The sequence below is a fragment of the Triturus cristatus genome, chromosome 3_2 (assembly GCF_964204655.1).
Source record: "Triturus cristatus chromosome 3_2, aTriCri1.1, whole genome shotgun sequence".
Taxonomy (NCBI): Eukaryota; Metazoa; Chordata; class Amphibia; order Caudata; family Salamandridae; genus Triturus; species Triturus cristatus.
Genome location: NC_140584.1, coordinates 906,878,859 through 907,379,205, shown reverse-complemented (window position 1 = coordinate 907,379,205; position 500,347 = coordinate 906,878,859). Strand labels below are relative to the sequence as shown.

At 44.8% G+C, this 500,347-nt stretch overlaps 1 protein-coding gene across 1 annotated transcript; it reads right to left on the bottom strand.

Moving 5' to 3' along the window:
• Nucleotides 1-71,756: 71,756 nt before the first annotated feature.
• NXN (nucleoredoxin) lies at nt 71,757-491,155 on the bottom strand. Its single transcript, XM_085649351.1, has 8 exons — nt 490,470-491,155; nt 274,851-274,968; nt 224,727-224,860; nt 209,326-209,426; nt 159,847-159,953; nt 150,039-150,218; nt 132,415-132,539; nt 71,757-72,725 (listed from the first exon to the last, which is right to left on the bottom strand). The coding sequence occupies exons 1-8, from the start codon at nt 490,788-490,790 to the stop codon at nt 72,543-72,545; spliced, it is 1,269 nt and encodes a 422-aa protein (XP_085505477.1). The 5' UTR covers nt 490,791-491,155; the 3' UTR covers nt 71,757-72,542.
• Between the last annotated feature and the right edge of the window lie 9,192 nt (nt 491,156-500,347).

Here is a 500,347-nt window from a genome sequence, read left to right as displayed (position 1 = left end):
GGGTGGTACGTCCAAACTGCACTCATGTGCAAACTTTAGTTCGTTGCGTGGAGGAAGTGGTCGTCCGCCTCCTTGCGGCGCTGTCGCTGCAGCTACCCGCTCGTCGACTGTCTTGGTAGTGCCCAACCGAGGCTATGCCAGCCATTGCCGTCCGGTGCAGTGTTCTACTGTGTAGGGGAGACCACTATTTTTATCTTAATTTGTTTGCTGCAGATTCTCTGTGAATTTGCAGCACCATTCAAAAAAATGTTTTTGACCTCGGCGGTCCCTCTGGTACCCCCCTAACAATTCTAAGGGGAAGGCAATCCCTACCCTTCCCTCCTCATATGTTTTTTTTCCTTTTTATCACAGGAAGTGACGAATTGGGAAAGGGTGTTGCTTGCAGCCTGTGAAAGTGATTGACATGCAGTTCTGGGATTACATGGCTTATGCCCTAGATGCCCGGGACTTTTTGTAAATATGACGCTACTGGTGTCATGAATGGGAGGTCTCTTCAGACCCCCGAACATTGCCGGCCAGGCCTGGTGCTAGGTCAGCCATTACCCTGCCTAGGGATCTTTTTTTAAAATGGAAATACTGAGGGACACATGCTCATGTGTCCCACTTGAAAGTGTCTGACTGCCTGATTCATCACATCAAGTGCGAGAGGCAGCCAGGCACTTAAGAAGCACCCCGAACAGGCTTAAAGCCCTTATTTAATTACAACAAACAAAAACGTAAATGGATGGCAATTGCTGTTTGCAATTACAATCCACATAACTTCAGAACGATGTGGGCGTTATATGTTGCTAATATTTTTTTCTCAAATAGAAAGCATGCTGCTCACATGCAGGTAAGTTAAGTTTAAAAATATTATATTATGTGATCGTTATTCTAGACAGGTGCTCGGCGCTACGTAATCGTACTTGTTTGCGTTCTCTTAGACTGATTATGTAAGAACTTGAGTAATGCAGACTATAGACTTCTTTGTCCTGTCACTAAGATAGTTTATTAGTAATTTAGCGGCGCGTGTCCTCTCACTTCAGTTTTTAGTACCTTTTTTGAAGCTCTTACAGTGACAAGCTACCAACCAATTTGGGAGCAGATTTACAAGAAACTGACGCATCTGTAGAGATGCGTCAGTTTCCCTGCACCAGCCTGCGATACCCTTGCGCCACCATGGATGCGCCGTATTTACAATACGGCGCACCATGGCACAAGGATTAACAGATGCATCAGAAATTCTGGCGCATCTGTTGGCCCAAGGGTCACACATTGCTGGAGTTGTGTCGCAAGCACGACGCAACTCAGGCAATGCATGGGGAGACTTATACTCATTGTACTGCATCACTCCTTATGTCTGCTTCAAGCAGGCGTAAGGTTTTAATGTAGTGTTTCAAAATAGGGGAGTGATTCTGTTATGGACCAGAGGGGCTGGAATCGGTTATGCGGTACAGTATATGGGTGCCTCTCGGACCATTGATTTCTCAAATCTTTTTACTACGCAGGTCTCTTATTAGTACCACCGAGGGTGTTCCCATAATGAACTTTGATTTCTTCAATTCTTTTTAAACAGTGAGCCATCATACAGTCGTTTTCCCAAAAAATCAACACAATTTATACAAATTACTTGTCATTTCAACAATGCATATTTACTTCATTCTTTTTTTGTTTTGTTTTCTCCTTTGAATCAAACAATCATTCTAGCACGGTGATAATTTTTTTCAAATTAATACATTATTCAACAAATGCTACACATATAAACTCTATATACAGTGCATACAAAAAACTATGAGAAATCTGAAAATTTACAAACAATGCATAAACATCTCGGTGTGAATTTAGGCAGTCCTACTGTGTTAGTGTGTATAGGGACCAGTTTACCTATTACTCCTCGATACTTATTTAATATAGGGTCCAATAAATAGAGGTCAGAGAACACCTGAAATAGTCCATGTCTAAGCCGCCTAGGTCCAGCTTAGACTGTGTGTCCTTGAGCACTTAGTTGTTCTTAGTTTTTATGTGTAGCATTTGCTGAATAAGGTATTAATTTGAAAAGAATTATCAATGTGCTAGAATGATTGTTTGATTCAAAGGAGAAAACAAAACAAAAAAAGAATGAAGTAAATATACATTGTTGAAATGACAAGTAATATGTCTAAATTGTGTTGATTTTTGGGGAAAACGACTGTATGATGGCTCACTGTTAAAAAAGAATTGAAGAAATCAAAGTTTATTATGTGAACACACTCGGAGGTACTAATAAGACACCTGCGTAGTAAAGAGATTTGAGAATCAATGGTCCGAGAGGCACCCATTTACTGTACCGAAGGTTTTATTGTAGTGGCATCCTAGAAGTGACCCAGTGAAATCTTGTAGATTTCAGTGCATCACTTCTACGAGGCTCTCCTGCGTGGGAACGCCCACCTGGTATACATTATACCTGACATAGGTATAATGTGACACAGAGCTTTACAACATGATGCATCTTCCTAGATGCGTCTTGTTGTAAATTGGCCACATTTTTTAAGCTGCATCTCAAAAGTGATGCAACGTCGGTGCAAAGGTGTTGCAAGGGGCTTATAAATCAGCCCCTTAGTGTATGCATGCGTCCATCTATGCATTTAAAGACAAAATGCAGACCTAGTGAATTTGCCCGTCAAAGGGGGTTGAGAATGATTGCGAATGAGATTAGAATTTAGAAGCAAATAATTTGTTGCAATTTATTAGTAATTCCAACGTCTTTGGAATAATCGGGCTAGCTAGGTTTAGGAAATGTGGACTAAATAGATAGGACGGTCCACAATACTAGTCTACTTCTAGTCGATCAAATTTAGGAAAGTTAAATGTTATTGCAATTGCCTTTTCCTGTCAAAAAACCTTTTTGTAGAGATTATTTATTTACCACCAATCATTTTTTGTCTCTTTATGTCTTACATCAGCATCCAGGGGCAAGAGGTTGTCCAAAGGCGGATGAGGGAGCTAGAGGTGCTTCCCAGTCCGAAGAACTTTCCTTGGCCAATGACTTTGCTGACCCCAGTAAGTCTTCCTGTTAATATTAATATATATTTCCTTATTTTAAATTATTTATTTCTACCTGTTTCCTAATTTTATTTTTTTCCAAATCCTCTTTAATCTATCCGTTTCAAAATTCTTGTTATCCTTGCATTATCCTATTTACTTAGTTTTTATATTCCTTGTGTCTGTATTTTACCTTAAACTGACTCTGTACTAGCCTATCTGTAGCTTCCTTTCTTCTGCTTTGTCAGTCAACTTTCCCTCTCCCATTATATATTTTGTGGACTGCCTAGTGGTGGAACTGTAAGACCCAGAGAACCCATTGGTCATGGTCAGGTATTACTACTAGTAAAACTATTCTGCTGTGCAGACTGCATGCCCAAGTAAGATATTCTATGCATGTATGTTGAGATGAGGCGGCTTTCTTTAACTTTCTCATGCTCAATCAGTAAAACAAGAGAGTGACCATGGTCACATTGGACACTCCAAAGTTGTGTCTTCTTCTTACCTAGGACTAGTATTATTAGCAGCAGTTGGTGGCAAACTGATTACAGTGCACCATTGCTGGAAGGAAGTATGAGGAGGGTGTCCCCAAGACCAACCAAGACGTCCAGTTATCCACTCTTGCTTCTTTTCAAAAACTCAGATTCATTAATAGCTCTAGCCACTACAGTCCTTTACAGGTTGTTTTCTTGAGACGCTTTTAAAAAATTGCCACCAACAAAATGCCACACCTGATATTTTTGCTAGAAGATACTGTCTGATAATACACCACACACATCACAATAATTCGGATACAAATTCAATAGGGGAAGGTGTATTTGCATCTATAAAATTTGTCATGTTTTTTCTAGCAGCACCAACCACCAGTGCCGGGGTCAGCGGTGACTGCGGCTCCGCCAGCTGGGTAGCAGGTGCAGCAACGGTAGGGGATGAGCCAGCGATAGTGGCGGGCGGTGGTAAGTCATATTCCTTGCTTATTGACAATTAATTATATACTCACTGCAAGGGTGTACTGTTGAGACTTGTGAACAGTGGAACACACCCCTTTTTACTTAGCATATACAGTGGGAGTTGAGTAACTAATGGCCTCTTCTATCTTCAATTCAGCAGAGAAAATTTCATGAAGACTCAGACCTTGATGGGTTGATGGAAAAGGGAAAGGATGGAAGGAGGAAGAACGGGTGAAATGTAATATGATTCAGAGAGAAGGATGCATGAGTGAAAGAATGCATATACTATAGGTGGCTGATAGGATCCATGGGTGGGTGAAGGATGGATGAAAGGTGAAAGGATGCATGTCTGGGTGGGTGAAAGTGTATTTGTGAAAGGAATCCTACGGAGGGTTTGATGGGTCAAAGGACGCATGATAGTTAAATTACAAATGTATGTTGGTGAAAGGTTAAGGTTCATTGAGAATGAGAGCCATGTTTGGATAGATGGATATATGGATGGACGGTATTCATAGGTGAAGACTGGATAGAGAGAATATACAACTTAAATGGTGACTGAGTAACAAAGCCAAGAGTGAAGAATAAAAATACTAGAAGAACAATGCAATGATAAATGGAAAGATCCCTGGGAAGAAGAGTAAACAAGGGACTAGGGTGGTCTTCTGTAGTGGCGTTCTTCCCACCATCTTTACTTGCTTGGAATGTGTTTTTAATCAGGGTTTTTGATTTAAAGGGTTGAGGTGGTATTTCAGACTACTCCCTTGACTCACAGTAGTTTTCGAGCACAACTTATATTATGTATCCTTCCTAGTACCCACTCATCATCATAAATCACTTCCCTCCAACTCCCTACCCATGGGATTTCACCAGTGACAGCCATGGGTGACCTATCGGCTGCATGGTTAAATCGGCGGCACTGCATTGCTGGCTGTGCAATGTGAGTCTGCCTCAGTTAATGTGTAGACCCCTTTACAAATGTCATGGCAATGCGAAAAATAAATAGTTGTGTGTTCCCCTCACTCCCAGTGCCCACTCACTCACTTCCTAGTACATAAGTAACTCCTATCCTAACTTCCTTTTCTGTCCCAGCATTCCATAAAATTTGAAAAAAAACGTTCTTTGCATGCGCCACTTTCCTCTGGCCAATTGATATATTTTAATATTGCTTCCATAACGGATTACGCCAGTTCAAATTTTTTCCCTTTCAACAATTGCCGAACAAAGTGACTCACTATTAGCAAAAGCTTAGGTCCCGGATGATGATGATCAGTGAAAATGTCTACCTATCAGGCTTAATCCCTCTAATTTACCTGCAGTAAATGAAGTTAATAAATATTTTCCTTACTGCCAAGCAAATCTATTTTGGTGACTTTGCATTTTGTGGATGGAATAGTCTGTGATGAAAGTGCCAAATACAATATCATGTTCCTTAATCCTTTCCCTGTACTGTAGTGCATTGCTTTTCCCATGGACAGACACGAGGATGCCTGTCTGCATAATTGTCTTCTTTATAATTAGTTAGTAGTAGGGTCTTCAAGAAGTAACCGTCAGCAGACAACAACTGTATGTATTAGAATAGCCAACAGAGTGGCCAGCAAAGGCTCAAGGGAAAACTCTGAAGAATCATTTAAAACAAAGGTAAATCCACTGCATTTACAAAGACTTAACACAGCAGGAACACATTCAGTAATTTTGAAACCAAAGAATCCAACGCTTTCATATCCCCTCTAGAGCTGCAGGGAAGCACAGATAGCTTCCCACTGAAGCTTCAGAGTAGCCACAGCCAACAAAATATGGGCTCACAATTTAAAATACATGTAGCAGCAGTAATAAATCACTGTAAAGACAAATTCTCACTTTTATGAAAAAAGAGAAGTATTTTACTTTACCGCTAACAACACAAAGCGAAATATAAGATTCACAGATATCTAGACAGTCTCTGTGAATTCGGGACTCTATTGTTTTGTAGGCTGATCCCTTTGTCCCACTCCCTCCTTGTTCTAGCGATAGTAAGTTATTCCCCATTTATTTATAAGCAGCATCCAGAGTAGGCCCCACAAGTAGTCAGAGTCTCAACTCCACTCCAGCTCTGTATTGAAGTCTAAAGTGTTCCAGCTTTTAGGCACTATCTATCAAGCATGTTCCCCCAGGGCCGACTGGCCCAACTCAGTCTTACACACAACTGCAGGACCAGAGCGACTAGAGTGTTCTTCACACATGGTTGTGCACCTGCAGTGACATTGGATGTTCCTCTTGGCTCCACCTGGCAGAGTAAGCCTTTGGTCTGCCCGACAGTGGGGGAAAGGTAGTACAAAGCTCCTGATGTTGATCCCTCATCCCGGTAAAAGTGTGTTGGGGTTCCCAAGGCATCCTCACTCCTCAGGCAATGAATTAGTCATGTCACACTTCTTGCTAGCCCCAGTGACACCCTCTGGTGTACAAGGTCATGGTATCTCTGTGGTACATGGACTCCGACTTCATCAACACAGCAGATGCCTGCACCAGAGCCTCTCCTGGCATACAGGGCCACCGATCCTTCACTGCACACTGATTGCGGCTTGATCAGCACAGTGGAGATTACAACTAACTTTGCGGGGGCCTATCCCGGCACCCGAGCTCCGACCCGATCGGCACAGTGATATCCACAGCTCACTTCATGGCAGCCCTCCTCTGGCATACAGAAATCACCCTCTTTGTCTTGCACACGGGCAACTACATGATTGGGGCAGCAGCTGTCTCCTCACATCTCGCTCAGGGAATCTACTTGACGGGACTCCCTACTGGACCTCGCTCTCTCCAACGCTTTCCTCTTCCTCACTCGGCACACTGGTCTTGGCAAGCAAGCAGGCACTGGTGCTATAGGGCAGGTGGTCTTGGATTCCCTGGGTGATATCCCCGCACCAGCAGGAAGACTAGCAGAACTTGTCCCCCAGTCCTGGTCACAGGCAGAAGCCTTAAAGAGCTTTTCTTCCTCGCACAGCCCGACTGGCTGCTTGACAGTTGCCAAATTTTGTCATTTCAAGCTGCCCTTCTTTTTAGTCCATTTCCAGACACCAAATTTGATTTAGAGTCTGAGTCTTTGAGGTGTATGTTGGGGGGGTCTGCTTACTTTTGAAGTGCCCACTCCTCTGCCCTCTCTTCCTCTTGGAAGCAGTCTGTCACAGCTGTAGCAACTTCAAAGCTGATTACCTCACAACACAGGCCATGGGAGTGACTGAAGTTTAGACCTTGATGTCAGTTATAGTGATATATGTCTTAAAAGGTTAGCCCAGTGCCCCAGCCCTACTCTTTATTATGCTCTTATCAGCCCAATCTCCTTCCTGAGGTGTGCCTAGGACCCTTCCTCGTAACCTCTCTCTGAATGAAAGAGCACTCTTTCACAATGTACGGGGGAAGCCTGGATCTCCCTTCTCCAGAGTGTCTCACCTAGCTTACAGGTATGCAACAATACACAAATCTTTCTGTATGGCTTTCTCTACCTCCTCTTCTCATGCTTCACCGTGCAGCCCTGGGTCTCCCAAGATGAAACCCAAAGTCTGTCATGTATTATACCATTCGAAGGTATACGTACATACACCCAGCAAATGCACTGCACTGCACTGTATCCTTCAGGTACTGTACCACTCACAGGCACACATACACTCTGCACTTGCATTTACCATGCACATACTACACAGCACTATATACTTAATGTATTGTACAACTCACAGGCACACATACACCTAGCACATATGCCTTCAACATGCACGGCCTGCACAGTACTGCATTATCCCTGTATTGTACTCTTCCCAGGCACACATACACCCAGTACAGATACACCACTCATGCACTGCACAGCACTCCGCACCAAACCAATGTAAGCCAAGGGGTCAGTTAAGCACACAACAGCGGAGCTTTGAATGACTGGACCTGTAGACCTAACACCAGTGACACAGGTTATAGCAAACCTGTTCAATCCTACTGATATGGTGTGCTGCCACCCGTGCGCTCAAGCTTTTAGATTAAGTACTAGTCAGGGGTGCTGTGGGCATCCTGTTGACACCACACTGTCAAATTCTGCTTGGAAAGTCTGAGCTACATATAACCTTTGGGGCACACTTGAAAGGGATAGAACATTCACACCCTGGAGTCTCGAATGGGACTCACCAACAATGTCCTTCACTGGTTCTCCTCCTACCTTTCCATCGAAAAGCAGTTTGTTCACATGAGCACGTCCAGGCCACAAAAAAGATCCCAATCATCTTTGGAGTCTCCAGAACTCTATGCTGCCTCCTCTCATCTATAATCTATACTTGGAGACGCTTGGTGCTCTACTCGCAAACAAAAACATCAAAATTCACCAATTGGCAAATGATACACAACTCTTCTTAAACGTCTTCACTACTTACGACATCCAATGCCTCAAAAACACTGCTTTCATATCATCCAGATCTGGATGTCTAGCGCCTTTCCTAAATGTCAACACAATCAAGACAGAATTCCTGTTATTTGCCAAAAACAAGCAACTAGATACAGTACAAACCTGGCTCAATGACATGCACCTTGATGGCCTAGAACCCCAACTTCCACTGAATGCCACCAAATGCCAAGTCATGGGATTCACCTTGGACAACAACCTCACGGTCAAGGTGTAAACTGCCAAAAAAACAAAGGTAGTATGGTACCAGCTCCTTCTTCAAAAGAAGTTCCATCTATTTCTTCTAAAAAACTACTTCAGAAGTGCTGTTCAAGCCCTCCTGCTCTCCCATCTGGATGGTAGTAATGCACTACTCCATGGATTTCCAGACCACACACAGCACCCCTTAGGGGTATCCTACAAACTGCAGCACTTCTCTTCCAGGGCCTGAAAGAATACGACCACGCCCCCCCCCCCTTCAGCAAAAAATCTATTAGCTACCCTTGCTGACCTTCACCATCTTAAACCAGCTACATCATCATTTACAAAGCTATCATGACCAGCCCCCTTGCTTATCTTGCAGACAAGCTCACCATCTCTGGTGGATTTCAGCACACTTGATGCTAAGACACCATCAAAATCCAGTCTAAGAAGTATTAAAAAGAAAAAAGAACAAGGCTGGCATGCCTTTTCCATCTGTGCACTAAGGATCTGGAACAACATCCTTGTACCCAAAAGGGCCATCTCAACACTGAAAACTCAACTTAACCACCCTCAACCCAGCTCCATCTCCTTTATGCTTGTCTTTGCCATGTGCAGCTCTCCATCGCTTCTGGGTAGGGTCCCACTATAGAAATACCATAGAGATGCATGTCTGGTGGCAAAAGAGCCTTGCTTTTGTCCTACCAGACTTATTTCTCTGGGTTTGTTGTGGGTACAGCGCCTTCTTACAATTAGATTTTACTATTAGACTTAATGTGCACCCCCCCCACCCACACACAGAGTCCAAGTTTAGCGTGGCTGAATATTTTCACCATCTTTAAAATATCCTGGCACATAGCATTCCAGGCTGGTTTGCAGTAGTGCAAACAGGAACTACTGAAAAAGTTGGTATGGTTGCCCTCGGGTCTTTTACCCCTTTGGTAGGGAGTGCTCAGGAGCCCACTATCTGGTGCAGGCATAAATGTGGCCCTTCAAGGCAATTTATCAGACACTGCTGGACATGCGAAAGGATACCAGGCCTATTGAACCTGCTGCACTTGGCATCTGTGACCTGCGAAAAGGCCATGAAGATGTTGGACCCCATTCCACTTGAAATGCAAGGATGGAAAGATCTTGAGGGATTATAAGGCTAAACCCTTGGCTGGCTCCCGGAACATAAAAAAGCTAAAAAGGACATTTCTCTGTAGAATCCAGCGGACTAGTGGCAACTGGATCTGGACTGGACGTTGCTGATACCCTGAGAGTCTCTAGGTTTTCCCCATAGGTCCTGGGTGTCTTAAAAGTGTACTACTATGGCTATTTGGACACCAATCGAAGTTTGGAAACTTTTTCAAAACGTTTGCTCCTAAGCTTCAAGGGAAGTGACCTCATAAAGTATACGATCTGCAATTCCACGGTGTCTAACTGCATTTCAACATTGTCTCATGTGCAGAAGGGTTCTTCTGAAGATTTGGACTTTAAAACTTTATTGAACTTCCCTACATCCAGCTTCTAGCATGGCCAATCTACTTGGTGTATCCGACCCATGCTCCATCGTGGTCAGACTCAAATTGTCCCTCGGTCCCAGACTACTATTGGCGCTTTGCCAGTTTCCCCACTTAGATCTTTAAAACAAATGGAAATCTCTGGTTCTCCTTATTTCATTTTGTCGTTTTGGTGTTATTTAGCTTATTACAATTTATTCCCTTTTTATATACTGGAGAAGGAATTTTTATTGTGTTGTGTTTTTGACTTTTTAACTGTTTTGGTACTTCTAAATGCTCTACACAGTTTAAGTTAAGTGTGTCTGTGCCATAGCTACCAAAGGTTCAGGTTTAGGTTGCTAAAACCTTTGACTAGACCTAACAAGTTAGTGACTTTATTACTTGTGGTGGACTACTAACCACCCCAACTAATAATTACATTTCTCCCATTGGTGTCCAGTGGTGGGAAACAGAACTTGTGTTTTTCAGCACCACTTAGTTTTAAAACTTGAAGTTAGACATCCCAAAATGTTATTGACCCAAAAAAATATTTGTGTATTTTTAATTGACAAAGGGTCTTTAACAGGGCCACTTTTGATTTTTCTAAAATATTTTTTATTCCAATGTATGCACCTTACGTCTAAGGGAAAATAGAGGTGGATCTGGATACCCTTGCTAATCTTCCTGTTGTGGAGATTGAGGCCATGGTCAAAGCAAGGAAGCTGAAGATGGGCCGAGATGCAGGGGAGGCGAACTACGACATTCTTCCAAAGAACAGAGTCACCTGTGTTGTACGGGACTGGAAGCAGGGTCACGGAAAATGAGGCCCATATCATTGCCCTGTGGGATATCTGTGCCATAAATCCCTTGGTGTTGGGGGCGTGGCTAGCCAGCCATCATGGTGGACACAAACTGCTAGTGCTCCGTCCCATAATCCCCCATTATCCGCTAAGTTTCTCCTATAAGCGCCGTCTGGGTCCCTAGAGGCCAAATCTGGGCACCGGACGGCGCGCTGCATCCCTTGCAACCGGTGTTGTGCCAACTAACCCAGCGGGAGACCGAAGACACAGGAGCGGAGTGTGAGGCCTGGCTGATGGGGACGCTGAGCGTGAACATTTTGCGGAAGAAGATGGCCGCCCGCGCCGCCGCCCAGTGAAGAAACAAACGGCGCGATCGCACCCGGGAGACGGCCTTTCATCCCTGGTGGACCGGAGCTATGTGGTGAGCCCTGGCGTAGCCGAGCGAGACGAGATAAGGAAGAGGCAGGGGACAGAGACGGCCGACCAGACGCGGTGAGCAAAAAAAAAAAACCCGCGCGGGAGCAGGAAGCACCTCGGCGTTGATCTGCAGCAGGGACTCCCGCACGATCCTATCGGCGGCCCCCTGATGCCTGGAATGCAGAGCACTGCCGGCATCTGCCGCAGCGCCCCGTGAGTGGAGAACTGTGGGGTGCTGGCAGCCTCTGAGCGACTAAATAGTGCGGTGAGACCCGCAAGACCCCCACGAGGCGCAGGAGTGAGAAGCGGTGACAACCAGCACCCAGCACCCACAGTGCTGAGCAGCCTCACGGTGAGGCACTGGGGCCGGGACTTGCATGAGACACCGGCTGTTGTGAAGACCAATTGTAGGTGGGGGCTGCGTGAGAGAAACTAGCTGGGGCCCCTGAGACGTGGGGGGGCACAGAGAAGTGTGTTTGACATCGCCGCTGAGCCCGGAGAGAGTTTAACTCCACCACTGGGATTGGGGATACGGGACCTGAAGCGGGCGAGGGACCTGGGGAGCCTGGGTCTAGCGAACCAGTGGGTACCTGGAGAGGCCATGTGTTGAATGGGCAACCGGCCCTGTAAGTGTGGGGAGCAGAGGCCCTGGTCACACCGAAGAAGTCCGCTGATGCGTGGCACTCACGAAAGAGGTTCCGAGGGGCCCTGAATAGCAGCTGGCGTTCTGAAGAGGTACAGTCAGGATTCCTATCGATAGCCCCTGCAGACTCAGCAGCGCCTTCTTTAATCACCTGGCCACAATCTCCTGCCCCCAGGAACACCACTTGTGATGGGGGTGATGGCTGAGGACCTGCGGGTTGAAATTACAAGGAGCGCATAGCCTGTGCAGTGGAGCCGCCTGCGCTGCGGGTGGAGAAGGTGCGAGATAGGTGCACCCGTGGGCGGCACGACCTCGGAGGCATCAACGGCACAGGTTGAGCTTGGGGCCCAGTACACTACGACCCCTGAAGAGAATTGGCTGCGGTGAAGAGTGTACGGCTGCAGAACGACAGAACTGTGTAGGCTCCTGCAAAGTGAAGTTGGGCCTGGGCGGTGGAGAGAGGCAGTGGACGAAAGGTGGTGGTGACGGCTGCGGCGGGCCCCGGCTGGGGCGTCCATATGTGCCTTGTCGCTGGGCTCCGGCGGCACTGGGGGTGACAGCGCGAGGTGCACCGACCGAGGCCATTGCAGCAGCAGTGGCCAACGAAGACATAGAATACAGACAGCCGCCATCGGAAGATAGAATCCGGACTCCACCGCTGAGTGACTGTGTCGCTCGCCCACACGCTGATACATCTGACACTTGCCCCCAATGCCCACGGCGCAACAACTGGTGATGGGCCGGATGAGAGCCAACCTTCAGAGGGGGACCCAGAGCACGTCTTGCACGGACCCCGCCAACATTCCTGCGGGAGGAGGGGCGGCGACGGCAACCGCGACACTAGAGGCCAAAATGAACTCGGTACTGGCAGCGGTGGAAAAGCTCGGGACCGCGCTGGACCACACAAGGACATCCCTAGAAACCAGGATAGACAAGGTCACCTCGGACTTCACCCTACTCCATGCAGATCACCGCAAGCTGACGGACAAAGTTGCCACACAAGACCAGGCACTGACAGAACTTCAGCCCATAACGCGGAACCACGCAGCTGGACTACAAGACCTGATAGACCGCGTGAATGAACTCGAGGACCAGGCAGAGGATGCGGTGGGACGCTCCCGATGCAACAACGTTCGTGTGGTGGGTCTGCCAGAGGGCGAGGAAGGGAGACACCCGGAGGCATTCACGGAAAAATGGCTACGTGAGCTACTACCCCAGGGATCTCTATTAGCGCAATTCGCGGTCGAGAGAGCCCACCGCATGCCTGCGCAGAGGCCTAAACCAAGAGCTAGACCACGTCCATTCATCTTCAAATTGCTCAATTACAGGGATAGAGACGCAGTCCTCCGTGAAACGCGTAAGTTGAATGGCATCCAAATGAGCGGCAACCAGGTCATGCTTTTTCCAGGCTACACAGCTGCAGTACAGAAACGCAGGAGCAACTACACAGCGGTGAAGCGCCAACTTAGATCTCTGGAGCTTCCATATTCACTACTATTCCCGGCCCGCCTGCGAGTGGTCACGAAAGAAGGGAGTCGCTTCTTTGACACCCTGGCAGATGCATGGGACGGCTGGAGGAATCAGGATTGTGGACAGGACCGAGACTCCCGGATCCGGACGGGGGTGACTCCGTGAGTAACAGGCCCCGGAGACGGCGAAAACGCGGACCCCCAAGAAGCACGAAATTGTCGGCTGTGGCGCCTAGCCCAGAGAAGATGAGGAAGGAATGGCAAGATGTGTTGACGGCTGTCACGACTCTGGGGTCTCCACCGTCCATGGACAAACCAGGCATCTCCACTCGGGAGATACTGGTGGCCAGCAGCTCCTCATCCCCATCCACGGAGATCTCTGAAGAATTCAACCTGCCAGTGATCACTCCACAAATTGCTGACAGTATCATATGAAGCATGACAGATTTGGACACCGGCGGCATGAGAAACTCACGCAAGTAGAACTATGTCTGTTGCTGTCTAGGACATCATTAGTCAGTCTGGGAACAATAGACCAGCTAAGTCACGTATCGTGCAATGCGCAGGGACAGTAACAGGGCTCCTGCTATAGTTTGTGGCACACAGACTGTGGGTCAACATGCTCCCGCCCGGTCCCGGTGGTCAAGCCTGTAACATACGGGACCCATGCAACAACATCCCAGGCTAAGTAGCTGGCGCAACAGACACACTGGAACTGAGGGGGTGGACATTTTACAACAACACTAGTACACGCACCCCATAGGCAACACGTTGGCCTAGTTTATATCGCTCATTTGTTGTATGAGGTTTGGACAGGCATCTCGCAATGCCTGCCCCAGATGTTATGATGTTGTTGTTTGCAGTATTCTTATTGGTGTTGATTTTATTGCAGCACATCGGCACGTTCACATATACCCCTGGCTTCCACACCCTGTGGGCCCCCGACCCCTAGCGCTCTCGTCACCTAAATTCCAACACCAATGACACGTGCGGCCATAGTCACATGGAACATACGGGGTATGTACACACCTACTCGACGCTACTCCATTTTTGCGTACCTTCAGAGACATTCTGCCGCAATAGCCCTCCTGCAGGAAACACACATGACCAGAGAGGAGCTAGACAGACTGCGTAAACGCTGGAGGGGACAAATATACGGCACAACATACTCGACACATGCGAGGGGTACACTGATCTGGGTGAGAGCGGGTACTCCATTTCTTTGCACAGAATCGGTGGTAGACCCAGAAGGCCGATTTACTTTCGTGCAGGGAGCACTCAATGGCCAACAGATACTGCTTGGTTCCGTGTATGCCCCAAATACGGACCAACCCACGTTCCTGGCACAACTATCTGCTGCCCTGACCCCCTATGTTGGACTCCCCTGGCTGTTGGGTGGGGACTATAACTCGGTACTCGATGTACAGATCATTCCCACCCCTCCGAGCGCCGACGGTTGGTTCAAATGCGCGAGTGCTTTCTGACTGGCTAACGCAGTGGGCGTTACTGGACTTGTGGCGAGTCCTTCACCCTACAGACCGTATATACTCATATTACTCGGTGGTACACGACTTACATGTGCGTCTTGACCGGATAGTGGGGTCCCAATCATTGCTTCCGCTCGTTGAGGAGGCGGAATACCTAGGACGGACACACCCCGAACACAATCCCATGACACTTCGGTTGAATTGGGAGCCCGGCCGGCCCCCTGTACCCACTTGGCGTCTCCAAACAACTGTGCTGGAAGACCCAGAGTTCCGCACTTCCCTTGAAAGAATGGTTCTAGAATACTTTGAACTCAACGAGGAGTCGGCGTGCTCTAGACTAGTGGAATGGGATGCTCACAAAGTAGCTGTTAGGGGACATTGCCTGGGCGCCACATGGAACATCCGCAGGCAGCTGTCGCTATCGCTCCTCCAGATTGAAACACGGCTTTTACAATATGAGCAGGAGGGAGAGGGTGGGGGCGAACAATCTGCCCAGCTAGGAAACCTTAGGGCGCAACACGCAGAACTCATAGAAAAACTACGGTGCCACAACTACACCACTCATACAGCCCATACCCACGCCACAGGGGACAGAGCAGGGCGTCTGTTGGCCTGGCTGTTGAAACAAGAAGATAGGCACACTCCTATAGGAGCAATACGCACAATGGAGGGGAACCTTGTGTTTACGCAGAGGGAAATACACAAAGTAATGTTGGATCACTATTCCCAGCTCTATCAATCCAAAGTACAATGCTCCAGCTCTGACCTAGAGTGGTTCCTTGAACTGCTCCAATTGCCCACAACTAGGGGGGAGCACCAGGAGGCACTTAACGGCCCCCTCACCCTAGAGGAAATAAACGATGCCATAAGGTCGATGGCCTCTGGAAGGGCACCAGGCCCGGATGGCCTGCCGGCGGAATACTACAAGGCCTACCGGGAGCCTCTGACGCGGCACTCACATTCCCTGTACTCCACGGCTCTGGAGGAGCGCACACTCCCCCCATCAATGCGGGAGGCCTATCTGGTGTCGCTGTTGAAACCAGGCAGAGATCCGGAAAGTTTAGGGTCATACAGACCATTGGCGCTCTTAAACGTGGACTATAAAATACTCGCTAAAGTGCTGGCAGAGCGGTTGGCGCCAGTGGTCCCCGGGCTGGTTCATGCGGACCAGTACAGATTTGTGCCCAAGCGTAGCACTTCGCTGAATCTGAGGAGATTCTTTCGAGTGGACACGGACGGGGTGAGGGACTGGCCTAGGGTGGGATGCCTGGTGCTCGACCTTGAGAAGGCCTTCGACTGCCTAGAGTGGAGTTACCAGGCAGCGGTGCTCTTAACGGTACGATCTGGGCTTGGGGTTCCTCCAGATGGTCAGCTTACTGTACAAAAACCCCACGGTCAGAGTGCGGTTGGGACCATATATATCCAACGCCGTCCCTATCCGTAGGGGCACAAGACAAGGGTGCCCGCTGTCACCTCTCCTCTTCGCCCTCGCCATCGAACCCCTGGCAGCGGCTATACGTGTGACGCTAGGGGACGGCATACCGCTGGGATACGTGATCCACCAGGTGTCATTATACGCGGATGATCTCCTTGTCTTTGTAAGAGACGTGGGCGATATACCGATCCAGTTGGAGCACACGCTGCGTAATTTTGCCACTCTCTTGGGCCTCCGAGTGAACGTCCACAAATCCTGCCTCTACCCTTTTGGAGGAGAGACGCGTGATCCGGGCTATGTTTTAGAGGGCAAGAGGGTGCGGTGGAGTGCGGACACCTTCCGCTACCTCGGTATCCAGATCTACCTTCAACCGGCGGATCTCTTCGATGGTAACCTGGGACGGGCAGTGACAGCAATTAAGTCACAAATGAATTTTTGGAGCACACTACCCCTGACAGTCACAGGCAGGGTGGCGCTATCTAAGATGGTGATCTTACCCCGACTACTGTACTACTTTGCTAACCTGCCCCTATATATTCCAGCGTCCTTCTTCGCCACACTCACTAAGTTGCTTCGGGACTTCCTATGGGGCAATATGCGTCACGGGCTAGCACTGGTGAAGCTATACTTGCCCACTGATCAGGGAGGACTAGCTGCGCCCTGTTTTGAACACTACTACTTGGCTGCACAATTGCAGTGGATAGCCCGTTGGCTCGCTGATAGAGGATGTGAAGACACTGCAACTAGAAGCCCCCCCCCCACTCCCTTGCGTCCATCACCAGACTTTTCCACCCGGCCTCCAAGGCCCCGGTGCCTACCCCTCTCCTCCTAGCGGTGGCTTATAGATGCTATCGTCGCTGCCTGTATCTTACTAAGTCGGTGATCCCTTATGCTCCGGGCATACCACTAGCGGGCTCCCCCAGTGGGCCCGCGATGCTAACAACACTAGAGCTCGGTGACTGGCATGAAGCTGAAGTACACACACAGAGATCTGTATCGTGACGGCAGGCTTATACCCTACGATGGCGGATGAATTGGGGCTCCCACCGGGACAATTTCTCCAACACCGCACATTCATCGCAACACTGTTCTCTAAATGGGGGGAACTGCAAGAAGAACCAACGCAACACCTCACCATTCAATACCTTCATGTTATGAGACGTGGTAGGCACCTGATCTGCTGGTTTGCAGCGTCTTTCCGTGTGCACGCGGCGGTGGCTCTAGACCCGCTGCGCCGCAAGTGGGAGGCAGATGGAGGACAAGGAATGGGAAAAGATGTTAAAAAGACCAACACACATTCCTAGGAACATGCGCTTCAGACAAATACAACTATTTATTGTCCACAGGGCATACCTCACCCCTGAAAAGATAAACAGGTACTTTCACCGCACAGATGCGCTGTGCCCCCGATGCACGGAGGCGGGGGCGGGTATGATACACATGTTTTGGGGTTGTCCCAGGCTGAGCGATTATTGGCAAGCTGTAGGCGCTGCGCTGCACACCTGTACAAGCCGAGTCATACCTTTTGAAGGCCAGTTTATTTATTGCATAATTTCCGTAGATCCAAGACCATGACGGCATCCTCTCGCTTCCTAGACCTCGGGCTGGTGGTGGCCAAGAGGCTTCTCACCAGGAAATGGAAGGACCCACCACACACATGGGCATGGAGACATTCACTCATAGCATGGATTACGGCAGAGGGAATCGCCATTAGGCGGGAGGAGACACTGGGGTTAAGAAAGACGCCCATTGCTGGGCGCTGGGAGGAAATGCTCCAGGCCCTGATGCGTATTGGGGGGGGGAGGACCTGGGGGGACAACCGAGGAGTGGAGTAGACACCCTGACAGGGGGGAGAGGGGCCCTGACGGCAAGTGCCCGTGGTGATGAGTAGCAGTGTGCAGACCACCTGACAGCAAAGATATGCTATAGCACGGAGAATTGATGCAAGAGTAGACCCTGAGGGGGTGAGTCTGGGGGGAGGGGGGAATGCGGGGTGGAAAGAGACAGGGTACAACACACACACCTGAGAGCCGATGTACGCTGCTGCTGTTTGTTTTGCTTTTTGATAGTTGAGTTTTTCTGTTCATAATATCTGCACACTTGCCCGAACTGTTTGATCCGTCAAGACTCTACACAAAGGGAACAAGGGAACCAAGCCAAATACACGCAAGCTGTTATCCCTACGGAACTTGTACAATCTGCCAAGACCCAGTTTACAGCTGCGCCCACGGCGCCCACAAACGAACGCCTGATATAGGCTACCCAGTCGCTACACAGATTGTCTTATGTAGAATGATGGTTCATTGCAGGGTCAACTGTTTGTGATGTATGTTATTTTTCATGATGCTGTATTCTTGTGGAACACAACAGGAAAATTAAAAAATAAAACAGATTCAAATAAAAAAATTAATCCCTTGGTGTTGGAAAGGCTGTTTTCTCCAGAACAGTATCTGTCACAACAGGACAAGGAATGTCACCAAGTGGGAATCTGGCTGCCCCTGGCCTTAGAATCCCTAGCATTAGTTGGGACACTTGCTCTGCTCAGAGAAGGGTAACTGTTAGTCCTGACATGACCTCTAGACTTCATCCTTGCAGTGAGCTCCAACAAGCAAAAAAAGGTTGGCTGGGGTGGCCATCATGCGTCCCCCCAAAACACAGTTCGTTGGATGTACTGTCCCTATGTGATGGGTAGAGACCATGGAAAAGAACAAGGGGTAGGAGGAGTATGCCTCCCATAGCGGGAAAACAAGAATGCCTGGGGTACCTGCCCTGATAGAAGAAACCAATACAGGCACTGATAAGGCCTGGAGGGCCTACCTACACTGTCACAGCGATAGGAGGCAGGAGACCTGGGCCAGGCAGACTCCTACAGGACACAGTGTCACCCTTAAGGGGTACTCAATGTCCATCCTAGAAGTCCTGAACTGCCAGGCACATGTCCAATCTAAAGGTCCAGACCCTGGGATGACAGATGAGAGAGTGGAAGGAGGGTGTTTGCAACCTGAGGTTATAGTCCCTAATCTGTAACACCTAGAGGCCAAAGGAACAAGTGGGCAGCTCACTGCCAGGCCAATGGCTGCACTAAAGGCCTACTCCAGTTACCAGATGGAAACATCTGCCTGTCATTGGATGGCTAGCGACCTGCTTCCTGACACAGACAGCTACCATTGATCTTCTTTTGGTTGCTTGTCATTTGGACAGAGCTGGTCATCAGTTGGGGCAGAACCCTGACCTAGGAGGGAGGATGAACCACACCTTGTTGGTCATAATGGTACTATTCACTTGCTGGGAGACAAATGACAGTCTAGTAAATTGAACTGTCCCCTCTAAAGTGACAAAGGCAGTCAAGAGTTTCAAATCTTCATGAAGGCAAATCGGACGATTGGCGTTTTTGACATCAAACTTTGAAAAATACCTCCCAACGTTTACCAACAGGATGAGTAAATTAATGTTAGATAATGGGAAGTTATCTATAACAAAGTTTTGGTTGAAGCTCCTCAAGTCCACACAAAATCTCAAAGGGTCATCAGCGTTTTCTGTTATAACTACAGGCAGATGCAACTACAGGACTCACTGGATTTGATTATTCATCCTTAACCATATCCTTATGCATTTTTTTTGTTTACCTCATCACTCACTATCACTTTTCCAGAACAGGTATAACTCCAGGTTGGGCAACAGTTCTATCAACATAGCTGTTGAGTTGACCAAGTTGGTCTCTAAATCTTCCTTAGTGCCTGTGACTGTATCTTCTACATTCACCTTTTCAACCACCATGATCTGGTTGGGTGCATGAGGATTAATTACCACATGTAAATTATACTGATGCACCCAACCATGAATCAAGGGCCCATTTTCCGCTACATAGACGTTTGCCCTCAACTTCCCAGTCTTTAAAATTTAATTTGGTGGTCATGCATCCCAATAAGTCAATTTCTTCACCCTGGTACTCTCCCGGAAAAACATATTTTAGCAAATGTTTTGTACTAGGGCACTCTACCTGAAACATTTTTTGGGAACAATTGTATATAGTGAACCTGAATCCACCATAAGTTCAAACACCTTTCCACCCACAATGAACTCTAAGCTTTTGGTCTATACTTATTTCCTTTATGTCCTTGATCCCGCCCGAACTCAAAATCGGACCCATCATTCATTGAGTCTTCTGCTACTGCAATTCTACTCCTTCTACGTTTCTTGGACAGTTGGGCAAAATGCCTTTTACTTTCATAAAACTTTCACTCCCTGCTGATGGCAATTTCGAATCAGGGTCGTGATAATTACCACACTTATGACAAAACTTGCTAAATTGCTTTGTTGTCCCATTGTTTTTCTGTGCTGTCGACCATGTGTTAAATGGTTTGGATACTGCTCCTACTTCTACTTCACACTTAACTCCCAATGGCTGAAACATCATCCTGTGTTAGCTTCCCTTCTCTCTGTTAACACCATGTAGTATTCGGACTCCTGCACCACATTTGTAATGTCAATGGTGACTTTGAGAGATGAGTTCCTTGTTGCCATAACCTCTGTTGCATCTTTTTGCTCCTACATTGTACTATGAGTTGATCTCACTCATCAGTTAAAACACCAAATTGACCTTTGACAAAACTTCTCCCAAGCGTGCAGCAGATATGTCAATTGATTCTCCAGTTCTTTGAGACTGCATGAAAGATTTATACCCATCATGGCCAAATTCAAATAATTCACAAATCTGGGGTCAAGTCTGATTTCTATCCTCATTCTCTACTGGTTGACCACTGAATCCATAAGCTTCTGGTAGAAATTTGAAAACGCATTGACCCTCTTTACCGAATACATCAACTAATAATAATGCTCTTTTTCTAGAAGGTCTAACATCTTATCCATCTGGTGCTATAAGATAGTTTGCAAAACTATCTACCCATCCTCCCGCTCAATCGGTGGCAGGCCTGCTTGGGCTAAGAATAATAATATACAGCTCCATTTTGAGAAACGGCACCAAAATGAGTTGGTTTCCAGAAAAATAAAATAAATGATAAGGTTTCCCCAAACTTCAGAATTAAAGTATGTCAAAACACCGCTAGATAGTCATTGATATTACTAGGAGGGTGAATAGTGCAAAGATGGAACTGCTGCTAGCAAGCTACATGAATGGATTATAAACAGTGCTTGCCAAGGTTCTTTCCTTCAGTGTACTTGCTCATCACCACTGTAAATGCTGTGATTCGCTAAGATTACAGACAGGAAGTAAATCATATTCAAAGGGGTGTTGTGTTAGACATCTGACAAACTTGACTCCTGTCGAATTCACCCCAGAATGGAAAAATACTGCTCTGGTATCCTCCAGTGAATGGGAAATGACATGTGCTAGTCCTTGCCTGGGATCAGCTAGGGTGTCTCTGACATGGTGGGATTTGCTTGCGCAGTGAAGTTTCCTATGCAGTAGGTCGTGTGTTGCTTGTGCACTGCCAGCAGGCATTCACGGCTATGAATTTCTCCTCCACAGGATGGTCGCATGCGGTCTTCGGCACAGGCACTTAAGATAGAGACAGTACTTGGCCAGCACCACTAATAAACAGCTACAGTTCAAAGTTAAAAGCAGTTATTCGGTAAGCAGAGCATACTAATTTGTTAGCAGACTGCTTGTTCATCTTGAAGTAGATCTCACCCAAGTGCCATGGAGTGTCGGACATTAATTCCACTCTCAATAATCCACAAGAACACACAGATCACACAACATTCCAACTTGTTTTAAATGAAAAACAATACTCTAACTGCAGATTCCTCACCTTTGAATACCCTCCAGGTGCTACTGCATGCCAGTATGTGGGTCTGTGCAGCTCTGTGCCACCCTGGAAGTGATGGAATAGAGTCACATAAAAGAACCACCACTGTGCTTGATGCCGGTTTCTTGCTTGTCTCGTTCCGCACACTTGGTCAAGGAGCATGAACAATTGTGCAGATTCCTAACTTATAACCTTTTTAGAACTTAGAAAAAGGCCACTCCACAGAACGGGGAGGAGGGAGGGTAGTGAGGAATATGCGATTAGCTAGAGCATCCACCATAAAGAGTGCTATCAAAAGTAAGTAGCTTGACTCCGAAACTTAGGATACCAAAGCACTACTTCCCTGAGTGGAGGATCTGTAAGAACAAAGGCCTTGCAGGACTGAGTATCTAAAATGTCCTTTGCACCAGACCTCGCTATCAAGTCAGTAGTGTTTCGTGAACGTATACAATGATGTCTGTGTCACAGCATGGCAGATGTCAAGGACAGGCACTGTGTGCAACTGCAATGGTACCAGCATTAGCACTAAGGGAACGGGCTCTCAGACTTTTTGGTGGCATCTTCTTGACCAGTGCCTAGCAGATCTTAAAGCAGAGGACTATCCACCTTGAGATGGTCCTCTTCGGCGCAGCCTTCCTTTTCTTTGGCCTGGAGAACGACACAAAAAGGTGAATGTCCACATGATGGTTCTCGGTACAATCAATATAAAAGTTTAAAGCCCCTTTGGCATCCAGTTGATGATGCCTCTCCTCCTGTTTCAAGGAGTGAGAAGGACAAAGACTGCACTGCTCAATGTGGAAAGGAGCCACAACTCTAGGCAAGAAGGCCACCCGTGTTGTCAACACCAAATTTGTCTGGGGAAAAAGGTGGTGTAGGGTGGTTGCTCTGAAAGTACTTAAAGCTCACTTATGTGATGAGCTGAAGTAATCGCAAAGAGGGAGATAGCCTTCAAAGTCAAGAGTTGCAGCTAGCAACTGGCATTGAAGGGTGTGCACGTGAAAAACTTTAAGACAAAACTGAGGCCCCACTGTGGTATCACAAATGGTTTGGGAGGGAACGTGTGTAAAATCTTTTATAAACCCCATAATGGGATTAAAATAAGGATGGTGCGTTTGTGTAACAAACTAAATTATTATTTGGGGTGGGTGACTACGCACCTCAAGGAATAATCACAACTCAAGGAATAATCACAACTCTTGCCGTACCCTCAAAGTCACTAACTTAATCTGAGCTCAACCCCTGGTAGTTATGGCACAGAGCAGACAGGCTTAATGCAGGACATTGTGTAAAGTATTTATGCAGTAGAAAAACAGTAAACTTTAATAAACAAAATAACAAAAAAACAATATTGGGAACCATAGGTATGAATATTTAAAGTTTCATGAAAAAATAGCGCCAAAAATCACAAAGCACCAATCACATTCATTGGCCTCAGTAAATCAATACCTAGGCATATTTTCAAAATGAGTGTGATGGAGCGTGGGACGGATACACCAACAAGGTTCACCCTAACTAAATATTTTACCTTCTGACTTAGGGGCTGATATAATTATTTTTGGACAGATTAATTACTCTCACCATGGCAGAGAACTTCACTCCTGCCATGGCAAGGGTACTGCACCCACCGTATTTAGAGATTTCCACTGCACCAGCAGACATCTGTAGCATTTCCAAGAACAGCTGTCACCTTGGCTCCTGGAAATTCATTGTAAGTTTGACAGATGGCTCCATCAACATGATGGAGCTGTACATCAAGCTTACAATGTTTTTTTTTAAATTTTCAAAGTCCCAAAGCTGGATTTTCTTTCTAAATAATAAAAGAACAATGACCTTCTCATCATGCGAGTATTCTCCTATGGCGTGGGGGTCATTTAAAGGTTTCACTGCCCCAAACCGCCACATTTTTCATGGTGGTAAAGGCCAGTGAAAACTGGCCATGTGTCCGCCCAAACTAAATAGAGCAGGTGAACATATGGCCAAACCTCCGATGGCTCTTACTTTGTCAGCCCGTCGGAGGTGTGTGTAGGTGGTGGAAACTGAGTAGTCTCCACTATCTATACACCTAAAGGTCTGCCTGACTCTAAATTAGGCAGGCAGATCTTCAGGTTGGCAGAATGGGTACTCCATGCTGGTGAGATCGAGTACCCTTTGCAAAACGTATAAATCAGGACCTCTTAGACTTGGCATCTTTGGCGTGGTTTCCCCTGACTTTTTGCCTCTACCTCCTGTATTTCGTTTTTGCTGGCTTAGATGCTTTGGGCACTTTGCAACTGCTGATCAGTGTCAAAGTGCAAGTGCTCCTTTGGTAAATTGTTGTTACAATTGGTTATCCCTGATTGGCATATTTGATTTAGTAGTAAGTTCCTAGTATAGTGCACTGAAGTGTGCCAGGGCCTGTAAATCAAATGCTACTAGTGGGCCTGCAGCACCGATTGTGCCACCCACATGAGTAGCTCTGAAAAGGAAACTCGGGCCTGCTACTGCAGTGCCTGTGCGCAGTTGTTAACTGCCATGTCTACTTGGCAAGTGCACCCACTTGCCAAGCCCTAACCTTCCCTTTTCTTACATGTAAGGCACCCCTATGGTAGGCCCAAGGTACTTCACTGGGCACGGTGCAGAGTATGTGAAAGGTAGGACATGTAATGGTGTGTGTGACCTGACCTGATCGTGAAATACTGCCAATTTCGTTTTTCACTATTGAAAGGCTATCTTGCCTCATAGGATAGAATAGGGGGTATTTATAACATCTTATAAATATAACTTCCCATTGGAACAAGATAGAGAAATAAAGTTTAGACTCTCTGAACTCAGAATTTAGTAACACATCTTTTAGTAAAGACGGTTTTTAAATTGTGTTTTTGAAAATGTCACTTTTAGAAAGTACTACGCAAACAAATGATGGACGGAATGCTGAATAAATCATACATTCACCCGCCAGTCAAGAGATCTGGGTTAAATCCATCATTCTTTTGCTCACCATGCCAACCCAGTTTAGGCCCAGCCATATGCAAATCAATCTTGACCCTGTGCCTCATGGGAACAGTACAGACTGAACTGCCAAGCCAGGTCCTCCCTGGACCAGAAACAAGCTTCCTGGGACCGGTTTCTGGCTATTACCCTTCGTCAGCCAGGCTAGCTTGAATCCAGTGGCACAGTGAGCAAGGGACCCTCGTCTGTGCATACCCATCCCATTTAGGGTGAAAAGTGCTACGCAAACAAATGATGGACGGAATGCTGAATAAATTATACAGTCACCCCCAGTCACGAGTTCTTTTGCTCACCATGCCACCCCTGTTTAGATCCAGCCATATGCAAATCAGTCTTGACCCTGTGCCTCATGGGAAGGGTCAAGACTGATTTGCATATGGCTGGGTCCAAACTGGATTGGCATGGTGAGCAAACAAACAATGGATTTAGGCCCAGATCTCTGTACTGGGATGAATGCATGACATTGTTCTGCATTCTGTCCATCAATTGTTCTTTTTGGATTTGGCACACCTAGTGGGATGGGTATTCCTAGACGTGGGTCCCGTGCTCTTCATGCCACTGGAGTCAAGCTATCCTGGCTGATGAGGGATGAAACCCCAAAACTGGTTCTAGGATGCTTGTTTTCAGCCCAGGGAGGACCTGGCCTGGCAGTTCGGGCTGGACTGTTCCCATTGGGCACAGGGTCAAGACTGATTTGCACATGGCCTGGTCCAAACTGGAATGGCATGGTGAGCAAAAAAACGATGGATTTAGGCCCAGATCTCTGTACTGTGGTGAATGTATGACATTGTTCTGCATTCTGTCCATCAATTGTTCTTTTTACTTTTAGAAAGTAGGCATTTTCTTGTGTAACCATTCTGTGTGCCTCTGACTGTTTGTGTATTGACCGTCTGGTTTTGGAGTGACAGGGGCTGGGGATGTGCATTCACTGTTGACAGCCAGTGGGGGGGGTTGAGGTGTGCCTGGCCCTTCCTGGATGACTCAGAGCTGGGCTGAACAGAACCTGGCTGAATTTAGAGTAGTGGGAGATTTCCTTGCACCTGAATAGGGCCTGTCTCCCTTGCACAATGCTGTCTCCACCCCCTGTGGTCAAACCGCATCAGTGAAGACAGAACTGGTTTGGACTGGGCTCAGAGACCCTTGCCCAGATAACAAAGACATTTTGGGGTATAAGTATTATACCTAAAACCCCAGAACTTTAAACTACTTCTGGAATCAAGAGGAACCTTTGCCAAGGAGAAGAGCTGGAGAAACTGAGGAGAAGTACTGCCCCTTTGCTGTGTGCCTGGGGTTGGCCTGCACTAGCTGTTTCTACCAAGGAAAGGAGAAGGATTTTGCTGTGTGCTGTGTCCCCTGCTTGGAGAAGATCTCCAAAGGCCTGAGTAGAGCTTGCCTCCTGTTTTGAAGTCTCAGGGACACAAAGACTTCACCCACAGCTCCCCTGAATTTCCGTGCTGGGAGTTCTGACCTGCCATGAGGTGCCTATGACTGTCTTGGGCCTCTGGAGGTTGTTTCTGCTGTTGGGAGCTGGAAAAGCAACTCAGCTACAAGAAAATCGATGCATCGCTCTTCTTGCAGCAGTTTTCCCAACGCAGCACCGCATCGATCACCGATGCATCCTGAATTTCCACGCATTGTGTGGCAAGTTTTCCCAACTCATCACCTGTGGATCCGAGTAGCCTCGGAATCGACGCATCCCTTTCCCCCTACAGACCGGACCGACGCACCGCTCTAATACGTGCAGCAGTAGTCGAATCACATCCTCAAGGTCTCAGGAAACAACGCATCTCTTTGTTTTTCGACGCCTCCCATCGCTGCGGCTGTTTGGCCTTGTGAATTTTGTCGCAACAACAGGTACTTTGAGAGAAATGACAAATCCATAGTTTTCTATGGACCCAGTTGCTTAAAACCTTTTTAAAGTCATTTTAGTAATACTTGTATGTTGGATTTTTGTTGTTTTGGTCTTGTTGAGTTTAAATAAAGATACTTTCTTTTTCTAAACTGGTGTGGTGTCCATTTGTGGTATTATCACTGCATTACTGTGTGTTTTGAGTACAAATACTTTACACATTGCCTTAGGGATAAGTGTCTGCTCGTGCCAAGCTATCCAGGGGGTGAGCAGGGGTTAGTTAAAGTGTGTATCCCCCTTACACTGACTAGAAGCAAGGGTCCCTATTTGGACAAAGTTACGTACCTCTGCCAACTAGAGACCCCGATTTCTAACAGAACCTTACACTTATAAGTCCCAATCCACCACAAGAGTACACTTCTAAAGCCCCTCGACCTCAGGGGAGGCACCGAGAGACTGACAGGGTGTCAGGCAGAGGCCTACAGCAGGGTCCGCTGAGCGCTTGCAGGAAACAGCTGCTTGAAGCTTGTTGTATCCCTGTAGCTTGAACAGCAGGTGAGACAAGTGGCCCTTGAAGTCTACTTCCTTGTCCGGTGTACAAGAGGGAGCAGGTACAGTCCTTCAGGACTCCTCCCAGGTCACAGACAGCAGGTCCAGTCCTCTTCTGATCTGCCATAGGTCCAGAAAGTGTTGTGAAGTGAGTGACTGGAGGTGCCATATTTCTGCCTGGCACTAGCTAGTGGGTGAGAATGAATCTTGGGTACACCCTAACCAATGGGGTAAAAGTTCCCGGGCCAACCCTACCCACTTTGGACATTTTCAAGATGGCAAAAGTATTTGGCTACAAGCGCTCTTACTCCGGCTGCAAGAGTTGTGATTCTGCAATTGAGGCAGTCCCTTCGCAGGACGGGGTGGTGGGGTCGCCTCATGCGAAAGACTCAGTTGTGGCAGAACAGACTTATTCCCCTAGTGGCGGGCCTGCGGGGCTTTCGGGGACAGGATCATATTGGCATTTCCTCTTTAGGCAACGTTATGCGCGGCCTTATCCTTAAATCATTCCAGGAACTACAATCCAAATTCTCCATGTCCTGCAGCCAATTTTAAGTACCTACAACTCCACCATTCTTTAACCCCATATATCAGTGGTTTCACGGCCCTTCCAGAGTGTAACCTGTTAGAGGGTAAACTCCTAATGTGAGACCTTAGTGAACATAAAATAACAAAGATCTACCAATCTTTCATTGCAAATAGCACTACCACCTTAGATGCCCTCAGGGTAACGTGGCAGAGTGATTTAGGACATATTGATGCCGATGACTGGACGGAGGCAATGGAGTCCCTGTGAGGGGCTGTGATATCCTCTCGCCTGCGACTGATCCAATTTAAATATCTACTTTGCACCTACTATATCCAAAGAAGAAAAAAAAGGAAGGCTATGAGACAATCGCTCCAGTATTTATCTATTTCATCAGTAACACAATCACAAAGCTCAACTGTTGTAAATCACCACATTGAAAGACTTTTTTAAAACAAAAATAAAGCAAGAGCATTTATTATCTGGACATATATTGTTCTTAATAGTTAATAGTTAAGAAAATTGCTATACCATGATCATCCAATCAACGATTAGGGACAGTGGGCTTTTGGAAAGGTCCAACGTACGTGCCCTGATATACTACAAGAAAGGAGTACGAAGTTCCTCAATGGGTCACAGACCACAGTATGAGAGCTTGTGTGATGTCACAATGGTAGGTTGTCCTCCCAGGAGGAGGAAAATTCCTCCTTTTGGAACTAGGGCCCTCACACACCCAGCAAGCTAGGTGTTATGCTTCATCATATGGCCTGCTCCTCATTGGGTCGGCGCTGCAATACCCGACGGGCACCCATAAAGGGGCTCTTTACCGGAGATCTTTTGTTCCTTACCGTTTAGGTGCCATGGGTGAGAGGGGCCTAGTACATGTAGATGTAATGGTGGATGTGTAAGTTAAAACAGGGGTGGGAATCCTCTAAATGAACTTTATTCTGGAAGGATCCCAGCCTGGTTAAAATAAGGATTAGGAGAGGCGACTATCTGGCTGTAATGTGTCAAAAAAGCGCTCTACTCCTAGATGGTCGACATGTTTCTAGCCTAGTAGTCAAGAATGATCTGTGGCGATTCCTTAGGACCAAATGGAAAGAAAACTATCTACACCCAATGGTGAGGTGAAAAAATACCTACCACTCAGTGGTCCTACGGGAACTGTACCCGCAGGTGCAGAGGCCAACCCAATGCCTGTAAGATCGCGCCTCATCAGTTTCAGCGGGATACTAGACACACGTAGTATTGTGTCTGCTCCAAATAGGGGCCCAGTGGTAGAACTGCCTGCACCGCTGCAACCGGGGTGGTCTACGAATGGGATTTGTTGCCTCCCTGCAGTGTGGCAACGGAGATGGTACCTTTTTGCATATAGTGTGGGCCTGTGGAGCTCGAGCTTAGTTCTGGATGGGGATTGTGGCATGCCTGACTGAGGTTTTGGCCTGGGACCTTCCCATGTCCACAAAATTACTTCTATTACATAGCACTGATGGAATTGGGGGTAATAGATTCAAATGCCACATGCTATTTCTTGGTCTTACCCTCACTAAGCAGGACGTTGTCAGACTTTGGAAGGCAGAGACTCCACCCTTGCTGGGCCTCTGGAAGAAGGGCATGGACTTCTGTATGGGCCTAGAGATACCTGAATTCAGGCAATGAGATGCCCACATAAGCATTCCAAACTTGGGCAGCGGTTGGCAGACTACTGAAGCTTGATTCTTGAACCCATCACCTCGGTGGACAGGCATTTAGACACTGAAATCCCACAATATGGTCTGGACACATGTAATACTTAATAAGTCAAGAATATGGTGGACTGCGGGCTGGGCAGGTATGGGGAGCATTCCATTATGTTGTTGTCTTGTATTTTTCTTTCTTTTATTAGCAGGCATGCTTGGTTTAAGCACAGGAAATAATGCCATGTCAATGACTGAGAGCTTAATTGTATCTGTATTTCGGGCCATATTGTGGCATGAAATCTAATACAATGTGTTGGGGGAAAAAGTCTTTGGCTACACTAAATGTGGGTTCAAAGGTCTGTGTGCATATATGGGGAGTGTACTACTATGGTCATCCTGGTGTCCTCCCCCAACTAACACTAAAATCCACAATAATCCCAGAGACAGAAATCTGTTAGGACAAACGCAGAGTCCTTCATCAAGCAGACAGTAGATCCAAAAGAATTGTCTTGGCATCCTGTTCTCTCCCCTTTCAAGTGTGCCCCAAGGGTTATATTTAAACTCAGAGACAGAAGCCTGGTAGGATAAAAGCAGAGTCCTACCGCAAACAGCCATTGGAGTAACAAGAATTGTCCTGGCATCCTATTATCTATCCTTTTAAGTGTGTCCCAAGTGTTATGTGAACCCAGCAGATCTGTCAGGTAGGATTTGACACTATAGCATCAAAACAATGCCCAAGGCCCCACCCTGCATATTCTTTGGAGTTCAGATCAGTCATCTCTGCTCATTCGGTCAGCCCACTGTTTGCTCCTAAGAAGCATTTCATACCTATTTAAGGATAATTACTGAATGGGAGAAGCAGGAGCACATGCGACAGTGTAGAAAGGACTGTAAACGTCAGAAAAGAGTATGGAGGAAAGATTTTAGCGTGGAAAATAAAAGGAATTATAAAGAGGCCTTAAGAGACTACCACAAAAAGATACAGGAAGCTAAGAAGAGCTTCTTTGCATCCAAAATTGAGTCCGCAGGAAATAAAGGCAGAGAAACTTTTAGTATTGTCAAAAGCTTCTCTTCACCTAGGGCTGCGACAAGGCTCTCCCCTCCCTCAGATGACTGGATCGGAAAGTTAGCTAATTTCTTCTATACGAAGATTATAACAAGATTATAACAATTCAATCCTCTTTTGATGGTTTGGGTGGGAAAGATGTGATGTCCTCCTTACTAACTGCCCCCCAGAATCAGGAAGATAGGGCCTCCCTCTCCCTCTTTCCTCCCTTGTCCCCAGAAACGTCTTTGTCAACAATGAAGGGCCTCAAGTCTGGCTCTCCTGTCGACCCGTGCCCAGCCAAATTCCTGGCTTCAATGGCGGAGATTCTGAATCCCACAGTAAATAGCGTCTTGAACGTGTCTCTTCTCAGAGGTCAGGTCCCGGCAAGCTGGGAGAGCGCGAAAATAATCCCCTTATTGAAAACACCTACGGCTGATCCCATGGTCTTGGCTAATTATAGACCCATCTCTCTGTTGTCTTTCTTTGCAAAGACAATAGAGATATATGTTCACTCGGTGATCAGCGATTTTGCTGAAGCCAATAATCTTCTTCACCCGAGTCAGTCCGGTTTCAGGCAGAACCTTGGCACAGAGACTGCATTGCTGGAGGTCTCCGATTCCATCAAAGAGACCCTGGATAAAGGTGGCAAAGCTGTTCTGGTCCTTCTGGATCTCTCTGCGGCCTTCGACACCGTGCCCCACGATCACCTCCTGCAGAGGTTGCGGGAGTGTGGACTTGGTGGCACGGTGTTGAAGTGGTTCTCCTCCTTTCTGGAGGACAGAAATCAAGAGGTCTGGTCACCCACGTTTTCAGCCAGTATGCCGCCCTTGAATGTTGGCGTGTCACAGGGATCTATCTTGAGCCCTGTACTTTTTAATCTGTACATGGCTCCCCTGGCTACTCTGGCAGAAGCAGGTGAGGCTATGATTATATCCTAAGCCGACGACACTCAACATAACATAACATAACACGTGTATTTGTAAAGCGCACGTTCACCACTACGGGTATCTTGGCGCTGAATAACAGATGTTTATTGTTACCCAACTCAATGGTATTCATTTTATCGACCTCAGATGGATGAAAGGCTGAGTGGACCCGCCGGGATTTGAACCTGTGACCATGAGGTCGAACACAGGCCCCTGCAGCAGACGCATTAGTCCACTGAGCCACCAGACCCGACAACTGCTGTTCACTTGTAAGAAGGGGGAGGAGTTTAACGGGGAGAAGATTAATCAATGTGTGAGAGAAACTTTTGCCTGGTTCAGACACAACCATCTTAAATGTAACCCGGAAAAGTCTGAAATTATCTTTTTTGGTACCCCCCCTCTGGACGCCTGGAAACAATGGTGGCCTGCGGATATGTCCCCCCCCCCCCCCCCCCCCCCAGTCAGCAGCTAAGATTGTAAAAAACCTGGGAGTGGAAATGGACGATGCCTTATCTATGACACCACAAGTACAGTCGGTAGCGGGTACGTGTTTTGGTCTGATAAAAATGCTCCGTAGGTTTCTCTTTCTATTACCGACCTCACACAGAAAGACGGTCATTTAGGCCCTTATTACCTCCAGACTGGATTACGCCAATATCCTCTATCTGGGCCTTCCGGAGTTTTTACTCAATAGACTGCAAGTCATGCAGAACGCGGCAGCCAGGGTTGTTTTTAGACTCGGACCTAGAGACCGCATCCCCCCCCCCCCACCTGAAGAATCTGCATTGGCTGGCTGTTCGTTGCAGAAAACTCTTCAAAGCACTGGTCCTGGCTTTCAAAGCTCTATATGGCACAGGGCGCATTACATTCGTAGAAGAGTTTCATATTACGTACCTGGGAGCTCCCTAAGGTCAGCACACCAACACCTAATGACCATTCCAAAGTGTCTCAGAGCTCGCCATGGCGGCCGCTTGTTCCAAGTGCAAGTGGCTAGATTTTGGAACAAGCTACCTCTTTCGCTTAGGCAGGCCACAAATATACTGGCTTTCAGGAAACAATTGAAAACCTGGCTGTTCCAACAAGCAGGATAATGGCTGCCCATCCTGGGACCGCTGTTCCCCCATGGCCTCTGTATCAGCGCCGGGATACTCTGCTGAGTAGCTGTGCGCTCTACAAGTCAATTTTTAACATAACATAACACATGCAAATTAGTCTCCACGAACTCCAGGCAGGGAAAAGGTAACTCTCAAAGTTTCTTCCTTAATATTTATTAAAAATCTAACTTCACCATTGAATAGCTATTACAAATAATTGTTTAATTATTTTTCCAACTGCTACCATTCCCAAGATACAGTATTAGTATTTAACCTGTATTTTCTATATAAGGCAGCTAGGTCTGCCACTGTGAAAATAGCTTTTGGGTACTAGTCACTGTAAAGACATATTAACATTGAAGACCACATTTCGTAAAAATCTGCATTGGGGTTGTGCTTCTTTTTTGGCGCAGCCAGGACGCAAAATCCTATTGGCGATGAACAAAGCCACAGGCAGGCTGATTTGCATTGCCTTGTGTTGCATTGCACTGCATTGGGTAGACATTACATGGATGGAGAATGGGTGTGCCATGCATACACCCAAGTATTTTGATACAAACCCAGATTTACTAACTGTAGTAAATATGGGATTGCACCACAATGGTGCACGTAACAGAGAGTCATAACAAGTTTTCATGAATTCTGAATATGCCTCAAGATCGTTGCAGTGCACAAAGCTATCCTTTCCTGCACGAAATCAATTCTGACCACAATGCAGGCACCTTTGCGATATGACACAAAAGTGCCTGTGTTGGTGCTAGGAAGCCAGAAGTAAGCCACTGCAAGAAGAGAGCTAAACAGTGCCATATCTTTGTAAATATGGTGCTGTTCAACTGTCTCCCACTCATGCAACTCAGCAACTTGCTTTGCTACTTTGCACTGTGTGAACTTTTAGTAAATCTGACCCTAGATTTCTACATGTTCTGCTTTTTAATGCCATACACCCTGCTTTCTGAATGACAAGGCCTACATAGGGGCGACTTATTATTATTTAAACGGGAAGTTTTTACCTGTCAAAAGGGCTTATTTTGACAGGTCAAATTGGAGTCTTTACACTGCTACAGCCAGACTATAATGGTATGCCTGAAGCCATATTTGAACTGCCACTGTAGTAGATGGCAGAATAGGTGTTGCAGTTCACTAGTCACATTCAATTACCAGGCCCTGGGCACACTTGGTATTGTATACTAGGGACATATAGACCAGTTCACTATACCAGTTAGGAGTATGCCAATTCAACCATGTTAAAAGGGGGAGCACAGGCACTTTACTATTGGTTAGCAGGTGTAAAGCGTACCAAGTTCTAAAGACATCAAAAAATATAGGGTCCAGCAGAAAAGGCAGATTTCTTACAGTTTCCTACATAAAATTATTAATAGGGCTGACAAATAATCATTAATAGTGCCAACTGCAAGGCCTTGGAGGGTCAAAGACAAAATGAACAATAGAACATCATACACCTTAGCTTGTAAAGGGTCCTTACAAGGATTATCTTTCAAATCTGTTGCTGACACATAATTCCTTATTTGGAAACGGTCCCAGCTATCTATCATCCAGACTCGCTAATTACTGCCCTTCTAGACAGCTGAGATCTAGCGACAAGGCACTATTGACTGTCCCACGTCTCATTAGGACCCATACCGGAGGCAGATCCTTTTGGTATCTTGCCCCTCTGTATTGGAATAGGTTTCCTTCACACATATGTATGTGCACAGATAATCTCCAATTTAAAAACTATTGAAGACAGTGCTCTATTAGAACAGTAATTCCTTGCCTGGTATGTGCTTCTGGCCATGCACCGAGATACCACTTTCGGGGTGATTTGTGCACTGTAAGGGTCAAGCACAGAAAGGGTCAAGCTTGCGGCTATCACACCACAGGCAACAAATCTTTCCCAGTGCCCAGTATAAATGGACTTCTTGGAAGGTTATCTTGCAGATAAGGTGATATCCACCATTTAAGGCAGAAGATCAAATATAGTCAACTGATGCTGCTCAGTCTTCATGCATGAAGGTGTAAATTGCATAGATTCGGGAGGAGGACCCTGCCCTGTTGCAAGACAGTATGTCCTCGCAAAGTGGCTGCCTGATGCCCAGAAGTTATGGGTACCACACTCTCCTGGCCCAATACGGAGCCACCAGGATAACTTGGGCCCAGTCGCTCTTGATCTTTTTCAAAGCTCAGGGAAGGAAAGGCAGGGGTGGGAAAGCATACATGAGTCCCATGTGCCATTCCCGCTGGAATGCATCTCCTATTGAGTGTTCTAGTTAGGGGTGGGTAAAATCTTTCATTCAGCTGGAGAAATTTATTAATTCTGCGTTACTCTTGTAACGTGGAATTAATAAATTCCGCTGCTCTGCTCCACCAACGGAATAATAATAATTAATCACCAGCACCAGTTTTATATTAGAAAGCAAAGAGAAAGCGTTGAGTAAATGTGTGTGATTATACTTTTAGAATTGAGTAGCCCATCAAAATATATTGGATCCTCTGTTTAAGATACACATGTATCACACGTTGCTGATTCACCAAGATAGCTGGCGCAACCTCTAGATCACACTTTCATTGGACTGGAAAAGATATCTGCATGATTTATAGCTCTCATTGTCTTTGTCGCCACTGTAAGCAGGGGTTGAAGAATTCCAGACATGTCGTCTGCCCAAGTGCTCGAAACCCATCACCTGGAGACAATGCCGGATCCACCAACTACCCAACGAGTCCTGCACAGGAGGGCCCCAGCAGAACATCTCTCTTCCCCTTTGCTCGTGCACCCCAGATCATCCCTAGGAGCAGCAGATGTATGGGCTAAGAGGCTGCCACACTTTGTGAAATAAGACCAAAGTTACGAAATAAAAAAAAAATAATTCTGCAGATGTTTGCATGACACAGCACTCAACACTCAATTACTTTATGATGTTCACATGGATGGCAAATGTCCCTCCTATATTGTTAACAACACAAACAAGGCAACAGATTCCAAATGCTAATCTTGTAGTAGCTAATCTTACTCGACCTTTACCTCCTCACTAACAGGGCACAAGTCCTAAACAAGCATTGGCATAGCCAATAGGTCTCGCCTTTGGGACCTTATAAGTGTTTAGCCATGCAACACTTGATGTTGTTGCACCAAGGATATTGTGCTGGATAACTAAACACTTATAAGGTCCCAAAGGTGAGACCTACTGGCCATGCCAATGCTTGTTTAAAAGAGGCCTCGAACGGGTCTCTAGCAGGCTCTGTTTTGTACCCTAGCACAGGCGGTCCGTTTTTTTCCGGACTGCCGTGACAGCAGGCACATGGATGTGCTCACTTCTCTCTAGTGGAGAAGTTACGGCATGACGTCATGCCAGGTGGGTGTTGTAGGGGAAGGGAAATCCTTTAAAGAGTCATTTTCTATCTGGATTTCCCTTCTCTTTTTGAAACTCAGGAGTAGTGACATTGTCGTGGTGTTACCAGGGCTTTAAGTGGAAGCTTTTTCAATATTATATACAAGCCATAGTTGCTGCTTATTTATCTTATGCAACTAACAACCATTGACAAAGCCAATAGTCCTGACTTGCTGTAGGTATAATGTTACTTGTTGTATCATATATCTGGATGCAATGACAGAAGCAGCAATACAAGTCGAGCAGCACATATTTTTAGCTTACGTGTTTTTAAGCCACGTCCTTAATTACATTGGCCACGCCCCTTTGAGAGACCCCCCAGTTTTTTCATCCCACTTAAAGCCCTGGTCCTTCCTTTTCTTCTTCTGGGAGTTGCTCCGAAATGCAGCAAGCCTTGAGATGTTATTCTTCGGTCTGGCTACAGAGAGTTGAGAACAACAACTAAACATACACATGTTAAAGAAATATGAGAGGCAACACAAAAGAAAGGTGTATGGAAGTAGTACAGTTCAAGCACAAATGTTCGATCCACACGAAGAATTCGCAGTATTCAGATGTTCTTTATTCCAAGACGTAGTGCAACAATATTCACAGCCAACGCGTTTCGCCCAAACATTTCTTTTGTGTTGCCTCTCATATTTCTTTAACATATGTTGCATTTGTGGTCTTTTAAGCAGCAGGCCATTTGAGGTGGGCAATACTAGCACTACTGCATGGTGACAGGTCTTGGCTGTGCACTCACATATAACCTAGCTGCTTTCTTCTCTAAACTATAAACTAAACATACACAGTGAGCAGCTTTTGCTCACCCTTTTCAGACATGGATTGCCTTGGATCATCCCCCAGCCCCCTTTTGGAGGCAGCTTGGTTTAGGTTTGTGTGTTTTTTGCACAACTAAGCTGCTTTATTTTTGCATGACTGTCATGGAAGGCATTTAGCTACAAAACAAATTTCGTCTCATAAACCCAACATAGAGCGCCGAAAGCACCTGCCTTTTCTGTTAATTACAAGCCACTTTTAGTCCAACTTTTAAACGTCAGAAGGACGCCAGCTAGGTAAACTTCAATTTCTAAGAGCTCTCCATTCCTGTGTAGTAGTGGAGAACTCTTAGAAACTGACGTTTACCTAGCTGTGTAGTGATGGAGAGCTCATAGAAACTGAAGTGTACCTAACTGAGCTTCCTAAAAACAATTGCGTTAATTTACTGAGCAATTTTAACGCTCGATTATTTTATTTGCTCACACACGCTTTAGGGCACTGTGGATTAATTATTAACAACTCAATTGATTAATCACAAGACGCTCGGGTAATCTGATGACAGCGGGTGGGATGTTTGTGTTACACAGCAGTGACAGGCGAGGGTGGGAGAGTTAAGGTCTGTTTTACAGGCTGAGCGACTATTTCAGACAGTTTCACCAGACACCAACAACAGGCGCGTTAACCAGCAGAACTGTTTTAACGCTGGATTGGTTTATTCTGCTGACTCATGGTTGCTTCACCCACTCTTGGGTTTATTATTAGGAACTCATTGGATTAATTATTAATTACAGTTCTGTCAGGTAATCTGAGGACATCCGCACGGGATGTCTGCGCTAAAACAGAAGTGATAGGCGAGGGAGGTTAACGTCTAGTTTACGGACTGAGGGTCTATTTCAGACAGTTTAACTAGCACAGCGGTTATGTTTATAAAGAGCAGAAACAGGTCGCGACCCTAAAACAAAACCAAGCATAATAGACACAAGAACGTCACTGAAGGAGAGGCATAGTGAGCATTGGAGAGGCGGAGCGAGGCGCGCGTGCTGAAGGAGAGGCATAGCGAGCATTGGAGAGGCGGAGCGAGGCGCGCGCTGAAGGAGAGGAATAGCGAGCATTGGAGAGGCAGAGCGAGGCGCGCGTGCTTGTGCGCGTAACCGCAAGCTCTAGGCCGCCACAAGCAAAAGCGTGTGGTAGCATTTTCTGGAGCCACACACTAAATGTCTCGCAGAGCAGCGCATGCGCTGGCTCAGCGAGACATAAAAAAGAAGTGGGGGGACGCTGACGTCACGACAGGAAGTGAGGTCACGAAAGGTGGTTTGCACCATCAGACTCATTGCCTTCCCTCGCTCACCCCTTAGTTGGGATTGCATCAGAGAAGCCAGCGCGTGAGCAGCGTTCTGAATGAGCTCCGATCTCACTCCAGAGAGGCCAAAGAGTGAATGTGTGGCTCCATTTGCTCCAGTTATCGAGCTCCCGATAAAATAAGTGGGGGGGACGCCGTCCACCCCGTGGTACTCCGACTCGAGCCTTGCTCACTAACCATCATTCGCAAAGCCTCCATAACCTGTTACAGCCCTGGAGCCATGCCGCCTGAAGCCTTGATATCATGGAGACAGTAAAGTGTATTTAAGATTAAAACAGCCTTAAGTTTATTTGATGGAAGAAAAAACATGAGTCTTTCCGCCCATTTATTAGTACCGCAGCAAAACGCTGCACCCCACCTCACCATAGGACTGCATACTTCTGATTGGAGAATACTATGAGTGGAGTGACGTCGTATACAGCGGCAGCCAATCAATGGCAACAGTGCCGGGGATTGTGATGGTTTGGAACCTCCCGTTCCGGACAGGGAATGAGTTGAGTTAGTTGCTGCTTAAGCCAGCCTCAACTGCAGCGAACGGTAAGGCGAGGAGAAGGTCATTCTAACTCCGGTTTGTTGTTACTGCAGGTAGCCTTGCTGCATCTGACACCCCGCCTCTAGAGAAGTAGCGTACACAGTGCTTTCTGTGAGGGTACTCCAAACAAAATCTGAGTTAAGAAGGGAAGGCATTAAGGGATGCTGTTTGTGTTGCGGCGACATGGAGGTACTGTAGAGGTTTGGACCAGAGGCAGTGGAAGAGAGGATTTAAAAGTCAAAGGACTTCTTCCCGCCCTCAATAATGCAGGAAGTTTCTGCTCTAACAAGCCTTCCCCTCCTCTTCTCTACCCTTTGCTGACTCCCGCCATAAGAGCTATGTTGCATACGCCTGTTTCTGCTGCCACAAGCATGTATTATTTGACGCACGTGTGTGAGGCTTGTCAGTGCTCTTACCACATGCTCATATCCAGGAGAGAGTGACCGGGCAACTGCCCTACTAATCAGAAAGTTGGCCAGAACTCTGCAGAATCTCACAGAGTTTTCAATTAACTCAGCTGAATTCCACAATGTAGAACTCTGCGAGTTCTATCCTCCCTAGTTCTGATGGAAACTTCAGTGGTCAAAATCTTTGACACTGTATCCTTGACTGTGGCTAAAAGATTTATCCAGGGTTCCCCCCACGGTCAGAAGGTGCCCTGTCCTCAGGATGTGGATGCCATTCGTGATCTGCCAGACACGGCTTGCTTAGCTCGTTATTCAAGGATGGTTCATTATCACAGAAATTGCCAGACACTCCAACCAACTCTAGATGAGCAGAGCCTGCTGGCATAGAACCAAGTATTCCACTCAGCCCTGCTGTTGTAATACAAGGTGGTGTTTTCTATGAGAACCTACAGCAGCTTCCCCTTGATGGATGGCAGTAAGGCCTTCAGAGCCAGGTGAACGGCCAGCAATTTCGACTGCTTTAGAGACAGGCTTACATCAGAGACCAGAGTTCTCTGTTCACCACCTCCACAGATGGCCTCTTCAACGCACTGGTGATGCATCCGTCACCACGGTCAGCTCTGGGTGGGGAAGAGAGAGCGGCCGGCCACTGGACAAATTGCATTTGAGTAGCCGCCAAGACAAATTATAAGGTGTCTTTTCAGTAAATTGGATGGCATCTAATAGAATTCTATTCTGGCTAAGCCCACTGGGATTTCAGATTCCATTTCATGTGTCGTGTGGCATAGTCGACCAGGAAGATGCAGGGTACTAGGAGGCCGAGAAGCCTCAAAACTGTTCTTACCAAGATCCAAGGCTGAAACATCGGGTTCACAGTCTTAATGTCTGGGACTCGTGGTAGAGGGAAGGCCTTGCACTGCACTCTATGCAGCATGGCTTCAATGAATGGTAGCCTCTACGAAGGAGTCAGGTGCGACTGTGGCTCATCGACCTGGATATGGTCTACAACGGACTGTGTCAAATCTACCTTCAGCAGCCAGGCATTGAGGTAGGGGAATCTGGTATCCACAACCTTCAACGGTGTGCTGCGACCACACAATCACCTTTGCGAGCACCCGAGATGCAATGATGTGGCAGAAGGGAATCACTGAAAATTAAAAGTTCTCCTGGATGGCCTTGAACCGCAGGTAATGGCTGTGGGGCTGCAGAACTGGTATATCAAGGCGTAGCGAGTCGGAGGCAAGATGGCGACTGACTGACATCGTCACGAAATCGCATATGATGATTCTGGACACCTCCGATCGCTTCTGGTAGCGGATTCATGAGGATTCACTAAAACCCAATGCTAACCCCCGTCGCAGTGTTTAAAAAATATCAAAAGGCATGGGACAGATTAATATCATTAAGAGCCGGCGGGATTCACCTTTACAACTCGTACTCAAACTCAGCTTCAGCCGCGAGGACGTCAGGACAGCTCTGATTTCGCTGATGCAACCTGGCCTGCATGAATTTCCCCCGACTCGACAGGACAGCAGGAGAACAATCAGAAGCCAGCACCAGAGCGTCTGCCACTCCGACCGGAAAAGCTTCTCATTTAGGCAGCGCTGTGATCTTTTCGGTGAAGGAGCGTGGAGCAGGATTACCGTTGGGATACAGTGTATCAGCAAGTGTATCAGCAAGCGCTACAGCAGTCATTACACACAAGTAAGGATGACCGGCAAGTGAGCGAGGGCTGGCAAGGGAAAGTCAGCGCTGATAGCGTTTCAGCCAAGTGTAGCGCTAGCTGCCACCCGCCAAAAAAGAATGGATTCTAAGGGCAGAGGTGGGGGAGAGAAAGCGGATTGCCTGAATAAAAGCGTACAGGGAAAAGACACTGTAAATTCGGCCACTGTAAAAAAAAGCACTACTCGAGGACTGAAAGAAACCGATGTCTTGCAGCCTTTAGTCACCAATAGCTTCACTACAACAAAAGGGGCTGAAGATATTGGGCCTACCTCCGGATCTGATAGCCAGAGTATAGCAAGCTTGACAGGGCAAATGCTATATACTCTCCCCCCGCTGTTATAGACAATGACCTCGCCCTCGCACCTGTAGCTTTGGCTGTGGAAGGCAGCCCTGTGGACAATTTGATCGGTATTCAGAGCAACACCAGCACTGCGGGTAATAACATTGATCATGCAGCCACTGTGGTCACTGCTAGCCCTTTATTACCATCCCAATCAGATAACAGCGAGCCACACGACTGTATGCCAAGAACGCCTGACAACCAAGACAAGTTCTTCTCTCTGACAGAAGAGTCAGACATGTCAGATATTAGCATCTCGCTGTCGAGCGGGGAGGAAGGTCAACAGTGGTATAGCAGTCCCAACACTGATACGCAGAGAAGTAAACCGTGCACCAAAAAACTTCTCAAGAAAAAGAGTAGAGATCGACTGCAAAAGAATAGCGACATGTCCGATAAAGATGGTGCGAGAGAACTGAAATGAGACTATAATGACACCCCTCTCACGCTATTTTCAAGCGCCACCTCAACGTCCGGGCGTAATCAAACAAACCCTGGCAGCGGTAATGGGGGAGCTCAGTTGAGAGTTGAACCGGCCTTGACTGATATTTTACAATCTATCAAAAGTTTTCAAGAGGAAGTTAAGGCGGACAGCTGTAGATCCCGGCTGACCGCCAAAAAACTGCAAGGGGCAGTTGGAGAGGTCGGCAAAACTTGTTCCGATATTGCAGATCGAATGGCCATGGTGGAGGAAAGGACGGAACAGCTAGAAAAAGATGTTGTCACCTGCAGACACAACATGATGAGCATGAGGGGGTGGTAAAGGACTTGATGTGGAAGATGGAGGAGCAGGAAAACCGACAGACGCAATAACCTTCGCTTTCTAGGAATTCCGGAAGGGGCAGAGAAAGAAAACCCCAGGATATTTATGATTACCTTGCTCAGTGGGGCTTTTCCAGAACTGCAATCATGGGACTTGGACAGGGAAATCCAACAAGCCCACAGACTTCCTTTATTTCCTGGGAAACGCGCCTCGGCATCACAACACCCCCGTGCCATGCTGTTATTTTTTGGTAACTTTCTACTCCGCCAAACTCTATTCGACCTGGCGAGACCTACAAACAAGCGAACCTCTGATGGGATAACCTTTTTTACCAGACCCAATTTTGCACACGCCACTGTTGAGCGCAGGTGGAGGCTTCGGCAACTTTTTGAACCATTTCAGAAACAAGGAGCCAAGATTTACCTACAAAATCCAGCCAGGCTGAAAGTAGTATACAAAGGTGCCATACGCAGCTTTATCTCAGAAATTCAAGCGCAAGAGTACCTAGAGGAACTGGCCGGTCATAAATAAGGTTGACAATATGCTCAAAAATGAAGGGGGGGGGGGGGGGGAAGGGGTTGCTTTATTGAGCGTATCGCTGGGAGTAATTTGATAATTTTTGCTCAGATATGGATTAAGGAATTTGTGGAGAATGTAGGGCTGTAACAAGGCTCAGACACTCACTTTAGTTGCGGGGATTGGTCTTCTTGGTTTTTTGGTATTGTATTTTATTTTAACTCATTTTTTTCTTTTTTGTATTCTCTCTGGACAGGAACTCTATGCCTGGGGAATTAATGGCTACCAGAGGCTTTTTCACGTTATCTTTTTTGCCTTCTGAGGGGGGAGCGAGGCTCAGCGGGCTCGCGGGTCTCTGCGCGTCGGATGTCAAATCCCTGGCTCTGCCAGGTAACCTCCAAGGGTGGTGGAGGGAGGGGGGATGGGTGGGGGGGATGGGAGAAGGGGGTGTGTGGTTACGGGTCAGACAGGGTGGTTCAAATTCTAAACAGCGGTGTAAACAAGCTAAGTATGATAATACCTGGCTTGGATATGCATTAGGCTCTGGTTATGTGTATGGTCTAACTAAGGGAAAGAAATGGGGCTGCTAAGAGTATTGTCAATGAATATTTGTGGCTTAAATGACATCAAAAAAAGACAAACGGTTACAGCAGGACTACAGGCTTGGGGCACAAATATTGTTTGTTTACAGGAAACGCATATTGAGGGTTCACAAACACACATTTTAAAAACACTAGGGTATAGGTTGATCTGTGCAACAACACAAGGTGCTAAGGTGCGGGGGGTTGCCATTCTTGCTAGAGGAAGCGGGTTTGTCTTTAGTCACTCCAAGGTAGACAAATTTGGTTGTTGGGCAATTACAGAATGCCAGTATGGGAAAGGGCAAAAATGTACTTTGTGTGCCATCTATGGTAGCAACAGCGATGATCCGTCAGTTTTGGATGAGATCTCAAACGAATTTATGCATTGGCCATTACCCTTAATGATCTGTGGGGATCTCAATATCAATCTTCCCATTGATTGGTCTTTAAAAGATAGTTGGCATTATGCTGGCCGTAAACCCAAAGTATTTAAAGCACTGAAACAAATGTGCAGCATACACGACCTAGTAGATGGCTGGCAGACCCTAAAACCTGACGATTCTGGTTTTACATTCTTTTCTAGCCCACATTTTACTCACGTAAGATTGGATTATATATTGATGTCTAACTCAATTAAAACACAATGCGAAATGAAGAAACTCCGGTGAATCCTATCAGACCATAATCCACTGATCTGCTCCGTAGAAATAGATAATGGCAAAGGCACACCCAATTCATGGACTTTTGAGAAAACCCTGCTCCTAGATGACAATTATTGCAGTCACATGAGAGAGTGGATTCCCAATTTTTTAACAGTTAATGAGGGGAGCACTTCAATTGAAACAGTGTGGGACGCTCTAAAAGCTGGGATCCGTGGGGAGACCCTGCAATACTCCTTAAATGCTAATAAACGAGCTAAGGAAGTGATGCAGGAAAACTTAACGTTGGCAGAGGAAGGGCTAATAAGAGTGACAACAGGAACTATGCTGGGCGGGAAGGAAAAGATAGATAAAATACAGAACCAAGTGGCAATTGCTCTAATTATGAATATCTTTACTGATAAAGCGGTTAAGAAAGCACTCACAAAAGGAAATACTGTATGAAGTGAACGAGTAAATCGGACACCAATTGGCAGAAAGTATGAGACAACAGGCCTCCTCAAATCTGATTCGGGAAATCCATGATTCTCAGGGAAACCGTGTATCCAACCCAGAACTAGTAAGACTCCGGGGGAGGTGAACAGGCAAGCATTGAGGAATATATAGAGAATGCTAGCAATGAGAAGTTCGGGAACGAGGATGCAAATTTCTTAGAAGAAACCCCCACAGTAGACAAACTCATAAACACGATCAAAGAGCTGCCAAAGGGGAAAGCAACAGGTTTGAATTGCATCCCGTCGGAGTTCTATGTTTCCTTTCTAGACCAGATTAAAAGCATTTTGTTAAATCTGATCATTCACATCTTTAAAGGGGGCTAGGCACCTGAATCATGGTCCCGGGCCAAAACAGTAATTTTCCCTAAAAAAGGCAAACCCCCGGAGCAGCTAGGCTCATATCGCCCCATTACTCTTAATAATTAGGATCCAAAATATATTCGAAAGTCCTTGGAAAACAGAATGGCGCCCATTATCCACAAGGTGATTGCTCAAAGTCAACATGGCTTCATTCCAGGCAGATCTACTATTAATCACATCCAGCGTGTGATCACCTTGTTTGATGACATGGATGTTACAGGAGACCCTATGGTGCTGGTTCTGCTCGATGCAGAGAAAGCTTTCGATAGGGTCTCCTGGCACTTTCTATGGGCTGCAATGGCCAAAATGGGCATAAAGGAAGGGTATATACAACCAATCCAAAAACTGTATGTGAATCCCAGGGCTGTAGTCATGGTAAACGGCAGCCTAACTGAAGAACTGATGATATCACGGGGAACACGGTAGGGCTGCCCTTGCTCACCGTTGCTCTTCGCACTCTATAGAGACCCTTTTATCCGCAGGCTAGAAGAGAACGGTGCAATCAAACCCATAATGTCACAGGACTACGCCACTAAATCGCTGGCGTATGCGGATGACATCGCAATTGTGACATCCGAACCTAATACGGCCATGATTGCTATTGAAAGAGAGGCAAGCCAATTTGGTATAGTGTCCGGTTATGCAATTAATAAAGGCAAAACACAGATTGTGTTAAATAGGAAAAGCGAAATGAGGGATGCACGCGTGGTGGAACAAGCTACTTACCTGGGAGTCTGCATAACATCTGATCTGAATAATCTGGTTAATCTAAATCTGAAACCTATGACAGCTGCAATGCAGAAAGACCTCCAACGCCTAGACAAATTACATCTTTCTATTATTGGAAGAGTGAATGCAATTAAAATGGTCTTCTTTCCCAAAATTCTATATCTATTCAGGGCAATTTGCCTAGAATTCTCATCTTCCTGGTTTAAATCAATAGAACGGATGTTCTCAAATTTTATCTGGGCATATTCACAACCTCGGCGGGCATTTAAGCTCCTTACTTTACATAAGGATAGAGGAGGATTAGCTCTCCCAAATCTAAAAGCATATTATTGGGCAACAGTGATATTATATAGCAATGAGCTATTACAGAACACTAGGGGAGTGGAAGAGAGAGAGGACCATACGCCTTCTATATTTCAATTACTTTTAGGCCGTGAGAGCAGTGGGTATCTTTGGCGACATCTACACGATAGCTACCACAAAAAAGTTAAATTTAAAACATTATTTAGCGGATTCAAGGTATGGAAGGCAGTTAGAAAAATGCTTGGTATAGGGAGACTGTCCTTCTACACCCCCCTAAAAAATAATCCACTTCTTCCAGAAATGTGTAATGATAGCTATATGCACAAATGGCTGGACGTGGGAATTGTTCAAATAGGCTATCTCCTCTCCTCGGGCGGGATTCAGTCTTTTGAAGAACTGAGAAATAATTTCGGTCTGGCTTGGCGGGACTTTAAGTATCTTCAAATTAGGGACTTCTTGTCACGTAAGGTGGGAGGAGGGGGTTGAAAAAGACAATTTAGTTGAAACCCTAACGCATTGCAAAAAAATACTATTGGGGGATTTATTCTCTTATCAATGCACTGTTTCCGGATGATATGGTAAAAACCTCGCGGAAGTGGCAAGAGAAAGTTGGATTGTCAAATGCCGAGTTTAATTACTCTTTTCTAATGTCACAAACAATACTCCTGTCAACCAAATTGCAAGCACAATTTTTTTAAAACCAGTTTTTTTTTATACTATACACCGGAAAAAATAGCCAAATGAGGAAGTGGCAAGAATACGTGTTGTCCTGGATGCAGCCTCTACAGTGCTGACTCTGTGCATATCTTCTCTACTTGTGATGGATTAATATCTATGAAACAAGAGATTGGGAGAATTCTATCCACAGTTTTGTAAAGCCCGATAGTTTTATCTAGCGATGTTATCCTACTCGGAGCTGCAGATCCTAGCAATACCAGAGTAGGGCATGAACTCACCTTTATAGCTATGGCTGTCTTTAGGCTATGCATCGCCTCTGGTTAGCCAGATGTCTTGCCATTTCAAATATTGAAATCGCCATTTATAAACGGAAGGGCAGGAAGCGACGTAAAAGAGGGTTAAAAATTTGGACTCCCCTATTAGAATGGTGCCAGACTCAATGCAGTAATTATATGTATTCTTAGTTTAAGCTGGAGCTAGGAATAACAAGGCTTCGAATGTTGCGAGTTAATAAATGTAAATGTATGCATACTTGTCTGACCGGCAGGGGGTGGTGGGGGGTCAGAAGTGTGAAAATTGCTGTTAAAAAAACTGAATAAAGATATTTAAAAAAAAAAAGAACCGGTATATCAAACTATGCATCCTGCAGATCAAGGACACCATCCAGTCCCCCAAGTCCAAAGCAGCCAAGTTCTAGGATAGGGTGACATTTTAAATGTGTCCATTCACAGGAAGGCATTCAGAGGTTGAAGGTCTAAGATAGGTTGGAGGCCTCCATCCTTTTTTCTGAATCTGGGACCCTTTCAATAGCAACTTTTACGATCAACACTAGCACCTCCTGTTAACAGAATGTAGAGGTGCTCCTCTGAAAGTCGGTCAGATGTGAGGGAAAATTTGGCGGAACAAAAATAAAAAGGTACAGCATAGCCATTATGAAAAATATGTATGTCCCATCCATCAGAGGAAGGGAGGAAATATTGAATCCGGCACTCCCCTCCCCAGGATGGGTATGCGCTGCTGAGGGTAGACTGTAGATGTTTAGTGCCTGTTGACATAGGGGAATAGGCTGACTGGAGCCCTTGCTGGCCTGGGGTTGGAGGGGGGTTGTTGGAGCAACTATTCCTGTCTATAGGCCAGCCCCGTGGAGTATGCTCTGAATTTTCGGAACTGATGTGGGAACTGCTTGGCTGGGGCCAAGAGGTCCAGGGAACGCACTGTAGCTCTACTGTCCTTAAAGTGCTCCAAGGCAAAAACAGCTTTTTCACCGAAAAGGTGTGACCCATCAAAGGGTATATCTATGAGAGAGGCATTTACATCTCCAGAAAATCCTGTGAAATGTATCCTCACATGATGGCGGACTATGACACCGATGCTAACCAGCTATCCCAGGCTGCAAGTAGTATGAAGGCCAGCACAAATTAATTATTTGTCCGTTTCTTGATTATCATGAATCGTTTGAGCCAGAGGCTCTACAGCACCGGTACTCATAGTACGGCCCGGCAAGCCTTCCTTGGCGGCCCGCAGACCTTGCAGACATAGTTTTACACCGATGCCCCGTTTACATCCGTATGTTCTGGGGTCCCTCCAGAGTCCTGCCTCAATCTCCACAGCTGTCTGTCACAGGGAGCCGGGTGAGCATGTGCTGCAGCTCAGCCAGCTTCAGAGGACAAGGCTGCATTTTCACAGAGAGAGGACAGCATTCACGGTGCCAGGCGGCCTGCACAGCAGGGGCGATGATGCACATCACTGTGATTCTGCACTGCTGGAGGGAGGGAGCTGGCTCGAGGAAGAAGTACACCCAAGGCACGTGGGCAGCCGCCAGCAGCGGCGTGTGCTCTGAGGGACAACAGGACACAAAACACGAGGACTACGTACATTAGGTTTCTTTACTAATACAGTGGCAAATGTCTACATGTGTGCGTGTTGTATCTGTACATTGAAAACCTAGCTGAAAAGCCCCGAAACATTATTTACATAATTTCAGAGGCACAACTAGAGGCAAATTTCGGGACAGGCTACTGAAAATTTTAGGGGGGGAGGGGGGGTCTGACTCTTCCAGCAATATGGAGAGTGGAGATGCAGGGGCTCTAAGAAGGGGTGAAAAACAACAAAGCCTCGTTAACAACTAAATGGTCTTTTAAAGACCTGTGAAGTACTCCGGTGCGGCTGTGTGCGCCCAGGAAGCTGTCTCAGCCCCGGCAGACACACGAGGGGGCTGAAGCTCTTTGAGCTCAATGGGCGTTGTGCGCCTGAGTCTGGGCTGGCGTGAGTGCACACTTACAAGTGCGGGACTACGCACATCTGCCAGTAGGGCTGTCACCTTTCCACAAGAAAAAACGCTATTTGGTGCTGTTTTAATAGTCTGCAAAGGCCCATTTGTGATGCTAAACAGGACTGTAAACAAAATCGTATGTATTCGTCTGATATTTATAGGTTTCATTTTGCTTCATTTTGCTAGCGAGAAAGTGTCACTCATAGTCGTTACAAGGTTACAGTACCACTTTGATTTGTTTGGGAAAGATTTCGATTTTTTTCTCTAGCCCCGCCCCCAACTAACCCCACCCCCACTGGTGCGGCCCTCAGCCACAAACCACACCATCATTTTGGCCCTCGAGCAAACGTTTGTGAGTACCCATGCTCTACAGTCTTCTGGACCGCTGGCAAGATCTCTTTGGCCATGTCCCAGAGGGTATGCATATAAAGACCCAAAAACCAGTCTGCGTTGACCAATCTCAATGACAGGCTAGCTGAGGTAATCATTTGTTTTCCAAACGCTTCAATAATGTTGGACTCCCGGAGAAGTCATGGGAAACAAATTGGGGTTCAACTTGGAGGTTGAAGTCTGAACCACCAGGCCCTCTGAGGTAGGGTGTTTAGAGTGAAAATCAGGGTTGCGAGGCGTGGGTCTGTTATGCCTGGTCACTTACCTATTCACTGGTGGACAAGAACAGAACTTTGACCAAGTGACCGTCAAGGTATCAATGTCGGCCTCGGCACAGGCTGCAGAATTTCCATAAGAATGTTGCTTATGGTTACGACGGAAGTCAGCTGCAAATTTCAGTTGCCCGTCAGACCACTACTACAAATGATGCAGTCTTCTCAAGTGGTGGTTCAAGTGGCTAGTCCAACCCAGCATTAATGGCGGTATCAAGCCAACTAGTCTCTTTTAAGTCCATTAAAAAATGGTCATCCTCCTAATGGGGGGGGGGGGGGGGGGGGGGAGGGGTAGTTCACCTTCCACCTCCACATCATCAGCACACTCTGCTGGTGAAACTTGTTCAGAGTTAGAGGCAATAGTTGAGGCACTGATTACAGAGACAGACTGTATGACGACTGGTTGAGCGTTGGTACTTTTGTAGCTCAACATCAGTTGAGATCAGGATGAAGCTACTTTGGAGTAAGACTTCAGAATCAGCACTTGATCCTCTTCGGGCATGGCGTGGGTTCCAGCATTGATGAGGAATAGCCCAGAGCAGGTCTTGGTATTGGAATAGATGTATGTAGCACAGTCAGCAAAGGCCCCGGAGCCAGTCCTGAGGGGTCAACCAGCACTGAAGGAAGACATGCAAGCAGGAACCCTACTGGAGGCCTATGGTTCTTTGAGATGAGCGTGTGCCAGAGGGAGCCGGAAGTGCACCAAAAATCAGCAGTATGGCCTCTTTGAAGGCCTCGATCTGCTGCAGCATTGCCAATGGCCCAGGAAACTCATGGCACACTGGGATAAGTTGTGGAATTAGCTCTGCAGCGGGGAATCCGAGAAAGACCGACTGCCACTGTGATGCCCTCATCTTGGATACGGATTGGCGAGATGGGGTTGAGCCCTACTTTGCTATTTTATGTTTTTGTTTGAACTTCGATTTAGAGTTACTGGAGGTCTTCGAAAACGATAGCTGCAATGGCCCTGGCAGCGAGAACGAGTGTATGTGGGGCTAACTTCTTAATTTATGGATCAGTTCTGTTTATTGAATGGAACACAAGCAAATCAGTCGAAATACACAGCTGTCCACATGCAACTCTGGGACCGGCATTGCCGTCAATGCAAAATCAAAATGATAACTTATAAAACCCTCAAGGTAACTTCCCCACCTATCCCTCCTCCTTCCAATAATATAGCTTTGGTGATCCACATCTGCTGTATGGTAGTTCGAGTTGTGGACCTGTGTGAGAGAGGGCAAGCACTCCGCTTTCAGGTCACAACTGGTTCAGTGGGAGTCTGCACCGCAGGGAGTAGGCGTAGTAGTTCAAAGTAATTCAGGCAAGTAAGTTCCTTAAATTCGGTGGACAGGATAGTGATAAACAGAGCCCACAGTTCAGGGTGAGAGTTGCACCTGGGGTCTATAGCTAGGGATAACTTTTCCAACCCGAGGACATACCACAATTTATGTAGCCACACTATGTAGTTGAGTATTCTGTCAGTACCCCAGGAGAAGAGTATGACCTGATGGGTACCCCCAAAAGCCAGGTCCATTTGTCTTCCCCTCATGGAGTGCTGTGGGTATGTCAGAGGGTTAAGGAAGGGTAGTGTAAGCTAGGAACCTTGGGATAGTAATAGTGAAGCCCCATCTACATCATCTAGGATTAGTTCCCAATAACTAACCTGTTTCAGACAGTACCAAAGTGGGCGTACTAAGGTGCCTGGGCTACTGCAACCCCTCCAGGATTCCTTCAGACGCCCGTTTGACCACGTGTGAAGAAGTGCAAGAGTCTGGTGCCAGTAGGAAACTATTTTGTATGCCGCATCTGTACTTGCCATGTTATGTGCAGTGCGTCAGACTTGATAGGAAATGTCCTCCCAGTTTTTGGAGGCAAGTGCCCTGCCAAATTCTGTCTTCCATCGTCTTTTACCTGGCATATTTACTGGTGTCGTTGCCCTCCCCTCCTACCCCTCCCCCCCCCAAAAGACTGCATAGAGCTCAGTGATATGTCATATGAGGAAACCCATTTTTCAAAGAGCTTTAGGGGGTGCTCATGTACCGGATGACAGCCGGCTGAATCACCCAATGTCAGATTTGTAAGTATTGGATGAGGTCGGCCTCCTCTAGGCCATAGTACGTTTTCAGGTAGTCAAATGGGATAATCCCCTGGGTGTCAAACATGCAACCTCTGCGCTTCCAACCTCCCTCCCGCCAACGTCTAAACCTCTCCTGCTGCATGCCTGGTGGGAAGTCAGTTAGCTAGTATTGGAGTCATGGGGGAGGGGATAGAGGTCAATCCAGCCCGCGACGCCACACGTCCCAAACCGTGAAGGTGCTGCTGGTCACAGGGGATGAGTAGAGATCCCTTGCTCTATGTCTGCAGGGCAGCCACTGTTCCTTCCAGATATGGGATCCCGCCACCGCCTGGTCCATAAAACACCAGTGTTTCTCAGAGGCAGAGCGACTCCACTCCACCAAGCAGCGTTGTGGGGCTTGGAAATATCTGGCTACCAAGGGGATGGCTAATCCTCCTTCCAAGGTTCAGCGGGAAAGTAGGTGCCTGTGAAGCCGGCACTTCTTCCTATTCCAAATAAATGTATTGATCCCCAGCTGTAAGATCTTTACAATGAGTTTTGGTGGCATGAGTGACAGGGCTTTGGAAGACAAAGAATCCGCAGGAGTACTGTCGTTTTGACGGCCACAATCTGTCCTCGCAAGGACAGCTGCAACCAGTGCTAGTTCACTGGGTCGAAAAAGACCTGTGAGGTATGTGCAGTGTAAAGAAAGTGTTACTGTCTGCGACCGATCAGGCCAGTTTAATGCCGAGGTAGGGTATATACTCTCCCGCCCATTCAAACCGAAAACAGGAGTGGAGATCTGCTTCATGCTGTGGTGAAAGACAGGCTTCGTATTTGGGACTTTTGTATGTTATCCTTAAACCCGGAGGCTTCTCCGAATAAGGAAAGTTCCATCACTTGGGCAGGAAAAGATGACATCGGGTTAGTGAGAGCAATAATAACTTAATCAACAGAGGATAATAATGTGTTGATCGCCTCCAAAGGGTATCCCCATGATTCCGCTCTCATCCGTTGGGCTAGGGGTTCCTTGTATAAAGCAAAAAGCAGAGGGGAGAGCGGACGCCAGTGCCGAGTGCCCCTTTGCATTGTGAAGGGTTGAGATGCAACTTCATTGACTCTTACTGATGCCCATGGCGAGCTAGACACTCTGAATCCAGCTTAGGAATCTTCCTCTAAAACCAAACTGTTGCAAGATCGCAAAGAGATAGGGCCAATGTACCCTATCAAACGCCTTTTCGGCGTTGACTGAAAGAATGAGAGCCTTGGGACCGGTGGATCTTGTCCATAAGGCGGAGGATACGCTTGGTGTTGTCCCTGCATTGGTGGTTGGGAATGAAACCAGTAGGGCATGAGAGGGTTAAGGTGGTGGGCGAGGATGCTGGTAGCAGCTTGGCATCGACATTAAGAAGGGATAGGTTGATAGGATCCCTGTACTCACTGTGCACATTGCGCTGTCTTTCCCAGGTTTAAGGATGACTGAGATTGATGCCTTAATCATGGTGTCTGTCATGGTCCCCATGTTGACAAAGAGGTTAAAAAGTCGGGTAAGCAAGAGGGCCAGAGCATGACAAAACATTTTATAACACGGAGGTAAGTAGCTGTCGGGTCCAGCAGCTTTCAGCGGTTTCAAGCGGGCAATAGCCAAAATCACTTCCTCAACCCAGATAGGCTTCCCAAGTCATCGGCAGTGTATAGTGTTCTGTAGAAGTCTCGAAAGACTTCTACGATTTCCGTGTCTTCTCGAATCTCAGATCCCTGATTTTTATGGATCATTTTAACAGTATCTCTGTGCGTTTTAGACCAAAGCCGGTGGGCCAGCATCTGGCTGCACTGGTTACTCCAGACGTAAACTTTATGCCTTAAACGGGACAGATCGCATTCCACCTTGTTGAGGTCCAGGTGTTCAAGCTGTAGGTATGCTTTTTTCAACTACGCTTATCCTTAGGGATAAGGTGGGTCTCCTGAAGGAGGCAGATGTCGCTTCCAGGCTGTTGTAGGAGTGATAGAATAGCGGTCTGCTAAATCGGGTTATTAAGGCCTCGAACGTTGACGCTTGTAAATTTTATCTCGATAGGCAGGAGAGGACAGACGCCAAGTACCCACCCTCTAGGGAGGCATCCACAATGCTGGGGAGGCATCTGAGGCCTGGAGCAGGTGTGAAGATGTGGTCAGGCTTTGATAAGTGAAGGATTAAGGAAAAAAAAAACCCTCAACATTAACAACATAACCATAAAATTAGCAAGTCCATTAGAAATGGATAACTGGAAGCCGGGAATGGTTCAGCCGAGGAAATAGTGCATAGTCTCCACTTAGTGCAGGTGTATAGCCAGCCCTCCGTCACCTTAGACCAGGCAGGAAGGTGTAGTGCCAGGGACAAAGCACATTCCAAAGTCCCCAGAAACAAGAGATATTGATGGTCATGCGGGCATCCAGTTCCAGATGCCAGACTGTCCAGCACCACTTGACATTCCTGAGCCTGTTCTTTCAGACTTGCTTCTTTTGTTTGCAAGTTTTCTGCCACAGCGGTACACATGGGGTGGGGGGAGTACCTGGGGGATCCGGACATAGAGCAGGTAAGCGAGGCCCCAGGTAAATCCAGAATGTGACAAGCCTCCCTCAACAGTTGGCTGTTCCAGCAAAATAAAGTCTGAAAGGGTCGCCCCAACCGTAGGACACTTCTTTGGAGCGTAGGAACTCTGTGATCGGCTTGAAGTCTCTCTGACGCTGAAGGTTGATCACAGAGAAATCCTGGAAGATCCCTATTTGGTGCCCACAGAAATGGATAGGTTGTGAGGCTCTTGCTTTTTTCATGACATCTTCTTTGGTATGGAAGTCATGTACAGAAGCCAGGACGTCCAGTGGCTTGGTGTTAGTGCCCTGAGAGCGACCAACCCGGTGCACCCTGCCAAGCCACAATGGGGAGTCATCGTCCCAACCCAGGACAAAGCAGAACAGTGCTTGGACATAGCCCTGTATGGTATATTACGGAGGCGGACGCAGCTGTGGCGGGATCAATTCTCAAAATCCTCTGCCTGGGCCCAGAGCTCGTCATGTTGTTCATGCAGGCGGATAACCTCTTGCCGCAGCATCTCAACCGACTCGCCGTTGCCAGTTCGTTGTCTTCCAGGGATGAAATCCACTTTCCCATGGAGATCAGGTCCTGCTTCACGCCACGCAGCTCTTAAGAAAGGTTCCGCTTGAGATCCGGAATATCTGCCTTGAGGGAGTCGAGCAAGGACGCCAGAAAGGTCTAGGTCACTGGTGCCTAATCCTGGTCGAGATCTCCCTCAGGGTCCGCATGAGGAGGTCTTTGCGAGCCCGGTATAGGATCCTTGGAGGCAGCTGGGGTAGAGCAGGTGAGCATGTCGCGCACTGAGTGTTCGCGTTTGCCTTTTGCTGCTGCCATGTCATATTTGAGGTGTGTGTAAGCTGTAGATTTCTGGCCTTACTACTTCAGAGCCACGCTCAGATCACTCCTCAGCAGATCACCTCAATTCCCGGGCGCTCCCTCAGGCGGACAATGCAAGGACTCGGGGTGCCGGCTGTGGTGAATCTTGGGCACAGATAGGCAGACCAGCATGTGGGTGCGCAACTGGTGGTGGACTCGGGGTGACCGGGCCATGGAACACAATCTGGGCCTCGCTGGGTCGCGTCAGATGTTTGCAGCCCAAAGCACACTGTACTGCCCTCCCGATCCCAGTACTCACTGTGTTCTGAGCATCAAGCTAGAGTGCAACAAGGAGGAATGGAGTGGAACCACTTGTCAGTTCCAGTGGGCACTAGCTATATTTATTTATTTATTTATTTTTGCGATTTTTACAGCGCGCAAATACCCAAAGGGTGTCTCGGCGCTTTAATGATCGAACTGAACAAGTAGGGCAGCAATTATGCGAACATCCACGTTTTGAGCTGTTTCCTAAAGCTGAGCAGTGTAGGGCATATCTTGATTCTGAGTGGAAGTGAATTCCACAGTTTGGCAGTAGCAACTGTGAAGCTTCTGTCGCCCCAAGTGACCTTTTTAGTGCGTGGAACATTGAGGAGGTGGGCTGATGCAGAACGAAGTGTTCTGGATGTTTCTAAAGGTCTAAAAGCGTGTTTTAGGAACAGAGGGCCAGAGTTGTTAATGGCCTTGTAAGCTATGCAGAGGGCCTTGAACTTAATACGGCACCTCACAGGGAGCCAGTGAAGTTTGCGGATGGAGTGGGAGATGGAATTATGTTTGGGGATGTTAAGCAGAAGCCTGGCTGCGGCGTTCTGTACCAACTGAAGTTTTTTGAGCACCTTTTCTTGGACGTTGAGAAGTAAGGAGTTGCAATAATCGGTTTTTGAAAATACCAGGGAAGTGATTAGGGTCTTTGCAGCCGAGATTGGGATGTAGGGTAGAAGCTTTTTAATTTTCCTGAGGGTGAAGAAAGAGGCTGAGACAACATTATTAACATGATGATTAAAAAGAAGCCGATCATCAAAGATGACTCCAAGATTTCTCACTTTAGTGACAGGTGTAGGAAGAGGGCCCAGATCATTAGGCCACCACTGAGGGGACCAACAGGGCTCTAGTTTACCGAAGGTCATGATCTCGGTCTTGTTGGAATTCAGTTTGAGACAGTTGGCTGCCATCCAGGAACTGATGGCCAACATTCCCTGTTGGAAGTTGGCAGCCACCCTGTCTCCGTCCTGGTGTATTGAAAGGACTAACTGAGTATCATCAGCGTAGGTAGTAAGGCTGATGCCATGTTCCTTAATCACCCTCGCTAGGTCCGACACATAGATGTTAAAAAGGGTCGGACTTAGCGAGGAGCCCTGTGGGACACCACAGGGAAGGGAAAGGGGAGATGATAGAAAGGAACCTAGTTTAACATTGTGAGAACGGTTGTGTAGGAAAGAAGCGATGAGATCCCTAGCTTTATGTACAACGCCCATGGCAGCGACACGGTCGATAAGGATGTTGTGGTCGACCGTGTCGAAGGCCGCGGATAAGTCCAGCAACACCAGGACTGCCGCTCCTCCGGTCTGTAGCTAGCCGGATCGGTGGGATCAAGGGAAGGTTTTTTTAACAAAGGTCTAATAATTGCTTTTTTCCACACTGTTGGGTAGATACCGGTTTGGAACATGTTATTGCATATGTTGGCTAAGGCTGGTGAAATTGCCCCCGGAATAAGGTTAAGGATAGAGGGAGGGCATGGGTCTAATGGTGAGCCTGATTTGGTGGTTGTAATGAGGTGTGAGATTTGTTCAAGTGTGACAGACTGAAAATGTGGAAAAGATCGGGTGATGGGGGATGCAGTAGAGACAGAAATCTTTGCCTTGGGTATGGATTGGGGTGTGAATGCAGAAAATATGGAGGTAACTTTAGCAGTAAAAAAGTCTGCCAATGAGTTGCAAAATTCTTGTGAAGTGTTTTCAGGTGGAGCGGGAGGGTTGGCCAAATGGTTGACCACCTGAAAGAGCTTTCTGGTGGAATTTTCTGCTGAAGTGATCTGGGTGACATAATAACTGCTTTTCTCGGTAGCTAGCTGCTGTTTGTATTTAGTAAGCGCGTTTTTATATGTGATTTGATCAGTAAGGTTATAATGTTTGCGCCAATTTCTCTCTAAATTCCTGCAGAATTGTATCTGCAGGCGCAGGTTTTCAGAGAACCAAGGTGCTGATGGGGAAGTACGATTTGGATAAGTTGTTTTCAGAGGTGCCTGATGATTTATTGCGTTATTAAGGTGAGTAATATAGTTAGTGGAAGCTGTGACTGGATCGATGTTAGAAGAGTCTAGTGTGGTTGCCAGGGTAGCCTCTAGTTCGGGAATATTGATGTTTCTCCAGTTCCTGGACTTGACTGGTGCCCCGGGTTTCGATGGAGGAACCGTGGGTGGTTTAAATTTAATATAGAACAGTACCGCTGAGTGGTCAGTCCAGGTGAGAGGTAATTGTAAAGAGTAGGTAATGTTTGTATTGTTACTGAATATCCCGTCAAGGGTGTGCCCTGCCGTATGGGTGGGTGCAGTGACTAGTTGGATGAGTCCTGTGGCTGTCATGTCTTCCAGGAGCGAGGTCGTGTCGGTGTCAGTTTTGGCCTCTAGGTGGAAATTAAAATCGCCTAGAATGGTAAAGTTAGATTTCCCTGCAGCATTTTCTAAGAGGCTGTTAACATTGGCTAGGAATTTGGAGCGTAAACCTGGAGGGCGGTAGACTAAAGTCCCTGTAAATGACTATACTATACTCTTCTGGCAGAGGTCATGCCCCAATTGTAGAGCGGTAGGCCAGCTGGGCAGAGCAGGGGGTCTGCGGTGCAGAGGCCTCTTCAGACATTGACCCTCGCTTGAGCACTCCGCCTAAGCTCACAACTCGTGTAATCCTAGGGGCACACCATAGCCCCCCAGACCTTGGTGTGGTTGAAAGGATTTCTCTGAGGTTCTGGTCGTGCTGTAGTCATAGGGGCCATTGCATGTGTTAGACTGCGTGGAGCCCCCCAGCTCCTCTGTGTTGCTCCGTCTCTACGCTGACCTCTGTTGCTACTGGGATCTCAGTCATCAGGGCAGCTGGCCTTATGTGCGGGAGGCTGCCATTTTGTCCCCCTCTGGCCGCACCAGCAAAACCCAGTAAGCCAAGGTGGGAAACCTCCAGCAGCGATGCAGGCCCTCGGCAGGATCTAGGGGACTCAGTCGAGCCCATATGTCAGCAGGCACCCGTTGAAGCAGGAGGTAGTGGGCAGTGGCACTCGGGTAGCTGTCATCTTGCCACCAAGGCCATCACTCTGCAATTGAAGCTCCACCAGGTCAGAGATAAGCCCCCCACCGGCAGCCCAGCTATTACCGCACCGTCTGGGGTAAGTGGAGATGCAGTAGCATTCCCCAGGACCGCATTTTCATTCGCGAATGGTGGTCTGGACAGTGAAGGTGCGATCCTCACGTCTCACTCCGCCGCAATCTTTTTAAAAACAAATCTTTTTATTGCAAACTTGCTCATCACAGAAGGACTAACGTCATGGCATATTGAATCATATCGCACATACATGACTTTTGAATGACAGAAAGCTGAACGACAAGCAGTACACCATTGGATCCGTGAAGGTGCTTTTACGGCCCATCTGTAATATTGAACTTCTCCGCCTGCCCCCATCTTGCCTCTAAGCAGGTCTGACCCGCACCAAATGTGTCTCCAGAACCCCCTGTATGTCTGCCATGGTCCCCAAATCTTCCTCCACTTCTTTGGACAGCCCCTGCTCTGGTAGACTTTTTTTTCAGCTGTCATTCATCAGTCTAGGTCTATTTCCCAGTCCTGTAATCTAGGGTGATTAATTGGCCACCAGGCCTGTGCTGTTTTCCTTTTTGCCACCCTAACCGCCAGTGCCAGCCACATTTTTCGATATTTAGGGTACTCCTCCTCCCCAGAGAACAATAAAAGCCACTTTTCATCCATGGGGATCTCTAGATCCAGTGCCTTAGCTCCCGTGACCTTATTCCAATATGTTTGTATCTCAGGGCACTCCCAGAGAATATGAAAAAAGGTTCCCTCTCCTCCACAACCCTGCTAACAAAGACGTGGATTGACCACCCGATTTTAGCTGTCCTGGAATAATAGGAGTGATGGAGGACCATGAGGTGAACCAGGCGGAACCTAGCCCAGATTGCCACTTGCCGAGGGTTCTAAATAGCCTCCTGCCCGTCTTCATCCTCCAGACCCCCCGAGGTCCCATGCCCCCCGCAATGCCACCAACGGGTCTGGCGAGTTATTGACCAGTTTGCGATAAATCATGGTGATTGCTTTGTATGTGATGTGCTCAGTAAGTAGACTATCCTCTATATGAGAAGCCTTACTCGGCCACAATCTTGGCCACCCTTCTTCCTATTTACACATAGCTTCACTTCTTGGTCCAAGATCGCCTTTAAGTGCCGGAGGGCACACTTATCACATGACTGCAAGTCGTATCCCGAGCTAAACCCCAGAGAAACACCTTGTGCGTGTCCGTAACATGCATCTGTTTTCTACAGTAACAGCATGGTTTGAAACCTGTAGCTTTAGGAGGGGGACAGTGTTCCCGGGCACACTGGATTTAATTTTTAGGAGTCCTCATTAGGCTGAGGAATTTCGGAGCAGAGCACCAGACCTGGGTCGGAAGGTGTGGTAAGAGAGGAGTTTACATTAGTGTAGCGGGATGGTGCTTATATGTGGCTTCACTGCGCCACTTGCGAGGCAGCACAGAGCCCCACTGTGCCACCTAGCTGCATGCAGGAGCATTGCTGGAAACATTTTCCAGGTACCGTCTGGCGCCTGGATAATATTCCAAGGTGAGGAATCTATGGTTCGAAATCGCCATCAAAAACATCTTTCGAGCCCCTGGACTGTTCTCTTCTAGTTCCCAAAATCTGCCTCAACACTACCATCTCCACTGAATTCCTATGAAAATCCAAACGTTCTCTCATCCAATCAAGAATCCTCAAAACTTTATGCTTGTTGAGCCTCTTCAAGACAGCGGATTCCTTCTTCCACACCATCCAGTAGAAACTAGCACTGGAATGGAACAGGTCACTTTTTCTTGCATCGGACCAGTATTACCAAAACAAGTTTCTGATATCTCCTTTAGTAACGTTCCTTACGGTCCAGTGCCATTCATTACGTTCACTTGTGTATTCTCTAGCAGAGACGCATCTCTAGATTTTGCATTAATTTCAGTTTTCTCTAAATCTCAACAAAAATAATAGCTTCTTCTTCCTTTTCATGTACAGCCTCAGAATCACACCTAAACCTCTCTTCGCAAATAATGAGATACTTCAGGCAATTTCAGCTTTTGCACATAACCTTACTCAATTCCCATCAGGGTGTCAAGCTATCAGAATCACTAGACCTTTCCCCCAGCTTAATTTGCTGCTATTTTTCCAGAATGGGGAGCACCCCAGACCAGTTATTTTCATAGGAAGCTCCCCTTTTAAATAAGCACTTAGATCGTTTTAGTCTTAATGGGAGTACAGGCTTCAAAAGGCTCTAAAATTAGATGCACTTTCCCGTACACCTTATTCCCCATATTAAAGTAATATCCCTATTAAGGCCCCAGCGTTACATCCCAAACCCGTGCACTGACACTACACTGGTGCAGGCTTCCAACACACAGCTCCCACTTACATTTCTGGTCTATCCGTCTCTGCTCCCCAAAGGCTGGTTCTCAGGGGGACATTGCCATGAGACAAGAGAATGCCAATTTGTGCCTTCACTGGCCCCGAAGTCAGGTCAGTATGATCTGGGCTGGACTTTTGTACCAAGATACTTCAGTGACACAACAAGATCTGCCACACCGCTCTGCCACAGTACCAGAGGCCATCACAGACAAGGCGCCCTTGTTTTCTTTCTTCTGCCTGCTGGGAATAGCCACACAGGCCACAAGGTAGGAAATCTTGGCACAGTCCCTTACTGTTCTCTCGCCGCCGGGCTAAAGACAAGGGAGGTTGGAGCTTCCATGAGTTTGGTGGTTGCTGTAGGTTCTGCCATAAGCTCTTTCAACATGTTTAGACCAGCGTGCAATTTTTGCGTTTTTTTTTAATTAATTTTTTTTATATAATTACTGTAGGATGGAGAAGCATAGAGCTGTATCACAGCAAATCCAACATGCACATCCAACATGCCCACCCCTCGCCACCGCCGGCTGAATTTTGGCATCACCCTTGGGAGAAAATGAATCAAAGGAAAGGCACACAAAAAAAGCAGGCTACAGAACAAGCAATGCATCCATCCCCATGATAGGATTCAGGAATCTGTGGCGAAACAGAGGAACCACCCAGTTCTTTCTGGTGGCAAAGACGCCCAAGATGGGGTGACCAAAGCTCTTGCACAGCGCATAGAACACAGTCTCAGAAATGCAAAAGTCCTGTGAAGACGGGAAAATAGGACTGGGGTGATACACTATCTGAATCTGTACTAACTAATATGGACAGCAGACAAGCAAGTCAAACAGCTTTCTGCTCACATTAAGATTCTGGAAGTTAGAAACTTCACAGCCAGTGATTTCATGCTCCCAACCTGAGGTCGAACATATGTCTTGACTATTTTTGTGAAAACCTACCTCCTGGTCACTCAGAAGCACATAGAAGACCGAATTGTGACAATGTCTCTAGCACTCTAAGCTTTTATTTGAATAGAGGAAGCACATATAGGGTGCACTGGCATTAGTGGTCCGCCTCAACAGAGACTTAAGGACCAACAAGACGCCTTCCTCAGATTTAAGAACTGAGCATGGTGACAGATGCCCAGGCACCAGAAGACCGCATTTGTACATACCTCAATCGGAGGTAAATTAAGCCAAGACCCAAGACGCAAGTTTCAGGGGTGCTAGATTCTTTTTTTTTTTTTTTAAACATTGTAGATGGTGTAGGGCAGGCTATTCAGAGACTAGATGCAATGCTGAAATTACTAGAAGAGGAAGCCAACGTGACCCCCATTTCTATAGGGTAGATTACAGGAGAGTTAGAATTCATGAAAACCATGCTTTCACACAACAGAACGGCTTTAGAGGAGTAGGGGGGTATTTCTGCAGGATAGTATGTTCAGAGTGTTGTACATAGCTCCTCCCCCCCCCCCCCCCCCAAACAACTCACTTTGCATATTTGACAAGATAGGCCATATTTTGGATAGTGTTCCTGAGAAAATGGATTTACCTAGATCTGTGCCTTAAGACATATATGTGTACTACGAAAACGCCAATACTTGTGTGTGCCTTAACAAGTGATATTACATTTTACTCTTGTTTTACCACGTGGTTTCATTCCTGCTCACTCGCACTGAGAGACAGGTGTATAACAATGTACAAAAACAGTGTAAATGTTAGCACTACTGGTTCCAAATGATTAAGGAAGGACAAAGCTCCACACTGATAAAATGGCAATTACCTTGTAGTATTTGCGCTTGCTTTTTGGTTATTTTGCATTAACCTCTTCAGTGCCCCGCCCTTTCCACGCCCTGTGCCGGGCGTTTCATTAGCAGGCGGGGTTCATGACGAGGTGGTCTCGTCATGGGCACAGCGCAACCGCGGCCCATGACGAGACCATCTCGTCATGGGCACTGAAGGGGTTAAATTCAAGTTAGACTTTATAGGATATCCTGAATGTTGTTTTCTTTTGAAGTGCATATAGGGAGCCAGAAAAGTGACTTTGGCACTGAACCATGAAGATGTGCAGACTGCAAGTTCCATCGACATTAGGAAGGCCAGAGGCTTGATCAGCAGGAAGACTAGAAGTAAAGTTTCAATTTTGAAAGAAATCTATTTAAATTCCTTGGGTGATGTTGAACAATCCTTTGGAACTACCACGAATATGAAGTAGAACCTACACTAGATCTTTGATCTGAAACCTGCTCAAAAAGGAGATGCTCTACCCAAGCAGCCAGAGCTCCACGATTAACTTGATTTCTAGTCAAAACTGTTTATTTGGTAATCCACACGAATGCAGTGCCCTTGAATCAGACAAGTAGAGCGGAGTAACAATGTGTCAGACTCACAAATCCAAGTTTGAAGTATACTATGCATTTTAGAAGAGAGAAAGATTCCCAACTACTGGAGCCTTCAAGAGTGGACTTCACTGCCAAGTCAAGCTTGCTCAGGCCTCTTTTGCCTTCCTGCTGCAGCAGTTTAACCCATACTGTGTCTGGAAGAAGCAGCTCTGGAAAACAAATGTCAGGATTTAAAGCACTGAGCTTTGGACCTGGTGAAATAGATAGGTGTACTAACGAATATAAAAATACCTTACCTTAACATTCTGATCTGTGCAAGAGTTTTTAACCCCAAAAAAAGGGCGTATGCAGAAACAAATTCTTCTGGGTTATATCTGTCATCCAGTATGGCAGTTTTACGGGTGCCACCAAGGTCACTTGTCGCCTCAATCATACAAAAGCAGACCTATGTATACAGTAATAAGCAACATCCAGAAGTATCATAATTTCCTCCTCCTTAATGGACACCACCCAGGAACAAACCCCCTCATTCTGCATAATTTAATATAGGATTAGGAAGTCCTTGTTGATAAGTTTGGCCATAAAGATTGCAAAGATGCCTGTCCTACTGTACAGGTGTGGTCCAGTAGAAGTCTTTTTAAAACTGATACCTTCCTCAAATCGTCCAGACCTACGGGATTTAGATCATCAGCGGACACAGAAACCTTCCATGCCCAGTTAAGCAAAGTCCACAGGAACAGAATCAGTCAACACTATTTCCTCAACAGGAGTGGGGTAAATTACCATAAACCCAAGAAGCAACAGCTTCTTAGGGTATTTCCACTCCATCTGAATGACTAACTTATCAAGTGATGCACAATCCACTGAGCATCTTATACTTTACTAACATGTTCTCAAGCTCCAAGTGTGGCTCTTGCATAGATGAAGATCTACACTCAGACAAAAGAGGTTGTCAAACTTTTGACATACACCTCAACTATGCTGCCACCACTTTTCTATTGGCACAAAACATGGAAATATAAAAACTGTTCCCTGATGTCAGCAGTGGAAGGATACAATCAAAATGCATTGTGAAACCTAAAAGCTGCAGGGGACGAGTTAACACAAAATAGGGAGGAAAATCATCAACTTAGGAACAGGGAATTGTAACAGAATAGAAAGCCATCCACTCAAAGCCCACTCTAGGTGTATGTTAAAGTAGTGCTTACAATGCTGTCTGTGACAGACAGCTAAAGTGGGTGGGAGTGAAAACGCAAAAACAGGATATACTCTGAGGCCGTGCTTAATTTGTGCCGGTGCTTTCTGGTGCTTAGCACCAGCACTTATTTCTCAGGGCCGGGTATACAGCTAGTTGAGTCCACATGCATTATGAATCATACTTTTATTGGCGGCGCGCTGCTCAGAGTAGCTGCCATTGTTCCAGTCCCCCACCCCATCCCCATAAAGAGCGGATATCGCACATGAATGCGTGCGCAGAAAAAACATTTCAAATTGGATACAGCTGCTCGGCCGCACACCTAAATAGGAGCCACACAGAGATCATTACGACCAGAAACTGAAGCTGGTGGGTCCCTGCCTCGGCGTAGGTCACCAACACCGTCACACCCCATTTAAATTTTGCAGTCATTCATTGGTAGCTCGCTACCATAGTGCATTACCAATAAACGATTGCAAAATATATTAGTAGCCTGGCCCCGTCCCTCCTTGTCGAATCATCAAGTGTGTAGCCCAAATCGGACCAATGAGAAGTGTTTTCACCCTCGGCCCGCCCAGTATACTGCGCAGCTACCGCCCTAATTATTATCTGACGACAGAGGCAATCAGCGTGTCGTGCCGCAGGCCTCATACCTCGCACGTTAAGTGCCAGTATGTAAGCCCTTTCACCAGTGTTATATTTGTCTGCAATGTAAGCTTTTAAATGTATTTTTATGCTAAATAACGTTTATAGAGTGGGGCCCGTGGTTGCAGCTCTTCCTCCACTGCTGCTGGCTTTTATCTTTTGCAGCAAAATCTTTTTTTAAAGTTAAAAGCCAGCAGCAGTGACGGAAGAACAGCAGCTGTGGGCCCCACAGGATAGAACGTTATTTAGCAAAATAAGCAATTTTAATGCTTTGTAGACACATATAACACTGAACACTAATACACAGCTGATGGCAGGAATACAAGACTATCTGAACCATGCCACTCGACAAACAATTGTCTGGAGTGGCACGATCAGGTAATTTTGTTTTTCTCTATCAGCTGTGTGCCAGTGTTCAGTGGTATATTTGTCTACAAAGCATTCAAGTGGCTGATTATGATAAATAACATTTTATAGTATGTGGGGCTCAGGGCTGCAGCTCTTCCTCCACCGCTTCAGGCTTTTAACTTTTGCGGCGAAATAAATCTTTTTTTTAAAGTTAAAAGCCGGTAGCAGTGGCGGAAGAACCGCAGCTGTGAGCCCCACACACTATAAAACGTTATTTAGCATACCAAGACATTTGAATGCTTTGTAGACAGATATAACCCTGAACACTGGCACACAGCTGATGGGAAAAAGCAATATTACCTGAACGTGCCACTCGAGGCAATTTTGCGTCAAGTGGCACATTCAAGTAGACTTGGTTTTATTGTTTTTCTGTCATCAGCTGTGTACTAGTGTTCAGTGTTGTATTTGTCTGCAAAGCATAGAAATGGCTCATTATGTTAATAACGATTTATAGAGTGGACCCACGGACGCAGTTATTCCTCAACTGCTGCTGGCTTTTAAGTTAAAAAAAATATTTATTTTGCCTTGAGTGGCACATTCAAATAGAATAGAAGGGATTTTTATATAGCGCATGGCTATCCGGAAGCATCCCAGCGCTGTATGTTCACTAGGGTCGGAACTGCCTTTTAAAGAAAGAGACAGGTTTTGAGTTGTTTACGAAAAACGAGACGATTGGATTGTTTCCGCAGCTGCAACGGAAGGCTGTTCCACAGCTTGGAGGCATTATAGGCGAAGCGACGGCCTCCACTTCTGGTCTTCCTTATCCTTGGTACCACTGCGAGGTGCATCTCATCCGAGCGGAGGCTTCTAGGGGCCTTGTAAGGGTGGATCAAAGATTCGATAATAGGAGGCCCATAATCCCCTAGGGACTTATGGACGATGCACAAGGCCTTGAAGTGGATTCTTTTTTGTACTGGAAACCAATGGAGCGTGTGAAGTGCCGGTTTTGCGGAGCTTCGTTTCTGGGTTCCCGTACGCAGCCTTGCAGCAGAATTCTGCACGGTCTGTAGTTTTGAAATTACATAGAGTGGGGTGCCCAGGTAAAGAGCATTGCTATAATCTATCCTTGACAGGATAAGTGCTTGGACCAGTCTTTTGTTTAGCTTGCTCTGGTAGCAGAACTTTGCGAATCATTCTTAGTAGGCCGAAGCAGAATGCAGTAGTTTTTCTGGCTTGGACTTTGAAAGAAAGATCTTGGTCCAGCCAAACACCCAGACTTTTTATTTTTGTTTTGGGTGTGGGTGCAGGGCCCATGCAGGCTGGCCACATGGTGTTGTCTTCAAGAGTAAGCTGGCTACCAAGTAGCATAAGTTTGGTCTTATCGCTGTTAAGTTTTAGTTGGGAAAGACTCATCCAATTAGAGACTTCCTCCAGGCAGTGGTGGAGATTCAGGGATGTATGGTTGGTCTGAGTCAGAGCTACCACCAACTGGGTGTCGTCGGCGTATGTAACTACATGGATCCCAAAAGGGGCAACCGTCTCCGCCAGTGGGTGCATATAAACATTAATAAAAAGGGTAGGGCTCAAAGAAGAGCCCTGTGGGACTCCACATTTGAGGGGGACTGATTTAGACAGAGCGTCACCTGAGAATACATAAAAACACCTATCCTCCAAAAAGGATTTGAGCCAAGATAGCACCTTGCCGGACACGCCTAGTTTCATTAGACGGTGAGTCAGGATCTAGTGGTTCACCGTGTCGAAGGCCGCACGTAGGTCGAGGAGTATGATGGTGACTGTGCCTCCTGAATCAACAATCTTCCTAGCTTCCTCCACCACCGCCAGTAAGGCAGTCTCGGTGCCCTGGCGTGGGCGAAAGCCCGTTTGTGAGGGGGTGGAGCAGGTGATTGGATTCCAGGAATGTGGATAGGGTGCGGTTGACTATTTTCTCTGCAATTTTGCCAATTGCCGGGAGCAACGAGATGGGGCGATAGTTGCCTAAGTCTGCCTGGTCTAGGTGTGGCTTTTTGAGCAAAGCTTTTACCATAGCTTTCTTCCAGTCAAGGGGAACAACCCCTAGTGAAAGGGACGAGTTGATCAGACAAGTCATACTGGGAGCCACCGTAGATGCTGCCAACTTTAAAACATTGAAAGGGGCAGGGTCCAGTGGTGATCCTGACTTAACCTTCGTTAAAGTGGCTAAAAATTACTCCTGAGTCAGCGGTGTGAAGGTCTCCAAATAGTTTTTATCTCCAGGCTGGCCTATGGCAGTCGACTCGGGTGTGTCAGTATTTTGTTGGGGGAGATGTTTAAGAATATTGAGCACCTTAGTGGCAAAAAATTCTTCCAGTTTATTGCAGTGGTCACCTGATGGGTCAGGGGCTGCCAGGGGGTCTGTGCATTTGAGAAATATTTTTGCAATCAGGAAAGTCTCTCTGGAGGAATTGGCTGTCCCTAAGATCTTTTCCGCAAAGTAGGAGGCTTGAGCTCGTTTTATTTCAGCCTTATAGTTGCCAATGGCAATCCTATATTCCTGTTTCTTTGCAGCCGAGAAATCCTTCCTCCAGATCCTCTCCAGGCGTTTACATTTTTGTTTTAGCATCCGCAATTCAGGGGAGAACCACGCAGTCTTGTTGCAACCTAATTTCTTCAGCATTAGTTTCTTAGGGAGCACGGAGTTCAGTGAATCCTCGATCCAGTGGGTGAACTTCAGGTAATCCGTGCTAGGATTAAGATCCAGACTTGGTACAGTATTTTCCATTACCTGAACCCACTCTTCCAATGGAAGTTTGGCCCAAGGTCGTGCCAGAATTCGCGTAGGGTGTGAATGCGGTGCTTGAGTAGAAGGGGTCCATATTATGGAAATGAGAAAATGATCGGACCATGGTATGGGTGTGGGTGCTTTGGCACGGAGGTCTGACAGGTTAGAGAAGATAGGGTCTAGGAGGTGACCTTTGATATGAGTCGCTTGGGAGACTTTCTGGTGAAGTTGACAAGCCGCAAGGTCTTGCATTAATTCTCTTGCTGATGAAGCTAAAGGATCATCAAAATGCAAATTGAAGTCTCCCAGCAGTGCAAAATTAGCCGAGGAACTGGCCAGGGTTATAACAGTTTCCATCAGGGATTTGTCAAATTGGCCCAGTGGCCCAGGAGGGCGGTAAATAAGGATACCCGAAAGGGATAGTGAGGGGGTAAATTCGATTGCAAAATGCACATTCTCACAGTCTGAGAGGGGGCTATCAAGTAGTCTAGAGACCAGATGATCTTTGTATATTATAGCAATTCCGCCGCCCATCCCCAGCATTCTGTCTTTCCTCTGGATTAAGTAACCCGGGGGAAGTGCTTGGACCGTGTCAGGTTCTGAGCTGGAGTTTAACCACGTCTCCGTAAGGAACAGAACTTCCGGCCCCTGATCCATTAGGAGCGTGTAGATCTCAGCTGTGTGTTTGGGCAAGGATCTGCAATTAAGCTGAAGAAGCTGAGAGGTAGGGCCACTTGGAGCCACGTGGGAGAGCCGTGGGGTGAATCTGAAACCACAGAAACTGCACTCATTCTGATGCTCGTTCAGAGACAAAGTATGCATACAGCCGGGACCCGGGAATTTGTTCAACTGTTTGAGACCAGAGCTAGAGTAGCGTAAAGTTTCTGGGGGCTGAGATGTAGGGGTACTGGCCCCTGGTCCCGGTCGGGCGCAGACGGGCTTCCCTTAGGCGCGACTTTGGCGCGCGTCCGCTGCGCGGTCACGCCATCTGGCGTATTTGTGCTGTCAACTGGGCGTCGGGTTCAGCACCTAGAACGCTGACCCTGCGCCAATTCGGCATGCTTCCCAACCCTAGAGTTCCCTCACTTCCCCTGGAGCATTGAACACAGCTCCACGCTACCAATGTCAGACTACAACAATCAACATGAGTAGCAGCAATTTCAATTTAAAAACGAAGTGACAGGTAAAACAAGTAAACGCGAAATAGCAGCAATACAATATTAAAATGTTTTATAACCGAATGAGGGAGGCGGCAGGCCTCTTGGCGTGAGTGTACAGGTTGTACCTCTTCTAGTGAGCGTCCGGTTATTTGTTATCAGCACACATGCTTCCAATTGTATAAAGTAAAACTAGAAGTCCTACAACGCATTGTGTTATGCTAGTTCTTCAAAGCCTTGTACTGGCTAAAGGTACCACACGTTATGGGTCCAATTGGCCGCTATTCAGCACAGCTCACCAACGGTGCTGTACCATAATGCTGCTACATAGACTACACAGGCAGTCGTCACTGGAGTTTCACCTTCCTGCCGAGCAGGCTCAAATCCATTGGTGTGCTTAACTGAGTGTGGGGGAGTGGTTTTGGAAGTGGTGAGCTGCCAACTAGTAGTATCTTGTGCAACTGCTTTCTCTGCCAGTCTTTAATTGTTAGCCAAGACCACTTTGAAATCAGGGAAATAGACGGGTGGAGCCAGTGGAGGAAGTGGATGGAGCCAGGAGAGGAAGTGGGTGGATCCGGGGACGTGGGTGAGGCCTCCTACAAAAATTTGAGCACCTGCACTTAATATTTTACAAATTAAGCACTGCTCTGAGGGAAACTACCCTATTAAAAGCATCTGGAAGGGCAGGTGGCTGGGATGGTGAGACAATTAAGCCAAAAGAAAGGCTTCAAGAAATCTGAAACCAGGCTGCATCATAAGACTGTCGGGAGACTCCTTTAATCAATGTATGGAACAAGAAAAGAGGTGAGAGAAGGGTACTGTGATTAACTCTACTGGACCCACTACCTAGGATATTAACAGTCTCAGAATTCTAGTGCATGCTCTATTTTTGATCTCATCAGATCTGCTCACTCTACACTTAGCTAACGTCGCTTGCTTTTTATCTCTCAACGGATCTATTATTAATTACTCATTATTATATTATAATATATCCACAGACTATCCCTCTTCATTACTTTTCTCTATACTTTTTCTCTACTTCACCTAGCGAAATCTCTCTGACCATGTTCTGCTTCTCTTTTCCAATGATTTTTTTCAAGCTATTTATTCTTTTTGGAACTTGCTTCCTCTAACTCTGACTTGCATTCTCAGTTCATAGTCCACAAAACGCTGAAAATTCATCGTTTACTTCGTACTTTAACTTTACTGCTAAGATGCAGTATTTGGTGGATTTGACAAGTCCTTGTCTTTTCTCCTTTGTTTACTTACCTTCGTGGTATTTGTCTCGGTATTATTCATTGTGATTTGGGTGTAGGCAATACAAAAATAGAACATAAAGTAGACCAGCCCAGCAAGATTTCCAAATGCATTTTGTCTTTGAAGGTCACAATTTTCAGATACGCATTTCATCTGACTGACACAATAAGGCCAGAGGACCTCAGGTGCCTGAAACAACCCCTACAAGTATAGCCTTTCAAGCAGGATACACACACAATAGACTCGGACTTCAGCTGTCATTCAGTGTCAACAACTGGGGATGGGAATGCTTTGGGAGCTATGAACATCCTATGCACCTCTTGCTGCTCTTGGCGAATGTGGGCATGCTCAGTACGTTCTTCTGCTGGGGGGCTGAATGACAGCTGCAGGCCGAGCCTTGCACGCCAGCCTGCACACTTCCCGCTGCAGCGGTCATCGCAATACTGCCACCATAGGTGGCAATTAAGTGCTTTACATCATTCCGCCTTTGGCTTCCATTGCCACAGTAGGTACATGAATTACAGACTCCATGGCTCTTGCGTAAATTGTAATACGATGAAAAAGCTGCCGGGAAAAGGGTGTAAACAGAATATATATATATGGGGATGCAGCCACAGGGTCTAACATGAGTATGTTCTATTAGTAGTAGATAGATTGGGTATTACCATGCAGATAACTGCTTTAAATCACAATAAAGCGCCAACGCCTTCAAGTTAGGAGCTTTAATTTGAGTGGAGGACAATTACTTTATGGCCACGTCAAATCTACTACGTTAGATATGCTATAGTGAAAATATCTCTTTGAATGTATGGTAAAGAGTTGTCATGGACAGGAGGCAGTAGCTGACAGACTAAAATGAGATGAGCTATAAATGTGAGATACAAAAAAAAACATGGAGCTCATGGTAAGTGAAAGAAAAAGAGGTTGAACAAAATGTCAAGTTGAACCCACTGAAAAATGAAAAAAATCAGACCATGTAACCAGGAACCTATACCTAAAGAACTCGCAAATGTCACTTAGAATAACAAAAGTCAGTGGGATGTTGGAAGCTATCCAACTGTAATGATTTAATGTATATCAGGATGTTAATATATAGCAGCTTCAGGCAATACGGCTCAATGCCAAGATGCTTGTATGGCAATTTCAGTGAACTTATAGCCGACCTAGTGCAGTTTCTTCAAAAGGAGTATATCCTGTGTATTCTTCTTCGGATTCTGACCACCGATTCACCACTGTATTACAAGTCCATGGCTGACGCCTACATTGCTAGAATGAGCAATATTCAGTGTGGTACTTCTACAATGTGTGCTTCACCCCACCATTCTGAGGATCTTTGAACATGTAACCGCAGAACCATCACAGTAGGTTTCAGGTACCTAGCAACAGTTAAACTCTGGTACACATTACACTTGGCTCCTCCTCAATCTGCATTGTAAGGGCCTCTGTCACGATGAATAAAATAAAGGAAACCTACTGACTACAAATGCTGATCTATTCCTGCATTTTAAGAGTTGCACCTTATGACGGAAAAAATTCATAAGCAGAAAAGCCTGCAATTGGGTTACATTTTTGGATTGCTTCTGCTGTTTACAAGTGTCTATTTTGTATTATAATGCTGCGCTCAGATTGACTAGTCACACGTTTAGCAATTGATCAGTTAAAGAAATAAACGCAAGCATTAAGGTTGAAATAGTGCTTTTGTGCGCTTTATTTTAGAATTCATTAACTGAGCATATATGCCTAAATGTCAGACTGTAGGCACATACAGAGAATCTGGTGGTCTTGTGCTTTGCCAAGCGAATGCTCTCTTAGGGAAGCAATTTAAAAGAAAAAACATTTCAAATGGAGACGAGAGGTTAGTGTGAAAAAACAGACCGCGCCCCCATTTAGATCCTCCATTGAGCACGAGTCCTTGCATCTGAGAATTTGCATTGTTTACAAAGAGGATCTAAAAAGACACTAGTGAATCTGAGTTTTTCTATAATAAAATAATCTGAACACGAATCTCGAAGTATGTGCACTGAGACTGTTTCATCTTTAAGTCACTTGGCTTTTAAGGTTTGGCACGTCGTTAAGAGATGGTCAACTTAATTTGGCACAGTCGCATCCATTTATGGACCAATATCACTGCATCTTCAAGCAAAAGCACGTAGGTACAAAGCAGTCTGTGCAAGCTCTTTCCCATGGAGCCAATGTACTCGGAACAATCTTTGTAGGTAACACCTTTAGAGTTTGATATTGTAATAGTCCCAGCCGGAATGTGCGCAAGCGATTCCTTTCAATGGTTTGCTAAAATCAATTGTAGTCCAGAACAGGATTTGACAGGCTTATAAAAAGGCACCACAACAGGCTTGATATTAGAACGTGAAAAACATATCGAAATCCATTGTTTGATAAAAAAATGATCATGTTATAAATAATGTCTTTTATGCAGAATATAAAAAAAAAATCAATCCTTATTTCTTTAAATGGGCTCCGGCTTTAACTTGTCTGCTAGGAAGTCGTTCACAAAGCCCTCCACAATCTCGGGTGTAATTTCTTCCACATCCATCACATACTTGGCTCTGGCAGACATGTCCAGGATGGTGAGCAATGGGGCAGCCTCTGGAAGATTGGTGTAGTCTCGCAACGAGTCAGTCATGTCGTCCTGCAAGAATCCAAAGAAACATTTTTTAGTGAATTCCAGCAGAACCAAAGCGCTACAAACCGCAGAGACGCCAGAAATGTCTGGCGGTTTCTAATGGCAGGCGTGGCGAGCAGCGGTAGAGACATTGTGCATCTCTCGAATGGAGCACAACTTGTTCAAACACTATTGATAAACTGCAGCTATAGTTTAACACGACGAACACGTGTTTAAAGGAGCCCAGGTCTCCCCCTCATTTGTACTTGGACTCTGGGGTATTGTCAAAGAGCTACCATGTAATCGAAGTCTCAATAAATGTTATAAAAAATATGCTGTCATTAAAAACAAACCCTATGGACCCGACTCACAGCTACTAACCATGCCTTCTTACTACTCGTAGCTTCTCCTAAACACGCATCTTTAGGCTGCTGCTTGGAACTTTGATCTAAAGAAATTTCACCTGCAACCACTATATTGTCCTTCACCCTCCACCATGAACTGCTTGTACGATATCAGCGTAATATACATTTCCACTGTCCTCCCTCAAGACAACTGTTAAACTCTACTTCTGCTATTTAACATCCACTTTTCACAGTCACGAGCCACTTTACAGTGTAAATTATTACTGTGCCTCGTGCAAGTAGTATAGGTACAGGGCTGTGACATCCACAACAATAGCAATAAATACGGCAATAAAATAAGGAAGATTTGAAATATTAATCACTTTCTGAAATCATTGTTTGGAGCCGAAGATGGCACAGAAGACATACCACAGTTCTAAAGATACGCATGCAGGCAAATATCCAATCACAGACTACATGCGTGCAAGACACACAAGCAGGTGGTAATGCATGGCTGCGTGAGTGAGTCTGGAGTGAGATACTCGGAAGTCTCAGCTTTCCAGCTAAAGCCAGGGAGAGCTGAAACCTCCAAAAGGGGTCGTTCGCGTATACACAGGGCTCGCTGGACTAGTTCCACAGTCAGTGTGACAGCAGGGAGTCTAATGGCGACCAGCATGATGTGTTGCCTGCGATAGTTAGTGTTATGGAGGCAGAATCATGGTAATCCGTGTTATGTTTTGCTGTGTCCTGTATATCGGAGGAGCACGGAATTCGTTGGAAGGAACCCGGAGTGTGTGTTATGTAGCCCCATTTAGTGCTATGCTCTGGGATAGAATATGTAGACAGAAGTGTTGTGTAATCTGTACTAAAATGCAAATAAAAAAGTATTTAAAAATGATTATGATGTTTTACATGCGAACGCTTTTCTGGGAGTTTAATGGCACTTCCGTGGGATGGAGCGAGTTCAACAAAGTGATGCTTTGAGTTTAATGGGGGTGAGTTTAAAGCGGTGAACGATGCAGGGAGTGCAAAAGGTTCGCTCGCTTTAGGTCGCACTGTGTAAACTGTCTAATGATGCTCTTTGTTTTAGCAATTGCCCTCATTAACACCTTCAAATATTATTTATGTTCACCTTAGTGGTTTAGGTTATTGCAAACTATAAACTAAGCTACAACATACGTTTTGGCGTCAAAGTGAATTTATAGAGGACATGCCCAGAGAAGCGTAATGTTTGATCACGTTATTTTTGTCAATGTTAATGTCACCTCTGCAAGACTACTTTGGTATTAAAACCTGTAGCATTATTTATTGTTTTGTAGCATTTGTATAGGACTCATTTGCCCTATGTGAGGTGCTAAAGCGCTTATCCACAGGGATCATGGTGCACCGCATGGGTGTGGCTGGAAGAGCCGCTTGGCGCTTATGTGGGGTGTTTCCATGCAGTGCACCATGAGCATGGAGGTGGCTCTCATGTATGGGATGCAGCACTTGGTGCTGTGATGGACGAGGAAATGTAGAGACGGATGGCTGTGGCATAGGTAAAAGGTGTAAAGAACCAGTGAGGGCAAGTCCGATATCTGTTCAGATAGACTCCATGGCCGCCATCCTTTGTAGGATCAGATGTTACAGCAAGACTTACACGCGCTTCAACACAACGATGTGTGCCGTCAGTAGGGGGGAGGTGGGCGGGTATTCGAAGTTCACCAAGCTGATATAACACAGATAACATTGTACACTGCAAAGCACAAAATACCACACTCTACCGCTAATATGCAGATCGCTGACCTGGACATTGTTTATGATATATGAAAACGATAAAATAATGTATGGTCATATACGATGTGCTTTAAAGTATTGAACTCGCATACTGTATTAAATGCAAAATCCCAATAAAGTTTGTGTTTAACAAAAAATGACAGTCCTTTGCTATCATGAGACGTCAAGTAAAAAGATTGGCCAAGAAACACCCTATTTCCCCCATCTACATTATAGGATGTCAGTGGACATCAGGCAGTGTAGTTGTATATATCCTATTATCTGGTGACTGATTGTATCAGATGGGAGCAGGACGACTGTCAGGAAGTTGAGTTGCTGTCTTCCATCTTGCGGTTAGTTCGCTATGTCTGTGAGGTGTGTGGGGATGGTAGCACTACAATTAGAGTCCTCAATCGCATCAGTCAAAAAGCAGGTGTTCAGGTGAAAAGTGGCAGTAGGTACTTCCAAAATTGAGCGGAGAGGCACATTTCATTGTTTGGATTGCATAGTTACAAACTTCCATCCTTATGCGGAGGTCATTGCCAGGGTATGTTGGCCGGAGGTCCCTAGTTTAGGAGGGGTGCCCTGTGTCTATCCTCGTGCAGTGGTGGTTATATAGATCCTGAGGTTTGACAGTTCCCCTTTTCCTATACAATGGCACCGTTGTGGTAGCCATTAAATCAAGCCTCACTGCTGAGAGACGCCAGTAAAATAGGTCTGTAACGTGCTGTGGCAACATAACGCTGCATCATATAAAACAATCGTACCTCCATCCTAGTTTCAGGAAACCATCTGTTGCGCATTTTACCCAAAAAGATTCGCAGGTACTACACTACCATAGTGTCATACTCAGTAACATTTATTTACAAGCTTCTGTCGAATCAGAGCAAATGAAAGCATGAAGAATGGCTCTCAGTCTCTGGAAAGCTCAGTACAACCACTCATATAGGAATCCGACATCCATATTGTAGCTCTCTCATGGGTTACAGAAGCACTCGCACATACTGATGAAGTAGCAATGTTTCTTTACTTCCGTCAGTGGCAGGGCGCCTCCTCCCTCCCTGGTCGTGCAAGCCCATATTTGTCCCACAGCTACTTGCGGGAGGTAAGCTCAACAAATAAAACCTAGCAATTACAGCGTGCAAGCGTGTGGGTCTTTCCTTCCATGTCCCCTCCAGGTTCAATACTGGCTTCTGTAAGAGGACAGCATTCGTTCGGGACAAAAGAAATTGAGAAATAAATAAGCAAATTGGAGTTCGACATTTATAGGTTCAACTATTTTTTACCGAGTTTAAAAACAAAACATAAAATACAGCAACAGTGGTATTTATCCCAAGTCTCCAGCGCCCCCAAATTCGTCTAATAACCATCTTCAATAGAAAACGTCTGCTCTGTTCGCACCCCCATGCCCTATGGCCTGGTCACAGGCAAGCAGCACCTAAGAAATTGGGACACTCCAGGCCGGCTACACTTTTGAATCCACGACCAAGGCTCTCCACCGATTCCATCACTTTCTAGAGCTGTCCACTCGTCTAGCTTGTACCAACAACTGACTTCGTTCAAGAGAAATGATGCCGCCACCATGAGGTACTTGCGGGACACAAGTTCATGGAATTCTGTTAATATACCACTTAGCAATTACAAACTATTTTGGGTTGAATCAATATCTCAATAAATATCTTTTCCATGGAAAGAAGTTACTACAGTTTGTGCGGTAAGTCTAGCTAGTCAGTACTTCTCCACGTAGTCATTTGGCTGCAACAGCTTGTCTGGTGCTCAGCAGTGTCTGGAGGATCTCCTGCTCCAACAAAAAGAACCAATGGGTGCCCAGGTAAGGCAGTGTCGCATAGCCTATCAGTAATGTTAAATACATCCTCTCGCTAGCTGGCCAAATTGGGGCAGTTCAAAAATACGTTTGAGAGCATACCTCCTCTAACACATCCTCTCCAACAACAGTCTAATGTACCTGCTCTCCATTTCTGGAATCTGGCCGGAATATAGTACCAGAGGAAAATAAGTTTGGTAGGACTTCCTACCGTTGAAATCCTGGCTGTCTTTGTGACTATATTAAGCACGTCCCTAATGGCTGTCTGACGAATGGAATCAAAGCTTTTTCTGCATCATTCTTGAAAGTAGAACTTTTGAGTCACACTGACATCCAGTAGGCGTTATAGACCAGCTATTAGTCACTTATCACCCACCTTCAATGTTGACCATTTTACAAAGTTAACGAGTGACCCAAACGGCAGACATATGAATGTAATATCCAATGAGGTAGCTGGTTATAAAGCAACTTTTCAGAATGACAGGCTAAAATAATGTTGAATCCCTTGGAAAGACCAAATAAATCCCTTTCCTAACCCTTAAAGAGGTCTCACATTTTCGTGTAGTTTTTTTCTACATTTGTCAAATCACTTAAGCAGGGGCTGAGGTAAAGTCTGTGTTGTTCCCTAGAGGCGGGAAAGCAACTCTCCTTTTCCTGGGTCAATATTAGGATTCTCTTGAGTGAAGAGCTATAGAACCCCAGAGGTGGCCCTTTCTGCTTTTGGCAGCCATGACATCCATTACAGTACACCGCCTGATAACAGTGAGAAACAACCTCAAGGTCATCTGCCTCAACCTCAGGGTCATCCAGAAGAACAAGTTACTAACCTACGGTGACACCTGTTCTGGTAGAGACTATCAAACCGCAGATTCCTCACCTTAGTATGTTCCCCAGACATCAGACTTGCTACAGAAAATCTTGAGCAGTACCAATGTATGCCGGTACATTGCGGCCATTGGCTCTGCACCATCCACGCTGCAAGAGACATTGCTGTGTCAATATATGCGCAACCAGTTTGTGTTGACATGAGTTTCTTCTGTGACTATTTCCGTGTACAAAATACAAAGCCATGTAAAAAACAATGTTTTGACCAGTGTCTAATGGGATCTTTAGGATGAAGAGCCCAGGTCAGAGAATGGGGAGGATGGGCAGGCCATTGAGGAATCTGCGGCTAGACAGAGTCTCTACCAGAAAAAGCATTACCGAAGGTAAGTAACTTGTTCTCTTGATAGAGACTTCAAAACTCAGAATCCTCACCTTGGAAAAGATACCCAATCAATACCTCCCAGGAGGTGGGTCTGCGAACTAGCTCAAACCAGAAAGTCCTGGAGCACCTAGCTGATGACATTTTGCGTCTCAATGGACCCGATTGTCCAAGCAGTAGTGCTTTGTAAACATGTGGCATGATGCCCACATGGCAGCATGACAGATGTCCAGGACAGGTACCCGGTATGCTAATGCTGTAGTAGCGGTCTTGGCCTGGTGAAACAGGCTAACAAGCCCTCAGAAGGTTGCTTCTTTGCCAACACGTATCAGATCTTAATGTAGATTACAATCCATTGAGAGATGCCACTGTTTCTGCACAGGCTTGCCCTTCTTTGCACCTGCAAACCCGATGATGAGCTAATCGTCCATCCCGTTGTTATAAGTGCGATCAAAGTAGAAAGAGGGAGCTCTATTTGGGTCCAGATGATGAAGTCTCTTCTCCTCCTTAGAAGGATGAGATGGGGTGAAAAAAGGCAAGCAGCGTGATGTTCTGGTCAACATGGAAGAGTGTGACCACCTCCCGAAGGAAAGAGGCACAAGTTTGAAGGACCAGCTAGTCCAGGAAAAATGTGGTGTACACAGGGTGGACTGACAGAGTTTAAAGCTATCTGACTCTTCTGGCTAATGTAACCGGATTACTAGTCAAGGGCTCGAAAGGGGAACACCAGATATGTGAGGACCAGACTGAGGTCCCATTTGGGTATCACAAAAGAGGTAGGAGGGAACAAATGCTGAAATAGCCAACAAGTAACTCTTAACAGTGCCCAGGGCAAAGCCTTACCAGGCTAGAGATAAAACAAACAGCAAAACCTCTAACAGATGTGCAGAAAGAGGGTCCACATGGTGTGAAGAGCACCAAGTCACAAAGTTTTCCAATTGGCAGGCGTATACAGTTTCAGTGGAGGGATGCTTGACTGCCACAATGACATCACAGACCTCGGAAGGGAGATCGAAAACTTTCATCTGTCGCTGCTCAATCTCCATGCATGAAGGTGGAGAGTGCGCAGGTTCGGTAGCAGGACTCTGCCCTGCTGCTGCAATAGAAGATCCTCCCGAAGACGCAGCCTGATCGGAGGACATATGCTGATGAGTTTGGGATACCACACTCTCAACGCCCAGTTAGGGGCCATTAAGAGGACTTGGGCCCGGTTGGTTCTGATCTTCTTGAGAACCTGAGGTTAGAGTGGTATCAGTGGAAGGTGTACAGGAGTCCCAGGTTCCAGGCTATAGGTTTCTCCGAGCGAGAGCTGCTTTGGAAACTCCAACACGCTGAAGTACTGACATTGTGCTTTCTCGGCAGTGGCGAGCAGGTACAGCCAAGCCTCTCCGCATTCTGAAGAGACTTAACGCCATCTTTGGGTGTAACCTCCATTCATGATCCAAAAGGAATCGATAGCTGAGTTAGTATGCCCTGGCGTTCAGAGACTTTTATCAAAAAAGATTCCTTTCTGTGTATTACTCTTTTAGTTGGTGACCATGAGGCCTACACATTTAGATCAATAACCTGATTTTTGACTGTGACACTGGACAAATATTATTACTCCAGACTAGAATATACTTTTTGTTACTCTCAAAATTTATTTTTCATAGGAAAACACTTATGTTCAATAAAATCATATTTTAAAATTGCATTCAATATATACTCTGATTGGGTGCTCTGGTACAGTCTTATATATGCTATCTAACAATTCCGTATTACGGTATCTATCTCAGAGTCACACACAGTTCAAATCATGTACTTTCAAAATTGCAAATTAAATACTACACAAATACATTTCATATGCTTTAAAAAGTCCCACTGTCGACGCGTTTCGGTGCATAGGTTACAATAGTAGCACCTTCCTCAGGACGGACGATAATTTAAAACCAAGTTTTGTTCTTCTTTCTAAAAAAGAGAATGCATATAATTAATACCATTTCCCTATGGAGAGTTGATTCTAGTTCTGGGCTATGCTGTTAGTGTCACTTATACATATTGTCTGCCCTTACTTTAAGTGTAGGGGTTGAAGTCCTTCTGTGGGTGTTCAGGACGACTTTATCACCTCTCAACTTATGTGATTTTAGACCACTTGCATCATAGTGAGTGGAGTCATAGAATTCTACAAAAAGAGCATGGAGTTATTTCACCATACTTTTTGAGCCTATTAGCCTATTTTCATGCTGTTAAGCAAAGCACTTACTTTTAAAAAGTCACGTTGACACATGTTCAATGGTGTCTTAAAGCAGGTACGTCTTTCGATATGCACCGCCTGTATTCAATTGTTTAGCTGTGCCTGTAAGGTACATAGATAATGCTATATACTTCAAATAATGATGTCATGGCACTGGTGTTTATTCTCAACAAATACATCCATATACCTACCAATAGGTTTTTCGCCTAATGTTTAAGTTCAGGCTGTCCTTCCCTGCACCTTTTCAAGTGGTGTCCTGATACCTGTACCGGAATAACATGACGTTCAATTTAAGTGTACAGTTATCCATAGATCATGGCTTTAGACATCTACCTATCTCCTACTCCTTCTAAATTAGAAAGGGGTTCAGTACATACCAGTTAGAGCCTGCAATATCTTGTGGCAGCCTGAATCTTGACAACGCTGTCTTCTTTTCTTTAAGCGTTGTCAGCCACACTGTAGGTTTTCTTGGGGGTGTTTTTACTTTTACTCCCAACCTGTGTATTAAAAGTCATATTGGAGGAGGTTTTATTTAGATCCTCGCATAGAAGAATCTTCTTATCGCATTCCCCAGATTTTGCCAAATTTGCTAATTACAAGTATGTCCTCTACTCTCATTATCACTTATGCTGTTTTAAAGCAGTGCTGAGGTGTACTTTAATATTTCTTTATCAGAGGTAACTAACAGAAACCGTGCCCTGTTCGCTTTGCAGTGCTACAGCGTAAAAGCGATTGTCACAAGCAGCCCCTCCCTAGAGCACTTGCTTAATGACCCTCCCTAGAGCACTTGCTTAATGCAAGCTGATAGACTATGGTCTTCAGAAAAGGAGTACCACAACTTTCCCCCTTTCCTAGGATTTCATTCTTGGAATCCTGCATAGGAGAAAAGATTCTCTCCCTCACTCTACATACATTCGAGTGCCCAATGCTTACTCAAGTCTTCTATCCATCTAGTTTGCACCAAAGCGGTCCTTACCTTTATTGATGCAAAAAACTACTAAAATGGCGCCGATAGACGGCTACCTTAATTGAATGTTAAATACCAATTTGGCAGGTAATAGGCATCCAATTAAGTATGCCTAGGGGTATTTAAAGCCTGCACAAACGACTGCATTCACCAGTTGCGGTGGAAGCAGGACGTTGTGACTAGCAGGCTCGCCGATATTTAAAGGTAAGGACCGCTTTGGTGCAAACTAGATGGATAGAAGACTTGAGTAAGCATTGGGCACTCGAATGTATGTAGAGTGAGGGAGAGAATCTTTTCTCCTATGCAGGATTCCAAGAATGAAATCCTAGGAAAGGGGGAAAGTTGTGGTACTCCTTTTCTGAAGACCATAGTCTATCAGCTTGCATTAAGCAAGTGCTCTAGGGAGGGTCATTAAGCAAGTGCTCTAGGGAGGGGCTGCTTGTGACAATCGCTTTTAACGCTGTAGCACTGCAAAGCGAACAGGGCACGGTTTCTGTTAGTTACCTCTGATAAAGAAATATTAAAGTACACCTCAGCACTGCTTTAAAACAGCATAAGTGACAATGAGAGTAGAGGACATACTTGTAATTAGCAAATTTGGCAAAATCTGGGGAATGCGATAAGAAGATTCTTCTATGCGATGATCTAAATAAAACCTCCTCCAATATGACTTTTAATACACAGGTTGGGAGTAAAAGTAAAAACACCCCCAAGAAAACCTACAGTGTGGCTGACAACGCTTAAAGAAAAGAAGACAGCGTTGTCAAGATTCAGGCTGCCACAAGATATTGCAGGCTCTAACTGGTATGTACTGAACCCCTTTCTAATTTAGAAGGAGTAGGAGATAGGTAGATGTCTAAAGCCATGATCTATGGATAACTGTACACTTAAATTGAACGTCATGTTATTCCGGTACAGGTATCAGGACACCACTTGAAAAGGTGCAGGGAAGGACAGCCTGAACTTAAACATTAGGCGAAAAACCTATTGGTAGGTATATGGATGTATTTGTTGAGAATAAACACCAGTGCCATGACATCATTATTTGAAGTATATAGCATTATCTATGTACCTTACAGGCACAGCTAAACAATTGAATACAGGCGGTGCATATCGAAAGACGTACCTGCTTTAAGACACCATTGAACATGTGTCAACGTGACTTTTTAAAAGTAAGTGCTTTGCTTAACAGCATGAAAATAGGCTAATAGGCTCAAAAAGTATGGTGAAATAACTCCATGCTCTTTTTGTAGAATTCTATGACTCCACTCACTATGATGCAAGTGGTCTAAAATCACATAAGTTGAGAGGTGATAAAGTCGTCCTGAACACCCACAGAAGGACTTCAACCCCTACACTTAAAGTAAGGGCAGACAATATGTATAAGTGACACTAACAGCATAGCCCAGAACTAGAATCAACTCTCCATAGGGAAATGGTATTAATTATATGCATTCTCTTTTTTAGAAAGAAGAACAAAACTTTGGTTTTAAATTCTCGTCCGTCCTGAGGAAGGTGCTACTATTGTAACCTATGCACCGAAACGCGTCGACAGTGGGACTTTTTAAAGCATATGAAATGTATTTGTGTAGTATTTAATTTGCAATTTTGAAAGTACATGATTTGAACTGTGTGTGACTCTGAGATAGATAACGTAATACGGAATTGTTAGATAGCATATATAAGACTGTACCAGAGCACCCAATCAGAGTATATATTGAATGCAATTTTAAAATATGATTTTATTGAACATAAGTGTTTTCCTATGAAAAATAAATTTTGAGAGTAACAAAAAGTATATTCTAGTCTGGAGTAATAATATTTGTCCAGTGTCACAGTCAAAAATCAAAGGTTATTGATCTAAATGTGTAGGCCTCATGGTCACCAACTAAAAGAGTAATACACAGAAAGGAATCTTTTTTGATAAATATCTGACACCCAGTCCTTTCTGGTCCCTGGGAAACTCTCTTTTTTGAGACTGGCGTTCAGAGACCCCACCAGGTGTTGTACAACCAGGAAGATGTCCTGGCACTTCAGCCAAGTGCAGAGGCACAGAGCCTCCTGGCACAAAAGCCCACGACCGCACTCTCCCGATTGCTGCAGTACCACATGGCACTAGAGTTGGACAAACATCTGGACCAGCCTTCCCTTGATGGATGGGAGGACGGCTTTCAATGGCAAGTGAATAGCCCTTAGCTCCAGAAGATTGATGTAACTGTAACTGATCTTGCACCAGAGACCAGAAGCCTCTGATTGCCACATCTCCCAGGTGGTTACCCCAACCTTGAAGCAATGCATTGGTCACCACTTTCAGCCCTGGGTGGGGAAGCATGGGAAGCACCTGTGTCCCACAACACATAGGAATATCAGCCCAAGTGGTGTAAACCAACTGCAGGGCTAGGCTGGTGGAAGAGAAAATTGGCTTTCTAAAGGGTCCAGCCTCTTGGATTCCCTGTCCAGTGGGGCGGAAGGGAACGCATTTGGGTGATCTTGGAAGTTGAGACCTGTACAATATCGGACTCAAGGGGTGGGAAGCTGGTTAAGAGGAAAGCTAGGTCTCCTGGGGCGAATCGGTGACGTCAACAAACCCTGGGAAGGGGGAGTCTTGGGATTAATTAAACAATGAGAAGGGGGGGACAACACTTTAAAAAGCAGCTAAGGATAGTTATTTGCAGCCCTATTTTCTTCTGTGAAGAAAGCAGTCTTGGTCTGTTTTATGGCGTGTTTATAATGCAGCAGGAGGGTATTATGCTTCTTTTTATCCCTCAGGGCCTAAAGTAGACTTTCATTTCCGCTCTTGTCTGCGGCATTCCTGTCTAAAGGCCATCAGTTATACAGAGAAACAGGACGCAGATGGTTTACTTATGTTAACCATTTTAACCTTAAAAGTTGCTATGCTATCCAGGACAGAGGTAATCCAGGTTTGGAAACCTTCTTCGAAGCAGTGGCGGGAGGTATTAAGGAGTGGAGGGGGCGTTGCCCTACCAGCATCAGGGAAAAGGGAGAGAATGACGAACACCATTGAGCAGCTTTGAAAGAAGTGCTCACTGCTTGGTGCTCCTCCGTGAAATGATTTAAAACAAAAAATGTGTGTGCAAAGTCTTCCTGTGCATGTGCCAGCTGGGCGAGGACTATTCCTCGCCCTCGAGGCATAAGCGAGGAGGCGGGAACATCAGCCTTGTGGGAGTGTCTGCATAAAGCTGCAGTGCATGGATTTAAAATGGGGCGCTTAGGAAATGGCCCAGGGCGCGGTCAGTAAATCTTCACTCACAATAATGGGAATGGGCAGGGTTGGAGTACAGTGCAGGGGATGGTAACAATTGCAGCACTCCTTCCGAAGTTTCGCCTCCGTAAATTAAGCTTCCTAATTGGGTAAGGCAAGGTTGGGGGCGTGGCCTATGCATGAGCTTGGCAGCTCCTATTTCGGGGACACTACACGTATCAGTTGTTGGAAAAAGAAAGGCACCTGCAGCCGGGATATCAAACGAGCGCACACCAGGTTTGTTTTTCCAGTTACCGAGACCTGAATTGGAGCTCGGGGCTGCCATTAATTATGACAAATGTGCTGGGTCTTTCCTGCTTGTCATATTCTATGTGTACTTATAAAGCTCAGCCGCGCCCGCATTGCGCAGTGACACACACCACTGTCCCGGCCTCAGAACGTCACCTCGCTACCAGAGACTTGCAGCGGCAAGTTGCCCATGCTTCTCTTCAAATCTACACAATAAATCTCACTTTTACATCGGCTTTCAGTACCTGATCCTAAAGCCGATGTAAAAGCGAGATTTACTGTGTAAATTTGAAGAGAAGGTAGTACCTAGACGATTACTGGGGTCGCAACAGTGGTGTGTGTCACTGCGCAACTGAAACCTGTACAGGGCAAGGCGTGGGCAAAAATCACGCAAGGAAACCTCCCCTCCCCCAATACAAGTGGCAGTGAAGAGGGCTCACGTTCCTCTCACCACCTCCTTAATCCAGCGCCTTCCACTCACCGTCTCCTCCGGAGGGCATGTTCAGAGATTGAAGTAAATCCATAGAAAAAACTTTTATTATTTTAGACACTCGCTACTTGTTTTATGTGCAGCCAATGTAGCATTAACTTCCTTTAAAAATGTTTTCTTCACGTACAGCATTTCTATTTCATTCAAACAGTACTAAATGTGAATGACCGTGACTAAGTAAGATTAGGTTGCTCACACCACAGAGTTATCCACTTTGACAATATAATATTTACGCAACTGTGTTTGGCTGGCCATATGTATATTATCGTTAACAAATGTGCTTTGTTAGAAGTGTACGTTTGTTTGAATGCAAATTGATTGGAGCTAATGTACATTAGTTTATATTGCACTTCACGGGTCTTGGCATGGTAATGAAGTGTGCTTCTCGTCAGCTTCTTTGACTATTGAATAGTATCTGAACATGCGGTTGTGAGGGTTTCATGATTTAGTTAGTATTAATTTTTTTCAATACGTTAGGACTGTTTGTTCTGCCATACCTGAACTATTCACAAAGCAGGGCCTCTTTTAAACTTCGCAAGCAGATGCATAATTTTCCCCACTTGCAAATCCTACGAGGTACACCTAACATTCTTTGGGTAAACTAAGATAACATCTGACTTGAGTTCTTCCTCAAAGTGCAGATGCTCGGAACTCTTTCCATACTGTAAACAAAAGATACTGTCAATAGTAAGGTGCACTTATTCACTGAGATATCTAACTAACCGATATTATAAAAATAAATACATAATTTTATAAATACTAATTTGAATAGCCGTTGATATGCTGTTTGCCAGCTTTGGTTAGCTGCACAGCCACCAGTCACACCCCATGCTCTGTTCATGGCCACAAAACATCTGGAATAATCTATGATAACAGTGGATAGATTGCACATCACATCAACACTGACATCAAAGATGTCATTACTGCTTTAATTTCCAATGTATGGATTGAGTGCTACCTTCACCAACCAGAAGCCCTTGCGAAAACTAAATAGAGAGCAAGTGTTGTTGCAGCTGCACTCACTAGTAATATATATCATAAGACATATATTATTGGTTAGACTGCCTGCAATACACTTAACATACAAATGCTATCATGGAGGAAACATATAGAAACAATGTAATATTTTCACTGTAAGAAAAAACATTTATAAATAGGCAGCCGTTTGCTGTTCCATGAATGATTTTGATGTGGTATATGATATCAGTGGGGTCATGTCTGAAGTACATGTGGGGTTGGTGTGTGGTATAGGATATTATCAGTGAGGTCATGTCTGATGTCACATGTGGGATTGGTAGGTGGTATATGTATGATATTATCAGTGAGGTCATGTCTGATGTCATCTGCATTATCTCAAACTCTGTTATGAAGTTCTATGGTTATACTAAATAAGCAGCTACCTACGTCATTATCATATGAAATCTCTTTATTGATGTCATAACTACACTTTCATAATTGCTTTATCAACCTTGTTGCTTTCTCAAATTTGCTTGAAAATGCACTGTTTGTGCACTATTTTTTCAAAACGTTGTCGGGGAGAACCCCCTGGCCCTCCTTATCATGGTCAGGCTCGCTTACTACGCTTGCTCGCCACATGACTGTCATCCCGAACATTTACGCCTCACCACTTTCAAATATCACCAGTCACCACTGCTGCGAAGTAACCATAGGAGTCAACATGTCTAGCTCTGGAGAGTTTTAATGCCTGTTCCAGGCTATCAGATGTAATCTTACTCAAAGTTCTGCAGCTAGAAAGCTTTGGTGGAGCCAGGCTCTCCCTAGACAGAGCGCAGGGAAAAAGACAGTGAATGAGATAACCTGATGGTCTGCCCAGCTACGAGGGTGAACACAGTCGACAGTCAGATCCTCAGAGAAGTTAAAGATACCATTGAGTGTGTGACCTGCAGTACGAGTAGGCAAGCAAACCCGCAAGGAGAACCCCAGGTTAGATATGAATTCAAGGAGGGAGGTTGTGTCTTTACATGATGGATCATTCAGAAAATAATTAAAATACCCCAGGATGGTAATGGGATTGTGTACGAAGCCTTCAAAAATTCCACTGTGTACATTTGTTTGCCCAGTTCCAAATTCGATAAAATATAACAGCCCATAGGGTCAGCTTTACCATCCATTATTTTACTCCTAAAACCACTCTTGCAAAGAATAGATTTTCGACCTCTCTTAGCTACTCCTGAAGACAAACTGCTGAGGGATCATCTTGATCAAATGTATTACTTGCTGCAAACAAGATGTTATGACTACGCTCTCATCATTGTCAAAATGCCCTTCTCCTTTGCTGGCGACTTATGCCCCCTTAGTTTGAGGCGAACAATGTGCGTGGCTTGGTTCATGGCCAGTGTTCTGGATCAGAACTGTAAGCCCTGCACCACGTTTTCCAATACAAATCTCCACAATGTGACCAGAACCCCAGCTAGCTGCTTCTTATGAAGAAATGCAAATCACTCCAACTTCCCTCATAACAAAACTACTATTCCATTAACAATGTATTCATGTATTTCTTTGACATTATCGCCAGAGGTCTGCCCTCAATACCTGCCAGGTTACCCCTCCCTAGCCCTTTCAGTCAATGATCACTAAGCTTGTTAATGACATATCCACCAAACCAATACGCTTTGTCCTAGTCAGAAGTTGAAGCCTCTGGTCACAAAAACGGATCCCCTTCCCCTTAATCTCTAAATTCTCCTTTTCCTCCCATAAAAGTGTGTTGATGCCACAATGAATTACCCTCTCACCAAGACCCATTCAGTATGACCACAAGATGCCCACCTCTGACTGGCACCACATACAAATGCCTTGATGTTACCATCTAGTGCAGGAGACTACCACAGGTCAGACTTCTGCTCAGACCCTGGTCCTTCCTCTACCCTACTGTATTTCCCATTTGGTAGCTTCCAAATTCTTCACGGCGTACAATAATAGATTTTTTGTTTAAGCAATTGCTTCATTGGAATGACTACTTTATCTTCCTTAGTTTACACTCTGCGAGACGGAGTGTATTTCTGTAGATTTGGGCAGCAAGTTAATGTTTAGACGTTCCTCTGGTTCGTCCTTGAACCCTAGAATCTCAATTGCTTCCTTCGAGGATCTCACTGCCACCTGTCTCTACTTTAACAGGAAAAGAAGTCAAACGGTATACTTCAACTGATATTGTATCTACTAATCTCAGACTATGTAAGTGGGGAAGAAATCTGAATTTTCTCAAGGTAATTACTGACAGGCCCTGGTAGATATGCATCCTATGCCTCTCGAAAATGAATGCATCTTTCAAAGAAGTGGACTCTTGCTAAAATATTGGCCAGGCCTGCTATAGGTTTACCTTGTGCTTTCTTTCCAATATATCTAGGGGTGTCACATCCCTAATATATTACTCTTATCACCATCTGTAGGTTTCAGGACCCATTTGATCCTTACGTTGCTGTACTGCAAACCATTGTCAAGGTCTAAATATTTGGTTCCTCCAGGACCTCTACTCTTGCACAGACTGCGCATCCCTTTTTGATCTTTTCTATGCGCTTAAGGTAGTTCGCTCTCTGTCCTCCCACTTCTGCAAAGAGCTCATGCGACCAGGGTTTTAGGTCTCAGTTAAATGAATATGCCTGTCTTTATTTCTTCCAAGTTGTTAGCTAAGCATTCTTGTTTGATCTTTGGTCTTGCATGTTTTTAGAGGCCCTTTCAGATGAGTCATGTGGGTTGCAGCCTATCCATCTCGGTTCTTTTTTCATACAGGTTGGGCCCACAGAACCTTAATCAAAGGGGTTCCTTCTCTCTTTGTCACCCAACACTTCAGATGTCTCAACACTCTGCTATTTAGTTCAGGGAGCGTTGTGCATCAAGTTTAGTTCTCCGGACTTTCCCTTCCTATTCGTAGTTCAATTATGCCTACGTGAGAGAGGGGTTCAAGAACATAGGGAAAATGACCTGCCAAGACTATTTCTCAGTTGATCCACGGAATTTCTTTGCTGTCCTCTCTCAGCCCCATCACTGTCTTGATGGTTTGCATTATCAATGACAATTCCCTCATGCCTCGCCTGAGCAGAACAGAGCCGTGGGCCCCCATCCATCAGCACCTCCAAACTTCCAGGTGTGGAGTAGGTCACATTTTATCTGGATGTTACAAAAAGCATAGAGTGTAGGAGTCTCTGCTCACGTGTCCCTTCCTCCTATATACTTCCATCGCAGGTGCAAATGCTGCTATATTTTCCCCTAACCCCTTTGGGCTTTACACAGTGCCAGCTGTGTGGAATAGGCCACTGTCTACTCACCCACCCTCCAACCTTTTTAAAATGGTGGCGACCTCCAAATGAAACATCTAGGTCTCACTGTTGAGTCACGCAAAAACAACAATTGATGGACAGAATGCAGAACAATGTCATACATTCACCCCAGTACAGAGATCTGGGCCTAAATCCATCGTTTTTTTGCTCACCATGCCATTCCAGTTTGAACCCAGCCATATGCAAATCAGTCTTGACCCTGTGCCCCATGGGAACAGTCCAGCCCGAACTGCCAAGCCAGGTCCTCCCTGGACTGGAAACAAGCATCCTAGGACCGGTTTCGGGCTTTCAGCCCTCGTCAGCCAGGATAGCTTGATTCCAGTGGCATGGAGAGCAAGGGACTCACGTCTGAGCATACCCTTCCCACTCGGGATGACAAATGCAAAAACAACAATTGATGGACAGAATGCAGAACAATGTCATACATTCACCCCAGGCACAGGGTCAAGACTGATTTGCATATGGCCATGTCTGAACTGGGGTGGCGTAGTGGGCAAAAGAACGATGGATTTAACCCAGATCTCTTGACTGGGGGAGAATGTCTGCATTGTCAGCATTCCGTCCATCATTTGTTTGTTGTAACGCTTTTCGCCCTAAGTGGGATGGGTATGCCCAGACGTGGGTCCCGTGCTCACTACGCCACTGGAGTCAAGCTATCCTGGCTGATGACGGCTGATAGCCAGAAACCGGTCCTAGGATGCTTGATTCCGGTCCAGGGAAGACATGGCTTGGCAGTTCGGGCTGGACTGTTCCCATGAGGCACAGGGTCAAGACTGATTTGCATATGGCCATGTCTGAACTGGGGTGGCGTAGTGGGCAAAAGAACGATGGATTTAACCCAGATCTCTTGACTGGGGGAGAATGCCTGCATTGTCAGCATTCCGTACATCATTTGTTTGTTGTAACGCTTTTCGCCCTAAGTGAGATGGGTATGCCCAGACGTGGGTCCCGTGCTCACTACGCCACTGGAGTCAAGCTATCCTGGCTGATGACGGCTGATAGCCAGAAACCGGTCCTAGGATGCTTGATTCCGGTCCAGGGAAGACATGGCTTGGCAGTTCGGGCTGGACTGTTCCCATGAGGCACAGGGTCAAGACTGATTTGCATATGGCCATGTCTGAACTGGGGTGGCGTAGTGGGCAAAAGAACGATGGATTTAACCCAGATCTCTTGACTGGGGGAGAATGCCTGCATTGTCAGCATTCCGTACATCATTTGTTTGTTGTAACGCTTTTCGCCCTAAGTGAGATGGGTATGCCCAGACGTGGGTCCCGTGCTCACTACGCCACTGGAGTCAAGCTATCCTGGCTGATGACGGCTGATAGCCAGAAACCGGTCCTAGGATGCTTGATTCCGGTCCAGGGAAGACATGGCTTGGCAGTTCGGGCTGGACTGTTCCCATGAGGCACAGGGTCAAGACTGATTTGCATAGGGCCATGTCTAAACTGGGGTGGTGTAGTGGGCAAAAGAACGATGGATTTAACCCAGATCTCTTGACTGGGGGAGAATGTCTGCATTGTCAGCATTCCGTCCATCATTTGTTTGTTGTAACGCTCACTGTTGAGTCACTCCTCAGGTCAAAGAGCACCTGTCAGTCTTATGCTAACTCCTGGTGCTCCAGTACGCCCACTTTTGTCTTGCCACCAGTCTGGAATTGTGTAAGAAACTGGTTCTATATATACTGCACCAAAGTGAGGTACAGTGTGTATAGAGTCCAAGGGTCTCCAAAGGTTTGGCAGAGGTTAAAGTTAGATAGAACCTTACTCTCTAAAGTGGTAGTTTGGTCGAGCAGTAAGGCAGTATCAGAGGACAGTGTAAAGCATGTGATGTACACACTCAGTCAGCAAATGGTCTCACACACTCAAGAACTGAACTCTAGGCCAATTGTTTTGTATAAAAAAATATACTGTTTTATTTCTAGAACCAAGCAAGCCTGGTACAGGTAAGCATATAAATATTTTGCAGTAGTAATTGACTTGTTCGAACACAGTTCAGAATTGCAGTATAACTGGTACTGGTTTTGAGTACAGGTTTAAGAAAGCAGTTTGCAACACATTGCAGGTATAGTACATTCAGTTGAATGGGCTTTTTAAGTAAAATGCAGTTAATTACTTTTCAGATTACTTTTCTAACCACAGGACTGGATCCTAGATTCAACACTGGAACATTTCCTGAAAACAGGTGAGTAAATGCGTTTTGGTTAAAGGTATGATTTTTAAGGAATATTATTCTATTTCAAAAGTTGACACTTAAAAACTTTTTCACAAAGAATCACCAATATTATCCTATGGGAGGAAATTCACTTAGCAGGTAAGTTAGGTTATCGTTACTTTTTCATACTCAGTGCTTGGGGACATTTCCTGAAAACAGTTGAAAAAATGCGTTTTGGTTAATTGGCTGATTTTTAAGGAATATTTGCAGTTTTCAAAAGTTGACACTTAGAAACTTTTTGAGAGAAAAAGTGTCAATGTTATCCTATGAGGAAAAATGAGTTAGGGTTCTGGGGTTAGACTCAGGGGTCTCCCAGGGTCAGTGATGCACTGTTGTTGCATCCCCAGTGGCACTAGGGCGGCTGGGTGCAGAGTGTTGATGCCCAATGTTATCCTATGGACGATAGGGGGGCTCCGGTTGGTGGCTGCTGGCAAGCAGGCCACAGGGTTGTGGGAGCAAAGCTCCTAGAGTTAAGCTCAGGGCACGTTGGGGACCAAGTTAGCACCAAAGGGGCACCCTCAGCGGCGCTAGGGCAGCCGGGTGCAGGATTCAGTTTTGAGGTCGGGTGCCCTGTTGAATTCAATGGAGATTCTCCAGGACAAAGAAACACTGCAGGCTTGGGGACGAAGATCTTCCAGGAGTGACCACCACATCGAGGGGTAAGTTGGGATTTAGAGGAATGGTTAGGCACACAAGGCCTTGGGGCGACGGGTGCAGGGGTGCCTTTGGACGTCGGATTTTCTTACCCGCTCTGGTCGCGGTGGAGGGCATGGGGGGGTCTCCTGGATTGAGGCTGCAGGCGTCGTCTGGAGGCTTGAGGCAGGTCAGGGGTCGCCGGATCTCGGGTCAGGATCGCCGGGGGGGGGGACCTCCTCGTGGTGTTTGTTCACTCAAACACAGGCCGGGCTCGGCGGGTGCAGAGTGTGCTGGACTCGCGGTTCCTGGCTGGCACTAGAAGCTGCAGTTCAAACACATCCGGTGTTCACGGGAGAAGCAGCTTGGAAAGTGAATACAGGCAGGTCCTCCGGGGTTTTAGAGGTTGCTGGCCGCTGGACACCACTTGGTTTTGCAGGAGCAGGTTCGAGGGGAGACAGGCCTGTAGGGCTGGGGCCAAGTCAGTGGGTGTCGTCCTCTTGTTAGCTCTGCACGGCTTCTCGTCCTTTTCTTGTGGTTGATGGATTTGAGGAAGGAAGGTTCAGTGTGCCCCTAAATACTAAATTTAGGGGCGTTACAGGTAGGTAAAGGGCAGGGACCAATGGGTCCCTTCCCTGGGGTAGGTACACCCCCTATTCTGCCACTCTCCAGTGGGAGGGGCGCAGGAGCCTGTCCCTGGTTGGCTGGGTCCCCCCATCTCCTAGATGGCGGGGTCTCGAGGTTATGCTTCACCTCGCCTTCCCCACCTTAGGGGTGGAGTTGGCAGAGGTGGGCACATCTCTCTTCCTCACTTGTTTTTCCCGCCAGTTCTCCCGCCCAAAGTGGAGAGTAGAACCAGTGGGGACCAGTTGCTGAGTACAGCAAGTGGTCTGGAGAAGCTCACAAAGGCAGCATGCCATTGAAGCTTCTCCTTCGTGAACCCTGCCCATCCTGGGGTAGGAGGCTTGGCACCTCGTCCTAGGATGTGTATGGTTTCAGGCCCCCGAGAGCAGCAAGCTCTCGACCCAGGGGTCCAGAAACATGTCTGGTGGGGGCAGCCTGCGCAGCCGCTCAGTCAGGTTACTGGGAGTAGGTCGTTTTTCAGGGGGCATCTCTAAGATGCCCTCTGTGGTGCATTTTACATTAAATCCCACATCAGTGTGGGTTTAATGTGCTGAGAAGTTTGATACCAAACTTCCCAGTCTTCAGTGTAGCCATTATGGTGCGGTGGAGTTCGTAATGACAACCTCCCAGCACCATATGCTCTTAATGGCAGCACTGCACTTACAGGGCTCAGGAATGGACATGGGCACTGTAGGGGTACAGGGCTCATGCACCTGTACCCTCACCACTGGCATAGGGCACTCAGCTAGATTGGTGACTGATGTATGCCAGGGGAGTGATTTGTGGGCATGGCGCACAGGGATGTTTTGTTCCTGCAAAGGCAGTGTGTGTGTGTCAAAGTACAGGGCCTCTAAGGGTGGCACAAAAAGTGCTGCAGCCCTAAGGGACCTTCTCTGGTCACAGTGCCCTGGGTACCTATGGTACCATTTATCAGGGGCTGACATGTGGGCAGAAATGCCAATTGGGTTTAGGCTTCAATGCAGTTTTAGGGAAGGAGCCCAGGGCACACTCAGTCAAAGTACATCAGCTATTCAGCAAAAAGTGGGGGCATACCATGCAAGAAACGGGGCACTTTCTCACAAAGTGTCCTGGAAAGTTATTGGTCTTTTGCTCCAGCAGGCGTACAGCACACAAAATGGAAGAGGACAGCAGCTGCAAAAGCCTGGAAAGTCTCAGCTACTTCTGAAGTGCAGGGGCCTCAGCTTCTGCAGGAGCAAACCATTGATCAATGCACAACCTCAAACTAATTCCTTGCTCCTGGGAGGCCTCTGCACCTGTCAAGTTCAACCCAAGCACCAGCCAAAGATCACCAGTATGGCATCCTTCTCAGTCTGCGTTTGTGGTGTCTTCTGATCGAGGGCTGCTCTCTGTTCACCGTGATGATCAGGGTCTCATCTTAGGACTATGACATTGTAAATTTGTCCTGCTGTTTACCTTTAGCCAGTGAGTGGATCGGCACATTGGATTGCTTAATTTTATCTGCTGCAAGTCTAGGCAGGGAGAAGCACAGGGAAACATGTTTTAATCCATGCCCGACTGGATATACCCACATTTACATGTTTATGGTTTATTTAAAGGTATCTGAATGGTAGAAACTTTAATAAAATGAATTGTTGGTCAAAACCTTCATCTATCTATATAGCTATATACACATTTAAGAACCACTGGGCTGATAGGAATATTAGTCGTAGTTGGAATCCTGCTGCAAAGGTGACAATCTTTGCACTTTCTGCTTATGCACCCCCCACTGCATTTCATTATTCCATATAGTTATTTGAGTTCACATCTCATTTATAAATGCATATTGCTTTTAGTATTGATTGCACATGTATACAATATATATTTGATATTGCATTCATCATTCATATATATTCACATGATTGATATTGTATTATGAAATTAAGTAAAGGTGCAACAAGATTAGTATGCCATTTCTTGTGTTTTACAGCTTTCATTGTGAAGCTTGACCTTTTCAAAATAATCAGAAAAGTGTATTCAAGCTGGGAAGAGACAAGTATTAGGCAGAGAGAAACATTTTCAACTTCCTTGGAGACTTAGCTTTAGCAAGTATAGCAGTAAACATCCTCAAAGCAAGGTTGGCGTTATTGACTTGCTGGGAACACCATAACTTAATGAGCGCAGTGACCGAGAACAAACTTCACAATACAGAACAACGCAACTGTCCAGTTAAGTTATGTGGGTGAGACGCCCCTTTAGAAGATCAGTTCAGTTCAGTTCATAAGGATTTATTCGGAGCTTAAAAACAAAGTCCATAAAAGCACGTACATACATAAAAACAGCTTCATCATTTTAACAATCAAACATATAAAAGTACTTTAAAACAGTTTTAAAATGACAGATTTGGCCTTGCTTTAATAGCCCGTAGAAGAAAGGTGGCAGTGAAAAAACAGACATCAGGTGACGGGTTAAATAACAGTTTCATAGTGTCTTTTACAGTCCTAACTCCATATTTCCTAAAAACGGGTTTTAAAAAAGCTGATCGGATATTCCCGTAAAATGAACAAAACAGTAAAAAGTGCATAGTACTTTGTACGGTAATATTGTCACATGGGCAAGGACCAATTGGATGTTTCCTAGTGCTTGGAAATGCGACCAGATGATGAACAATGCCAAAACGGAGTCTTGTCAGAACAAATCGATGGGAGGGTCTAGAAACTAAACTCCAGTACGGTTGAAACCCTGTCGTTTCACTAAAACTTCCATAAAAACGACAGGTTGTTAAGTTACCACTGGTCCTCCCTCGCTTCTCATTCCTGTGGTCCATAAAAGTAGATTTCAACTCATTTTTGGTCAAACTAGAGGCGGCATAATGATCCTCTAATACATTAAGATCATAAATTTCAGAAAAACTATCAGAAACAAATTTTACCCATGGAATCATTAAATGCTTATCGGTGGAGAGACAATCTTCAATAATGGCTCTATTTAAAGAGGTCTCTTCCTTTATCCATATTGCACGCCAAAGCATAAGCGGTCTAAGGGCTACATGGTCTAAGAGATGTTGGATTCCAAACTCCCTATGCACCAGGTCGGTAGAAGCCGAAGTGGGTAGACTTAAAAGTCTTTTAAGAAAGATATTTTCCTCCACTTGAAGACTACTACTCGGTGCGTGCCCCCATATACCGGCACCATAGAGAGTAATAGAAAGGCACCTCATTTGGTAAATTTTCAGCATATCCATGAGCCGTTTATCCCCTAATTTAGAAGCAAACTGAAACACCCCATGGGCACTTTTCGCCATTCTACCCCTTACATAATTGATCTCATTGGACCAACTACCTAATTTAGAAAAGGTGATACCTAGGTAGTTGAAAGTGTCCACTGTTAAGACCTTTTGTCCTTCAATGAAAAAAGAATGTGGTTTCTTACAACTATTGCCACACTCCATGACAAAGGTTTTTGATTTATTGATCTTCAACTTCCAGTCCTTAATGAACAGAGAGAATCTGTCCATTAGACGTTGCAGACCGATGGGAGTCCTAGATAAAATAACGGCATCGTCTGCATAAAGTAAAACAGGAATATGGAAGTCAGGGGTTTTAGGGGTATCAGCCGCTACAGTCTTTAAGACCGAATCAACCTCGTTAATAAAAAGTGTAAAAAGCAGGGGGGCGAGTACACATCCCTGCCTGATACCACGTCTAATAGGGAACTTAGGAGTACTTAGGGGTACACTCCCCAGCCGAGCCATAACGTACGCTCGATCTAAGATTTGCATAGAGCCGGGCCAAGAAATGAACAATGCCCTCTGGTGCTCCCATTTCCAGGAGTTTCTCCCATAAAATCTTATGATTCACCATATCGAAGGCACTGCTCAAATCTGCAAAGCAGAGAAAAAGAGATCCTTTCTTGGCCTTCGTATATTTCCCTATTAGGAGTTCAAGGTTGAGGCACTGTTCTACTGTTCCCCGTCCCTTCCTAAAACCATATTGAGAGTTGGCCAGGATATTATTAGAATCAGCCCATTCTTCGAGTCTAACCAAGAGCACCCTACTCATGATTTTCACGGAGGAATCGAGAAGGGAGATTGGACGATAGTTCTTGGCATCACTTCTCTCCCCCTTCTTGTATATTGGTACTATAATAGATTCCTCCCATGAGGGTGGGACACCGAGGCAGACTGCTGCATTAAAAACGATTGTTAATAACGGGCCCCAGATCTCAGGTTCTTTTTTATAGACATCAATGGGCACCCCGTCCGGCCCCTGGGCCTTACCTCCCTTGCTGGCAGAGATACTATCCTGAACCTCAGTAATGGATATATCTAAGGGAATGGCAGACCAGTCCTCTCGATCTACATCCAGGGTTTTATTCGACTCGAAAATCATGGAAAAATGGGAGACCCAGCTTTCTATGCTAACGTTAGCAGTCAACTCAGGCATCTCCTCGTTTTTAAGAAATGGACGATTAACAGTAGCCCAGAAAAGGGAGGAATCTGAGGTTTCAGCCGCTTGATCTAACTTGTCCCAGGCGTCTTGCCTTAATTCGGCCTTCCTGTTATTAATTGCAGACCGATAGGTGGCTCTAAATTCCCTTACCAAATTTATGTCTCTGGGTTTAGCAGCAAGTGCCTCCTTGAGACCCTTAAGTGCATTAGTACTAGCATGGTCGAACCATCCCCTTAGCCTGCATGATTTGCCTTTTAAGAACACTGTAAATTTAGCATCAATAATAGTGTTAATATTGATAAACTTAGGGATAGTTACATCCATCGATTCATTACTCTCTAAAATAACGGAAATATCATTTAAACAACTATTAATAATGGAGTTGGACAAGATATCTGCTTTGTCCCCTTTCCACCTAATTCTAGTGCCATTGGAACGATGGGGTTCAATATTAGCAATTATGTTAGGTTTAGGGCCCCTTTTCGCCTTCCATAGTACGGCCTCCATAGTTAGACAATTGTGATCGCTAATAAGGTTATCCACTATCAGAGGGGCTGTACACCACTGGTTAAGGCTGGATGAAATGCAAATGAAATCAATCACAGTATTTGCATTCCGGCCCGTAAATGTGGGGATGATTTCACCAGAGTCACCCGTCAGGTTCTCCAACAGTTCCATATCATAAGTCACCAGGATTTTGTTTAATGATTCTCCATAGGTATTGTGGGGAAAGTGGCAGACACCTTCCCCCCAACAATTAACAAAACCACAGGCCCTATGAACAGGAGATGGACAAACAACGGTGTTAAAATCCCCTAACCAAATAAAATCAAACATAACATTGTTACCCATTACTATATCGGCCAAAGCGGACTCTAAAGCAAAAACTACCTCATGTCTGGTGTTGTCAAATACATTATTGTAAAAGTTAATTAAAAGGATATTTCTACCCAGCTCCTGAGAAAGCCATAAAATCTGAGAGTGGGCCCCAATGGTTACATGTTTCTTTACGATAAATGGCACCTCTACAGAGATCAGAGTCAAAAGCCCACCCTTTGCTCTGCCCGAAGTGGAAGCCACAGCCGGCAAATGGTAAGAAACAAAACCTGAATAGTTGATGGGTACCAGACTCCAGGTTTCCTGAAAACAAATAATACTAAAATTATTGATAAAATCAAACCATCCTAGACAAGTATCCTTTTGTGAAAGGCCAGCAACATTCCAACATACAATAGAGCACCGGCCTCTGTTGTGTAATATGGTAGGTGTAATTTGGTCAATCCTTTAGAAGATCATATAGTCCCTTATTTGCTAAAACAATTAGCTAGGTGCAAAAAGGTAGGTTGGAGAACAGAGGCTGGTTCCATCTTTTCATGCACAGAAATTCAGATACACCGTCACAATATCACAATTCTTTTTAATATTTACTTTATTAATTGCTTTCATTGCCACAATTTAGTTTAGTGTATAATTACATTACCTGCAATAGAAGAGGATGCGGACTTTATTAAAATCATAAAATAGATTAATTGTGTGCATTCTTGAATATGCCCATATATGGTGAAAAGAGATTTGGAATCCACTAATAAAACATTCCTTTGAGTCTCACAGAACTGGTCGCTGCCCAGAATGCACCATCTTCATGTAAAGTGCAAGAGGTTTATGGGGTACAGTCCACCAGGTTTCCTGTCTCAAATTAATAAATTGGTATATAACCTGCACTTTGCCAGAATGTCTAGAAAACCTAATTCTGGACCACATTTTGCTTAAAATTGCAGAATATATCGTTTAGTTCCCAATGTGAGACCGACATTTAGTAACTGCAGAGATGCTCGTTATTTTAGTTTCCTCTCTCAATTCAGACAATAACTCACATCTGCTCTGGGTTTCTCAGATGTTGTTGGAGTCTAATTTTGAATCTCATTGTGAATCTGTTTTGCAATGGAGCAACGTGTTGCGATATATACCTCATGGGAAGGGGTTTCCCTGAGGCAGGTTGTGAAGTAATGTTTGTTGTAAATGCACATGCTACATATTCACTTGAAATATTTTACTTATTGGTGGAGTTTGAACCACTTGGCACTTTTATACATATAAAGCCACCCCCACATCTGCAGAATATGAACCATATCATATAGAACGTTTGAAAGCAAGCAGCATTTCACTGGCATTTGGCTTCTGTTCCTGTGCAACATTATGAATGGGAGCTTCCTAAAATGAGTTCAGAAGTGTTCAGCTCCGTAGGCTGGGATACTTTAGGTTCTAGAGCGCAAAACCACAATTCAAAGCAAAAACAAAACAGGCTGTGGCTAGTTCTGTGACAGATACATCTACCCAACATTTAGATCTCTCTTGCAATAGAAATCCTCCTTTTGTCCATTATAATGTTGGGTATAGTTTTGTTGTACTGATTGGGTACTACCTTCCTGAATATTTGACAGTCTCCCTGTGGTCCAGGAACTGCAGCCACATTCTAGTCACTGATCTAAAAGAGATTACCATGTTGTTAACATAACAGTGTACTCTCTGCTTGATAGATTTATTTGGAAAAATGATCTTTCTCACATTTTCGGGCCTACAGATCCAATTCTATAGGTTTTGAGAAATGTATTGGATGACCTCGTCACTCAAGATGCCCTTTCCAAGTTCAAGGGTATTAATGCTATTTAACAACTGATGTTTTACTTCAGCTCATATGCTTCACTGGACAATAAAGATCCGTATCTCAATGCAGAAAATCATCAGGAGCGGTTATGTTTTCATCATTATGCGCTTCACTTCATTTATTGATCTAGCACTCCAAGGGAAGTATATAACTTTACACAGTGGGGATGTTTAAGAAATATATCAATTGTGAATATTAATTTGACCCACTTTACAGATTGGAAATAAAGCAAACATCACTAATAATTTGAATGGAATGGAGCAGAAGGTAACCTACAATTTAACATGGTTTGGTTCAGATGGTATGGCTTTATGACCAACAAATACCGATACATGAATGTACAGGTTTCTGTCTAAAGCTACAGGTCCATTAGCAAATAGACCAGACCATAGGTATCTAGCATTTTCCTTATGGCTATAACTGCTTACAGTGTAGGGATGCCAACGGTGCTTGTCTCAATCTAGATTGAGTTCTCTAAAAACACATGTCAAAGATAAGATATGTATTTAGGTGATTTTCCTTCAGGACCACATCAAGTGAAAAATATAAGGTTTGCAGCTACTACTATATATGGTGTTATAAAAGAATAACAGACATGGCTTGAGAGAAAAGCTGCGGAAATAACGAGGGATGGTGATAGACAAATAATGCAAACCACTTTCAATGTTTTTGACAATAGCGTTTAGACTCTTTCTAAATGCAACTGCATAATCTCCACTATCACCTCCTGTACTTTAATTCTTTGCAGGAAAATGTAAATTCTTTGTGACATGGGCAAGCCTACATGTGTACACTAACCCAGTTGAGCTGGGCACTACAAACACAACACACCAAAGGTGCCATGGTCACTCAAATTATTACATCATGTTTCTTCCTTACAATCTTACCACCAGGCAGATAACTATCTCGCAATATTTGTTTTAAAGTATCATACAATCGGACTCTCCATCGGACTGATAGAGAGTACAGTTTTCTGCCCCGGAAGATCCACATACTATGTAGCTCCTAATTGAACTAATATAGTGACCTGTCATTGAACTTCATTACAATAACTGCCAGAAGTATTTATCTCTTGGATGGTTAGAGGACGGCTGTTGCTGCTCTTGATGGCCTTGGGAACCATAATGGCCTTTGTAGATTTGAAAGAACTCCCTTTGCAGCAACACTGCTGGCCCAAGGTTATATCCTGGATTTTCTGCAATGATAATGAAACTGGTGAGCAGGGGAAGGCAGCTCCTAAGACAGAGCCAAGCCTGATCTTGCTTGAAGTGCTCCAGCTCCGAATATGCATTTCTCCTAAGAGAAGCGCTCTATTGAAAGGCATGACCATAAGATTTGCTTGGACATCCCCTCAAAAAACAGTAGGACACATTCAAGCATGTGGCAGATGCTGCAGGAAGAATCAATGGATGGACCACACCACTGAATTAACTGTATACAGGACAGAGTTAAGGATCTGCATGGTTGGATCTTGCCCACTGTCCACAACTTCCAAGAAGTAGTTGCGAAGACGGTCTGGAAGGTTTGATGGGATAACCATCTGTGCAATCTGTAAGAGCATGGAGTAATGGGACAGAGACCAGCTATGTTTGTGGAAGGAGGGGCGAGGCTCCCGAAAGAGAAGACGTCTTCATCGTTGCCTTTATTCTCTTTGACTCCCTAGCCGTAGGAGCAAAGTCATGGTTTTGTTTGGACACCACCTGAACCACAAAACTCTCTAGAGAGAGTTGAGCACTTAAGAGCTGTTCACGTATGATAGGCGACTTGGGGATTCACTTAAGAGCAGACCCTGGTTTGTTCAACGCAGACAAAATGGGGTCTCCTAACACCATGTCAAAGGGAAGCAAAAGTTCAATGGAGGCATATGCCACTCATACAATTTCTGGAAGGAGGTTAGCCTTGTTCTCCTCTACAGGCAAAGGCAACACAAGAACCTCCATAGCCTCGTGAAGCCTAACTTCGAATGAGGCAATTTCCTCCATGGAAGGTCCTGATGGATACTCCAGGTCCATGTGAGGGGTGGAGTCCAGGCCAATGGTGCTCTGCAGAGCTAGAATGTCGCAAGCATCGGTCCAGGGGGATGGGGGCAGAAAGGTTACCAGCCTCACGGTTATTAGCATCATGGTATACAATATATGCCATCTGAACTGGGTCAGACTCAGAGCCACTCTAGCCGGCGTAAGTATAAAGAGGCATAGGCCCGTATGGGAACTCCTCCTTTATCTGTTGTGCTTTGCATAGGGATCTAATCAAAATGGCCTTTGTCTTCAGAAAACTGACAAAGTTTTGCAGTGGATCAGATGTCGGCCCTGGTGCTGTCGGGGCTGACACCAGCACAAATGGCAAGACTTGTGGCAGAAGTAGAGGGCCAGCCGTCATCAGAATGGTTTCTAGAAACACGTAAACAGGGGTACACTGGCATGGGAAAGGAAACACCAGCAGTAGTCAGGCTGGGGCTCGGACGGCTTCTGGTGTTCTATAGGTGCACCAGTGGGAGCTGGTATGGAGTTCAAGTATGCCAGCATCACCTGTGTAAAAGCCGCAAATTGTGTGTGGTCAGCTCCAGGGGCTGGGAATGTAGCATGATGCTCCCTTTCCATAGCTGGGAGTTGGGCCGAATCCAGCACTGGGTTAATCTCCAGCAAAATGGGTTTAGAAGACTATGCCAATACAGGGTCAAGACAGAGAGGGAGCGCAGTCCCAGACTGTAAAACCAACCCCTTGAACCTAATTGACGTCTACACATCTACACAACTCAGAATCTGAACTGCTGGTCTGCAAAGCACTTTCAGATCTCAACAACAAGGAAAGTGCTTTAGAAATGCTGCAAAACAATTTAATAAGCTACATCTGCATCAAATGTCCTTACATTGGTGTCCACCACCCATCTCCATTGTTTGTTCCCATGTAGCTCCTCACAAACAATTTCTCTGCGTTTGAAATGAAAAATATAGTAGCCAGGAAGGAGTTAGAGGGTGGACTGTAGAATGACTAAAGTAGGCCAGACAACTAAGTGTACACGCGTTACTATGTTCCACCTTGCTGTTTTTATCCCAAGAAGAACATGGGTAATTAGTGAATTTTGAAAACAATAGTTTGCATAGAGATCATTTAGCACAAACTTTTTTTTTATACATACTAGATGCAACACAAAGCCAACATCATTTGATTTTCTAAGAAAATATATTGAAACTTTAGATTTAGAACATACAAATAATAGTTTCTCAGATTTATGCTGATGTGAAGTGAAAAGCGCAAAAAAAAAACGCAACCTGAATGTATGCAAATGATGGGAGAGTAAAAATATACTTTTCTGTGTGTGTTTTTATCAACAGTCTTTTTCAATGAATGTTTGTCTGCTGTATTGCTGTATTGTTGTCGACCTTTCGACCCAGGTATGGATGTGTGGGTCTCATCAGGACAGAAGAATTAACGGGTTATCTAAAATACTATATTAAGTACATCATCAGAGAAACTGTCATAAAGTGATTCACTACCGATAAGAGGTGCAACTACCTGTCTTGACCTCAAGACAGCAATATCGAGGACACATTGGCTCCACAATTTTAAGTACCCACCAGTGCAAGAAATAGATCAATACTCACACATGAGTATCCATGAACCTAAAATATTAGATGAATCAAAGTCACCCGTTAGTTCGTAACCATTATGAAGTGGGGCAGGGTAGCAATTGAAAGAGTAAATCAACTTACTTTTGGTGAAGCGCAGTAGGGTTAACAACCCCTGGGGAAATGCCCATAGGATCTCAATTTATATACTGTCAATGCCTACTGAAGTATGTCCCGGGTTCAAAGAAAGCCCTGATTGGCTAGAAATCACTATACATACGCTGCAGCGCAGCAATATGACCAGATTGGTTCGTGTTCCACAGCTGCCTTTTTGCGTTCTTTGCATGGCGCCTATTGAGGAGCCTCGTGTAAAAAGCTAGGCCTGAAAGCGGCGTGCGTTCCAGGAGTCAGTATCAAGGATAAGTGACATGTGCGCCTGTCCAAGCCGAGGAGCCGGGTATGGTGATAAATGTGGAGTGTAGAGATGAAGTAGAATTGCAAAACCAAAAAAAAACCAAAAGAGTTATACATTGTTTTTGGATGTAACTAACGCACAGCATCAGATGGTTCAATTGCATACCCAATGAAAATTATTACACAATAAAAAGCTATACAATTATTCTTGCCTATAAAATATTGCATTGTATTAGATGCTTCGATCACATCATGCAATCCAAAACTCAAATCAGATTCAAAGAATGCATTTTACTTGAATAATCAGCAACATAATATAATACACTACGCACTCGCCATAAATAATAGTGATTTGTCTAGTCCATAAATTCCTCATAGGTCATTGTATGTTCTCCATAATGTCCACAGAACTCGAAGGAGTTACAGTACACATTTATACAATAGTGCTATACCCAGTATTTACAGCTTGGTTCAGAATAAGTATCAGTTTTTACATGGTGTTCCATGTTATCTGCAGGCTCCTCAGACATTTAGAAGTACCACAAAGCTATTCCATTCCTCTGCTGTATTCAGGCCATCCTCACAGCATTGCATCTGGTAATTAATTTACACTCCAGATGTTGTACAATATGAGAGCTTCCCTCTTCTTTCTGGCAGATGGGCAACCTCGATAACCTGCCACTAAGTGTCTTCAGCAGTATGTCCTTTCTTTTGATAATGTGGTATCAGGGGAGCAATCTCTGTTCAAAACCTTATTCTGCTGCGATGCTGGCTGATTCTTATTTTCACTGATTGTGTTGTCTGACCAATGCAGATGTGCGTGCACGGGTACCAGATGTTGTAAACTTTGTTACAAGTCAATATCTTGGTCTTCAAAGCATTTTGTGTTAGTGGTGTATTTGCAATTTATACAATCCAAGAGGATTAGAACATATGATACAGTTCTAAGTATTTGAGTTATACTATCATTTGGTAGACTATCAATTCACTACCCTGGTACAGCTTGCTTGTATGCTGACAGTTATGTGAACATGAAGGAGCTTAGAGCTTAAAAGGGGTTTTGGAGCAATATGCTTCACAGAAAAGACAAAGGGCCATCAACAGCGGGGACAGAGGGTATAAAAAAGAAACTTTCTTAAAGATATTCGACTAATGTTAGAGACAGCAGAAATGATTGGCATTCAATTGACTGCACTCCGCAATACTGTGGCTTGTCTTATAAACTTTTACAAAGCTTGAGCATTATTTTTTAGGTGCTCTAATAACAATACCAACCAACTGGTATTCCTTGGATCTAAGAAAGAAGAAATGATAAATAGTAAGCAAAACCAAAAAATGAAATCTCAGGAAAAAAAATACCCGTGAAGCCGACACCAATTAAAAGCCCTGACACACCCAAATATTGAAAACATTTGGGAGACTAAAAGATCCTACAAAGATCAACAATAGATTGAATTACATTAGGCCTGTATTATAGTATTATGGAATACCCGAAATGTTTGATAGCAGACAAAGTGTTAGCAAGAAATCCATCAGTAACTGACAATAGTGTCTTCGCAGAGAAAGGGATAACATTTATTACCACTTTACATACACAAGGGGAATTGGAAACCGATTTAGTCAAATATTTCAAATGGATTAAAAAGAAATATCAATTCAACCCACGAGGACCTAGGAACCCGTTAAACAGTATTGGTTACTTGTGATCAGATTAGTCAAATACAACTAAGCAAGAAATGTACATCTGCTCACATATTAAAAATGATAAAAGAAAGTAAAAAAAAAAAAAAAGAATCTGCACCTGGACCAAACTGGTTCCCCTCCTGCAATTTTTAAACTGAATCCCGGATACTGTGCTAAAGAAATGAAATGGTTATTCAATGCCTGCTATGCTAGCGCCTTCATTACATACTTTTGGCAGAGTGCACGCCTATATCCACTTGTGCAAAAAGGCGTGCCATCAGAATCCATACATTTTAGAGTTAGACTGAGGGCACTCCTGGACACTGGCTCAAAGTATTACACTAGTTTAATCCTTTAGGATCTTAACAAATGGGATGACAAACCCTAAGCGTGCTAATACACAATGCAAGCTTGAAAAAAACCCCCCAAAAAACAATAACACACTTTTGCTTTATACATTTAAAAAAAGCAATCAATACAGATTTATTGTGGACAAAGTTATCAAAATGGAGAATTCCAAGAAAATACTAAATGTGATTTCAAGTCTGTAGTCCTCAAACTAGGTTCAAGCTAATCTGCGGAAGGACAGAAATATCACCACATTTGTTTCCTGTTTACACAGGATTAAAACAAGGGTACTTGCTCCACTGCTTTTTAATTGATATGCATATGATATAGAGGAAACCCTATTAAATCCAAGGGCCCGCCCACCTAAACTAAATGGCCATTGTGCATTTACTTTTAAGTTTGATGATGACAAGTTTCTTTTCTTTTTTTTACTAGGATTGGTCTTCAGCATAGTTTGAAGAAGCTACGTATGGGAATTATTTTGTTCGGCCCTGTAAAAAGTAAAGACACCCTGGAGTGTGGATGGGCAATCATTGGAACAGGTGTCTTTTTATACTTACCGGAGTCTTACTTTGCATACAAAAGGTGATCATAGAGCACAATTGGCATGGCTAAAAAGAAAGGCCATTGCATCAAGATGTGCTCTGTTAAAACTATCCAAGAACTCAGATGGCCTATTCATCATGCCTCTCTTAAATGTTATTAAAGGCAAATACGCACCAGCACTTGGAAAAACACATGATGATTGGTTAAATGCAGAGCAAACGTTTTAGAACATTTAACCTACCACAATCAGCAAGCCCCGTGCTTATTCCTTTAGAATTTGGATTGGTTGATTAACAACTAGGAGGAAACAGTGCTCGGGTCTGATATTGGAATGACATGAAAAAGGCCAAACCAAAAACAAAAATATTTTATGCGAAGAGTTTGATAGCCTAACAATAAAAGATAAACACACAATGGCATGGCACAATGGACAAATTCTTAAACAAATTGAAAATAGAACGCTGATGGGACCAGACTATTTCCAAATTAATTTTTAAAAGCCTCTTAAAGAAAAACATGTTTGCTCTTTCCTGTGCACGGCATCTTGAGAAAGTTTGTGTTCATTATAATGCCTTTTTGCTTGAAGACAATTATACTAAAAATCATTTTGCCTCTTATGCTCCATTTTCCATTCCCTAAGTTTTAAGAATCATACTTTTATGACTATGCTTTGGTCTATTTGATACAGGGGAAATTAAATGAAAATGGAAATACAAACTACTCCATTCTGCCTGCAGATTTTTCAGCTATCAGAGAGAAAAGATAGGGCATTTGGTTTGCTGTTGCCCCAAATCTGTTTGGCATAGGAGAACATTTTTGGGACTGCGATCATGCAACAAGGTTTTTAATAATGTTTTAATATCAATGAAGGCTTTTTTCATCAGTAAATATATTAACTTCACGAATTCAATTAAATTTGAATTAGAGAGCTTGTAGTATGTTGGTATTGCACATATAGGACACTAACAGCATTCCGTATTTTAAAACTGCATATTTAAACTGATTTTATTCCTTTGCTATTCTGACATTTGCTACTTTTATTTTAATGGTTTTTATCAATCACACAATGAAGATCACTCAACTATTAATGACAATAGCTACCTGCATGGTATCAACTATAATGTTACAGCAAGGGTGGTTTGGAAGCTGGTTGAGGTAGCTGCTTTTCTCCAGAAACGGTGGACCTCAAACAAATTCCTACCTCAGGAAAAAAAATGTGTCCAACTCACCAAAAGAAGAACATCAAACCTTGTTGTAACTGAAATAGCCAATAGGAGTTACTCATCTGAGGTAATAAGGTGTATGTATTTCTATACGGGCTGATAATGAGGTCCATCAGTGTAGCTAATGTTTCATTCAACACCCAAACACCAGTGAACCCGCAAACATTACAAATAAATCACATGATACCTTCTACACTTAAGGATGACTTACAAGTTCTTAATTTGACAGCAGATATGTCTATCAAACTTGGACCTGAATCACAGACCACAACCAAGACTACCATGTTGGATGTACTGGACCCACGAACTGCAGCAAGGCCAAATTATTAACAACACATTTGAAGGCTTGCAATCCATTATACTGAGCTCAACATAGAATGAGTAAAGTCAGCCTTGAGAAAACTCAAGGTAAGGTGTGCCAAACCTCTGTTCTCAAATATTGGACTTGCCTAATTTTGTAAAATACCGACGAAAACTATGAAACTAGTTTGTTTCACCTCTAAAGAATCACAACGCCAAACCAACCATGAGTGATCCTTAAAGAAATTATACAAAATATAAGGCGTCTTCTGCTTTACCTGCAATTAGTATGGTGAAATGGCATTGTGAGAATGGGTATTTCCCAAGATGGTGCCTCACAGCTAGTTACGGGCAGACTCTAGTCTTCCTGAGTCGTACCAGATGCAATTGCGGATGTAATTTCTGATGTGATGGACTCCGGGACTCAATTCTTGTGTGACTTTGCCCCCCGGATGAGGTATTGGGTCGTCAAAGTGCTGTTGCACCCTTGGACGGCCTTAGCGAATTTGGAAGTCGGACCTGCCCACTCAGGCGGCAGCCCGCAGCAGAGAGCATAAAGCCTTCCATGATTCTCTTCGCCGTGGTGCGGTGGATGTCACGGTCTCTCAGCCAGAAAGGTATCATCAGCTTCGCTCAGAGGTGTGCTAACAGCATGGGGCCACTTCGGAACAGTGGTAGGGTTATCCCTGCGCTAGTGTGAAGCAAGGATTAATTACTTACCTGTAATCCTAGTTCTCTTCCAGGGGTATACTCATCAAAGTCATAAGCACTGAATAATCTCCGCCCACGTGCGGGATCCTGGAGCATATAAAAATATACATATATATGTGTATGTTGGGGGCACAAGTGTCTAGCACTTCCGCGACATACATATATACATGTATATAAATACATAAATATGCAGCCTAACATAGTTCCAATGGGGCAAAATGCCAAAACTACATAGGTTTTTCTTGTACAAAAATAATCTCCAACATACACCTTGTAATAGAGAACATACACTGTAATAGTGTCACACAAGAAACCTTTATTTTCAACACAGAAAAACAGGTAGCAGGCAGTTGGCCCATAGGCTGCATAGATGAATAAACATCACAGTACAGTAAAAAACTGGCATCTTGCCTTTAAGGCTTCCAAGACCCTGGACACCGTGCCTTTAAGACCTCCAGGAGCCACTCTGCCCCATCCCATCCCATGCACCACAGGTGACAGTTAGGTCAGTTCTTTTTTATGGTGTACTAACTTGAAGCAACCTGAGTATAAGATGCAAACACCACATTAACGTACTGCAACTGCTCGTCCGAGGAGGCTGGAGGGTTGGTGATGACTTTGATGAGTATACCCCTGGAAGAGAACTAGGATTACAGTTTTGTAACTAATCCTTCTCTTCCAGGGGATACTCATCAATAGTCATAAGCACTGAATAGAGTAGCAAGCCCATACCCACTACTTCGCGGACGAGCAAGCAGTATTTAAAAACAGGTAACAGCGCATCTTAACATGACATCAAGCAAATACATTTCTCAGTGAGGCTTGCCCAACTTGGGCATCCGCCTGTGTATCAGAGTCTAAGCAGTAATGACGAGTGAAAGTATGAACAGAGCGCCAAGTCGCTGCTTTACAAAGTTCTGTCATAGGAACATTTCTAAGGAGGGCCGTGGTAGAGGCTTTCCCCCTGGTAGAATGTGCTTTGGGTTTGCCCTGAAGAACCTTGTTAGCTAGTTGGTAGAACAAAGATATGCTAGAAACTATCCATCTAGACATGGATCTTTTAGAAGCTGCCAAACCAGTATTTATGGCACCATAATTGACAAACAACCGGTCCGTCTTTCTCAAGGACTTGGTTTTATCTAGATAAAATTTCAGTACCCTCTTGAGTTCTAAAGAATGGAGGGACCTCTCTGGAGGAGTCCTGGGATTGGGAAAAAAAGTGGGAAGAGTGATAGTCCGATTGATGTAGAAATCCGAGACCACCTTAGGTAGAAAGCTCGGATGGGTTCTCAAAACCACCCTGTTTGCATGAAAAACAGTATAAGATTCTCTACAACACAACGCCTGGATTTCACTAACCCTGCGGGCAGAAGTGATGGCGACTAAAAAGGCAGTTTTCCATGATAAGTGCTACAGAGAAGCCTTGTGAATCGGCTCAAAAGGAGCACCCATAAGTTTTGTAAGGACTATGTTGAGCTCCCAAGGAGGAGATGGAGATATCACTGGGGGGTAAACCTTTTTTATCCCTTCAAGGAAATCTTTTACCACTGGCATTTGGAAAAAAGAGACTTGTGTAGGTGACTTTCTGTATGCAGTGATGGCTGCTAGATGCACTTTAATTGAAGAGAACTGCAGACCAGACTTGGCCAAATGTAATAGGTATGGCAACAGTATCTGCTCTTGACCCTGCACCGGATAATGAGCATTGTCCCCGCACCACAAATAAAACCGCTTCCATTTGAAAGCATAGGATTTTCTGGTGTAAGGTCTATTGGCTTCCTTCAGGATAGTAATACAATCCACTGGTAAGTCTAAGTGTCCGTATTGAAGGACCTCAGGAGCCATGCTGTCAATCTGAGGGATTAGAGATTGGGATGAAACACTCTCCCCTCGTTCTTGGACAACAGGTCTGGACGGCAAGGCAACCTCCGGTGTGGCACCTCAGATAATTGTAGAAGGTCCGGGTACCACCACTGACGCAGCCACTCCGGAGCTATCCGGATCATTCTGGTCTTGGTCCTGTAAAATTTGTTGATCACTGCAGGGATCAACGGAAGCGGAGAAAAGGCATACAGTAATGTCTGAGACCAGCCTATCAAAAGGGCATTCCCCTCGTGATCCTGGTTGGGGAAACCAGGACGCGAAGACGGGCCATTTGGTGTTGGCCGCGCCAGCGAAGAGGTCCATGTCTGGCACTCCCCATTGTTGAAAGATGTCTTGCGTGACTTCGCTGGTTAGCACCCATTCATACGCTTCTACGAAGTCTCTGCTTAGTGAGTTTGCTTGAACGTTCATCGACCCCGGAAGGTGAATGGCCACAATGCTGAGTTTCCTTGTGAGAAGCCACTTCCAGATGGTCTGTGACTCGAGAGAGAGTTCTCGACCTGGTGCCACCCTGCTTGTTCAGATAATACATCGCTGTGGTGTTGTCTGTCTGAACCAAGAGGGAGCTGGACTGGAGAGAAGGGTACAGCAACTTGAGAGCCAGGTGAACGGCTCTTAACTCCAGGAAGTTGATGGGATACCCTCATTCTGCCTCTGACCAGAGACCTTGTACTTGAAGAGGCCCCATGTGCGCTCCCCAACCCTGCAGGGAAGCATCCGTGACTATAGTCTAAGTGGGAATGTCTTGGTGGAATGGGACTCCCTTTAGTAGGTGTAACCGCTTCACCCACCATCTGATGAAGTCTTTGGCCGATTGAGGTGTCACACGGTCTTCCCAGCGACCTGAGACTTGCATCCACTGGTCCTCCAGAGACTGTTGCAGAGGACGCATGTTCAGTCTGGCATTGGGGACGATGAATACGCAAGAGGCCATGGAGCCCAACAGTGACGAAAGCTGTCTGACTGTAGGATGACGGGCGCTAAGGCGATCGCGACATTGGTCTCCGATTGATGATAACCTCTCTTCCGAAGGACACACGCTTGCCTTTGCGGTATCCAGTGAAGAGCCCAGGTAATGGATTCTCTGTGTCGGATTGAAGACCGACTTCTTGAAGGTGACTTGAAGACCCAGCGTGTTCAACAGCTGGAGACAGTAGTTGAGATGATTCTGAAGCAGAGAAGGTGTGAATCGTCCAGCTAGGGGTAATTGAAGATTTTGCGTTTGCGTAGAAATGCTGGCACCACGGCCATGCACTTGGAGAATGTTTGGGGGGCTGATTAGAGCCCGAATGGTAGAACTCGAAATTGAAAATGTTGATGGGTCACCTGAAAACAGAGGAATTTTCCATGTCTTTTTGACACCGGGATATGGAAGTAGGTGTCCTGCAAGTCTATAGCACACATCCAGTCTCCCTGATGTAGATGAGGGAAGATCTAGTGCAGAGTCAACATCCAAAATTTTTCCTTGCGGATGAATTTGTTCAGGAACCGCAGATCGAGAATTGGTCTGTATTCGCTGGTCGGCCCTCTTTTTTCGATCAGGAAGTAACAAGAGTAAATGCCTTGTCCTTGCTGTTGCTTTGGAACATACTCTACGGGGCTTTTTTTTTTTTGGAGAAGACTGTCCCACCTCTTTTTGCAACAGTAGGTGATGTTGGTTGGATCTTCTTTGAGGAGGAACTGAAGGAGGTGGAGCCTTGAACCTCAGCAAGTATCCATTTTGCACAATATTCAGCACCCATTTGTCATTTGTTGTTGATCTCCACTCTTCCAGATGAAAAGTGATACTCCCTCCTACCGGAGTGGCTAACTGGCAAGGAGGAAGCCTCTGCTCATTGCTTGGCTGGTTGCTTGGCAGAAGCCTGCTGCCTGTTTCCTCTACCTCTACCAGGTTGTCTTTGATTGAACTGCGAACTCTGCTGCTGATGATTTTGGGATGACCACTGAGGGGGTTGAACCCTCTGTTGAAAGGAGCACCTGTCGTAGTGGCGGAACAGTTTGCGGAATTCTTTCCGCTTCTCTAGGCCAACAGCCTTCATAGTGTCCAATTCAATTTTCATTTTGGCAATCTAATCATCTGCGTGAGACCCAAACAGCGAAGACCCATTGAACGGAAGGTTGACAATCCTCCGCTGGGCATCTGGTTTCAGACCTGTGAGACACAGCCAGACCGAGCGTCTGGAACAGATGCTGCGTGAATAGCCGTGTGCAGCCAGAGCCGATGAGTCTGCAGCTGCACTTATTACCTGGTTCGCTACCAAGCCGCCTTCTTGCAGTACCTCCTGAAAGTCCTGCTGGTCTTCTTTCGGGAGTTTGTCCGTGAATCTGGCAAGGGAATCCCAGAGAGACCTATCGTACCTCCCTAGGTAAACTGAGGCGCTGGCCACCTTCACCCTGTGAGGCAGAGATATTACACATACTCTTACCCAGTAAGTCCATATTTTTGCCATCTTTCTCAGGAGGGACTGACGAGGAAGTAGCAGCAGAATGTGCCTTCATGGCCGCCGCCACAATGACCGAGTCTGGTGGGGGATCAGAGCGTAGAAAAAGTGGGTCCTGATCTGGGGCTTTATATTTCTTGGCAATATGAGATGGTACTACGCCCACTGTGGAAGGAGTTAAGAAAGTCTGCATAGCAGGCTCTAGGAAGCCTGGGGCTAGAGGCAGTAGAGACCTGGTTGACGAACGATGGTGTAAAGTCTCAAAGATAACGGATGTGTAGACCGTTGGGACTGACATACTGATGTTGAGCTTTTGGCCCCTCTGCAGAGAACGTCAATGAAGGTTCCGATGTCGTCAATCGGGGGCACTCTGGATGGTGGTGTTGCAGACAGAGTTGGCGAAAAGTCCTTGATCGAAGATCTGGTGGATATGGACCACGTTGGTGATAGTCTCCTCCTCTTGGGAGAGGAAACATAATGCGAGCGAGACCGCTTCCATGACCTCGTGTGGCGGGTGATGGAGACCTTTTCGGAGAGACCCTCGATGATGCTGTTGGAGGAGGACCCCTGGAAACTCTCGACGGAGAGTAGGTGCGAGAATAATCAGAATCCGGACTTCCCTGATCAGCATCGGTGCCTTCCAGCCATCTTGGCGAAAGATGGAAAGGATGAGACTTCTTCGCCGCAACCAGAGAGCCCTCCGGTGAAATCTTGACAATGTTAATGCCCGGGGGTGATAAAGGTCTTCTCGACGTCTAACGTCTTGACCTCGAGGTCGTCCTTGCCCTCTCTGTCACCTCCTCCGATACGACTACAGGGTTTCTGTCTTTCAACGTCGACCGATGTCTCGACGACTACACCGACTGTGCCATCTTCGACGTCGATTTCCTTGGCGGCGAGATACTGGCAGATCCTCATCCCAGCGAACATCTCAACGTTGTTCTCGACGTCGAACGCCCACGTGGGCGGGTAGGAGATTTCGACGTCTACTTTTTCGACGGGGGGCGCCTCGACTGCGACAGTGATCTCGACGTCATTAGTCGGTAGGCTCTTGGCAGAGTCTTCGCCTGCGAACCCCTTGACGCCAACCTTCGAGAAGGCGGCAGAGTGTTTCTCGCCGTCGACTGATGTTTCGACGTCGACGGGAGCTTTTCAGGTTTCTCGGGACCAGCATACCTCGAGCCCGAAGTATGTCTTGACGTCGACTTACTTTTGTGAGACGGGGAGTGTCATCGTCTCGACCGCGATCTGTCCCTCTACGCTGAAGATTGTCTTGCCTGCTTCTTCGACAGCGATCTCAACGGCGAACAGTCAGGAATCGGTTTCTTTCTGGACTCTGGAGCGGTAGATCTTCGCCTTTTTAGATTTTCATGATGACAGTAGAGCTCTTGGGACCTCCCAAGGCCACTTTTGTGATGGCTTTTCCCTCTCTCCAGCAAGGCATGGAGCCTAATCTTCTCCCTGTCCCGAAGAGTCGTTTTAGAAAATCGCTGATGATAATTACAAGTAGCAGGTTTGTGTGAAGATGACAAACACACGATGCACACAGAGTGCGGGTCCAATTTTGCCATCTTTGTACGACATGAAGGAGATTTGTTGAATAATGCTGGCATTCTGACAGAAAAAATTATGGTAAATTGTCAGAAAGGTTTAAGAAAAGACACAGACGTCAAAAATGTCCAAAAGCAAGAGAAAAAACCAATTTCTGACTAAAGATAATGAAAAACTGTTGAGCTCAAGCTCCAGGATCCTCACAGAAGGGGCCGGAAAAAAGAACTGACCTAACTGTGGTGCATGATGGGAGCAGAGGGGCTCCTGGAGGTCTTAAAGGCACGGTGTCCCGGGTCTTGGAAGCCTTAAAGGCAAGGTGCCAGTTTTTTACTGTACTGTGATTAATATTCATCTATGCAGCCTATGTGTTACCCGTCCTGCTTTCCGTCCCCTGACTCTTTCCCCGATCACTACACTACATTTCCCATAGAGCCCTGTTTCTGGGGGAGGGGTTGTGTGCCTTCCCATGCTCCCTTGCGACGAAGGTTTAAACTAGGCGCTCTTCCCTATGGCCGGCGCTTGGCTTACTGAGCTGCGGTGGACCACGCCGTGTATTGAAGTCCCTGAAGAACGTGACGCTCTCTGATCCTGTGAGAGAGATGTTGTTTCTGTCGTTGTGCCCCTTACGCGCCGCTCCTGTGAAGGACGCCTTCAAGAGCTCCGCGTCTTCGCGACTCCCTGGCTCCTGTCTTCTCCGATTCCATTGGAAGGACGGATCGCCCTCTCTCCTCGTCCCCGACTTTCCCCGAACTGGTCTGCTTTGGTGACTCGCTGTGCGCATTCTGTGGAGTCTGAGCAACCCTCCGTGACTCCACGGCTTTGGATTCTTCTTGCTATCCCAACAACGCGAGTCGCGCCAGAGAGTGGAAATAGAGTCTGCCCCTATTATTGGCGCAGGACCAACAGCACCTAAACTGTAAGAAGAAATAATTTCCTTTTATTTTTTGTTGTTACATTTCACTTCCACGCTCTCAATCACTTGAACTTTAGCCTCAGTCTAAGAATCGGACTGGTGATCCTTCAACCTCTAGGGGGACTGTGGTTAACGATCTGCACCTGAAAGCAGTTGGCTCTTCCGCTTACGAGAGCGGCGTATGTGCTCGTGAGTGAACTAACTCCCGATCTTCTGATTAGTGTTTGCTTGACGCCCTTTGAACAAAAAACTTTATTTTGGAAAGAAGTACGACAACAATAGTCCTACAAACAGTGGATTCTATTTTGAGACTGTATTTTTGTGGTGACGCATACAAACCTGTCTTCCGCATTTCTCTTCTCGCTGGAAACTACAGGAGCCTTTTTCTCCCTTTTGAGGCGAAGTTGCCTTCTAAGGAGACCTTGCTTTTCGCTAGACCGGTTGTCACACTCTTCCTGACAAGGCGAGCCTTCTGCTACTTCATTCTTATGAATCACCACCCTCCTGCTGTCGCCAAGAACTCGTGGTCCTGTTGTAGTCTCCTCTCTCCTTAGAGGTATCCATCTCTGGTCTGGGACTTGGATAGTACAGACCGTCGGGTGTACCTTGTGGGAGAGTGGGGACACTGTCCTCGCTCCTGAGGATACTGGTTTTTCTACGGCTCTGAGATCAAGACCCGACAGAAAGCCAAGCCCACGTTTATCTATATCCCCCGAGCGAGGATGGATAAGGCAGCCACGTATGACGCGCTCATGGATGGGTCTCTATCTATCGAGCCGCCCGATACAACTATGAACGAACTAGCGTCCGCAGTTGTAACCTTACAGTCAGAGCTTAGATTACTCAGAACCGAAAACCAACGGTTAGTAGCTAAACTAGACGTCCTGAAAACTCAAAAACAGGTAGAGGCTACCCCTAGATACAAAGTTATATACAACCTGCACACTTCCAGGTCCCACCACCATCTTCTTCTGTTCCTTCTGTTGTGAGGGGTGGGACTCCCCCTGTTAATGTGACCGTAGTATCTCCGACCCCCACCCCTTTAGCTATGCCAGAAAGGTTTAGCGGGGATAGCAGTAAATTCGGGATTTTCATGAATCAATGTCATTTGCAATTCCTGTGCCGAGCTGCATCCTTTCCCGACGACGCAGCCAAGGTGGCTTTTATTATTTCGTACCTGACTGGCAATGCCGCTCTATGGGCGGTGCCTTTTGTGGAAAATGATGATCCTATCTTATATGACCTATCGCACTTCAAAGAAAGAATGAAAAGTCTCTTTGCCCGGCATTTGTACATGCAGGCCAGCGACAACGAGATACTGGGACTCAAACAAGGTTCCAAAGAACTTTTGACATACATCACTACGTTTAATAGACTTATCGCGGAGACACAGTGGCCCGAAGACAAGAGAACTTCTCTTCTATAGAGGCCTCAAGGACGAACTAAAGGATATTTTGTCTCAAATCGTTAACCCCCGTGAAGACTGCGCCTCTCTTATAGACTTGGTGGTGAAACTAGATCACCGTCTCAATGAAAGAAGAGGTGAACGGACGAAGGGAGATTACCCTTTATTTCTGTTGCCTAAGGTAGAGAAGAAAGAAGTGAAGGACGTTAGCGAACCCATGCAAATAGGGGGAGTTAGAGGTCCTTTAACGAATGAGGAACGCGAAAGAAGACGGAAACTGAATCTGTTTGTATTGCGGAAAAGGGGGTCACTTTGCCAGAGAGTGTTCTGTTAAACCTAAAGCACTTTTGAAGGCTCCTACGGTAAAGACTGCATATGCTACACACACGAAAAACTAACAGACTTGGACGAAAAAGAGATCGTTCCTCCAAGTCCCCTTTCAGTACAGATCTCACCACTTGTCACCCATACAGTGGGTCTGGTGCCTAAACACTTCACCTTGAATGTGGTATTGATAATGCCCTCTCAAACACAGAAAGGCTCTGCCCATACTCTTGGACTCTGGTGCAACGGGTAACTTTTTGGATATCTCTTTGGCCAGAGCTATGGGAATAGCCTTTTTACCAAAGCCTCAACCCGAAAAGATAAGGGCCGTTGATGGTACCGAACTATCTTCAGGATTACTTGCATATCAAACACCGGCTCTCACGATGGTATGTGACAATGGACACTCAGAAGCCATTGCGTTTGATCTAATTGACACCCCCAATTTCGGTGCCATCCTAGGAGTGCCCTGGTTACAGGTCCATAACCCCCACATTGATTGGGTCTCTCGTAGAGTGACCTTGCGTTCGCATTTCTGTGTATTACATTGTTACCAGGACAATTCTACAGGGCTATCTCCGCTTTGTTGTGCGACAGACTCATATTGCCACTGAGCTACCTCAATTATACAGCAAGTACAGAGACGTATTTGATGAAGCCAAGGCGGTGGCGTTACCACCGCATCGAACATATGATTGTAGGATTGATCTGGTTCCGGGGGCTGCTCTTCCCATTAGTAGAATACACGCTCTCACCGAGCCAGAAACCAAGTACCTGTACGAGTACCTACAAGACATGCTCAAGAAAGGGTTCATACGTCACTCCACTTCCCCGGTCTCATCTCCTATTTTTTTTATACCAAAACGTGGAGGTTTGCGTGCCTGTCTGGATTACCGAGCCCTTAATAAGGTTACTGTCAAAAACCAATACCCTCTTCCACTCATCTCCAAACTTCTGGATCAGGTGCGTAAGGCTATCATATTCACTAAATTAGATCTTCGGGGAGCTTACCACCTGATTCGCGTTAGAGAAGGAGATGAGTGGAAGACGGCCTTTCGTACAAAATATGGGCTATATGAATACTGCGTAATGCCATTTGGGTTATGCAATGGCCCTGCTGCTTTTCAGTTTTTTGTTAATGATATTTTGCGAGACTACCTTGACCTTTTTGTTATCGTCTATATCGACGATATTTTGATATATTCCCAATCCGAAGAAGAACATGAGCTACATGTTAAAAAGATTCTTCAACGTCTTCAAGACAACCATCTCTTCGCTAAATTAGACAAGTGTCTTTTTCATGTCAACAAGGTGGATTTTCTAGGGTTCGTAATTTCCCCTGAGGGGATTCATATAGACCCGGCAAAGGTATCTGCAATAACTTCTTGGCCTAGACCCACTACGGTGCGTGAAGTACAATCCTTCCTGGGGTTCTCCAACTTTCATAGAAGGTTTATAGACCACTTCTCTGACCTCATCACACCCATCACCAGGTGGTTAAAGAAAGGAGTGGCATTCGAGTGGGCCGCCGCCACAGAACATGCCTTTCTAGCTCTAAAAAAACAGGGTTGTTTCTGTCCCCATCGTACGGCACGCAGACAGCACTCAACCTTTCTATGTGGAAGCAGACGCATCACAGTACGCGGTAGGTGGGGTTTTGTCCCAAAGAGACCCTACAACAGGTACTTTACACCCAGTGGCGTATTTTTCAAAAACTCTCTTCTGCCGACGAAAACTACACCATAGGCGAAAGAGAGCTGCTTGCCATAAAAAGGGCCTTTCAGGACTGGCGCCATTATCTGTTGGGTTCACCACGTCATAACAATCTTCTCTGATCATCGAAATCTCCAGTTTTTTAAATCCGCAAAGGCCCTTACCCCAAGACAGATGAGATGGGTATCCTTTTTTAGCGAATACAACTTCGTTATTACATTTAGCCCAGGAGTGAAACAAGGTAAGGCTGATGCGTTATCTCGTCTAGGGAAAGAAGAAAGGCGCATGATGGAAAACCCCCCTCTCATCATCCCTCAGCATAAAATAGCAACAGTCGGAGAGGGTTGTACAACGGGCACGTTTTTAGATAACCTACTCTCTGCATACGCCTTGCTCAGCCCAGAGGAATGGGTAGCAAACCCTCAGAACAAGATAGTAGACCACCTTTACTATCATGATAGCAGATTGTATCTCCCCTCCACGGAACTACGCTCTGATTGTTAACTGGTGTCATGCTCTACCTATGGCCGCTCATCCCGGGGGCGAAAAGACGATACAACTCTGTCAACGGTGGTTTTGGTGGAAGGGAATGAACCAAGACATCAATGACTACGTTAAGTCCTGTCCCACCTGTGCCAGACAGAAAGCCCAGCATTGTGCTCCTGCGGGTCTGTTGCACCCCTTGCCCATTCCCCCATCACCATGGTACTCCATTAGCATGGATTTCATAACTGACTTACCAGCCACACGGGGGTTCAACACCATACTAGTTGTAGTGGACATGTTGTCCAAAATGGCTCATTTTGTCCTATTGAAAAAACTGCAGACCGCAAAGGAGATCATAGACGTTTTTCTAGCACACATAGTCCGACTGCATGGATTACCCTCTATTATTGTGTCAGAGAGAGGCCCTCAATTTATATCCAGGTTTTGGCAGGGAATGTGTCAAGTCTTAAAGATAGACCACCGTCTCTCTTCCTCTTATCACCCCCAAACAGATGGGCAAACCGAAAGAACAAACCAGTCATAGAAAAGTTTTTACGTTGTTTGTTATCTACGGTTACCAGTGATTGGGTACAGGCCCTTACCCTAGCCGAGTTTGCGTATAATAACTCACAGCACTCATCCACCCAGGTTTCTCCCTTTTTTTTTTCCTATGGTTATCATCCTCACTGGTTGCCGTTGCCCCTACCCCTCTCTTTTACTCAAATCCCAGCAGTGTCAGAGCATCATGCAACTCTCCATGCTATATGGGATACAGCTAAATTAAAATTACGAGAGGCAAAGGAACACATGAAAGAACAAGCGGACAAACAGACGTCCAGCACCTGGGTACGCTGAGGGGGACATGGTATGGCTAGCCACTAAGAATCTCCGATTAGAAGGACCGAGAAAACTGCAACCACGTTATATAGGACCCTTCCCGGTTAAAAGTCTCATAAATCCTTTAGCCATCAAATTGGACCTACCCCCTGAATATCAGATACATCCTGTTTTCCACGGTTCCTTACTCAAACGATATGGACCCCCATCTTGTCCCGAACCTCCTCCTCCCCCTCTCACTATAGATGGAGAACAGGAATTTGAGGTTAAAAGAATAATGGATTCCCGCAGACACAGGGGAAAATTGCAGTATCTGGTAGACTGGGTAGGTTACGCTCCAGAGGATAGATCATGGGAACCCGCCGAAAACATACATGCCCCTTTATTGGTAAGGAGATTTCATGCTATTGGTTTAATGATGCTAACGCTGGGCCACACGCTATTGCACTTTTTGATGCCCTCTGCAGCCTTAACTTGACCCAACAAATTTCTTCGCCTACCCATTCCAAGGGCCACATTTTGGATCAAATTTGGACCCATAACATAGGGCTGTCCAAGCCACTTGTGTCTGGTCAGACCACTTTCTAATTGATTCCACCTTTATGGTCACTGGCTGGACCCCTGCCCCTTTGCTGGCTGGTGGCCTCTCTCGCAAATGGAACTCTTACGATTCCCAAAGTTTCTTTATGACCTTAGCCGACACCCATCCTGTCATCGACACCTCCACTAAGATCGATCTGTTGGACAGTGATATTGGCACCTGGTTAAGGGTGGCCAGCGATCAATTTGCTCCTCTCACTAAATTCCCTAGCACTAGGCATCCCAACTCTCATAGATGGTTCTCAGACGATCTCAAGAAGCACAAACTGAGGGTGCGCCAGTTGGAACGGACTTGGAGACGTGACTACTCAGAGTCAGATAGATTACTCTACATTACAGCCCGCAGGGAATACAAACATGCAATTCTCCTAGCTAAGTCGGAACATTTTGCTACCAGAATCCTCTCCGCGGATAACAAATCGAAGGAGGTTTTTAAAATCTTGAATGAACTGACTTCGGATGACAGAACCCTTCCAGGACAGATCCCTACTCAGGTGACCTGCGATGCCCTCAACCTCTTCTTCATTGAGAAAATTAATAAAATTAAGGCCTCCATTCCTCCCCTCTCTGTGATACCCCCCCCCCCAGTTCTTTCCGCAAACAACTCTTTTACATTCACCCACTTTCCTCTCCTCGATTCCACCTCACTAGCTGATCTGGCTATCCGGGTTAAATCAGGTTCCCCTAACGACTGCTGCCCCCCTTCGATACTGCGGGAAGTCTGCTTTAAATTCCCCGACTGTATCCTACCCCTATTGAATGGCTCTCTCAGCACCGGCTACGTTCCTAACTCTTTCAAAGAGGCCATTTTGGTGCCGCTTTTGAAGAAACCTGGTTTGGACCCTGCGGAACTCTCCAACTACCGCCCTATTTCACTCTTGCCCTACTTCTCCAAACTCATTGAGGCTCACGTTACCCGGTGTCTCTCCAGCTTCATCGAGACCTCCGGTTATCTTGAGCCCAACCAAGCCGGTTTTCGGCCAGCCCATTCCACTGAGGCTGTTATCCTGGCAGTTCTGGACACTCTGAGGCGGAATGCTGATTCAGGGATCCCTCAGGCCCTGGTACTCCTGGATTTGTCCGCCGCGTTCGACACGATTGATCATAACATCCTTCTCCAACGTGTTGAGCAGGCGGGCATCCAGGGCCTGGCACTCCAGTGGACCCAGTCCTTTCTGAAGGACAGAACACAATCTGTCCGCCAGGGTCCCTACACTGCGCCCAAAACCTTCACCACTTGTGGGGTGCCCCAGGGCTCTGCCCTGTCACCTCTACTGTTTAATCGATATCTCCGCCCCCTAATCCACTCGCTTCACAGCTGGGATGTCACAGTGTTTAATTATGCTGACGACTTACAGATCATCTTCCCACTTGATTCGCCGGATGCTGCGCAGAATTTTCGTTCCACCATGATACACATCCAGGAGTGGATGGACGGCAATCAGTTAAAATTAAACCCCGGCAAAACGGAGCTTCTCCTCCCTGGCTCTAACCCCTCTTATTGGGGCCCACAGTTTTGGCCTAGCAGCTTCGGCCCTCCCTCGGTCCCACTGAAATCTGTAAAAAGCCTAGGCGTGACCATCGACGCTGAACTGTCTCTCAGACCTCATGTGGGTACTGTGATCTCCTCTTGTATGTTCCAGCTCCGTAAAATTCGCAAAGTGAGTCATCTTCTATCATCTGCTGCTCTTATCCAGGTAGTCATCTCCCTGGTACTCTCTCGTTTGGATTTCTCTAACTCCTTGTACTACGGCCTTCCAAAATCCCTGCTGCACCGCCTCCAGGTTGTACAGAATCAAGCAGCCCGTCTCATTTTCAACTTTCCCAGACGTCAGTCGGCCAAACCCCTGCTACATAAATTGCACTGGCTGCACATAGAACAAAGGGCGGCTTTCAAGCTGGGCTGCCTCACGTTCAAATCCCTTCACTGCCCCAGTCCTGCCTCCTTGGCGATCCTCATCAATCCTTACCGCCCTACACGTAATCTTCGCTCAGCCCTCCTTAATCTGCTTGTCGCCCTTAAATTCAAAACTAATAAATTTGGCGGACGCCGTTTCTCCAACCTCGCACCTCAGTTCTGGAACCCTCTTCCCCTACCCATCAAATCCAGCTGCTCTCTTCTCCACTTCAGGAAATTGCTTAAAACCTTCCTTTTCTCCCTACCTGGCTAACCCCGCCCTCTACTGGTCCCCCTGACTCCCCTCGGTCTTTCTCCTAGCGCCAGGAAACCCATGGTGTCAGTGCGCTTTACAAATATCACTTAACATAACATAACGTACCCCTCCAAACCCCGACCAGTGAGTAGGCCCTTAGGGGGGGAGAACTGTTACCCGTCCTGCTTCCCGTCCCCTGACTCTTTCCCCTATCGCTACACTACATTTCCCATAGAGCCCAGTTTCTGGGGGAGGGGTTGTGTGCCTTCTCATGCTGCCTTGCGACAAAGGTTTAAACTGGGCACTCTTCCCTATGGCCGGCGCTTGGCTTACTGAGCTGCGGTGGACCATGCCATGTATTGAAGTCCCTGAAGAACGTGACGCTCTGTGATCCTGTGAGAGAGAGCTTGTTTCTATCGTTGTGCCCCTTACGCGCTGCTCCTGTGAAGGATGCCTTCAAGAGCTCCGCGTCTTCCCCTGGAAACCCCGGACTCCCTGGCTTCTGTCTTTTCTGATTCCATTGGAAGGACGGATCGCCCTCTCTCCTCGTCCCCGACTTTCCCCGGACTTGTCTGCTTTGGTGACTCGCTGTGCGCATTCTGTGGAGACTGAGCAACCCTCGGTGACTCCGCGGCTTTGGAATCTGCTCGCTATCCCAACAATGCGAGTCGCGCCAGAGAGTGGAAATCGAGTCTGCCCCTATTATTGGCGCAGGACCAACAGCACCTAAACTGTAAGAAGAAATATTTTCCTTTTATTTTTTGTTGTTACATTTCACTTCCACGCTCTCAATCACTTGAACTTTAGCCTCAGTCTAAGAATCGGACCGGTGATCCTTCAACCTCTAGGGGGACTGTGGTTAACGATCTGCACCTGAAAGCAGTTGGCTCTTCCGCTTACGAGAGCGGCGTATGTGCTCGTGAGTGAACTAACTCCCGATCTTCTGATTAGTGTTTGCTTGACGCCCTTTGAACAAAAAACTTTATTTTGGAAAGAAGTACGACAACAATAGTCCTACAAACAGTGGATTCTATTTTGAGACTGTATTTTTGTGGTGACGCATACAAACCGGTCTTCCGCATTTCTCTTCTCGCTGGAAACTACAGGAGCCTTTTTCTCCCTTTTGAGGCGAAGTTGCCTTCTAAGGAGACCTTGCTTTTCGCTAGACCGGTTGTCACACTCTTCCTGACAAGGCGAGCCTTCTTCTACTTCATTCTTATGAATCACCACCCTCCTGCTGTCGCCAAGAACTCGTGGTCCTGTTGTCGTCTCCTCTCTCCTTAGAGGTATCCATCTCTGGTCTCGGACTTGGATAGTACAGACCAGCGGGCGTACCTTGTGGGAGAGTGGGAACACTGTCCTCGCTCCGGAGGATACTGGTTTTTCTACGGCTCTGAGATCAAGACCCGACACTATGGGCCAAGTGCCTGCTATTACCTGTTTTTCTGTGCTGAAAATAAAGGTTTCTTGTATGACACTATTACGGTGTATGTTCTCTATTACAAGGTATGTAGGAGATTGTTTTTGTACAAGAAAATCCTTTGTAGTTTTGGCATTTTGCCCCATTGGAACTATGTTAGACTGCATATTTATGTATTTATATACATCTATATATGTATGTCGCGGAAGTGCTAGACACTTGTGCCCCCAACATACACATATATATGTATATTTTTATATGCTACGGGATCCCGCAGGTGGGCGGGGATTATTCAGTGATTATGACTATTGAAGAGTATCCCCTGGAAGAGAAGTATGCTTACTGTTTAATGGTTGAGATTTGTCACATGCCTGAAAAGTGCAACCTCAAAAGTAGTGCATTATAGTTCCCAAAGAAGTGGTTTACCCAGCACTGGTAACCACGTTAAAATGTTCCCCCATCTATTCTGGCTCATTCACCATTTCTGACTTTTGGAAAGGTGGGCAGCTGGATTGATTACAAACATCTGAATGAATGAACCTTCATTCTCGTCTCCTGCTGGTTGGTGCATATTCCATGCTCAGACGCAGAGAGCTTCAAGAAATTGCACTGCGAGGAGTTCATTCAGCCCGCCTCGAGCCACAGCACTCACCACCGTCAACTCTCCCCAGACTAGAGGAGCTCGGAGACGCTGAGAATATGCAGGCCAACTCAACTCCATGGCGCTGCACCCCGACTACTGCTACGGGAACTTTCAGTTCACCTTCTGCCTCAAGGAGCTGGTGAGGACCTACAAGGAGCGGTACTGGGGGTATTTGGCAATGAGGCCTACACACTGGAGACGGGCCACCTGAGTAAGTATCCACCAAAATCTGAGTCACTGCAGATGTACAACCCCTCCAGGTGGAACATCGTGGTCTTCGCCTCCGATCTGCCTGGATGGGGGTTGCACCCTGAACCTGGGAAGGAGCACTCTCATGGGAAACGTGGACGCTGTGAGACGGCAAAGGGTCTGTGGGGTGACAGCAGCCAAATCCTGAGGCACCGTAGAAACAAAAATATCATCAAAGAGCAGGCAAAATTCATCCACGAAGAAAGAGGAAAAGCCTAAATTTTATAGCCAGGATCCCTGTTTATATTGACTTTTGCATCAGCCAATAATCAGACACAGTGTCCCTTCACAGCCGCTTTCTCTCTCTCCTTTTCACGCCGTGTGCTGCCACTGAAGGTAGCACTCTCTCCAATAAACTTACAATAACCGACAGCAAACTTCTCATTTGTGGCAGGTGTGAAGTTCACCCTGACCCCGAGGACGGGTGACTTCTTATAAGATGCCCACCACCCACGGTGCTCAGAGTGCTGAGGCATTAACACAGTTCAATACGTGGTCCATGTTTAGGGGAGTTGTATGACTTCTTGCAACTTGAGACAGGACTCTCGCCTTGAATTTTCATTAACATCCCAGAGCATTCTGGAGTATGTAGTCTTGGTTGACTTTAATTATACCCATTGCAGTAAACCGGGATTACACAGTTTACCAAAACGAAAGCACATGACTGGATTTGACTTTCCCTACTAATATAGAGCCATCAAGTAAATACACAACTGCATCCCTTTAGATGGATGTTTAGCTACACCAGTAAAGTACCTTGGTTACTGCTTGGTTTCCATGGGCAACGTGGGGGGTGACTTATTTTCCGTGTGATTAAGGAAAACCATCAATTGATTAAGCTATCAACTTTTGCGCCATACAAAACCAGAGCACACCACATCATGAGCATCATTGTTTACTTCTAACCAGCATTCCACCGGAGCAAAGAGGGCATCAACATTCTTTACAAAAATGTTATTGGCAAAACAATACATATTTTTCTACTTCCATTACTGTGTATCTGCATCTTCTTCACTTTGCCTGTCCATCCACTCTTGTCTAATGTCTTTCTTTGCCTGCTCAACTTTCCCCAACTTACATTTTGTTTTTCAACAGATGTACTCCATTTTCCCTTTTTAAATCATCTTCCTCTTTCTTCCATATGTCTCTATCCCGCTCTTTAGCTTGCACCCTTCATAGGACTCGCTTTCTCTTCATCCATCTCATTACCTCGATTTCTTTCAGGCTCTATCTTCTCTCTTGTTCTCCATCTCTATTAGCATTCTATGCTTCCACCTCATTCGCCTCCACTCATTCTGTATCCTTTTTTCATTCCATCCTTTTCTGACTCCCTTTAATTCAGTTTACTTCCCTCCATTTGGCTTCATGTTTTGCTTTTTGTTTGCAGCACATATCCGTGTAACCTCTTACAATAGTTGTACTTTGAGGTACCATTTCTGGTACACATTCTGTTGAAGATCTTTTAGCAGCAATGCACGTATAGAAACCCTTGACCTAACTAGCAGCACAGACCTTTTAAGGCATGGGCAAAGTGGGCTCTGGCCCTCGGCCCCAGCCTTTCCGGGGGGCCCCCTGATAAAGGCAGCAATGTTCTGCAGAAAGCCTTGCCCTGATTACCTTGACTAATTCTTTTAAAAAAATTAAGTAAAGTTTTCCTCTTTAATGTGGGTGATTTCTGAGAGTCTATTATGGACATTTGGCAGAGACATGTTGCACATATATGTTTTATGTAACATTGATAACGGTTCTTTTAGATCAAAACAGCACCTCTCAAATGAGAAATGGGAGGGTGTCACAAAGACTATTTGCAGCACTATAAGTGCACTGCTGCTGTGTTACAGTATTGAAAAGGCAGGTCACTATTTCTGAATATTAGATGTAAACACATTTAGAATTTGGATAAGTGTGCCTTGGTCACATGATATGCATTTGCCGGAAGCCTGCACTGCTTTGCACTCATTGTCCACAAAATATGCATTTGCCAAATGTTTGAAACACTGGGCAAATAGCAGCTGCCCATATGATGTGCATATGCCAGAGGCTTTCACAGCATGACATATATAATAAGCTAACCAAACAGAAGCCTGCACAGGTGGACATTTCTGACTTGGATATGTGAAGTTTGCAGACCTCCATTATATGCACTGTTATTCCAAAATTGCGCTTTAAATGCACTTTTGATTTCATCTCTTTCAAAATGCTCATGGGGTGGGGGAACCTTCTATCAAAACCTTACTTGAGGAAGGCTCCCTTGCTAAAATTCAGATCGGCTATTACATCTGGCTTTAAGCAATGCCAATTGAGGATGTGGGTGAAGCCAATGGAGGAAGTGGGTGGAGGAAGTGGGTGTGGCCTCCTACAAAAATGTGAGCACCTGGACTTTATATTTTACAAATCAAGCACTGTGTATATAGTATCTTTATAGCACAAACCTAGCCAGAAGGCAGCAGAACACTGTACACGGTCAACAGCAGGCTTAAATGCTGTGAGTAGTAGGAGAGGAACCTAAATTGAGGATGGTTATGGTAGTGATGAAGTATTCTTTAAAGAGTTGAGGCTTCAACTCTTGCCTAAATTGGAGCAGAATTGGGGAGGTTGGATGGATATGGAGATGTTGTTCCAGACCTTGGGTACAAAGATGGAAAAGGCCTGTTGACTTGCTCTTCTTTCTTACACCACTTAGTCTGCAGTCTTATGGTATCCTGGCTGCAGGTGTGCCAAGAGCCACCAGAGATAGTGAGCTTGTCTACAACATAAGTGGGGGGCTGATTGTGATGGCTTTGTAAATGATGGAGCGGTCTTTAAAAATGGCGCGAGCTGACAAGGGGAGCCAATGGAGTTCCATCAGGGTAGATGTAATGTGATCATATTTCTTAAGGCCTGAGTGAGACATGCTGCGGCATGAAGGATTCCCCTAAAAGCTGCCAGTGTAGAGTCTGGGAGGCAATGGAGTAGGGCATTACCACCATCCAGATGTGCAGGTACAACAGCTTCAACAGCAGTTCTGAAGTTGCTTTCTGAAAGAAATGGTTTGACTTACTTTAGAATAGAGCTTGTATTAGGCTGTCTGTTTCTTTTTGGCAATTTGGTTCTTGAGGGAGAGATTGGTGTCCAGGGTAAATTTGACGTGACGCATTTGGTAGGAGTTGGGATTCAAAGCAGTCTTGGTTCGTGTCATTGAGCCAGGTTAGTAATTTATCTTGTTTGTTGTTCTTGGCAAATAATAGTAATTCTGTCTTGGGTGTATTGAGCTCCAGGCAATAGACATCCAGCTCTGAATGATGAACGTACAGCGTTTGAAGTGCTGCATCTCTGAAGCAGAAAGGCTTTGAAGTAGTTGTGTGCATCATCGGCATATTAGTGAATCTGGATGCTGTTATCTGTGAGTGCAGCAACAAGCAGCTCCATGTAAAGTGTCGAGATAAGATACAGTATGGAGCCCTGTGGGACTTACATGTCAAAGGGATATTTTGTGGCCAGGAGATGACCATGTGGACACACTGGCGTCAACTGGAAAGATAGGAGACGCAGTAAAGGACACTGTTGTTGAATCCCATTCCCTTACTGAAGTAAGAAAGGACTTGTGACTATGTAGACTGCTGGAATCTGTTTAGCATGTCCCATCCCAACCCGTCTCTTATTCTAAGCAGACAACTTAAACTGTCAGACTGTCAACGTGAGCCACCCACCCTGTAACTGAAGCACATTTCATAATTGTCGAAATCAGTGAATATTAATGTGTTCCTTGGACCCTAGGGGTCTGACAAGCCAACTCAGGTCATCGAAAATTAACTAACATAATGATTAACAAAGTATATTTAAATAAAGAAACAAAACTGACATTTTTCAATTTATAAACGTTATGTAAATGTGAAGGAATTTGAAAATGGAGGCTACAAATTAAGTGGTCTCCTTAACTGGCGTCGTTGGATCAGCACAAGTAAGTCACACAGAATATATTATAGATGATGGGAGGCCTATATTGAAGCGCAGACTTAAAAAAGAAAGCATGCATTAGGAACACCAAATATACAATAATTTATTACATCTTTGTCTTTAAAATTCAAAAATCGAATTCAGAAAAACTCCAAACGTCCCATTCAAATTAAAATTGGATTTTTCCGTTTGTGAATTAAATGAAATATTTTGATATTTGTGTATATGTTTGATGGAAACTCGTTTCTGTATTTTTGTGTATTGTTCTGAGGTTCAAATCGTAGAAATTGCTTAAGGGGGGGGTCCCAGGTTTCCAATAGTGACTCAGTTGGGACCCCTGGAATGCAGTAATGATTTAGCGGAGGCCCACAGAAGTCAAAAGGTTAAAACTACTTTTTCTCTGTGAAATGTATCCCTTAGTTCTGTTTTTCCAGATCAGCAGTCCCAAACCACTCTGCCCTACCATTGGCCATAATTTAATCAACATTATATTATATTGTTGAAAGGTTAAGCAAAAAAAACCTGAACATTCTACTACTAATTAGTGCACCTTACAGAGAACAGCTTCAAACATCTCTACATTCAAACATCTCTACAAAACAGTGTTTGTTTTCTTTAACAAAGAATTGGATGTTTGTTTCTGAAATTCTACATCCTTCCATTAAGCACGTTTTCCTCTTTTATAGTTTTGTTTTTCAGTTACGTTTAGTCCAGTACTTCACTTTTTGTTTTCAATAAACATTTCTCTGTCTGAAAAGAACTATCCTTTTCAAGCTAAATGACACAAAATAAATATGTAATATAAAATATTCATATCAGGTAAGATCTGTGATATGATGGTCTTATGTTGGCATCGCAAGGTTTTCAGAGCCTTTCTAGAAGCAGGAAGTAAGCATATGAAAAGTGCTGAAAACTCTAATCAGAGTGCAAAGGAACCGCATAAAAATACTCAAAAGTATGGTGGTAGATGGAAGAAGTCTGTGGAACGAACAAAAAGAGGAAAACACCTGGAGGAAAAACAGAGGAAGAAAGATTTTCAAATCTGTCCTAAAACTGCTAAGACAGTTGATTAGCTACCTAGTGACCAGAGAACAGACTGCTATTGAAGAAAAACAAAGCTAAAATGTTCATGTGTGATGGATACTTTATTGTAATGGGAGATTAAGTTCTAGTTTCCAATAGATATAAAAAAAGATTATTATATTTCCTGAACTATATAGGGGAGTTTTCCCTTTGCGCCTACCCTAGTCTTGTACCTGGCTATCTGAGGTCCTGTCTACTGGCCTGAAGGGGTGCACCAAACATGTACTCACTGAGGGCAGAGGACTACTGTCCCTAGCCTAGGAGCGGTGGTGGCAGCATAACATGTTTTGGAAGATTCATAGGATGAATAGACCCTATTATATGAGTCATTATGAGTGAGGCTTAATGGCCCCTCTTGAACATGTATATTAGTAGGGCTACATGGGAGTGAGCAGGAGTTATGAAGCCTGTGGGATCCATTTTGAATACCCAGGGCCTAACATGGCAAAATATGGACGTGTTTTACCTGCATTGCTGTGGTGGAGGGTGGAGATCCAGACACTTAATTGAGCAAGATGTAGGTTAACTTTAGAAATTTCTTGAAGACTTTTGTTAACAAGGGTCTGCCGATTAGTTCTTACTGAACACTACCATTTGGTTGATGCTAGGGGTGAGTGGAGTGACTACACTTACTGTTGCATTAGGTGAGGAAGTTTCTAGGCCCAGCCTGCCTGGTTTGTCTATCCCTGATTACCGATTCAGTGAAGCGGGTGCAGTTAGGTGAAGAAACCTCACACTTCATTATGCCTGAATTACGGGTACTCCAATTTGGACACAGCCCCAAAGCTACCTGCTGTGAGAAGCATCTCTCGCCACTAAGGTTGTGTCTGGAGCATAGCCTGAGAAGCACACCCCAAACCGGTTGTTTGGAGGAGACTGTAAAGGTTGAGAAGCACAGAATGACACCAGGGTGTGAAAGGTCCCCCAGGTCTCACATACCTGGTTCCAGACAGCAGCCACTCTGCGTTATCACTTGTTCGGTTTAGTCAAGGCTGCAACTGCCGTACAACTACATGATCCTGGTCTGGGCTGCATCTGACTAACTGGCCCAGTCAGGGCAGTCACCGCTGTGCTACAACATGAGCCCAACTATAGCTACAACTACAACTAGATTCTTATCATGGGCAAAGCTGAAACTACTACATCATCAGCCAATTTGTGGCAGCACCAGCCGTGAGACAAAATATGCCCACCCACGGATTCCTGTGCACTCAATGAGCTTGGGCCACTGCACTGCAAATACTGACCTTTTACCAGCTGTAACTGGCTCACGTGGCAGACTCCAAGGATGCTCTCACTCACTGAAGTTCGCCACGAGAAGGACTTCTAAATGCCACTACACTTCTGCTGTATTTTCACAGAAACACACAAGGTGAGAAGCTTGGAAAATAAGGGGACTGAGGGCGCATATGACCTGTGGCCAAACAAGAGATCACACATGTGCCTGTTTCATAACTTTAACATCACTACAGGCAGGTGTAGTGACCCAAATGGAATCGGTCACAAGAGTCACAGATTTGTACCTTAAATTGAACTGAGTAGTATTCACTGTGCGATTAAAGGGACTTTATTTTTCCTAAAAGATAAGCCCATGGCTGGAAATTGAAGTTATTGTGCCTGCTGGCTTATTACTGAGTTCTGAGCATGTGCACTTTCACACTACCTCCCCGAGAAGCCTGTCACTGCTTGCTACCCTGATTGCATAGGAGTGATACTTGAGCCGGTTTGCAGAGCCATAGTAGGACCGACCACAAGACACCAGTGGCAAATGGCCTAAACTACCATGGTTGGGGATCACTAGTCTGGCTTGTGGCTCACGAACAGGGTCTGACCAATATAGTGGTGAAAGTATTCTTGGGCTCTGTACCAACAACTGGTTACAATTGTAGGAAGCAGATTACGTTAAAAAAAATATTATGCAAAGATATCAGACTGCCTATAGCATGCTGAAATAAGTCTCGGCGATAGGTGGACTCCTCAAACTAAAACTTGCACACATTGAAAACTTGAAGAAACCAAAACATATGGGACAGAAACAGGTTATTAGATGCAACTATAGTCTTGCTTTCATTACTAGAGCAACAGAATTAAAACGAATCTAAAATGATTTTGACTCACCTCGCCTGCAATAAAAAACAGTAGTGGTGCCTCCTCCTCTTTGGCTTTGTATTTTGCAATGATTTTTTCGGCTATTGGTCGGATTAGCTCCTTCGCAGCCTCCGATTCTCCATCATCTTCAGAATCTTAAACAAAGTGCAATGCAGAAAACATATTGAGCTGATGACGACAATGCATCTGGTTAAAAGTACCACTGGAATCCTACGGGTGATGCACACAATATTTCGGAATTGAACTTCCTCGAGCTGGTTACACCCCGCCAGTAGCCTAACCACATTCTGCTGTCAGTCACTGTATCTAAACACACTTTGCTTAACAACAACGTACTCACTGCAAAATATCACATTCCAACTACAGCCAGATTCCCAAACTTTTCCACAAAAGAGAGGCGTCATCAAATGGAAAAGAAGCATTAGAAGATTAAGTCTAGGTAGCTGCTTTAGAAAAGCAAAATGTAAAATGAACATTTTTAAACCGGCTCTGTAAATGTGAAGAAATTTGAAATTGGAGACTAAAAATTAAGTCGGTATCCTTAGCTCAATTGATGGGAGCAGAATCTAGAATGGACAATTTGGTGGCTTCATTTGAAGCACTGGTATGGGTGTAAAAAAAAAATAAGAGCATGCTTTGGGAGAAATAAAGGCCAAGTAATATCCTAGAATCTAGCATGCTGCTTCATCTTTCAGAAATAAAACCACATCTTGAAACGCTTCAACCGTCCCTTTAAAATTCAAATGTTTGTTTATTTTGTGTTTGTGAATTAAATATAATTTCAGAATTTGGGCATTAGTTCAGTCTATACTTGTTTCAGTATGTTTTTGAACTTCAAATAGTAGAAATTGCTTCGACTGGGGTCACCTGCTTCCAATAGTGATTCAGTGGGGTCAAAAGGTGAAGCATCGCTGGTGTGCAGGGTTCTTGATTCTGTGCATTGTGACACTAAAACCCACACTTTCTACATGGTCAACGTATGCCTTATTTTAGAACCAAAGAAGGAGTTCAAAGCAATCATCAGTTTTATTTGTTTCTGCTTTTTTACGTTTTGTAATATTGAAGCTTGTCACTACGATCGCTGAATAAAGAATTGCAACACTTTATTTGTAACAATAAAAACAGTCTTTAACTATAATTTTGAAAATATGTAACAGGATTGTTAATCAGGGGGTATAGCTTGAGGATTTGGAAAGCACACATACATCCTGAAGTTCCACCTCATGTTCTGCAGATCAAATTTACACTACGTATGTAATGTTTCATCACCACTTATTAATCTTTCTATTTGGTCAATTAGTTGGGGTGAAAAAAACCTCAATTAGATGCATCTATCATGTGTTCCTTTAAATTAATTCATGCTGGGGTATATACCTGTAAATGACCCTGCAGCTCAACAACCTTTCCCATTTCAACTGATCCCATTAACTTCCCTACTACTGAAAAAGGCTAACTGGTAGTCACAGTTATGCCTCTTCATGGCTCCCCACTTTCGTGACAGTGGACTAGCTTTGCCTTTCAATAGTCCTATGAACGTCACGATTTAGGTAGTCAAATAAAGAGGCGCTATTCAAGGTGTGCTGCCAACACCTCTCAGAGGCTATCCTATTCATTAAATAACCGACCTTGAATCCGGGGCTCACGGTCATTATTTTACATTGTAAATGACGTAACACAGTGGTTCTTATCCTGTGGTCCGCAGACACCTTTGGGTCTGAGACACCTACTCAAGAGATCCAGGACTCTATAGAAAATTGAATAATATTAATAAAGTATATATAAATAAAGAAGGAAATCTAAAAATTTTAAATTTTAGAACGTAAATCTAAAGGGATTTTTAACTGGAGGATACAAATTAAGTTGGTATCCTTAGCTTGTTTCGTTGGAGAAGCGCAAGTAAAGCAAACAGAATATAGTTTAGACCATGGCTTGCCTCAATTGAAGGGATGACAAAAAGAGAGCATGCACTAGGAGAAAAAAAAAAAGGCCCGCAATACGCTAGTGTTTAGCACATATGTTTTTACAAATTAAAAACCAAATTTAGGAAAGCTCCTACCTTCGCATTAAAATGTTGATTTTTCTATATTTGATACTGAGTTAAATAAAATATTTCAACATTAGTGTATTTGTTCCATATTTACTTGTTTCTGATTTTTTTTGCGTTCTTTTGCAGTTCAAATTGCAGAAAGTGTATTCCAACTGTTGGCGCGATGTCTAGTTCGGGTGGGAACTGACCCATGTCCAGGACTTCTTGGCATTGGATGAGGAGATTGGAGTGATCTGAACATCGTATATTATTAGACTGAGAATCCATCTGGTCCAGGAGTTTTGCCCGATCGCCATAGGCCTTATATCAAGCTCTTCCACTGTGATATCTTGCTGAGGATCCTCTCTGTCTAGGGCAGATAGAGATGCTAGGGGAATGTCTTACCACAAGGGGGGTGTCTTTTTTCTGACTGGAACGTTCCTGTCATGCGTAGAGTGTATAATAACAGGAGGCAAAGGCAGAAACAATCTCCTCCGCAGTGATCACCCCCGTCTGTTACACCAGGGATTACCCTGCATGCAATGTCTGGGATTGCCAGCAAGTGAAAAAGTTTTCCAGATTTTCCCCCAACGCAGTTATCCTAAGTTTGAGCTCTGCCTTTCGTGGATATAGAGGGATAAAAAAGCTACACTAGAAACTAATCTATGGTGGTGCCAATGGCTTCTACATAGTACCCTGTTGTAAGGGTTTGCTTGATGGAACTTCATCGGCATATCTAGACTGGGGGGCATTTGGCAAGGCACACAGATGAAAGCTTTTCAGACCGTTCAAACTGAATACGATCTTCATAAAACACAGTTCTATAAATACCTGCTACTTCGGCATGTGTATGACCACAATTCCTTAGCGAATCCTCCGGAACACAGCTCTTTAGAAGTTAAAATCACCCAAGATCCACTAAGCTCTGGTGGCATCTCATGCATATATAAATCCTTAATCCTAAATGCCCGATTTGTTCCAGGTACTTAAAGAGAGATAGGTGCCCTCTGGATGAGAGTGACTGGAGGGACTGGCTATTCCCTCGCAGCTGGGACTCATACAGCTAAAATATTTACACACCAGTTACTTGGCTCCCAGAAACCTATGGAAAGCTGGTAGGCTTCCCTCGCCCAAATGTTTTGGATGTGATGAAATAGATGGAGACTTCCTTGATATGGTCGGAAAAAGGCCAGTGACCGTGCAATCCTAGTCAAAGATATTTTAACTTTGTCTGATTATAGAGAAATCACATAGAATTGAGAGATTAGTTTTTTTTTTTTTTAGAAAACTTGGGAAGTTGTAAAGGAGATAGCAAACTAGCAGATATGTGGACTTTGATATCCAAAAGCGATATTGCCCAGCTCTGGAAATCTCACTGTCCCCACCTCTCGCTGTCTGGAGGAAAGCCATTTACAGCTAAGCTAAAATGGTAGAACCCATCTAAAAGCTAGAGTCTGCGCTCATAAATATCATAAGATGAGGGGGAAATGATGGGACTACTTTGCCTAAGTGGACAATTGCTGTGATTTAATGATTTCTCCATTGATTGAGCAGGTGAACTTAGCAGCGTGATTGCAATGTGCATTATATGGGTTTCATGCCGTGTTTTGTTTTGTCTTCACAAAACAAAGCCTGGTTTATAAAAAAGTATGCAAAATTAATGAGGCAGAGTTGGAAGGTAGACTTTGATGTCAAAGATTCTCTCAACATAAAATATTTACATTTTCAATCAATCAATCACTTTACATTTTACGGGTAAAATGTCCAAGACCTACATGGTCCGTTTTGTTGCTAGGAGTTTAGTTCTGATTGTCCACATCCATCCTAAAAACTATGCCGTTGGAATCGCATACAATGCGGAAGAGTCTGAGCACAGTATACGCATTGCTACACTCGACTGGTATGTTCCCATGTTCCTACAAAATCGTTGCCAGCCAGGCTTTGCGTGGGGCAGCATATGCAGGGCAAACAAATAACACATGTGCATATGTCTCTTACTCATTAGTACAAGTTGGACACTTATCGTTGTGTGTAGTAGACCATGAAACAGTAAAGGTCTTCACGGGTAAACAACCTACTCTAAGCTGGAAATAAAATTTACGGTCCAGTGTTTTAGTGATTATGTCCCAATAGTCCTCAACGTGCGGCCTTGGTTTTATTAGCAAGAATCTTCGTGATAATGAGGTGGCGTCACCTACTCTATTCGCCTCCAGCGTGATCAGGTCCCAATATCTTTGCCTGATCACATTTTTAGATGGAAACTCTGTACTGCTTGGGTTGGTCCACAGTGATAACATGCCCATACCAGTTAAGGTGATTCTAATATCGCGCAGCCAGCTGATGTTATGGAAGCGATCAGCCTCCATTATGTCTTTGAGACCTTCCACAAAAATGGCCACTTGTGGTGTGGACCAGATCCTGCACCAGTAGAGGATGGGACGCAATCTTGCTAAGTCAGCAATGGCCTTTCTACCCAAGTTGTAGCGCAGGGGGAGCATGGGGGTGCTTTGGGGCAAGCCTGTGACCCCTCGTAGGAACTTATTCTTAGAAACAACTAGAGGATACAGATTTTCAAAGCCCCATATCTAGGCGCCATTCAGAGCTGAGCTCAGTATTTTGGAACTATAAATTTGCAGCACCGGAGTTAGAGGCTTGGTCAGTGATGTTTTAAGCTCCTTAATCATTACACCCGCCAGTTATCTATGTTTGAGGGCCATTGTATCAATATGTAGCCATTGTATCAATATGTGGCCACAGGCTGAGCCCTTTGTGCATGGTAATACCTAAATAGGTGAATGCGTCAACCTGCTCGAATAGTTGCCCCTCCATTACCATGCCCCTCTTAAATGACTTGTGTTCATTGAAAGTCATAAATGTAGTTTTTTCTCTGTTAACTTTTAAGCCACGCAGTGTACAGAATTCCTCAAAGTGCTGCAGCGCGCGTTTTAGCCCACTTGGTGTTTTGGACAGTATTAGCGTATCGCCTGCAAACATTAATATAGGAATTGTTTTTTCCACCAAGGACTGGGGCGTCTGTGGGAAAGACAGCTAGAAACTGACAATGCCATTGATAAAAAGTGAGAACAATGTGGGCGCCAGGACACAGCCCGGGCGTACTCCCTTCTCAACAGGAAAGCGATCAGTCTTACTACCATTAACCCCCCCAGCGAATTTGGGCAAAGTTTTTCGTGAAGGCGAACTATTAAAAAGAGTGAATCGGGGGGTAGTCCAAGCTCCTGCAATACCCTCCATAATTTGGGCTGTGATACTGGGTCAAAGGCAGATTTAAGATCAACAAAAGCTGCATAATTACTGCCTTTTCCGAGAATCACCGTCCGCCAGTAGATTAAAATAAAACGAAAAACTTGGTCAATGGTGCTCAAATGTGACCAAAAGCCTGCCTGGAGGGGGCTCAAGATATCATTATCATCAATCCATGTTTGATCTCTTGCTAAAACAAGTCGAGCTATAACTTTCTGGATTCAGTCTATAAGGCTAATCGGCCTGTAATTCCAGAGTAATGATTTATCTCCTTTTTTGTAAATAGGGATGATCTCCAACCCTTGCCAGATATCCGGGATCTGGGCTCCATGAGCAATAGCATTTGCTAAAAACGATGTACTGGCTCCAATTGGCCTGGTTCTGGAGAAAGATCAGCGGGCACTTTGTCAATGCCCGGGGCTCTCCCGCTGGGGATAGTGCTCAATGCCGCAGTTACGTCGGCTAAATTTTAAAACAATGTCAGTCTGATTAAAATGAACCTGAATAGGAACATAGACTGTGCTATCTTTATCTGCGTATTGGCCTGAGAAAAACACTACCCACGTTAGTGAGTCCACATGATTTTGGAGAGACTGCCCGGGGCCGCCTGCCCCCCATTTTACCAGGCTCCAGAAGCGTTGCATGTTCCTCTCCTTACATGCTTCTTTTAAATTCTTCCATCTTTTCTCATCCCAGGTCTTTTTTGCTGAGAGAATCGCCTTTTTATAAAGCTCCCTTGTGTGTTGGACTCTAGGCTGATCTTCTACTCTTATTGCCCCCCCCCCCCCTCCCCAAAGCTTTACACATTTTTTTTACACGTGTTATTGTACCAATGTGGATGTGCTTGTGATCCCTTTGTCTTTGGTCTATTAGGAATTTGAAAATGTGAACACATTCTATCAAAGAAAGTATTGTGTATTGTTATTTCTTTCAATGTACTATGATCATAGTGAGAGGACAACATCTGTATTAAGATGTGTTCTAGATCAGAGTTAATTGATGTTAATATGTCAGATCCTTCAGTTACCATTGGCCATTTAAAGTGTTGCATATCATTTGTCACTTCTAACTCACCAGTCGAGGGTAGAATTGGGGCTTGTGGTTGCTCCTGTAGAGACTTAAATGAGAATGAGGTACAGAGTGAATTATGGTCACTCTCGGTTCTATCCGACACATCCATGTCTTGTACTGTGTGCCATATTTTTAGGCTGATTAACATATAGTCAATCCGACTAGTGCGGCGACCATTTCTAAACCTATGGGTCCCTTGCTTGTGCAGATGTAGTTCTCCCATTAACTGCCCTTACACCATGTTCAAGGGTTAGGGTCTTCAGCTGTATTGCTGCCTCTGTCCATTTACTGATCAGGGGTATTTCTAGACTGGGGATGCCCCACTGTTCGCCTTCGTCCCTCACTAGGTCTAATTCCCCATTGTCCAGGGGCTCAAAGGTGGTATTGAAATCGCCCCCAATTATTACCGATGAGGACCAGGATATATTATGTAAAAGGTCATCCAAATCGGAAATAGTTTCTGACCTTCGTCCCCCACTACGCGCTCTAGAGTAAATATTATAAATATCAATATTGACACATGACTCACACCCCAGCCGAATCGCGAGAATATCATTACTTCCCGTCTCAAGCACTTGTATGGGTAGGCCGATGTCCTGCCGGACCCAGATTGTAAGCCCTCCCGATGGGCGACCCTTGCTGCCCTTTGTAGCTAGTTTGTAATAATTTAGGTAACCCAGATGATAGGATGGTTCGGTTGCCCATGTCTCTTGGAAGATGCATATATCGTATTCCTCAACAAAGGAATTCCAGTCAGGGGACTCTTCATTGGACTGCAATCCTGCAATATTCCATGAGACTACCTGCAGACTATATGATAGACTATCGGGAGAAGGTGAGGACCCAGCCATAACGATTGCTGCCTCTGTGGTGCAATTTGGCTTATTCGTCAAGTCAGTCACCCTAAGTAGTTCTACGGCGGTGTCCTCAATATGGAGCAGCTGAGGATGTGTTGTGGCGTATGCTTGGATGCCGGTCTGGGACCTGTGTACTGCAGGGGGCGGGGGGGGGGGGGGGGGGGGGGGAGATGAACCTTCTTCGATCTCGTTCAGTGGGACACATTGTTAAGGGAAGCTGTGCATGATGGCTGAGTTACAACTAGGGGTGTTTCTGGGCGGTTATACTTAAAACGTATATTAGTGTTAAACAAGTGTTGGGTGTGTAAGTCGAAGGCGACCAGGTTTTCCACCAGATCGGTCCGGCAGCAGGTGATGAGGCAGCAGGAAGGAAGCGGGTTCCCATTTTTTTCTTCATTGTTGAATGGGGTTTCAACATCAATTTCATTCTTGACGGCAAAGCAGATTGGAGAAGTACTGATCTAGTCACTGGAGTCCTTGGTGTTACCCAAAAATGACGAGACTGTGCTTTTAGTTCCCTCCTTTTTGGATCAGACTGTGAGGGAGCTCAGATTCTCAGGAGTTAGAGATTCTTGATTGAAGGAACCTCTTCCCTCGTGTCCTCTGGACATTTTAGTCTGGCAAAGGCAATTTGTCAGGCTCTTTATACGTGAAAGTGATTCTTCACTGACTGTGAAGTTTGTGCACGTCAGTGTGAATTGGTGACTGAGTGAAAATAAGTCAATAGTTGGATGATTGAGTGACTGCAAAGATGAATGAATGAGCACGTGCATGAAAAATGTGTGCGTGAATGGATAAATAAAAGAAAAAGTACATGGACAGATATTCGGCTGGATGAATGGGTGCCTTTGTAATGCGGGGTATAATGTGAAGTTTGGATTACAAGAGTGCCCTATTAAAGTGAGATGTTTATACAATGTTAAAAACCTGATAGCAAAGAGCCTTATCAAAAACAAAAAACAGGCATGCACAATGTTAAACTGAGAATACGCCGAGATGTAATTAAGTGGGTCATACAGAATATAATGTTATGAAATGGCGTTCTTTAACATTATAGTTATGTCTATACTTTGCAGTGAATAAAGGACCTTGAGGCAATAGCAATCTCCATAACCCTAAACACTCAAAAGTAAATGTCAGGTGCATGAGAGAGAACATAGGATTTCTAAAGGTTCATTCCTCAGGTTTAACATGAGGGCACAAGGACCCAGGATGCCCATGTATCAGGGAGGACAGCACCAAGAAGCTTAACTGTGAGAATATGTGTGAAAACATCCCCCCTTTGTGCATGAAACTATTTGTTTTGGGACTACTGATACTTTTGTGGGTATCCTCAAGGCCCCTTATACAACCCTCAGTGAAATGTGCCGAGTTTGATACAGGTTCGTCCGCAGGGAAACCAATGGGTGCCCACAGAGTGTAAGCAGCAGGGAGTTTTTTTAAGCGTCATAATGCAGTGAAATATAGGCCTTCTGAGTGAAGGCCTGACTCTGAGACAAAGGAAGTCTGGGCGGAGCAAGAAGGACAGCGTAGGACCTCTCACCTGGCTGCGCCCATGAAAGCAGCAGGCAGGCCAAGGTCCTGCAAGTTATGTGACCTGAGATGTACAGTATGCATGCAGAATAGCGCAGCTGCATACCATGTTTGTCGTAAAATCGCAAGCATGGTTGTGTGAGGATTTACAGTTACACTGCCTTTCGGTACCCGGATATCTGGATAATGTGCGGTGCCTCGCCGCCAGTACGCTGTTAGCTGATGCTTGAGAGGCACTCTCTGCTCAAGGAGATCAGTGCAAAATGTGTATCTGTCAGACAAGCCAAAAGGCAAGAGGTTGCCCGTGAGCAAACTGACTTATCTTAAAAGGCCAGATTCATGGCACCTGCCAACCCCCTTTCTTTTCCTTGAAGCTCAGTGCATATGCACAGGATCATTGTGGCAGTCAGGTTTCGTAGAGGCTGGGCAGAGTCACAAGTGGTGCGATGAAGATAGGCATGCCCGTTGCAGCCTTGCAGGATGAATAGGTACTGACAAGTAGTCAATTACTGAGGTATCAGCAACTGAGATATATCGTGGGGAACAGCGAGGACCTCAAAGAGGGGGTGGAAGAGGCATCCCTGCTAGAATACAAGGTGCTGGGCGCTTTCCTGACAAGCCATGCGATATCCCACATTTTTCTATGCTGCTTCACAATAGCCTCCCACCACTTGACACTATAGGAATGGGAGGGGGAGCCAAGTAGGCTGGAGAATGATGACTGGGGGTTGGCGTGCAGATACCCAGAGGAAGTGGCAATCAGGAGAGGATTTCGGATAATCCACCTGAAATTTTACCATAGGGCATTTTATACGAGTGCCCGACTATTCCAGGTGGGGAGGACAGCCGATGACCACTGCCTGCGGGCTGCCGGATGAGGGTCACCCAGCTTCACATGATTTGGGAGTGCACAGAGGGAGGTCAGAGTGTACTGGGCAAAGATAGAAAATAGACTATCGGATGTGTTGGCTTGCAAAGTGCAGCTCACCCCTCAACTGGCCTCCCTAGGTATAGGGGGGGGGGGGCGAGGACAATCCCTAGATCACAAGGCCTTGCTTTTCAGTAATGTGGGCCTGATAGTGGTGCAGAGGGATATCATTAAATGCTGGAGGGGGTGGGGGGGGAAGCCAGGGTTACTGTAGAACCTGCGGGAGTGCGAAGAAGGCATGGATTGGCGTATGGGGAAGAAAAGGTTGGTGAATCGAGTAAGGAGTTGCCCACGTAAGTTTGATAAAATACGTGGTGCTGTAGATGGAAGCATGAGAATTCTCAGGATGAAGAATCAGGATATTGCAACAGAGGACAATAGGAGACCCTGATTGAGGTGGGAGGATTTGACAGATGAGGAAACATTCTGTACTAGCTCACCACAGATAGCGGCCTGACCATGGATTACTGTGGGGAACATGAATGTTTGTTAATGTATGCTTGACCATATGCCTATTATGTTTGTTGCGGAGGGGGTTTATTGTGTTCTTTCGTTGTAAGAAATACAAATAATTTCCATAGAGTTATAAAAAAAAAAAAAGGCTTGCCAGTAGGGTTGGTTGCAGTTCCGGCCCTTCGTGAGGTGACAAGGCCTTCAGTAGAAACGGCTGGTCGACTTCTGGCACCAGCCTCCAAACACCGTGTGTACAGAGTACTTTGTGTGCAGGACTTGATGAGAGGTTCTGTTGCTGTAGCAAGACAGACAGCTGATCCAGGAAAGACTGGACTCTATATCATTCTCATTAAGCACAGGGCTGTGTTGTGCAGGCTAGACGCTGCAGCAACAAACAGGTGATCTAGGAAAGAAGTCAGGGTCTGCCCTACCTGGTGAGAGCTTTGTATCTAACTCTGACATCCGTCTTGAATCATACCCATTGCTGTATCAAGATAAACTCGCCCAGCGGCACAAGGACACATTAGGCCTACGTAAGGTACCTCTAGCCACACACAGACGCCATATTGGCAGCCCTACCCCCTCCACAAGAAGCTGAAGCCTTACCTCACGACACGTTAGTACTCACCATTAGAGCAGAAATATGCCCAGCGACAAGGGGCTGTATGGAATTGGGAAACACTAGTGCCGGTCCCCAGTGTCAAACCCTGTACGTATTAATTTGCCCCGGTTCAGTTACAACCCGCCTCCACAATTCTTGAAACATGCAGCAACAGACCGTATGTGCATAAATGTAGAACATGCGAACGTTACTGAGTAAAATCTGTTAATCTCAATGCAACAGCATGGAACTGAATATGCAATCAAAAAAAATGTAACAGAATGATTAATTTGGCTGTATGTGTTGGAAAAGTATGTTACTGAATATAAAAATCAATAAAAAAATCAAGATAAACTCGCCATCAAGTAGATTACGTCCCAATAACCCCTCTTTGGCCAATAGTACTGCTCATTCTACTGCGTCTTCTTGTCTTCACTCATCTCCAATGGCTTTAGACAGGGCTCTAGTGGGTGTGGGCAGATGGCATTGCAAGAGGTAGAACAGGGGTGTAGAATGCCTATAGACCAACCCCCTGCAGCAAACTATTCGGTTGCCAGAGTACAGTACCGCATTATGGATCAGAGAAGGGAATTGTCTGCAATTACGGTAATTTGATCAGGAGCAAATATTTGCAAAAGCTTGAAAGCACAATTGAGGAATCTTTGCTTTCAAAATACAATATTCACAAAACAATACGAGGAAAAAAAAAGTTTTGCTAAACTACTGGGAAATCATATGTACCATTTCCTGAAGCATCATTTATTAAAACTTGTTGATGCATGCTAGTATTTCCAAAAAATATTCATAATGGAAAATCAGTGAACCAGTTTCAACAAGATTATGGAACATATGAAAATAAACAGGCATTGGAAGAACCAACAGGTCAGACATTGGTGGTCAGTCTTATGGTTTCGTCAATGCGTGTCTTGTTTTGAGATGGTTTTCGTACACATTTATTGTTGAGGGAGCTGCCGGGCCCTCACCATTATAACAAACATTGGAAAAAAGAAAAATACTTTTGGTCTCAAAAGCACACACTGTCACAGTATTCCTTAGCACTGAACAAAACTAATTTATCTGCTGATAAGCTCCTTGTCAAAGAGCAGAATGTTGTCACTCACAGTGAGGACAGCCGATAGATAGACAGAAAGAATTTTAAGAAAAGCAATAGGTCTTGGTTGATGCCAGACCTAATTAGGAGCCCAATTCTTACCGAAAATCCCCCCCAAAAAAATCAGAAAGTCAAAAAAGTCTACCCATGATATATGTCCTTCCATCAGTGCAGATTTACCGCTTTCATGAATTCGCAGAAGGGGGCCAGGAAGTCGTATCCCTGAAAATATTTGTGAACTGCATTTTAGCATGACCAAATAAGCATTTGTAGATTTGCTCATGTGAAAATCTGATGATCATTTACAAGTTCACTTTCACTTCAACCACTTTTTTCCTTAACCCTGGAAGAAGTTTTACTTCTACCCTTGTCAGGAGTACATTTCAAACCGCTCTCAGTAGGGGGAAAGATTACAGAAGAGCTGGAGAAAAAACCCTAAGACATGCAAATTAGTAGTTTTGCACAGACTCAAAAGGGCACTCCAACCCTGGAGCTAATGCTTACCACTACCTCTAGCCCCAGTATGTAGACCTGCAGACAGCTGGCAAACTAAGGGAATTGCTAGTATTCTACTAAAGTATGATCCCCTGGCATAATCAGAGAGGCTGTTATCATTGCTACCATAATTTGTCACTGCCCTACATGGCAGCAAAGGGACAAGTGGATTTCTTTTACAGGACAAGTATATTTATGAAGCAATGTGTCCCACAGACAAGTATATATTTTATTAAATTCCACACCCCTGGGTAGAGGCTGGCAGGACTGAATAAAAAGGGGAACAACCTGGCCATGCTCCTCCTGTTGTCACATACAGTGGGAGGGGTGGTTTCAGACACTGCATGTACCCTTCACATCAATTTATTGAGGTTTTAAAACTTTTCAAATAGCTCTCTTCCCACCAGATTGGCATTAAGGCACTTTACAAAGATCTAGGAGAGATACATATACAAGTATAATAGTGCCACAAGTCTTATGTTGCTTACCATGCACTATGAAGAAAAACACACATAACAGCACAATGCTGTAACTTGGGGTGCGTGGAGGAAAGAGGAGAAAATGGGGGGGGGGGCAGGAGGAAGAGGTAACAAGAATAATGTGGAGCATACTGCTAGATAACATAACATAAGAGGATCCTATAGACCAAGGTCTGCGAATTAATCACCTTTCAAACATTTCCTGGGTCACAGTAGGGATTACGAACAGTTCCTATATTGAAGGTGTAGGGGGAGAATGTAAGTACTCTTGGGGGACTAATTAAACTGCTGGTGAATCGTTTGAGGTTGGTCAACGGTGAAAACCCCCTCTCTGTATTCATTTCAATTTGACACCAGCTGTGCTCTAGCAGACAGCCAAAACGGTCTACAGACAGACTAACGTATACTTTTGAAAATCTTTTTGTTGCAACATCTCTGACTTGCAGGTTCCCATTCTTGGGTCCTCAGTGGTGTATGCCAAATTAAAATAATTATTACCTAGGCTCTTTCACCAATAGGCAATTATAGTTAGGCCGGCTGTTCCACAGGAAAAGCGGTTTTTGTGTTGCTCATAACTTTGGCAACGTCTTACGAATCTCCAAGAAACTTTCCAAAAAAGTGCTACTTTTTGATTAGTTTGTGCATGGAAAGTATCGGGGTGATCCATCAAGCGGGGCGAGGACAAAAATGGGGGGTGAGTGGGGCGGGGGTACCAAAATGCAAAATACCCATGCTTTTCCATAGACTTCTTTCAGAAGGGCTCCAGCAAAAACTGCTAAACTGAACTAGACCAAATTTGTCAGGAAGCTCGATCTTGGGTCGGAGATTGCACTTTTTGTGATTTGGTGTAAATTCGTTCAGCAGTTTTTAAGAAATTAACGTTAAAAAATAATTGTATATCTGGGCGGTTGGGTCCGCGAGAGACTCATGGGAGCACCAATTTCAAAATAGAGCACTCTGATTGGCCCAGGGAGCTTTGTTTCCCTTGGGCCATCTTGCTCCAGCGGTAGTCAGACTCCTGCAGGAGCAAGCACTCTGATAGGCTGCCAGCAAAAAGTTTTGCTGGCAGCTTTTACAGGGCTCGGGGACTTAGTTCCCTGTCCTGAACATCTTTTAAAAATAATATGCAAGAGTGTAGGGATGCCCTCATTCCATAGGCCCCATGGGGTGGACCCAGAGGTCCAATTATGACCAAAATTGATGCAATCCCGCAGGGCTCCCGTAGGATTGTTATAAAAAAATAAAATTAAAGTAAAATGGCGACGGGCCACTTTGGTTTAATAATGGGAGAGGGCATGTGGGCCTGTCTCCTAGCCTTTAGAGGGCCCCGGGGAGCGTTGGTGCTGGACAACGCTCTCTTGAGTGCCCCAGAGGATGCTCCCAGCCAATCTAGTGATTACCCAAGTGCCGTATTGGTTAATACCCTTAACCAAGTCCTGAAGAGGCCTAAAATTACACGGCTGAAACTGGTCAACCACCAACACCAGAGGCTCGCCTCACAAGATGTACAAAACAAACCAACAAAAAAACTTTCTACAGACAATTGATTGATTACTCTATGAGCTGGTCCTTCTGGTTTTCTTTCACTCTAAGCGACCTACCTTAACTTGGTACTTATATTTTTTTACTATATTCCAAATAACGGATTCAACCATCTTTTCTTACTGTAGATCTAGCAAGGATTGCGCTTTTGTAAAAAAGAAAAGACATTATATACATATTTAAATATATATATATATATATATATATATACATACACACACACATATATACATACACATATATGTGATTGTATAAAACTAGGTCACAATAAAGTTGTTCTTAATTGCACTTTATTTCTGTACCTATTCGAATAAAGTCAACAGCACAAGATCTTTGTGTGCATCTATGATACTTGCTTCATCTACGTAGCAATGATGCCTTGGTCAATACATAAAAAAAAATTTAAATTTTTTTTTAAAAAAAACGACATGCAAAAATGTTCAGATAACTATTGATTTTTTTATTATTTTTCCATCGGTAACAATCAATAAGTTATTGTGTTACACCATTGCTTGATTTATCCTGCTAGAGGTCACTTTTAAAAAGTTCGCATTTTCTTGTCCTAACCATTTGCTACCTGTTGCCAAGTGTCCTGGGTCATATGACTGAATAGCTTGGCAGTTGGCCTTTGTGTATTCCTCCCAGACAGTGAAACTAAAGGGGACTAGATGCTGGCAGGATGAGCAGGGCGGAGCTGTTTCTTACCCACTTACATGTCAAAGGGCTGCCTCCAGCATACTCACAAATGGACCTTACACTAGTGTCTTGTCACCTCAGACTTCTTGTGGCTTAGGTAGAGGAAGGGCAGTATTTTCCAGAAATAGATGTGGGGATAGCCAGGATGGCACCACCACTTCAAAGGCTGGCACCAGGCATAAATATTAGAACTCCCGAACTCTTCAGTACACTACTGGACCTGCAGAGGACATCTGAAGGACTGCCTTCGACCCACAGAGAACTAAGTAGTATGTAGATTTAAATAGCGCGGCTGATCACCCGTGCGGGTATTCAGGCACTGTCCATGGGCACGGGAAGAGTAAGTGATTTGCTAAGAATCATAGGATGTTGCGCTGAGGTTCGAACCGGATCCCCAGAGTCGGCAGCTATGGCTGCTGCGCCACATTCTCTGATGCTTGAGGCCTGCCTTGTACCTCAGAGTAATGGCCTGCTGCTTGAGGCCTACCCTGCTGCCTGAACCCAGGACTACCAGAGTGACTCAAAGGAATAGTTGGCTGGCCTACTGTGTAAGCTACAATGACATAACAAGCTTAAAAGACTTTGAAACTGGTATGAGCCTTTGATGGCATGAGGTGAGGGTTAGCCACAGGGCCAACCACCCGTACACTACCAACCCATTACAAACACTCACGCCCCCTGTTATTTTAATGGTTTTCTGATCCCAGCAGGACTCGATTGACAGATCACCCAAAAACCTTTCAGGAAGGAGCTGAGGTATATGAACTTTGTTTTGGAAAGTTTTGTGAAGATTCGTCAAACTTCACCAAAGTAGTAAGGCAGCAAATCGCGTGACTTTGTCAAATCACAGCTGGTGCACGATGTCACTTGCTTTGCCTGCAATCACATTTTAACAGCATTATGTGCTTGGGGTGCCGCAAATAAATCACAGCACTCCATGAGATTAAATGCTCAAACAATCAGTTAATTTTTGGGCTAACCTAACACAGAAGACAATACATTACGGCTGGGAAGCCAGCCTTCTTCTTGTATATAGTCACCATTTTCTGCTTTATGCTCTCCTTTAGACAAATACTTTTATATGCAGGTCTCCACATATGGTTTAGAAGTGGGAGTATAGTACTTTTATTTCTGTAAGTTGCAAGATGATTTCTACTTTTAAGTTGGCAAACAAAAACAAAGGTTAACTTTAAACAGGCATACTTTTTGCTTCAATCCATGAGTTTCCGTAGCAGAAACATCACAAAATTTGAACATTTATTTTACACTTTAAAAGTGACTCTTTGTCAAGGTCGCATCACAATAATATACATAAAGATAGATTCGGAGTTGGTCATTAACCTTTCTATTAATATTTTTCTGTTCAGGCTCGCTTTACTGTGGGTGTATAGCAAACTTTAAAATACTCCAACTGCACCCTTTTTGGTATTGTAGGCATACGCTAATATAGGTTTAGAATTTGTCTGGCTGTGGCATTCTGTATTGGTTTAGTTTTCGAAGAAGATGTCTAACTAGTCTAATGGAGAGGCATTTACATCATCAATCAGTGAGAAAGACCAAGCTAAAAGAACGTCTTTAGTATTCTCATTCAGGAGAAGTCAACCTTGGTTAACCTGAGTCCGGAGTAAGAAGTTAAGTCCATGATCACACCAAAGTTCTTCACTTTCATCTAAGTGGTTAGGTGTAGTTCAGATTTCAGTTTTAGATGGCTCTGTCACATCTCCACATACACTGCTATGAGAAATTCACTGAGTCCATTGGCTTGAAGGGTTCTGCAGCTTTAAGATGATCCGAATATCATTGGTCTAGATGTAGCAGGTACGCCAGAAGTAAGCAAAGGCAAAACCTAAAAAGAGTGACTGGGATGGACAGTGTACACGGTACGGTTGCAGAGAAACCTCTTAATTAAATGCTCCGCTAAGAAGTTGAAGAAGTCCCAAGTGTGGCTGATCCAGAGTGAGGTGCATTCTGGGCTTTGGAATTCGCAGATTTGGTAGTAAATTGTGATGTGTTAGTTAGAGTATAGGAAAGTTGGACTGTTAGTGGTTGTCGATAATTAAGAAAGCTGAGAAAATCAAAGAGGCAAAGCAAATAACAAGTAAGGAATAACAAACACAAACTGAGCATTCTTTAATCCTAGAGTTGTGTTATGTGTTTTTTAATCCACCACAAATCCTCCTCCATCATTCTTACTCAGGAGTTTTTGATAAGGGTGAGATGCCTCTGGGGGACTGCCTGCTGCGTATTATCCTACGCAGTTTAATTTATGAAAAGGATACTTTGCACTCCGTGTGGAACGGGTAGTGGGAGAAACTCTGCAAACTCCGCCAGCTGAGCGGAATTCTTCGCCCAACCCTAGAGACTTCATATGTTTTCCTCTCTGTCTGCGGAACTCAGAATGGGGAGTTCCATTTCCTGTACAAGTTCTTCCAGGTAAAACCTGGGGTACTTTGAGCAGGGAAAGCAGAAGTCATTACTGTTACCAGCAGCATATTACAAACCTCACAATATAGTGAATATTTGGATTTTGCAACATTACATAATACAAATTAGCAGTAAATTAAAACACTTATATCTTACCCACAAAAAGAACCAGACAAGGTCCTTCATTCAGCTGCACAGCATTGGAGTCTGTTAGTTCCAGGATAGGCTTTGGATGCCATGGAAACTCTTTGCAGTCAACATCATTTAAAACTTCAACTCGTCCCTGTCGTGTGACAATATCTCCCTTAGGGTCAAGTACTATGAGCGTTGGTATGCCTGTATCAAAGAGAGACCCAATACAAGGACAGGTGATTTTCTATGCTCTTGTTCTTCCATCCATACAGTTGTGCTCTTCATCTGAAGGTGGAACCCAAAATAATTTAGACATACAATTCACTGTTAATATACGCCCTAGGTTTGCATACTTTTCACGTCTATTCGGTCCATCGTGCACTTCTTAAATAGTATACAACGGAAATTCGATCCCTTTTAGTGACCACTTGAAATTTGTGTGTGTCACTAACTCTTGTGAAAGTTGAGTGAGGTTTCACTGCAACAGCCTCTAAAAGCAGTGTGTCTGGGTAGGTCCACTGACAAAATAGCAGCCTAAGGGAGCGTCCATCCAGAGACTACACATAAATATTACATTTCTGCTCACCTTCCCCAGATCCGATAAACACCATCAATTCTAGAATAAGTAACAAAATAACACCAACAGCAGAAAATGTCCACTGGCAATAAGGAAATACTAACAGTTCTAAAGCTCCTCTATTCGACTTGAGCTTAAATATTTTTTGGATTTTTTTTATCTTTTTGATTTCAAACAACTACATACGAGTTTCCCAAAATGTTTTTTTCAATCAAATATGCATGCTCCATATTGGGTTAACACGCTTGCCATTTTCACCCCCCCACCCAAAAAAAAGCTCAGAGAATACGGACATGTGTAGCACTGCCATCTTTAAAACAGCCAGACCCTCTGAATTACATACAGAGCTGAAACTGCTGTAAAGTCAGCAACTTCCAGGGTACTGGTGAGGAGCCAGTAGCTCCTGAGCTACCCGTTCCAGACCCCGTGAACTGGAATCTCTCAATTTCCTTACGCAGGGTCAATTCTTCAATGATTATTGCGTTTTAACAACTGCAGAACTGGGATAATTAAAACAAGCGTGCAGAAATTCTGCCTCTGGATGCAGAAGACCTATTTCTAGTTTAAACATTGTAGATAAATAATGTGGCTTTTAAAGCCACATTTAAAGACACAGAGGACGCTACAACTCACGTCTTGAACACCTCTGCATGAATGGGATGTCATGCTTTGATTTGTACTTTTTCACTGTAGAGCGACATTTAAAACAGTAAAAAGCTTACAACCTGATGGTAAAATGCTGTTCCTATCTCTGGACGAGATGCTTCAAAAGTTCAAGACTAGACTGCAGAATGTTCGAGTGTGAATATTACTGCGCTCACAAAACAGGGTTTCTAGAGTCTTCTTAGGTCTTGCAAAATGTAAATTTCATTCTGAACCCTTTTATTTAATGCAACTGAAACTAACGTTTTTAAAATAAGACCGACATCCATAAGTGCGTTTCTCCAGCATTGTGTAAGCGTCCTTTTATAACCATCATCAGAAAATCATTAACTAAGACTGAACACCGTGCTGAATATTAAGCCTGGGCAGAGTTTGTGGAGTTCTGCTACGCGTAACTCCGCGAAGAGCAAAAAAACCTCCGCCGTGCTACGAGGAGCTCCACAAGCGGCAGAGTGCGTTGGATAAATGCTGTTCACGATTATTTTCAGTGCCAGGTGCTTGTCTGCACTGTGCAATCATCCCAAACGGCACCATGCACAGCGCAAGCGGGCGCTGCTTCCTTTCTGCTGCTCCAGTAGATTTTCACTCGAGCTGCAGCTTTCTCAACGCGAACGGACAGTTTCTCAACACCATCGGTCGCGAGCATATACAACCACTCACAATGGGAAATCTGACCGCCTGCGTTGAGAAATCTCGGCGGGAGGTTGATTTTCCACGCTCGCCAACTTGATGTTGACGATCGCGAACGAGGGAAAATCTCGCCGTTGGTGAATTATCCTCGCTTGCCAACTTGATGTTGACGAACGCGAGCGAGGGGAATAACCTCTGCTGAGTTTTTCAGAACTTCAAAACTTCGCGAGCGGAGTTCACCGCCCAGACTTACTGAACATAGTCATGAAGGTCCAGACATGCAATGCTCATTAAGCTAAGATGGCTTCATGCACCCTTCCAAACGTTTCCTGCCCTGCCACTTGTTGTAGGCTTGACTAGCAAGGTTCGGACTGCCAACCTGAACACTGGCTGTATCTAAACAATTCCTTTCACCCTCCCAATGTAATTTACAGCTGGTCAAGCCTCTTTTTTTAGGTCTTGAATACAGACAGCATTTACCTGCCAGTTGTCAATATGTATATTGTCTACAATATCAATACTTAGAGTGGGCTATGGGTCAGACCAATGCTTATAATTTGTTAGCTTTCTTGTCATTCACATCCGCTTGCCACTTATTCAATGGCTATCATTCCTCTTCTACGGTAGGCCCCACCCATGGAGCATAGATTCTTTAGCATCCTTTTGTTGGAATGGCTTTTAGCCTCGAATGGCTGATATCGGGGTACAATTTATTTCTTTGAGCCGTCAATCGTATTCTTCGTCTCGTCCCAAAGTGCGGCTTCTCCTAATTTCACTGCAGCCCCTCCCACCATTTAATCTGTAAAAACACTTTCAAGATAGCGCATAATGTTTTTACTTATCCTGCAGTATTTCTTAAATATATTTTTATTGGTTTTGTCTAATGCAACAGAAACATTCATATGTAGCCACTAGCAGCGAAATGTTTACAGAAGGTGAGTGAGAGAGGAGTGAGAGTGTAGGGTGAGTATAGTTAGTGAGAGTGTAGTGAGAGTGTAGTTAGTGAGAGTGTAGTTAGTGAGAGTGTAGTTAGTGAGAGTGTAGTGAGAGTGTAGTTAGTGAGAGTGTAGCGAGAGTGTAGTTAGTGAGAGTGTAGCGAGAGTGTAGTTAGTGAGAGTGTAGTGAGAGAGAAGTGAGAGAGAGTGTAGCGAGAGAGAGTGTAGCGAGAGAGAGTGTAGCGAGAGAGAGAGTGTAGCGAGAGAGAGAGTGTAGTGAGAGTGTTGTGAGAGAGAGAGTGTAGCGAGAGAGAGAGAGTGTAGCGAGAGAGAGAGAGTGTAGCGAGAGAGAGAGAGTGTAGCGAGAGAGAGAGTGTAGCGAGAGAGAGAGTGTAGCGAGAGAGAGAGTGTAGCGAGAGAGAGAGTGTAGTGAGAGTGAGAGAGAGTGAGAGGAGTGAGAGAGGAGAGAGGAGTGAGAGGAGAAAGGAGTGCGAGAGAGAGAGAGTGAGTGTGATAGAGAGTGTGAGTGTGCGTGCGCGTGTTTCAGCTTTACTCTAAACCACAGAAGATTGTGTAGTTGTAATGAAATTATTTTATTGATAATTAGGACAATGTGTTTCGGCTACCTCCGTAGCCTTTTTCGAGTTCAAAATGACCCGCCCCACAACGGCAACATAAGTGAAGCATTAACAGACATGAAAGAAGCACTTCAAACACAGAGTGGGCTGCGTGCATGAAATGAATAAACAATAGCACGAATATACCATTGTTACGGCAAACAATTTCCAATGTAAATTCGTCCCATTTCAGTTCACAATTAATTGCAGCTAATTTCAAGTCATTCATGGCATGGGAACGGAGTGTAGACATTAATGACGAACTTGTCAAATGGCCAAAATCATAAAAACTGATAGCAGGCTACACATTTCCCATATCTTCCTAACATGATGATATTCCAATGAAATAGTAATTCTGTAATGAATTAATAATATTCACTGCCATTTATATATGTCACATATCTTGTAAATATAACGTCACATCAGCCTATAATTGTATACTTCAACGTGTTACAAAAGCTTCAAGAGCTTATACACATAGGGCAGTAAAAAGTGCTGTGAATGCAATGATGTGATAATTAAAAACAAACGACCAACCAGTAATGTCCATTTTACCGTACACAATTATGCCACATAAGACAGTAATGTACTCAGGTCAATTCACCCAGGTATAAGGGACATTATACTATCTGCGCTAGGTTGTCAGAATTAACTAATGGACCATACTAAAAAAGCGAAGCATGCTCCAAGTGACTGAGAATGTGAGGTTCAGTCCATTTAATAACGATAGTCTTAAAGAATACAGGGAGAAGATAATGAATATCATGCCAAGTGCCTCATGATAGCATGCTCACTACGTCACTACTGATACACTTTGGCCTGTGTAGTAAGAATGTGAATCTACACCAGTACCCGTAAAGAGCGTTAATACAAATAATAGTGTGCAAGTGATATGTGTATTAAAATATTACATTTAGAAGCCGGACGTTAAAGAACGGAATGAATAGCAGGTCAGTTGGTCTTTCAAGGTCTCATATCACAGACACTAGTGAAACCCATATGATAAAGCCAGGCTATTTCTCGCTCAGTTTATGTACCTATGTGTACTGCTAATTCTTCGCCCCTATTCAATCCATAGGGATGTTTACTATTCAACTGTATAATGTATCTGGACTCTTAAAATCCCAAGTTTTTTCCCCAGTCCCCTCCTCTGACGTTTTTTCCAATCTATTCCATAGTACATTAGCATCTTGGAATTAATTTCATGCTTAACAAAAAAGTGACGGGCCACTGGGTAAGTCTGATCATTATGTTCGGGGACTCTTTTTTACGGGCAAATTGGTACTGCCGATGCACTTAAGGCCACAAAGTCACTCAAGCACACATACCACATAATACGTGTTGCATGTAATGAACTTTTTTTATTTTGTTTCTTCTTCCTCCCGGAGTTTCATACTCATCCTTGTTTTTACTTGTTTTACAAGCCTAGCTTTCTTGTGCTAAAGTCTCCATAATGACTAAAATGATCACAACATGAAGGGTAACGTAATCTTCACAATGCCGGCCTAAACTGCAACATGTATTATTGAAAACTCGAACTCCATCACTTTCTTATTCAACACACTTAACCTTCTCAGTTTTGTACTCCTCCGTTTTCCAAACTTGTCTCTTGTTTCTCTCTCTCTACAACCCCCTTCTCCTTCTATCATAACACCTTCAAATTAATGCTACTGCCCCACACTAGAGCCCATCTTCGTTGTAAGCTTCTCACTGCACTCCTAATTAATTCTTTCAAGTTTCTCTTCCACGTTTATTTTTAAGAGTTCTCCTCCTCACTGGTTTACCTCTTATTTAATCTCCTTCTCCTCTATTTCGTTTCTAATCACTCCTTCCTTTTTTTCGTCTTTTTGCATACCTTAAAAGAATATGAATGGACCAAGAAAATAATTTATCTTCATTCTTGCACCTTTTCTACTATCTTACCCTTATTTGTGCTTACCTTCGGTTTCTCCCATTTGTTCAGTGTATAGCATCTTTCTTATCTACTCATTTTCTTTCTCCCTTTTTCTAACATAACATCTCTTTCTTCTCATTTTTTTTTTTATTTTGACTTCTTTATTTTGGTTTTACTTCTATCCACTTCAACCCCATTTTCCATCTTATTTTATTCTTCCTCTTTTTCCTCATACTTCTGGTTTCCTCGATTTTCCTTTTTTTCTCTTTCCTTTTATGTGAATTCAAGTCTTTCTTTGCTTCTTTAATCTTTTCTCTTGTTACTTCTTTCTGTTATAATCACTGCTCCTTTGATCCTTTCTTTCATTCCCAATTCACTTTTCTACCCTTGTTTCAGGCATTTTTCCAGCCCATCATCCTTTCATGTATCCTTTTTTGCTTCGTCCTTTTCCCTTTGCTCCATTCATCCATTGTTACTTTCTATTCATCATTCACTTCAATCGTTCACATTTACTCTTTTTATCCTTTTTCATCTATAATACTGTCATGTTTTATTTCACATATTTCTTTCATCCTTCCATCATTTCTTTCTTTTTATCCTATGCTTTCATCATTTGTTTCACATTAGCTCATTTCATTTGTCACTCACTCTTTGTTTTCATTTTCTGACTTAATCACATTTATTTCTATCGCTACGTTTAGGCTCCGTCGATAACATGTTCCTTTCCCCAACCATTCACTTACTCTTGCAGTGCTATTTATGATATTCTACTTGGAGATTAGTGTCAACAAACAAGTTTGTGTGTCACAGAACTGCAACATCTGGTCCTGTGAGCTTATGTTTTAAGCTGTGCTGCAGCAGCTGGGGTGGGCCTTCATGACAAATTTGGTCCTGTGCTTTGCCTGCTCTGTGTGTCTGAAGGAAAAATGCACTGATGCTGCCTTATTTGTGCCTCTCTTTAATGAAGCAAGCACTGCTATCACTGTTTGGGCTAATCCGGAAATTAAGAGACCGTAAGACCTGAAAGTGCCTACATGGATGAGTTGAGGTTGGCTGTAAAGCTAAAAGTAGTGACCTGAAATTCAATTTATGATAAGAGGATTTAGGATTGACAGCCAATCGTATAAAAAGTGGCTCAAATATCATGTAGGGTCAACAGGTAGGCATCCTATTATAAGGTGACAAAGATGCCATCCATGACTTGCTGTTTCACTTCTGTAGTGTGGTCTAAAACCAGATTAGTAGTGCTTTAGTATGAAATTCATGTACACCTGGTCTTTTGGTGGATAATGACTGCTTAGTTACGATTTTGAGGAATGGTAGGTCTGGTATAGTTGGCAGTTGACAGGGTCCTATGTTGAGATGTGTGAGTGCTAGAGCAGGGTTTAATGTTTGCGGATGGTTGTTCCATATGTGGTAACTGAGGGTTGTAAGGTTGTTAGCAATGTTCAAATGAGGTGGCAAATTTAAGAAGGCACATTTTAGTCAAATTCAATTCTTTTATTTACTGTTTTTATATAGCACTCGATCAACTCAAATAGGTGCATCAGCGCATTTTTCATAAAGAGACAGGTAAACATTGATATAAACATATCAGAGAAACTGACATCCATGCTGGTATGGAGGAAAGCATTACAAGTCTTACAGCACAAGAAGCAAACAGAACATAGGAGCCTGGGATGGGCAGGGGAGGGGGTTCGGGATGGGAAAGCATGGTTTAGGAACAATAGAAATAAGTGTACAGCAAGAAGCTAAGATAGTCATTGCAGGTAATCAGGCAAAGGAAAAACACTGAGTGTGTGCACAAGGTGCGGATGATTCTGGTCATTCAGCATGCCCCCAGGAGGTATTTCCTTATGCTAGACTCACACAAGATAAAGGGTAGAACGGAAAGTAACCTGGCGGGAAGGGATTTCCGTACTGTACGTGCATTGCTTAGAAACACTTACATTGTAGTAGAAATCTTCTTGCATCTGTGGGTCTTTAGGCATAATGTGGTTTTCTTCTTCGATTTCGTGACCCTCCAACAAAGGAAAAGTGAGCAGGTGTGGCCAATGTAAGTATTTCTAGGTAATGAAGATAGCTTTGAAGATAGCCACTTATGTTTGAAAGAATTGTTTCATATGGTCATGTTTTCCTTTCTTGGCAATGAAAGGCGCAGCAGAGAGAAAATGCAATAGGTCTCGCCTTTGATTAAGTTAAAGCCACTTGCTTTGCTAATGGTATTGTATAGCAAAGCAAATGGCTTTCACTTAATGAAAGGCGAGACCTATTGCATTTTTAATGCTTGTTCTCTAAGCACTCCAGGAGAGTGCTTGTTTCTGCCAGCTCTCTCCTAGGTGTGCTTTTCCCCCTCTTGCTGCAAACGTTCTCTTGTCTGCTTATTCCCTTCCAAACTCCTTTCCTCCTGGTGCAAAACGCTGCCTTCTCATTCATGTGCTTCTTCCTCCAACTATCATGTTGCTCCTTCTTGTATGCTGCTTTTAACCTTTCCTTGCCCAATTTCTGTTGCCTCCTCTCCTGCCCCCCAATGCCCAGGGGCTTATTTGAAAGATTTTATTTATTTATTTTTGTGGAGGGTGATGGGGAAGTAAAGGCAGCAAATTACATGCCAGCCCTTCCTACTTTTTTCATTTTTTTGTTTTTAATCCGTCCATTTTGGATCAGTGAATAAAAAAAATATGGTGTCTGCCTCATTTTGTAATTGCGCATCCTTAATGATACACGCGCGCGCGCCTACAAAAAGCCCACATCATCGCTGCTTTTATTGTGTTGTTTTCTTTTGGCCACGTTGCACAGCATCTTCCCGATGCTATACAACTTTGCCGAAAAGCACTGGCAAAGCCGATAGTCAGCATTTTGCCTCTCTGCCAATGCTTGTTTTCTTACAGCAGCTGATGCAGTCTTATAGGCTGCAAGTAGAAAACACACTGGCTCGTTCATTGTCTCAGAAAGAAGATCAATGAGTCAGCCAGCATGCCTTGATAGTGGCATGTAAAAGTCCTCCTCTTGGGAGCCACCGAGCCTCACAAAATCCTGCGCGAGGCTCCGAACGCTGCACCATTCAGACTGTTAAGAGTAAAAGAAGCCGACATTAGGACTTGAGCTGGGAGACTCAAGTGTTACAGCCTTTCCTGTCACGTGACCCAAGACGAAATTTGCATACCTATAAATCCGTGTCACTAGTGCGCCCCGCTTTTCTTTCGATTGTCTCAACAAGTGTTTTGTCAATGTAACGGATTACAAGGCATTTTACGAGTTGGTTATATTTTGAAGGGGTATCAACGATGGACTTAGCAGAGTAAATCGCCCTGACATTCTCTGGAAAGCAGTTTCCTGGGGCCACAATTCCGATTGTGATTTACTCATACGCTGGTTTCTCTTCCGAGCCCCACCGCACGCACAACGTATCTGCGTCCCTCAAATCTCAGAGAGGCATAAATGTATTCAAATATTTATCTAATCGAACTCGTCCTCGAATATTTGAGAAAAATGTAATGCGCATTCGCGAAAATCTTGCGCACCAAAGACTCGGAAGTTTCACAATTTGGAGCAACGGCAGACCATCCCACGGCAGTGCGACCTCAGCCCAGTAACATACTGAGACTGTAAATGGCTTAATTAACCAGGCGAAACCAACTTTCCATCTGTCCGCGAGATAGGAGGTGGCAACCCCCCCCAACCCCGACTGGCGCTTACATTTCTTGGCAGGGTCTGCCGCATGTCCGGCAGGGAGGGCGCCCAATGAGAGAGCTGGACTGGCGAGTGCAAGGCAGCGTGACAAAGCTTCTGATAAGAAACTTCGTCACGACAGCCGTAATGCAGGCGACAGAGTTCTTGGGGGCCGTCCAAAAAGGCGAAAGGGCGGCAACTGAAAACCCTCCTTTTCAATGGGAAGCCAGCGTTTAACAAACGCTGACGCTACACAATGAAAATGAGGGGCGGGGCTTCGAGTCCCTTTCTTGAAACTGCCTTGATGACTATAGGTCTCGCAGGCGAGGAGCGCATGCACCCTCCAACGCCAGGCGACACCTAAAAATGTTACTTGCCTGTAACTGTAGTTCTCCAGTCGTGGAATCTTTCATAGATTTGTATTCTTGAACCATCCCTGTGGTTGTAGTGGGAGTCACACAGTAGATATAGTGAGCAGTGCAATGTTAAGCATAGACAGGAAATCTTTAACATGATCACATTATTAGCCTATTCACATCATTTCAAAAGAACAAACGGAAATCAATCAGAAGCAATTAGAAGATCACTCCCCCAAAAGGCCATCATACCTCAGATTTTGTTGCACAAGTCTGAGAGGTCCATCAGGACTGCTCCAATTGGAAAGAGTTGAAGACGCAGCTATTTAAAGAACCCTACATTACAATATGCTAACAGTCCACAGAACAGCTACTGCTCCTATCACTTGTTAACTTTTATTGTCTTTGACCCTCTACAGCGGCCGGCTTAAATAGGTTTGAATTATAGAAATACCACATACATAAACATTAATTCCTTATTTTCCTACCTTGTATTCCATAAAGACGGTTCAAGCGTGATCTTCTAGTTTCATCACTGTATGGAACAGCTAACCAGGGCATTTCATTGAAGTATTGCTTAAATGAGTCTTCAGATCTGTGAAATGCCAAAAGAAGCATAGAAAAACATTTAGAATCTTCACTTACTGCTTAAGAATGACCTTATCCACTAAACCCTTTTTTCATGTTAGTCACTTTTCTCATATTCTATAGGTGCTTACTGAGCTTGCCTACTAACCAGCTTACAATTTACAGTGAGCTTAGCACCAGTCCATTGATTATCATTGGTTGGCTTTATTGTTACTCTCCTTTGCTTGGTGCTTATTTGATGGATTGCCTTCCTCTTGTGCTTGTCCCTCCATGGAGCATAGCCTCTTTACAATTCTTTTATTTTGCACACTTGTATCGTTTCATAGTTCACATTTAGGAAACTACTTTTTTCTTTTTCATTCAGCCTTCCATGAAAGTGCATGTGTTTTCTAGTTATTTCCCTCTAGCGCTGCTTAACCCCCCCCCCACTGTGTTGCTTCCCATCACTACCAGCTTGTCTTTAAAAGTACAGTAAGAGGGATATTTTGCTGGTGTATGGGGTGAATAGCAAAATTAAAAGCTTGTTTTGCTTTAACTCATGTATTCCACCTACATCCTGCATGAAAGCCCAAGCTTTGTCACATCAAGACACTGCCACATCTCCCAGCACCTGCGCACAGTCCACTGGCTCCCCATCGAAGCTTGAGTCACCTTCAAGATGCTCACCCACGCTCACAAGGCCCTCCATGACACAAGACCAGCATACCTGAACAGCCGACTCAAATTCCACGCACCCCAAAGGACCCTACAATCATCAGCCCAGCTCTCCTACGCTGCAGTCCCCAGCACCAGAAAGACCAGATCGGAAGGCCGCTTCTTCTCCTTCCTCGCAGCCAGAGCCTGGAACGACCTTTCGCTCCACCTCAGACAGACAACCCCGCTCCCCATCTTCTCAAGAAACCTCAAAACCTGGCTCTTCGACAGACCCCCTCCTTGATGGACTGGAACCTGCGAACCCTCCCACCCCCAGCGCCTTGAGACCCTCACGGGTGAGTAGTCGCGCTTAACACCTTGATTGATTGAAAGGCTTATATGTCACGGGGGAAGGGCCATCTGCTGCACTCACTCAACTGGCTTCTTAGGCAGATTGTGTACTTCGCATGACACTATGTCCGGAGGCTACTGCAGAAAACCAAATGGCTGAATCCTGAGGGGGAAGGAAATTAGGCCTTGACAAGCATTTCCCTTTACATACGACACTACCTTAATCTTTTTTTAATTCTGTTCAGAGTTAAAAATATCTGAAAAATAATTTCATCTTATTCCAATAATTAGATTTTTTTCTTTTACTTTTTTTTAAACAATGCTTTACAGCAAACTTTGGCAAAACAACTGCTCAGCACTTGCATTAGATAGGTGAGACCTATAGGCTTTGGCAATGTGAGTTACATACAACCCCTTACACAATCACTAAGAAGTTCTGAAGCAGAAAACAGATGACTGGAAGAAATAGAGTGCTACAAGGGAACATAGTAATGTACTTTGTTATGCATATTGCTGACATGGTATTCTGGAATAGGTTCCATTATGGACGACAAGAAGTCTATTCTAAGAGCAAATTAATTGGGGTTTCTCTGAAGCTGCAGGGGTCACCTCAGCAGCAGGCTTCAGCACAGCTAATCACGGTTCCCAACCCGGGGCAGTTGTACCACTTGACAAACATTCTCTTAAAAAAAAAAATACTATGGATTAGACTTCCCTTTCTGTCCTTTTTTCTTCCCAGAAACCTTATCTCTCACCTTTCTGTTTCTAATCTTGATAAAGAAATAACTTTCTAAATGTGGAGCACAACTACATTGCAATGGTCAGAAAACGTTTTCGGTTTGTTCATATTTTTTATTGAACGTTTAAACCAAATTAATATTATGCTTTGATGCATTGCAAAACCTTCACATTACTTACTAGTAACAATAGTTTTGTTGTAGTAAAATGACTGCATTATTGTTAAAAATCTCATATAATTACAAACTTTAGTGATTAATGCACCATACACTTTACTACAAACTTACTCCATAGTATAGGTGAATGTGATTTAAAGGATAACATAAATGCCTTCACACGTTTTAACATTATGTCCAAGAAATACACATGCCATATGGATTACTGGGCTTAATCGGAGTATTCTCCCCTTTTTAGTATATGGGCATACAACATCCCTTTGACTGGTTAGCCCTCATCATTATAATTGTAACTTGCATGTTTCTCTCTCACCCATCACACCACCAGACACTGCTTCCCGTAACATAACCACGCTATGGTAGCCATCACACACACCAAACCCTACATGGTGTAGATTGGTATCCGTGTAGGCAAATGCTTCCGCTGCAAATGTAGGGGTGGCAAGTACTATACAAATGCGACAATATAATTTTGTGAAGCACATACAGAAAAAAAGCATAGGCAACATCAACTGTCTAGCTGTCCAAGGAAGGCAAGAGTAGATTTCCACCTTCACGTTGGGTGTATTAGTGGTCTAGACTACCTGTTTAAATGTTCAAAAAAATAAATGAAAAAATAGAGACCTTCCTAACTACAGATCCATTTTAAACTTACCTTTGTTAGCAAATTATTGAGAGAGTGGTAACACGTCAGCAACAGGATTTTGCAAGAACAACTGTCTTCATGGATCAAAATCAGATGCCAGACCAGGGAGAGGAGCTAAAACGATACCAGAAAAGTGCTACTAACCCATTTGATTTACTGGCGGCCTCTCATAGGTAGGATTAAAAACAAATCTTCTGGATATCCTAGTGAATTGGGGCGAGTGTCACTGGAATAACTCAGCCATGGTGTTGCTTTCTAACCGAATTCAGCAAATTAATATGGGTTAATGTACAACATCAACCAAAACTACAGGGCTCATCTTTTGCCCTTTAACAGCTGGATGAAGGGACAAGGAGAAGACAAGAGGGGAAGGTGAGCATGTGGCAACTGACAAAGAGCAGAAAATAGTGCTAGAGCCCACAAGCACTGGAATTGCCACTGGGGTGCATGAGAATGGAGAGGAGGAGAAACTATCAAAGTGAAATGACCTGTGATGCCCGTCTGTCTGGTGTTACCAGCTTGATGGAGCTGTTGAGTAAGGTATGGTTGTAAATAACGTGGGAGGCAACAGTCCTGCGGAGCTGGAGAGTTGAACCTGAGAACTGTAGAGCTTCATGGCCTGTCTAGTATTGCAGGGCTTGCAGTGCTTGGCTATGGTATTTCACCACTTACCCCTCTTACTTTCTTTCTCCAAGGATAAACTCTTACCCAATTGTAGTAGACAAGACCAAGAGGACCGGAGGCATTTTCAGAGGTTCCATTCTGATGGTGCCGAGGGTCCTCAACGCTAACAAAGCCCTACACAATCAAGTACCGGCCTACATCAGCCACCGACTAGGCTTCCATCTACCCTCAAGGCACCTAACACTCCTTCTCACTAGCCCTTGTGCACACCCCCAGCATCAGCCGCAGTAGTGGGCGGTGCTTCTCCCACAGGGGTGTGGAATTTAATGAACTATCTACTTGTCCATGGGGCAGGTTGCTTCATAAATCTACTTGTCCAGTAATAAATTCCACTGTTCCCTTTTGTGCCATGTAATGCGGCAACAAATTATGGCAGCAATCTTATATAAGAGCTCTGATATAGCCTCTTTGATTAGGCTAGGGCTCATGCCATAGTTGTGTTTAAATACTAGCAATTCCCTTAAGTTGCCAAAGATCTACATACTCGGGTTGAAGGTAGTGGTAAGATATAGTCCAGGATTGGACTGCCCTTTTGTGTCTGTGCAACCCAACTAACTTGCATGTTTTAAGGGTTTTCACCAACACTTCTCTAATCTTTACCCATACTGAGAAACGTTGGAAATTACTACTAACATTGACAGACATAAAACTTCTTCTAGAGTTGGGATAATAGTGGTTGGAGGGAAAGAACTTGCAAACATTCAGATTTTCGCATGAGCAACTCTACACATGCATATTTTCTCATGGTAAAATGCAGTTCACAAATATTTTCTAGGAGTACTATTTCTTGCCCTACTTCTGTAAATTCCTCTGATTTCACAAAAGCTGTATATCTGTACTTAATGCAAAGACATATACCGAGGGTGCACTTTTGAGACTATCTTTAAAAATTGGGCCCCTAATTAGGTCTGGCGTTAACCAGGACCTTTTGTGTTTATTAAAATTCGGTCACTCTCTCTGTATCGGCTGGTATCACTGCGAGAGACAGCATTCTGCTCTTTTACAAGGAGCATATCGGCACACCAAGTTGTTTTGTTTAGTGCCAGGAACTACTGTGTTAATATGTGCTTTTTGAGATCAAAAAACAACTTTTGCTTTTGCCAATGTTTGTTATAACGGTGAGGGCCTAGTGGCTCCCACACCAATAAGGTTTCACAAAAACCATCCCAAATCAAGACACGCATTGACAAAACTAAAAAGATGACCACCAATTTCAGACCTACTGGCTTTGCCAATGCTCATTTACTTTTATGTTTCCCATAATCTTATTGAAATTGGTTACACTGATTTTCCATTATGTATATTTTTAGGAAACACTAGCATACATCAACACATTTTACTAAATGATGCTGCAAATAAATGGCACCCAAACTTTCACAGCAGTTTAGCGAAATGCTTTTTTTTCCTACTTTCATTTTTTGTGAACATTTTTTTTTTTTAGAGCAAAGAATCATCTATCTTACAATTTGCATCTGAGCAGAGAGCATTCTGGGAACATTATACATAGCCACATATTGCCAAGCTTTGAAAACGTGTGTACATATCTTCATACTGGAGCCACTGTCCGTAGTGCAGTCTGTGCTTACAACATTTACTTAGAGCGCTCACCCTAATAATAAAGGCTTTCAATGAATGAACCATAAATACAAGTTTGAACAGCATTAACACATGGACAGAAATATTACCTTAACTGCAGATAATGCACTTCCCTGATCCATATTGCAATATCCCCAAACAATACGTCATGGGTGTTGGCCTATACGAATTCCACATCCCTGTCCCACATCGCCGCCAAGACCTGCCCCTCCACCTTCGAACAGCACCCTCCCTGGCAGACTTCAGAAAGAAACCTGGATTTTCGACAGAGACCTCGTGCCCAGATACCCCTCGGGTGACAGTGCTGTGCTCTACAAATTCTGATTGATTCGTTTATTGATTGCAACCATCTGATAGGAACTTCAAGGAAGCCCAAGAGAGAAAGCATTAGGGTGATCAACACTAGTGGTTATCAAAGCTTGAACGACGATGGTATAGTTGCTGGCCAACCAGACTCCCACCAATTAACACAGTGGGTTCCAAACAAAAGAATTTCAGTTTTATCTCCATTGCACTTATCGACTCTCAAAAGAGAGAAGTAATTGGGTATCATTGGCATAGGAGCTAATTTTAAATCAAAATGACGTAATGGCAGGGGAGCAGGGAGACAGCAGAGCCTTGTATGTATTATCGTAGGGCTCAAGGAAGAGCCAGGTGGCACCCCTGGGCTAAGAAGATTAATAACCAATAAAAATGGAGCCAACCAGACCACCTGCCCCTAGAGTTCAAAAAGAACTCAATACAGCCCAATTCCTGGCAATCTACTACTAGGTTGGCATGACATTGAATGGGAGACTACAGCTGAAAGATCAAATGAGATCAAAGTGGCATTCTTCCATTGATCTAGTGTCACTTGTAACAGGGTTGTCTCTGTACTATGTTGGCGGCTGAACCCAGATTGGCTGGGATGCAACAGCTTGTGTTGCTACAATCAAATCTGAGGGCTAAGTATTAACAGCTTTTCAGCATTTTGTATAACACAGGGAAGAGGGAGATGGGTCAGAAGTTGGACAGCAGGTTGGACCCAACAAAGGTTTTTTTAATAATGGCACAATTTTAGCCCGTTTCCAAGATAATGCCATTGTTCCCATTGATAATGAGGCACTGAAAACTTTATTTATGTGGGTTGCCCAAGCGCAAAGACAGAAGGTGGGCAACGGCCAGTCAGTGATCTGGATTTACAGTTCAGTATTGCCATTTGAGACTCCTCTACCGAAACACATCTGAACTGAAAGCCATCACAATGTTCATAAGTAAGCGCCCCGCGTTGCAAATTTTCTCTGGGCAGTCGATGGGGTTGTGCATAATTATCTGCATTTTAATGATCTTATCCTCGAAGAAATCTACAAGCCAGTCGCGAGGTTCCTGGGAAGGTGTGATACACCGGTTACAGGCCTTGGGTGCAGAAATGTTTTAGTGTTCTGAAAAATCTCTCCAGGGCCATTTGTAGCCAAATTGATTTTAAATTCAAAGCTGTTTTGACAGCGGCATAATAAGTCATCAGGGCTGATTTATAGATGGCCTTGCTCACAGGAGAGTGGTTTTTACGCCACTCTCTCCCCAGTTGTGTTTTTTTGCTTTTTCTTTTTTACAGGCCCTTCATTCCAAGGCTGGAGAAGGTGAACACTAAGGGCTAGAAAGACCGCTCCTCTCTAGGCTGGAGAGGGCTAAGAGCAGTAGAGGCTGCCTGAAGCTAAATGTTGACTGCATCATGATCAACTGCACCTGAAAGAGAAGGAACCTAATTTTATTCCATCCCCAAAATGTCGGTCTACCAGGGTCCCTGTATACGTACAACAGAGGAAGGAAGGATATTAGACCGGCATCCCATCTTCCCCCCTAAGGGTGGCTATTTATATAGAGAGAATGCCACCCATCAATTTTAAACAGAGACCCTGTCTCATTTTGAACCAAAAATCATGCATCAACCTTGATTTTATTAAAAGGGCCCTCACCCACACAAGTGTGTCCAATGCTTCACCATAGAGCCCTCGGCTGGCTAGTTAGTCATAGCCAGACGTGCCCTATGCCACTTAAGAAGAGAGTATTTGTTGGTGATAAATATTATAATTGGGAACATGAATAAAATAAAATCACATAAGTAAACCTCCAAAGTCTTTAATAGTGAGGATACGTTTAGAGAGATTTAAAAAAATTGATGTCTCAGGAGTAGTTAGTAATCCCTCTGTCCAAAGGTCAACGGGTTTCAGCAGGTCATGTTCAGTCACATAGGACTTCCGGCTTTTGACAGGACCAATCTGACCCCAACTATCTTATTTCCAGAAATGTTTCTTCACTGAGGGAATAGGTTCACATTTCTCACACATACACATGCCATCCATTCAAGTGTGGATAGTATCATCACTGTTTACTCCTGAGCCTTATGATTGGTTGATAGTCTTGGTTTTTTAGCAAGTTTTTGTTGTCTTTGGAAATAGAACAACATTGTTTTAGGAGGAGAAAAACAGAGGTACTATTCTTACTACTTAATACAACCATGCTCATGTTGCACTGCATTCTCTTTTTAGAATAGCAATGTGAACCTAAATTCTGCACCATTATGAAGTGAGGTTTTTGCTTGTGCTCCTTTTATCCTTAAACTTTACCAGGTGTGTACCGAGGACATGCTCATACACACACTCATACCACATGTTGGTGTGTCAATCCATTCTCATAGTATGTGTTTAGAGTTGAGTGGACCCATATGCCGTTACGGTACCTACTTGAATCAAGGGTAGTACTCTCCCTATAGGACGTTACAAGCGGGATCGACCCTTGAGTCATGCACTGTAGGAAGTCACAAGAAATAATGTTTGCCTATGGAGGCTTCAAATTCAATATCACCGGTGCTCCTAACACAAAAGTCTGATGGGCATTTAAGATTTTGTGTGAACCTTCGCAGTGTCAATCAAAATATAATTACAGACAATTCCCCTTTACCAAACATTAATGAATTACTGCTTTTGCTCAATGGTGTAAGTACGTTTCAAAGCCAGATTTGAAGAGTGCTTACCATCAGATTCGGTTGCATGAGAGTTCCAGGGACCTAACAGCTTTTATCATGATAGAAAAGGCTTTCAGCTTCCCAAGAAAGCCATTTGGATTGTCTTCAGCAGCCAGCGTATTTCAACGGATGATGTCACAAATATTTAAGGGTATCACATATGTGACCTTCTTCCAAGATGACATTTTAGAATGCGGAGCTACTGCAACAAGTCAACCAAGTCTTGAGGAAAGTGCTTTTAAAAAAGTGTTAAATGTGGGCCTTACTCTACGCAAGGTAAAGTGTGTCTTTCCATGCAAACAGATTGAGTACTTGGGCCATACAATGTCTCGAGGAGGAGTAAAACCAAAAGGGGACTTATTGGAAGCTATAAAGTCGGCTCCTCAACCCAAAGAGAAAGACCAGTTACGGTCGTTTAGGGGGTTCATAGAATATTATGCCAATTTTGTTGAAAACTTTGCAACCAAGACTGTATGCTTAAATTTGATGTTAATAAAAGGATGTACATTCAGGTAGGATGTAGAACAAAAAAGATGTTTTGATAATATCAAGCAAGAGGTGCGTGCTGCAGGAATTTTGGTTCCTTTTGATACCAAATTGAATACCATTCTTACTGTGCATGCCAGTGCATCGGGAATGGGTGCTGTCTTATCTCAACTTCATAAGAGGGTGGAAAATGCTGTAGCTTTTGTGTCACGCTCATTGACGGAGACTGAGAAGAACTACTCTGTCATTGAGGCAAGACAATGGCAGTGACCTAGTCTGCGGATTATTTCAGGACATACTTCTGGGAAGTGAGTTTCAAATTGAGAACAGATCACACACCTTTGATAAAGGTTCTGACTCATGGGGGTGCTGGCAAGGGATCAGCAAGAATTGCAGTGCATCACTGAGCTCATTCCTGGTTGACGCAATGCTCAGGCCAATGCTCTTTCTCATTTATCGGTGGACTGGAAGGTTGTGGATAAAGAAGAAGCCAGTGATAAGGAGAATGAGGGTGCTGTGGCATGGTTAGAAGACGTGGTGCAGAGTGGAGTAGGTGTTTTTACAAAAGAAGAATGATTGCAGGAAATGGCAAAGGATAATGCTTTGAGAGAAGTGTGTAAAATGGTTTTCAGTGGCAGAAGGAGAGAGAACACAGTTGCTCCTTCCGTGAGACCGTTTATCAAAATTTTTGATGAATTATCAATTAGTGAAAAGGGTGTTTTAATGAGGGGGGGCAGGTTTGTACCACTGGAAAATCAGCGTAAAAAAATCATTCAGTTAGCGTATGAAGGTCATTTGGGGCAGACCATGACACAAAGGAAAGTGAAAAAAAACTTTTGGTGGCTGAGGATAGATTGTCAAACCACCCAATGGGTAGAACGGTGTGTGGATTGCAAGGAAAGTGAGAAAAGACTTAAGGTTGGTGAGCAGTCTGAATCGAGTCACATTCACGATCCCAAAGAAACATGGCACAGTGTGTGTATGGATTTTATAGGTTCATTAGCAGGAGTTAAACAAGAATTGAGGTTTTTCATGGTTTTGGTTGATGTATGGAGGTCAAAATCATGAAGGAAGCGTATATGCGGAGTAGCATTAGTAACTTTGAGAAGCTTTTTGGAGGGAAGGTTTTCCTCACACCCAGATAACGGATAATGGTACTCGGCTCACGTCGAGTGAAATGAAGACATTTTGATGGATCATGGCATCAAACATCACACAGCTCTTTATAATCCTCGGGCCAATGGCATTACATAACGTATCAATGGCATAGTGAAGGGTACCATCTAGTAAGCTGTACGAAATTGGTCTGATATGGGTAAGGCAGTTCAAGAATTAGTGTGGGAACATCACACCACTGAAAATACGGTGCTTTACAAATCACCTGCTGAGTTGATGAGGTTGCAAACCCAGGACCAAACTGCTTCCAAGTTGGTTGAAGGACGGTGATAATCCCCGTTGTGCTCTTCAGGAGCATAAAGTGTCAAATATTCAAGTTGATGACTGGGTAAAAGTAAAAGATGGACGCTTAGGAAGGGGACTGTAAATTTAGAAGTCAGCTCAGAGTCGAGCAGGTCTATGATTAGTATGTGATTCTGGAGAATGGGAATAAGTGGAACAAACGGAAAGTAGCCTTGTATCAGAAAGGAGGAAAGTGTGAAAGATCGGACTGGATAATAGTGAGGGATGTAATGGATTTATGCTAATGGGAGATGATGTGTTTAATTCAAATTGCAGGTGAGGTTAGGGAGGCAGCGGTTCTGAAGATGGTGTAAAAGCGAAGTTGGTGATGGGAGTATAATGGAAATTAAGAGAAGAGAAGGTTGCATACAAACAGGAAGAAAATCTCCCACTTATTTGCAGGATTGTGTGCGGTGGGACATAAAAGGAAATGATTATGTTCTTTTTGTATTTTATTATTAGATTATTGGTGTATGAAAGGTTTTCCTATATGTAAGAAGTGTTAGGGTATTTTATTCTGCTATTCTATTTTTTATTCTCCTATTCATGCTTATGGTGCAATATTTATTTTATAATTTATTTTTATCTTCTTGGTTATTATAGCTACTTAATTATTGTATAGTATTCTATTTCAGTGTGAAAAGAGAAGGCTGTGTCATATTTATGATGTAAGAGGAACCTATTTTCTAAGATTCTTTTAGAATGCTGTGCTGTGTTGCGCTTTGAATTCCTGTGGTCAGTTGTGGTGAAGGCTGGTAGGATAAGTTCATGCCGTGGCAGGCTGATTAAAGCTTGAGTTCAGATCTACTCTTACACGACTGGCGCTTCATTTACAACAATAACCTAGTGACTAGAAAATTCTTTCACAAGAGGATGAGAGAAAACAGGGACAATATAGCCTAATAGGCTGAAGCCCAACAGGCTCAGAAAACAGGGCTGCTCTATCAAGTATTAGCATCCCACAAGTACCTCATCATGCTCTGTATCTGACAGTTGAGCCAGTTTATATATATATACACATATATATATATATATATATACACATATATATATATATATATATACACATATATATATACATATATATATACAAGTACCAGGTGCATTCATCCACTTCCCAACAGGCGAGGAGAAAGCATACGGACACCGGATCGTGCTTCAGTGAGGTTTATTCAGAGTCAGCATCGGCGTGACATGCCATTACGCGTTTCGGCCAGCAGGTGGCCTTGATCTCTGAAGTGAGGCAGCAGCCGAGGGATCAATGGACACCTGCATCCCGGGGCCCATCCAGGGCTGTGAAATGGCAGAGACGCACCCATACAGGGAGATGACACGGACTATTAGTCCCACAATGCAGTGCGTTCAAACTCATTGGAGTTTGCCCAATCCTGGGCGTTTATGGTTTAAATAGTGGGAGTGTCAAAGCGCCATACTCAAGTCGAGCCTCTGAAGACGAGCGAAGGCTCAGAAACGCGTCAGGCTTTAAATCGAGACATGAGAGCTGCAGACCGGCATGCGGTGATGTCCTTTACCCGCTTGTAAGTGAAGTGCTGCTGGATGAGTGCAACCTTGCCTGTGGGCACCTTGGAGCTTTAATTGACACGCGGCAGCCCAGCCGCGAAGGTTTGCACCCCCCCGAGAAAAATGGGGGTCACGGGGGCCGGAATTCGCCGAGCCTCTGAAGTGAGGCAGCAGCCGAGGGATCAATGGACACCTGCATCCCGGGGCCCATCCAGGGCTGTGAAATGGCAGAGACGCACCCATACAGGGAGATGACACGGACTATTAGTCCCACAATGCAGTGCGTTCAAACTCATTGGAGTTTGCCCAATCCTGGGCGTTTATGGTTTAAATAGTGGGAGTGTCAAAGCGCCATACTCAAGTCGAGCCTCTGAAGACGAGCGAAGGCTCAGAAACGAGTCAGGCTTTAAATCGAGACATGAGAGCTGCAGACCGGCATGCGGTGATGTCCTTTACCCGCTTGTAAGTGAAGTGCTGCTGGATGAGTGCAACCTTGCCTGTGGGCACCTTGGAGCTTTAATATATATATATATATATATATATATATATATATATATATATATATATATATATATATATTCATTCACTGAAAAAACCATAGGTTTCACACAGGTTATAGTTAGCTGGGCATTTCCCTCGTAAAAAAACAATGAAATTCCCCCGTTATAGTTAGTGCAGGCAACTATAACTCACGCGACCGCAATCCTCTGCTGATGACGTCAGATATTACATCACTGTATTTAGAAACTTATTTACCCATGTCTTCTTCCATTCATCTTTAGCTATACATATATTACATATTTTTTTTTTTTCAGAAAGACACATGTCATCATTGATGTAATATCTGACGTCATCAGCAGAGGATTGCGGTCGCTTGAGTTATAGTTGCCTGCACTAACTATAACGGGGGAATTTCATTGTTTTTTTACGAGGGAAATGCCCAGCTAACTATAACATGTGTGAAACCTATGGTTTTTTCAGTGAATTTGCAAGGTTTTTTAAATGCTAATTCCTAACTATAACGTGTGTGAAACCTATGGTTTTTTCAGTGAATTTGTACGGTTTTTTAAATGCTTAGTTATGTATTTATTAATATATTTTTTTAAACAAAATTTTTTCACGGCGCGCGCACGGTGCGTGAGCAATTCGCGCCCACTATACGCAGTTCGTGCCATGCGCGCTCGGAGCGCTTCGCGCCCAAGGGCCAAATACATTTTTTTTTCTATAAATCGCGGAGTGCGCGCACGCTGTGCAAACTTCGCAGAATTTTTTCCGTTTGGCTGGTGCGCGCAGGGTGCGCGCACTCGGCGATTTTTCGAAAAATATTGATTTAAATGCTATTTTCTCTGGAAATACTGAACAGATTTACACCAAACCTGCAAAAGGCACTTCATGGACCTTATGGCTACCTCTCTGCCAAATTTCACGTAATTCTGTTCAGCCGTTCGGGCTGTAGCTGCGACTAAAGTCCCTATGGAAAAATCCATGGGGAAAACACGTTTTGGGACCCCCCTCTTTTTCTCGGCCCCCGCTTGACGAATCACCCCGAGACTTTCAGGGTAGGAGCGGAGCGGAGCGCCCCATTAGTTTTGAAAATTTCGCGAGGATTCGTCAATCGGCGCCAAAGTTATTCAAAATAGAATTTTGAGATTTCCTATGGAAACTCGGTCCTAACTATAACTATCTACTGGCGACCACCAGTAGATAATATATATATATATACATACATATACATATACATACATATACATATACATATATATATACATATACATACATATACATACATATACATATACATACATTACCTACTGGCGGTCGCCAGTAGGTAGTTATAGTTAGGACCACGTTTCCATAGGAAATCCGCAACATTCTATTTTGAATAACTTTTGCGCCGGTCGACGAATCCTCGCGAATTTTTCAAAATAGGTGGGGCGCTCCGCTCCGCTCCTACCCTGAAAGCCTCAGGGGGATTCGTCAAGCGGGGGCTGAGATAAAAGGGGGGTCCCAAAACGCGTTTTTCCCATGCATTTTTCCATAGGACCTTTAGACACAGCTACAGCCCGAACGGCTGAACAGAATTACTTGAAATTTGGCAGAGAGGTAGTCCTCAGGTCAAGGAAGTGCCTTTTGTAGGTTTGGTGTAAATCTGTTCAGTAGATTCTGAGAAAATAGCCTTTAAATCAATATATATATCTGAGCCAGCTTACGGTGCGCTTACGGTGCGCTTACCGTACGCGTACGGTGGCGTGCGCGAGCGCGATTCTGATTGGCCCTTAGATCTTAGTAAACATTCGAATCGGTCGAAACCAGGAAGCGGCGGCCGCCATTTTCTCTCTCGCACTCTGAGGGGGGAGCTGATAAACAAATGCCAAAAACATATAAAGGGGCTGTTTAGACAGCGCCCATGCACATAACCATGTTAGTTGAGTCTTCAAAGATCCCCCAAGGCAAAAAACGGTAATTGTTTATTTTTCGAAAATTTTGCCGATTACGCTTACCGTACGCTTACCGTACGCGTACGGTAAAAAATAAAAAAATAAAAAAATCCACACTCTCTCCAACCCATGTGCAAATGGTGGCCGATGGCCACCATTTGTACATGGCATATAAGCACACAGCATTTCCCCAAAAAATTTCAACAGATTACCTATCACAAGGAAGCGCATAATATGTCCTCCATGTGCGCACGGTGCGCGAAGCGCATCGTGCGTACATGGCCCATCTAGCGTAACGTGGGCACGCGGTGCGCGTAGCGCACCGCGTGCCCACCGTGCGTGCACGGCACTAACTGCGTAAAGTGGGCGCGCGGTGCGCGAAGCGCACCGTGTGCGTACGGAACGAACTGCGTTAAGTGGGCGCGCACGCCACGAATGGCGCAAAGTAACTTAGCATTTAAAAAACCGTACAAATTCACTGAAAAAACCATAGGTTTCACACACGTTATAGTTAGGAATTAGCATTTAAAAAACCTTGCAAATTCACTGAAAAAACCATAGGTTTCACACATGTTATATTTAGCTGTACATTTTACTGATAAAAAAACCAATGAAATTCCCCCGTTATAGTTACTGTAGGCAACTATAACTCACGCGACCGTAATCCTCTGCTGATGACATATGTGTCTTTATGAAAAAAAAATATTTGTAATATATGTATAGCTAAAATTTAATGGAAGAAGACATGGGCAAATAAGTGTCTAAATACAGTATTAGCATCAGCAGAGGATTGCGGTCGCGTGAGTTATAGTTGCCTACAGTAACTATAACGGGGGAATTTCATTGGTTTTTTATCAGTAAAATGTACAGCTAACTATAACATGTGTGAAACCTATGGTTTTTTCAGTGAATATACATATACATACATATATATATACATATATATATATATATATATATTAAATATCAGATTATTTCTCTCCAGAAAAATCACGCAGCACACCAAAGGATTCTTTTCAAACGGGTCTCCTTTATTCGAACGAGACGCTTTGTCAACGCGTTTCGATAGCTTCACGCTACCTTGCTCATATATATATATATATATATATATATATACACACACATATACATATATATACATATACATATATACATACACATATACATACATATACATACATATACATACATATACATATATATATATATATATATATATATATATATATATATATATATATATATATTAATTTTTTTTTTTTTTCAGAGAGGAAGGACCAAGGTAGAACAGAGAGCTTTAACCAAAAAGATTTTGCAGAAAGGTTTGACTCACTTGGGCATCAGCTCTGCAACCTGTGTCAATATAATAATGTCTTGTAAAAGTTTGTAGTAACTCCCAGGCAAGGGAGTAGCCAGAAAATTAAAATACCCTCCACTTCGAACCAAAGCTCTTATGGCACCAAGCAAATGAAGCAAGTCATTACGACCCGCCCCAGAAGAGCCACATGCTGATATCTACCATCTCACCTTTACATTCTCTCATCCATTCATACTTAAAACCATCATTCAGTCTTTCACCAGTCCATCCGTCTGTTTGCTCATCCATATCCAAACCTATCCATCCATCTCCAAACCAATCCATTTAACCTATCCTCCTATCCCTCCACCCTTTCACCTATCCATCTCTTAATCCACCCTTTCACTCATCCATCCGTTCAATAATGTATTCATCCACCCTTTCCCTCATCCACCCATCAATCCACCCATCCACTCTTTCACTTCGGCCATCTATCCTCCCTCTCACTCATCCGTACATGCTTTCACTCAATTATACATCCATTGTTTCAATCATCTGTCCATCCATTTACCCTCCTTTCACTCATCCTTCCATCCACCCTTCCATTCACCCATCCATCCACCCTTCCATTCACCCACCCATCTATCCTTTCTCTCATCCATCCACCCTTTCACTCATCCCATCCATCCTTCCACTTACTCATTCATCCTTTTATCGTCACCCTCCCTTTTCTCATCCATTTATCCATTCTTTTACACATTCATCCTTTCATTCATTCACCCATCTACCCATTCATCCTTTCACTTACCCATCCATCCACCTTTTCAATCATATCCATCCATCCATCCATCCATCCATACACTCACTCACACAACCACCCACCCTTTCATGTTATTTATGAGCCTTTGTCTGCCCAGTTTCAACTAAAATATGCCCATCAAGAACTCTACCCCCACTGTAGCTGCTAAAGTAGTGGGAGGAGATGGGGGTAACCTTCTTACATTTGTAAGAAGGTGACCTTATTACAAATAGTGGCAGCAGAAATGTTTCTCACCAATGCAGCAGTAGGCGGTCTACCTGCTCTGGGCTTATCAAAGAAACATTTGTTGGCAATCATTACTGTAACATAGCAAGATATAGAAAACAATCCATAGAGAAATAAACTGTTTCGAAGTGGCTAACCCTGTTCATATTGGACCATTGTTAAAGAGATGATCAGTCTACTGTCTTTGGTCTTATGTAAATAGAATTTCAAAGCTCCTTTAATGCCCAGCGAATGTAAAGACCTTTCCGCTGGAGAGGAGGGATTCTCGAAGAATGTCAGTAGAGTAGAGATATTCTCTGATTAGTACGGAAATATATCCCACTTTAGGAAGGGAAATTGGAGGAGTCACAGTCAGGACTTTGACCTTATGTAGCACAGTATTATGATTTCTTCTAATAGAGGGCCTGTATCTCACTAATCTTACTGGCAGAAGTTATGGCTACTAGAAAGGCTGCCTTCCTGGAAATATGTTGCAAACAGGGTCAACTCAGGTCACATTGATTACAGACAAACCCAGATTTCGTTTCCAGGGGTTGATCGTCTCCTTAAGGAATTGTCACTTTTTAGACACCTTCCAGAAATTGCTTCACAACAGGGATTTAAACAAGCATTTGCAATGCAATAGGTCTCGCATTAGTGAAAGTTTAAGCTATTGGCATTGCAAATGACTGTTTCTTATATATTTTTTTTGTAAAAAATATCCCAGCAGTAGCATAAGTAATAAAAGAAAATCCACAAAGCAAAGAAAGGGTGCAGTATCACACTTGGTGTCTTTGTGAAGTTGTAACAGGGTCTCTATTAGCCACATAAGGTACTGCACCCTTAATGCAACTATAAAGAGAAAACTTGCAACTGAGCATACGTTTCCATTTGTTTTAATTGGAAGTGAGATTTTTGTTAGCTTGCGTTTTCAAAATAAACCATTGTTTATTTAGTATCTCACTTCCAATTTAAAAAAAATTGAAACGTATGCTCAGCTGCAATCTTTTTTTATTTTTTATAATTGCATTTAGGGTGCTGTACCTTATGTGGCTATTAGAGGTCCCTTTTCAACTGCACAGGGACACCTGTTAACAGTCTGTGGCACTGCACCCTTTCCTTGCTTTGTGGATTTTCTTTTATTACTCAAGCTAATGCTGGGATACTTATTGATAAAAAACAATCTAACAAACATTAGCATTTGCAACTCTTATAGCTCAAACTTTCGCTAATGCGAGACCTATTGCATTGCAAATGCTTATTTTATTTTTGATGTTTTTCTGCTTAATAATCTTTGTTTCATTTATTGATCTAGGTGGAGCCTGCCATCCTAAATCCATAAATAAATAAAAAATCACGGACTAGGTGCTTGAGGCATTCTGTATGTGCGCGCATGTCTTCTAGCGCATATCAGTGGAATGACTTGACTCAGGGTCCAAGTCGGGGGTACACGTGGGTAGACAGCCTCCACCCACTATTTTCAAAAGGTGGCTGTCGTCTACCTTGCCAAGAGGTTGGGCCCCACTGAAATGAACTCGCCCCAGTGTAATTTCCGGGTACCGTGACACATTCAGCAGCACCTGCACGTTGTCTGCTTTTGTTCTAAGTTCTTGGCAGGGTATGCTCAGACGTGAGTCCCTTGCTCACTTTGCCACTGGATTCAAGCAAGCCTGGCTGAAGACAGCTGAAATGCCAGAAACCGGTCCTAGGAAGCTTGTTTCCGGTCCAGGGAAGGCATGGCTTGGCAGTTCGGGCTGGACTGTTCCCATGAGGCACAGGGTCAGACTGATTTGCATATGGCCATGTCTGAACTGGGGTGGCAGAGTGGGCTAAAGAACGGTGATGGATCAAACCCAGATCTGTTGACTGGGTGTGAGTGTTTGATTGGTTCTGATGCTCCGTCCATCACCAACCCCTTTTGTACCGCTTTGTTCGCCACAAGTTGGCAGGGTATGCTCAGACGTGAGTCCCTTGCTCACTTTGCCACTGGATTCAAGCAAGCCTGGCTGAAGACAGCTGAAATGCCAGAAACCGGTCCTAGGAAGCTTGTTTCCGGTCCAGGGAAGGCATGGCTTGGCAGTTCGGGCTGGACTGTTCCCATGAGGCACAGGGTCAGACTGATTTGCATATGGCCATGTCTGAACTGGGGTGGCATAGTGGGCTAAAGAACGGTGATGGATCAAACCCAGATCTGTTGACTGGGTGTGAGTGTTTGATTGGTTCTGATGCTCCGTCCATCACCACCCCCTTTTGTACCGCTTTGTTCTAAGCAGCAACATGCAGACTGGGAAGGTGTCTTTGTTATTTAAAATTCCAGCTGGGCCCAAAACAAAGTCCGAATTTAAGGGTCCATCAGGTTTCCTTTCGTTCAGGTATGCTTGGCTGCGAGCCTCACACCTAGATGCAAATACAATGGTGGAGAAACAAACCCACACCGCTTGTTTTTACTTCACAGGTACTTAAGAGAAGCGTGGTTTTGACTTTGTTCAGTCTCTGTATACAAGATATGCATTCAGTGTGAGAATGTAAGATGTATTGGTCTGTCACAGTATTTACACAAATAATAGTTTAAATACCTCTATTTTGTTTTATTTCTTTGATAGCGCTACTTAGCCCAATGAAGGGTAGGTTAACTCTTTTCATCACACGTATACATTATACATGGACAAGAAGTCATAAGTGTGTACAGCAATGTACAGAATGAGGTTTTATATAAGGCAGAGTAACAAGCTGTGCAGGAGTCACAGGACCTTCGTTGTTACCTCTGCTATATTAGAAGGATTACAATTTATGGACGGCAAGTAACAAAATTATCTCTGCGTTAAAAGCAGTAACCTACTTACATATCTACATAAAATAAACATCTGCTGTCTGCATGTTACAAGATGTTATTTGCGGGAGACACTAACCATCTATGCTACTTTTATTCAAAACTGGGTCTAGAAAAAATTCAGATTTTTCCAGCAAATGTGTTAACCTCGAGTGTTCTCTCAATTATTATTATTCCGTGAGAGTTAGCTGGCACACACAGATCTCTGCAGGAGGTGCCTCAACCCCATAAGATATTTTAAATGTAGACGTTGCAAACATTTAATTATAACAGATTTACTGCCAAGATTCTCCACGCTGCCAGTTTCATAGTGGCAAAGTTTAAAAAAAAAAATATGTATAAGTTGAGGCCCTGATTTTGCGTTGGGGGGATTGCGTCACTTTTTGGCAAAAAACAGATGCAAAATCTCATTTGGTAAATCTTGCAGTGCGCTCAAATGTACTCGACAAACCTGCTAAACGTGTGAGAGGTCTTAAGATCCGATGTCCCTTCCTGTGATATTACATTCTGTGATGCCATGTGCCGTTACATCACGTGCCATGATGTCACTCGGATACTGGCTAACTTGGTTAGTCCTGCCCCCTCAATCCCTCTTCTGTTTTTTTAAGACTTGTGCCCATATGCGACCACCACTGCACCTTTTTAATTTTTTATTTAAAGATGCTGCAGAGTGTGTCCTGACATTGGACTGTACCGCTAAAAGTATGTGTTAAAGCAAATGTCTCGCAAGGTGAATCGTCTTGGCTTTGCCAATGCATGTTCATTAAAGCAGTTTTGCATTTTATGACATAAGTGATAAAGAGCAATGTAACCCCATCCGCTGTCCTCAGAACTCCTGAAAAGAAACTGAAAAATGCAGTGAATATGCGTTTATCGCGTTCGCTTACTTTATATGTATCATGTTCTGCTGACTTAGAATTAGGTGGTGTTGTATTATTATAAAAAATGTGGTAAATGTCCTAGAGGTTTAAAATTTGCTGCCAGTGACCCGTGTAAACCCTCCGTATTACCACACGTGTGGAAATGCTGCTGATCCTGAAGGCAGTCAGGTAATTACCGCATTGTGGTATTGCCCTCGTTGAGTTAGCCTGGTGCTCGAACAGGGGTCGGTCAACGGCCTGCCTTGCTTTTGCCCTAGAACCCCCCCTCCTGCCTTTGGAATACGCGTGTGGTGTGTTGCGTTTGGCACAGCTGTGAACAGGACACTTCCCTCCTTGCACACAGCCTGGCTCTGAGGGTTAATAACTTTCTCCATTCTGCTCTTCACGAGTGATGCGATCTTGGCTCTGAGGACATTGCGTAGTGTCGGTGTGCACTGTGTGCTACGTTGTAGGTGTTCTACGGGGGAGGTGGCAGTGCAGGTAGGAGGGTCATGGCCCTCATCGAGGTCCTGGCAGGCCGAACTCCCCCGGGGGCACCGTTGTCGCTATTTATGACTAGTGGAGCCTCCTGTGTCGGCTCAGATTACCCTGACAGAAGGTGGCCTGCCCCCGGGCACCCAGGCACAACCCCTCGCTGCTCTTTGGGCAGCATGCACACAGCGTGCAGAGAGCAGGGGGGCTAGAGGCATGTGTCCGGTGGGAACGGAGTAGATGCCGTTCAGGGAACCAGCTAGTTAAAGCTTGCACATGAGGCCACCCTGGTGCAGAACAGGAGTCGGCACTGATGCTGCGGGGGCGTGTGCATGTTTGTGTTCGTGAATGCATCCGTCTGGCTTGGAGGGGGAGAGAGGCGATAGACAAAGGACCAGGCCGCCTTAAAGATGTGTGCAGTGATCGGTGCCACCTGTGAGGTGGTGGCTGTGTGCGGCACACAACAGAGGTTACGGGCTCGAGTTACAGGTGGTGGCGGGAGCATCCGTTTAGGGGTGGTGTTTGTACTCCGCAGACATGCGGTAAAGTGCCTTCCAAGGCGCACAAGTGTGCATCCAAGATACGATCACGTCGTGTGCAGCATGTGGAGGGGAGGCGGGCACTAATGGAGTCGGTAGAGATGCATGAAGATGCTCACGCATGTGGGGTGCGGCGAAAGAGCCCTGTGCAAATAGTGGGTGAGGAGCAGGGTTGGACTGGGATCAAAGATCGTCCCAGGTGCACCAAAATCAAGCGCGGCCGCAAAAGTGAAAGCGGCCCGCGCAGCAAATCATGGGGCAAACTAATTAAATAAACAAGCACTGTCCCTAAAGTGAAAGAGGACCGCGCTGCAAATAAACTAAAAGAGTGCTTACCGACTTGAGGAGACAGTGTAAGGCCACAAGTAAAAGATCCAGTCCTGATGGGCGGTCCCAAAAGGAGGCAGGGCGGTAACTAGAAGGGACTCAGAAGCCTCCTTATCAATTGGAAGCAAGCATTTACCATGGATGATGACGCCAGCCAATGAAAAAGATGGGCGGGGTTCCACCCCACTTCTAAATCATACCCTACTACAATATGCCTTGCAGAGAGCAGCGCATGCGAGCTGCAACGCTAGGCGAGACCTAAAAAGGTTTGTGTATGTTTTTTCCTATAAGCTGTATTGACTGCTAAGTACACATTGATCGAAAAATCTTCAACCCAGACATTGCCAAATTAAAGTACTTCTTGACATCTTATCTGATCTACGTTCCTTAGGAGGCACCAGATGCAAAACTTTACATTTAAAGGAGTAAGACATTTTTGTGGAAGGATGTCTGTGTTCTTTAGAAATGGCTTGTGTAATCTGACCGAAGATCTAAATGACCGTATTGTGAGTTCAGGAGCTGAGCTACCAGGTTTAACAGTGGAAGGTTGTGGTGCATGTTCTGGCCCTCAACTTGTCTAAGATATTTAGTCTGCATGGTAGTCTCTTGTGCGGCCGTTCTGATAAGTGGACCACCACCGACTTAACCACTCTAGAGCAATGAGGATCAGCCTTGCTTGTTCTCTCAGCAACTTAGTCAGTGCCATTGGCATTAGTGGACTGAAGGAAACAGATGAAAAGAGCATAGAACCGAGATGTACAATTTTGGAATTTCATCTTCATTGCGAATAACCCGATGTCTTGGGTGAAAACAATCTTGTATTCCTATTTCTTCAACATCAAAGTCCCTATGCACCTTTATATCATCGGATGCACTGATACACCTTATAATCAAATATGAATGTTGGTTTCTTATTAATGTGAAGTTCCTTTAGCTTCAACAGACCTGCTAAGCTTCGTGGCTTCGGTAGACCTAGAAACCATTTTATTCAAGTCAGCACATTTACTATATCTCAAAATAAAGCGTAGCCGCGCTTTCGATATTGGCAACCAGAATCGTGATTTTAACTAATAAATGAAGTCAGCAGTATATTGATGTGTTGTATATCTGCTTCAAGGACGTGTTGCATTTGTCTTTGAAGATCCTGCCACCTGCTCATTAGCTAAGTTTCACTGAAAGTAATAAGGTTCTGAAACATGTTTGCGCTCTATAGACTTGTGCAGAGGTAAAAATGCAAATAAACCAAGTTAGCATGCTGCAATGCTGCCCACTTTTTTTTAGCTCTCGATTAAAGGCATTGTAGACTTTTGGTTTCCAGACGTTTGGTGTTTTAACAGATGTCGGCGGCAGGAAATCAACTCTGCAAGCAGTACGTAGGAGTGTAGTGGATAGAACTTCACACAATTACCCCAGGTACCAGAGGTAAGGGGTAAGGTTTCTCTAGGAAGATTGGGGTGGCCGCAAGGCCCAACGCTGGACCTGAAGAATATGTTAAAAGATTGGGCACAACTGAACTAAAATTTAGGTAAAGTCTAACTGTGCGTACCATATTTTTGTTCATTAATTTGAATTGATTGGCCTGTAATGTTTTATGGTTGTGTAAGTGTATTGTTAAAAAAATGGATGCGCCCAATTGTTGTCTGGGTTGGAGACGACAGATCAAACAAGCAAGTTGGGCAGATACGATTGATAGGAGTTCAGTGAACAGGGAATGCATTTGAGTGGGAATCCTTGGTTTGGAGCGAGAGGGCACTAGAACAACAAGTTACTGTCGGTTACGCCTCATCTGGTAGAGACTATATCTGGTAGAGACTATATCTAGCCGCAGAATCCTTACCGTTTGAATTTCCCCAGGTGTCAGACTGAATCAGACTGGATCAGGAAGATTTTTCGTGAGCCGTACCTCTGCGCGCCGATAGTTGGTGTCGATCGGCTCCGCGTCAGTCATCAGCGGTGGCAGCAGTGACATTACAATACCTACATAGTCTCCACCCAGGCACGCTCATGTCAGTTACTTTTCACGACTTTCCATGCCAGAAGCGCGGAGCCATGAAGAAATCTGACCACTGGTGTGTTAAAACTAGGGCCTTGAAAGGAGTCATCCCTGTCCCTAGTAATCGGTTCGTAAAGCGCCCATCCCTGCGGACCAGACTGTCTAGGCAGTAGTGCTTGGCAAACATGCGTAGGGAAGCCCATGTTACTACGTGACAGATGTCAAGGACCGGAACTCTGTGAACTAACACAGTGGTGACAACTTTAGCTCAGGTGGAACGAACTTGTAAGCCTTCAGGAGGTTGCTTCTGGCCCAGTGCGCAGCAGATTTTGATGCAGAGTTCAAACAATCTGGAAATGGTCCGCTTTTGCACCGCCTGACCTTTCTTTGCACCAACATACTCCACAAAGAGTTGGTTATCCACCTGGAAATCTCGTGTGTGCTCTTTTTGGGAGCCAGACAGTAGAGACGCTCCTCTTCTCTAGAGAGATGTGGAAGAGCATAAAAGGTAGGCAAGGTGATAGATTGGCCTACATGAAAAGAGGAGACCACTTTTGGTGGAAAGGAGGCCCTTGTACGAAGCATCACTTTATCAGGGGAGACTGAGAGGTAAGGCGGCTTAGATGAGAAGGCCTGCAGCTCCCTCACTCTATTGGCAGATGTAAATGCCTTCAGTGTGAGAAGCCCGAGGGGACAGTTGTATAGAGGCTCGAAAGGAGCACACATCAAAAATTCAAAAAAAAATTAATTTCCCACTGAGGCATAATAAATGGTGAAGGAGAGAAGAGATGAGTGAGACCTTGAGGAACCTATGTACAATAGAGGACTTGAACAAAGAGGATTGATCAGGCAACCACAAGAAGGCAAAAATGGCAGATAGACCGCCCTGAAGAGCACCCAGAGCAGAGTCCTTCTGGACAAGAGAAAGAGTAAAAAGCAGAACTTCAGAAAGAGTGGCAGAAAGGGGATCAACTGATTGTTATACTCACCATGCCACAAATTCTTACCAATGGCAGGCGTATACCATTTTGGTGGAGGGACAGCTGGTTGGCAAGAGGACATTACAGACTTCAGGAGGGTGGTCAAAAGTGGTCAATTGTTGCAGCGTAATCTCCATGCAAGGAGGCGGAGTGTGGACAGGTTAGGATGGAGAACCCTTTTCTGCTGCTGTGACAGAAGATCTTCCCTAAGGGGCAACCTGATTTGAGGATCGATGGACATGCTCAGTAGCTCGGGATACCAGACTTTCCAAACTGCTGCGTTGCGCACTCTCGGCAGAACCACTAGGGATATGCCCTGCTGTTCCAGCTTTGTCTAGAGGTGCAGGGCCTCTTGACAAAGGGGTCACAACCCCACACTGCCCTGTTTGTCGCTTTACTGCATGGCAGTGATGTGGTCTGTAAACAACTGATGTGGATTCCCGATTCTACTGAAGACCAGAGTCCTCTGAGCTCCACTTCTCCCAGATTGCTGCACCATCCCAGGAGCGACACACCTGTCACTACTGTGAGCTCTGGTTGGGGAATGGCGAGGGGAATGCCTCTGACCCAATTGTGGTTCTTTAGCCACCACTGCAGATCATTTGCAGTTCGCTCAGAGATCTGTACCAGGTCAGAGAGATTCTCCTGATGATGCGCCCACTGGTGCTTCAGGTCCCACTGGAGAGCCCGCTTATGCCATCTGACGTGTCACCAGCAAGATGCAGGCGGCCAGGAGGCCCAGAAGCCTCAGAGTCAGTCTCACTGAAACCCTGAATAGAGGCTGAAATATCTGCATCGTACCCGAATATCCTGGACTCACCACTTGGGAGGATAAGCCTGAAAATGCACTGTGTTAGAACAGCTCAGATGAAAGGAAGCATCAGAGGTAGTCTGGTGTGATTTCGGCATGTTGATAATAAACCCCAGCGAATGTAGAAGGTTCGCCGTAGTCTATAGGTGGGAGACGAAAGCCTAGGACGAACCGCCTTCAGCAGCCAGACGTCGATGTAAGGGAAGACTGGCACCCCTAAACTCTGCAGATGAGCTACAACCACGGCCATCACCTTGGTAAAAAACTGAGGGCACTGGTAAGGCCAAAGGAAGCACACTGAACTGAAAGTGCTCATGGCCAACCATATACCTCAGATAGTGCCGGTGGGCAAGGAGCGAATAGGAAAATGAGCATAGTGCAATTCCAACGCTACCATCCAGTCTCCTGGGTCCAGGGCAGGCAAAACCTGAGCCAACGTGAGCATTTTGAATTTCTCCTATTTGAGGAAGAGACAGAGTTCGAGATCGAGGATAGGACTAAGGTTCTCGTCCTTTTTGGGAACCAGAAAGTAGCGGGAATAACAACCACAACCTACTTCTGTCACCAGAACCCTCTCTATGGCATTCCTTGCCAAGAGAGCCATGGCCTCCTCGGGGAGAACAGACAGATCAACTGCTGATTGGGAGATGGCAGCATGGAAGTAGGGGTAGTCTTGAAGGGGAGGGAATCAGCCATTCAGATAAACTTCAAAACCCACCTGTCCAATGTTATGGCCTGCCAGTGGGGTGCCCATGGTGTTAAAGTGGCAGACTAGGAGGGTTAAGAGATGGTTGCAGTAAGGTGGGGGGCAGACTTTTCAGACCACGGGCCACCTGACCCACGAGGTCTGTGGGTACCACGCAGAGGCTGGGGGGTGTGTGCTGCTCGGTTGCTGGGCGGGACTTTTCGCAGCTCTAAGCTGCGAAAGGCATATTAAGGTGGAATAGAGCAGCAGAGAGGGCCAAGGACCTGGCTGTAGCACTAGAATCCTTAAAGTGCTTGAGTGTCTAATCTGTTTGGTCTCCGAAGAGACAGGTGCCATTGAAGGACATTTCCATAAGAGAAGCTTAGACATCCCCTGAAAAGCCAATCATCCTCAGCCAGCCGTGGCGTCTAAGAGCCAAGTGTCGAGGACACTGCTCTGCCAAGCGAGTCCGGTGTGTCCAGTCTGCATCGAATAGTGAACTTAACCGCATCTCAGTGACAGCTTGGGAGAGTACAGCCCTGGCCTCCTCCAGGACCTGTGGCAGCACTTGCACAACCGTATCCCACAAAGTGTGGGAATAACAGTCCAAAAGGCATGCAGTGTCCACAGACCGCAATCCCAGGTTGGTGGAAGAAAACCTCTTCTCAAATGAGTCCAGCCTCTTGGATTCCCAAACCAGGGAAGTGGTAGGGAAAGTGCCTTGGCAGGTGGAGGCTAGGAACATCGAGCTCTCCGGGGTAGGGTGTTGCGTGAGGAAGTTTGGGCCCCCAGGTGCGAGGTGATGGCAGTGGGCAATTGTCCTATTCACAGAAGCCCCTGTGTTGGATTTGCGCCAGGTACCCAACAGGACGTGAGTGAGGGAGTCATTGAATGGGAGTAAGGGTTCCAACACGGAGTCTCCTGATTGCAGCACCTCTGTCAAGAGATTAGCCTTGACTGCCAACGTGTGGAGCTGAAGGTCAAAGAAGTCAGCCGCCTTCCGCAACACCATGGCTTAAGAAGCTCCCTCCTCCATAGCCACAGTAGGAGGTGAAAGCAGACCAGTATCTGGAGATGTATCCAGGCTGCTGGCCTCACCTAGGTCCTCACACCAGAACACACTCTGCTCTTCCTCATAGGGACGAGGGTGACTTTGGGCTCAGCAAATGATCCTGGGACCTTCCCCTCGAACGGGCTCTGGACTTCTGCAGAGTCGCATGCCAGGCCTCTCACAGTTTGTTTCCTCAAAGCCTTCGTGGCCATGGCCCGGCAATCGGAGCACGACTTTGTGCAGTGGTCGTGCTTCAGACACCCAAGACACACTAGGTGCGGGTCGGTGACAGTCACCACAGAGCTTAAGACCTAGCTTACGCAAAGACATCCTTGGAAGTTACCAGGACAAAATGTCAAGAAAAGCCTATCAAAAAAAGGGGCAGCTCTTCTACGCATCAGCACTGGCTGGAGGGAAAGAAAAGAACTCATATCAGCGCGCCTGGTGGTGCCTATATAGGTACTGCAACGTCACTTCTGGCACAGATAAAGCCGGCGACAGACGCGGAGCCGATTGATGCCACCTACCGGCACGCAGTGGTACTTCTCATGAAAAGTCTTCCAGTTCCAGTCTGAAGCCTGGGGAAATTCAAAAGGTAAGGTATCTGCGGCTAGAAGTCGAACAGATATATTGCAGTCATAGGGACGATAAACAGGAACAGCAGGACCCAAAGCACAGACCTTTGAAACATGATCTAGAACCACCACAACCCCTTCACAAGCTATCTGGCTGTTAAGTGAAGGGACGTCAAAAACAAGGGGATCTTTGGGTGCAAGTGCAAGATACAACCCCCTCCCACCTCTCCAAAAGATCAGTTAGAAGAAAAGTAACTTAAGGACCCCGGTCTTGCTTACCAGTCTTCATTCCTACCTCCCTTCGAAAAATGTGAACATAGGGAACGCTCACCGAAAGGGTCTCCGGTCAGTTCTATGTACCAACACTACAGTAAAGGCACATGCAAGAAATTACAAGAGTGGGTGGACCTCAATAAAGGAGAAGAAGAAGAACTTTCCTGTGCACAGTACCTTTAATATAGAAAGATCAGTAAACTTATAGAAGAAACAGAAAAAATAAACTAGTTGGCAAGCAATGGCCCTTTTCCTACATTGGTCTGAGGAGGAACCCAAGCTTAAGCATGAATCCAAAGTCCGATGTATGAAAAATACCCGGAAGAAACTAGAGTACTATATCAGTCACCTCAAGGACATAGTTAGGGCTTTCTGATCCAACTGCTCGACCTCCTTCTCCACATCTATTACCCCAGATCATTGAACCACAGGAAAAAAGAGGAAGAGAGTGAGAACTCGAGGGAGGAAGATATGCTGCCAGTCAAAGGGGCAGAGGATGCAACCACTGCTGCACCCCAAAATGAGAAGCAGCTGCAGTATAGCTGGTGACAAGAGCACACAGAAGTAATATGCAAGTGAGACCCCCCCCCCCCCCCATTACGACTGACTGACAGTAAAATGCCTGATAAAGAAGTGCCAGCAAGCAGACAAGAAGCGGATTCTCTTATCCTGGATCAGTACAGTCTGTCCCTGGGAGTAGAGACAGCAAAGAATGAAGCCTCGAACGTTTGAGACAGACCGCAGAGAGACTGTCTAGGAAGAGTTTCCCTTCTCCACACGCAAGGCATGCAGATGAGGACCCTTCCTCCTCTAACCTTCTTCCTTTGAGGTACCACCCTGTGGCCAAGGGTAGAATTATAATTCATGTCCTTTGGACCTCCTCTGGTTTGAATTGTGAGAAGAACTGCAGAGCGTGCTTGAAGTATACCTTAGTAACTGGGTGGATGTGAATCAATTAGTGCGATCAGTGCTGCTGAGTGAAGTGCGAGAAAGACGAGTGAAGTGAGAGAAAGACTAGTGGACTAATCGGCATGGCCAAGAACTGACCTGGTAATGAAAGAGCGAAGGGAACCATAGGATGCGTTGTTGAATCCGACTGGGGATACATGCTCGGCGAAAAGAGTGCAAAACAATAAAAAACTTAAAATAATACTAAGATGATTAGGACTTCCCCCAAGGCAATCTACAACAGCACAATCTAGGACTATACACAATGGCAATTAGGATTCCGGCATTATTACTGTGTCTTCATTTCACATTTCTATAATTATGCAGTTTATCATCTTTCCTCCAGAGTCTGTATTCTCATGGGGACAAAGTAATTCCCCTGCATTAATTCAAAGTCATCCATATTTTAATAATATTTCTGAGGTCACCCAACAGCTGGATAGATCGGTTTCTCCAGATTCATACATTGGTCTAATCCTTTTTTCCATCTTCCTAGTAAAGGAGCACATATCCCTTTCTAAAAGTGGGCTAGGTCCCTTTTGGCAATAAGACGACCCAGCCACAAGAAGCCCATTTTATTTCTGTTAGAGTACAGAGCTATATTTAAATGCAGAATAATCATCTTTGAATTGGCAGATAGTGTCCAACTCAGTACAGTGCATACTGTAGAGAGAATGCCTTCCTAAAGTGGAACAATATTTGTTCTCTCATATTGTGGGCATGCGATTTCTGACCTGTGCGATACATCTCAAATATAACTGTGTGGTTACCATCCCATACTTCCACCGCCTTATTCGTGTAATGTGCACTCTAGGTAAATACTTGAATTGAAAAAGTCTGTATTGAGAGGCAGCAATGGCAGATTCACTAGAGGACACAAGCGCCTTGGCTCTACCCTTCTTGAGTGGGCAGTCCTAAATCCTGTTCACATGCCTGGTGGAGTATCCTGCAGATGTCTGGAGTATTAATCACCAGGGAAGAGAAAATCTGTATTTTCTCATCCTTTAAGTTGCCTGTTAACTATTATGTGTCCAAGAAGCCAAAGTCAGAAATTGTACCAGATCAGATACCTAGGTGATTACATGGGTAAGCTGGAGGAAATGGATAAAGTGGAGATCATATTCCCCCCGTAAGCTGGCAAATGGTTTAAAGTACTACTACCAACATCACATCTCCAAGATGGGATATGCCGATGATGTCCCACTGTCTAAATCGCGCTAGCGCCACAACATGGCTCAGTCTCTTCTCCACCCACAAGAGTGTTTCTGTAGCGAGTTTCTGCCCACCCCAAATTCCTAGATGCATCCCTCCAGATTTTCAATTTAGTTTGGTAATAATAATAATAATAATAATACAGAAATTTATTGAGCGCGAACAGCTACCTCTGGGGAGGTGTCCCGGCGCTAGCGAGTCCCACAACAAGAGTAAGTAGTCAGGAAGGGGGGCAGGATTATTGCGTAAAAAGCCAGGTTTTTAGGAGTTTCCTAAAACTTGCTTCTGACGTAGCGGATTGGATGGCAGGAGGCAGGGTATTCCAAAGTTTCGCCGTGCCGGCCGAGAAGGATCTGCCTCCAAGTCTCGCTTTCCTTATGTGCGGTACAGTTAGCTTGAGTAGGGAGTTTGAGCGTAGCTCACGTTTTTGGTGGTAGCGAGGAAGTCGGAGTTTCAGATAATTTGGACATGTGCCTTTTAGCGCTCTGAAAGCCAGGGTTAGCACTTTGAACTTAATTCTGCTTGCCACTGGTAGCCAGTGCAGCTCGTGCAGATGCGGAGAGATATGCTGCCTAAAAGGGACCCGTTTTATTAATCTCGCAGCCGCATTCTGCACGATTTGTAAGCGTTGCACCGCATATTTAGGTAGACCAAGATAGAGGCCATTAGAGTAATCGAGTCGAGAGGTGATTGTTGCGTGAACAACCGTTTTCCGGCACTCGAGTGGTAGCAAAGGCAGAAATTTCCGCAAATTTTTGAGTTTATGCAGGCAGCCCGTGGTGAGCTGTTGTATATGCGGCAAGAAAGACAACTTCTCATCCCATTTTACTCCTAGATTTTTTGCATGGGGGCTGGGAGATGGGGCAGGGCCCATTTCCGTTGGCCACCACAGATCCGGAGGGGGATGTTTGGAGTTACCAAAGAATAGCACCTCCGTTTTGCTCGCGTTCATTTTAAGTTTGTTTGTGTTCATCCACTTGGCCACGTCTTGCAGACAGCCCCTGATTTTGCTAAATGCTGCCTCGGACGTGTCTGTGTATGGGAAGACTAATTGCGTGTCGTCCGCGTAGGATATTGCCTTGACCCCCCATTTGGCAATCAAGGTGAAGAGTGGGGCCAAGTATACATTAAACAGCAGGGGGCTGAGTGCCGACCCTTGTGGGACGCCACACCAGAGATTTTTTGGTCCAGAAGAGAAGGGGCCCAAGGCCACTTTCTGGGAGCGATTAGTGAGGTAGGAGAGTAGCCAATTGAGAGCTTTGTCTCCAATACCTATGTCCTTAAGTCGGGTCAGCAATCTGCTGTGATCTACAGTATCAAAAGCAGCTGATAGATCCAGGAGCACCAGCATAGCTGATGCCCCTGAATCTAAGGACCACCTGATAGACTCGGCAACCTCAATGAGGGCCGTCTCGGTGCTGAAGCCGGCCCTAAAGCCCGACTGAGTTTCATGTAGGGCGCCGCTGTCTTCAATAAATTTGTTAAGCTGCCGCTGGATTATTTTTTCAAGCATTTTGCCGGGGGCTGCAAGGAGAGAGATGGGTCGGAGATTGTTCAGATCATCCGGTGCGCCTTGGGGTTTTTTTTTCAGCGGGAGAAGTGTGGCCTGTTTCCAACAGTCCGGAAACGTGCCCGTAGCCATGGACGTGTTCCATATGTGTAGGAGGGGAACTGCAATTGCTTCCGACATTAGTTTCCACAGTTTAGGTGGGCAGGGATCGTCCGGGCCTCCCGATTTACATTTTTGTAATTCTTTTACTGCTTCAGAGAGGGTAATAGGCTGAAATTGATTTAAAGGGGTAATAAGGCACTCAGAGACTCTTAGCTCATCCATTAATGTCGGCTCAGGGTCCGTAAAAGTGTCATAGACTTTTAAAATTTTGGTATCAAAGAAGTCTGAAATGGATTCGCAGAGATTTACTGAAGGGATGATATCCGTCTCGATAGCTCTGGGCTTGAAAAAGGATTGAACAATCTTGAATACTTCTTTGCTTGATTGTTCCGCCTGTAGGATGGAGGCCTCAAAGAAGTTTTTCTTGGCTTTTTTAATAGATAAATGTAGAGCATGAAGGGCTTTTTTATAGCTAGATTTGGCAGCGTCGCAGTAGTTATCTCGCCAAAGGCGTTCCAGTCTTTTACATTTACTTTTTTCGGCCTTGAGTTCAGGGGTGAACCACGGTGCAGAGGGAGATTCTCTTCGTGATGTGGCAATACTGGCCGGCGCTATAGAATCCACTGTTTTGCTTATCCACAAGTTCAGAGAAGCCGCATCAGAATTAGCATCTGAGGTAAGGGGTATGGGGGTCGCGCGAAGTGCTGGGCATAATTTGTCCGCTGTTAGATTGTCCCATTTTCTCCGCACATAGGATCGCTTTCCAGTGCTCTGAGATTGGGTGGGGATTGAGATGGTCATGGTAGTTAGGTAGTGGTCCGTCCAGAGCAGCGGTAGCGGAGAGGAGGCTGTTGTGTTTGGTATGTTGGAAAAGAAAAGATCGAGCATATGCCCTGCCCGATGCGTGGTGCCTGTAATAGCTTGAGTCAGATTGGCCGATTGCAGGGTAGAGATAAGATGGGAAGACTGTGGACAGTCAGGAATGTCGGTGTGGAGATTGAAATCGCCGGCTATGAAAAAGTAAGAGTGGTCTAGAGAGTTTAGGATTATAAAGTCCGTAAGCTCACACAGGGCTGATGTCGGACAGTCAGGGGGTCTATAAATAACTAGGCCTGTAAGAGATAGTTGGGGGGTAATTTGGAGGCAAAAGCGTAGCCCCTCAATGCTTGGGAGTGTGGTAGGAGTGGAGGACAACAGAGTGTAATTCTCGTTGTAAATGAAAGCCACTCCACCTCCTCTTCGGCCCTCCTTTCTATTGGAGAAGCTCATTTTAAAGCCTGGCGGGATTGCTAACGAAATGGATGCCATGTTGTCTTCATTGAGCCATGTCTCTGTGAGGCATAGAGCGTCCCAATGTGAGTCCGTTATGAGCAAGCATAGGTCATTAGCATGCTTGGGAAGAGATCTGCAGTTAAGTAATCCGATTCTAAGTTGGATGGAAGGGGTGTTACGAGAAGGTTTGCAAGCTTTTTTGGGAAGTGAGGTTGTTAGAGAGGAGACTGTGCCTAAAGACATATGGCAGCGTGGGCAATGGGGAGGGAGAGCCTGAGTCGCCAGATTAAGTTCAGGCGTCTGACAGATAGTAGCAGCATTCAGAGCCCGGAGCTCCTCACTGGACCAGACTATCCTTTGTTTGTGGGCGCGGGCAGCATGGCTGGCGCTGGTCGCAGGCCTGTCGCGGACGGGCGCAGACGGGCTTGCCTTAGGCGCGCCTTCGGCGCGCAAACGGCGCTCCCGCTGCGCTCGTCCGCTGCGCTTCCGTCCAAGGCACATTATGTAGGTAATTGCCAAGGGGGAGGTCTGGGGGCGTGTCCTAAAAGGGGCGTGGCCTAAGTCCTCGCGCTGGGAGCGTCCGAGGAAATGTTTCAATGCTCGACCAGCCAGCAGCGTTAGGATCTGCTGCTAGTGCTGGTGAGTGGCAGAGAAGTCAACAAGGTGCTTTTAAAAGCTAGCACACATAAACAAAGTGATAATTTTCAGTTTTTAAAAACGAGCAAATTCGAACCTCTCCCGGCTTCCGCCTCAGGAGTGTGGACTGCTGGCCTGTCAGGCGCTTGTTTTCAGCGCTTTGTAGTTGATGCGGGGGGCGTGTCCTAAAAGGGGCGTGGCCTAAGTCCTCGCGCTGGGAGCGTCCGAGGAAATGTTTCAATGCTCGACCAGCCGGCAGCGTTAGGATCTGCTGCTAGTGCTGGTGAGTGGCAGAGAAGTCAACAAGGTGCTTTTAAAAGCTAGCACACATAAACAAAGTGATAATTTTCAGTTTTTAAAACGAGCAAATTCGAACCTCTCCCGGCTTCCGCCTCAGGAGTGTGGACTGCTGGCCTGTCAGGCGCTTGTTTTCAGCGCTTTGTAGTTGACGCGGGGGCGTGTCCTAAAAGGGGCGTGGCCTAAGTCCTCGCGCTGGGAGCGTCCGAGGAAATGTTTCAATGCTCGACCAGCCGGCAGCGTTAGGATCTGCTGCTAGTGCTGGTGAGTGGCAGAGAAGTCAACAAGGTGCTTTTAAAAGCTAGCACACATAAACAAAGTGATAATTTTCAGTTTTTAAAAACGAGCAAATTCGAACCTCTCCCGGCTTCCGCCTCAGGAGTGTGGACTGCTGGCCTGTCAGGCGCTTGTTTTCAGCGCTTTGTAGTTGACGCGGGGGGCGTGTCCTAAAAGGGGCGTGGCCTAAGTCCTCGCGCTGGGAGCGTCCGAGGAAATGTTTCAATGCTCGACCAGCCGGCAGCGTTAGGATCTGCTGCTAGTGCTGGTGAGTGGCAGAGAAGTCAACAAGGTGCTTTTAAAAGCTAGCACACAAACAAAGTGATAGCTGGTATAATATCTGTACACCCTGCAAAGTCCACTTTTCGGATGCAAAGGCGGGGACTCCATTTGTGTTATCCCGCCACTTATTCAAGATCACCAAGTGGGAGGTTCTAGCACAACAGGATAGGATATCCCCGGTCATAGGTGGATTTGAAACCTTTCACAAGAACTATTCAAGGTGAACCCTGGTGGCACAGGAAGCACCACAGATTGTGCAGGAAGAAAGTACAAGATATCTCAAAGGGATAATTTTGCAACTGATACAAAAGCCGCTGTAATACCACCATATAAAAAACTGCAGCTCAACCTTATTAGCGAAAACTGCTGTTTTGACCAAAATTTCATATCACCAATACATTTGAGAATAAGTTGAATGCTGCAATCCCATCCCAAATGGGCATCCAGTGTGATATAGATCCCAAATATTTAACACCCCCTCCCCCAATACAGATATCCAGATATCAGTAAGTTGCCAGCTGATCCATGCTGCTAGTGGTTTGATTGGAAGTGCGAAACTCAATGGGGATAACAGGCACCCCTGCTTTGTACCTCTATGTACTGAAAATGGTTCTGATGTCTCCTGCCCTAGTCTAACCCTCGCCAACAGGTCTGTATAAAGAAAATGTATATATTTTATAAAGTTAGGCCCAAAATAAATGTGGTTTAATAAACAAACAGGTATTTCAAGCATACTGAATCACAGACTTTTTCAAAGTCAGCCAAAAGAACCACAGCGGGTTCCTCTAATTTGTTTGTGGTTTTCTTTAATCTGTTACTCAGAACATTGTGAAGACACCTAATATGTATGGTGGCACACCTTTGGCATAAAACTTGACCTGTCTGGTCGAATCAAAGAAGTGATCACCATCAACAGGCGCTTAGCCAGGGTTTTTTGCTAAAATTATAATCTCTACAGTAAAAATCGGTCAATAAGAGGAGCACCGATCGGGGGGGTTGTCCCGGTTTGTGCATACCTACTATGTCCGCTGAGTGCAGGTCTGCTGATAACCTTCCGCTCTCAAGGAACTCTGAATTACTGCTAGGAAAAAATCCAGTTCTAACACAAAGTTTAAACAAGCATTTGCAATGCAATAGGTCTCGCATTTGTCTGAGTTTAAGGTATTGGCATTGTAAATAATGCGTTTTATTTATGTTACAAAAACCAAAAGATAAATGAAAGGCATTGTCATTTACAGTGCCAATAGCTGAAACTCGCGTAAATGCGAGACCTGTTGCACAGCAAATGCCTGTCGGTGCTACACTGAACTGATGCGGACAGCGCTGCAAATTAATTAAATAAAGTAGTGCGGGCGCTAAAGTGAAAGCGGACCACGCTGGAATAAGGAAAGACCATTACACTAAATAACGAGACCTAGTAACGAACCAAGTAAAAGGTCCAGTTGTTATGGGCGGTAACAAATGCAGACAAGGTGGTACCAAGGCTGGACTAACAAGCATATGTACGAATCAGAAGCCAGCATTTTCGAAGGACAATGACACAAGCCAATGACAAATATGGGCGGAGAATGGGCGGGGCTTCCAGTGAATACTCAAATACAGCATGCCTCGCAGAGAGATCAGCACATGTGTGCTGCTGCTAGGCTCGTCCTAAAAATGGCATGTAAACTTGCAGTTGGCTGATCGAGGGCAAGGGTTCACGCTTGCAATCCATTTGGTGGCCATTCACAACAGTATAACAGTAAAAAATGGTTGCATTTTTCAGTAGAAAGTATTTATTATACTTCAGAGCCATAAAACACAAAGGAAATAGGGAGCAGAAGATAGTGTTAAGTTAATCCCTGAACCATAAGCCTTTACACTCAGGACTGACACGAATAGCCACTCCTCGGCTACAACTGTCCTGAGCGAGTAAACCCTGTAGCAGATTAGCAATAGAATGAGGCTACACAGCAAGCTTAAACGCGAGAACGAGCCTGCACTGCAGCCTCCACTGCCGCGCTGAGACGAGGCTGCACCTGAATAAGGGGCAAGGCTACAACAGAATGTGGGGGTCCCAGATCAAGAGTAAAATAAGAATGAAACGCGCGGATCGAGGTAACAATAGAATCAGATCGCCCTGGGGTAAACCTGTATTAGAACAAGATAGCCCTAAACCTGGTGTACAACTGCTTGACGGTAAGACTGCACTGGATTGAAGCAGCACAGACAGGAAAAAAACTAAATGAGACAGCACTGGAATGAGGCATGATTGGTATGAGGTTCGACTGGCATAAAACTGCACTGATCGAGGCTACGAAAGGATTAGGTTTGGCTGGAATAAGGATACACGGAACTGAACTTAACTGAGCTAAAAGCAGTGCAAATGTTGCACTGGAAGGGGATAGTAGTAGAATGAGTCAGCACTGTAATGAGGAGACAGAAGGGTTGGAAAGGAAGCACAGGAATGCACAGAGTGAGGGCCCATAATGAGGTATTAATATAACCAGGTAGCAGTGAAGTGAGGCAGCACAGGAGAGGCAGACCTGAGCGAGGATGCACTGTAATGAGGCCACCTTGCAGTAAGTGTCCCTCGGGACGAGGCTGCACTGAAACGAGGGTGCATTGAGACTACCTAGATGAAGCAGCTTTAATTAAGAATGAATTAGAATGAGCCGGCGCTAGAAGACTATAGCGCTGACTGTAGAAAGACACAACTGTTGTAATGCACAGCTGCACTGAGCAAGGCAGGCTGCACCGAACTGAGGCCACACTGGATAATGACTGAAAGGGAAGCGCACCGACGACGAGGCAGCGCTGGGGAGAGTCAGCTCATATCAAAGCTGCACTAGAATAAGGCATCATTGGATGCCGCTGCACGCCAATGACGCTTCCCTGGAACAGGGTCTGCATGGCTAAAGGATTGCACTGGAAGGCGCCGCCTAAAGCAGTCACAGGCTGAAACAGCAGTGACAGACAGCACTGGAATGCCACTGTACTCAGGGCTTTAAGTGGAATAAAAGAAACTAGGGGGTCTCTCAGAGGGGCCTGGCCAATGTAATTAAGGGCTTGGCTGAAAAATACACAAGCCAAAAATCTGTGCTCAGCATAGTGCACCGTCAGTCTGGTATTTTGCTACTTCTGTCATTGCATACAAATATATAACACAACAAGTAACATTACACCTACAGCAAGACAGGGCTATTGGCTTTGCCAGTGGCTGTAAGTTGCATAAGATAAATAAGCAACAACTATGGCGTTGCTGCATATAATATTGAAAATGCTTCAGTGCTGAAATGATGAGACTGAACGAACTATAAGGAGTCTCTTTGAAATTACCACAAAGGCAGTGAAGGGTGGCACTGCTGCAGAGTTAAGATTTTTTTTTCACCCTGAGGGTGAGGGTAAAATGGAGAGCCTGATAGAGACCCGTCAGGGCCTGCTTTTTAGAACTGTCAGTGCTAAACACCAGCAGGACCCGGCCCACTTAAAGCCCTGACTGTACTGAAATGTAACTATGTTAAGTGAGGCAGCACTAGAGCAAGACAGTACTAGAATGAGGCAGCACAGGAACGAGGCAACACTGAGTGAATGGCACTTGTATAAGGCTGACCTGTAAGAAGGCTGCACCAAAATAAGGCTGATGTGGATAATTCTGCATTAGAGTAAATGTGCCTCGAATACAGCAGCACAAGAGTGAGGCCCAGAGGACTAAGAAGCTTCAGCTAGTGAGGCTGCTCTGGAATGAGGCTGCAGCCCGGATATGAGGGTTCACGGAGTGACTATCTTCCAAAACAGCGCTGAATGAGGGCTGCCAAGGAATGAACCCTAATTGAAATGACACTGAATATAAAATAAGAAGGTAGCAACTGAATGAAGCAGCAGTGTGTGAGAATTACTTGGAACGAGGTATGACTAAAATAAGGACAAACTGCATGCAGCTACATATGGATTTCCCTGAAAAAACAAAGGCTGCACTAGAATAAAATTTCATTGAGTAAGGTTGCACTGGTAGGAGGTAGCGGGGAACTAAGCTGTCCAGAAGGAGGCAGCCCTGAAATACTGGTGCACTAACAAAAAACATTCGTAAGCGAGACAGCAGCACCATAACGAAACCGTACTATATAACGTGTCAGCTCTGGAATGAGGCTGAATGACATATTTCTGTACTAGAATGGGCATGCCCTCCGCACACCTGCACGAGAATGAGGCAGCGTGGACTGAGACTTATCATTGACACTGCTACACAGTAAAGACGCTGCAACAAGTGACACTGTACTGAAAGGAGGCACCACTGCAATTAGCGCGGACACAAGGTGGCCCAAAACAAATCAGCGCTTCAGTGAGTCAGCCAATGGAAGCAACAGTGCTGGGAGAGATTAATCATAAAGGAGGCTGCACTAGCACGAGAAAGCGTTGAGGGAGGCTGCATCAAAATGCTCAAACAATCTGAAATGTTTCACCAGTTTACAAGAAAGTTTTGTCAGATTTTTAGGTCGAGCCTAGCCCATGGAAAGTTGTTTCAGCCTTACATTAACTTAACAAATGGTGCATTTGATTCCATTCCAAAAAGGGATTAAAAGTAGAAGAAAAATAATTGCATGCATGTTATTTGCGGGGGTGAGGTGAGATCCACATTGACAAAGGTCAATAGAAGTGATGCAATAAAACAGCTGAAATGAAAAGCAAACATGATTTCATTTGCGCTAAAAAGAGATATTAAGAAGCACACGTACTGGAACTCAAATCCCACAGAAAGTTAAAACAAGTGGTCGCCATTGCGCAAAGGCAGCCTCTTGTTAATATTTGCATCGCGCTTTTATTTTAAGTGAAAACTGTATTTTGCTTGACTGTAGCTCACCCGGGGCCTCTGTTAGCTCCTCACAAGTAATTTCTCCTTCAAGGAGATCTCGCTCCGTTCCCAATTACCGCCTCCTGGGCAGATTGACAACAGAACTGGTCAGACCTTCAGTGTCCAGTTTCTTCACCGGAGAATATAGGTGTGCATTTTAAGTTGCAAATGTTTGAGCTATGGCCCAATCACCCTTACAAATTGCCTATTATCACTGGAAATGTATGAAACTGAATCATGTTTAGACATGTTATGACACAGGCAACATATGGTCTTGCTGGCTTTGTCCCCCACTGACAGACAGGGCTTTTGTCACAAGCCTAGCCAACTACGCCTCATCTAATAATATTTAGTGAAGTAATGTTTTAGTAAGCAATTATGGCGGGTGGAGAGGCAGAGTGTGTGAGTGAGTGAGTGAGTGAGTATGAGTGAGTGAGTGTGTGTTAGAGCCAGAGTGCAAAGAGATGGATATCTATGTCCACCACCTCCTGCTGCTACCAACATTTTTTTCCTCAACTTTAAAGCTGATGGGGTGTCCTTGCAAAATGGCTTTAAAAGCTTCCCAAAGTACCTCAGGGAAAGTCATCGATCTTTGGTTATCTGTGTAGCATGTGTCAACTGCCTCTCCAATATATTTTCTACAGTGTTAGTCTTGTAGCCATGATGCACTTAGGCGCCACCCTAGTGTGGGCCTTCTCGAGCCCATCAATAGGGCAAGCGCCGCAGATGAGTGATCTGAGAGACCACCAGCTAAGATGTGAACCCGTCACCCTGGGTAACTTAGCGTTTTTTTAACACAAACTGTATCGCATTTTCTTGTGCAGACATATGCCACCGTGTGGCTAGCAAATGTACATTGTATACATCGAGCACCAAAATGAAATTAAAAGTATAAACAATTAACTCCCACCCTCCCACCCTCCCTGCACCCAAACCTGTCACAGTCTCATTTGCAAATGTGTACCCATATGTGCTGCTGGGTGAATTTATCTATGTGTAGATAGGAGCAGTTTTACTGAAAGTAACAAGATTCCATTACGTGTCTGTGCTCTATAGAATTGTGTAGAGGGAACAATTTATATGAACCCTTCAATTTTGCATACATTTTAGAATCACATGCTGAAACTGGCTGTTTTGGGACAAAACTCAGGTCGGTTGCCATATCAATCATCTCTTAATTTGCTGTACTGCTGGCTACTTTTGCATTAAACGCACATTTGACGTTTGGCTTTCCAATGTGTATTATTTTAATACTGGAAAGCCATATTCGTAAAAAACGTGTGCACTACTTTGTTGTTTAGCAATTATGATTCTCTAGTACTGTTCTACTGAAAGAATACACTTCAGTGTGCTAGATGCCAGGCAGGAGAACTGATGCAGAGGTTCTTCACAACCAGCCACTTCCACATTGCTTAAGCTTCTAGAGCGAGCGCTCTTGCTCTCATACCTTCCAATGCGGTTTGCGGATATGTCTTCCTACTGAAGTAGTGAATGGAAGAGAGGGAACAAGAGCTTCACCATTTCCCCAGCAACTGGTGCTTTCTGTTCACCTTTTCCTTTTGTTGTTTTCCGAGGTTGGACATTTTGGTGGTGTTGAGATTGATGGTGGTACTGCTGTGGATACTCAGGGGTTTGAACCAGCGATAACGTTAATCGTAAAGTCTGTACTGGTGTTTCTTGTACCCCTTACACTTTTCAAGGGCTATAGTTTTCTGTGTTCCCAAATCAGACTTCATACGCTGCCTCTTGGCATCTGTAAGGGCTCCAAACATAGTAGTTCTAACAAATGTAAGATTTAGGATTCTCTGCTGCTGGACCTCAGGTTTTTAGATCAGTACCACACAGCCATGAAGAACATCATATCTTTCTCCCAGGACCTGCCAAGCCATTTCAGAGAAGAATGAAAATGTTCCCAGCTACCGTAACGGAAAGTTTCAATTCTATTAGCAACTCTGAGGCGAGGATTATGCTATCACTTTCTTAGTTTTATTCACAGCAGTCAAGTCAAGATTATTGCAATATTTCCGACTGCGAATGAGAATGGAATTGAATGATGCTATACATATATGCACATTAATCGACAGAATTAACATTTAGTTAAAAAGAATATTTTGAAATAAACATGAGAAAAGTATCTTTTGTAAGAAAAGGGTGATGAAATTATGGAAGAGTGATTAAGCCTACATGCAAATGGTAATTTTAGTGGGCCTTGGGACTGATATGTAGGTTGGTGCTATCAGCAAGCTGAAGTGATTGTTAGTGTGTTCAAGGAACAGAGGACACATTAAGACAGCACACCTTGGCTTCCAGTTGGATTTTAAGAAATGCGTAACCACATACTGTACTCGCAGTTAACGACATCAAGAAGATTACTGATGGACATTGGAAACTAATTTCAGACAACCTAGAGATCCCTGATCCACCCATGCATTCCTTCAAAAAGACGAGAAACATCAGACCATGGGGTTCGATCCCTATTGGACACACCACCCCCAACCTACTATTAAGACAACGTGGAAACTTCCAGAGATTTTGGGCCATTTTAAATGTTCACATTGTAAAGCGTTCAAACTGACTATCGATACCAAGCAGTTCTGCTATAAGCAACACATCATAGACCTTAAGGTACATACAAATTGCAACATAACAGATGTTATTTATGCCATCTTATGTCCCTGTAACAAGATGTATATAGGTCAAACCAAGCAGAAAGTTAAGACTAGGATCCTGCAACACTGTAGCAAGATACAATGTGGCACAGTGGGAGCACCACTGGTTGAACACTTCCAAGCCAAATCACACTAAGCAGAGTCAATCAGGTGGTTGGTTCTGGCAAAGGTGTCTCTTGGAGTAAGGGGTGGTGACATCAACTCCATTCTGAATATACGAGAATGTAAGTGGATGTACACCATGGACACAGTGAATAATGGCTTGAACGAACTTGATGCCCCGAATGCCCAACTCTCTATTTTGAATACAGAAAAAGTGCTCTTTTTCCTCTGTACCCACAGTGCAATTGTCTGTCTCTATGATCCATGAACACCAGAATGTGTTGCGTTATTATGTACATACCATATATACCACGATACGCTGTGTGTTACTACGTACATAACATGTTTTCCATAAATGATCATTTATGTTCACCATATAATTCCCGTTTGACAGTCGGGGCTAACATACCATACTGCAATCATAAATGCCTTTATGATACCGCCTTTGTGCTAATTAATCTTGTAAGGCTCCCTGGACGTATTCTGTGTTTTACCTTCTGAATTTCACCTCTGGGAATTACCAATGTGCCCCTTTAGAAAGCTGGGTTTTTGGCATTCAGTAATATGGCCGACTAGCATCAAGGTCCTTGAGCATTGTGTGGCGTATCTCGCCACTTTCGATGATAGGGCGTACATCTCGCCCCGCCCAATCGCACAGCTAAAATGCGCCATCTTGGCGATAATAATCCTCCACAGTAATCCATGTAATCCTTATGTTTAAACTTCTTTGCTCATAACGTTTTAAAAATGTTCATGCGGGCGTGTATATCTACTGATACGGCCTGTGCCGAACGGTATCTAAGTGATTTCTCTGCTGTAGAAAGATAGTTGACGGCACCTGCACGACTTGGAGACCACTGATACTTCTCTGCTGTAGAATGGGTTATTACGCCCATGACATCTGCACGGCTTTCAGATCGTTCGTACTGGCACACACGTCAGGCTGTGTTTTATATATTTTGGGGCTCTAAATGATCGTATAGGGCATTTGTACAGTTTTCCTGCCAACGCGCAAGTTCGGGCTATCTGTTCACGTTCTATTGATTAGTGGATCAAGTCATCAAGAATGTTTTTGGGAGTTACCCTGTTGTCACATATTGTGGGGGTACATTTACGGGCGCACAGCACTGCAACATGCTATTAGTTATCGGTTGAATACATAATCCTTAGATTTTTTTTATGAAGTGGTCTGCTAACTCATTGGGTGGGACTAAATTTACGAGTGCATAGAGACAATGCTTCATCTTCCTGTTACTGCGCTGCATTATGGCTATTGATTGTGTGGTTGCATTACCTGTTAGATCAATTTGTGTTGCTGGTTTGCCTATACCATAGCACGGGTCTCTTTTTTGTGTATTAGGTTTGCCATTCGACTGCCAGGGATCTGCTGACCCACAGTGTTACCACAGATGTCTGTACATGTACTCTTGACCGTACTTTTCCCGTTAAATAGTAAGTGAAGGTTTCTCTCAAAGATAGGCATTTGGTGTCTCATTATTAGTAATAGGTTTGCAACCTAATTTTCATACTCTCCGACACAGGAGCTTTTTGGCGCCCACTCACCTTTGACTTCACAGTCTGATTCTTCGTGCTGTCTGTTAGATTGGGCAATTCACATCATATTTCTTATACATCCTGTCAAGATGACACTTTAATACGGAATATCCAATTGTTTTCAGGTGCTCTTTCGCACTGTCCTGAAGAAGACCCCACACTAAAGACTGAATCACCTTGACCTTTTAAGGGGTCGAAACGCTGACTACATATCATTATACAAGCTCTGACGACTGAAATTAATCATCAGTGTCTCTGTAGAGCAATGAGTACCTGCTGACATTTATGGCCGGTGATAGGCCGGACAGGTTTCATTATGTAAATTTAATGTATATATGTCACATTACCTCTCCCTCTTCAACTACCCTCATTCACTCACTTTGATCCATTACACCCCCACCCTTGCCCCAAACCTGAGCACCTTTGTTGCATACACAATCATGTACCACATGTTGGAACAACTGCGTTGTCTATAAGAAGTGATTTATCTCTCGAAAATAAATCACATCCACTGCAAATGTTGCAAATTTGGTGTTGTGAATGCCATTATATATTATTTCTTTCGTATTGTTAAATTGTTGCTACCATGACTGTTAGAACCGGCGGTCTCTAGTTGGCAGAGGTATACACTTCTGACAAATAGGGACCAACCAACTCTAGTCAGGGCAAGGGGATTACACACTCAGATAACCCCTGCTACCCCCTTGGTAGCTTGGCAGAGCAGACAGGCTTATCTCAGAGGCAGTGTGTTAAGCATTTATGACCACATACAGTAATAAAGTGAATACACTACAGATGGACACGACACAGAAGTTATTATAAAAATAGTATTTTTATATAAGGCTTAGCACAAGACTAGATAACGACAAAAATATACCACAGTCTTAATAAATACTCTTTGGAAGGAAAAATAATAGTTCAAGTAAGGTTTCTTCTTGGCAAACAGTTCTTTAGCAAAGTATTCTTCTGAGCACAGTTCTTTGGCAACAATGTAACCCCCACAGGAGTCACACGACGTCGAGTCTACAAGATTCCCAAGGTTCGGCGTCGACCGCGAGGAGCGCTACGTCGAGCCTGGAGTTGCAACAGACCCCACAAGTACAGTACCTTGAGAAACGAAGAAAACGATGATCCACGGCGTCGAGATGTCGGCGTCTAGGTCGGCGGCGATCGTGCCTCGGAGTCGGGTCAATCCGCAGCGGCGTCGAGGGATGTCGGGCCGGAGCAGCGCTCACGGCGTCGAGAAGGGCGTCGAGTCGATGCGATCAGCAGCGGCGTCGGGACGGGGTCGCTTGGAGGTGGAGCCGATACTCACTCCTCACTGGCGTCGATACCGGCGTCGAGACGGGGTCACTTGGAGCCGGGGCCGATACCCACTGCTCACTGGCGTTGCTGCTGGCGTCGATCGGGCCCGGCGGCCGGCGTCGAAGGCTCGGGACACTGGAGCCGTTACTCACGATGTCGAGCTGGATTCGGCGGCGTCGGCGGCGTCGAGACTGCAGATTTTCCCTTGTGTACTGGAAACAACACTTTCCAGCAATTCAGCAAATGGTGAAGTCCTTTGGCCCTGTGACTTCAGCAGGAGACTGGCACTCTTCCAGCCCTTGGAGATTTCCTAGCAAGTGTTCAGAGAGTACACACCAAGTTCCTCTCTCCTTGTTCCTTGGCAAAAATAAAGAAGCAGCTTTCAGGTTCCTCCACAGCAAAACAGCACTCTGGCAGAAAGGGGAGGCAAGTCCTTAGATCAGCAGGCTTCTTGTCCTTGGTACAGGTTTCCTTGTCAGAAGTGATCTGAGTTCTTGGTTCAGGGGTCCTTCTCTTATACCCCTTTTTCCCTTTGTTCCCTTTGTCCAAGCAGGGAGATTCCCACCATCTCAGGTTTGTTGTGGGTGTTGCCAGGCAGAGGCACCTGGCCTATTCACTGAGTAGGGCAGAGTCCTCAGCCGCCCAGCAGGAGGCGGAGCCAGTATTGTCACTGGCAGGAGCAGGGCTATCAGTCGCCCAGCAGGAGGCGGAGCCAGTATTGTGTCAGGCAGGGCAGGCTACTCTTCCCTCACTCTACGTGTAAACGCCCCATTCACCCCACACTGACTCACTCAGACCTCTGGAGCCACCCAGCCCCTGACACACACACCAAACCAGCAGAGACCGGTAGATAGTTGGACAAGAAAATAGCCACTTTCTAAAAGTGCTATTTTCAAACATAGAATTTAAAAACCATCCATCCTAAAGGGTGTGTTATTAAATTCTGAGTTCAGGGATACTAAACTTGACTTGCTACCATGCTCCCTGAGTCAGATAGATTATAATGGAGTTAATAATCAGTCTGCCCAGTCTGGCCTATTGGAGGCAGGTAGCCCTTCAATAGTGAAAAACGAAATGGCTGTAATTCACTATTAGGTCATGCCACACACATCAGGGCATGACCTACCTTTTACCAACAATGCACCCGGCCCTAGGGCCTACCATAGAGGTGTCTGAAATGTGGCAAAGGGAAGGTTTAGAGACTGGTAAGTAGGTTTCCTTACCAAGTCGACATGGCAGTCAGGGACTGCACGCAGGCGCTGCGGTGGCAGGCCTGAGACACATTTTACACGCTGCTTCTGTGGGTGGCACAACCAGTGCTGCAAGCCCACCAGCAGCAGTTAACTTGGCACACGCAGTGCACTAGACTAGGGACTGAACAGTAAGTCAACCAAGCCAATCATGGTAACACCAATCAATAACAATTTAACATAGGGAGCACTTGCACTGTGGCACTGATCAGCAGTGGCACAGTGCCCAAAGCAATAAATCAGCAAAAACATCGTAAACAGAGGAGGCAAACAGAAAAAAATGGAGGAGAGACTCATGCCAATGATGCCAGGTCTAACAATGACCAACTGTTTATTGCACTGGATTTAAAGCTTAGGCATAAAGTGTATGTATTCCAGAAAATAAATCTGTAGGACAGATGATTTATAGCATCTAAAGTTTAACTCAATTTAAAGATTTGAAGGATGTAGCAGTTACACAAAGCTCCCCATTCAACTTGGAGGTCAGTATTGCCACTCAGCAACAGATTTGTTCAGGGTCATACTGGTTGGCAATTTGTATGCTCGACTAAATGTCCCACACTCTTATAACATCAATAAAGAGTCTGATTATGCAATGAGATAACTGGATAAAAGATTCATGAATAAAATTGAATATTCCCCACTTGGTTCTCTTCTGAACACCCATCACATCAGAATAGACGGGACATTTTATTTTAAGAAGAATGGACCAGAAATGGTATGCTACAAATAAAAGACCTTTGCTTCCCACAGATCCAGTAACATTTGCTAGACTAAAAGAGAAACAAGGTCTTCCCAGTAATTATTTTTACAGCATTCTCAAGCTCAAAATGGCATTCAAAAATCAAATAAAGCACACAGCAAAGATCTAAATAACTTCCTGTGTAAACTGGCAAAGCAGGACATATAGTTGCAATAATTTACAAATTCCCCAATAACAAAGGCTTAAACGTAACATACATATCCAAAAGAAATGGGGTGATATATGCTCCAAATTGCATATTGAACCTCTTTCAGGACAAATATGGTCGTACATCTGGATTCTCGATCTAAGCAGACGTATCTCCTTAACTATTGCAGTGTAATATCTCAAGTAAATACAGATTTTTCTGGAACCCCCAAAAAACTTCATAAACTAGACCTAATTACCTCAGATCTATTTTATAATACCTTTGAAACAAAGCAGAGACTTGGAACACGTGCAAGTTGGTTCAAAACAATAAGAACCTCTCAGAAAGAAATACAGCAAACGTAAATAAGATATTCAAAACAAACATCACCCTAAACTTTAGCAACACAACCCTGATGTCGGGGGCGGAGGACGCGTAGGTGCAGGTCTCTGTGAAGAAGGCGATGTCGGGCGAGAAAGAGTCGAGTAGGTTTCAGATTTCCATGGCATGTTTGTGTATGGAGCGTACATTGAGGATGCGTTTTAGGGTGTCGCCGGTGCTGGCGTCGACAGTGTTGGAGGCCGGGGTGGCGGTGAGGGTCTGGTGGCAGTGGAGGCAGGAGAACTGGCCGTGGGTCGTGTTCGGCGAGGCCTGCTGGCATTCGCTAAGTCTTCCAGGGTTGAGGGCGAGGAGGGTGGTGGTGTCATAGTGGGAGGTCCAGGGTTCCTGGCACTGGTTGAAGGACTGGGCAATTTCTAAGACACAGCGGTGCCAGGGGACAACACCCAAAACCTTCGGGGTTCACCTGTTTTGGCGTACTTAACAGAGACACGGGACTCTTCCTCTGGCGTCAAAAGATAGTCTTTAATGACTGCAGTCAGGAACAGAAGTCACAGAAGTATCATACGAGTATGATTCTAAGGAGACTGCTCGATTTGTACAAAGCAGGTCGCTCCTTAAATACTGAATATTCTGCTTCGGGCAAACATTCCTGCAGACTTACAATAATTCCCGTTTCTGTATTCCAGACAATAAGATCTCACAATATCACATTCCCATCTCCAGGTGTCCGGCCTTCAATCACATGTTTCTGACATCCCTCTATTGAAAGGCCGGACCGCCCCATAATAAAATTGGTCACCTCCTCATCATAAAAGGCTAAAGGGAAATGCAGGAACAGATGCAGAAAATAGAAGAGTCAGATAAGACATATTCGTAGGCTAATAAAAGAAGCGTGGTCTAGGGTCAGGGTCAGTAATCCTGCTCAGGCAGGACAGGACAGAAAACCAGTACGGCAGGGTCCGCCTCAGGCAACAGGGTCAGCTTTCGCCAAGTAATGCAGAATTTGGCAGAACGCGCACTAGGGACTACGTGCCCTCGAGGTTACCTAATCAGGGTCATTGTTCGGACATCGCCCATTCACTGACTATGTGAGGGCAATGATACAAAATGGACGTTGTGCACGAAATGGAACCCATAGGTTCGAACACAAGAATCAGCAATACATGACGAATCCTTCAGTGCAGCGTTGCGAAAACGCTCGCTTTATATTAGACTCATTATTTGCGATTCGCTAATACCAGAATCGTCACGGTACCATTAGTTCAGAAACATGGGTTCAGTTTTCACGGAACCTCAGGGTCACAGACGGGCTTGCCTTTCGTGAGCCTTCGGCGCGCAAGCAGTGCGCCCGCTGCGCTCGTCTGCTGCACGACCGCACAGCGGCCGCCATTAAGTAGGGGTGGTGGGAGGGAGGAGAGGCTGGGAGGCAGAAGCAAGGGAATGCAGCGTTGCGATTGGTCGGTGCACAGTGACATGGTGCTCAGCCAGGGTCTGGAGGGTTGAGCATGTTCTCCAGCATGGAGAACAGGGAAGTGCGCATGACTGTTTTGGCGGCCCGAGAGGCGACGAAACAGTCATTGCACACATGGGAGTGGGCGAACCACTCCTCCTCTGCTCCCAGAGCTGAGCAGCACCGCCCAACCGACCTCCCGCAACTAGGTTATTATCATTTTATGTTTCTAAAGTTGGCACTGCTGTGAAGCAATAGGGCGACGCCACTGTGCACTTTACCTTTTATGGCTATCTAAAGAACAGGTTGGTCATTGCTCCCATGCCAAACTGAAAAATACTACACCAATTTGGACTGAGCCCTTAACTCCATACTGTTTAGCAAGGTCCTTAAACCAAAAATATAAATAATTAAATATTCACAGACTGAAACTAATGCAACAGACCACCTTCAAATTGGTTGGCAGGATGAATTAATATGTGATCATCTAAGAAAAAGCTGTGCAAGCAGGCTTCACAAATACCTTATCCTTACCCAATTTATGTAATCCAACATCCACCAGTGCAGGAATATTGTAGAGCCAGTGCAATGGTCACAAATCTGCGTTTTCTTGCCCAGTAAGTGCACAGATCTTTGGTTTGCTTAGCATGCTCTATAAATAACTTTTACATTGCAAAACAACTAGGAGACAGCGTAATACGTGCAGAGAGCTGAAACTAGACACTAAAATCTTTCACATGGCCAGAAAAAGGAGAAATGTGTACGGAACATATGTATGGTAAAGGAATAATGCCGTGCTTTAGGGCTGCACAAGCACCATTTCTTACAATTTGTTAAACTAGTTGTAGTGTAATTTTCAGTCATCCATTTTGGTGGAGGACGGGAACGTGATACATAGTGTGCACTAGTACATTCTCTCACCCCCCAAGTTGTCTTGTAAAACGTTTATAATAACAAGGCCTTTTGTTTTCCAAGATGTTTACCTGTCTGCACTGATGAAGACAATTTCAAACTTCTGACCCGATTCTTTTATTTTTCTATATGATTCCACCAAGACCCGTGTTAGACTTCGGCAAGGTGGACACTGAAAAGGAAAAGCATTCAATAATAACGAAGGTCGTTTATGTAAAACAAAATCACAAAGCTTACCATGTTTACTATACTAATTACAAGTTCTACAGTACAAAGGCGATTTTATCACTTGGTAAAATCACATGCGTTTATAGTTTCCGCGCAGTTACATTGGTCTAGTGCAATTACAAGTAAAACCCACCGTTTTCTAAGGTATTGTTGAACTATCCTGCTTTCCGGTGATGAAATCGACAGTGTGCTGTTTTAGTGGGAAGAACTGCATCTACCGCTTTTATAAGCCATAGGTGGAATTGATTAATGAGCAGTTTCGTTTCAGAGGGTGGCAATGAGTTCTGATTGGAGGGTGTTTAGGACAAGTTTCTTGGATGGTATTTAGGTCACGTTTCCTCCAAGGTGTGGCGAAAGTGGATATAGTAGGATCGGTTTGAGGGAGTGTTTTCTCCGGAAGGTAGATTGAGGGTAAAACCAGCGCTTAATCTGTGCTGGTAGATGCACCAGCATTCGTTTTTGAGGACCGGACCGGATTGTTCCACATCAGATTTTGACTTTGAGCAGGGCTACTCATTGTACGGCCTGGGGTCTGCTTGTGGCCAGCCTGACTTTACACATGGTGACCTGGTGAACAGAATTACTGGACTGCTGTTTACCTGGCTCAACACTAACTTTCAGAAAGATGTACATCGGCAACGGACATGTAAAAATAAGATAAAGACTTCAATATTCAAAAAGTGTACTTCTCCAACATGTGGAATTGTTTAACCTCAGTGCATCAGATTATATTACTGCTTTCCAGTGGCATGAACTAGATGTACGTCCTCATACATGAACTTGAAAACAATCATGCCCTTCCCATCTCTGACAATGATTCCATTAGTGAACCAAGAGGCAAGTCAGTTGTCATGAACACCCACCATGTGGTCTAGGTTGTCTATATTGGAACAACATTATTGTCTATGAAATCAAACACAAGAGATGATTTTGTATGGCGCACATCCAGAACTCCTGTATTTCAAGGTGCTCTAACGTGATAATGAAGAAAAAGGAGACAAGATAAAACAATTGCCTAGATTCACACAATTTGATCAAGAGGTGAACCCGGGATTGATCAGAGGTTTTCTAGATTAACATTTTAGAAAATGCAAGCACCAGAAGGGTATCTCCTTCTCGCTTTCATTTTACATTAAAAGTTAATGCTTGGCATTTAAATCTTGGAGCATAAGATTAAAAAGAGGGGGTCGGACAGAAGTCACGTGAAAGTTCATATCATTTTGAGCCCAAGATCCAGGAGAACTTCGAGCCAAGGTAGGAATTTGGCTCAAGCTTTCAAGTGGCTTGCTGACTTAGATCACATTGTGGCAATTAGGGGACAATTCCTAGTAAGGACATTGACAATCATCAAATAATTTAGTGAAGCAGAAGTACCAATAACACTGTGTTGAGCTCTAGTTTCAAGGTCCATAACTTTCTAACTGGGTTGGGTTGCAGTCCTATTTTCTTATCACATACTTAGTGCCAATGTTCAGTTAGATTTAGGTTCTTCTTACGCCGTTAAAAAAATAAAAAAGAGAAGGAGCAGCAAGATATGTTCAAAAATTTACTGCGCGCAATTTGTCACAAAGGGAGGTGGGATTAATAAAAATCATGTTTTATGGTTTCACAGCTTCCATCTTGATCATTACACAACTGGGGTTTGTGTGAGTGGTTCAGATGGTGAGACCCGGGGACTACTCAAACCAAAGAAATGGAACCAGCTCAGGCTTTTAATACAGAACTCACAGACAACATATTTCGATAAAGTGGTAAAGTCAGGATTAAAATGTCAAGTCTCCTAGTGCCATGGCTAAAACTTTACCACTGTACCATGACTAGCAGTGGAGGTTGGGTATTTGTGTCTGCCCTCCACAGTGAAATGCATGTCTTGTGATTAAAAAAAATGCAGTTTGGCAGAAAATACCTGCCATACTTGCACTTAGTCCTCCGGATGCCAGGCACCCCCCTGTGGTGGCAGTCCATGGGAGTATTGCACAAATATTGGACTGGCCGCTGACCCGGATGGGCCTGGGCTCATACTGCGCAAATGCGCCTTGGAGTCCCAGCCATGTAATGACAGGGCCAGCTAACGAGTCTGAGGTGGCTAGCTCTGTCAACTTGCTGTGCTGAGTGGACCAGAGGAACAGCAGAGACTGTCCCCAGGACCAAACTACTGGAAGCCTGGTGCCTACTTGCGGCCAACCTGACCTTTGCATATGGCGACCTGGTGAACAGAATTACTGGGCGCGGTTTACCTGGCTGAGCACTAACTTTCAGAGAGATGTAAATCGAGAAACGAACATGTAAAAAATAAGATAGAGACTTCAATATTCAAAAAGTGTACTTCTCCAACATGTAGAACCCTTTCACCTTTGTGCATCAGATTATAACACTGCTTTCGGTTACATGAATTAGAAGTACATTTTCATAGATGAACCTAAAAACATTCACGTCCTACCCATCTCCGACAAAGACGCCATTAGTTAACTAAGAGGCAAGTCAGTTGTCATGAACATACCCCCCATGTGGTCTAGGTTGTTGTTATACATGGTACAAAAATATAGACTATGGAATCAAACGCAAGAGAAGTTTTTACCTGTGCAGATATCTTTCAAGGTGCTCTAACGTGATAATGAAGAACAAGCATTGGCACAGCTAATAGGTCTCGCCTGAGGAACCTTGTATGTGTTTAGCCATGCAGCACTTTATCCTTTATATTACATTAGCTCCTCGCTTAAGTGTAGATATACTGTTGTTCAAAGATGGACGGCTTTACCATACACACCACGGGATGTGCAAACCAACATCACTGTTTCATGAGGCTGTGCTCCAGGCTCAGTGAAGTACCGACCTTAGGTACGCAAGATCCTAGAGCACTGAAGGGGTGTGCCAGACCCCATCATGGAAACTTAGGGTTGAATGTGGTACTGGCGGTACCAGGTTGGCCTGCCAGGTGTAGACACCATGCTTACTGCGGGCAGGGGCTAGCGGCCTGTGATACAGTGCATGAAAAGAGCAGCGAGTGGGGCCTGCGGTGAGGCCGCGGGTGTGGTGTGTGAGAGCTCAGTACCAAGTATATTTGGAACTTCACTTAAGCAGCATTACACCCTGCTGGCAAATGAATGATTTTTATGCCTCGCTCCAGGGCTAGGCACACTTACTTTGCAGCGAGGGCTGGTGGCCAGCAAGAGCAGCTGCAATTAACAAAGCCTGGCTCCTCTCTCTCGGTTTCTTGCGGCTGACTGCCGGGCATGATGAGGGCATGAGGCTCTACTCACTCGGATCAGCACAGTCAGGGTTTACCGGTGCTCTGGGCAGGCAGCAGAGCTGTGAACAAACCACCACGCCTACTCTCAGCATTTCCAGCGCAACCCCATAAAAAGCATTCATAAAAAAACACAAATGCTGACTTTCTGTAAACAAGCTCGGTGGGGGCTCGGCAAATAAAGCAGCAATTCGCCTTTCTTTTCTGAACATGGCGCTTCAAAGTAAACAAAACACAAACACTGCTCCTAAAGCAAATAAAAAAAAGAATCATTTCAGAAACACACAGGTTACTAAATATGCAAGGCAAGCCAGACAGCCATCCTTTACAGGAATGACTGGATGTTGAGATCATGTACACCAGTTTGTACATATCTTGTCCATGCTCTTTTGAGAGTAAATTGCTACCATAAAGAAGAGAGCCCGGTAACTATTGGAACTTTACTTAAGCAGCATTATACCCCGCCGGCAATCGAATGATTTTTATGCCTCACTCCATGGCTAGGAACACTTACTTTTGAAGCAAGGGTTGGCGGCTGGCAAGAGCAGCTGCAATTAAAACAGACTGGCTCTCCTCTCTGTGCCTTGTGGCCTGCTGCCAGGCATTATGAGGGCATGAGGCTCCACTCGCTTGGCTCAGCACAGTCAGGGGTCCCGGTGCTATGGGCTGGCAGCTGAGCTGCGAATGAACCACCACGCCTACTCTCAGCATTTCTAGCACAACACCTAAACAAGAGAGCATGGCGGCCATTGGAACTTTACTGTCGCAGCATTATACCCTGCCGGCAACTAATTAATTTTAATTCCCCTCCCTCCCCCTCAGGGCTCGGCACACTAATTTTTGAAGTGAGGGCTGGCGGCCGCCAATGGCAGCAGTAATTAACACAGCCTGGCCCGCCTCTGTGCCTGGTGGCTGGCCTCTGGCCATGATGAGACTCCGCTTGCTCTGCACAGTCAGGGGTCCCGGTGCTCTGGGCAGGCAGCTGGGGTGCGAACGAAAGACTACGCCTACTCTCAACATTTCCAGCGCAGCCCCATTGAAAGCATACAGTATACAAGTCCTAAACAAGCTTGGTGAGGGCACAGCAAATAAAGCAGCCGTGCACCTTTCTTTTCTGAACACAATGCCGAAAGTAAAAAAAAAAAACAACAACAAAAAAACCACAAACACAGTTCCTAAAGTAAATAAAAAACAAGAGATCGTGGCAGCAGTGAACCTTTCATCAAGCCGGCACACAAAGTAAACAAAACACAATACTTAACACAAGCAGAAGCAGGCTAACAAAAAAAAGAATACTCTCAAAGCATCCGAAATAACAAGAAGAGTAAGAGCATATTCAGGGGAAGTCTTCAAGGGAGGATACAAAAGGTCAAAAGTAGGGACTACAAAGCATATTCACCAAACAAAAGCCAACCTTAACAAAGGACAGCAAGAGGAACCTATGAAAAATATGAATGTGCTTGAAGGTCATGCTGAAGATACAGCATGTTTTAAAGAGACCGCGCACATGCGCTGCCTAGGCGAGTCCCAAAAAGGAAACCAGATAAAATAAACAATTGCCTTGAATGACATAATTTCATCAAGTGGTAAACCCTGAATTGATCCAAGGTTTTCTAGATTAACATTGTGCAATTCAGCCACTAGATGGGTATCTATTTCTCTCTTTCATTTTATATTAAAGTTAATAATTGGTCTTTAAATCTTGGAGCTTGAGATTCATCAGCGGGGCCTGCGGTGAGGGGGCCAAGACTGTTGGATGAGGGCACAATCGCTAGCAAGTTGGCAACCGGCTGAGGGGATGAGTGGGCTGGGCGATACAGCCAAAGTAGAGTGGTCACCTCTGATTGTACCTACCACCCTCTACACCCCAGGGCCTTGTAAGGGACACCTTCACTCTATGGGATGCTGCAGGACTTCTTGGCAGTTGAGGAGATAGAGGCCTCCCATGTGCATAGCAGCAGTTTGTCCTGTCCTTTAGAGCACATCACTATGGAGTGTCCACAACTGGATGAGCACTGTACCCAACACGCCTATTGTGGACCCTTCAGCACAGTCCCAAAATGTATTTACTTATGCTTGCCACACCTCCTGGGCTATAGGCCATCAACCAGGACTCTCTAGGCATCTTTGTCCTGGGCTTTTCTTTCAAACTGACTCCAGATGTAACTCATCTCCCTGCAGTCAGCCTCAAGACCTTGGCGCCAGGCGTTTCTTGGTCGCCTTCTTTTCCTTTTCCCTTGAGGGTTCCAAGTCGGGACTTGCCTGGTGGTGTCTAATGCGGGCTTGCGGAGGGCGTGACTTATCCAGCCCCATGATTTCTTCATGAGCAGGGATTTTCAAAGGCTGTTGCAATAGGTCATTGTTTCTGATAGTGTTTGGCCAGTGGATTAAGAGGATTTTCCTCAGACAGGTGTTGATGAAGGTCTGGACTTTGTTTGTGGTGGTCATCATTGTCCTCCAAATTTCTGCGCCATACATTTTTAGTTGGTGTTAAAAAGCCTGATCTTGGTTTGCAGCGTTGGGTCCTTGGAGCTCTAAATCTCCTTTATCTGATTCAAGGCAGCCCTTGCTTTCCGCCTGTGCTGTCCAGCTTGCCTATGACACTGCCCAGGTAGGAGAAGGCTTCCATCTCTTCCAGTTCATCACCTGCAAGAGTGACTGCAGTCGTGCTGGCCGTGTTAGCCTTCAGGATCTTAGTTTCTCCCCTGTGGATGTCGAGGCCAAATTGTGCTGATGTGGCTGCCACCTTGTCAGTCTTCTCTTGCATCTGCAGATTGGTATGGGAGAGTAGGGCCAGGTCATCTGCAAAGTTCAAGTCATCGAGCTGGATTCAAGGTGTCCAGTAGATCCAGTTTCTTCTCCTTGCTGTGGATGTCTTCATGATCCAGTCTATGGCCAACAGGTAGAGAAAAAAGGCGAGAGCAAACAACCCTGGCGGACTCCGGTCCTCACTTGGAAGGCTTCCGTAAATTGTCCTCCATGGACTATCTTGCTGGTCACTCCCTCCTTGGAGTTCCTGATGATTCTTGTGCGTTTATCTGGCACATTGTAGCAGCAGAGGAGTTTCCAAAGGGTCTCTCTGTCTGAACTGTTGAATGCCTTCTCATTGTTGATGAAGGTGACAGAGAGGGGGAGTTCCATTTTATCAACTGCTCAATGATGATGCACAGTGTTGCAATCTAGTCTGTGCAGGATCTATCTTTGCAGAAGCCAGCTTGCTGGTTTTGCAACAGAGCATCAACTTGTTCCTTTATTCAGTTCAAGATGACTCAGTTGAACACTTTTGCTGTGGTTGATAGAAGTGTTATCCCTCTGTAGTTTGCACGGTGACTCAGGTCACCTTTATTGGAGATCTTGATGAGATGCTCCTCCTTTCAGTTTGACAGCACCTTTTCCCAGATTCTTCCAAAGATCGGGTGGCCTGCCCTACTTTTCCGTTTTGCTTCCTGCAGTCGATTGGCAAGTCTTGGCAGCTGGCTGTATGTCTGGTGGAGAATGCGGCACTGGCTGGTTCAGCACGTCTTCAAAGGGCTCCACCCATCTTTGCTGTTCACCTTCGTTACCTATGATAGTCTTCCTAGCTTTGTCTTTAACAGGTCTTTCTGGCATGCTGTATCTGCCAAACAGCTTCCTTGATATTCTGTAGAATTCTTTCAAGTTTGCATGGCAATCTTCTTCCTGGGCTTCTGTGGCAAGACAATCAATGAATCTGCTTGTCTGCTCTTGCGCTGCTTTCTTTTTGGGTATGGTGTACTCGCCTTGATGTTTATCTTTTTCTGCTCTTGTTTGGCTGGTGTTGACTGCAGCTTTATTTTCCTTTCTCTCTTGGATTTTGCAAAGTGTCTTGTTGGAGATCCATATTTGCTGGTGTTTCTTGGGACCCAAGTAGCTCCCGGCAGGTTGATTTCACTGAAACTTGCTACTGATGGTGACTGAGTATTTACTCCATTATTGTGCATCTTTGAGGAGGGTGCTGTTATATAGCAAGTGCTGGTTTGTCGGTTCCATCCATGCTTTCTTCAGCTTTAGCCTGGCCATGACAAGGTGATGGTTTGACGCCACATATTCTTTTCTCATCACTCTCACATCCTGCAGGGACCTCTGGAACTTCTTGGCAATGCAGAAATGGTCGATCTGATTCTCTGCTGAATGGTCTGGTGACACTATCGATGCCTTGTGTGTTCTTTTGTGTGCGAATACACTACCGCCTAACACCAGATTGTTCAGAGATGTACAAGCCTTTCATCAGTCTCATTCATGTAACCAAGGCCATTGTTGCCCATGACTTCTTCATACCCAGTGTTACTTCTAATCTTGGCACTGCGGTCCCTCATCAGTATGGGGTTGTCTCTCTCAAAGCATTTTTCCAGGATGGGTGGGAGTCTGTTGTAAACCGGTTCTTTTTCCTCTTCTTTGTCGTCATTTGTAGTTGCACAGCGCTGGATAACATTCATGTTGATCCTCTTTTTCTTTGTGTGGTAGGGTGGCTGAGATGATTCAGGGACTGTGGGATTCCCATCCAATCAGACCTCGGTTGGCTGCTGGTGTTCGCATCAGTGCTACTCCCTGAGTGTGTGGGGCATTCTCTTTCTCGTGTCCAGAATAGAATACAGCAGCATTCCTCCCGGAGCCTGTCTTTTCTCTCAGGACTGTATCCATAAGGCCAAGCAGAGCAAGGTTCTATTTTTCCATTGCCGCAGCAACTTGGGCTGGTTTGCCTGTCTCGTACATGGTCCTCATTTTCCATGTCCCGATGCGGATTGTCTTGGTCGAAATGTCAAGATGGTGATTGTCTTGGTCGAAAAGTCCCGCCATGTAGCTTTGCTGCACTGGAGAGGCCAGCTGGCAATATTGACTCACTCACATCAAACTTAGGCTGTCTGATGTAGGGCGGGAACTCCCTGCCATTGCCGCCTGGGCTGCTACCTTCGGTTTCACTGTCTGAAGTGATCTCAACCTTGCCACCTAGGTTGTGCCATACTCCTCCGCCCCCACAAACACTAGCAAAAATGGGCAAATCATTCCCTAAACAAGGGAAGCTGGCCTTTGACCAGCATAAGACTGCCGAGCAGACAGCACACTTGCTGAAGTCCCCTGCAGGAGTCCAGGGTCTGGATGGTCTAGAGCAGGTGTCCCCAATAGCCGACTGGAAGCTACTAGTAGCTCGCAGAAACCTTGAGAGTAGCTCCCAGCCTTGACTTAATTTTCAACTAAGAACTGAAAAAAATAAGTGTCGCGTTTTCCTTTGAAAGTTAAGGGAAGGCTATGTTTATTTTACACAGACAATGAGTCATGTGGGTCACAGAGTTTCAGACCCAAAGCCCGAGGTATTTAACTCTTTAAAAAAAATCATTCTCAATTCAATATTGGAGAATGAGAACAAAATTATATTTCTGAATGCTTTTAAATGAAAGAAAATTAAAATGAAGAGTTAACTTAATGATTATTCATTCAATAAATTTTATCAAGTTTTTTCAAACCAAAGTGCATAAAATCTATGCATTTAGACAATCGTATGCTGAATATAGTCTTCTAAATTACATTTTATATAAATTAGCAACATAAAAACTATTTAAAAACAGACAAATAGAACAAAAATACATAAATTTCATGGAACAATTTCACAATCATGAAAATCAATAAGCATTCTTAAAAGATGGATAAAGTGCAAAGTGCATTAAAAACATTAGCCACATTTTCCTAAACACAAATTTCCCATAGTATAATCATATCACTGAAGGCCAAATCAGCCATCACTTACTAGGGTACCGGACATGTTAGCTCCCTTATCTGCCTAGGTCACGAACTTCTAACACCTAAGGTAGACGCTTAATAGAAAACAGCTTACAGCCAAGACAATGGAATCAGAAGTATCAGTCTTCAAAATTCTATAAGCAACACGATACTGTCTACCTGCTAGATTCAGGCATATTGGTCGAATCCACCTCCTGTGAATTGCTGCCACCCTGTGCTTTAATAGAAGGGTGCTTTTGTTAACCTGGGTGCCCCAGGTATTTGCACTAGAGAAGCGAATGCCAAGTTAATCAAAATCCAACACTTTCTCCAGCTCCTCCCTTGCCAATATTATTGCTCCACTGAAGCCTCTATGGGGTTGGACTGCCATAAATTTGGTCTTACTTGTGTTAATTGCCAGTCCATGATCCAGGCAGAATATGTTAAACGTACTCATCAGTGACTCTAGGCCCTTGGGGGTTTTTGATACTAATAAAGTATTGTCTACAAATAATAGGGCAGGTATTTTGGTTCCCCCCCCCTAGAACCAGAGAATCATTATCACAATCCAAGGGGTATCCAATGCAACCATTTATAAACAGCAGGAACAATGTGGGGGCAAGGGCAAATCCTTGCCGGACTCCTTTAGCAACCTTAAAAGGATCAGTGTTTTCCCCATTTGTACCCCATCTGACTTTAGCAAAACTATCATAGTGAAGTCTGGCAAATAAATTGAAGAGGGGGCGGGGAATCCCATGGTCGCCTAGTGTACGCAATAACTTATCCCTAGGGACGATGTCGAACAAGAGCGACATAAAGGTTACCCCTTTTTATGTCTACTTCTTTCCACCTTATTAATTAAATCCTAAAAACCTGGTCGACTGCACAAATCTTGGGACAAACTCCAGCCTGAAACTGAGTTAATATTTTATTTTGACACAGGTAAGGAGCTGTTCTAATAAAAGCATTCAAGAGATTTATTAGGAAGAATCAATGAGGCTGATTGGGCAGTAGTTGGCTGAATCAGACTTTAGACCTTTCTTATATATGGGACTAAGGCCCACCCCTTTACATGAAGTTGGAATCTCTCCTCCTGCTAAAATGGCATTAAAAACACATGTAAGGTAGAGTGTCTGAATTGCCGGTTCAGACTTAAAAAGAGGTCCACCAGGATTGGATCTAGCCTGGGTCCCTTTCCTACCTTCTGAGATCTAATGGCCACGGTCACTCCGTTCACGGAGAATGCCCATCCATCTTTAATAGTATCTAGTTTAAAAGGATGTGTTGGAAACCTAGGATCAGGGGGCTCAAGGTTCGCAGGGGTTAGAGGGGAGCTACTATATAAAGATTCAAAGTAATTCACCCAATCTTGTGGGAGAATATGTGCTTCTGGCTTCATCCGATTAGTCTCGGCGCCATATGCTATTATATGCCAGAAAGCTACCTGGTCCCCTAAGTGTGTTGTAGACAAAATGTAATTCCAAATTGCTGTATCCCGTGTAGATTTTGCATGTTTCAGGACTAGTTTGTAGTTTGCTCTAACTGACTTTATATCCTGCAAGAACCCTCTTTTGAGGGTACTCAGGAGATTGCATTTGGACGACCTACAAGTCCCATCAATACCATGTGGGATCTTCCTTCTGAGAGGGGGTTCCTACGTGGGGGAGGTTTAGTAAAGAAGCTCATTTTCAATTTCTCATACCATTTGGAATGAGCATCCATAATCAAGTCAGGAGCTTTTTCTAAGTTAGTCATGTAAGAAAAATAGGGACTAAGTCATGATAGAGTAAGGTATACTTGGACTCATTGTCCATAATGCTCTCCCCCTTAATTCTGCTCCGATTGTTACAGACTGAAAGAACACCTCCAGGCAATGGAGGAGTCCCACTCCCCCTTCCAAAGAGAATTATACATTTCGAGGCTAAAGCTGCAATTATAAATAACGGACTAAAGTGGAAGAGAATCATGACCAAGCTCCATTGAATATCACTAAGTGCTTCCTGTAGCCCTGCTTGGATCAGTGTCTTAATTAAGGTGATACAAGATTATTAATAGCCCCCAGATATTTGTCCTGAAGAGACCCCCCATCCAAAGTGGGTTGAAACGTCGTCGACACTAACCAAGAGAGAGCAAGAAAGATTCATCATATTGTCAAATGCCTCTCATTGTTGTTTGTTAAGACCTTTTTGATTTAATAATTTCACCGTATAGGCTATGATCACCTCACTGGGTTCACTTTTTTCACCTGTGCCTGTAGTAGATTGAAAAAACTGTTTCGTGATAAAATTGTTATCGATGAAATAAACTATATTTACTTCGGCTGAAGTAAATATTTTCCAGGCTACTTAAGTATCAATTTATTGTACAAACATTTTATTTAATTTTTGCAGTTCTCAATTGAAATAATTTCCTTTTCATGTCTCCCGTTTTCTGATTCAGTCGGTTATGAGTTTAATGTTTACTCTATATTGACAAATGTGTTAAATGAAATAAGTTCCTTGTGGACACTGTTCTTGCTTAGTGCAAAATACCCAGTTCACAAGGACATATGGGTCGCTCTTGCGTTTTAGAATATTGACTGTACTAGGGCAACACCCTCTACATAGGACTTATTCTTGGACTTCCCCGATGAACCCACATCACACCTCACCTCAGGAAACTCCACTGGTCCCCCGTCCAGAAGAGATGCCAATACAAGCTGCTGCCCCACGCATACAAAGCTCTACACAGCCAAGGACCCACATACGTTAACCACCACCTGAATTTCCACCAACTGTCGAGGAGACTATGCTTTGCCTCTCTTTTACTTGCCCATACTCCTCGCATTGACCAAAGCAGAAGTGGAGAACACACCTTCTCCCACATAGCAGCAAAGTCACCTTTCTGACTAAATAAGGCTTCCCTGCAAGTTGAAACGAACTGGGGCCCAAACTTTTCCGTGAGCTGTAAAGATCTCTGTTCCATTCACTGACGGTGCAGGCATGCTCCAACAAGTTGGTGGTCTCTCCCTTCCAGGAGCTTGAGGGTCAATTATAGTTCTGTAGATTTGTGAGCTCCTTTGTGGGCCTCTGTGGTTAAGGCCTGGAAATTCCGGAGTCTACCATTTGAACTGGCTGCTTTGGTCCACCCTTTCACTTTCCGTGCCTGGCCTCCCATCCACTCCTGTCAGCTCCCCTTCCTTATCAAGTGTGCAGGCCCCTTTCCCTGACATTCCACACTCTAGCGATTCCATATTTCGGGTTGTCTATTGCACTGCACCAGATGGCCGCCGATCCCTGAGCCCCTCCTGAAATGATTGATCTCTTCTGATTCAGATAATACAGGTACTGGGAGTACTACGAGGGACGTGTGGATGGGAAGCAGGGGTTGAGGTATTGTCTGTGTTGGAGGGGCAAACATTGGAAAATATTTCCAGAATGTGTCGGCTTATGTACTTCATTACTTCTAGGTGACTTGGGAGGCATAGAGATTTTTGTAAGCAGATGCTCTCGTTTTTTGTCAGTTTTTTTTTTTTTTTAACCTTTTTTGCCCTTTTTGTCAGGCAGGAAGATGAGTGGCTCAGGTGGAGATCCAGTATCTGATATTGCTTGCAACCCTCTTGCGGTATCTGCCACAACATACACTGGAGTGATCCTGTCCAGAGGCTCCCCTTGTTGATCAATTAGCCTGTTGAAAGAAGAACAGGTCACCTGATCTTGGATGTCAGATGGTAGCTGAGAAACCTCTAGTGGAATGGCTTGTTTGATTATACCATGGCTAATTTGATAGACAACCTCTACCATAATAGCATGTAATAACTTAGACTTGGATGCTTTATTTGTTACAGAGGCCTTAATTAAATCGACCAAATTCCCCAGTATCTCTGGTAGTGTATTCAACTTGTTAATGAATGGGGAGCATGAACAGGGTTTATCCTTCACAAGGGATTTTACCTCTGTTTCCAGGTGATTAGGCTTGGAACCAATTCCTGCAAATTGAGTTGCCAATGGTTGGATAAGATCTAATTGCAGTTCCATTTTCCATGACTGCCAGTGTAGAGACCTGGCAATAGTGTCCTACGTGGATCTTACTGTTAACCATCTCTTGGGTAAGCGGTGTGGCCTGCTGTATCAAAGCTGGTTCAGTATTTATTTCCGCTGGACCCCGCGTCACTAACTGGGTTTGCCCCAGTGTTTCAGCTATTTGAGCCTCAATGTTAGGAAGTTAACAGTCCATCAGTATTCCCAGTTCCTGGTCAGTAAAGCTCTCCCTTCTGGGTAATGAACAAGCAGTCTTTTGGTTTGGGTTAATTCATTGGTTTAAGGTAACATGGCCATGGGGCTCGTCTGTTCCAGAGACCAATGGAAGGGACGATAAATTTGTGCAGTTGTCAGAATAGTATTTGAGCTTAAGATTATGTTTACGGTAACTGGCAAGTAACCTGTTTTAAGGGTAGGGCTGTAGCTATCAGTAGCCAATGCTTCTTGCAGTTGCTCCAGCACTCCTGTAAAAAGATCCTCAGACTTGGGTAAGGGGAGAGCAAGCTGTGGAGAGGAGTCTTGTCAGATTAATAAGTGACTTGCACAGTCTTAAACTGGGCATGATTGTGTTCTGTGTATGGTGGGGAGCCCTGTGCGGGCAGTTTCTTTGCTTGGCTTTATTGTGGCTACCTGAGGTGTGCTAGGCAGACTGCTGACGGAACACCCCGAATTAGTCAGGCAAATATCAATAGGTACCGTGTCTGGAATATCTTTTTATTACTTTGGGACTGTTTCTATTGCCTTAAAAAATTAAAGTTTAATTGAGTTCTCTGTGGAGAAGTGAGCCTGAGATGGTGACAGGACAGATGGAGATAGCGCCAATCCACTATATAACTAATCTGGGGCCAGTAGAAGTGACTTGGTCTGAAGATAAGAGTTGTGACAACTGGTCACCCATTAATTTGCCTGCCTGAGCTGCTACCGTCTCACCATTTGAGGAGTTTACACTTTTGAAGTAAACTCAGGGGGTTTCACAGCTTTTTGGGATCTATAGTGGAGAGTTTGATTAACCTTTGTTGAGCCACCTTACCCCCTAAAATAGCACAGCTATGGAGGGGCATGAGCATGCAGCTAGGCGACTTTCTCGATGGATGGACTGATGAATGCTAGCTGAGGGAGGCCAGGGATATTAAACAGCAGATCCTATGCCCTGTGCTTAAATCCATATGGGCACCCACAAAAGCTTCCAAACCACCGGACTGCCTTTCTGAGCTTCCCAGACACGTCTTGCCAAGGGGGTTAAGGGGAGGAGGCAGTAGATGACCTCTGGGGCCAGTGTAAATATCTCCTCTACAAGAATAGATGCACGATGACAGACACAAAGAGGCTAACCCCCCTGGAGACGGGACAACAGTCATTTACCATCCAGTGGCACAGTCAAATGCACTGATGAGGATGTAGGCAGACGTATGAGTGTAAGGGCATAATGTCGCGCATGAGGGCATGCTGGCTCCTCAACCAGGAGCAAGCCGCACCGGCCTACTGCCCACCACCTCTGCAACTACATCAAGGGGCGCAAGCCTATTGCCTGCCCACTCGCTGACTTTTCTGCCCTTCAACCTCTCCCACAGCAAGAATCTAAGGCAAGTACCTTAGGCAGGTGTCTCCTTTAATGTCCGTTTTCAATTGTCAAATTATAGCCCCTTTAAATACATCAATTTGTCTTCTTACCGGTGATCGTATGTGGCCCGTTAAATCTTCCCTGCTTTAGGATGGAGGCGGGGTGGGGCGGAATACTGGTGATGCGGCGTCAGTGGGAAAGTGCAGTAGACGAGAAAGCCAAAGGGACAGCAACTACAACTGGAGATCGAACCCAGCCAGGTCCCCACCAAGGAACAGTCTAGACCATCGGGCCAGCACCACACTCATTCAATGCCCCTACAAGGCCCTATGAGGTCATTCCCCACTGCCGCACCCTGCCGCACCTTCCTACTCGCTGCTTTTCGCGGAGCCATGCCCAGCAGCTTCCTTGAGCCACAATGTAAAATATACAATCACTGTGCAGTCAAAGATATAGCAATGAGCAAATGCACAGCGCTCTTAACATTACAGCTAAATCCAACATACATGTCCACCTCAATACTAATTATAACATCTCTTGTTTCCCATTTTAAGTAGAAATAAAATACTAGAAAGAATGACAAAATATGGTCTGCGCTCACAACTGATGCAAAGGGACTTGCATTCTTAAAGAGTACATGTAAGTGGTCAATATGGGCAAATTCTTAAATAAGATGCAACTTACCCAATGAGCAGAAAAATAGACACCAACGTAACATCCTTCTAAGGCAGTACTATCTTGTGACTGGCTGTTGTTTTTAAGAAGTGGTCCCACAATAACTTCGCTGAATGGTTTAGGACCCCAGGGGAACTCCAGACCTAAAGCAAGGCGAAAAATCAATTACAAAGGTTGTAGCACATTTTTGAAGAGTTTAACAATTCAGTTCATCCATAATTTATATTAATGTGAATATTTGAAGGTTAAGATGCCCTGGAAAGGAAATAAGCAGAGAAAGCTTTAATAACAATAACATGAGAACTTGGTAAAGTTAGAAATAAGCTCAACAGTGGAAGTAGCACAATCAACATTTTAATTAAAGGACATCCAGGCTGCACATTTCTAGATAACCTTCTGTGGCTCATTATGAAAGGTTACATATCTATGTTAACGGTCTAGCTTAGGGAAAAGATGGCACAAACCTATTGCTCATCTAATCCCCTCCCAAGATTCCAGAATGGACATGGAATCTTTTTCAAGTGCAATCAACAGAAGCTCCTAAAAAGAACATTTAGGAGGCCTCCTGAGAGAGGGGTTTTGGTTACAATTACGTCGATTTCCTTTGGTACAGCATTTAAGTAGGCAGAGGTTGTGTGCTTTCACTGAAAAAGAGTGCATATACTGCCCATTTTGCCTGATGGGAAAGCTTATGCTCAGTAAAGGAGGACGGAGTGGTTATGGTGCCAATTCTATGATCAACGCTATAGGCCTGATCTGATTATTATTTCAAGTTATGACAAAGGTAAAAGACTTAGCATACTTATTGTGAAAAGCATTTGTTAAAGCCATAAAGCAACTAAGAGTTGACCGCTACTACAATATATTAGGGTTACCTTGCTACATGGAATCCTCCAGATCACCATTGTCGGCAAAGGTTTTGGTTTATGTTAGCTTCTCTGACAAACCCTGGGATATAAGATTAGCAACGTGATAATGCTTGTTTGGCCTTCCTAGGAGGATGCTTTTTTGTTTAGCCAACTCTCATTTTGAAAATATTTGTAATTTATCACTACAGACCTCATGGTTGCCTTGTGGAAAAGCTTATGCTCAGTGCAGTAGGCCTCAGTTTGTTATGGTGCCCAACCAATTAAAAAGGCTAGATGCCCGACTAGTTTACTTGGAAATGTTATCTAAAGTACCATAGGTCTAACCTGTTTATTTTAAAAAGTGATGACAAGGGCAATGGACCGGACTTATTTATTGTGAAAAGCATATTTTAAAATCAACAGACCTTAAGGATAGAATGTAAAGAGGTATGGTTATAAAGGAAACTCAGATTACTGTAGCAGGCAAATATTTCCTCTAGGCAAAATTCATTCTTACGCCCTCTTAGGATGATTGTATTTGATTTTGCCAGGTGTAACTTTGTATATACATTTGCAGTTTTATGACTGTATGCCTGATGGCTGCCTTTATGGGAAAGCTATGCTCAAAACAGAAAGCCGAACTTGTCATTGTGTTAATCCAAAGATAAAGGATGCATGCCTCAATGTTTCATTAGGAAATGTTAAGTGTGATGCCATTGGAATTATCTGTTATTATAAAAAGTTAAGACCGACAGTAGGCCTAGCTTATTTATTGTGAAAAGCATTTGTTAAAGCAAATAAGGCTTTATATTTCACTCTTTAAAGACTACAGACAGGCATTTTTTACATGGTTATGCAGCAGGAAAGGATTTTAATGTTAGCAACCACCACAGATGAATCCTGGAGGTAGACGATTTCACTGTGACAACCCTTTTTAACCCCTCTTAGAAGGGGTTACATTTTTTACCAGGTGTAATTTTGCATATATTTCTATTTATGTGTTCACTAGCTCCTTAGTTTACATCATAATACCCCCCGTCTATGAAACGACTGCTTTTATCTGTCACACAATACTAATGGGCTATTTTAATATTTGATTGGAGGCCCAGACACTCACTATCAAACAATTTACATTTTTTCCATCTCGATCAAACGGCTATGGGTCCCATTCACAGTGCAGAACACACTAAACCTTCTAGTTGCCGTGCAAAAGATCCTAAAGATAGGTCTTGTTACACCCGCTAGCCAGCCTTAGGGTGATCTCCCCCCCCCCCCCCCCTCCCCAACGTTTTTGCCTTCTACCCTCCAGTTTGCTAAAATACGTTTTTGTTGGCCTTGGTACTTTGTGGACTTTACCACTACTAACCTGGGCTAGAAAGCTTTTGATCACTCCCTTAAAACGTAGTAAAATTGGCTTACACCAATTTGACACATTTAATTTACTTAGAGGTACCTGGTAAAGGGGTACTACACATACCCAGGGCCTATAAATAAAGTGCTACTAGTGGCCTGTAGAACTTATTGTGCCACCCACGTAGGCAGCCTTTCAAAACATGCCTCTGTCCTGTCAAAGAAAATCTTTATCGCAATTTTGTCTAGTGGCTCCCCGATGAAAACACCACCTCCTCGGATACCATCGGCGGCCTTGCACTGCTGAACTTTACCTTCTTCCTAATTCTAAGGTAAGATGAGATCGGGCCCAATCCACTTCTTGTATTCAAACTGCTGTCCATTGCGGTCAGTCATAGCTTTTGACTTTGCCCCAGTCTTGCACGACTATACGCCAGTCGTTGGCGCTTTGATCATTTAGGTGCTAGATTTCACTGAAAACTTTCATAACTCTGGTTCTACTGATTGGATTTTTGTCAAATTATTTATTAAATATTACTCTATTTTTTGAAATTAGTGTGGGATTTTTCTTAGGTTGTGTTTTCACTTTAGTACTGTTTGTGTGCTGCATGAATAGTTTACACATTTCTTCTAATCTAAGCCTTACTGCTTCTCTGCCTAGCTACCGAAGGGTTCAGCACAGGATAATTTAGTGACTTTTTGTGGTTCACCCTGAGAGGGATTGTAGTTGTTTGAGAAGAGTTAACACTCCCCCCTCAACCAATAACCCAATGTCCTACAGATTCTATCCTTCTCCAATTATGGCCTGATCTTTTTCTGGTTCCCTTGCCATAACAATCCTCAATAGCGCTCAATCTAAACCACTTCACTCTCTCACTGAGACAATGGGCAATTGGAGGAAATTAAGCAGAGCAGATGCTCTGACCGGTCAGGGAGATCCTATTGACCATAATGGTCGTCACAGCAAATATTCTGAAGACGTCTGAGTCTATCCAGACTACCTGACCAGCATCCCAATCCTGAAGAACAAACTCAGCCCTCCAGAATGTCCTCGGCTGATCACAATCCCACCTTGGTCTCTGAAAGAAACACCCAAGATATCCTCAAATCTAGTCCTCAGGACGACACATATCTGACAGGCAATTTACAGGGCCTCTCAACTGTACTACCCTCCCCCTTTGCAGCTATCCTCAATGCCATACTTTAATCTGGCATGGTATTTCTGTGTCATAAAACAGCCATTAGTGGGACTAATGTTAAGGAAGTCTCTTCTATGGGTTGATTCCGCTCTTTTCAGCAATTACTACACTTGTCAAAAGGTCCTTTCAAGCTGGCTTGTGGACTGTCTGAAGGTTTGAGCTTCTGGACTGTCTGCAAGCAGACAGCTTGACTGTCAGCAGGCCGCCTTCTGTCCATCAGGGTTAATGAGTCCGTGATTAATGCCGTCATAGACAACATGAATCTGACTGAAAATTATGGTGGCACTGCAGAATTGTTCCTTTCGATTTATGTGCGCTTTTAATACCATTCCCATGAACTGAACTAGAGTCACGGGGGCACAGCACTAGGCTGGTTCTGCTCATATCTTGAGGCAATATCTCATCTTCTTGTAACACCCCTTTCAGTCTAATCACTTTCTCATTACCAGTAGTTTGCCACGCTCTTCCATGTCCTTTTCTTTTCAATATTTCCACACTACCACTGGTGAAACTTAGCAAATCCTTTGGCTAGCAATTCTTTTCATACACGGACACTGTACATACCTTCCTCTAGCTTAACCTACACCCCTGCAGCCTTTCAGAAGGTTTTTGTAACTCCCCTTGGAAACCCATCGCTGGATAAGAATGATTTTTTTTTTATTAAAATTGACAAAACCAAGACATTTCCAGCGGGATTTGACAAGTCCCTCTGGGACCCCTTGATCTGGCCTTCTGAATTAAGTCAGCCAACAGTTGTTGATGCATCAGCAATGAAACTGGGTTTGATGGCAATGCTAACCCAAATTGACCTGAAGGTCGCATATCGCTACTTCTACCATTGAGACGTTAAAAAAAAAAAAAAAATCTTCCCATCCCCAAACTTCCGCTTTCTTCTTGCCAATGCCTTCATGTCCTTGTGCTTAAACACAACACACCTTATCTTAGCTTTCTTGATTGTCTGTGGGAACGTGTCCTATTTTGACCTTATAGCCTTATTTCTGGATATTAGAAGTTGAAGGTGAGATTAGTTTGAGATTTCTGGAAATTTGCCTGCATCTCTTAAGTCAGGAAGTAAGCTTCACGGCTTTCCATTTCGCAGCCTTTCGTTTATGAAGAACTGTGCGCTTAACATTGCAGCGACTAGTTTACTGACCTTATGTTCTTACAACCGACTAAAATTATGTTCCGGTATTCAGTAAGCCAGATGTGGCAGGCGTGCCTTATCCACTAAGTTCCAAAACTGTGGAACTCCATGCCCCTGAACATCTTTGTTCCAGCATCATCTCCACTTTCAAAAGAGCTCAAAAGGCATCTATTGATTTAGGTAGTTGGTCAACAAGTAAGCAGCATGTCCTAGCGTTAAGACACTTGATGCTAAACACGTGCTTTAAAAGGAACCAATACAATACAAATGTTCAAGCCTTTATCACATTATGCTACTCTGGCTTGGTGAGGTCAGGAAATGGCAAAGTATGCAGCTCACAAAGTACAGTTTCTCAAAAGTGGAATTATTAGGATAAGCCCTGTGTAGCAATGTGCTAATGGACTCCTCACTCCAGCAGATTCATTTTTAGGGGTGAACCTGTGCATGCGTCTCAGTTGCAAGACACTACTGTATATAACAAGCATTTGCAATGCAATCAGTCTCGCCTTTGGGACCTTATATGTATTTAGCAATGCAACAACATTAGCCTCGGTGCTGAAACATCTACTGTTCTTTAACATGGAGGAAAAGTAAGCACCAAACTGCATGACACGCCAGGTATGGGAACACATGGAGAGAAATATTGCCTTTCAGCGGGAGATGGTATTGTCCAAAGTTCTGTTTTTAATATAAAATCAGGGCCTTTTGTGGTCGTATCACTGAAAATACAAGATTTGAAAAAAATATTATTGTCTACAGGTGCTTGTGGAAGACAATTTCTATGGACTGGAATCTAGAGAGTGCTAAAGTGATTCTGGTATTTTACTGACCTCTGCTGGTCATTTTCTATCAAGAAAGTTAAATAGAGGCCGAACCGTCACTGTGCGGAAACTGCATCTACACAGCCGCCCTACCTTCAGGAGCATATTGTCACGCTGTTCCACCCGGCATCACACCCGCGTCCGCCAGAACCTTTGTTACTTGCTGTGGCCTACAAATGCTTCCACAGGAGCCTATATATAACACGTAATGTGATCCCTTATGCACCAGCGATACCACTGGAGGGCACTCTAGCTGGGCAGGCGGTTCTAACAACACTTGCACTCAGGGAGTGGCAGGAAAAGGGGCGTCCACACTCTTGGAGACCTGTATCATGAGGGGGCGCTTATGCCATACACAGCGCTTGTAGAGGAGGTAGGATTATTGCCTGGGAAGTTTCTCACTCACCGCGCACTTGTGGCCTCGATCACGGCAAAATGGGGGGATATCAGTACAGAGCCGCAAACACACCTCACTATACAATACCTGCACCTCATGGGTCAAGGTAGAGACCCGATACATTGGTTTGCAGCTTCGCTCAGGATCCACGCAGCAATCAGCCTTGATACACTTCGCCGTAAATGGGAACAAGATCTGGGTCATCAGTTCACTGATAAAGAGTGGGTCCAAATACTTGAAAGCCCGACTCGCATTCTCAGGAACATGCGCTTCCGTCAGATACAGTTGTATATCATACACAGGGCATACCTCACACCTGTGAAAATTAATCAATACTTTAATTGTGGTGATAACGCTGTAGTGTGGGTTAGCCACTCCCTATTTACAACACTAAGCTAGCATAACCGAGCCAACTGTCAGAAAGCCAGCTTGCCGTTTCTGCTGCTTTGCACGTGACACTGTTATATGTTATTCATTTTAGAAATGCTTACTCGACTTTGCCTTACAGGATAACAGTTTGTTGTTTAACATTCTTAACGCTGTGCTGCGACCTTCGTCTGTACATCATGTAAAGAACAAGTCTAGGACACTAGACGGTGCAGAGTTGTGTTCAGATTGATCGTACCACTTTTTAGACATATCATACATACAGCTGCCAATATCTGAAGGACAAGTGCTTTTAATATGACAGGACAGAATGTTTTAGATTCATTCGAACAGAAGAGCTGATGCACGAGAGAGCCTAGGTGATCCTGTGATGTGATTCTACTAAGCTGATCTATACGGTATGGGGTTCCCCCTGTTAGCCTAAGAGACCTTCTATTAGTATAATAAACCTATTAGTTACTAGAGAAAGGAGTGTGGCTGTTTACCACTGTCATTATTATTATGATTGCTCCTTTCATTGTGTATGGTATTGTAACAATGCTGATGGTTCTGATCTTAACCATGTGTCTGCTAGTGTTAGCTAAAGTACTGCATTTTAGGACGCGAGGTTTATAAAATAAACTCTTTAAACTTTACCGTGTCTGTATTATTCTGTTGTGGACTGCTAAATAAGTACAAACAGGTATTTCGGATTCCCACCACTCCTGAGAAATATCTAAGTCGCATGTTCTGGGTTGTCTATACATTGGGACCGCCTAGCTAGATCTAGGCTAACGAATGGGACACTAAGCTAGTGGGATATGGGGTTCTTGGTTCTGAGGGGGGTTTCTGGTACACCACAATTCTCTGAGGTCCTGGTTTCCTGCGCATAGTCCTGTGCATAAGCAGAATCCCTGCAACATGGCGCCCAACGTGGTTATGGTCTGATGAGCCTTACTAGTACTTTTATTCGTCCACAACGCCCTCACTCTGGTTTCCGGATAACGGGAGTGACGGCTTAATCTACCTGTGTTTCGACTAAAGGTTCGTTCAAGCTTGAAAATTAAAAAGATTAGTTTTTACTGAACCCAAGTGCTACTGTAGACCTTGTCGTTAATTCTTTAGTGTGTCCTAATGGCGGTCGATATAGCCGCACATAGTCGGGTTCCTCTACGTCAGCATTTGAGGACGTATGGAGTGCCTGATGACGGGCTGGCTGTGGTCTTTGTGGTAGCTGCTGACGCAGCACACCCTTAGGAGTTGTTTTACTCTTGGGTGACTTTTCCAGAGGTGAATGCGGACGATGATACGTTCCACACCTACACTGCCACACAAGTACCTGCAGCTTATGCTCCGTATAGGACACTAGAAATACCTATTTCTGCCTGGCAGCATACCATTTGGTTTAATGGCGCCCTTCCCCATACAGTGGCACCGCCAAGACTTGGCCCTTTGTCAATTGCAGGGGCTGATTGGCCGGTGCTGGCCAGTTTTACACCCCACCCCAACTACTTGACGGTTGGGGTGGCAGACTTACGAGTACTTCACACTGCCCTGATTACAGTCCATAGGGCTTTAGTGCAGTACGTGTCTCGCAACGTGCAGGTGGGGGTACCTGCGGTTGCGGGTCACACGAATGAACACCGAGCCGTGGTCATTAGTCCCGTGATGGTTAATGCGGTTGTAGGCAAGCGCCCCCAAAGTAAGGATGAATTTCCTTACTGGCTTGCTGAAAAGTTTGATCAACTGGAAGCGGTGTTTCCAAACACTTCTCCTGTGGATAAACACAGGATACTCACCATTACTTTGCCGAAAGATCTAGTACCTGATATTGTCGATTGTAACAATTGGGGCAAGGTCTTTGCTGCGACCTATTCGAAGTGCTATGGCACTCCGTCTATGTCTGTACTACCCTCTGTCATCAAGAAAGTTCAGGAAAATCATGGTGCAGAGGCGGCCATTGAATTGGGAATGAGGCTTGTCGACAGCTTCGATATGGTTTGTTCCATGGTGATGGGGAACCTAAAAGGAGATGCCATGCAGTTCCAAGTAGGTAATATGCTGGAACTTGTGGATCCTGCCGACAGGCCCAGGGAATTTGCAAAGATTATTGCAAAAGCCTACAGAATGGTGGGACGTAGCGCCTTAGGCGTGAAACCCACCATTAAGATTCCTGATGTAGTACAGCAGACTAAGGTGAGTTCGTCTACAAAAGACGAGAAGCCCAAGTTTCCGAAGGAAAGTTGGCGAACCAAAAAACAGGGAAAACAGCAACAGAAACGTAGGTCGCGTTCTGCTTCGCCAGTTCAGTCGTCTACTGAACGTAAATATGATTTGCGCGATCGTTCTAATATTAAGTCACCTGATAGATTTCAGGTTTCTGAACGCTCTCCTCGTTCTTCACAGGAAACATCGGCTTCACAATCCGGTGGCGGAGACCGTGGAAGAGGAAGGGGTGCCCAAGGTCGTGAGCAACCCCGCCAGACTGACGTAAAAGGCAAGCAGGACGACGCTGCGCGTCAAAGACCTCCGTTTCAGAAAAAGAAAGTTGCTGCTCTAACAGCGAGATATGCCTCAGATGGTACGGACACTGCTTCAGAACCGGACATGGGCTCTAACGGTGTTAGACAGCGCGGCGGAAGTTACAGTTGTGCGGCAAGCACTGCGTCAGTATCTGGAGGTGACAGTAACTGATACATATGTGAGTGTTGAAACTGCTGACACTCGTGTAGCCCCCCCTGAACGGATGTTTGACATAATCCTTAAAATAGAGGGTGACATACATCGTAGAATTAGAGTTGTTTTTTGGGATAATTTGTCCTCCACTTATGACATTCTGTTAGCGGAGGAGGATTGGCCTCCGGCTTTCATTTTAGATCCTCCTAGAGGGGAGGTTGTGATCCTCCCCGCCTTTGGGCACACAGTGCCTATGGAACATGCTAACAGGTTGGCCGGGGAGTGGGCGCAGGTGCAAGCGCCTGCGTTGTATCGCAATCAAGTGGGCTGGGATAAAATTTCTCCCGACCATACGATTCCGTTGCGGTCCGATCCCCAGCCTCAACCCCAATATCCCATGCGTCGCGAGGCTAGATCTCACGTCGCGACTATCCTTGAACAATTGGAATATCAGGGAGTAATTGAAACTTGTGTGTCACCTATGAATAACCCTTTATTCACTGTGATGAAGCCTGACTGTTCGTACCGCCTAGTTTTGGATTACCGGCACTTAAACTCTCACTGCCGGACGTGCGCGGTACAGAATACTCACAGTTCGGCTCTCGTCGACAGTCTTGTGAGGAAATGTTTTAAAACCACACTTGACATTTCCAATGGCTTTTACAGCCATAACCTGTCCCCTCAGAGTAGTGAGTGGACGGCTTTTACCTCGGGCGGTAAACAAAGAAAGTTTAAAAGGCTACCTATGGGCTATAAGAACAGCCCTGGGGTCTTTGCTGCTCGAGTGGTCTCGCTCCTAGAGTATATGGACCCGGATGCATACTCGTATGTTGACAACATCTATCTAACAGACGACGAGTTGCTTCCACACCTTGCTCGCGTGGATAGCATAATAACTATGTTTGCTGACTTCGGTTACAAATTCAATTTTGCGAAGTGCCACATTGCCGAGTTTACGGTGTTGTTCTTGGGGTACGAACTCAACAGTGAGGGTCGCGGCTTGGCTCCGCAATTCCTTGAGAAGTGCGCACGCCTTTGTACTCCTACAACACTGAAAAAATTGCAATCATTGCTGGGTTTTTTTAATTTCGGTCGTACCTACATTCCTGATTATGCCCAGCGTATCAAGACGCTTTATGCCTTGGTACAACCTACTTTTACCAAATCATGCTGGCTGCCAGAGCATACAGCTGCATTGCAAACTTTGCAGTCTGATCTTCTTGCTTCAAAATAATTACAAACTCGTGATAACCACACTAACCTGGTCATTAGAATTGTGCCAGGCGCAGTGGGTTTCAAGTACATAACGTTTAATGAGGGCGACACCGCTCCCATTGCTTACAAATCTCATCTGTACACTTCAGCTGAGCTTTTCCGCTGTCGAAAAAGTACTGACAGCAGTTCAGATGGCGATCCTGAAAGAACGAGCGCTATCACAAGGAAAGCACATGCTGGTGGTAACACCGTACCCTGCCCTCGAGGCAGTCACAAAAGCTAGTGTACCAAATTCTAAGGCTTTGCATCCAAGGTGGATACAATGGTCAACTTCCTTAGCTTCGCAAGACGTCACATATATCTTTGACGCGGCGTTGCAGTCTCAGGAGTTTTTGGATTATGAATTTGTTTATCCGACTCCTTCGACATTGCGCCCACTTGAGGAGTACCGTTGTGTCATTTACACTGATGGGTCTGCGCAACCCGCTACTGGATCGAAGCACGCCTATTCAGCTGCCTGCGCAATTGTTGTGGGTACTTTCGTGAATGGAGAGTTCCAATCTGAAGCTGTGCATACACAGACATTGGGTGATTGTACCGCGCAGTTGGCTGAAGTTCGTGCTCTAGTGCTTGCACTGGAGTATGCTGACATTCGAGTCCCCACTCTCGTGGTGTGTGACTCATTCTATTGTGTTCAATCTCACAATGACAATCTACATTTATGGATTCAGAATGATTTTCGTGATTCCAAAGGTAGCACAATAAAGCATAAAACGCTTTGGGTTCGAGTGGCAGCACTTAAAGAACTGCTTCCACTCGTGAATGTAATTCACACTCTTGGTCACCTACGAGTTGGCGTCCATGCTGTCGGTAACAGTCTGGCTGACGAGGCAGCAAAAACAGCAGTGGCGACATATCTAGTAGCAGCAGTTACAAGATCAAAAAGTAAGATCGATGATGAAATCTTGGCGGCTATTGCTGCTTCCGAGACCGGGAAAAACTTTCCGAAGGGTTTCCCTTCTCGCTACCATTATCGCTTAAGTCCTGATAACGTCCAGTTAGTGAGGATTAACGACGTTGGTGACAGATTGATTCCCAACGCCGACTGCAGACCATCTTTGATATCAGCTGCCCACGAGGGTGTTGAGTCTGCGCATGCCGGAGTGTCGGCTACTATATCTCTTTTGCAGCAATGTTACTGGTGGTACGGTTTGTACAAACAAGCGCGGGCATACGTTCTTAATTGTGACATTTGCCAACAGATTAAACCTTCTTCTGCAGCGCGTCCACCACAAATACAGTTGCATATATCTAATCAACCACTTGCGTGCGTTTATTTAGATCACTGCGGTCCTATTACCTCTGATACTGCGTACAAATACATCTTGGTTGTAGTTGATTCGTGCACACGTTTCCTGTGGGTATGGCCACAAAGGAGTGCTGATGCCAGAACTGTCATCAAGGATTTGCGTGTCTTTATAGGGAGTTTTGCATGTGGTACCCTTCATTCTGATCAGGGTCCTGCGTTCGCCTCAAAGGCGTACAAGGAGGCCATGAGAGAACTGGGGGTCCAAGTCAAATTTTTGTCTCCATACCGGCCTGAGGGCAATAGTGTTGTGGAGCGGATGAACCGTGACCTAAAGCAATCTTTGACAGCTAGGGTATTGGGTACAGGCCGGAACTGGCTCTCCCACTTGTATGACGTACAACGTGCACTTAATAATCTCCCTAGAAGGTCTGTGGGTGGGAGGACCCCGTACATGATGCTCTTTGGAGTGAGAATGTTTGTACCGGACCTTGATGGTCTAGACATGGCGGCAGCAGCCGCCCCTTTTGACCTAGATGACCACTGTGCTGTATTGCAGCATCTACAAGAAGCCAGAGACACTCTAGCGAAAGGACACGTACCCTCTACATCCGAAGCTGCGCTCCAGATTCCGGTAATCGGCTGGCTACCTCGAGTTGGTGACCTGGTCCGTGAGAAGGTGGAGAACAAGGAGTTTGGCCCCTCTTATCGTGCACCGGTCCCGGTGCTTGGAGTCCTGGGAACGCGTACTGTTGTTTTAACTCCACTTCCTGGTCGCAAGGATAACAGGTACATCTCGATTGACAATGGCAAGCTACAGCGGGTGGCCGATTCTCCATAGTATGACACCTTCAGTTTCTTGCCCTTCGATGCTGAGAAACTCTGTTGTGGTGCCACCCTCTAACATCTTGCCTGAAGTTTCCATTGAGATGCTTGCAGTTACTGGTCCTTCTATGCCATCTAATGCTGGTGGTTTACCTGATGATCCTGAGTATGCTTATCCAACCGGAGTACCTTTGCCTCTATTACATTCAGCAACAATTGCCCAGTCACATTCTTCCTTTGAAACTGAATCATTGACTTCCACTGCCCCTTCCAAAATTTCTAAATTTTTTGCCTGGTTCAAGAGACATTTTTTGGTTGCACCTTGGACTTGCATCTGGCTGGTGCTAATAAGTTTTTTTTTGTTCATGACCATTGGCTTTGTGGTAGTGTTTTTTAAATTGATCAATGGACACTACCTGAATGAAAGATCTACAATTCGATTAATTGATGGAACTTTAGCCCCCCATTCCTCATCACACATCATGAAAAGGGACCAGACTTTTGTGAACATCACCGCCTGGCCTGTACGTGATGGAATTGCTTGGGATGCTGTGAACTTTCAAATTCATGGTCCCACCGAAGTGATTAATGTGCCAACTGTTTTTCGTGTTTCTATGGGTGATGTAGTTAAACAGAACATCCGATCAGATGATTGGGATGTGCAAGCGATAGAAACACTGTTTTCTGATTTGAAATATTATGCTGCATTTGATGCTGAGGATTTGTATTTAAATACTGCAAATTACGATGAACAATTTTGCTATCAACATTATGGCACACATTTCCTACACAGGGCAAATACCTTTCGGAATTTTGCTAATTTCACTCAGTGGGAACATTGTCCTGTCCCTATGAGTGGCAGTTCTGCCACTTTAGTGAAAAAATTCACATACTTTTCGGATTTTAGTGTGTCTGACCCTAACTCTTTTTATTTTAAGGTGGCGGTAGACACACACCAAATTATTATATTCCAAATCCTTTATGGATGAATTGGCTATTGGAGGTTATGACCTCTGGAAAGCTACTATCGATCTTAAATCGGTTTGGGGAACTAAACCGTGGCAGGTACTAGGAACAGAAGCTTTGCATCGTGCCTGTCTTATCCCAAATCATATGTTATTTTTTAATTCAACTATTTTTCAGACCACCTGTTTTGGATTGGCTAGATCTAAAAAATTGAATTCCCCCACAATCCCGGATCTGGGTGCTTATCCTAATTGGGCGAATCACACGGATCTGTCCCTTACTATGTTGCAAACCCTCGTCTCCAACACCACATTCAATATTTCAGCAATAGATCCCGAGGGATGGTTGGTATGGCAGACGGGTTCAGATTCCTGTCAACGTCGGTTTCTGAATTTGACACCAGGGTATACACAATTTAGGGTAGACCCTCGTTTTCCATCGTCACACACGGTAACTACCTACTCGGTAGGTAAGTTATGCCAGTCATGGTTGCAACATTCCACTTTAGCTTCAGTTAAGCTTCATTTATCAAGGTTAAATGACAATTGATTTGAATGATTTTATTAAGGGTCCTGCGAGTGGCAGGTCCAAGAGATGGGTTTATGCTATTTACAATGAAGTTTGGAAGTTATTGCAAATTGAAGCTGCTTCCAGGCTACGTGCTATTGACCAGGCCAATATGGAGAAAGTATTGGCTGTTATAGATAATAGTAATAACACCTTGTCTTCTAGAATTTATACATTAGATGATATTGTTTCATCTGTCGTAGACATTGTGCAAGATGAAGTGTCTGTGTTATATCATGGTCAAAATCAGTTGCGTTCAATTATGCAGTTTGCATGGACCTTACAAACGTTAAAAGCAGGAAAAGTCCCTTGGAATTACATGAATACGTCTTCGTTATTCCTTCCTTTTAATTTGACCGATAAACAGCAGTTTATGTCCATGAAAGACGCAACTTACGCATTACTGCACATTGAAAAACTAGAACCTTTACCTTTTTCTATTGCTGAGTTGAATTCGGCTGTGTGGCTTGTACACGGATTGATCACGTTGCAGTTTTCAAGGTTTAAGTTCAGTTCGTGCATGAAGCATTATGCCATAGGCAGATATGAACAGCTTGGTAATGCCTTCCTGCACGAAGTTTGGTCACTTCCTTTCACATATAGATGCGTGAGGGATGGCAAGGAAGTTTACTTAAAAGGTGAAGAATGCAATTCCGCTCCTGATGATTCTGTGGTTTGTAGACATATACAATGACATGGCGCTTGTAATATACACGCTCCTAATTTAGCTTGTGTCCTAAAAGGTATTCCAATGCCAGTTATAACGTCTTCTTTTAAGCTGCTTGCCAACGGTAGTTATTTGCTTTTAAATAATGAAGCTTGCTGTGGGATGCTAGTGGGTATTCCTTACATAGTCACCGTTTCACAAAGGGTGGTTTGCTGTAATAACGTCCTTTTCCCACCCCCGCACGGCATGCTCGATATATCCATCTGGCCGGCGATTCCAACCTTGAACGCAGAGTTCAACAGGATGAGTAGAATAAGAGCTCTTTTGTCTCAGAAAGAAGTTTCTTTGACTTCGTCCCGTGAAACATTTCTTCTTCACATAGCAAACACAGGCACTGAAGTACAAGCTCTTTTAAATACTGACCTCCCCCTACATTTTGGAACGTTGATACAGACAATCTTTAATGCTTCGTCTACGACTGGCCTTGTTCATTTTTTTAAAATTGTCGGCTCAGGCCTCGTGACATCTTTCCAAACTATTTTTGGTGTGATCCCCGCGTTTTTACATTCTATTTTTTCAAGTGTCTTCGGAGGGTTTCCCTTGCTACTAGCTCTTGGGGCCGGGATCCTCTTGTTAATCCGCGTACTTCGTTATGGCTGCACGCCTAGTGTTTCAAGACCGCATGCTCCGCCTGCTTCATCTTCGTAGCCGGATGCTTGATTACTATGGCACTTTACCTCTGGCGACCTTAAGCGTCAAGTATGGATTGTCATTCCGGTTTGCTTATTTTACCTGTGTGCAACCTGTTATTCATTGCCCTTCCAATGGGCTCTGGACTTGTGTCTGTCAAACTTGGTGTCACCTGACCCGGATTTTGATTCACTAATGTGTCCATTACTGGATCATGAGTTTGCTTGTTCTGGAATTGGGTTTATGGCTTTGGGTGCTACACAAGGAGTCCTTGGTAACTGGGATATCGGAGAGGCCGCTATTGAATTCCTTGAACGGAGTTATCTTGAGGATGCTGACAGTTGTCCTGTTATGGTGCTGGATGCTCCGATAATTGAAGAACACGTGTGTTCCTTTCCCTTGCTAAATTGGATGGCAGATACTTTTGCGGAACGCTCCAATGATTGCCTCTTGGAGGCTGTTGCAACTTACGGTGCATATACCTTGATGGATTGACTGTTTCACATAGTCAAGACAGGATGTCAATTTTTTATCAAAATTTTTTTAATGATTTTTTCTCTAGGACAGTTTTTATTTTTTACACGATTTTTTTTCCTTCTTTTTTTTCTCGAACTTTACACTTACCTTATATGGACTTGTAGTTCATGCCCTGGGTTCTGTTCTATATCACTTGAACTCTGCGTTCTTGTTAAGTGCGCCCCTAGTGGTTAGTAGTCCGATCAAATGGGGGTGTAGTGTGGGTTAGCCACTCCCTATTTACAACACTAAGTTAGCATAACCGAGCCAACTGTCAGAAAGCCAGCTTGCCGTTTCTGCTGCTTTGCACGCGACACTGTTGTTATATGTTATTCATTTTAGAAATGCTTACTCGACTTTGCCTTACAGGATAACAGTTTGTTGTTTAACATTCTTCACGCTGTGCTGCGACCTTCGTCTGTACATCACGTAAAGAACAAGTCTAGGACACTAGATGGTGCAGAGTGTTGTGTTCAGATTGATCGTACCACTTTTTAGACATATCATACATACAGCTGCCAATATCTGAAGGACAAGTGCTTTTAATATGACAGGACAGAATGTTTTAGATTCATTCGAACAGAAGAGCTGATGCATGAGAGAGCCTAGGTGATCCTGTGATGTGATTCTACTAAGCTGATCTATACGGTATGGGGTTCCCCCTGTTAGCCTAAGAGACCTTCTATTAGTATAATAAACCTATTAGTTACTAGAGAAAGGAGTGTGGCTGTTTACCACTGTCATTATTATGATTGCTCCTTTCATTGTAACAATGCCGATGGTTCTGATCTTAACCATTTGTCTGCTAGTGTTAGCTAAAGTACTGCATCTTAGGACGCGAGGTTTATAAAATAAACTCTTTAAACTTTATCGTGTCTGTATTATTCTGTTGTGGACTGCTAAATAAGTACAAACCGGTATTTCGGATTCCCAAAACTCCTGAGAAATATCTAAGTCGCATGTTCTGGGTTGTCTATACATTGGGACCGCCTAGCTAGATCTAGGCTAACGAATGGGACACTAAGCTAGTCGGATATGGGGTTCTTGGTTCTGAGGGGAGTTTCTGGTACACCACAATTCTCTGAGGTCCTGGTTTCCTGCGCATAGTTCTGTGCATAAGCAGAATCCCTGCAACAACGCATGCCCAAGATGTGAGGAGCCAGGGGCTGACCTGCTTCACATGTTCTGGAGCTGTCAGAGTGGGCACATATTGGAGTTAGGTGCTACACGCTTGCACCAGTCGGGAGTTGCCGTTTGAGTGGCCTGCATATTTATTACACAAGTTCCATAGGGCACCCACCACGAAAGTCACGTCCAGGTTCCTAGATCTGGGATTAATAGTGGCCAAGAGGCTGATCAGTAGAAGGTGGAAAGCACCTGACCCTCCTCACATACGCGCTTGGTGTAATTCCATGCTTACATGGGTGAAAGCGGAAAGCTTCGCTATCAAACACGAAGAAACCCTGGGGCTATGTAAGAACCCTATCGCCACATACTGGGACAATATATATACCGAGTTACAATATAATGCAGACACACCACCAACAGATCAGTCCGTCGCCCAAGCTGTAGACCATTAATACATACACTGGTCGACACAGCGTATACACCACGCCACTCTCTTAGCAATATGCACATACTGGTTGACACAACATCTGTATGCACATCTAGGAAACGGGGAAGCAGTTGACAATTGTGAATTACATGGACCTCATATGCCACTGTCCATGCAACCGTATGGGGTTTGCTGGTCATATGTTCTATATGTTCTATGCTTGTTGCATGGGTTTCTTTTGTAGTTAACTGAGAATCTTTTATTGCCACTTATCTGTGCACGAGCGCTAATGCAACCAAAGACTCTACATGGTCACATATGCGCACACACGCTAAGGAAAGCATGGACTAGTATCCAAGTTCCATTGAACACTTAAGACAGAGATGTATCTGGACTACCAAACTCTTATGTCCCCTTTTCCCTCCCCCTTCCCTTACCTATATATTGGTGACACATTGGAAATGTTCCTATTGACTCTGTTATTCCAGATTCTCTAAGTTGCTACGAGACATGTACTGATACTATGCAAACATATATATGTGGGGTGATTTGTACCAAATGTAATGCCCGACAGTGCATAGGTCTGTAATCATTATGCTGCGCTCATATGAAAACTAAAAAAAAAAAAAAGTTAAATAGAGGCAGTTGCCAGAAAAATAAAATAAAGATACTCCCTCAGCAGAAAGCAATGCTGGTATTTTACGGACCTCTGCTGATCGTTTTCTATCAAGACAGTTGAACAGCAAAAAAGTCCCTAAGTGGAAGCAGACAAGTCCTAGGGCTGATCTCCAGATCCCACAAAGTACATGAAATGAAATGAAATGAAATGAAAAAAATATTTAATAAAGCGCACTGCTACCAAGCGGCTTCCTGGCGCTGGGGACCTGGGTCAAAGCTCACAGAGGGGATTCGGGGGACCTATGAGGAAAAGGCCTGGGTGAAAAGAAAAGTTGAGGGCTTTTCGAAAGTGGGTGTAAATGGGGATGGAACGGATATGGAGTGGAAGGCTGTTCCAGAACTGGGGGGCCAAAACAGAGAGAAGAGTGCCACCAGTTCTGGATTTGCGGAAACGGGGGACGCTCGAAAGAGAAGAAGAACGGAGGGTTCGACTAGGGACATGGGATGAAATAAGGGAGGTGATGTAGGCAGGGGCAGAGCGGGAATAAGCTCGAAAGGCAAAACAGGCTAATTTGAAAAGAGATCTGAAGTGGATAGGAAGCCAGTGAAGAGATTTAAGAACAGGAGTAATGTGAGAAGATTTGGGAAGGGTGAAAATGAGGCGGGCAGCTTGATTTTGAATGGCCTGCAAGCGACGAGACTCGTAGGCAGGAATGCCCACGTACAGGCCTTTCCCATAGTCGAGGCGAGCGATGACTAAAGCCAGGACTATGGTTTTGAGTGCATCAGTGGTGAAAAAGCGTGAGATTTTCCGGATGAGACGGAGGGAAAGAAAGCAGGAAGACACAACAGAGCTAATCTGACTATGCATTGTTAAGTCAGAACTAACTTTGATGCCGAGGGTGCGAACAGAGGAGGAAGGCGTAGGAGGCGGACCAAAAGAGAGGGGCCAGTGAGCTGGGGACCAAGGGTTAGATAAACCACCCGTGAGGACAAGTTCCGTCTTATCAGGGTTGAGCTTAAGATGGTTAGCGCTCATCCACTCGGAGATGAAGATTAAGGTGGAGCTGAACTTAGGAAGAGAGTCAGGAGAGGAGGAAAGATCAAAGACGAGCTGGAGGTCATCTGCGTAATTATACACAGAGACCCCCAGCTCAAGAAGAGAGGTGACAAGGGGACAGATGTAAAGATTGAAAAGAAGAGGGGAAAGAGAAGAACCCTGAGGAACACCGCAGGTGACCGGACCGGGGGGGGGGGGGGCAGAAAAGCCGGAGAGATGAACCGCCTGGGACCTATCCCGAAGGAAGGATGCCAGCCAGGAAAAGGCCGCACCCCGAATGCCCGCTGCGCTGACACGGGCGAGAAGAATGGAATGGTCAACCGTGTCAAACGCAGCGGACAGATCGAGAAGGACCAAGGCTTGAGGGAGGTTGGAGTCTGCCTTCCCCTTAAGTTCATCCAGAACCGCGAGAACCACTGCCTCCGTGGAGTGACCTGAGCGAAAGCCCGCCTGGTGGGAGGCGAGAAGGCCGTTGTCCTCGATATACGAGGAGAGGCAAGAGGTGACATGGGTCTCGAGGATCTTGGCTAAATAGGGGAGAAGGGAGATGGGTCGGAAATGGGCAGGGAGGGAAGGATCCAGGCCGGGTTTTTTTTAGAATGGGGAGAACAACGGCGGATTTAAATGATAAAGGAACAGAACCAGCGGCCAAAGAAGAGTTAAGTAAAGTGAGCGGGGGAACAGGAGAGTCGGTGAAAAGAGTTTTTAGAATGCGCGCCGGGGCACAGTCTGCAGGGGAACCCGATTTAACTTTGAGCAGGTAGTTGTAGAATAGATCAAGAGAAATAGGGGGGAAAGTGGCAAGGGAAGAAAGCGGGGAAGTGACAAAGCACCTAGAAGTAGGTTGGGGCACAGTCGGAATGTTAGCTTTAATCCTCACTTTCTTGTCTATGAAAAAGTCATTGAGTGACAAACAGAGGGACTGAGAGGGAACCAAACCAAGGGAAGAGCGATCGGAGGTGGCAAGATTGTGAACCAGGGAAAAAATTTCACGGGATTTATTTGCAGAGAGAGCTACTCTCTCGGTGAACTAGGAGGTTTTGGCCACTAGGATAGCTTGTTTATAATCGGTGAGGAGTGATTTATATTTAGTGCGCAAGGAGGGAGAGTACTGTCGTCTCCAGAGACGTTCCGACCGCCTGAGGTCGAGTTTTAAAGCTTTAAGCTCTGGAGAGAACCATTTGTGCGCATCGTAAGGGCGAACCGCCTTGATCTTTTTTAGCGGGGCCACTCGATCACACGAAGAGGAAAGCCATGTACTGATGGCATTGGCCTGGGACTCAAGGGGAAGGTTGGTAAGATCAGGAGCGGAGGAAGCCAAGGAACATGAAAGGGAGTCAAGGTCGGTCTGATTCCAATTACGGACGAGAAGATTTTGGGGAAAAGAGGGCTTGTCAACCACACCCAAATGAATGGAAAAAGAAATAATATGGTGATCCGACCAAACACAGGGGGAGATAGAGGGAGGTGAGGCAAGGGGGCGAGAAGACCAGATTTGATCAAGGATGTGACCTTGAACGTGGGTAGAGGCTGTGACATAGGAAGTGAGATTCAGGCAGTGGAGAGTGGCAGAAAAATCTTTGGAAGGGAAATCCTCCTTTGGATCTCCTGGCCAGAAGTTGAAGTCTCCGAGAAATAGAACGGAGGAGTTATTAACCACCAAGGTGGCTAGAAGATCCTGAATGGAGGCTACGAAAGAAGGCATCGATTGGGGGGGGACGGTAAACAAGGACAACAGTAAGAGGAGAGGGAAGATTAAGGGAACGGGCCACAAGGTAGTCCATATTGGATATGTGGGAGTGAGGGAGGAGTTGAAATTTGAGTGCCGACCGAACGATCATCGCCACCCCACCACCGGCCCTACCATCCGAGCGATCACCTCGGAGGGCATAGTAGGTGTCGGGGAGGATGGCTAAAAGATCAGGGAGGGAGTCGGCAGAGAACCAAGTTTCAGTCAGAAATAAAAAGTCAGGAGAGTGAGTGATCAGATGGTTAAAGAGTGCTGTCTGGTGTTTGACTGCAGACCGGGTATTAAGTAAGTAGGCTGAAGCCACAGTAGGGACAGGGGGGGGGGGGACGAGAAACCGGAGATGATATAGTAGGACAAAAGGAAGAATTGACAGAGGTTAGTGTCGGGTAAGGCAAGGGAGAGGAAAGAATACCAAGTGAGTGTAAATGATGTAAGGGAATAAGGGGGGAAGAAGGAAAGGCAGATAATGCTATCAATTGTGCAGGGGAATAGACCAAGTGAGGAGCAGGGTGTGTGGCCCCTGGTCCCGGCCTGTCGCGGACGGGCGCAGACGGGCTTAACTTAGGCGCAACTTCGGCGCGCCTTCGTCGCGCCGCTGTGCTCGTCCGCTGCGCTGCCGGAAGACAGGAGCCGTTATATAGGGACTACACATGAGAAAGGAGGGTCAAGGGGGCGTGGCAGGGGGTGGAGGAGCCAAAGAGCTGCAGCGCCGAGGCCAGACCCGCCCAAGATGGAGGAGCCGCCCGTCCCCCTCCCAGAGTCAGGCGAGGAGGGGGCGATCAGCGGAGGCGGTCTGGTCGCGTGCAGGAGAGAGGGCAGCCAGGGAGGATCAGGGCGCCGGATCCGAGGCGCTTTAAGGCAGTGCAGGTAGGCGGCGGGTTAAAAGTCACAAGAACTTAATAAAAAGTAACGTTGCTCCCGGAGAAGCCTCGAGAGATCTGACAACAGGTCAGGAAGTGTGGGCAGGTGTGCGCCTTAAGTGATAGCCAGGGGGGGAGGAGCCAAAGAGCTGCAGCGCCGAGGCCAGACCCGCCCAAGATGGAGGAGCCGCCCGTCCCCCTCCGAGAGTCAGGCGAGGAGGGGGCGATCAGCGGAGGCGGTCTAGTCGCGTGCAGGAGAGAGGGCAGCCAGGGAGGATCAGGGCGCCGGATCCGAGGCGCTTTAAGGCAGTGCAGGTAGGCGGCGGGTTAAAAGTCACAAGAACTTAATAAAAAGTAACGTTGCTCCCGGAGAAGCCTCGGGAGATCTGACAACAGGTCAGGAAGTGTGGGCAGGTGTGCGCCTTAAGTGATAGCCAGGGGGGGAGGAGCCAAAGAGCTGCAGCGCCGAGGCCAGACCCGCCCAAGATGGAGGAGCCGCCCGTCCCCCTCCGAGAGTCAGGCGAGGAGGGGGCGATCAGCGGAGGCGGTCTGGTCGCGTGCAGGAGAGAGGGCAGCCAGGGAGGATCAGGGCGCCGGATCCGAGGCGCTTTAAGGCAGTGCAGGTAGGCGGCGGGTTAAAAGTCACAAGAACTTAATAAAAAGTAACGTTGCTCCCGGAGAAGCCTCGGGAGATCTGACAACACATATAAGTATATAATAAGTATATACTAAAGTATATAAAAGAGGTCTCGAATGCTCGACCTAAAAAGGACTTGGAGCCCGCCCATTGCTTACCATTTGTTGGCTTTAGTATGTCATTCTTCTTTGCCAATCCATTCTGTGGACGAAGAACCAAGTACAAATTGATTCAGGTTAATCCGTGCCTGTCCGCTGCTCCCAACGTGATTGAGATGCTACTTATTCCCCCCTTCCACTCCCCCTGCACGCCACCCCCGCCTGCTGCTCCCTCCACAGTGCTTCTTTTATTTATTTTTACTGTTTTGTCTGTGTTGCTTAGACGTTGCTTGTTCCCTGTCCAGGTCCATCTAAATCGAGTGCACACGTTGATAGTTCCTAGCTGTCTGTTTGGATGTTTATTGAATAGATGGCGTCTGCTTCTCCTTCAGAAAGGTATCCCTTTTGATGCTCCAGTTTCTATGGATGGGCTCGCGCCACGCCATCTGAAGGGTCGTAGTGTGGAGCCACAAAGGTGTGTATATGTTCCCGAGGTCGGTCGGGAGAGCAGCAGGCTGGGCCTTTCTATCGTCACTCTGGTCCCGGCACCGTGAGGGCAGTGGCACACGCAGCAGGGCAGGTCTTCCCACAGAGAAACTTGAAAGGATTGTGGCAGGGGGCCGGGCGGCAGACCTCGGAAAGAACCCCTCTGGGTTGCGCACAGCTGTACCCGGGGTTCGGGTCATCAGCTATTTCTGGAGCAGCGGCCATGCTGAGCTGCGAGGGAAACATTTGGCTGTTTTAGGCAACGAATGTTTAAACAGTACGTAGAGGCAAGAGATAGGCAATTTATGTTGTATAGGTGACGCAATTGCCTTGTTAATAATACATATTTTCACACGTTTAAACCTTGCACATCCCTTTGCAGTCCAAAGTCCCGCTTTAAAAACTGCTGTGACATTCGAGCATTTTAATTCCCATGGTTTTCTTCCTCTCTGTGAATTATTTGTGATCACTTGTTCAAAAGTCGTTTCTTGCAGGAGAAAAATGTGAAAACGTGTGTTGGTAGCGGTTAGGAACCCTGCCGTTTTATCTAAAGTTGGGCTTTTTTGAGAATAGGGCAAAGGGGATGCTAGGGTACGTGATGCGCAAGTTTTAAAACCTGAAGCCATAACAATCATTATACCACTCCGTCTCTTGACTTTGAGCTCCAGCGGAGCCGCCAGATCATCTGTTTACATTCCACCAGCGGGAGCAGGGGCGGCTCGCGCATATAGCATTAACAAGTGGCTGCGCTGGATATTCAGATTTTGCAGGCAAACCCTGCAACACTTTTTACTGGATTTAATGTTACATGTTGCCCCAGAGTGATTACAGACCTCTTTATTGGCTACAGTAGATTTCGCTCATAAAATATATTTCTTTTTAAATATATATATATGGCTGTGAATTTTCCAGCAGTGAGGTTTCACAATGGTTTCCAAGTATGAAGGCCCTCCCCCATGGCACGTGACCAGCTTGACGTGGGGAAAGGGGTTCTCGTTGAAGGTAGTGCTGTTATTGAAAGGCTTAATCAATGAAAGCTTCAAAGTCGGGGCGTAGTTTCAGTTGATGCAGCACGTGCAGTGGCACGGGGTCCCACGGCCTTTTCAAGGTCTGGACAATCCACCCTGCAGTGACACGCACAAGAAGGTTAAACGGGGCTTCATTTTGCTGCTTTTCTAGCTGGTGGAGAGCTCCTTTCAACCACCCGTGATAGACTGGACGCAGCAAATGACGGCGGTGTGAGTGCAAGAACAAATTGTCCCATAACACAAGTTGCGGTTTAGACCTACAACCTCAGGGTCAGGTTTTTTACAAACAGTTTTCAATGCAAACATTGTCAGATTTCAATTCAAAACTATACGATCCTTTTTGAGACATAACGAGGCTTTAAATGAGTAGTGTTTGGAAATTACCCGGACAGTCTGGTGACCACATACCATGCCACTTGTCGAATAAGACTACAAACATTGACAAAGGCAATGAGTAAGCACAGCTGAGACCAGTTTGCTTTGCCAATGCTGGTTTACAATTTCTTCTCAGGCATCAGGCTACACTGGGAAACGTTATTCAGCGATGTAGAGTCAGCGGCACTAGGTGGCGCTGTCGGGCTTGAGGAATTAACTTGAGTGGCGGGGTTTTGTGGCATTGATTTAGACAGGCCCCGGTAAAGTCGGGTCCTCTTTTTTTCAATCCTCAGAAGAGGCGGGAAACAGAGCCCCAGGATTTTGCTCCGTCATTTTTTACATTTTGTCTTTTTTAACACAAGATAAGAGGGCATGTCTCGTCCTAAAGTGAACGGTGTGAGCCCTTGTGCGTCGGGGAAACACAGTTCCCCACACGGATTGGTTGCGGCTGCTGCCTAGACTTATTGCACAACGCTGCCCCATCAAGTCTGTGCTCGCACGCACCCAAAAGCCGTTATAGAGTATGAACTTCATTGCGTCCTTAAAGGGTTATCCAAGGCAACCCTATGTGGAATCCAAAATCGCATACAGTCCAGAAGCAGTTGTACCAAAAGGAGAAATGAGCGCAGGCCCGGTTCCAGGATTCGAAATTGGGAGGGCCATGAAGAAAGAAGCGTGGGGGGCCAGGATGATGAATGTATTTGAGTAGCATCGCGGGGTGAAGGGGGGGGGGGGGGGCTGCATACTCTGCCTACTGCTGCTTACTAGTTTTACCTCTGTTTCTAAGTGTTTGTTTTGTATCCAAGTTCTTTATCACCTTTGCTCTCTCAGTGTCACCCTCCTTTCTCTACACCTCATCCTCCTTTCTGTATGCCTCATCCTCCTCTGCCTCCACCGTACCACGCTCTTCTCACCCTCTGCATCCTCCTCCCTCACGGTTGTCTCTCTTCACCTCACCCTCCACTTTCTCGGTCTCACGCATCTCATCCTCATGTCTCACTGCAGTGGCCTCCTCTTTCTCTCTCTCCCAACCTCACCCTAATCTCTTTCTCCCATCACCCTCCTGTTTTATCCCTCAATCTCCTCCCTTTTTTACCCATCATCTCACTGTGCTTTCACCTTTTTCTTCTGTCTCCACTTCATTCTTTTCTCTCGCTTCACCTTCCTTTCTCTGTCACGCCTTTCTCTCACTCTCTTCGATCAGCCTCCGCTTCATTGCTGCAGCCTACGGGGTAAAAATTGTGTGAATGTAAAGGAAGCTTGAACTGTTTCCGCTCAAGCAGTTGTGTTTGCATGGGTGTGAGTAAAAGAACTTTGTAATCCTGCTGCCCTGTACTTGTTCTCCACTGGCAGTTCTCAATATTTAAAACAGCAGCAGCAAGAAGGCTTGGATCATAGAGTGTGTGTATGCAGAAGATCTACCAAGACTAAGGTGACTGGCATATTTTAAAGTGATTGTTAAAACGCTGTGTAACTTTTTGATGACGTTGTTCGAATTGGATTTCCTTAAAAAATAGGGATTTGGCAAAACAAGAACAGTTGGTCTAATTAAACAGTACGACCGGGAGAACAGTTACAGGCACTAGGTCTGAGGACGGTCTCAATTTACATCGAGTTTGGAGCTTCTTTAAATACGATAATACAACAGCCATAAAAGATTTATGGCATATCATATATGGTGAGGCATGTTGGGTGCGGACTTTAGGGTCATAAATTATTGGTCAATGGTTACTACAGGTGGGTCTTGACCTGCATGGACACAGTGTGGTGAGTGATGCATGTGTCCAGATGTCCAGCACGGGCAGCGCATGTTCACTACGTGTGCTAGGCCCTTATTGGTTAAATGTTCCTTACTCATGTGGTATCTAAATTTATGGAGTATTTAGGAGCACGCACCCCCATCGGCCATGTGTGCTTTATTGGGGCAATCTCCCATGACCATTGAAATGTTGCTGCTATTATCTTTGGAATTGAACAGGAGTTTCCTGCCCGAGTGTTTGCCTGCCAGCTATACACCCTGCCTCCCACTTGTGACCCATCAATCAGTAATCCTGGGCCTAGGTCGCAGGGCCTGCCTGACCACGTACTTGTGTGTGGAGGTAGATGTGGAGTTCAGAATGGGTGATTCTATTAATAAGGATGATAGTTCATTTTTGTTGACAAATACACAGACATCCATATTAACAATGATCCTACTGCAATCCATTTACTTCAAATAAATGTAACACTTGGGGGAGCAACAGGCCAAACATCAAATGCAAGCCTGTTTCTTCCCTTAGCTGCCCATTGTGCCAAGAGCACTGACTTGGAGGACTACAACTCTAACTAGTTTCGTGGTTAGGTTTTCCACCAATATTAGTCTTTCAGTCCTTTGAGTAGAAAGTATTTTACGAGGAACCATGTGAGAATATATAGCTCATGGTAGTGCCTCTAGACGGAACAGTCTTTTCTAAATTGTGACTGGTATGTTCCCTCCTCTTCATTTCTCCCTCTAGTCTCTTCCATTCAATCAATCACACATTTGTAAAGCGCACTACATACCCGCGAAGGTCTCAATGTGCTGGGGGGGGGGGGGGATTGGAGGGGGGGTCCAACTCATCGAACAGCCAGGTCTTGAGCTTCCTCCTGAAGGTCAGCAGGTCTTGGGTCTGTCGTAGGCTCAGTGGGAGGGTGTTCCATGTCTAGGGGGTGGAGGCGAACGCTCTGGGTTCTGCAGGAGAGGAAGCAGGTGGTCCATTTTAGAGCCTTGTCTCGGATCCCTGCGGCGTGGAGGCATGCGCGTAGTGTGCGGTGGCAGACGGTGTCGAAGACGGCGGAGAGGTCTAGGAGGATGAGTGCTGCGGTCTCACCGTTGCCCAGCAGGGTCCTGATGTCGTCGGTGGCGGCGATGAGGGCGGTCTCGGTGCTGTGGTTGCTGCGGAACCCTGACTGGGAAGGGTCCAGGATTCTGTTTGCATCGGGTTAGCTGTCTGTTGACAATTTTCTCGATGACCTTGGCCGGGAAGGGGAGCAGAGAGATGGTCCGGAAGTTCTTGAGGTCTCTTGGGTCAGCCTTGGGTTTTTTCAGTAGGGTGTTGATCTCGGCATGTGTCCAGCTCTCTGGGAAGGTCGCGGTCTCGAGGGAGAGATTGATGATGTTGCGCAGGTGGGGTGTGATGGAGCGGCTTCCTTTGTTGAAGACGTGGTGCGGGAAGGAATCTGACGGAGAGCCGGAGTGGATTGTGCTCATGGTCTTGATGGTGTCATCAATGTTCACGCTGGCTCAGGGTAGCAGGGGGTCGTGGTCGATGGTGTGCGGAGGGTCTATTGTATTCCTGTCTGTTGGGTCAGTCCGGGTGTTGAAGCTGTCGTAGATGTCTGCTATCTTGCGGTGGAAGAAGGTGGCAAGGGAGTCGCAGAGGGCTTGTGACAGTGGGATGTCGGTGTTGGAGCTGGGGTTGGAGAGTTCCTTCACGATGTTGAAGAGCTCCTTGCTATTGTGTGCGTTGTTGTCGAGGCGGTCTTTGAACGAGGTTCACTTGGCGGCCTTGATGAGGTGGTGGTGGTGGTTGCGGATTGCATCCTTGTGTGCTGCGCGGTTGTCCGGAGTTTGTTCGCTGTGCCACTTCTCTAGTTTCCGGCAGGCTTGTTTGGAGGCTAGGAGTTCTGGGGTGAACCAGCTGGCCCTCTTGCTGGTGTCTCTGTGAGGGGGTTTCTTCAGCGGGGCGAGGGTGTTGGCGCAGTCTTCGATCCAGCGTCTGAGGCTGTGGGCAGCGTCGTCAGTGTTGGAGGGTTCGGTGAGTGGGCTGAGAGTGAGGTTCGCATGTAATTCCACACCCTCTGTCTCCATCACCCACCCCTCTCCTCTTTCTTCTGTTCTACCACTTTCCTCAACACTATTTCTCTCCACAACATAATTAGGCATTTGCTCATAACGCTCCTCTCTGATTACCATTGTTTCTCATCATCCTAATCCTTTGTCAGCCTCATTCATCACCTTCACCCTTACCAACTCCTCTCCCTCTACTCAACCCTCATTCCTTCCTCAGATCAAATCTATCAACCACCCTATTTCCATCATCCACTATGCTCATCATTCCCCAGCTATATCCTTATTCATCCACCTCTAATACATCTTCAGAACATTCTCTGCTTTATGACCACACATCACTCTCCTACTCCTCTCTCATCAGTCTTTGTCATACTCTCTTCCCTTCTACTCTCTACTTTACTCTTCTTTCTTCCACTTCTTTCCTTGACAGTCTTTTTTGCTAGCCCTCCTTTTTTCTCTTACACTCGTCTTTTCCATCTTCGCACTCTTCTCTAATTAATCTCCATTTTTCATCTGTGCACCGTTCCCATCATCAGTTCCTCTTGTCAAGAATCTAAAATGTTTGATTAAGGCCACTAGACAGCAAACATCAAAGGAAGGAAAGAGAAGCAGAAGGTGTCTTTACTGTAACCAAAAATTACATTGCTTAAGTGTTATAGACGTTATTACTAAATGTGACAAATTGCTTTAATTTCTCGCTATTGGAATTTGCCTTTTTAGAGCATGGGGGAGGTACAAAGAAGCGTATTTGTTAGTCTTTCAGTGGAGTCACTGCAGCAACCGTGAGAAAACTGGCGATTTAACACACACCATGATTAACTGAACTTTACATTACAGTGTTGCCATATAGAACAAAATAATACGGACACTTGGATGCACACTCTGTGTGCTCACACACCGACACAGCAAGCAAACATGTACCATTAATAAGTGAGGCCAGAGCCATTTTACGTACACACGTCACGAGAAGATTAAAAGAGGGTGAGCCACTTCTATTCTCTCGTCTTAAAAACGAGCATCTCTCACTAAGCGAAGAGACTGGAAAGTATATTTTGCCCCCAAAAAAGGGGGTACAGGGACACGGAGCAAAACTGTGCAATGTTCACAATTAATGTTACATATCTCAATGCAATGAAGATGTCCACAAGGTACCAATATTATGGCGATACATTTAACGCGCTGAATAGTACCCATCGGGGGCACAATGCATAATGTATATGAACATAAAAGCACTATATGGAGACAGGTTTGCGTACATTGTATGTTGTCTGGTTTTCTCATTTCAGCGGAGGACAGTGTTTCCTCCATATCCGGAGTGAATTGAACCGGACCGCACAAAAACCAGGGGACACTTTCACCTGGCTTGGAAAACAAAGGGATCCTTCAATCTCTGACGAAAGCCGCAAACCCATTAGAGCGCAAATAGGCTGAAACATGTAGACCTGTTTTTATTGAGTGATGTGTGGGACACATTATATATCCCAATACACATCCACCCTCGTTTTTAATCTTAACCATATCTAGTTTTCTAATAAATCAATTCCTTCTAGATAAAAGTTAATTTTAGATTTTTTATCCTGATGCGGAATCCAGAGAATATCTTTGATCTCAGACACTAACCCTATAGAGCCACCTTTGTAGAAGCGGTGGACCTAGGTTTTTCAGGACTTGTGACGAAAGGACACCCCCACATCCAAAGCTGCGAGTTAATTGATAGTTAAGCTAAGCAGGTTTTGTGCTCACCCTTCAAAATGAGCCAAAACACAATTATTTGCAGCTCAAATAGTATTTCTTTATTAGGGATCAGGGACCCCCTAGTAGCTCAGAATTTTTATATTGATGGCAGGACATACCATTTATTTTTACAGTGGCTGCTGTCCTAATCTTTGGTTGAAAATGAAAAAGCTGAGTAGCAATATTTGAACCCCACAGATTGTAGGCAGCAAGTGCATTAGCCTACTATATTATCCTATCGGTTTAGGACAGAGGGTTGCAGCAGCCCTATAATCCATTTTTATCCATGAGACATAGAGAGATTGTTGAAAGATAATTTCTGCATAGTTCCCGGTGCCCCAAACAGTGCTGTCTCTGCCTTAAGGCCCTACTAATTATGTTTGACTCACCTAGCACCTCTGGAGGTTGGGAGTACGGAGTAAGCAGGACAGACAGTGGCAGTACATGATGCAAGTGCTGCAAAATAATAGCTGCTAAAACTATTCTTTGTAAAACAGGAATCTGCATTGCGCAGGCCCATGCTGTGTCTGGGTTGCGTTAGTTAAACTTGAAAATGTCTTTTCAATTCTGAAAAGTCGAAACATGTGACATTGGCAGTGTTTATTTACATATAGGGAACCAAGTTAAGAATAGGGTCACAGCAGGAAGAAACTAACACCACTTTACTATGATATACATTGATTGTATGCATATTTTCAATTACTTTTCTTAGGATGGCAAAATGAGTTCAGATTGTTCCTGCCATATGAAGGGCAAACTATAATTACCTGGAAGGGGAGGACCAAATAATGTGGCATGGTGCACTCAATTATGTGACAAGAAAAGGTAACGTTTGCAGCCTAATGTGGCATATTTTGAATCAGTAGTCACCATTTTCTAATTTTTACACATGTTAATACAATGTGAGCAAAGATTTCACCACACTAAAATCAGTTTAACACCTAAATACATCAATCTGCAACAGATAAGTGACCAGACTGCTCATCAGAAAGACCTGCAACTGAGTGGCAACACACATTGTAGTGTTTTCAGTAACGTTTGATCAGTTTGAACTAGAAACACGTTTTTTTGTTAAAATTAGCAAATTATTGCCACTATATGACAAATGCGGGCAATTCATGATCATGCGGAATTCACCACATCCACAGAATCAAAAAATCCCTGAGGCTCTGACCTTATGTCATGTCTTAAGTACTGTGTATCCCTATCCCCAGGCACTTCAAGTAGCCCGCTGCATTAGTGTTTGTCAGGAAGTTTACCAATTAAGCTCCGAAAGCAAGGCTGCAGGCTCAGGTTAAACATTAAAAACTAAATATATATATATCTATTTTTATATAGAACTTGGGAGGGCCTGGACCACCTGCTAAAGCCGGGCCTGAATAAAACGCAGTTAAAAACGAGCATTGGCATAACCAATAGGTCTCGCCTTTGGGACCATATAAGTGTTTAGCCATGCAACAGTTGATGTTCTTGCACCAAGGATATTGTGCTGGATAACTAAACACTTATAAGGTCCCAAAGGCGAGACCTATTGGCTATACCAATGCTTGTTACATTTACAACGCATGTACAGCGCTTTATCAAGGTGGGTGGAATACAACTGTCAGGTGTACAACTTGCTAATGAACTTTCTGGAGCTGTCCACAAGGGGGCAATGGCTGACACACAAAAACGGCTCCAGTATGTAAAGTTCTGTTGGAGTCGTTGAGAATGAACACTGTTTTTTTGGAGGGTAATTATGCGGGAAGGTGTTATATGGTTTTATTGCTCTTCGTTCTCTTTTGCAACTCGGGTTGTGTGATTAGGACAGCCCCGTGGGTATACTGCATTTTACTGCGCGCAGCCTGTGGGTCATTAGGTCTCGCCTAGGCAGCACGCATTCGCTGCTCTAGGAGATGACCTTTAGAAATTGGTCAGCTTGCTCTTTTCAAGCACTCGTGCTAGTGCTGGCATCCGCGAGCAGCGGCGCACGTGCTAATTTAAAACAAATGGCCTCCGCGCCGCTGCTCGCTCTCGTGGATGCCAGCACAAGCAGGAGTGCTTCACTAGGCTTGTCATCTCGACATCCCGGCACTTTCCCTTTCGCGGCCGCGCTTGGTGCCTTTTCCGCCATCACTTCCGCCGTATCCCACCTCATGGCTCACCTCAAGGAACATGCAGCGCTAGAACCTATCAGCAAATACAATGAAAAAATGTGAGCAAACAGACGGTTCTGCACTACATCTACCATGATGCATCTAGAGAACTATCCTGCAGAGTTCATATTTAGTGTGCAACACATCTGTTGACGCCTTTCTTGGTAGTCCAGCTCCCCACTGGTTCTCTATAACCGCACAGGATTCAAGCCTGGTAGGCGAAATCGCAACTCGTGAATGTCTCCAGTTTGAAGTACTTGTGCTGATCTGGACAGCTTAAAAGGTGCATCAGTCGCTCGTCACTAACGCTGCAATGCAAAAAGGGAAGATTTTTGTTTCGATCAAAACACTGATGCTCTGTGTATGTCTTCCATGAGCCAGCCATGAAATAAACAAAGCTCCAGACATTCAGAAAAGCCTTTGACAAGCTTGCTTTTGTTCGTGGCGTGTCTGCGCCTGACCTGACAGCTGAGCAGCAGCAAGGGCTGGATTACAAATGTTCAGTGACTGACTATGTGATAATATTTGCATCTGGGACAGGATTACTTTGATTTCAGTCAAACAATGTTAGACTCCAGATTGCATAGGTTCAAATGTTCCCTGATGTGTGCACCACAAGATATGGTCAAAACCGGCGTATGTGCTGAGTGACCTGTGCAAATGCATCTTTTTTTGCATCAGTCTTTCACTCCAAATGCCCGGGCAAGAATGCAGTGCAATATGTAATAAACCGGACATGAAAATGTCGGTGCGAAATTGCATCGCTCCAAACCACATAATCCCGCTCAACGTATGCCGCACCATACAGCGCGCTTTGCAAATGTTATCAGTCTGTCACTCAGGAAGTCACTAGCTCCCCACGCACTGAGTGATTGACTGCCTGCTCACTGCTTCCTGTACAGCCGGAGCGTTTGCTTGATTACTCCTGAGCGGCCACTCGCTGGAGCAGGACTTCACTGTCCACATGAAAAACGAAGCGCTTGATGCACCGTCCCGCCTTTAGGAGCTATCGGAGTGAGGAACACAGAGCAGCACCGCAAACTGTCAGCAGGTGGGACTTGAAATATAAAACACATTCAGTGCAGGAGCTATCAGGATGAGGAGCTGGTAGCAAAGCTACCGGACATTAGCAGGGGCGTGAAATATGAAACGCTCGCAGCACGTCTCATTCAGGCGCTACCAAAGTGGGTAGCGCCGAGAACCACCGCGTCCTGATACCAGCTGGGACTTAAAATATGAAGCGTGCAGTATTCAGGATTTGCCAGAGTGAGCAGCAAAGCACTGCGGCGTCGGGCTGTCGCCAGATGGGACTTAAAATATAAAGCGCTTGGTTCGGCTTCCTTAATTCAGGAGCTACAAGAGTGAGCACCAATGCGTGGCAATGCTGCCTAACACGAGCTGGGGCGTGGACGGGTTCTTGGGGGTGCTGCCAGTGCCACTCATGGAGATCTGACCTCAGAGAAACACTCAGTGCCCTTACAGAGCACTAAAGTGCTTTACGGAGAGTTGCTTGCTCTTGTTAAAGCACTATAAATACTATAAGTTTCGGCGTCAGCTTAAGCTCCTGTGATTCTGGACACTTCACGTAATAGTCCCATGCCTTCAAAAGAAAATGAATGTGAATGTGTGTAATCTAACTGGTGCTCATGTATATCGCTCAAATACCTTCAGGTCGAACTTGCGCAATACAAAACTGCGAAAGGCACCAAAGGTTTCGTTTGTTCTTCTTAATGATGTGATCTGCGTGCTGGGACTTTCTCCCCACTGCTCTCTCTAATCTGGACATCTGCGTTTTGGTTGTCAACACAAAGGAGCAGAAGCGGGGCACTCTGAAGATTACATAATTCTCACACACACACTGTACGCTGCACAAAACCTGCAATTAGATGAAATTCCGAACTGAAAATTTGAATTTGTAAATGCAGTAGTACTGAGATAAAATTACACACTGAAAAATCAAACAGAAATTCAGATTTTACCAAACAGTCATATCACAGATATATAATATTACTGAGAATGCTGACGCACGTCTTCAGCCTTTGCACATGCCGGCGGGTCATCCAGGCGCTATCCACACACCGCAGCAGCAAGGGAGCGATGAGAGATGAAACAAAATGTAATGATTGGTTGCGCTGGTTCTTAAGATGGTAATCCTCTGTGTTCGCTCCTATATCAGGCCCTCCTGGTGACAATGAGAGGTCGTGAGCCCGGGCCCTCGCCTCTCTGTGAATCCGTGGCCTCTCCTGTGAATCTGATCTCGCGGTGGAGCTGCCACCAACGCTAATCTTGGCTGCTTCAAAGCAGCCGCGCTCATGTATGGGGATAAATATATTAAAGTGTCTTCGCTAGCTCTCCGCACCTGTTCTCAAGCGCAGACAGCTGTGGGAACACTCAGGTGCACGGCAGGAGGCGCTGCGGCAACCGCAAAATAACCTTGCAAGAAGCGAGGAGGAGGATGAGCAACAAAGAGGCCTTTAAGGTGTTTTATGATGTTGCATTTTCCACTGCGCTCAAAGACAGAGGTTCAATGTCAAGCAACTTTTTCTGTTAAATCGCTACTTATTCTATGGCTTGTGGACTGAGTTTTACCTTTCGTCTCTCTAACTGCAAGAAGAGAGATAATCTTCCCCAGGAACATGGAGCATCAAAGGAAAGCCGCAGGATGTCTAATGTTTTCCAGCCACCAACAAAATTTAAATACTAGTTGTAAATTAACTGTGCAAATATGGTCTATAAATATCAGCCACAAGAAAAGTAAACAAGCGAAAGCGCCGCCAGTGTGAAAAATAGTGCGTGTGTCTGTCTCACGCCGCGAGTAAAACATCCAGTCCCCACGTGCACTTTTTCTGTCCGTCCGCATGCACATCTGGAATCCGTTTGGATTCTAAAGGCCCTTGCATGGCGAGAGCAGCGCATGCGCGCTGCTAACGCCAGGTGAGACCTTAAAAAAAAGCCATAACAGACACAAGAAGTCCAAAGCGCGATCCTCCTTTTCGGAATAGATTACAGAATTGCAACTTATCAAACACGTAGCTTTCCCGATTCCCGTGCTTCCTCTTTTCAAAAGGCTATGCTGCACTTATTTGTAGAAGTTTAATGTGGGTAACCTCAGAAATTATACTATAAGTGAATTAGGCTAACTTAATCCCTGTCATCCATCTTTGACATGACGTTGTACTACACCACATTATTAACTTTGTTGTTTCGTTCCCTCTTGGAATAAATAATGGTTCGGCTCCACGGAGAAACATGAAGACTTTAATGCATGTCCAACAAGAAATGCATTTTGTTCTCAAGGCTGAGTTTAGTAGTTCCAGACTGAATAACATACCATGTAACAGTTATGTTCCCATGTACCTGATGCTGCGACCACAAAATCCAATGTAATATTATATAATAGACAGAAAATCCTCGAACTTATTCTGTTGCAAATGTTTTACTTTGATTGATTTTTACTGGTGATGAGCCGGAGAACTGAGTTAATGAGTTTCTGTATTGGATTTAGCACATTGATTGTATTTCTACAGGTTAAACTGAAACTAGTGCCTTTGTATTTTGATTATTTTTTAATGAAATCTTTAATCTTAAAACCTTTGCGTCTTAAAGACTATGAATGAGATTAAGAGACAAGGCACTACTGAATTTCCTTTACAGGAGAGACTGAGCCATTGTGGAGCACTAAATTCTGTATAGGGTCTACACCACTCCGGTAAGATCAGTGCACCCACGGTAAAGAGATTTGTGCATTTTACGCACTGACAACCTTCTTGCAGCTCCACACATATTGGAGCAGACAATTTCTTTAATATTTACTTCTTTGTCACAGGCAGATTGCTATGATGTGGAAACCTCGGTTCTAACCCGAGAACCTTTAAAGGCACCATCTCTCAAAAGCTCCAAAGTCAACCATGAAGTAGTTTCTGAAGTCTGTAGAAATTCTCCAATGACTGGACCGACATTTATGGCTAGTTACCACCATTCCTTTCGCCTCTATTGAAATTGTTAACTGAAAAAATCTAAATCAGCCAAATCAAGAATAAAGTCATATCTCCGTGAAAATATCTCCCAAATACCTCACATACACAGACCAGAAACTTATTAGTACATCCGTGAATTTGACTCGTACACACTGCAATGAAGTTGTGGCAGATAGCGTGGGTAAAACATCAACTGTTCTGTGCTTCCAATAAGCTAACGTTAAACAGCTCCGTAAGGGAGATTTTGGCAGGCAAACAACTCAGCGATGCATACTACCTTTCAACAAGATCCTTTGTAAGGGAAGAATGGCAGAGACTGCAGTCCGCTCTAATGGCTTCCAGAAAGAACATTATTTATTGCTACTTCAAACAGAAGGATAGAGTGGTCCTCAATAACACAAGAGATTGGACCACATTACATATATGTGAACAAAGAAAGGAGCGTTGCGGGTTCTCTTATTTAGATTTGTAAATAGATTAAGATGAGACCAGTCAGTTAAAATTTCATTAGACATTTGTACTTTCCTTTTTTAGAAATATTTTTTCAATAAATTCATTATGTATCATACAGAAATATAGGGGCAATTGATTATATATAGTATATTGTGAGAATTTGGCCTGGTATATGATGTCCACTAAAGTAAGTGGGCACCTTGCACGAGTCCAGACAACCCTTATGGTGATTTAAGAGGTCCTGGACAACCTTGGAAAGCTTTCTAAGTGGTAGCTGTGGAGAGCAGACTTTAGGCTTAGTCCAGAAGGAGTGTAGAGCAGCTTGTTTCACCCGAATGCAATCTTATAGTATAGATTAAGTGAAAGAGCCCCACCAAGTATTTATAAAAATATGTATATATTATTTAATACTCTCTAATACGTTCAAATATCTCCTACACAGAGATAAACACAATACTTTAGCAAAGAAACACAGAAAATAGCACGTAATACACAGTGGACCCAGGGGGCGACCAAACCTTATACTAAGACAGTTGTATAAGCATCACGACTCGGGTCAAGACAATGTCGAGAGGACGTAGAAGTACTGGGGACCCAAGGAACCACCTAAGGCGAGTAGATAGGGACTCCACGGAGAGCATGTGCAATGTGGGAACACAACCGCATGCTCCCTGCATCTCTACGGGTAAGCCGTGGTTAGATTTTTAAGGATTAGGGGCCCTTCCCAGTGGACCCTGAAGAAACCCCGTGGAAGACATAAGGTTGGAGAGCCACCCACCCTTGGATACCCTAGTATCCACGTTACCTACACCAGGGAAACCGGGTGCATACGTGTGATGTGGTGTCGGTAACCGCAGTCGAACCCAACGGAGAACTTCAGGAAAGTGCCGCTGCTGGAAGAGGAGAAAGTGTCCGGTGGAATCTAAAGGTGGATTCAAGATGAGAGGTACCTGCAAGCAGAGGGGACAGAGTCTATGTCACTCTGGAGTGAATAGGAGACTTGAGATGAATGCCCTCAGATTTCGGGTGTTGCTGGATGGATGATGAGGACCTTGACTCTGCAGCTGGGAGAACTAGGCGACGTTGAGGACCAGGAGCCGTGCACAAGCTGTCCCACGAAGGATGTCGAGTGCTGAGGGGTCGGTGTCCGGCGGGAGCACCAACAAACCTTGGCAAAAGCAACCAACGCAGGAACCGAAGAAGGAACAACGTCGGGACCAGCAAGGTCCAGAGGACTCACCAAAAGCAGGGGAGTCAGGGCAGGCTTGAGCAAACAGTGGAGCCCAAGAGAAGCAAAGGTGACCCTCAAGTGGACCCACAGGCCGGAGGAACTGGAGTCGCGAGAGGACCTCGAGCAGCTCACCAAAAGATGCAGGCCACGAGGTACGCAATGCGGTGTGGCTGAAGATTCTGGTCACTGAAGGTGCTCAAGGTTGGGGCTACTTGGAGCCCGAAGATCTTCTTGGAAAGAAGTCAACAAGCGTTTGCAAATGTAAGTTGACGCAGTGCACAGGGGTTTGGTTATTGCAACCCCCACAAGGGATACTGGCCTCAAAGTTGGTGAGTGGGCAGGGAAGGCCTCGGGATCTGTGTAAAACCACCACCTGTGTTGCAGAGCCTTTTGTTGTCTGGAGGAGCTCAGGATCAGCAGACCAGTCAACTTAGTTGCGATGCCTGCAAATGCAAGTGAGTTACTCCTTTACTCCAAGGGAGATTTCTTCAAGTGTCTTTGATGCTTCACAGGCCTTGGAAGGTTCCTATATGATGCACAGGCACAGACATTCCAATAGACTAGAAGGGAGACGGAGTCAGGCCCAAGTCTAGAGTGCCCAGATGGTAGAAGAAGCAATGGTGTCTGATCTGAATCTTATCCCATGATGAATCTAGGGACCTACACCAAGGTAAGCCCTTAAGTACCCTAGGGAAGGGGTTGGGAAGATTCAGAGGGTCTGGACAGGTTACTCCCATGTCCTTTGTACAGATTCGCGCCAGAGCAGGAGCCAACGGCTTCCAGAACTGGTTTGAACTGGATTATGCACAGGGACAACAAATGTGCCCCTCATAGAGACTGAGTGGCGGTGGCAAGCACACCCACCCCACCTCAATACACTAAATCCTGTCTGGGAGGTGGCCACACCTCCCCGTGACAGGATGTCTATTGTTCTGCCTTTCCCTGCTCGAGCTTGGCTCAGCAGCAGGAGGGTAGAATCGTGTCTCTGGTCGGCAGCAACCATTTTGTGCAGACTGGGTCAAGAAGGCTGGTACCGGGAACACAAGCCTAATGGACGGCTCTCTCCCACACCGTTTACAGCGTGAGGGTATGATTCCAACATGTTTGATACCAAACATGATGGGATTCGTTGCAGCCAGTTTTGAGATGGTCATCGTGTAATTACTCGGTGCCCCTCTATGATGCATATGGCTGCTTCACTGACAACCCGGGAGAATGGTCTCCATAGGCTGCATGGGTGTCCTACTCATGCAGGGGCACCCTCTCACTTAGAACCAAGCACCCTGTCTTCAGGATTGCAATAGCCTGCTATAGGGGTGACTTATAGGTTTTATGTGCAGTTACCCCAGATATAGGAAACCTTTATCTTTAGTAAGTGGTGCTAGCACCAGCTTACACAGGCAGCAATGACAGGCCTGTAGTTACACTTTGAATGGTCTCTCATGGGTGTCATAAAACATGCTTCAGCCCATGGGAGACCTCTGGGGTACCTATGCCCACTTATAAATTGGAAATTTGGTCACTCCTTGATATAACATCCTTTAAATTGATTCTTGACAGTCTCAAATATGGCTCTCCCAGAGATCCTCTTCCTGGAACTGTGTTGTAGAAGCCGGAGTTGCCATCTCTGAAGTTAATCATGGAGTTACTCAATGCTTCCTTACAGGAGGCAACTGTTCCACCCGCATGGAAGCATGCTATGGTCCTACCACTTAAAAAAAAAAAAAAAAAAAGCTAATGCAGACTCGACGCAACTGTCCAACTTTCGGCCTATTTCATTACTCCCGATCTTTTCCAAAATTCTGGAAAAAAACACTAATTTACAATTGACTCACTTCATTGATGCTCAAAAGTTCCTACACCATTCACAGTCCGGCTTTAGAGCGGGCTTTGACGGAAACTACTCTTCTTGGAGTAACAGAGATGATGCAAAGCCATCTGGATGCTGGAGAAACTGTGGCACTCATATTACTTGATTTGAGTGCTGCTTTCGACACGGTGTCTCACACCGTGTTATTGAAAGCTCTACAATCAATAGGTGTCATTGGCTCTGCTCTAAATTGGTTTGCGGATTTTCTGGCAGATCGCACATTCCAGGTATTCTCCTCTAATGCCAGCTCCAAAACCCATGTATTACCTTATGGAGTACCACAGGGCTCCATTCTTAGCCCCCTCCTATTTAATGTCTATGTTAGGCCTCTGGCTGTTATTGCTGAAGATGCTGGGTTATCTATTTTCTCTTACGCTGATGACACCCAAATAATTATCTTTCTCTCTGCTGAACAAACGTCTAAGTCATCTTCTCTTCAGACTGGACTGTGGAATATTGCAAGTTGGATGCAAACCAACTTGCTTAAACTCAATGGCGAAAAGATGGAAGTGCTAATTATGGGTAAAAATAAAGATCTTTGGGGCCCTCAACACTGGCCTTCTGAAATGGGGGCTTTGCCACCGTCTAAGCACCAGGTCCGCAACTTAGGCTTCATCATTGATGACCAACTATCAATGAAGCAACAAGTGGTGAAGGTGGCTTCAACCTGCTTCACTATCCTTAAATGGCTCAAAAAATTTCCTCTGGATGCTGAAAGGTTCCACTCAAAGAACTGTGGTACAGGCTTCTGTCACCTCCAGATTGGATTATGGCAACATCTTTTATTTAGGAGCCAATAAGGATGCGGTACGTAAACTACAGGTGGTGCAGAATGTGGCTGCTTGGCTGCTCTGCCAGGTCCCCAGAATGGCTCCCATTTCAGGTTATCTTCGGGAGATTCACCGGCTCAGGGTGGAAAATCGGATTAAATTCAAAGCCCTGAGCTATATGTTTAAGCTCAAATTGGGCAAAGCTCCCCAATACCTAAATGTCCTAGCTCACCCTTACGTACCACCGCGCCAAGTACTGAACACAACAAGTTAGGGAGAAAGCAGATAGACTGGGGTCCTGATTAGTAATATCCCAGTCAAACTAGTCAAATACAGCCTAGCACCAGGCAAAAAGTGGGGGTAACCACAGAAGCAGATCCTACTTTCCTACATATATCATATTTCTTTAATTGTGTGAGACAATATAATCGTGTACGGTCACCAGTGAGAAAAAGCTAGTGCTGCCCGATTAGATAAAACAAAGTTATGCTCACAAAAATATTCAAACAGGAAAAAGGATTTTGAAAGTGTGGCAATTTGCTTCTGGGGTTATTTCTTCACGGGAAGACAACTGTCTCTTTATAGTACATGTCCAATATTTTAAAATAAGGATATGTGGATTGGACAACTGAACACATTTTTCCATACATTGTTAAAATGACAGGGTATTAAGGACGCTGGAGCAAATTCTTAAAGTACACACAATTCTTTAGTGAGGCCTTTTCTGGGAGAGGAGTGTTTTTTGCACCTGAAGACTGGTGCAGATGTGTTTCAACCCCATCTTTAACTGGAGTCTACTTAGGATGAAGATCTGGTGGAACCAATGCTTGGGAAACAGGAGAATCTCATTTTACAGCCCATCGTGCTTACTGGGTGGCATTCAATTGTTCAGCGGTGCTAAATTGGAACATATCGTTAGTTGCAATAAAGGTCATGAAGCATACTCAAAGAAAGCAGATTCTGTTGAGAAAGTGTTTGAAAGTCAAAATTTGTTGAAAATGTAAAATGCATGCGTCAATCTTTTGTGCTCCGAGTATTATTTTGCATGGGCATGTACCCTAAAAAGTGAGAAGTACTTATGAAATGTTATTCCTTAAAGCGTCTTACATCTTTTTAAGTTTTTCAACAGAAAGAACAAGGGCACACTTACAGATCCAGCTACACTATCTGTACATCCTACTCCAGGCAATCCTGTAGTGTAGGTATCTTCAAGCAAGTAAAACCAGAACACGATTGCCTTGTCCCCACCTGATGAGTAATCTAAGTGTGAACATAATTTTGACTTGAAAGCATTTGCTCTCAGCTGTACTGCCCTTAACACCTCCAACACAGCAAGTCTTTTCACAAGTACTCCTACACAATAAGGCAAGTGGGCATCATTACAGTCTAGTCATTCTGAGACAATCCACAAATTTGCCAGGACCGACCACAGCAGGACCACTTTGCTTCTTACTTCACTTCAAGATTCTACTAACAAAAGAACACTTCACTACCCAAAATTACTTCTCCTACCCAAAGCTACTTCTCCTACCGTCATCCTCTTATCAATACACTATTTGCTTGATTGAACTCCTTTACCTCGATCTCTAAATGTTTTCCCAATTCACACCAAGAATAAATTGTGCCCCCTTTGACAATTCTGTCTGTCCTATTGTCACGAGTCCTATCCTGTCTTACCCTACTTTTTAACCTAGTCTTCTTAGCTGGAATCTACTCTGACTGTCTCCGCAGTTGTTGTGCTGTCACTAAAAAAACACAAATGTCGATGACACCTCCCAATTTCAACTACTGAACAATACCAACTCCCATTCTAGTTTAAAACTTCTGAGTAACTTGTTTTCAACAGACGTATCCATTATCTCTACTCTTACTATCTGTGAATCCCTACAACTCCTGTCTTAACTGCAGTCCATTTAAACAGCTCTTTTGCATTATCTCCAACTTCTACTTGCAACAATTTTATGTCCTAGATCTTATTCCTCTGGATCGTTTAGCAGATTTCGAAATAGTCAACCACCCTATCATCAGTTCTGGGTGCTCTACTGTTCTTCCTTCACATCACCTCTCTTGCTTACCTCCTTTCAGCTAGTGAATCTTTCCTTACACACATGCTCCACATCTTTTCCAAACTCGCCAACTGTTTTACGGCTATTAAAACAGCCATCCATGTTAAACGTTTTAAAAGCTAAAGATTTCTGCTGCAACTGCTTCCCTCACATCTTGTCATGTTCCCTCTCAACAACCTCGAGAGCAGAAAAAGCAATGGGTAAAATGATTGAATTAATCACAGGCAAGTATAACCTTGGGCTGTATTCCAGTCCAGCAGTTGGGTGGACGAAATAATTTTTTTATTGCTGTTTAAGTTAACATGTACATTTCCCTACATCCATCGGTTGGCAAGGTATGTTCGTAAAATACCCAATATCACACAAAGAGCCCTCGGGTCCAAAGTCACACAGTGGTAGTCTAGAAGTGAGAACAACTATTATAGGGGGAGGGAGGTGGGTTTCCCTTTTAAGGACGGTTTCCCTCACACACCTGAGGTGTCATGCTTCATCATGGGGATACCTCCTCACATCATGAAGCCTGGTCTACAAACCCCTCGCTGCAATTGTAGTAAAATGCTGTGCAGTTGTCCCACATCTAAGACATGTCCACATAAAAACAACTATAAAACACAACTTTATCACTTGCTCATGCACAAAAAACAGGTTTATTAAAAAATAGGGATTATGTGGTGACTATAGACATCTTGTATCAAATCTTCTGAAAAAGTATCTCTCACCTGCAAAGTCAAGTTCCGTGCCACCTCAGTCCTCGGCAACTAGCCTAAGGTACACACGCCCATCTAACTTAATGAGTAGAGGCAGTGGCGTTAAAAAACGGAAGGAAAAGATGCCCCGAGTTTGAACAGACAAGCATTCAAAAGACAACATCAAGTGAAATGGAGACCACAGACCTGTTCAGTATGTGAGCTGGGTAGCTAATGGTATTGATCGAGGAGACCAAACCATGTTGCTGGCAAGGAGATGAAGCGCATGTAGTAAGAGTACCTAAAAGGAGGGTCATCCAGAAGGCTGCAGACCCCTAAATGAGAAAAAGAAGTCTAGCTGTTACTAGTAATAGTGCATAGATAAAGATCTCAGTAGATCAGCCATACCCTGGCCAGATAGTAACTGTCATGGTGAGACACTGCATATTTCTCGAATGGAGAAGAATGTAAGGAGTTAAACCCGACCAGTGTAAAGCAGTTGCAGTAAAAGTACCGGATACAGAAAGGAACTGTATCAAGCACACACTGCTCATTGTGAGCGTGAAGCGATTCAAAAAAGGGGTACGGCACGGGTACTAGGGACTGTGCGAGTCGTGGCTAGATGCCGCTACGGGTTCAGATGCCCTGTGTCACTGGACGAAGTGATGCAAAGGAAACCTAAGAAGGCTGTATCTAAGAATGCCCATGTATCGGGAAGTGCCCAAGCCCTTGTGTCGCAACGGAAATACAATGGCCGGCGCATAACGCTGCGAATGGGCAAGGGTGGCACGGAGATCACATGGGATCGTCCTTGTAGCATGCAGAGACTGCAACACATCGGAATGATCGTTCGCGATAAAACCGTCACGGTTACGTGAGGGTCCTCAAATAGGGAGAGTGGGTGTGACATGGTGAAGATACCACGGGAGGTGCCAGTGAGAATCAGCGTGAGTATCAATAACCCGCACGTACCACTTGCATTACAGTGGAGAGCCGTGGAGTGTGTCCGTGGGACAGGAAGATTGGAGAGTGCTGACTCGAACAGGGCGGGCAAATATCTCAACACTCTACGTGACCTCACGATCACTTTCTGTATACAGCGCAGGCCAAGCTGGAAAATGTAGTTGGTTGGTGCCTGGGAGGAGAAAATGAGAAACAGATCCAGTCCCTGTTGGTGGTGGGATTTGTAGCGTTGAATTCCTTGCATCATGACAAAGGGTAGTATGAATGGTATTCACAGTACTGGGAGACCTCAAATCGTTGTGTAAAAGATCGCGCTAGGTGCTGGCCCCCTGTGAATTGTGTCGTATATAAAAAATGATACATAAATAAAAAAAATTGGGGGGGGGGGGGGGGGGTTTAATTAAACCAGAAATGAGAGCGCCTGGTTGCCCACTGTGGGTTGACGAGCCTGTGTGATGCGGAACTGTTCCAGACACAGTTGGTGGAGAGACATGTATTAGTGCAATGTGTGGGAATGGATACTATGGAGCATGGTTAAAGGAGAACAAGGCAACTGCATTGTAGGTACTACAAGGCCTCAAATAGTGATGTCAAAAATCACGCTTGTACCAAGTAACTGTCAGATATGTCTGGTACCCGTATATGTGCAGGGTTTCACCGGCCAGTAATGAGTGTGCATGGATTGCCCGCTTTGGGGTGAGAGAGGTCATATAACTTGGCTGGTTGAGTCCATGACAGATAAGGAAGGGGATTCACCAGGTGCATGGAAAAAGGAATATGAGCTAGCTGCGGGAGGGTAACTAGGATAGTGCTATCCACGGTATGTCATCATTCAGCCCATTCTTAGAAGTACCCAGCCTAAACACCCATCTGTTTGATCCCTAACAGTCTTTTAGTTAGGCTGGGTGTAGTAGTGTGAAGATTTGGTTTGTCTAACACTGTCCATCTCATGGTGTCTGCATTTCTGAGAAATGTTTGGTGAGTTTGGTGGTGTGCTTAGCACATACAATTGTGCTTTTATGTTCAAGAAAACGGATTCTCACTTTTCTAGTGGTCATGCCCACGTTTGAGGCCGCATGGGCATGTGATCAGGTATACAACTCGTTCGCTATTGCAATTGGTGTGGTGTCCGAGTTCCCACGGTTTGTCCGTGCCGATGTCAACCTTCTTGGTTGTCGTGGTTTGTTCGCAGACTATGCAGGTGCCATAGGGACAATGGCCATGGACCGGTGAAAGGCCCCACAGTTTGTTATGTCTACTGGCTGGTGCTGAAGGAGGTCTGGTATGTAAAAGACTATCTTTGAGATTACGACCTCGCGGAAAATACACCAACACCCCTTCTCTAATAAGGTTCTGAGTGTTCCAGCTCACTGTGCTCTATGCAGTCCTATTAGTCTCATTTGACCCAGGCCCTCAGACTCTTTCCTCTCTGTACTGCTGCACCAGCATTCACTTCCCCCATGCGATTTGTAGCAGTCTGTAATAGGGTTATCTGCAGTACTCTGAGATAATGTGGGCATAGGAGCTCTCTAAATTCGGTGGAAAGGTAGCTCAAAAATTGCCTCCACAGTGTGTCAAACTGCATTCTGACATTAAGGAGATTTTCTCCATTCCCAAGAATTCCCACAATTGATGTATCGACTCTGTAATGTCAGGTTGTCTGTCTTTGCTCAAGAAGGCCATGAGTAATTGTCTGTTGATATAGGGTGACAGTGACATCTGTGTACCCTTATGTGAGTATAGAGGTATGGTCGGTTTATTGGGAAGGCCCAGTAGTCTGTATGTGGAAAGGCTTGGAATGTTAACTTCAAACATGTGGTCGATTGTGTCTACATGTGCACGGTTTAAGTGCAATTTGGAAGACTGCCATAGCAACTGTGACAATGCTCCAGCACTCACTGTACATTAGAGAGTCCCATTTGTACTTCTTAGCCATTGTGTAACACCCCAGTACATCATTACAGCCATCATCGCCTCCTTCTGAGGGAGCCGGAGAGCAAGTCCTACCTAGCTCAGCTTCCTACTTCCTTTTTCGGCGTGTATTCCCTGCGGTTGCTTTTTACGTAAGGAGTTTCTTCCATTTTTAAATTCTGTAAGAGCACTACTGACATAAGGCTTCATGAAGCGCTCCATAAGCCAGTGTCAAATAAGCTAATCTCTTAGTTCAGCTATATATTCAATTATTTCTTCAAATATTTGAATAACCTGATGCTCGTCTCAAAGAAATCTCATTGCTCTCCGGCAACCCTTAACTAGCTAGACATCCAAGGAGTATGTGGCTTGGGAAAGTCAGGTTACTGTCCATATCAGGGTGAAAAGAGAAGGAAAAGTAGAGTTACCCAGTCACTCTTCTATTTTATCCTAAACTGCTATAGTGGCACTTGGCAAGGTAATGAATAGAGTTCCCATACCATGTGTGCTTTTGCCATTCAAGGCTTTTCCCCAAATGAGTGTTCCAGCTATGATTAGACCAATGTTTATCTGACTCTGGTATCTGCTATTCTACCAGGATTCTGACTTGTGCTGCTTGGTAGTACCTTGATGGTGCAAAGGCAAACATCTCCTGCTTTAGGCTTTGGTACATTTAGCGCCTAACGAACATTCTAGTGACCTTATACCATAGATAAAGTAGTTAATACCACTTTGGAGTTTAATTAGAGCCACCACTGGTGTGGGCAAGAGGAGAGTTGGACTATTAAGAAGATCTGTGGCAAAATCATATCTTAACAGTCACCAGTCTAGACCACTAAGAGGCCACCATTATGCCACGTCTAGACATCCTAGTTTACCAGATGTCAGATCGATTGTGGGAGTGATCTACATGCCCTAATAGGTTATGGTGTTCAAAGAGAGCCTCCCTTTAATCAGTGTCGCCTGTTGTTGCAGTGGTAATTGTGACTTTTGAGGGTTAATATTGAACACTGAGGCTTTTCTGCACTAATCCAGCTCCTTCATCGCAGCAGGGGCAGACTAGGAAAACCAAGTCAATTACATGATCATACGTCATAAGTGCATGTATTCATTCTACTTTAACCCCATGTATGTTATATTTTACTCTTTTACAGCCAGTGGTCGCAGGGCTAGGGCAAATCAGTGGTGAGAGGGCGCATTCCTGCCTGATGCCCCTCTTGATCAGCTGTGATGGAGCAGAGACTCGGCTGAACCTGACCAAGGCAGCCAGTTGTGGGTACCCATACATGACACAGGTCCAAAACTTCGGTCCAACTTCGGCGCGCTCAAGTGTGCTATGTCGATACTGCCAATTGCTGCAAACTCCTTCTATGCAGTGAGAAACCGTAGTAAAGCTTTTTTTGTGGAGACTTTAAATGTTGCCAGTTATGTACAGGATGCTCTCGAAAGTTCCTGCTGAGACTAAAGCTGATTGATCTAGGTCAACCAGTCCCAGCTTAATCACCATGCGTGTGCCTATCTTCACATCTGAAAGAGAAATCCGCCTATAAGAACCATGCTGCAAGTGATCTCTGCCCACGTTAGGGGTTATAGTGGTTGTGGCATTGAACAGGGAAGAAGTCATGGACCTACTTCCGGAGAAGGGGTTGAACAGATTTGTCAAGAGGGGCACAAGTCTGTGGCAGAATGTTTTGTAAAAAAGGGGACTTCATCTTGTCTGGGCATGGAAATGTGCCCATCTTAAGTATGGTTATGCTGATGTTGACTTTCAAAACTTTTATAGGATGTTCAATTATCTCAACCTGTGCTTTAAAGAGACTTTGCAGATCTGCTGGGTGAAAGTTCTCATTCACTCTCGATTGGAATGCCATCTCCTCCATATGAAATTCAGGGCTGTTGGTGAGGTGGGGGTTCCTAAATTTGGGCTATCTTGTTAATTTGACACACAGTCTGCAGGTCTTTTACCAACCATGCTACTCCACTCCCTCCCCACGTATTGCCATTGCCTGGTTAGAGCAGGGAATTATCTGTGCCCAGCATTTTGACTTGAGCTCGCCCCCATAAGCATGCACCAGGTTTTGATAGCCTGCTGACAGGGGTGGTCGAAGCTTTCTTTCTTCCTACCCCTAGGACTGTTTCACAGTGATTGCACAGTTCGAGCCAGTCACCTCTCTTGGAAGTGCTGCTAAGACCCATCTTGTTCTCCAATGTAGGCAGTCCTGTTGACTATACCTGCCACCATGGGGCAGCAGGTATGGTCAGTTCTGGTCTGAGCCTGGTCTCGGGCAGTTATTCTGAGGGCAGCACTAGTGCTGCTGTTCTGTCCCTCTTGCAGAGTCTATGCATCTAGGCTCTGACCTCTGAGGGTGTTTTCTGTGCTCTCACATAGAATCTTCCAATCCTTGCAAAATTTAACCTGCACTTCACATATGCCTGCCCATCTTCACTGCAATCTTGCTTGTCTCTCAAGTGTCGTTGTGCAAGCTTGGAGCTTTGATGACTTCTTACCAGGTGAATTCTGTTATGCGCCTGTGTTGTCCGTGTGCAGGCCGGGCTCTGGGCACAGGGTGCAGTGTTGGATGAATCCCTTATCTGGACCGTATTCTTCAATGCCTGCAGTCATCAATGTTCCTTAAGCTCCCCTCTATTTGATACTGTTTTCAGAGATTGCAGAGCTGCACTCTGCAACCTTGACTCCGTTGCCCACTAACAGGTACTCTCTCTTACATCCTTGGTAGTGACAGGGAACGCATGGGTGCTGCACCACTCCACTACTTGAATCCTCCGTCTTCCTACTGACCAACCATGCTGCAGTAACTGGGCCCTTCTGATTATTTCTTGTGGAGCTGGTGGAGACTACACGTTCTATTTACATCTCTCCATGTCTCCCACAACAGTCTTCTCCCAGTTACAATCCCAGCACCCAGCCACAAGGCATGCTGCCAGCCCCTGGTGGGTTTCTTCATACAATGTAAACGGCGCCGTGGGCCTCCACCTTAGCTCTGATTAATGTACAGCGTGCCTACTGAACATCTGGTACTATCCTGTGGTCTGCAACCATCTGCCCTGTGCAGCTTTTCCCTGATGTGTTCCTAGACGCAGGAATGCTGAGTCAACCATGTCCTATTATGATTCGCAGGAAAACAGATCTAGTGCAGAGACTGGAGGAGAAAAAACATGCAACCTATATGATCACCATCTGAGCCATGCTCTCAGTCCCTATGCCTAGGGAACACCCTGGGGTCAGAGCGTGGCATGTTTATCCCTAGAATACTAATGTCGCTGACTTTCTTAGGATAGCTAGCTGCTGAGTGTAGGCCTACAGCTACATTTATATCTGTGAGAATACCTTAATTGGGATTAAAACTACAGCTGACTTACTTCTTTATGCAAGCTCTGCGAGGGCTCCAATTGCTTAATATGGCTGTTGTAATAAATTTGCCTGAGTGATGTCACTAGTAACGTCATCAGTGACATCAAACCTTATTTCATAGGGCTAGCCATTACCACTGTATGCGAAATGTAAAAAATACAATATATATTATTTTCTTTGTTTGGTAAATCAATCATTTTTTTCCCTAGTCTTTTCTTGTTTAAATCATATAAACATTTTAACACATTATCAAATAATATGTTTTTTACTTTAGTGTTAAGTTCTTAAAGAGAATAAGCTGGAAATAATTTGAAACATTTTATCTTACAACAATCTGAAGTTGAGGGATCCAAAAAAAACTGCAGAATTTCAGGGTTTTCAGGTTTTGAAGCATAAACATGATGTCCTTGAAGTTTTTTGCATGGAATGTTTAAGGCTTTTTTTACGACTCCCAAGTACACTCTGTGGTCCGTACCACTGTTCTAGTGCCTGAAACTTGTGCTGTGGCCATGCCGGGCAAATACTGTAAAAGAAGGGCCCTTTAGCCACATGCTGTGCTCAGTATGCCATGCTTTGGGTGTCCTTTTCTCCTTTTTTACTTGAACTCTGACTAGTTTTAGCACGATTTTCTGAAATGTGCACAAATGTTTAACTGTGAAACAGCGTTTACAAACCTAACTAATAAGCGATCTACAAATATTTTTTATTAAGCTAAAATACTACTGACTATAATTACACCAAACAAAGTAGGAAAGTATGGCAATCAACTTTTGAGATTTCACAAAAACTCCCCTTCTCTAATTTTCACCAAACATTCCAATAGCAAAGCTACATGTATGTAAGATTGTGTGGGGTAAGTTTTGAGCTAATGCATCTAATGGAGACAAAATGTATTAGTGATCAAAAAAGACAGTGTGAAGTGTAACTCAACCACTAATACTCAAGAGGCACCATTGCCACCTCTGTGACACATATCCCCAAATATACACACATACATAGGGAAGAAAATGGGGGACTGTTAATAAAAAAAAATGGTAAGTGAAAGAAAGATGTAGATTGTTAACCACACATAAATGAGATGGAATACCTAATTATCAAAATGAGATCTTTTAGGATCATACTGAGTAGCTTACCTTCTGGATCATCTCGGATGACTAACAGACCATTCCTGCACACAACTTTTCCTGTGGAGGCATCTATAAATATCAGTGATGGAATGTTCGAAATCCTGAATTTGTTCCAAAGTTTCAGCTATAAAGTAGAAAAAAAAGTAACATTCTTTTAAACTTTAAAACATACTTTGATACAAATACATTTCATGACATTTTTCATGGAACATCAAAATGGCTTACACAAACATGGGTTGGAGAACACGCAAAACATCAAGCCAGCACTAAAACCGAGGTTTAGAAAGGATCTTCTTCACATGACAACCTCCATTCCAAGAACGCACAAATGCTGTGAAGTACCGTATCTACAAATTAATGAACTCAAAAATTGAAACCCAAGATTGTTTTCCACACCAAACTGAGGAATATTTGAACGTTCATGAAAATAATGCATTTCTCCAAATTATTCATGTCAATCACAACAAAAAATAATTCAAAGATAAAAAAGTGTCAGGAAAAGAAAGATAAGGAAAAGTTGACCTTATCTTCTAATGCGGCGTAAATAGGTCTCCTGTGAAAACAGTTCTGCCTCCAAGGATAAGCCAACCACTCCAATAACCATTGACTGTGTGCAGCAAAACATGTGATGGAGAAATATGGATCTCTTTTCAAGAAACCACTGACACATAACATGGAAAATGCTGCGCTGCTGTTGTCCTCTCTGAAGTCCCACCTGATCTTTCCACAATATGGCTGAAGGCTATCGGATCCACCTGGACACTTATGTACTGAACAAAGCAGACGAGCTTTGGCTGCATCTACTGCTGGAAGGCATGTATTCGGAGAGCACTCTTGGAGCGCAAGGGGATCAGCGTAAATGTCTACTTTAGGTGTCAGTACCTGTATGCCCTGAGGCATTACAAAATTAGGTTATTTGATTCCACAAGGCTCCAACCAAAACCGCCACCAGTCTGGGAGAGGTAAGGACGGTGCCCTGGGGGCACCCAAGTCCTTGAGAGATTCACAAATGAAGACTTTTCTGATGCCTCACATACATGTCCCTCTTCCTCTATTTTCCTGCTTCTGGTGCAGGTCCACTCATCCTCTTCTCCCTTACCATTGCTTAATCTTAAAATGGCCTGACTCCTACTATGTGGTAGGGTGCGAATAGTCAAGGTGTCTAATTTCACTTTCTTCTGACTTTTCACTCTCCTCCTTACAGATTAGCCTACAACCGCTTCACACTTATCATATGTCCACATTCTCCCCCATCACCAGGGCAGAGACAAAAACCCAGGTCTACTCTCATGTAATCAATTCTCACAACTCCTCCACCACAGGCTTCTCATTTTGCTCCTAAACCCCCATACTTCTACCTTAGTTATGCTTCCTAAGCAAGCCTGAAACCACATAATTGCATACATATAGGACTCCCTATTTGAAAGTGGAGGGGACCTATGAGGGTGGAGCCCCTTAATGTGCATGTATGCATAATAGAGGACTACAAATTAGCAGTTGATGTATTCAAGGGAGCATCTTCCACCACTGAAAACTCCCAGGTGATGGTGGCACACCCCATTATAGAGAACAAAGAAAATAAAAATAAAACAATATTTACATAAATTAATTCACACCTTGAGACAAAACCATATAATTTTAAGTACTGGCAATGGAAAACCTTTAGGGATACAAGATATTATTCCAGACCATAAAGTGGTTCACTTTGGTGGTGAGCGAAGTGCCTTGTGCTTTATTCTTGGCACAGAAAGCATGGTTAGTGAGCTCTGTAGATTCAAGTGCAGACTTGGAAGGGTCAAATAAATGTGCTTTAGCAACATATTCTAAAAGAACCATTGCTAGAAATAACATTGCAGATTTTATGGTTGAAGAGAACGTACCAGAGACAGTAGAAAAAACATAACATATCCCTGTCACAACAGGTCTCCCGATTACCTGGCCACAGCATCTCAGTCTCTGTAGTTTAGAAGCTTGGCAATTAAGACTCTAAATGTCAAGGGTGTAAGCACCTTTTTGACAACAAAGCAGGATCAAAAAATTCAGTAATACGGGTACCAACAATGTGCCCGATGTAGATTTCAGTTGTCTATTGACAAATAATGTGTACATTCTTATTGCTTAAGCAGCACTTGAGAGCCTCATTTTTGGCTTCCATGTGCTTTAATGTGGTTTTACTGTAGCCATCATTTGCTCTAACATGTCTTCAGAATTCAAAATCCTCAGTTTGGCTTCATCAATTCAAACAGATTCTTTATTTGATCTAGTTCTGCCTTAAGTGTGTTTGACTTTACACATTTTAAGAGAATCCATTTTAACACCCAGACTATCTATACCAGTTTTAACTCCGGCTAACATCTGCCTGCTCTTTGCCTTAAGTTCGATTTAAGTTGAAAGGGTGGTTCTTTCAACAGATCCATATGGCTGTAGCTATCTATAGAAGCACCCTGTTTAGTACCATCAGTTTTAAATGAGCGCTTTGACTGATGTCTGCCATTCCGGCACATGATGCAGATTAGCATTTCGCAAGTTAGTGCTGACATGAAAAGGGTGTCTCAGGCGGACATCCTAAATTAAGAGTAGAAAGAAATCGAAACACCAAGTTGAATTACCATACAGATTAACCCCCAATCAAACCTCACTGTGAAGTTAACAGGTACTACGAATAACTGCTGCTCAATTCGAAGATTCTTCTATAAAATGGCCTTTATTTTGTAGAAGATACTCTAAATTGAGTACATAAAAGTGCTCATGAAAACAAAAGTGAAAATGCCACTGAGATGCAGCAGAAATGTTCGAGTAAAGTAGGTGAAATCCATTGGCACAGACACTTTACCAGGACCGAATGACCCCATCTCTAGTCACCAAAAGAACTTTTTGTAACTGCAATCTAAAAAAGCTGTTCTTTCAACAATCCTAAATGCTATTGGGGACGCGCTTTGGGGGCTGGGACTTTTGGGAAGCATCAAGTCAAATCAAATCAGGTGATTGTTAAGCGCGACTACTCACCCGTAAGGGTCTCAAGGTGCTGGTGGGGGGGGGGGAGGGAGGTTCGCAGGTTCCAGTCCATCAAGGAGGGAGTCTGTCAAAGAGCCAGGTTTTGAGGTTTCTTGAGAAGATGGGGAGTGATGTTATCTGTCTGAGGTGGAGGGTAAGGTCGTTCCAGGCTCTGGCAACGCGCGGAAGGAGAAAGAGCGGCCTCCCGATCTGGTCTTTCTGGTGCAGGGGACCACGGCGTAAGAGAGCTGGGCTGATCGTAGTAGGGTCCTTTGGGGTGCATGAAATCTGAGTCGGCTATTCAGGTATGCTGGTCCGGTGTCGTGGAGGGTCTTGCGAGCGTGGGTTAGCATCTTGAAGGTGACTAGCTTAGATGGGGAGCCAGTGGAGTGTGCGCAGGTGCTGGGAGATGTGGCAGTGTCTTGGCAGGTTGAGGACCAGTCTTGCGGCAGCGTTTAGGTCAAGCCACGAACCATGGAAAACAACACAGAAAACATTTCCAGCCAACACTGCACACAACAAGCACTTCAATGTTGCTATAACCAGAGGAACAAGTTTAGCTTTTGTGTTTATTTTTATAAGAGCATATTGGATTTTTAACTATGTTCTTTTTAAACCTAATGTTGCAATTGTTCATGTGCAGGATGTTTTCTGGTCATAGGGAACACTGTTTTACTTGTCTCCTTAAAATAATCTCTGAGGAAAATTATAAACCACGAAGTGACTAAGAACCTTAAAATGACCTCAAGTTATTTTGTACTTGAATTCATTTTGCAATTTTCTGCACATACAGAAAAGAAAAAGTTCAAGTCATTGTCCTAAAAATGTTTAATTCTTGAAGACTGACGTTTTCTGATTATTAAAAGAATGCAGGCAAGATACAGCCCGCATATGCCAGACTATCTGAAGCAAGGCAGGTCAGAACCCACCCTGCCAAACATAGCCATACCTTGTTCCTCCTCCCCCAGCCACAGCTGGATTTACACCCTGAGGAAAGGATAAGCAAATATCTTAAAATTTAACAAACAAAAATCGGAGGTCATGCCAAGGTTTCCTCACATTGCAACAGCTTTTAATTTCCGAACTGCCATCACCATATGACTGCACATTTCTGCAACAGTGTATAAAAAAGTAAATCATGAACTTAAAGTTACTGAAATAGCTTATGGAAATCCAAGCATGATGCTTTGCTCCTGTAGTTAAAACTTGAAAAAAGAAATGAATTAAGCAAATCTAGCGAGGTTAATCCAAGTGAGAAGGGATTTTTCTCAGTAAGCGGCCCGTTGACATCCTAACAACGAGTTCAATGTTGCACACCGTTGCTTTTTAATGTATTTTATTTATATCAAGTTTACGTCATTATTTTCCAAATATTATTTGTTCATTTTACCTGGCGTGTTAGATCGCTCTGGGGAAATGGAAAGCCATATTTTTTATTTTGATTTGATCAGAGAGGAGAGAGGATCTTTGAGCTGCTCGTAGAAAACTCCAAATACTTGACACGATTATTTTAGGAAAGTCACATATTATGTATTACTTTTGTCTCTGCCATTTATTATAGAATATATTAAGGCCAATATCGCTAGGTTTCCGCAAGTAGGCACTTTTATTAGTGGCCTATTTATTCGGTAAACTTTCTGCATCAGAAGCTTGTTAAAGAATGAGATCTTTAACTATAAACGTTCATATGGTCAATTAACCTAAACTGAGCACCATGGCATTGGTGTAGAATGTAAGGCCAAATCAATAAGCTATTAATTCCACTTCTAGTTGAAGCAGAAATTAGTAACACTTGTAATTGTTCCTCAATATTCACACACCCACATTTTCAGCTTCTCAAATGGTTCAAAGGGGTGTATGATATTAGAAGATGAACTACCAAGTATATATAACAGAGCAAAGTGGGGCATGTTATGTTTATGTCAGTTTGTAATAAACTATTAAGTGCAATAAATTATTCATATTAATGTTTATCATAATACTGGTATATAATTTACTTCAGTAAAAATGTTAATATCTTTTCTATCTAGGACTCAGCTTGATCAAATTCCCAAAAATTCTTTATTTCGGCCCTTATGGCCATAAGGGCACAGAGAAAAAAATACAACACAGTTTATACATATGAATCTTACATAAATAAAGTGCGTTTGCATTTCAATAAAAAAAAAAACCTGGATAGGACTATTAAAAGAGTACTACTTGAAAATATATATTTTATAACATTTAAAAAGAGATAAAATTATGAATAAGTTTTGTTTGCAGTAATTAGCTAAAATCATCCAATTGACCAAGATTTTAGTATGGACAGACGTACACACCACATAAGAGAATAAATATCGGGAGACTGAATACACAATGGGCAGGTTGGTGTCATTTTAGAAGCCTGTAGGCCTCCACACAATGCTTTGTCCCAATGTTCCGGCATACCTGTTGTAGCCATCGGTATCTAACCTTCTTGTATGCGGGGCAGACAAATAGTACATGTTGGTCCGTCTCAGGATTATCTGCACAGACCGGTGAGCCTTGCGTCGAAATGCCTCCCCTTTTATTTGTAAAGGCACGGAGTGGTAATACACCGTGCCTGAATTGCAAATAACGTTTTTTAGCAAGGGGGGGCTCTATAAAATCAAGAACAGATTCTAGCTTGTATTAGTCTTTGGCCTCTAAAAAAGATAGGGTCAGTATGCCAGTGGTGGGATTGGCCTTTGTCTGGTTAAGTTTAAATTCTCTAAAGATCTTGGACAGGGCCTTCTTGGGAGTTATCTTGCAAATTGCTTCAGCATTAACCCATAGGTCCCCCATCCTCATAGCAGCCAGGGTATTTTTAATATAGGACAACCATGGGATTTTGCCAACTCTCTGTAGATTTAGCACCTCCTTTAGGTCTTCTCTAAAAAACTCAAGCTCTGGAGTACTCCAGAGACGTCTCCAATAAAGGAGGGGCCTAAGGGCAGCTTCCTCTACAATTGGGCTGACCCCAAGGTTCATATAGAGTGGCGTCAGTGGCATACTTTTAGGGAGACCTAGTAGCTGCCTAATAAAAGAGTTCTCATTCTTGGAGAGGGGATCAGATAGTCGATGGCCCCAGGTTTTGGCCCCATACAGGGCCGCTCCCCTACCCTGGGCCTTGTAAATTTCCATTGCTGGACCGACCATTTTATGGGTGCACTTCCTAGACATCTTTGCTATCCCCCCGGCTGTCTGAGCCAGCTTTAGGCTAGCCTTCTTAATTTGAGCGTTCCACTACATTTTATCAGTGAGTGTTAGGCCTAAGTAGTCAAAGACAGTTACTTTCTCTAATGGTTTCCCATCTAGAATAGGGTTTGGTCGCGTGGTGTTTCCTGCATTAAAAACCATAAATTGTGTCTTTAGTAAGCTTATCGCCAAACCCCTATTTTTACAAAATAGATGGAAAATACCCAAGGCTCTCTGCATTCCCATTGGGGACTTGGATAATAAGAGGGTATTATCAGCGAACATCAGGGCCGGAACCTTGTTGTTCGCCAGCCTAGGGGCATCTATGCCCTCCCAGCTGTCAAAGCCTCCACCAGACCATTGATAAATAGGCAAAAGAGGGTCGGGCCAGCACACATCCTTGTTTTACCCCTCTGCCTATTGGAATGGGATCAGTAAGTTCACCAATATTACCGTACCCAACTTGGGCGTAGTTGTGTTCATGGAGTCGCTACATCTGGTAACAGAGGTAAGGGGGGCCCCCAAGATCTAAAAAGATGGACCACAATTTATCCCTAGGGACCAGGTCAAAGGCCGATTTTAGGGCCACAAAGATCAGATAGAGGCTGGTCACATTGATCAATCAATATTGGACATGAATAATTTGAAGGGTTATCTGTCGTACTCTGTGCTGGTGACTGTGTTGCGCCAAAGTATCCATAAGCATAGTCTCCCTCCGCTAAATTACCCATTGACTTGTTTTTGTCTCTCTTTGACTCATTGCCACTCTTCTTTGTTGTGTTTGGGGATTGGAAGCGGGGTATTCAAGCTAAGTAGAAAAGGAGCGGACCGTGACTCCTATCAAGCAAGTTCCTGCAGCCCATTTCTACCGTTACGTGTGTTTCATTATTAATATATCTTTTGTCCATGGCTTGCTCTCAGTTTTTTGTTTTTTACAAGGGCATGCCCCTGAAACTACACATTTCTCGTATTTTTTTACTTCCAGCTTCCACATTGGGCAGCATGTTTACTTGTGGTGCGGGAGGCAGAAAGACCGTCAGTGAGGTGGCAGTAACATTAAGACCGCTTATCTTTCTTAAGATATCATAAATAAAATACATATAGCAGTAGGTCCGAACAAGTGGACTGGCTCAGACCCTTACATACCTAAAGGGTAAAATATTCTTTCTCGCAAGCAGAAATCCATGATCCCCTGGCTTAGATCTGCTTGGTTTAGCACCATCCAATATTGTCTTGCTAAGTGTAAGAAGGTTGTTCCTTCATGAAGTAAATGTTTTGAATTCTCTCCTGTCGCTATATGGCTTGAACAGTCTTTCAGCAGAATCAAAGCCAACAAGACCATACTATTCTTGCTGCCTTTCTACTTTAACGCTACACCAAGGGACACTTTGGAATAAATGCGCTCTAATTCAGGCCTTCTGCCTTTGCTGCAAGTTTTCACAATAAACAGACCTATGGCATATGAAATAACCTTTTCCTAATGAACCAATCAAGCGACTAGCCTTTATCGTTGGCTTGCCACCATAACCACTCCGCCCTAATTTATTGAGCATTTATTTTCCCACAAGACAACAACTGAGTAAACCTTAATAAAAGTACACAGAAATCATCAGGTAAACTATAGTGAAATTACAATTGTCAAAATAATAAAAAAACAATAAAAGATGCACCTAAGAAGGCCTTACAATGCAAATATTCTCTACTCATAGATTGTTCAATCACCAGCACCATAACCACTGGGTATAAACAGCAAAGTGTGTGATTCCAAGTAACAAAATGCCTGCTTAAAGGCTTTAACACAGTATAATAGCAATCCACCCTTAAAAGTCTATTGCCTTTAACACATGCGTTTTAAGTCAGGCCTAGAGGCTTTGCACTGACTTTTCATAATAAACGGATCGCACCTAGGGAACCAAACATACACCTTTTCACAATTAACCATTAAGGTCTAACACCTTTATTACACCCAACATAGGTATACATCACAAAGATGTACAAGAAATTTACAAAATTACACTTGCCCAACAATCAACAATCCCTCTTAAACAAGGATTCTTACAGTGAAAAGGCCTTAAAAAACGGGCTTCTTGGGTTTTTCCATATAAGAACATGCTGCTTGGTTTCTTCCATGTAGAGTGGGAATGCTTAAACGTTCGTTCTGAGGCTTTATACAATTGCAATTTACAATTTTTAATCAAAATTTTTTTGTCAATCGGCAGGGGGTGTGTGTTAATTATCATGGGAAGTGTCTGTTTTCAACTTAACTTTATTCTATTATAAAATACGCAAAAAATGCAAGCAGTTCAAGGCTGTTTTTACCAAATTATCTATTTCGAAAACACTTTTAAAATGTAAAAGAAATGACTTTGAAAATTAAGAATTACATTATTTTTCAATTTGCAGCCTGGCCAGAGTGTGACAGTATTCCTGCCTACCGGGAAAGAAGACTGAAATGAAAAACAGATGCTTGCGCCGGTCTTCCAAGAATGTCTTAGTACTGCGTTGGTAATGACGTTTCTGACCCCAGCTCAGCTTTCAAAAGCACATCGGTCACTCTGCCAGAGTTGTTTCCCCCCAGTGCTTAATTTGTAACAGAAGAAATGCCGGGGCCCAAAGTTTTGCTCAGAAGCAAGATTCCAGTGCTATCAAAAGTCAGGTGGGACGAACACCAAAGAAGTGTAGTCCTGATTTAACCTTATCCCTCTTTCATCCACCACATGATACTCCCTGCCTTTTATTTCACCCTTCCATGTTCAATTTCATCACAGGGACCCCCCCCCCTGGGCCATAAAAGCATTTTTTAAAAATTTTCATCAGGTTTAAGTTGGCTTTTTCAACTCCCGCTGAAAATGAAAATTAAAAACAAAGCTCAGGCTCCCACACCTTTTAATTTAGTCCCGAGGCATTTGAAAATAATGATAGGGGGGGCCCTTGTGGGGCCCGCGCAACCCTGGGGACTGCTGTCTCTCCGGGGCACGCTATTTTTAATTTATACTAAATGTGAGGGAGGACCTAGAGCCTCCCCCGCTGCCCCGGGGACCACCACCTTCGGGTAAAATACAATAATTAAAGGGATCCGTTATACCACCATCTCTCAAGGGCCTAATTCACAAAGAAGGGAAGCCGCCTGGCCCTCATCCATGAGCCCTAGATGGCCCTGTGGACCCCCACCCCCAGAGCTGGCTCCAGAAAGTTTTCTGAGGTGCCCACCTCTGGGACATTGCAGTTTGTTATGGCGGTGCTCCTGCAAAGTCACAGCAAACCTGCTCTGTTTTCAGCAAGCATGAGCAGGAAAACGGACATTGCTTTGGGATCCAGGGAGCTGCTTGTCTGTAGCTCCTTGGATCCCATAGCAATGCAAGCTCCCGCAGAAGGCGGGGACCCAGCCGGGGCCGCAACAGCCTTGAGGCTCCCCCCGCGTTGCCCAATGTGGAAACTGTGGGTGCCCTGGGTTGAGACCATTAAAAAATGGGGAAGGCCCCAGGGGACGAGATCCCAGGGGGCAAAAATGGTCCAGGGAAGGGAGGGAACCACGCTCCACCCCTTCCTAAAAAATTATTTTTTAAAAACCCAAATAAATGGCAGCAATGCGCTGGAGGCCCCTACCCCTTTCTCCACTACTCTGCAAACGCACCTCCTGGCATGCTCCTGGTTGGGGGATGAAGTCCCTTTGGCTGCAGACGGTCCTTATGGGCCAAAAAAAACTGTTACCTCCAGTAAGCCCCATAGAGTGGGATTGCTAATAGGTGGTCGAAGGCCACGCCCCCTTCCTCCATCACTCTGCAATTGCGCATCTCAGTGCACTGCGGGTGGGGGGGGGGGGGATTAGGTCCCCTTGCCTCCTGAGGGCCTCAGGACTGAAGTGGACTTTTTGCCCAAACAAGTAATGCACCAGGAGGTGCATTTGCGGAGTGGTGAAGAAAGGTGTCGTGGTCGCTGATGACCTCTCAGCAATCTACCAATGTGGGTCTTACTGGAGGTAACAGGAGGGCTAGATAGCCCCAAAGGACCCTGAAGAGCCAAGTGGACTTCACCCCCCCCAAGTAGTAGTGTGCCAGGATGGGCATTTGCAGAGTGGTGGAGAAAGGGGCGTTGCCACCAAAAACCTCTCAGCAAACGCAGTGGGTGGAACTTGCTGGAGGTAACAGGTCTAGTTGGCCTCAAAGGACCCTTAATAGCCGAGGGGACTTAATCACCCTAGTAGTAGTGCACCAGGAGGCGCATTTGCAGAGTGGTGGAGTAAGGGGGCGTGGCCTCCGCAATCCTGCTGTGTGGGACTTACTGGAGATAACAGGAGGGGTAGTTGGCCCCCAAGGATATCTTTGGAGGCCAACTCCCCCTCCTGTTATCTCCAGTAAGTCCCACATAGTAGGATTTCTAAGAGGTCTTTAGAGGCCATGCCCCCTTTCTTCACCACTCTGCAAACGTGGCTTGTGGTGCACTACTGGTTGGGACATGAAATCCACTTTACTCCTGAGGGACCTTGGGGACAGAGAAGCCCTCCTGTAAGTCCTGCATAGTGGGATGTCTGAGAGCTGGGCGGAGGCCCAGCCCCCTTTATCCACTGCTCTTCAAGCGCAACTACTGGCTAAAAACCCATTGTAATTCACTGAAAAAAACAAAGGTTACAGGTACATTATAGTTAGGAATTAGCATTTTTAAAAACCTTAAAAATTCACTGAAAAAACCAAAGGTTACAGGGACGTTATAGTTAGGCTGACATTTCACTCGCCCAAAACCATAGAAATTCAGCAGTTCTAGTTAGCTGAGCTACCTATAATGCACTGCTTATGACCTCCCATATTAAATCACTGGTCAGTGACATCACTGATGACATCATGCACCTAATTTCTGACAGCGACTCACACCCCCATATAAACTTTCATACACCCACTCCAACTTCCACACTACCATTCTTTAACCCATTCACACACCCATAGCAATACTTGCACAGCTAACCACTGATTTATAGATCAGCACAAATGCCCAGTCACTCTCCCATACAGCCACTCATACACCCACTCACTAATACAGCCACTAACATATCCACTCATACACCCATACAGCCACTCACACAGTCACCCATAGAAATATTCACACACCTACTCACTGACCCATGCAATCACCGTAACTAACTCACCGATACAGTTGCACACAATAACTCAGACAGATACGACCATGTACTCACTCACCTATACAGTCACTGACAGAAGAACACACTCACCCATACAGCCAATAACATACTCCATCACTCACCTATACTGCCTCTCACATACCCAGTTACTCACCCATATACCACTGACACATGCACTTACTCACCGACACACCATATACACACACTGACCCATACAGCCACTCACACATGCACTCACTAACCCATACAGCCACGGACTCACCCAGTCACTCTTCTATATAGGCAGTCACACACACCCTCACCCACCTACACAGACACCCATACAGGTACTCAGATAACCAATGAATCACCACTACAGCCACTAACATACGCACTTACCAACCCATCCAGCTACTTAGACACCAAATGACAGACTGATACAGGCATTCACACTACTTAGTCACTCACCCATACATTCACTCAGACACATAATCAGTCACGCACTCACTGAATCATCCATACAGCAGATAGACATTATATATGTATCACTCAAACTTTTAAAAACACTCGCTGTCACCGGATGATGCCATCAGTGATGTCATTTGAGATGCCATCAGTGATGTCATCAGCAATGTCACTGACCAGGTCATGAGTGATGTAATATGTGAGGTCATAAGAAGTGCATTGCGGAGGCATGAATTATAGTAAGCTTAGCTACAGGGCCTCCTGGTGCCGTTATGCCATGTGCATGCACCCCAGTACCTGCATGGCATGGACTGAAGCAGTTCATGCTCTGCAGGTACTGCCTTCGACAGTCCCATTGTGGTCCTGGGAATGCCAAAGAACCACCCACCAGACCAGGAGAAAACTCCTGATCAGAGGAGGGGGGGGTTGCGGGGGGTGTCCTACACTGGTTTGGCAGTGCAGGAGCAGGGAAGTTCTGCTCACGCACTGCTAAACTCATAATAAGGCCCTTAAACGAGAATACCAGGAGAAATTCATGAGACCATGTTCGAAAAGCTAAACTTGTACAGCTCTGCTACTTTATTAATGGTCTCTCATCCAAATGTGTGCGATCAGCTCACACGTTGGACACATTGACAAGCAGAAGCTGCTCTGAGAATGTCAGCAGGAAGGGGTATGATGGATAAAAACTTCACCTGCAATTTTTGGGAGGTTCAACTGCTATTATAGAAGGGGGATCGCCAACAATGATTTTATTTTAGGTTTGCTTTTTATGCTTTAGTTCAGGAACTGAATTAAAGGTGCTTGCGCAACAGTGCGTTAACTAGACCATTTCACAATGTACTCAATAAAGTTTAACGCAGTCTTAAGAAACTTCCTCCAAATCTAAAATTATGAGGACCAAATGATTCTGAATAACTTTAGATACTAATAAGGAACCCTTCTTGCTCTCAAGTCCTTTAGTCTGAAGGTACGCCAAATGCAAAAAGAACAATTGATGGACAGAATGCAGAACAATGTCATACACTCACCCCAGTACAGAGATCTGGGACTAAATCCATTGTTTTTTGCTCCCCATGCCATTCCAGTTTATTATTATTATTGCAGAGTTTTATATAGCGCGAACTTGACCCGAATCCAATCAGGTATCAGAGCGCTTTACATAGCACCAGTTACGTTACATGAGGACACACATTCATTTTTTGTTCGGCACGGGGAGATTAAGTGATTTGCCCAGAATCACAGGATGTTCCGCGTCATTACCGAGACTCGAACCCAGTTCCCCAGGTCTGAGGTCGAGCGCCCTAGCTGTTAGGCCAACTCCTCTCCCCCAACCATATGCAAATCAGTCTTGACCATGCAACCATAAAAACAGTCCAGCCCGAACTGCCAGGCCAGGTCCTCCCTGGACTGGAAACAAGCATCCTAGGACCGGTTTCAGTCTTTCAGCCCTCATCAGCCAGGATAGCTTGACTCCAGTGGCATGGAGAGCACAGGACCCACGTCTGGGCATACCCGTCCCACTCGGGGTGACAAATGTAAAAAGAACAATTGATGGACAGAATGCAGAACAATGTCATACATTCACCCCACTACAGAGATCTGGGCCTAAATCCATAGTATTTTTGCTCACCATGCCACTCCAATTTGGACACAGCCATATGCAAATCAGTCTTGACCTTGCGCCCAATGGGAACAATCCAGCCCGAACTGCCAGGTCCAGGTGGGTCCCGTGCTCACTACACCACTGGATTCAAGCTAGCTGGCTGATGAAGGGTGATGCTCTTAAACCGGTCCCAGGATGCTTGTTTCCAGTCCAGAGACGATCTGGCTTGGCAGTTCGGGCTGGACGGTTCCCACAAACAGGGTCAAAACTGATTTGCATATGGCTAGGTCTAAAATGGGGTGGTGTGGTGAGCGTAAGAATGATTGATTATACCCAGATCCTTGTGACTGGGGGTGAATGTTAGCATTGTCCAGCATTCCGTCCATCAATTGTTTCTTTTGCGCCAAAGGCAAGCTCGTCTGCACCCATTCGTACCCAGCAAGGGCCAGGACCCCTGCTAATTTAAGCAGAAGTAAGGTAAACTACTCTGCAAAGGAATTATAATCGCTCAGCTTCACTAAAGGTAGGGCATGCATACACAAAATTAACTCCGACAACAACGTCCTCAGCTGTGAAGAATGTTAAGTGATTATGACTGGCTCAATACCTAATGCTGTCACAGATTGACCGAAAAAGGGTAATGTTAAGAAACAATACTGGCAGTTATCTCTACCCACACCGGGTTTAGACTTTTTTACCTTCCTAGGAGGAGGAAAAACCAGTAGCCATGTTCCTTACATAAACCTGGCTTCAGAAGGACTACGACTGATGCTGCAAGGATCCTTCCCCTGGGCTATGCAATCGCCAGGCGAGATTCAGAAGGAGGTAAAAGAGGACGGGGAGTAGCCATTCTATATAAAGAGAAGATCAAAGCTAAATGTGATCCCCTGCTACTCCCTTGATGTGAAGGCCTGTTATTTTCCCTGGAACTAACCCCTACCCTCACTTTCTCTGGGCTTCTTATATACCGACAATCGGACCCGGCTACCCAGTTTATACAAGCTGTTGAGGCAGAACATTATCTGCAGACAGCAAACTTCTCAGTGTTCGAGGGACCGTAACCTCCATCTTGAAACAACAATAGCGAAACAATTAAGGATTTTTAATGTACCTAGAGGCGGTACAACTAACAGCGGGTCAAAGCCCCACCCACAATCTAGGTTACCTACTTGACCCCAATCCTTTCAAACATACCTGAACTAATCACAGGGGACCCAACAGATATTATATGGTCAGATCACAAAATAATACCTTTTTAATTGACCAGATTAACCCACACAGTTACAGCACCCAATAACTCCAGTACCAGACAGAACTGGTCTAAACTGGGCATAGGCGCTTCGGAAAAAAAAAAAAACACACTCACCAACACCATCCCCGAATTGACAGGAGACATAGCTAACAGATGTCACAGTCTTGAGATATGGATACGGAATGTGCTTAATTTCCGGATAACTTTAAAACAACAAAAGGCCTCACGCAACAGAGGGTGAGCGCCGTGGTCCTTTACGGAACTCCAGGAACAAAAAATAAAAAAATCAAGCGGTTAGAAAGGGAACGGAGGAAAAGTTGACGATGCAAGTAAAAAGGACAATAAGGAGGCAGTAAACAAGTACCACTATGCCATCAGGGAAGCTGGAGTTAATTACTTCACTGCTAAAATCAAAAATGCATTTAATTAATTTAATGAACTGTACAACTTGGTGAACAATAAATCCAAACCCCCGCCCTCAGAGGCACGGTGTAACTTACTGGCCAGCTTCTTGGAGAAGGTCGATAACATCCTCCCAATATTGGGAGGAGATGAAGAAGCTACTGCACTCTTGGAGCCGGGGCATGGAAAACTGAGTACCTTTCCAGAAATGACACAGGACGATAGACAGGAAATTCTGTTATCTTTTCAATCAGGTTCCCCTCAGGATCCAGCTCACGGGCATTTTGCTCAAAGGTGGGATACCAGTTATCTCCATTTTGACTGATACAGGAGTGTGGAAATCCTATAGCGTGACTCCAAGGACATATTGTTTGGGGTCAAAGGCAACAAGTTTTCAAGTTTGTTCTGGCCTTAAGAACAAGAAGGACCAACCACCTACAGCACCACCCCTTTGGCTGACAGTTTACAGGGCATTGTCTGAGGTTAAGGTAATAGTTGGGCCCATATGTTAATGCTGTTTGAACTTGTATTTATGGTTCATTAATACAAAGACTTTCTTATTAGAGTAAACACTAAGGAAATGTAAGCTTAGACTGCACGTCTGACAGTGGTTCAGTGTAAAAAGATGTACACGCGTTTGCAAAGTTTAACAATATTAGGCTACATGCAATGCTCTCTAATTAGATGAAAATATCTGAAAAGCTTGAAAGTAAGACGGATGATCCTTTGCTTCCAAAACAAAATATATGTTCACAAAAAATGCAACCAGGAAAACACATTTTTTGCGAAACTACTGTGAAATTGTATGCAATATTTCTTTGAAGCATCATTTAGTAAAATGTGTTGATGCATGCAAGTATTTCCTAAACATATTCATTATGGGAACTCAGTGCAACTAGTTTCAACAAGATAATGTGAAACATGAAAATAAACAAGCATTGGCAAAGCTAACAAGTGATATTGGTGGTCAGCCTTTAGGTTTTGTAAATGAGGCTCTTATTTTGAAATGGTTTTTGTAAAACTTTGTGGGAGCTGTCAGGCCTTCACCATTAACACAAACATTGGCAAAAAGCAATAATAATGTTTGGTCTCAAAAAGCAAACATTGCCACAGTAGTCCCTGGCCGTAACAAAATTACTTTGTGTGCCGATATGCTCCATGTAAAAGAGGGGAAGAAAGTCGCTAGATCGAGAGAACGATAGATAGAATTGTAATTTAAAAAAAAAAAGTTTTGGTTAACTACAAACCTAATTAAGGGCACAATTCTTAAAGAAAGCCACAAAATTGCACCCATGGAATATGACATTGCATTAGTGCAGATTTACAGCTTTCATAAATTCACAAGAATTTACAGAAGTAGGCCAGGAAATCGTAATCTTAGTAAATATTTGTGAACTGGGTTTTCAAACCTCTCTCAGTATGGAAAAAGATTGGGGAAGATCTGGCCAAAAAACCCAAAATATGCACTTTAGTAGGTTTTCAAAGACTCAAACAGGCATTCTGACCCTGGAACATTGTTTAACGCTACCTCCAGCCCCAGTATGTAGATGTGGATCTGTGGAGAGGTGGCAAAATAAGGATAGTGCTAGAATTCAAACCCTAATATAATAGGAGCTCTAGCATAATAGGAGCTTTTATATAATTAAACTGCTGCCATAATTTGCCGCTGCCTATATGGCACCAGAGGGATAAGTGGAACTTTTTACAGGACAAGTAGATTTGTAGAGCAAGCTATCCCATGGTCAAGTAGATTTTTTGTATTAAATTCCACACTCCTGCTGACATGCTTAACCACTCACTGATGTCTGGTATGGCTCATTCAATATGGAAACATGGCATATTCGAACCATTATTAAAAAAGCCATTTTCAAAAGATGCCTCTTGAACATCTGGGAGCCCACGGACCTATCAGCAAAGGGCAAATTATGGGCTACGCTCGGACAGGTGATCGCAAAGCGCAATATAGCACGCAGGTGGGGAGCGGGCACACCGCCAACGCTTAGTGAATGGAAAAGAGATATGGACTGGTGTATGCTGCAGGAGAAAACAGTCTATGTGGCCCGGGGGTGTCCTCAGAAATGGGTGGCGGTTTGGTCAAACTGGAATGAATATCGTGGACATTTGTGTGAACCCCCTGCAATTCCCTCACTTGACGAACCTTTAACGCAGTGAAGATCCTTGTAACATCAGTAAATATTTGCTACAGCATCTTAAGTGCAATGTGTGTATACTACTCTGCAATTGCCGCAATTACGTAAATGTGATTATGTATGCGTAATGACCAACAAGTTGTAAATAAAAAGAATTGTTTAAAAAAAAAAAAAAAAAGCCATTGGCAGATCCATCATTATGTGACAACTATAGCTCAATTTCTCTCCTGCCAGGATCCAGCAAGTTCCTGGAACAATTTGTAAAAAAAAAAATCTATTCCTATACTTGGAGTCAAACGGAATTTTGCACCCTTCTCAAACAGGATTTCGACCAGATAGCAGTACAGAAACTGACCTCCAAGCAGCTACGAAGGAACTTAGGGCACTTTTGGACAGAGGTGCTACCACGGCTTTGATCCTACTCTAAGTGCTGCGTTTGACACAGTCTCGGATCCAACACTGGTCAAAAGACTAGTGGAAGGAGGGATTACCAGTACACACTTAAATAGCTTATCTCCTTCTTCCAAAATAAAACTTTTTAATTATGCGAAGATGATAGGCAGTCAAATATTCATTCCCTCAAGTGTGGAGTGTCTCAGGGCTCCTCATTAAGTCCGACTGTGTTCAATTTGTATGTCCTTCCACTAGCAGAGATCATAAAGACTTACTGCTTCTTGTCGATATCCTATGGTGATACTGCGCAAATTAACATCAGTATCTTCCATCAAACAAAGTACTCTCACCCTCCTCAACACCGGCATCTTGCAAATTAAATGGGGATAAAATGGAGGTGATGGCAGTGGGAAACCCCCCCCCCCCCCCCCACCCCACCAGGTGGATGGAGATGAACTGGCAAATCTCCTGGGGTGGTCAACATACGCCTAAAACAGAAGTAAAAAGTCTAGGAGTCTGGCTAGACAGGTAGCTACAAAGGAAATTCAAGTCAAGGAATTGGCAGCCACCTGCTTTGGCCTTCTCCGAACCTTAGGAAGGCTACTGCGATGGCTGCCAGAATCAGCATGCAGAGTGTTGGTGCAAGGCCTGATAATCTCTCGACTATTGGAATTCCCTATATCTTGACAGTCCCAAGTCAGTCATTAAAAGAATGCAGGTCATACAAAAGGCCGCAACCCGTATACTGCTGAAAATCCCTAAAGATCATTCGGCAGCTGCAGCACTGGTAACCTTGCACTGGCTCCCAGTGCTAAAAATAATTCACTTCAAGACACTTGCCATGCTCACAGAGCAGTGTATTAAAAAGGACCCAAGTTGATACAGAGACTACTTACACCCCACAATCCTTCAAGATTGCTGCGCTCTACAAACCAGCAGCTGCTAACAGTCCCTAGGATGGAGAAAGCAAGAGCTGGGGGTCGGTCTTTTGCTTCCATTGTTCCCAAGCTTTGGAATGCTTTCCAACTGCAAATTGGGAAAACTGAGTTAGAACTAAAATTTTGAAAATTGTTAAAAACTATTCATTTTGAATAACTGTCAGCTAGGTTAGAGGACCTGATTGATATACGAGCACTAGGAGGCCCTCTTGTGTAGCCATGTGCTTTATAAATCCAGGAGAATAGAATACAATACTAAGGCCGAACATCCGTCGCACGAGAATGGGCAGAAGGACCCTTTCCTATCTGGGATCAGTGACCTGGAATAAACGCCCTATGGAGTGACTTTCAGTAACATCCCTCGACCCGTTTACGAAAAAACATAAGATTTGGAAGGTACAGATGGGTGTTCCCTGTACTTAAGGGATGGTGGGAGGAGAAATTGAATAGGGCAGTGCAGGACTCCACATGGCGGAGATGTCTGGGCTCCGTTAGAACAACCACAAAGAATACACAATTTTGCATGGAAGCGGTGTGTCCCAGATGTTAACAGGTCAGGGCGGACTTCCACCACATGGTGTTGTTGTGTCCTATACTAGTGGTCTTTTGGCATGAGGTGCTCTCCTGTATCTCAGATAGCAAAGCATCTATTCTGCTGTTTTATGTCTACTACATTCGTGAGTGGTGACGAAACGAACAAAACATTTACGTGGGTTCCAGACACTGGCATTGGTACTCGCAAAAAGACGGATTGCAAAGGCCTGGGGGAGTGCACTCGCCCCTCCGGTGGTTGGGTGGCAGAGGGAGGTGGTCAGATGAGCAAATGCGGAGTTCTCAGATTGGATAGATACCGGAGCTCGGAAGGGATGGGGGTGTAATCTTATGGAACAATGGAATGACTATTTGACCAAAAAGAATGCTATCCTTGCGCCTACTCAACAAAATAATGTAGCTCAGCGGAGAAGCCTAGTGTTCCATTCAATTAAGGGTTACTGCTAATTACTGTGGTGATACGAGATATGGTTGTTTGATATTATCCGACGATGGGAAAAAGAGGGGGGGTGGGGGAGAAGAGAAGGATTGATTGGTTTTCTTTCCTGGATGTGTTTCATTTCCGCAATGACAGATGGTACGGGGAGGTAACCGATGGTACGCCTTTAAACCTACTTCGGCTTTATTCACCCGCATGTTAATGTGATTCTGTATAGGGCGACTGAACTGAATCAACCCACATCACCTAGAAATCTCGGCATGCAGTATCTTTGATACAGGAAGATCTCCGGAAACAAACAGCACGTGCTTTACTGTCGGATGATATACCAAGATTCTAGAAGGTTTTGTCAGTTCAACGTGTTTAAAATGAATGCTCCATTCTCCTGGATGTGGACTGTGGGCCTTATGACATAGGTCAATTTGAACTTGTTTAGCAAAACCTCCTTGCTAGCTACATGACAATAAGTACTGCTGCGTGTAACAAGAGGGAGAGAGAGGACTAGAAAGCTAGTCCATGTCCCCGGGGGATTTATATGTGATTAAACAAAGAAGACTAGCTTAAGTTGACCAAAGTGATGCAGTACTCAAAGTAGTTCTGTCACAGACACCTTGTAGGTGTATTCATGAAGCCCTCACCCACCAACCTAGTTGGTGGCATGCTTCATCATCGGGCCCACCCAGTGACACCTAGTGACGCTGGCAAAACAACTGGCAGGGAGGACCACCTGGATATTACTTCGGGCCTCCAACTAACTTTGGCCCAATGCAAAACCCCTACTTCGGATACCAACAAGCGTATACACCTGGCCCCATGCCCCTATTCCCAGGAAACCATGGACCCCACAGGCTTCCTTTTTTAGGACAGGGCAGAAGAACACGCGGAAGGAGAAGACACAACCCACAACCACAAGTACACTGGGCCGAAGACGGCAACCCAGTGAGCGCGAACACTCGCCAGAAGGCACCCAGCCAACCGGGAACCAGCAAACCATGAATCAAGCAACCCATGAGTCCATGGTGTTTAACCTTTCAAGCATCTCACTGACACCTAAACAGGTCTCAGTACTAGAAAAGGGACTATCCTTCGTACCCACGACTAGATTGGACAAATTTAAATTGCACGTGGAACTGGCGGAGTTCATGAGGAAACTAAAACTCAAGGCCTTCTTCGAGAAATCCTCGAGGGATGACTCAATCCCCACGGAAAACCCTAACATCACAGGCCTGAGGACCAAATCCACCTTCACCCCGCCACCATCCACAGTGCCCCCTGAGATCACCACTTTTGAACTGGCTGTTTACAATGATGTCGAGAATCTAGAACCAACCAACCATTTCAACAACCTGTCGAAGGAAGACAGAGAAACCATCCAGGAACTCAAAAACAATCCCTCTATTATAATAAAACCTGCCGACAAGGGAGGAGGCATTGTGCTCTTAGACAAGCAGGACTATGACACCGAATGCCGCCGACTACTGAGCGACCAAAGAAACTACAAGAAACTAGAACATGACCCAACCAACTCACTACAAGGCACTATTCAGGCCCTAGTGAATACCGCCCACCAGGCGGAACATATCTCCAAACAAGAAGCAGAGTACCTCTGCCCTCAAAAGATAAAAGTACCATACTTTTACACTGTACCAAAAATACACAAAGGCATTCTTCCCCCCCCGGGCAGACCTATAGTGTCTGGAATCAACTCCCTTTTGGAACCTCTCTCCCGCTACTGCGATTTCTTTCTTAACCCACTGGTCCAGCAAACACCTAGTTACATCCAGGACACGAAACACTTACTACAAGTCATCAACAACATCGAATTCAACCCTGAAACCCAACTCCTGGTGGGCCTGGACATCGAAAGTCTTTACACCAGTATCCCCCAGGACGCCACCATCCAAGTCCTGAGACAGGTACTTATGGAGTCCCCATGGCCGCACCGCACACCTAGAGACTTCATCCTCCAATGTGCCACAATAGCACTAAAGGAAAACTATTTCGAGTATGAGGGAAGCCTGTACCTCCAAACCAACGGAACATCTATGGGCAGCGTTTTCGCTCCTAGCATGGCAGGACTCTATGTCCACCTCTTTGAGCAGACCCACATCACTCCCAATACCAATCCCTATACCAGGAATATTCTCACCTGGCGTCGATATATAGACGACATCCTTATGATCTGGCAGGGATCAGAAACAACTCTACAACTTTTCCTCACTTGGCTCAATGAAAGAGACCCATACCTGAAATTCACAAGCACCTAGAGTGCAAGCCACCTGGCATTCCTTGATCTGAACATATGGGCCAAAGATGGCCAACTGATCACTACGACCTATTACAAGCCTACCTCAAGGAACTCACTCCTTCATTACACAAGTTTCCATCCCCGCCCTCTAAGGGAAAACCTACCATTTGGGCAATTCCTGCGTATACGCAGAAATTGCACTCAAGTAACTGACTACAAAAATCAGTCGGCAGACTTGTCTAAGAAACTGGAGGAAAGAGGCTACCCCCGTGCCATCATCAACAAAACCAAGAAAAGAGCCAGGAACCAAAATAGGGAGGCTCTCCTGGAAACGGTACCCAAGGACAAAAGTGACCAACCCATCACGTGTGTCACCACATTCAACACAGCTTCCAATGAGGTGGCGAAACTCATACGCAAAAACTGGAAAATTCTAAACTCTGGACAACGACAATGGGAAACCCCCAGGTTTGCCTACAAAAGGTGCAACAACCTGAAAGACCAACTTGTGAGCACCCGCCCCAGACCCCTGACCAACAGAGAACCCAATACCATCCTGAATGCGTGGGGCCTACCTAAGATCTCTGGACACTACCCATGCAATGATTGTAGCGTGTGCCATCTCACCAGCCATACGAAAACACTGATATTAGAACCAGACAAAGTGTGGACTCAACGCAGCCACACAAACTGTAATTCACGTAACGTGATCTACCTACTTACATGCAGCTGCGGCCTCCGATACATTGGGATGACCGCCCGAAAAATAAGAACTAGAATAACAGAACACAGGAGCACAATCAGGTGCAAAAAGAACATTAGCAAACTGACCAGTCACTTCATCACCCAGGGACACACTCCCAATGACCTGACCTGGACCATCATTGAACAACTACCGGAACTGGCAGTGGATAATGAGAAGAAATTACTCAGCAAGGAACAACGTTGGATATATCGTCTTTCCACCCAAACCAATGGCCTCAACGATGCCATACCGTGGAACTCAGTCACACCCTAGACCCACACATCACCTGGCCTGTGCGCAGTTGCCCCCCGTGCCATAGTCCCCCTGGACACAATTATTGATCATGCTCCCTCTTGTGTGTACCACCAAACTGCCAACATCTTGGGCACATGCTTCAACCCCACCCATTCTGCCATGTCAACCTTAGCGCGCTGCGCGCACTTAACAGTAATTCATGGGCGGAACCTCTCTGGGAGGCGGCACGTCCCGCAGGCATGTTTTCCCAGCATTAACGCACACATAACCAACACTGAACCCTTAGCGCCTGCGCATATAAGACCACGCAACACCCAACACTGGTGTTGCCCCCTACCCCGTATCATTGGCGGCATATTGTAGTTTTTTCATAATCTAGTTTTTACATATACCTTCACGCAATCGCGCTATCAAACTGAGCGTATGCCAAAGGCAGGAGTACAAATCTCCTACATTGTAAATCATGCACTCACACTGAGCATGTGCGAGAAACTAGTGTGCAATTCATGAGCAACAACCCGCTGATACACTGAGCATGCATGAGAGACTAGTGTGCAAATCTCCTACATTGTGAATCAAGCACTCACACTGAGCATGTGCGAGGAACTAGTGTGCAATTCATGAGCATGAGCAATAACCCGCTGATACACTGAGCATGCACGAGAGACTAGTGTGCAAACTACGAGCATGAGCAGCAACTACATCTAGGGGCGGTGCTACCTCGTTAACCTCAGTATAAAAAGCCCACACGCCGAGAGGCTCTTTCTACCGGAGGACGACGGCGGGACAACAGGTACAAGGCAGGCACTGACCAGAAAGACTGAGTATGACAATCCTGACAAGCCTCCAAACAACAAACTGGGTAAGCGCTTTTTCCCTCACAGGTCCCTAACTCCCACAGCCTCTCTCTTTTTCTCTCATAGGGTCATCCCCTTACCGCTTCCCTCCAGGAAGCCTTGGCTAATAACCCAAAGCGTAAGAACATTTTCCTTGCGCCCTGCTACACTAAGTCACCTGCCTTCAGTGTGATTTCCGTGTTTTAGCCACACCACGCTCTTAATTAGTTGCGTACTTTCACTCTGATGGCACCACCAGTACCATCACACCTAGCCGACTATAGTCCTCTCACCATGCACTATAGTGCCGGCCACCTAAGCATTATTGACCGGATGTCTAAATTGACTACTGACTCTCTCTACAAATGTTTTGTCCTTGTTTTTAATGTTTGTTTGTACAGGTATGCATGAGAAGGGAATCCCCCTCTCACACATAGAAAAACGCCTTAGTGAGTGTATCACATAGTCTGTACCACAACACTAAGTCTGTTTTATTTTCACCACACCCTTTTAAAAACGGTCCTGAGGAAAGCCAGAATACTCTAAGGCACTGGCTGAAACATGTCGACCATCTGAAGGACGCAGGGGGCAGTAACTCTCCACCCTTACACGTCCTGTAGCCTTACTTTTAACCGCTGGTGTCGGCCGTTTTAAATCACAATTCACCCAACCTCACTGCACTCTCAGCAATATACCAGCTCCGCTGTAATCAGGCGTCGTAGCACACCCGGGACATACTAGGTGTCACTGGGTGGGCCCGATGATGAAGCATGCCACCAACTAGGTTGGTGGGTGAGGGCTTCATGAATACACCTACAAGGTGTCTGTGACAGAACTACTTTGAGTACTGCATCACTTTGGTCAATTTAAGCTAGTCTTCTTTGTTTAATCACACAATAAGTACTGCTTTCCATGTTGTGCATTCCTACTTTGAGCAGGTGCAGTAAAGTCCCCTCCTTTAGCTGGTGTTGTGTAACAGAAATTAAGTAAGAATGGTGTTATAGAGACCATCAGGGACCGCAATGAGTTACAGGGATCCAACTTTTAAAAGGTGTGCAGTGATGTGCTCGTTTTAAGATGCAGTTTACAAAGTGAGGGACTTGAAATATCTTTCTTCCTGAATGGTTATCTACGCCAACACTTTTTGGGTACAGTTGTTTACCAGGAGAGGCTGAACACAGAATGTTATCATAGTTGCACAGTGCTGTGGATTTTTACTTATGATTAAACAAGAAGTAAACATTGTTTTATGCATTAGGCTGAAACTCTTCGGAGATTATTGGCAGGCAAAACCGAGAGATCAACATGAGTCATCCGCTTAAAACTAAGTTTCCGTTCTTATTTTATTCGTATTTTTTTCCATAAATATGCTATCCAAATATGCTGTTCCAGGGTATAGGGCTCCTACTGGCCAAAACCTATGCTAAAAAAATTCACCTGCTGTAGAGCAGCACTGTCAACCGGCTATCCATTAGTATGCAAACATAAATATAGGACCTTTTTCAATAAGAGGTGTGAGGACGTACACTGTAGTTTTCGCAGTCTGACAGAACTTCACGTAAGCAAGGTGAGGCAAGGTGTGAATGACGCTAAATGTCGCGGTCTGGGTTTCTCTATTTGAGACATTAGTGGCATTAGTAGAGGCTCTGCTACCAAAAATTAAAACAGGAGTTGGCAACAGGTCATGTTCGGATTGTTGACCTTCCACTAGCCTGCACTTGATTTATATGCTAGCACAGAGGTACAATGGTTATAAAGATGTGTGGGAACATCAGAGGGGGCTGTAGGGGAGCACGGCAGTTGCCATCGGCATAGGATTTCATGAGGCTTTCAGATGTCTCTCTTTCAGTTCTTGCACCCATGTAAGTATTGCTGCAGAAGAAGCAACAATCTAGTCGAACAAGTGCTCCATAGGAACCAGCTCTGAATCGGACGCCTACGGAAGTAAAACACGCTTGGGCAATAAAAACTGGACGCCCACAAATCTATATACTTCAACCATCTGATAAGCTAATAGAAAAGAGGCCTCAGGTGAAGAGACCAACACATGCAAGTGCAACAAAACAAGCACTAATAAGTAGCCGATCATCTTGGGTTTTGTATGGCGAACAGGTTCAGTAAGACACACACGAGCTAACAAGTGTGTCTGGCTTCCCTCTCTCAAAAAGACTGCGTGAAAACTACTGCAGCTGGTGTTGGCAGGGAATAGGTGTCGCGTAAGCAGGAGAATCAAACAGGCAAGGAGAGGGGTCAAACAAGCGTTTGGGGAGAGAATACAAGTAACGGGCACAAACAGGGAGGTACCGGTAAGAGTTACATAACCGCAGAGGTTAATATGTATGGGAAGGTGCAGGGAGGTCCAGAGAGTCGGGGAAGTCAAGAGTGCAAAACGATGAATGAGCAGAGTTGCTAGTATTGTGAGAGCCATAAATATTAAGGCAAAAGGGTGTTGGACTGATGGGTTTTGGAGGCAGACATGTTGAGGCACGAAAGGGGCAAGAACAGTAGGAAAACGAGGAGAGGGACAGAGGAGTGCAGAGGCACGCCAGGCGATAGATCGGTATAGAGAGGAGCAAGGGCTGGGTGGCCCAGGTAAGGAGGCAACGGGGACAAAGTCAAGGAACCACAGCTGGAGGACACAGGCAAAAACAGAAGGGGGACATGTGAAGAAGATGAAGGGCAAGGACATGACAAGGCATAGTGGAACGATGTGGTGGGAGGAAGACCTAGGTCCTAGGATCTCACTCTCCCCGGCAGCTCCGCGGTGCTCTGCGTATGCTGCTGTTTTTTTGGCTGGTTTAATCTTGCCTTCCCCATTGTTGTGTGCTGTTTCTGCTTCGTTCCCCTCTGTTTTCCCACTGCCACTGACCACTGACCCCTCCCCCTTCCGCCCCGCTCCTGCCTCCCAGCGGCACGTCCCTCCGTCCCTCTCCCTTTCACTACATAATGGAGGGCAAGCCTGTCTGCGCCCGACCGCGACCAGCGCCAGAAACCCTGGTTCTCCTAGACCCGACCGCTACGACTCATCCACCCTCAACGTACTCAACCCCGGTAGACACGCCGACTGCGCAAGATCCTCGCCGAATACCACCCACGGGCAGTTCCTTCACCATGGACAAAGCTCCCACGACCGCCGAAGACACGCCTGATGCACGCACAACCGAAACCCTGACCTGCATCCTCCTCAATGTGCTCTCCCTGCACCGACACGCCGTAGATATCTGGGACCTGATCGACACCCTCTCGCCCGACGTCGCCTTCTTGACAGAAACCTGGACCAACGCCACCTCCGGCCCCGACATCGCCACTGCCATCCCCGATGGCTACAAGATCCAGAGAAATGACCGTCCGCATCGCCCAGGAGGAGGAATCGCCATTGCACGCAAGACCCCCCTCTGACTCTCCACATCCAGCACGAGTGACCCCCACTCCAACACAGAACACCTCCACTTCCAGATCCAGACAAGCCCCAGGATGACGCTAAGCGGCACCCTCATCTACAGACCGCCAGGACCTCGCATCCACCCTGCAACTACCATCGCTGAGCTCGCCGCACCCCACGGCATCACCTCCACGGACTACATTCTACTCGGGGACCTGAACTTCCACCTCGACAACGGAAATGACCAGACTCCACCACCCTCCTCGACAACCTTGCCAACCTAGGACTGAAGCAGCTCATCAACACGCCCACCCACAGAGCAGGTCGACCCCATCTTCGCGGGAGGAACAAACATCCGCTTCAGCCACACCACCAATCAGCCCCCCTGGACTGACCACCACTGCGTCCACTTCACCTTCAACACCACAACTGCACCCAAACCTGCCCTGCACCAGCCACGATGAAACTGGAGTGTAACACCTAAACACCACCCTCCGTCCAAACACCCCCATCGCCACGACCAACGCCAACTCCACAGCCAGGGAATTTCACCGCTGGGTCTCCTGCTGCCACAAGAGCGACCTAAAGGAATATCACCAGCGCATAGGAGACACCAAACGGACCTTCATAAGAGACAAAGTCCAGACCAACATGACCAATGCCAAGGAACTGTTCAACGTTATACAGCAATTCACAAAACCCACCTGCGAAGCCACGGATGTCACACCTTCCCAGGAACTCTGCGACAAGCTCAGCTCCTACTTCCATCTGAAGATTAAGGCCCTCTATGATAACTTCAGTGAACCAATGACGAACACCACCCCCCTACCCACTGTCGCTGATGAGCCGACCATCTCGTCCTGGGATCCCGCTACCATCGAACTCATCACCGCGACCATGAAGAAAACTCACTCAGGAGCCCCAACAGACCCCTGCCCAACGCACATATTCCACAGGGTCGCCACCATCATCCCACCCGAACTAGGACGCCCCATCAACACCTCCCTCAGATCAGGCATCTGCCCAGACGACTGGAAACGGGCAGAGGTAAAACCCCTCCTTAAGAAACAAATGGCCGACCCAACGGACCTGAAAAACTACCGGCCCATCTCTCTTCTCCCCTTCGTGGCCAAATTCACAGAGAGACTCGTAAACGCCCAGCTGACTGCCTTCATAGAAGAGAACTCCATCCTGGATGCCTACCAGTCTGGATTCCGAAGCAACCAAGGAACCGAGACAGCCCTCCTCGCCGCCACTAATGACATCCGCATGCTACTGGTTCAGGGACACACCACGGTCCTCATCCTTCTAGACCATTCCGTAGCCTTCGACACAGTCTCTCATCACACGCTCGCAGCCATACTTCACGACGAGCGAATTCAAGGAGCCGCCCTCAACTGGATCAAATCCTTCCTCTTCAGCAGAACCCAGAGGATCCAACTCCCTCCCTTCCTCTCCAAACCCACGGAAATCAACTGCGGAGTACCTCAGGGATCACCACTCAACCCCACGCTCTTCAACATCTACATGGCCCCCCTTGCCGCCATCGTCAGACAGCAAGGGCTCAGCATCATATCCTATGCAGACGACATCCAGCTCATCCTCTCGCTCACGAAGAATCCCGAAGACACCAGACTCTGCTTCCAGGAAGGAATGATGAACGTGGCAGCCTGGATGAAAGACAGCTGCCTGAAGCTAAACTCAGAGAAGACCGAGGTCCTCATCCTCGAACCCTGCAACTCCGCTTGGGACAACACCTGGTGGCCCTCCCCCCCCACCCCCCTCGGGAGCCCATCCACCCCTACAGACCTCGCTCGAAATCTCGGCACCATCCTGGACTCCTCCCTTTCCATGAACCGCCAGATCAATGCCGTCGCCTCCACTAGTTTCAACTGTCTTCACATCCTCCGTAAGACCTTCAAATGGATCCCCCCCCTTCCCCCCCGACTGCAGAAGGACCGTCCACCACGCACTCATAACCAGCAGACTGGACTACGGCGGAATCAACAAAACTCTTCTACACAAACTCCAAACCATCCAGAATGCCGCAGCCAGACTCGTCCTTGGGACACCGCGCCACGAGCACATGACCCAACACCTACGAGGCCTCCACTGGCTCCCCGTCGAGAAGAGGGTCACCTTCAAACTCCTCCCCACGCCTACAAATCCCTCAACAACATCGGACCCAAATACCTCAAAGAGAGAGTATCCTTCCACGCACCCAAGAGGAACCTCCGCTCCGCAGACCTCGCCCTGGCAGTGGTCCCCCGCATCCGCAGAAACAGAACGGGCGGGAGAGCTTTCTCCTACATTGCAGCCAAATCCTGGAACGAGCTCCCTGTGAACATCAGACGCTCCCCGACCCTGCACAGGTTCAGGAAGGACCTCATGACCTGGCTTTTCGACTGAGCCGGAGCAGCCCCCCCGCCGCCCCTCTCCCCCACCCAGCGCCTGGAGACCCTCACGAGTGAGTAGCGCGCTATATAAACCCCCTGATTGATTAACTGAAAACAAGAAGGATCAAGGGGGCTGGGTGCTAAGGGCATTAGAGTTCTTCAAGTTGGGCACAATTGCATGTGGGGAGCATAGGTGCACAGCACACAGGCGTAAGGGACACAAGAAGAGCAGGGCACAGGAGGCACACTGCATATGGGTCAGGGAGTTCTGTGAGGTATAAGGATGTAAAAGGGGCAAGAGAGCAGGCAGGCACAGGTGGTCTTGAGCGTGTAGACAGTGTGGGAAGGAGATGCAAACACTGGACACACTACGGCTAGGGGCTGCGCTTAGGGTGGACTGGCACACGAAGGTGGCCATGTGCATTGCCACGAAGGGTGGAGTCACAGGAAATCCTGTGACTCGAAAGCCTTTTGTCGAGAAAAACACTTGCAAACGTACAAGCCCAGTGCTAGGCTGCAAGAGAGGAGTGCGCAGGAACAGCAGATATCTATCAGGAACTAGTCGACCATTACATAATATGCCTGCAACAGCTGCTGTAAGGATCCCTTGAGGGGATGTGGAAATAGCACCTTCAGACAAAATTAGCCTGGAGTCGCTCCTGATAAGCACCCTTGGAAGATCCACTGACACGGAGCATGCACTGTGGCAAGTAAAATGTTGACTGGAAAAAATAGTTATAGTGTGCAAAGGAAAATGTTTATACACATTATTTGTGATCAAAGTATATGCTTGTTTTTTGCACTGGTAACCATTGTATGGCATTTAAAGGAATCCCATAATTTTGCATTTGCAATAGAAATTAAATTCATGTTTACATTTAACAAAGGCCAAGATCTCTCAAGTTGTAAGCATTTCATACGGTCCTTACTCGCGTCTTCCGTTGTGGAGTGTTACCCTTCTCCCACAGTCCTGGTTAGAATACAAGTATCAAATGCGAAGAAAAAGAAAAACACAGGACTAGAGTTTGCCTTGGAGCAACATGAAAGCTATGCCCTGAGCGCTAAAGGAATGCTTCCGGTGCTCCTTGATAAAGAGTTGGGAACCTACAACAGCAGAGGAAGCTCACTGCCCTCAGAGTGGATCCCCTGGGGTGATAAACAGGAGACACAAACTCCGGAAATTTTAAATTGAAAGATGGGACTAGAGTGGCAATTATTGGTTTGCTCCCCTGAAATCAAGGTATCATCGGGCTTTGTTTCCTACAAATATTAAACTAAATTATATTTTTAATAATTGTTGGGATGAGGTGAACTAGCGTGAACTAGGCTGTAGTCTTTCAAACTGGAACCAAAGAGGACTCCTTCACAAGAACAAATTAGGAGAAATAGTACTCAGCAAGAATTTTCCCTATGAAAATGTGACTGTACAGTTCCGAAAAACCTGGCAGGACGCTAGTAAAATGCACGAAAGTGCTAAGTGCGCTCAGCAGCATGTGACATGTCAAGATGGCCATTGGATACTTGGGATGACCCAGCCCAGCACCTTCTTTCCAATACACAAAATCCCTCAGGGCTGCAGTATGTGCCAGCAGCAGGTATAACAAATGAAGACAAAGCTAGAATTTCTATAAAGAATATGGATTTTATTTAGATTTGCAGTGTTAAGGAAGAGAGGTTTAGTTTCATTTTCTGAGTGACCGACTGCTGAATTTCGGCAACAGTCCCCAAAACATTGCAATACCCAGTCCCCTGTTCCCTTAGGACCTCCAGTTTACTGGGGGTGGAGGGAGAGGTTATGGTTTCTTTCAGTTTACTTTGCATCCATCCTCAAACTATTCTTTTCTGGTCCATGTTTAGATTGCTGCTTTCCACGAAGGACTAGCTCAGCAGGTTTCATCCAAATCTGCCATCATCTGCCATCATTTACTGACGCATGTTTACTACTACTTGACATAAAAGAAGGGCTACAAAGGGGCAACTGTTAAAAATTATTACTGACAGAACATAGTGGCTATGTCTCCAAGACAGAGAAGCATCGATCTGCACAAAAAAATCACTACAGTATGCAAACAGTGGTGGCAACCACGTCATATAAGCACATACTGAGTCCCACGAGGCAAAATCTAGAGCACAAACATGCAAAAAGACTAAAGTGAACGTATAACCCAAAGAAAAGTTAAATGTTAAAAACAATAAAAAGGGAAATGTCTACAACTGTTCTAATAAGCTTTGTGGAGGACAATAGTTTTGACAATTCTATGGTGAATGCAGATGAATTGTTGAATGAGCGAGCATATGCCTGAATGAGTGCCTGAGCAGATGGATGGGTGAATAAGTGCATGAGTAGATTACGTCTGCATGAACACTGAGGGAGCAGTGTGAGAGAAGGGTATGTGTAACCAGTCGGGATGTGAATGTGTGATAGTACGGATTGAGGAGTGAGTGCTTGGGTGGTTGCAATACTGAACCATCACTTGTTAGCAATACCATTAGAGAAGCAAAAGACTGGCTACAGATATAACTCCTCTATGTCACATATGGCAATTCAAAGAGGCAGTATCTTTTCATATCGAATAGGCACCAGAAGCAAATTGGATAACAAAGCACTAGCCACAAGAACCTACCAATATCAGTAAGCAGAATATTAAATTAAGCTCAATGACATCACCATATAAAACATCCACAAAAATGTAGCCCTGGAATAGAACTTCTTAATTTCTCTCCTGTGTAGAAATGTGTGCAGGCGTTACCAAACTTGCTTTGCCTAGAGTAAGAGGATATCTTGATTATTATGATTATTAAAAGAAGCTGTTTCAAAGATTTTTCACAAGAGCATTTCTACTGAAGGAAAGCAGTATACACAATAACGTGGTTTAAAATAGTAAACAAGCACACTTCCCTTTAAAAAAAAAAAAAAAAGCCTAGCCACAATAGAAAGCTTAGAATGAAAGAATTCTTCTTAAAAGCATGCACATAGATTATCTTTGCTTTGCAGTAATTTATGTACACAATACATATATGAGATAGTGAAATAAAGAATTGAATGCGCTTTCAGATGCAAAGTAAGCCCACATGCACCCCAACAGAGGCATAAGGGAACACTCAAAAAGCTAACAGAGAGACAGTGAACTAAAACACTACTGCGGGCTAGTACAAGTTGTAACTGGCAATGGACAAAGATGCCTATGGCTGTAAGAGGCAGACCGAAGGCACCTTTTTAGGTTGAAGCCTACCAGACAGCGCAGTTGTCTGTTTGCAAAAAGACTTCTTGAGACAGTCTGAAAGCTTCCCTGGGAATGCACTGGGCCTATTGCTTACCATTGGCTTTTTTGTAACTCACATTTGCTTGCTTTCTATTTGCTGGATTTGTTTTAGGCTGTCCAGCAGGTCTTTGTCCCTCCCTCCCTCCCGTGAAGCATGGCTTTTTTACCACCTCTCTGGCTCACTCCTTGTATTCTTCCATTGGCCCTCACTTTCTGCAAACATGCCTTTGAATGCGATTCTTATCTTGTCCCATCTGCTGTGTATTCAAAAACAGAGGTCAAATGTCAGGCTTTACAGGGTGCATGAGCTAGCGCCGATGGAGTAGGATGCAGTTTGCGGAGCGCCCATCCTGGCATCTACAGATGCCCCCGTTGCTTGAGGGGATCCTGGCAGCACCTAGCGCCATTGCCTGTGTTCCCTGCTAGGCTGGGGAGAGTGAAATCGCAGTTCCCGGCCCATGGTGTCAGCCGGGACCGCAGCGTTGGTGACTGCCAAGATGGCGACACCCAAGGTTCGTGGCCTGGTAATGCCCGTCCCTCAGAACTTGAGGAGTGCAGGCTGCCTGAAGTGCCCTTGATGTGAATTGGGGGTGGCCCCCCAACAATCAGTGAGGTCGTGTAGCCCTGACAGGCACTGGACAAGGCCCTTGGCGAAAGCCCTGTGGCAAGACCTGGAGGGCCCGACCTGTGCAGGCTAGTACAAGCAAGTGCTGCGCGATTCCCTGGTGCTTTTAGATCTTCACACATGCTAAGTGGCTCCTGGTGTCGCCCGGTGCTCGGCCTGGACTGTATGGGAGTGGCCAGTGAACTGAGAGGAGTGCCCCGATGGACTAAACAGCAAAGACCTTGCTGAGCTGCAGTGGCCTAATACTTGTTTGCTGCCAGCTAGAGTGGAGCCTGTGGGCAGCGAGTGTCCTAGCTGGGCCTGGATTTGCTGTTGGGGGATCTGCTGACCCGGTTGTAGCTTGTGGCTGCGGGCAGAGGCCTTACATGAGGATTCCAACTGCCAGATGGCTGCCTTGTGGACCATCCCTGGGGTTTCTTGGGAGCCAGCTCAGGATTGTCGCATTCTCTAGCGGCTGTTGCTCCTTAGCCCTGCCCTTGCTGGGTGCTTACAGCTGCCTTCGGTGAGCTCTAGAGGAGATGCTGAGCCCATGATTATTCCAACCCCATGCCTGCTGCGCCTTTCTGAAGGTGTTGGACTGTCCTCAATTGCTTAGGTGGATAGAGGACTTGGGACCTTGTCTGCACTGAGGTACTGCAATCGGGCCCGAGGGGGGCTTGACTTCCCTGTGGGGATGCCCTGTGTTGTGACTGCGCTCCTTGGCTAAAAAACAGAATCAAGGCCATTGGGTGGAGCATCATATCCTACTGTGAAGTGCCTTGTCCATTTTTGGGATCGTGATCATATTCTGAAGTGTGCCCAGGAGCTTGGAGAGCTGCGTATTTAAAACAGTAAGATCAAGATCTTCCCTAACATTACCTTGGGAGTTCAGAAGCAGAGGGCCTCATTTATGGAGGCCAAACGTAGGCTGCATTGCTTAGACATAAAATACGCCATGTTGCATCCCACAAGTCTTCAGGATGCCACTGATCAGGGGCCAAGTTCATTCCGGATCTGTGGAATGTCTGGGACTGGCTTGAGATGCGACCTCTGGAGGTGCAGAATGATCATCTAGATGCGGTGAAGGAGGCTGCCAAGATTGCAACGTCAGACTCAGAGGCTGCTGCCACCATCGGGGAAGGCTGTGCGGAGCTCAGACTTGGGCCGGATTCCAACTCCACCATGGACACTTGGACACCACCTATAGTTGGGACTTGTCCCTTGTCACCCTGCAGACAGTCGAAGATATCAATTGAACCTTTGGCTAGTTTCTGTGGTTGGGCGGGTGCTTAGGCATTGTGTAAGAGGTGGCGGGGCATGGCGTTTACACTACGTTCTCAGCCTTTGCTTCAGGGACGCTCATCTGGGTGATGCCAGGGGTTCCCTTTCCGGTCACAAGTGAGAGAGTAGATGTGGAAGGAAGATATTGTAGATTGGACCGTGTTCTTTGACGCACAGACCCGTAACCTGGTTCCCCTAATGCTACAAGCACTTGTTATTGGTAGCAACTTTAACTGTGTGGCTGATGTGGTATTGAATCGCTCAGATCCCCTGCCATTCGGCTGGCTGGGAGATTCTCAAACTGGCCGAGCCACTGGGGGATTGTGGATGTTGGCGAAATCACCAACTGTATGACCGGGTTTACTCCCACTCTTCCCTGCACGCGTTGCAGGTTTGCCTTGAAATCTTTCTGTGCTCAGCAGATATGCAGGGCACAATCACGAGCATAGAGTACCAGGTTAGGGCTATCTCCAATCATAACCTCTGTCGATTGACCATGAAGTGGGGCGGCACGAGTACTTGTATACCAAGTTGCCGGCTTAAGGGCGAGAGTTTGGAGGATCCAGCTTTCTGGGAGACCATCAGGGAGGGGATTCAACATTATTCTGCCAGGTTAGTGGGGTCAGCATCCTCGGTGCAAAGTGAATGGGAGACCTTTAAAGGAAATCATCTGGGGTCGGTGCATATCGGAGTCGGCTGGAGTACAGTGGACACTGCTAGCGGAGGTTGCTGTGCATGAACAGTGTCCCTCCGAGAGCTGGAGCGACGAAGACCCGAGAGACCGGACCTCCAGCAGACCTTACTGGAGGAGAGAGAAAGGGTGAAAGAGCATGTAGAGATTTTCTGATGTTTTGATTACAGGGAGTATATGGTTTGCACACAGGCAAAGAGAGACAATACTGGGCCTTTGCTGGCGTGGTTGGCCCAACTCCACCAGGCGTGGATCGCTGACCTTGGAGTTGGTAACGGTTGAGGGGGACTAGACTCTATAAGCAGGATGAGATCAATCGCACCTTAGTTGCCAGTCGGGCAGTGACTCAGGACCTGGGAAGCCCCTCGGCTTTGGGGCACCTTGTCGATGCGAGGCTGGCTGGCCCCTGCTGTTGCTTTCTGAAGAGAAGTGATGACTGAGATGGCAAGCTCTGAGGAGTTATATAGATTGCTGTCCCATTTCACTGGTCCCGGCATTAAAGTTGGCAGGGAGAAGGGGTGGTACCGCCGGGTTCAGGGGCTAAGAGGTGGGCGTTTGTGTTGTCCTGGTGGCTTTACTTCAGTTGCAGTAATGCAACCACTACTGGCCCTCTGCCTTGGCTATGGGGAGAGGTCCAACGCATAATGGAACACAATGGTAGGAGATGTGAGCTACACTCTGTGCAATTACTAATACTGTGCAGGTTGGCATACCCCCTTGATGAAGAATGTACTATGCTCTGATATGCATGTGAGATGCGGTGTGACATTTCAATAAAATTCTGTTAAAAAAAAAAGCCTCGGTCTTCTGAGGGAGCTTGGTGTTTACTTTTCTTTCTGGGACTTCAAAGTGAGTAGATTTATGTGTCAATCTTACAGGGTACTGGGGGTCGGAAATATGTTTCTAGCACATAACAAAATGTCAATGTTTGTAAATTAACTGGAAATATTTCAGAACATATCAGAGAATTAGGAAATCACAAACCAATCACTTTTTAGTAATTCTTACATGTGGGTGAAAAACATACTCCACTTTAGGCCACTCAATCCCACTGCACTCTACTTTACTCTAGGCTACACAACTCCACTCTGCTTCACTGTGCCCTCCACTACAAGATACTCGACTCTTCGCAACTCCACTTTAAGACACTCCAATCCACCACACCAGTCTTCTTTACGCAATTAATTTTTAGCCATGCTGAACTGCAACTACCCTGGTATACAGCATAACTAAAATACGTTTGTTGGCAGAGTCAATAGCTCTTGCATAGGCGAGACCGATAATTTCCTTTGCCAATGCAGGTTAACTGTATAGAGTATGTATTGAATATTGAAATATCACCATGAAAGGAGGGAGTGCCATTGCAGGTCAAACCTAAAAAGGAATGAAAAAGTAACCCCAAAACCTAAATTGAAATATATGCGAACCACTCCTCGTGAGGTAATAGGGAAATTTGAAAAGGAGTTTCAGAAGAGTGGGTTAATATACGGACATGCACATAGGGGTCACATAGCCAAAGGCAGGACACCACACTCAAAACTGCATACTTTTTATTTTATTTTCACGACCTGTAGAAATACTACATACATGGGACTATATGATGATTTAATGATGTGCAATATGTTCGTTAAAACATTCTCTTTCATCTCTGCTCAACGGGTTGATTGAGCCTATGCAAACTATACTCTGGGCAATAGGTCATAGCTAAAGGAAAAGTTCCTAGACCTGAAAACAATTCGTTTTCATGCATGAATGACACTTCATTCAGAAACTGGCTTCCATTCGATGGCTAGTTCATTAATGTCGCAGTTTGACTTGCTGCTCTGCTTGTGAGATATTGGCTTTGCAAAAGGGAACTGGCATGAAATAAAATTATTTAGCTAACGCATAAACTCCCAGTACTATACACCAGAGTAACTGCAATGTTTTACAAACTCATTCTAGAAACTATGCCAAGTATTATGGACATTTTGAAAATTGGAAGCATGTTATCTGAATATTTTAAAAAAATTAAAAAAAACAGGAGGTTTGTGTTTCTATAAATGAAGTGTTCTTGGCATCCGACAGAATGAAATCCACATGTAACTTTTATGCATCATTGTCAGTGACTCGATAAGGAAGCAGGTGCCATGGAGTTTTTTGGGGGGAGGGGGGAATTTAGTAGCAAGACTCTTGATTGCTCTGAAATGGCCCTCGTCTGTTGCCCACATTGGAGGGTGAATGGACCTAAAAAATAATGTTATTGCATTACTGTCAACATGGCCAGATTCGTAAGTTAAAAACAGTCAGAGGTGATTATTTCTATCCCTTAGTATCCGTACTATAAATTGACGGTTCACTTTGCACTTCGATATTTGTGAATTCCCTCTCCCATCCTTGGTATTATTGCTAATAGTAACTTCTGCTAGATTACAAGTATTTACTCTACTTTCTACTAAAAAAACAATTACCACATTCATTTTCCAACCAGGTAAAAAAAATGCATCCAAACAATTATTAATATCTATGCATCTAAGTGTAACCGCCTATACTTCTGACATCTGAGTAATACAGCTGACAGCTCACAAATGCCTTGATACTCCACAATCTTTGAAGTCTTCTGAGTCTATCTTACTGCAACGCAGCCTACGTAAAGTCCAAACTTCAAAATAGCTCACACAAACGTACTTGCTCAAAAAAGCAGGAGTGAGAAAGCACACTTAGGCCCGATTGATCAAGGAGTGAAACCGCATTTGTGATAAAGATGTACTTGGCAGAATAACCTCCGGCACAATAAATCACCATAATAAATGTATAGTCAAACGTTTGGCAGCGTCTACCGTGCACAGATCCAGATGGCCAATACTTCTAAAGTCCAAGAAACCATATTGTTCTCATATTAAAGTCACTCAATACGACTGCAAAGCACTCACATAAATAATCCCCCACGAATATGTAACTGATCAGCACACATTTCCACACAGCACCAAATAGGGACGTCAGTGCTCCAAAAGATGTACCATTCCAACCACAGCTATGAATGAGCTACAAGTGTATATCACATTGCACATCCATATATACACAATCACATCAAATCTAACTATTGAATCAAAATCTAAGAGGCAGTGATGGGACATTATTGATGAATCAGCAGTCATGGACCATGGACAAGTAAGTGCACATGTTAATTATTTGCTCAAGATAGGACAGCACATTTGTGACACACACGCTCGGGCTGGGAGATAAATCAGGCACTGGTACCAAAATAAAAGTGGCCCCCTTTAGAGAATATCATAGCTAAACAAGCATTGAAAATGCAATAGGTCTCACCTTTGATTAAATTAAAGTCATTTGCTTTGATAATGGTATTGTATAGCAAAGCAAATGGCTTTAACTTAATTAAAGGCGAGACCTACTGCATTTTATATGCTGGTTTCTCAATTGGGGGGATCATTTGTCATTTGGTTGGTCAGACAATAGTGCTTTTTATGCCAACAGATTTGATGCGGTTATTGATTTGGCCAACATTTGACAGGGGAGGGTGTGCGTGTGTGAGTGTGTGTGTGCGCTATTTTTATTTTAAGGGTTCTGTATAATATGTGCTGTTTGAGTATGGCCATTTGCAGGTAAGATTAGAATAATGGTCTGTGGTGTTTTTGTTGGCACCAGAGTGCTTTTGTATGTGTAATGAAAACCCAAGCATGGGCTATCTATAATATATTGAATGCAGTTGTATGTTAACTTTGGATTTGGTTGGACAGTTTTTAGATTAAAGCTAGCTATTTTGCATAACCTGAGTCAATTTTATATATTATGGTGTGTTAGGTTGTGCTTTTTATTTCTGTTGTTAGCCAAGAACCTTTAATTTTACTAACCTTATTCATATATAATATACTTAGAGGTTTTGAACCGGTCCTCTTTGTCCATTGATTTGTTGTTGTGATTCACATTTTCCTTTTGCCCACTACAGTAAACATCAATGGTACATTCCATTTATGTCAATGGTTAACTTCACTGATGAGTGAAAGCATTTAGCTCTTTCACAAGGAAGTCAGCCACACAAAATGTAGTTCCCTTCAGAGCCATGGACTACTATGACTATGTGTGTTTTTGAGACAAAAACATTTTTTTTATTAACTTTTAGCCACTGTTTTATACATATTGGTGTGACCCCGACGGCTCCCTCAACAATAGTGTTACAAAATCCACAGTAAAACTAAATAATCTGCAAAGCCCGTCCGGGCTTTGCCAACTTTTGATTGCAAGTAGCCAGCCTTGGTTATGCTTTTGTATGGAATCTTCAGCCTTAAGTAAAGAACTGAAGCACTTTAACAATGTGAGTGACTTTTATAAAGTAGGTTTTCTGGTGTTTTTATAAAGATGACACTTTGGGGGGAGGGGGGTAGAGAGCGAGAGAAGCCGTGTTGGAGCCCGAGGAATGTATGTTTTTGCCCGTCTAATTGCAAAATTTCGCCCTGTCAGAAGATTAACAAAAAAGCATTGGCATACCCAATAGTTCTCGCCTTTGGGACCTTATAAGTGTTTAGGCAGAGCTATTGGTTTTGCCAATGTCTTTAAGCTATGTTGTAATATAACCAAGATGACATTATGTACAACTGAACGACCCTGTTAAAGAAAGAATATAAAAAGGTCTTCCAGTTTTTTTGTCCTTGCAGTGCTGGCAACATCTTCTTGCCTGTCCCAATACTCTAGGCAGATATTAAATGATAGCATTCGTTATTGTGAAATATTTGAGCAGTACATGATGCTGTAGACATTTTTATAGCAATAAATAGTACACTGTAGCTTAAAAACAAGAGCCCACTACATATGCAGCTACGTGATAACGTTCGATGAGGCTTTTCTGCAATGTTACTGCTTTCCCAATGTGATGGGAAACAGGCCGCAGTTATTTTTACTAAAATTAAAAAGTGACAGAGGAGGTTTCGAAACAATTTGTGGTTTGTGGTCGAGGTCAGAGGTTAAGGAACCTTTGTATAACGGGTCAGAAACTCTTGGAAATATTTATGCAGATGCTAACTAGTGCGCCCGTGCCAGATGGAATTCATTCCGGCATACTGTTCACGTAAAAACACTTCGGCCCCAGCTGCCCATATTTAAAGAAACTGCGGACGCACCTCTCAGCATTTGGTGTTTGTGTAAACAAGGCTGGGCGCTCTTATTTGTTACTTTCCAAATACACCTCACTTGTGCCATACTGCTGTAGCTATGCATGTGCTTCATATTACACTGAAAACATATTGTGAAACAAAAGACTCTGTGGTGGAATATTTTAATAGTGATAAAACCCCAAGCCCACATAACCAACAGGTGGCATGGGGGACTTGTGCTCCTATCAATTATTCCAGTCATTTCTGATACTCTAGCTTGAGGTCTGGACATGGACTGTTTTATGAAGACATACACAATGTGTTCCACTGGAGTCCAGCGAGCGTTCAAGCTGACATTTTGACAGCAGTGAAGCAAACTCTGCGTCTAAGCAGGTCACTTGCACAGGCATTGGCTGTATCCTCCGTAAGTGGAGGGGGGGCTGGTTTCCTCCACACGTGGGGGAGGAGGGCTGTATCTCCATGGAACCCCTGAGCCTCACGGACACCAGACTCACAATGCAAAGCACGCCTCACCTACCTTGAGTTCTGAAGCTACTGTCATTTCCCCTGGTGGTGTTTTTATCACTACCGACCATGCGTGAAAATGACATCAGTCAAGAAAAGTCCCCACCAGCCCACGAAAACAGGAACACCCCGCCCCCTGCCTTCAGCCTCCCCAAGTGTAGCATCATAAGGTGGAGCAAAAAATGCCCTCTCTCTGTGTCATGTCGCTGTGAAGCGAGCAGCTATCTCCCAGTGATTTAAATGAGAATATACAAGTGCGGGTACTCATGCTATTAGAGTGCCTGCTTCAAACTGTGAAGTGCCGGTACTCTCTCATATAAAGTATTGAAAATCTTGTGCGAAAGGAGGTTGAAGTGCCATTCCTTTCAAAATATATAAGTTTAGGTACTCTGCACCTGCCCAGTCAAAGCACTGCTCTCGCCCCATATGAATGAAGCAGTACACTCTCTTCTTGTGTGCCATATGCTTGTAAAGGAAACCATCCCTTTCTGTTCGTGTAATGGCCTCTAACTAGCCTAATACGAGTAGTGATGACGATAGTGGTGTGAAGAACGGAAAGTGCGCATTTAAAACAGAAATTTTAGGGGAGAGGGTGAGGCGTAACACCAGAGCTGCCGACGTAGCATGGGGAAACCGGGTTCGTGTCTTGGGATCAGCTCTGCACCCTGTGATTCTGGGCATATCACTTAATCTCCTTCTCCCGTGCCTACTAAAAATGAACATGCCTAATGTAACTGGTGCTCATGTAAAGCACCCCAATACTTTCGTCGACTTCAAAATTTAAAGTGCAATAAAGCCACGTTGCATTATGTCACACCTACTTAAGGGAATTTACTAAGCTGTAACTTGATAAATAAACTACCAACTACAAGAGCTGTTTACGAGACTTCTTTGATTATTACACTGTTGACGATTTAAAAGGAAAAGAACTTACGCATGGAGAAAAGAAAGCTATTTGACGACTACTGGGACTTAAGGTACTAATAACATTGAATTATTTAAGCTGTCTGGCACCCGCCCCACCTAGAGATCCCGATAACGGTCGCCCTAAAAAATTCAAGGTGCCAGATCCACCTGTGTGTGAGACTGTAAAGAGTAACTGCAGTCCTGTTTTTAAGGTGTGAAGCCCAATGATATTTGGATAATATTTCGATGTTGTTCGGGGGCAGAGATCGAGCCCTGGTTTGAGACTAACATGAGCCATAGTGTGAACCATTCACCTTTTGTAATACGGGGAGAACTGATGACTTTAAAAGGTCAAGGCAACATTTAAAAGTGGTGTTCGAGAGCAACAACGTGAAGCTACGCACCATCTGTTATTGTGGGAGGTTATGACCCATGTGGCGTGTGACTGAGATGTAGCTCTGGAGTGAAGTACACCTTAAACCTAAACTTTGAGTCTAGTGTGGGCAGAGATCCGCTGTGGTTGTTCAGTTAGCCTACAGCAAGCCCCAGTGAGGCCGTAATCTACTGTAGGCATCTTAAATGGGGTGCTCTGGGCAGACATCGAGCCCTGGTGTTAAGGAGTTAAATAAAGAGGTTTCGCCAGAAACGCGGCGATAGAGGGCAAGCACTTTAAAATATGATGATGGAGGTAAACATCGAACCCTTATGTGAAGTTCTGACCCTTCGAGTGTCTTGAATGTGTTGTATCGGAGGCACAAATCGAGCCTCGGTGTTAACCCTCAACCAGAGGCAAGGAGAATCGGATATCTGACCTGTTATATTTAAGCTCGACCGATCGAGTCATATGAGTTGTGTTTGTGTACCATTGAACTCAACATTATTGCATGGCTCCTCGAGATTGTGGGTGAAATGGATGCAGCAATGAGGTGAGCGCTTTGAGTTGTGATTGCGACGCTGTGGAGTTACATGCACATTTTGAGGAAAAGTGACACACTGCTTTGGTTTCATTGCTTGTCTTAAGCAAATGAGTATTTAAATTAAATGTGCCTGTTACCTCCAACGAACAGAGTTGTGCGCGGGACCTGGCATTTTCATCAGTGCGTCATTGACGTGTGGGTGTAAATGGAGGCGCAAGACACAGGCAGTGTGCATGAGACACAGAGCGCATGGAGAATTACCGGTGTGTCAATTTTCTGGAGTTCATTAGTGGAATCTTCTGTGACGACGCCTCATCTTCAGAGTTTTCGCTCCTGCTGATGGACGCTCTGCTGATTAAGCGTGCCGTGAGCCACTCGACATGACGTTAACAGCGTGCCGGCATTTTTAGGTTGGCTATGGAACATTGCTGGGAGTTTGAGTGAGAAGCTTCCGCACTGCGTGAATGAATATGGCAATGGTGAGTCAGCCCGCAGCCTGTAATCTTAGTATTGTATTGAATACAACCTTCACGTGTTGAAACTTTAATGGGTCATTGCCTATAGATCGACAGGCCATCATAAAGCCCTAGAAACTATAATGTCAATATAGAGCCTGATTAGAGAGGAAGGAGACTCCAGAACTGGAACAGTAATGTTGAAATATTGCTATGAGGGGTTCGGTGTGGGTCAAAGGAAATGAGAAACCCAGAACTGTACTGCGTTAGATGATTGCAAGTATCAAGTCACTCACTCGTTTGTTGTGGGGCATGAGATGACTGCTACGTCACTCAGTGATACTGTGTTGAACTTGGTGATATGTACCAATGTTATGTACATCTGCAATGCGTTATATTCTAAATGGATACTCGATGTGTATTTTCATTTTACAGTGTATTATAGGGAGGTAGATTTCCCCCTTTGGGAGGTAACTGCGTGTGTGTGGTTTATAGGGAGGTGGATTCCCCCTTTACAATGATTTGGGAGGTTACTGCATGTGTGTGGTTTATAGGGAGGTAGATTCCTTTACAATGATTTATAGGGTGGTGTTAAAGTCTGATTTGATATTTAATGTCACAAGGGAAGTGTTTTCCTTTATTACAGTGTTTTATAAAATTACTGGTACTGCATGGGAATGCAGTATGTGAACAGACTATTATTGTGGGAGTGGGAGTCCCTGATCTTGCAAAAGTGTGCAGTAGGGGTAAGTGTACGGTATATTACAGTGCGTGCAGTAGAGGGCATGTGATATTCCCTGGTCCTGCTATTTGTTTACAATTACTATTTCTATTTTACAGTTTATTCTTGCATTGTTATTACTGCATTACTATTATTGTTGTTGTTTGTTTTAATCTTTATTTCGGTCGACTTGACCATAAAAGAATACATTATACAACATTTTTAAAAAAGAACGAAGGATACAGTAATAGTTTCCAGGTGGTTGACCAGAATATAAAACAGTCATTTGGTTAGTAAAAACTTAATACATTTAGTACGACTGTGCCACATTGCCGTTAAAAGTTTTGAGACTGCAAACACAGTTGGAGCAGAGAGGTCACTTTTTAAAATCCTGTATGCCGGAAGGTAAGTCCTGAAGCCCAGGTTTTTGAGGAGTGGGACCAGCCAGTACTGTCTTGCTCTTCTATATGCCGGGCAGAAAAATATTATATGCAAGTCACACTCCCTCGGATGCGCACAAGCTGGGCATTGTGATGAGTTCTCAGAATTTGACCAGCAAGCGGTGTGCGCTTTAAGAGGAAGGGTGCTGTACCTCCATTGCATGAAGAGCTTCCTGGTAAGCGGGGGGCCTATATTATCATACACCAGCTCTTGGCAATATAGGACTTTGGACTCCAAGAATTTGCCTGTGAGGGAACACTCCTGTATATTTTTAAATTGAAGACATAAACGGTGTTCATAATAGACTTTGGCTAAAGATTTCCTTGAGACTCTGGGACATGTGATTTCCGGGTGAGACCATAAGTTCTGCCTTCCTAGTGCCTCACAGGTTTGTTTAATATGCCTGAGCCAGGGAAGTCGTGCAGGGTTACAGAGCTTGAGGATTTCCTGAAGTTCAGATCTATAGTCGGTTAATTCCGGTGTAGACCATAGCCTTCGCCAATACAATAGGGGTTTGAGGCATAGTTCTTCTGAAATTGGTCTAAGGCCTAGATCAAGTCTCAAAGGTAGGAGGGGGGTGCTGAGGGGGAGAGCTGTTAGCTGTCTAAGGAAGTTATTCTCAGTTACCTGGATGGTCTGAGTGACAGTGTGTCCCCATATTTCAGCCCCATAGGTCACTGCCCCTTTTGCCTGTGATTTGTATATTTGTAGGCGAGGGGAAAATGGTTGGTAAGTCAAACCTCGGGACATCCTTGCCAGTCCTCCTATCATTTGAGATAATTTCAGGTTCGCCCTAGTGCGATGGGTGTCCCAGGACAAAGATTGATTTAATGTTATCCCCAGGTACTCGAATGTGCAGACCCTCTCTAGCCTGGAGGGCCCGAGCGTGGGATTGGGGCGAGTGGTTGATGGGGGGGTTGAAGATCATGTACTTAGTTTTTGCCGCATTGATCTCCAACCCCCGAGATGCACAAAAGAGTACAAACCCATCAAGAATCCGCTGAATGCCCATGGGAGACTTGGAGAGCAATAGGGTATCATCCGCAAAGAGAATAGCGGGTACCCTCGTGCCTCCAAGCCTCGGAGCGTCAGTGTCTTTCAACGCATTCAAATGGCTAATCACCCCGTTGACAAAGAGGCAGAAAAGAGTCGGTGCGAGCACACAACCCTGTCTAACCCCCCTGTCAACGGGGAAGCGGGCCGTTAGGGCGCCCCCTCTCCCACACCTCACCCTTGCATAGTTTCCCCGGTGTAGTCTTCTCAGGATGACTAGGATGTCAGTTGGAATGCCCAGATCATCAAGAACAGTCCACAATTTTTCCCTAGGCACTAAGTCGAATGCGGCGCGTAAATCGACAAAGACCGTATATAGGGTGCCGCCCTCTAATAATACGGTCTTCCAGTGAATAAGATTTAAACGAAAAATCTGGTCAATGGTCGAAACTTTCTTTCTGAAACCAGCCTGGTATGTGCTCATGATGTTGGAGTCCTCAATCCAGTCCTGCAAATGGTTAAGGATGAGTCTGCCGAAAAGTTTCTGGGAAACATCAATGAGACTAATCGGTCTATAGTTGGCTGGGAGCAGAGGAGAGCCCTTTTTAAAAATTGGGACAATCTCTGCGCCCAGCCAAGTATCTGGCAGTTCCATACCCTTCAGAATGGAATTAAATAAAAACATGAAGTAAGGTGCCCAAACTTCAGGTTCTTGCTTGAAAAGGTCGCCTGGCAATCCATCCAAACCTGGCGCCTTTCCTGTAGCAAGGGCCATAATAGCTACTCTAACTTCTTTTAGGGAAAAGGAAAAGCCCGAAGTAGTGGTGACTTCCGTGGAGACGGTGTCGGCCCCTGTCCCCACGGGGGACGTGTATAGAGACTGGAAGTGGTCTCGCCAAGTCTCAGCAGAAATGTTCGGTTCAATCGCAGAGACCAATTCTTCTGTGCCAGTGTTTACACAACGCCAAAAATTCCTGGAATCACCTACTGCCAGAAATTTCGATAATTTCTCCCATTTATCTTGTTCCCATTCCAGTTTTGCATTCTTAATTAGTGATTTATAGGCTGCTCTTTTCTCCCTGATTCCTGTCCGGTCCTGGCCTGTCTTAAGTGCGGACAGAAGGTCACTCTTCGCCTTCCTGCAGGCTGAGTTATACCAGGAGGGAACTGAAGTAGGAAGGGCCCTTTTGGGTTTGCCAGTAAGAATTTCTGATGTAGAAATAATAAGATCTGCATGTAACTGCCAGAAGTTATTGAATAATCCCGGAGTACTTGAATGCAGAATCAGAGTTTGAACCTTCTCCAGGAACGGAACGAGTAGGGCGTATAAGTTTGGTATCATCCCTTCTTTAGCTACTAGATTCTCCCATTTTATTCTACGTCTGTTAGTAGAAAGGAGTAATCCCGGGTCGGATGAATCCCAATTATTCTCCCTTGGTTCTAGGCCAGAATGATGTAACTCGAGCTGCAAAGCATTATGATCACTATCAGCTCTTTGGAGTACCCGAAAGTCACTTATTTGCGACCAAAGGGCTAATGGGACCAGAATGTAGTCCAGTCTCGATGTTTTACCCTCTCTATGGTAAGTGCAGTTTGAGGGAATGTCTGATGGTAGCCTTCCATTGCAGGCCCTCAACCCATGCTTGAGAGTAAGAGAAGTGATTTGTACCGCCAGGGGGGACCACGCTTTTGGTGCTGGAAGGTGGGACGGTGGTATGGACCAGATGTGGTCTTCCTCCTGGGACAGGCCATCCGTTAGGCCCAAAAGAGGTTCAAAATGGCAATTCAGATCTCCTCCTACTATATAAGGGGTGCCCACAGGAATTGAAGATAGGGCAGAATCGAGCTCAGCAATGGTAGTAGATTCTTGCGAATTACTAACTGGCCTTGAGTAAACATTAATTACCAGGAGACTGGACAGACCTGGCCACTCCAATAAAACTGCCAAAACTATTATTACATTTTACATTATTATTAATATTACATAAGGAGAGTTTCTTCTCATATTAGTACTGTGTTCGATTACATTTATTTCTGGAATGTTTATCTTCTCTTCCTAGGTTTATATATGTGTATACTGTTTGATTTTGTTTAATTGTTATAAAGGGGAAGATGTGCAGCAATCTGCTTGTTAAGTAATGCACCTTCCTTGCCTTTGTTCTCTGCCTGGTGCTCTTACAATAGGATGTCCTTTGTAATGTGAGGAATGTTTGTACTGGTGAGATAGTTGGAGAAGATGGGCTGAGCAGCAAGGAGGCTGCTCCTGGTGGTGCGTATATTGGAACATACATTGGAATTTACTAAGCTGTGACTTGATGACTAAACTACCAACTACAAGAGCGGTTTACGAGACTTCTTTGATTATTAAACATACACATCTAGATCAACATTGAGAAAAAAAAGGAGTCTTACCCCGTAAGTGTTGAAAACTCGAAGTGGTGTCCCGTAAGTGTGGAGGAATCAAGTTCCTTTTGGGGTCCGTGGACGCAGTTTAAAAGGGATTTCATTAGACACGTATGTACAAATTTTGGTGGTCATATTAACAGTCAACATTTTGCTCTGTAATTGTGATTGACAAACTTTAGCATTATTTGCCGATTCGCTGGTGTCTAATTTGAGATTATTATACAGAACGTTACTGCTCTTCCCTTCTTTCTGACATCCCCAGGGGATTCTCCTCTCCCCTGGTTAAAATGGAAGAAAGTCTTCGCACATTGTGCTTGGGTTTGTGGCACATCCTTAAGTGCTGAGAGGAAGACCTCATTCCTCATGCATTGCTTGGGTTCGGCAGGACAAGAAGTTTTTGAGCACCTTCCTGAACACCTGGACAATGATTCCTCCAGCGTTAATGAGTAGGAGATTTGCATCCAGAAATTAGACTATCATTAGCTCTCCAAGGTGAGCACTGTTCTTGAACAGTATCACTTTGGGAGAAGGATGCAAATGCAGGTCGAATCAGTGGAACAATACAGCACTGTTGTACGCACATTAGCTTTCACTTGCAGTTTTTGGGATGCCTTAAAAGAAAGTTTAAGAGACCAATTTTGCTAGGATGTGCCCTCGATAAAGCAAGAGAAAGCCTTTGGCAAAAAGACAATCCATAATTGCAAGACGTTCTCACAATAGCTAAAACTCACGAACATTCAAAGGCATGGGTTGATGTTCTACATAAAGACATTTCAGGGGAAAGGAAGGAGGGTGATGTTGTCAAGGCGGTGGAGGACAAGTCTGTCAAACCCAAGTCTAGTGTAGGCACTACTCCAAAGTCTTCTAACATGAATAATTTTATGGGGAAGTGCTTCAGGTGTGCCAACTTGGGTCATATGGCGAACGTCAAAGACTGCCCAGGCTGGAAGGCTATATGCAGAATCTGTGGAAGGAAATGTTATTTCTTCAAGTGTAGCAAGACAAGCAAGGAACAAAAAAAAACTCAGAGGTTGATCTGTATGAAGAGGATGTAAAAGAAATTAATATTCTTCAAGTTAAAGAGCATACTGGTGATGGTCCCCTTGAGATGGTATTGATTAATGATGCACCAGTGAGCATGCTTTTTGACACTGGAGCTAAAATAACTAGTTCCAAAATTGTTTTACGAATGTAATCTGTTAGGCAAAGTAACGCTACTGAAACCGGAGGTTATGGTGGGATGACTATTGACCTGTTGGGCTATTTCTGGGGCACAATTGACTTTAAAGGAAGAATTATTCCTGAGAAAATGTATGCCTCAATAAATGGAGACTCACAGAGAAGTTGGATTTATCAGCATGATGTGCATGTTTTTGTTAATGAAATTCCATCTATTTGCCCAAGAGAATTACAACCAGTTAGAGTGGTTGCTGAAGGTAGTCAGAACTGGGTCAAAGAGTTTCCTGAGGTTTTTGATGACAAATTGGGTTGTCTTAAAAATTACGTGCACCAGATAAATATCAAGCCGAATGTCACACCAAAGAAAGATAAGGTCAGAAACATACTGTTATTTGTAAGGGAAAGCATTAGAGTGTAAACAGACAAACTGTTAGCCAAAGGAATAATTCAAGAAGTTGAGACCATAGAGTGGTTCTCTCCTGTGGTTATGGCTTGAAAGGCAAATGGAGAGGCCAGGCACTATATCGATTTGAGGGAACTCAACAAGGCAGTGGTTGTTGACCATTATCTGCTGCCTAATAAGTGAGGTGTTTGTTCCCTTGAGGGCGCAAAGCACTTCTCATCCTTAGATTTGACCTCAGCCTACCATCACGTCAGGCTTCACTCATCGTCTCAGGATCCCACGTCCTTCAACACACCATTCGGCACCTTTAGGTTCGTAAGAATGCCTTTTGGACTAATTTCTGTTGCCTCTATTTCAGAGGGAGATGCACGTCATTCCTGGGGGGTCTTCAGGGTGTCAAGGTGTATCGGGATGATGTCCTCATCTTTGGGAGTGGATTTTGAGGAGCATGATAGGAGGGTGAGGTCGGTCTTGAGGAAATTGCAAGTTGCAGATCTCACTCCGAAAGCTGACAAGTGAAAAATGTAAATTAAAGGAATAAAGTACTTAGGACCTTTTGTGTCTGCTTCAGGTATCAAACCCAAAGCTTCCTTAGTGAATACCATTTGTAATCTACGTGCTCCCCTAAACAAAGAAGAATTAGTGACGTGTTTGGGCATGGCCAAGTTCTACAACAAGTTTGTGCCAAACCTTGCTGGCAAGACATGTTGTTTGAGAACATTACTCAAAAAAGGAAGTGAATTTGCATGGTCCCAAGAATGTGAGAAAGAGTTTGAATGCATTAAGAACATCTAAATGAAGCCCCGTGTCTAGGGAGTATTGATGCCACAAAATTATCTTCTCATGACTGATGCCAGCTTGAAAGGGTTGGGAGCAGTTCTCTTACAGAAAGTTGATAGCAAGGAAAGGAGAAGAACATTCTTTTTATCTCTAGACCATTGAGAGGTGCTGAATGTAACTATTTGGTTGTATAAAAAGCAGCTCTGGGTGTTTTCAGGGCTGTGCGTAAATTGAGGAAATTTTTATGGGGCAAGAAGTTCAATATTGTTAGTGACCACAAACCTTTGAAAGAGGTGTTTGTTAACAAGGGTATTGATTTTTTTATCACATAGAATTTGGAAGTGGGTTGTGGCTTTACAAGAATTTTACTTTGACATTCCTTACTTACCTGGATCTAGAAATATTTTAGCAGATTGTCTTTCAAGACTCGTGTTGATGGGTGTGAAGTGTCTGAAGAAAGTTAGTGATAAAGAATTGGAGGAGGAAGTTAAAGTATGTGTCATTAGTGAAGGGTTGATTTCTGAAAGTGAGTGCAGGGAATGTGTGGTTGATGATCTAGTCTTGCAGAAGGTCATGTTTATGGTCATGGGTGGCTGGTGTGAGAAGGAGTGTGAGGAGGAGGATCTTAAGGGTTATTTGCAAGTCAGGGAGGACTTAGCTGTAGTCGGTGGCGGTGTGTATATCTATATCTATATATATATCTATATATATATCTATATCTATATATCTATATATATATATATATATATATATATATATATATATATATTACCTACTGGCGATAGCCAGTAGGTAGTTATAGTTAGGACCACGTTTCCATAGGAAAACCTCAACATTCTATTTTGAATAACTTTGGCGCCGGTCGACGAATCCTCGCGAATTTCTCAAAATAGGTGGGGCGCTACGCTCCGCTCCTACCCTGAAAGTCTCGGGGGGATTCGTCAAGTGGGGGCTGAGATAAAAGGGGGGTCCCAAAACGCGTTTTTCCCATGCATTTTTCCATAGGACCTTTAGAACGAGCTACAGCCCGAATGGCTGAACAGAATTACTCAAAATTTGGCAGAGAGGTAGTCCCTAGGTCAAGGAAGTGCCTTTTGTAGGTTTGGTGTAAATCTGTTCAGTAGATTCTGAGAAAATAGCCTTTAAATCAATATATATATCTGAGCCAGCTTACGGTACGCTTACCGTACGCTTACGGTAAGCGTACGGTGGCGTGCGCGAGCGCGATTCTGATTGGCTCTTAGATCTTAGTAAACATTCGAATCGGCCGAAACCAGGAAGCGGCGGCCGCCATTTTGTCTCTCGCACTGAGAGAGATTTTTAAAAAAAGGAAGCCAAAAAACATGTAAAGGGGCTGTTTTGACAACTCCCTCCCACATAGTCATGTGGAGGGAGTCCCCAAACATCCCCCAAGTGCAAAAACGGTTTTATTTTTTTTTCGGCAATTTCACGGGGTACGCTTACCGTACGCTTACGGTAAGCGTACGGTAAAAAAATAAAAATAAAAAAAACACTATCCACACTTACCCCACCCCCTGTGCTTTTGGTGGCCGAAGGCCACCAAATGTGCTGGGCTTATTACAATGGAAAAAAACACTATCCACACTTACCCCACCCCCTGTGCTTTTGGTGGCCGTAGGCCACCAAATGTACAGGGCTTATTATAAGGGAAAAAAACTTAGCATTTAAAAAACCGTACTAATTAACTGAAAAAACCATAGGTTTCACACACGTTATAGTTAGGAATTAGCATTTAAAAAACCTTGCAAATTCACTGAAAAAACCATAGGTTTCACACATGTTATAGTTAGTGGAAATTTTACTGATAAAAAACCAATGAAATTGCCCCGTTATAGTTAGCGCAGGCAACTATAACTCACGCGACCGCAATCCTCTGCTGATGACATATGTGTCTTTATGAAAAAAAAATATTTGTAATATATGTATAGCTAAAAATGTATGGAAGAAGACATGGGCAAATAAGTGTCTAAATACAGTATTAGCATCAGCAGAGGATTGTGGTCGCGTGAGTTATAGTTGCCTGCGCTAACTATAACGGGGCAATTTCATTGGTTTTTTATCAGTAAAATTTCCACTAACTATAACATGTGTGAAACCTATGGTTTTTTCAGTGAATATATATATATATATATATATATATATATATATATATATATATATATATATATATATACACATACACACACACACATACATACCCATATATTTATATATCGCATTTTGAAATGCAGAACACAGCCTATGGTCTTGAGAGAGCAAGCCACTGGTCCGTGGTCTGACATTGCGACCTCAGGATTGGTATGTGATTGTGTGCATGGATATATTTTTCAGTTGGCCTGACATTAAGGTGGTTAATTCTGTTTAATCTGCTGAAGCGGTGACTGAATTTTTAGAAGACCTTTTTGAACGCAAGTGTTTTCCTTTGTCGCTATTGGCGGATAATGGCGTTCAGTTTACGTCTAGAGTGGTGGAAGAATTTTCGGGTGCCAAAGGGAATAAGCCTAAAAAGGCAGCTCTATATCATCCACAAAGCAATGGTGTGATGTAAAGGTTTGTGAGAGTTCTTAAGAAAACACTACAACAAGCTGTGGTCTCTGGTGAGAATTGAGAGTTAGTAATGAGAAAGAAAGTTTGCGAGTATAGGCTCACATCGCTTCATAAACTGATAAAACTCCTTTTCATTTGTTTAAAGGGAGGGTCTTTAACATGAAAGTGACTCCCTTGTGGGTGACGGTTAAGAGAAGTTTGTTCGATGATATGGTGGGCATTACGGAAGGGTGAAGAGAGAAGGAGAAAATGGAAAGAAGGAACATCTGCTATGATAACAGAAAGGCTGTGAAGAGTACTGTTGTGAATGTTGGAGATTGAGTTAAGATTAAGGAGAAGATGTGATCTTTTGCAATATTGTGTTTGTTAATACAAGCATTGTATCCTTTCTGTATTAGCACTTGATTCTCTAATGTACCTATAATTAAGTTTCTTTTTTATTTGGTTCTAAGTGTGTAAAGGGAGCAACGATCGGACCAGTGGGCAGTTGGTCTGAGTTTGAAGGTGGATGGGCCTCTGCAGCTGTATTACTGAATAAAACCACATTGCCCTTCTCCACAGTGAATCTGTGTCTTTCTTGGAGAGGTGTACTTCTATAAATGGTATCCCCACTCAAGAAAGAATTTGAGAAACTGCAGGATAAGATGCTCACCTGGAATAGCATGTTGATATACTGGTTATCTCATAAGGACCTGAGGGGGAGAATAACACCCAAAGTTTGCAACCAAGCGATACGGCAAGTGACAGACTTGTGTGACATAACCAATGCATTTCTATACTATTACAAGCAATTATACGCTAAGCAAGTCCACTCACCCAGGCAATACATAACCCTTTAGTTAGATAACTACCCATCTCTAGACTAAAGATTAAAGACAAACTGGCTTTAGATCTCGCGATTTGGAAGAACATAAGCCTAAAACCATTAGAAATACGCCATCTGGTAAGAAACCGGGTCGGAAAGGATTCTCCCTACAATTTGTTAAAAAGAATGAGTCTCTTCCAGTGCTACAATTAATGGTCACGTTTGAGAAGGCCTTATAACCTCTGCATCACTATTATTGTTGGCATCCCCAAACCAGACTTGTTTACTCTTCCATTTTTCCCCCTACTTTTTCTTAACCTCACTTGAGTGCCACAGCAACTGCCCTGGCTCAAAGAACTATCCGCTGCTTGTCTGGTCCACCCTTTTCTGTCTGTGGGTCATGCCTGTCCGGAAATTCCCTGCATGCTCTCCTTCTCTCCCTTGCTTAAATCGCTGAAAATGATACTCAAAACTACTGCTTGAGTGTGCTGGTTAGATATTAAAAAAAAAAACAGGAAGGCTATTATTTTTCACCTTATCTGGTACACAAACCTATAATCTGTGATTCAGCATGCCAGTGCATTATCTGTTAAGACACTGAAGCTTCGTGAAAATCAGAGGCTGCACTCTCAATAGCTTTCAGCAAACAACTACAGTCTGTTATCTACATCACTAGTTTCGTACGATGTTCCAGCATGTTACTGCGCGGGAGTCGAAGAGGGAACTATTGTGTTATGAAAACCGTGTACAAAGCTCCCGTTTTTAGGTCGAGGACCGCCGGTCTGCCGAAGGCAGAACCGGAAGTCAGAGATTTAATGATTTGGAGAAGAGGGGCTTGAACCCGCCCCTCTTCTCCCCTGTTCTCCATTGGCTGGCCTCTTCAATGCTGGCCAGCCATTGGAGAAGAGGTCCCGTCACTCCGATCAGGCCCCGTCCTTTTCGGATCGGGGGGCGTGTTTTTTGCAGAAAGTCTAATTATCTCCTCCACCCAATGGCTGGAGGAGATAACAGCAAAACACGCCCCCGAATCCGAAAAGGACGCTGCGTTTCTCAGAGGCATTTCTGCTCTGCCTCGGAGAAAGGCGGTGGTGACTTCCGGTGCCCTCGGCTAACCAAATGGACATAGATCCTTAAACTTACTTTCAAACTCCAGGGGTTGGTATGCGTGCGGGGGGGAGGGGGGGGTGTAGGGCGCAGCTATGGGATTGTAGATCTTGTTTATGTCTAACTCCGTGCCAAGCACCAATGTCACAGTCATGTAGGCAAAAACATAAGCAGCAAAATATGACAGGGCGACAGTCGACATTTGTCCAGCTCGGTGCAAGACTGTGTAGCGCACAGAAACATGCCATTGACCCCCCCTTCGCCACGCTGCCTCTACCTTCCCCTGCTTCTCAGTGTTCACTGCAGAGCTCTTGTTTACTGACCTCCGCTTCTTTCGAAAAGGGGCTGCCGCTTGCACCCGTCGCATCTAGTAAACAATGCAGGGAGGAGCCTAGAAGGGGCCGATTTTCTGCAGATCTGGTGGGACAGCGGCAGTGATATCCTCACGTTATCGTAACTCTTCGCTTTTGTAACAGATGTGGCACGATGTATTGAGGGGGCCTGCGACCAGCGAGTCACCTCCTAGCTGGTAAGATAGTACAAAGTGTTAAAATGCCCAGCGCTGGCTTCCTTTGCTATTTGCCGAATTCAGTCGCATGAGGGAAGAGTCAATTTTTGTACGCCCGAGGTCGGCAAAGCAAGCGAGAATGCCCCCACCCACAAAATTGTTGTCGGACATCCCAGGCTCGACTCTCGGACAGAGCCAGCGATTCACTTCGACTTTCTTTGGGTCGCATCTGTTGCTGCCGGCATGTGACCCTGGATGTCAATAGTTCAGTACAGTTCAGCACTAAACAAGCATTTACAATGCAATGGTCTCGGCATTGGTAAAATTAGCGCTATTGGCATTGCTCATGACATTATTTTTGTTTATGTTTTTGTTTTTAAAACATTTAAAGAAACGGCATTGTCATGAGCAATGCAAATAGCTCTAACTTTAACAATGCCGAGACCGTTGCATTGTAAATGCTTGTTGTAACCGCCTCTCTGTGAGTCACAAATGTCCAAGCCTCTTCTCTGCCTTGCTCTCTTCCTTTCCATAAATCACTGCAGTTCTGGCAACTTCTCTGGCCAACCTGATTTTGCTTATTAACATATGTAATGAAAATAGAAAACTACCGCTTGAATGTGCTCGTTAAAAAAGCCAAGATGTATTTTTCGCCTTTCAAGTACTTGAGCCCAGAACCTGTGGCTCAGCAGGCCACGGTGACACGTTATGCGACCGAAGCTTCCAGAAAATAAGAGCCTCTAATTTCCATAGCTTTCAGCAGCAACGGTCCTTCAAATTGTTACCGACATTAATAGATTTAGAAGTACTACCAGCGTTCTGGTGGGGGAGGGTGGGCCGCGAGGGAAGGGAATTTTTTATTTTAGAACAATGTACAATGCTACTTTTTCAACGTGCTATGTTACAAAACAAAAAGCATAACATTTTCTGGCCCATCTACTATACAAACGAACATTTACTTAACCATTAAGTCGCTACAAACACATGAACTAGATCAACTTGAAAGTCAGTTTGAGACCAACGTTAAATACAATGGTAATCTACATCAATAGACTTCATCAGAAATACAGGTGATCTGCATGGACGGAGCGTTAAGTAAATCATTTGTTGCGCTGAATATGTTTTTACTTGTAACTTCTGGTAAATATGCTTGCAAACAAATGAAACAAAAAAAACACGCTTGGTAAAGCTCATGCTAAAGGCACTGCCAACACTTGGTACTTGTAACCATCCTACTATCGCTGGTGCCATCTAAGAATGGGAAAGTATGGCAGACTCGAATGCAAGCAAACCTTACCAATGAACAACTCTCTCCTACTACTAAATTAGTGCTCTCCGACAGAGTTGTATGACTAAACTACATTTAAAAAATGAGGAATAAACGTATTAAAACTATTAATTCAGGCCACATTATAAATTATAATACATTTTTGTGGAACATTTACCTGGCTGGGCTGTGAGGGGGTCAGGCCAATAGTCGGGCCAGCGTTACTGGTGATGGGGTTAATTAGTAAGTAATGCAGTCTCATTCTTGATTGATAGGGAGAGGTGGATTTTCATAGGCTTGTTGCAACCCTGATGGCCTGACCCCAAGATGGAGGTTGCAATGTGAGATCACAGGTTATACTGTAGATCTCTCAAAATGTTGCCCTTTTTAGAGTCAGGCTACCCGGATGTGCAAGAAATAAAAAAAAAACCAATAAAGTGTAACTACAGGGTAAAGCCTCCACTCGAGTGCGGACAGGGACAATAAAAAAATACTTTTTACAATGCAATTAAACATTGCTATCTGCTTAGCATGCATAAACGACAGAGAATTGAATGGGAATAAAGCTGTGATAATTGAGAATTCTTATTAGATATAGAACAGTCCTTTAGCATGGGCGGGGTGGAGGAAACCTTACGCAGGGCGAGAGGGCTAGGAAACACTTGCATGAAGTACTCAATACAAAATGGAAAAAAAAATAGAATGCAGTCAAGCATGCATGGAAGAATGCAGCTCATCCAACCAAAACACCGTGACACAAAAATGCTCCAGGCCAGTACAAACACAAACATTTGGGGAAAGCAGACGTGATATTGACAACAAAGCCATCCAGACATCAGCAAAGTGCTGACTAAAAGCCCAGTTCAAGTACATTGTATTGAAATCGCGTTTACATAGCACTTATTGCCTCTGGCAAGGCGTTGAAGCATTTTTCGGCGGGTTGCACGCTACTCCGGAACACAAAATTAGTGATTAATCCAGAAGTTACTGGCTACTGTGATTACTCTTGTGATCTCAAGTAAACCATTCCATGCATTTACTCCAGTTTCTTTGCAGTAGATTAATAGGAGTAAGGAGTGATCATTAGAGCTTAAGCAAATAAGTGGTGTAATGAAAAGACAGGTTAGAGGAGATTAGATAATTGTTAGGTTGCAGGGATATGGTTTCAAAGAAGGCGAGCTTCTGATCTATGAGGTGGGGCGTGGTAAATTGCAGCAATACTATATTACAAAGTAAGACAGGCAGTCATGCAACTTAAATTGGCTACACGCAAGCAAGATATTAAGAATGTAAAATAAAATAAAAAGGCTTTGTGAGATAGCATGCAGTCTGAGCATCGAAAACTGTAGAAAAACATTGCATTTGAGATAGCATATTGTTCACTGTACTGCGCTCACCACCTCCAAGTGGGGCACCAAAATGCCCATCAAATCGGGAGAGGCACTGTTAGTTCGGGAATGTCTGCTGTATGGTCTGCTGTATGGCCCACAATCCCGTCACCGTGCCAACTCAATATTTGGCAAACTGATTTTTGATTTTGGCCCCAAACTCATGCTAATCTAGCACATGTGTGTACAGAGGACTAGGCCTGTCCTTTGACATAGGTAAAGATCCAGGATCCAAAGCGTGCTCTCATTTGGTGGACAGTGGACTACCGTCCCTTTTGTGGGTTTATCATGTAGCATGGTGATGGCAGCATACCATGATCTGTAAATGAGTAGTTGTGATTAGACTTTAACTGTGTTACTGGAGTGGAAGCCTACTGGCCCATGTGTATACAGTTCCACTTCCATGCACTAACCCAGGTCCTAGCACTAACATCCCAAGGGTAGATGTGCTTGTGTATGAGGCCTATATGGTACATGCCTTGTGTATGAATGAGTCCGAGAAATGAAGGCCTATAGGTTCTATTTTGGAACCCCCTGGCATGCTTGTATGCACTAAATTGAGTTAAGATTGTTTTCCCAGACAGTGAAAGTATCTTGGTGACATTCTTGACAGACGACTCAGCTTCTACACCCCCCACCCGCCAGCTTCACTCCGCCGACCTCGCTCTCGCCCACAGTCCCCCGCATCCGAAGAGTGACCTCCGGCGGCAGATCGTTTTACCACCTCGCTGCCAAGATCTGGAACACCCCCCCCCCATCCCCCAACGGCAGACCCAAGACCTGCTGACCTTCAGAAGACTCCTCAAGACCTGGCTTTTTGAGCAGTAGCAGCATCGCCCCCCCCCCCCCCCCCCCAGCACCTTGAGACCCTCACAGGTAAGTAGTGCGCTTTACAAATATTTTGACTGATTGATTGTTTGAAGCTGAAAGGAGGGGGGTATAGACAGTGAAGAGGGTAAAGGGGCACAGGACTCCCGTTAGAAATTGGATTAGGTTTCTTTTGCTGCAGGTAGCTGCAGATTAGTTGCCCTGGGCACTGCCATTTAGTAGATGGTGGTAGTGAAGGGTGGGGCTGCAATCTCTTTTGTTCAGAGTGTGGAAGGTCCTTTATTTGAGACCAGGTGTTTCTTATTGCTCACAGTTAGGTTTGGATGTTGATAGGTGTAGAAAGTGCATAACTACGCGTGGCTCTGCTGTGGGTGCTCCAACATGAAGACAACCGTGCAGTAAGCAGCATTTTAAAGTATTAACTGTACTATTCTAAAACAAAAAAACAACATAAAATAGTAAAAACCCTTTGCTAAACACATTCTTGTAATGTGGCAGGCTGCCTGTATGTACTGGGTCTTGCTAAGACCTAAAACCAGGGCTTAACCACCAACTGTAATGGCATCATTTTGCTTCTTTTAAAGGAATATGATTTTGTCAAGCACTGATAAGAGACTTAACATGCTCCATATGCACAACAGCAGTGTAAGCTTCCCTTCATCACAGAACAAGTACTGTAAGACAGAAGCTGTGCGGGTGTCCCTCTTCATACAGCAGGCATTCTAGAAACTATTCTTTGCAGGCTCCCTTCTCAAAGCAGATGTACAGTACAGAAATGGCAACAGTGCAAACTTCCCCTCCCGTGTAAAAGACACAGCACCGGCATCAAAAGTAAGTATCCCTCCTTAAGATAACAGGCACAGTAAAGTAACATTCATACCCAGCATATGGAACGCTCTACCTAGGGATCCATGATGCAACCCCTCCTTTTCTTGCTGCAAAAGAGACCTGAAACAACTCCTACTCAACAAATATTTTAATATCTAAGCATACTGAACTTTGCTATTATATATTTTTATAGGTCGAGACGTTCTGTGAAAGATGGTTGTATGATTAGGTCTGTTGTCGATTAGGTCTTTTTCTCCCTTAATACACATAGATTGCTCTTATTGCTCACATTCGGCAACTCACATTCCATTCAATGTGAAAGATATTACTTGACCTTGCAGCAGAGATGATAAAACTCTTCCGGCCAACAGTTTGCCTCTGCTTCCATAGAGGTAGTCTTTGATTCAAATTAGTTCAGCAATCAGTAGCCCTGCAAACCTCTTAATACTGCTTGGCAACCCAGAAGTTCTCTGAAATAATGTATGAGTCTTCTTTTATGAATGCCTAGAAGAACTGAATTTTTAGTCCATTTATCACAGAAATAGTGCTGAAAATCGCACCAAAAAGATGGCAATTTTTTTTAAAAAAATTCACGGGGGAAGAATCCCCCCGAACCCCCCTTATTGCCGCCGGCGTCGCTTGCATTCGTTGATTTGTTCTGCTTACGCCTCACCAGTTTCAAATTCCACCAGCCGCCCCTGGAGGTGGCCCATATCTCCATACATCACAGAAGACGTTAGAGGGATCCAGCTACAGGAGGGTCTTGCGCTTTCTTGAGACAAGCACTTCATGCGGTTTCCTACTCCGGGCGGAGCCTGCTCTTTAATTGCTGCATGCCTCTGTTGCACTAAAATCAAGTATTAGAAAATATGCATCATATTATATTCGTAGGGACTTTTTAAAATCTTGTTTTACGCAGGGAAACGTAAATATTTTGGCATGGTCTATACAGCATGCAAATTATTTTCCTTAGTTATTGGTAGACGTGCTACGTTTCCGTTCAGCCCAAGCAACATTATTTATTCAGCAACCCATTCTGCATTGCATACAAATTACACAGGACTGCTTTTATTTTACATGTGGATTGGGGTGGTCTGTATTCGGTGGTCTTTATTCGGTGATCTCTTTACAAGAAACTACCAGACTATTAATATACGCAAAACTAAAAAGATCACTTTTTGAGTATATAAAAACATGGTCAAAGGAAACTTATTGCCGCCCAGGGCATGGAATAGATATATGACAAAAGCCAAAATTGAAGCACAGGTAAACGTGCTCTTAAAAGTATACAAAAACAAGCATTGGTATAGCCAATAGGTCTCACCTTTGGGACATTATAAGTGTTTAGCCATGCAACAGGTGATGTTGCACCAAGGATATTGTGCAGCATAATTAAATACTTATAAGGGCCCAAAGGCGAGACCTATTGGCTATGCCAATGCTTGTGTTATCGTTGTTGTTTCACTGGAAGGGAAAAACTGAATTCTTTTCTTTAAAATGACCTAAAAAAAAAAATCATTAAACACTGCTTTTCTTCATGGTAGTTTCTTTATACAGAGATTTCTCCTTAAGAAGGTTTTCTCACTGACCTAATCCTAAATAAAAGGCTGGTTGCCCTGGTTATAAGTCTGCAGAAGAAGCCTGAAATTTACAATCTGATTTTGTTTTGCGAGAGCTACACTAAGTGACCAGCAGATATAAACCGTCAACGTCTCAAATAGCGTGAAATATTTATTCCCATTTTGTTAACAGCTACCCTGCCTGGGTTGCAGAATTTTATTTAAATAGTCATAGTGCATTAAACCTGTTTGGAAGTTAGAATAACTATTGCAATATATATCCTTAAAATGGCAAAAGATTAATTACACATTCACCCTACTTCAATATTGAGAAAGGAAAACTAGTACGAAAAACAAGAACGGGGAATACCTTTTTTATAAGCCGAACTCCTTAAAAATCACACGTTCAACCCTGTGAACAGACGCCCTATAATCATTCTTGCAGCGACTACAGATGATTACAGCAAACAAAAGATAGTTTTGACCTGCAGGTGGCGCTAGGTAACCATGTCCAGAAATTACTATCAGTAATATCCACGATTTGAAAGTATCCAAAAGTGTGATAAGAGACACACGCAACGTTGCAGCATTTGAAAACCATATTATGCAGCAGGAATGGTAAAATTATGGGATGCACGCTGGGGAGGCGTGACATCACACCCGATGCCTAAAATAAAAAAGAAGCCGTGCACGAGTGAGTGAATAACTAAGGTTAAGGCTTTGAAAGCAAAGCGGATATTTCAAAGCACATTTACTAATGCCGATATTTTAAAACAATATGGACATACGCCTAAAATTTGTCAGAAGCACATTGACAAATGCTGATAGGTGCGTGCGTGTATGGGCAGTCTTCTCTTTTTCAAAGCACATACTCATGCTTGTGGCGCGCCGCTGCACACTTCCGCAAGGCATATGCCGCCACAAGCACAAGTATGTGCTTGGAAAAAGAGCTGCATGACTGCTATAGGTCTCCTGTACAGTGCATCCGCACTGCGTAGGCGAGACCTAAAAAGGTGCTGTTTGAGGTTTCAGTGAACCGTTGTGCTTAATGTGGGTTTGAAAGTCAGGGTGAACTTTGGTTCATTTTACACTTTGCATTTTCCAAATTGTTTACAGTGGTTTTATCAATATGGCTATTAGTCTTCTCAGCATCGGACACCAACCTTGTGCGTTTTTCTGTCAAAGATTAACAAAAGGGGTAGCTGCAGTATTTGGGGGCCATCACCCATGGAAACCTACCAACCACAGACATTTTCGAAAACTAGACCCGCAAGGGAAATCTAGGGTGGTGCACTTTGTGTGGATCCAATCAGGTTTTTACCTGCAATGCCCTACAAAACTCAAACTTTGCTTATAATGACACCTTTTCCCTTATATTTCTGTGATGGAAACATCCAGCACCAGCAGGAATCCACAAAATTCCTACCACTCAGCAATACCCAACTTGTCCCGATAAATAGGCTGCCCCACTTGAGGGCAGAAAGGCTTGTTTGCCCCGTTTGAGGTGGGGGCATGGTCAGCAGATCCTTCGAGTATGCAGAAGAACCTTTTCAGCAGCCTGACAACTAAACGTGATTTTCTACAGATTTCTAAGAAATTCATAAATTTTCCCTTTTTCCCCTCAAAGTAGACCAACCAGCTTTGCAGCAAAATGCATTGCTTTTGGGTTCTCACCTACCATGTAGGTGAACACATCTTGTGACCACACAAAAAAACCTTACAGTGGCACTGAAGCCCACCCATTGCTTATCATTCATAAGCTTTGTCACTCATTTGTTGACTTTCTATTCAATAGCATAGCTTCCCTTTCTTGTGTTTGTCCGTCTCCTGAAGCATACCCTCTTTGACATCCTTTTAATCAGCCGACGTATCTTTCCACTGCTCGCATTTAGCATACTACTTTTTTGTCTTTCAGCACTCCATGAAAGTGTACATTTTCTAACTCTCTACCTCGTGTTCCACTCCTTCCCCCAAATATATGCCCTGTTGCACCCACCACTTCATCTCCTTTTGCGCGGCTTTTTTTTTTTTAATGCCACCCTCACCGCACCCACTGCATGCTGTTCTCTTCTTCTACACCCCAGCCATTCTTTTCATTCTTTTAGTTAATCTCCCACAGTTTAAAGGTTATGTAATGCGGCTCCACCAGCCACTCCCCTTAGCTTGCAGTCGTTCCTTCAGTGCTCCCACCAACCCTCGCAGTCTTTACAATGCATTATTTAAAATGAAACAACTTTTTGGAAGGGTCTGGCAGTTCCCATTTGCTGCCAATCCACGTTAGGAAATGGGTTTCTGCGTAAGCGTAAATATCTGTTTTTTAACTTAATGCTCCAAATGGCGCTAGTAATCTTGAATCTAAAATGACTACCGCTTCGTTCACTAAGCACATGCACGCCTGGGAACGCAAATGTGCACGCCATCATGCATTTGCATTTTACTCAATGACTGACAGCAGCTTACCATAAAACCTATTTGCTCATGTGCATAATTTCTACTTTTTTATTTTAGTTTTGCCAATGGTGCATAGTCTTGGCAAAAGTATTGTCAGAACCAATAGGTCACAAAGGCGAGAACCACTGGATGTGCCGTTGCTTGTTGATACAATGCATCTGATGACTGAGAACACTTTTCAAATGTAAAATAGTCCGTCATGCATTCCAATCGATACATTTCTAAGGAGGTGAAATGAGGCGCCCAGGCAGTCAAGAGTAGGACAGTGAGGCTAAAATATACCTCTGAGCGGATTCAAGATGTGATTCACAAGTTCTCAAGACAATAGCTGAAGGGGTGATCAATCAAGCCAGCCAATGGTTTCAAGGGGCTGGTCCACAAACCATGCTACGTGTATGGCTGAGTTCGTTTGCGACCAATCTTGGAGCCAACATCAAGAGTACAAGTGTCAGACTGCCCGTTGGAGTTCATTTCTATTCTGGGTTCCTTTCTTTTACTAATATGGCAGGGTAAAGGTTAGGAAAAAGCAACAACAGGCAGGAAAAAGCTATTCGACAAAATAGTGCTCAGAGGCTGTAATTAAAGCCTACTGAGTAACAACACACGTAACTCGGGGTCGCCATGGGAGGTTACAAAATGAGACAAGGCGGTACTAAGGAGCGACTACTAAGCCTATTGACCAATGAGCAGCCACAGTTTACAGTGGACAATGACAAAAGCCAATGAAAAATATGGATGGAGAGTGGGCAGGGCTTGAAGTACCTACCTGAATACAGCATGCCTCGCACAGCAGCGCATGCGCTGACCAGGCTCGACCTCTAAAAAAAATACCACTGGCAGTAATTATGAACTTTGTAAATACCCCATCAGCACATGTCATATTTCATGGGTGACAGGACAGAAACAAGAAAAAGAACAACAGTGGGCCGACTAACAGACTCATGAGCATCATACTTGCCTATAAATTCTGCCTTTTTTTGACGTTGCCTTTATTAGTGCTTCTTGAAAGGAAAAACTCACAGAAGTGTGTAATAGCTGTGCTAGGCAGCATAGGTATGAATACGAGGAGAGCACAATCCAAACGCGCAGCTCTGCAAATTATAGGCACTGTGATATGGTTAGTGGCAGGGCAAATCATACATTTTATTTTATAGTGCACTTCATGTCGAAGCTGCTGCATAACTGCGCATTGCAGCACAAAATTCAATTTCTCCCGTGATGTTGGTGACGCATTTGAATGCAAAAGCGAAAATTGCAATGTTTGAACGAGTAAACTTACATGAATAAATTCAAAGACCCGTATTTTACGTTGGATAGTGAAACGATGCAAAACCCAATATCTGATCATTAAAAGAATTTCCTATAAAATACATGTTTTTCAAAAAGCAAAATCTTTCTGAAACAAAGTTCCATAAAGCTCCTTATGTTGCCCATTGCCAGATCTCATATCCTGATATTTTTAAAGGCTACCAAATAAACGCTAAATTTTATGGTTTAACCCAACCCCTCTTACACTTGAACCCCTGTACCCACCAGTCCTCACTGTCAGAAACTTCAAACAAATTCTTACTGAGTTTCATGTACAACGCTGTGAAGCCCCTTGCCCCCCAAACATCTCTGGTTGCCTCTAATCTGCACCTTGCCAACAAGTAGCTCTCCTTCTGCATTTAATCATTCAAAAAGCATATGTAATGCCCACATATCAATAAGCACCTTTGAGCTCGCCGCCGACTGCCTCAGACTGCACAATCAGAATCATTATATCCGTCTTCACATTGGCTACCTTTGATTTATTCGAATGAACTTTTTAAAAAAAATGTGTTTTGCATTAATCTTTAAAACTTTACTTCTGATACGATTCATTTTCTCATGAATACATTTCTTACGCATTGCTTTTATCACTGTGTCTCAAATATAATTATTTTCTTCTAGAGTGAACTATATGTGTAAATCAATTAATCAATCAGAAGTTTGTATAGCCTGGCTACTCACTCATGAGGGTCTGAAGCTGTGCGGGGGATGAGGTGGCTGTTGATCCGTGTGGGTGCTGTAGTTCAGTCGGATAGCCAGGTCTTGAGGTCCTTCCTGAATAGGGTCAGCGACGGGGATTGCCGGAGGGACTTATTATCATGGTTTGCAAAGAAGGAAGCACTGATCTGAAGTCAACGATTGACTTTTAGACATGCTTCGGAACCATCATAAGATAGAAACGACGAACTGCTAAAGACACACTTGATTGGCGGATCTAGGGATGAGTAGGGTCTTTTTCACATCACTCAGAATCCAATCTAATGACCCTGGTTGTATCAAAGCTTCATAATCAGGATTCCACCTCCTAGAGAAGGTATTCTAGTTGTCATACAACACGTTGGAGCCGATGACGATGTCGGTCGGATCGTAACCGACGGCCTGTCAGTTGCAATCCAACTGACATCTTTACATGCAGTCAGACCGCCCCATTATGATGCAGCAGTCTGAGGCAGGGGTGAAGGGACTGACTGCTGCCCATCCAACGGGTTAAAGTAGCCCGTCTGGGCAGCTGGTGGAAAGTAATCCCCTACAATGGGGGCGGTGCCTGCTCAGACACGGCCGTAGGGATTATAATGCACGTTTCAGGCAGTCTTTCCCATTGAAAGGTGGTCAGAAACGCACTGTGGGAGCCCCTAGCAAAGCCCCTGTCCCTCTGCTAAGCGGCCTGGGCGTACCTGAGGTGCCACCCAACCCCACACATTGACACCCCACGTGCCAAGCACCACAAGGTGCCTGGCTCACGGTGTAAGGATGTTTGTAAACATCCATTTTCCTAATGTGGGTTGTACAGCAGCCCTTTTCCACCCACTGCACTAGGAAAATAGATGAAAGCGCCGACTACTAGCCGGTCGGTTTCCATTCTGACACGAGTGGGTCAGACGCTTGTCCAACCGGCATCGTAAGTAGGGCCTTTATCTGTTCTTAGCCTTGGTCTACATGCTCCCACTACAATCCGCATGTAAGGAACCTACGACTGCACAGGATTACAAGATCTGGTCGAGTGTTAAAGCTGGCTCTAAAATGTGTATAATTTTTATTCAACAGCCAAGAGTTTATGAACTCGATGACTGTAGCAACATTTTGCATAACGTTTTCCACTTCTGCGCTAACAGGGCCACAGAGGATTTTCACTGCTGATTTGACTTTCACTCTTGATAATTACCACCACAATGTACCAAAGGAGATCTTGATCTGGTATGGAAAACAACGTCACAAGGTAGCTTAGTGTGTTGCTGTTTCCAGTTAAATTCAATGCAATTTATTCTACAAAGTCCAAATCCTCCAGGCAGTCCTGTGAAACAATTCCGGTCAACAACCGGAACCCAATTAATTCTTATTACTCTGCAATTCTAAACACTTAAGCAACATTGACACAGATGCAGTATTTCCAAGGGGGCTGGGGAGGTTTAGCTTGGATGCCTTATTTCGAAGGAGCTTGGAGGCAGGGTGTCGACATCTGTAAATGATTTCAGCAAAAAAGAAAAAAATACATTCCAGCTCTTTAAAGTACTTAACAAAATTAAACGACAGAGAAGGCACTAACGTGTTTTAAGACTGACAAGCAATAGCTAGCAGCCTACGCACGTAATGCTGAAAATCAAAGGTGTAAATTATTCCACTCAGGGGTTTTTTTAACCAAAGAAAGCGGTGGGCGATCTCCAATCACTATCCAGGTCCTGGTGAAACCTTAGGAAGGCATGCTTATGATGGTATGAAATTACTAACACAGTCGCTTGCAAGTCTTAAGACCAAACTGGCACCAGATAGCCCCGTCCCCTCAGTAACGGGAATCTGTTCTCCCAGGAGACAAAGATTCAACAGCAAAAAACCTTAAGCTGCAAGATATTCTCGAGCATGCTATGCTGGACTTTCACCAGTATTTTTACATACTGGTCCAAAGGACGTGAATTAATTTCTAAGGCAGTATTTGGCTGGGATGAGCTGAAATGAAACTGAGTGTATGCAGCGCTGCTCTGACATCTGTGTCTGCCTGGATACAAAGCAACTACACATGCCAGATGACCAATTAACAGCACTGAACAGAGGAAGCATACATTTTTTTTTTATTAAATACAGTTTTAATTAGCTATATGTGTGCAAGTTAAAGTTGCTAGTTCTGCACCACAAATCTTTTCAAGAAATTCATAAACAATGAGAATCTAATTATGAGTAAGATCTCAGTACGGGAATTTAACAGAAAATATCCATATATGTAGAGGGACCCGTCAGGGATGCCCCTTGTCTCCCCTTCTCTTTAATTTATATATTGAGCCTCTGGCAAACAGGCTCAGAGTCCACCTGGAAATAACCATTCATATTTCAGTCCTGGGGAAAAAAAATAGCCTTCTATGCAGACGATGTGATGATTTTTACGAGCAACTATGCAGGTTCTGTCCAAGCCATTGATGACACCTTAAGAAATTTTGGGAGGGTTTCAGGTTATCAGACTAATCAATTAAAAACGGAGATAATGAGTTGGAATTCCCAGGTAGATAATACCTTTACCAGGGAAAAAATCAGGTACTTGGGGATAGACCTGATTAAAAATCTAGAGAGGATACCGGAGATAAATATGGAAAGAGTAACAGCTGACGTGAAATAGTTATTGAAAGCATGGGGAGATCTTCCTTTAACCTTCTTAGGCAGATCCAACATAATCAAGATGTCTATCCTTCCAAAATACACATTCCTATTTAGCGCAATTCCATTGGAATTTAAGAGGGAAACACTAAAAAAAATACAAGGAGAAATAGCGAGCTTTATTTGGTCGGCTAAAAGTACACGCATAGCCTGGAGTAAACTACGAAGAAGGAAAGCAGAAGGAGGAATTGCCAGCCCAGACCTAGTGGAATATTATAGAGCCTTCCAATTCAAACATATGAGGGTTCTACTAAACAACTATGATTTGTATCCAGAACACCTTAAAGCAATGACTAGAAACACTGGCCACTTTCTATTTAAATTTGGTCACCCAAAATACTTCAAAAAGGTGAAACTGAAGACTTTGAGAGCAGCAGCTAAGCTATGGTACCAAATTAGGTGCACTCTAAATATTCCATATTATAGTGAGTTCGCGCCCATATGGGACTCCCCAGGAACACCAGAATGCCTCAAAGAGAGCTTGGCAATACCTCTTAAATCCTCTGGATTTCGTGTATGGGGCCAGTTACTGGTTGGTAATCGCATAATAGACTGGGGAACTCTGCTTATGAATTAGAGTGCAGTCCCTTCAAAATTTAAATATTATCAGCTCACTAGCTGGGCAAAAACACTGAAGGAGAAATTTTCCAGAAACAGGACTGTGGAAACAATCATGATAAAGAATCCCCCGAAGAAAAAAGAAATAGCAACATGGTACTGGGCACTGGTAAAAGCAGGAGAGGTTGTTTCTGATTCCCGATGTGATCTGGGGGAAAGATCTGCCGGCGCTGGATCTCCAAGACTTGTGGCAAGTATCAATGAACAAATGCTGGTCTATTGTGAAGTCTGCTACCTTAAAGAGAAATCATCTTTTTACTTCCCATAGAGCATACTAGACCCCGAAGCGTATCTCTAGTTTTGGAGGATCCGTTACGAAATTATGCCCCAAATGTGCTCTACCAAGAGCAGATGATGTGCATATGTTTTGGCAGTGTCCCCACATCGAAGGATTCTGGCAGGAAGTGAGTAAAACCATAGAGTTGGTATTAAGAAGACCAGTTAAAGTAAGTATAGATCTTGTTATTTTTGGGGTCAGTAGACATGATATGCCAATAACGCTAACTAAGAAGGAAGAGAATCTTTTGTTTATAATGATTTTGCTTGCATGAAGGGAACTCTGCTTAAAATGGATAAGACCAGCCCCTCCCACACATCTGGATTGGGTGGCCTCAATTAACAGAATAAACAAATGGGATAGGAGAGGGAAACCCAGTAAAAGGCACGAGTATTGGGAAATATAGGAAGTTTCCCAATTCGCAAATTAATCCTATATCTCTATGTCATAACCAAGCATGGACCCATTTATTTCCAATGATTATGCAATGGCAATAAAATCACAATGCTTGTGTGAGTGGCCAGAGTGGGCCGCTCCCCCAGTGCGTATTGGAAGTGGTACGGACGAAAGGGGACCCTACTCTACAGAACCCACAGAATGCATCTCTCCGAAATTCGGAGAATTGGGATGGTCTAGAAAACAGAGAATTGGGTCCCCGATAACTCCAGATTCACTACATTGCAGTATGAGGAATTAAAAAAAAAAAAAAAAAAAAATGAAGATCTCAGTACACAGAGAAGTCTCTTGTTTGAAAACTAAATAACTGTCCATCTGGCTGGATTAAAATCCAAAACAATTTGTGCGGTTATCCTTTCTAAACCCCTTTCATAAACTGGAAAATAAGGCAAAGACTACTATACAAGTAAATTGTGCAAAGAACATGGATAAGAGAGCACCATTGCCACTTTATGTAACAGCTCCAAAATACAACACCAGGATGCTAATCTCCCTTTGCATGTGATACGGGTGTGCTCCCTTGTATCAGGGGGCTCAAGTCTGGTATCCTGACTCAGTTCGGCCTTAGCGTGATACTAAACTTGCATTTGCGCAGGGCCCTTTGCTTGTCCACGACTATGTGAGGTCCTGAACCAGTTGTGTGACCTATAGAATTGCACCAAGCAAGTATGCCCTTATAGTGGACAGAGGACTACTGCCCCAGTCCTGGGTATAGCTTATAGAACAGTGGTGGAAGCTTACCAGGTTGAGAGATGGATAGTGACTCCACTTTTAATTGGTATCACAAAGAGTGTGACCTACAGGCCCATCTTATGTAAAGTTCTGCTGCTATGTTAATGCCCAGAATGGTATTCTGTGTGTATGTCGTGTATATGTGGAATTTGCATGTAGTACAAGTGCTTTATTAAAGCTCTGACTGTGAGTGACTAGAGTACTGGAGATAGTGGAATCCATTTCCGATGGCTCTGGTTTGAGACAGCACAAGATAGAGAATAGGGACAGCTTCCACAGCCAGTGGAAGTGTATTGCCAAGCTGGAGAGAGAGATTCAGACACTGAAGTGAGGCAGATAGACAACTAAATTCCATGACGTTTTTGGTTAGTAAGGGGAAAAAGATTAGCTCTTCCTGAGCACTACCATTTAGTTGAGAGAAGGGGTGAAGGGTGTGACTACAGTTTTTGTGTTAATTGAGGAAGTCTGTAGGTCAAACCTGCCCTTTTTTTCTTACCCCAAGGACTGCTTCGGAGAACCAGATAACAGTCAGGTGCAGAAACCTCACTTCACTGTGTCTATGTTGAGGGTACTCCAGTTTGGAGTAAGCTCCATGGCTATCTGCCATGAAAAGCCTCACTCTTCGCAAAGGGATATGGCTGAAGAGCAACTTGGAGAATGACACTGAAAAGGAGAACCACCACAAAACTGGTACTGAAGTTGGAAAAAGTGGATCCACATCATAGACTATAAAAGTGGGACATAAACCTCCACATTTTGTTCCCGTTCCAAGACCTTCATGATCAAGGAAGGTTGTGCTTTTCAGTGTACTCTAAGGACTGCTTTATGACCAGGGCCAGAAAGTGCTTTACATCTAGTCCCCCATATGTGATGTGACATCACTTGAAGTCTCCACTTCCCATGAGAGATTAGAAGAGGATCTATCTAGTATCTACAAGCCTGCCTCCCTGCCAACAGAGGTTAGGAGTCTGACTGGGACTGCACCAGTAAAGGCTTTCGAGTAGCAGAAGCCCAACTGATCCCAGCAACTGAGAGACAACCAGAGAACGCAGACTAACTGAGAATAAACCCAGGAGCGATTGAGTGCTGCAGAGGGTCCCCCGGTCCCTCAGACAAGGACCTTGGCAGGAATTGCTTCAAGCTATTCTGAGTGCATTGGCCCGAGTGAGGCTCTAACTGCCTCTGTCACATCATGGCTGCAACCTTTGTTGGTCCGATCACTGTAGTGACTGCGCAGGAAAAATCAAGGCTACGACTGCATGAAGCATGTGTCAGCCTGATACAGGCTGCAACTGCTGTGGTGACTGCGCTGGCCTGATCAGGGCCTTTTTTCCATGACTTGGTCGAATAGCCCATTTGGTGCAGGCTCCCATCCTGTGGCCACATGAAGCCACAGCAGCGGGACCGGCACCTGTGCTTAAGTACCAGGGACATTGCTCACTACTGAACAGAGGCGGGCTGTCTTCACTCAAAAAGGACACAATAAATTTGCTTGGGAGGAGCGCGAGAAATTAAATGTATTATGCATTATACCGTCAGGGTGAAGATCCTTGGGAAACATGAACCGAGTGTGCATTTGACTTGTGGAGCTATTACCACTGCATCTGGCCCCAATTCATGTTACTGCCCTAATTTCTAGAGAAGGCAAGCCATCAAGGGGCCATCCGGTGGGATTAGCATGAGGGAAATCAGTATGTGTAGCACCACAAGGAGGAAATCATAACCAGGATCACTGCCCTGTATACTGGATTGAATAGAGTAATATTTGGTATTGCTGTGTGATAAAAAATGTGCTTTCTTTACTTAACAAAATGAGTTATGGCCTGGGGATTGAAGTTATTGTAGCTGTTGGTTGATTGTTGAGTTCTGAGCTCATGTTCTTCCATACTACCTATTTTAGAAGCCTAAGACTGCTTGACCTTGCTAGCCTGAGAGTCAGGTGGGCAAGGGTTGCACTTGGCCTAGTTTACAGAACCACAGTAGGATGTACCCCCAAGACACTAGTGGCAAATGACCTCAGTAGGGGCCCAGTAGCCATTGTCTGTATTGTGACCCCTCCCCTTCCACAAATAACTCCAAATCGATTTGAGACAGCCTATCAAAACTTAAATATAAGATGACCATGATACAAAGAACTAATATTACAATTACATTTTGTGCTCCATTAAAGCACTCATCATTTTTATTGCCCCTCAGCCAGCCTCAATAAAGTTACCATCCTCCCCCATCAAAAAAGAAAAGCAATCTTTTCTCTCACTCCCGCAGCATGGATAATTAGGTCACCTTTCTCACTATGGCACAATTACCTGTCCTCTCCTCTTGCCACTGTAGATTTTCCACATCACAACATGGCTTCTGTCATCTTTGACTCTCCTGATGCACCAATAATTGTTCACCCAAACCTCAACATGATTCCTACATGTTTGCTCTCCGTTCCTCTTTCCCATTGTGCGTGACCGACTCTTTCTATTTGAGGGAACCCAGAGGTCATAGGTGTACACTGTGGTCTCAATTTGACCACCTTCCAGATCTCTGGAATAAGCGCGGTGCTGGCTTCGAGTCACCCGACAGCATCCTCTGGCCAACTTCCTTTTCTTGGTTGCCAGGGCCTAACCACAAGCATGTCAGGTTAAGCTGTACATTTACTTAAGCACTCTCCTCAAAGAATCCCATTGCCTGGGTGTCTGCAGTTAAGGGCAGCTTTGTCGTGAGAATCCTGTTTAGCCCATTTGCAACCTCTGCCAAGAGCCCCTGATCCTACAATGACTCTAGCAAACAAACAACCAAAAAGGTTGTATGGAGTCTCAACTTTAAGATAAGCTAACAATATTCATCTACTGCACTCTCCTCTCATAAAAACGGTTTGGTATCATAGCCAGTCACCATTTAAGAATGACATTGATTTTTATTGGGTTTCAAAGAGATGGAATCGGAACAAGACAATGGCTCACAATATATAAAATTCCACTATGTAGCATATCATACAGTCTACAAAGTAACTTTTAAACTGAAGTTGCTTTGCCTCATCTCAAATACAGACCATTTGAAAAGAGTGGTTCCCTTGGATCTTCTGTGAACCTGTTCCAGCTGGCGACACTCCTGGAAGGGGTACCCCCAGACTGCTGCAAGATACACAAGTACGCTGCAAGGGGTCAGAAGGCAGTGGCACATGGGGAGGGCTGGCAGGCAAGCAGACAGAGTGGTCTACCCTGAGAGCCACATGGTGCTAGTAGTTGAGATCTGTGGGCCAATGAGACTGCGAGAAGGTGAAGAGGGAGGTTCCTGAGCTCACACTTCTGAGCTGCAAAGAGAGTGGCAGCCCTACAACTAAAGCCCAACAATTGTACTCAGAGAAACTTGCCACCCTACATCTCCCACTGAAAGAGTGACCAGGTAAAAGTGTCACCAAGCAAGTAAAGCTGTATGGAACTGGTACTTTTATCCAGAGACCCTGGATTAATATTAGCATTAACCTGTGTTGTGGGATTTAATAGTTGCACAGTAACCTTAGTCACTGTAAATTAAAAAAGAAAACAAACAAAAACCCTTCAATGTTGAAAACTTTGATACGCACATGTTCACCTTTCAAGGCATTGCACATTTCTTTACATAATGGAAATTTGGTATAATCCTGAAAGTATTTCAGTACTGAACTGCATTATAAGTGAGGGTTTATTTGCATTTGATTAGTTTGGGGAAACCTTGACAAAGTCAGCAGGCTGACGTTTGATTAACACATCCCTCATGTTGTGATAGGTACAAAAGGAGGAGGCAGTATGGTATTTTTAGGCATTGGCGCTTGCTAATGCATAGACCACTGGCAGTCAGTGCCGGACTGGCCGTAGCGGGCACCAGGCGTCTCCCCGGTGGGCCGTTTTTGTTACCGGGAGGGAGGGGCGGCAATACTGGCCCCCGGTAACAAAATCGTCCGAAACCGGCCTTGCAAACAGCTCGGCCGCACCCCCTTCTACCCACTGGGGGGAGGGCTGGCCAAGCAGTTTGCCAGGGTCGGTTTCGGTTCCCAGTCCGGACCTGCTGGCGGTGCTTCCAGCGCCAAGGCTAAGGACTACTTTTATGAAGTCAAAATGCATGAATGATCTTTCTATAATGTGTGCCACCTATAGATTGTGAGGCCTCTGAAGTGATGTCACTATAGATAGTTCCATTTAACAGTTTGTACATATTTCCTAATTTGTGCTTAGTATTTAGTAATGTGTGTAATAATATACTTTTCATTAAAAAAAAACATGATTATAATTAGCAGTTTTACAAGTCTCTAGCCCACTGCACCTCCCCTGAGTAAGCCTTGGACTGTCCTGTCCCTCTATGCAGTTTGGGGGTCTGCAGTAAGGTCCATAGTACAGGGGTACCAGTGGTGAAAATCCCAATTGCTACTATTGGAATCCAGTAGCCTATGACTGTTCTGGAACCCTCAAACAGTAATTTCTTATAGAGCCTTACAATTCACAGTTAAATCCTCCTGTAGCTAGAACGGAGTACCTCCTTCAAAATCTCCATATATCACATATGGTTTTAAAGTGAAGGTCTTATACTGTATTTGAGGTTATCTCATATGCAAATTAAAAGGCATACATGCAGTACTAAGCCTGGGAGGAGTGTGCACTGGGGTTGTCCCCGAAGAAGAAAACCGCGAAGGTACAGTGGAAGTTTATGTCCCTAGCCGTGCTCCTCGCGAAGAGGAACATCGCGATGCATTGGAGGGCCCCAGAAGGACCGTCCATACCGGCGTGGGCAGGCGCAGTGCTCAAATGGGGAGCAGCCGAGGAGGAACTGTTAAGGGAGGAGGAGGCGAAGGGCGCCCGTAAACACCCGATATCTATGGAATGGGCGCTCCTCCTCATCCTTTTTAAGCAAAACTACGAGCCGAGGGACGCCCCGGCCGTGTCACAGCTCACCCCTCACGCCTCTCCGACATCCCCTGGCCGCCCCAACCTGGCGGAGGGCGCAGACGACTCCGCAGGTAGACAGAGCACCTAGGTGCGAGAGCGAGCGCGGACCCGGCCCCCTGTGTCGCGATAAGCGATGACCGACAGACTCGACCCCCCCCCCCCCCTCCCCTAAGTAGATCTCAGGATGGATCGCTCGCACTAGCTATCAGTCCTCCCACAATCTGGCACGTGAACCTCGCCCCCGCCAGTCCCGCACTCCCACCCCCCCTTCCATTTTCCACCTCCTACTCCCTTCCTTCCCCACCCCTTCTTTTTCCAAGTTTAAGGATCCCCCCCCCCTCCCTAGGGCCCGTTCCAAACCGCCCCGTAGGCGGTAGTTGCCCCGGTTGACGGCTTACACGCCGTGGTCCTAGATACACGACCCGACAGTGAACCTGGGAAAGAAGGGAATGCTGCATACACTACATTGGGGAGGTAGTGCTGACCCCGATAGAGACGGACGCTGGCGACATTACTGTGCAGACATACACGGGGACGGAGCAGAGCGCACTAGGGGGCGACCAGCCTTACCGCTTATAATAGATACCTTCGGCAACTAAAGAACTACAGCACCCACTCACTATAGCTCATGCAACGGTTGCTGATGATGTAACGTAATGATTGGAGCATATATAAGCGAAAGTTTACTGTAATGAAATGCATGCAAAACCCTAATAAAAAAAAAAATGGAAAAAAAAAAAAAAATACATGCAGTACTAAGAATAAGGAAAATTTTCAATGAAGTCCACTGTCTGATAAGTCCGCCCTCCCAATACAAGTCATTGGTGGGCTAAAGACAACACAAAAAATCAAGACATCGGACGGCTCTGCTTGTAAAGGGTCCATACTGTGCGACACACACTAGGCCACAAATCTATTCCAGCACCTGTAGTAGACAGATTTTGTACATGGGTGACCAGCTGCCAGAATGACATCAATTGCTTCAGGAGGAAGATCGAATGAACTCAATTTCCACACATAGCAGTGTAGACTGCACAATCGCCATGCAATACTCTGCCCTGCTGCTGCAACAGAAGATCCGCCCTCAAGCAGCAGCTTGATTGGAGGATATATGGTCATACTCAGAAGTTCTGGGTAGCACACTCTCCAGGCCGAATCCAGAGCCACTAACATGACTTAGGCCCAGTCATTTCTAATCTTCTTCAGAACTCTGGGTAGGAGAGGCAGGATGGCATATACAAGTTCCGAGCTCAACTTCAGGCAAAATGCATCTCCGAGTGAGAGCTTTCTTGGGCACTCCAGCATGCGAAAGTATTGACATTACACGTTCTCTGTTGTGGTAAAGAGATCAAGTCTCCCTGTTTCACTTCAGTGTATTACTGTTAATTGTGATCCACTAGTTTTTGTCGACGAAGTTAGTCAGCCCAAATGTTTAAAAAGCCTGCCAAGTGGTTCACAACCAGCTAATTGCCCTAACATCTCTGTCAGTACTAGGTGCGTAGGGCCTCCAGGCAGGGAGACCAGGACCACACCCCACTGTAATACCATATGGCGATGGTATTGTACAAAAGGACCTGAACCAATCTTTCTTTGATGGTGGGCAGGAATGCTTTCAATGCCAAGGTTTTTCAACGGCAACTCTAAGAGACTAGAATCCACGGATCTCCACTTATCCCAGGTGACCTCCCCAACCAAACAATGATACATCTGTCGCCAACGTCAGTTTTGGGTGGGGTGTGCTGCTTGCCCAATTTTAATTAAGCAGCCAGCACTGCAGGTATCTTGCAGTCTTCACCGAAACCTGTACGGAATCCGATTGGATCCATTAGAGTACTTCTAACTGGAAGAGGATTGACTTCCTAATCATTCTACTACTGCTCCTCTCAACAAAGATATGCTCCAGTTTAAAATCAGAATTAACAATCCTATGAATATATATTTACATTTTCTTTTTATTGTAATTGCAAAATACAAAGACAGCAGAACACATGTCTTATATTGGTGATCCTGAACAGAATTACACTGAAGTATCAAATCAGAAATCTGCGATCTTTCACATTATGTCTGGGTAGCAGCCCGAAAAATATTTAATGTCCCACTGTCTCTAATCAAAATGAATTGCCCTTGAAGAACTTTAGAGCGCCAGGCATTCCCCATAGGAGAGGTACAGTGAAGATATAGGAGAAAAAGAGGACGGGAACTAGAAGAGGGAAGGGAGGTATTGACTACTCTCTGGCCCTTAAGGCATAGTGGCAAGCGTGGTGCACCTGGCATTGGTTGTCATGGTCAATTCACAGTGCTGGTGCTTCCTCAGGCGTGGTTTCCCTTTGGTCAAGGAGGTGAGACTCTAGATACCTTTGCAGTGGTTCCCATGTGTTTATTGGTCGTGACTGCGCGGGAATTAATTCCCAGTAATTGGACAACTCTCTAAGCATCTCTAAGCCATTCAGTCACTCGCAGGCTGCGCCTGCGGCCCCAGCAGATGCCACCCAGTGCTTAATTTGTAAAATATTAAGTGCCAGGGCTCTGACCAGGAGACACTGCAGCTTGCACCACCCATCGCCCGTTCATCGCTGCCAAAACAACTACTAACCATCTCTCTTGCATGTAAATGCGACAGTTCACATAATTCCAGGTCCCCAAAGCTAAAGGAATGGCTGGGGAGGCAGGTATTAGCAATTTAAATGTAAATTGAGTCCTAAACTACAGTTCTGCTCATCTCTAAATTAGAGGAACAGCGCCACCATTTGGTGGACTGTTCTAAGTATGGTCCGAGCACCGGACACCAATTAAGTGCCGGTGCGGAGCACCGGAAAGCCCCGGCTCAAATTAAGCACTGATGCTACCTTCCTCTTTGCCAGCAGCAGCAACATGGCCACCACTTTCCTGTGCTCCACAGACACTCCACGCACATATCCCAGGACAGCCACCAGGGGAGAGCATTCAATTACACCATCAAGCATCGAAGCCAGCATCACAAAGATGCGTTCCCAGTATTTCGCTACTTTTGGGCACTCCCAGGCCAAGTGCAGGAAAGAGGCTCCGGCTCTCGACAGCGCACACTCTTCGCATCCTCACTCAGCCCAGCTCTGTGCAGCCAGACAGAGGTCCTGTACAGTCAATGGAGAAACTTAGAATGGATAAGCCGCAGCCTATAATTAGGCGACATTTACCCGATTTGCTCGCAGCATTAAGCCCATGTACCCTCCTCAAAGGGACCTCCCAAGGCCCTCTCCCATTCACGCTGTGCAGGGGGGACACATATCAGCGCCAATGCACTGCATTCCAGAGTACAAACGAGTACAGAACTTTCGTGGCGATGGATTCACCAGCAACTACCCCAGCACCTGAAATGTTGGTGGTGCTACTGGGAAGGATTCTAAGACTGCGTGCAATGCCGTTCAGAGCTGAAAGTATGTCCCCCGAGTCCTCCCCAAGTGCCTCGTCCATGGTAGCAAACACCCTGTTAGGTAACGCCTGCCCCATTGTGTAGAGCTGGAGCTTCCGCAGTCTCCAGCATATCCCCGCCCCTGCAGTAAAGGGCAACTCCTGATGCCTAGGGAGCCAAATCGGGGGGAAAATCCTGTCTCCAGACGCGCTCTATGCCCAAGCTCTCGCCATGTCCACACAGTGCAGCCAACAGTGTTGAGTTTGGCTCGGGGTCTGTTCTGGGGCCCCTTATGTTGCGGGATCGGATCACCCTGGTCACTCTCCAGGGCAGTGTGCACCACGAACAGGGTCGGGTACACCCAGTGGTATCCAAATTGGGCCTGCGCGCAGTTACAGTAGAGTTCCATATCTGTGGCGCCCATTCTTCCCTGCTCAAACGGCAGTGTCAAAATTTCCCATGTGATATGGGGCTGTCTGCCTGCTCATGCCAGAGATATCAGATTCGAGCGCAGTCGCCGTCTGAAAGCAGCTGTGAGGGAGAGCGGCAAGTTAACAAAAACATATAAAACTTAACGGAGGATCACCATCTTGGATATGGCCAGCCGACCTGCCAGGGACAAAGGGAAGGTTTTCCCATCTATTCAGTCTACTCTCCAGCCACTCCATGAGCTTACCATTATTGTAGCTCCAGAGTTCGTTTATGTTCCGGCTGAGCCAGATACCCAGATATTTCACTGGGGAATCTGCCCATTTAAGTGGGAACTCCGACTGGAATGGGGTAGTGGCGAAGTTAACGGGAAAACAGTGGAATTCCGCCAATTAATGGTGACACCCGAAAGGCCTCCGAAGCAAATTATTTCCCAGATGAGCGGATCCAGATTTTCAGCTGGATGTTGTACGTATTGAGTCACATCATCGGAATACATGGATACCAAAATCACCCGGGGGGAGAAATCTAGGCCGCGCTGAGAGTGGCGCTGCCTAACAATCCCATGAATATAACCTCATTTGACCGCATAGTGCAGGATTCGACTATACCAACTCAAATCTGTTAGAGAACTTTGAATAATTTGGCACAAAAATCAAGCTCAAGTGTAGTACATGATAGTAAACTCTAAAAATTGTTCAAAACCTGAAGCATCCATGGTGGAGGAGATGGCAGCAACTGTGGACAAGCACAAAGCATCAATCCAAATGATCTAAAAGCACCATTTGAGACTTATGTATGCAAATGACAATTGGGTAAGCTGAAACGATTAAATTAATATCTAGATAATGTAAAGGCTAAAGAGGTGGGCATAGATGCTGTCAGAAGTCAATCGGGGGGCGCAAAAATCCTTTCCAATTTTTAGGAACGTAACGAGTGTCAATTCTGAGTCTTCATCTGCTTAACAGAAACCGACCAATGACCTGTAGGCATGGCTGTTATGTCTCACTGTAAGAATAATCTTAGTACTGATCCTTGTAAGGCATTAACTTGCAGTCAAGTATTAGAATGAAAAGCTTTAACTACAGCCAATCATCTCAGTACCACACTCAAAGCAGGATGGTGGAACTATCAATACAGGTCCAAACATCTCTGGGAGCAAGTTTCAGTAAACACAAAGAACCCAGCTTAAGATGGAAATTAAGCAATAAATATTAGATGGAATCATGGAACAACATAAACAAACATCTCCTGTAAGGGACTTTATAATGGAAAGCTAATCAAGGGTTCGAAGCAATCAGCAAGTCAAGTACTCCGTCCGCCTATAATGGACTTACATCAAGTGGCAGATGGATTTGTAACTCTAGTTAATAAAATGTGCATGCAAAGTCTGGTTAAGGCCAATTTAATGGATAACTGCAGCACCTCAATTTTGAGCAACCTATCGATGCCGGACCATTTACCAACACAGCCCTGCCCTAACCCCATGTTAAAAGAACCATTATTCACAATTATTCCAGGCACAAAACCACATAACGATCCGAATCAAGGCTCCTGAATCCAAGGAGCGTAGTGCACCAACAATAACAAGCATTTGCAATGCAATAGGTCTCGCATTTATAAGAGTTTGAGCTATTGGCATTGTAAAATTACAATGCCTTTTATTTATGTTTTAGTTTTAAAACAAATAAAAGGCATTGTCATTTACAATGTCAGTAGCATAAACTCGCATAAAAGCAGTGTGTGGAGTGCAGCAGTGTGCGGCGTGCAGCAGTGTGCGGCGTGCAGCAGTGTGCAGCAGTGTGTGGCGTGCAGCAGTGTGCGGCGTGCAGCAGTGTGCAGCAGTGTGTGGCGTGCAGCAGTGTGCGGCGTGCAGCAGTGTTTCGTGTAGCAGTGTGAGGCATGCAGCAGTGTGTGGCGTGCAGCAGTGTTTCGTGTAGCAGTGTGAGGTATGCAGCACTGTGTGGCATGCAGCGGCGTGCAGCAGTGTGGGGCGTGCAGCAGTGTGCGGCGTGCAGCAGTGTGCGGCGTGCAGCAGTGAGTAATGCAGCAGTGTGCAGCAGTGTGTGGCGTGCAGCAGTGTGCGCCGTGCAGCAGTGTTTCGTGTAGCATTGTGCGGCGTGCAGCAGTGTGAGGCGTGCAGCAGTGTGAGGCGTGCAGCAGTGTGAGGCGTGCAGCAGTGTGAGGCGTGCAGCAGTGTGTGGCGTGCAGCAGTGTGTGGCGTGCAGCAGTGTGTGGCGTGCAGCAGTGTGTGGCGTGGTTTGTAAACAAGAAAAGCGGACATCAAAGGAAGGGTGGGAGGGAACGAGCATATGGGGTGTGAGTTATAACGAAAGTTAATTGTTGTAAGAGGGGATGCAGGAAGTGAGGCCGAGCGCGCAATGGCAAAAGCAGTCTGCTGCTTTCAAGTCCGATGCCAGATGCCAGCTTTGCGCTTGAATGCCTCACATGCACTGGCCATAAACCGCATTCCTAAGGTCTTGTGCCTCTTACTAAATCTCTCAATGCGTGAGGCGGCGCACGCGCAGGACGTAGCTGGTGGCAAATGGAATGCGCGTGGTTGTGCGCGTAACCGCCACCCGTCCACCTAGGAAGCCTTTGGGAGCATTTTCCGAAGCCCCTACATAAGTCTCGCTAAACGATCGCTTACGCGATAGCCAGGCGAGACCTAAAAAGTGACATAGTAACAGTTAACCGTCTTGAGTTTCAAACCTCTTGATCAATCAAAGGGGTCTCAAGACATTTTGAATAGGCAGAAAACTCTAAAAAAAATAATAAATTAATTTCTGGAACGTAGGTCTGTGACTTCAGCAGACCTCGTGTCCGTTTCCTTTCTTACTGAAAATAATGGTAATACTGAGCTCACTCAAGCAACCTGGGCCACAGAGGAGTTTGCAAGCAAGATCTGGGATAGGAAAGAAAAACTAGGGTAATGGGGCATCCTTTTAGCTCAGATGGTCAAACCTAAATATCCGCCTATATTTGCCCAGTTGAACGAGATGTTTTGGAAGAATGACAGCTTCAACTTGAAAACCCTGCACTTAATAGAACATCCAATCTAACAATGGTTCCTTTCCAAATGACGACCACCAACAAGACATACAGATTAGTTCCTGGAACATTGCGGGCATCTCTCACCATCTGAAAAACTCAAAGCACGATTTAAAATTTTCTAAATAAGCTCCATGTGGTAGATTTACAAGAGTCCTGTAAGATGCCAGTTTTAGTATTTCCAAATGAGAAAAAAGTGCCAAAAAGGCTACCCACGGAGAGGATTACTTACACTAATTAATAACCTGCGTAAACTAAGATGTAACGAAATACCATCGTCCTGTAATCAAATCTTGGTTGTTAAGGTGGGTAATTATAGCAATGAATGGTTATCTATTATAAATATTTATTTACCGTCTTCTAGGACTGATTTAGCACCTTGGATGAGCTGGAACATCTAAGAGAGTGTTATAAGGACAATCCTTGCACTGTCACGGGGAACATCAACGAAAACCTTCTCGGAGTATTTTCAGAATGGAGTACCTCCAAAAAGGACCATATGCAGCCTTTTTAATTCCACCGCCTATATTTTGCAATAAAGTTCAGATTTCTTTGCACTTTTTTAATGGAATCTGGCCTTTGTCGCCTTACCAGTCGCTTCCATATTGATCAACCGGCAAATAGGACATTCCTCTTGACAAATTCAAATTCCATCATAGATTTTACTGTGATTCTTATTTTCATGTGCATGACAACTGTAAAATTACCTCTAGGGAGGAAAGTGACTATAATGCACAGGCCATCACATTAAGATATGCATTTTTGAGTTTTCAAATTTTGTATTCTATACCAGCTATGATTTTTTTTCTCCAGATATTTTTATTGACAGCTTATTTAGTGCAATAGTCATTAGTTGAACTCCCGTCACATTTTTCCAGCAATAGAATACTAGGATGGGAGCCCTTAGAGAAAGCACATCGTGATCACTAAACAGGCGGAAGCAATGTATTCAGTGGTCCCAGCTTGGGTTACACCATTCCATAGGGAAAGCAGGTAATGAAAGCAAAAAGCAAAGGACTATAAACAGTGTAACATTCAAGATCCCTCAGGTTACTGAGGAGCAATCCGTGGTGTTTGGGTATCCCTCCCGCTTCCCCGCCATGTGAGGTGGGTCCTTGGTAGTGTGGCATAGTGGCACGTATAAGGGAAGGAGCGTGATGGTGGGCGGCACGGGAGGGCTGTCATTCTGCATGCCACAGGAAGCATGAAGAGAAATAAATGTGTTGTACAAGTTCAAGTTGTGTGTCTGACTGTCAACCAGGGGTGGGATGATGTCCTTCAAGGATGTCATGCAGAGTTGGGGAATAGGAGTATTATATGCGTAGGAAGTGGTGGTAACCCACGGGGTAATGGTGAAATGGTCATGTTATCACTCAGCGAGACACAGACATATGTGGGCTGCATGTCTGTTATTCATGGGGGGAAGTTCATCAGATTTGGCTTCCACTGTGAGTAGGAAGGTCTCCCAGCATTCACCTCGCATGCATGAATCGCCTCTCATGAGAAGTAACCTGAGCAAAACGCTTAGCCCTCGTTGAGTGTCTGGGGGGCGGTAGATTTCCAAGCCATGTTGACCCTTTATCTTAAATGAAACAAAAGTCAAGTCTATGAAAAAATATACATGTTAATTGCCCCTTGCTTGGGGCACAGCCCCAAAAAGGATGACGGGGGGGGGGGGGGGGGGGGGGGGGGGATGTGTGCTGATATGTCAGCCACCATTGTGGTTAACTCCGCCCATGAGGGTTGTAATGATGGGCATGCCCAGACTATGTAGAAGAAGTCTGCATTCCGCAGTTTGTATCTGGAGCATTCTGGGGCGAGTGCCGGGAACATGCGCTGGATACGTTTTGGGGAGAGATAGGTGTGGTGAATGCAACTGAACTGTGCGTAGGGGAACCTAGGGTTGCAGGACACACCCTTAGTCATCTGGGTGGCGCGAACCCAGGCCGCGTCAGATAAAGGTTGTTGTAGCACCTCATTTCACCTGGCAAGCGCTTTTGTGGTATAGTTCGTAGAGGGGCTGTAGATCGCCGTTTAAATGGTTGTGATGGTGTGACGGTTAAACGTGGCGGACAAAAGTGTTTGTAATGTCAGGGAAGTGGGTGGCTCGGATTTATGTGCGTTCCACGTCTCCTGGATTGCGCTCTGAAGAGCCCAGTGCGTCAGAAACTATACATTGCATAGACCATGTGTCTCCACTAAACCTTGGAACAACATGAGTGTGCCCTGTTATAGAGGTCGCATATCTGTATGAGCTCCACGTCACTCCACAGAGTGGAGTTGGGGTGTTTTACTGCCCTGTGTGCTAGTGGTAAATCCCAGAGTACAATTGCTGGGGAATATGGGAGCGTAGGACCTTTGGAGTGTACGTACGTGTGCCAGCAAGTATGAGCTAACACAATTTGTCTAAACTCGTGACATGGGTGGGAGGGGGATTCGGACAGCAAGGTTTAAGTGCTCATGCCCTGTACGCACTAGTGCAGTTTTGGGGTGGTGCGGGATGCACAACCATGCCATCAGCCATTGCAGCTGTGCTGCAACGTAGTAGAGCTCAAAATGAGGTGCCCCTAAGCCACCCTCACCGAGTGGGTGTAGTATTGTGGTCAGGGCTACCCGGCGGCGACCCGAGCTCCACATCAATATTGTAGTATGGATTGTAGTATGCTCAGTTAGCATGAGCTTCGCTGCCATTAGGCTGCTTTTGCGCACAACACTACATGCAATTATTTTGCAAGACTTTATTTGTGCGCCCTTTTCACATGCGAACTGTCTGCTTTTTGCATTCTCTGCTGTGCTCGAAGGTTTAGTCTGCACACGATGTACATGGTCGATAAACAATGCCCCTTGTTTTTCTGTTCAGTCCCTTGCACCTAGACATAACATGACACACAACTGCACTATAGAAAATCGTATGCTTTAATGTTGCAAACTAAGCATGCTGTTCACGCACTTAAAGAGAGACCTTTCCAGAGAGAAGAGCTGTGCTTGTCCTGAGATGTAGACCTTTCATCTAGGCCTTGACGTATGGGGTATGCTGACAAAGCCCAGAGGTCTTTTTTATAATAAGCTACTTCTCATCACGGGGAAGGTGGTTAGGCACTGTAGCCCTTTTCCACTCCGATATCCCCGTTTGTATTCTATGGAATTGTGACAATGCTGACTATATTGTGTTTATGCATTTTGCTGCTAGTAATGGCACAGGTACTGTACCATAGAGCACTTTAGTTAAAATAAACATTTTAAACTATACCGTGACTCTGAATACTCTTATTGTGGACAAGTATGAGTGAGTGGTCTTGCTCCCGCGATTCCTGAGAGAGTCGGGAGTGTCATGTTCTGGATTGTCTAATCATTGGTAGCTTCGCGGTTAGTCGGAGAACAAATGAGACACTATTGCTAGTCAGTTTTGGGGATTTTGGGTACTGAGGTTATAGGTTGGTACACCACTATCCACTGGAGAAGTGTGGCTCAATGATTAGAGCGGCAGACCCTGATGCAGAGGTCTAGCCCAGGACCAGGGTTCAATTCCCTGCCTCAGCGGGTCTTGGGCTCAAAAATTCCACGGACCTGATAATTCTCGCCTCGGTGCCTATTCCAATCATGGAGTCCCACTCTGCAACTCTGGGCAATAGCTTGCTTAATCTCCACAACGGCCCCCACAACGCTAAGGATGCCTGGCCTCCACCTTGGGGGTGCCCAGGAGTGGACGCCTCACAGGGAAAGCCAGGATGGGTTCCACAGCGGTATTCGTACAAGCGCCTTGAGACCCTTGCGGGTGAGTAGTGCGCTATACAAGTATCATATTTACATTTACATTTATCTACCGAGTTCCTGGTTTCTAGCACATAGTTCTGTATATGTGCAGAATCCCCGCAACAATATAAGCTACAATCTGTTTAGCTCCCGGAAGAAGCTCTTGGGGAGCACGACAGGAAGAGCTGCAAAGAAGTATAACAGTCGAGGGTGGACAGCATTTTAGATAGAGCCACCCAAAGCAGTTGGGACAACGGGAGCAAGCACCAAAAAGGCAAGGATCGGTGTATAGAACTCTCAGCCTTGTCCAGATTCCCCTCCTTGAGATCTTTGTGTGGTATATTTGTATACCCAAGTATTTAAATGTGTCGTAGCACCTTTGCAGGTGGGTCCCCGGGGGTCCTATCTGGTCCTCCGTCTATCTGCCCACCAGGGGGAACACACATGGCTTGTGCCAGTTCACACGTAGCCCAGAGATCGCACCAAAATCTGCATGAGGCCCAGGAGCTTCGTCAGCATATAGCGATACAATATAGTATAAGTCACGTTCTCAGATGCCCCACTTTTCCTCCTGCTGACGAAGTTGACAGGCCAGGGGTCACATGCCAGAGCAAAAATGAGGATGGGAATAGCGGGCATCCCTGTCTCGTTCACCTGCTGATGTCGAACTCGTCCGAGATGACCTGCCCGGTTTTCACTCATGCAATGGGGTTAGCATAGAGGGTAAATAAATTTGATACTTGTATAGCGCACTACTCACCCGCAAGGGTCTCAAGGCGCTTGTACGAATACCGTTGTGGAACCCATCCTGGCTTTCCCTGTGAGGCGTCCACTCCTGGGCACCCCCAAGGTGGAGGCCAGGCATCCTTAGCGTTGTGGGGGCCGTTGTGGAGATTAAGCAAGCTATTGCCCAGAGTTGCAGAGTGGGACTCCATGACTGGAATACGCACCGAGGCGAGAATTATCAGGTCCGTGGAATTTTAGAGCCCAAGACCCGCCGAGGCGGGGAATTGAACCCTGGTCCCGGGCTAGACCTCTGCATCAGGGTCTGCCGCTCTAATCATTGAGCCACACTTCTCCACATTGAGCCACACTTCTCCATCCCAGAAAGCCAGGTCCAAACACCACGTTGGTAAGGACCAAGAAGAGACAGTCCCAGCTCAGGGTGTCGAATGCTTTTTCCATGTCCCGCGACACCGCTACTTGTTCGAGTGAATCGGGTGGTGTGCCGGGAATGAGGCATAATAGGCGGCGGATTTTCACGAAAGTGCTGCGTCACGGAAAGGAACGGATTGGTCGGTGTGAACCAACAGATGGGTGAGAGGGAGGAGACGGTTCGCCAGAACCCTGTCCAGGATCTTACAGTCCAGATTAAGGAGGACAGGAGGAGCGCACATCCAGTGGAGCCCTGCCAGGTTTGGGCAGAACCACAATCAGGGACTCGTGATGGGAGTCTGGAAGGTGACCCCGCTCCATGGCTTCCACAAACACTTCAAGAAGGCATTGGGAAGTTTTGGAGTCAAAGGTGGCGCAGTACTCCATCTGGAGTTAGTCAGTGCCCGAGGTCTTATTGCGCGCGATCTGAGCCATGGCCAGATGGATGTCTTCTAGCTGCAGCGCCTCATACAGTTCAGCACCCTGCAAAGCCTTCAGCTGTGAAAGCCGGAGGGGTTCAAAGAAGACACGAATGCGGGATTGGGGTGGTGGGACAGGGGCAGCAAACAGTTCCCGGTAATAGTCGTGGGAGGGCCTGTTGATGTCCAGCTGCGAGGTGTGCCGTCCATCGGTAGCTGAGCGAATCACGCCAATAGGGATGCGCTGTTGATCCTCAGGCACTAGCCAGGCTAGCAATCGCCCAGAACGGTTGCTGTCTGCATGTTGCAGGGCTATGCGCCGTCTTCAGTCATGCATGCTAAGCATGCCCTTGGCCTCGTGGTGCTGCTTTCACAGTCTGTTTAGCTGCTCAGTCGAGGCTGCGTGACTGGCTACCCGATTCTCCAGGGAGCGAAACTCGCACTCCATGTCCGAGAGGTCTCTCAATGCTCTTTTGCGTATTCCACAGGAGGCTGCCAAGAGTGGCCCTGCACCACCATTTTATGGGTCCCATTCACCCGCACAAGACATTGCAGGGCCCGCATTAAGCTTAAAATCCACGCGGAATGGAGAGTCGGACAAAGCTTCTGCTAGTAATCACCAGGTGGGTATGATTGGGCGCTGATGTCCCCATTGTAGGGTCATCAGCAATGGTCTGATAGGGTATATTCCAGGTATTCCACCCTTGATAGCCACGCACCAATCCGGGACATGCATAAAAAAAGGTCAATTCTGGAGTGTACATCGTGAACCTGCGAGTAAAAGGAATACTCACGGTCTAGGGGATGTAAGAGCCTATACCAGCTAAGTTAACTGCTTTAAATAACAAAAAGATAGTCTGGAATGCTCCATCATCAGTCAATCTTGCAGCACTAGGCACTAACCTTTTGTTAAAAGAGATGCTGGAAGAGTTCAGCAAACTTGAGGAGGGATAGCACGTGGAAAGAAATGTGGGACAATGTAACAAAAAATATTATGCCTCTTATGTTCCATAAGAACCAGCACTCAACTTAGAAGAGGATAAATCCTCAAGAGAAATACTAACTATAAATAGGTAATTCAGGAGATCCATACAGCATTCATCAACTCTTCAATAAAGTATTGTTACAATCCAATGTTATAAATCAAATAAAGGCCTAGTAAATGGGCTATATCACAACACATAATTGAGCAAAAAGACACAAAAAAGGTTTGTCATATGGTAGAGACTGGCTCATTATCATACAGGCTAGCAACCGACTAGGACAGACCATCTGACAAATGAGAGGTATACATTAAATCCCACTATACAAGCTAGGACACCGGAACCTTTGGAGCACATTGGTATGTCAATAATTGGATGACAATAGCAGCAGAACTAATATTTTCACTAATAACAAAAAGCAGGAATTCCTGGGCCCCAACGCTATCCAGATTGCCACAACAAAACAGGATCCAAAGTTGTAGAGCATTATATTAAAGCCAGTGCTTGTTGCTCTCAACAACAATAATCAGAGGCATGGCCTTTTGGCGAACATCAATAAAACAACAAGCAGTGGCACAGCCAATAGGTCTAGTCTTTGGGACCTTATAATATCTAGCAATGCAGCACTTTATCCACCACTGGCAAGCCCACACACTGCGAGCCTTAAATATTATAGCGCCACATACCTCGGAAGAGCACTGAGAAGTATGTTTTTTGCCTCCCTCTGCTCCAATTATACAACTGCCAACATTGGAGTACTCGGGATGTAAAATAAGTAACTATGAAATGCACGTAGAAAGAAAAACACGTTACGCAAAGAAGCACCTAGAAGCGAGTCGAGAGGCATCGTATGCATTCCCCATGGACTGCTGTGGTAGTACTGGGCCCTTCAGAGTAGTACCTTAACTACGATACCACGTGCCATAGTAGGCGCAAGGGAAAGGCAATATTGAAATAAGTCCGGCAAAAAAATGTGCATTAAGAACCTGCGTTGGTAAAACAATTTGCCGGTGACCCACTCCCTCCCCCAACAAAGTCCTCATAAACAATCCAAGAGCCCCCCCGCCATCTACCGGGGAGGCTGCGGTTTTATTGTGAACCCCCGGACAGCCCCTCTATTTTCTTTGTGAAGCAGCTCATGCGTGCACGGAAATAGGATGGGCTGAAGGAGAGTTTAGAGCTCCCTACTGAGAAGTGGTGTGATCTGCAGTTCGTAGATCCGTTTGATCAACAAACATTTTTGCTGCTAAAAAACCCATCCCTCAACTCTACTTCAGGCCCTCTGCCTTCAAATAAGGCTGCATCACTTTGTTATGAGGGGAACTAGGAACTGAATGGAGTGCAGGATTACTAGGGCCATGTCAATCCGGACTTCTGCAAGCTGGCTTCCCGAGGGGGACTTTAATCACAGAGATTAATTTTTAATTGTATTTTTTTGTTTCATCCCGTGTGATCTATGCACTCTTTAGTGCCACATCAACACTCGAGGTTCCTGCATCCCGGTAGACCCTCCCCGGTTCGCGTAGGTGCCGCTACATCAGCACGCGCAGCCTGTAACGCACACGGGTTAGTGCAACAGGATTTAATTTCCTGTCCTTCTTGACTGAACAGATCGCCCCTGCCCTGCGGTTATCACTATCAGCGTACGGGTATGAAGATTAATGAAAGCATAATTAAAACAATCTTTAACTGGCAGCTCAGCCATACCAAGACGTGTTCTGCACGATACAAATCCGAGCTAGCACATCCAAAGCGCCGCCTCATGGTGCTAGAGCAAGGGGAGAGCTAGGGGTAAATATCTCAACGAAGAGCTTCAGACATGTCCCTTTTCCTAAGCGTTTACCACAAACAAAAATGCTGTTTTGCCCAGGGCATGAATCATTCGTGTACCGTTCCTGGTGAAAAGTTAATTTTGGCTTTTTAAAGTGATCCCTACACCAATCTGTTCAGTGGCTGAACGTCTCTTCACCCAAAAGACACCAGTAGACAGCACTAGGCATGTATTCCCCAGAGCACGAGGCATTTCTGATCAAGAATGTCATGGTTAGGGCCATCTTGGTAGAATATGCATATAGAGGAGCATTTAGATCTATTAGGCAAAGAATCTCCACACTTTTACATTCTAATTCTAATATAACTATTGTGTTTCAGATTAGAGAGATTGCTTTTCAAGGGTGAAGCATTCGCCTTCTGTTCCTGCTGTGCCATATTTGGTCTCTATTACGCCTTCATGTTTTTGCATTGGTGTTTCATGTGTAAAGTTGCTCGTGGCTTCCTTCTGTGCACACGACGAGCATAATAATGTTATAAGAGCACTGATTGGATTTAAAGCAACAGTGAACAATAAGGTGAACAAGCAGGTCTAAGCTGATGCTGATGACAGAAAAAAAACAAGCACTTCGTATGAAAGTCCTTTTCTTGTGCGGCTTCCCGGATACACTTACACATGCCGGGCTCGGCGAAAGTTATCTAGGGCCGGCTTCAGCAACATGAAAGGGAAAGCAACATCGTACAGCGCGAGGAGGGAAAGAGGACAGGCGGTTGGGGGGGGGGGGGAGGCACGAGGAAGAATAACAAGAGAGCGAGGAAAGAAAGACAGAAGGAATGGGGGAGGAAATACCAGTGTTGTCTTAAAGATTCTGGGAGCTCCCGGCAAGTCTGTATACCAGTGTGAGGGGTATGTTTTGGCAGTGAGCGCGAGGTGTCTTCCAAATGCAGCATCTACAATCTATAAGCCGGCGAACGCGCTAATTAGTCACAGGAACAACACACCCGGCAGTGGTGCGTGTGCGGTCTGCTCTTTTTGGAAGCACATACTCGTGCTTGTGGCACGCCCTGGCGCGCTCCCGCAAGGTGGATGCCGCCACAAGCACGAGTATGTGCTTCGAAAAAGAGCAGAGCAACGGCTAAAGGTCCTCCTATGCAGCGCATGCGCACTGCGTAGTCGAGACCTAAAATTCGTATCCTTTAGGAAGAAATTAAAAAAATGTACATGCCGATTGGGAGATAAAGTGGAGTCAGTGGAATCATACGTTTACCTAGACTTCATCTATGCTTCATTTTAATTTCTTTATTTTGGTTTCTTGCAGCATTAAAGACAATACAGCCCTAACAATCATAAAAAATACACTTTTTAATGCATTAAATTCCTGAAACCTATCTAAAATGCCAACTGTGCAATTCCAAAGTGCAAATACATTTCACAATAGGTTTCCTGCACAACATTTAAATATGTTAAAAATAAAGTTTGTCATGATAACAAAAGCATTTTCAAAGTTTGCATTAACACATGTAGGGCGTGCAATTAGGCTCATCACGATGACTTCAGGGCAAAACTCGTCCCACCTCTGACTTGCGGGTCGATGGTATTAAATGCAAATAAGATAAATAAATAAAACCAGTTTTTCATCCAAAATGTATGTCTTTTATTCAACTTCAGAAGATCCACTCCTCATGCAATGATCCTACCTGAATTAAAGTCTACCATCAATTGAGGCAGTTCACCCGGCTCAGAAACTATTTTTGTTACTGGGCCTCTGCAAAATCCAAAACATTTAGAAATACAATTTATTAAGTACTGAAACGGAACACTATGACCAGCACTGCTTTATCTTTTGATGAAATTAATTCTGCCATCATAGAATATAATCTATATCTGCTTAAGAATCTCTTGAAGATGCAACAATTAACCCGTAAAAGAGTAATCAGGTAAGTTCTTACAGAGTCCTTTCGTTTAAGACATCTATATAAAGTATCATGTCACAAACATACACAAACATTTCGAATCATACTTTCAATCCAGCCAGAATTACATTGAATGTAATTTAGTAGCATCAATAAAACAACATTTTCCGAGATCAGTCTGGTGTGTATTCACCTGAAAGAATTTGAAGTCTCCTGGAAGTCCGCATCTAGTTCCTTTAACTTCAGACTCTATAACTACGGGAATGAAACCTTAGAACATACGAACTGCATCTGAGCGACATTCTTTAAAAAAATATATATTGCCTTGCTTCAGGAAACAATCACTGCGCACTATAAAGGAGGCCATCACAGCTTGCTGTCAGTTACAAATGAACGCCTTTATCAGAAGATTAATACGTTATATGAATATATCCTATAAAAGCATCAAATTTAATGATAAAGCAACCAATGGGCATGCTACGGTAAAGGACTACATTTGATGCACTGAAGAGGGATTGAGAATTCTATTATCAATCTTGGGAATCTTTCAAATGATTTTTTATATTGTCTATTTGTGTATTCAAAATTATTTAACATATTTATGTTTTATGCATTGTTTATTTGGATAGTGATTAATTTTCTAAAAATGTATAAAAAAACATTACTACTACTTGTGACTTTAGATACTCCCCTGCAGAGCCCATACATTCAATCTTGTGTAGTCAAATAGCACAATGAAGGAGGCCAAGAAGTCTCAGAACAAGTCTTACTGAGATTCAGGACTGAAGTTTACATTGCACACCCTGACCCGGAGGAAATGCTTAAGCAAAATGGCTCCATTGAACGGGAGCTTCTGCGAAGGAGTCAGGTGTGACTTCGGCATGTTGATTGAAAACCCCAAAGATTTTAGGACGTTTGCCATCATCTGGAGGTGGTGCATGACGGACTGTAGTATGGCCGCCTTTAACAGCCAGTCATCAAGTTACTGGAAGATCAGTATATCCAAACTCTGAAGATGTGCTTCGACCGCTGTCATCACTTTCAGGAACACCTGATGGGCACTGGTGGGGCCAAAGGGGAGCATAGAAAATTTAAAATGGGATATGAAAATAAGGATCCTGATGATCCAGCACTACCATCCAGTCACCACGATCCAGGGCAGATAGAACTTGGGCCAGTGTGAGCATCTTGATTTTGCCCTATTTTCAAGAAGATGTTGAGGGTGACAATCCAAAATAGGACTAAAGTATCAGTCCTTCTTCTGCACTGGGAAATACCGAGATTAACATCCAGTCCCTATTTTATATGCCACAACCCTCTCTATGGCTCCTTTGTCCAGAGGAGCCTAGACTTCCTGATGCAGAATTGACAAAAGGCCCTCTGAAAGCTGCTCTGATGTAGGTGTGCTATACTGCGGTGAGGACAGGAATGTTAGGGTGGAACCCTCTTAGACTCACTTGTCAGATGCTACCCTTTGATGTAATAACTTATCCTGCCTCCTACAGGGTAGCTATGTGCTGCATACTAAAGGGGTTTGGAAGCAGAAGGAATCGATGTGGAGGAATGGGCAGTATGTTGTCACAGCTGGTGGCCTGGATAGTGTCATCTGGATCGCCGACCCGGTCGCTGATGTGGTGGGCATTGATGTGGTCTGCAAGTCATACTACTTGCAAAACTCCGAAAGGGGCAGAATAGTTGGCAATACTGCTGCAAGTGCACATAAATGCAGAGGGAGCGTGCCATGGCCCTGCGTTCTTTAAAGTGCTCTAGTGCAGTGTCTGCTTTTTCCTCCAGAGACGGGTGCCATCAAATGGCATATCCATTAGTGACGAATCGACGTCACCTGAAAAAGCACTGGATCTCATCAATGTATAGCGCCAAAGCACCACATTGGTAACGACTGCCCTGCCTAGACAGTCAGTAGTGTACAGTCCTGACGGATACATACTTTGCCACATCTTGGCTATCCTGAATTATTTGTGCTAGGTTATTTCATCGGAGACTGCCAGCAACTACTTGCTGACCGTGTCTCATAATGCATGTGTTTATCATCTCAGGAAACGACTAGCACTGACAGAGCAAAGAGCTCGACTGGCTGAGTTGAACATCCTTTTCCCAGATGCTTCCATAAGTTTTGATTCCCTATCTGGATGAGCCATAGGAAAGAAATTAGAGTTCACTCTATTTGTAGATGCCTGGAGCACAAGTCTCTCAGGCATCGGTTGCTGAGTAAAGAAGGCAGAGTCACCTAGGGCATGTCTGTGGCATCTAGTCACTTGCCTATTCATCGGCAGGCAAGAGCAAGATTTGTCCAAAGTGCCAATTAACGCAAGGGCCTCATTGAAAGGCAAGTGCAGAACCTCTGTCAAGACATTACTCTGGACTTCTAAAGATGGTAAACTGCAAGTATATGACTTTGGCGACCTGCCCGATTACCACAGCAAATGATGCAGATTCTTCTGTCAAGGAACCAGGGGAGAAAATAAACCAGTATAAGGGGAAGTGGCCAAACCACTGGCAAGTCCATGAGGAAGCTTTTGTCATTATAATATTGGGATGCATCATCCAGTCATCTCCATTGTCATCACCCAGGCCATGTTGACTATGTTCAGAATCTAATCCAAAAAGGTGATGGGTTTCTCCCAGGTTGTGGCAACGTCCTATCTGAGTCTGAATGATGCTGGACTGGTTGCGACAGGATTTGTGCAGGACGCGACCATGCCAGGTTGGACTTGATTCAGAGCCAGGCAAAAAATTTGGTCCTACTCTGGTGTCAGGGCCGACATCAATGTAGCAAGAACCGGCACGATTCTTGGCTTCAGAATTGAAGTCAAGTTGATTTGTAGTACTAGAGTCGGGGAGATGGTCGGAACCAGAGTCAGGGCAGACACCCCAGCGAGCTAAAGAGGCAGAGGCGGCATTGAAGACAGATCCACTGACAGTAATCCAACTGGAGACCTGCTTGGGTCCACAGGGCCTGAATGCACCCCAAAGGGAGAAAGAAGGATGCCAAATATTTGCAACATGGCTTTTTTCAAAGCCTCTAGCTGTTGCAACATCACCAACGGACCTGGAAATTATGGGTGCATAGGGATAAGTTGAGGAACTCTGTTGATCGGTAAGAGACCAGGACCATAATTGTGTGACATCTTGACATATGCGGAACTTATCTGGTCGAGAGCGGCGGGACGAGGAAGAATCACGCTTTGTTTCATTTTATTTGTATTTGGACTGAGTTACCAGAGGATTTTTTTGAATGTGCAGAAGAGCTTTTGTGGGAATGGCCTGGGGAGCTGGTATTCGCCCTCTACTCCAACTAGGAGCAGGACTTGCATGCCTTCCATCGGTGCTCAGTGACTTAAGAGTTTGGCTTTGCACTTCCAGATTGCTTTCGGATTCATCCAGGAGCACGCCCGTCAAGCCTTGGGGTAGTGTGATGAACCTAAGAAGTACAGTGTGGAGATCTGTCACAGACCTGTTTGAAACAGGCCTTACATGGCTTAAACCTAGTTGTTTTAGGACGGGACAGGTTTCCTTGCACACAGGAAATATTTTGAAGGATAATGTTTGTCAATGAAGAGGAAATAATTTGGGAGTGAACTCCAGATCGGTGTCCAAAAATGCAGAAAGAAAGTAACTGACGTTAGTGCGCAGGAGTGGCACCTATATGCAGCTTCGATACCACTACTGTGGGGAGATGAAGCCACCGCAGAGTCGCACAACACCACCTGCTGGCTGGTGCAAGCAGATGAAAAATCTCTGGATCCAGTCTGGTGCCTGGAAATATTCACAAATTAAGGACTCTGCGGTTATAAGTATCCATCAGAAAGGTACAGTTACACTTGCCCACCAAAAATCGATGAACTTGTAGTCTCATAGCAGAGAAAAAAATAACAAAAACCTTCGTCCCTATGGCATGCATTTGCCAGTCTAAAGTGGCTATGGAGAAAATAGAGTATAGATGTCTTATGTAACCCAGACACAATTACTGAGTCAGAGGTGGCTTGCCAAGTAGGAAAAACGAATCTGGACCTCTGGACTTCTTTACTTGGCCCAGTTTTCAAAGTTAAGCAGCAGCAGAAGTAAGAAAAGTCCTGCAGGCTCCAGATGTCAAGGGCCTAATGGAACCAATGAGACACTCAGATATCAATGATGCGGAGTCTCAAAAAAGATGGCTATATTCTTATGAGAAGAGGACATGAGGATTCAGCAGTACTCATCACAGATGTAAAATCAAAACATCATAAATAGGAGAGGTACCTGAAATTACTGAGTCAGGCGAGTCTTGAGAGTAAATGCTCCAGCAAGATTCTGAGCTCTTAAAAGCCCTGGACAAATGTGCTCACCCTTTCACAATGGCAACTGCTCAATCGATGGATGGAGAGGTTTAACCTCTTCACCTGACCATAGTGCAAATACCCCAAAGAGCTTCCTGGCACTAGGGGACATGTAGAGCAACAGGCGTCGGCCCAACAAAAAGAGAGAGAGTAAGAGGAAACGCCACATTTTAAGTTTCTTCTTAAAAGCTGAGAATTCATAAGTGTTTTTGAATGGCAGTGGAAGATTATTCCAGAGCCTGGCCACTGTAAGGGAGAAAGAGCAACCTCCCAGTCTTGTTTTTGACAAAGGGGACCATGACCAAAAGGTTTCTTGAGTTTCGTTTGATAAAAAGTTCTCTATTCTTCTCAGTATGTCCTAATAAATACCAAACTGAAAACATCTTCGGATCAGAATTAGGTATTGGATGCAACGGGCAGGTCAAAAAGAATAAGGGCAGCCGAGTGTCCTTTGTCCAGCAGCACCCAGAAGTCATCTCTAATGGTAAGTTAAGCAGGTTCTAATGTAGGGGCAGAAATCATATTGGGAAGATTCAAGCGGATTGTTGTTTCAAAGTATGCAGATAGATCTTTGCGGGAAGAGGAAGCAGACACAATCAGTAGTTTATTAAGACACAGGGGTCAGTATTCATTTCTTTTTTTAAAGACGTGGTAATTTTTAGAGATGGTATAACATAGGCATGCTTCCAAACATCCAGAATCACATTTTATATAGGATAGATTGCAAAGATCCATTAAAATGGGGAAATGCTAAGGATATAATGTGTGACAGATAGGAGTGAGATGGAACACTAAATTAATAGCGAATTATAACCAAACTACTTTGTCCGAGAAGAGTACTAAAATTTGATCAAGAGACTCTGCTAGTGGGCATTAAATGCACTCTTTTCAGCAATTGTGTTTGAATTGTTCTTTAAAGTTTAAAATTGCACTGAATTAATACATTTTTGTATTTAAAAAAAAGTCAGAGTTTGGGCAGAGCGTTTGGTAGACCTTAACACAGCTGTTACAGGCAGTGGGATGTATCAGCTCTTTGACGCCAATTAAAATCTCACGAGAGGCACACAATGCAAATTCAATATGATTAGCTAAGACGTTAGCACGGGCAAGTCATACAAGACAATAATAGCCTTTTAAGTTGCTTTGGGGGTGATACGCACAACACCAAAGCTGTACCAGTCATTTGCAGTATTTTTTCTTTTTAGGTCTCGCCTGAGCCAGCGCATGCGCTGTCTGACGAGACATTTAGTGAGTGGGCTTTAAAATGCCCGACCAAAGCTTTTTGGCTGGCATAGAGCGTGCGGTTACGCGCACAATCTCGAGCAGAGGCGCCATCTGGCTTTCCTCTCTCGTCATGGTGCGCGCACATCGCACACCACTCGCCAGCCTGCTTTCACTTTTGCCGTCGGGCGCGCACCACTCATGTGCTTTTTTAAAAATTTTCTTTTAGTGCGTGCGCACGCACACAACTCTCGTGTTTGTTTTCGCGCACGGTCTTGTTTATTTTTGATAATTAGATCCGCCATTAATTTCCTCGCTTAGCTGCAGCTTTGTGGCTACCACGCATCACTATGTGACCGTGTTTGCTGCAAATCGGATTTCCCACTAAAACCTGGAATTTTGTACCCTTTTCAGGTTGTTTCATAAAAGAAGATTGCTTACATCTATTGACTTTCAAAGCCACAAGGAAGACGGTTTAAAAGTTAACTGAAGTGTAAACCACACATCCAGGTTTAGCTGCAGGTAGCATTTATGAGGGGATTTTGCTGATTCTGCCAGTGTACATGAAGACGCTTAGTGGACGACGGGTAGACTAACAATCAAGTTCTTTCTTTGCACTACAATGTACATTTCATACATAGCAGTAGGTTTTAATCCCCAGTTATCCATTTCTCGCCTCTCTGCCACCAGCTCCTGGGTAGAAATTTGGCCGGTTTCATGTGTCTTCCTCAGTGGGCTGCGAGCACCGGCTGCGATCGCAGACATTACTCACACAGGCTTCTGTCTGCGAGGGAAAGAATTTTCATCCCCGGGGCAAACATGCGTGACATTATAAACAATGATGCTAGTCCCTTTACTTAGGGGATTACTTGAAGCCACTCAAAATACCCGTTTGGGGAGGGAGGAGCCAAGATGGCGACCGGAGCAGACGCTTGAGCGCCCGGCTCCGTCGGCCCTTGGCCCCGGACTATTATCCTGATTCCTATCCTTGCCGATTCTCGAGGTGAAACGTGTACGACGACGCGCTGTCCACGCCGCCACTGCCCCGACGTCTCAGCCCGCCTGGATGCCGGAGTTTTTGGTGCTTTTGTTCTCCGCCCTGGACCCCTGCTCCATTGTGGCCTTTGCCGGCCCCCAGGACGCTCCGCAGTCCCCGGACCCGCTAGCGCAAATCCGAGCCCCGCGGTCCCGACCTCACCTAACACCACGGACTGTCGCCAGATGAGCTTGGGGAGGGACGGCCAGACACCTCCTGCACCCTGCGCCTGAAGGGCTGGGGCTGTAAGGTAAGCCCCGGTGAGGCGGGTCTCCTGCCCCGATCTGTGGACGGCGCTGTGGGAGGCTGCCGACCCCCTTCTTCTATTGCCTAGTCGGCTGCAAAGAGAACCTGAGGGAGGGGAGGCGACTGTTGGCTTTCCCAGTTGCGGCGCAGACCTGAGGGGAACTGACTCCTTGCTACGACCCCCCCCCTGGCCATTGTACCGTCCGGCGGTAAAACATGGCGTTGTTTGCCTGCTCGCGGCTGGGGGGTGATACTCCGGTCTTGCCCGCTGCCCGCTTCGCCCTCCCTCCACCAGACACCAGCTCCACAGTGCCGTCCCGGATTGCTGCCGATGTGGGGGTGCAGCTTCCGCTGACATGCGGCTCCGTACTGGCCGTCCTGCGGGACTTTCGTTTACAAATGTTTGCTCGCTTTCAGGCGCTAAGTGAGCAGTTTGACTCCCTGTTGTCGGCTGCGGGCCGTGAGCGCTCCGTCTGTCATCAACACGGCGTGGGTCTGCCAGTGCTTTTGCCCTCTTGCGGGGACGCAACGGCTGTGTGTGATCGTGCTACACTGGTGCCTGCATGTGGCTTTCCCGGCACCCAGGATCAATTGCTCTCCAGCTTAACAGCCGATACTTTGTTTCCCCGTTCATTGCTGCCTGCTTCATTGTTGCCTGCCTCACCGCGTCTGCAAGAGTATCCAGCTGAGCAACACCTAACATCCTCGAGGAATCGTTCACGGTGGCCTACTGCTTCTTTTCTGTGGAACTCCTGTACTCTACATGCCATGTCTGGACTTTATGTGGTGCACAAAGGGACCTCTGCAAATGGTCGGCGGCCATTTTGGGATTCTACTTCACCATCTTCTCCCAAACGGCCATATTGTCTTTGTCTGCACGGGATGCGGGGCCTTCATGTAGGGGCTGGCTTAACCTCAAGCCCGCGATCGGGCCAGGGCTAGACTGATTAATATCGCCATGGTTTCACGGAGGGGCTGGACTGGGACTGGAACTGTATGTGTACTTTGTGCGCATTCGTCGCGATTTGTCTTCCTTCATCTAAATTGTTGTGGCAATTCATTTTTACACGACCGTTTTTGGGGTAGTGGGTTCTCAGTGTGTGGAAGCCAAAGATGGCCGATGGTTTAGGGCGCTCTGATGATACGTAGGCTCCTCCCCACCTTCTTCTTTTTGGGAGTTTAGATTAGAATAGTCCTGTTCTTTTCTCACCCCCTTTAACATAGGTGTATTGTTTTCTTATCTTTCTTTACTTTATTCTTACTCTCTTTCTTGTCTATATTTCGGGTTTATTGGGCGACAGGCACTATGCTGGGGGGGGGGGGGAAGGCCGTAGCCTCCGCATTGGTGTAGGGTGGGGGGGTAACTTACTGTTTCTAATTAGTTCTATGGGCCTTTTTTCCCTTTCTGTTTCTGCGCTATACTTGTTTCGATTCTGGGTCCGGGTGGGGGGTTGACTGAGTGGGGGCGGCACTGGAGGGGTGCGTAATTGCTCATGTGACTATCCTGTTATATAACTGCACTGCCTCACTGCCTGCGATTTTACTTCCATTGCTGTTTTAATGATGCTGCTGCTCTCCTGTGTGGTGAAGATATCGTGCGGACTCGAATCTCCTTGGTTCTTATTCTTCACTGACTATTTCCCTGATAAACTTATTTTAAAAACTTTAAAATTAACCTTCACTTCTCCTTTCCCTGGGGTCAAGGATTTCTCCAGTGTATGTTTCATAAATCGTTGCTAACCTTGACCGTTGAAGCACAGGGGCCGTAATGTTTGTATCAGTGCTTAACCGTATCGTGGCCGGCCTGAAGGTTGTAGGCCCGTATTTGTTCTTTTAATATGCACGAATAAAGGTTTAAAAAAAAAAAAAAAAAATACCCGTTTGGTACATTATGTTTACATTGAGGATACTCTTAATTTCGAATTTTAATGGCTGCTCCCCCGTGGAAACCTAGGCATGACCTTGTGTCGCACTTGTGAATTTAAATGCTTCATGACATCGCTGGGCCTGTTGTGGGTGCTGACTGGTCACGCTCCACTTGTTTCCTTTCGCTTTCCGAACTCCATGCAAGTGTATTTGTTTTCTTGCTCTCGCCATCTCCTGTGTGCTGCTTCCTGAGAGGAGTGAAATGCGTTTGTTGTACGACGTCTCAATGCCGCACATTTAACCTTCCTTAAGGTTGTTGCTGTCCTTATCGGGCTTCGGCACTGTACGACCTCTCACTGGAGGTGCTCTTTGCATTCCGTTTTCACATTGGTAACTAAAGAGAAAGCCCTGATTATTAACAAGAGAGCATTGTGTACATTTAAGATAGGCTATAATGTACAACTTACAGCAGCTGTTGTGCTTGTGCGGAGAGTGCTACAGCCTACAATGAACAAGCATTTGCAATGCAATAGGTCTCACATTTAGGCGAGTTTGAGCTATTGGCATTGTTAATGACAACGTCTAATTTATGTTTTGGTTTTCAAAACATAAATAAAAGGCATTGTAATTTACAATGCTAATAGCTTAAACTCTCGCAAATGCGAGACCTATTGCATTGCAAATGCTTGTTCAAATGCTGACGAGGGTGGGACGCTGTGCCGGGGACAGCAAGAAGTCTTCACCCCTGTGACTTGAGTTCTTGCCAGTCTGTGTGCTCCAGAGAGCGCTCTTAGGGGACTTCATTCAGTTGGACTTAAGGAAGTCTGCTCTTTTTGTGAAAGTTAGAGTCCAGCGCCTATTCACAGTGAGAGCTCACGAGGTGTGGGGCTAGATCACCTAGGCATAAGTTTGGCCATCCGCTCAGTAATTCTTTACATGCCGCGTCAAAAAGTGACTTGTGAACAGCTTGGGTGGCAGCGCAAGCAGCTTTCAAACACCCATTCATTCTTTAACTGCAATCTGGCAGAGTGATATTGACGTTTGGCCAGTTTTTAGAGCAGCACTAGCATCTGTTTGACATCTCATTTGAAATTGTAATTAGCAAGCACAGCCAGAAAGAAGTGTGCCTCAGTGAAAACTCTTTTAGGTACGCAACATGTATTTTAAATTTTGAAGCGGCAGTGGTGCGCTGAAGAGATTCAGGAGTTGCAATACTCTCACACCACAGCAGAGGCAAGCGTTGAGTATACCAACCGGTTCGTCCTTCTGAGGAGAGGTTTGAGCTCGAGCTCAGAGACCAAGCGAAGCGGAAGACGTTATTGAAGTACAGTTGGGCCCAAGTAAATGCAGTGGCATTTGGAAAGAAAATATGTCCAAATAAACTTACCTAGTTTATGTGTTCAGTAAACGTCAGCAACAGACTAGGAAGAAAAGCGGTGGCTCCTGTATTTCAACAGTGTTGCTCTTCATAAAATCCTCCGCACCTCTAATTACAACAAGCATTGGCCGCGCAGCTGTGAAAGTGACACGGCCGCGCGGCCCACGAAAGTGATCGCGATCAACGGAGAGAAGACAGATGGCGGCTGCGCGCGTGCACGCTCACGTGCACGCAAGCTTCAGGCCACCAAAAGCCTGTGGCAGCACTTTGAAACCACCTACTAAATGTCTCGCAGAGTAGCGCATGCGCTGGCTCAGGCGAGACCTAATAAAGGGTAGTAAAGGTCAAATTTGGGTACTTCGAGGAAAGGAGTGCTAAAAAAAAAAAAAAAAAAAAAAAAAAAAAAAAACATAATGAAAGAAGAAGGTCACGAACATCTATTCAGTTTCCTGTATATCAGCCAGCATAATTCCGTAAAGAATATTTCATCTCATGTATTTGTTTGTTTTTAGTGGGAAGTATACATTACGGGAGAGTTTCAGACTGAGAAAATAATTCAAAATAAACTCTCTAGAAACATCTTTTATTGTGTTTTGAATTTTCAAAATGGCAAGACTTTTTTCACTTTGTACTTTTGAGTGAAATTCCTGGGTTACAAGATATTAAAAGTTAGCAAATATGGGTGCATATAAATTAAACTACCATTACAAAGGATAACATGTAAATGAAGTGGAAAAGAAACCAGAAATCAAATGTCTGAACATTTAAAAGGGAAGCGAAAAAAGGAAATAAACACCACGTTCTTTTCGCCTTGTCACTTTCCGTGTTATCAGGGAGGGTTATAGCAGGACTAATTAGCTAATAAAATAGCATTAGCCAACACGAGGCATGTTTGTTTCAGTATTTACTAAATTGTATAGCTCTTAGAAACTGCAAAAGTGCTGCTTGTAATGTAATAAAATAATGTTTTAATTGAGTCATACAGGCAGATATTCGCTAGTTTATAGATTCTCATATACTACATTTCTGTGCACCTTTCTCCACCACCCACCACACCCCCAATGGTGTCAGCCCAGCATGGACCTGAAGTCCTTCCCTCAAACACCTGTGGAGAACATAAGCCTACAGTGTTGTTGTACAATGATCAGGCAACAAGTGGACATGCCATTTCTCATACACAAAAACCCATGCATACATAAATGTGACCGAACAGACCTAAATGGAATCCATGGCATACTTGCATATTTGCGAACACAATTACAGAATTCAAGACAATCTGACATACTGTAACGTGCAAATACAATAATTCACACAAAAAACAGAACCAACCACACACAGATACTCGTACACATATGCATATACAGAAAAGGCACAATGTTTTACAGCCTCGCATATTGTAATACATAGACATAAAAGACAGACATGTTATGCACACACATTTACACAAGTACATGCAGAACCACTGTATAATTCCTAGAGACCCAACTTTTCATTCAAGGCGGTCACTGTGCGCATGCGTCATGGAGTTTCTCTCCGTTTGTGTTTTCATTGGTAAGTGCAGACAAAGTCAAGATTACAACTGAAACAAGCATTGGCATAGCCAATAGGTCTCGCCTTTGGGATATTATAAGTGTTTAGCTATGTAACAGTTGATATTGTTGCACCAAGGATATTGTGCTGCATAAGTAAATACTTATAAGGTCCTAAAAGCGAGACCTATTGGCTATGCCAATGCTTGTTTAATCTTAGCTCCTTGGTGTACCAGGGAGCCGATGGACTAGTCCAGAGATTTAAACAAGCATTACAAATGCATCAGGTCTCGTCTTTGTCCAAGTTAGAGCATTTTTTCTAGCAAAGGGTGTTTATTTTTAGAAGTGTTTTTATTATTGTGTCAGCATTTTCCAATGTACATAATATGCATATTTAAGCATGTATTTAGAGGTTTCGTTATTTAGATATGCAGATGTATTGTATGTGTATATATGTGCATATATATGTTGGTCTATATATGTATATAGGTATATAATAGCATAGTGTGCATACATATACAGATCTATACATGTATAAAAGCATGTATTAGTGATATTGGGATGGATATATGTATATAAAGTGATATCTTTAATAAAGCAAATGGCTTTAACTTAATCAAAGGCGAGACCTATTGCATTTTCAATGCATGTTGTTTTAGGAGCAAGCATGTTTTTGGAACACTCCTCTACTAGGAAGTCAGACAAGCAAAGCAGAACTAGAGTTAAAATAGGGCATTAAATCAGTTCGGAAACATGTGCCAAATGACTCCATTTTCTATTTGTGTACTACCCTTAATTCTCCAAGAAACTGCAGACATTACGTATGCAAGATGCGCAGTCACATACACAGTGCTTGTGAGTTACCTAAGTAGTCTAAGGAGCTAGAAAAAGGTGTGGCACACACCTACGATTCGGAGCAGAAACACCCCACGGGGCCCTCTTCCTACACATTGAGGAAACCAAAACAGAAAAAAATAAATGCATGGCAAGGTGAAATCGTTTATTAGTTAAAAGGGCCATAGCTGCACAGGGAATACATTGCATTCTGAAAGTGGCAGGGATCAGTGCGTTTCTGCCAAAAAAACGCGCTGAGAATTGTAGTTTGTTTTATGAAAAGGGCTCTGTGGCCAAGGGCTTTCCTTTTGGCCTCTCTGTAGCGACTTGTGTACTCTGAGGAATATATATGGAATGTAGGCATGTGTAAATATACACAATAACATTACAAAAAGTCTGCAGGTTCTAACAGGCTGTAACAGCAAGAAGGTGCATCTTGGACCCGTTAGAGATCCTGGTGTTAAAATCCGTGAGAAGAAATTGTGGTGCCCAAGTGTCACCAGTAGAAACAGGCGGCCCACACTACAGTCACATGTGTTCCCGAATCCCTACCTGCATCGTGTGATCCTGTGCAGATGAGCTCTCTCTCGGTCTTGACCCCTTCGCCCATCGATATTTGAAGCCACAGGAAAAGCATAGCCCCTAGCACTGGGGGTGTTTAGTTAATAATACTAGGCCCGGCAAAGCAATGCATCGCCATGGAGAGGGCAACCTGCAGCCCAGTTCCCTCATCCTGTCCTTTGCACACAGCTGTGAGTGCCCCGAGCCCGAGCCCGAGCCCAGCCACTGAATGCACATCCGGTTCCACCTGGAGGGGCTACTGTTACTGGGAGTGTTCCTGCCTCGAACGGAGAGCGCTACTAACAGCAACAACTTAACAGCGCGTTGTCACTTCTAAGCGCTGTAAATAATCGGCGTTACAGTACTGTTACTCAAAGTAAAGATAACTGACCGACCTCAGAAGGATGGTCTGCCCATGACATCCGATGTCAGCAGCAAATGTTGAACGCGTCAACTGTACTGTGATTGTGTTTGTGAGGTAGTTCCGGGGTTTTGAGTGCATGCTTTTACTAATGAAGTCGTTACAATTCCAGGTCTCATTTTTAACCTCAAGTTAATTTCAAGTGGAACAGTATTTTCCGCATAGTGGCTTGGATATTCACGGGGAGAGGCGAATGAAGTTCTGTGATGGGGCAACTGGCAGTTACAGAAATGCAGGGTTTGCAATAAGACATATATTTGGTCTCAGTTTCCTTTTATAAAATTGCCTACGTTTATTGACACTGTTTTACATTAGATATTTACATGTTCAGTTACCCACGAATATAAAAGCAGCCACCTGGTATGCACCCGCTAATGCACACTCACTAAGACGCATGCACAGACACAAGCTCAAAACCTCCTCACGCACATACAGACACAATTTTTGATACCTTATATAAGGCGGTTATCTGAGGAGCGTAAAAAAAATCGTGTAGCTCTGTAAAGGGAACTACAGTAAGGGCACCGCTGGAAACTCTCTCGAAAGCAGCGAAAGACGTCACCCCTAGAAATGGTGTGTGTGTATATATATATATATATATATATTATATAACTTCTGTTGTCCTGTGCATGAAGACGCACTCAATAACAAGCGGGCCCCGTCAATTTGTAACAGAGTCCTTTATTCCGATAAAACCAGCATTCATTTTCAAGCTTTGTTAACCGCCCTACGCGTTTCAGAGCTGCCTGCTCCTTGTTCACGGGCTTGCACAAACAAATCAGCATACTCGCAGAGAATTACAAGTCCCCATTAGTTCCTGCTTTTATCACCCCCTAGTGGCCATGTTCCGGTACATTTGCATCAATTGCATTCTGGGACTTGAAGTTATTCTCGCGCAATATCTCCCTTCAGTGGGTTCTGCTGTCTTTGTATATATATATATATATATATATATATATATATATATATATATATTTTGTGTATATAGCCCTTTCTTACACTGTACTGTGATCTTTTATACATGCCCGTTACTTGCAGCGACTTTCCCTTGTGTTTTCTTGGTGAGAAACGTGTTCACCAGCAATTTTTAAACTTGCTAGAAACGCGTCATTTCGTTACACATTCTCTTTCTTTTCCGTCATATTTTTTTTTAATATACTCCCGCAGCAAATAGAAATTTCACTCTCAATACGTCAGAATTTGTTTTCCAAGTCGTATTAACGACCGGGACAGATGAACAAAACAATTTTTAATATTTTATTACAATGACTTCAAATCAATAAATGAATCATTTCCAATTTTTAAAAAAACATATTAAATACATGTTCAGACAATGACGGGCATATAAACAGATTCAAATTAACATATCACTCAGGTAAAAAAGAAAAATCCTTTACAATGTGTTGTCATCCTACCTAGCAAGTCAAACTCTTGAAAATATTTCCCGTCGGCGGCTTCTTTAAAAACAAATACATCAAAAATCACAACAGAGCATGCGCACATTTTCTAGTGCTTGAGAGGCTTCGTGGCACTCTGCTTCATATGTAACCTGTGATTTGACATACTGACGTAATAGGAGGGCTGTGCTTGCAGCCCATTTAGTGTCAGCGTTTGCTTTAAGGCTCACACCAGCACTTGCGAACATGCTAACACTATCGACTTTCTAAGAGTGCTTCGATTACTATGCCGTGGTACCGCTAGGCGTTTCCATCTAAATATCTCCACTGTATGTTTCTTTTTAAAACTGCCTGACACAAAGAGCTTTGAAGGGCCTTTGATTGGTGTGAGCAGGTGGGAGCATTCATTCAGAATGCGCGCAATTGTCAGTGAGGCATTGTCCCCCACACCTAGAGAAAACAGCAGCACATCTGGCTGTCGCTTGGGGGGGGTGGGGGGGGGGGGAAAGAGTTGAGGCCCCTCCTCTGTCCAGCTGTCAAAAGCCTTCTTCTCATCTGCGTCTTTAATGGGATTACATCTCTGCACACGTCTCCCTTTAGCAGAGCAAGAAATGCAGGTCGGACTTCAGATCACCGGATATGGAACCAGCAAGATGGGTTTATAATCCCAGCTTTGCTCATCACTTAAGAAAACTGTGTGACCCCGAGCAAGTCCCTTGCTTTCCTGCTCTCTCGGTTCCCTTACACTCTAAACCTAGTAGCGCTTCATAACCTGGAATCAAACCGAGCGCTGCAAAGCAGAAATGAGTCCAATTCATCTGATGGCGCCTGTTTTCTAGAGCACCTTATAGTGAAGTTTTCGTTCTCACTTTTTAAACTTCCCATTCTCTTTGGTATTCGTCACCCTCGAGCTTTGTTACTATTTTTAGCATTTTCTCGCGCATCAGAGTGGGGACCAAGCTCGAAACTAGCGTGCGATTGATTGAAAGTATTTGAGAGATGTTTTTGTTGGTTTGTCAGTGATGCTGTTTTTATGTTGCCGGAAGTGTTTAGAGATCTCCTGCCTGTCTGTGGTGATAAGTGAACACGGATTCTGGGACCGAAGTAGGACACAGGGCGGGTGGGGGTAGAACAGGACCAAGCGCTCGCAATGACTGCCATGACGTTTCATTTGCCTTTTCTGCAGTCCCACATGGACGGCCTCGCTGCTAAAAGGTTTCTTATCTTTCTGGGGTCATGTGTTTGGCCGCCCCATAAAGATAAGAAACCGTTTGCGAGGAACGCAAAGCAAGCGAGGCCGTCCAAATGGGACGGCCGAAAAAGCCAAGTGGATACGTCACAAGGAGCTCTTTTCCAATGGCTGGCCACCGTTTAGCATAAACGGTGACGCCAGCCAATGGAAAAGAGGGGCGGGGCTTAATGCCCCTTACAGAAAATACCCCATATCATTAAGTCTCACCAGCGAGACTGCGCATGCGCGCAGCCTACGCTAGCCGAGACCTAAAAAGCTTTAGTTCGAGGAAGGTTAGTTAGGGCTGTATCATGGACAGAAAATGTTAACAGTGAACAGGGGTCTATTGAATAATGGCTTACCTTTCGGCATCATTTTCAGTAGTTAAGTTCTTAAAATTAGATAGACTTTTGTTGGGATATAAGGCCAGCAAAGCAACATGACTGGTACAGTCAAAGTACTGAGAGGCGTAAATGAGCTTGCCTTTGGAGGGCCTGCTGAGCAGCCACACAGCCCCAGTGTTTATAAAAGATACAATGGAGACCCCGGTGGCATGGCCTTGGGAATGGGCTGGGAGCACCAATATTCCAAGAGGTGCAGCAGGGAGCTGCTTGACTTAATGCCATGCAAACAGCAGCTCCTCCATCCCACTTGGTTTCATCTGGGTCCCATTAAAGACTTAGCAATCAGCCCTTAATATACCTCAGTGTAATTGTTAGCACCTCATCAACCCCCTGCCCTCCTCCCATCTTCCTCACGCCTCCTGCTAGCAGACTGCAATGACTGCCTGCCCCCACAGCAAACACCAATTTTTATTTCTGCCCAGGGCACTGTCCCGGTCAATCCTATTTAGGGCCAGCCCTGGGATGGCCTAAGATGAGCTGTAGCACAATCCAAAAATACGTGGACAAAATATAGAGTTAAACTGACGCCTGCCAATGAAGACTTCTTTCACAGCCACCAAACTCCCTCAGTGACTAGGACAACTGGGAAAAAAGCAAGCTAAAATAGAAATGAGAAACAAATAAAGCATAAACTCAAACAGAGTAAAGTTCACACTCTGTATAGATCATGGACTGTACGCACTGATTATGGAACCAAGAACTTCCTAAAATGAGTACACAGATATTCCTGTTTAAGGCCAGATGCAGTATCAGTAGGAGGTAAAGACTTGGGTAGTCGGCTCCAGCTAGAGGCGCGCAGACTCCTGGTTAATAAAGGCCTCCATGGAGGACATGGTGGCATGGTCTCTGATGCGTTGTAGTGTGATGCAAAATTATATGGGCAAAATAAAGAATGAAATAGAAGTTCAGTGTCTTCTGTCACAGCCAACAAGCTCCTGTGGTGGAGGTGCATGTTACTACCGGGAACCGAAATTGGCGTAAAAGGAAAAAAAAACCTTCCCTTTTAAAAACATACAGCATTTCAGCGGCAACTATTAATGGGGTTAGAGAGAGCAGGGGTAGGGGAAGTGAGGAGGCAGAGAAGAGTTTTGTCCTTTGCTCAGAAGGAGTCACTGCTTAGAAATACTTGACGTGGTGATTTCATACATCTAATTCTGCCCCAGCACCAAATCAAATGAATTATACAATACTTTTGACAAGCAACAATACCTGTACCTAAAATACTTATTTTATTCTTACTTTACAAAACTAATACTGCATGCCGACCTTATGGATTTAACAACTTTAAATTTCTTGTGTGGATCTAGTGGTAGTTATTTGATTTTTCAAATGCTGCCAACTCTGATGCCTCAGTGGAGAATAATATATCGGTCTGTATGGTCAGTGTACTTGTGATCTTGCAAGGGTTCCATGATTCCAAGGTGATTTGCCTTTTGTAGAGCCGGTCTTGTAGACAGACATCCTGGGTTTAGTGTCTCATGCTTAAATTCACATCCAAGTTCATGGGAAATATTCGTATGCTAAGCCCTATGGTCAGCTGAAAATGGCCTTATTAAAGATTTTGCCCCAAGGAAAAAGCCAATAAAGACCAGACCACTAATTGAAAAGCCTCTGAAGTTTTTCTATGGTGTGTTTTTCTATGGTGTGTCTTGGGGACTTTGACGTTGAAAGCTTCTTGCTAAAGAGATTCTTCACGTCTAACATGATGGCCAACCCACTGATGTAGATGCACTTGAATAGGGAGAATTATGGTGAAAGGGATGCAGCCTATGCTCGGAGTCAGGGAGTCAAAGCTAGTCCCAGCATGGTCTGCAGTGAGGGAGCGCCCCCTCTTGTTCCATTTGTCAGACTGAGACTCAGACCAGCCATCTTAATAGTCTCAAAAGTCTTAGAAGGTGGAAACTGGTCTGTGTTGTTTGTGTTGGGTCTAAAAGGGACCTGTTTTTATGGGAGCAGGACTAGGTGTGATTTGCATATGTCTGGTCTTTGCCTGGAATACCACTAAGGGCAAAAAACAATGGACTGGAATACAGCCCAGAGTAATTACCAATAGAAGAGATTAATCAAAGCATTCCACCATTTTTTTTGTTTTTCTAAGGTTTTTTTTTCCAAAAACAAACAGACAGCAGACTTGCTAAAAAGGTTAGCCTGGGGAACAGGAAAACAGTAAAGAGAAACTGGACTGTGTGCAAGCAAGGTAACGAAGCTTGTTTCCCCAATTGTTTTAACCCCTTGCATGCCCGCCCCTATCCCAGCCCAGTGCCGCGCCTTGCATTAGCGGGCGGAGTTCATGACGAGCTGGACTCGTCATGGGCACAGCGCCACCGCAGCCCATGACGAGTCCAGCTCGTCATGGGCACTGAAGGGGTTAAAAAGCACTGAAGTCTTAAAAGACACTGACAAAAGACAAAAATGTTTTAAAAACAGCGGAAGAGACAAATACTAGTGTTTAGTGAGTCTTCTTTACAGAAGAAAAATAAAGATACGGCAACATTGAATTGCATTGCACTGGAGAACACTAGAGAAGTCTCGCTGGCTCCACTATAATACATTTTTTGAATAGTTAGCTGCTGAATGCCTTTGTTTATAAAAATGGATTGGAAATAACTGCAATAAGAGTTGTGCTTTTCAAATGGAATTTACTCAGGCTCGGCAATTTAAAAGCTAATATCAGATAGGACGTATTATTTAGTTCCAAAAAGAGATTAATGAACATAGGCAGCGCTATTCAGGGAGTGTAAATATTAATCAAAACCTCAGGATGGACAAATTAAAGTTAATTGCCTTTGGTATTGTTGAACAGGCCGCAATCACATATAGAGCATGGTACCTAGCCAAATCACACTACATCACTTTATCACACTCTCTCCACTGTTGCTTTGTTCAGAATCAAGAACTAACTGTTTCTCAGCACAAAAAATATATTTTTCGATAGCTTAGTTGTGGAATGTCGGTCTTCAATTCTACAATTGAGCGCAGGGAAGAGAAAATTACTAAAATCACACGGCCTTCATAAAATGTTATACAATAAGGGCCAACTGTAGAACCTCACTAACGTCTAAAAGACTGACTCGTATTCATTTCCAGTACCCTAAATTGAGGTATGGTCACAACCAACACCAAATGAACATTCCTATCGAAGAAAGGAGTAAAATTACTTAATTAAAATACTTTAATTGATGTTTTGAAACTAAAATCATGCACCAAAGAAATCATGCCCTGAACACTGCTTTCATATACACATATTCAATGTCATACTATCACAGCATCTGGACCAAGTAAACCTTGCGTGAGCAATTGTAGTAAAATTATCATCCTGAGTTTTAAACTTAAAACCTGAGACCACCCATAGGCATGTACTTCGTTATTTTCTGTACTTCACGACCACTAAACAAATCCCTTCAGATTCAAAGCCAGTGCAAGGATTTGAGGTTTCCATAGGTAGACAAAAATGGATTAATTCAGCAACTAATTGTTGGTTGATACGGCTCGAATACAGAGGTTTTCAATTTTCTCCCAAGAGATGAATGCCTTCTAGATAAAAAAATAAATTTCTTTGCACACTGGAATACTCCAGAACTATGCATCTCTCATAATGCATTTTCAGGTTTCTTAGAATAGATCTTAGTATGTAATCGTTTAACGGTTGAAGGGGCAGGATCTGTCGATATTTATTTTTAGAAACTGCTCAGCCCCCCAAAAGGCAATGTTTATTACCAAAATATCTACCTAAAATAGGAGGCAGAACAATAATGTATCTTCCCTATAGATCCATCTGAGAAATAGCATTATTAGTACATAGCATCGATCTTTTCCAGACAGTAAAAACATATTTAAACTCGTTCTGTTTTAGATCTCAGACCAGTCTGCACAGCCTACTGTTGTCGTACTTTAATATTTACTTAGACTGGGCTATGGCTCTGTCCACAGTAGAATTTCTCGGACACTCTTGGCTGTTTGATGCACCATTCCTTCTGCTAAGGAGTACTTTGTAACGAATGAGGCACTAATTAACAGCCCAAAAGTACACATTTCAAATTCTTTATTTCATAGATAAATTTCTTACAGAACGTAGTTGTTTTAGTTGATTTTACTGCAGTAGTCTTCTTTTAATGTTTTATCCAGTCCTATTGTCTCTACTGATGCACGATTACATTTATGTGTTAGGCGACATAGTCTTGCAGCTTGTGTACTAAGCAAACCTTGTGCATTCAAATGTGTTAAAAATACAGATTTTTTACCTATAAACTTCAGACCTGAATAAATCAATACAAATTTTATTCAAAAGGCCCAATGGACCAAACCTTAAAAATCAAAACAAATGTAAAACATTCAGTCTTAACGGACAGGAAAAATAGTTTTGTGGAGCCATTTAGATGACAAATATTTATCAAACGGTGGTCATTTGGATTGGTTTATATTTAATGTATCATGTGATTTGTTCAAGTGCCATAGTGCTTCATAACCTTACATGAAAAAGCATTTGGTGTCACACCTTCTCAAATTGTAGCTCAACTGCCCATTTCATTGCTGGAAGAGTATACTTGTACACAAATAAATACTGTCATGATGTATCAAGTTTGATTTGTTCCGCATTCCGTCCATAATTTGTGTATCTTTTGCTTTCTTGCCCTACGTGCACCGGGTATGAACCTGGTGCGTCCCAGACTCACTGTGCCACTGGATTCAAGCTAACCTAGCTGATGAGGGGTTCTACCCAGACTGGTCCCAGGATGCTTATTTTTGGTCTAGGGAGGACATGACTTGGCAGTTCGGGCTGGACTTTTCCCAGTAGGTGCAGGGTCAAGACCGATTTGCATATGGCTGGGTCTAAACTGGGGTGGCTTGGTGAGCAAAAGAACAATGGATTTAACCCAGATCTCTTGACGGGGGTGAACGTTTGATTTGTTCCGCATGCTGCATGCGCAACTTTTGCAAGTTTGACCAATGCCACTGTACAATAAACTGGTAAAGCCTTAACTCATTGTTGGGATAACTGCTTCAGTGAGCTCAAGCTTGCAGTCTCTAATTTTCCTTTATTTATGATGATTGCAACGTACACCGGTTCGAAAATCTCAAGCTACTCTTCTTCCTATTCTTGACCCTGCTGAGAAGCTAGAACACTCCCAGCTCAAACGAATCTCCTCCTATACTTGTCTCCCACCCCAGAGTGTGTTATCAGGAAGCATCTGGAAAATGATAGTGGAAATTAGGAACTTTTGGTGGAGCCTCAAATATACATTTTAAGTGTAATAAAACCTCAGAACTGTGCCGCACCTCAGCACTAGTGATATAAGAAGGTGGTTTACTGAATCAATATATTTTCTAATCTAGATTACAAATTAGTTCTACTTTTCATAAATATAATCAAGTTTTTTGTGGGTTCAGCACTTTTCAATATGAGAAACCGCCAATATCTGACATTATGTCAGTTGAAACATCTCTTACAGGCTCTTGGTTTTCAGGTTATTTGGAGTTACAAAAGGGCCCTGACAGATCAGTCCAACAGAATACCTGCAGGTTCCATAGCTCGAGAGGAAGGTGAGGAATCAAGTGAATCATTGTCAAAAGCGTTGCTCCGTGGGGTCTCTGGAAACATAAGAGATAATAAAAACCTTACACTATCCTCCTTCTTACCACTGGGCTATCACTTAATGGGCCCTCTATTTGGGTGTTGGGGACAAATATATGCTGCTATAATTGTGCTGAGAGTTCAAGTTCCCTGATGAAATAGGACCCGGCTATGGGCACTAGACAAGGATGTCATTGAATTCCTGCTGAATGGTTAGACTTGAAGCTTCTAACTTTTGAAAGGGAGGTTTTCTTCTTTATAGCACATTGTTTAATTTGTTTTCCCCAAAGGATTACAAATTGTCTGATTTCAAATTTTACATACACATTTCACAGAGAGAATAGGTCCTTAGTGGGGAGGAGGACCCAGTTCTACAAGAGGCAAAACAAAAAGAAAAACCACAACCCTCCCTCCCTACAGAACTGAGCCCGGGGGATGGGTGATATGGAAAGGGGGATAAGAAAAGGGGTATGGGGTCTTCTGCATTTGGTAAATTTCCGTTGGCGATCAAGTACTTTGCATGTGGGAGAAAATTTCAGTGAATCAGAAAGTTCTATTTCTACTGTAACCTCTGCCATCTTCAAGAATCTCTGTGGCGCGGACAGGGGCACAAATGCATTGCCTGTTTGTCGATCCTTGAGTGCCAGCACAGGGGTGGTGCAATCAGACGACCCAACAGCACTCTGTTTAAACCTGTATTTATAACGGTGCAGCGAGGAACCTAAGAACGTGCAAAGCAACTCCACATTACTTACAGCCAGAAAGGAGTAATGGCAATGGCCACCTAGGATATTCATGGCACAGGTAGGGTTACATTTTGACCAATAAGCACCTTACTTGGTTACAACATATTCTGCAGTTATTTTATTTTATCTTGTTAAGTGCCGTCTAATTGTTCATTCTGACCTTTAACGCTGTTTTTACATCCATCTTGAAAATGTAATGCAATAAATAAAAGGATAATCCTTGTTACACTACAGATTTTAAATTAAAAGGCAAAGAAATTATGTCAACAGTAAAAGTGCTTAACAAACATGTACAAACTCCGCAACTCACATGATCATTTGTGGACAGAGGGCCATAAACTAGACCAATATTTAGCCCAAACTCTAAACAAAGCTATTGTGTCAACTCAGTGATAAAAATGATTGTCCAACAGCCCATACGTCAGTCATCATACCAACATATGTGATCATTCCACACTATCTGGAGTGAACTATCACGTTGATATTCCCAATCTCGTAATTAGGAATATTTGAGCATAGAATAGCCCCCCCCCCCAAATATATAGATATATATATATATATATATATATTGAAAAATGCATATAATGGAAGAGGATAATTTTATTAGACTTTCATGCATGTATACCACAGGCATTTTTGACACTTGTTCACTTATTTGCAAGTTGAAAGCCCATTTTAGGATTAGATCTGCTTTTATTCCCAAAGTAGATGGAATAACGTTTCTGTTCATCTGTATTGGCTCAAGCGCTTTATTGCACAATATTCCTAATTAACTTAATGCAAAAAGATTTTTTACTTCCCATCAATGCATTGTTTATTCTAGCTTGCTTGTAGAAAAAAATATGGCTTCTGTATAATAGAGACGAGAAGGTTAAACTTTAACAGCAGTAATGATGATCAGATATAGTCGTTGACAGACAACTAATACTTCGAGGCAAATAACAGATCATGACAAAAACGTTCTGCTTGGCTTAAAACTCTACTACGGTCGGATACGTTCGTGACAAAATGCTGTATGATCTGTATGTTTAAAGTATTTAATTCTTATGTGTTTAATGTACCATTACATTTTCAACCAGATTTTAACCATAACAACAACTATATCAGGGATGAAGGAAACCACATTAATTTTCTGCAAGCCGCAGAGGAGGGTTTATGATACTGCTTCGTGGTCAGCCCAGTCAGAGAATATTTATTACAGCTGGCAAAACAGAGAACATTTATCATCTACATTGGATCTTTCTCACAGAACACCAATTAAGTGTCGTACCAAGTAAGATGCTCCAAGAAGCAGCGGTCTGTGAAGTGTTGTTAAAACATGTCGTAAAGCAACCATTTAAAAAAACCACATTCTTAAACTCTCTCGGTCCGACACCCAAATTAATTTAATAGAAAAGTATACAAGCGCACAAATACCAACCCCAACTTCAGAGGTACAGCAGATTACATGATTTCTTGTTACAGAAACTAAAACAAAGGTCCTAAGACCACTGGATAACTGTTTCCTTATAATCGCTTTTCCAGATACAAGATCAGGAACTGCAGTGCCCCTGTGCCAGAGTGGCTTTTTTTGTCAAATGATTTGGGGGGGTGGCCCTGACAAACATTTTCCTGTTCAGCGAGACAAGCTCATAAGGGCTTTTCAGGTCTGGATTTTGACAGTGCCGTGATCTAACCGATCTACTGCTAATAATATACATAAAATGAGCTTTCAAACTGCCCCTTTAAACCACAGACTTTATTCAATTAGCGTGTTTCAGTCTTTAGCCCGAGACTGTCAATCAATTCTTGGCTTGAATGACAAAGTCTCAGGCTAATAGCGTTCTGGAGTAGTCATCTCTTGCTTAATGCTGTTGGCCATATGGATGTATCAGTCATGTCCAAGCCACGTGCTGGCATTGAACTGGATGTGGAACTACTTAAAGAGATATGCTGTAGGATTACCAAGAACATACAGGGGCTTGTAGCCAGACCTTTGATACCATTTGATGGCTTTACGGTCACTCTTATTTGCTTGGTTTCTATTGGATAATTGTTCCTGGTTTCAGCCTACCCATCTAGTATTCGTCCCTACTCTGGAGGGTAACCTCTTAACCATCTCTTTTACTGGCTGGGTTCTATGCTTCCTCTGCTCACTTTCTGATAGCTCCTTTTTTTTTTAAGCACTACATTAGAGTGATGTGTTTTCCAGCTGTTTCCCTCGTGCACTTTTCTCCTCCCTACATGCTGCTCTCTCCTATGTGTTTCTTATCTCCCACCCAACCCCATGTTGCTTTCACACGTGATCTTCTCTCACCCGCGCTCATTGCTCTCTTTCACAGTACTCTCTCTGTCTCGCTCATGTTGCTTCTCTGCTACACCTGCTTTGAGCTTCACCCCCAGCCAGCAGCGTTGCTTCACCCCCAGCCAGCAGTGTTGCTTTACCCTCCACCCCCCTCTCCAAATTTCCCCAACCAATTTTGTTTTAATTTTAAGAGGGTTTTTGCGCTACATTTTAAAAGGGAACTTTGAGTTACTAACGCAAATTTGTACTGTTATTAATTGTAAGCAAGATGTCTATAAAATGCTTTATTAGCACCAACCGTTACATATCAGACTAATGTATTATGTCCTGCCATACCAAATCAGCAATACCAAACTCACCTATCACCTATAGTACATGACCTATCATATTTACCTATTTAACTTACTTTGCCAACCTACCTACCCAGTCACCACACTGAAGTAAAGAACAGAAAAAGTACACCCAATGAGAATATATTTGTAAACAATATTTGGAACACAATGTGTATGTCTGCAACATTTCTGTATACAATATTCTAACCTACCTAATCAACCATACTTACCCTGGAATGCCATTACATACCTAGCCTACCTACCATACCCAATACTACCCTACTGACCTTATCTGAGCTCCGTGGAAGAGGTGGGGCGCAGCGGCCAGGGTGCCTGACTACGGACCACGGGGTTCACGGTTCGATAGCCAACACCGGAGGCAGGTTAGCCCAGCACCATGTGACTCAGGGCAACAGCTCGCTCAATCTTCCTGACGGCCCCCAGCGCCGGAACACCTCTCCGGAGGTAAGTGTGCGCCTTACAAACACTGGTATTATTATTACTACTCTTCCCTATCTACACTCCCCTACCTACCTAAACCAAATTTACCTCTATAGTGCACAATACTCAATACTCCTGCCCCAAGGTTGCGTTTTGTGTTAAAACAAAGGGCCCATTATGCCGGTGGCATAACTAGTAGGGGCTTAAAGTACTGCAGCACGCTACCGAAAGCACCTGTGAGTTACTACTGCACCCTGTAACGGGAAAAGTCCAATTGCAGCTCGTGAAGAGCATGAAAATGCAAATGGCATTGCTTATTTAAAACCCCAGAAGAACTTTCTGGCTTTAGCAATTTTCTTCCTTCCACCCTAAAGTACAAAACTCACAATGCCACAGACCTCCAGTCAGTGTACTACACATAAAAAAAATACTTCTTTTGTAGACTTTATAACCCTGGAGACATGAATAAAAGTCTATTGTCTGCAATTGCAGATTTTAGTATTTCTATCAAGTTTATAGACTTGCATTGGCAACACTGAGTTAGGGCCGCAGGAAAAGGGGGAGTTAATGGTTTAACCCTGCAGGGACCTGGAAAGGGACTGTTGCAGGGACTTGCCATGCCCTAAAAGTGAAAATGTAGTTAAAATACAAAGTGGGGAGGGCATCCTAAATAACTGGGAAAATTCACTGGTCATAAATTTAAGAGGCTCTTCCTAAAATCTTTTCAACCTTAACAAGGAACTCTCGAGACTCAAGCATCTCTACTCTTTCTATGCCTATGCCACTCAGTTGTATATGAAAATTTCGTCACCCAGCGTAGGCCAACATCTAAGTTATAGTCAGTCCTGGATGACAATTCATCAGCTCACACTCAACCCTCTCAAAATAAATCTCCTACACATCGTGACCACAAACTGTATTATATCCCAGTCCAAACGTGGCTCAATGTATGCTTAATATCACCATGCCATGTGAAAATGAGACAAATCACCACCCTTCTTTGGCAGCAATTTGAACCTCTTTGCCCAAGGGGGCACAATATCTACTTAGGCTCTTCTGTTGTCTTCATACAGTCACGTTTGAGAATGATTTTAACAGGCTACTCAAGCCCAGGTGTTAACAAGGTTGCACTAATCCCCAAACTGCACTTAGCCCCTCTCATAGGAGCACTGCATATGGTAGCTTGGCTGCCCCCTGGCAAAAGAAAGGCAATTGCAAAGGAGCTACCTCTCCACTGAGGCAAAAAATATCTACATGCTTGCCTTCATCTCCCAGAAGGCACTTTATTTTGGCTCACCTTCATCAGGTAGTGGGAATTAAAGGGCAATAATCCACATTTGTAAAGCACTAACAATCACCCGTAAGGGTCTCTAGGCGCTGGGGGCCGTCGGGAAGATTAAGCAAGCTATTGCCCAGAGTCACATGGTGCTGGGCTAATCTGCCGCCGGCACCAGGGATCGAACCGTGATCCCCAGATTCTGGAGTCAGTCGCCCTGGCCGCGGCGCCACACCTCTTCCAAGAGAGTACCCGCTTATCACAGCCAAAAACCAACTCTTCTCAGCCTAACAATACAATTAGTCAACAAGATCAATTATTCATCAAAACAATTTATTTCTTATAAATTAATTCATGGATTAATCATTTAGATCTAACATTTAAAAAAACCAATAACACAATTACAATGCAACAAAATCAATTTATCCACCACCATTCTTTCAATGAATCAAACCAAATAATATTAGTCTTTAAATAAAAGCAAAAGCCTTAGCTGAAGAAACAAAGTCCAAATGTCCTGGAGGAAAGTAGTGTGTTTTCCTCCTTGTGTGGCTTACTGCTGTGGACTGATCAAAAGCCATTGGCGTACATTTCGGTGGAACGCCCTAATTTCACTTCTACCTTCATCAGGACAAAACACAGTAACACAGTGATATCCAACACCAAGTAATTTGATATTCCTCTTGCGTTAGGAAGGGGGTCAAAAACTGTGAAGCAAATTTAAGAAAACCATGAACTGGGCCATTTCAGGAGGCCAGCAATAGTTTCTGAGTACAGACTCCAACCTTCTGAAAATAACTTCTTTTCAAAATGACAAAGGATACTAAAAGAATCCTTCTCTGGAAGTGCAGTTAAGCTCTGAAATTCAGTCCCTGGCTAAAGGACATTCTCTAGGCCTGGGCGGTGAACTCTGCTCCATTAGCAGAGTCTTCGGAGTTTTCTGCACTCCGCGCAGCTCGAGGAGTGCAGAAAACTCTGCTCGCTTAGTGCAGCGGAGTATTTTCCCTATTCGCGAATGGTAAGTTGGCAAGCACGAGCTGCCGCTCGGGTAGAATTTCTAGCCAAGCGGCAGGAAGATCAGCACAAACAGCCATAGCGAAACTCCGCCCAGGCCTGATATATATATATATATATATATCGCCACAAAGGACGACAAACCCGATCTTGGTGCAATTCAGGTGTTTATTTTCAGTGAGCGCTTTGGCCAAACTCGGCCTTGATCATATACATACATACATACATACATAGGAGAGTATCAGGCCTGGATGGAGTTTCGCTACGGCTTTCGTGATATAGATTATAGATTTTTTATATATATATAAAGTCCAAAAGATGCTGGCTTACGTGTCACACCTGACCGAAAGGGCGTGGCGGTTACCAGTGCCTGCTTACTGGTCTAAACATAAAGTCCAACACTCATTCACTGCTTGGAATGAGCCCGGCACATGCAGGGATTATAACAATTGGATTTTATTCAGCAAATCACTTACAGCGCGTAGGGATCAGAGTTCAAGAAACGCTGTGGCAGACGCGTTTCAGCCGTAAGGCTTTCCTCAGTGCATGGTTTCAAGCAGTTCATTACAACTGTGGCAGGTTTAAATCTCCCGATGTTGTTGAAGCCACTCCCACAAGCTAGATGTTTCAGCTCCTCCTCTGCATGCTGTGATACACCTCGTGCTGGGCTTGGACCCGCTGCATGCTGGTAGATGAAGTTCGGCGTGGTGACCACTTCAGTAAGCGGTTTCTACCAGACTCCCAGTGGTGTCGCAAATCCAACAGGATAGATATATATATATATATATATATATATATATATAGATAGATATAGAATATAGCTTATATTATTGAAAATTCAAAATTAATTCACATAATTCAACCTCAGAACCACCCATTCCAATTAAAAAAATAAACTTTCACTGAAAATGGAACAAGCAATCTGTGGGTCACTGACCTGGAATGTTGTCACAATATCAAATTTTAAAGAGACAGAAAGGCGCCAAGAACGAGCTACACTTTAACTTTACTAGTAGTTCTCTTTTTATACACTTGAAAGGCTCATTCACAACCAAAATAGAAAACAACCATTGGCAAGGTCAATAGGTCTCACCTTTGGGAACTATTGGGTTTGCCAATATATTTTAGACTTGCAGTACAGCATCCCACATGCTAGATAACAGGAAAAAAGTCTACTGTGTCATTTTGTAGGAAAATGCCGGCTAACGTTTAAGGCCTCTTTTTTAGGTCTCGGCTGCGAAGGCTGCGCTTGCGCAGTCTCGCTCCGAGATTTAATGACTTGGAGAAGAGGGGCTTGAACATGCCTCTCTTCTCCCCTGTTCTCCATTGGCTGGCCTCTTGAATGCTGGCCAGCCATTGGAGAAGAGGTCAGTAATTCCTATTAGGCCCCGTACTTTTCGGATCGGGGGGCGTGTTTTTTGCGAGAAGTCTCAGGGAGGAGACCACAGCAAAACATGCCCCCGAATCCGAAAAGGACGCTGCGTTTCTCCGAGGCATTTCTGCTCTGCCTCGGAGAAAGCCGGTGGTGTTGTGTTGTGTAGTTTTACAGTAGTTGACTATGCATGTTTTTATTCCGATTTGTTACATTTCTATGTCTTTAATTCTATATACATCTTGCTAGTGGCTCCAGGGCCGATCGGGGACCTGTCTTGTCGAGTGTCGCGTATCTTCATGAACACTTCACAACGCAGCGTGATCTGGCTTTTTGTTTTTTTCTCCTATGTCGGGGGCGGGCCTTGTGCCAGTCTCAGGCCATTCTAAACCGCCTTCTCCCCCCGCGCGCCAAGTTGTGCTCTCCGCCGCTGTACGTCACGTGATCAGTCTCGCCTCACTCCTTCCCCGGTGCCCGAGTCGCCCCCCCCCCCTCCCCCAGACGTGGCATTGTCCTCGCACGTGACCCGCCGGAGAGTGCGTAGGCGACGGAGCGCGGTGTGAAGATGGCGGACGAGGAGGCCGAGCAGGAGAGTGGCGGCGGCCGCAGCAGGGAGCCGCCGGGGCTTGGTGAGCGGCTGAGAGCGCTAGAAGAGGCGTTGCGGCGGAGCGAGGAGCCTGCAGAGAAAGCGGCCAGCGAGTACTGCCAGCGCTTCTGTCAGGTGAAGCACATAGTGTCTTGGTCTTTTGGGTCTGTGACCCGGGAGGTGGGAAGGGAAGGGCAGTGGTCTCAGCGCTCTTTCAGTAGCGTCGCTGTTCAGAGCGCGGATTGGCCCCTCGCGCAGCTTTTGTGCGCGCCCCTGGGAACCTGTCATGGGAATGGAGAGGGTGTGGGTCCAGGCCTTCACCGGTTGGGCTTCAGGCCTTATGTGTGGTGTTGCACACTGGATGAAGGGCTGCCTTCTGCAGAGGTTGCCTCGGCAACACTCCTTGCACAGCCCCCCCCCCCCCCCCCCAACCAGGCTTCATGGCTGAGGTGTTGCCCCTTGGGGAAGGGGTCCTTTAATTGCGTTTGCTCGTCCTTTGCCATCATAGAGCCAGTGACAGCGTACCTTTTCTTCTCTCTGTACGTCACTATCGTACCTGTCCTGCCCTTGTATTTGTTGGAATACTGTCGTGATCACGACTGTTTAATGCGTATGTTTTTGGAGGGGGGACACTGGGCCTGTTAAGTAAATACTCTTTACTAACTTGGTTGCATGCTTGTCGCCAAGGGGTTAGTGAGATGCGTACATTTAAGCTGTGGTGCCCGAACACAAACGACGTAGTTCTTTTTCAGAGTTAAGTTGCTTTTGTATGTCCTACGTTTCTTGTTTTGACGTGAAGCTGTGACTTATTCACTTTTCCGTAGTTTGGTGGTCATTACCACAGACCAGACGCACTTCTTTCTAGAAGGTGTTCCATCGTGAGGGGATTGTTCTGTGATTCTCCGATTATTTCAGGAAATTTTAAACGTTCCAGCCAGTGTGTTGTAGAAGCTCCGTTGCGGTTATTGTTAGTAACATCCAGTCATACGTTTTAAGTGTATATAAACAACAACAAGCATTTACAATGCAATGGTCTCGGCATTGGTAAAGTTAGAGCTATTGGCATTGCTCATGACAATGCCGTTTCTTTAAATGTTTTAAAAACATAAACAAAAATAATGTCATGAGCAATGCCAATAGCTCTAACTTTACCAATACCGAGACCATTGCATTGTAAATGCTTGTTTTAATTTTTATTTGGTAATCCAAATTGGGATAGGCAAACAGTAAGAGAAAGGTTTGTGAAAGCAAGTGGGGTTGGAAAAGCAATACAAAGCAAATCGGGCTTTGGAAGCCACATTAGAGTGTGGGGGAAGCAGACATGTGAGAGGAGAGAAACGTGGAGCAGAGGTGGGGGAGAAAAAGCAAACGTGGAGCTGGGAGGAAGCACACTGCAAGAAAGCAAACCGGGAGAGGCAGCACACAATGGGAGGACCACAGGGGAGAGAGAGAAAGCAGAATGAAGAGGGGGAGAAGTACCTTAGGGAGACAATTGGAAAACACATGCACTCCTGTGTAGTGCCTAAACAAAAAGTAAAAAGTAGAGTCTGAAAAAGGACGCAGTAATGCGCCCATGCTCAAGGGGAAGGTCACACACATAGGTTTTCACTCTATGTTGCCGTACAGTTTGTGAATCAGAGACACTGATCATATTTATATCTTTTTCAAGAAAGAGGATGATTGCACAAAGACTTCGGGCCTGATTACGAGTTTGATGCCTGGATACCCCTCGGGTTGATTAGCATTCAACTCTGAGTGGGCAGCCACGCCAGTGCCTCGTTCCCACACCGCCAAACTCGACCGCCCACCATATTAGGAGTTTTCTCCTGGTCTGGTGGGAGGTGCCTTGCCGGTCCCAAGCACCGAGCCTTGGAAAGGCACCACATTGGGAACGCAAAGCCCGTTTCTGCACGGTATGGACTAGTGCAGTCCATGCCATGCAGCAGCTGGTGTGCATGCACACAGGGGGGCGCATGCATGCCCTCCTGCATCCACCCCATGGCAAAAAGCCTAGTTTCCTCACCGCCACGAGTTTTCATGGCGGACTCACTGCCATGAAAACTGACAGTGAGAAAATTCACAGTATGCTTGGCAGAGCCACAGCGGCACCGCTAACATATTGCGGTCCTCGTACCGCTGCAAGGGATCACGGATCCCTGGTGGTAGCAGTGGCCCCGTGGTGGTCCGACTGCCCAACTCGAAATACGGAGTCGAACCGCTGGTGCAACGGTAGTTGCAACACCACCGTGGATTTGGCGGTCCGATATTCAGGCCCTTGGTTTTCAGTAAAAGTAAGCTGCAATGCCTGATAGTGACTGAATCATCAAAATGGATCAATACGTCCATCAGCTAAGAGAGGAGAGGGTCCAATTAATTTTCTGAAGCCCATTAGACAAACCTAAAACACTTGCTTTTATATTACTTCTTTGCTATTTCCTAACAGCATAAATCTTGTCAAAATTTATGTTCAAGTTGTACAAAAGCACATTAGCCTGATTTTAAGAATCAGGCACTCAGGATCCAGAACATGTCCAGCCCTGTTGATTTAGTTTTATACTCATTTGGTGATGTTAGAAGAACTATAAAGAGAGCTCTTTGAAAATTTAGCATTATCAGGCCTCATTGCAAATAACCTTAGAGCAAAAGATTCAAAGTATCTCGCTGGATCCCTCTGTTCATCCACATCAATAAGACTTTGCTTTTGACACTGCTGCCTCTATGTTCATTGCTGATAGGCTCTTCAAAACAACCCTACGCTAGTCCAATCAGTTGCCGGAACTTGCGGTTGTTAGCTCCATAACAGGACTGTATTCGTTTTTCTAAGACTGCATTCTGCACCAGTCGCTTATGACAAGACAGATCGGTCTTAAATAAAGGACCATAGCAAGAGATGAGCTTGGAAAAAAAGTAATTTAAATTATCCTCCACTCCATGTGAAACACACAACCTGTAGTCAGAATACGTCTAACCCCAAGATGGTGACTGCGTTAATGTATCACAACTTTATGAATACAATCTAACATTGCTTTCCAAGGAGACCCCAAGTGCAATCAAACAATGTCTGACTCCGATGCAGCATCACAAAAATTACAGTTTCTCGTTTTGCCGACACACACTGCTTAACTTCTTGTTATAATGTGCCACATTTGTTGGTTAAAGAACGCCACATTCAGGAGGCCTTGTTTCAAACTCCCCTGCCACAGAATTGGGGAGGGAGAGGGAGTTAGATTTCTATTTCTTATTTGTAAGTACACATTCACTAATGTTTCTTGGTGATAAACAAGCAAGACAACTGTAGAGGGCAGACACGAGGCAACATATAAAAGTTTCAAGAGAGAGGTTTTTAAATATTTGCAAAATGGGAGCAAATCTACAGTAAAGCATAGTTCACTCAGGAATTTATTCTATTCCCTAGCTTAACTTAAACATAGCAGCCACAGGAGTCCCTGCAACTGCATTGAATGTAAATATGATTACTGAGAGTATAAAAAGGTGTAGTAAACGTGTGTAGTCCTTTTACTGGAGCGACGGCTGAGAAAAGAATCACAATGGTTAACAATTGATGATGTGCTACTTTCTACAAATATACCCAAAAATTATGCCTTGCATGGATAAGAAATATACCTAGATAAAAAGGGAAAGATCACATAGAGTACCCTCAAATTTCATCTTATCCTTAGAATGACATGCCCTGAAGGAGAACTTTTTCCTTTTCTATAACGAATTGTTTCTATAAGTCACAGGCACAGCAATAGGGTTTTTTTTGCCCCAAAGATGGCCAGCCTCTTCATGACAGTCTTTAAAAGACATTTGCTTATAAAAATAACCCCTTTTTTCTAAGCATAACTGTTTGGGTAAGGTACATCGAAAACCTCTACTGTGTATTCCCTGGAAGTGAATCAGACTTGGCCTGCTGCCTACAGTAGTTAAATAACCACACACAGGATATTACATTTAACATGTCTAAAGGAAAAATATCTATGAAATTCCTAGATACTGAAATAAGAGAATCTAGACCTAGTGATAAGTAAAACGCCCAAACCTCCTAGATTTTTCACCTCCGGAGTCTACACGATAACCTCCTATATGGGCAATATTTTGCGAATTCTGAGTAATTGCTCCAACAAAGAGGATTATTTCCATCATGCAAGTGCACTTTCTGAGAAACCTAAAGAAAAAAGGTTCCTCAAGTAAAATAGTAAAAAACTCCCTCATAGGAGCCTGGTTTACACCAAATGAAATTATTTAGGGGAAAAAAAGGAAGAAGACAAAAAAAAAAAAGATCAGAAACTCATAGGATAATGGAAATTTAGTACGACTAGTAATACACGACAAATACAGCACCTGTTCTGTGAGTGACCAGACCACTGAAGGTAGCATTTTCAAACTCAAAACAATGAGTCCCATGTACAATTCTCTATTTGCAAGACAAAAAAATGCTGTGTGGGGAATTACATACCCTGCGAAAAATAATATATCGGGAAAAGCATCCTATGCAACAAATTATCAGTCCCACATGTTAATCTTTCCATAATGCACGGTCGTAGGGTGAACAATTTAAAATGTACTGTACTAGAGAAGTCATCTCTCCTAACCCAAGATGTGGTAACATGCAATCACCACTACTAAAAAACAGAAGCAAGCCTTATACTAAGATTTAATATGGTTATTACAGGGTTAAACGAGATCTCTGAAATCCAAAACATCTTCCAAATCTGCCCACAGGCACACTGCACAGAGACTTATTGTTTCATACATTGTTGTAACATTTAAAAAGCATTTGTGATGCAATAGGTCTCACATTTGTATGAGTTGGAACTATTGGTGATGTAAATGACAATGTCTTAACTGTGTATTTTGGTTTAGAGTGTAGTGGATGTATGAACAGAGGGACTGCTGCAGTACTGCCTAGAGGACTTAAATTGAGGAATTACTGACGAGACCAGAGAAGCAGGTAGGAGCACTGTCTAAGGGACTTAGAATGAGGAATTACCACTGGAAACAGACACAGCTGCAGCACTGCCTAGAGGACTTAGTGTGAGGAATTACTGACGAGACCACGGAAGCAGGTAGAGGCCCTGTCTAGAGGACTTAGAATGTGCAATTACCAAATGGGAACAGAAACACAGCTGCAGCACTGCCTAGAGGACTTAGAATGAGGAATTACTGATGAGACCAGAGAAGCAGCTAGCAGCACTGTCTAGAGGACTTAGAATGAGGACTAACTACTGGGAACAGTTACAGCTGCAGCACTGCCTTGAGGACTAAGAATGAGGAACTACCAGCAGGACAGAGTAGCAGCACTGCCTAGAGGACTTAGAATGAGGAATTACTAATGGGACCAGAGAAGCAGCTGCAGCACTGGCTAGAGGACTAAGAAGGAAGAATAACCACTGGGGCCAGAGAAGCAGCTGTAGCACTGTCTAGAGGACTAAGAATGAAGAATTACCACTGGGAATAGAGACAAACCTGCCACAATCACTTTTCACCCTATGTGGGATGGGTATGCCCAGACGTGGGTCCCTTGCTCTATGTGCCACTGGATTCAAGCTAGCCTGGCTGATGAAGGGTAATATCTAGAAACCGGTTCCAGGATGCTTGTTTCCAGTCCAGGGAGGACCTGGCTTGGCAGTTCGGTCTGGACTGTTCCCATGAGGCACATGGTCAAGACTGATTTGCACATGGCTGGGTCTAAACTGGGGTGGCATGGTAAGCAAAAAGAACGATGAATTTAACCCAGATCTCTTGACTGGGTGTGAATGTCGGATTTATTCAGCATTCCGTCCATCATTTGTTTGCGTAGCACATTTCGGACCAGATAAAGAAAAAGATTTACAGCCCTGTTTACAGAAACTGAGCATTGAGCTCCGAGCAATGGAGCTCTGAGCAAGTGACATAATTAATACTAAAAAGGAAAGTTTGGGTGAAAGGGAGCTAGCGATTAAAGTCAAATTTCTAACATTCTAACTTTGTTACTGCTCAACCCGTTCTTCAGTGACCCAGACTCTGTAGCTCATAAGGGAAAGCTAAGATGTGAAGGGAAGAGAACACAGAAAAATGGTGGGTGGGAGGGGCAGCAATAACATTGGTCGGCAACTCGCGTTTGCAGAATTTACAGACCACGAGACAGGCGATCGGAAAAAATTGTGTGCAAAACAAATTGAATTGGATAGAAGCGACATGAGTCCTGTAACAGGGCCAGTTGCTATGGGAGGAAACAACAGACCAAATGGAGGGACAAATGGGCATCACTTACACTTCAAAAGTAAGCAATTTAGAAAGGCGCCCAGAACAACCAATGAAAAGTAATTGGCTGGCTTGAAGCCCATGTACAGGACACACCATGCCTTACTGAGCAGCACATGCACGCTGCTAGGCTTGACCGAAAAATCAAACGGCCTTTTTCCATCAAAAACGAGTACAGAGATCATCCTGTAACAAAAAGTAGAACTGAACCATTAACTTAGGCCAGCTGTTTCTTTAAACATTAAGGTACCTATGAGACCCGTCATAAATTCCTCATCCTAAGGAGCCCTCGGAACAGACAGGGGTAAAAAGAGCTTTAACATTCCTAACCAGGGGCATTAGACAACAAAGACTTTTTAGGAAGCCAACAGTAAGAGCTAAAATGGTGCTGTTCAGCTTCCCATAACGAACAGTGCCATCATTCCCAGTATACATAACTCCTCAAACGTTTGTAGTGACAAACTACATAAGCACACTGGCTGTAACTTAAATTTGTAAATTGCCGTAATTTGAACCAAATCACATTAGTTTGCAAAATTCTTCTCATACCACAGTGTTTCTTTCATAGATTAGTGACGGACCAACAGTATCATGCACTTTGTTGTTTGATGGGACGCTATATTTGCCAATTGCTATTTCTTGATTGTAATTATGAGAACGATCTCCATTTTAAGAATTTTTATAACATTTTGACAAATTGCTTTTGTGAAGCATCTCATTGAAATGAATTGATGATCATCAATTGATTGATTGCATCATTGTGTTTTGAATTAACACTATTACTGACAAACACATGAGGTATTTTGGTCTATCAGAAGAGAGTTAACATCTTTCGTGGGTTCTCAGGCACGGCTGTTATTTCGACCAAAAATCCGAGCTTCTCTGTAAATAAATTCTCTGCTGGTTCAAACACAGGGACTGGGTTAACAACACATGTACACACACTGGAGAGTTGTAAATCTTTTATGGGGGAAACTGCAGGCTAATAGTTGATCAATAGGTGACATACACTTTTAGTGTAACCTGAGCTGTAACAAGAGGTTTCACAGTGATAGAATTGTGGATTATAAATGTATTCAACTCTAGGAAGAATCACTAGAGCATTTTAAAACAAGGTGCATTTGTTTCAATGGCTTTAATATCACATGACCTTTACGGCCAGAAAACACAATCGTTGTAGAAGCTGCTGATTTTCTTGTCTCATATCTTACTTTCTACTGTTTTCCTCATAGTAGCTCAATTCCTATTAAGCGTAGTGACTGAGGAGAGAGCATATGTTAAAGCAAAAGTAGATTGCTATACAATAGAAAATCTTGAAATGTATTCTCCCAAAATATAATTTGAACACAAAGAAAAAATACGATTCCACCTTTAACTATGGGGTTGATTACTGTTTTCTTTGAGATTAATACTCGTATGGATTTTCTTGCAAAATTCTTTGCACAAAATCAAATTGTGTCTGAAAAGCTTGAAGTATTAAATGAAAAAGCTAATCCCACTTTACCCTCCTAAAAACACGTTTAAGTAGAAGCATTGCAAGTGAATAGGCAATATCCACCAAGAAAATCTGCAAAACAGACTGCACTAAGAGTCCTTTCCTCCCATGGGGGATGGATGCATTCCTCAAGAATAATATGAAGAAAACCAGGTGTGTGGATGGTGGATTCGTACAGTGAAGAGAGGAAAAGGATGTGACGAGGAAGTCTATAGCAATAATGGCATTCTATGTATTGAAAACCTTTACTGCTTCCAAGCCAGGTTAGATTTTTTCCAGTCAAAAAATGTGGCTGCTGTATTCATTCAGCCGCAACAGGGAATTCAATTCATGACAGGACTTAATGATTCAGAATGCCTGTTATTTTATATACTAGTCCTCTATTAGTATAGCTGAAAAAGCATAAGTGTTGGAGCTCAGCTTTCTTCACATTTCCAACTTTTAAGGAATGTCATTTGAAAACTCTAGAAGACAACCCACACCCCACTCGTAGACACTGAACCAAACATTCCTTGCAGAAAAACAAGAGAAGCACATAATCTCTGGCTCAGACAGGTGATACGACTACCCACCAACAATTCTAACTGACGTATAGTAGTACCTATATGGGCCACAGAACTTAAAGAACCAATCCAATCTGGCTTAATCACGGAGGCTAAATAAACATTTCTGGAGGGAACATGTGAAGCTTAATGTTTTTCACCTCCCATTGTGACATTGCATGTAACGCCTATCAGCATCAAAGGTTAGATGGCATGTTGTTCTTACATACCAGGATACTGGTTACTTAGTCAGAGATAAAAATCTGGGCTTTTAATGCCTTTACAACTCTCCTAGGTAGCTTATTAGAGCAGGACGTGGTGTTAAAAGTCAGATACTGTATAATACGATTTTTGATCTATACTTAATGCATCACCAGCCAGGCTTATTCGGTGTGAAGAAATGGCACGTTAAGAAATTGCAAATAATGATAGTACAGTAAAATTAGAGGGAATAATGGTAGATGCAAGTCTCACACCCTAACTTTTCAAGAGAATATTGCAACCAATAGATTTAGGGTTGGGAAAAGCACTGGTCTATGCTTCACAAAAGCCGTAAAAAGCATTTCAGGTTTGTTTTCAGGGGTGGGAAATAGGCAACAAGCTTTCCAATCCAGGATTCATAAGGAGTCGTTTCTTACCTGTAACTCCAGTTCTGTAGTAGGGGTATCTCTGTTATAGTCATAATCTATGAATAGTCCCGCCCATGTGCGGGGACCCCGGAGCAATCAAAATATCTCTTAAGGTGTCCTGCATTTGCAAACCTGCAAAGACACTTAAGAGACAGACAAAATAATACAGCCTAATACAGTATGGCTGCACTGGCCAGCACTTCATCTGAAGTGAACACAAAAGCCAAAATAAAGTTTAAATGTCATTTTTATTCACATCTGACATGTTCCTTTATTGTATCACACTGCCTTCACCAAAATCCCTTTAAACAATAGAGAGGAAGGGGTAGACAGACAAGCCCTATAGGCTGTCATTATGTGACTGCTAAAAGGATACCGTGCCTTTAAGGAACTCTCCAGAGACCCCCGGTATCCCAGGATGCACAGCCAAAGCAAGTTACTTTCAGTTCTTTTTGAAGGTGTATGACAACAGGCCTGATACTGTCAGGTTACTCCACCGGGGAGGAGGGAGGGTCGCTTATGACTATAACAGAGATACCCCTACTACAGAACTGGAGTTACAGGTAAGAAACTACTCCTTCTGTAGTAGGGGATCTCTGTGTATAGTCATAATCTATGAATAGAATGGCAAGCCCATCCCAACCAACAAACAGCGGTGGAGTAAAAAACCGCACACCAACAAATTACTGTGCAAACAAATTCCTCAGCGAAGCCTGTCCAACCTGCGCATCTGCCCTAGCATCAGAGTCCAGGCAGTAATGCTTTGTAAACGTATGGACCGACTTCCAGGTGGCAGCCTTACAAATGTCAGCAATCGGAACATTCCTAAGCAAAGCAGTAGTAGCTGCTTTCCCCCTAGTCTAATGCGCTGTAGGCTTACCCCCCCAATGTCTCATTAGCTTTCTGATAACAGAGCTGAATACATGACACAATCCATCTGGAGATAGACTGTTTCGAGGTAGCTAGACCAGTTCTTACTGAACCATAATTTACAAACAGTTGATCCGACCTGCGGATGTCTTTTGTCTTATCTAGATAGAATTTCAACACTCTACGCACATCTAGCGAATGCAGAGACCTCTCCGCCGGAGAGGAGGGATGCTGAAAAAATGTAGGCAAAGTTATCATTTGATTTACATGGAAATCAGATATCACTTCAGGCAAAAACTTAGGATGAGTACGCATTACCACTTTAGAAGCATGGAACACAGTATACGGCTCTTGACAACACAGAGCCTGAATCTCACTTACTCTCCTGGCCGATGTAATGGCCACAAGGAAGGCAGCCTTCCTGGACAAATGCTGCAGAGAAGCCTTATGAATAGGCTCAAAAGGCTCCCTCATTAATCTGGACAACACCACGTTCAATTCCCATGGTGGAGAAGGTCGTCTAACAGGGGGAAACACCTTACGCAAACCCTCCAAAATATCTTTAATCACAGGGATTTGAAAAAATGAGGTTTGGGAAGGGCCCTTTCTATACGCAGTCAAAGCTGCGAGATGAACTTTAATAGACTGAAAATTAAGCCCAGATTGAGCTAACTGCAGCAGATAAGGCAAAATAACATCTTCTTTACAGGATGTAGTAATGTCCTTTGCCGTGCACCATAAGCAGAATCTCTTCCACTTATAGGCGTAAGAAGTCCTCGTAGACGGTCTCTTCGCCTCTTTCAAGATCTCCATACAGTCCTGAGGTAGGTTCAAGTGTCCATACTGCACTAGCTCAGGAGCCATGCTGCCAAACTCAATGACGAGAGATTGGGGTGAACCATCTGTCCTCCGAATTTCGTGAGAAGGTCCAGCCGACACGGTCGGGAACCGATGTGGCAGAACAGACCGGTGAAGAAGGTCGGTGAACCACCATTGCCTCGGCCACTCCGGAGCAATCCGGATCATCCTGGCTCTGGATTGCGACAGCTTGATCAGCACCGCCGGAATCAGGGGAATGGATGGAAAGGCGTAGAGAAAGCTGTTGGACCAGCTGATCCATAGGGCATTCCCCAGCGTCCCTGGTTGGTAGTACCTGGACGCGAAGTCGCGGCATTTGCTGTTTTCTGCCGCAGCGAACAGATCGATATCCGGAGTGCCCCACTCTGCGAAGACGTCTCTGAGCACGTCGTCGTTTAGCACCCACTCGTGATTTTCTTGAACGAGCCGGCTGAGCGCATCGGCTTGGGCATTCTGCACTCCCGGCAGATGGGTTGCCGTGATAGTTAGGTTCCTGGCCACCAGCCAATTCCAGATCGTCTGTGCCTCCCGAGACAGCGTGCGTGAGCGGGAGCCCCCCTGCTTGTTGAGGTAATACATGGTAGTAGTATTGTCCGTCTGAACTAGCAGGGAGTTCGTCTTGAAGGAGGGATAGAACGCCTTCAGGGCCAAGTGTACCGCTCTGAGTTCCAAAAGTTGATGTGGTAAGTCATCTCCGTCTGTGACCATATCCCCTGAATCTGAAGAGGGCCCGAATGCGCTCCCCAGCTGGAGAGACGCATCGGTCACTATGGTCTGGACCGGAAAATCCTTGTAAAGGGAGTCCCCTTGCAGACATTCTCTGAGGAGCACCACCATTTCAGAGACTGTAGAGCGTGTTGGGACAGATGAATCCTGTCCTCCCAACGCCCCCGCCTCTGGTCCCATTGATCCTCCAGACATTCCTGCAGAGGCCTCATATGCAGACGTGCATTGGGGGGGGAGAAAGATGCAGGAAGCCATCGACCCCAGTAAAGAGGACACCGTCCTCACTGTAGGAGAGTGGGCTGAGAGGAGGTGCAGGGCCTTCCCACGGATCGATAAGCGTCTCTCCTCCGAAGGACACACGCTTGCGTTCAAGGTATTGACTGAGGCCCCCCAAGTACTGGAGACACTGCACAGGGATCGGCACTGACTTCGACATGTTGATGTGCAGTCCCAGGCGATGAAGCAAGGCAGCTGTCCTGTTGAAGTGACACTGGGCTTCCCGGTACGTGGAAGCTTTGATCAGCCAATCGTCCAGGTATGGATACACAAACACTTTGTTCTTCCGCAAGTGTGCTGCCACCACTGCCATGCACTTGGAGAACGTCCTTGGTGCAGACTTCAGACCAAACGGGAGTACTGTATACTGGTAATGGTTGTTGCCTACCAGAAACCTCAGGAATTTGCAATGCTTTTGTGCGATCGGCACATGAAAGTAAGCGTCCTGCAGATCTATGGCGCACAGCCAGTCTCCTCGATGCAACGGAGGGTAAATCTGATGCAGGGACAACATACGGAACTTTTCTCTGCGGATCCACTTGTTTGCTTGACGCAGATCTAGAATAGGCCTGAACTCGTTCTTGTTCTTTTTTCTGACGAGAAAGAACCTGGAGTATAGACCTTTTCCTTGTTGCCTCAAAGGAACAGTTTCTATTGCCTTCTTCTTTAACAGAACGTCCGCCTCCCACTGGAGCTCTCGCACCATGTAGGGAGAGCGCACTGGTGGAATCTGTGGAGGCGGGCTGGTGAAACGAAGACTGTATCCATTGCAAACAATATTCAGCACCCACTTGTCCTGAGTTATTGTCCTCCACTCTGCCAGGTAGTATTGAATACTTCCCCCCCCCCCCCCACCGGAGCGGGTAACGGATGAGGGGGAAGTGACCTTTCAGGGCTTCGACCCGGCCGGGCCTTTGTTCCCTGACGAGGATGGATGCTGGCCTCTGCCCCTCTGGCGCTTCTGAAAGGACTGCCTCGGGAACTGTTGCTGGTGTTGTTGCTGTTGACCAGACTGACGCCCCTGGCCGCGTTGCTTAGAATAACGCCTGCCATAGGAACGGAATGACCTCTTCTGTTCCTTGGGTTTTTCCAACCCCACGGCCTTCAGGGTTTCTGCCTCTGCCTTCATGCGGGCCATCTCGTCATCCGCATGAGACCCGAACAATGTCGTGCCAGAGAAAGGTAGGTTAGCAATCTTTTGCTGCGCTTCAGGTTTTAGAGAGGTAAGCCTCAGCCAGGAATGCCTCCTCATGTGTACTCCATGACAGTACCCATGGGCCGCCAAACTGTTGCAGGGAGTCCCAAAGCGATCGGTCATAGCGACCCAGCAGAGCGGAGGCGCTAGCAGCCTTCATAGTCGTGGCCGACGTAGAGCACATTCTCCTCCCCAAGGAGTCCATCTTGCGACTCTCCTTGTCCGGAGGAGCCGTGGAAGAGGGCGTCGTGGAGTGTTGTTTCCGAGCCGCAACCACAATGACAGAGTCCGGGGGAGGGTCCACCCTGAGGAACGCCGGGTCTGAATCAGGGGCCCTGTACTTTTTCTGCAACCTTGAGGGAGCAGACTTCACCACAGCAGGGGTCAAGAAGACCTCCATGGCTGGTTCCTCCAAACCTGGAACCAAAGGAAGGAGGGGGCGTGACAGGTGAGCCTTCTGCAATGTCTCAAATATCACAGAGGTAGTGGGAACCGGGACTGCTACTGAGATTCCCAATTTCGCCGCCCCCCTCATCAGTACATCCTGGAAAGTGGCAATATCATCCACCGGCGAGATTCTAGTAGGCGGTGTTTCCGACAACGAGGGGGAAAGCCGTCCATTGCCAGAAGAGTCCGTATACCTCGTGCCTCTAGAACGAGATCTATATCTCCGTCGTCCATGCCTTGTGTGAGTGGACGATCTGTGTCTGCTCCGTGACCTCCGGCGAGATCGAGAGCGTGATCTCAGTCTGCGTGGGGCCTTAGGAATCACCGGTAGCCGAGGAGACGGCGGGAGCTGTGGCACCGGCGGTGGCGGAGGTAGCGTAGGTCGCTTAGGAGGAGGAGGCGGAGGAGGCTTCTGAGGCAGTGGCTGAGGGAGAGGCTGCGGAGCTCCATCACTCCTTGCAGGAGAACCCGAACCAGCACTGTCCGGACTCCCGTCCACCCTTCTCTTCTTGGCGGGCCTATCCCGTGCTTAAGTAAACTAGGGGGAGCGCCGTCGTCTCCTAGATCCACGACTGGAGATTCTAATCACCGAAGACGTGTTACCAGATGTCACCGACGTCGAACTGATCGTCGACCTCGTACGGCGTCTCCTCGCCGTTCGGCGTCCCCTCGACGTCGAACGGCGGGTCGACGGAGAGCCTCTCGACGTCGACGGTGAACGATGTCTCCTCAACGGCGATCTCCTTCGCCTCGATGGCGATCTCCTTCGCCTCGACGGCGATCTGTGCCTCGACGGCGATCTGTGCCTCGACGGCGATCTGTGCCTCGACGGCGTCTCGACGTCTATGTCGTTGGCGTCGCTCCATGAGTCGACGGCGAAGGAGACGAGCGGGGTCGCCTCGAGCTGCGGCGAGCTGCGCTGTCTGTGGGGCTCAGTACGACGTCGATGGTGTGTCGACGGCGACTGTGGAATCCTCGACGGCGACCTAGTCCTAGGTCTCGCCGGCCCCTCTCTCGACGTCGAACGCCGAGATCCAGAGCCCTGGATCGACGGCGAACACACCGGTGCTTTACCTCTCGCCGTCGACGTCGTCGCCTTCGACGTCGAACGCGACCTACCAGCCGGTAGGTGTCGTTTCTGCTCCTTTTTCGGCCCGGAGGTCCCTCCAGTGGCTGAAGCATGGGCAGAGGAAGGTGAATGGGAACCCCCATGCCCCGAAGTCCCACCTGTCCTCTGCTTCTCCTGTCCCTGGAGGCGAATTTCTCTCTGTCCCTCAGGGTCCTCTTGGAGAAGGTCTTGCAGATGTCACATGTAGCAGGGACATGTGAAGACGATAAGCAGAGGATACGGACATCGTGTGGGTCCGTCTTGGCCATTTTCCTCCCACACTCAGGGCATTTATCAAATAAAGCCATGCTAAGAGTGGGTCAAACTGCACCAAATTGCAGGATGCAGTAGAGAAAGGCTCTAGACGTCGAATGAACAAACTTTTCTATCAAAAAACCAATTTTTAACCAAATAACCACCCAAAAGGGTAGAGCTCAAGCTCCAGGGTCCTGCTAGCAGGAGCCGGAAAAAAGAACTGAAAGTAACTTGCTTTGGCTGTGCATCCTGGGATACCGGGGGTCTCTGGAGAGTTCCTTAAAGGCACGGTATCCTTTTAGCAGACACATAATGACAGCCTATAGGGCTGGTCTGTCCACCCCTTCCTCTCTATTGTTTAAAGGGATTTTGGTGAAGGGAGTGTGATATAATAAAGGAACATGTCAGATGTGAATAAAAATGACATTTAAACTTTATTTTGGCTTTTGTGTTCACTTCAGATGAAGTGCTGGCCAGTGCAGCCATACTGTATTAGGCTGTATTATTTTGTCCGTCTCTTAAGTGTCTTTGCAGGTTTGCAAATGCAGGACACCTTAAGAGATATTTTGATTGCTCCGGGGTCCCCGCACATGGGCGGGACTATTCATAGATTATGACTATAACAGAGATCCCCTACTACAGAACTAGGTCTTTCCAAGACCAGCCGGTTCAAATGTAGTCTTCAAATAGCTGGAACAGAGATCCAGCTTAGGTTTTCAATTTGTGACAGATGGGCAGTATCCAGTCTTTAATATCGAGTCAAAGGCCGCGGACCCTAAGCAGGGATATTTTGGCAAATTCCAAGGAATGCATTTCAAAAAGGCACCATGGCAGGAGGGTTTGTGGAATTACCCTCCAATAGGACAAAAGGAAGACAAAGTGGGGGATATGAGGCATCCTAGTTCAGCACACAGGCACAGATCAACTGTCTCATTACAATGAAAATCACGACTACAACCCTGCACAATTAAGGTGAGGGTAAAATGATTGCTGTTAGAAGGGGTTACCAGACTTTTTATAGAGATGGTTACTAGACAGTCTCCATGTGGAACAACTGTGCTGTACCTGCAAAAACGAGTCAACATTGCCATTAGCCTCTCAGTTAAGTGGTCACTGGGAAGGCTGGGGTCCTTGTGCAGTAGAATAGGGCCACACTGAAAACCGTATCTGGGAAGTACAATGGATCAGAGAGTACCTGCACGAGCCAAATATGTACTTTTTTCCCCTACACTTACCTTTTATGAAAGGAGACTTTCACAATACATAGATTGGGTCATAATGTCTCCATGGTTCCCTCAGCTTTTTACAACTCAAATAAAACTGACTTTCTGAAGATCATTTAATTCACCAATAATTCTGAAAAAGAGGAGATTTTGTATTCCGTCTGATCCCACTTCCGTTTTAAAGAGACAAAGAATTCAATTTGAATGCATATTTGTCCAGGCTGAATAGTGAAAATAAGACAGTTTTCAGAGAGTGATCAAGCAAGCTTAAGATCACTAAAACAAACGTCAAATTAAACAACAAAGACTATTCTGACTGGCTATCTATCAAAAAGGTTTCAGTTAAATGTTCAGTAGCTGACAGGGCAGCGGACCAAGGGGCATATTAACAAGCCAGGCTATAAAATTATCGCCGCTTTAGCGGCAGAAAATTGCCGCTAAAACGGCGATAATTAGCTTGATAATATGCTCTATGGAATTCCAATTGAAGCCCATGTTAGATGTGAAGGACGTCTAACATGGGCTTCAATTGAAATTCCATAGAGCATATTATCAAGCCCATTATCGACGTTTAAGCGGCAGTTTTCTGCCGCTAAAGCGGCGATAATTTTATCGCCTGGCTTGTTAATATGCCCGCAAGTGATTCGGCTAGTTAAAGAGACAGAAGGAAGGATCCATGTGGCGAAAGCAGGCCTCTGGGGAGCAACCACTTACCAAACACTACCTGTTTTTCTTTCCAGTTAAGCGTTTCTTCGGCCTCAGCTATGCGATGGGGTGAAAGTTTTCTATTAATTTTAAAACTTCATCTCCTTGTTGGATTGGGCAGTAGACTGAGTTAGACTGGGTAGCAAAAAATTCATAGAAGACATACACATGGCCGACCTTTCGAATTTCAACAATTGCGAGAGCAGCGATCCTACTGGGAGAAACAAAGACCAAAGTATTCCGAGATGTTTGAGGCTCTAATTGAATATTTCAGCAATTACAGGCGCATATTACACTTTACAGACTTTCTTCAAAGACTAAAAGCTTGTCTGCCCTCTTAGAAGACCACACTGATATAAAATGGTATACAAAAGCAGACCAGCTTTGTTTGTAAGGTAAGCACGATGTAAAGTCATTTCTCCAGGTCGTAGGATGTGATGAGCCCAAGCTTGGGCAAAGTCTGCGCTTGCTTAACTAAAAGAGGCTGCGGATAGCATATTCGATATAAAGGAATATAAACCACAGGAAGAATATATGGGAAAGACGAGCACTCCAGTAGGGTGCTACACCACGTGCTGCAACCTGAGTGGGCCGACAATAACATGGTAATCCTTAAAGAAAATGAAGTAGTGATAGTCACACTGGTCAAACAGAAGCTCTTCATCGCATCATACAGGGCACTTTTGCTAATAAATATGAACACAAAATTACTAACTAAAGTAGTTGTGAATCACCTACTTTCTTACACAAGAGGACTATGTACTAGGTTGGTCAACAACATATATACAATGTACTTTTTCCCAACTGTAAACTTACTTCATCCGAGGTTAAGGTTACTGTAATTTTTTACTTGGAAAAGCATTTAATTTGCTGAAATGGCATTACATGAGAGCAGTAGGGGAGCAGATAGAAATTGGGCGATATGTTTAGGTAATGCATCTACTTACTCTATCAAGAGTCCACCGTCTGAGTCAGCGTCAACTGTGACTTTAGGATCCTCTCAAAATATGGCAGGGAACTCAGCAGGACTGCCACTTGTCTCCCACTCTCTACACCCTTGCAATGGAACCTCTAGCGTGCGTGCTGCACAAATGCCACCTGCCAAGGGGATATGCATTAGCAGTAGGTGCATCATCTGCTTCTACGGGGATGTTGTAATGTTTCATATAGGTGACCAATAAACAATCTGTTCTCCGTCCTCTGTGAAATCCTCAGGTTCATGCCATCTAGGATCTTAAAATCAACTGGAACAAGTCCTTCATATTCCCTCTTATTGGGGAACCTCCCATAGGGGGCATAGTTCTCCCTTCCATGGGCAGAAGAATCAGTGAGTTATTTAGGGATTACAGTGCATCAAGAGACACTTACTCTGCCAGAGGGATCTGTAGTCTTTTCAGATATCCCTCCTAGATAAATCGCAGTCTCTCTCTCTCTCTCTCTCTCTCTCTCTCTCTCTCTCTCTCTCTCTCTCTCTCTCTCTCTCTCTCTCTCTCTCACAGCTAAGCTCAGAGAGTAACAGCACTGGCAGGGAGGGAGAAGTCATGCCTGGGTGACCTATTCTCGCAGGGGGAACTTTACAAGGGTGTCCAGCGGATTCCACACTCCTGCCAGAGGGTGAAAATACATTAGAAACCAGCAAATATTATAAAATACGTAGCTCTCTCTGTATGTTGGTGTCAGCATTGACGAGAGAAGCCTCCCACCACTCACTAGTGTAACTACTAAATCAAACCCATAAGATCTGTTAATATGCATGTATGTGTATATATGACTGTGTATATATATATATATATATATATATATATATTCACTGAAAAAACCATAGGTTTCACACATGTTATAGTTAGCTGGACATTTTACTGATAAAAAACCAATGAAATTCCCCCGTTATAGTTACTGTAGGCAACTATAACTCACGCGACCGCAATCCTCTGCTGATGCGAATACTGTATTTAGACACTTATTTGCCCATGTCTTCTTCCATTAAATTTTAGCTATACATATATTACAAATATTTTTTTTTCATAAAGACACATATGTCATCAGCAGAGGATTACGGTCGCGTGAGTTATAGTTGCCTACAGTAACTATAACGGGGGAATTTCATTGGTTTTTTATCAGTAAAATGTCCAGCTAACTATAACATGTGTGAAACCTATGGTTTTTTCAGTGAATTTGTACGGTTTTTTAAATGCTAAGTTACTTTACGCCATTTGTGGCGTGCGCGCCCACTTAACGCAGTTCGTTCCATGCGCGCACGGTGCGCTTCGCGCACCGCGTGCCCACATTACGCTAGATGGGCCATGAACGCACGATGCGCTTCGCGCACCGTGTGCACATGGAGGACATATGATGAGCAAACTCTTAAATCTGCTTTTCATTTTTTTTTTTTTATTTTTTTTACCGTACGCTTACCGTAAGCTTACGGTACGCGTACCCCGTGATTTTTTTTAAAATCAATAAATGTTTTTTTTGTACTTTTCTGTCCTTCTTTGACCCCCTTACAAATGTTAGGGGGTCTGTAACTCTCCTCATTGCCCCCTTTCCTTGTTTTCTCTGTTTTTTTTCTGAGTGAAACACACAAAATGGCGGCCGCCGCTTCCTGGTTTCGGCCGATTCGAATGTTTACTAAGATCTATGGGCCAATCAGAATCTCCTTCGCGCACGCCATGTTTCTTCCGTACGCTTACCGTAAGCTTACCGTACGCGTACCCCGTGATTTTTTTTAAAAATCAATAAATGTTTGTTTTGTACTTTACAGTCCTTCTTTGACCCCCTCACAAATGTAAGGGGGTCTGTAACTCTCCTCATTGCCCCCTTTTCTTGTTTTCACTCTTTTTTTTTCAGAGTGAAACACAGAAAATGGCGGCCGCCGCTTCCTGGTTTCGGCCGATTCGAATGTTTACTAAGATCTAAGAGCCAATCAGAATCGCGCTCGCGCACGCCACCGTACGCTTACCGTAAGCGTACGGTAAGCGTACCGTAAGCGGGCTCAGATATATATATTGATTTAAAGGCTATTTTCTCAGAATCTACTGAACAGATTTACACCAAACCTACAAAAGGCACTTCCTTGACCTAGGGACTACCTCTCTGCCAAATTTTGAGTAATTCTGTTCAGCCGTTCGGGCTGTAGCTCGTTCTAAAGGTCCTATGGAAAAATGCATGGGAAAAACGCGTTTTGGGACCCCCCTTTTATCTCAGCCCCCGCTTGACGGATCCCCCCGAGACTTTCAGGGTAGGAGCGGAGCGTAGCGCCCCACCTATTTTGAGAAATTCGCGAGGATTCGTCGACCGGCGCCAAAGTTATTCAAAATAGAATGTTGAGGTTTTCCTATGGAAACGTGGTCCTAACTATAACTACCTACTGGCGACCGCCAGTAGGTAATATATATATATATATATATATTACACACACACACACACACACACACATACGCACACACATACATATACATTGGAGCACAATCGCAATTAGGATCGCATTTGCATAGAAAAATCATTTTTTTGGCTTGCTTATAACATTGGCACAATCCTGCTTATAAGTTTGAAAATCATCACAACACTTTCCAAATAAAATGTTCTTCCACCTCGAATCCATCATGGAATGTTTCTGGGTGATCGTCAAGCAGGGGCCAAAGAAAAAAAAGGGGGGGGGGGCATTTTAAGGCAAACACAGATTCAACCCATGCCAGTCCATTTCCTGTAGCCTTCTGTTGGCATCCAGAATTCGGATCCTTTCACGCTGCCCAAGTTGTTGACCTTCCCTGCTCAGTAAAGTGTGCCTTTTTTCACTGATGTTTGTTACTTTAAGCATTTGTTTACACCTAATGTGGACGGATGATCTGGGTGGGCTTTATGCAAGATTTCCCAAATGTGTTGAGGATTTGTTAATCTTCCCTGGAGAATAGATTGAGCTTCTGGAACCTGGAGGTGCTCATGTGAACAAACTGGTGGATAGAGAGCAGGAGAACCAATAAAGGTTATTGCCAGTAAATCTCATTTGTACTTTCACAGTGTGGAGAAGGGTAAAAATGGCTTGCGCTGCTATGCAGCATAAAAAAAAGAAGAAAAAAAAAAAGAAAAAGACCATAGATCTTACATAGTCAAAACATATTGGCTTTGCCAATGCTTAGTTAATGCAAAAGCCTGTACTTCATTATTGAAAAAATATATATACGGGAAAAAACAAACAAATGTTAAGCAATCTTTAAACTGTACATGGATTTCAATATTTTCTATCTTTATAAATTACTTATTTTATTTGTAAAATACTTCTCAATCTGGAACCTCTGAACATAACGTCAGTGTTAATTTGAAAGAAAGCATTTGCCATAGCCTAATTTACTTACCACAGAACGGGGAACTGAAACAAATGGTAGAACAACTTGGTGTTCGGCAGTAGCTCAGGAAGCAGGTGTACGAGTCCTTTTCAGTCATTCTAATTCTACCATCTGCCTGGGCTTTAATGCAACATTTGAAATGCAATAGCTTAAAAAAAAAAAGTACCCTGCCCAGTCTGTTCTTTAGTCAAACCTGGGCAAATATCTTCTTTTTGTGACGAGCTGAAGATAGGGAGCGACCCTGAGGGCGCAAATGTTGGGGATGTGATGGGGAAGCAGTGCATGGGGTTCTAAGAAGTAACACATGCACTCCCTTGGAGTGCGCAAAGAAAAAAAACAAGCATTGGCCGCACGGACGTAAAAGTAATGGCGCGCGGCCGCGAAGTTCATCGCGATCATGGTGAAAGCGAAAGTGATCGCGAGGACGCGCTCTGTGCTCGCAAAAATTAAATTTAAAAAGTGCTGTGCACGTCACGCGCGCTTGTGCACGTAATAGCAAGCTGGTGGCCGGCAAAGTAGCACTTTTGAAGCAGCTACTAAATGTCTCGCCAGAGCAGCGCATGCGCTGGCTCAGGCGAGACCTAAAAACATATAGGGGGCAGGGTAGGGCTACCCTGCTTTCCTAGAGCTTGTTGGGTGGGATTCACGCTAGGGTCGAAACATACTTTTTTTTTTTCAAAATATTGCCTCAAATTAGTGGAGGAGCAGCATTAAAAAAAAAGGGTGGGCTAGGATCGGGGAGGCATCGCAGTTAATTTAATTGGATAGGCAGGCGTTTGCCTCTCTCCCAGAGACACTTCAGGCATCAGGATACTAACCCCTGTTGCCAAATCGTTTAGTAAGAGGAGGTGTGAGGCCCAACTTCCTAGAGCCTTGTTGACACCCGAGGACCCCACCCCCTGGACCGAATAATTTAATAAGGGGGAGGGAGGCATGCAGCAACCCATCCCCCCTGCCTTGATGAGACCCCAGGGACCTCATCACCAAGAGCATGATGGCATGACCCCATTACCCAGCACACAGCAGATTCCTGCCTGGGAGAGTGTGTGCATACCCTGCCTGCTCTCTCCCAAGAAGAGAACAGAGCTATGCTCCCACCCGGATGGGAGCAGAGAATAGTGCTGGCACCAGTCAGTACTCAGCATGGTGCTGGCTGGAGAGCTGGCAGGAGCCGCTAAGGCACTGGGGCTCCCCATGCGATCCCTAACGATGAGGTGCTGTAGGTGTCCTGGATAGGCACAGGGCACCCATCAACAACTGAAGTGGACAGCTAATGCCGTGGGAGCCAACAGGGCCCAGGCATGTTTGGACTTCCCCTCACGGCATCCTACAACAAGCATTTAAAATGCAATAGGTCTCGCCTTTGCTTAAGTTAACGCCATTTGCTTTGCTAATGGTATTGTATTCTAGCTCTGCATTAGTGTATATTTGTGATATGAGCATATATTGCTCGCCCCTTTCGTCTGCCTCATGCTATTGTACTCCTCACTATACGAAATTAACACATACTATTCTATTCATTCACCTCCCAAATCTGAAAAACTGCTCTTTTCCAACTAACGCTATGCTTTATATTACTACACAGCTAACAAAACAATTCTAACTACATACAACTACAACATATCACAAATATACACTAAATAGTGCAAAATTAGAATACAATACCATTAGCAAAGCAAACGGCTTTAACTTAATCAAAGACGAGACCTATTGCATTTTCAATGCTTGTTTAGTAAGGATACTGCTGAATGGGCCCCGCTAGCTGAGAGCTTTGATTTCCGCTCCTGATTCCATCTGTCTGTTTCACAAGGACTGAAGCACAAGTGAGGCAAAGGCATTCATTAACTCTTGGTCAGGCATTCTCCAAGGTGAGGGTACAGGCCAGTCTGCCAATAACTGCCAAGGTTTCAGATGGCAATATGTGACATTTTCATAATTTCATTGTAATTATGGGTCAGCCACCGCAGTGGTTTGCACCAGTTTTAAAATCTTACAGTTTCTCGGTGTGATTAATGTCTGAAATGTTTATGTTTCCCTTTCTTCATTGCTTGATTTTTTTGCTCGCAAAAAAAAGTGTCACGCTTACTCGTGGAAATGTCACTTATAATTGCATTTAAATTTGGAAAATGTCACTTATAACAATCTGAAACCTTGGCAGCTATGGGTGCACTTACACTTGCACAACTTCAGACACTCATGGACAGACTACTGGCCACACAAATTATTATAAACACGTACACGGAATCTACGTGTGGGGCACAAACATGCAGACACGCAGATGTTAAGCCACCTCGTAACACACGGGGAGAATAAAGGAGTGTTCGACCCACTGTGGGCGAGAGAAGCGCGTTTCAAGCAGGGGCGTAACACAGGCGGGGGGGAGGGGCTCTAAGCTCCAGGGAGCCCCCTCAGCACAGCACTCTTGCTGGAGAGCTCTTAATTGAGCCCGGAGGGGGGCCGTTCCTTGCAGGGAGGCCCTCTCAATTTTCGTTACGCCAGTGGTTTCAAGGAGATGTGTGTGTTTTTTAGATAGACGGTGACAGGCACATGTAGATTTAGAGATACGGTGAGAGGCATTATACGTTGCCACAAAGTGATTGCGATATGCGCGCGCAGACATGCACACACGCGCGAACAGGGTGACACACCCGAGGGAAGAGAAGGAAGGTGTATGTGGCGGGATGGACTCTTTTTCTGACACTACTTTCTTCATTCCAACTTAGGCTCTGTAAAAACTGAGCAGGCGAGCTAGGCTCCCAAATCACAGGATTCCCACTGACACAAAGACAGGCAGAGGAAAGAGAGAGAAAGACAGTAGCAAGAGCGGGGCGAAGAGACCGCGAAGAGTGAGGAAACAGGGGCGTCAGAAGTGATCGCAGATAAAAGAGCAAAGAAATAAAAGAATGTGGAGAAAGAAAAGGGGAGAGAGAGAGATGGGAGAGAGAGAGGAGGGGAGAGATGGGAAAGAAAGACAGCAGCAAGATGGGCCGAGGAGAATGGAGAGATAAGTGGGGATCGAGAGAAAAGGGTAGACGGGCAGCAGAACAGCAAAGAGAGAGAGAGAGGGGGGAGAGCGGGAATAGAACGGAGAGCAAAAGAAAGAGAGGGAGGCGGAGGAGCAACACAGACCAAGGGACACATAGGCACATAACAAAACAAATAAAGAAGAAAGAAAGTGCAAGGTAAGACAATGAGCGTTGGAAAGTACCGAGAGACTGCGAAAGAAATGGCGCAATATGCAATGGAGAAAAAAAGAGGGAAGAGGATGGAGAGGAAAGATGACAAACAGAGTGTCATAGAAGTGAGGGGCAGAGAGGGTGAAAAAGGACCCCCAAAAGAAGGAGAGACTGACAGAAAGAGTTAGAAAGAAGATGACTTGCGAGAAATGAAGAGAACACGTGAGAAAGAGACGAGGAAGGAGAGTGGAGGGAGACGGCATGATGGGGGAGGTAAAGAAAGAGGTGAGAGTAACAGAAAGATGAGAAGATGAGAGGGACAGAAAGTGAGAGGAAGGGAGAGAGAAAAGGAGAACGATAGGAAGCGATGAAAGTAACAGAGAGAGAAAGAAGGAGACAGGGAGGGGGTTAAGTGCGCAGACGCCTCTCCTGACCCACGCAGGGCTGGCAGCTGCCGAGCGCCCTGTTACGAGGCTGCGCTCCCGGCTGTGAAGGCAGACAAGAGGTGGGGGAGGGACAGGTGACATTTCATCGGGAGGGGGTGCGCAGTTAGCAGGGGGATTGTGAAAGCAGGCAATGAGCCCCTGTTTGTGATCACATTCCTGAGCAGTGTAGTCTGTACACAAAAACACAAGAAGGGTATACTAGGGCACATTTAACACTACAAACACATGCGCAGAACATCTCACACGTTACAATAGGCGCCACAACATTACAGACAAACACACAATTACATATGAAAATAGTACAAATGACTTCTTGGACTCCAGTTTATCGTACCTCCCCACTTCCTACGCATTCATGGGATCCCCTCATGATATTGGGAAGGAAGAGCGGAGAACTGGGAACGTTTCCCGAAGATACCATGAACTACACCTTGGGATGTTCAGGGGCACCTGGGGGTCCCCGCGCACACCTGTCCTCTCCCCTCAGACAGGCCCTCCAGAGCCCCTTGGAGTCAGTTTTCTCTGCTCCACCAGTGACATAGCCATAAAGGGAGTGGGGGCAGCAGGTGGGTCACTGGAGAGAAAGGCACTGTAGATCCAGAAAACAAGGGGCTTTGCACGGCAGTAAGTTGTATTTACCTCTGTGCCCTAGACTCCCTTACTCCAGGCGAGGAGGAGCGCCAAACATTAGGAAAGAGGCAGCTAACAAGACAGATGCTGCCCTGACCAAAGAACATCCGTTCTGGACTGGAGCGGACATCTTTTTCAAAGTGTGCTCTAAGGCCCGGGCTGTCCCCCACAGACGACTTCCAGCAGAACATGCTTCCGGTTCCTCTGCCCTGGCTGCGTGAGTGCTCCTAGTTTCTGGCGGACGGAGTCCTAGGGAACAGTAGTACAGAATACTGGAACCGGGCCAAAAACAGTATGTATTTCGGGAACAGTTATGACACTGTCGGGTATTACCATGGCCTATGTAATGTTTTGATTATTTTTCGAGTTTGTAATTTTAAATGGACTTAAAGTGCAGGTTTTTTAAGGTGTACGTACTATTACCATTTTCAATTTGAGTTGTTTGCTTCAATGCAATGGTGGGACTCGAATGTGAAACAATTTATAGGTGCAGCCATGTTGGGTGTAAAACGACATGCATGGGTCTCTAACTCAGTGGGATTTTGAGTGAAATGGCTTAAAATTCTTCAGTCGGGCACACATATTTCATTAGTGCGGTCGCATTTTCTAGATGCCATTTTGAATCTAAAAGAATTTGGGGGCATGTTATCAAGGTCCGGCGTTAAAATTTTCGCCGCTTAAGCGGCAGAAAACTGGCGCTAAAGCAGCGATAATGGGCTTGATAAAATGCCGATGTGAATTCCCATAGAAGCCCATGTTCTGGTGTCAACATAGGCTTCTATGGGAATTCACATCGGCATATTATCAAGCCCATTATCGCCGCTTTAGCGGCAGATTTCTGCCGATAAAGCGGCGAAAATTTTAACGCCGGACCTTGATAATATGTCCCATAGTTTAATAGGCAGAAAGTAACAATTCAAGAGCATCTTGTTCCAAACACAAAGCAACAGTAGTTGGAATTGCGGCTGATTTAAGGAGGTTGTGAACATGTTTTTCAAAAACAAAGATATACTTTGCACATCTTCGAAAAATAAATTTGCCTCCGTTGCTTAGATCCGCTCTCTTCAAAAATGCTGCAGAGTGGTAAAGAATGCGATAGGAATGTTATCCGAAAAACTGCACTGATGGGTGCTCATTGTGGCTTTTCAATAGCCAAACAAACCAGCTCGCACTCCAGTCAGCTCAATGCGACGGCGTACAAAGAGCGCAGTGCATTATATTGTGCAAGGGGTATTTGGTGTCATCGCTTGAACAAAGGATGTATATATTCACTGCGTGCTGTGCCATCGGGGTGCGCATGGTTCTGTAGGAAGCATGCCAAAGGCTATGGGTGCCGCCAGGGCATACACCGTCACCTTTGGGCGAGTGAGGGTGGAGGAAGAGCGTGCCGGGGTCGCGTTGTTCCCTTCCACCACCCGTGTTTGTTGCGCAGTCTTGCAGCACTACAACAAACAGAAAGGTTCGTATTTCGAGCCTCAGCCAGTCGGACAAATACAGGAACAGACAAGATTTTGTCACAGTTAAAACTACTCACGTGTCACACCACAAATTTATTTGATTGGGAGCATTTACTACCTGTTATATTTGGGCTCAGAAGCGGGAGAAGCGCCTCAAGAAGCGCTATATCTATTATATTATTATTACACTAAATATAAAGAAAAATTGGGCGACTCTCACTCGGCATCTTCAAGACGTATCAGTTCAGCTCTAGGGTTAGCGCCTTGAAGCCCCCACATAAAATCTCCAAAGGTTTTGTGTCGAATAAGGAAATTCTCTCAATACAAAATACTGTCAGTAATTATTTGTAAATTACTCCGGGTCTAAAAGAAGATATTTTTTTGGTCAATATTTATCACGTGGGTGCAAACCGACACCTTTTATAGGAGAATGCTACAAACTTAAAGGCAGGATTAAATCCCAGAATAAATAATCTTTTTTCGACGCACATCAGCCCCGTGTTTATATTTGCATCCCGCTTTCACTTTCACTGAATGCGTGATGCAAAAATAAGCACAGGGCTGAGTGAAAACAGATGGCTGGCCCCCATAAAGAAAAGAAATTGCTTTGCGACAGCAGCAAAGCAGGCGACCCAGTCGGAACGGAGGCGAAAGGGCGTCAACAAAAAACACTCATTTCCAATGGCAGGCCACCGTTTAGCATAAACGGTGATGCAAGCCAATGGAAATGAGGGGTGGGGCTTAAAACCCTTTTCTGAAATCCCTCTCTCACAAATTTGTCGACAGCGAGCAGGGCATGCGTTGTGCAACGCAGGAAAGACCTAAAAATGGAGCTGTGTGTGCTCCTGGTGAGCACCCACTTCCTCCTTAACCGCAGCACGAATTTTGCCGCGGTGCAGGAGTTCTAAAAAGTGACCGGGGCTGCGACGGCCAACAGTCGTGCGCAGCACTGGGCAGGCAACGGCCGATGCGAGCACGGAACGGGTTAATAAAAAAAATGTCAGCTCCTACCGGCACCCATGATGACTGCTGGCTGGGGCCTCGGGGGGGGGGGGGGGGGGGGAACAGGCTGCCCCACAACCCCCCACCGAATATTAACAATGTGGGTGTCTCGGTTGGGCACTTGGTCACCCTAAAAACTATTTAAAATAAATTAGCAGAAGCTGCTTATTTATTATTCACTACTCCAGCAAGGAGCACGCCAAACTGCCCTAGGGCTTTTTTATATAGTAGACTCTTTTTTTACTAGAAGTGCCCCTAGAAGAGGAAGGGGCAACACAGCCATTTACGGAGGGGTGTCAGCTGGGGTTGGGCACCCAACTCCACACCGCGCACAGCAAACAACATCTTACTTTACGTTAAAATACCATAAAACTTCACTGGAAAAAATGAAAGTTTAAAGTGACTTTATAGTTAGGAATTGTAATATGTTACATTACATTTTTTTTTTTTTTAAACTACAAATTCACTGAAAGAAACCATGGTTAAAGGGGCACTTTAGTGAAGTTAAAATGTCAGTTAAAACATACAGTTTTAAAGGAACAAAAACCACTGAAATTCACCAGTTATCATTATACCAAGTAACTATTACTCACACCCTTGCCATGCACAGCTAATTGCTGCCAATATTACATCACTCACTACACGTTCTATGACAACACTGATAACATCACTGCAATTGAAATGGAAATGACATAATTCATGACCCCACTATGAACGGAAGGGGCACGAGTTATAGTAACTTGAGAGAACTATAACTGGTGTATTTTCAGTGGTTTTGTTAGTTTAAAACAGTATGCTTTAACTGACATTTTCACCCAACTATAACGCCCCTTTAACCTTTTTTTTTACAGTGAGTTTTTATATAAACACACACACACATATATATATATATATATATATATATATATATATATATATATATATATATATATATATATATACACACACACACACACACAAAGCCCTAGACTAATATTTAAATAAGTTAATTTCTACTACACACTGGAGAAGTGACTATCCATGGGTCTGATCACTTAGATAAACTGTATCTAGCACTGCCTAGCAATGGGGACATTCTGGAACTCCGTGTTCACTGAACTGAACGACACATCTTAGTATGGAGTCTCTGTTACAATGAGATTAATTTTCTGCTTCATGAAAAGGGTTCAGAAGTAATTGTATTCAAGTTACCAGCGAGCGCAGAGGCGTCTTACCATCTTCAATCCTCCCTGCAACCGCCACTCCGGGAACTCCCAACCCTCCACAGTCTTCCCCAACATTCCATAGTGGCACACTACATAACCTCCTTGTTAATAGATTGTTAGGACACGTTAAGGACGTTCCCTTCCCATTACAAAATACACTGCACTTGCGCTCTTCTTAGGTAAGCATAGGTTGACCTTGTCCTGGAGTATGGGTCCATCCACAGGAGACTGGTTTAAAGATTTCACATTCTCTAACAAGTATTTGAAGATTTCTAATCATAATTCACAACAGAAGAAAATGGACCTCCTCGAGGCAATACTTACCACCCAAGGAAGCGGCTGCATAAAATCAGTTGATAGGCATCAAGGACCCTCCCTCTTTAAATACGTAGACAGATATTGTGAAACGTCTAGGATGGGTAAGCGATTCGGAATGACAGCGGATAGCTAATTTATCAGTTTCTGCTCTTGGGAGAGTGAATAAGTGATGCTGCACAAATTACTATTATTTCACAATATTGTGTTTGTTTCCTGGGATGGCCTTCCCCTTATCACAATAGAATAATGTTGTTCCAATCAATGTACGTTGTATTCCGCACTTCAATATGAATACAAACAACACTTTAAAAAAAATGTTGCTTGATCGTACAAATGAAAGCTAAGATTTGCTGCTTAGACACCTAACACTGTCACTTAATCATTGATCTCACCAGTGGAGTGGGGATGGTTTAGAGCCCTCTTAAAAGTGTCTTTCTGATCTTAGTCCAAAAGAAACGTTGGAGTGCTCATATAGAGTCTTACAGTTGGCCAAGGAAACTTTTGGTACCATTTATCAACCAACATGCCTTATAGCCATAATGATGTTGGAATACAAAGCGTGCCGTGCACCAAGCAAAGAGTTGTATGTACCACGGAAAAACCACCTGGCTGCAACAACGCAACGTCAAGTGAAACATTATGCGTAGAATTATAGATGCCCAACTCAGAATAAGGAGGAGGTTATTTCACAAAGGGCATAAGTGGCACAAAAAAGACAAGCGCAAAGCTGAAGTTTAATATACGTTACTCGAACCCAAGGAGAAGAACAAACCCTTTACTCTCGGTTACCTATCTATATTTGTATGTTGTACATGGTAGCCAAACCTGTCCACTGAAATTGGCAGGCTTCTCCAAATGTGGTATTTTAAACACAGAAATAAACACAGGCTGAAAGAGGCACAGTTCAGCTCCAGGCCTCAGCACTGTTACATCACAAGTGGAAAACAAGCTTTATTTTTTACTGTTGCGATGCATTTGCAGTGAATACCAGCATATTTAATGGCCTCTGCGGGATAGTGATGGGAAAGGAGACTCAACACGTAACAAACTGGATATGGTCCAATGAATTGGTAGGAATATTACCATTACTACGATGGAGTAAGAAGGAAGCAGAGGAATAAGTGGAGGCTCACTATTCAAAGTGCTGGCTTTAAGTCAGGGGGATACTGGAACAGAATCAGAAGTTACATGGAGGCAGGTACTCCCACGGAGTTTGAGCCCAGCATACTAAGCTGGAGTTGGGAGAGCATAATATACAACAGCGTGGTGTAAGCTTGCTCTGAGAAGCATACAGAAGAAATGTTGCATCTGCAGAAGAAACTCTGCGCCCCTTGAGAAGCATACAGAAGAAATGTTGCATCTGCAGAAGAAACTCTGCGCCCCAGTCGTTGAAGGCACAGAAGTGTTATCCAAGAGGGATCTGTGCTGCGTCAAGCATGACCACCACTTTTCTGGAGATGGTTCTGGTAAAGTTAGGGTTCAGAACCGGCAGCACTTACAAGGTGCCTCCTGTCCAGCCGTAAGTAATCATTATATCAAGTTCTGAGGCCTAGGATCATTTAGTGCCATCGAATTAAGATAGCGTGAGACTTTAGATTTCCATTACATTTGTCTACTTAACTAAATATGCGTGCAGCTTACGGCACTTTCTCCAAATGATTCAGGTGCATCTTCAAGTCCCGCTTAGTGTGGTTTGCATTACTGTGAGGACATTCTACTGAGCCGTCGGTTGTAGAGGTGAAGTGAGCACCCTTGCATTCCAAACGCCACACTTCTCAATCCATTATCCACACACTGTTACGCGTTCAATGAAGCTATTTGGAAAGCCAATAACGATTTTAAAAAAGCATTTGCAATGCAATAGGTCTTACATTACTGAAAGTTTGCGCTTTTGGCATTGCAAATAATAATGCAACGTTAATAGCGAGACCTATCCCACTGCATTGCAAATGCTTCTTCTGCTATGGATACAGACGTGGATCTAGTGTTTAAATACATAAGGACCCACATTATGAGCATTAGAAGCCACATTGCCACTGCACAGGAAAGTCCTTTGCTTTTAAGACTTTGGCTAGTATTCCTACTTTGGCTACCCTCTACAAATTAAATACAGCAGCTCTTGTGAGAGCGCACCTCTGGCAACGCGTTTTTAATGTATGAGGCATACAGCAACTTGTTAAGGCACTGCATGCTCCGAACCAAAGGACGCACATTTTATTAAAAGTGAAAAATGACAGCTGAATAAAGCCATTAAGATAATTTTCAGTGATAAAACCGTTCTTTCCAGCAAGCATAATAACCCATTGAACTGTCTAACCGAGAGGTTATTACTTGTTGATAGCTCAATACATAATAGGGATTCCTCGGGTCGCGCGATTAGTAGGGATCCGTATGCATATATAAAGTCACGCCTTGACCTGGTTAAGCAATTATATAGCCTTTCATCCTTCCAAGAGAGACAAAACGAGCTCTCTGAACACAAGAACAGCGCTTTGAAGATTGTTCACTGTAGTAGCAAGCACTCCATAAAACAATATATGTTTTTTTCTGAAATCGAACAAAACCTGGATCATACTTGCACGGTTAAGTGGGAATTTTTATCGGAGAGAAAACAATGCAAATCTTATCAAGGCATTTTTTTTTTGATATAGCTCCAGTTATAATAAACCCATTCATTCCGATGACTGCGGAGGTAAGCGGCACTCGTGACTGACTACTCTTAGCAATAATACTTGCTCCCATGGCCCCTTCCTATTTACTGGTTTTGAATTTGAATTCTGGAGCCTATCACCCACATGGAAGACTTCTATGCACTGTCTTGAACTGCCTCAGTTGCAGATGCATAGATCTGGGTCGGAATCAGGCTTACCTGGTTAGCGGCTTGATTGGTGGCCATTGGGCCCCTCTCGCGATGCTAGTCTTCCTTGTTGCTGGTTCCCCTTCATGCTACAGCCAGTGACAGCCCCTATCCCTTCCCAGACTCGATGGTAGAGGTAAATCTGTACTGCTGGCGCCTCTACGGGGAGGGACGGTGCGGAAGCATGCGTGAGGGAGGCAGTGGGCTCTGAGAGGAGTGTGTGAGAGGGCGCGGGAGAGCTAGGGAGACAGAGGCAGAGAGAGCCCAACAGGAGCGCAGTTAGAAGGCTGTAACACAGGAGAACAAGCATTTGCAATGCAATAGGTCTCACATTTGCGAGAGTTCAAGCTATTAGTATTATAAATGACAATGCCTTTTATTCATGTTTTAAAACCAAAAACATCAATAAAAAGCATTGTCATTTACAATGCCAATAGCTCAAACTCACGTAAATGCAAGACCTATTGCATGCAAATGCTGGTTTTAAAATATGCAATGCATCCTTCCAATATGTCTGTTTGCCAGTTCGGTTGCATATGCATGTGCAGGGAAGCCATTGAACTTTTTTTCTTCTCAGGTGATATGACATATGTGTAAGACACAGTTCTCCTTTTGCATAAGTTCAACACAGATGTCTCAGGAAGTAAACAATCCCACTGGTGGTTACTCTGCCTATGGCGTGGAAGATTTGCCACATTACAATGGGCAGTGATACCCGTGTCCACACCTACGTGTTTGCTAGCACTTATATTCCTGGATTAGGAGTGAAACCTAATGGCTAATGCCACACCCAAAGGAATGTGAGAGCGTGCTCTCTGAAGTCAGGTATGGCGTTACTTCCATCGCCTCCATTTATTTGGTGAATATTGAGGCCGCATTTGGCAGAATAAAAGTCATCCTGCTAGTCACTTGAACAAATCTAAAAGTGGGCGCCATGCTGAAACCCTAAATCACAGGACCCTGGGGCGGGAGGGGGCTGCGGGCGGCAGGCGCCATTTGTTGTGTGCACAGTGTCAATTTAAATAAAAAACAATAGTGCAGAGTGCAAAACAAAAGAAAGTTGTGAGTGTGCCATATTAAAGTTAAAGCGTGTTGCGAAACAAAAAGAAAAAATGTTTTACTTGCATTGCAGCCACTTGAACGCTAGCATATGTTATTCAAATGTAGAAAATAAATTCAATGAAAGCGCGGTGGGAGGGGGATTTGGGCGGACGCGCAAAGCAGCAGCGGTTTGCCCCTGCGCGCTCCCGCAAGGTGGATGCCGCCACAAGCACGAGTATGTGCTTCGAAAAAGAGCAGAACGACAGCTAAAGGTACTCCTATGCAGCGCATGCACGCTGCGTAGGCGAGACCTAAAAAAGGGAGCAAATTTGTGATGAAGAGGGGGCCATGAGGTGAGTGGTAGACTAAGAGGAGAGAAAGAAAATGAACAGGAACTATGGGGAAAGTGGCCGAGGAGAAAACTGAGTATCTGGTAAACAACAAGAGGCAGGAGGACTGTGGTGAGAGGACCAGGAGCAAGTGGGACGAACGGGAGATAGGTGAGAAAAGACAGGGAGGGAGACTTCCTGAGATTTGTAAGCTTTTCCTGTTTACCCTTTGGTACCCTACAGACTGAGGAGCACACACTGCAGCCACCGACTCTGTATTCCCCTAAGCCAAAGAGGAAGGCTGGGTGGCAGGCCCAGTCTCGCAGGCATGCCTGATTAGTGGAACAGTCACCACTGCCTGGTATTCCGATGAAAAGAAAGGCGAGCGGCCGCTATAGTTCAAGCGAACCGTACTGCCAAAAATCTAATAAATATTGTTGATGAAAAGGTGCAAGAACGGCCGCCATTAATAATAAAAAAATAAAAGCAGGCACCGTGCTGAAACCTAAAGCACGGCGCCCGAAGGCAGGAGCGTAATAAGGAGAAGACAGCAAAGTAGGAGCGGCGACACTTCATGAAAGCAGGTCATGCTGCAAAAGGAGAACATCATTTATCAAAATAGTGTTCATAGACTAGATAAAGCAGACCGTGTAAAAACACAAGTAAAAGAGCCAGTCCTCATGGGAGGTTACTGATATAGACAAGGCAATACTAAGGAGGGACTAATAAGTCTAAACACAAATCAAAAACAGCCATTTAGAAAGGACAGGAACAGGATTTGAAAAGAGGGGTGGAAAAAGGGCGGAGCTTCAAGCCCATACCTGAATACTGCATGCCGCGCAGCACATTCGCTGCCCAGGCTCGACCTGAAAAGAATTGCCTAGAATATGGAGATTCTGTTTTATGGGAGACACAAACAAGCTTTACTTTACCCTTGTTCCAAGTCAGTATTTCATCAATTCAGCACATCCATGTACATAATGTGAATGCATGACCGACTTGGATGGCTACAAAAAACAATATTCATTCCATAGCCCAGGCAATTAACATAAAACATGTTATCCCAACTACAACAAAAATCCCTTTAATCAATCCTGGTATTTTGTTGGCTTGAATGAACTTTAAACGTTCGGAAGTACAAGATTTAATCAGGATAAAATTACAGTTAGAGATACAAGAGTAATTTGTCCTGCTTTTCATCTTAACTAATTTAACACATTTCATTTAGTTGTTGAAAAATACCATACCATCATCCACAACGAGGTCATATCTTTGACTTAAACATTTTCAGGAAATTCCCAAGTAATCACAGACAAGGAGGAGCTCAACATGGTCAAAGATGTTTTAATGTACCCACCTCCTGCAGGCTCTTGGGAATACTGTTGGAATCAACCACGTAAAATAACCAATGAACAAATAAAAAAAATTAATGGGATATTCTGGTTCTCTACTACAATCACACAATAGCCTACACTATTGAAACGAAATCTAGGGATTCCACGAAAATGATATTCTGATGAACATTATGTTTCTAAAAAGTAAGAACTATAGAAATTAGCGTGTTTTAGTGATGGATGCCAACACCTTGACAGTCTGCATGACTTTACAGACAACATTATGGATAGACACAGCGTAACATTGCCCCTTTCCACATAGGACAGGACATTATGAGCATAATCCTGGGTTTTCCTGATATGTGTTAGCATTTTCAAGGAATATGAAAACATTTTCTGTGAATATAACCAGAGCTGGAATGAAGGGGGAACCAGCCGGATCCTTAATCCGGCAGATCAGGGATTCGCCTGGCTCCAGTGAAATATGATGAATTTGTCCTGAGTTACTAATTCACAAGGGTACAGTGTAGAAGCGCATGCACATTCTCTGCTCGAGCAGAAATTTGCTGGAGGCGAGGATGGCTTTCTTATTTTAAGTTTCAACTGAGCCATCAGACCCTATGCTAAATTTATGAGAGACAACAGCGACTAGACAAAGATTTCTCTAGCAAGTACATCAGAGTTATCCGACCATTATTATTTTGTGAGATTTACAGGGCACACAAAGCTCTCTGCAGCAGATGCCTTAACCTCACAAGATACTTTAAAATGCAGCCTATGCAACCAATTAAATCAGAACAGATTTACTGGCATGTGTCTCCTAGTTACCATTTTCTTTGTTGAAGATTAAAAAAAAAAAAGAAAAATGCACAAGTTGACTGTCCACTTGCTTTTCATAACTTTGCCTCTCGTGACTCCACCCAATTTTTTTCTCGCACCTTGACCCCCAATTATGGCTGCCCAGAGTATAGTTTTTTCAATACCAGTGCAAGAAACCTTTGTCACTCATTAAAACATATGTCAACTTACGCACTGTCAAATGGCATACAAAAAATTAAGATCAAGAACTATCTTTATGAAAAGAATGGGAACGGAACAAGCAACTAGAAGGAGCGCGGGGGAAGTCGGTTTGACAAGGAAAGTCTAACGATCCCTGGAATAACAAAATACTTTATAAAATTAGGTACAGACAATCAGGGGCAAACACATAAAGATCAACAAAAAGACCATCAAAATAGGATGAATCATCAAGATGAAAATAAAGGAGCACAAACCAACGAAAAATCAGAAAACACCAGAGGCATCCATAAAAAGTACCCCGAGAACCCTGGATGAACCTTCCACTAACCTCACAATTCCGGAGTCAACAATACTGGGATCCCTTCAAATACAGCAAACTCAAGATTAGGATGTCACTTGCCCAGATATCAACATCAAGGATCGGATCTTCTACAAGGCAGCACAAAAGGAGCCACAGAATATCCAGAACAGCACTCCACAAAAACCATATGACTTAGACGGATCTCTCAATCAATCACCAGACTTTTCACTCTTAAAGATTTACAAGTCTCTCTAACGAATACACGCCGGTATCTAAATCTTTGTTTACCTTACAAAAAATCTTGGAATCAGTTCTTACTCATCTTGGGAACATAGTGGAAAACTCCGATCAGATGCTTGATACCCAATTAGGAATGTTAAAATACCTTGTGGAGAAAAAAAAAAAGCAAGAAAGACCAATTAAAACCAACATCATCTGCAGAAGCATGTGAAAAACATAACGCGGAAAATCTCTTCAAATCTGAAGGTGAAATTACAACAAAAGAGCTTTCTCCATTGAAGAAAGAAATCGCAACTCAAACTGGTCAGGGTCCACCTAAAGAAAAAAAAGGGTACACATGATTTCAATCAGATTTATTCCCTTGGACAACGTTTCAAAGAGGATAACAAGCCGGACATTCATCAATCGTCCATAGCATATTACCCAATCTTCACCAAAATAAAAACTAAATCACAATCAAATTTGAGTATCTCAGCAGTACCTAATCAAAAAGTAATAGATACCACTGAATTATCATCCACTGTCTCTCCGGGCCCAGAAACTCCAAATAACGAAAGGAGACAAAAAAAAGTTCAAACAGAAAAAGGACAAAGAGAAGGGCAATCAGAAGGATCGCGAAAAAGAAAGTCCTGAAAACAAGGTTGCAGAACATCTCCCCTACTCCGACTCGACCACTAGAAAAAGAGGAAAGATCAGAAATGGTGCAGAACCCGAATGTAAAAGGGCAGAAATCTCCAGTTAAAGTACAAAGGGTAAACTCTAACCAACCTAACCCAATGGCGACAAGTTTCTTAGCAGTAGATCCTGGAACAAATACGCCGGCCCTAAATGATATCCCACAAAGAAACTTCCCCATCGGGAAGACGTACACACAATCTGAGAAGATCTCGCCATGCCAGCTGGAAATCACACACTTATTCCCTTCAGGCGATGTTCCGCTTAACCACGAGCGAATCATTAATTTGCTACAAAAAAGATACAGACGTTCCATTCTTAAGCTAGGAACAAAATAAAACTAGTAACTTTCCCAGAAAAATCCAAAACCACAACAGCGATTGTAGAATTCTGGTCTCTAGTGATCCCAGGAATAATACTATAGGAAAGTGAGACCCTCCACAAATACGGTTAGGATTTAACACCAGTGCAAAATTGCGAATTCCAAAAGTCGGAAACATCAGAAGAAACTATTAAAATGAAAACTCAGCAGTCGATTAAAAAGCTCAACGCCACGAATAATCCTCCAAATCTCTTTAGGAAAAACATATTTGTTTCCATAAAGAATGGAGAAAGGAGAAGCTGGAGTAAAAATACTCCAAAGAGGGAAATAACAACAAGAGATTACTCATGAGCTTGGATTGCGGAGAACCTGAATAGCAATAAACAGGACAAGGAAAATAAACGCCCTGTTTAACACAGGTTTGACCATCTCTTCCTGGAATATTGCCGGAAAAACACAGGAAAAATTAGCTGCAATAACAAAAGATCGACCATGGATTGTGACCCTACAAGAAACCTGGTCTATAACAAATTTCAACCAAGTAGACTACTACGTATACGATAGCAATTCTTCTCGATGAAGATAAGTGGGCCCAAGAAATCATCCCAACTGATTCAAAGGACTTCCAATGTATTAAGATTACATTTGGGATTGACCCACTAGAAACCTCGAAAGATCTCCTTATCATCAATGTCTATATCCCCCCCAAAACAAAAATGGATGCACTTGCAATAGAAATACTCGAGGATATTGAAAAGGTAGTAGATGGACAAGGCTATCCATCACTCTTCATAACAGGCGACTTCAACGGAAAAATATCAAACTATTTACTTGAAAAGTGGGCAAACTGTGACAAAGAAGAAGCCCTGGCAATTTCCACTCCTCTATTTCCTAAAGAAAACAAAGCCGATAAAAGAGGGAAAATCCCATTAGCCTCACTCCCGATGTTAAATGGGGAAATATTAAACGGCAATGTAGAAGGAGATATTCCAGCATCATCCACAAGACAAGGGGATTGCAGCTCCTCAACCCTGGACTACATGATCTGTAGCTCGGATTAGTTCGGTACCGTTTCACATCTCAAGGCTAATTTTGCACGGGGAAGAGACCATGCAATCCTGCAAGTAGCTACAGAGTGGAAAACACAATTCGCATCACCAGCTCATATCATGTACTCCCACAGTACAGTTATGGTGAACCAGGCCCAAGGACGGATACAGTGGAATTTATTGACACTCAATAAAATCATTAACGTAATTGATATGGCACAACCATTACAGATAACCCACTCTACAAATCCGATAAAATTTTTCGAAGTAGTCATCAAAAATCAGGTACAACCAGTCCTCGATCTGTTCCCCTTCCCCTCTTTAGACTCCTGTGGATGACCGGGGTCCCCCATTTGGGGAGCACGTGTTGTTACTTTCGATTGCGGGTTGCCTTGCGGGTGTGGTTTTTCTTGTTGTTTGTACAAAATGAAACCGTATTGTGGGGTCTGATTGATGTGGCCCACGACGTCGATACCTCCTGAATCTGCGTCTCGGCAACGCCAAGTGTTTTTGAACGTATGTCATATGCTCCTGTCATTCTAGCGGTCGGCCGGAAGGTTGTAGGCCCATACTTGTATATTCTTGAGATTGTAATAAACGGTTTCAAACAAAAAAAAAAAAAAAAAAAAAAAAATCAGGTACAAAAACTGCAGGAAAAGCAACAAAAAAACGAAGTCCAAGAATGAACCAAAACAAAAGACGGAACTCAGACACCAATACAAAGCAATTAAATAAACTGATAAGATCGCAGTTCCTTGAATACTCTGCATCAAAACAACTAGAAATCAGCAAATTGAAAAACCAGCGCAGGAGAGAAAAAGCAAATAACCAGTAAAAACCCAGGATAAAAACTGAGTTGACCTCAAAATAGCAGCAAAACAGAATAACCAACGTGCATATTGGAATATAATCGCCAAAGAAATAGGCACAATAAAAAATCATTACAATCTATCCCAGTACCCCCGGTAGAATGGGAAACATACCTAGCCAATCTATACAAATTAAATACCACCTCAGAAAGGTCTAATAGCCTGGCCAGAACTCCTGGAGTATATACTTTGCACATCGGAGCACCAAGTCCCTTTTTAATTGAACTAGATATAAAAAAGGCAAAAACGGCGGGAGCAACGGAACCGGATCAAATTCCGATTAAGGTCCTCCAAGGTAATCCCAAAGCATGGAGCAAGTTCTTATCTCCCCTCTTTCACCACATTTTTGTAACGGAGAATTTCCAAATCTTGGAAGGGGAGCATTGTAATCCCAATACATAAGAAGAGCTCAAGGCAGCTTCCTGGTAACTACAGGTAGATAGCTCTCCTGGACGCAACAGGAAAGATTTTCGCAGCAGAAGTACTAAATTATCTTACAGACTGGGCTTTTTCATCAGGTCTAATTCCTTTATATCAAGCCGCGTTCAGACCAAAGCACTCGGTCACTGATAACATCGCAGTGTTGCAAACCATACCAGACAAATATGTGTCCTCAAAATCTCAGGTCGTGTACGCTGCTTTTGTTAACTTTACTACTGCATTTGACAGGGTAGACAGAGGAACGCTTTGGAGAAAACCTGCTAAATGGGTATCCCGGATCACTTACTCCATGTAATAACATCGCTACATTCCAGGACTTGGTGTCAAGTCCAAATGGGGAGGGAGAAGGGTCTCACAAGCCCAATACCGACCCCAAATGGCCTTAGACAAGGATGCCTTCTGGCTCCCTTATTGTTTTCCCTATATCTCAGCGATCTTCCTGAATGTTTTAAACAGATGTGCAATTTTCCACCTAAAATTGCTCTTCACAAAATTCACACCATGATGTATGCAGACGATGTATTCATTTTAGACCTAACGCCATTTAGCCTGCAAAGGAGTCTGCAAGCACTCCACAAATGCATGGAAGAAAACTACTTGGAAATATTTCCATTTTTGGGAAGGAAATGGAGTGTCAAATTCAACTGGACTCTAGGGGGAAAACCGCTGGAAGTGCCAAACGTGTATACCTACCTAGGGGGAATCTTTTCAAAATCTCTACAAAACGTGCTTCATATACAGAATCTAAACCGGAAAGTCCACGTGGGGGCATCATGTTTTTCTTTGCTTCTTCAGGTTTATAGTGCCAAGATTCCGCCAGTACTTTCATATGCTCTCGAATACATCCCAGTAAGTCAATGGAAAGAAACATCTAGATCTTAAAGAAGGTAAAATCCTACGGAAACTCACAAAGATGTCTCAAGCAGTCCCGGTACAAGCTCTCCGCCTCGAACTTTCACTTGTTAGTTCTTATGCTAGAGGAATCAGTTACGTTATTAGATGGGCATATAACCTCCTCCATACAGAATAAGGAAAGCTACGATCCCTACTTAAAACAGAGACATTCGAACAAGGAACACCGAAATATGTATTCTGTAGGAATGACTCACTTGCTTTTAGATTATCTAATGTTAATATCAATTTGTTACAATCTTGGACTCCTGCCCAGCTGAAGCTCTTTATAAAACATTTCACTCCAAGACTAAGCTTTGATATCGATTTTCAGCATTGCGACAAACTGTCACTATATAAAAAATATGCTGAAACTATGGTCTATAGGAAAACACAACAGTATATTTATTTTAATCTAAAGCATGGTGTCAGGAGATCGATTGCATTACTCTGCGATACTTCCTCTAAAATCTTTCACCTACAAGTGGCTACCAGAAGAAAAATCGAGTAGTTTGTCACTTATGCAATGGTGGGGAGCAACACTTAGAACATATGTTGTTTACTTGCCCAAATGCGACAGTCGTCGAAGCAAGAAAAAGGTTTCTACAATCAATTTGTATAAAATGTAGAATTAATTCAGCTCAGGACTTGATCTCGCTTTGTAAGGTTCGCCAAATTAATTTGTATGTTACAATCTATTTACATTTTTTAAATATTTTTTAACTTTGTATTAGAACGTAAACGTTTATTATCTAATTGTCTAAATTGTATGTATCAAATATTTGTTGTTCTCAGTCGAGAACTAAATCAAATAAATTTAAACTTCAAACTTCCAATACTAGCACTGAATATAAAACATTTCTTTGGCATACATGGCCTTTTTAGGTGGAGCCTAGAATCAGCAGCGCACACGTGCTGGTCTGCAAGACTTGTTGTAGTGGATTAGGGAATAGAAGCCACGCCCACTCTCCGTCCATATTTGTCATTGGCTGTGTCATTGTCCTTCCTAAATGCTGACTTCTGATTCGTAAATAGGCTTGTTAGTCTCTCCTTAGTACCGCCTTGTCTTCATTTGTCACCTCCCATGGCGACTGGCCCTTTTACTTCAGTCTTTGGTGACTTCTTTAACCCCCCACACTGCCTTCTTTACCCCCCTCCTGTTGCCCGTGCCTTCTTTACCCCCGCCCTCCCTCCCGTTGTCCGTGCCTCTTTTACCCCCCTCCCTCCCCTTGCCTGGCCCTTCTACCCCCACCCCCCGCCGGCCCTCCCTCCCGTTGTCCGTGATGCCTACCATTTGCAATGCGATAGGTCTCACATTTACGCAAGTTTGAGCTATTGGCATTGTAAATGACAATGCCTTTTCTATATGTTTCGGTTTTTAAAACATAAATAAAACATTGTCATTTACAATGCCAATAGTTTAAACATGCGCAAATGCGAGACCCATTCCAATGCAAATGCTTGTACTTTGCTAACGTACACGTCGCCCCACAGGCTTAAAATTCTGCTGCTTTCTATGAGTGTTCCCCGACAGTAATGATGAGGTTCTATGGTCAAGTGCCGCGCATTTTGCATGTTCGTCCTGCAGTTGTGTCCCTCGGTTTGTTAAAAAAAAAATTAAAAAAAAAAAAAAAAAAAAGGTAATTCAGATGCAGACCGACAAAAACACAATAATAGTGCCTTATGATACAAAATTTTAATAGCACCAGTCTGGGCCACCCAATGAATCGCCCTGCCGATTGACACTACCCTTAAAGCGTTCTTAGAGTAGAGTCATTATTTTTGGGGAAACAACCATAAACCAGCTAATAAACGGATGCACGCTGTTGCACGACAGAGATAAGATCACATCATAAACAAAATAGGTTAGTTTCAACTGTATTACTGAATTTAACTGCCTGCTGATAATTAGGTGCAATTAACAATTCAAATAAACTTTCGTGCCACAGGTAGAAGGCTCAGATGCCTTCCTGTGAAATATACACAGGGAAGAAACAAGAGATGGTTTATAAAGATAGTGAGAATATCCACCATGACAAATGCCCTGTGCCCAAGGGAGCGAAAACAACCATTTCTCCGTCTTCCCCAAAACAGTTGGCTGTATACTGGCCTGCCCCTTCATGGGGTGGCCCCTCACTGCCCAAGGCAGTGATGACCTAAAAAAGTGGTCAAACTCACATCGCCTCCCAATAAAACAAGCATTTCCAATGCACTAGCTCTCGCAATACTACAAGTTTGAGCTACTGGTGTTGCAAATAATAATGCAATTTCAATAGCTCAAACTTTCAGTAATGCGAGACCTATTGCATTGCAAATGCTCGTTTATGCATGTAATCCATGGGTCTCCAGCCTTTTCTTTACTGAGAGCTACTTCTGGTTACTGAAAGCCTTGTTGAACTACCGCCTAGTATATGGGTGTTAGATTAGGTTATGTAGAGTCCAAGTAACTTTAACACCACCGCTGGAGCATCCCAGCCCTGCTTCAATGAGCATACAGCATTAATACCACATGAATTCTATTACAAATGTTAATTTGTGTGGTCCCCAAATACTGGTTTTGCCTCTTGTCATGCATCACACTGAGAGATGGAAGTCTACTTTATCTTGTGTTCATGCTCATGCAATACACAAGTTAAAAACTGTTGTCATTTTGAGAGTTAGAACGAGCAGAACCCTTAACAAGAATACATTTTTCAAGGCACTGGAGACTTCATACCTGTTTACAAGTAAACATATCACGGCAGTGACTGACACACCGAACAGCAATCAGACACACATTAACTTAAGAAGAGAGTGCTCTAAAGAAGCTTTCACTCTTTAAACAAAAGGTAGAAATAAAAGAAGACAAAAATAAATCAATCAAGAATGGAAGGAGTGGCAGAAATAAAAAGTGAGCAGAGCAAAAATATGAGGAAGAAAAAGGAGGATAGGAAAGAAGCAAGAGACAATGAGAGAAAGTAAGGAGAGAAGAAAGAAATGCTAGGAAGAAGAAAATAAACAGAGAAAGTCAGTGAAAGAGAGAGAAAAGACGTAAGAAAGGGAAGTGAAAGAGAAAGGTTGGTTGATAGCATGAGAGGGGAAAAAGAAGAAAAGATAATTGAAAAGGAGAGGAAGAAAGAGGACAAGCGAAACAGAGGAGAGCATGAGAGAAAAAAGACATGAGAGAGGGTAGAATAAAAAAAAGAAATAACAAAAACAAAAGCTAAACAACGGAAAAAAGAAATAAAAGAAAAGAGTAAAAGAAAAACAGGAGAAGTGAAAGGGGAGTAAGAAATACAGAAAATGATCGAAGCGAGAAAAGAGCAAGTCAGAAAGACAAAAGAGAGCAAATGAAAGAAGAGGTGAGCAGGTACAGCACACGTAGAGAAGGAAAGAGGTAGAACATAGTAGAGCAAGATAGAAAAATCAATGATCAAGAAAAACAAGAAAGGTGAGATGGGAAGAAATAGAAGGAAATAAAATAAAGTACCAAAGAAAGAAATGAGAGAAAAGGGAGAGAAGTAGAAGAAAAGAGAAACAAAAAGAAAAAAGTAAAATAAAAAATAAAAAAGACAAGAACTTGTAAAAGAAAGACAGAAAAATGAAAGACAAAGAAGTCCAGCAAAAGTTGTGAATGAAAGAAAAGAATGAAGGAGAAAGGAGAGAAACAACAAAAAGTGGAGAAAGAAGAGTTAAAGAAAGCAGAAGCAAAAACGAGCTAACAAAATATTTAAAAAAATGGACAGAAGAAAAGGAAAAAAGAAGCAAAAGATCAAAACAAGTAGCAAAACAGAAAAAGAAACTAAGATAAAAAGGTTCAGAATAGAGTGTGCTATGTATATGTCCTGCATTTAAGCTTGCTCGGCCCCACTGAAAATGGTGCACTGTTAAGAGTTGCCTTAGCATTTGTGCAGCTGCATATCATCAAACCAACTGACAGGTAATTATCATTTGTGAGCTTCTCAGAAGTAGCATGAGAGTTACAGGTAGCTCACTATTGACCAGTTGGGAGACCCGTGATGTCATAAATGTGAGGATGTCTATTGACGAACTGGCATAGCAGGCTTTACATCTCTAAATAAATATATGAGTAGAAAGGTTACTATCAGAAGAACTGCAGCCTTCAGGTGCCCTCTTATTTAGGGATGGCAACTGTTAGTGTCACTGAAACTGCAGCCTTTCGTCGCCATGTGACCTTTCGGCACGTCTGTGTGTGGACAGTTGTCTGTCAAAGGGATTACAATACTTTAATTTACACGTACGGTTTGTGAAGCCATCAATTAGCCACAGTGGCATTTCAGCTTTCATCTCCACTTAGAACATTAGAATGTTCAGCACTCCATTGCAGACAATGGAGTGCCCTGGGCTTCTACGGGCCGGCAGAAGCCGCCTGAACAACATTCTAATGTTGTTTTTTAGGTCTTGCTGGCTATCGCGTAAGCTATCGCTCAGCGAGACTTTAGTAAAGAGGCTCCCAAAAGTGGTCCCAAAAGCGGATTGCATGGCGAGCACGCGCACAATCACGTGCATCGTGCCGCCATGCAATCCGCTTGGCATCCTACTTCAAAGGGTCCGCTCCCCCGTCTGGAATGCGCTCCCCCGCCAAGCGCGCGCGCCATGCTCCGCCGGGCTTGTCTTGTTCTACTTTGAAGCTCTACAATTTACCTACCTTGCTATCATAGATCACAACCTCTCGTGCCTTATCCCAGTAATACTTAATCTGTTCCAGCCCTGTTCATCCCTCGATCCAGTTCCTTTTTGCCAGAAAGTCTCACTAATGCTGCCATCGAAATGTTAATTAAATTTACCATAAAGGAAACCGAAGTAAATGCACGGAATGCTTCCCCTCAGAGCAGCAGGCTTAACCTAATAACCAATTAGCCGCTGGATTTAACCACTAACCCTGTCGTTCACAAGTACCATGCTACTTACCATAAAGCGCTTCAAGCTCCTTCAACGGTAGCGAAGCTCTAAACAAAATAAGTTACCTTCCCCAGGATCCGAACCCGTGACCCGCAAGACACCCCCAGCTCTGTAGCAGGGGACTTAACTACGAGCCATGGGGTGACAGACAACCTGTGACATGCACCACATGCGCAGACCAGTGCAGCAGGAGGTGCATTAACCACCCTGGTTAACTCACAAACACTACGAGCACTTTATAAGGTGATCGATCTCGATCTCTCGCTCTCTCCCCCCCCCTCCTTTCCCCCCTTGGACCATTTAACCGCCTGAGGTAGGTAAGATTAGTATGGTTGAGTTCTGTAGTAGTAACTCCTGCTATTGAAAACGCTGTGAAGCTATTAGAAATAATGCATAGAAAAATGTATGTCCGCCAGTGTGTGCAGTGCACCACAACGCTGCCAACACAAAGCCCGGTGACCACTGCTCCCTAAAGCTTTGCACTTCGCAGAAAGGATGCTCTCTTCCGCCCGACCCTTTCTGCTGACCACATTCCACCCCCTGAAGCCACAGCTGCACTGAGGGACAGTGAGTGATCTATAATTCATAGCGCCTCCCTGCAGCCTCCGGGTGCATGCACGTAAGTGCAGATGTCGGGTTTGCTCTCACGAGGACTTCAGAGTGTGCTCACTCTGCTGCTGAATTGCTCTCCTAGGCACAAGCTAGCGCCCCGAGGCCCTCGGTACGAGTGAAGAGCTACATTCGGGCAAGGCACAAGCCCTAAAACAAGCATTTGCAATTCAATAGGTCTCGCATTTACGCGAGTTTGAGCTATTGACATTGCAAATGACAATTCCTTTTATTATTGTTTTCATTTTTTAAAACATAACTAAAAGGTATTGTCATTTACAATGCCAATAGCTTAAACTCGTGTAAATGCGAGACCTATTGCATTGCAAATGCTTGTCATTCACAGCTGCTGCTGTGAAAAAAGGCCTCTCCGGCCTGAGGGGATTTAAATCCCTTTGGGCTCAGACAGGCCTTTGTTTTTACCAATTAGAACATTCGGTCCTCTGGGCAGAATGTTCTATTAGCCTTAGAGCCCTCCTAGTGGGCTCTACCCACCATTGAAGACCCGCCAACAATTGTTAAAGGCTGTTTTACGCTAGAGCGGACCTTTATTGGCCGGTAGAGCCCGCTTATTCGTGCTCGAAGGCTGTAGTAGGCTTTGTAGGCAGTTTAACTGTGGTCTTTTCTATAGATTTGCTTTTAAGAACACGTTTAAGAAATGTGGTTTGTCTGCATAAAGTCAAGTTATAGACACGATGAAAGTGTTATTCATATTTTGAGTCGGTCCAAGGAGCATTTCATTTTAACAGGCCTCCAGCCACTTCAGTGGTGTTACTTGTCCACTTTGGGGTGATGCCATTGCAATGCACGGATTGTAAATCATCCTTGCGCTGCAATGGAAGACCATTGCTTTCATTTAATTATGCTCGCCACAAAGCATGGGAGTAGCGATTCACGCCGGACATGTGACCCAAGCAAAGTTCCCCTCAAAAAATAACATGGCTGAGGGGATGCCTGCCTGGTTGCACTCTTTGTGAGAATTGAGTTACGTGGCATATCACATGTAGTGCATAATCCAAGAGGAAGAATATTCTAAAACCTCTGTTGGCATAATGTGCGTAGTGCCATTTTAAAATGGAAGTCATTATCAGGGATGCTGATGCTTCTAGACTTCCAAACTTGATGGTTCTAGAGAAAGATATATAAACATGTGTTTCCTCAACATAGTGTGGCACTTCATGCAATGCTTTGTGTGAAAGAAACAGCTGGTCACCACTGTTCCACAAAGTGCTTCTAACATCGACTCTACCCTCTCCATGACGAAGCAGGTCAACGCAGTCTCCTCCTGCTTCAAAACCCTCCGCATGCTTTGCAGGATATTCAAGTTGATCCCCAACGAAACAAGAAGGACGGTCACCCAGGCCCTTGTCAGCAGTAGACTGGACTACAGAAACTCACTCTACGCAGGAGCCCCGGCAAAACTACTGAAACTGCTTCAACGCATTCAGAACGCCTCCGCACGCCTGATCCTCGACATCCCTCGCCGCAGCCAAATCACACCCCACCTGAGAGACCTACACTGGCTCCCGGTCAACAAGAGGATAACCTTCAAACTCCTCACCCACGCACACAAGGCACTCCACAACACCGGACCAAAGTACCTCAACAGCCGACTCAGCCTCTAGACCCCCACCTGCCAGCTCCGATCCGCAGACCGCATCCTCGCCACCGTCCCCCGCATCCGAAGAGTGACCGCCAGCGGCACATCATTCTCCCACCTCGCCGCCAAGACATGGAACACCCTCCCCATCCGCCTGCGGCAGACCGAAGACCTTCTGACTATCAGAAGACTTCTCAAGACCTGACTCTTCGAACAGTCGCCGGTTGGATGAAGAGCAATCGACTAAAACTGAACACGGACAAGACAGAGGTCTTAATCCTCGGCTCCAACCCATCAGCCTGGGACGACTCCTGGTGGCCGACGGCACTGGGAGCGGCCTCGACACCCACCGACCACGCACGCAACCTGGGAGTCAATCTCGACTCAACGCTCTCCATGACCAAGCAAGTCAACGCCGTCTCCTCCTCCTGCTTCAACACCTCCGCATGCTCCGCAGGATCTACAGGTTGATCTCGACAGATACAAGAAGAACAGTCACTCAGGCCCTCGTCAGTAGCAGACTCTACTACAGAAACGCCCCCTACGCAGGAGCCCCGGCCAAGCTCATCAAACGACTACAACGCATTAAAAACATCTCTGCACGCCTCATCCTCGACGTACCACGCCACAGCCACATCACCCCCCCACCTGAGAAGTCTGCACTGGCTCCAGTCAACAGGAGAATCTCCTTCAAACTCCTTATCCACGCACACAAGGCACTCCACAAGACCGGCCCAGCATACCTCAACAGACGACTCCTCTTCTACGTCCCCAACCGCCAGCTCTGCTCCGCCGACCTCTCTCTCGCCACCGTCCCGCGCATCCAAAGAACCACCACTGGCGGCAGCTCCTTCTCCCACCTCGCCGCCAAGACCTGGAACACCCTTCCACTCGCCTACAACAGACCCAAGACCTGCTGACCTTCAGGAGGCTACTCAAGACCTGGCTGTTCGAACAGCAGCGGCACCCCCCCCCCTCCTTTCCCCCCCCAGCACCTTGAGACCCTCGCGGGTAAGTAGTGTGCTCTACAAATTCTGTGATTGATTGATATTGTGCCTATGGACATGTTGAAGCATCTCTATACCTATCGAGATATCAATTCAAGTGATACCTTGATACATTGAATAAATGTATTTTACCTATGGTCGTGTTTAAGGCATCTTGTTACATATTGATACAACAGTTAGGTAGATACATATAATTCAGGTTATAAAGCATGCTATACTCAATCCTTTAACCCCTTCGACGCGCAGGACGGAACGGTTCCGTCATGCACGTCGGTTGCGCTGTGCGCATGACGGAACAGTTCCGTCATGGCCCTGCCCGCGCACGGAACCTTCAGCGTGGCGCGGAAATCCGCGCCGCGCTGAAGGGGTTAATAAATAACTAAAAGGAAAGGATAACAAAACGCAAACTTTTGTAGAAATTGAAGATATGATGGAATAAAAGTTGTCAACATTGATTGGATTATATGAGTCCGACCCATATAAGGATATGCCCTACCGTGGTCTATTTATCGAGTAGTTAACATTAGGACCAACCCGTCCCCGGAAGTAAGCTATGGATATATATCTAATCAGCGCGGATCATAACTGAAGGAAATTGCGTCTAGTGAATCCCACATTTTTCTATTTGGTGAACGCCAAGGTGATAGTTGTAGAGATAGATTATCCGCTCCTTTAAGAAAGGAGAGCCATTCTTGCCACATTCTAAAGGTGACTGTCTTATCATTTTTCCAATTATTAAGAATTGGTTTACAGGCAAGTGTAAGCATTAAGTCCAGGAGACATCGGTAACCCTTGTTGTGTAGTTGAGGATCTAGATTAACTAGAAGAATATTGGAGAATTCTCTAGAGGGCTCAATATTGAAAGTGTTTTTTATACTGTTAAAAATGTTGTCCCAGTAGTTTTGTATAACGGGGCAACGGAGGAGCATATTGCTCATATCCCCTTCATAAGGTTGACAATTCCAGCAGATTGGACTCTGTGAGAGATTGAGTTTAAAAATTCTAGATGGCGTCCAGTAGGTTCTATTAATGATCATGTATTTTGTCTGTGCAAGTGACGGTGAGATCTTGTTTGAGAAGAATGTTTTGTGTATACTTTTCCAAACAAATGGCATTTTTTTTAAATTTGGCTCCGATTCCCATTTTAGCTCATTGCAGGAGTGCGATTTTCTGGGGGTGGGGGGGGGGGGGGGAGTAGTAATTTATATATCTTAGATACTATATGTCCAGATTTTAAGAGCAGGCCTTTGAACGTGAGAATCGATGTATTTAAGGGAAGTAATGAGAGTTTCGTTAATTGAGCCTTTAATTTTAAAAACCTATAGAAGTCCAGTGTATCTAAACTAGAACATGTTTGCAGAATAGAGAAAGGTTGTGGGTCTTTGTCCTCAAAGAGCTCTTTGACTAAATTGATAGCATGAATCGACCATTTTTGCCAGTATGTCATTTGTCCATCTATTTTCAGAGAGGCATTGTACAATAGAGAGGTCAGATTGGACTTTTTGATTTTTATTTGCAATAGGTAGTCTAATCGCAGGAGCGCTCATTTCGTATTTTGGATGATATATCTGGAGTGTGTAATGTGAGTAATGTTCATTGTTAAGATTGCAGGAAGTGGGATGTTATTTAAAAGTGGTGTCTATAGTCACCCATATTGGCAAATAATCTAGATCATGGGTGAACCAAGAGAGTCCCTGTTTACAGAGATATGCCGTTTGATCATTCCTGAAGTTGGGAAGTCCTAACCTAAACCACCATTCTCTTTGTCTTATTGAAGTTTAAGTGATATTCTTGGCTTTTTCCCTTGACAAAGGAAGGAATTGAAAGATATTATCAATTTTATTGAGAAAGTCATTAGAAAGGGTTAAGGGGAGCATGCTGATTAAATAATTGAACAGTGGAGTAATCATCATTTATGAGGTTTCCACTCTCCCCCCCAGGATAGGAATTGTGAAGACCAACCATCGTGTTCATTTTTTTGATTAGAATAATTTCATTAGTCTGCAGGCTGGTCATTCGGTCCTTTGCAAACTTTGGAGATCATTTCCGGCAATACAGAGAAGCACTAGATCATTGCAGAGCGTAGCGCGCTCACTAGGAGCATTATTGCATATTTAAAACTCCCGTTTTTGCTCTTTAATTTAAAATTGGTTGATCATTGTACCTTGATTTTATCTGTTATTTCACCGCCACTGCCACATACTTGCATTTAAAATACCTGAAAGCACCGCGTTTGGAGCGGGCCCCTTCCCCAATTAGCATTGTACTGCACTGCCAGAACGGCGGACATATTGGGTGAGGGCTGAGGATCGGTGCGGTCTAGTCGTCACAAGGACGCTAGACCGGTACTTAAGCCGGTCATGCTGACGCGCGGCGGGTTCGCCGGAGTCACGCCAGAGTCCAGCCCGTCTGCGCCCGGAGGCCCGGACGTTTGGCTACAGGATTACCTACTCCTCAGAGGAGTTGCGCAGTCTGGATAAAGATGAGGTGTCCGGACTGCGTAACCCTAATGACTATTAAGAATCATGCTATATCTCGCCCTTATAAGGTTACCCCCTCAGGCCGGCACTCTATATTGAGGATTGCTAGCTTAAACACTAGATCACTTCACTGTCATCATGTAGAAGTATATAACTTACTCCAGGACAATGACATTGATGTCCTGACCCTCTCAGAGACCTGGTTGGACGATAACTCGATGCCTGACATCATTGCCGCTCTCCCAGGGGGCTATGATGCCATATGGCAGAACCGACCGGGAGGTGCTCGGGGGGGCGGGGTAGCAATCCTCTTTAAAAAGAGCCTATCAGTTGAGAGACTGCTATCTGAATCAGTGGACTTAGCTGACTTGCTTGGGGTAAAGATAACAACGAACAATGTCTGCTGGGTGGTTTTGTCAGTCTACCGCCCACCAAAATCTACCCCACTCTTTTATGAGCTCTTTGGACCTATTATGTCGGACCTACGTTCCAGATACACGAAAATCTTGGTGACAGGAGATTTTAATCTGCACTGGGATAACCCCCATTGGGACTTAGCCACTCGTCAATTGGATACTATAATGACTGCCCTGAGTTTTATACAACTTGTGGATGCTCCCACACATATTAAAGGCCATGTTCTTGACCTTGTGTGGACGACAGACACAAATGTCACTGTTAAAGATGTTACACAATGTATATGGTCAGATCACCATTTAGTGTCTTGCATGATACCTATCGATGACCATATACATAACACATCGCTGGAAACCAGGAGAACCCGTAAATGGGCTGAGGTTGATTTAATAGCTCTGACTAAGGTGCTATCGCCAATGAATCAGTCCTCAGACCTGGAATGTAGCCTGGACCGAGAATACACGGATCTAACACAGAGCCTGGCTCAGGCTATTGACCAGATAGCGCCAGTAAAATCACAGTTGATAAGGGGACCAGGTAAGGGGGCCCCCTGGTTTACGCCATCATTAAGGGAGCATAAAAGAAAGCTCAGAGCCTTGGAAAGAGGCTGGAGGAAAACCAAGCAAGACACAGCTAGGAATCTCTACAAAGCCTCCCTCAATCTATATAAAAAGCTCATTGTCCTAGCTAAAGCGGAATATTAGGAGTCCCGCCTGAGTAAGGCAGTCAATATCCAGAAAGAGACGTTTAAAATCCTGTCAGAGTTAAGTAAAAAACCTGAAAATTCCAAGTCCCTTATAAATTGTAACTCCTTTCAGGAGTACTTTTTAGAAAAAGTAAAGGCCATTATCACGGAAATAAAGAGTGGAATGGCAAATGGAACCGCCATAACTTCGGCCCAGTATAACCCAGAAGATTGTACTATTACAGCATTTCCAGAGCTGGATGAGCTGAGTTTGGAGAAACTGATGGGAAAAATCAAATCTGGCTCTCCAGCAGATCCGTGCCCACCCAGCGTTTTTCGGGTAGCTCGTCCCTTATTGGAGAAATGTATCATTTCCCTCCTCAATAGATCTCTGGAAACAGGGTATCTACCGGTGGAATTTAAGGAGGCACGGGTAAGACCCCTACTGAAGAAACCCGGTGCAGATCCTGCAGTGTTAAAGAACTACAGGCCTATTTCCCAATTGCCTTTCCTCTCTAAAATACTGGAACAACATGTATTAAAATCCCTGTCCCTGTATCTGGAGTCTCACCATCTACTCCATGAGCGGCAGGCAGGATTACGAGCTCATCACAGCACCGAGTTGGTGATACTCTCGGTGCTGGATGAATTAAGAGGCATGGCTGACTGCAAGAAACCGAGCGCCCTGATCCTGTTAGATCTATCAGCGGCGTTCGATACGGTCAGTCATGCCTTACTCTTGGAGAGATTGAATGACTTTGGGATCAAAGGCCTGGCCTTTAAGTGGCTGCAATCCTTCCTCTCGGGAAGAACACAAAGGATACAACTGGGGGATCAAACATCTGAGGTGGGGACCTTGGAATGTGGGGTGCCACAGGGTTCAGCCCTGTCCCCATTGCTATTTAATCTCTACTTACAACCTTTGATTGCATCACTGGCCAGCAGGGGCTGTAGAGTCTTTAACTATGCGGACGATACACAGCTGCTGCTGAGTGTTGACAATTCAAGGACCGTGCAACTCAATGCTCAGAACATCTTGAGGTACACTGTACAATGGATGACTGGAAATCTATTGAAGATTAATCCAGATAAGACCGAGGTATTGGTGATCCCATCCAATGCCTCACCTTGGAGTGACCTCTATTGGCCAGCGGAGTTGGGCCCTGCTCCAAAACCAAGTATGAATGTAAAAAGTTTGGGGATCAAACTGGATTGTGATCTATCAATGTCCAGTCAAATTTCCTCTGTGGTGGGTAGGTGTACAAATATCATCCGACAGTTGCGGAAGCCAACCCCTGTCCTCTCCCAATCAATGATGCGCTCAATCGTAGCAGCAACCGTCATCTCAAGGATAGACTACGGAAACGCTCTCTATCTTGGCCTACCTAAAACTCTCACTAACAGATTGCAGGTCGTGATGAATGATGCTGCACGACTAATTTTTAGACTCCCAAGGAGAACTAAGGCCTCTCCTTTGCTCCACAGTCTGCACTGGCTCCCCATCAAAGAGCGAGTGGAATTTAAGAACTTCTGCACGGCTCATAAGGCAATATACGGTCAGGCACCAGCTTACATCACAGATCGTTTGGAGGTGTACAGCCCAGTGAGAACGCTTAGATCCTCAGATTCTCAGTTATTGGCCTGCCCCCGTTACAAACTTGTAACTAAGGGAGGAAGAGCCTTCTCTGTATTAGTCCCTCAACTATGGAACACGCTCCCTGAGGTGCTGCGCAGGGAGGGGAACCTCCTGCGGTTTAGAAGGATACTAAATACACTGCTGTTTAAAAGAACCCTGGGTGTAAACTAGACCAGGAAGTGCCTTTCATTTTGTGTTTGCCTAGTTTATTGTTGTTACCACCGATTTCCGAGCGCCTAGAGACCTGTAGGTGATTGGGCGCGATATAAATCTAATATAACAATAACAATATTTCTAAATATTTAATACAGCCTGGTTGCCACACTAGACCAGAATTTCCTATGATTTCTTTGTTGCCGATGTTGAAAAGCGTAACCTCTGTTTTGTCTTTGATAAGTGTGTATCCTAAGACTTCGGAAAATCTATGTATTGTGGACATTAAGGCTGGGATAGCTTAGTCAGCGTTTTCAGAGATAATTAGAACGTCATCTGCTTAAGCACTAATTTTGACTGTAGTGTCCCCAAATTGTATACTTGTTATGTCTTAAGTGACATAGGAAGGGCTGTATTGCTAATAGAAATAGGGATGGGGAGAGTGGGCAGCCTTCTCTAGTGCCATGTTGGAAGTCTGGGGCGGATGGGGGGGGGGGGGGGGGGGGGGAAGAGGGGAGGAAGAGATGATGTCCCCTGCTCTTACCTTAGCAGTAGGTTTATAGTTTAGGGCCATGATCATACAAATTAGGTTCTCGCCTAAAACACATTTTTCTAGAGCGGTCTTTAAGTAAGATCAGTCCACCTTATCAAACACTTTTTCAGCGTCTAGCGTGATGGCCGCTGTTGGGGATTTCGAAAGTTTAGCTTTCTCTGTTGCATGACATAAAATCCGGGTGTTGTCTCTGGAGAGCCTCTTCTTTAAAAATCCGACTTGCGAGGGGTGTATGAGTTTAGAGATATGTTTTTGCAAACGGAAAGCTAAAATCATGACGTAGATTTTACAGTCCAAATTTATCAGTGATATAGGTCTATAATTTTTAGTGAGACAAGGGTCCAAACTGTCTTTTGGTATCACAGTTATGATTGCCTCTGCTGGGGTGCCTTTGATTTGTCCTGTTTCGGAGAAGTGATTTAAAGATTCAATAGCAGAGAGATGAATGGGTTGGCAAAAGTCTTTAAATATGTGGCATTATATCCTTCTGGGCCTAGTGCTTCCCCTGTTAGTTTTTTTCCACTTTGAAATTTATGACTAAATTTAGAGTGTGGAGTAAGCAGGTATCTCTAACCTGTTACTTTTGAGAGACACTAAGGAAAGTGCATCGCCGTGTGCATTTGTGCAAGAGAGAGCGAGACTGATATTGGGGATGTGTGAATGCAAGAATGAGTCAGTGGGCAGGTGACTAGATCCCTTTGTCCGTGCACTTGCTCAGCTACACATGGATGCACAATCATCCTTGCATTCACTTTCTCACTCAGGCAGAAGACCACACAAGCTCGCCATTTAATTAAGAAGCAAACATTGTACTAGGTCACTGTAAAGATTCTGAGGAAGCAGCAAGTGCAAGGAGGCTGGAGACGGCAGAAAAGTCTAAGTTAGGAAGATTTTGGACACTAGACTACTAAACTTCAGTACATCAGTTACTCACGTCCTGGTTTTCGGTCACTTCCGAGAAAGGGAGGTAGAGCACTTTGTAGGCCCACTAAAACTATTAGGCTTCACCTGGCAATAGTGTCACGAAGTTGCATTGGCTTTTAACTTAGGTACTAGTTCATGCCCGGTATTGCACACGCTCTTCCTTTTCAGTTAGCCAAGCTTCCTAATTTTCCCCTAGTTTTGCCTTAAGCTGTGCTGTCTGTTCCACTTTTGTTATAAAGTCTTCCCGGTGTTGCTGCAGCATACAGAGGCCTTTTGCGTGAAACCTGGTTAGCTTATGGGCTCATCACAGCACTACCCACTGTTAGAACTTGTAAGCATGGTTCATTCTGTGAGTGGTGTCGAACTTTGACGCAGAAAAACCCTTAAAGAATGTGGATGCCAGTCCAGGACTTCTCCCTTTCCCCCTGATTCTTACACTGGGTGGCTAGTCCCTCTTCACTCACCTGTGCAGTTTGGCAGGGGTCACCAACTTCGGAATCTGAAAGTCATTGTGATTGCACAGGTAACCATAAGCAGCAAGTTTCAGTATTTGCAGGTTCAAATTCTATCCATAAGGTCCCTTCACATGGAATTTTTCAAAATCATGTACTCCGTTTTTATTTTTACTTTTAACACAATGTACCATAACGGTCATATTCCGAGATTACGGATTGTACCCATAACCTACCTTCAACTTAAATTACGTTTATTGAAATCTCTGTTTCTTTTTCCTTTAACATTTTTCCAGTGAAATTGTTTTAGGATATTTAACCCTAGGAAAGTATGTATTTACCCCCAGGCATGTGCATGCCGTGTCATTTTAAGACACTCGGTGTCTAGAAACTGTGCTCCTAGACATCACAAAGACTTCTAGGATGCTAAGTGGGATCTGGGAGAAAGGAAGTTACTCGCTTTGCTAAGGACCTTCCAGATTCACATGAGAGAAGTAATCCCACTGGTTTCAAGAGAGTTTCAAATCATGCACTTCTTTTCCAATACATGATCTTAAGTAAGATTGTGGTATGAGAATTTAGAATGTTTTTTTATTTGGTAGCACACTTTACATGCCTAGATCACAACTCTAAAGTTCACCGAGTTCACATGGTTCTCTCGAGTACCCTTACACTCTGCCCACACCCTGCTTCTTTGTCTCAATGTGAATTTTGCCAACTATTGCATAACTTCATGTAGAGAAAATAACGGCTGAAACAAAAACATTCAAGTTGTGATTGAGACTCTCAAATCATGAAAAATCCTCAGACATTTGACACCGCAATGCGAGAGTGAAAAGACAGATCAGCGAAACAACTGGGTTCAATTTTTTTTTTTTTTTTTTTTTTTTAAACTCCGATAGTCCATGGATCTCAATGTGCAGACAGGAATTAAATGTCCAAGTCCACTATGAATTATCTCTTTTAATGCCCACCCTGCATCTTAAAGTAACAAAAGTATCCAATAAGACTATTGAGCGGAGGGGCACCATAATGAAAATTTAGAAAGGGTTTATTCGAACTGATGTTTCAATTCGTATTCAGTATGGTTAAATTCCATTTTGTCGTTGTTGCAATAGTGGCAAATAAATATTCTTATGGGATTTCAAATGAAAAATGCCACACTACCCTAACCCAAAAGAACTCTGCCCGCACCCAATCTGCAAGTAATGCAAAACAAAGAACTTCTGTTGTGTTAATCAGGCCTCTGGTACCTTTTGGTGAACCAACATGGCAAAGTCATTACCCGAATCCGCGTTCTGCTCCCAGTCGCACTGCAGTATTGGATACTCGATCCAGTTAATATTTCTCCGTTTGACCATGTTCACGATTCATCTGATATTTAACCATAGAATATAACCAAATTTGTTAGTCTCGCTTTTCTGATCCACATATCTAACGTCGTGTTTTGGAAGCTTCTCATATTAACATGTGTCCATCCGGACCTCTGCGTAAATACGATCCAAAACACAAACAGTAGTGCAGAGCAGCAGATCTTTATTTGGAACCCAATGCATTTCGGGCTTATTTCCAGCCCTTCATCAGGGGTAACTATAAATCAACAATTGCAGAAAAATTCATCGTTAATACTTTTACCAATATCTGTTGAAGTCACATAAATCTGTATTTAATCTTGCGCATATAACATTTTATATTAGTACCGGTAGTTCACATTGAATTCAATATAAAAACCTAATATCAGATCCCCGTTCTCCTCTCTGTTTACCCCTAACTTCCCCAACACAGTTAAAAATTGACACGGTCCATTTGTCCTCCCACGTTACGAATAGTATTACACTTTCTTTTAAACCGACAGTTTCACATTCAGTTAAATGAAAGATACTAAGGTACAATCCCTTTACCCTTTTAAACCTTGTTCCTCATCCCCCGAACGAAAGTTAAACATTAGCAAAAAACATCTAATCACATTAGCGGTTGCACTCCTTCCTTCTTTGACATAACTGCCACTTTTATCTCTCTTACAAATGTGAAAATGTTTACATGCTCTAGAATTCTTGCTAAACTGAACCTTTGTATTTTTCACGTGCCCCTTCAATGCAGCAGCTGAACCCACGCATACCTGCTCACTCCATAATCTTCTCCGCGCTCAGCCTGCGCCTCGGGTTGTTTTTTTTATATATAACAAACCATGTGTTACCGCTTGCTTTTTAACCTCACTTCCTCCGCCCCCTTTCCGTAACGACAAATGAAACCACCTGACTTCCGTGAACTAACCATGCACTACAATACCCATGATGCATCTGAATACGCCAAGAATAATCCATGCTACCAATAAATATCAATGCGTAGAATATCACATATTTTTTACGTTATGTGGCCACAACCAGTAAATAACATTGAAACATCAATGGATTAAAGAAAATGGACTACATCGGAGAAATATGGAGTGCACAACACCACTTCTGATGTTTCAATGTTTATTGCCCTCCGTTGGTTTTGCACCCGAAACTAAGTAAGACTTTAAGAAGAGGCACATTAAGATCAAAGATTCCACATATGGGGAAACAACGAGTTCAGAGCAACATTCGAGAGGATGGTAACAAAAGAAATAAACACAAAGACTGGTTGTGGCCACATAACGTAAAAAATATGTGATATTCTACGCATTGATATTTATTGGTAGCATGGATTATTCTTGGCGTATTCAGATGCATCATGGGTATTGTAGTGCATGGTTAGTTCACGGAAGTCAGGTGGTTTCATTTGTCGTTACGGAAAGGGGGCGGAGGAAGTGAGGTTAAAAAGCAAGCGGTAACACATGGTTTGTTATATATAAAAAAACAACCCGAGGCGCAGGCTGAGCGCGGAGAAGATTATGGAGTGAGCAGGTATGCGTGGGTTCAGCTGTTGCATTGAAGGGGCACGTGAAAAATACAAAGGTTCAGTTTAGCAAGAATTCTAGAGCATGTAAACATTTTCACATTTGTAAGAGAGATAAAAGTGGCAGTTATGTCAAAGAAGGAAGGAGTGCAACCGCTAATGTGATTAGATGTTTTTTGCTAATGTTTAACTTTCGTTCGGGGGATGAGGAACAAGGTTTAAAAGGGTAAAGGGATTGTACCTTAGTATCTTTCATTTAACTGAATGTGAAACTGTCGGTTTAAAAGAAAGTGTAATACTATTCGTAACGTGGGAGGACAAATGGACCGTGTCAATTTTTAACTGTGTTGGGGAAGTTAGGGGTAAACAGAGAGGAGAACGGGGATCTGATATTAGGTTTTTATATTGAATTCAATGTGAACTACCGGTACTAATATAAAATGTTATATGCGCAAGATTAAATACAGATTTATGTGACTTCAACAGATATTGGCAAAAGTATTAACGATGAATTTTTCTGCAATTGTTGATTTATAGTTACCCCTGATGAAGGGCTGGAAATAAGCCCGAAATGCATTGGGTTCCAAATAAAGATCTGCTGCTCTGCACTACTCTTTGTGTTTTGGATCATATTTACGCAGAGGTCCGGATGGACACATGTTAATATGAGAAGCTTCCAAAACACGACGTTAGATATGTGGATCAGAAAAGCGAGACTAACAAATTTGGTTATATTCTATGGTTAAATATCAGATGAATCGTGAACATGGTCAAACGGAGAAATATTAACTGGATTGAGTATCCAATACTGCAGTGCGACTGGGAGCGGAACGCGGATTCCGCGTTCCCCTTAATGATTGTACTAATGATGTTGCATTCAGGGCAAGGCACAGCCCAGTACTGCACGCAAATCGTACAGACTGATAAAACAATGGATTAAAGAAAATGGACTACATCGGAGAAATATGGAGTGCACACCACCACTTCTGATGTTTCAAAGTCATTACCCGACCACGATTTACATTTCCAATGAGACCAAGCACTCCACCATAACTACACTGGGACTATAGCCAGCACTGCAATGCCAGTCTGAAATAGGGGCATGAACTGTGTCCTGTATCCTCTACACTCTAGGAAAGAAATATGTGATTTTTCAATGCCCAATTACTTTCCTCAGCTTTGCAAAACAAGTATTTCACAAACGTAGATTATTCTACCAAGTTTCTTACTGGTTGGCCATGGGGGATCACAATTATAAGAGAAAACCAAAAAGTTGTTTTCTGTGCACAAAAAAAAAGCTATTGGACAGATTTACAAGAAATGATGAACAAACGGAAAATATTTGTTTATTAAACAGAAGTTATGGTTGTTTACTAAGAACACAACAGGACATGTGCTCTAAAAAAGCATAATTATTCTCGTAAAGAGCCAATGATACCAAACCTAGAACCCCCTGAAATGTGCCAATTATGGTGAGCTACGTCATCCTATATGGCACCTAATCGGGAGGTCAGAGATTATATTGATGGCATCACTGCGGACATCACATAGCACACCATCATGGACACCAGCAAAGCTGAAATGAATTTCCCCATAGGCTCCTATTTACATATGTAACAATATATGAGAGAGTCAGCACAAGGGACTGTAGTTATGGTTCAAAAGCACTTGCCACTAAAAGCAAATTTTTTGGTTTGCTTTGGAGCAGCTTGCCAAATATTGACAAATATGGTTTGCCCCTAGTGAAACTGAATAATTTTCAACATGCTAAGTTTCATGTAAATCTATGCAGGGGAAACGGTTAAGGGGGGCCCAAAAAGGGTCCACTTTACGTTTTTGTTCCCATACAAAACTACTACAATGTGTTGGCAATTCCAATAGGTCTGGCCTATAACTGAAATTGCCTGGCCAGTGACTAGGGGATTTAGTCACTCAATAAGCTACCATCATACACCTAATGACTCAAAGAGCATATGCAAGATAAAGCAGAAAAAAGAGAATATGTCTCCACCTAAACAAACATGGCAGGTATATGCTAGAAATAAAAAAAAATACAATTAAATATAACAGTGAACAGCCATCTTATTAAAGTTGTTACATATCTGCTGGGTTTAGAAGCAATGTGATCGCCACTCCGAAGCAGTAAAACAGTGCACAATACCAATCCACTCAAATAGTACAATTAGCTGCCAAAGTGCAATAGTATTATACATAGTGTAACATTGATGTACAGATCCAAGACGGCTGGCATAATCCTTCCAAACCATGGCAGCCATAAAAGAAAGGTGAAACAATGTTACACTGTGGACAATACATTCCAAGATTGCATCCCGGTTTAAAAGCATTGGTCACACAGGATGTTACCCATGCCAACTCAAGCGACAAGCAAGTGCCTAGTAGCACGTTCTGGGGAGCTGCAGGCTGGAATAAAAAAATTAAATACAAAAAACACAAAATAACAAGCCTTGGCAATGCCAACAGGTCTGGCTAATGAATGCACTGTCAAGTCCGACCTAAAACTCCATGTAGGTTAATGACTGCTCACATCCCATATGTGCTGCTGCCAGATAGAAAACACCATCTAGTTATCCAAGATACTTTAATAGCATTACAATGCCATGTGTGTGCCCTTGAAAGTTCTACCTCAGTCAATTGTATAATTAAACAACAGCTGTGTGGAGGGAAGTCACTTTTTTTAGGCTTTTTATAACAAGCAAGGCAGGCCCTACTGCCTTTTTTATAACTCTTCTTCACACGTTATGGCACCAGACATAGCCTCTGCCAATAAAGTAATTAGTCCTACATCATTTAAAATTGGCTTATCTGAAGCAAAGGCCTACTATCCTAAGTGAAAGCCTTCTTACAAGGCAAGCAAGGCAACATATAAAGATGTACAAAATTACAATTCGAAAAACATTGTACAAGCACTCTTACAGGAGCCTAATAAGGATTATAACAGTGCAAACCGCCTAACGCCATGGTTTGGCAGAAGGGTTGTCCAACACAAATTCTGGTCTTCTACAATAATACATTACCAATCAATAGTGTTAACAGTGGTGTAAGATCTACCCACTCTTACCCTCTCCACGCTTAAATGTCTATTCGATTTAACATATGCTTTTCATAATAAATAAGTCAGGCCTACTGCTTTTGTCATAACTTTTCATACTAAATAGATTAGACCTATGGCATTTCTCAATGAACTAATCGAGCCTACACAACAAGTTTTATCAATGGCCTGTCACCATAACCAACCCTGCCTACTCATCTGAGTGGAAGCTTTCCCACAAGGCAACCAGAGGCATACAGATATAAAATTGAAAATATGTACACAATTAGAGTTGGTAAACCAACAGCCTCACCTAGAGGGGTTAAAAGGAACTGGTTAAATGTATATATAATAATCCTAGAGTTTGTCAGAAGGAGTAAGCAACATCAAATCCCTTGCCTACTATTGCAAGATGTGAGTTTTCATGTAACAAAATACATGTCTGCAGCGTTTGCTACAGTGTAATAACAATTCGCCTTTAAAGCGCTAGTGGGTTTAGCATACGCTTTTAAAAATAAAATAATTGATGCCTATTGTCCTTGCTCTAAATTTTCGTAATAAACAGATCAAATCTATGGCATCTGACATAGCTTTTCCCAATGATCCAATCAAGCTCAAAGCCTTTCTCGTTAGTTTCTCACCTTAACCAATTTAGACCTACTGAACTGAGTATAAGTTTTCCTACCAGCCAATCATCAATTAGTCATTAAATAAAAAAGTAGGTAAAAAAAAAATTACACTTTGCACAAATAATATACTACCTCTTTTAAAGGGGCTTAACGAGGATTACTACAAGGCAAATCTTCTATACCTATGGTCTGTAGGGGTGGGGAGGGAGGTAACCTACACCAAAACCTTTGTCCACTATTGTGATCCAGAGAATACACACAACAATCACCCATCTACAGACTTTCACATAGTATACTAAAAATCCACTCTTAAATGCCTACTGGCGTTTACATATGATTTTCACAAAAATGTCAGACCTACTGCTTTTTTTGATACTTTTCATAATAAACAGATCAGACATTGATCCAATCAAGCCCGTAACCAACTCAAGCCAAATGTACTGCACCCAAGCGATCCAACAAAGCAATTATCAGGCATACGGCCATTAAATTGCACACATGTACACAATTAGAGAGACAACAATATACAACCTCACCCAGGAGCAGTTAGCAGGAATTATCAAAGTACATACCTTCAACCTCAAGGGTTTGTCAAAGGGGTTGTCCACTAACAAAAACCTTTCTTCAGCAGTAATCTAGAAGATTCTTATTAACGCAATAAATGCCTAGAGGCCCCAACACAGTGTAATAACTATCAGCCCATAAATGACTTCCAGCCTTACCATGTTTTTCAAAATAAATATATCAGGGCTATGTTGCACTTTTCCATATTAAACATATCAGGCCCCTAGACTTGATAACTTCCATCCAATTTACCCAACTCAGTTGTCCTGTGTTGAGCATAAACTTTCCACAAATCATAATGGACAATAGATGCATTCACTTCTGCTCAAAACCATATTCAAGGCAACAAACAAGAGGGTGAAGCCAAGACCCCTCTTTTAATAGACCTTCTTAAAGCTCTTTTTCTGTTCATCACAAAAGGTTAAGGGGGAGCTGTGCTGTCAAGTCCGACCTAAAAAGCACAGTTAGAAATAGGGTTTCTGGTTGGCTAGGGTATGCACCTAAACCAGGCAGAACCCACCACTTTCCTTGGGGCAACTTGCTGGTGTGACGAGCAGAGTGCGACCAACTTTTGATTCAGAACCCACCACTTTAGTCAGGGTAAGGAAGTTACACACCCAAGATAACCCCTGCTCACCCCCTTGGTAGCTTAGCAGAGCAGTCAAGAGTTATCCCAGAGGCAATGTATAATGCGTTTGCGCAACACACACCCACAAGTAACAACCAAGGCACACCACATAAAAGACTCCACAAATGGGTATATAAAAATATTCTTTGTATTATACAACAAAACACATAGAATAAAAATTAGTTTGCAACTCAGTCCTTTGTCATAACCTCACAAGTAGTGCATTAATGTAAACACTTATAAGCTGCACATGCCATAAGATCATCATGAACACATTAGGCATAACCTCCCTGTAAGGGTAATACTGCAACCCCTGATAGTTTGCCCCAGTCATATGAACATCCTTACTTTGCATCTAACTGTAATCCTGGAATGGTAAGTACTCCTTACCCTGAGTTAGAAATTGGGTTATCTTGAGTGTGTAACTCCCTTACCCTGACTAGAGTGGTAGGTTCTGCCTGGCTTTTGTGCAAACCCTAGCCAACCAGAAACCCCATTTCTAACAAGGACTATACATCAAAATTGGCTTGAAAGTACATCTTCACGCAGCCCAGTCGTTTTTCATATATTGGTGTTTGCAAGATAACATGTAAAGAAATGCCAACAGGTGTTTTTTAATTTGTCTATAATTTTAGTCCAGTTTGATGAATGTGCATGGATTGTGGTAGACAACTTATTTAGCTCATGCTTAGTATTTTTAAATGTGTCTAGATCTATTCAGACAGGGGATGGGGGTGGGGGGCTAAGAGGGCTGGATAACAAAAAGTATTAATTTGCTAATACACTTTTGGTTGCTATGATGAAGCCATGTAAAATATGGCAGCAATTGAGCATGTTAAGTCTTCTGTGAGTTTGGAAACAGAAGACTAAACACACAACCCAAAAAATGCATTTTTCAATGGAAAGTGTGGCAGAAACAGACATACAGAGCAACAACTATGGCCCTAACCAATTCTATAATATACTGGAATTATGCAGCAAAACAAATTATGTGGCAAGATTTACTTAATAAAGCGGCAAACTAATGCAGTACATTTTGTGTACTGTCATTTCACTATTTTATAATTTCTGCACCTTAACAAGGTCTGAGCAAAGATGTCACTTATCTAGTATTAGTTCAAAGACTAAATACAGCAATATGCAACTGAAAGATAAACAGTCATCCTTTGCTAAGTGCCTGCCATACATCTTAGTAAAGTTTGGTCTCTTGGAGCTAGGAAGTTAGAAACAATATATTTTTTTTTTTTTAATAAATTTTATTCAGGTTTTAGTGATGGTACAAAACGGCTGAAAGGACCATACATCAACAATATACAATAACGTTTTATGAGGTACCAATAAATTCAGAGTTAGAACAGAAGATGAACCAATGAAAACCTAGGCACATACCAGGTATCAACCCCCCCCCCCCCCTCCCCAATTACATCCCACCAAAAATGTTTAAGTGTAGCATCGGGATGATTAAAACTGCCAGTTCCGAGTGTGACCATAACAATAAGGCTGCATTTCCTGCCCAATGAGAGATTCCGGAGCATCTACAGAGGGCAAGTCCATACCCCTGTATTCCGCCCACTCTTTCCATATTTTACTCTGCTTCTGTGGGCAGCCCTGTGACTGAAATACCGTCAGTTCCATTCCCATACATGTATCCATAGCACTCTTCACCTTTCCCACAGATGGTGGAGCGGACCCCTTCCAGTGCTGGGTGACATCTCGCTTGGCCACCGTGAGCACTAGAAATAGGAGGTGATGTTTATACAGATTTCCTCCGATCCAGTCTGTGCTGTGGAGGAGTGTTAATTTGGGTTCAAATGGGGAGTTGCCATGACAACACTTTTGCACAGCAAGAGATTATCCCACGCCAGAAGTGCTAGATAACATTACAGCTCCATACAGTATGAAAGAAGGTCCAGGCCTCCCTACCACATTTGAGGCACATGGGAGACTAGATCACCCCCATACGCCAGATACGGGACCTAGTATAATAAGCAGGATGTATGCATTTAAACTGAATCAAGCGGGACCAGGTCGGTACCTCGATGGCTCACCAGAGCCTCCGTCTGATCATCATCCATAAGTTCCGTAATGTTGCCCTCCCAGGTCTTCTGTAACTCCCTCAATGTGGTAGGGCTATTTGTAACTAAGGTTTGGTAAGTTTGTGGGATCTTGTGGGCACCTAAGCCTCCAATTAGTAGTCGCCCTTCAAGTGGGTTAAATTCCTGTAAGTCTGCTAGTGTTTTGGTGTATGGTGTCAGTGCCTGTCTAAGTTGTAAGTACTTATAGAACCGACTGTGATGGGAGCGATATTCCTCCTGTAGCTGCTGAAATAATTTAAGCACTGTCCCCTTCATTACATCACCTAGTGTGGATAATCCAATGAGATCCCAAGCGCGAAACCTAGACAGTACTGCTATCTGCCGAATACAAGTACCCTGCCATTGTGAGGTCGTCTGTGTTAGCCGTCCCTACCAGCCCATTTGTCGAACCGTATGTCTCCATAACTGGATGACCACCTTCGTTGCTGGGGGTAAGTGACCCAGGCTGGTCTGGCTATAGAATAGGTCTAGAAGTGTTTGATTATCTATCACATGTCTCTCCACTGCGAATGATGGGTCCGTTTGGGGGTTGTACCACCATTCGTTTATATTAAGTAGGCGAGAGGCCAAGTAGTAAGCGAATATATCCGCTGCTGCTATCCCGCCACAATAGGTGGACTGTGTGCAAGTCCGAAGGGCGACCCTGACTGCCCAACCACCCCAAAGGAAGTTAAGAGTAGCATTGACCTGTTTAAACCAGGATTGCAGGATATTACAGGGATAATTCTGGAGTCGATATAATATCTACGGTAATTAGACCATTTTTGAAAATAGCAGACCTACCATGCAAGGGCTGGGGGGCAGGGACCAAGCCTTCCCCTCATTTCGAATTCTTGGTAAGAAGGGATTTATGTTATGTGCCCAGGATAGTGTCTGATTTGATGATATATATATATTTTGCACAACAGAGAAATGTAGGCGATCTCACCCAAATACAGCGCCAAACCAAAAGGACGGTGCACAAGAACTTTATTGTGCACACAAACAACGCGTTTCGGCGATGCATATATGGGACCCCCTAAGCAGGTCTAGAGGGTCAGGGTATTTCTACCCTGCCCCCTTTATATGTTTTGCACACTTATTCCACAGACTTCTTCAGCCTCGCTTCTACCGAGGCACAAAATGGCTGCCAACAGTTCCTGGTTTCGAATGTGGACAACCACTTGACAGCCAATTATCATTCAGCGCGTGATCGGGAGGGTGCGCGGATCCAGCGCGGCCATAGATATATATGTACTTTTAACTGTACTTTTCTCAGGAACTACTGAACAGATTGACACCATTTAAGCAAAAGGCACGAGTCTGAACTGAGGACTACCTCTTTGCCAAATTTGGTGTAATTCCGTTCAATAGTTCGGGCTGTAGCTGCGGCTAAAGGTCCTATGGGAAATTGCATGGGGAAAACACGTTTTGGGACCCCCCTTTTTTCCTCTGCCCCTGCTACACGAATCTTCCCGAGACTTTCAGGATAGGAGCGGACCGGAGCTGGCCAAATGTTTTGAACATTTTGCGAAGATTCGTCAATCGGTGCCAAAGTTATTGGGAATAGAATGTTGCGGATTTCCTATGGAAAAGAGGTCCCAACTACAATTACCTACTGGCAACCGCCAGTAGGAGATCTATATATAAAATGGTATTTGGAAACCCCCTGAAGCATGTGTCAGCTGGGACGCCCACGTGCCTCTCCCCTGGTCCCCACATACCGGAAACAGCACTGATTTGGGCAGATTAACACAAAGTCTGGATGTCTCCCCAAATACTCTTAAGTATTTGCAGGATCCGTGGGCATGTGAACCCTGGTTCTGTGAGGAAGAACAGAGTCATCTGCATACAATGCAATCCTGTCCGATGCCTCAGCGGACTAGTCATAACCGCGCACTAGGCGGTCCCACCTCACCCACGCTGCCAGCGGCTCTATCGCAAGTTCAAAGAGAAGTGGGAACAGCGGGTATCTCTGCGGATTGGGAATTGAGCTGATGTTGCTCCAGCCACACGCACAAAAGCCGAAAGATCTGTATATAGGAGACAGATATACAATAGGAATTTCGGGCCAAAATTAAGAGCTTGTAGCAGGAGGAATAGAGAGAATCGAATGCTTCATCAATGTCAGCAAGTAAAATGGCTGCTGGTCGTCTGAGTTTTGGCGCCATGGCTAGAGCATTGTGGACTCGCCTAATATTATAACGTGTGGATCGTTAAGGCATAAAGCCAGACGTATCCGGGCAAACAAGTTCTGATATGTATGGGAGTAGGCGATTCGCGAGAATCTTACCTAGGAGTTTGGCTACCAGGTTCAACAATGAAATGGGGCGATATGAGGATGGTTCCTCTGGAGGACGCCTTGGCTTAAGAAATAACACAAATTTCTGCGTGTCTCCAGTCTGGTGGGAGGATCTGTTGTTCGAGGGCTTCCTGAAGTGCCCTGAGTAGGTGGGGGCCTAATTGGGATATGTGTAGTCTTAGAAATTCACTTGGAAACCCATTTGGGCCCGAAGCCTGGTCAGGACGCATGCCTAGGAGGGGATTGGTGAGTTACTCTATTACGATTGGCATGTTCAGATGTTCCCGTACACTATTGGGAAAGTGATTAGAAGTCACTTAGAAGTGATTTGGTCAGAGGATAGGGTTTCTCTTTTTGCGTATAGGCTCGAGTCATAAGTTGCAAAAGCCTGGGCACCCGCGCGAGGGTTAGTACATGGAATACCTTTGGCATCCCACAATACCGGTATTGGGGTCGTTGACTGCGCAATTTGGCATAGGCGATGTAGCATCCTTCTCGATTTGTTGCCCCATTGGTAAATTCTCTACTGGGTCGCTTGCCACGCCTGTTGGGCCTCATTCGTGAGTAGCTGGTGGTTGCTGTTGAGAAAAGAGGCTGCGCCTAGCTTGGGCTCCACCATCTACCTTCACTTCGTCTTCAAGGACTCGCTGGCGAATCTTTAAGTCTACAATCTGCGTGAGGCGGCAACGTTTCTGCCCTGCGCAGTAACGGATATCTACCCCATGTATAGTGGGCTTTAGGTCCTCCCATAGGATCACGCCGGAGGGGGTGGAGTCTATATTGTGTGCATATAATCTGTGACGGCTTGGTGAAGGACCTTCCTATAAGAGGAGTCTCCCAGGTGCCAGGGTGACATTCGTCACCGAAATGGAGATCTTTTGGTGCCCTATATGTAGAGTGTCACTGGGGAGTGGTCTGATAGTCCCAGAGGCAGGATGGAAACCACCGTAACCCTATGGATTTGGGAAAGGGGGAGGAATAATGATCTAGCCTAGATAGGGACAAATGTGCTGTTGAGAACAAGGTATATTCAGTTTCCTATGGATGGTATGCTTTCCATGTCTGACCATCCCAGGGATGATGCTAGGTAATGCAATTTCAATTCATGACGTGGCAGAATCCACCTGTGCCCCATCCGTCTATGGGTTCCATGGTGCTATTCCAGTCTCCCCCTCCCCCAATCACCGACAGACCATCCGGCAGTCACCCCAAAAGACCAATGACCCTCTCTATAAAGGTCAGTCCTAGGGGCGGGGGGGGGGGGGGGCTGGGGAAGGGAGGGGCGAAGAGCGTAAAAGCTGCCCAAGATCAGTGACTTTCCATGTAATGTACCTGCCACAAGAGTGTAACGCCCTCCCAGGTCCATCCAGACTTTGATGCATTTATAGGGGACTCTGTGATGAATGACAACGGCTGTGCACCCCAGGGGAATCCAGGGTGAAAGACTTGGTTGAACCCGTAACGTGCCAGGCATGGGGCTCTAGTTTCCATCATATGGGTTTCTAGCATTAGCAGCACATCAATTTCAGAACAGTAGTGGTATGCAGTTCCTAATGTAAGAAGCAGGTAGTTGTATGTGATCTGAGGGTACACATAATAGTGTATAATCAAGAGACAGGAGAAGAGTTTCCTCATTTCGGACTGGCTCATCCTCATAATTAATACAGCAAAAAGAATTGCAGATGCTTTGCTTATAAGGATACAGACAGCAGAAGGTGCGATCAAGGTAATTGTCCAAACAGCAGCATACAAGACCAAGCTAGCTGAGATCAATGCAGAAATTGCAGACAATAGGGAATACCTAATGAAACAAAAGATCTCAAAACCTCAAAAAGATATCCAGAAATTCTCCACAGAGAAGGTCTACCCTTATCTTAAAGCAGACTACACTGCACCAGTAACAGTTTACTCTTCTGTAAAATGCAATTGTCCCGGTAGAACAAGGAGGTTTTAAAGAGGGGCACTCAACACTTGGTCATTGTTTTCCATTGTGGGCCGTGGCTAGGAAGACAGTAGAACAGCAGGGTAGATTATACTGCTGCTTTGTCGACTTCCGGGCGGCATTTGATCTAGTAGATAGAGAATGCTTATGGGAGATGTTAAATAGATACAATATCCCCGAGGACCTATTAGAAGTCATCCAAGGACTGCACAGCGAAAATTGGGCACAAGTTATTAAAGATACAGCAGGAGGTTTAACCCGAGAAATAAAAATCAATAATGGTTTAAGACAGGGATGTGTCTTGGCTCCTCTTCTATTTTCTATTTTCCATGCTGACTTTACCGAAACTGTTAATAACTGAAAGAGGAGCAAACCCAAAGGTAAATGGAAAGCATCTGTCTTGCCTACTATATGCTGATGACCTAGTTATCTTACACCAAACGGAATTAGGGTTGCAAAGAAAGCTAAATGTTTTTGAGACATATTGTCTAGCCAAACATCTAACAGTAAACATGGAAAAAACTAAAATATTGTGTTTTGGAAAGAAAAAACAGGAATATAGCTGGTGCCTGGGTCAGACAAAATTGGAAGTCGTCAATGAATATAAATATTTGGGAGTATGGTTTGACAGAGCTTTAAATTGGGGTATCCATCAACAGGCTCAGAAAATAAAGGGTCTAGCAGGAATTTGTGGGTTGAAAAAATGTAACAGTATTTATGGAGACAGGTCACATAGACCAGTGTTGAAAGCATTTAAGGCTATGATCACCCCACAGATGCAGTATGGGGCAGAAATATTGTGTCTGGGGGGGAAATGTTCATGGGATAAGGAGGAAGGTAAATGTTTAAAAACTCTTCTTTCCTTGCCTAGCTCCTCAATGGTACAGGCCATTAGGCAAGAACCAGATTGGCCAGCATGGAACATACAAGTCCAGGTAAATCTGTGTAGATTTTGGAAACGGTTGGGATCAGGAGAGGAGGAGAAAGTGTCATGTTGGAGTAGGAAGGAGATAAAACAGAGTGAATTAAAGTGGGCAAAAGCTGCCAGAAATAAACTGCTCTCCATTTGTGAATCACTAAAAGTAAAAATTGACCCAGAATCATTATGTATTGAAGAACGGAAGAGTGCTTTAAAAATTTTGGGAAAAGAAAAATCCAGACAGATCAACATGGATTACTTGAAACATAAAAAAAAGTCTGTGCATTTTATATTAAATACCTGGAGTAATGATAATTGGTATCCGTATCTAGATACTGTACCAAATCACGGGTTGAGATTGGAACTATTAAAAGTGACAATAGATATTAATCCCGCCCGTTCAAATGAGAAAATAAAAAACATTAAATGGATGACTGTGGTAAATGTACATGCGGGCTAGATTTTAAATGTACCTGTGTTCATTTTATAATGGATTGTCAAAAATTGCTATCTGTACGGCGGATGATTTTAAGGCCACTCTTTTTAAAATATGGAATAAGCTCAAGGTTACAAGCAATTAAGCTCCTTATTGACATGCAGTTTTTTGATATTGCAATTGCTTTGGCAAAGTTTGTACAAGTAGCTAAAAGTTCTCTCATGGAATAAGGAAATGAGAAGGGTGGTCCAAGGGGGATAAACAGAGGCGAATCAAATGTTTGTAATTATATCATGTATTGAATTTTTTAGATAAACGCCCTTGGCTTATAGTATGACAATACAAAAATAAGCTTTTACGAGAAAATAATGACATTGATTTTAGGTTCTTTTAAACATTTTAACAATTGTATTTATTATCTGTGTCATGTTGGTATATGGAGTTTAAAGACCAATTGGTCAAAATAAACATATTTTTGATTTGATATACTCTTCTGTTGAGAGTTCCAACTTTTCAAGAAGGGATTCCTCATCCAATAGTGATTCCAGCACTGGGAGCTGGAACACCAGAAAAGCAAGATCTTTCCAACGCCCTATGTATCCTCCCTACAACATACCCCCTTACCAGGGACCTCAGTTCTGGCAATACCCAATGTACCAACAAGGCCCTCCTCCCTTTTTAGGTCTCGCCTGAGACAGCGCTTTAGCTCTGCTCTGGTGAGAGCTTTAGTAAACGGGGATTTGGAAGTGCAAACTAGTGCTTTTCAGGCCTCCAAATATAGTGCATGTGCGCCGGGCGCGCGCACCATTTGTCAGCCTGCGTGATCACTTTCGCGGCCGCTTTGATGTTCTCAGTGAGCCGTGCGGCCACTGAGAACATCAAAGCGGCCGTGAAAGAACATCAAAGCGGCCGTGAAAGTGCTCACCATTTGCCACCCCATCCCTTATCCCACTTCCTGCTCGTGCCTCCCACCAGGGGCTTAAAATTCACACAGGGTGTTGGCAGAAGCTTTGGAAATCTCTGTCATTTGTTTTTACTCGCTGCCTCCTCCAGGGTCTGCGTCCACTCTGGAGTCGCGCTCCCCCTCTCGCCGCGCACACACGCCCATCGCCTGTGTATAGCGCACAAACTGTAATTAGCCTGGCGTTGCAGCGCTTGTCAACTGTTGGTTACTCTATTCAAATTAGGTCTTCCTCGAGTTCGCTATGTGTTACACGTGTAATGTTAGCTTTCTTTTGTTTTTTATTCCGCTTTTTTTTGGTTTCTTCCTCTCCCCCGTTACAGCAAGTCTTCTAAAAAAGCATTGACAAAGACAATATGTTTGGCTTTGCATCGTAAATCCACACGCGAAGCACAACGTATGGACGGTAATACCACGAAATGACAGCCACATATTGCCAGGCCCGATCATCTTTAAAAACTTGTGGAGACTGTGCTTGCACATATTCTTCTGCATCACTTGTCAGAGTTAGGTCAGTGTTTGCTGCTGCTGTAAACAGGCACAGCTTCACGGTGCTCTCTGGTGTCATTAGTGATGTATTTAAAGAGACAGGATTTAACGCGGGCCAATGGAAATATGCGGATTTGCAGCTGCAGTGTATAGTAATGTATTTACCCTATTTGCCATATAATCTATCATCTGTTGCACAGTATGCAGACTTTACCCCCAAAAAAGTGTTTCTAGTTTAAACGGATCATTAGTTACTAAAAACGCTGCTGCAGGTGCTGCCGTGTAGAGGAAGGCGCTTCAAAAAAGAATACTGATCACCTCTCAATTGCTTATTCTTGTATTTGTGTGTTAAACTGTTACTAATGAAGTGGAATCCTAGCTTAGCCTGTGTTAGCATATGTACAAAAGTAACAAGCACTTGGAATGCAATAGGTCTCACATTAACTTTTGAGCTATTGGTGTTGCATTATTTAGCAATGCCAATAGCTCAAACTTTAATAATGCGAGACCTATTGCATTGCAAATGCTTGTTCCAACATGGGGCTGAGCCACCTTTTTTAGACAGAGGCTGGGGCAGAGGAAGAGGGCGCAGAAGGGGCAAAAAAAAAAAAAAAAAAGTACAATGGCAGGAACAGCCTGCACCAGGAGCCAGACAAGGGGGAAGAGAGATTGTCAACCTCTCCTCAAAATCCCCTTCACCTACAGGAAAGGGTCCTCCAAAAACGATTAGGTTATGTTCCTACACCTAAAGCTGACAAATTTCGAGACATTTGTGAGGTCCAGGGTTTCTTTCATAAAATCCACCTGCAAGCTTTCTTTCAAGACCAACCGCCACTACCAACTGGCGACTCTGGTTTACACAGACAATCCACGTTCACACCTAACAGTAGCATGATTCCCAACGAGGTGTTGACATTTGAGCAAGCGGTGTTGAAAGACCTGAATAGAATGGCCACCCCTGCCCCCTATAACAATTTATCCTCCAGCAGACTCACTGCCGTCAAGGCACTGGCAAGTGATGTGAACATTACAATCAAACAGGCAGGTAAAGGTGGGGCTACGGTTATCATGTCCACAGTGGACTACGATGTGGAATGTCGTAGATAGTTGAGTGACAGGAGATACTATACTCCTTTGAGAGAAGACCCCACTCCCAGATTGAACAGGAGATCATCTTCTATGGTCTTCGCTGCAGAGACTGAGGGATAGATCACTAGAAAGGAAGCCGAATTCCTAATAACTAAAGAGCCCAAGACCCCATACTTCTACTGCTTGCCCAATATCCACAAGGGGGTCACCCCGGTTCCCGGACGTCCCATTGTGTCAGGGATCGGGTCCATCTTGGAACCCCTTTCTAAGTTTGTTGACCATTTCATACAACCACAGGTATGAGCTACCCCCTCCTTCTTCAGGGACACCACAGATGTCCTATGTTTACTTGAGGGGGTCCAACATCCAGAAGAAGTGGATCTACTGGTCACCCTGGATGTTGAGGCCCATTATACAAACATTCCGCAAAGGGCAACCCTGGAGGTAATTGAGGATGCACTTAGCCACAGTGATTGGAATTAGCCAACCCCAGTGGCCTTCATATTGGAGTGTGCCACGTTAGCATTTACAGAAAACGTATTTGAATATAGCACACAACTCTACCACCAAACGCAGGGCACATCAATGGGCAGCACGTTCGCACCGAGCCTGGCGTGTATGTACACGTCGGCGTTCGAAGACAGGGAGATCCACAACCCCAGGAACCCATATAAAACAAATGTGTTGATGTGGAAGAGATTCATTGATGACATCTTGATCCTATGGAAAGGAGAACGCACAAAATGTGAGGAATTCTGTACATGGATCAATACATTGAACCCTTTTCTGAAATTTACCAACACTATTTCAGAAACTGATATCCCCTTTCTTGACCTGTTGATTAAACTAGAGGGGGACACGATCACCACCACTCTCTATCGTAAACCAACAGACAGAAATAGCCTTCTGCTATTTAGTATTCACCCCCCCAAGGGCCCTGAGACAGAACTTACCCTTTGAACAATTCCTTCGTATTAAAAGGAATTGCAGCACACTGAGTGACTACCAGAAGGAGTCCTACACTCTGATGAAAGACCTTCAACGGGAATAGCCTAAACATGTTGTTGCTCTTGCTTGCAAAATGGCTATACACAACAACAGTGAGAGCCTGTTGGAAAGCAAAGCCAGATAACCAGACAATACCATCACATGTGTAACTACATATTCCCCTGACTCCAACCGGATGAGGATCATCATTCAGAAACATTGGAACATTCTCAATACAGGGACACTAAACTTACCCATACCAAGGTTTGCGTTCTAACGAACTAGCAACCTAAAGGGCATGCTTATACACACGAGACCCAGAAAACAACAGAGTAATATGCAAAGAACATTGTGGGATCTACCTATCCATGTGGATCCTGTTCAGTGTCTCCCCAAACCAAAATCACTAAAGAATTAACGTTCCCTAACGGAGTCAATTGGAGAATGACCACACATACCAATTGCAACACTTCTAACTGAATCTACATACTGAGTTGCCCATGTGGATTCCTATATATAGGAACAACTTCAAGGCTGGTTAAAGTCCGGACGATGGAACACAGAAGCAACTTCAGATGCCAGAAAACCAATACAAAAATGACTACACACTTCCTACAGGCAAAACACACTCCTGACTCGTTTAAATGGGGCATGCTTGAAACACACCCAGGGATGCCCAAAAATTCTCTGTTTTGTTTAGAACAACATTGGGTTCAACGGCTAGCCACAGATAAGGAATGGTTAAACGAGGATATCCCCTGGAGCGTTTTGACTTGACTCGCTCCTTGGGCTTATTCCGTATCAATCTGTAATCTGCTATCTAGACCTCAGCTATACACCTCATGACCGCACTAAGAGAGAGGCCATACACACAGTGGGTTTCATAGAACCTCATTGCCTCAATTGATGTGCTCTAACAGGAGACCGGGCATATCTGCTACATACTGACATCAGAGCAACAGACTCTAGCTTAACCACATCAACATTGTCGCTGGAGACCCGAAATGGGCATATAGCTATTTTTCTGCATTTAAGCTTGATTCACTACATTAACGACCCGTACACGGAGGGCAGACTCGACACGAACTGTTGGCACCTTCAGCACACATCAGAGTAATGTAATTGTCACAGGAACCCGAATACAACACCACTACAGCAGTTATTGATCTCTTCATAACGTCTACTACCAATTGAGGTTTCCAGCATTAACATCACAAGACTTTGAATATGGCGCCCCTAGTTACGGCAGACCTGTTTTGCGACATCATCATCCCATGGGGAGAACTCCAACATGGCGCCCGAGGCCTGGGTTGGCGTTCTAGCCCCGCAAAGTGGTTTCCCCGGAAATACCGCCCCTCACGCTCAGCTGGTCGGGGGTATAACTGACCTAGCCACAACGAACCCGGCACCACCCGGACCGGCCGAGTGAGGGGTAGGACAACCGCCGACCCATTAGCTACAAAACTGTAAGTATTGCGGCAATCTCCCTGGGTGACTTGAATCATGCATATGTAGAGGCTAATTGAAGAGCTCCTTTCCGACCCTGAAGTCTGTAGCCTGGTTCTATGCGGTTTAAACAAAGCACGGACGCGTCCCAGCACACCCGACTACCTACGGATTTCCCCAGGGTGTTGGGACTAGCATCTGTATTTGAAGTTCTGCGTTGAAATTACGGCACATTAGCTCAGCGCGGACTGTGTGTTCTGGACACTGCTTGGTTCATGAGGGGCATGCGCAGGGTTCATCCCCCGCGGCTTACGCCAGGAACTGATCTGATACTAACCCTCGGTTGGTATCGGAGGCGCCACCGGTTGGCGCTGGGAGGGGTCATTTAGCACAGCCCATATTTTACCACGACAGAAGAGTAACAGAGTCTCCCTTTGAGGCGCTTATACCTTACCATGATGAGACAACAAGAGAGCACCGTTGTTGTGTCTTCTGCCTCTGTTCTTGATACTGCCCACAGGTAACTGTACCCAATTGTCCATATTTCAACTCTCCATTCTCTCATTTATCAGGACACTACACCTTTAGTGTCTACACCTGCCGGTACACGATGCAGTGCGTTTTTGACCCAAATAGGGTGACTTCCACTATAGTGCCATCAGAACAATAGTGCTCGACTTTACTGCTACCTTTTTAATGCGTTTTTAATCGTGCATAGTTTTCAAATGATGCATGTCACCGGTCACCTGTGTTCAGCATGCGTGTGATGCACCCTGGATATTGAATGGTGCACAAACAACATTGTAAAAACTACAGTGTTGTTGACATGATATAGTAATGTTTGTTATTCTGTCTTGACTACAGGTTGTGTTGTAGATCTACAGGTACCACTTTTTAGGGTGCTGTACGGGTGGTCATTACTTCACTTCACTTAGTTCTAGACCACTACCAAAAAGTGTAGGTAGATCTAGCTTTGGTCCTGAAAAATTGCCATCTAATTGATAATAGGCAAGAAACATGTTGACGCATATCACAAGCGTATAACCTTACAACCTTTGAGTGAGTGTACGCGTCTTTTTCACTTTAATCAGGGTGGGGGCCACAATTCATTAAAATTGTTGCGAGTGGACCACCATTTCCTGTTTTAAATTTCACATCACTACCACCTACACTAATCTAGGGCCCTCACACACACTGCACCCTACAGCATAAGGAATAAATATCTCTGCCAAGAAGGCCCCATCACGGGTGCCGATCGGGTATTGCAGCGCCGATCCGATAAGGAGCAGACCCAATGATAAAGCAAGACACCTAGCTGGCTGGGTGTGAGAGGGTCATTTTCCGAAAGGAGGAAACTCTTCTCCTGTCTCTTTATTATACACTATTATGTGTACCCTCAGATCACATACAACTACCTGCTTCTTATAATAGGAACTGCATACCACTGCTGCAAAGATATGTTAACAGGCATGTATGCTGGACCTAGATGAAAAAGCCCCAGTTTCCCTTCCTTTGGTTATATTATTTCAGAACAGCTCCATGCTTAATTATATTCAGGACGCCCCCGTACGTTCCAAGTCATAATACGGATCCCGCTGGGATGATCATTCAATGAGTCTATAGTCATCTAGTTATTAGAGAGGGCGCCATATGTGGGTCTGGTGCGTGGGATCCGTTGGGTCCTTATGTCTGTGCCTAGACAGAGTAAAACGTTTCCCATCTAAGTTGAACATCCCTTTCCCTCACCCCAATATCTCAGCAAACATGAAGTATCTGTTGTGGTGAGAGTATCTCTCGGGCTCCAATGGGGGACGTGGAGGGCCCCGCTCTAATGGTTCCCCATCCTCCCAACACCCTCAAAACATAGTTCTTTAGGGTGTGTAGATGAGATTTGTGGAGGCTAACAGTGTATGATAGCCCCTGCAATCGGACCAAGCAACACATATTTAAAGGTAGCCATTCTGAGGCAATGTATCTGTCCCCGAGGCAGCCAGTTCATTCGGTTTATGAATCATCCCCTTGTTTCTGGGAGCACCAGTTGGATCTTGATCAGTGCCGCTGTTTCGACAGATTTCTTCGGGCGGATCTGCCTATTGTTTTGGGAAGAGTCAGACAGCTTAGCAATGACAGGACGGGGTTGTGCCCTGAGGGAGGGGGAGCGGGGGGGGGGGGGGCTTCACCGTGAGGGCTCTATGAGCCCGCTCCATTGCAAAGCAGGGAGAAAGTGCCCCCTCTGGCATGAGTCAGCACAGCCACCGCATCAGGAACCCCTTCACTGATGCACCCTTGCACCTCTCTGGAAATCCTACGAAGCGCAAATTATTTCGCCTCCATCCACGCGGCAAGCTCCTGGGTCACCACCGTGAGATGATTGACTTTTGGTTGGAGAGATGTTACTACGTCTTCTACGACGGTCACCCTGGTCTCGATAATACAATCCACTGACTTCCGGAGGTCCTGTCGAAGAAATGAGACCTCAGTGCCCACCGCACCAATTTTGGTGTCCTGCATGTAGCATGACTGTGTGACTGCTGCCAGCAGGGCAGAGTTGTCTGGGATAGGATCCCCTCCATCCGCCCCACCAGTCGCCCCTGTAATGGCATTGGCATATTGGTCAAGAGTGCTCTGTTTCGTGGATGGGGCTGACATGTTATCTTTCGTCATGTTGGCAAGGGTGGAGGTTTGCACCGTGGTTGGGGCCTAATCTTCACCCAGCAGCAGCTCACTGATGACGCTTCTTCGATGCAAAGTAGGGCACTGAGTGACTCACGGAATCAGCCCACCCTGAGCAGCAAGCCACACCTGGCCTAGCACGGCTGTTTCTGCCACCCAAGGGTTGACCACAAGCAGACTCTATAAGAGGATCTAGCCAGCTGAACCCCCTGCACCCCGCCGGCGCCTCTTTTTCGCCATCTACCTGCCCCCACTTCGTCCTCCGTGGGACATGCCAGCAATCGTAAAAACACTTTTCCGGATTATTATGTGGCCTCCCAATATGCTCCCCCACGCCCAGCCCAGTGCGAGAGGGGCCACAGATATTCAGGTATCGGTAGGCAGTCAGGAGGAATGGGGAGTGGTGGATCAGTATGGTGAACCCCCCCGGGGTCCAAACCTGTAATAGGCCGTCCCACACCACAGGCCTACATCTAGGCCCTTCGGACGATGATTTCTTGAAGGCTGAGTTGCCCCCGGCCGATAGTGGTCGAAGGGAAGCGGCCCTGGCTCACTCAGGCCCCTCCGATACTGTCTCCGGGCGAGGGCCCACCAGGAAGCACCCTCACACCGCGGGTGTCAGAGTCAGCAGGGAATCGCAGACCTCAAGGGCCTTCACCCAGTCCCTAGGCCCCGCTGCGGTCACAGGCGCCGAGCAGACAGCCCGGGCCGCCCTCCCCGACCGCCAGTCCGAGTGAGCCACTCCTCCCCAGCACTCTCAGACGGCCACCGCACCAGGATCGTTGTTGGCCTGCCAAAGTCGGGCATGCGACAGAACCACGGTCCTCGACCCCTGCCGGGCACCGGCTTGAAGCGGAAAGAAAGCACAGATGTCTATGAGGCCGGCCTGCTCGGCAATCACTTCAGTTCCACAGACTGACTTCTCCCCAAGTTTATTCCAGTCTGTCCAAGAGTCGTCTGGTCCGTCTGCACGGGGGAATTTGAAGGAAGTTGTCGGATATTGTGGCACGGTGAGTCTGAGAGCTCTAGAAAGCATCTCCCATGATGGCTCATCCAGCCAAGCCCCCAACAACAATTTATTTTTGTTAAACTTTGCGAACTATGCATGCAGCCGACGATGAATTATGTAGCAAATCTATAATTATGCGAAAAAAGAGGCAGCATCACATAATTGCAGTGGCCGACACACAGACAGACTCACTTCCCAGAACAATTTTAGTAAGCGTTACAGAAAATAATGGCTTTACAAAATTAAACTGAATTTGCCAGAAACCTATAATCTTTCCTCAGAAAGCAAGCCTTTTGTGATCTGGTGTAAAACCATTTTAGAGACAATAAACTTCAAAATAAAGTTATATCTGCACAGTTGTTCACACGGGAGTACTGCAGTTCCTGCCAATTTAAACAAGCATTGGCATAGCCAATAGGTCTCGCCTTTGGGACCTTATAAGTGTTTCGCCAAGTAACAGTTGCATAACTAAATACTTATAAGGTCCCAAAAGCGAGACCTATTGGCTATGCAAAGCGGCCGTGCAGCCGCGAAAGTGAAAGTGATCGCGATCACGATCAAACATCAAAGCTGCACGGCCGCGAAAGTGAAAGTAATAGCGGTAAAGCGCGGCGCGCGCGCCCGCGCACATGCACTGTAGCTCTTGGCTGGCCTGGTAGCACTTTTTGGAGCCCTCTCAATAAGTCTCGCCAGACCAGCGCATGCGCTGGGCCAGGCGAGACCTAAAAATAGAGCACTCCCCCAAATTACCCCAATCTGAACTTTTGGTCCCAGAGGACCGCTATTGAGGGATAAAAGGATCGGGTTGACTCGCCGTAACATGAAGAGAAATGTTGCGACATGTATTTACCCAAAAAATGGCATACAAGGAGGCATTCTAAATACAAGTTCAAAACAAGTATTTGCAATGCAATTGGTCTTGCATTTACGCGAGACCTATTGCTTTGCAAATTGTATGCATCACGGACAACGGGAGGGAGGGCGGGCGGGGGCAAAAAGGCATAGACAACGGGAGGGTGGGCGGGGGCAAAAAGGCACAGACAACGGGAGGGCGGGCGGGGAGGTGAGAAGGCAGACAACCGGAGGGCGAGAAGGCACAGACAACGGGAGGGCAGACGGGGGCGAGAAGGCACAGACAACGGGAGGGCAGACGGGGGCGAGAAGGCACAGACAACGGGAGGGCGGAGGGGGCAAGAAGGCACAGACAACGGGAGGGCGGAGGGGGCAAGAAGGCACAGACAACGGGAGGGCAGGCGGGGGCAAGAAGGCACAGACAACGGGAGGGCAGGCGGGGGCAAGAAGGCACAGACAACGGGAGGGCAGGCGGGGGCAAGAAGGCACAGGCAACGGGAGGGCAGGCGGGGGGGGCGAGAAGGCACAGACAACGGGAGGGCAGGCGGGGCAAGAAGGCACAGACAACGGGAGGGCAGGCGGGGGCAAGAAGGCACAGACAACGGGAGGGCAGGCGGGGGGGCGAGAAGGCAGACAACGGGAGGGCGAGAAGGCAGACAACGGGAGGGCGGGCGGGGAAAAAAGGCACGGACAACAGGAGGGCGGGGAGGAAGAAGGCACAACAAGGGGAGGGAGGGGGGAATAAGGAATGCACCAAAGCATGTTGTGCCTGCAGTAGGAGAACCTCATTAAAGAAAATAGTGCTCACAGTCTAAGTAATACGTACCATGTAACAACCGAAGTAAAGGGGCCAGTCGCCATGGGAGGTGACAAATGAAGAGGAGGCTGTACTAAGGATGGACTAACAAGCCTATTGACGAATCAGAAGCCAGCCTTTATGATGGACAATGACACAAGCCAATGGCAAATATGGGCGAAGAGTGGACGGGGCTTCTATTCCTTACTCCTCTACAATAAGTCTCGCAGAGTAGCGCATGCGCGCTGGCTCTAGGCTACAAAGGTATATCTTCTTATTGTGGGCGATTTCAATTATGCCCTATGATCTGCTTGTAAAGGATACACGCAAGTTCTGTTGATGTTATGAAATATTGCGTCTATGTGTACCTTGCTTAATGCCTTCCAGTATGAAAAGTTTACATCAAACGGTCACATCCATTGGGAGATTTCATCAGTGATATGATCAGTGAGGTTATCAATGATGTTATTCAACATGACTTGAGTGACGTAATAAGTCAAGTCACAAGCAAAGCATGGCAGGGGTTGAAGTTATAATTAGCTCAGTAAACTATAACCAGTGAATTTTAGATTGTTTTGTTTTTAAATGTTAGTTTATATATTATTACAATTCCTTATTATAAAGTCACAATAGCTTTTGGTGTTTACAAAGAATTTCTAGATTCTTTTTTTTTTTTTTTTATTTAACATAAGTCCCTTACAACTTCACTTTAACCTTTGCTTTTTTTAGCACCACAGGAAATTGATTTTTTGGTTTGCTTATAACTTTTGCACCGTTTGTCAAATCTTCACGAAGAAAAAACATAAAAAGTCTCATCCGTCTCAGCTCCATCCTGGAAGTTTTGAGGTGAACCATCAGCAGGTGGCCAAGAAAAAGGGGGCAGAGGTCCCAAAGCTAGTTTTCCCCATGCAATTTTTTATGGGGAAAATTAACAGCGATACCACAAAATAGATTAAAAGAAATTACACCAAATTTCACAGAAAGCTAGAACTTGATCCAGAAAGTGTGCTTGTTTGTCATTTGGTGTAAATCTGTTCTTTAGTTTGTGATAATTAATTCAAAATGTATTTCGTTTTCATGCTGCAAAGGATCTGGGGACCTGACAAATCTAAAGCTAAAATTTGACTGGGTGCCACAACATCAACAAAGATATGGCGGAAGCCATTTTAGGATTCTGGGATTCAATCCTCTGTCCTGGAAAATGAATTTAATTTTTTTTTTTTTTTTTTTTTTTAAAAAGGTATACACTGCCCCATTAATGTCCCCCGGAGGCCAAGAAATGTTAAAAAAAAGGTACCACAGATCCGTGGAACATCTGCAGTAAACAGAAGGGTGTGCTCCTGCTCTTTAGAAATACATGCCTTCTGGGCTAGACCTGGGCCGGTGTGGGGTGGTGAGGTCAGCACAATAAAAAAAAAATTAAGGGATGGGGCATATGGCCCCCACCCTGAGCAATTCCAAGGCCACAGGGACTCCATCCCCTAGGACAGATATTCTTTTTATGTAGAGGAAGAGTGCAACACCCCATACAGAGCCAATGTAAGGCCACCGGGGCAATGATGTTTTTATGGGGTGGGGACATGCAGCCCCACTCCCCTAGCCATTTTAAGGCCATTAGAACACCATCCTCCTGGGGCAGAATTCATTTAATGTAGATGGGGCGTGTGGCCCCAACCCCCAGGACCAGGTCAATGTTGGTGTCCCTGTGACCCCATTCCTCTGGACACTTGTTCCCTACCCGCTACAACATTGGCAGGGAAGACTTCAGTTCTCCCATCTAGAGTTAGCAGCAGATATGCTACCACCAGGTGGGAGCGCAAATGTTTCTCCCTGTCAATGTTCTTGCAGACAGGACAACACAGAATTGCTCCCATTTTGTGGGAGCACAAATAAAACATGCTCCACCGGGGATGAGCAAAGATGGCTCCTACTACGCCCAGGATGGATTCTTGCAGGGGAAACGGCTGTAGAGGCCCTGGGAATGGAGTTTCTTGCAGCGATCTAGAGGGACTGCAAGGGAACATCAGTCAAGGGGGGCGTTAGGGGGGAAGAAAATGACGGCGGGGGTCCAAAAATTGCCCCTTCCAAGTGGCCGTCACGTGAAACAGGGGCCCTACAAAGTTCCGATAAATTGCATTCATGCATTTAATCCAGACTGCATGAATGCTGAACTCATTTGTTGCCACCATATTTTTCTACTCTCAGCGTACACTTCAGAAATTGTGGAACACTTAAATGTAAGCCACAAGGCCACGAGAATGCGACTTGTAAAGAGAGAAAATAAACTAACTTCGAATTAAAAATAGATATCGCTACCGCCTTGCTTCCCACATAATTAATTGGCTGTAAAGTGATGTACAAAAGAATGACAAACCCAAACATCACGATTTACACAGAGCTTACTCCACTAACCCCAAAGTAAACACCGGACAAGACATAACTTACATCGGATTAGGAAGCAACACAGTCATACAGGAAGAACCAAATGTTAGGAGTTTATCCAGAACCGCACACGCAAAGCAGTTGTACTTTTGAGAGATTTCTCAGACTAAAAGTTCAGTCATGGTCCTTTGTTCTGCGAGGGGCAGATTACAATTTTGGCAGGCAGAACTGACATCACCCTGGTGACAAACTTGGATCTTTCCGATTTGCAAAACAACATTTGACTTGAACACCAGGCACGCGTGTCCCACTCACTTCAAACCCTCAAATGGGTTTTGCAACTCGCTCTGCTCGCCACGAGCGTAAAGTAAACAAGTAGTTACTTTTCGATAGGCATCTTCCCTTCCAAAAGGACAGCAGCGGAGATCTGATCTGAGGCCTGAGAGAAAGACAGCCCAGATGAAAGCAGCAGAGGAAGTGGCTACGCAGTTCAGCTGTAATAGATGCAAGCTGTACCTTGAGGGGTGGGAGTTTAATCTTGGGGCACGAGAAGCAATGCTTAGAATGGGGACATACAGGTTGGGATTTTATGGTTGGAGGTGTTGGAGCAAATTAGACTGATACGCACCATTAATGTGCCTAGAAACTCTGATGATGTTGGGGGCACAGGTGAAGAGGCGGGATATACGCTAACCACCCACGTTGGCCATTTCCTCACTTTTTTCTGGTAGCTCATTTAAGGATAGCAAAACATCCAAAAACTCCACCAGTGAATATTTGGTGGGCAAAACTCGGGTATATTTATGCCATGGAAAAATTGTTTAGTATCTGACACAATGGATATTTTTGAGAAGCTCTAGTCCCTTTCAGAACGTTCATTAAAAATACAAGACGATATAGAAGGGATAAGTCACTTGTCTTACATAGATCTGGAATATATAGACTTCGACCATCATCATCAATAAGTGATGAGGATGGCTGAACAGATGGGCAACATTCATGATCTTAGTGTTTTTTTTTTTTTAATACATTCTTCTCCTGTGCTCTATAGATAAATGATCTTGATAATATACTCGATACAAAGTCTTATGTCACAATCACAATGGGATTTTTGATGATGGCTCCCTCTTCCTTTAATCAAAATAGAGGAACTGGGAGCTTTTGATGAGGTCCTGCACAATGCTCCTAGAAGACACATAAATCAAAAGAACGTGCAGTTCCTTACGAGGGTGGGAGTGAACAGGTCTCTTATGGATTGCCCTCACACACCCCAAAGGATGTCATGCTTCATCATTGGGCTGTGCTCCTCGTCGGGCCGGCGCTGCAATGCCAGACGGGCTCCCGCGAAGGGGCTCTTTGCCGGAGATCTTTTAAGAGACAGCCGTTTGGTGAATGCTGGTAAGTGGTCTAGGTAGTGCGGGAGTATGAGCAGTGGAATAAAATAGGTTTAGTACTGGCCTAGCGGGAACTAATTTTATTCGTGGGGTGTACTAACCCAACTAAAAATGCGTGAGCCATGTCTGGCTTATCAATGATCCTACAGGATCTAGTATGTGTATGCGGTAGACGTGTTTCTTGCCTTCTGCCCCTAACGGGACAATCGGCAATTCTTCAGGACCAGTGATTACAGGAGTAAATTGTCCTAAACTCTAACACTACCGCAAGGCCGGTGCTGAGTACCGTATTTGTCACCAGCGTTGTTAGTGAAGATCCAGGGTTGAAGACCTGGTTAGGTGAGACCTGAAAGAGATGCAAACTGTTAAAATTCCAGAACTAGTCTGAAAAGCGATAATATCCACCAATGGTGCAGTGACTTACATGCATGGGCCATTATTGCCTACAAGGGTCGTGTTGGTGGATACACCGTTTGTGAGTAAAGATTCAAACAAAAATGACTCGGTGCACATCACGTAGTAATTATTAGGAACACACCCATACCAACGAGTGCGTACATGTGGTGATATCAGCACGAGCTGGTATCACGGACTTGTAGTGGGGACATCATTTGTGCAGTTTTACACGTGGGCATTAACCAGTTTTCAAGCGCTAACGATATCTGTGGTAGTCTGCTATGAGCATGCAGCAAAGTGTGTACGTGTGGTATATGCAGTACAGTGTATACCCGTGGGTTGCTTGTCCCTGTGAGTGCAGCAGCGTGAATAGGCTCACGGTAATTGCGGTAATCAACCCAGAGCATGCAGCAAGGACTCTGCGCGTGGCTAGTTTTTTCGTTTTTTATCGGGAGCTGATACCTGCGGCAAAATTCAAGCCAATAGTGCACGACTTTAGCACAACAACTCACCCCGGTGATGAGGTCACAGGTGGACGGGGTAGCCACGAGAGCACTTCGTTGCTCACTCTGAAACACAAATAACAAAGACTGGCGGGGAGCTGTAGGCGTTTGTATAAGCTGCGTCTTACCGGTATCTTGTGGCAACACTCTCGATCTGTCATGAAGCTATTGATAGGTACTCACATGAGGGGGGCGCGCAACTAGCGGTGCTCCTACCCTTGCTCAGGCTCCAGTGGCGTGTTGCCCTTTCGCGTTTGGGTTTAAATGTAATTCATCATAGCGTCCTGGCATGACAACTAGACCAAAGCGGCGGACGCCATCTTGGGGGTATATTTGTTAACGGAGCTTCAATTTCAAAATAACTTTATTAAGAACGTGTTTGAGTTCTCCCTGCCACGTAAAGGTTTAAGTTAAGCCAGAAGGCATTCAGTGACTCTAGGGGTATTGTCTACTAGTGCTTCAGTTACGATACTACTCTTATGGTACATTTGCCAGTATGGAGTTCTTTGCGCATATATGAGTCCCCAACTTAGAATACCCATTAACCTCTTGCAATATGCGCATGAGGGATATAATATACCTTTCAAATTTGGAATGTTGTATCGTTGGGTGTTGGAGACAGACAGACAGGGGTTCTATATTCTTTGTAGGATTTTCTTGCGCAGCGTGCACAGTTCCTTGCGGGTGCTCTGTGGCATAGGGACGAGGGTGAAATTCCTATGTGGAGGGAACAGCCATAATAGGTATTAAGTATAGGGCAGTACTCATACATGTGGTGGCTCTCAGGTTAGGTGGGCCGAGGGGTTAAGGGTTGTTAAATACCACCCATGGGATGTCATCATTGAGGCCCCTGGTGTTACTGGAAATTCTGAAAATCCATTTTTGCTCCTTTCTAAACAGGGCTTTCTTACTGATCAAAGGGTGCGATTCCAGAATGGTCCAACAGATGTCGTTGAAAGTGTGGTTGGCTTCTGTATAGTGTGTGCACATCTTTGTATTGTTTCTCCTACACCTGATGTTGCTGCAGTGTTCTGAGATTCTGATTTTTACGGGGCGAGTTGTCATGCCCACATACATGAGTTTGCATGGACATGTGATTAAGTATACACAATTGCGGGTGTTACAATTAGTGGGTGTCCTTTGAAACCAGGTGAATGTGTCTGTGAGAGTAACCATTTTGCTTGCTTTCGTCAGTGGGCAGACTATGCACTGACCACATGGGTAGTGGCTAGTGACCAGTGGTAAGTTCCAAAGTTGGTTTCTCATAGGGGGTTCTTTTTTTGGTCTTGTTCTGAGTAGAAGGTTTTTTAGGTTATTCGTTCTCTTGAAGGCGAATCTAGGTGGATCTACTGTGGAGTCGCCTATGTTAAGGATCTTCCAATGCTTGTTTATGATCTTCTTGATCATACTTGATTCAGGGGTGTATGTGGTGAGACATGTTATTTGTTTGGTGTCAGTTTTTTCATTAGTCTGTATAAGTATCTTCCTGTTTGTATTGCGTGCCCTCTTACATGCAGTGTTGATGGTGCTTTTTGGATATTCCCATCTAGCCAGATGGGTTGTAAGCTCAGAGGCCTGTGTACTAAAGTCTTCCAGCTTAATGCAGTTAAGTCCGAGTCTTAAATATTGCCCATAGGGCAGGTTGTCGGGTAGTGCTTTGGGATGGAAACTACTGAAAAGTAGCGGGGTATGACTATCAGTCGGTTTTTTGTAAGTCTTTGTTTCCAACCCATTAGGATATCCAGAAAGGGCATTTCCTGTTCAGAGGTGTTGGCAGTAAAGTGTAGGAAAGAGTTCAAGCTGTTGACCCATGTGACGAACAGGGATATTGTATTTAGGTCTCCTTTCCAGAAGACCAAGACGTCATCAATGTAGCGTCGCCAAAGGACGACATGGTCCTTGTACATATTTCTGGACAGCAGAATGTCTTTGGCTTCAAAGTTTGACATATAGAGACACGCCAGACTAGGGGCAAACGTGCTCCCCATCGAAGTCCCTTGGGTTTGATGGTAAATTTGATCTTCAAATTGGAAATAGTTTTCAGTCAGTGCAACATGTGCACACTCCATGATGAATGAGATTGGGGTCGGGGCTCCCCATTCAGAAGAGCGTAGTATTTCCTCTACTACCTCTAATGTAGCTAGTTGTGGAATGTTGGTGTAGAGGGCCTCCACATCTAGGGTTATTAAAGCATCCAGATGGGGGTCCTCATTGTTTTGGAGTTCTATGATGTTCAGAACATCTCTTGTGTCTTGTAGAAATGTTGGGGGTCTCTTTTACTAGAGGCCTGACGAAATAGTCGCAAAATCTCGACAGGGGTTCTATAACTGACCCGATCCCTGACACAATGGGCCTCCCTGGTGGTGATAGGGTACCCTTGTGAATTTTTGGCAAGGTGTAGAAGTAAGGGATTCGGGGGTTATTGTTCATAAGGAATTCAGATTCATTTTTGGTTATCCATCCTTGAGTGAGGGCTTCCAACACCAGGGACCTGACTTTTATGATTAGTCTTGCGGTCGGGTCTACTCTCAGGGGGGTGTACCGTCTGTCATTTAGCTGCCGGAGGCACTCAGTCCTATAGTCCGTGGTGGACATGAGGATGATGGTACTCCCTTTATCTACCTCCTTTATGGTAACAGATTAGTCATTGGCCAGATTTTTTATGGCTTCATTTTCCAGTCGTGAGATGTTGTGCAAGGCTCCCTTGGTCTTCAACGATTTGATGTCCTTAAGGACAGCCTTCTCAAAAGTAAGAACCTCAGGTGGCACCATCACAGCAGTTGGTGTAAAGGTCGAAGGTTTTTGAAGTCCAGTGTCCCTAGGGGAGGAGTCGACTTGATCAGTGAAAAAAGCTCCTAAAACGGACCTTTCTAAAAAGGTTGTGAATCTCACAGTGGGTTCTGAAGTCATCTGTGGCCGGTGTGGGTACAAACCACAATCCCTTCCGTAGGACCTTTTCTTCCGTATGGTTGAGTATCCGTTTGGAGAGGTTCACAATTAGTTTTCTTGCCTGTTTGGCTCCTGAGTTCCTTCTGTAGTTAGTGTGGTTGAGCCTGCCATTGCACCTGCTTGTGTGGATTGTTGCCTCCTCTTCTTTTTCCTCTTCCCCTGCCCCAGCCTCTGCCTAAAAAAGGTTGTTAGTGGAAGGGGGTGAATGGAGGTTGTGGGCCTTGTTGGCAACCTGGGAATTGCCAAATTGGGGGTTCCTGGAAAGGTGGCATGCCATAGGCAAACATCTGATTAGGTGGACCACGTTGGTAGTGCTGTTGTTGGCCATTCCAGCTATCCGTACTGGAATTGATGCTATGGGACAATGTCCTTCTGCGTGTAGATGTGTTGTCGTCTGAGGAGTTGTCATCTTGTGGTTGTTGTAAGTCCTCTCTCAGATACGGGTAGGTTTTCTCCTTGCTGAACCGACTAATGCCCTTTTGAAGTTTGGAGAATTTTCGCTTCATTAGGAATTCCTTGTTGTCTGCTATTTCACTATTTACTTCCACAAGTTTAGTTTTGAAGGCAGTTATGGTGATGCTTGCTTTTAGAGCTCCCTCTGCTATTGTAACTTTGTCAGCCAAGCAATTTGCTGTTTTAATTATTAAAATCAGCCAGTCCCTAGTGCTCCTTCTTCCCCAACATATTTATGCCGTTGTCCTATCTTACTATGATGTAATATAGGATGCTATGGTAACTCTAAGGACTCCTCCCTATTTGCATATTAAATTATGTATTCTGCACCCTGCAAACAACCCTTTAAAAATAATAAGGAAATAGATAAAACCTACACCCCAAATCACATTCAACTCAATTTAACTCTATACCCGACTAATGAGGCAAAAAAAAATGCTAATGCAACATTTTAAGCTTGCAGCAATTAACTGTATTTGCTTTATATTCATCACCTACTTGCAAGTCTTAACAGTGTCCAAGATGTATGGTACTCTCAGCTATCCAGCAGTAATCAGAAGGGAGTGGAAAATGCATTAGAGAGAAAGATAAGACGTAATTTCCATCCTATGCAATTACGTTAATTATGAAGCGCTCTCTTCTGCCACTCAGTAATTCTACTGGTTTGCTCTGCAACATTTAAGAACATTCCCATCATTCCAGATAATGCCCTATTTTCACAATTGTTGGCACTGCGCAAAATCATTTTAAACCTAACCAGACGTTGGCAGAATTTCTTTCAGCAACGTTAGGTCTGCACAACACATTAAATACTGGTGACATCTATTTTAAGGCCCATCTGTCTACACATTCTCGATAATACAAGGTAAATATTGTGCCTATATGTTATTAAAGTCAGACTCATAGGGAAAGTCCCGATACGAGATGGTGACACCACTAAGAATGCTAACAATAAATAAAATTTACATATAGCCATTTCCAAAATATGCACAAAATCTCTCTACAAATTGTTAGCCCTAAAAAAGAAAAAGAAAAACTTTGCATAGCATCTCTAAATACACTTTGGCAAATTTAAATCACAGCGAAATTAAATCCTCTTTGGCAAAGCATATAGCTCTAGCATTGGCTGCCTACCTTTTGCCTTTTTAAATTCTTGTTTTGTTATGGTTTTTGCTAAACTTTATTTTTGGAGAAACTTTGGGCCCTCGTCAAGCAACAGTTGCTCTAAAAATCACACACTGCCATAGTAGCCCTGGAACTGAAGGGACCTACTTTGTGCGTGGATTTTCTCCTCATGAAAGGGCGCAATGCCGTCATTCAATGAGGTTAGTCAATGGCTGAAGTGAGACCACTGCTGTATGCTACCGTGGGCAGATGAAAAATGTGGATGAAATAAGAGACCAATGGATGAGAATGGTGGGCTGAAAGCCCCTTAAGTAGGTTATACGTATAATTTTAGTAAAATCAAAAAGATCTTGTCTAACACCAGCTTAACATGGAATGCTATGTAATCCAAATCATCTCAGACAAGTGCTCTGCAGAGTCAGGGTGTCACTTAGCTGAATAGCATCAAACCAGCAAAGGGCCGCTTGCGGAACTGATGGATAACTGTAATAAAACTCTTCCAAGAACGTAAGGAAAGAGTGGAATACATGACATCCTGTAAATAATTACGGTAGTAAGAAAAAAGAGCAAACGTTGAATGAATATATATATATATATATATATATATATATATATATATATATATATATATATATATATATAACGGGTTGAAGTCAGATAAAGGGAATAGAGGAAAAGAAGAAAAAGGAGGAGTGCAATATGGCGGCTTAAGTGAAGCATCTCTCAGAGAAAAGGAAGGAGGCCAGCAAAGATTAGGAAAAGGCAGGTGGGTCAATTTCTTAAGAGAGAAAGAAAACAACTAAACTGTCCATACAACAGAGGCAGCATGTCTCTGGGACACACACACACAGTCTAAAACCTCAGCACTAATAACACAAGATCTCTGTTCATCATGATGCAAAACCCATCCACGTAAACCACCGAAGAAAAAGAAATGGGTGGATAACAAAGGGTTAACTAACAAATACTATATGCTATAACTAAAGAAGGATAATAAGAGACTATATCTGGTGCCAAACAGCTGCTATAACTGGTTATCCAAAGGGTCTCCAATAAGAAACAACCGTGCCCCTCATCATCGGTACAATAAACGGTCTCATGTACTTAAGTAGTAAAAAATGTGTCCATTTAAAACTTCTTCTAATTCAAAGTACAGAATTGTCACATAAGATGATTGTTTTCCTTCCACCAACACATGTCTGGTTATTAGGCAATACTCCCCGCAACTTCCCCTGGGTTTAAACATCAGTAGCTTAATTACGTTATATAGTAATCTCTAAATTCACACATTCCAAAGCATATCTCACTAACATTTCAAGTTACAGTGGGGCATCATTAAAAATGTTTATAATGTGTACGTCTAAAGGGAGAGGTATCCGCTGCATGTCCTCCTGTCAATCTCACATGTGGTGTTGGAGTCCTAACTCACACTAAGCCGTTTCCTCCACCTGACTAACTGGGCATCTGTTGGAAAAGCAAGTAGAACCAAGATAGTCTCTTCATTCCATCAAGTACCACTCACCCAATACCACCAGCCAGGTACTGTCTCGATCCTCAACCTAGGCAGAATATTTAGGCATATAAATATAACTTTAAGATGCACCCAAAAGCAATAATGCCTCGTTATCAGCAGGAAAGATCAGGTCCACTGGAATTATGTGATTCTGTAGTTGCACGTTTTCTGCAAAATTATGACTTTGGTGCATATTCCATCATCTACTGTGTAATCTGCAAATCTTAACAAAAAATAATTGTTGCTAGCTATAAAGGACCAAAAGCAGAGCAGTTGAAGGTCTTATGCAAACGTTGACTGGTTATCTTTCGGTTGCCCATTACTATATTTTGATGTTAAGCTGGTACTAATTAAGTAAAACCTTTGCCAACAGTGTTAACATGTGAAAAAATTACAAAATTATTAAGACAATTTTATATTTGTTGCCGCATAATTAGGCCAACTTTGCCACGTAATTAGGTCCTTCTCTGACGCATAATTCCAGTGGCCCTATGGACGGTTGAAGTAGACATTACTGACGCATAATTCCAGTGGCCCTATGGACGGTTGAAGTAGACATTACTGACGCATAATTCCAGTGGCCCTATGGACGGTTGAAGTAGACATTATCAAAAATAGTTTTTTAACCTGTAGTGCACTAATAGCATTTAATTTTCTTTTAATAAGTGTTAATTATGGTTTTATATTGGCAGATCCGGCCACCCTGACACCCCAGAATGGGAGTATTAAGCAGCAAGCATTACTTTACTCTCTGTGAAAACTTGTCTAATCTAGAACCTTTCCCTCATCTGAAAGCCATTGATCGCAGTCCTCGACTGTCAGAAGACAACGGGCTGTTACCCTATCTCTGGCCCTCAGTGTTTGGCCTTGTGCCGCTTCCACCAAGGCAGGTGTAACGCGGCACTGCTAACCCCTCCCTCCTGAAACCTGGCTTCTCGTTTCCTTGGATAGTACTCCCTCGTGTTCCCTTTCTCAATGCTTGCCCTCTTGATGTTCTAGAACATTGATATCATCAAAGTCCACTGTGAACTGTCCACTCACTCCAGATCGTTCTGCTTCTACCCTAAAGTTACAGTGCCTCTCCTTGTACGGGAGACACAAAGTAAGCACGCCCCGGATCAAGTTATCTGGAGTTTGTGCACTCTTTTCCCCAATGAAAATCTGTTCTGAATGTCTCCTCACCTTGCGGTGCCTCTCCTTATACGATGGGCGCACCCAAGGCAGGTCTCTGATCGAGTACCCCAACTGCTCATAAGTCCCCCGCCCCGTGTCTCTGCCCCCAGGACCCCTGGCTCACCCCTGGATGCTCTCACCTTGCGGTGCCGCTCCTTGTGCGGAAGGCACACCCAGGGCATGTCCCTGATGAATTCTCTCCACTGCTCGTGGTCCTGGTCGGAGGATACGAAAACGATCTCCAGGCACCCGGTGCCACGGCTGCGGCGGAAGCGCTCATAGAAGTCAGCCAGGCTGGCGCTGAACTGGCGGCAGGGCCCGCTCAGGCTGCAGCCAAAGAAGAGCCCGAGCAGGGCACCGGGGGCCGAGGCAAGCGAGCGCACGTCCACCTCCGTCGGCGCCTCGCCTCCGGACACTAGGCACTCTCCGAGGAGGGCCACTGCGGGCACGGCCTCCGACATGGCCTTGGGTGAAGGAACGGAGTTATGGGGCACCGGGTGTTCCAGGGGGCGGAGGGGGCACACCAGGCACCGCTCTTCACAGAGCCGAAGGAGGCTCAACAGGCACCCCTCCTCGCAGAAGCAAGAGTTAACTGTGCCCTCCAATTCACCCCCAGACTACTTGATTGGCCTGGTCCTGCCGTAAGCGCCGCCGCTAGTCTGGGGTTCGCCGCCCTCTATCTCCAGCCCGGCGGCATGGGCTTCAGCTGTGGGAGCCTGGGCTGCGCGGAGCTCCAATCTGGCGCACGCGCGCGCCTCCCGCTGTCAACGGCGGCCGCGCGCACTCCTACTAGGTCCGCAGGCGCTGGCGCTATAACAGCGTCGTCTCCTGGATGGAATGCAGCGGTACAGGAGCGTGTGACGTCAGAGGCTGGCCCTTTCTCTATTGGCTGACTGCCGATGTTCGAGGTCACAGTAAAGCTAGAAAGTTGCGGTTGGCATCGCAAGTCGAAGGCACCCGGCTCAACCGAAAAGAAACCTTTCTCTTGATTTGGACACATATATAAGGCTGGTGGGGAAAAGTACAGTAAAGTAGATATTGTTCCTTTAAGGAAGACGTTTCTTGGGGCAGTGCAATTTCAACTTGCTGATTGATCAACCACTTCAGTACGGCCTCACAATTTATTTATTTATTTATATGTTTTTATATAGCGCGGACTTTACCCGGTGTCAGAACGCTTCACAATAGGAACAGTAGCGTTACATGAGGAGAAAATTACAAGTGTGCATAGTACAAGAGCAAATGTTACGTTGCTCCAGCGCTGAATACCAAAATCCCCTTTCTACGTCACAGACCACAGATCTCTTCAACCACATTCATTCACTCATTCACTGGTGGGGCCCATAACACCATTCATTCTTTCTTCTTTAGATCTATGGTACTTCGAGAGGGGAATCCTTTAATTCCATGCGCTGGAAATATGGGAGGAGAATGCACAAATCCCTGATGAGTAAATAAATTCACCTATTCCTCCCTAACCTCACCAGGGTCTTTACACTTTTCATTCATTTGATCTTTATTTCGACATTTTTTCAGTCATAAAAGATTACAGTTAAAACATTTAAAACATATATAAAACCACAGGAGATAAATAAACATTTCATAAAATCAGATTATCAAGCAGGGTATGCAATCATGATATACAATCACCCCTGGATGCCGCTGTAATGAGAGAACATCTCTTGGACCACATAGCTAGCAGGAACTTTGAGAGTGCGAAAACTATGTGCGGTGAAGTGTCAGTTTTAAGGACTCTCATTGCAACAAGACATTTATCAAAGCCCATGTTCTTGCACAAGGGTACCAACCAGTACTTTCTGGCTTTACTGTAAGCAGGGCAAAAAAACAGCATGTGTAGTTCATCTTCCTTAATCGCACCGCATCCAGGGCAGGAATTGCTCGTTGGTATAGACCACTTACTTGTGAATGCCCTTAGTGGTAGTGTTGCGAATCTCCATTGGATATATAAATTCCTAGCTCCAACTGGGTAAATAAAATTCCAAAACTCTTCAAAAACATATGAATGTTTAAGTGTTAAAAAGGTCGTTGTCAGAGGGCGAGCTTTGGAGTCATGCAGCCATATATTTTGTTTGTAGTCCATAAAGGACTTCGCAAGCATTTTGCATGAAACCCCCCTGCATGCCTGTTCTGGCTCATACCAAAGGTCCGATAGTCCCATTTTCCCCATTTCCTTTTTCACAAATGCAAGCCAGGGGATTTTCGCTGCACTACCATGGTTCAGCACATCCTTTAATTCAAGCCTATAATTGGACAGTTCTGGAGTTATCCATAGCCTGCGCCAAAACCTGAGAGGTTTCAGAGCTAGCTCATCCTGGATAAAACTCAGTCCTAAGTCCAATCTCAGCGGAAGGAGGGTTGTGCTTTGGGGGAGTGCAAGTAGCTGCCTCATAAACGTGTTCTCCACGTTAGGAATTTCGGGCCTACAGGTGTACCCCCAGAGTTCCCACCATAAAGAGCCGATGCCCTCGCCTTCACTTTGTAAATCTCCAGTACGGGGCTCACTGGCTTGATTGTAGATGTATTAGACATTTTGAGGATGCCGCCCCCTAATTGGGAGAATTTAAGTTGTGATTTCGCCTGTTGGGGGCCCCAGGGAAGATTTTCATTGATCGTTACCCCTAAATATTGGAACGTCTGTACCCTCTCCAGTTTAACCGAACCCAGGATCGGTGTTGGGCGGGTCGATTCCGGGGGGCTGAAAATCATAAATTTGGTCTTATCAGCATTGATTTCCAGTCCGCGGCATCGGCAAAAGTCTGTAAAACCGTCCAGCACTCGTTGGATCCCTGTGGGGGACTTGGAAAGCAGGAGGGTGTCATCGGCAAACATTATCGCCGGCACCTTCCTGCCTGCCAATCTGGGTGCATCGTTATTGGGAACCGCGTCCAGATGCGATATAACGCCATTCACATAGAGGCAGAACAGGGTTGGTGCCAGAACGCACCCCTGCCTGACCCCCCTGCAAACTGGAAACCGGCACGACAGCACCCTCTCCCTCCCACATCTGACCTGTGCGTAGTTTTGTGCATGCAATCTAATCAGCACCGTCAGTATTGCATTGGGAACTCCCATTTCCAAGAGCACCGCCCACAGTTTTGCCCTGGGTACTAGATCGAACGCGGACCGGAGGTTCACAAAGACCATGTAGAGGCTGCCACCCTCTAGTGTTACCGTCTTCCAGAATAACATTATAAGACAGAATATCTGGTCCATGGTCGATGTGTTTCTCCTAAATCCGGCCTGATAAGGACTGAGGATATCATACTCCTCAATCCACTTCTGTAAGCGGTCCAGGATTAGACGGGGGAAGATTTTTTGGGGAACGTCAATGAGGCTAATGGGCCTGTAGTTGGTTGGAAGCAGAGGAGAGCCCTTCTTGAAGATTGGGACAATCTCTGCTCCCAACCAAGTACCTAGTACCTCCATACCTCGTAGAATTGCGTTGAAAAGGGCACATAGGTAGGGGGCCCAGATCGCCGGTTGATCCCTAAATAAATGACCGGGGAGTCTATCTAGGCCGGGAGCCTTACCCGTGGCCAACTTCCCTATGGCAATGTAGACCTCCTCCACTGTACACTCATGATCATTTAGTGCCCCCAGTCTAGGTGTAAGTGCCAGTGGACTTTCTAGACCTGTAACTGCCGCATATAAGGTCTTAAAATGGAGCTCCCAGACCTCCGCCTCAATATTGGGTTCTATTACAGATCTAGGCTCTCCTGACCCCGTGCTAACTATTGCCCAGAATCTGCGTGCATCTCTCGTTTTCAATGCGGAGGAAAGGTTGGACCATTTCTCCAAATCCCACTCCTCCCTAGCGAGGTTCATTGTTTCTTTATATTGTGATCTTAGGGTGCGAATTTTTAGTTTGTCTCTCCCTTCTTTAAGGGCCACAATAAGCTCTGATTTTGCCTTCCTGCATGAGGCATTATACCATGAGGATACAGGCACCCTGCGCCTCCTATTAGAGCCAGGGGGGTTAAAAAATTCCGCTAAACAGGCTACTAGGTCCTGATGCACGCACTGCATGTTCTCATTAAAGTCAAGTGCCAGAGGCTGGGAGATTAGGGAGCCCACCTTCGTAAAATAGGGTAAAATTGCGCTATATAATTTAGGCAGAGCATCTCGTGATACCACCAGTTTCTCCCACTTGACTCTACGTCTATTATTCATTATGGTCAGCCCTTCGACCACGTCCGGGCCAAATTCCTTTTCATTCTCTATAGGCCGTGGGCACTCTATCCTCAGGCTTAGTGCATTATGGTCGCTGTCCACCCTAGGCATTACCTCGAAGTCAACAACCTTCGACCATAAGCATGTCTCCACCATAATGTAATCCAGTCTTGATTCGTGTCCCCTCTTATTGAAGGTACACTTTGACTGGGTATCAGATGGCGTCCGACCGTTACAGGCCCTAATAGAGTTGTTCAAAGTTAGGGTCGTGAGCTGGATGGCCAGTGGGGACCAGGACTTCGGATATGGGGACTCGCATGACGGAATTCCCCAGTATTCGTCCTCGCCCGTCAGGACTCCCTCATTTAAGCCACGAAGTGGCTCATAATGACAGTTTAGGTCCCCTGCGACCTAATAATGTATACCACTGCTAAGGGAACCAAGGAAGGATGACAACTCTTCAATTATTTTGGACTCCTTTGCCACACTTGCCGGCCGTGAGTAGACATTCACAATGGCAAGTTTGTAGGGGGTTGGCCAGGAAAAGAGAACGCACTGAATGTCATCAGAGTAAGTCGGGATGATCTCACCCGAGCAGCCCAGATGTAGCCCAACCCAGATTGTAAGGCCCCCTGATGGGCGTCCCTTTCCTCCCCACCGTGCGGCGATATTAAATGCCGCAAAGCCCACTCTGTGTTGGTCCTCCCTGGCCCAGGTTTCTTGGAATACACATATATCACTATTGTCCACAAAAATGCCCCACTCCGGACAAGCTAATTTATTTGGTAAGCCTGCCACATTCCATGACAATATAGACATGCATTTTGTGTTCCCCACACTAGGACATATACTGTCGGGCAAAATATCGTCTCTCCCTAGGGGATTATCGTAACTGGTGGTAGCTAAGGATGATACTGGTAGGTGACCATCGACTTCCCTTCCCAAAACAGGCATTACACCACTCCTAATGCTATCTATTAGGGGGTTCTGAGCTCCTGGCGGCTCACATGCCTGATCTCTCTCCACCACAGCCGGGCCATCCCCGGCAACCTCATCATGAGTCAGGATCTCATCCTGCATATCCTGCCCAGCCAAAAACAGTCAATCGACCTGGTCCAGGACGCTGAACCAATTGTAACATGGGATCTGATTCTGGGCAGATGGGTGGTGGCCATGCCACTTCACCCCTCCCCACTCGACGGTGTGATACGAGCGACCAGGCTTCGTCTGAGTCACTCAGTTGATTGTTAAAATAGAAATAGGAGAGAGGCCTAACTTCAATTTTTGTGCCTATGCTAGCTGAGCTCCATTTACATATGTGGTCTACAATATTTGGATCCCTAAAATTGACCAGGACACAATCGCCAGTTAAAGTTTTAGGTGTGCGCCCTACCCATCCCACCCTTCGGACCATAGATATTTCAGTAGTCATGTGTGGAGGAAGGGGTCTATGCACGTTAAGCCAATGTATGGCTTTGTTTTTCAAAGAAATATAAGATTCAACATTCGGCATACTAATTTCTGGGACCCCTGTTAAAACAATTAGATAGGGACTCACTTCTGGTGGCAGTTCAACTGTGGGCTCAATACGAGGTCTCTTGCTTATACCTGTTTCTGTACCTGTATCTGCAGTGGCCCGCCCTTCGTGTGAGGTAGTGCTGAACCGTGACCCTCCTGCTCTACTGGACACTGTATGCTGGGCAGCCCTGGGTCCCACTCCCAGTTTATAAGACAATACATTTGTTCCCCCCGTAGATGAAGTGTGATTAGCAACAACTTGTTGTGTCACAGAGGTGGCAGGTTTGTCGTACGTCACAGCCCCCCCAGCTAGGATCGACAAGTTCGATTTGCCCTGGGCCAATGCATTATTAGCCAGACTATTTAGGGTGCCCACTGTTACTTGTTCAAAGTTAGATAGTCGGCTTTCAATATTGGCAAGTCTCTCTTTTAGTGGACGTAGTGTGGCACTCAGGAGTGCGGTGATTTTCATGCATAAGGAATCCTCCCATGTCGATGATTCTTCCCTGGATAAACCTGCGCCTGGCAGAGTATCACCTCCAGAGCTTCCCAAATGCAGGGGTGATTTCGGTGCAACAACCAACATTTGTGCCTCAGCAACATTTGGGCTTGGGCTTGGCCTTGTGCTTGGTGGAATTACATTTTTGCTATGGCCTTTGGCTGATTTGGCTGTTTTGGCTGCCCTAGCTCCCGCCTTATTTGTAGATGGCTGTTTCTTCTTAGGAATAGCACCCTGTTTCTTCTTAGGACTAGCACCCATGCAATTACCCTGATGCTGGCGGGTATTAGGTCTTTCTGGGGTTTTAATCAAAGTGGGGGCATCCAATTGCACTGAAAAGTCCTGCTGAATCAAATGAGATGGGGGGGAAGTTTCGACCGGACCCCATGTAGGTAATTGGTTTTGAACAGTCAATAAGGCGTTGTCAATATTCACATTCCTTGCAACCTCGGGTGTGCGAGCGTTCGCAAGATGCCCCAATGAAGATCTTTTGGCCATAGCAAGATCCTGCGACACCCTACGTTCCATTAGCACAATACCCTGATCAATCACTGAATTAGCTCTCAAAATAAAATTGTCCAAAGTTCCTGTAAGTTTGCTATTGTGGGCTTTGCTTCTAGACTCCCGTGCAGCCATATTACAATCGTACTTTAAAATGTAGAAACTGTATTCCCCCACCAAAGGTACTTACTATTAGCTGCAACTGGTTCCAAGGATGGCGAAATAGGGGTGGCCCGGTCCGGTCTCCACCGGGCTACAACTTTTGCCCGGCGCGTCAGCGCAGGACAGCCCCAGTAACGTAGAGTGGTGGGCGGGAAGAAGACGCAACATCGCCGCGCGGGCTGCTGGTCCTCGCAGTCCCGCCGGTGTCTCAATACCAGTGCTTTGCCCCACAAAACCCTCCTGCCTCCTTAGCCCGCAAAGTCTCCTGCTGCCTTGGCTTGCTTCCGAGCGGGGCAGTAGTTCTGCAATATTTCTGCACTTCGCTCCTCGGGCCCCGTTCTCTGCCCAGGGTCCCCTACTCCAGGGCTCCAAGGCTCCCTCTTCCCGGGCTCGGCCGCACTCAAACGCGCCGGTGCTCTTGTGCTGTTATGCGGCTCCGAATCGAGTTCTTTCTCGCATTAGTGCCGGCAGCAGGGGTGTGATGGCACTCCGGCACTCAGCACTGCCACGGTTCTAGGGTGCTACCTGCGGTGGGCGCTGCTCGGGGAGGGGGGCTCCCGTGCCTGTCCTCGGACTCTCTCCCTGCTCTCTCCCTGCTCCTGGTGCCGCAGCCGCTTGTTTTGGCTGTGGAGGTGGGTCGGCAGCTAAGGCGGCTTCAGTGGCAGCTCCTGCGGCCTCGGCTCGGCGGGTTTTCCTGGCGAGATTACAGCCGTTCAGGCGCTGACCGTCCACCGTCGTTCACAGCCCTCTCCTCACACCTCACGCCTTGCTGCTACTGCAAATCATCCAGTGTTTAGAAGTGGTCACCAGTGGCAGGCAGTGGTGTGTCCCAGCTGCTCCCTAGTTCCTGTGCTTGTGAGTGGCTGGAAGTGTTTAGAAGTGGTTACTAGTGGCAGGCAATGGTGTATCCCAGCTGCTAACTAGTTCCTCTGCTTGTAGTGGCTGGCAGTGTTTAGAAGTGGTCTCCAATGGAAGACAGTGGTGTATCCCAGCTGCTCCCTAGTTCCTGTGCTTGTGAGTGGCTGACAGTGTTTAGAGGTGGTTGCTAGAGGCAGGCAGTGGTGTGTCCCAGGTGCTCTCTAGTTCCTGTACTTGTGAGTGGCTGGCAGTGTTTAGAAGTGGTTGCTAGTGGCAGGCAGTGGTGTATCCCACCGTCTCCACGGATTCTGTGCTTGTTATTGGCTGACAGCGTTTAGAAGTGGTCACCAGTGGCAGGCAGTGGTGTATCCCAGCTGTTCCACGTTTCCTGGTACCGTGGTGGGAGGGAGCCTTGACAGAAGCAGGAAGTTGTGGGCACAGATCCGATTCCGGCGCTTTTAATCTAGCAGTTCCTCCCATACAATAGGACATGGATCAGCTGAGTTGCTGGGTAGAGCGACACTTAATTCTTCTAACATTATCCATCAATACACTTCTAAAATAATAACCCGACACAGTTCTTAAATGAATTGAAATATTTATCTAAGATAATGCATAAGGAAATCATAAAACATTCAATATTTTGATTCGCATATTTACCTAATCTGGCTAAATGACGTCCTCTATGTCAAATTCAGATCTTTCGTCTCTATGCCCATAAATCGATCAATCAGTTCGTAAATTAATTGGGCATCTGATCAGTCCGTCAGAGTCTCTGTCAAGCAGCTGTCCAGCAGTGTCACCGTCCTCTCCGTCAGCATAACGTCAGGAAATCTGGTAAAGCGCGATATTGACCCTCTCTAGTCTACTTCTTTTATAGTAAAATCAACAACAAAATGTTACAATACATGTTTTTAAACAAATTTGATTGGTGGAACCAGGATCATTCTTCCTGATTCTCATGCGCTCGATGTTTCTTTAGATTTAATTCTCAATTTACTAATAATTTGCATCAGTTACTTGTCCATTCAGGGCATTTTGGTTCTCATACGGGTTTGTGTCCATGGTGTCATCAATTATAACAGTTCTTAGTTTAAGGAAGTCCATTGTCTGAAGATTGGCACTCATCCCGGTGCGACCTTCACGGGTACAGTCTGCCTGGGGTCAGGACGAGGTTATTGTTGCTCATCTTTTAGCGCAGGCGCACTTCACCCAGTGACTTCTGTCCGTCAAAATAGGGATGGCAGCCATTTTGTGGCCACTCCAGAAAGGTCAACTTAAGCAAAGAAACACAAAACGTAATGAATACATGGAAATGACTATTAAAATGTTATTCCCTCACTAAACCCTTTATGTGTGTGTATTTATCTAGCAAAAGCAACACGCATTGCGGTTTATACTCACATTTTAAAGCACAATTCACAAATCACATCACAAAAGCAACATATAACACACAAATTCTAAAAATCTGACATTAGTATGCGTACAAAATTAATTTACATATCAATCAGGCCATGCAAATGCGTTTCCCACGTGTATTTTCTAATTAGTAATATTGATTATTCAAACACAGCAAACCATTAATACTATTAATGTTAATCAGTTATTCGTTTTAATTTTAACACGATAAAATGAAGGACGTATACGGATTTTTAAGGAAAACCTCACTCCAGCAATCCCCCCTTTGGTGATTTTATCACCACAAAACACCCAAATTTAGTACCCTTTTACGGAAATTTGAAATGACTTCTTACTCATAGCTCATAATTCAGTTTCTCCATATTCATCTCTTTTTGCTTTTTTATACATACTTTCTTTCCACTCATCTAAGGCTATCTCTTCTAAATCCTTTTCTGGATCTTTTCCTTTTCTCTTAAGTTTATCTCTTTTTATTTTATTATTTGTTTTCTTATTTCTACAACACATACACCCTAATCTTATCACTAATAATGCAACTATCACACATGTTAATGGAAACAAAATTTTACCTATAACAGTACTACCTATTTTAGCTAAGAAATTTTTAATAGCAGCTATTTTCTTTCCCATTCTTGTCCATACATCTTCAACCTCCAGTGATACAAGTTCATCATGCAATTCAGTAATATTTTTAATGTAAACCTTTAGATCTTTACTCTCGTCTGGAATGTACGTGCAACAATGTTGAACTTTTAGCATTCCACAGACTCCACCATCTTTTGCCAATAGAATGTCAAGGGCAAGTCGATTTTGCATTACCATAGCACGCATGGCAACCATTTCAGTATTAACCAATAAGAATCCATTAGC

Coding starts and splice junctions, on each gene's coding strand:
- NXN (XM_085649351.1), bottom strand. CDS start 490,790: ATGTCGGAGGCCGTGCCCGCAGTGGCCCTCCTCGGAGAGTGCCTAGTG. Junction 224,861..274,850: donor CATCCGAGATGATCCAGAAG/GTAAGCTACTCA, acceptor GCCTTGCTTTAG/GTCTGGAGTTCCCCTGGGGT. Junction 209,427..224,726: donor TCTATTTTTCTGCTCATTGG/GTAAGTTGCATC, acceptor TTTCCTTTTCAG/TGTCCACCTTGCCGAAGTCT.